The sequence below is a fragment of the Schistocerca cancellata genome, chromosome 1 (genome assembly GCF_023864275.1).
Source record: "Schistocerca cancellata isolate TAMUIC-IGC-003103 chromosome 1, iqSchCanc2.1, whole genome shotgun sequence".
NCBI classification, from domain to species: Eukaryota; Metazoa; Arthropoda; class Insecta; order Orthoptera; family Acrididae; genus Schistocerca; species Schistocerca cancellata.
In genome coordinates this window covers 1,211,138,595-1,211,715,310 of record NC_064626.1, presented here as the reverse complement: position 1 = coordinate 1,211,715,310, position 576,716 = coordinate 1,211,138,595, and the positions used below count along the sequence as shown (strand labels likewise).

The 576,716-nt window shown below is 42.8% G+C and overlaps 1 non-coding gene across 1 annotated transcript; it reads right to left on the bottom strand.

Annotated features, from left to right (window-relative positions):
- Window positions 1-556,295: 556,295 nt before the first annotated feature.
- On the bottom strand, window positions 556,296-556,370 carry Trnas-cga (transfer RNA serine (anticodon CGA)). The gene has a single exon. It is a non-coding gene; the product is annotated as a tRNA-Ser (tRNA).
- Between the last annotated feature and the right edge of the window lie 20,346 nt (window positions 556,371-576,716).

The following is a 576,716-nucleotide window of genomic DNA, read 5'->3' as shown; positions in this document are numbered from 1 at the left end:
CGAGAACGAGATTTTTCTATCTGCAGCGGAGTGTGCGCTGATATGAAACTTCCTGACACATTAAAACTGTGTGCCGGACCGAGACTCGAAATCGGGTCCTTTGCCTTTCGCGGGCAAGTGCTCGTAATTCTTACAAAATGACTTCGAAATCCTAGCAACTAAATGCTAATCTCTCATACGAAAATGTCGGCATTCTTATATGTTGCTTCGCGCCTTGTCCCTCACTATCAGGAGAGACTATGAACTCATCTAAGGAAATTGAAAGCAAAGACGTCAAGCTTTAACAGTGTAAGAGAAACAGATGTGTTAAACACAGAGAAGAGAGCAGACAGGTGGTAAGACTTCACTGACAATTTGCGGAAGGGTTGCACTTCCGTCACGTTGAACGATTCTCTTCAGTCGCCGTTAGTCCCGTTCTTGCAGGAGCTTTTTCCGACCGCAGCGATGTCGGAGATTTGATGTTTTACCGGATTTGCGGAGTAATATCAGATACAATGACTATTCTGATAAAATATAACGTAATTTGCCTACAAAGCCTCTCATTTTTCGCCTTCCTACAGTGCAAACTGGCACAATTAGTCGCAATATATACTATGCGTAAACCTACCTCATTGCTGAGTTTTCACGTGAGTTTGTCTAACTGTAATGTTACATGCTGGTACGTGAAACAACATTGAATTTCATCCATGCCCCTCCGATATATGAGAGTTTCCGTTTTGTGTGTAAGGGACAAAATAACGTAAAATTCATGACTGTTATCATTAATCCAACGTATAGTGCATAACTACTGTCATTAATCCGAACGTGGTTACCACACTTGGAATCAGTGCAATATATGCGTCACTTAATGTTGAAAGTAGTGCTTTATATTAATAAATGTAGATAATCGTAGAGAACCACATTTTGAGGGCCATCTAACCAGATGACTACTCGACTTCCTTACTACATGCAGTCTGTTTTGAACCCCACTGAAATGAATAATTTGAGATATAAAAGAAAAGATTGCAGAAGGAATAATTAAACATTTAATGGAACAATATCTAGCAAAATTTCCATTTCGTCCATTGTCAGACAAACATTTACGCGCATCTGTACAGAATGTGCTATTTCGTGGTGCAGCTCGTGTCATCCATTGTGTTGATAAGTTCATTAGAAGTCATGCTCCATGTGAAACCAGTAAATATAATTAATGTAGGGCTGTTATTGTTAATAGTATTGTAACCCCCCCACAAAAAATTAAAAATTGAAATTAAAAATAATTATTATGGATAGCGATTCTCATTTTTGTGTGACCTCAGAACAAAACTGCTTCCCATTTAATGTACCCACAAAATTCTTTTCTCACTTAATGTAAGCACGAAACAGAAAAATTCGTAAGCCTCATAATAAAAAAAATAAATTCAGTAACCTGGTAAAATTTGGACGACAGCAGTGCTGCGTCGTGGCCCTGTAAGATCATTCTGAATAAAAAGCAAAAATTCTTACCTCAACAAAAAAAAAACGGCGAATATATCTGCTCTTACTTAACATTTTTCCGGCACAGCTCCGTGCAGTGCAGGCCTATACATTTGTGATTTGTGAAAGGAAGCAACCGATTTTTTTTTAAATGAATGTTTTTTTTAAATTACTTTATATTACCAAAATTTTTATTAGGACATTTTTAAAACATTTGGATGACAGTTCAGATACATTACTAGATATGCGCGACGCTGCTTCTTTACCTTATACAATAATACTCCATCTCCAGATTCCCGACCAGAGCAGACTGCAGACAAGCGCAGACAACCTCAGACAAACGACTAGACACAACTAACTGCTACAGTTATACTGTTCGTACTGCAGTCAACACTGCTCTCTGGTCAGCGATTCCCATATCGCAGACAGCGCATACCTCTTACATAACCCTCCACTGGGGGGGGGGGGGGGGGCAAAAATTCTACAGCGATGGTGGGTCAATTGGACTTGCCATGAGCAACAAATTTTTCTTAATTAACTAAGTTTACAGTCACAGAACATATACATATATATAAGTGCAGAACATGAAATAAAATATAGTGCACATGCACTGAGTACAGAACATATCAAGCAATAACAAAATCTATACGCAATGAGTACAAAACATATTAACAAATGACATAAAGTGCACACACACTGTAGTACAGAACATATCAGGTAATGACAAAATGTATACGCAATGAGTGCAAAACATATAAACAAATGACATAAAGTGCACACTCACTGTAGTACAGAACATATCAGGAAATCACAAAATGTATACGCAATGAGTACAAATCATATTAACAAATGACATAAAGTACACACGCACTGTAGTACAGAACATATCAGGAAATCACAAAATGTATACGCAATGAGTACAAATCATATTAACAAATGACAAAAGTGCACACGCACTGTAGTACAGAACATATCAGGAAATCACAAAATGTATACGCAATGAGTACAAATCATATTAACAAATGACATAAAGTGCACACGCACTGTAGTACAGAACATATCAAGAAATCATAAAATGTATATGCAATGAGTACAAATCATATTAAGAAATGACATAAAGTGCACACGCACTGTAGTACAGAACATATCAGGAAATCACAAAATGTATACGCAATGAGTACAAATCATATTAACAAATGACATAAAGTGCACACACACTGTAGTATTTTTTTTACCATTTTACAAGAACTAGGATAGGAAAGGGAAGGATTGCATCATGGTTGTAGCACAGTAAGTTGCACGTAGCTGCACTGAAAGTCCATATCTTTCTACAGAAGCACAACACCAAGTGAGACAATCTGAAGTTCACTTCCCTGGAGAATTAATCAGTGTAGCCAAGACACTGAAATGTCGTACTAATATTCAATGTTATCATTTTGGTAGTACATTAGGTACATCGAACAGTGGGACCATAATAACATCTCCATCGCTCAAGGTGGTGGACAGCATGTCGTGTCAACACCACGTTCTTGTAAGGTACACCAACGTAGAATTAGTGCAAAAACCAAATATAGTGCTCCATGATCATGAGGATAGACAGGACAAACTGATATTGCAGTAATTCCTGATAATTAGGTCAGAAGGTGAAGGACATTAAGTCTTATGCCAGTCATCATTGAGAATTACACTAGTCTATCAACTGATTTGAGTAATTGGTGGCACTCATCGCCTAGTTACTGAACATCTCTGTACTATGTATGAAGTATTACAGAATAATGATCATAAGTCATCTGATTATAGTGAACATTGGCACTCATTGGCCAGTTGCAAACCATTTTTATGCATTATTCAAAAGTGATCATTCAACAAGAGTTAATTGATGGCATACTATTTACATAATTCAGCTAGTTATTGTAATCATTGGCACTCATTGGCCAGTTACAAAACATCAGAAGTCATCCTTCAAAACAGGAGTTAAAGAGTGTAGCGTCAAGCTACTAGTATTCATATATAATAGCATGTAGGTGACATAATACAAAATTAAGAAACAGTGGCGTTCATTGGCCAGTTACTAAACATATAGCAAGTATTGAATATTACAAAACATTTTTCATCATTCAAGTGACATACGACATGTGTAAAATAATTATTGGCACTCATTGGCCAGTTACAAATCATCAGAAGTCATCATACAAAACAGGAGTTGATAGTGTAGAGCATGTATGCATTATTACAAAATATCATTCACTATTACTCAGAACTCACCATTCAAGTAACATATGACATATTTAAAATGTAACACACTGCATCTATTACTCAACGTCTGTGATTAGAAAAACATCATTCAGTATTACTCAGAACTCTGTTAAACTGGTAGCATTATTTGGGACTGTTAATACATTTTTTTAAATACTAGCAATGCATTGCCTTGGGATCGATAATTAATTGCAGGGGCATAACAATATTTACTCTTGACGTATTGCTGCAAATGAGGATAGGTAACGTCATTCGTCATGAGTCAGCTGTAGCAAGGTTATGAAACAAATAAAGTATATGTGATCGCATTCATGAATGACACACACAAATGGGTAAAAAAATGCAAGTACTAGAACAGGTTTAATGACCAATTGCTTATAGCACATTAATTTCATGAATAGCTTCTCCTGGGAAAAAAATACAAAATGGACCATTAAGCTGAAAGAAGAAACGCATATTATGCTGAAAAGTAGTGAACTTCGAATTAACAGGTAATGAAATGTGTATTATATATATATGGTCTCTAGCTGTCCTTTCCAAAACCTTCAGTCATCAAACCATGCGACATAACACATACTGTCAAAACGAACTGCAACAAATACTTAAATAACTACATAGCATAAAGACATAAACTTCATCATTGTCCTCATCTGCAAAGAAAAACTTAAAAGCGGTGCGTTTAGTGGCCATATAAAGTTTATCACTATCAACACCTGTAAACAAAAACTTCATTATTCATATCACCATAACTCCATTATTATCATCACCTGTAAAGAAAAACTTCATTATTCATATTACTATATTCTTCATCACTATTCATCACCATTCATTATCATCTGCAAAAAAACACTTCATCATACAACTATTCATAGTATAAAGTTCCTTATTTCTAGCATATTTCATCACTAAAACTAAGATGTGCACTTCTGTCTGACAGCCTGCATCAATCGCCCTCATATTCTGAAAGAAAAAATTAGTTAAGACCGCTGTCATACGATGTGTATAGTATATTGTTGTTAATGCTTGTTAATTCTGATCCATTTACTCTTCGTGACGAGGTATTGCATCTTCTTTCGTTCATTCCGAAGGTAAAATTCCCATTTCACAGTAATCCACTGTGGTTTGTTTAATTTATTTCTTTGACATGTTATTGCTTTCTGAAAATGATGAACAATGATTAATGTCTTGCATTTAAATCATATATCCATTAAATAAAAACTGGTTTCTAGTGATATAATTGAGCATACAGCATAGCATGACAGAAAACGTAATATGTCAAAAACATAGACAGTGTGCAGGTGCAAAAAATGTACACAGAGTATCACAATGTAGCAGCAAAAAAAATGTAAAATAGTCACGATGTTGAGATATCATAAGGCAAAATGTCAAAGTCAACTGGTGTTTGTTATATCTTAAAGATTTCATAGTGCATACAAACAAAGCAGGAAAACAATCATACATACATGAAGAATGGAAAATGTGCACGGTCTGATGTGTAACGACAAGAAAAGCGACCTGCTAACCTTACCTTGCCGGGCACTTCCCAAGAAAAAATACGATAATCATCAGTAAGTAGTCACATAAATATAATTGCATCATTGGTCATATAAAAATCAGGAAATGGCATTACAGTGTGATAAATCATAAAGTATATTCATTTAATAAAGGGTTTAATATTGGAGACATGGTGATTACCTTTACTTTTTCTGGTTCTCAAAGTTTCCACGTGTACTACATTGGGGTGAGGAATGCTGCGAATTCGATATGAACCTGCGTACAGAAGCTAAAATTTACTACACCTATTCTTTCCTCTGTTGGATAAATAATGTGTGCGTACTAATATCTTCTGTCCAATGTGAAAGTCACGGCGTGTACAAACCTGTTTTTGCTGTTTTCTCCGGCGCTCTGCGGCACGTTTGATGTTTTTCAGCGCAATGTCAATTATTTCATGGTGTCGTAGTCGACGAGATGTAGGAAAGGCTACTAATTCCTTAATTTTGTTAGGTGGTTCAACATTTTTCAGTATAACAGTCAGAGATAGCATAGTAGATTCATTTGGTATGGAATTAATTACATCCTGGAATGAGAGTATGTGTGTGTACCAATCAATATGTTTTTTATGGCAGTATATTCTACACAGTTTACCAATTTCTTTCATTAATCGTTCACAAGGGTTCGAAGAAGCATGGTACCTCGGTATATAGATCGGAGAAATGTTTCTAACTCGTAACATACGTGTCCATATAGCAGATCGAAACAGTGATCCATTGTCGGAATTTACTTTCAATACATGCCCTACATGGAATAGAAAATGTTTTACAAATGCTTTCGAAACAGTTTTAGCAGTAGCTTTGCGTAACGGAGTGAAGGTAACAAATTTTGAAGGGAGTTCAACAGCGACAAAGATGTAGCAAAAACCTCTATTAGTTCTGGGAATCGGACCAAAAATATCTACAGCAGCCATGTGTCTCAATTTAACAGGTACAATGGGATGTAACGGAGGAATATGTGAAGTCGTATCTGACTTAGCTTTCTGGCAGATTTTACATGACGCTAAAACTCGTCAAATACGTTTCTCGATGTTGGTAAAATAACAGTTCTGTCTCAGTATAAGAAAACATTTTCTGGCTCCGTAATTTGCGTAACTTAAATGAGTATACCAGATTAATTTGTTAACAAGCTCGTCAGCAATACATAATAACCAATTGTTGCTGTCAGGGTGAGAGCGGCGAAACAGAATATTATTCCGTACAATGTAATGGTTTCTAATGGTAACATTATTCCTATCTTGCCAAAGGTGTTTAATTTCTTTCCATACGTTGTCTTTACTCTGCTCTTGTGCTATGTCTTGTAATGACGACGAAATGAAATTTTCAAATGCAACTTGTTGAGTGTACATGACGCTGAAATTTGCTTTGCAGAAGTTGGTTGCGATGTCTTGCTGATTGTTGCTGAGAGAACGGGATAGTGCGTCTGCTACACTATTTTGTGTGCCGGGAATGTGAACAATTGTAAAATTAAATTCCTGTAAATGAAGTTTCCATCTGCTTAATCTGTCGTGTGTAAATTTAGAGAAAAGTAAAAACTGTATAGCTCTACGATCTGTGTAAACAGTAGTGTGTCTTCCATAAAGAAAATGCCGAAATCTCGTAAATGCCCAAACAACACATAGTGTTTCAAGTTCTGTAACAGAATAATTGCGTTCAGTAGGTGACAGAATGCGACTTGCAAACGCGATGTTTTTAATTACTGTAGTGCCATCTTCTTCAATTTCCTGAAAAATGTGTACGCCTAAAGCGGTGTTAGAACTGTCGGTGGCAATGGAAAAATTTCTAGTAAGATCTGGATGTGATAAAAGTGGTGCATTCAACAATGTTTCTTTCAGGTTCATAAATTCAGAATGTGCTTGCCTATCCCAGGACCAAATAGTATTTTTACCCGTCAATTGACATAATGTAGGGCTGTCTAAAGCAGAGTAATGAATAAATTTACGAAAAAAGTTAATTAAACCCAAAAAGCTGCGTAGTTGTTTCTTCGTCGTAGGAACAGTACTGTCACGTAAAGCTTTAAGTTTTTCCGGGTGGGGCGCAATGCCTTCTGCTGAAATTACATGTCCAAGAAATTTTATAAAAGTTTTGCCAAAGTGCGATTTACTGAGATTAACTGTGAGTCCTTGTGCATGAAAAGTTCGTACCAGTTGTTCAAGAATCAGATTGTGTTCAGACCAGTTAGCTTCTGCAATAATAATGTCGTCTACGTACGTTGTGATTCTGTCTTTTAATTCTGTCGGAAGTATACTATTCAAACCGCGAATAAATGCTGCTGAAGAAATAGTTAATCCGAACGGTAATTTACAAAATTGATAACAGTCACCAAAACAGTGAAAAGCCGTGTACTTTCTGCAGTTCGGATGGAGTTGAATTTGCCAAAATCCCGATTTCAAATCTAATGTGGAATAAATAGCAGTACCATGAAATTTCTGTAGAAGGTCTTCTAATGTTTGTGGGCGATCTGTTTCATTAATAATAATGTCGTTGAAGTGACACGAATCAAGTACGAGACGAAGTGAACCATCCTTTTTCTTAACAATATGGAGTGGATTTATGTACGGACTAACTGCCGGTTCAATAATACCTTGGTCAAGCATAGCTTGCAATTCTTTCTTAACTTGTTCTCTGTGAATATACGGAATGGGATAATGTTTGGCTTTAAATGTGTCGTGCTGTTTAACCTGAAATTTATACATAAAACCGGACATAGTACCAGGAACGTTGTCAAAAACTGGAGCTAGCTATAAAAGAATTTTGCGTAGTTGCGTGCGTTCGTCGTCTGTATTTGCACTGCTCTGTTTAACTTTATCAGAAATCATTTGCATAACGTCATAGTCAGCTTTGTCTGGAGTATTATAATTGTGTACGTATGTATCTGTGAACAATGTGGAATGACAGTCTATGTCACGTGATCCGGAAATGACCTCTGTACGATTAATTGTTTGTTCTTCTGCAGATAAAGAGTGCTGAAATTCTAAAGCTAGTTGTACATTTTCATCCCTTAACATTAAATAGGAGTTTTGAAAGTCAATAATTGCGTCGTGTTGTACCAGAAAATTCGTACCTAAAATAACGTCTGTTGTCAATAAGGGAACAATCCAAAAATTTGAGTGAAATGTATGACCTGCAATACAAAATGATAAATGTGTCTGTAATTTTACATCTACTCCTTTACCAGATACTGCTCCTTTTACTTTAGTTTTGCCTAATGGTAACGTTTGATAGGTATTCTCTTTGTTACATTCGTTGAAAGTTTCCTCATTTATAACTGACATAGGTGATACAGACTCGATTACTGCTGAAAATTTGGATGATCCAATCTTTACTTCAATGACAGGGTGTGAAATGGTTTTTTGAATAACCGGTCTTTCCTTGCAAAAGGGTGTCTCGGATGTCGTCAAAAGTAATAACATTTTCGTGAACAAGATTCTGCGTGTCAAAAGCATTGCTTGCGTTACTGTAAGATGCAACCTGTACTGTACCTAGTCAAATTTTTTCTGAAGTGCTGTTATTTTCAGGATGATGCTGTGGCATTTCCACTATTTGTACTGTTCTGTTATTTCTTCCTGACGTATTACGTTCGGGATGATATCTACTGTCTGGTTCATTCATGATAATATGTTGTTGCGGATAATTTTGCTGCTGATAAGACCGACTGTTATTGAACGTACGCTGAAAATTGTGACCATTATTTTTACGTCTGTCATGATAGTCACTGCTATATGGCGCGTTGCGATAGGAATTGAAATGATGTGTTTTCTGTACGTACTGGTTTCCTTGTTGCGGTGCGTTACTACTTGTTGGAGCTGACGCTATACGTGTAGGCGGCGAAACATTAAAGCTTGGTTAATCTTGCAGACTGCATTGTTGGTTAGGTATGCTAACCGGCTGGCTTTGATGCTGTTGCGGTGAAAAGCGTCTATTGTTACCAAAATACGGTTGCTGATAATTTTGACGATTGCTGAAAATGTACGTACTGGTGATTACAATTTTATCTGTTATTAAAATTACGGCGGTAGTTGTCATTTCGGGAGTGTCTAAAGAAAACTGTCACTTTCGGTAAAATTTGTCATATCAGGTTTTCTTTACTCATTCCTAAAACTTGATAGATCGATAGTCGAAGAGCTGTTTTGATAGATATAAAGGATAGTAGAAGAGAAGGCAGCAGTGCAGAAAACTAAAGAGGAAACAGCACTACTACGGCTCGGGGCCCTGTGCACGCTACGGCACATATTCACCGAAGTGTAATGAATCCCCTGAGGTCAACTACGCGCTACAAATAAATTTCAGTTTCTGCGTTACAGGCAATGCCGGTGAAAATTCAAAAACAAATTGTCGTATCCAGTCCAATTCAAGTTTCTGCGTTACAGGGCAAGCTGATGAAAATACTAAAGCAAATTGTCGTATCCAGTCCAAAGCGTGACTTTGTGTTCTGTCATTATTAAGTACCTTAGATTTTTTTACGGATAAAAATTGCTTATAATCAACATTATCGCCTATGAATGTGTGAACAGGTTCACGATTGCATGAGAATCTGTTTGTCTGTGACTGTTCGGAGTCTAAGTCACGTACTCTCTGTAAATTACCTAAATTATACTGGCTGTGTGAGTGTGACAAATGTTCGGAATGTGCCGTATGCTGTGACGTGTTAGTGACCGAAACATTTTTCATTTCTGTCACTTTAAAACGTTCGTAAATTTGGCTGTTCTGTTGTTCACATTTCTTATCGACTTCTGTATCCAGAGTGTGTGAAAGTTCTGGTGACTTTAAATTAAACTCGTCGCCTAACTGTGTCGCATTTTCAGAACATTGTTCAGCGACTGCACTACTTTCATCTCAAAGTGATTCTGTTGTCGTTGCATCTGTATTACTTAATTCTTGCGCAAGAGATCTAATTTCTCCACTACTGTTACTAGCACAAGCCTTAATTTCCTCACGTAATTGTTCTTTAGTATCGTGACATTGCACGGCAACGGCTGTAATCTGTTCACTAAGTTGTTTGTTCTGTTCATTAAGGTTGTCGTGTTTTTCGTTCGACTGTTTGAAACTTTCATTAAATTTTTTGCACGATTCATTAAGTTGTTTATAATTATCGTCTTGTTTTTCATTAAGTTGTTTGAAATTGTTGTTTAGTTTTTCATTCCACTGTCCGAGATTTTCATTACGTTGTTTGAACGATTCATTAATTCGTTTGAGATTTTCATTAAGTTGTTTGTGCTCATTATCTAGTTTTTCATTCATTTGTCGTAATAATGCCATAATTTGATCCCAGCCAAAATTATCGGCTCTATTCTCTGTACTGTGTAATGGTGTATCTGCAATTATCACGTTCTGTGATTCTTGAAAATGTTTGCTAATCGGATGTGCACTGTTGGTCGCTACACCGGAATTAAATAAATCTGACGTATTCTGACTACACTGTTGATTTTCGTTAGAAACATTTATCTGTTCGTTACGTAAATTTTGCAAACCGGGTGCGTCAAACTGAACAGCGTTCATTGTATCGGAACGTGCCGCGTCATCAATTGTCGTTAAATTAACAGAGGACACAATTGAATTTGTTTGTTCATCATTAGGATCAAAATCAATATTAGTGATTGGTACGCACTGATTATCTGTAATTAGTGGATTATCACTATTACACTGAGCGTCGGAAGTATTATCGGTCAAATTATTCAAGTCGACTATTTCACTCATTACACATCGCGATGTACTGTTAACAGCTTTTCGCGGCATTTTTACACAAATCAAAATTAAGCACAAAATGAAACAAAGACGAAGCAAAAAAATGGAACAAACACAATTACAACAAAGAGCAATATATTGCCGATGATCTGTGAAAGCAACAGTGACAAATTAGTAAATGCGTTGCGCCAGATGCAAACTACATTTAAGTAAATAAGAGCGGATATATGACTACTTCTCAGAAATTCACAAAGAAATACGATCCTGGCCGGATGTCGCCAAGTGTAACCTCCCCACAAAAAATTAAAAATTGAAATTAAAAATAATTTTTATGGATAGCGATTCTCATTTTTGTGTGACCTCAGAACAAAACTGGTTCCCATTTAATGTACCCACAAAATTCTTTTCTCATTTAATGTAAGCACGAAACAGAAATATTCCTAAGCCTCATAATAAAAAAAATAAATTCAGTAACCTGGTAAAATTTGGACGACAGCAGTGCTGCGTCGTGGCCCAGTAAGTTCATTCTGAATAAAAAGCAAAAATTCTTACCTCAACAAAAAAAAAAAAAAACGGCGAATATATCTGCTCTTACTTAACATTTTTCCGGCACAGCTCCGTGCAATGCTGGCCTATACATGTGTGATTTGTGAAAGGAAGCAACAGATTTTTTTTTAAATGAATGTTTTTTTATATTACTTTATATTACCAAAATTATTTTTATGACATTTTTAAAACATTTGGATGACAGTTCAGATACATTACTAGATATGCGCGACGCTGCTTCTTTACCTTATACAATAATACTCCATCTCCAGATTCCCGACCAGAGCAGACTGCAGACAACCTCAGACAAGCGACTAGACACAACTAACTACTACAGTTACACAGTTCGTACTGCAGTCAACACTGCTCTCTGGTCAGCGATTCTCATATCGCAGACAGCGCATACCTCTTATACGTAGTATCTCTACACCGAGAACCCACAGCATCCAATTAGAGGTTAAGATCTGAATAGGACGTATTAGATAGCAGTTACGCGATACCGCAGATTTAATTTAATGTACCACACAAGCGGCTCGTAGTAAAATTGGGTGCTTATGGAATATCGTCTCAGTTATGTGACTGGATTTGCTATTTCCTGTCAGAGAGGTCACAGCTCGTAGTAATTGACGGAAAGTCATCGAGTAAAGCAGAAGTGATTTCAGGCGTTCCCCAAGGTAGTGTTATAGGCCCTTTACTGTTCCTTCTCTATATAAACGATTTGGGAGACAATCTGAGCAGCCGTCTTCGGTTGTTTGTAGATGACGCTGTCGTTTATCGACCAATAAAGTCATCAGAAGATCAAAACAAACTGCAAAACGATTTAGAAGAAATATCTGAATGGTGCGAAAAGTGGCAGTTGACCCTAAATAACGAAAAGTGTGAGGTCATTCACATGAGTGCTAAAAGGAACTCGTTAAACTTCGGTTACACGATAAATCAGTCCAATCTAAAAGCCGTAAATTCAACTAAATACCTAGGCATTACAATTACGAACAACTAAAATTGGCAAGAACACACAGAAAATGTTGTGGGGAAGGCTAACCAGAGAGTGCGTTTTATTGGCAGGACACTTAGAAAATGTAACAGACCTACTAAGGGGACTGCCTACACTACGCTTGTCCGTCCTCTTTTAGAATACTGCTGCGCGGTGTGGGATCCTTACCAGGTAGGACTGACGGAGTACATCGAAAAAGTTGAAAAAAAAAAGCCGCACGTTTTGTATTATCGTGAAATATGGGAGAGAGTGTCACAGAAATGATGCGGGATTGATACAAGTTGGTATTACTTCCAAACATAGGTTGGTGGCGAATTAAATAAGTTTAGTTTTCAGGAACTTGCTTTCCGCTCAGTCCATGTGTTAAAGATGCCGAAAGGATATAACGAATCTACTAACAAGGGAATCTCCCCATCGCACCCCCCTCAGATTTAGTTATAAGTTGGCACAGTGGATAGGCCTTGAAAAACTGAACACAATCGAGAAAACAGGAAGAAGTTGTGTGGAACTATGAAAAAAAATAAGCAAAATATACAAACTGAGTAGTCCATGCGCAACATATGCAACATCAAGGATAATGAGAGTTCAGGAGCGCCGTGATCCCGTGGTTAGCGTGGGCAGCTGCGGAGCGAGAGGTCCTTGATTCAAGTCTTCCCTCTAGGTGATTAGTTTAATTTTTTATTTTCATCACTTTTTTTGGAGTGGTTATCACATCCACAAGAAAATCTAAATCGGGCAAGGTAGAAGAATCCTTTTATCCATTCGCCAAATATACAAGTTAGGTGGGTCGACAACATATTCCTGTCGTGTAGAATATATCAGACGTGTTTTCCTGTGGAGGAATCGGTTGACCTATGACCTTGCGATCAAATTTTTTCGGTTCCCATTGGAGTGGCACGTCCTTTCGTCTACTAATCGCACGTTTTTGCGGTGCGGTCGCAAAACACAGACACTAAACTTATTACAGTGAATACAGACATCAATGAATGAACGGACAGATCACAACTTTGCGAAAATAGAGAAAGTAAACTTTTCACTCTAGGGAATACTTGAACCAAGGACCTCTTGTTCCGCAGCTGCTTACGCTATCCACGGGACCTCGGCGCTCCTACGCTCAGATTGTCCTTGATGTTGCCTATCTTGCGCATGGACTACTCAGTTTGTATATTTTGCTTATTTTTTTCATAGTTCCACACAACTTCTTCCTGTTTTTTCGATTGATCTTGAAACTTCCCCTTTCAACAATTACTCATGACTGTGCTTAAACTGACACACAATATTTTTTTAGCGCAACGCAATCTGACTTTCAGATATCGCTACAAAGGAATGGCCCTGACTAACATTACTCTCTACCTTTCACAAATCACTTACCTCACAAAAATCTTCGTTACTCGAACTACTGCAATACAGCGAGCGCCAATACTGCCAGCTAAATAAAAGATTCAAACTACTGAAGGCACTAACTACTGATAGGCATAGTTAGCAAATGAAAGATTTTGATAGAGAACAAACAATGTATTTACCTTAAAAGTGTTCAAAAGTCATAATATATATAGCAGTTCAAGACATCCATTCTGTACTCAAAAATCCGCCATCTCGTTTCCCACATCCACCACTGCTGGCGGCTCACCTCCAACTGCTCAACGCTACGCGCTGTTCACATCCATCTGCCCAACACTACAATGGCAGACAACAATGCAAACTAGCCACAGACTGCACACAGCACAGCCAGTGATTTTCATACAGAGCGCTACGTAATGTTGCCAATAATAAAACATAAACAGCCTACTTACAATCTGTGTTCAGTTTTTCAAGGCCTATCCACTGTGCCAACGTATAACTAAATCTGAGGGGGGTGCGTTGGGGAGGTTCCCTTGTAAGTAGTACGCAAGCAACCAACGAATGAACTAAGCAGAGCACAGCTGACCATTTTGAGTTCATATGTACAGCCCAGCCGTATTAGTCACGAGCCTCTAATGGTCCTAAGAGAAACTGAGGCTACAGAATGAAGCAAACTTCAACAGGTACTTTCGCGCTATCCTAGCAATAGTTTGGAGACTTATTGTTAGTGCAGGAGAAGATATAATCAGTGCAGAGAAACGGTTGAGCTGGCGAGGTTAACGGGCAGCCGGCAGAGGTGGGCCGCGTGCCTGTCTGAAATTCCACGCGCCCTCGTCGCAGCCACAGCCGCCACGGCGATCAATTGACAGCGCGGTACGTAACTGCGGGCTGTTACAGCCGCAGCACGACCAACCACACCCACAGCCGGCTAGCATTCTCCCCCACCGCTCTGGCCAGAAAATCATCAGCAGGTTGTCTTAAGAGTCTACTTTCTCGTGGATGATAGTTCTTATATTCTGAACACGCCTTGGGTAGCTCGGTCGAACTGGAACAGTATTGTTCTCCAGTGACAAGAAATGAGGAATAATTTTAAATATGACCACAGTGCTCTGTTCTTGAACCACTGCTTTTCTTGACGTATTGGTGACCACCAAAAATGCAACGCCTCGGAGGTGGCGTCCAACAAACATCAAATTCGTACGTGGTGTACTACATGCCAATACAGTAAAATTTGATCGAAGCGGGACATTTTTAATTTGGAAATCTGCCCAAACCGTACCAGTATTTGAGTCTAGTTGTAAGTAGGCTGTTTATATTTTCGTATTGGCAACGTTACGTAGCGCTCTCTGTATGAAAATCACTGGCTGTGCTGTGTGCAGTCTGTGGTTAGTTTGCATTGTTGTAATACTCGCCATTGTAGCGTTGGGCAGTTGCATGTTAACAGCGCGTAGCGTTGCGCAGTTGGAGGTGAGCCGCCAGCAGTGGTGGATGTGGGGAGAGAGATGGCGGAGTTTTGAAATTTGTAATACTGGATGGCATGAACTGCTATATATATTATGATTATTAAGGTAAATACATTGTTTGTTCTCTATTAAAATCTTTCATTTGCTAACTATGCCTATCAGTAGTTAGTGCCTTCTGTAGTTTGAATCTTTTATTTAGCTGGCAGTATTGGCGCTCGCTGTATTGCAGTAGCTTGAGTAACGAAGATTTTTCTGAGGTAAGTGATTTGTGAAAGGTACAGGTTAATGTTAGTCAGGGCCATTCCTTTGTAGGGATTTCTGGAAGTCAGATTGCGTTGCGCTAAAAAAATATTGTGTGTCTGTTTAAGCACAGTCATGTATAATTTTTCTAAGGGGACGTTTCATAGTGCGGTCTTTAAGCAGTGACAGTAATCCGTCGCGCTTTAGTTCGTCACGCTTCTATTTACATCTGAAAACTCAACACCACAAAGACGAAAATATTGAAACTGCACTAAAAATATACAAAGTACCGTAAGGACTTACTATGAACATTCTCGAAGAACTGGAAATATATATTCCTGTAAGGAAATATCCACACGAAATTCTAAATGAACAAACAGATTCCAAACATAAATACTATCTCGAAAACTTTATTGACATAATGGAATACGAAAAGGGATAGTCATATGATTCAAAAAAATACACAGATCATAGATGAAATATAAAGGAAAATAAGTTTAACGAAATGTAACCTCACCTGTGGTAGGCTGCATATAAATTGTAAACGTATATCATCGTAGTAAAGAAGTGTCAGAATACAAAACTGTCAAAATACCTTCCAAAAATGTATTTTTACGTTTCATAACTAAACTAAACTTCACTCCAACAGGCCATGAAGGTCCAGAGGACGCGAAATTCTGAATGAACACACAGATTCTAAACACAAATACTGTCTCGAAAACCTTATTGACATAATGGAATACGAAATGGGATATGGGTTCAAATGGCTCTGAGCACTATGGGACTTGAAAATCTGAGGTCATCAGTCCCCTAGAACTTAGAACTATTTAAACCTAACTAACCTAAAGACATCACACACATCCATGCCCGAGGCAGGATTCGAACCTGCGACTGTAGCGGTTTCGCAGTTCCAGACTGAAGCGCCTAGAACCGAAATGGGATAGTCATATGATAAAAAAAATACACAGATCATAGATGAAATATAAAGGAAAATAACTTTAACGAAATGTAACATCACCTCTGGTAGACTGCATATAAATTGTAAACGTATATCATCGTAGTAAAGAAGTGTCAGATTACAGAACTGACAAAATACCTTCCAAAACCGTATTTTTACGTTTCATAACTAAACTAAACTTCACCCCAACAGGCCACGAAGGCCCAAAGGTACTGACTGGCTGCCGTGTCATGCTCAGTTCATAGGCATCATCACTGGATGCGGATATGGAGGGGCATGTGGTCAGCACACCTCTCTCCCCGACTTATTTCAGTTTCTGTGACCGGAGCCGCGTCTTCTCTATCAAGTAACTCTTCAGTTTGCCTCACACGGGCTGAGTGCATCCTATTTGCCAACAGCGCTAAGCAGACAGGATGGTCACCCACCAAAGTGCTAGCCCAGCCTGACAGCGCTTAACTCCGGTGTTACCACTGCGGCAAGACCGTTGGCTACGTTTCATATCACAAGAAAATATACTTACCAAGATGTGGCAGAAAAAATTTACTGTAGATTCAATATGGTAATCACTTCCAACTAGACTAAGTTAAGTGCAAAAGTGAACATAAAAAAGCAGCAATTTAGGTATAGATAGTCTTATCAGTACTATTTTCACGGGTCACTTGATAATGACAATAAGCCGAAACAGGCCTGTCGTGTAAAATGTTAATAAAATACTACGTTATTGCAGTTAGTTTTGGAGCTTTCATATTCATTATGTGTTTATACTGATCCATGTTATGCTGCGGTCCAGATGGTATATAAAGAAATATTTTTGTTTTTTTTTGCGTTCTATGTTATCACTAGCTTGGAGGTATAATGTGCACAGGTCATTATATCTAGCTTTATTTGTTCTTTTGGGAAGTGTTTTTGATAGAACGGTAATGGTTTTTACCTTTAATATTACGAGCTGTGTTATGCACGGTGAGTGTCTAACTATTGACACCTAGAATAACTCCGAAAGTGTGATAGGAGCTGAAAAGTTTGTGGGACAAATGTTGCTAGGTGGGATCGCATCAGTGATATGAAGGTAAACTTCGTTTTTTTTTTTTTTTTAATGGGATGCTATAGTTTGGTACTTATTTTCTGATGGCGGCTAAGGAAACGAATCCAATGATGTGTGACAGAAACAATCTTTGGAGGACAACGAAGGTCGAGAAGATAGCACGAACGTCCATTTACAGAAGGTGTTCGAAGTCATGACCATTGGTATAAATGCAGTGCTGCAATCTTCTTATAATGGACTGAGTGATATTCTTTATCACGTCGGCACTTATCGAAGCACATGCTCTGACAATTCTCTCTGGTATATCGTGCAAATAGTAAATATTCGCCGAATACGGCGTATCCATTTGACGTGGCATTGACATGTAAACACCATTCGACTGTTTCGAAATACAACACTAATAGGAACGGTAAGACTAGTATCGTCGAATCAAGCGAATGTGAATGATGTATTCCTTCGAAGAACAAGTCGATATGATTCTCATTTACGAAGAATGCCAACGAATTTCAGCGAGGGCTAGACTTATACGCTGAAAGATGTTCTCAACGTACTCACCGTACATTTAAATACGTGCATGATAAAATGAGTACAGCTGGATCTTTAACTCATCGGAAACATATCCGGCAAAGGAAAGTTACTAACGAGGAAACGGAAATTGGTACTCTTGCCATTGTGGTTCGAGATCCTTGTGTTAGTTCGCGTCAAATGGCAGGGGAATCTGGCATGAGCCAGAGTAGTGTTTTTCGTGTTCTGCATCGCCATAAATATCATCCCTACTTTGTGAGTCTCCACCAAGAACTAACATGTACGGATTGTATGCGTCACATTGAATTCTGACGATGGGCTCAACTTCAGATTCAGAGGGATGACACATTTATTAATTTGATTTTATTTACTGACGAGGCTACATTCACGAACCATGGAAATGTTAATTTGCTTAACATGCATTATTGCGCAACTGAAAATCCATGTTGGCTGCGGCAAGTTGCACGCCAAAAATCGTGGTCAGTGAATTCTGGAGGACAGAATTATAGGCCCCTATTTCATCGAAGGAAATCTTAATGGTAGGAAGTACACCACATTCCTGCAAGAAACTTTAGGTCTGTTGTTGGTAGATATACCTTTAGGAACAAGGAACTGAATGTGGTATCAACACGATGGGTGTCCGGCACATTTTTTCGTTGATGGCTACAAATGAGTTGCAGAGACAATTTGGAAATCGTTGGACTGTAAGCGGAGGAGATGTTTCGTTGCCGGCTCATTCGCCAGACTTGACGCCTCTGGATTTTTTTCCTGTGTGGTTTCGTAAAAGACGTTGTTTGTAAAGACGTTCCAACTACACCCGAAGATATGCGAGACACAATTGTCACATCATGAGCTTCGATAAGTGCCGATGTGGTAAGCACCAAACTATAGTATCCCATTTAAAAAAGAAACGAAGTTGACCTTCATATCTCTGAAGCGACGCCATCTAGCAACACAAAACGAACGTCATATTATGGCCCCCGTTGTCCCACGCAACTTTTGTCCCACAAACTTTTCAGTTCGTGACAAACTGCCTATTGGTTTCTGTCTCGGGTTCTTCGGCCGACGTTCATCTAATGATTTTTCTGACGTTTCGCCAGCACGAGTGGCTGGCATTGTCAAAGCTTCACCCTCCATTGCCGGTGGTGAACGGAGGGTGAAGCTTTGACAATGCCAGCCACTCGTGCTGGCGAAACGTCAGAAAAATTATTAGATGAACGTCGGCCGAAGAACCCGAGACAGAAGCCATTAGGCAGTTTGTCAACAAGTGGCCACGAAAGCCTTAACAATTTTCAGTTCGTATCATACTTTCGGAGTTATTCTTGGTAGCAATAGTTAGTGAATTACTCTGTATACAGGGTGTCCCAAAAACGAAAAAAAATGAAACATTGGCAAACTGTAGAAACAGATTCGTTGCACCAAAACAAGAAAACAGTCTAGTGAACACGGACTTTGAAACGGATACCTGTGATATGATACACATCTCTTCTACTGCACGCTCTTTGTTTCCCATATTTTTGGAGGAGGTGGTATGGACTAAAACAAGAAAAAAATCCAGTAAACATGGACCTGAAAGTGCATAACTTAAGAGCTACTAGCACTTGTTCAGTAGAAGACATTTGTTTCACACTAGCTAAGGTGAACAAGTGTTCATAGTTCTTCAAGCGTGCATTTTAGGCCATGTTTTTACTTGACATTTTCCTCTTGTTTTGGTCAATACTTCCTCCTTTCATAATATGGAACTCGAAGACCTTGCCATAGAAGAAATCTGCTTCATATTATGGAAGATAAACAAACGATCTTACATCTTAAGGTGTGCATTTTAGAGCCCATGCTTATTAGACATTTTCTACTTATTTTTGTATGGGGAACCTGTCCAAAAAGTTTGTTGGTGGTATTTTTGGGACACCTTTCGTAAGTATTTGATAATGCAAAATTGTTAAGGCTTTCGTGGCCACTTGTTGACAAACTGCCTATTGGCTTCTGTCTCAGGTTCTTCGGCCGACGTTCGTCTAATGATTTTACTGACGTTTTGCCAGCACCAGTGGCTGGCATTGTCAAAGCTTCACCGTCCATTGCACCACCGGCAATGGAGGGTGAAGCTTTGACAATGCCGGTAGTGCAATGGACGGTGAAGCTTTGACAATGCCAGCCACTCGTGCTGGCGAAACGTCAGTAAAATCATCAGATGAACGTCGGCCGTAGAACCCGAGACAGAAGCCAATAGGCAGTTTATTTCATAATGCTAAAAGCATTATTATTGCCTGTTTTAATATATTCATAATGTGTAAGCTTTATCTGTTAGCGAATTTCGTAAGAGTCAATTGAAGGTGGGGGGGGGGGGGAGGGGAGAAACGAAAGGAAAGGGAAGGAAAGGGACTACTGATATCAGTAGCATCGAGACTTTATGCGGAATCATAAGCGACGAATGCAAATGTGTGCCGCACTAGTATTCGGACTCGGGATGTCCAGCTTGTTAGACATTTGCGTTAACCACCGCGCCATCCGGACACAGTGTATATCTATCGCACATGCGCGGACTACCTCGGCAAGCCTACCTATCCATAGTCCCCGCCCATGTCCTCCCTTCTCGCTACTGCTGTGAGTAGCCTGTTTATATGTTCGTATGTTGGCAGCGCTATGGAGTGTAATTAATATTGCTGACACTGCTCTGCGCCCTCGGTAGCAGTCAGTAGTTAGCGAGCGGACGGCTTGGGTATCTGTCCTTCGTGGAGACTCAGTGTTGGTAGGACATACATAGAATAGATGCAAATTCGTGTTGATCCACTCTGTCTTCCAGGTTGACGAGATCACACAGAGAGTGGCACTACAACATTCCTCAGCCCTTAAAGCTCCGATGATTGTTGCAGGGTGTTTGCTTTCAGACGTTTCAAGCCGTACACGCCCTGAAAAGGCCACTATGTGGTCGTTCAATTCTCACGCCGAGTGGCCGTGTGGCTAGAGGCGCTATATCACGGATTGCGCGGTCCCTCTCGCCTGAGGTTCGAGTCCTCCCTCGGGCATGGGTGTGTGTGTTGTTCTTAGCATGAGTTAGTTTAAGGGGCTCCGGAAAGGCTCAAAATAATGAAAAGTTCAATTTTTACTTTTTTGCGTTTTCTGAATCTGCAGACTATTACCTTTTAATAGATATATAATTTATTCAATTCCGAAGACTACAACTATTTTCAAATTTTTTTTTTGAAATGTGTTCCACATGGGCGTGACCCACTGTGGCGCTGTTAAACTGCTGTCAAATGGTGTTATTATTAACGTCCGTGTTCATCAGGTACATTTTAGTGATGTGAGATAAAGTATGTGTTGTGGCTAACCTGTGATGGTTCAATATATATCGCTGGTGTGATTGTCGATTGTTTCATGTTTATTTACTCTGTCGTTATCTCGAAAATATTCGTAATTATTTCTGTTTCTTGAGTCTCTGTTTTGTTGAAGTATAATAATGAGTAAAAGTAAAGTTGCTGTTGCGACTTTCAGTGATGGCAACATTGTAAGGTGCAAGGTATTTAGAAATATGGGAATGAAGATAGGTTCTAACATGGTACGAGCGATGCTTGCTTTAGACAAGGAATGCCTTCGGGCTGTAGACAGGGCTGTAAAGAGTCTAGAAATACAAGCAAGAGTAAACAGGAGGAAGCTGGTGTAGGAGTTTGCAGAGGATGAAGATAATCCATCCTATGGACCTGGAATGCACTAAAAAGTTAATCCAATCTTTGTCGCTCGATTCCCAAAACTTTTATTTTCTCATACTAATTAAATGTTTTCTAAGGATCTTCCAAACATATTTGTTTCAAACTTTCAGTAAATGTTACACAGTACGTTCTGCATAATTTAACCCAGCCTTTTTCCAAAAAAACTGTATATTTTTGAATATATAAATAAAAAATTGCAAAAAAATGTTGTGAATTTTCATTACAATTGAAAAAAACTCATATTTAATAACTGAACTAAAATTTTGTAAAATCTCTGTGTTAAGTTGTATCCCATATTCCAATAAATAATCTGTAAAAAGTTCAACTTCCTACCTCAAATACTTTGTGAGGAAAGATGTAATTTATAAGCGTTATTTTAACATTGCAAGTATAGGGCGTTCCGGAGCCCCTTAAATAGTGTGTAAGTCTACGGACCGATGACCTCAGCAGTTTGGTCCCTTAGGAATTCACACGCATTTGAACATTTTGTCGTTAAGCTGCGGTCTCGCGTGCAGATTCCACCCTTCGTCGCCGACGAACAGCTTTCAGCATGGGTACATGGAGCAGGCGACTTCTGGGGAGGCCCATTCGCAGCAACGTTCGCTGAATGATCATTCAGGAGACACTGTTGGTAGCCCTTTGGTTCATCTGGGAGGTCAGCTACCCAACACTTCTACGTCTATTCGCCCGTACGCATCTCCGCAGGCGTCGTTCAGCTGTGTCATGTATGCCCGAGGTATAACGCAGTTGCCTCGGCCCCGGTTTTGGATAGCGCCACTCTGCCACGCACGGTACATTTTAACCACCGTGGCGCGAGAAGAGTTTATAAACTTTTCCGTTACGGAAATGCTTCCACTCTTGTCCCGAAAGCCAGTAATCATACCCTCTTAAACGCCAGAAAAGTGGCTTAGTAGCGTTTTGTGATGTAAAAACCTGATGCAAAAATCCTTAAAATAAAGTGTGACGGAATATTAATATGACGATAAATGTAAAATACCTGCGCGAGAGATAAATGCTCTGGGATTTAAGCATCTCCGTGCGAATTCGATAACAAAGATATACAGACTCTATTAAGCTACGGCAAAGAGATAATTATTCCATGTTGGACATTGGAAGAGAGATGTTCTATGTCGGATGGAGAGGAGATTGTTGTTGGAAGCCGCCATTAAGATAGTAATCTACACTCCTGGAAATGGAAAAAAGAACACATTGACACCGGTGTGTCAGACCAACCATACTTGCTCCGGACACTGCGAGAGGGCTGTACAAGCAATGCTCACACACACGGCACAGCGGACACACCAGGAACCGCGGTGTTGGCCGTCGAATGGCGCTAGCTGCGCAGCATTTGTGCACCGCCGCCGTCAGTGTCAGCCAGTTTGCCGTGGCATACTTTGAGCGAGGGCGTATAGTGGGCATGCGGGAGGCCGGGTGGACGTACCGCCGAATTGCTCAACACGTGGGGCGTGAGGTCTCCACAGTACATCGATGTTGTCGCCAGTGGTCGGCGGAAGGTGCACGTGCCCGTCGACCTGCGACCGGACCGCAGCGACGCACGGATGCACGCCAAGACCGTAGGATCCTACGCAGTCCCGTAGGGGACCGCACCGCCACTTCCCAGCAAATTAGGGACACTGTTGCTCCTGGGGTATCGGCGAGGACCATTCGCAACCGTCTCCATGAAGCTGTGCTACGGTCCCGCACACCGTTAGGGCGTCTTCCGCTCACGCCCCAACATCGTGCAGCCCGCCTCCAGTGGTGTCGCGACAGGCGTGAATGCAGGGACGAATGGAGACGTGTCGTCTTCAGCGATGAGAGTCGCTTCTGCCTTGGTGCCAATGATGGTCGTATGCGTGTTTGGCGCCGTGCAGGTGAGCGCCACAATCAGGACTGCATACGACCGAGGCACACAGGGCCAACACCCGGCATCATGGCGTGAGGAGCGATCTCCTACACTGGCAGTACACCACTGGTGATCGTCGAGGGGACACTGAATAGTGCACGGTACATCCAAACCGTCATCGAACCCATCGTTCTACCATTCATAGACCGGCAAGGGAACTTGCTGTTCCAACAGGACAATGCACGTCCGCATGTATCCCGTGCCACCCAACGTGCTCTAGAAGGTGTAAGTCAACTACCCTGGCCAGCAAGATCTCCGGATCTGTCCCCCATTGAGCATGTTTGGGACTGGATGAAGCGTCGTCTCACGCGGTCTGCACGTCCAGCACGAACGCTGGTCCAACTGAGGCGCCAGGTGGAAATGGCATGGCAAGCCGTTCCACAGGACTACATCCAGCATCTCTACGATCGTCTCCATGGGAGAATAGCAGCCTGCATTGCTGCGAAAGGTGGATATACACTGTACTAGTGCCGACATTGTGCATGCTCTGTTGCCTGTGTCTATGTGCCTGTGGTTCTGTCAGTGTGATCATGTGATGTATCTGACCCCAGGAATGTGTCAATAAAGTTTCCCCTTCCTGGGACAATGAATTCACGGTGTTCTTATTTCAATTTCCAGGAGTGTATGTTTTATGGTATTGAAGAAAATAAATACATATAGGAGTACAAAAAGAGCATCAGGTGTGTAGAGTTCATAACCCTTAATCATTTCAAAAGTAATATTCAGTGATTATAAAGACGCAAGTCGTTCGGAAGTGTTGTGTGGTTTGATGCTGCGAACTTGCAGTTTTACACGGTTTTGGGATACGTCGAGGATATTTCTCCGAAGACCTAAATTATTTTACGAACTAAATTTGGACGCCACATTCCATACGCTTGACACAGCATAGCATTTGGCTGTACCGATCGATTTCTGTAGAGCGATAAATTATCTTTAGAGATTTCAGGTGGGGAAGTTCCAGCAAGGAGACTCAACGACATCTGCTGCTGCGAAGCTCATATGGTATTACCGTATTCTTTAACTTACGGATAACAGTAAGCAATATAGACTTCATAACCATCGCAAACATAATTAAAAGGACTCAAATAATAGCAGCAAACAGTAAAAAAAAAAATCACTAAACCAAACCATAAATAAAAATCAGTTAATAATAATACGCAACCACATTAATAGAACGCTCATTAAATAATAGAGAGAAAAAATAAGAACTTCAAAGCTCCGATTCTGGATTACGATTACGACTGTACTGCTATCCGCGTCCCACTGACATACTTTATTCACTCTCCAATGCTAGTGCTGACACCTTCTGTCTGTGGGTCGTTATTGCATGTTGACGTCGAACATAAGTGGTAGTCAAATTAAAGAGACTGTATCGCGTATTATTAATCATAGGGCTGAAACATTCGTTTGTAACAGAAAGAAAGGCACCGAAGAATTCCAAAGGAGAAAACAAAACACATCAGAAAAAATTTAGGCCTAAATTTTTCTGAAGGAAGAACACACAGACTAAGAGCAAATAAATTGAAAAGTGTACCACCATTTATTCGGATGCAAAAACATGGGCATATTTAAATTATGAAATCAACCTGGTTAACTAGAGAGGTTCTGAAATTGTGCTAAACTCACAGTAAAGTGTATGAAATGGATCAGCGCTGTTAATGAAGTACTGAAGGAAGCACCAATAACACAGCTTGGCATTCCAGACAGAATTATTGTTACTATTATTATTGTTATTATGGGCTGTTCATTTGTTATTATGGTCTGTTAATGGACTATGGACATTCTAAAGACCGTTTTATCTATTATTAATATCATGTACTGTTAGTGAACTGCTTATGTGGTAATGTTAACTTACAAAGCATGTAAGAGAGAGGCTTAAGTCTCTACTTTCTCGATATGGAATAAATGCTTCAACAAATAAAATCACGAGATTCACACTTCATGCCAAAATGCTATCCGTGTATCCTTAGCATATACGGCCTCTATGTGCTACTTTTAGAGCATTATACTTACTCTCACCCAGCATTCAGTTCCATCTAATATTAATAAATATGTAACGAGGAATAGCTTACTGGACGATTACCGAAGAAACTTCATTAGCATCTTGCGGGGCAGGTCCGGCCACCTTGGAGCAGGTCTTATTACAGTCGACGCCACATTGGGCGACCTGCGCGCCGGATGGGGATGAAATGACGATTATGAAGACAATACAACAGCCACTCTCCGAGCGGAGAAAATCCCCGACCCAGCAGGAAATGAAAGCCGGGACCTTAGGCGGCAATCCGTCACGGTGACCACCAAGCTATCGGGGCTGGCAGCTAGAAGCTAATCACTGTATTGAACGAGTTGGCGCATTGGTGAATATATTGAAACGTCCCCTTAGAACACTTATACAAGACTGTGCTTAAACTGACACACAATATTTTTAGCGCAACGCAATCTGACTATCAAAGATCCCTGCAAAAGAATGGCCCTGAGTAACATTAATCTATACCTTTCAGAAATCACTTACCTCACAAAAATCTTCGTTACTCGAACTACTGCAATACAGCGAGCGCCACTACTGCCAGCTAAATAAAAGATTCAAACTACGGAAGGCACTAACTACTGATAGGCATAGTCAGCAAATGAAAGATATTAATAGAGAACAAACAATGTATTTACCTTAATAGTCATAATATATATAGCAGTTCATGACAAATTTCAAAACTCCGCCATCTCTCTCCCCACATCCACCACTGCTGGCGGCTCACCTCCAACTGCGCAACGCTACGCGCTGTTCACATCCAGCTGCCGCTGCCCAACACTACAATGGCAGACAACAATGCAAACTAACCACAGAGTGCACGCAGCACAGCCAGTGATTTTCATACCGAGCGCTACGTAACGATGCCGATAATAAAACATAAACAGCCTACTTACATAAAGAAAACATAAACAGCCTACTAACAATATTGATAGTAACATATTTACGAGCTGTCAAGATTTTGGTGTTCTGTGGGTTCCCCAAATCACTTAAATCACAAGCTAGGATGATTCCTTTGTTCATTAAACTGCTGTTTTCTTTATTCATCCTTCCCCATCTTCTCACAACCAGCTTTGTTCCCTAGTGAAATGGTCCATGAGATCATTTTAATCTTCAACCTTCCTTCTCTTTCTTTCTAGGTATGGACGGACAAAAGACGCCTATTTCAAGAGAACTTTCAACACTGACTTTGATATTCTTCTCGCCAAACTAGCATAATTTTTTCTTCAATTGCAGTGTAATGCCATTGATCCGGAACGATATGTAGTTTCTGCAACTACAAAGTCGCAGTGAACAGAAGCGGTCTTACGCATCCCCTAGTGTTCGATACTAAGACTATGCTCTGCTCAAAGTACGTCAGAGACGTGTGAATAATTCTGTTCCTCACACCACACTTTCTCCGGCATCCATCAGCTACAGGCAAGGAGAAAGCCAGTTAACTTGAAAAACGCCACTGGGAGTCCCGAACTATGTAGGCCTACGTTGTAGCAATGGGCACAGTTAAAGCTCAGCTCATTTAAAATCGCCTTGTAGACCGGTAATTTTCATTAATATTTCTCACCTTTACTTCTAAATGGGACACTCAAAAATTTCTCTACCTCAGCAAAGAGTCTAGGAATATTTTAGATGAGAAACCTACACTGGGCATAGTTTGCAAGGCCGCATCAGAGGTTAGTAAAACAAAGGAAAATGTCCTAGACGTCAACGCCGCCAGAGGCAGTGTGGGTGCAAAGTAAGGATGGGGGACTCAAGATTCGTGATTAACGTCGCGTCGACGACAAAGTTATTGAAGGCGGAGTACGTTTCTGACTGAACGACTGTGGGGAAAGAGATCGGTAATGGTCTGTTTGAATAAACCATGGAAACATTAATTTAATCAAGTAACGAAATTTATCACTCAGAGAGAGAGAGAGAGAGGGGGGGGGGCGGGGGGGGGCAGTGGGGCAATTCCTTTTCTCTGCGTGTTTGTGACTTCCTCGACTAGTGTGAGACTGCTACGATCTCCAGTACTGTTTACTGAAGGAAGATGAGTGTGGCTAATATGATGCCTCGTCTCCAGGAGCGACTTTTTTGTTTATTGTGTTTGGCTGAGCAGGCCACTATTCCTCCTGTTTCTTTAACATTCTTTCGTACCAATCGTCCTTTATATAACAGCAATGTACTATTAAAGATACAAATTACCTGCTCCTCAACTATATGATTTTTAAATGTAAACATATACGGTAACTTTTGGCTAAAGGACATGTTATAAAAGCAAACGTACAAAACAGATAATAATTTTTTCAAAATTTCGTATTGATTATTTAATTTTCTTGAATATTTACGTTAAAGAAGGTTGCAGCAGTTGTGAAGTTTGTAGAAGATTGTAATGATGAAAGACGCAATTGTTAATTGACATGAAGGATTTCCACTAGAGGACGGATATTTATATAGCAAATAAGAAATGGACAGTGCCAATAATATTATCTTGGAAGTGCCAGTGGCGACCTGATATTAATACCATGAGAGTGGTTCACCAGGTAGGAAGGGGAAACGAAATGTATTGGAACAACCGGTTATGTAACTCATGGTAAAATTGTTAGGTAGAGATGGAAAGGACCCTAATGCGTAATGATAAGGAAGGACCTGCTGGATTCGACAGGTTTGATGGTCTGTGGAAGTACTCCGCGTTTTCTTCTATTTTTCGTCAGTTCTCTAATGCGTTTGATGTGGCACACCTCAAATTGCTCGCCTGTGCCAACTTCTTCGTCTCGAGTAGCACGCAGCGCCCTCAATTTGTTGGATATATTCTGATGTCTGTCTTCACCAGTGGTTCTTAGCATCCCTCAAGAACCGTGGACGTTATTTCCTCATACCTTAAAATATTTCCTTGAATCATATTCCTTCTTCTTGTCAGTGTTTTCCGTAAGTTTCTTTCTTCGCCGATTCTGCGAAAAACTTCCTCATCTCTTGTCAGTCCATCTAATTTTCCGTATCTTCCTGTAATTCCACATCTCAAATGCATCATTTTCTCTTGTCTTCCGATTTTCCTACAGCCCATTATTCTCTTCCGTAGTGCTTCAAAAGTATACCCTCAGATTAAGGCCGATGTTTGGTAATAGAAGATTTCTTTTGGTCTGTGCAAGTCGGCTTACTTCCTATGTCCTTCTCACTTCAAATGTTCAGATGTGTGTGAATTCCTAAGGGACCAAACTGCTGAGGTCATCGGTCCCTAGACTTACACACTCCTTAACCTAACTTAACTCTAAAGACAACACTCACACCCATGCCCGAAGGAGGACTCGAACCTCCGGCGTGAGGGGGCGCACGATTAGTGACATGGCGCCTCTAACCACATGGCCCTTCTCGCTTCATCCTTCAATGTAGGAGAATTCCTTCACTTCTTCTACTTCGTGGTTCCCAATTACCATCACATTATTGCTAATTTCGCCACGCGGGATTAGCCGAGCGGTCTAAGGCGCTGCAGTCATGGACTGTGCGGCTGGTTCCGGCGGAGGTTCGAGTCCTCCCTCGGGCATGTGGGAGTCCCATAAGATTTCACACACATTACATTATAAATTGCTAATTTCATTTTCTGCTGCTCCTTATTTTTTCGTATTTCTTGCATTTTTTTCATTCCATAGTGTACTATCGTTGGGATGTTCATTCAGCTTAGCATGTCCTTCAATTCTTGCTTTCACTGATGATATCAATGTCTTATGAATGCGTCGTTCTTGCGGACATGTCCGAAACAACAGAGAACGTGGGAAATATTATCTAAATAGAACGTGGATGGAGGCGAAAGGAAAGGAAAGGAGCTATTGATGTCAGCTGCATTGGGACTTTATGCGGAATCAGCGGCGACGAGCGAAAATGAGTCGCGGACAGGGATTCGAACCCGGGCTCTCCTACTCACTTTTATTTTTTACCTTACCTCAGCGCCATTACCTCAGTGTCACTTCTTTCTATTTCTTTATTGTTTTGAATAAATCTTACCTAAAGATTTTCAGTCTAATAGTCAGAATCAGTGGCATTAAATTAACTTGAATTAATTTGTTTAGTATCAGTTACTGTGGCACAAAATGTTTCACACCTTTTACGTTACGTGCCGTGTATGTGACTAAACTGAATCAGTCTTGGGGCTTGCCATAAAATATTCCGTGGCAGTAATTTCAGTGAGAGTGAAGTATTACAAAGTGTCTCTGAAAAAATAAAAAAGTGATCACCTTTACTTACAAGATACCTTTATCATAGGTTGTAAAGCTGATAGGAACCGCAAGCAAACGCTTCTTGTGGAATCGTTCGAAGCACCGTGATAAGCATTGTTGGATATCCGTATCACTCCAGTAGATGAAAACCGGTGCTACCCATACGATCCAGAAACCAAGCGACAGTCAGTGGCTTGGTGATCATCATCATCTCCGCCTCACTTGGGTGGAAATTCATGATGAATCAAGTTCATGCAGCCGATAAAGGCGATCAGCATCATCTTAATTTTGGGTTTTGTCAATTTATTTTACTTGGAAGGCGGGGAAGACGATGAATACCATGCAACTGACTGTCTCCTGGTCTCCACATCGTATTGGTAGCACCAGGTCTCATCTCTGGTAGAGACGCACAAGTCCCACAACGCGTGACCACAGACCTTCGAACCATTCGACAACAAGCTTTTACTGAAACTTTCCAACAACTTTATAACCCCTGTCATAAGAATGCTGTAGTTAATGGTCATTACATTAAAGGCCAATAAAGGTGTTTTGTTTGAAACTCTAGTTTTCTTTATTTTATGACACCGTTCACCGAACTTACCAGACGCGCTTTGTGTTCCATGCGTTAATCAAAAAAAGTATTTCATTGACCAGCTTAGACAGTATGAACTTGTACTGGTATGCGCTACTGCGTCACGTTTTGCATTACCGTGTATGTGTTGTCTTTGTCACAATAACTAGACTACAAAGTATAGTGCTAACTTTTTTTTTAAAAAAAATCGACAGTTAATGCAAATTTTTAAAATCACAGTTGCTAAATTTTTAACCGGATACGAAAATTTTCACCTTGCACATTTTTTTTTCCTTTATTGAATTTCGATTCCCCCGGAATGGGGCGGGCTGGCAGCAGCTTAGTACTGTAAGTAGGCTGTTTAGGTTTTTTATATTGGTAGCGCCACATAGTGCTCTGATGAAAATCACTGGCTGTGCTGTGTGCAGTCTGAGGCTGGTTGACATTGTTGTAATACTCGCCATTGTAGTGTTGGGCAGCTGGATGTCAACAGCGCGTAGCGTTGCGCAGTTGGAAGCGAGCCGCCAGCAGTGGTGGATGTGAGGAGAGAAATGGCGGAATTTTGAAATTTGTAAGACTGGATGTCATGAACTGCTATATATATTATGACTTTTGGACACTATTAAGGTAAATACATTGTTTGTTCTCTATCAAAATCTTTCATTTGCTAACTATGCCTTCAGTAGTTTGAATCTTTTATTTAGCTGGCAGTAGTGGCGCTCGCTGTATTGCAGTAGTTCGAGTAACGAAGATTTTTGGTGAGGTAAGTGATTTGCAAAAGGTGTAGGTTAATGTTAGTCAGGGCCATTCTTTTGTAGGGATTTTCGAAAGTCAGATTGCGTTGCGCTAAAAAAAATATTGTGTGTCTGTTTAAGCACAGTCATGCATAATTTTTCTAAGGGGACATTTCATATGTCGACCCCATTTTTTATTGCTAGCGCTTAATTGTAGAGAGAATTTCCTTTGTAGTTGTAGTTTTTCATTCTTGTACAGAAAAACAGTTGTGGCATGCATGTAGATTTGCACCAAGTATTTCGCAGCTGCTCTTGCAATTAACGAGATATTATTTTTATGTAAGTAGGCTGTTTAGGTTTTTTATATTGGTAACGCCACATAGCGCTCTGATGAAAATCACTGGCTGTGCTGTGTGCAGTCTGAGGCTGGTTGGCATTGTTGTAATACTCGCCATTGTAGTGTTTGGCAGCTGGATGTCAACAGCGCGTAGCGTTGCGCAGTTGGAAGCGAGCCGCCAGCAGTGGTGGATGTGAGGAGAGAAATGGCGGAGTTTTGAAATTTGTAAGACTGGATGTCATGAACTGCTATATATATTATGACTTTTGAACACTAATGGTAAATACATTGTTTGTTCTCTATCAAAATCTTTCATTTGCTAACTATGCCTGTCAGTAGTTAGTGCCTTCAGTAGTTTAAATCTTTTATTTAGCTGGCAGTAGTGGCGCTCGCTGTATTGCAGTAGCTCGAGTAACGAAGATTTTTGGTGAGGTAAGTGATTTGCGAAAGGTATAGGTTAATGTCAGTCAGGGCCATTCTTTTGTAGGGATTTTTGAAAGACAGATTGCGTTGCGCTAAAAAAATATTGTGTGTCTGTTTAAGCACAGTCATGTATAATTTTTCTAAGGGGACGTTTCAGTACGCTGCTCTGCAGCCTACAGACTTTTTAAGACGTAAGAAGTAGATAAGAAACAATAAAAGCAGGTGATAAAACGGTGACTTAAATTGTAAAACGGCGGAAAATGGTGGAAAGTTAAAACATAAAGCAAATGGTTGGCAAAGCTAATAAAATACACAGGAAGCAGACAGGTAACACAGTAGACACACAAGTTAAAAAAAAAAATGGCGACAGTCTGGTTTCTGTTCGCGAGAGATGTAACAATCACACCCAGCGATAGTATGATGTCCGTTCGCAACACTTCGGACAAGACACACAACACTGAACACTCACTGTAAACACTGCACTAAAATGTCGGCACAAAGATGATGACAGACTATAGCCAAGGGCAGATGGGGGAGGGGGGGGGGGGTCTTGCACATTCAACGCAAGTACGTAATAATAAACGCGCGAATATGTCTAAATTGTGAGAACCTCTGCTGGTATACCAGTCAATTGTGGAGCGGAATTGTCAATAGTGGACTGGCGTCCATATTACATTGTATGTTTCTCAGTTTCGGCAAATAGTGATCAGTTCTGCGTTTCAGGTTTGTATATTATGACCACCGACACACTATCGATATAAAACAGTCCAGGTTCACCTGGCGAGGAATGACTGCTGGTCAGACACATGTACACGGCGCATGAGTATTAGTGAAGGTGCTGTCCGACTGATGTATGGGAAAGGCGCGCGATCAACCTGAGTTTAGCCGAGGTCGGACTGTGGTAGCTCGGAGACTCGGCACCAGCATTTCGGAAACTGCACGACATGCCGGCTTTCGAGGAGTTCTGTGAGGAGCGAATGTTTTCAATACGTGGCGGAACAAAGGTGAAACCACGTTCAGATTTCGTGGAGTTGCCCCCCCCCCCCTCCCCGCCCCCACCTCATTACAGAAGCAGCATGTCGTAGGCTGAGCAGGCTGGTAAAAAAGAAGAGGCGGCGAACTCTGTCAGAATTAACATCAGACTTTAATGCTGAGCAAAGCAGTAGCGTGTCTGGACACACAGTCCATCGAACACTCCTGGGATCGAGGGGGTTCCACAGCCGACGACCCTTGCATGTGCCAATATTAGAACCACGGCATCGGCAACTACAACTGAAATGGGCACTTGATCGTCGGGACTGACGTCGGCACACTGACAGAATGTTGCACTGTCTCATAAATCCAGATACCTTATTCACAATGCCGATGGGCGGGCGCGAATTCGTCGCCTTCCAGGGGATCAGCTCCCTGACACCCGCACTGCGAGACGGAGACAAGCTGACGGTGGCTCCATTATGCTCCGGGGAACATTCAGCTGCGCAGCCATAGATTCAGTGGGGCTCCTCGAAGGCACCATGACGGCCAAGGAGTATTGTACAAGTGCGCCCGACGGCGTGTGTGTGTGGTTTGAGGTTTGAGGTTTTCGGGCGCTCGACATCGTGGTCATCAGCGCCCAAACGCATAGAAACAGGAACACATGCGGTGAAGGGACGAAGATGGACAGCGAACAAGGAGAACGGCTAAAAGACACAGACCTGATGCAGTTCCAAATCCTCACATACAGAGGCAAAACAAGTGGAAAAGAAACGCACTAAAAAAGGAAAGGAAACACAAGGAAAAGAGAACAGAAATCGAAGTGAAAAAAGTAGGTGATCGTGACTGGCGGACCTCTTACCTAAAACCTGGGTGAGCCAGTCACCCAGCAGCACATTAAAATCCTCTCCCTAAAATCCGAGGCAACAAATTGGACAGGACACAAAACCGTAAGACCTTAACCACAGTCGTTGCGTCCTCTTGCAAAATTGAGGGTAAATCCGGTGGCAAGGAAACCACCGCCCTCTGGTCAGAGAATAAAGGACAGTCAAGTAGAATGTGGCGGACAGTAATCTGGACGCCACAAGCACTGCAGAGTGGGGGGTCCTCCCGCCGGAGTAAAAAACCATGCGTTAAGGGACTGTGTCCGATTCGGAGGCGAGTGAGGAGAACCTCACTCGCCTGCATGACTGGTAGGACGTACGCCATGCCCGTGTGGTGGCCTTGACCAAACGCAGCTTATTTTCACCGACTGCCAGCCACTCCTCTTCCCATTGACGCATAACACGAAAACGCAAAAGGGAGGTAACAGCACGGAGGGGGACGGCACATTCAAAAACGTGAGGGAGGGAACATGCATCTTTGGCAGCCACATCCGCCAGTTCGTTTCCCCTAATACCCACGTGCCCCGGCACCCAGCAGAAAGAAACCTCCTTCCCCTGCCATTGCAGGTGGAGTAGGGCATCGTGGATGTTCTGGACGACCGTATCCGCTGGGTACAAGTGTTGCATGGTCTGAAGGGCACTCAGGGAGTCAGAACAGATGAGAAACTTAAGACTGGGAACACATCTCATCCGCTCCAACGCCCGCAAGATCGCAAACAATTCGGCATCAAAGATGGTAAACGCCGCAGGAAGCCGTAACTTGACGACTCGATCAGGGAAAACAACAGCACAACCAACAGAGTCCCCCTGTTTAGAGCCATCCGTCAGTGGCATTTTTGAAGACGATGCGCCATGTCACAAGACCAGGAGGGTGATTCGAGGAACACAGTTGCGGATTACAGCTGATGCGCTCCCCCCCCCCCCCCCCCCCAACCCACCAGATATGAACTCGATCGAACACATCTCGGATGTGACAAAACATGGCGTAGAGTTAATCGCTCCCCTCGCCGGATTTTAAGGGAATTAGGTTTCTGTGTGTGAGATGTGCCAGCTCCCTCCGGCGATCTACCAGGGCCTTATTGTTTCCATGCCAAGTCACGTCGCCGTTGTCTCGGTGCCAAAGTTGAACATACCGGCTATTAGACAGGTGGTCATAATGTTCTGGCTTACCAGTGCATAGTGATTTTCACTACATTTATCAAAATTAGCACTTATTTTTCTTACTTTGTAAGGTGGCTATAATTTCACACCTTACAGGTTCTCATCTACATACTTTGCAGTGATTTACAACCACAATTAACTATCATTTCATACGTTGTACATCGTATATACAGGGTGTTTCAAAAATGACCGGTATATTTGAAACGGCAAAAAAACTAAACGAGCAGCGATAGAAATACACCGTTTGTTGCAATATGCATGGGACAACAGTACATTTTCAGGCAGACAAACTTTCGAAATTACAGTAGTTACAATTTTCAACAACAGATGGCTCTATAGTACGATATTTTCCACATATCCACCATGCGTAGCAATAATATGGCGTAGTCTCTGAATGAAATTGACAACGTGTCTGGCGGAATGGCTTCACATGCAGATGAGATGTACTGCTTCAGCTGTTCAATTGTTTCTGGATTCTGGCGGTACACCTGGTCTTTCAAGTGTCCCCACAGAAAGAAGTCACAGGGGTTCATGTCTGGCGAATAGGGAGGCCAATCCACGCCGCCTCCTGTATGTTTCGGATAGCCCAAAGCAATCACACGATCATCGAAATATTCATTCAGGAAATTAAAGACGTCGGCCGTGCGATGTGGCCGGGCACCATCTTGCATAAACCGCGAGGTGTTCGCAGTGTCGTCTAAGGCAGTTTGTACCGCCACAAATTCACGAAGAATGTCCAGATAGCGTGATGCAGTAATCGTTTCGGATCTGAAAAATGGGCCAATGATTCCTTTGGAAGAAATGGCGGCCCAGACCAGTACTTTTTGAGGATGCAGGGACGATGGGACTGCAACATGGGGCTTTTCGGTTCCCCATATGCGCCAGTTCTGTTTATTGACGAAGCCGTCCAGGTAAAAATAAGCTTCGTCAGTAAACCAAATGCTGCCCACATGCATATCGCCGTCATCAATCCCGTGCACTATATCGTTAGCGAATGTCTCTCGTGCAGCAATGGTAGCGGCGCTGAGGGGTTGCCGCGTTTGAATTTTGTATGGATAGAGGTGTAAACTCTGGCGCATGAGTCGATACGTGGACGTTGGCGTCATTTGGACCGCAGCTGCAACACGGCGAACGGAAACCTGAGGACGCTGTTGGATCACCTGCTGCACTAGCTGCGCGTTGCCCTCTGTGGTTGCCATACGCGGTCGCCCTACCTTTCCAGTACGTTCATCCGTCACGTTCCCAGTCCGTCGAAATTTTTCAAACAGATCCTTTATTGTATCGCTTTTCGGTCCTTTGGTTACATTAAACCTCCGTTGAAAACTTCGTCTTGTTGCAACAACACTGTGTTCTAGGCGGTGGAATTCCAACACCAGAAAAATCCTCTGTTCTAAGGAATAAACCATGTTGTCCACAGCACACTTGCACGTTGTGAACAGCACACGCTTACAGCAGAAAGACGACGTACAGAATGGCGCAACCACAGACTGCATTGTCTTCTATATCTTTAACATCACTTGCAGCGCCATCTGTTGTTGAAAATTGTAACTACTGTAATTTCGAAAGTTTGTCCGCTTGAAAATGTACTGTTGTCCGAAGCATATTGCAACAAACGGTGTATTTCTATCGCTGCTCGTTTAGTTTTTATTGCCGTTTCAAATATACCGGTCATTTTTGAAACACCCTGTATGAATATTTAAAGAAGACTGACATTGTCACGTACACATTGTAAATAGCCGTTAACGCTTATTGCATGAAAGGTGACGGAGAGTCTCTATTATCAAAATGGCGTAATAATGATTGCCTATACTAGTCGAGGCTGCAACGAGAGTGGAAATGAAATTGAAGGCGTAACTCAAGCCCTGGATGGAAAAGCCCGCACAGGTGTGCTGGTCCTGCTTCACACAGGAAGTGCCAAGTCGGACGGTCTGGGCACCTGAGCGCTGAAGCACAATACAGCAGTGGCAGGCCGGTTTGTAACACGGGCCAGAAGGATAACCGTAGAATACTTGGGAAACACTGAAAGTCTTGGACGCAGCAGAGAGGAACGAGGAAGCGTTTCCTCGGAAATCACAGGCTGGGTTACTTCCGAGGATTTTTACTCTGAGAAACGTACCATTGTATGAGTATAGGTATTTCCTCGCAAACTTTCCGCGCAGGACGACAAAAGACTAAAATACGATTGATCGGCGTTCGGATGAATCTGTAGACATCATCATCATCATCATCGTCATCATCATCATCATCATCATTTAAGACTGATTATGCCTTTCAGCGTTCAGTCTGGAGCATAGCCCCCCTTATATAGTTCCTCCATGATCTCCTATTCAGGGCTAACATTGGTGCCTCTTCTGATGTTAAACATATTACTTCAAAATCACTCTTAACCGAATCCAGGTACCTTCTCCTCGGTCTGCCCCGACTCCTCCTACCCTCTACTGCTGAATCCATGAGTCTCTTGGGTAACCTTGCTTCTCCCATGCGTGTAACATGACCCCACCATCTAAGCCTGTTCGCCCTGACTGCTACATCTATAGAGTTCATTCCCAGTTTTTCTTTGATTTCCTCATTGTGGACACCCTCCTGCCATTGTTCCCATCTACTAGTACCTGCAATCATCCTAGCTACTTTCAAATCCGTAACCTCAACCTTGTTGATAAGGTAACCTGAATCCACCCAGCTTTCGCTCCCATACAACAAAGTTGGTCGAAAGATTGAACGGTGCACAGATAACTTAGTCTTGGTACTTACTTCCTTCTTGCAGAAGAGACTAGATCGTAGCTGAGCGCTCACTGCATTAGCTTTGCTACACCTCGCTTCCAGTTCTTTCACTATGTTGCCATCCTGTGAGAATATGCACGCTAATTACTTGAAACCGTCCACCTGTTCTAACTTTGTTCCTCCTATTTGGCACTCAATCCGTTTATATTTCTTTCCCACTGACATTACTTTCGTTTTGGAGATGCTAATCTTCATACCATAGTCCTTACATTTCTGATCTACTCTGAAATACACTCCTGGAAATTGAAATAAGAACACCGTGAATTAATTGTCCCAGGAAGGGGAAACTTTATTGACACATTCCTGGGGTCAGATACATCACATGATCACACTGACAGAACCACAGGCACATAGACACAGGCAACAGAGCATGCACAATGTCGGCACTAGTTCAGTGTATATCCATCTTTCGCAGCAATGCAGGCTGCTATTCTCCCATGGAGACGATCGTAGAGATGCTGGATGTAGTCCTGTGGAACGGCTTGCCATGCCATTTCCACCTGGCGCCTCAGTTGGACCAGCGTTCGTGCTGGACGTGCAGACCGCGTGAGACGACGCTTCATCCAGTCCCAAACATGCTCAATGGGGGACAGATCCGGAGATCTTGCTGGCCAGGGTAGTTGACTTACACCTTCTAGAGCACGTTGGGTGGCACGGGATACATGCGGACGTGCATTGTCCTGTTGGAACAGCAAGTTCCCTTGCCGGTCTAGGAATGGTAGAACGATGGGTTCGATGACGGTTTGGATGTACCGTGCACTATTCAGTGTCCCCTCGACGATCACCAGTGGTGTACGGCCAGTGTAGGAGATCGCTCCCCACACCATGATGCCGGGTGTTGGCCCTGTGTGCCTCGGTCGTATGCAGTCCTGATTGTGGCGCTCACCTGCACGGCGCCAAACACGCATAGGACCATCATTGGCACCAAGGCAGAAGCGACTCTCATCGCTGAAGACGACACGTCTCCATTCGTCCCTCCATTCACGCCTGTCGCGACACCACTGGAGGCGGGCTGCACGATGTTGGGGCGTGAGCGGAAGACGGCGTAACGGTGTGCGGGACCGTAGCCCAGCTTCATGGAGACGGTTGCGAATGGTCCTCGCCGATACCCCAGGAGCAACAGTGTCCCTAATTTGCTGGGAAGTGGCGGTGCGGTCCCCTACGGCACTGCGTAGGATCCTACGGTCTTGGCGTGCATCCGTGCGTCGCTGCGGTCCGGTCCCAGGTCGACGGGCACGTGCACCTTCCGCCGACCACTGGCGACAACATCGATGTACTGTGGAGACCTCACGCCCCACGTGTTGAGCAATTCGGCGGTACGTCCACCCGGCCTCCCGCATGCCCACTATACGCCCTCGCTCAAAGTCCGTCAACTGCACATACGGTTCACGTCCACGCTGTCGCGGCATGCTACCAGTGTTAAAGACTGCGATGGAGCTCCGTATGCCACGGCAAACTGGCTGACACTGACGGCGGCGGTGCACAAATGCTGCGCAGCTAGCGCCACTCGACGGCCAACACCGCGGTTCCTGGTGTGTCCGCTGTGCCGTGCGTGTGATCATTGCTTGTACAGCCCTCTCGCAGTGTCCGGAGCAAGTATGGTGGGTCTGACACACCGGTGTCAATGTGTTCTTTTTTCCATTTCCAGGAGTGTATTACTTTGCAAACTTTCAATCGAATCTGCCATGACAACTAAGTCATCCGCATATGCAAGACTGCTTATTTTGTGTTCACATATCTTAATCTCACCCCGCCAGTCTATTGTTTTCAACATATGATCCATAAATAATTTGAACAACAGTGGAGACAGGTTGCAGCCTTGTCTTACCCCTGAAACTACTCTGAACCATGAACTCAATTTACCGTCAACTCTAACTGCTGCCTGACTATCCATGTAAAGACCTTTAATTGCTTGCAAAAGTTTGCCTCCTATTCCATAACCTTGTAGAACAGACAATAACTTCCTCCTAGGAACCCGGTCATATGCCTTTTCTAGATCTATAAAGCATAGATACAATTCCCTGTTCCACTCATAACACTTCTCCATTATTTGCCGTAAGCTAAAGATCTGGTCCTGACAACCTCTAAGAGGCCTAAACCCACACTGATTTTCATCCAATTGGTCCTCAAGTAATACTCGCACTTTCCTTTCAACAATACCTGCGAAGATTTTACCCACAACGCTGATTAAAGAGATACCTCTGCAGTTGTTACAATCTTTTCTGTTTCCATGTTTAAAGATTGGTGTGATTACTGCTTTTGTCCAGTCTGATGGAACCTGTCCCGAATCCCTTGCCATTTCAATTATCCTGTGTAGCCATTTAAGACCTGACATTCCACTGTATTTGATGAGTTCCGACTTAATTTCATCCACCCCAGCCGCTTTATTGCACTGCAATCTATTGACCATTTTTTCCACTTCCTCAAATGTGATCCTATTCCCATCATCATTCCTATCCCATTCTACCTCGAAATCTGAAACATTACTGATCGCATTTTCACTTACATTGAGCAACTATTCAAAATATTCCCTCCATCTGCCCAAGGCATCCACAGGATTCACCAGCAGTTTTCCTGACCTGTCCAAAATACGTGTCATTTCCTTCTTACCTCCCTTTCGAAGACTGCTAATTACACTCCAGAATGGTTTTCCAGCAGCTTGACCCATAGTCTCCAACCTGTTTCCAAAGTCTTCCCTCTGTAGACAGGGAGAATATTTCTTGGTTTCGAGAATATGATTCGCCTTCTGAGTTACAAGGGAGGGGAGCCGAGCTTTCCTGGGAAGCCAGCGGTGGAGTGAAGAGGTCTTCCGTTTTGAGCGCCTGGGTTTGACGGTTGCTCAGTATCAGCTTGGTTGGTACAGACGGACTTGCTGTCTTTGCTGTCAGGGAATTTTATAGTTAGAATGGTTAGGCACTGTACTGTTGTGAACTTATACGATTCTGGATTTCGCCTCTGGGTTGGGAGTCGTCATTGAGTACGCAGTGTTCAGTGATTGAGAGCAATTCTCCCGCCTATACTCTTGTTGACACGTTACGTGAACTCTGTCCTTGTGGCTAGGAGTTCGCGTTTCTCGTCTGTAGAACACAGAGAGGAGAAGACAGTATTAGATTTCCCGGGTTCGATTCCCGGCGGGGTCAGGGATTTTCTCTGCCTCGTGATGACTGGGTGTTGTGTGCTGTCCTTAGGTCAGTTGGGTTTAAGTAGTTCTAAGTTCTAGGGGACTGATGACCATAGATGTTAAGTTCTCAGAGCCACAGTATTAGATTATACTAGTCACAGGACCGTCTTGTGCCGTCCTAGTGTTTGAATGAGTTTTTTTATATATATATTTTGTGGCTGGAGTTCTTCCGTCGTCGCAGACATGTACGAGATCCATCACTCCGACGCTCCGGACGCAGCACATACGGTGATATTGCTAATTGCTTCGGCTTATTAGGTGGGCTATAAAGTTAAACAGCTGTGATCACGTAAATTTTATTTCCACTGAGGTTGCACACCACTGCATATCATCTTTGAAAGTAGAGTCTTCTAGTGTTTGGTACGTAGATGATGTCAGTGGCCTCGCGTTATTTATATTAGATTGCGTAGCCGTAAAAAGGGGCAGATTTGGGCAAGGAAATTCGTTTCTATCTATTAATGTCCATTGGACAGTGATATATAAACAGTAATAATATAAAGGGGTTTTAGCCGGCCGCCGTGGACGAGCGGTTCTAGGTGCTTCAGTCCGGAACCGCGCTGCTGCTACAATCGCAGGTTCGAATCCTGCCTCGGGAATGTGTGTGATGTCCTTAGGTTAGTTAGGTTTACGTAGTTCTAAGTCTAGGGGACTGATGACCTCAGATCTTAAGTCCCATAGTGCTTAGAGCCATTTGAAAGGCGTTTTAATCTACAATAAATGTATAGGCAGAAACAACGATTATCATTTAATAGTTACTTGTTCCCTTAATCATCCATTTATGTTTATGTTGTAATTTATTAAAGAGCAAGAAGGAGGAGATATCATCATTAAGAGATCCTAAGATCTGCTTCAGGGGATAGTCAGACAGGGCAAATCTTCATTTTAGCGTTCATTATTTTCCGTTGCGCACATTCATTTTATACTCCCCTGGAGTAGCACCTTGGAACTTGAAGTAAAACAGGACGAGAGAAGGCAGTCATTTTTGTAGTAGACGTACGTTTCCCAACTCGTTTCGCATGGGTTTCGGCAGCAACAGTTTTATTACCGAAATGTTAGGCTTACGATGAAACGTTCAATGTAGTTTAACCGATCATGGTACGGGGATATTAAAGACACACGAGCCGAAACGAAGGAACAGTGTTTTTTTTTTCTTTATTGTTATTTTAAACACCTTGCACAAAGGTGGGCTGTCAGCAGCATAGTACGCTGCTCTTCAGCCGCGGGTGATACAATATAAAACATAATGGAGGTACAGATGATACAATACAAATGGCGGGTAAGAAAATGTAGACACGGAAAACAAGATAAACTAAAACCTTGAAAGGTCTCTGTTGGATTCCTTTCATGTTTAATTTCTAAAATCTGTTGCCATTTATGGAATAAATTCCTCTTCTAAATGTACTGTGGCGTTTCTGACTATCTGGGAGGAGACTGAGCAGTGGAACGAGTTACTTTTACACATAAACAAGAACGATCTGTCACACTACTACACTTTAAAGCACAGTTTATATGTAATTCTTATATGTAATTCATGTCACACAGTCTCATACGGAACCTACATCCGCTTTCTTTTATATACTGTATATGATAAGATACTGTCATCCCCCTTCCCTTTTGTGTGAGAGGATGAATGAGCATATGTATTTCTAGTTGCATGCTTGAGGGTAGCAGACAAGGCTGTCTGCTAGAGAACAGTAGGACCAACGTCGGAACAGGTAGCTACGCTTCCTAAAAGCAAAGAGGTTTCCATCCTTAGTATGGTCCTGTCCGTCCGTTGTCATGTTGGTATAGGAAGCTGCCCCTCTGGCCACTTCCGTTGGTCTTTGTGAGCCACCCTCAGGAAGCACGCTCGGCAGTAGGGCAGTTGCAGTGTGGCCGTGGCGAGCGTCTGAAGTGGTAAGATCTCCGGCTAAGCGCGTGTCTGTTAAGTCCGTAGGACAATGGATTTCTTAAGTTCAGCCTAACTGAAAATTTAATCACCTTGATTTCAGGTTTAGCTCTAAAATATCTAATGCTATCTTAAAGTGCAGCAGAGTGTAATTCTCGTGTTAAATTCAGATTATTTTGCGGTAGTTGCTTTGTTACTACTTTGTGAGTAAAGTGGAACCACGTGTTGATCAGTAACTCTAACTAAGTTCATCAATCTTAAATCCGAATGTGCGTGAGATTATAACGTCTCGTCTTGAGAATATTTTTTTTTAATATAGCAACTTTTCTTTATGCTTTTCTTTATGTTCAACCCACGTGGGGTGTACTTTGCGAGACCACTACCACGTGCTTATATAACTGTTTGACCCATCAGGTTAATAGTAAGACGTTAGTAACCAGTTCAAGGTTTTTCTTTTGTCAATTGCTTTTCGATCTAATGTATTTTAATTATCAAAATTATTGTGGAGTTGTACGCTTTGTGTAAACCAAGTTGACCACGTGAAGCATGTGGTGTAATCATCAAAGTAGCCCTCAGCTATTCTTTTTGCGAAGACTTCACAAAGAGTTAATATGAATTTAGTATACCAGTGTGTGGTAATTACATGACGGACAGGATTGTGGTATGAACGTAATTTCTTTGGGTAAAAACTGAATCTGTTGGTTGTGGTTAATTTCTTCTTGCTTATGTTTCAATGTTCTTCGTGTGTGATTTTATGAATGCAGTGTTGTATACAGTCTCCCAATCTTGGCTCCATATTTTATGTGTTCCGTAAAATTACAATCTCACATTTTTTTTTAATCGTAAATAAGGCACCAGCTCAGTTATAACTCACGTATAATACGCTGAAATTTCAATGAACAATCTTAAAATAAATTTCCAAATATAAACTGATTTCTTTCTTTTTATTTAAATTATCCTTTATATATATATATTACCGGTTTTGTATGACTATTAAAAGATTATCATTAATGTTAGTCTGGTTGGTAAACCAAGACTAAATATCTGATGAAACAGTTGCCCAGTAATCCACGGTTAACGTCCCCAGACAGATCACGGCTTTTAACCCAGCTTTTATTGTCTATTAGCACCGATCTCAGCATAACAAAATTAATGTAACAATATTACAACCTGTTGACACGGCGCACAAAACACGGACGACTGCGAAGGCACAGGTGAACGGTGGTGGCGTGACGGCGAAAGAACACTAAACACAAACACGAAGGCACACACACGATACACTGATGGCGATGATCTCCGGCGCGCGAATGTCCACTGAGTGTGTACGAGTCCGGGGGTGTTCCAAGAAAGGAGGAGGGGGGCGGGAGAAGGAGAGGGAAGAACAGAGATGCCAAGGGCTGGGGAGATAGGGGGGAAGAAGGAAGGGAGGAAGGGGGAGGGGAAGCCCGGGGGAAGAGGGGTGGAGGAAGGGGTGATGTCGGGGAAGGAGAGAGAGGGGAGGGAGGGTGCCCAAAGGAAGAAACACAGGAAATGTGAGGGGAGGATCAAAGTTGATAGGAGGGGTAGATGGAGGGGAGGAGGGCATCATCAGGGAGGGGGAGCTGGCGTAAGCCACCTTGGGAAAGGGTAAGGAGGGTAGAGAGATGGAGACCGGGCGGGACGTGGGAATACAGGTGCGGCAGCGGGCAGGGGTGGGAGAGGATGGGTGAGACAAGCAGGTGAGGGGGATCGCGTTTACGGGAGGTGTACAGGATCTGTATCCGTTCAAGGAAAAGGAGGAGGTGGGGGAACGGAATTAGGTCATACAGGATCCATGTGGAGGAGGGGAGACGGATGCAATATGTGAGGCGGAGAGCATGGCATTCAAGAATCTGAAAGGATTTATAAAAGGTAGAAGGGGCGGAGATCCAGACCGGATGGGCGTAACAGAGGAGAGGGCGGATGAGGGATTAATAGGTGTGGAGTATGGTGGAGGGGTCCAGACCCCACGTATGGCCAGAAAGGAGCTCAAGGAGACAGAGTCGGGAGCGTGCCTTGGCTTGGATTGTTCGGAAATGGGGGGTCCAGGAGAGGCGACGGTCGAGGGTGACGCCAAGGTACTTATGGGTGGTGGTGAGGGCGATAGGACGGCCATAGATGGTTAGATAGAAGTCGAGGAGGCGGAAGGAAGGGGTGGTTTGCCTACAATGACCGCCTGAGTTTCGGAGGGATTGACCTTGAGCAACAACTTGTTGCACCAAGCGGTGAACCAGTCAAGATGGGATTGGAGAAAGTGTTGGGAACGCTGCAGGGTGGGGGCAAGGGCAAGGAAGGCGGTGTCATCGGCAAACTGGAGAAGGTGGTGGGGGGGGGGGGGGGTGACGGCGGCGGCACGTCTGCCGTATACAAAAGGTACAGAAGGGGGGAGAGGACGGAGCCTTGGGGCACACCGGCAGAGGGAAAAAAGGTGTAGGAATCCGTGTTATGGATGGTGACATAGGAAGGACGGTGGGAGAGAAAGGAGCCGATCAGGCGGACGTAGTTAATGGGAAGGGCGGAAGTTTGGAGCTTGAAGAGGAGACCAGAATGCCATGCATGGTCATAGGCACTTTCGAGGTCCAGGGAGAGGAAGATTGCGGAGAGGCGGGAATTAAGCTGATCGGAAAGGAGATGAGTGAGGTGAAGGAGAATGTCATCGGAAGAGAAAGACGGCTGAAAGCCACACTGGGTAACAGGAAGGAGGCGGTGCTGGCGGAGATGCTGGTGGATGCGTCGGGTGAGGATGGATTCCAGGATCTTGCTGAAGACCGAGGTAAGGCTGATGGGACGATAGGAGGAGACGGCGGACGGCGGTTTACCAGGTTTAAGGAACATCAGGATACGGGAGGTTTTCCACAGGTCGGGGTAGTAGCCGGTGGACAGGACTACATTGTAGAGCCTGGCCAGGGTGGAGAGTAAAGAGACAGGAGCTTCACGAAGGTGACGGTAGGTGACACGATCGTGACCAGGAGTGGTGTTGCGTTTTGTGCGGAGTGTAGCAGTGAGATCCTGTGTAGTGATAGGGGCATTGAGTTCCGTGTGTGCGCCGGCCATGGTGGCCAAGCAGTTAAAGGCGCTACAGTCTGGAACCGCGCGGCCGCTACGGTCGCAGGTTCGAATCCTGCCTCGAGCATGGATGTGTGTGATGTCCTTAGGTTAGTTAGGTTTAATTAGTTCTAAGTTCTGGGGGACTGATGACCTTAGAAGTTAAGTCCCATAGTGCTCAGAGCCAGCCAGTTCCGTGTGTGCAATGTTGTCCAAGTACTGGAAACCAGGTGCGAGGGGAGGGACAGAGGTGTCTCTTCGATCGCGGACATCTGGGAAGAGGGAGTAATCGAACTGGGGATCGTCGGGGAGAAGGAACAATGCTGTGAAAGCTAGGTATATCTGCTGATTGTCTTCCGAAGCGCGCGAGTGCCCATTCATTTGCAGCTTGCACGTGCCAATGGAGGCGAATAAATTACAGCTATTTCGATTTCGCGACATAATTTATCACCGGAGTGCAGCCGTTCCGTGCGGAATTATAGCGCCGGCAGTTTAAAATGAGGCGTTATTTATCGGCTGCGGACACATCGGCGTTGTGTGCTGCCATCTGGTTGGCGGCGGCGAACGCTCCGGTCCCGTTCCGGCTATCTGGCAGAAACAAAAGAACGGCGCACTCACTAAATCTGCTCGTAATATGGCCGCGTAGCGCGCGCGCCCACACAGCCGCGGGACACGGCGGACTAATTTTGCTACAGCAGGCGAATTCGCTGCTGCATTTATTCGAAAAAAAGCGAAAGGCATATTTCCAGCGCTCCCTGCGCGTGGTCATCGCCACTTTTAACAAATGGCTCACCGTTCGGAGCCAGTCTGCGAACCGGTTCTTGTACGCTGTGTAGCAGGGGCTGGTGAATAATACGTTGTGTGTCGCCTTCAAAATAATTTGCTTCCTGTCAGTGATCATTAGCTGGTGTGTTTTAGCAGGGCTACAACTCTTAGAATCTGTTATATATAGTCTAAGCGAGGTGAAGAATAACAGCCGTTATATACTCACGCTGCGGCACACCCTACCCAGCAAATAAACAATACACCAGTACAAGCCACCCCACAAGCTCCAGACAATAATTATCTAACAGACGACACTGCTTCTTTCACCCTTACTACCGTGTTACCATCTACCGGGTGATCAAAAAGTCAGTATAAATTTTAAAACTAAATAAATCACGGAATAATGTAGATAGAGAGGTACGAATTGACCCACATGCTTGGAATGACATGGAGTTTTATTAGAACCAAAAAAATACAAAAGTTCAAAAAATGTCCGACAGATGGCGCTTCATTTGATCAGAATAGCAATAATTAGCATAACAAAGTAAGAAAAAGCAACGATGATGTTCTTTACAGTAAATGCTCAATATTTCCACCTTCATTCCTCAGAAATAGCTGTAGTCGAGGAATAATGTTGTGAACAGGACTGTAAAGCATGTCCGGAGTTGTGGTGAGGCATTGGCGTCGGATGTTGTCTTTCAGCATCCCTAGAGATGTCGCTCGACCACGATACACTTGCGACTTCAGGTAACCCCAAAGCCAATAATCGCACGGACTGAGGTCTGGGGACCTGGGAGGCTAAGCATGACGAAAGTGCCAGCTGAGCACACGATCAACACCAAACGACGCGCGCAAGAGATCATTCACGCGTCTAGCAAGACTTCGTTTTTTTTCTTTGGTTTTTTTTGTCTAATAAAACCCTATGTCATTCCAAGCATGTGTATCAATTTTTACCTCTCTATCTACGTTATTCCGTGGTTTATTAAGTTTTCAGATTTATACTGACTTTTTGATCACCCGGTATATCCTTCTTACTCCACTAACCACTAATGTACTCCAAAGTAACACTTGATCATGAATCAAAGTAGACTATCCGCTCACTTTAGCCATCCAGGAAAAAGGCTCGTACTGAAGTTATCAATCATCTTACGAGGGTGAGTCAAATGAATACCTTACATTTGTAACAACAAATCGAAATTTCGTGCCCTTATCCTGCAAGGTGGTAAGCGTGCTACAAACATCGTGTAGAATGGCATGTAGGTGGCAGCATAGTGCAGATGCACACATACCGTCGCAGTATCAGTATAAAGATGGCAGCCCCACTTGCGACTTGCACCAGGGAAGAACAGCGTTCTGTTATTCGGTTTTTGCGTAGTGAAGGTGTGAAACCTATTGAAATTCATCAACGAATGAAAGTTCAGTACGGTGATGTATGTTTGTCACAGCAGCAAGTCTACGAATAAAGTAGGAAGTTGGCAAATGGTGTGACTTCAGTGGAAGATACCCCTCGTCCAGATCAGGCACAACGAGTTGTGACTCCACAGAACATTGCAGCAGTTGAAGCCATAGTGAAGGAAAACCGCCGAGTGACACTGAATGACACTGCAGCATATTTACAGATTAGTCATGGGTCAGCACACCACATTGTGCATGATGTGCTACATTTTCACAAAGTGTCTGCAAGATGGCTGCCACGGCAGCTGACTCCTGAAATGATAGAACGACGTGTTGAGGCTTGTGAAGAACTTGAACGAGAAGGTGATGGCGTCCTTGCAAGAATCGTTACTGGGGACGAAACCTGGGTTCACTGCCACCAACCGGAAACGAAGAAGGCGAGCAAGGAATGATGCCATTCCTCATCACCAAAACCTAAGAAGTTCCGAACAGAACGATCAACAGGGAAAGTTATGCTGACTCTCTTTTGGGACGAAAAAGGCGTCATTTTGGACCATTACATTCCTAGAGGGACCACTGTCACCAGCGCATCATACACAGATCTCCTAAAAAATCATCTGCGGCCTGAAATCAAATCAATGCGACGTGGATTGCTGTCAGCAGGTGTCCTTTGCAACACGACAATGCAAGGCCCAACACTGCGAGTAAAACAGTTGAAACAACCACAGACCTGCATTTTGAGTGTCTTCCTCGTCCACCATACTCACCAGACCTTGCCCCAAGTGATTTCTATATGTTTGGGCCACTCAAAGACCCAATGGGAGGACAGAAGTTCCGTTCGGATGAAGAGGTACGCTACGCGATGCATGAGTGGTTGCGCGGAATACCAAAAGAATTTTTTTCTAGTGGAATTTATGCACTTTGTAAGCGCTGGAGGACGCATTGAGCGTGGGGGAGATTATGTTGAAAAGTGATACAGCTTTGTACCACTTCTGCACAATAAATACTGTTTAAAAAAATTTAAGGTTTTCATTTGACTCACCCTCGTACACCTACAAAATGTGTCACGAAATTCTATGCCCCCAAAATTCTTCAGATCTGAAAATTTTTTTCGACATCCTTTAAAATCGTATAAAACGTCCTCCCCTCTACTTTCCCCGTATAAGACACCTTCACGTTTTCACTATGCTGGCCGGATTAACAGGTGGAAAGAACTTCACATTCTCAGGTCGCCAGTTACTTCAAACCTCCGAGTCACTTTTTCGACATCGGTGCGGAAAGCGAACTTCTCGGGATTCGTGTAATGCGTTGATGTTCACGTAGAGCAGCAGTACTATTGCTGTTGTTTTGATGAAACAGCTCTACGAGGAAAGCTCTGCTTGCCTTTTCCCGGCCCAGTTGACTGCCTGCAATTGTAATGCACACCGATGTTTATGTTTCAACCCAAGGTTTTGTGTGTGTGTGTGTGTTGGGGTTTATGGGCGCTCAACATCGAGGTCATCAGCGCCCCCCAAGGTTTTCGTACCAGTACCAGCGCCTGGCGGCAAGTCACAACACTAACGCTATTGACAATTAACATCCTGAAACGAACAGTCTTAACATCATTCCCATGAATGTCAGTACCCAAATGGTAAATAACCTCCCGTTTACACTGGCTGCAGCAGCGGAAGTTTAATTATTACCACCCCACATGTTGTCGTTACTTTTGTGGCGTCAGTTACGTAGTGACGTTGATGTTGTATCAGCCGTTGGGTGACAGAATGCTAAAGGTAAACCAACAACGATCGAATGCGTAGAGCTTGGAAAATATTTCACGAAGGGTTAGCGGTTAATATGAAACCGCTTACCCTATCGACAATGATCGACTTCACAGCCTGGAACAGATTTTGTACAGAATTAGCAGGTAATAGGAAACCACACACCTTACACCAAACAGGCTCAATATTAACTTGATTTTAAATTACTTCTAACAGCGCTTAACATGGACAGAAGATGAACTGTAGCTTACTTATCCACTGCTGGCCTCTGAATGCGCGAATAATATTGAAATGCTCGTTAAGCTGGTAATTCAAGTGTTTTCCATACCGTGGAAGATACATATGACTGATGGGACAATGTCTGGATACATTACAAATGTCCGTTGGGCAGGAAAGTGATTTATTTCTGAAACACAGAGCGTAAATAGCTGATAAAAAATCGTGATGGGCCTTAACTACACCTTACTGTAAAAAGTCGCATTATCTACTGATATAATGAGACGAGGAATGCCAGACGTCTGCGACCATTCTTAGCTCCAGAAGGCAGTAGGATTTCGAACGTTACGAGAAAGAATCGGCAGCTAACAATGATTTTACGGCTCCCTCATCGAAAGACGTTTTGGATCTGTTTATGACTGTCTTCTTAAAAGCAAGCCTCCCACAAAATAAAGGACTCACTTGCCAATTACCTTTTTGTAGACTACTTATTCTGGAAGTTATAAAACACTTATCATTATCCATCTGCAGTAAAGCTCAGGATGTGTCGCCTAGCTTCGATATAAAAAGATACAAAGGGCAGTTTGGTCGTTTTCTGGGTACAGCAGTTTTTCCAACCTGTGGTTTGCTAGAAAATGCGATTAATATTCCACCCCACTTCATGGATTTTTCATAATACTGCCTAAAAAATTCAAACACCATACGTAAAAAAAATGAAGAAGATTATATTGTTTAAACTTTTACTGTGAACCAAAATTTTTACTCCCACGTCCTTTCTTTAAAAAGGAATTTATTTACCGCTGAATGTTTGCTAGCCGACCACTGTGGCCGAGCGTTTCTAGGCGCTTCAGTTCGGAACCGCGCTGCTGCTACGGTTGCAGATTTGAATCCTTCCTCAGGCACGCATGTGTGTGATGCCCTTAGGATAGTTAGGTTTAAGTAGTTCTAAGTCTAGGGGACTGATGAAGTCGCGCGGGATTAGCCGAGCGGTTTAAGGCGCTGCAGTCATGGACTGTGTGGCTGGTCCCGGCGGGGGTTCGAATCCTTCGTCGGGCATGGGTGTGTGTGTTTGTCCTTAGGATAATTTAGGTTAAGTAGTGCGTAAGCTTAGGGACTGATGACCTGAGCAGTTAAGTCTCATAAGATTTCACAAACATTTTTTGGAGTGGTGAAAAAATGGTTCAGATGGCTCTGAGCACTATGGGACTTAACTTCTGAGGTCGTCAGTCCCCTAGAACTTAGAACTACTTAAACCTAACTAACCTAAGGACATCACACACACCCATGCCCAAATCAGGATTCGAACCTGCGATCGTAGCGGTCTCGCGGTTCCAGGCTGAACCGCCTTGAACCGCTAGGCTACCCCGGGGACTGATGACCTCAGATGTTAAGTCCCATAGTGCTCAGAGCCATTTGAACCATTCGATTGTTGGCTCGTACGAAATCATCCCTCTTGATCACGGATATCGACTCCGTACACATATCTTTCTCGCCTGGGTGTTTAAAAAGTGTGAACTTCCTTGTACTCGTCATAATTACTAGAACAGCCGGGAAGACAACACTTTTTCATCGTTCTAAATGTTAATACTCAGCTGTGAAAGAATCAGCTTGCCTCATAGGCAACCATTATGCAAAAAAGAAAAAGAAAAACCAACGATTTGGCATACGATATAAGACGGGAAAATATTCCCTTGTTGGACCAACTTCTGTACACATGACACACCTTTCGTGTTTCTGCAGCACAAGATGTCACTCCAACTTACATGACAGCTGTATCGCTTCGTTATCCAGGTGACACTGCTTCGCCTCATCCACACACACAGAGTGAGAGAGAGCACGATGATTAATGCACAGGTATCACTTTCAGGAGCAGCATGGTTCAACCTCCCCCCCCCCTCCCCCCCAGTTCGGCTGTCCTTCTTAACGCTCAGGTACATACGAGCAGAATGCTTGCTGTTTAACCTGCTTGGAACACAGTGATGAAAGTGACCACTGGCGTCAGTGTCTGTGAAAATGTATTTTTATTTTTCTGGTAGCACTTTAGTAACCATGAAACCTGGAGGCATTTCAATGAAAACTTTTATAATAGTTAGTAGAATATAAAACATTCAGGGACGACATTGGTAGTGCCTCTGGAACTGCTGGAAAGTATTACGATATACAATTTATGTTTGAAATTTCTTTAATGTCTGTAATTTTTTTGAAACCATGGAATATCACACTTTTATGTTTCTAAGACCTTTGCTAAATTTCAATAAGAAAAGAAGATATTGTCAGAGGTAAGTGCTGTTCGTAAGTCTGCGATCTGTAATAGTGGTGCTGGCCGTATATGAGATGCATAAACAAAATTCTTTAAAGAGGTAAAACGAAAACGCTGTGTCGCTTAATGTGAATTCTAGGGTGCTTCCTTTGAAAATGATGTTAAACCCTTCATCCCCTCTTTTTCGTTCAGTAGCTTACGTATTGTGAATGTAGATGTAGATGCACTGAAATAATAATAAGCATCCAGAGCAAGTCATGACGTCCTGAACTCATAATATAATGCATAAATGTGTGTGCGCGTCATATCAGTAAATCAAATCGGCTTTATGTGTGATGCTGAATACTAGAATTCCAGATAGCTTCCATCAGAGTCCAAGTATCGCTTTCCTGAATGTGAGACGAATATTTTAATCGACATTTATTTTGAATTATCTTAGCTGTTGTATGTTTATTAACATGAAGTGGAGAACGACCAGCTGAAGGACCTTATATTATATCAGAACAAATCCTAACGATAATTTGACGTAACTGTTTCCTAATTAATGCTCACGTAGCAAATTCATGAGGTAGATTAATTACGCAATGAATCTTAAATAAGTGAATTAGCTATACCTGCACTCCGCAAGCCATTGTGCGATTTGTGGCGAAGAGTGTATTTGTACTCGTAACATTTTCACCTCTTCCCGAATGGTATGCAGGAAGAGGTGCTGTACTTAACCGTCAGTATGATCCCGAAGTCCTACAGATTTTGGCATCCTGAACATTAAGCGAGGTGTATGTTGAAGGAAGCAAGATGTTGCTTGACTCGACTGGTAATTGTGGTCTATTTTATTTCCGTGAATAAAGTTATACCAGCGATAGCCTAATTGCAAACTAGCAAGATCCAATAGTACGTGAGGAGTCTAGCAACACACTACAGTCCTATATGGGAGAACAAAAACAAGAGTAGACTACTTACAACGGCCACTCGGGCATCTAAGTACACTACTGGCCATTAAAATTGCTACACCACGAAGATGACGTGCTACAGACACGAAATTGGACCGACAGGAAGGAGATGCTGTGATATGCAAATGATTAGCTTTTCAGAGCATTCACACAAGGTTGACGCCGGTCGCGACACCTACAACGTGCTGACATGAGGAAAGTTTCCAACCGATTTCTCATACACAAACAGCAGTTGACCGGCGTTGCCTGGTGAAACGTTGTTGTGATGCCTCGTGTAAGGAGGAGAAATGCGTACCATCACGTTTCCGACTTTGATAAAGATCGGATTGTAGCCTATCGCGGCTGAGGTTTATCTTATCGCTACATTGCTGCTCGCGTTGGTCGAGATCCAATGACTGTTAGCAGAATATGGAATCGGTGGGTTCAGGAGGGTAATACGAAACGCCGTGCTCGATCCCAACGGCCTCGTATCACTAGCTGTCGAGATGACAGGCATCTTATCCGTATGGTTGTAACGGATCGTGCAGCCACGTCTCGATCCCTGAGTCAACAGATGGGGACGTTTGCAAGACAGCAACCATCTGCACGAACACTTCGACGACGTATGCAGCATCATGGACTATAAGCTCGGAGACCATGGCTGCGGTTACCCTTGACGCTGCATCACAGACAGGAGCGCCTGCGATAGTGTACTCAACGACGAACCTGGGTGCACGAATGGCAAAACGTCTTTTTTTCGGATGAATCCAGTTTCTGTTTACAGCACCATGATGGTCGCATCCGTGCTTGGCGACATCGCGGTGAACGCACATTGGAACCATGTATTCGTCATCGCCATACTGGCGTATCACCCGGCGTGATGGTATGGAGTGGCATTGGTTACACGTCTCGGTCACCTCTTGTTCGCATTGACGGAACTTTGAACAGTGGAAACTACATTTCAGATGTATTACGACCCATGGCTCTACCATTCATTCGATCTCTGCGAAACGCTACATTTCAATAGGATAATACACGGCCGCATGTTGCAGGTCCTGTACGGGCCTTTCTGGATACAGAAAATGTTCGACTGCTGCCCTGGCCAGCACATTCTCCAGATCTCTCACCAAGTGAAAACGTCTGGTCAATGGTGGCAGGGAAACTGGCTCGTCACAATACGCCAGTCACTACTCTTGATGAACTGTGGTATCGTGTTGAAGCTGCGTGGGCAGCTGTACCTGTACACGCCATACAAGCTCTGTTAGACTCAATGCCCAGGCGTATAAAGGCCGTTATTACGGCCAGGGGTGTTTGTTCTGGGTACTGATTTCTCAGGATCTATGCACCCAAATTGCGTGAAAATGTAATCACATGTCAGGTCTAGCATACTATATTGGTCCAATGAATACCCGTTTATCATCTGCATATCTTCTTGGTGTAGCAAGTTTAGTGGCCAGTAGTGTAACTGTCTATACACGAAAAGAGCTAGAAGAAACGCCAAATCCGCGGAGCATCTAAATGCCTGCTGTAAGTAATCTAATCTTGTTCCTATGAGGTGACTATGGATCTATAATGCATTCCTCCTAAGTTGCTCAATACTGGTACTAAAGGGTTTGATAAGCAGGCATTTGGAATATATGGCACAACGGGACACTGATGTGTGTAGGAGGGGGGAGGGGGAGGGGGGGAAGGTCATGGGGGTATGACTTCCTGTCTTAAAAAAATGAAATACATAAATTTACTAAAAGAGTTTGTATTGTTACATACAGTATGTTATTTCCCATATTTTTAAGATAGCTTCCGAGAAATACAGTAGTACGAAAACTTCGTGTCTCTAGAATGGCAAGAAATTCTAAAAGACGAATTGGTTTCAACACAGAATACTCTTCACACGAATGGGTTTGCAGCCTGCTCACTTGCACATCCCAGGTAAAGGCGCTCATTCACAAGCTGAACATACATGCTGACGAAGGCTGGTTCTTCCTAACGTAGGGGTCAGCAACTCAGGTAAATAGCACCCTCCTCGTTTACAAAATCTGTAACTTCCTACACTGCAGACTTTGTTTACAATAATAGCGATAGGTGTAATAGTGATATTGGCAAGAGCACAAATCGATTTTGTATCGTGTCAATTATGAAGTCAAGGTTCTGTAAGTTTGTTACTGTTACCTTTGTACATAAATTGTTCGACAACGTAGTTTTAAAAATTTTGATGAATGCTTTTAAAATGAAGTAATTCTCTGAAATTTATTTTATTGGAAGTTATATTAAAGCGGTGTAGTGAACACTTCCTTTTTTTTTTTTTTAATGGGAAGCCGCTTATGTCAATCTCTTTGTCTCAGAATAGCATTTGCCACCATCGTCCTTAATTATTCATTGGATGTACTGTATTCCAATTTGAACAAATTATTATGTTAAAAATTTTATGTGTTTTACTGTTCTCATTAAGATGAGAAGCGCTCCGATTAAAAAGAATGTAAGACAGAGATACAGCCTTTTCCCATTACCGTTCAATCTGTACATCGAAGAAGTCTTAAGAGTGGTATTAAAATTCAAGGCGACAGAATATCATTGATAAGATGAATTGGGTTGAAGTCCAGGTATATTTGAGAGCAAGAGGGGAGCAGCAGCAAAATGCAATTCCAAGAAGCGGTCCCCCGATCTGCTGCTGTGCCACATTTGGAAGTACGCTCTGCCAGCATTTCGCATTGGTCTGGATAGTTAACCCAGTCAACGAAGACCAGAAAATGTCGAGGAGGGCAAAACTTTCGTGTAGCTGCAATTTTTTCCACAATACTAGGAGGGAGAATCCTGATCAGTGGGGTGTGAGCGTGGATGTGGAGGGCATTTAAAAGTCCCTTTCTTATGATTTGCATTAATAATTCTAAAACCGCTTTAACTAGCGAAAGTATTTGCCCAGTAAAAAATTAAACTACAATTAGTTTCCTTTAATTTACGTCTATGGTCACAAACCTTTCGTTAAAAGATTACCGGTTTCAGTCTATAATGACCATCATCAGATGTGTTTTATCAAAACAGAGTCCTAATGTATTGCAGCCATAGTGGTATCGTCAAATGTTAAATGCAAAATCAGCACCAGCATCGCCATTTATATATATCTTGTCCACCCAAAAATATCTCTGGAACAATAACAGCTATTGGAAAACGACTTTCACCGGTATCAATGTAGGTCTGGGGCCCATGAATGTACATATCTGGAAACATTCTAAAACGAAAGCATATGTGTTTTTTAACACAAACTTATGTTTTTTTTTAAATGGCCCTCCTATATTTTTTCTTCAGCAATCCATAACATGACAAAGCACATACACAACGGCGTTGATTGCATCGCAATATTCCCATTACATCCCGAGATATTAAGACGAGAAGTTGACGCTTGAAACACCCGACATGCGTTGCTAGCGCACGTCCTGAGGCTCAGGCGTGAACCCCATGCTGCCGGTAATCGCGATGTGATTGACATGCGTAATCACACCTCCATCAAATCTCCGAGTTAGTAAGTCTAAAACTATGCTTCCGCCGTTTTTTCTCGGAGTTTGGGACTTTATTGTGAAAAACGTACAAATAAATTATGATTCATAGCATTGCCCATCGCTGGCCACTACATTCTCCCATCTTTTGGATAGCATACGAATCCCATGACGGAAAAACCTGGCGTCTTTTTTGGGGATCCGTGAATCGATTCAATTTTGCACTTGTTCATATGAACGGAAGTGCTGGTCAGTCAGACTGTATGGCACTGATCGGAAAGAGCAACGTATGGAAAATACGGCGGGAGGGATGGGACTTCTCATTTCAACCTTTCCATGTATATTTTGACAGGTTTTGCCACATGGGGGTAGAGCACTGACCTGGTGCAAAATGACCTTTACCTGTCTATCGCTGTATTGTGGCCGTTGTGTTTCAGTGCTAGGCACGAACGCTTTAATTGCATTCGATAATAATGTCCTGTGACTGTCTTCGTCTGTTTCAATAGCTACGAATACGTTCTGTCTTCCACCGCTATGCCGGTCTTCGACATCAAAATCATCGTTCTTAAGGCGTTGAAAACATTCTCTGCACGTTCTTCCACTAATAGTTCCCTCACCATTGGTCTTGACCAGTATTTAAGAGCCACAGCCGCAGATTTCTTCATGTTAAAGCAGAAAATTAAAATTTCACGCAAATGGCGAGAAATGAGTATGTAAGTTGACGTACTTAATAGGGAATAACTTAATGATGCAATCTTAAATCGACTAATATTTTTACGGTGGGGAGGCTTGCGTGCCTCAGCGATACAGATAGCCGTACAGTAGGTGCAGCCCACAACGGAGGGGTATCTGTTGCGAGGCCAGACAAACGTGTGGTTCCTGAAGAGGGGCAGCAGCCTTTTGAATAATTGCAGGGGCAACAGTCTGGATGATAGACTGATCTGGCATTGTAACACTAACCAAAACGGCCTTGCTGTGCTGGTACTGCGAACGGCTGAAAGCAAGGGTAAACTACAGCCATAATTTTTTCCGACGGCATGCAGCTTTAAGCAGATTCAGAAGGATGTAGGTTGCAGTAGGTACTGGGAGATGAAGAGGCTTGCACAGGATAGAGTAGCATGGAGAGCTGCATCAAATCAGTCTCAGGACTCAAGACCACAACAACAACAACAACAACAACAACAGCATGTTTACAGATGCCTAAGCTTATTGTATTACACCTATGACCAACCCCACTTGTCGCTACTGCCGTCTATTTCAAAACGGCGGAAGCAAAGTTGTAGACCTAACACTCTAGAAAAACATAAAAAAAACTGACATTTAAAAAGCCTCCCATACCGACGTTGTTAGCGTGTTTGTTCATGGCACTCCTACATGTACGAGTACATGTACATGTACATCTACATCTACATACATTCTCCACAATCTATCACACGGTGCGTGGCGGAGGGTACCTCGTACCACAACTAGCATCTTCTCTCCTTTTCCACTCCCAAACAGAACCAGGGAAAAATGATCGCCTATATGCCTCTGTACGAGCCCTAATCTCTCTTATCTTATCTTTGTGGTGTTTCCGCGGAATTTGAGTTGGCGGCAGTAAAATTGTACTGCAGTCAGCCTCAAATGCTGGTTCTCTAAATTTCCTCAGTAGCGATTCACGACAAGAACGCCTCCTTTCCTCTAGAGACTCCCACCCGAGTTCCTGAAGCAGTTCCGTAACACTCGTGTGATGGTCAAACCTACCTGTAACAAACCTAGCAGCCCGCCTCTGAACTGCTTCTGTGTCCTCCCTCAATCCGACATGATAGGGATCCCAAACGCTCGAGCAGTACTCAAGAATAGGTCGTATTGGTGTTTTATAAGCGGTCTCCTTTACAGATGAACCACATCTTGCCGAAATTCTACCAATGAACCGAAGACGACTATCCGCCTTGCCCACAACTGCCATTAGATGTTTGTCCCACTTTATATCGTTCTGCAATGTTACGCCCAAATATATAATCGACGTGGCTGTGTCAAGTGCTACACTACTAATGGAGTATTCAAACATTACAGGATTCTTTTTTCTATTAAAAAAAATGGTTCAAATGGCTCTGAGCACTATGAGACTCAACTGCTGTGGTCATAAGTCCCCTAGAACTTAGAACTACTTAAACCTAACTAACCTAAGGACAGCAGACAACACCCAGTCATCACGAGGCAGAGAAAAACCCTGACCCCGCCGGGAATCGAACCCGGGAACCCGGGCGTGGGAAGCGAGAACGCTACCGCACGACCATGAGTTGCGGGCTTTTTCTATTCATCTGCGTTAATTTACATCTATCTATATTTAGAGTTATCTGCCATTCTTTACACCAATCACAAATCCTGTCCAAGTCATCTTGTATCCTCCTACTCCCTCCCACCAATGTCCAAAAATTTGCGTCTAAACGACTTAGCTCCCCCAATTTTCCTTGCTTGACTGTGCTAAGTGCGGACGTAGATGCAGAACACTGTACCAGGCAGCTTTTGGCCGGCCCCTTAACATCAGTTCATTCCTTAGGTAAGAACTTAGAACTACTTAAACCTAACTAACCTAAGGACAGCTCACAACACCCAGCCATCACGAGGCAGAGAAAAACCCTGACCCCGCCGGGAATCGAACCCGGGAACCCGGGCGTGGGAAGCGAGAACGCTACCGCACGACCATGAGTTGCGGGCTTTTTCTATTCATCTGCGTTAATTTACATCTATCTATATTTAGAGTTATCTGCCATTCTTTACACCAATCACAAATCCTGTCCAAGTCATCTTGTATCCTCCTACTCCCTCCCACCAATGTCCAAAAATTTGCGTCTAAACGACTTAGCTCCCCCAATTTTCCTTGCTTGACTGTGCTAAGTGCGGACGTAGATGCAGAACACTGTACCAGGCAGCTTTTGGCCGGCCCATTAACATCAGTTCATTCCTTAGGTAAGAACTTAGAACTACTTAAACCTAACTAACCTAAGGACAGCTCACAACACCCAGCCATCACGAGGCAGAGAAAAACCCTGACCCCGCCGGGAATCGAACCCGGGAACCCGGGCGTGGGAAGCGAGAACGCTACCGCACGACCATGAGTTGCGGGCTTTTTCTATTCATCTGCGTTAATTTACATCTACCTATATTTAGAGTTATCTGCCATTCTTTACACCAATCACAAATCCTGTCCAAGTCATCTTGTATCCTCCTACTCCCTCCCACCAATGTCCAATAATTTGCGACTAAACGACTTAGCTCCCCCAATTTTCCTTGCTTGACTGTGCTAAGTGCGGACGTAGATGCAGAACACTGTACCAGGCAGCTTTTGGCCGGCCCATTAACATCAGTTCATTCCTTAGGTAAGAACTTAGAACTACTTAAACCTAACTAACCTAAGGACAGCTCACAACACCCAGCCATCACGAGGCAGAGAAAAACCCTGACCCCGCCGGGAATCGAACCCGGGAACCCGGGCGTGGGAAGCGAGAACGCTACCGCACGACCATGAGTTGCGGGCTTTTTCTATTCATCTGCGTTAATTTACATCTATCTATATTTAGAGTTATCTGCCATTCTTTACACCAATCACAAATCCTGTCCAAGTCATCTTGTATCCTCCTACTCCCTCCCACCAATGTCCAAAAATTTGCGTCTAAACGACTTAGCTCCCCCAATTTTCCTTGCTTGACTGTGCTAAGTGCGGACGTAGATGCAGAACACTGTACCAGGCAGCTTTTGGCCGGCCCATTAACATCAGTTCATTCCTTAGGTAAGAACTTAGAACTACTTAAACCTAACTAACCTAAGGACAGCTCACAACACCCAGCCATCACGAGGCAGAGAAAAACCCTGACCCCGCCGGGAATCGAACCCGGGAACCCGGGCGTGGGAAGCGAGAACGCTACCGCACGACCATGAGTTGCGGGCTTTTTCTATTCATCTGCGTTAATTTACATCTACCTATATTTAGAGTTATCTGCCATTCTTTACACCAATCACAAATCCTGTCCAAGTCATCTTGTATCCTCCTACTCCCTCCCACCAATGTCCAATAATTTGCGACTAAACGACTTAGCTCCCCCAATTTTCCTTGCTTGACTGTGCTAAGTGCGGACGTAGATGCAGAACACTGTACCAGGCAGCTTTTGGCCGGCCCATTAACATCAGTTCATTCCTTAGGTAAGAACTTAGAACTACTTAAACCTAACTAACCTAAGGACAGCTCACAACACCCAGCCATCACGAGGCAGAGAAAAACCCTGACCCCGCCGGGAATCGAACCCGGGAACCCGGGCGTGGGAAGCGAGAACGCTACCGCACGACCATGAGTTGCGGGCTTTTTCTATTCATCTGCGTTAATTTACATCTATCTATATTTAGAGTTATCTGCCATTCTTTACACCAATCACAAATCCTGTCCAAGTCATCTTGTATCCTCCTACTCCCTCCCACCAATGTCCAAAAATTTGCGTCTAAACGACTTAGCTCCCCCAATTTTCCTTGCTTGACTGTGCTAAGTGCGGACGTAGATGCAGAACACTGTACCAGGCAGCTTTTGGCCGGCCCATTAACATCAGTTCATTCCTTAGGTAAGAACTTAGAACTACTTAAACCTAACTAACCTAAGGACAGCTCACAACACCCAGCCATCACGAGGCAGAGAAAAACCCTGACCCCGCCGGGAATCGAACCCGGGAACCCGGGCGTGGGAAGCGAGAACGCTACCGCACGACCATGAGTTGCGGGCTTTTTCTATTCATCTGCGTTAATTTACATCTACCTATATTTAGAGTTATCTGCCATTCTTTACACCAATCACAAATCCTGTCCAAGTCATCTTGTATCCTCCTACTCCCTCCCACCAATGTCCAATAATTTGCGACTAAACGACTTAGCTCCCCCAATTTTCCTTGCTTGACTGTGCTAAGTGCGGACGTAGATGCAGAACACTGTACCAGGCAGCTTTTGGCCGGCCCATTAACATCAGTTCATTCCTTAGGTAAGAACTTAGAACTACTTAAACCTAACTAACCTAAGGACAGCTCACAACACCCAGCCATCACGAGGCAGAGAAAAACCCTGACCCCGCCGGGAATCGAACCCGGGAACCCGGGCGTGGGAAGCGAGAACGCTACCGCACGACCATGAGTTGCGGGCTTTTTCTATTCATCTGCGTTAATTTACATCTATCTATATTTAGAGTTATCTGCCATTCTTTACACCAATCACAAATCCTGTCCAAGTCATCTTGTATCCTCCTACTCCCTCCCACCAATGTCCAAAAATTTGCGTCTAAACGACTTAGCTCCCCCAATTTTCCTTGCTTGACTGTGCTAAGTGCGGACGTAGATGCAGAACACTGTACCAGGCAGCTTTTGGCCGGCCCATTAACATCAGTTCATTCCTTAGGTAAGAACTTAGAACTACTTAAACCTAACTAACCTAAGGACAGCTCACAACACCCAGCCATCACGAGGCAGAGAAAAACCCTGACCCCGCCGGGAATCGAACCCGGGAACCCGGGCGTGGGAAGCGAGAACGCTACCGCACGACCATGAGTTGCGGGCTTTTTCTATTCATCTGCGTTAATTTACATCTATCTATATTTAGAGTTATCTGCCATTCTTTACACCAATCACAAATCCTGTCCAAGTCATCTTGTATCCTCCTACTCCCTCCCACCAATGTCCAAAAATTTGCGTCTAAACGACTTAGCTCCCCCAATTTTCCTTGCTTGACTGTGCTAAGTGCGGACGTAGATGCAGAACACTGTACCAGGCAGCTTTTGGCCGGCCCATTAACATCAGTTCATTCCTTAGGTAAGAACTTAGAACTACTTAAACCTAACTAACCTAAGGACAGCTCACAACACCCAGCCATCACGAGGCAGAGAAAAACCCTGACCCCGCCGGGAATCGAACCCGGGAACCCGGGCGTGGGAAGCGAGAACGCTACCGCACGACCATGAGTTGCGGGCTTTTTCTATTCATCTGCGTTAATTTACATCTATCTATATTTAGAGTTATCTGCCATTCTTTACACCAATCACAAATCCTGTCCAAGTCATCTTGTATCCTCCTACTCCCTCCCACCAATGTCCAAAAATTTGCGTCTAAACGACTTAGCTCCCCCAATTTTCCTTGCTTGACTGTGCTAAGTGCGGACGTAGATGCAGAACACTGTACCAGGCAGCTTTTGGCCGGCCCATTAACATCAGTTCATTCCTTAGGTAAGAACTTAGAACTACTTAAACCTAACTAACCTAAGGACAGCTCACAACACCCAGCCATCACGAGGCAGAGAAAAACCCTGACCCCGCCGGGAATCGAACCCGGGAACCCGGGCGTGGGAAGCGAGAACGCTACCGCACGACCACGAGATGCGGGCTTTTTCTATTCATCTGCGTTAATTTACATCTATCTATATTTAGAGTTATCTGCCATTCTTTACACCAATCACAAATCCTGTCCGAGTCATCTTGTATCCTCCTACTCCCTCCCACCAATGTCCAAAAATCTGCGACTAAACGACTTAGCTCCCCCAATTTTCCTTGCTTGACTGTGCTAAGTGCGGACGTAGATGCAGAACACTGTACCAGGCAGCTTTTGGCCGGCCCATTAACATCAGTTCATTCCTTAGGTAAGGGCCGGCAATCATGCCGCTCGGTTGGGACGACCGCTTCTCCCATTGGGGCCGGACTACATTACACTGGCGGCTGCAAACGTGGGGGCAGCCGCTCGCCACACACACACACACAGCACGGTGGCCCCGTGGTCGCTGCGACCGCCGGTGGAGGAAGAAAAGCCGCCAGCCGAGGAAGCGGCCGACGAACGAGAGGAAAGGAAGGAGGCGGCGAGGAAGGGCGGGATGAGGGCAGAGGGCGAGGCAGGAAGCGCCGGGCTGCGGCTGTCGTGCTGTGACCGCCACCCCCACCACTCCCCCACATGAATTATCCGCGCCGCCGCCGTATTGACTGAGGCCCTCCGCCGCCCTCTGCTTCCCAGCACAGCTGCGCGCGCGCCACACACACACACACACACACACACACACACACGTGTCTTGGTTCGTGACTCGCCGACCAAACCGTCGCTTCAACAAGCGTCCTTTCCATCCGGCTTCACTCCACCCTGCCAGACGCAGAAAAGCTGCGAAAAGCCTGAGAGTTGTCACGCTCCCTTCTCGCGCAATGAAGTTGCGCTCGTCCGGAGTCCTCTGTGGCTAATCCTCTAACCGAGCGCCGTCGCTCGTTCAGACACCCCTGGCGGATTAAAATCGTGTACCAGACCGGGACTCGAACCGGAACTTCGCCTTTAGCCTGCAGTACTCTTGAGTTTTAACAGGTTCTTTTACTTTTTATTATTCTGATGATGGAAGCTTGACTTCCGAAACGCGTCACTCTTAGCGTTTTACACTATAAACAAGTGGTTGAGCCGACATATTTTTTAACATTGACCTCAGTTATCCACGACTCGTGACCCACCTTCACAAGTTCAAGACTTTCAGCCAGGGCCACGGCTAGGTGTTTTGCTGCCCTAGGCAAGAACTGCAAACTAATACCCCCTCTTTTCCTACTAACGTCTGTCTCCCCGATTCCACCCCAGCCCCCTCCTCCCTCCCAATCCTCCACCACCAACATCCACAGTACAACAATGCAAATCTCCTATTACACTTTCATTGATTAAACTAACGTGACCCTATAACGATGCAAATCTCCTGTTATACAGGGTGATCAAAAAGTTAGTATAAATTTGAAAACTGAATAAATCACGGAATAATGTAGATAGAGAGGTACAAATTGACACACATGCTTGGAATGACATGGAGTTTTATTAGAACCGAAAAAATACAAAAGTTCAAAAAATGTCCGACAGATAGCGCTTCATCTCATCAGAATAGCAATAATTAGCATAACAAAGTAAGACAAAGCAAAGATGATGTTCTTTACAGGAAATGCTCAATATGTCCACCATCATTCCTCAACAATAGCTGTAGTCGAGGAATAATGTTGTGAACAGCAGTGTAAAGCATGCCCGAAGTTATGGTGAGGCATTGGCGTCGGATGTTGTCTTTCAGGATCCATAGAGATGTCGGTCGATCACGATACACTTGCGACTTCAGGTAACCCCAAAGCCAATAATCGCACGGACTGAGGTCTGGGGACCTGGGAGGCCAAGCATGACAAAAGTAGCGGCTGAGCACACGATCATCACCAAACGTCGCGTGCAAGAGATCTTTCACGCGTGTAGCAATATGGGGTGGAGCGCCATCCTGCATAAACATCGTACATTCCGGTAGGTGTCTATCAGCCAGGCTGGGGATGATGCGATTCTGTAACATATGGGCGTACCTCTCACCTGTCACGGTCGCAGTTTTGCTGTATCATTCCAAGCATGTGTGTCAATTTTTACCTCTCTATCTACATTATTCCGTGGTTTATTAAGTTTTCAGATTTATACTGACTTTTTGATCACCCCGTACTTTTATTCATTAAACTAATGTGACCAGCCATCTTCTTTGTACGGGGACAGTCTTCAATCTTCATCTATTATCCTCGATTGCTTTTAAACTGATAGACGACAACCAATGACCTCAGTTTCTTATTTTTGTCTTCAGTTTTAGAAATGCTCCAAAATAATTGAAGTAGAAAGAATATGCTGAACATTTTACAGCAGAATTCAGCTGAATATACCAGTGCATCCAAATATGGCAACAATTACTTATTTTATTTAATTTTAAGGAAATGGACAAATATACAGATGTGGAATTATTTCCTGGTACATATGAGTTTTTCCTTAGATTTAGAAATTATGCTATACTGATGCGAGATATTGTGAAACATCAAATTAGGTAATCTGGATAATCGTGGTATTATTTCGTTTCTGTTTTAACCGAAATATTTTTAGGAGGAGGACTAATAAGTATCATCTTTTCCAGCACCCGCTTTGTAGCTATTAAATAAATAAATAATACCTTGTTTGCATGTTCTATTGAGAATTCTACTACTTTTTTTAACAGCAGTGGTCTAAGTATGAGATTTTCACTCTGCAGTGGAGTGTGCGCTGATATGAAACTCGGGACCTTTGCCTTTGGCGGGCAAGTGCTCGAGGTCCCGAGTTCGAGTCTCGATCCGGCACACAGTTTTAATCTGCCAGGAAGTTTCTATGGTCTAAGTGGTTGGTTTTTGATCATTCGTCCGAGATGAGTCCAGGTTCGCATCCCAATGAGGGATGGATTTTGTGGTTGTTTAACGGAAGGGGTTGTTTCAGTTATTTCTCCGTTTCGTACTCAACAGTGGCTGCTTTGATTCTGAGGCAAGTAGATGCAATGTGAGTACAGTCGTCAAAGTAGGTAAGACTTATGTAACTGTTCCGTACGCTTTTGAAAACAATTCGGTTTTTTCAGTTTATCTCTGTTCCATTTTTTCCACTCATTCGCCCAATTTTTTCCCTGTTTGATTGTAATCTATTGTTGTTTTTTTTCGTCCTTTGCCGCCCCTAAAATTTAGCCGCCCTAGGCGATCGCCTAATGTTGCCTAATGGTAGAAACGGCTCTACTTCCAGCACCTCCCAGCTTTCTCCTACTTCCCGAAGCTAACAGAAGGTCTGCTGCACACAATGCAGGACTAACGCTCCTGGAAGAAAGTATACTGCGGAGAAATGGAATAGCCCGTAAAAGGCAAGGTTCATCTTTCGAATCCTCATACACCAGATACTTTTAACACACCTGGAGATTTTAGAGCAGCACACACTGCACATCCTGGACACTGGACTCGCACTCCGTACGACGGCGGTTCAAAACCAGTAAACGCCGTCAAATTTAGGTTTCCTACGGGTTTCAAAAATTCTCCTGTTCAAAAATGGCTCTCAGCACTATGGCACTTAACATCTGAGGTCATGTCATCAGTCCCCTAGAACTTAGAACTACTTAAACCTAACTAACCTAAGGGCATCACACACATCCATGCCCGAGGCAGGGTTCGAACCTGCGACCGTAGTAGCAGTCGCGCGGTTCCAGACTGAAGTAGCTAGAACCGCGGGGCCACCACGGCCGGCTAACACAGCATGATTGGCAGTTATTCGCAGCGTATCAGGTGTAATCTGAATGACATCATTGTGTGCTACTCTTCAGATCAGGAACAGTATGGAGATAGAATCTTTCAGGTATCCTCACAACCAGTGTAAGTAAGTTGTTTAGGTTTTCTTATTGGTAACCCCACGTAGCGCTCTGTATGAAAAATCACTGGCTGTGCTGTGTGCAGTCTGTGGCTAGTTTGCATTGTTGTCTGCCATTGTAGTGTTGGGCAGATGGATGTGAACAGCGCGCAGCGTTGTGCAGTTGGAGGTGAGCCGCCAGCAGTCGTGGATGTGGGGAGAGAGATGGCGGAGTTTTGAAGTTTGTAATACTGGATATCATGAACGGCTATATACATTATGACTTCTGAACACTATTGAGGTAAATACATTGTTTGTTCTCTATGAAAATCTTTCATTTGCTAACTATGCCTATCAGTAGTTACTGCCTTCAGTAGTTTGAATCTTTTATTTAGCTGGCAGTAGTGGCGCTCGCTGTATTGCAGTAGTTCGAGTAACGAAGATTTTTGTGAGGTAAGTGATTCGTGAAAGGTATAGGTTAATGTTAGTCAGGGCCATTCTTTTGTAGGGATTATTGAAAGTCAGATTGCGTTGCGCTAAAAAATATTGTGTGTCAGTTTAAGGACAGTCTTGTATAATTGTTCAAAGGGGACGTTCCATATGTCGACCCTTAGCCGAGGATACCTCACTGGAATCTTCTGATTTTTTCTTGTAGTTTGTGTAATTAGTGTAGCTTTTGTTTATTGCTGGCGCGTAATTGTAGAGAGAATCTCCTTTGTAGTTGAGGTCTTTCATTGTTGTACAGTAAAACAGTTGTGGCATGCATGTAGATTTGCTCCAAGTATTTCGCAGCTGCGCTTGCAATTAAGTAGATATTATTTTCAGCGCTATGTTAATGTGTTCTCTTATTTTTGCTCTTCAAATTGTGCTTTTCTGTGTTATCGTGTGAAATATTGTGACAATAATGGCGTGTGAAAAACGTAACACTAGGCTCCATAGTAAACTGAGAAATAATAGTGACGACGAGCGTAGCTTACCAGCACCACTGTGTAATGAATTAACTAATGTTCATCATAGTAATTTGGTAATTGTGCATAGGGAAATGGAGCGGGCGGCAAATAATGGTGTAGACAGTGAAACAATTAGTGAACAGGGAAGCTTTATCGATCGATCGGTCGGCAACAGCTTGCCTCAGGAATCGGGAATGACAGGACACAATCTTGCAAATACTGCAGGTTCAGGTTTTAGGTCCTCACCGTTTTCTCAAATAAGTCAAGACACATTTTCTGCTTGTCAAAATGTGAATGTTGCCGGTGCAACTTCACTGCCGAAAAGCACTGAGGAACATGTTTCAGACACCAGTGCATTGTTGTTACAGTTAATGCAACAAATGGGACAAAGGTTACAAAAGTTAGACACAACGCTTGAACAAAATCAGTAACAAATGGGACAAAATCTTCAAAAGTTGGACACAATGGAAAAACACCAGAGACAAACACAGGAACAGTTAGACGCAATGGAACAAAAGCTTCAAAAGTTAGGCTCAGTGGGACATACACTTGAACAAACACGTGAAGATTTAACTACTAAGTTACATAAAATCGAATCGAAATATCAAAAAGTCTGTAATGACGTAAAAACACAAATTTGTGAGCATTTCCAACCTATTTTTTCGTGGCATGAAAATATATTACACAATCACGAAGCAGCCATAAAACAACTGCAAACTATTGTTCATGAAAATCATGACACCTTGCAAGCTAAGATTGACTCAGTTGCATCTACCGATTCGGTTACGCAACTTGCAAAAACTCAGGAAAACTTAAAGGACACAGTAGATACGATTTCAACACAAATGGGCATTCTGAAACTTGGTTCAGAAAAACACACTGAGGATAAAAGTACACTATCGGAGAAAGTAGCCGAACTTTCGGATCAGTTCACTAACTTATCTGCAAAGGTTGATGATGATCTGAATGACACAAGACCTGTAGCCTTCACGGACACTAAAGAGTATGAATAAATTACAAAATTCAAACAAAATCAAAATCAAATCAATACACAGTACAAAAGAGAAATCCAGGAAGTACAAGATCAGTTGGCACAAGTAATACAAGAATTACATATTTCAGAGGACACTCGCGCTCCAGTACGGGAAGAGGGACATAGAAATACGGAACAGCCACAAAATATTAACACAGGACACTTTGGAAATTATGTAAGAAATTGGCAAGGCGCATTGGATTTTGAGATGGAACCGCCGAAACGAAGTAACAATGAGCGATGTGCGACTCGCCGACACGATGATTTTGACTATAAGCTGTTCATTACTACACGTAAATTCAAAACGTTTAAGAATTCTGACAACGACATTCATCCACAAGCATGGCTTAATCAATTCTCTCATTGTTTTCCTCCCAACTGGTCATTGGACCACAGGTTAGAATTTATGTGTGGCTACTTGGAGAATGAACCAGCTGTAAGAGTGCGGTCGGTCATTCACGATTGTCACAGTGAATGAGAATTTTATCATGCCTTCCTCTCAGCGTATTGGTCTCAAGCTACACAAGACCGAGTAAAACATAGCCTCATAATGATGAAACGTTTAGAACAATCTGAATTTTCCAGTCTTATGAAATATTTTGAAGACATGTTGCACAGGAATCAGTATCTTTCAAATCCATACAGCCCCTCAGAACTCATCCGCATTTGCATAATCAAATTGCCTGAACATTTACGACAGATTATTTTAGCAGCACGTTGCAAAGACGACATTGAAGCTTTTCAGGGACTGTTACAAGAACTGGAAACTGACACTGACAATCGCGGAACGTGAAAACAGGAGCACAACTATTACAGATCACATCTGTCACAATTCCGCGATGACAGAAATAATACATGACAAGGCTATTCTTACAACGTAAATCGTGGCCAAAACAGACACCACCCATATGACAATCGTTGGCAGAGTAGTAATAATTACAGGGAAAGATCACCTCTCCGTTGTAATGAATATGACAGAGACAATCATAGAAACAGACAATATAGCAACCAGAACTATTATTATCACGGGAGACAGAATAACTTCAGACGCAATGGTCCACCCTGCAGTGATAATTCAGGGAGAAATTCTCCACCACTTAACCGACCAAGAAAGAAACTACAGAAATTACTGACATGATGACAGACGATGTAATCATAACGACAGACCTGAATTTTATCAGAACTGGCGAGATTCAAACTGGGCTGCGCCCTCTCGGCAAGGTGAATTTCTAGAAGTTAGGTCTCCTAATCCCAATAACGACGCACCCCAACAAAGAGATAGCAGACAATGACTCACACCGCAGGCAGTCATGTACGCCGGCTGGCTCAGAGAAAAATAACATAGATGCTAACCTCAAGAAAAATTTGAGCATTCTTTACCGAAATACCATATACCACATGATAATTCCGTTGAAGTTGAAACTCTGCGTACTAGGAAGAGTAAAGGTTTACACCTTTCATTTCACATGTAAAAAACCGTTCATTGAGAGATAATCTACTTTTTAACTTAGTCTTTGCCATAAAATTTTCACTTCATGCTACTAGTACAATTTGTCACACTGAGAAACTGTTAACATGCAATAATATTTTGAAGTTAACTATCCAGTCTAGAACCTAGGGAACATTTTTAAACAGAAATGACGAATGCATTGTTATAGTGAACAGACGACACAGTGTTGTTATTTGTACAGTCTTGCTTTGTTAGTTGCACAATTACGTAACGACTATAAGGCTTACATACTTAGAACATATACTGCTAATGAGATTTTAGTGCAACATTTTGGTTTACTTGAAAATACATTCTGAATTTAAAGTACTTTCTGTGAGATGCCAGATGACACAGTGGTTAGTTTATGTGACAGCTACACGATTTTATCACGATGCTACTAATGAGTGACAATTTACAATGTTGCCTTTGCGGTGTATCTGTTTTATATCTGCACAGTTTTTCTGAATTCTTCTGGAAAGTAAAACATGTTTTAGTAGTAACTTTTGTGGTATAGCTACAAGGAGGCAGCCTTTTCCGTAGCACAACAAATGGTTCAAATGGCTCTGAGCACTATGGGACTTAACATCTATGGTCATCAGTCCCCTAGAACTTAGAACTACTTAAACCTAACTAACCTAAGGACAGCACACAACACCCAGCCATCACGAGGCAGAGAAAATCCCTGACCCCACCGGGAATCGAACCCGGGAACCCGGACGTGGGAAGCGAGAACGCTACTGCATGACCACGAGATGCGGGCCGTAGCACAACAATACGTTACAGCACAATACTTTCTTCATCACGGCAATAAGCGTAATAACTAAGATATCTATACGCAAAGCATTTCACTTTTGTTTATCATGAGGTAAGTACATTGACTTCTGCAGAACTTAGCTTTCGGAGGACGATAACTACGACACTTCCACATAGATTATCTTACAACAAGACGCACAGTTTAGCGCTACAGTACACGTATTTGAGTGATTAATTTTGTACTTAAAACATTTATTTTTAAAGATATTTGAAGTACAATGATACAAAGGTTTTCCATGATACATTTCATTTCATTGCTGTAATCTGTAACACCTGAGGGTATAATTACATTAATCCTCAGGGGGGTACACGCTTACTTTGTGTACCATGTGTTTGGCAAGCACAAGCAGCCCTAGCTAATATGGTATTAGCTTATAGAACTTTACACATCAGTACCATATTTCTCTAACACATAAATTACACAGCTATCTGATCATTTAACTGGAAGAGACAAACATTTATTTTACTACATCAGTGACAGATGTTTACGTAATTACACAGTTGAATAACTTCACACTTATTAAACTGTATTTTGTCTGTACTGTGTGAACTGTTCATTTTTTTTTCGGAACCATTGCGATACTATGAGAGCTTTGAATGATGTATTTAGTATGAGATCATGATTTTTAAAGTACGTTTGAGGTAGATTACACTATTGAAATGAGCAGAGAATTTTCTTTAGGTTTGGAAATTATTGCAGAGAGCTACGACGTTTTTGAGATTTGGCTGAGTTTTTATGATGTTATTATTATGATGACAATGTGTATAATGCTGTTGAGGTATGTTTATGATCAATAAGCTGATGCTATATGAGAAATTTGATTATGCTACATATTTATAATGATGAAATATTGAAGAATTTCGACGAATATGTATATGTGTAATAAGGTAAGGAATAATGAGTAGTGGTTAGGGCTCTGACTTGTGAAAAAGGATGTTGGAAACCGAGAATCGTACTTTAAGAGTTATGAAATGTGTGTATATGTGTGAATGTATCACAATGCTGGCGAAAATTTTTTGGACACTGTTATATTTACAGGATTTTGTTTCTACACATTTGTAACGCAAATTCTCGACCTGTAAAATTTTTATATGAGACTGTCACTGTAGCGGAAACTGCTGTCGTAAATATTTCGTTAAGAAAGGTAAGTGACCTTGAGGTAATGAGTTTTGGGCGCCCAGCTGAGAGATAGTCGTCTGACAAAACAAAGCCTTTAGGTGAAAAAAAAAAAAGAGGTCATTATCCTCGCTATTGACATTTCTTTGTAGAAATTATCGCAAATACGACACGCCCAAACTTGAAAACATAATATTACGCTGTGGAGCTCTTAATTTATGACATTTACTGAAATGGCTAATGAAATGACGAGAAATATTTTATGTCTGTACACCTGATTATGACTACTCTCTTTCTAGTTGAGAGATTTTTTTTGCCTTTGGAGACGCCATTTGCCCAGTGAATGACGATTCATATGTTGCTTTATATGTATATTTGCTCATTTCGTTTAATACCTAGTTTCTAGCTGCACTGCAGCATTGGTTAAAATAAAATTTAATAGATGTACTAATATCACTATTTTCTGTCTACAGACCCAGTAAATAATACGTTTATTATGTACTTTCTTAGAAAAGAGAGCACAAATAGACATTTCCCTTCACAGGAATTGCATAAATAATTTTTTAATGACTTGGTAACTTTCTTGCAGAGTAAGTTTTTGTGATGCAACACTCTAGTGTTAAGATGTGATATAGGTATTAAAATGGCCATTTCTAGTGTAATATTTTTTCTGCTTGAGCTATGTCATGTTTAGATATAAGTTATTGCATTTGCTGCTGCTGTTTTCCAGGCATAGTGCTACTAAATTTCACTTTGTATTACTCTGTTAAGCTAGTTTTACTACTGATTTATTTTTCTTGTTTGCTTGCGCATTGCCTTATATTAAATGTATTATTGCATTTGCTTTGCTAATTTATGCTGCTTGCTTTGCCAATTTGCATTTTTTATCATTGCTGTTTGTGTTAATTGTTTTGTGCTGCTGCATTGCCTTGTCCCTCAGTTTAGCATCTGAGCTCAGTAGATTTAAGTTAGCTTAAGATGGGGTAGGCTATATAAGAGAATGAGTTGCGATGAATTGGAAGAAATGCATTGAGAAGTTATATGAAAAAAGTACAGAAAGCGGGTATAGGTAGGATTTTCTTGGAAATAAATGATGAGATAAGATACTAGAAAATAAATAATGAGGTAAGCAATATGTGAACATATAAATACAGAAAGCATGCTTGGATAGGATTATTTTTGGTGGAAACAAATGTTGAAATAAGACGAAAGATCTATGGAATGAAGTTTTGGGTTGGACTGCAGTACCAAATGTTACACTGAAAACAAACCCTGTCCTGTATTTTTGTGTTATTACACTATGTGAATTTGTGTTTTTCCTGTCTGTATGTGTTTAGCTAATAAGATTTATGTTGTAGAATTTTTCTGATAATATGTTATTTACCTTGTAAAGATGCTTAGACATTATTTATTCTGTTTTATTTTAATGCTCATGTGTGAAGTTGATGTTATTCTGATTTTTATGTATTTACTTATGTCATAATTCCTGTAACACTGATGTATATGTTTGTTCGATTCTTTTGTAAAGCCTGTATTACTACAAATGTTATCTATATTATTATGTTTTAATGATGTATTTTGTACCTTTGTTATTGTATTCTTATGTTATAAAATTGTAATTGACACCAGTTCATCAAATTAAGTTACTTGTAAGTTACATTTCACTGCACACGTTTCTGTTGGTCATAGTATATGGACAATATGTGAGAAGTAGGGACTGATAGTGTTTGGACTTGTGTTAATAATTCAGAAAGGGATTGATTAACAGCATTGCTGGTTCTAAGGACAATTCCAAAAACTTTGTGCGTGCACAAGTGGTGGTTTATGGACTTGTTATATTCTCCGCAAGAATCTTCGATGGTGATTGTGCACCTGCACAGTCGCAACAGATGGCTGCTGGCCGTCTCTACAAGGACTACAGTGGGTCAGCATCTTTGATGGCCCACCAATACCATTATTTCTACAAGGACTGCAGTAGGTCTGCTCTGTGATAACCTACCTACCAATATTCTTCAAAACTTCGACTGACTCTGCTGTGGGTTTGCTCTGTTGTGGCCCATTACCTGTCTGCATGTCAAGAGTCAGCACTGTCTTTCCGTTGGAAGGACAACACTACTTCTTCAAGACTGCATTGAAATCCACTACTTTCGTGTGCATTATTTTTTACTGCTCAGACTTTGAGAAAAACACTGCAATTTTACTGTGATGAATGATCAGGACTGTCTTTATTGACTGCGAGAAAATTTTAGCTTATGACCAACATTGTATCAATAAGTGTGTGCATTTGATGTCTTTGTTATTGTAATTATGAAATATTTTTTTCAAATCAGTATTGGCCAGTGCCCAAAACAATTTGTAAAATTTTTTGTGGGGAGCATGGAGGCTATGTAAGTAGGCTGTTTAGGTTTTCTTATTGGTAACGCCACGTAGCGCTCTGTATGAAAAATCACTGGCTGTGCTGTGGACAGTCTGTGGCTAGTTTGCATTGTTGTCTGCCATTGTAGTGTTGGGCAGATGGATGTGAACAGCGCGTAGCGTTGCGCAGTTGGAGGTGAGCCGCCAGCAGTGGTGGATGTGGGGAGAGAGATGGTGGAGTTTTGAAATTTGTAATACTGGATATCACGAACTGCTATATACATTATGACTTTTGAACACTATTGAGGTAAATACATTGTTTGTTCTCTATCAAAATCTTTCATTTGCTAACTATGCCTATCAGTAGTTAGTGCCTTCAGTAGTTTGAATCTCTTATTTAGCTGGCAGTAGTGGCGCTCGCTATATTGCAGTAGTTCGAGTAACGAAGATTTTTGTGAGGTAAGTGATTCGTGAAATGTATAGGTTAATGTTAGTCAGGGCCAATCTTTTGTAGGGATTATTGAAAGACAGATTGCGTTGCGCTAAAAAATATAGTGTGTCAGTTTAAGGACAATCATGTACAATTGTTCAAAGGGGACGTTTCACCAGAAGTCACATAAATTTACATATGCATTTGGATTGGTGCCGCCTTTAGCAAAAAACAGTTTTGGTTTTTTATCCCTGAGCCCTGGAGCCATGGAGTTGGTATACTTTTCTGTCTGACGCCACTGTATCAGGTGTAGTATCGTCTATCCCTCTAGCGGCCCCATTGGTAATATCTATGAGGAAGATTTGCTATATGTGGGTTGTGTTCTTAGACAGTCTTCGCTTACCGATGTATATACGGGGTTCGCTGGCCAGAGAGGGAGGCACGATGTTTGAGGATTGGCGGTAGCGTTGCGACAAGAGGTGGTCACGAGGTCCGAGCGGACGAAGCCACGAGTTGCGCAAGGAGGGCCTGCGCAGAGCGAAGATGCCGGAGTACTTCACCGGGATCAGTGTCGAGTAAAAGGAGAAGGCCGAGATCCCATTGGCTGGTTGGCAACATTCTTGTCGGACGACCGCTCGTGGCCTGGCTGCCCTCTTCTACCTGGCTTCCATCCGCACCATTCAGTAACCGCTGCGATGCACCGTGGGTCCATGGAACTGCTTACTGATAAAGGGGAGTAATATTCTGTAATCGATGAGGTGATTTGTTTCATTGTTTATCTGCCCTCCTTATTATTTTATGGTTTGTACCCGACCCTCAGAGTTTTACTAGGTCAGCTCTTTGGTCGTAAATATAGGCAGTAGTATTGTACTAACACACTAGCTGTCGTTTGAAACTTTGTCCCGCTATTATATTGCCTTTCCTTTCTGGTTTGTACCTGATCACTAATGTTGTAATTAATCAGCTGGAACAATTGTACTACGGCACAGTTCGCCATTAAACAAAAGAGGGACCTTGTGGTTCGATTTAGCTGTTAACCAGTTCAGTTCTTTGATTGTAATTGTATTTCTCAGGTATAATCTCAACAACCTGTTGTCCTAAGCTGTTCGTATCTGTGTTTGAAAGACCGGGTCATTATTAGTGTATTTTAGCTGAATCCTGTGATTCCTCCCAGTGAGTTCTCTCGTAATAAGTGTTAACAAGTAATGTTTTAAGACGTTCCTTCAGAGCGGTCTTAATAACTGTCAATCAGTTTAACTTTGAAAATATTAACATCCAACTGTCAGCAGGGCTTTAGTCAAAATAAAATTACCAGAAGGGGAGAGTTGTGATACATTCGCACCTTGGTTGCCGATTGAAATTAAGAGGTTGTTTGCTTTGAGGTAAGCCTTATCATTGTCGTATTGTTTGCTAACCTGTTTAACCTTTAAGCACAGGTGCGCTTCTTAATCTCGAACCTTTCGGTATACAGATTTCAAATTAAAAGTTAAGTCATCTGTTTTGAGTAATTGAATCACTCTTGTCGTCAGCGGTGCTTACATAGTTTCCATGTGCTGTAGAAGGGCATTTAATAAAACAGACTCTGTCCAGCTCGGTAGTAAACACCACTGTTTCACCCGATAAAGGGACGGCTGCAGGTCCGGCCGTCTCGTAATCCTTGTCATATGGTTTGCTGTTTTGCAATACAGCACTTCAGACTTCTTTTGCAAAGATTAAAAGCTTATACAACCTAAGTTTTAGGTCAAAAGAAGTTTGCAAATTTGTTCATTTTGTTAAAGAAAATGTTATGGCTAAAAGCTTCGATTATCTGTAAAACCACAGTTTATATATTGTTAAATAAACAGGTTGTGTGAAAAGAAAGTTATATTGGTGGATCCTCCCTTCCACGTTTTCCTTTATTCCAGTAAGTACCACGCATCAATCCCAAACATGTTTCACTGCAGTTGCAGCACCATCAGTGGAATTTTGTTTTATTGATGTTTAACATAAATGTTCTTTACTGTTTGTATACATGTAAATATTAATTTTTAAAATCGTAATTACATATTTTTGAAGAAACACATAAAATTATTCATTCATACTTTTTTTACCATATGGTGTGGTTTTCCTGATGTATTACACTTTTACAGTCGCTATATTCTTTCACAGTGTGTCATCTGCAACCATACATAACTTAAAGTAGACAAATTATTTCAGCAAAACTTACCATTTGGAAGTTGTTATGGTAATGCCTGGAATTAATTAATTCTATGTGGAAAGATGTGTGTGTGTGTGTGTGTGTTTGTGTAACGGGAGAGACAGAGGGAGAGAGAGTAAGTTTAAGGATTTTTCTTTGTTGTTATCATTACTTCTTTCTTCTTCTTTGAGGGCGGAGAACAGAGTTCCATTGCACAGAGCTGTTTATTCATTTATTAGTTGTTTTCCTTCAACTATGGCGTTTTGTATTTGATAGTTTTCTTTAATTATTAGTTTTTGTGGGGACTGCTGGTGCATTTGAGAATTTTCAAGTCAGTATTGATGTCTGTTGCGTTATGTTTCTTGTCTGTAAAGTGTTCAGCAAATGTGGAATGACAGCTGTTACGTTTTAATACTCTTCTGTGTTTCGTGTATCTGGTATTAAAGTTTCTGATTGTCTGTCCTATATAAACTGATTTGTAGTCCTGACTTGCCAGTTGGTAAATACCAGATGTATTGTGTTTGGCTGTGCTTATGTTGGTTGTCCTTACTTCTCTCTGTGTTGAGTTGTCTATCCTGTAGGCTATTTTTAGCCGTTGTTTTTTTAGTATCTTGCCTATACTGAGGGTTACTTTATTGTTGCAGGTGAGAGTGAACCACTTGTTTGTTGTTGTGGGTGTTTCTTGTTCGTGTGTGCTCATATGTGTGTTCCATGTGTTTGTAAGTTGGTGACAAGGATTTTGTTTTCGTGTCTTGGGTGTCCTTTTTAATTTTGTTTTAATTTTTTGGTTCAGTTTAGAGTGTTTGTATCGTATCTATCCTCTACAACTATTTGACTGATTCTCTGTAATTCATTGTTACGGTTTTATTTCAGTGAGTTGAGTTTTGTTTACTCTGTGTAGCATATAGTGTTAGCCGGCTAGTTTGTGCGCAATTGGATGATTAGAATATTTCTGAGTGGCTGTCCTGGTGGTGCTCACTTTCCTGAATATGGAGAACTGGTGTTGGTTGTCGTATCTGTATTTTATGAGGTCAAGGAAATTTAACAGTTTGTCATTTTCTGTTTCTATGGTGAATTTTATTTTTGGGTGGACTTTGTTTATATCACTGTAGAGTTGTCGGTTACGACTGGGTGTTTCATCTGGAAGGCATATGATGTCATCTACATGACGATGCCAATATATTATCAAATATTATCTGGTTTTTACTATTGTTTCACATATTTTATTTTCAGTGTGATTGAGGAAAATGTTGGCTATGAGTCCACTGACTGGTGATCCCATTGGAAGCATGTGGGTAGAACTGACTGTCAAATGAGAAATAGTTTTGCTCTGTGATTAGTTTTAGAATGCTTTAGCTATTTCTTTTATGTGGGGTTTGGGAATTTCTGCGTGTTCTTCGAATTGTTGTTTGATGATGTTGATGGTTTCTGTGGCAGGGATATTGGTGTACATGGATCTGATGTCAAACGAGTTGAATACGATTGTTGTGGGTATCTTGGTATCTTTAGTTTTTTGTATCAGCTCTTTGGTGATCGGTATGCTTCTGTTATTTGTATATAAGTAATGTTTCTATAAGTATATGTGCATTTCTCTGGCTAAGTGATGTATGGGTGCACTTCTGAAATTGAGAACAGGGAGCTTTAATAGGCTGTACCAGTCATTTCGCATTGTGATTTGTGAATACGTGTGAGATATTTTTTAGAAGTGTTAGTGTGTTCCTCTGGTATCTTTGTGATGGGTCGCTGGTTAGCTTTGTTATGATGTTGTTTTCTAGAAATTTTAAGGTTATAACCTTGAATAAATCCTGTTTTATTATCATCATGGTGCTGCCCTTGTCTGATCTCATAATGAGTGCCTCATTGCTTTTACGTTTATTCTTTATTTTTCTGGAGGTTTTCTCTCCTTCAGTTTTTGTTCCTGTCAATATGTTGTTTTTGTTTTCTCTTATTATGCATCTCATTTCTTCTGCAACTAATTCTCTTGTCAGACCTGTATTGAAGTCTGGGTTACTGTTTCTTTCTTGTTTTATGATGTATTCACTTTTAGTGATAAGATTCTCCACTGTCTTTTGTATATAGTGTGTTTGACATTGTACTTTAGGCCATTTTCTAGAAAATTTATTTCTTGGCGGACCCCATACAAATACATATCTATTGTTAAAATAAATCCGAAGATGATCACACTAATCTAGGTGAAGTCCTCTGGAATGCCACACATCTTGAAATTAACCAGAGATGTGCTGTGTTTGCAGAAGGTTTGTCGAAGCGAATCTTTCACCTGGCAGGCGACATGTGACGTCGCCTCATCTTGTATAAAAATAGTGATGTGGAAACGGTTAAGCTGTTACAAGGCTGGAAGCACGTTGACATGAAAGTTTTCTGGGTATGACACCGCGTCATATTGAATAAAACTGCTGCAGGAGAAAACCAACCTTTCGGCCACGGTTGCAGCGGCCTTCTTCTGGGTCTACTGGTGCGTTCTAGCTATGCAGTGTCCCTTATATTTTGTTATTACTGTTCACTGCGCATGCCTTTACGCCATATAAATAATAATATAGTTCATTTCAATGGTCACTTAAGGAAGAAGGAGAGGGAACGTTATTTTAATAGGTTACTGTGGTGGGGGTAGAGCGTAACCTCTGTTGTCTGTTGGCTCTTGTATTATGTACCATGACTGGTGGTCACCGGCGAATGAGAAGCTGGCTCCTGTTTACCAAATGCTGGACGGCGGCTGCGCGGAAGCAGTTACTCGCCGGTAGCGCTCGCGCCTCGTGTTGACATTGCGGTGTGTTAAGACTCTGATTGCTGGCAGCCAAGATGGGGCAAGCCTGAGTCCATCCTCTCTATTCGTGTTCTTAGGGTGTTTCAGTTTTTCAGTGACCCTTCGGATTTTGCGTTTCACCATAACCGGCTTAAAGGTCGACACACAACAGGCTTCGTTGAATTTTATTTCCTTTCCGCAGTCTTGCTGGTATTCTGCCACTGCGTATTTGACATGTTGCCCTAGACGAATATAGCGCTCGTATTCTCGAATGCGCGTTGCTATTGGCCTACCAGTCTCGCCCATGTATGCCTCTCCACGTCCGAATTCTACCTTGTACATGTCTGCAGTGTATAATTCATCTACCTTGTCCTTAGTGGAGCCTAGCACGTCCTGGATCCTGCGACCACTATACAAGACAGGTTGCACCCCAAGCCGGCGAAGTTGTTTGCCTATTCGGTCAGTAATGTTTCTCACATAATGTAAGCGTACTGCTGGCTGCAGCTTGTCTGTTTCCTGTTTTTGTTGCTTACTTGCATTCCTCGACAAGGCTGTGTGGATCGACTCACGGCTTTAGCCATGGATAGAAACGTTGTGCGTAGTCTTTTAAGCCCAGGTGTTACATTTTGAGCATCACTTAGGCACTGCGCACGGATTGCCAAAGAATGGATGACTGGGTTCTTATGCGCTGGGTTGTGGTAGGACTGGCCGTGCAGGTATGTGTAGGTCTGCGATATACACCACTGGCCATTAAAATTGCTTCACTAAGAAGAAATGCAGATGATAAACGGGTATTCATTGGAAAAAATATATTATATTAGAACTCACATGTGATTACATGTCAATTTGAGTGCCTAGATCCTGAGAAATCAGTACCCTGAAACCACCTCTAGCCATAATAACGGCCTTGATACGCCTCGACATTGAGTCAAACAGAGCTTGGATGGCGTGTACAGGTACAGCTGCCCATGCAGCTTCAACACGATACCACAGTTCATCAAGAGTAGTGACGGGCGTATTGTGACAAGCCAGTTGCTCGGCCACCATTGACCAGACGTTTTCAATTGGTGAGAGATCTGGAGAATGTGCTGGCCAGGGCAGCAGTCGAACATTTTCTGTATCCAGAACGGCCCGTACAGGACCTGCAACATGCGGTCGTGCATTATCCTGCTGAAATGTAGGGTTTCGCAGGGATCGAATGAAGGGCAGAGCCACGGGTCGCAACACATCTGAAATGTAACGTCCACTGTTCAAAGTTCCGTCAATGCGAACAAGAGGTGACCGAGACGTGTAACCAATGACACCCCGTACCATCACGCCGGATGATACGTCACTATGGCGATGACGAATACACGCTTCCAATGTGCGTTCACTGCGATGTCGCCAAACACGGATGCGACCATCATGATGCTGTAAACAGGACCTGGATTCATCCGAAAAAATGACGTTTTGCCATTCGTGCACCCAGGTTCGTCGTTAGGTACACCATCGCAGGCGCTCCTGTCTGTGATGCAGTGTCAAGGGTAACCGCAGCCTTGGTCTCCAAGCTGATAGTCCATGCTGCTGCAAACGTCGTCGAACTGTTCGTGCAGATGGTTGTTGTCTTGCAAACGTCCCCATATGTTGACTCAGGGATCGAGGCGTGGCTGCACGATCCGTTACAGCCATGCGGATAAGATGCCTGTCATCTCAACTGCTAGTTATACGAGGCCGTTGGGATCCAGAACGGCGTTCCGTATTACCCTCCTGAACCCACCGTGTTCTGCTAACAGTCATTGGATCTCGACCAACGCGAGCAGCAATGTCGCGATACGATAAACTGCAATAGCGATGGGCTACAATCCGACCTTTATCAAAGTCGGAAACGTGATGGTACGCATTTCTCCTCCTTACACGAGGCATCACAGCAACGTTTCACCAGGCAACGCCGGTCAACTGCTGTTTGTGTATGTGAAATCGGTTGGAAACTTTCCTGATGTCAGCACGTTGTAGGTATAGCCACCGGCGCTAACCTTGCGTGAATTCTCTGAAAAGCTAATCATTTGCATATCACAGCATCTTCTTCCTGTTGGTTAAATTTCGCGTCTGTAGCACGTCACCTTCGTGGTGTAGCAATTTTAATGGCCAGTATTGTACACTGTGCCCCTGTGTGCCTTCCGTTATCCTGTAGGCTTTGACGTCTAGAAATCGAATTGCTCCATTATTCTCTACTTCGATCGTGAACTGTGTCTTCCCGTGGATGTTGTGCAAATATTCGTGAAACTTGTGTTGCTCCGTTTCACCACGAGGCCATACAGCGAACGTGTCGTCCACGTATCTGTACCAGCAACGTGGGCGTAAAGGAGCTGAACCAAGGATCGTTGCCTCAAAGGCAGCCAGCGGAGATACGGAGACTCCCTTGCTACACCGTCTGTTTGCTCGTAGCATTTTCCTTGCCCTCTGAAGTACGTCGAAGTCAGGCACAACTCGACCAGGTCGCATGTGCCTGGCGGGACATGCTCCTGAAGGATGCGGATAGTTTCGTCTACGGGCACGTTCGTAAATATTGACTTCACGTCAAAGCAGATGATGATGACCGTAGGTAAAATTGTTTCTCCCTTTAGGCGTTGTACAAAGTGCGTCGAGATCTTCACATAAAAGTCCGTTTTCCGAAGTACACGTCTTAATTTTCAGGCTAGATACTTATGCAAATTGTAAGTAGCCGAATTGATCCCATACACTACTGGCCTCAGAGGATAATTTTCCCTATATATACCTTTGGAACACCGTGAATTCTAGGAGCGACTGGTACCCTGGGAATACGACTCTTGGCTGTGTCAGCGTCAGTACTCTAGTCCTTAATCGAGGCTTGGGTCTTTAAAATTATCTTCGCCATAGCGTCCGCCCTTAGTTCTTTGTAGATGGGATCATTTAATAATTCCTTCATCTTGTCTTCATACCGCACGGTGTATAAAATAACAGTAGCATTGCCTTTGTCTGCTGTTAATACCACAAATTCGTCCTTGTTTTGAGTTCCTTGATAGCTGCCCTTTCCTCTCGGCCAAGGTTATGTTTGGGTGACTTGGCACGTAGTAGAATTCGAACGGTTTCCTGCCTAATTTTCTCAGCTTCTATCACAGATGTGTGCCGGAGTGCTGTTTCCACGGGTTCGATGATTTCTTCCGTAGGAATCAGCTCAGGTGTGAAGGCACAGTTCAGTCCCTTAGCAAGTGCATCTGTGGCTGGGTTGCTGATGGCATGAGATGAAAGGTTCACCACTGTTCGAGATGTATCAGTCGAGGCTTAGTGTTCCGTGTCGTCTTTTCTAGCTGCTCAAATTTCTTTTTGTGGCAAATGGCGACGGTTTCACTACTTGTATACACTTGCGGGTGAGTGATTCTATTGACGTTATTCCAGTCTATAGGCGATAACGTAGATTGTATCTAAGGATGTATTTGCAGCGGATGTTTGTTGGTAAAGTCAAGTTCTCTTCGCACCTGCTGTATACGCTCCTTCAGAAGAGATTTACTGGCTCGCCTGTAAATGCTTCCAGTCCGGAACCACGGGACTGCTACGGTCGCAGGTGCGAATCCTGCCTCGGGCATGGGTGTGTGTGATGTCCTTAGGTTAGTTAGGTTTAAGTAGTTCTAAGTTCTAGGGGACTTATGACCTAAGATGTTGAGTCCCATAGTGCTCAGAGCCATTTGAACTTTTTTTTTTTTTTAATGCTTCTTGCTTTGTGAGTATCGATGTTAAATTTAAACTGAAGAAATTTACGTACAATGTCATGATTCCGATACCTCTTCAAGTAGATAAGATCGTTGGGAAGTTTCTCTTTCTTCTTCCTGATCGTTTCCAGTTTGCGGATGTTGCTGTGTGATTCCTGCCCATACAGGTTGCTAATATACACTCGTAGAAATGGAAAAAAGAACACATTGACACCGGTGTGTCAGACCCACCATACTTGCTCCGGACACTGCGAGAGGGCTGTACAAGCAATGATCACACGCACGGCACAGCGGACACACCAGGAACCGCGGTGTTGGCCGTCGAATGGCGCTAGCTGCGCAGCATTTGTGCACCGCCGCCGTCAGTGTCAGCCAGTTTGCCGTGGCATACGGAGCTCCATCGCAGTCTTCAACACTGGTAGCATGCCGCGACAGCGTGGACGTGAACACGAATGGAGACGTGTCGTCTTCAGCGATGAGAGTCGCTTCTGCCTTGGTGCCAATGATGGTCGTATGCGTGTTTGGCGCCGTGCAGGTGAGCGCCACAATCAGGACTGCATCCGACCGAGGCACACAGGGCCAACACCCGGCATCATGGTGTGGGGAGCGATCTCCTACACTGGCCGTACACCACTGGTGATCGTCGAGGGGACACTGAATAGTGCACGGTACATCCAAACCGTCATCGAACCCATCGTTCTACCATTCCTAGACCGGCAAGGGAATTTGCTGTTCCAACAGGACAATGCACGTCCGCATGTATCCCGTGCCACCCAACGTGCTCTAGAAGGTGTAAGTCAACTACCCTGGCCAGCAAGATCTCCGGTTCTGTCCCCCATTGAGCATGTTTGGGACTGGATGAAGCGTCGTCTCACGCGGTCTGCACGTCCAGCACGAACGCTGGTCCAACTGAGGCGCCAGGTGGAAATGGCATGGCAAGCCGTTCCACAGGACTACATCCAGCATCTCTACGATCGTCTCCATGGGAGAATAGCAGCCTGCATTGCTGCGAAAGGTGGATATACACTGTACTAGTGCCGACATTGTGCATGCTCTGTTGCCTGTGTCTATGTGCCTGTGGTTCTGTCAGTGTGATCATGTGATGTATCTGACCCCAGGAATGTGTCAATAAAGTTTCCCCTTCCTGGGACAATGAATTCACGGTGTTCTTATTTCAATTTCCAGGAGTGTAATTGCGTAGGCTTCCGCGGCCAGTGTTAGTCGACTGGAACAACCTGTTGCACTCGGCGGATATTATAATTTGCAGACGTCACTGTGCACCTACCTAACAGGCGCCTAGGTGTCATCTCCTCGAAGAAAAGTGGACCGAGAACGAAGGAGCTCACGAAACCACACCACACAGTCACCTGTTGTGTTCCTGCACAACATATGGTGGAGTAAAACTCACTATGCGCCAGTTCTGTGCATTCACAGTGCTGTGCAGAGTAAAATGTGGCTCGCCCTCGCAAGAAATTCGCCAGCCACTTTTAATCCATTTCCGTGCATGCCAAAAACCGAAGGGCAAATTCACCCCATTGCAGCGTACTTTGGACTGCATCTAGTGCACAGTCTGAATGTTGTAGGGATACCAGTGTAAAATATACCGCAAAATCTTTTGAACCGGGCACCACGGGAGAGACAATTCCTGCGACAGCTCGAGAACTTCAGAGAGGACAAGTTACTCACTCATCAATTTTCGCATACAGAAAATTTATTAAAGATTTCATTACAACCTGATGCACCTTGAGCGAGACTCCAGAAAGTGAACGGCCTGAGCAGACGCTGATGGAGATTGGTAGGACACTAAAAGCATGAGGTATTTTCACTATTTTTAGTGCGTAGAAGAGGCATATTGGGAGTTGAAAGCAATTGGCGGCGAGCCCATCCCTTAGTAGATCTTGCCGGACAGATCCACAGCCATACAGGGCAGCCCTTGTCGAAACAGGTCTCCAGTAGGACAATGCTGTGCTACCTGCTGCGGCACTAGCAGAAGCCTGGGCTGGGGCGACGGTCTGAAGGAATGTGTCGACACAGTGGATTCATAAATCAGACGTTGTGTGCATTCACATGTCTTCCTGTTCACTGATAGTGCAATTAGGTCAGTGAACCAGTTCTCCCAGTTGTATAAGATAGACCTGACATCTGAGAAACGTTTAGAGATAGACCTTTTTTACACCTCATAGCTAGTACTAACAAGCTCCAAGGCACAGGTGATTCAGATAAAGATCTTTGAGATTGTATCTGTTCACTTGTTGCCATGGCAAGAGACACGACTTTGGAAAAAATCATCTTCCCCTCTGCAAAAACTTAAAAAAGACAGTAATTGGCGGTTTCTTTCTTTCTTTCTTTTTTTCTTAACTCTTGCCATGGTTTGACATGAGTTTGTGCTGTCGTGTGGGAGGGGAGTTTTAGCGCCTCTAGAGCCCTGTGATTGACTCAAGATGGGGTGAAGGCGGTGTCGTTCGTGCACTTTGTGGGGAAAACGGATTTATTTATTTATTTATTTATTTTCTAGAGAGGTGCGAGGCTCTCGGGTGCGGGATTTGGGTCTGGTAAGCATTTCTGGTCGAAGCTCTGGCATGTGTGGTTGGTACTTGGGACCTGTCCTGAGACTGACTTCACTTACGAGTAGTTTAGACTGGGGAGCCAGTGGTGAACTTCTTACTGTACCTACAGTGTGATTTCAAATGTATCGTACTATTCGTTTGCTCAGGGTACACTTATTCGTTTTTGGTTTACCAGTCTTGACGTTTGGTATCCTTGGGCACTCTGCCATATAAGTGAGCCAAATTGGTCCTTGGAACGACCAGTGAATCGGTTTGTCACACACTGAAATCTACCGTGATTTCAGGGCTCTGGTAGAGAGTAAATTGCGATCCGTCTGCCTGATCGCTAGACCGCGAGATTTTTGCATTTCTTTCGTGGCCGCGATCGATTCACAGGTGCCGCCTCCACGTCTCACCTCCGCCGCACACATCTCGCCAGCTGCAAGTTACATCGCCGCACGAAGCAAACATGGTAACGTACTGCCGCTCTGGCAATGTCAAGGCGTAGAGATCTCAATAGCCACTTGCTCTCAGCTGCACCTATATTGAGAAACTTCAGTTGATTTCATCAGTCAAAGTGTGCTCAGCGTCAGATCAGTTCAGACCGCGTTATCCACATTTTAGGCCAGAGTACTTGACTCACTCCACTAGTTAAACTGTCTCTGCCGCCCAGGATCCTTGTCCAGTGTAGTCTTAAATCAACTGTTAGTTGTTTATGGTATTCAATCAATAACTTGTTTGGCATAATTTATGTCTATTTTTGGGGAAATAAATATTGTTAGTACACTAACTTTTGCCTAAATACTCTATCATTTATATGGCCCCACCAGGGTTGCCTTTCACACTGGCTACTGAATCTGAAGCATATGCTGCATGATACGCTATAGCTACAGCAACCCCATCAACAACTGTCACAGGAATGGACCGTCTCTCTCTCCCATCTGCGCCACCTAATTCATCTGTTTCTTCAAATTTCTTAATTGCGTTCTTTAGCCCATTTGTTGACATGGGGCATCTCCGCAGCTGTTTCTGTATGTGATATTCCCGAAATGCAGAGTTGCTATTGTTGCCAATCTAATATAACAACTTTACGAACAGTGCATGGTCTTCTTCTTACGGAAAACCAACCTTCTTTACACCAGCCATTATACCAGCACTCACTTTACAGAAGCAATCAACGTGTACCAAGCGCTCTACGCTCGCAGGTTCGAATCCTGCCTCGGGTATGGATGTGTGTGATGTCCTTAGGTTAGTTAGGTTAAAGTAGTTCTAAGTCTAGGGGACTGATGACCTCAGATGTTAAGTCCCATAGTGATTAGAGCCATTTGAACCATTTCTTTGTGCCAAGCGACAAAACGTCGAAACGTAAACATTTGACGTTCTCACTGCCTACAGCCATAGTTTCATCTGGTGGCAGAAGCAGAACTCTTATTTTTCTCAGAATTCTGCGCTAGTGCACCGATTTGTGAAAATACCTCCGAAGTTTGAGCGTCCCGCGATGTGTATGAAATGGTTAAAATGGCTCTGAGCACTACGGGACTTAACATCTGAGGTCATCAGTCCACTAGAGTTTAGAACTACTTAAACCTAACTAACCTAACGACATCACACACATCCATGCCCGAGACAGGATTCGAACTTGCGACCGTAGCGGTCGCGCGGTTCCAGACTGAAGCTCCTAGAACCGCTCGGCCACTCCGGCCGGCGATGTGTACGACCCACACTGTAGCATTCGGAAATTGTCGGTGTAATAATGTCCCGAAGCTACATCCTCCCACATCATCATCATCAGTGTTCAGCCAAAAGGCAGGTTTTCACATGGTAGTTCTCCAGGCTGTCCGGTCTTCTGCCATCCTCTTCAGGTCTGCATAATTTCCTCTTCCCTTTATGTTGTCTATCATCTTGTATCTCCTTCTTCCTCTCAGTCTTCTCCCACAAACCAATCCTTCCAAAGCATCTACTAGCAAGCCCTCCCTTTTCAATGAATTTCCCAACCAGTTCTTTTTCCTTTCTCTTACAACCTTCAGCAGACATCTTCTCCCACCAACCCTTTCCGATATTCTTTCATTACTCACTCTTTCCATCCAGCTTATTCTCTCCATTCTCCTCCACATCCACATCTCAAATGCTTCTAACCTTTTTTCAACCTCTCGTCTCAGCGTCCATGTTCCTGCCCCATATAGTGCCACACTCCAGACAAAGCATTTCCCACATACGTCTCATGAAATGACCATGGTGAGAAAATCTGAGAAATTAGAACTCATCTAGAAGCTTAGTGACAGTCGTTCTTCAAGCGCATTATTCATGCGGTGCAGGGAGGGGGGGGGTGGAGGGGGGGGGGTTGTGTTACAGAAGCATCCTCAATCACGCACTTTGGGGTGACATGTGGTGCATAGATGTATGTGTAGACTGTAGCTGTAGCTGTGAATAGTAATTCCAGCAGTAGATTAAATTAAAAGTAATGTATAATTGAATGCTAGTAACCCGTGCTGATTAAACCTGTGCTCATTTAATGTGATGAAGGTAAAGAAGGTGAGCTTCTTGAAGAGTACCTGTTGTTGACTTGGCCTGGCAAACATTTCGGATTCCCTCCAGCATGTCGCAACCAAACATTCCTCCGACAAGGGATGTCAAACGCGCACAAAGAACTCCGGTAACGAATTCACGGAAGTTTCGAAACAGTGACGTCAGAGACAGGGTTTGGTGGGTAGTGGTAGCAGGAGGAGGGAAAGATCAGCTTTGCCGAAGGGGCGGCCGCATATTTCAGCGGCGCCGCGTCGCGCTGTTTTTCCGGGCCGTTTCCATTCGCCGCTGGAGATAAGAAGGCAGAGAAAGAGAGGGAGAGGCAGCCGGTGAAAGAGATGGCGGAAGAGGAGGAGGGGTGCGGGAATCCGGGCAGTTCGCCCGCGGCCGTTACTCGCGACTCACTTTTCAGATTGTCGCCGGGGAATTCAAAGGGGCTGAATTACTAGGGACAGGGTGCAGATTACATGCCGCCGTTCCGCCCCTCGGCATTCACTGCCCCCTCACGTGTGTGTGTGTGTGTGTGTGTGTGTGTGTGTGTGTGTGTGAGTGACTGTGTCGTCTTCTCAATTACTCCGTATCAGTCCCATCTCGGAGAACGGGACCACCGTGACCAAATGCGAAGCGGTTGCCTCGTCCCAGCTTTAACCTGTTGATACATACGGGAGCAGAAGCGCGTGTGGTTATCCAGATCAATTCAAGACCGTTTGCTCACTTTGCATTCGCAGGGAACATCTAGATCCGTCTTTCTCGTTATTATTGTTGCTCATCTGCTGCTGTAGCTGGCACGGTCGGATTTACTACATTCCGATCTTTAGCCATAGGAAAATTCGGAATAAAGAGCTTTCGATGTAATTCCTCTTGAGAGCCACTCCTTTATCGAGGACTGTCTGTTCTAGCTACATCTAACAAGACAGCCAAATTCTATTCTCTGGACATTAACTCGTATGTAACAAGTGTTACCAACAATCTTTCTTTTCCACGAATGATTTAGGAAGGGGCAGAAAATATATCTTCCACCTCACGCCATACTGTAGCTTGCAGAATACAATGAAGAATTCATTCTCTTAATCCTTTTCTCCCTCTTTCGTATTGTCTTCCACTGTTACTTTTCCTTTTAGTTTTGTACCAATTCCTTTGCTGATAGTAGTAAGTTTGATTTTCTCTTACAGAGTTTTACAATGTACGTCATACGCTTACTGTTACATACATCAGTGATCAATGACTTTTTTTCTTTTGAGTCCTGACTGGTTTGACGCGGCCCGCCACGAATTCTTTTCCTGTGTCAACCTCCCTATCTCAGACTACCACCTGCGACCTGCGTCGTCAATTATTTGCTGGATGTATTCCAGTCTCCTCTCCCTCTACAGTTTTACCCTCTACAGCTCCCTCTAGTACCATGGAAGTCATTCCCTGATGTCTTAATAGATGTCCTACCATCCTGTCCCTTCTCCTAGCCAGTGTATTCCACATATTCCTTTCCTCTCCGATCCTGTGCAGAACCTCCTCATTCCTTACAGTCCACCTAATTTTCAGCATTCATCTGTAGCACAACCTGAAATGCTTCGAATGTCTTCTGTTCCGATTTTCCCGTAGTGCATGTTTCATTACCATAAAATGCTCTTCTCCAAACGTACAGCCGCGCAGGTTAACCGCACGGTCACAGGCGTCGCGTTACAGTTCGTGCCGATTTCCCCCCCCCCCCCCCCCCCCGGCGGAGGTTTGAGTCCTCCCTCGGCTCGGGCATGGGTGTGTGCGTTGTCCTGAGAGTAAGTTAAAGTTAGATTACGTAGTGTATCAGCTTAGGGACCGATGACCTCAGCAGTTTGGTCCCATAAGAAATTACCACAAATTTCGGAATTTTTCCAAACGTACATTGTCAGAAGTTTCTTCAAGTTAAGGCCTGTGCCCTTGTACATACTGTATATTACCCGTCTCTCCATATAGTTTACCCCTATTATCTCAGAATTTCGAACATCTTGTACCATTTTACGTTATCGAACGCTTTTTCCAGGTCGACAGATCCTGCGAACTGCCTTGATTTTTCTTTAGTCTTGCTTCCATTATCAACTGCAACGTCAGAATCACCTCTCTGGTGCCTTTACCTTTCCTAAAGCCATCAACACATCCTCAAGTTTCCTTTCCGTTCTTCTTCTCTATGCTATTCTTTTCAGCAACTTGGATGCAAGAGCCACTTGTCAGCTCTTGCACTCTTCGGAACTGTGTGGATGATATTTTTCCGAAATTCGGATGGTATGTCGCCAGATTCACATATTCTACACACCAACGTTAATAGTTGTTTCGTTGCCGCTTCCCTTACGCCTTATTTGACCTTAGGTTTACCAAAGCTCTCGTAAATTCTGATTCTAATAATGGATCCGCTATCTCTTCTAAATCGTCTCCTGTTTGTTCATCTATCACATCATCAGACATATCTTCCCCCTCAAACAGACCCTCAATGTACTGTTTCCATCCATCCGCACACTTCTCTGCATGTAGCATCGGAATTCCCGTTGCACTCTTAATGTTACCACCGTTGCTGTAAATTTCCTGTATGCCGAGTCAATCCTTCCGACAATCATTTCTTTCTCGATTTCTTCACATTCTTCATGCTGCCATTTTGTCTTTGCCTCCCTGCAGTTCCTGTTTATTCCATTCTTCAGTGACTTATTTTTCTGTATTCCTGAATTTCCCTGACCATTTTTGTACATCCTTCCCTCATCGATCAATTTAAGTATTTCTTCTGTTACCCGTGGTTTCTTCGCAGCTACCTTTTCGTACCTATATTTTTCTTTCCAACATCCGTGATTGCCCTTTTTACAGATGATCATTCCTCTTCAACTGAATTGCTAGGGAGCTATTCCTTATTGCTTTATCTATAGCCTCAGAGAACTGCAAGCGAGTTATTCCTTAGTACTTCCGTGTCTCACTTCTTTATGTATTGATTCTTTCTGTTTAATCTCTTGGAATTTACCCTACTATTCATCGCAGCCACATTGTCATCTGAGTCTATATCTGCTCCTGGGTATGCCTTACAATCCAGACTATGATTTCGGAATCTCTGTCAGACCATGATGCAATGTAACTGAAATGTTCCCGTATCACTTTGCTTTTTCCAAGTAAACCTCCTCCTCTTGTGACTCTTGAACAGAGGATTCGCTCTTATTAGCTGGAAAAAAACTCCATTGTTCTCTCTCCTCTACCATTCCTTGTCCCAAGCCCATATTCTCCCGTAATATTTTCTTCTACTCCTTCCCCCTACAACTGTTCTCCAGCTCCCCATATGTACTGTACTACCCCTCCAGTATCCTCTTATACTTCCTCTATGTCATCACCTTCAGCTTGTGACGTAGGCACGTGTATCTTTGCAGGTATTGGTTTGCTGTCGATTCTAATGAGAATAAGCCTGTCACTGAACTGTTCACAGTAAATCACTTTCTGTCGTACCTTTCTGTTCACAACGACTCCTACACCCGTTGCGTTATTTTTTGCTGCTCTTGATATTAACCGATACTCTTCTTACGACAAATCCTTGTCTTCTATCTACACTCCTGGAAATTGAAATAAGAACACCGTGAATTCATTGTCCCAGGAAGGGGAAACTTTATTGACACATTCCTGGGGTCAGATACATCACATGATCACACTGACAGAACCACAGGCACATAGACACAGGCAACAGAGCATGCACAATGTCGGCACTAGTACAGTGTATATCCACCTTTCGCAGCAATGCAGGCTGCTATTCTCCCATGGAGACGATCGTAGAGATGCTGGATGTAGTCCTGTGGAACGACTTGCCATGCCATTTCCACCTGGCGCCTCAGTTGGACCAGCGTTCGTGCTGGACGTGCAGACCGATTGAGACGACGCTTCATCCAGTCCCAAACATGCTCAATGGGGGACAGATCCGGAGATCTTGCTGGCCAGGGTAGTTGACTTACACCTTCTAGAGCACGTTGGGTGGCACGGGATACATGCGGACGTGCATTGTCCTGTTGGAACAGCAAGTTCCCTTGCCGGCTAGGAATGGTAGAACGATGGGTTCGATGACGGTTTGGATGTACCGTGCACTATTCAGTGTCCCCTCGACGATCACCAGTGGTGTACGGCCAGTGTAGGAGATCGCTCCCCACACCATGATGCCGGGTGTTGGCCCTGTGTGCCTCGGTCGTATGCAGTCCTGATTGTGGCGCTCACCTGCACGGCGCCAAACACGCATACGACCATCATAGGCACCAAGGCAGAAGTGACTCTCATCGCTGAAGACGACACGTCTCCATTCGTCCCTCCATTCACGCCTGTCGCGACACCACTGGAGGCGGGCTGCACGATGTTGGGGCGTGAGCGGAAGACGGCCTAACGGTGTGCGGGACCGTAGCCCAGCTTCATGGAGACGGTTGCGAATGGTCCTCGCCGATACCCCAGGAGCAACAGTGTCCCTAATTTGCTGGGAAGTGGCGGTACGGTCCCCTACGGCACTGCGTAGGATCCTACGGTCTTGGCGTGCATCCGTGCGTCGCTGCGGTCCGGTCCCAGGTCGACGGGCACGTGCACCTTCCGCCGACCACTGGCGACAACATCGATGTACTGTGGAGACCTCACGCCCCACGTGTTGAGCAATTCGGCGGTACGTCCACCCGGCTTCCCGCATGCCCACTACACGCCCTCGCTCAAAGTCCGTCAACTGCACATACGGTTCACGTCCACGCTGTCGCGGCATGCTACCAGTGTTAAAGACTGCGATGGAGCTCCGTATGCCACGGCAAACTGGCTGACACTGACGGCGGCGGTGCACAAATGCTGCGCAGCTAGCGCCATTCGACGGCCAACACCGCGGTTCCTGGTGTGTCCGCTGTCACGTGCGTGTGATCATTGCCTGTACAGCCCTCTCGCAGTGTCCGGAGCAAGTATGGTGGGTCTGACACACCGGTGTCAATGTGTTCTTTTTTCCATTTCCAGGAGTGTATATTCACTTCACTGATCCCTAGTATATCTAGATTGAGCCTCTGCATATCCCTTCCAGAATTTCTAGCTTCCCTACCACATTCCAGCTTCTGGCATTTCACACCCAGATTCGTAGGACATTATCCTTTCGTTGGATATTTAATCTTTTTCTCATGTCAACTGCCGCTTGTCAGTCCCCTTCCAGAGTTCCGAATGGGGGACTATTCCGGAATCTTTTGCCAATGGAGAGATTATCATGACACATTTTTCAATTACAGGACACATGTCCTGTGGATGCACGTTATGTGTCTTTGCTGTGGTGGTTTCCATTGCCTTCAGCATCCTCGTGGCTTTGGTCATTGCTAATCCTTCCGCCTTCAGGGGCAGATGACTTATGTGCAGTGGAATATATCTTCACGCTGTATTTTGACGGGATTACCGTAGCAGCCAGTCAGGTGGCGAAGGTGTTAGGATTCGAATTTCCGTGTCCACGCAGACGTGGAGGAACTCTTCCTCGTTCGCTGTTTCTTACGCTGGACATTGGTGCTTGTCCAGGCCGCTCTTCTTCGCGTGGAGGCTAGAAGTGACTGACAATAAGCTCCGTTGTGGAAAGCCCACAACGCAACTGTGTATACCTCCTTCCACCCACACAGACGTGACGAGGTTCTCCTTACTTGTCTTCGCATAGGACACAGCCCTATAATGCATGGCTTCTTGCGCCGGCCAGAGAATCTTCCAGCGTGTGGTGCATGTGGTGTACAGACCACCGTGCGCCACATTTTATTAGACAGAATTTTATTTTCAGATAAGAGGGCAGTGGCTGATTTGCCGGCAAATCTGCCCTCTGTTTTATGTAACGTTCAAACGAATGTGGTGAGGGTGTTAAGGTTTTGTAATTTATCTAAGGGGTGTTTCCTAAAATTGTACGGAGATGTTAACAGGGTGACTGGCTCACCTAGCTAGTCACATTTTCTTGTACCTTCCTTTTAGCTCCTCTAACGTTTTACTTCCGTTTCAATTCCAGATAAAGCACCTTTCATCTTTTCTCCGTTGTCTTAAGGCAGTGGTCCCCTTTTTTTAGACCATTACCTCTGAGTGCAGTCAGAAATTAACTAGCACTCCCACCCTCCCCCTGTCGTCTGTTGACGTCCCCCCTCCCCCACGTTACCAACAGGTTTAGCACTTAACTAAATTGAGAATGAGAGACTTTTCTTTTTAAAATGGTGAAAGATGAATGATATTTAGTCTGGGTGTGTGTGTGTGGGTGTGTGTGTGAGTGAGAGGGGGGGGGGGGTGTTTGAATGAATGACAAAGGAATCCGTGGTGCATCGTAAGTGCTAACGACAACTCCACCCCAGTTAAGAAAGCTAACTATTCACAGTGAAGGTAGAGACTTGTTACATACCATACTTCCCCTGCATTACTCCTCTCCATTGCTGCACTTGCTTCACCTGCACACTGCAACCCGATTTAAAATCAAACAATTTGAGATGTGTACACTACACATACTGCAATTCTTCGTGCTTTCCCGGCGATCTGTTGACATCTTGTATATTCGGGAATCCAGCCGGATGTTCGCGTCGTTCTCGCGCGATATTTCAACAGCGTGCCTCGCTGTCTTCTTCGGGTGCTACCTGAGACTGGTCCTTGGGTCGATCGAGTCCAGTATTTGTGCCTGGAAGGAGCTGGGCGTTCCCTAATCGGTCCGCGCCGCGTCGAGTGTTCCGTCTGTGGTCCGCGCCCGCCAGACTCGGCTTCAATGGACGCCTCCAGTCGCGGAAGTTCCGACTGCCGTCCGTGCCCGTTTTGGCCGTCCTCAACGGTTGTGGTCGTCATCTGAGGTGTGTCAGACCCGATCTGAGGTGTTTGGTGCTCTGTCTCATGACTTTTACTATGATTTCCACACCCAAGGATCAGTCTAAGGTAGCACCTGAAAAAGACAGCGAGGCACGCTGTTGAAATATCGTGCGAGAACGACGCGAACATCCGGCTGGATTCCCGAATATCCAAGATGACTACACATACTGCTCGTAAATCACTTCCGAACTGGCAGAAATGGGACGACTTCAGGCTACTGATGCTTTGTATCTAAGTACTCTAATAATAATAATAATAATAATAATACCAACAATATACAAAATATTAACTTCAGTCATTACACAGAAATTAATGACACATACAACACAGAACAAAATTATAAATGAAGAACAAAAAGGCTGCTGCAAAGGAGCTCGAGGATGTAAAGAGCAACTGATAGTAGATGCAGAGGTGACATATCAAGCTAAAAGTAAACAAAGGGCGCTACACTACGCATACATTGATTACCAAAAAGCTTTTGAAAGTGTACCCCACTCATGGTTACTACAAATATTGGAAATATACAAAGTAGATCCTAAATTGATACAGTTCCTAAATATAGTAATGAAAAATTGGAAAACCACACTTAATATCCAAACAAATTCAAATAATATCACATCACAGCCAATACAGATTAAGCGTGGAATATACCAAGGCGACTCATTAAGCCCTTTCTGGTTCTGCCTTGCTCTGAACCCATTACTGGAACATACCAACACAAAATCACACCTTTGCTATACATGGATGATCTAAAACTACTGGCAGCAACAAATCAATAACTCAACCAATTGCTAAAGCTAACAGAAGTATTCAGCAATGATATAAATATGGCTTTTGGAAGAGACAAATGTAAGAAAAATAGCATAATCAAGGGGAAACAAACTAAACAAGAAGATTACATATTGGATAACCACAGCGACTGCATAGAAGCGATGGAAAAAACTGATGCCTATAAATATCTAGGAAACAGACAACAAATAGGAATAGATAATACAAATATTAAAGAAAAACTAAAAGAAAAATATAGACAAAGACTAAGAAAAATACTGAAAAGATAATTGACAGCAAGAAACAAGACAAAAGCTATAAACACTTGTGCTATACCAATATTGACCTACTCATTTGGAGTAGTGAAATGGAGTAACACAGACCTAGAAGCATTCAATACACTTACACGATCACAATGCCACAAATACAGAATACATCACATACATTCAGCAACAGAAAGATTCACATTAAGCAGAAAGGAAGGAGGAAGGGGATTTACCGACATAAAAAACCTACATTATGGACAGGTAGACAATTTAAGAAAATTCTTTATAGAACGAGCAGAAACTAGCAAAATACACAAAGCAATCACTCATATAAATACATCGGCTACACCACTGCAATTTCATAACCACTTCTACAACCCTTTAGATCACATAACATCAACAGATACAAAGAAAGTAAATTGGAAAAAGAAAACACTACATGGCAAGCACCCCTACCATTTAACACAGCCACACATCGATCAAGACGCATCCAACACATGGCTAAGAAAAGGCAAGATATACAGTGAGACGGAAGGATTCATGATTGCAATACAGGATCAAACAATAAACACCATATATTACAGCAAGCATATTATTAAAGATCCCAATACCACAACAGATAAATGCAGGCTTTGCAAACAACAAATAGAAACAGTAGATCACATCACAAGCGGATGCACAATACTAGCAAATACAGAATACACCAGAAGACATGACAATGTAGCAAAAATAATACATCAAATACTTGCCATACAACATAAACTAATAAAACAACACGTTCCCACATACAAGTATGCACCACAAAATGTACTGCAGAATGATGAATACAAATTATACTGGAACAGAACCATTATAACAGATAAAACAACACCACATAACAAACCTGACATCGTACTCACCGATAAAAAGAAGAAATCAACACAACTAATCGAAATATCCATACCCAATACAACAAATATACAGAAGAAAACAGGAGGAAAAATTAAAAAATACATCCAACTGGCTGAGGAAGTCAAAGACATGTGGCATCAGGATAAAGTTGACATCATACCAATTATACTATCAACTACAGGAGTCATACCACACAATATCCACCAGTACATCAACGCAATACAGTTACATCCAAACGTATATATACAACTACAGAAATCTGTAATTATTGATACATGTTCAATTACCCGAAAGTTCCTAAATGCAATGTAACATGTACCGTACAGTTAAAAGGAACTCACGCTTGATCAAGGTCCGCGTCACTTTCCATTTTTAACCACACATAACGTCTGACACAGGAAAGAGAAATAATAATAATAATAATAATACTGTGTAAAGCTCTATAGTAGCCCTTACGTAGTTAATGCTGTGCCGTGGTGCCAATTAGTTCATTTAATTGAGGAAGAGAATAAAGAAGCAATTTTTCACTACTACAGGTACTATCCACAAATTGGAGAAGACATTTTCTTGAGATATATCTTCTTTTTTATGTATATGTTTCAGTTTCATCATGAGTGACATACGGGACAAAGAACAACATATGTGTGTAATGGGTAGACTATGATAGGAACCTGTAACCTCCATTGCGTTCAAATGGCTCTGAGCACTATGGGACTTAACTTCTGAGGTCATCAGGCCCCTAGAACTAAGAACTACTTAAACCTAACTAACCTAAGGACATCACACACATCCATGCCCGAGGCACGATTCCAACCTGCGACCGTAGCGGTCTCGCGGTTCCAGACTGTAGCGCCTAGAACCGCTCGGCCACCTCGGCCGGCCACTGTGTTAATGCTGCTAATTGAGGAAGAATAATAGTTGTTAACTTCTACAGTCAGTATCAGAGTCTTATAAAATTGTGATAATAGGAATGATCTTCTGAAAATAATTTTCTTTCGTTTAGGTTTTACCCCTGAGGGGGTAGTAACACTTAGGTAGGGAAACACTATCTTAAGGTGTGTAAGACAGAGTGATTGTGTGGGCCAACACGAGTGGGGTGGGAGTGAGTAAATCATGTCGTTTCCTCCTGACTGTTTGACAACCATTCCAGTCCACATTCCCCCTTGCCGGCCGTAGTGGCCGTGCGGTTCTAGGCGCTACCGTCTGGAGCCGAGCGACCGTTACGGTCGCAGGTTCGAATCCCGCCTCGGGCATGGATGTGTGTGATGTCCTTAGGTTAGTTAGGTTTAGTTAGTTCTAAGTTCTAGGCGACTGATGACCTCAGAAGTTAAGTCGCATAGTGCTCGGAGCCATTTTTGAAATCCACATTCGTTCCTTTTAATACGTGTAAGGGCGCTGATAACCAGGTCGTTGAGCTCCTGTACGCTCCAAACACACACACACACACACACACACACACACACACACACACGCACATACACTCCGCGTGGTCGGTGTCTGTAGGAGGTATCTTGTTTTGTGTGCTAAATTCAGACGCAGCGTCTTGTGCGGTACGGAGATGGTGTTTATAAGCCGCAGCGTTCAGAACTGTTCGTGAGAGCGGTGCGTGCCAGCATGGTACTCACATCACATAGTTTTCAGCTTTGCAGGTGGGTTTTCAATGGATGCGAGGTTAGATTTCGAGGCTCTGTCTACATTACAAACATCAATATCAGCTTTTCATTAAGTCACCTGTGGATATAGGTCGTGTTTCACCTTACTTTTCCACTCATTTAATGACATGGTAAAAGAACTAGATAAAAGGTATCTGAAGTTACAAAAAATAATGTGAAAGCGTAAAAATAATTTAGCAGGTATTACCTAATGTAAAGAGACCCAAGGTTTTAGATGATTCTGTGGTGGATGAGAGAATTTGCAGATGATTCACTATGACACCACTGCAGAGATGTCTGACGAAGGTTTGGTGGTCATACCGTAATATATTTTCGTGATTCCTAGTAGATTTCTGTACATGGGAAAGATGTGAGCTGGGGTAGGGAAATGCAGTGTTTTATGTGAAACTCTAGACAGTAAGGATGTGTGTCCGATTCCTTCTCAATTGCCTAAGGTGGATGAATAATGAAGGTGACATTGTGTGGGTGTGAAAACAAGCTTCTATAAGTATAGTAAAAGGAGATGTTCAATGTTAAACTTCTAAACTTGTGTTTATGTGTGTCAAGCTGGCATCTGATGAATGTATAAAACTTATTTTGATATCGAAACCCGTAAACCTCATGTAGGGTGAAACTTCCCCTTTGAAAAATTATATATGACTGTGCTTAAACTGACACACAATATTTTTAGCGCAACGCAATCTGACTATCAAAAATCCCTACAAAAGAATGGCCCTGACTAACATTAAACTATACCTTTCACAAATCACTTACCTCACAAAAAATCTTCGTTACTCGAACTACTGCAATACAGCGAGCGCCACTACTGCCAGCTAAATAAAAGATTCAAACTACTGAAGGCACTAACTACTAATTGCCATAGTTAGCAAATGAAAGATTTTAATAGAGAACAAACAATGTATTTACCTTAATATTCATAATTGACATCCAGTCTTACAAATTTCAAAACTCCGCCATCTCTCTCCCCACATCCACCACTGCTGGCGGCTCACCTCCTACTGCGCAACGCTACGCGCTGTTCACATCCAGCTGCCGCTGCCCAACACTACAATGGCAGACAACAATGCAAACTAGCCACAGACTGCACACAGCACAGACAGTGATTTTCATACAGAGCGCTACGTAACGTTGCCAATAAGAAAACATAAACAACCTACTTACATAGACAGCCTACTTACAAGGGCAACAGATTTACGCGAAAATTTAATTGTGATTGGAAATATGTGAAGCTCTTGCTACACGATACGAAATAGAGACTAGCCATTACATCAAACAATTCGTCTGAGTGAGAGTAATCCGTTTTCAATGTCCTTTACACAACCTATCTGCAGTGGCGGATTTAAATTTTTGCGTCCCTAGGCACACCATATTATATGCGCCCCTCCCTCCCAAAAAAAACGTGTTTCATATATTAATTATTACCCGATCACTTCACAACTGCCGTTTTGGGTCGGAGCGCTGTGAGCTGTTTCCGTACTCTGCTATTCGTTGTTTTGAAAGAGGCGTCAGCCGTCTGGTCGCGCTCAATCAAAATGCAATATGGTTCCTGAACTGAATTTGGGGTACGGCAGCAGATAAAACAAACTTAAAACTCATTGTGTTGACACATTCTTCTGTCGAAAGGCAACAGAAACGAACACAAGGAAAATAACTTTTCTTTTATGGCCTAAAAATTCAGCAGAGCGTGTAGGAGACAACGGATTTTTGTTATTCATTCACTTTTAATATATTCTTTTACACGAAACCGTTGAAAATGAAAATAAAAAAAATGTGTCATGACTAAAAACTGAAGCGCACGTGTCATACATTAGAAATTAATACCTACATTTACAGAGATACATTCAAAATTAAAAATTGAACTGTCGTTTTACGGTTTAATAACACGAATTGTAGCAGATAAAAAGCGCAAGAAATGAAAATTAAATACATATTTCGGTGCACGAACTAATAACTAAACATAAACGAACAAACACAGAACAGGATTTGCTATTACATAATTTTACAGACTAGTGTGGAAAAATCAAATTTGTTTTATAATCTGATAGTTAATGTGTAAAGCATTAAGGTCTGTGTAGCTAAATGCTGCATAATAAGTGTAAACAATATCTTCAATCCATGTAAGGGCTGAACAGTTTCGTACGGCAGCTACTGCTCTCACCACAGCTCTTTCCGGCCGGCCGAAGTGGCCGCGCGGTTCTGGCGCTGCAGTCTGGAACCGCGAGACCGCTACGGTCGCAGGTTCGAATCCTGCCTCGGGCATGGATGTGTGTGATGTCCTTAGGTTAGTTAGGTTTAACTAGTTCTAAGTTCTAGGGGACTAATGACCTCAGCAGTTGAGTCCCATAGTGCTCAGAGCCATTTGAACCATTTGAACCATTTGAACAGCTCCTTCTAACGGTATTAGCAAAGTTTTTACGTATTTATCGATAGAACTACGTTATTTATTAACACTTTTTCGTCAGAGCGCACAGTTTGGAACTGCGCGACTGCTACGGTCGCAGGTTCGAATCCTGCCTCGGGCATGGATGTGTGTGATGCCCTCAGGTTAGTTAGGTTTAAGTAGTTCTAAGTTCTAGGGGACTGATGACCACAGAAGTTAAGTCCCATAGTGCTCAGAGCCATTTGAACCAACCATCTGAGCGTACTCTCCGATAACGTATACTTCCGCGATAGCTATACATTTCGGCAGACGATAAGAATACGCATCAGTTGTAATATATTACATTATCAGTATGGCTTGACAGTACAGGGCCGAGCGGCCTAGGTCATTCGGGTATTTTTTAGTATTTTCGGGCAGTTTGGAACTGCGGGACCGCTACGGTTGCAGGTTCGAATTCTGCCTCGGGCATGGATGTGTGTGATGCCCTTAGGTTAGGTAGGTTTAAGTAGTTCTAAGTTCTAGGGAACTGATGACCAAAGAAGTTAAGTCCCATAGTGCTCAGAGCCATTTGAACCAACCATCTGGGGGTACTCTCCGATAACGTATACTTCCGCGACAGCTATACATTTCAGCAGACGACAAGAATACGCATCAGTTGTAATATACTACATTGTCAGTATGGCTTGACAGTTCTGGGCCGAGCGGCCTAGATCATTCGGGTATTTTTTAGTATTTTCGGGCGCCTTCGGTCACGTCTGCACGTAAACGACTTTTAGTTCCGCGTTCTACCATTGGCAGTTGTAAAATAAACAGGTAATACGTAGTTTGTAAATCCAGTGAATGTGCTCTAGGTTACAATAAAAATCACATTATAATCTTAAATTTTTAAAACTATATAATATGAATAAATAAACAAACTCACCAGTCAGCAAAGTTTACGTCTGGCTTTGACGGCAGAAAACTCGTTGATCATATATTCATAGATCAACGGTTATCAGTTAGGAGGTCGACTTCGATGTGAAGAATGAACAAGGCGTTCAATATCTCCTCATACAACGTAGAACGTACATACGATTTCAGTCTTTTAAGAGCCGAAAACGAGGGTTCTGCTGAACAATTTGTTAAGTGCCATACATAGAAATGTTCTAAGAGCAATGCCAACTCATTTCGACTGATATATCACTAATCACAGAAGATCTCAAAAGTTCCGCAAAATGTAAACATTCACTAGGGAAGGAAGGCTCTAAATCTGGATCACATGACGCTTGGAGTTTTGCTGCATGTTCAGCAATATCGTCAGGTGAACTGTTCTTAAGGTTATTGAAAGCTGTGAACGAGTCCAACAGAGCTCTATAGCTTTCTTGCCTCCACACCAATTCGGCGTACAAGTTGTCAAGTACTGGGAGAAATGTTTCGACTATAAATCTTTCCCTTCCAGTTAGAAAAACTTATTCAGAGTCCGCTTCTTCGTCATCATGAAGTTTGTTAAAAAAAATGGTTCAAATGGCTCTGAGCACTATGGGACTCAACATCTTAGGTCATAAGTCCCCTAGAACTTAGAACTACTTAAACCTAACTAACCTATGGACATCACACACACCCATGCCCGAGGCAGGATTCGAACCTGCGACCGTAGCAGTCCCGCGGTTCCGGACTGCAGCGCCAGAACCGCTAGACCACCGCGGCCGGCCATGAAGTTTGTGTTTTCGTGATCTTTTATAGGTGCATTCACATCCTTTATCACCACGATCTTCATAGATTTATTTTCATAACAGTCGAACATACCACGAATAGATGTAATAAATCCTACAAGTGATTCTTATAATTCAGGCACTATTTTAGCATCAATATTTACACTTTACAATTCCAGATTTACACTATTAAATCTCTGGAGTACGTCCTTCCAAACTGTCATCATGAATACTGTTTCTAGGCTGCTGAGGTGATTCGACAAAGCTGAAGCCTCATTTCGCACAAGTGGTTTTTCAGACGTATTATTGGCAATATGTTTGAGGGCACTGATAACGCCCTCCAAGTTCTCATGTAGACCTACACACGCTGATCAACGTGTTTTTGATAAAATTTTTACCGTTTTGCTTCCTGGTTTCATGAAAGAAAGGTGTAGAAGCAGAGAAAAAATTATAAAGGTTTTGCACTACACTGAAAACTGAACATGCTTCCCGACAACAGCTTGCAGCACTAGTGCCGACTAAATTCCCAGAATGTGCTGCACAAGGCACAGAATGAGCTTTCGTATTTCGTTCTTTGATGCCTGCCTGAAAACGAGTGTAAGTTCCTGACATTGCTTGTGTTGTCATGTGACTGTCCTCTACAGTCAGCAATATCAATGGAATTTGTAGACAGGACTTTTAATACGGCCTCAACTCACGATTCTCGTTCACATATCTTAATATGAAAGGTAATAGACCAATATGTGAATCTACTATTATAGTGAAATATTTGGCTGTTTTATTTCACTTACGATAATTCTTTTTATTCATTCTGAGAGAAGCTCTATTATTTGATCACAGACTGTTGGAGAAAGATAACTTGTATGTCCCTGTACTAGATTTCCATATCGTTCAATGTGCTCTGCAAGAAAAGCATCAAACTCGGCTATAAGTTCTAGAGACATCATAAATCGACCAATATGTAATGAATGGAATCTTTCAACGTGTCCACATAGGGGAAGTCCACGAGTTGTTAGCTTCTTCACTACTGCAAACACCCTTTTCAACAACACACTGCGCCAGTACATTTTTTCTGTTTCAACATATGACTCGAATTGCTTATCTATTGTTCCAAGTGACTTTTTTCCTTTTAAGAGTGATAACTCAGAATTTTTGTTTTCAAATCAATTCTCATGATGAGATAAAATATTAGAAATATTTTTCCAATCTGCAGTACCATTAATAGCAATCGCGGCCTTAGCTCCGAACAATTTACACGGAGTACAAAAAACAGCACCGGTGCTACAGGAGTATAGTAGAAAATCACGCAAAGTTGATTCACCATTTAAAAGTTTACGCTAAAATACATTTTAGTTTAAATACCTGGTTTTATCGCCTTCTGATCTTCTTGAATTAAAAATTTTGATTCATGCCACGTTGTAAGAGAATGTCATTGTTGATTCATTGACACACTATTCTGGAGGTTCATCACTAACAAGGTTATTTCTTTTGGTAATGTCTGACTCGACACTTAGTTTTTCGTGAATCTCGAAATCAGGAAAAATTTGCTTTTCTTCATTATTAACTTGTGTTTCATCTGTATTTACTTCGTTTACAACAGCTGCAGTGCCAGAAATAGCATCAGTACTGCTTGAACTTGAAGTCGAACCAGCAACATTTTTTGCGAAAAATGTACCTACTCTGTCAAGCGTTTTTAGAACACTGGCTTCTCGTTCTCGCCGTTCCTTCGATAATTTCCGAAATGCCGCCCCACTTAATTTTGCACGTTTCGTGTTTTTCAGTGGTATTAATGTTAAGGCACTTACGAAATTGTCAACCAACAGTGAAAACAAAAGAAAAAATTTGGGAAAGGAAAGAAAGAAAGACTGTATCCAGTTCCAATCGTACTACACCACACATGAGCACACAGATTTTTACTTTAAACACAGCACACGAGCACAAAAATTTTTCCTTTAAACACAGAGCGATTAACTGACCAGCTCGCATTACTTGACGTAATTGTGCTATGGAAGAACGACAATGCAGAATAGTTTAATTTCATTGTCTCCTGTTTCTCTGTTAGTGAACTGTAGAAGCACGCCCGCCGGCTGGAATTCGTCTCGTAAAGAAAACGGGATAGTCCCTTTTTTGGCTTCTGTTTCCCGCGTCGCCGGAATTTTAGCTGGAACCCAAATATGTTGTGAATATTCCTGAGACTGTCTTTCTAATTTAAAAAGCAAATAATTTTTGTAATTTCTTGCAGTGAAGTGTGCCTGATCTACTCTTATCCCACTTATTCTTCTAACATTTTAGCGGTTTCTGTGGGCAAAGAAAACAGACTACAAAGTTTAAGTAGTCTTGTGGGCAGTTGATGTGGTGTGTTGTCGTTTGTGTGAACACTGCTGTTACGTCTACACGCAAATACACCTTTTGTTCCAACATAAAACAAAAATAACCTTTCCTCGAAGGAAAAAAGCTTAGTTAAGAAGTTTAATATAACATTTGCAATGCCATGTACTACTCGATTGCACAGAGTGGGAACTCTGATATCATGCAAGCTGCAGCACAATACATGAGACGAACGAAAGTTGGGTTTTTCTTCTTATTACGTCAAAAAAAAGTAACTAAGTAAATAAATAAATAAAATTTTTTAACTGTTGTGAAGTGTATTTCACACATTATTAGATATTCTCCTTATGTTATTTTCGTATAAACAGGTGTTCAAAAATGTAAAACATTATCGGTATCAACATGTTTTGTTAAAGGGATGTCATTAAATCAATGCTCAGATATTGAAGAACACAGAACTTTCATATTAATTACAGTAATGGATGGTTGACTTGATACTTCCTCGTAATTTCTACAAGAAATTTAAATAGAGTCGGGTGTTACGGACTGGGGCCCACACATGTTACAGTATTTAAGAAACTGCTGATTAGTTTATCACAGCTTTTCAGGGGTCCCGACATATTCATGAGGAAAATACGGTAGGGTTAAGTAGAAGCCGACAACATTATCGGAATAATATCGTTTCAGACATCCTTCCTTATATATATATATATATATATATATATATATAAGTCTCGTGTGACAGTGTTAGTTACCATACTCCTCCGAAACGGTTCGATCGATTTTGATGAAATGTTACATGTATATTCGGTACGTCTGAGAATCGGTGGTAATCTATTTTTCATACCCCTAAGTGATAAAGGTGGTCCACCCCAAAAAATTTTATCTTTTTCTTTTGACAGAACTTTTTATTTTTATTTTTTTATAATGTGGCATTAAAAAATACACACAACCCTAAATTTTCACCCTTCTACCACCCTTCTTAATAGCGATTTTAGTAATTTAATAATTTTCAACCGCAGTCGATAACTGATCAATTATCACTTGATCAGTTATCCCCGCCAGGTGTCTACCAGTGACAGTTTTCCACTATTCGATTAGTAGGTAATTGAAGAAAACGTACCAAAAGCAACGACTCGAATATTCCTCTTTGAATCAACGTAGCTAAACCGAGAAATTTAACTAGGTAGCACGCGTCATTAGCCAAACCGACATTTAGGCATAGCGCACACGCATCGATTTTTATCATACGGAAATATATCGTACGATCAAATTCTTTTAGTGGAACAAAGAAGTTCCTATGCTCTCCTTTGTTCCTCTAAAAGAATTTAATCGTACAATATTTTTACGTACCATAAAAATCGATGTGTGCACTTGGCCTTATTGATAATGCTGGCGAACACGTTTCGACACGAGATTGCCGCTATGTTTGTATGCTCATGCACGGGCCGTGTACCGGCTGCAATTGTTAAATCCGCGCGATCTACCGTAGAAACGCTAAAACTAACAGTGACCGATACTGCCAGACTTCCCCCTAATTCTTTCCTCACTCCCTACACAGCTTTAGACCATTATTATTGTTTGTGTCACAAGCTCTCGCTAACAACGGCTGTTGTGTTACACGTATACATTGTGTTACATGTATACACTATTCTTATAGACTAGAGGTAATTTATATGGCAAAACAACTTTTGTCGGGTCAGCTATAAAATGCAAAGATTTTCAGAGGAGGAATGAGGTTCGCCAGATATAGCTAGTTATATTGTATAATTCTGTCATGACAACTTACTTCAAAAAATTTTGAACAATCATGAAGATGATACCGGATAGAAACCCAGTGCTGAATTTCCATTCAGTCACCAAGTAAACTATGTATGTTTCCAAGCATGTAATGTTGAATTTCGTTCTTAAGGCTTATTTATACTAGCAAGTTGTTCAACAATATTAAAAAATTTGTCGTTCGTAAGCGCAGTTATTTTAAAACGTAAAGGTTAAAATGAGTACAGAGCAAAAAATGACGCCCCCCTCCTTTAAGGTGCCTCCCCTAGGCCCGTGCCTAGTGGGCCTATATGTAAATCCGCCACTGGCTATCTGACTGCAAAACAAAAGACTTAGATTAAAATGTTGGGCTTGAATACAGCTCTTTACCTTTAGTATCGTAAACAATCATTGTAACAGTATTGTTACTGTAATAATAGAGCAAATGAACATAAAATTTCACGTACCTGACTTTCAGTACATCGCCCTTGTATAGGCCCTCTATACACAAGGGCGATGTATTTGAGGACAATATTATGGAAATGGAAGAGGATGTAGATGAAGATGAAATGGGAGATACGATACTGCGTGAAGAGTTTGGCAGAGCTCTAAAAGACCTGAGCCGAAACAAGGCCCCGGTGACAAAACTCTACCATCTGGTGAGCAAGATGTATGAGACAGGCGAAATACCCTCAGACTTTAAGAATAATATAATAATTCCAATCCCAAAGAAAGCAGGTGTTGACAGATGTGAAAATTACCGAACTATCAGTTTAATAAGTCACAGCTGCAAAATACTAACGCGAATTCTTTACAGACGAATGGAAAAACTGGTAGAAGTCGACCTCGGGGAAGATCAGTTTTGATTCCGTAGAAATGCTGGAACACGTGAGGCAATACAGACCTTACGCCTTATCTTAGAAGATAGATTTCGGAAAGGCAAACCTACGTTTCTAGCATTTGTAGTCTTAGAGAAAGCTTTTGACAGTGTTGACTGGAATACTCTCTTTCAAATCCTAAAGATGGCAGGAGTAAAATACAGCGAGCGAAAGGCTATTTACAATTTGTACAGAAACCAGATGGCAGTTATAAGAGTCGAGGGGCATGAAAGGGAAGCAGTGGTTGGGAAGGGAGTGAGACAGGGTTGTAGTCTATCCCCCATGTTATTCAATGTGTATATTGAGCAAGCAGTAAAGGAAACGAAAGAGAAGTTCGGAGTAGGTATTGAAATCCATGGAGAAGAAATAAAAACTTTGAGGTTCGCCGATGACATTGTAATTCTGTCAGAGACAGCAAAGGACTTGGAAGAGCAGTTGAACGGAATGGACAGTGTCTTGAAGGCAGGATATAAGATGAACATCTTCAAAAGCAAAACGAGGATAATGGAATGTAGTCGAATTAAGTCGGGTGAGGGTTTCAGGCTAGCTGCGCATCTTCAGATCTGTTAGGCAAAGTTAAAAATGTAATTAACAAAACAGATACCGTTACTGATAGAAATGGCTTAGTTTACAAAAGAAATTTTGGAATGTATTAAATGCCAAGATAGGATATATTGCAGTTACAGAGTAACTTGTCAGTATAGAACTATCGGTTCACAGTCATAACTAAAGTAAATTTTAATCTGTTAAAACCTTACATCGCAGTTTTGGAGAAACCTGATTGGTAACAGTAAAAAGTGCCTTCTACCTATAAGAATTGTGCATATGTTATTTTTTCACCGTACATATTAACGGTGAAAATACTTTTTAATAAAATCATTCTTAAAGTAATAACATATGAATAATCCTTTTTGAGTGGACCATGGACCGAAATAATTTATACTAATTTTAAAAAAAATTGTAAAGAAACTTAAAAATATAATTAAAATGTAGATATTCTTTCAAAAATGAGCGTTTCCTCTTCTTTATGTTGATTGGTGGTGGAGTGGATTTCCCTACGTCAGAACGTATACAACGCCACGTCGAGTCCTCTTCCGCCGCGTCCAATTCACCTCGCCGCCAGTACGCTGAGGGCCGTTCCGCTGCAGCTTGTTTCTACTGGAACGTGCTGTTGCATTCAAGAGTAGGCCTAAAACAGGTCTTTAAAAATCTGTCTGGGTTTTTTCTCTGATGAGCGTATATTTCAATCTCTTCGAGCATGTTAAGATAGAGACTTTTTTGGGCTTTATGTAGCACCTCTTTGTTCATTTACATTACTCACTTCCTGTTTACTATCTTTTACATGTGCTCCAAAAGCTGTCCGATTGCTATGACTGCAGTATTCCCTGTATCGAATTTCAAAATTCCGCTTGCCTGTCCTATATAATAACTGTCACATTCAGCACATTTGATATTGTATACTCCGGAATTGTATTTTATTTGTTTTGCTGGGTTATGTCTTAGTCTATGGACCATTTGCCCTTCATTTTGGAATGCCACAGCGATGTTTTTTGGAAAGCATTTAGCGATTCTTTCCGACACACTCCCTTTGATTGTTAGGGTGGCAAACGCGGATTTGTTTTTGATCTTCTTAAACATACGTGTAACATCTTGTGTCCTGTATCCATTAGCTGTTGTTGCTTGTTTAATAATACCTAGATCTTTCTGCAACTCGTCTTCCTTTAGTGGCAATCTCAGGGCTCTGTTGCACATTGCATGAAAATACGCTCTTTTATGCTGTGCCGGGTGGTGCGACGTCGCTTCTATTATGTTGTCGGAACAAGTGTCTTTTCTATAGACACCGAAAACGTGCCTACCCCCCTCCTTTCTGACGGTAAAATCTAAATAGTTAATCGCCCCATTGTTCTCCATTTCTAGCGTGAATTGAATTTTTGGATGCTGCTCGTTTAAAACTTTACCCATTTCCTCTACTTCCTCTTTTTTCCCTTTGAATAATAAAATAGTGTCGTCAACATACCGTCTGTAATAAATTAATTTCTCCTTAATTTCTGGAAAAGAACTGAAAACTTTGTTCTCAAAGTCATTCATAAAAATTTCAGCTAAAATGCCTGATAGACTGTTTCCAATAGCTAAACTTTCATCTTGAATAAAAACCTTTTCGTTAAAGATGAAAATATTAAAACTCAATTTGAACTCTAGCATATCCACGAGTTCGACGATTTCTCCCATGCTCATTGACCTATTTTTTATCAGGTTTTTCCTTGTAATTTGCAAAGTTCCCGCAATTGGTGTATTAGAGTAGAGGTTCACGACGTCCAATGAGGCTAGGACGGCGTCCTCTGGAATTGCAGTGTCCTTCACTTCGTTCGCGAAACACACAATTTTTTACGTTCTAAACTTGCTGGTATTTATACGCAGATTTTAACTTACGGTACAAAGCCTTATTCAAGAGCTCGTTGACGGCTTCCTTCCCATTACAGATAACACGCATTGGTTTGTTCTCCTTGTGCAACTTTATATTTTGGATGTGACTGCTAAGATCTTATGACTACTCTCCGTGTGTTTTACCTGGAAATCCCATCGATAGGAATTAATTTTTAATACATTTCAGCTCATCATTGTACATTCGAGTTGTAACCTTGTATTTTTTTATTTTAATATTGTACGACTGAAGCGCAACATTGTAGCCACTGTCAGCACACGCTCCATATGCGGGAATACAATTATCAATCAAGAGAAATAAATGCACAGTGTAAGGAATTATGTGGACGTTTGCCATCTGAGACACGAGAACAAAAAAAATAAAAAAATCGTGAGAAGCGGAGTGTGTTCTATACCATGTAACAACGTTTCTCAGGCCTCTGTCTCTAATCTACAATCTGCGCCGTTACGTCGTCATATTTCTTTCGTAACATTGTCGACTAGTAGCGGCTGTAAGTACCGTAAGAGAGACATCGGTCTGGGGCCGATGCCTGCAAACGCAGCGGACTGCCGTCGCAGATAAGTGGCGGCTTAGGCCGTAAGTCATCGCGTTTACGATTGCTAACTCGTTCTGGTCCGAGTGGCCGCCATAGATCTCCCAGGGCCTCGTTAATAACGCGGGAACGGCTTGCCAGCAGCTCCCGGCGTCGACTTCTGCTCGTATTTTCTGCCGTAATGAACTGAGCTGTTTGATAAGCGCTAATTTTAATGTGTAGTTGAGTGTTATAAATCTGACGGGAACAAATATTAGCGGACATCTGCAATTGTAATTCATTTGATGGATGGGGCCTATTTTTTTTTTTTTTAAAGTGACTGCATTTCAGCGGATGGACTGTTATTATTTTCCGCGATGGATGTGGACATTGCTACCGGGCTGTGTCTTAGGAGTTACGATGAGTGACGAAAGAGACATACTCGTAAACCAATAAATACAGGGTTATTACAAATGACTGAAGCGATTTCACAGCTCTACAATAACTTTATTATTTGAGATATTTTCAAAATGCTTTGCACACACATACAAAAACTCAAAACGTTTTTTTAGGCATTCACAAATGTTCGATATGTGCCCCTTTAGTGATTCGGCAGACATCAAGCCGATAATCAAGTTCCTCCCACACTCGGCGCAGCAAGTCCCCATCAATGAGTTCGAAAGCATCGTTGATGCGAGCTCGCACGTTTCTTGGTAGAGGAGGTTTAAACGCTGAATCTTTCACATAACCCCACAGAAAGAAATCGCATGGGGTTAAGTCGGAAGGGCGTGGAGGCCATGATATGAATTGCTGATCACGATCTCCACCACGACCGATCCATCGGTTTTCCAATCTCATGTTTAAGAAATGCCGAACATCATGATGGAAGTACGGTGGAGCACCATCCTGTTGAAAGATGAAGTCGGCGCTGTCAGTCTCCAGTTGTGGCATGAGCCAGTTTTCCGCGGGCTACGCGTGAATCTTGCCCGCACGCATTCAACCGTTTCTTCGCTCACTGCAGGCCGACCCGTTGATTTCCCCTTACAGAGGCATCCAGAAGCTTTAAACTGCGCATACCATCGCCGAATGGAGTTAGCAGTTGGTGGATCTTTGTTGAACTTCGTCTTGAAGTGTCGTTGCACTGTTATGACTGACTGATGTGAGTGCATTTCAAGAACGACACACCCTTTCTCGGCTCCTGTCGCCATTTTGTCTCACTGCGCTCTCGAGCGCTCTGACGGCAGAAACCTGAAGTGCGGCTTCAGCCGAACAAAACTTTATGAGTTTTTCTACGTATTTGTTGTGTCTCGTGACCATATGTCAATGAATGGAGCTACAGTGAATTTATGAAATCGCTTCAGTCATTTGTAATAGCCCTGTATACGTAGTGTATTCATTCACGTCATTCTGCACAAGTTTATAAAAAAAATTACATTGTTGGCTCACTTTACATTTCTTATTGTCGCAATAAAGCAGTTAACGTACTAGCAACCCCTTGAAATGTCGTTCTTAGAGATAAAAGTCTTCTAAGTTGTTAGCCTGCGTCATGTTCCTCTTCAGTTCCTTCTTACACAATCTACGTTTCAACCCCTCTGGCTGAGATCTTCTACTTCACAAGGATTTTCTGGTGTTCCCAGTTAGATGCCATTTTCCTTGACTTCCGGAAGGCGTTCGATACAGTTCCGCACTGTCGCCTAGTAAACCTGTGTGGCTGGATTGAAGAGTTTTTAGCGAACAGAACACAGCATTTTGTTCTCAATGGAGAGACGTCTACAGACATTAAAGTAACCTCTGGCGTGCCACAGTGGAGTGTTACGGGACCATTGCTTTTCACAATATGTATAAATGACTTAGTAGATAGTGTCGGAAGTTCCATGCGGCTTTTCGCGGACGATGCTGTAGTATACAGAGAAGTTGCAGCATTAGAAAATTGCAGCGAAATGCAGGAAGATCTGTAGCGGATAGGCACTTGGTGCAGCGAGTGGAAACTGACCCTTAACATACACAAATGTATTGCGAATACATAGAAAGAAGGATCCTTTATTGTATGATTACATGACAGAGGAACAAACACTGGTAGCAGTTACTTCTGTAAAATATCTGGGAGTATGCGTAAGGAACGATTTGAAGTGGAATGATCATATAAAATTAATTGTTGGTAAGGCATCCATCAACAAAGAAGGTGGCTTACAAAACACTCGTTCGACCTATACTAGAGTATTGCTCATCAGTGTGGGATCCGTACCAGGTCGGGTTGACAGAGGAGATAGAGAAGATAGAAAGAAGAGCGGCGCGTTTCGTCACAGGGTTATTTGGTAAGCGTGATAGCGTTACGGAGATGTTTAGCAAACCCAAGTGGCAGACCCTGCAAGAGAGGCGCTCTGCATCGCGGTGTAGCTTGCTCTCCAGGTTTCGAGAGGGTGCGTTTCTGGATGGGGTATCGAACATATTGCTTCCCCCTACTTATACCTCCCGAGGAGACCACGAATGTAAAATTAGAGAGATTCGAGCTCGCACGGAGGTTTCCCGGCAGTCGTTCTTCCCGCGAACCATACGCGACTGGAACAGGAAACGGAGGTAATGACAGTGGCACGTAAAGTGCCCTCCGCCACACACCGTTGGGTGGCTTGAGGAATGTAAATGTAGATGTAGATGTAAATGTAGATGAACACACTAACCTGGAACACCAAAAGATTGTGAAGACGATCCCAGCTCAGGGGTTGAAACGTGGATTGTGTAAGAAGGGACTAAAGAGTAATGTGATTCGTTATCTCATATCACACACGAGTTACTTTACATTTTCTGTTACGCCAGTAGAACAGTTAACTTACAAACGGTCCAAAGAAATCTGATTCCTGTGGCTTAATACATGTGACGTTAACCAGAATAAAACTCCAGTGAGGCTGCAGTAGAGATTAAGCGGCTTACCTTTTAAATTTTCAGAGACGCTCGACCTAAGTAGTTCAGGTGTGCTTCAGCAGAAAGAAAGATTTAGCGAGAGCAGACAATGACCCTGTCATTTTACTTGCCGCCAAGGGGAACGCTACCGTCCTTCTCTCACTAGCTGTGTATGACAGCAAGCAAGATGCTTTTCTCGACGGCCCTGCATATCGCTAAGAGTGGATCCCACTTTATTCAGAGAAAAACTCTGAAACTCCTCAACATGACTTCTTATTCTGTGAGCCTTGGTTTCCTCAGCTATTTTCCTCCATGCTTCTCGGTTTCTGCAGCTCTTTTCTATCCTCGCACTTCCATAGCTCCTCAGTTACATCACCAGTCCAGTTTATTCTATGTCGCTCTTTTCGCCTAGTAGCATGGATCACATCTGTCATCGTTTTATTTGTATTCTATTCGCCACCGTTCTCTCTACGTACCCTACCCATTGAATACATAGAGATTTGACAAATTTTATTGTATCTCTTCCCTGTATTAATGGTTGTAGCTCGGTGTTGTAGCATATTGACTAGCCTTCTTCCTCACTTATTGGGTCATGAAATTTGCGTAGTACTTAGTAATCTTCTGTCAGCTCAAATATGATTCAAATCTGATAATTGGTTTCTGGGGGGGGGGGGGTTTGAATGGATCAGGCTACAGAGGCCATCGGTCGAAATCTGATAATTGTTCGAACTGTGAATTGTATACTAGGAGTTTCGTTCTCCTCCTAACAATGCTGTATCTCCGTAGCTGTAGAGGTGCAAAATAAGCTCTGACCTCCATGTCCAATCCCCAACCTGGAGGACAAGCAGTTTTATCTGGTGTAACCTCCCCAAAGAATAACAATTAAATGAATTTTTTTAAATATTGCAACCTCTGAACAAAATTAATTTTAATGTAACCTCTGAACAAAATAGGCTCCCAGTTATAGTCAGTGTGCAGAAATGCATTCACATTTAATGTTCCCACAAAATTCTTTTCTCATTTAATGTCAAGTTCGAAACAGAAAAATTCCTAAAAACCAAAATAATAAAAAATTTAGTAACCTGATAAATTTTATAAGGACAGCAGTGCTCCCCATCGGCCCTGTATTCTGAATAAAAAAAGCCAAAATTCTTACCTCAATACAAACTGCAATTATATCTGCTCTTAAATTGGAATTTTTTCGACACAGCTTCGTGCAATGCTGGCGTATATTTTTTTTTTATTGGAAGGAATGATCATGCATTTGAAATATTCTTTAAATTGAAATGAATGCTTTTCTTTAAAAGAGTTGCTTTATATTATAAAAATTATTATTGCGGCATTTTTGGAACAAATTAAATTACAATTAACATACATTATTAAATATGCGCAACGCTGCTTCTTTACCTTCTACAACAATACTCATCCTCCAGAGTCCTGACCAGAGCCGCGAGCAGAGCACACAGCCGACACATGCCGACTCCCGCCGACTCACGCAGACTAGCACGGACTAGCGACTACTGCCGACTACTACTGTCGACTCGCGCAGACAAGCGACAAGCAACAACTAACGATAAACTACTCTCTGGTCAGAGATTCTGTCATGCCTCGCCCATCGCTGGCAATGTATACATCTTACACTGGTTTACTCTGTTAGGGAATCTGGCTTCATCACACCTCTGCAGCCCTGCGTGTCCTAATCAGATTAACGTCGTCATGATTCTCCACTAACACGTTGCAGTCCTCCCAAGATTGTGCGGTTGATTATGACTTACAAGAATTGTAAATAACGTTGGAGCGTCTACGAAAATTTTGGCTAAACGTGTTACATCACTGTCGAGATCTCTTTAATGGAGATGTGACCATCACATTCAGAATTCGAAGATTTTCATAGGGCGCCTAATGTAGCTTAAACTACAGCCGTCGCATATTTTGGTTACCTTTGATATATCATTAATTACAAAAGTGCCTCTACAGGAGGAAGACGTTGTGGCATCATTTAAATGTCCGCTTACACCAACCTATTTAAACTTTAATAGCCATTACTTTGAGCAACTGTACAGCGCAGGATCCAAATCTGCCACGGTTGCCAACTCATTTCTGGAAGACTGAGGAAAATGCAGTATGACCGATAACTATTAAACTTTCCTGCATCTTGCGCTATGTTGACGACACAATTACTCTGTGGCCCCAACCTATAAAAAGGCTCCCTACGTTTCTCCAGCATTTGAACTCGCTGCCGTCGAATTCTCAGTTTGATGGCACTGGAATACTACGTCCATCCCGATAGCAGAATGGTCAGCGTGACGGACTGCCGTCCTAAGGGGCTCGGGTTCAAAAATGGTTAAAATGGCTCTGAGCACTATGGCACTTAACATCTGAGGTCATCAGTTCCTTAGATTTAGAACTACCTAAACCTAACAAACCTAAGGACATGGCACACATCCAAGCCCGAGGCAGGATTCGAACCTGCGACCGTAGCAGCAGCGCGGTTCCGGACTGAAGCTTCTAGAACCACTCGGCCACAACAGCCAGCTGTTTTCGATTCCCGCCTCGGTCGGGGATTTTCTCCGCTCAGGGAATTCATCTTCATCCCCATCCGGCGCGCAGGTCGCCCTATGTGGCGTCGAATGGAATTAGACCTGCACCAAGGCGGCCGGACCTGCCCTGTAAGAGGCCTCCCAGCCAATGACGCCAAACGCCCATTTCCATTTCCACTGCAATGTTACGGTAGCTTACCAGCCTGGAAGTCGTGGTTAGAAGAAAAGCCGACGGAACTCTGGGACACAGTATCTACTTGTAAGTAGGCTGTTTATGTTTTCTTATTGGCAACGTTACATAGCGCTCTGTATGAAAATCACTGGCTGTGCTGTGTGCAGTCTGTAGCTAGTTTGCATTGTTGTCTGCCATTGTAGTGTTGGGCAGCGGCAGCTGGATGTGAACAGCGCGTAGCGTTGCGCAGTTGGAGGTGAGCCGCCAGCAGTGGTGGATGTGGGGAGAGAGATGGCGGAGTTTTGAAATTTGTCATGAACTGCTATATATATTATGACTATTAAGGTAAATACATTGTTTGTTCTCTATTAAAAATCTTTCATTTGCTAACTTTGCCTATGAGTAGTTAGTGCCAGTAATGAAGATTTTTGTGAGGTAAGTGATTTGTGAAAGGTATAGGTTAATGTTAGTCAGGGCCATTCTTTTGTAGGGATTTTTGAAAGTCAGATTGCGTTGCGCTAAAAATATTGTGTGTCAGTTTAAGCACAGTCTTGTACAATTTTTCAAAGGGGACGTTTCATACTGCAAACCTGCTCACACAGAACTGTACAGGGTGGTCAGAAATAGTCTGAAAAGCTTTTAAGGTGCCACCTTGTGTGGAGAAACAATTATTAAAGGAAAAATTAGATACGTTGCGCTGTTTCTGAGTTATTTAGCATTGCAGTTAGCCAATCAGGTCTTTGCACGCGCAAATTCTACCTGCCAGAGACAGTGGCGCAGAACTTTTGTTTTCCTCAAACCGAACAAGCGTAGCTTTTTCGCACCTATCTTACATTTATCACTTCCGAAAAGGCACATTTTGAACCGAAAAAGGCACATTTTGAATGGTAATGGCAGATATATTTGCATTACCGCGTTTTAGAGCGTTCAGTTGATTGAATTTGCGGGCATACGTCCGACTGGGTAACTTCAATGCTCAATAACGGGCGAACGGTGCAGCGTATCGATTTTTTCCCTGAACAATTATTTATCACCACAATATCCTCTGCAGTAACCTTAGAAACTTTTCAGTCTGTTTCTGATTACCCCGAATCTGCAGGCCAACAGCTGTCGTCACCTTGCACGAGGCGCTAGTGTCTTATGCTCCCTGGTACAAAGAGCACACGTTCAAATGGTTCAAATGGCTCTAAGCACTATGGGACTTTAACATCTGAGGTCATCAGTCCCCTAGACTTAGAACTACTTAAACCTAACTAACCTAAGGACATCACACACATCCATGCCCGAGGCAGGATTCGAACCTGCGACCGGAGCGGTCGCGCGGTTCCAGACTGTAGCGCCTAGAACCGCTCGGCCACACTGGCCGGCAAGAGCACACGTAATGGTCGTATCCGTACTTCCGGCCAGGTGACCAGCAACCACTAAAAAGCGTTACTTAAAATCCGTCTTGATTGCAAAAGATTTTTTTATTATTCATATGACCGCTTTCGGTTCATTCAGAACCATCTTCAGATCTGATATTTCAGTTACAGGAGTAACCCGTCCAAATCCAGCAACTTTCACATGCTACGTCACATAAGTTGCTGGATTTGGGCGGGTTACTCCTGTAACTGAAATATCAGATCTGAAGATGGTTCTGAATGAACCGAAACCAGTCATATGAATAATAAAAAAATCTTTTGCAATCAAGACGGATTTTAAGTAACATTATAAAATCACTTGTAACGGAACTGAAATGATGGTGGACTGACAGTAATTTGGAGCCCGCGCGTCGGAAACGGGCGCGCTTGTGTGAGACTGCCATGGAGTGCACCCTGATGCCATCTATTGGCGAAACTGGGAATTAGCGCTACCTGTCAGACAATGCACTAAGCTCTCGGAGTCAAATGTATTCTTTTTCTTGGTAATTATAAGTTATTACTGTATAATTTAATGTTGTAAAGCGCTAGTAGTAAATCATTATGACTGGTATGAACTCCAGGGTAATAAATATAAATATTCTGAAATACTAAATGATTTTGGTAAAAAGGTGGTAGGGGAACGCCCCACTCTTGGTGATACGAGTGTAGCTAGAGGTAGCTGGAGACACAGGGACTGAACAATGGAATGGCCTGGGGAGTGTTGACGTGATCGGACGTGCGTAACTGTGCTCACGCAAAAGTGATTGTGCAACAGCGATGAGGCGAATATCGTCGCCGTTTGTGGAGTAGAACGCGACGAATGGTTGTCGAAGCCGTCTCTATGCCACTGGGGCTGATTGTAAGAGTTCCTGCGCCCAGATTTTATGGCGGACATGCAGTAGCTTATACGAGTGCTACAGCTCGTAGTTCCAGCCGCCATTAAGGGCATGAGCTGTGAAGAGCTGCGTTAGCCACATGCATCTCACCACCAGCACCGACACGTCTACCCAAGGCAAGACTGCTTGCAATTGTTAAGTCGAACTTTGTATACATGTAAAAGGAGAATACCAGTTTTCTTTTATGCAAGTGCAGAGGATAGAATATAGTAATGAGTAAAATTACTACGCATGTTGTTCATTGTAAAGTGTAGTAACCTCAAACATAGTATAGTGAAATCAGACTGAGGCCACCATCGCCTCTTTCATTTACAATTCTTTTGGTTGTAGAATACTTTAGCGTATAAGAATGTTGAAAAGAGCAATGGTCACACCAGAATGAGTCGCTTATTTATAGTTACTTAAATTTTTCTGAGTAACCTTTCAAGTAAAGTCACTTAACTAATTCTATATCAATTGTCCAAAGAGTAATATCCAAAATAATTAAATAAGTTGAAGGATAGAATTTTGTTAACCCAAGTTGCATAAACTGTCTTGGTAGTAATTACCAAGCCAACTCACAGAAATTGAGAGAGTATTTGCTTTGTAGAATCATCTAGAGTGATCAGAAATAGTAATATTCAGAATTAAGTTTAAATTCAACTCAAGTCATTTCACTTTGAAACGAGCCAAAAATTGATTTATTCTTTTGCTCCTTCAGAGCTGGCGACCGTAGTTCTAAGTATTTTCAGGAGGATTCGACGGTAAGTCTGCTGCTCTCGTCGTGCTGATAGGATTATCCACTGCTGCTAGCAGTGGTGATTGAATACATAAGCTCACTACCAAGTTAAGTGGGTCAGGTAGGCAGTGTTACCGTGTGAACTGTAGGGCACTGTAGGCCGTGGATCAAACCCGTTCAATCATCACAGCTCTTAGGGAAATAGTCCGGTTAGGAGTGTACTAATCATTAGGTAAATACTGGCGAGTAACGGTCAAAAATGTATGCGCAAGTGAATTTAGCAAGGTCCACGTAGCACCTAGTTAATGTGGTGCAATGGCGAGGGTAGGAGTGGAGTAAAAGTGAGCTGAGCTTGTGGCAGCTGTGCTGTATTCAAATATTAACAACGTGAATTCACTACTGCCTCTTACCATTAGGACTGAGCTATTTACAGTTAAAAATACGTAGCAGTAAGCGCAAAGGCGTGACAGCTACAAGTCCGTATTGGTTTTATACATACGGAATTAGGAAGCGGATCATTCCGTCAGTGGAGGGGGTTAAAACAACCGAGTCAGTTGAGAACATACCCTATTTACTGATGGAAAGATTCGGCAGTTCGGTCGCACACTGATTGCTGTTATCCCATAAGACATTATGTCTGTTTTTGCAAAACTAAAAAGCGTTCCAACAGATACCTAATGCATTCCGATCGAAGTGAACCCAGCACCTTCTTGTGTGTTTGCATTTCTTCAAGAATCGAAAGGGTCCTCAAGACATACGACATTAAGTACAATTTACGTCCACAAACAAAATTGAGGAAACCATCGTTTTCGGTCAAAGACGATCTTTGTGTTAGAAAACGCAATGTTTATAAGATTCCATGTCAGTGTGGAAAGTCTTAAACTGGACAGATATTACGCTCCGTGCGAGAACGCTGGATTAAAAGCGATCGATGTACACGGCTACAGCAACCCGACAAATCATGTAGCACAGCGTTGCTGGAACCCTAAGCATTGCACGTTTTATCACGAGACTGCAACTTTATCGTCAGCATCTTAGCTCTGGGACAGTGTTATTAAGGAAGGTGAACATAGCGGTACGACAGACAGTTTTATCAATATGGATACGAGATTTCAATTAAGCGCTACATGGAGTCCAGCGCTGGGTGCCATTTAGCTGAAACGGGAAAAATAAGGACCGCAACACGGCGTATTAGAGAGTTTTAATTCAGCTTTTAGCCACAGCAAATCCCAGCAGCACAATAGCTATCTATGGTGCAAGCATGGTTCTGCTCCCCACAGATTACACGGTGAGCCCCTACTTTAGTCTAACCGTAAGCGCTCTTTCCAGGCATGATTGATTGTTGTCGTGGCCCTGATAAATCGGGACGAATTGTCAGTCGACTTTATCCTAAGTCTCTCTTTTCGTCTAGTAGCATCATTCATCATTTTCTTTTGTATTCTATTTTTCTCCAGGCTCTCTACGTGTCCTCGCCATAGCATTCTTTGTGATTTGATATATTTTATTATATCTCTTCCTTGTGTCGAGTGTCGTAGCTCGGTGCTATAGAGTATTTCCTAGTCTTTTTCCTCCCTTTTTAGGCCGTAAATTTTACGTAGTGATTTTCACTCAAAGGTTCTTAAACCTTTTTTTTTATCTTCTGTTAGCGCCCATGCCCCTGACCCAAATCTGACAACTGTTCAAACTGTGAGTTGTATATTAAGACTTTTGTTCCACTCGTAATAATGCTGTTTCTTAGTAGCTGTAGGTCTGAAAAGTAAGGCCTGTTTCCTGCTTGTAAGAGTATTCTTTCCGTTGTAGCCTTTCCAACACTGTTCGTACTTGGCATTAACGCTCCCAGGTAACTAAAAGAGGACACTCCTTTCAAATATTTCTCATTCATATTTAGATCCTTAGAGATTCTTCTGGGCTCTGGATGTGACAATTCATTCCAGTTTCGCCCCTAGCAGTGACTACTGCCAACCTCAAGGTGCTTCGATGAAATACATTTTCTGAACTTTCCTGACTTCCATACCTAATGAGAAATTGATGGTTACATATTACGAGAAGCAGACCCGCCAATATAAAACGAGGCGGAGGCGTGTTGTCAGAAAAAAAGCAATAATAGCAGAATGGGTTGGTCAGGGGTGCTCAGTGACTTCGAAGGTGGTTTAGTCACTGGGTATCATCTGACATCAGGGACCTTCCAACCCGTCTACATCTCTTCAGGTCGACTGCTCGTGAAGTGACTGTGAAGTGAAAACATGAAGGAACAGGTACAGTTGCACCAAGACCAGGTACAGCGCATGTTCTGACGGGCAGGAAGAGCACGGAAGAGTGTAGTTGTAAACAATAGCACTAAATATGCGGAAGCAATCACTTGTGAGTTCCAAACTGATAGCAGGAGCGCATCTAGCACAGCAACTGTGCGCGTGGAGTTAAAATCGATGGGGTACAACGGTCGACGAGCTCCTGATAATCCACAAATTTGTATAGTCAGTGCTAAGTGGCGCTTGAGGTGTTGTAAACAGTGACGCCACAGGGTAGTGGAAGAATCGAAACGACTGATTTGGCGTGAGGGATCACGGACAATTCGAAGAAAAGGTTTGGGTTTGGCGAATGGTTGGAGAACTTTACCTTCCATGACGTGTAGTGCCAGCAACAGAGGACGGAGGAATCTGTGTTACGGTATGAGTGTGTTTTTCGTGTTTAGGCTGTGGTCATAACAATGCGATGACGATGACGATGTTTGGTTTGTGGGGCGCTCAACAGCGTGGTCATCAGCGCCCGTACAATTACCCAATCTTTGCTCAGTCCAATTGCGCCACTTTCCTGGATGATGATGAAATGATGAGGACAACACAAACACCCAGTCATCTCGAGGCAGGTGAAAATCCCTGACCCCGCCGGGAATCGAACCCGGGACCCCGTGCTCGGGACAACAATGCGTTCAGGAAATCGCTAAATGTGTAAGGAAGGATATGAGCAGGCAAACTGCAGAAAAATGTTTCGTAGACGGTGACTGTATCGACATGACAATTTACCCCATCGTCCGCCCCATTAGCTGAATGGTCACCCCATTGGATTGGCCTGGGTTCGATTCTCGGCTGGGCAGGGAGATTTCCTCCCCTCAGGGACTGGGCGTTGTGCTGTCCTCATCATCATTTCATCCCCATTGTCGACGAGGAGGTCACCCAATGTGGCGTCGCACTCAGTAAGACCTGCACTTGGCGTCCGAACTCCCCGACTGGGAACTCCCGACCACTGACACCATACGATCATTTCCATTTCCAATGTACCCCGTCATGAAGAACCATCTGTGAAGCAGTGATCTGTGTGCAGTAACGTTCCTGAAATGGACTGGTCGGCCATTAATTCCGAACGCAACACAGAGGAACACCGTGGGAAGTGAACACCGACCTCAGCCTAGGCCCTAGCGTCTAAGATCACTATCTTATTTGGTTTCGGCTCTTGAGCAAGAATGAGATGCCATTTTTCCACAGGCATTCAGACACCTGATTGAAAGTGTGCTTCTGTCAGCTGATTTCAAACCGTCAGAAAGGCTCTGAGCACTATGGGACTTAACAGCTATGGTCATCAGTCCCCTACAACTTAGAACTACTTAAACCTAACTAACCTAAGGACATCACACAACACCCAGCCATCACGAGGAAGAGAAAATCCCTGAACCCGCCGGGAATCGAACCCGGGAAAATACCGTCAGAAAGTACAAGGGTGGACGCACCCCACATATGTCGCAATATTGCGCTTACTGGTCAGTGGCAGATAACACAAGGCTTCAAGGCTGCTTTCTTACACATTCCTGTAAGTTTTACTCAAAACAAGGTAGCGATTCTGCGCATCACTGCACATTGGATAACAAACAGGCCAGTTAGCTGCGCTACTGCACTCCTATGGCAATCACGTGCTTGCATCCAGAGACAGCGAAAACGTTAACGCGTAACTCAAGTGTCATCGAAGTTTCTGTTTTCATTCATGAGCAAGGTACACAGAGTATACACAAAATTCCGCTATCATTTCAAAAATATCATAACTTGGAAATTCTTAGAGGTGCAGACTCAGTGGCTGTGCAACGTGTAGCTGCCTTCTTTTTTTTTTTCTTGTCACTTGTCCTTTATTGCAGATTTATTCCCAGTTCCATACAGCATGACTACCTGAGAAATGCCTCATTTTCATGAGAAGCAACGTTTCACATGTTTGAACACGTGAATCGCCTCAACATCGGGATTTGGGGCTCCGGAAAGACCACACGGCACACGTGAACACATCCGTGAAAGCCCAAAGTTTAATGTTTGGTGTGACCTAATGCACTATAGGCCTATTTTTCTTCTCAGATGAAACCATACTGGCAAAAGTTTACCTGCTGGACAAGCTCTTACAGTCCCTGCTACCACCAATGTAAAAACTGCAGTCGTCAGTCGTCTTCCAGCGTGGTGGTGCACCCCAAGCTGGAGTTGGAGAGTTGTGCATGTGCTAATGATACATTTCCTGAGAGAGTGCTGGGTCGTAATTGTGCCGCTGCATGGTTCTCCACGCTTTCCCGACATCACGGCGTTAGCCTTCGATTTTGGGGGGGGGGGGGGGGGTGACGTCAAAGCACGCGTGTAAACAGCACCAATCAATTTTGAATAAAATGATTTTGAGTATTAGGCCACTTCATTATAAGACACTAAAGTAACTAAATTAATTGCTTCAGCGCTTTCTAATTGCGCGGCCTAGTATCCAAAATTGTTTTATTCGGAATGACACTCTCCGCGGAACCCTAAGAATTTACACTACTGGCCATTAAAATTGTTACACCAACATGAAATGCAGAGGATAAACGGGTATTCATTGGACAAAAATATTATACTTGAATTGACATGTGATTACATTTTCACGCAATTTGGGTGCATAGATCCTGAGAAATCAGTACCCAGAACAACCACCTCTGGCCGTAATAACGGCGTTAATACTCATGGGCATTGAGTCAAACAGAGCTTGGATGACATGTACAGGTATAGCTGCCCATGCAGTTTCAACATGATACCACAGTTCATCAAGAGTAGTGACTGTCGTATTGTGACGAGCCAGTTGCTCGGCTACCATTGACCAGACGTTTTCAGTCGGTGAGAGATCTGAAGAATGTGCTGGCCAGGGCAGCAGTCGAATAATTTCTGTATCCAGAAAGGCCCGTACAGGACCTGCAACATGCGGTCGTGCATTATCCTGCTGAAATGTAGGGTTTCGAAGGGATCGAATGAAGGGTAGAGCCACGGGTCGTAACAAATCTGAAATGTAACGTTCACTGTTCAAAGTGCCGTCAATGTGAACAAGAGGTGACCGAGACGTGTAACCAATGGCACCCCATACAATCACGCCGGGTATACACTAGTATGGCGATGACATTACACGCTTCCAATGTGCGTTCACCGCGATGTCGCCAAACATGGATGCGACCATCAAGATGCTGTAAACAGAATATGGATTCATCCGAAAAAATGACGTTTTGCCATTCGTGCACCCAAGTTCGTCGTCGAGTACACCATCGCAGGCGCTCCTGTCTGTGATGCAGCGTTCAGGGTAACCACAACCACGGTCTCCGAGCTGATAGTCCATGCTGCTGCAAATGTCGACGAACTGTTGGTGCAGATGTTTGTTGTTTTGCTAACGTTCCCGTCTGTTGACTTAGGGATCGAGAAGTGGCTGCACGATCCATTACAGCCATGCGGATAAGATGCCTGTCGATTCGACTGCTAGTGATACGAGGCCATTGGAACCCAGTTTTTTTTTTTACTTTATTGTTATTTTAATATCTGTACAAATCAGGTAGGCTGTCAGCGGCACACTATGCCGCTCTTCAGCCATAGTGTTGACAAAAGTACAAGAATGGAGAATGATAATGAATATAGTGACGGGCAAAAGATGGAGGTCACAGAGACACAAAAAACACGGAGCCATTCACACGCGACGATAACAACACTGAAAACACGTTGACACGGCGCACATAACACCGATGAATCCGACAGCACAAGTGAACGTAGTAGCGGGACAGTGGACACTAAAAACACAAAACGACGTCACACACACGAAACACAGATGGCGATGATCTCCGGCGCGCGAATGTTCACTATGCGTGTGCGAGTCCGGGGACCTGCCAAGAGAGGAGGAGGAGGAGGAAGTTGGAACCCAGCACGGCGTGCCGTATTACCCTCCTGGACCCACCGATTCCATATTCTGCTAACAGTCATTGGATCTCGATCAATGCGAGCAGCAATGTCGCGATACGATAAACCGCAATCGCGACAGGCTCCAATCCGACCTTTATTGAAGTCGGAAACGTGATGGTACACATTTCTTCTCCATACACGAGGCAACACAACAATGGTTCATCAAGCAACGCCGGTCAACTGCTGTTTGTGTATGAGAAATCGGTTGGAAACTTTCCTCATGCCAGCACGTTGTAGGTGTCGCGACCGGCGGCAACCTTGTGTGAATGCTCTGAAAAGCTAATCATTTGCATATCACAACAATTTCTTCCTGTCGGTTAAATGTCGCGTGTGTAGCACGTCATCTAAGCGGCGTAGCAATTTCAATGGCCAGTAGTGTATAACACCATAAGAAAAAAAACTCACCGCGACACATCGTGCGCTATTCAGTGCAGCAGTCAGAATTGTTGAGACAATGCTGACATTTATGTGGGTAAAACTCGAATATGAGATCCTGAAATGAAAAACAAACCGAAAAAATCGAAGATCGACTATTACTTTATTTTTCCTTTCCCTGCATCAGAAACTCGTTTTCACCAACCATAACACGGCAGCGACAACCTCTCTCGCATAATCGTGCATATGGGACGGACAGATAAAGCTGTAGGTAGGGTGGCGTGCTCAGCAGGGGGGGAATCCCCTGGGGGCCAGTGGCGCCTCTATTCCCCTGCGGCGCGTTAACTCTCCCCCTGTCCCGAGCACAGCGGTGAACCCCCCGCTCGCCCCCCCCCCCCCGCTCGCCCCCATCCGTTGCTGAGTGGGGGAGGCGGAACTGCCGCCAAACTCATCGCGTAATGGGCCTGAATTGATACGCGTGCGTGGGCAACCGTGCCGCATGTTAAGTGCTACACGCGGCCAGGAAATTACGGGAAATGTCCAATAAACATGGTAAGGGGCTTCCTAACACGCAAGGAGGAGAGAGAAAAAATAAATGAAGAAGAAACACACCGAGGAAAGAGAGAGAGGGACGGAGAACTGTCGACTGCATTCGATGGATCGATGTATTGTGGCAGCCACTGTTTTTCTTCTGAGAGAGGGTCGAGGTCTTCGGTTACCATTTAACGGAGCTCATTAATTCGTATATGATTAATGCTACACTTAAAAGAAATCGATGACATTTGCGTTAGTGAATTACGAGGATACGTTTTCTGACACTGATTTTTCTGTCATTATTGAGCTAATCTTAATAACATGGGGATAGTTTTGCAGCGTAGTTCACTAGTTTAATTAGCTGCCAATAGCACCAGGATCCACTAAAAAATTGCTGGCATCAATAATATATTATTCTTTATGGTTAAAAATGTAGCACACGGCAGATAGATAATGGAAAGAATGTTCTCGAGCACAGCAACCTCTGAGCATAAATCCATTCTGTTTACCTACATTAAGGCCAGAAGTTTCGATCTCTCTCTCTCTCTCTCTCTCTCTCTGTGTGTGTGTGTGTGTGTGTGTGTGTGTGTGTGTGCGTGTGTGCGCGCGCGTGTGTGTTGTTGTTCTTGTGTGTGTGTGTGTGTGTGTGTTTGTAAATCCAAAGCCAGACGTCTAGGATAAAATTTCTTTAATTTTGTTTGGTTAAAATTTAAAAGAACAATACGGTAATTCTCATTTGTCCAGGCGTAAATTACAAATGGAATCTAAATTACAAAGATTAGATTAGATTAGATTAGTACTTCTTCCATAGATCATGAATACGACACTTCGTAATGATGTGGAACGTGTCAAGTTAATAAAAGGTGTCTATATAAGATATTACATTACACAAAATATTACATGACACTCAATATTTTTAATTTTTTTAATTTATTTTTGGGGGAGGGTTGGGAAATTACCCACTTACTATATCCAAAAATTCATCTAATGAGTAGAAGGAGTTGCCATTAAGAAATTCTATATGACTATCTGTCAGACGTTTGATGCTATTAGGTAAGTAACCAAAGACTTTTGTGGCAGCATAATTTACCCCCTTCTGAGCTAAAGTTAGATTTAACTTTGAGTAGTGAAGATCAACCTTTCTCCTAGTGTTGTAGCCATGTACACTGCTATTACTTTTGAATTCGTTCGGATTGTTAACAACAAATTTCATAAGTGAATATATATATTGTGAGGCTACAGTGAAGATTTCTAGCTCTTTAAATAAGTGTCTGCAGGATGATCTCGGATGACCTCCAGCAACTATTCTGATTACCCACTTTTGTGCAATAAACACTCTTTTGCTCAATGATGAGTTACCCCAGAATTTGATGCCATACGAAAGCAGAGAATGAAAATAGTCATGGTAAGCTAATTTAGTCAGATGTATATCGCTAAAATTTGCAACTACCCTAATAGCCTAAGTACCTGAACTCAAACGTTTCAGCAGATTCTCAGTGTGTTTCTTCCAGTTCAACCCCTCATCAATGCATACACCTAGAAATTTTAAATATCTACCTTAGCTACCGATTTCTGATCGTAGTCTATATTTATTAATGGTGTGATTCCATTTACAAATGGAATCTAACGTGTTGATAGCAGAAAAATATGTACCACGAAATGGTACCTAAAGGAAATAATTTTAATAGGTATTTTCACAAAATAATTTTAGGTAGCGAGGTTGCGGAAATTAGAATTTTCCTGCACACGGCGTTTCTTCACGCACTCCGGATGTCTTTAAATGGGACGTCCTGAAGGATATCACTTGCAACAGTGACCAAAACATCGGTAGTTTTACATATTGACAATGCGGTCACAAATCCAGAAAAAATTTAGTAACTGTGACAATTTTTAGATTATATTAGATAAGATTAGTACTTGTTCCGTAGATCATGAATACGACACTTCATGATGATGTGGAACGTGTCAGTTTCATAAAAGGTGTCCACACATTACACATATTACATTACACAAAATATTACATGCCATTTAATATTTTTAATTTTGTGTGTGTGTGTGGGGGGGGGGGGGGGGGGGGGAATTACCCACTTACTATATCCAAAAATTCATCTAAAGAGTAGAAGGAGTTGCCATTCAGAAATTCTTTTAATTTCTCTTTAAATGCTATATGGCTATCTGTCAGACTTTTGATGCTATTAGGTAAGTGACCAAAGACTCTCGTGGCAGCATTATTTTCCCCCCTCTGAGCCAAAGTTAGATTTAACCTTCAGTAGTGAAGATCATCCTTTGGCTCTGAGCACTATGGGACTTAACTTCTGAGGTCATCAGTCCCCTGTACTTAGAACTACTTAAACCTAACTAACCTAAGGACATCACACATATCCATGCCCGAGGCAGGATTCGAACCTGCGACAGTAGCGGTCGCGCGGTTTCAGACTGTAGCGCCTAGAACCGCTCGGCCACCCTGGCCGGCGAAGATCATCCTTTCTCCAAGTGTTGTAGCCATGTACACTGCTATTACTTTTGAATTCGATCAGGTTGTTAACAACAAATTTCATAAGTGAATATATATATTGTGAGGCTACAGTGAAGATTTCTAGCTCTTTAAATAAGTGTCTGCATGATGATCTTGGAAGATCTCCAACAATTATTCTGAGTACACCCTTTTGTGCAATGGACACTCTGTTACTCAATAATGAGTTACCCCAGAATATGATGACATAAGAAAGCAGAGAATGAAAATAGGCGTGGTAAGCTTATTTACAATAGCCGCGGAAGCCTACTTTTATATCCGTTGTGGGAGTCCGGTCGTTAGGTTCGTGGTATTCAGTTTTCAACCAGCGACTCTAATATCGGTTTCCATTGCACTCCTTGATGTTCTTTCTTTATGCTTCGTGAAATATAGATTACTTCGCACATAGTCTACGCTTGGGAAATGCTGTAGAACATCCAACAGATATTGAACACTTGAAAGAATCGCCGAAGTTTTAAAAAATTTCTCAAAGGTTGCAGAATATGATTCAGGAGATTGCTTTCGATATTCCAATTTACGAGTATAAGCTGGACGTGAACACCACCGATGAAATTTCGGTGGTTGTTTAGGAAATTTTGTGAGTGTTTTGGTACTAGGGGAGCGTTTGTTCATTATAGCGCAATGATGTGAGTACGATTTATTCGGTTCGTTGCACCAGTTACGTTTGAACCTAATAAAATGCCTTGAAAAAAAATGAAAAACAATCTGTAATACGCAATCACCAAAACGTACATCCCATTATACAGAGTAATGGAACAATCCTCAGACGACGCGTAGACACCTGTATCACAGTGTGTTCTAAACTTTCTGTGACGACACAGTTCAGTCTATCGGAAAGTACGTAAGATCCAGTCACCACCTCACACGTTCACAGCGAACATGTACTGGTACAATCGACAGGCCAGTGGGTAAAGTTTTTCATCACCACACGCATGGCTATTTCTGCTGTTGAACATGCTCTCTTGTGAACATGGTCTCGTCCGTAAACAACACGCAAGAAGGAAAATGGTGGTTTTCTGCACGTTATCCTAGAAACGAACTGGCAAACTCCACTCGATACCGGATGTCCGCTGGCAGCAATAACTCTATGTTCTGTGGATGGCAGGGGTGCAGCTGCGGTTTATGCAGGATTTTTTGTTTGGCTTGCGTTCAGAGCTCGCTTAACGAATCGACTACTGGTGCCACGATTGTCAATAATCATACACTGATTTGACAGAACATTATGACCACCTACCTAATAGCCAGTATGTCCGCCTTTGGCATGGATAATAGCGGCATCGCGTCGTGGTATGGAAGCAATGAGGTCATGGTAGGACGCTGAAGCGAGTTGGCACCAGATCTGCATACACAAGTCACCTAATCCCTATAAATTGCGGGGAGGGAGGCGATGTGCTCTGACTCCATGTTCAATGACATCACAGAATGATGTGTTCTGTCGGGTACAGATCTGGCGAGCTGGGAGGGCCAACACATCAATTGGAACTCGCCACTCTGTTCCTTGAATCATTCTGCCACACTCTTGGTCTTGTGACATCGCGCATTTTCTTGTTGAAAAATGCCACTGTCGTTGGGAAATATGATCGTCATGGAGAGGTGTACGTGGACTGCAACCAGTGTAGCATACTCTTTGGTCATCATGGTGCCTTGCGTGAGCCCCTCTGGACCAATGGATGCCCCACCTTTGTGTTGCCCAGAGCATAATGGAGCCGCCGCCAAGTTGTCTCCATCCTGCAGTACAGGTGTCAGGGAGCTGTTCCCCTGGGAGATGACTGATTAGCACCCTCCCACCGGAATGGTGAAGAAGGTATCGGGTTTCATCAGACCATGCAACGCTCTGTTACTGTACCGACGTCTAGTGCCGATGGTCACATGCCCATTTCAGTCGTAGTTGCCACTATCATGGTGTTAACATGCACACGTCAGCTATGTAGGACCATTGTTAGGAGTGTAAGAGAATGAAACATCTACAGCCACCCTTATGACGTCATTTATTGTATGGCTACCAGAATCGGTACTTCCGCACCATATCTTCAGGGCTTAGCTGATGCTGAGGGGGATAACACCATGTGTATACATGATGTATCTGTGGTCACCTCTATAATTGGTTTTTGCAGACTTCCTGTAACTATGATGTTATATCTCCATCCATCAACGATCAATTCAACTTACTCGACAGTTGATGGCTCAAATGGCTCTGAGCACTATGGGACTCAACTGCTGAGGTCATCAGTCCCCTAGAACTTAGAACTAGTTAAACCTAACTAACCCAAGGACATCACAAACATCCATGCCAGAGGCAGGATTCGAACCTGCGACCATAGCGGTCTTGCGGTTCCAGACTGCAGCGCCTTTAACCACACGGCCACTTCGGCCGGCCGACAGTTGATGGCTGGTTGATAGTTGACCATTGGAGAGACAACATCGCAGTTGCAGGAAGTTTGTAAGTTTGTGAAAACCACTTATAGATGTTGTTCACTGATGAATCTTGTATACAGATGGTGTTTTCCCCTCAGCTGCACCTAAGGCCTCAAGATGGTGCGCCGAAACACCAGAACTGGTAGCCGTGCAATAAATGATGTCAGAAGGGGAGGGGAGGGCTGGGGGATTTCCCAGGAGGGAGAAAAGTGGCTCAGAACTGCACTAGGAATGGCAGACTAAAAAGTGTACCTTTTCCCAGAGTGGTAGGAGAGGAGAAGGGGAGGAGGAGGGGAGGAGGAGGAGTGGGAGGTTTCCCAGAAGGATAGATTATCCCCAAGTAGTTATAAATCAACCACAGGGTCACAAATCGATTAGTATCTGCAGTTAAAGGGGAGGGCTGGAGGGGGGGGAACCACTTAGCAGAACAATGAATAAACTGATCCCTGTGGCGAGAGGGTGTGGGGGTTACAGGAAAAGTAACTTAGCAGAACAATAGGTTAAGTGGAGGGATAGGAGGAGAATTGGTTTAGTTGATCAATTTAATTAATTAGCACATCAATTTGATATCAAAATTTCACTAGTACTCTCTCTGCCCCACTACTGCCATCCCTACAATTTCCTTTGTGCCTGTGCTAGTCTGTTTTCTATGTGCACCTTGCCTCGTCCATAATGATTAATTTTGTTTCCAAGGTAGCAAAATTCCTTAACTTCCTCCGCTTCGTGATCACCAATTTTGATGTTAAGTTTCTCGTTTTCCTCATTTATCTTTTTCCCATTTACTCTCAGTCCATTATCTGTACTCATAAGACTGTTCATTCCATCCAGTTTAACCTGTAATTCTGTTTCAGGTTCGCTGAGGACAGCAATGTCATCAGCGAATCGTATCATTGCTACCCTTTCACTCTGAATTTTAGTGCCACTCTTGGACGTTTATTTTATTTTCATCAATGCTTCTTTAATGTATAGATTGAATAGTAGGGTCGAAAGACTGCATCAGTGCCTTACATCATTTTTAATCCGATCACTTCGTTCTTTGTCTTCCAGTCTTAATGTTACCTCTGGGTTCTTTTTCAGATTGTGTATTACCCGCCTTATCCTATTGCTAACCTCCTTTTTTTTGCATTTTGCATTGTCGGACTGTTTTTCGAGGTCGGCGAATGCTAGGGAGGTGTTTCGATTTTTCCTCAACTTTGCTTCCGTTATCAAGCTCAACGTGAGAATGCCTTTACCTTTTCTAACGCGAACTTACCGTCATCTAACTGACCTCAAGGTCAGTAGATTGTTTTCCGTTCTCGTGTATAACCTTCTTGTCAGCAGTTTGGATGCATCACCTGTTAAGCTGACTGTGCGATAGTTTTCGCACGTTTCGGCTCTTGTTATCTTCGGAATTGTGTGGTTGATGATTCTACGAACGCCTGATGTTACGTCGTCCGTCTCATAATGTCCACATACGAACGTGAATAGTCTTTTTATTGGCACTTCCACAGGATCCCTTTTATCTTAAGCCGTCCAAAACTCTTTTAAATTCTAACACTGGATCCCCTACCGCGTCCTGTTGTTTTTCCTATCACGTCATCGGACATGTCCTACAGGCCTTCAGTGTACTCTTGCCACCTATACACTCTCTCCTCTGTATTTAACAGCTTAACCATTGCACTCTTACTTTTAACGCCATTCTTTTAACTTCACCAAAGGGTATTTTACTTTCTATACGCTGAATCAATCCTCGCAATCATCATGTCTGCTTCGATTTCTTCATGTCTCTCATGCAGTTAGTTCGCCTTGGCTGCCTTGCATGTTCTATTTATTTCATTCCTAAGGGATTTACACTGATATATTCCTGTGTTTCACTGACATTTTTGTACTGCCTCTTTCATCGATCAGTCGAACTTCATGTGTTCCCACGAATTCGAATGTGTCACTAAACTGTTGACAGTAGCTCGCTCTCTTCCCTACCTCTTCATAACGAAGCCTGCACCAGTTACACCATTTTCTGCAGCTGTTGACATTACCCTGTATTCGTCTGACTAGAAATCATCTTCTTTCCATTCCACGTCACTGACCCCCACCTGCTACAACCAGAACAAGCTTGTGCATTTCCCTTGTCAAATTTTCTAGCCTTCTTACTACTTTCAAACTTTTGACATTCCATGCTCCGACCCCTATATGTTACTCATCATTGATTGTTCCATCTTTCTTTCATGATTACTGCCCTATGGCAGTCCCCTCCTGGAGATCCAAATTGGGGCTAATCCGTAATATTTCGCCACAGAAAAAATCATTTCGACACGTTTCCCAATAACACGCTACATGACCTGTGCATACGCATTAAGTGCCTTTAATGTAATGGTTTCCATTGCTTTCTGCGTCCTCATGGCGTTGATGATTGCTGATTATTCCATCTTTTAGAGGGAGTTTGCCACCCCTAGGGCAAGAGAGTCCCTAAGTTTCTGAACGCTCCTGTGCCATCTTTGACGAGGCCACAGGGAGAAAAAGGGTGCTTTCTTATGCCGGAAGCATAATATATGCTAATATTAATAGACAACTCCTTGACAACCAGTCATTTTACGGGGGCCAAGTAAATCCCTGGATATTCAGTTTTAATCGTGACTGACCCACTACGTGAAGAGGTTGTTCATCAACAGAATGACGGAACTGAGTAGTGAAGCGCAACTCTGATAATCTGGTTAACTGTCTGTGCCTCTTATACCAGGCCCAATCGATTAGGGACACGTTTCGGGAACCTAAACTATTGTGACTGCGTAGGGTGAGACCGCAGGCCCAATAACCTCATCGGAAAGGAACTGACCGGAAACAACTAGGACGGACACAGGTTCAGAGCCTGGTAGGGTACAAATGTATGGAATTCGCTCGTCTTTAACAGCGCACGCCCTAAAACAACCCACTGTACAACCCTATGCCATATAGAACGTTTCCACTCTTTCTGGCCCTAGCTGTTACACCACCTGCCCGTAAGCACACAAAATGCCCAAGTTCACCACAACGAAAACAGTTCCTCTTTGCAATGGTGCAAGACTGATCCTGTTTACGACCAGAAACGTTACTCAAACTATTATCACAACGGCCTGAGTTTGTTTCTCCTCGTTTTTCGTCAGCAAGACTGACGTTTTCGGTGCCAACGAGCAATTTATTGGTTCAAATGGCTCTGAGCACTATGGGACTTAACTGCTGTGGTCATCAGTCCCCTAGAACTTAGAACTACTTAAACCTAACTAACCTAAGGACATCACACACATCCATGCCCGAGGCAGGATTCGAACCTGCGACCGTAGCAGTCGCGCGGTTCCGGACTGAGCGCCTAGAACCGCTAGACCACCGCGGCCGGCCAGGAATTTATTAACATCTGTAAAACGTACTGGCAATATGTTAGCTTGTTCATGGAGCTTGACGAATAGCCACAATAGCTGAATTGCTTGATCAGTGGCATCGACAGACAAACTCCGTAACCCCGGGTAGAACGGCAGCTAAAGGATTTGGTAACTTATAAAATGGACTACTAATTCTCTGCTCATGCCTTTCGTCATTGATATTAGTATCCCTATCTTGTTCGTCCTCGCATCAATTCAAAGATAACATGTATTGTTGCAAGGCCGAAATTCCCACCAGCAGCTTCAGACTCCCCGGTAATACTAAAAGGTCTTTATCGATAGCATGGGTATCCCAGAGTCAATTAACTAAATTGTCCAAATGGACTTGTACTCGGCAAATTTGCCGTCGGGACTGGAAAACATCTTCAAAACTAGACAAATCATCCTGGAGGTCTCACAGCAGAGCCTTACAATCAGAAGTATTTTCTCTCGTCTCTCCTACTGAATCACCTTAACTGTTTATGAGAATAGTCAAGGCAGCCTGCAGGGGCTGGAAGAGTTCCTCAACATTGCTCTCCTCGGCCTGTTTCCGTATACGGTGCTCGTATTTTAAACAAGATTTTATGAAGCTGGTTACACCCATCACATTTCTCGCTCCCATGGTTCCAGTTACTGAAACACCAGGACAAAGAAGCAGCAGCTGGTACCAGAATACGAAAAAAAAATGCTAACATTATTCTACGCTACCAGCAGTGTGTATATGCCTGATACACGACACGGGCTGCTGGAATGGAAAATCTGAGTCAAAGCAGAGGATACACCAGAAATACAATTTTTATTTTGTTAAAATTCTCGAAATAACATACACTGGTACACTGGTAGCATGCATAGGACAGCTAAGTAGCAAATGTTCAACAGAACGAGCTCAGCAATCTGAATCACTATTAGGTAACACAACCTTAGGTGTTATTGAAAGAAAAGAGAACCAGAAGAATTGCTGAGGAACATTTTAAATAAAGGCAACAGTCCACTGAACTTAAATTCAAAAACATTACTGAAAAAGAATCAGTGTAATAAAACTTCCAGGACATTAGATATTTCAAAAATATACTTGCACGAAAGTTCAGTAACTTCAATTATGGTTCTGCAAAACATGTGGTAGTGTGCGACACGTTTACAAACCAATCTTTCGCACCCGCGTGACTCAACTTGCGGTAAAACAAGCTTCAGATGTCCATAAATTGCTTCTTCAGTGATTAGAGGAAAAATATCAGTAGAATGTTAAACCTTGATGCCATCAGGCACGTGATTACGTATGGAGCTAAGTTCAGCAGTATTACAAAACAGATTAAGTTCATCTAAATACATCAAATTGAAATTAATACGTTATACTCTTCTCTCTTACAACCAGCATCCTAGTGTAAACTAAGTAATCATGACTTATGCTTAACTTTACCACAACCAATAATGAGAGCATAAAGAGACACTTTGAACCTCGACTTTGGGGAAATGTTCACAATAAAACAATTATACTGAACCACCTTCATGAGGTGAATTACAAATGGGTCAAATGGCTCTGAGCACTATGGGACTTAACATCTGAGGTCATCAGTACCCTAGAACTTAGAACTACTTAGACCTAACTAACCTAAGGACATCACACACATCCGTGCCCGAGGCAGGATTCGAACCCGCGACTGTAGCGGTCGCGCGGTTCCACACTGAAGCGCCTAGAACCGCTCGGCCACCACGGCTGGCAGGTGAATTACAACCTGTTTAAAGATCGTTTAAGTTCAGGTGTACAAGTATCTGGATTACAAACACCGGACTATCGTTTTATGAGGAAACAGTTCCGTAGAATGTGACACGCTAATGGGGACTAAGAACCTGAACACAACCAAGCGGAGCAAGAAAACTGGAGACACCAACATGATATGTAGGAATGCAGTGCATTGCAAGCGAGCAGCTTTAACGGTAACCACTAAATGTCGGAACCGAAGAACAACCTCTGAATCAGTAACTTTCAAACACAGCAGCTCACCACAAAACAATAGTAGCCAGCAGGTGGCACACCAGTCCGAAGCGAAGCAGGATGCGCAACAGACTTCTCAATAGGACTGCGCAGCACCTCACAGGGACTCAACACCGAAGGCAATTCCGTGAGATACACCTCAGATTGACACGATTAAAACCAGTTCCGCCCTGCTGCTCCTGCGTTGCACTTTGATAGCAACTCGCTGCCCTCAGTGGCAACTACAGGTCGGGCTCACTGCTTGCCCGCGACGCTCCACCAAGATCCCAACTGTTCCACATACGCGGCCATTGCTTTAGCAGCTAGCATTACACTCGGTGAACTACTTGCCAACACAGCCTGTGTACCACCACCACCGGCCAGATCCCAATGGCAGACATAAACTCGTGATGCAAAATCTCTGGTTATGTGATACGGGCACTACAAACAAGGAACGAGTGTATAACTCTTTTGGGAGGAATTGTGAAAGACTGACGCCACTCCACGTAAAACAGATGCTTTTCTCTCTCTCGCAAAGTGGAAATTACGCCCACTGGATGTTCAAAAAAATATCTGTATGAAGACGTTCGGGATGACATTTTTGGATTCACGAAAACAGCCCTTAGGCGATGTAAAAAGGTACACTCCTGGAAATTGAAATAAGAACACCGTGAATTCATTGTCCCAGGAAGGGGAAACTTTATTGACACATTCCTGGGGTCAGATACATCACATGATCACACTGACAGAACCACAGGCACATAGATACAGGCAACAGAGCATGCACAATGTCGGCACTAGTACAGTGTATATCCACCTTTCGCAGCAATGCAGGCTGCTATTCTCCCACGGAGACGATCGTAGAGATGCTGGATGTAGTCCTGTGGAACGGCTTGCCATGCCATTTCCACCTGGCGCCTCAGTTGGACCAGCGTTCGTGCTGGACGTGCAGACCGCGTGAGACGACGCTTCATCCAGTCCCAAACATGCTCAATGGGGGACAGATCCGGAGGACTTGCTGGCCAGGGTAGTTGACTTACACCTTCTAGAGCACGTTGGGTGGCACGGGATACATGCGGACGTGCATTGTCCTGTTGGAACAGCAAGTTCCCTTGCCGGTCTAGGAATGGTAGAACGATGGGTTCGATGACGGTTTGGATGTACCGTGCACTATTCAGTGTCCCCTCGACGATCACCAGTGGTGTACGGCCAGTGTAGGAGATCGCTCCCCACACCGTGATGCCGGGTGTTGGCCCTGTGTGCCTCGGTCGTATGCAGTCCTGATTGTGGCGCTCACCTGCACGGCGCCAAACACGCATACGACCATCATTGGCACCAAGGCAGAAGCGACTCTCATCGCTGAAGACGACACGTCTCCATTCGTCCCTCCATTCACGCCTGTCGCGACACCACTGGAGGCGGGGTGCACGATGTTGGGGCGTGAGCGGAAGACGGCCTAACGGTGTGCGGGGCCGTAGCCCAGCTTCATGGAGACGGTTGCGAATGGTCCTCGCCGATACCCCAGGAGCAACAGTGTCCCTAATTTGCTGGGAAGTGGCGGTGCGGTCCCCTACGGCACTGCGTAGGATCCTACGGTCTTGGCGTGCATCCGTGCGTCGCTGCGGTCCGGTCCCAGGTCGACGGGCACGTGCACCTTCCGCCGACCACTGGCGACAACATCGATGTACTGTGGAGACCTCACGCCCCACGTGTTGAGCAATTCAGCGGTACGTCCACCCGGCCTCCCGCATGCCCACTATACGCCCTCGCTCAAAGTCCGTCAACTGCACATACGGTTCACGTCCACGCTGTCGCGGCATGCTACCAGTGTTAAAGACTGCGATGGAGCTCCGTATGCCACGGCAAACTGGCTGACACTGACGGCGCCGGTGCACAAATGCTGCGCAGCTAGCGCCATTCGACGGCCAACACCGCGGTTCCTGGTGTGTCCGCTGTGCCGTGCGTGTGATCATTGCTTGTACAGCCCTCTCGCAGTGTCCGGAGCAAGTATGGTGGGTCTGACACACCGGTGTCAATGTGTTCTTTTTTCCATTTCCAGGAGTGTATATGAGAAATGGGAGCTTGGGAATTGTTTTTGTCAGAGTTATATGTACCGGAAGGCGGCCCACTGGATAAATTATAAAACATTTAACAGGTAGAGGGGGTGGGGGCTGGTTTGTCGTTTTAAAAACATCTCTGTGCCCAATGTTTAGTGGGGCTTTCAGATTGGCGGGGTATTCTCTTGTACGGGTTTTGTGTGGAGAAGTCGTGGGAGTAGACGCTTGGGGATTGGAGTTGTAGGGCAGCGGACATTCTGACTTCAGAGGCGCTGCAGTGGCCGCGCTTGTGTTTCTGAGAGTGAGCCGACCCCAGGCCAGCTGACAACTACAGCTTTCAGAAGACTCTACTGTGTGCAGCTCTTGGCGTGCCAACTCATCAGCTATGGTGAGGTTGTCTTGCATCGCAGGGCAACCAGGAAGGAAGGTAGTCAGACGTTTTCTAGTTCATAGCTTCTAAATTTGATTATGTTCTGTGACTCAACACCCGGCTAGGGATTCGAGGTTTCAGCCATGACCGAGCAGACGTTGCGATTTGCAACCCGTCTTCATACATCTTTCATATGTCTTTCTTGCATGATCGGGCTAATTCCTGGACACTCATCTGCGGGTATGTATTTTCGAGAATGATGTTTTGAGATGATAATCGCTATCATACCACTTGTCTGTTACGAACTTTGTCAAACCAGTCCACCTCTGATTTAAGTGTGATTCAATGTTCATAAGTGAGAGTTCGTCCCTCTTTGTGATTTATTGCTCACATTTGTGTGAATTTATTACTTTCTGGATTATGCATCTGCTTATAAGCAATGACTGTAATTAACTGGGGTTAAATTGGGGCAAGACATTTAGTTCTGTTGGTGTATGAAATACCTTTTTGGTTATTAAACATTAAATTGCTTTCTAAAAACCAAGTCCCTGTCTCATATTTCCAGTGAGCTATGAACATAACTTTTCATAATTATCTTACCTTTCCTTGTGGATGACTACACAGGGCATTAGACATTATCCCACGGCACACATGACATCGAATTGACCCTCCACTAAGTTCTCTTCTTAAATATATTGATTTAAGCCTCGATCTACATTTCTTCTGGTTCTGGATTATTTCCAAATGTTTGTCGGGTTTCCTCCGTTAATCGAGCCAGGTCCGTGTTCGTTTCTTAATTTTATTGTGATTGTACTGCCATATGGTAGCTGACTGGTTATGACTGAAATTGATGCAATTCTTATGGTGTTCCTTTGTGTGAGCAACCACAAGGGAGATGTATGCAGACTGCTGGTCGATCGGTTCCTTGCAGTTTATCAACACTTCCTCCAGACATTACCCTTATCCATTCGGTATAATCCATTTCTTTATAAATTCGTCAAGCTGTTGAGTCATGCAATGATCCCTTTGCATTCAATGTTCTCTTGTACCACATATGAGTGCTAGTTGCAACACTATAATGAGTGTGAAGTTTATCTTTGTAGTGCATACCTAGTTTAAGGACTGTAATCCTGTTAGCAAAATTAGCATGCATGTCTATCTCTGGAATAAGTGTGGAATCAATTTCATACCTGTTCTTTTATTAAGAAATTAGATCCAGTGTTCCCTCTCTCCTTAAATAATGTATATCTATGAATAAATTGAATTTACATAGGTGCCTGCACAACAGGGCCCATAGTTAAAATATAGTTTTCGTAAATGCATACTTTGAATGACAGGGAAGTGGACAGGTCAATGCAACTCTTGTAGGGTCATTGTTGATGTCATGTTTTGCCCCGACCCCTGTACGTAGGCCATCTTCGAGGAATGGTTCAAGGTCGAAATGTATCCAGAACCCTCATTGGCCATCTGTTATCTCTTTCTTACACAAGACATAATAGGATCTTCACTGAAACAATAACAACCATTCAAATGATATTTCTCAATGAGACACTCGGTGCATAATCTTTCCTTGTATACAGAATGTAGATGGCAGTTACTCATATCGGCTTTGTGTAGTTGTGTTCAGTTGCTAATCAAAAAAATGGCTCTGAGCACTATGGGACTTAACATCTGAGGTCATCAGTCCCATAGAACTTAGAACTACTTAAACCTAACTAACCTAAGGACATCACACACATCTATGCCCGCGGCAGGATGCGAATCTGCGATCGTAGCGGTCGCGCGGTTCCAGACTGAAGCGCACTGTACCGCTCGGCCACAGCGACTGGCTAGTTGCTAATCATTTGCTTATTTAAGCACCTGCTAGAAACCTTATCAAGAGCTCAGATGGAAAACCAGTCCTAAGCAAAGAAGGGAAAGCAGAAAGATGAAAGAATAATGTAGAGGGACTACACAAGGGCGATGTACTTGAGGACGATGTTATGGAACTGGAAGAGGATGTAGACGCAGACGAAACGAGCATTGAAAGACCTAAGTCAGAAAAAGGCTTTGGGAGAAGACAACATTCCATTAGAACTACCGATAGACTTGGGAAACCTCTATCAACTGCTGAGCAATATGTATGAGACAGGTAAAATACCCTCAGACTTCAGGAAGAATATAGTAATTTCAATCCCACAGAAAGCAAATGTCGACAGGTGTGTAAATTACTGAACTATCAGTTTTATAAGTTATGGCTGCAAAATACTAACACGAATCTCTAGAGACGAATGGATTGGTTCAAATGGTTCAAATGGCTCTGAACACTATGGGACTTAACATCGATGGTCGTCAGTCCCCTAGAACTTAGAACTACTTGAACCTAACTAACCTAAGGAAAGACGAATGGAAAAACTGGTAGAAGCCGACCTCGGGGAAGATCAGTTTGGATTCTGTAGAAATGTTGGAAACGTTTCTAGCATTTGTAGACTTAGAGAAAGCTTTTAAAAATTTTGACTGCAATACTCTCTTCCAAATTCTGAAGGTGGCAGTGGTGAAATACAGACAGCGAAAGGCTGTTTACAATTTCCACAGCAACCAGATGGAATTTATAAGAGTGTAGGGGACGAAAGGGAAGCAACATCTCCGATGTTGTTCAGTCTGTATATTGGGCAAGCAGTAAAGGAAACAAAAGAAAAATTTTGAATAGGAATTAAAATCCGTGGGGAAGAAATAAAAACTTTGAGATTTTGCTGACGACATGGTAATTCTGTTAGAGACAGCAAAGGACCTGGAAGAGCAGCTGAACGGAATTAACAGTGTCTTGAAAGGAAGGTATAACATGAACATCAACGAAATCAAAACGAAAATAAAGGAATGTAGTCGAATTAAATCTGGTGACGCTGAGGGTATTGGATTAGAAAATGAGACACTTAAAAAAGACTGGTTATGGCAAGGAAAGCGTTTTTGAAGAAGAGAAATTTGTTAATATCGAGTATAGATTTAAGTATCAGGAAGGCTTTAGTTCAGACAAGAAGAAAATTGAGGCTTTCGAAATGTGGTGCTACAGAATATTGCTGAAGATTAGATGGGTAGATCACATAACTAATGAGGAGGTACTGAATAGAATTGGGGAGAAGAGAAATTTGCGGCACAACTTGACTAGAAGAAGGGGTCGGTTGGTAGGACATATTCTCAGGCATAAAGGGATCACAAATTTAATATTGGAGGGTAAAAATTGGAGAGGGAGACCAGGAGATGAATATACAAAGCAATTTCAGAAGGATGTAGGTTGCAGTAGGTACCGGGAGATGAAGACGTAGCATGGGAGGAGTAGCATGGAGAGCTGCATCAAATCAGTCTCTGGATCGAAGACCTCAACAAAAACAACTAGTAACCTTCATACGAATTTGACGTTCATTGTAAGCTACCTCCATCGTGACGCAAGTTTAATAACTAGCATCTTAATTTGCAAAGTGAAGATGTGGAAAAAAATCTAGATATCCACGCAAAATATGTGTGTCTGGGGTATGTACGTGTGTGCGTGTTATGTGTGGGGGGGGGGGGGGGTGAGTGGCTGTGGGTGGATGGATGAGTGTTTGGATAGATCGTGATGGCAGTGACTTTATCGTTCAGTATTTGCATATGTATTTGTGCCAGATCCCATTTCATCGGGAGTCGGACAAAGAGCAAGTGGTGAGTGCTGCATTCAGCAGCCCCCCTTCCTGCTTTCTGCGGAGGTTCCAACCAGCCAGCGCTCCCTCGTTTGTGGCTCTCGTTGTCCTGGCGCACCTCTGCTTCAGTCGTTAAAACATAATGGGGGTGTGGGATGCAGGGTTCAGAGAGAACACCCAGCCGGCAGCTCGCTACGTCCTCAGATTACTTCTGCCGGCACGACGGCCGCGAACGGCGCAGACCCGACGTAAATGCCTACTTAATTTTCCACGAGAGGCGGTCGCCTTGCCACTTGATCCCCTTCGTCTGCTTCCCCTGGCTCTGTGTGTAACTGCGACCACCAGCGGTCCCTGCAACGGTCGGGAACAGGCCGTAGATTAGCCTGCTGTTCTCGGCTTTCACGACTAGAAATGAATTCGTCGACACCGGCTAGCATTTATATTGCCATCCGGAAAGAGAACACGAGCAAAAGGCTTCCGTATACAATCCCATCGCCGGCCGGTGTGGCCGAGCGGTTCTAGGCGCTTCAGTTCGGAACCGCGCGACCGCTAGGGTCGCAGGTTCCAATCCTGCCTCTGGCATGGTTGTGTGTGATGTCCTTAGGTTTAACTGGTCCTAAGTTCTAGGGGACTGATGACCTCAGATGTTAAGTCCCATAGTGCTCAGAACCATTTTGAAGAATCCCATCACCGAAAAATATGTACTATCAACTATCTCGGTAATTAATGATGTGGGGTGTAAAATAAGTTTTTATCCCACAGTTCCGATATAGTGAAAAAATAACTTTTGTCGTTGAGATAGTGACTAACTTTTTAATTCTGTACTTGATATTTCCCTCGACGTAATTGCAGGATATGTTTGATACAGTTAATCGGAATAGTCCACTATTGGCACTCATGAGCAATGGTCACCACTTAATCCTTTCTGGTTCGAGGCATGTTGCTTCGGTAAGGTAGGTCCTCAACTGTATAGTATTGAGGAAATTTGAGAATTTTTAATTTTGTCCGTATCAGTTGCAAGAATATACAGTTTTGCTGCAGTGGTTACGGGTTTCGAGCTGACACGCCCATTCTCGAACCACATGCCTAGATATTACAAAGCACATGTCGTACAACAATATTTACATGTAGTAAGCATTCCAGATTTTATATATATATCCCTTGTTATTAAAAATAACTAGTCGTAGAAATGAGACAAAATTATTAAAAAATGTCGAGTTTCTTTCAAATTTAATGCTTTGGCGGACCCCAAAAAGCATTACTTGACGACGATTTGATGTTGCTTTTAATCGTGGTTAATGGTTGCCGATACCAGTTAATTCTATAAAACATTGCCCGCACTTTCTCAAAGAAAATATTAAGTGTTCAAGCTCTTATGTAATTTATGTGTACCTTGAAGATGATTATTTCTGTTTTATTTCTGCGAGTAATGTCCGTCTATGATCATAGATTGACAGTCTTACGTACTGAATGATAACATCGTGGGGTATAATAACATTAGGTTTAGGTAGACGGGGAGATGTGGGACCTTTCAAGAGCATACTTAGGAGCGGAGCTAGACAGTACAGTAAATCATGTTGGGTCAACGGAACGGGGAGGCATGGACGAAACGAAGCATAGTTTTTAAAGAAAAAAGCTAAGAGATATTGGAAGTCAGTGTTCATCAGTTACCAAATGTGGTAATGCATATTTGTTTACTATGAGGAAGGCATCATAAAGATATATACCAATTACATGTCTAGCTCGTTTAGACAGTCTCTGGTAACGAGAAAAAGCATCGTGAGTAGAGTGTACAACGATGGGAAGGCGTTTAGAATGGAAATATATCTGATATTTTGAGCTGTAAAATGGTAAGTGGCGAAATAGTTTTGAGATTGCGTGACAAGTGCGTCGGTATCGATGACATGTTCTGGTTTCCTGCAAAGTGATACTGAATGCTAGCGCTTGAAAACACCGCTTCAGTTGTAAATTTCTTTTATCATCACGACCGGTTTCGGACTCTCATAATCCCATCCTCAGGTGTCGCAACTGTGCTGTGGCCCCTCGAGCGCCGCAGTGGACGTGGACTAGGAGCGCTGTGCCACCTATGAATAGATAGTCAAACAATGTGGCCATCAGGAGGAGGGGGGGGGGGGGGCTAGCGAGGGGGCAACGTTTAAGATCGGTTTTCGGGTATCATACTTTGAGGCTCGTGTTAAGCTAACAATGGACCTTCCATACATTTCATTCCGACATGTCCATCAAAAAGATTCTCCACGCACCTTACAGAGTATGGTGGACAGCACATCTGGTACCAAAATTATTTACTTCCATTCCCGTTCCATTTGCGAATGTGCTAAGCGATAAGAACTAGTGATAAACTTCCAAACTGGATGTAATTTTTCTGTTTGTAATTCGTGCTCATTTGATGAGATGTGTGTAAGAGAGAGTAATATGTTGTAACAAACTCATTCATATCACACGTATAGTGTATCAGGATGTTTAGCAAGTATCCTGGACAATTGTGAAGAAGTGTCCCAGCAAATGGTAATCGTGATACGGGGAGTAGATAGAAATAACCAAGGCGACATTAGGGACTGTCCGTGCCGCTTTATTTCTGCACAGATGCTACGGGAGGGCCGAGGTACGTTGGCAGGGAACGCTCCGTATCTACCGCCTGGGCCCGAGTGTTTACATTGTGAAGCCGCCGCAAATGGTTCAAATGGCTCTGAGCACTATGGGACTCAACATCTGAGGTCATCAGTCCTGTCGAACTTAGAACTACTTAAACCTAACTAACCTAAGGACATCACACACATCCATGCCCGAGGCAGGATTCGAACCTGCGACCGTAGCAGCAGCGCGGTTCCGGACTGAAGCGCCTAGAACCGCTCGCCCACAACGGCCGGCTGAAGCCGCCTCTTAAGGGGCTCCGGAACGCCATATACTTTCAATGTTAAAATAACGCTTATAAATTACATCTTTCCTCACAAAGTATTTGAGGTAGGAAGTTGAACTTTTTACAGATTATTTATTGGAATATGGGCTACAACTTAACACAGGGATTTTACAAAATTTTAGTTCAGTTATTAAAGATGATTTTTTTTCAATTGTAATGAAAATTCACAACATTTTTTTGCAATTTTTTATTTATATATTCAAGAATATACAGTTTTTTGGATAAAGGCTGTGTTAAATTATGCAGAAGGTACTGTGTAACATTTACTGAAAGTTTGAAACAAATATGTTTGGAAGATCCTTAGAAAACATGTAATTAGTATGAGAAAATAAAAGTTTTGGGAATCGAGCGACAAAGATTGGATTAACTTTTTAGTGCATTCCAGGTCCATAGGATGGATTATCTTCATCCTCTGCAAACTCCTCCTCCAGCTTCCTTTTGTTCCTCCTCCTGTTTACTCTTGCTTGTATTTCTAGACTCTTTACAGCCCTGTCTGCAGCCCGAAGGCGTTCCTTGTCTAAAGCAAGCATCGCTCGTACCATGTTAGAATGTTATTATTTACAGTAATAACACATACCTTTGGCTTTACAACATTTCTCCTTTTCTTAAAAGCCTTCAGAGGATTTCTAATAACTTTACTTTTACTCATTATTATACTTCAACAAAACAGAGACTCAAGAAACAGAATTAATTACGAATATTTTCGAGATAACGACAGAGTAAATAAACATGAAACAATCGACAATCACACCAGCGATATATATTGAACCACCACAGGTTAGCCACAACACATACCTTATCTCACATCACTAAAATGTACCTGATGAACATGGACGTTAATAATAACACCATTTGACAGCAGTTTAACAGCGCCACAGTGGGTCACGCCCATGTAGAACACATTTCAAAAAAAAAAAATTAAAAATAGTTGTAGTCTTCGGAATTGAATAAATTATATATCTATTAAAAGGTAATAGTCTGCAGATTCAGAAAACGCAAAAAAGTAAAAATTGAACTTTTCATGATTTTGAGCCTTTCCGGAGCCCTTTAAAGGTGTCATGGGCTTCCCGGAATACGCAGCCTATCGACAGTGCCAACGCCGTCATCAAGACAAATGAATTATGTTTCAATACACCATCTGACTGTCTGCACGACGTTTAAGTCAGACGCTTGTTAACGATTAACGTCTCTTATCAGTGATGTAGCCTATTGGAGCTACTATAATACTTGTTGATGGGAAGTAGTGAACTTCAGAATATAGAAGAGTTGAAATGAGAGTCCATTCCATGTGATTTATCAGGGTAGAAGTTGCGATCATTCATTTAGCATTCCGTGAAAGACAAACGTAGTCCAGAAGTCTCTAAGTCCATCTTTTCACAGATGGTTGCGGGACCTCGGTTATTCAGTACAGAATGTAGAATCAAATACCTTTCAGCCGTCTAAATTTCCAAATTTTTATTTTATTTGGTTACAAGTTTCGGCTCTATATTACATCTTCAGGCCCCCTGACCGATGTGTAGGAAGATTCCCACCTTTGGTCGAGTCAGAATAGCCCACTGTTAGACAAACATTGAAACCCCTAAATGTTGAATGTTTGTCTAACAGTCGGTAGGCGATGATCACTGTCTCCAGTAGACGTTTACGGGCACCAGTCATTTGAATGATCGCCCTTATTTTGACTGGACCAAAGGTGGGAACCTTCCTACACATAGATCAGGGGGCCAGAAGATAGCGTAATATATCGGCGAAAATGGCAGCCCATTAAAATAAAGACGTGAAAAATTTAGACTGCTGAAAGGCATTTAATTTGACATTCAGAAGTCCAGAAATGTTGCATATTCGAGGACAGCGGTGGCACGAAGGACCCGGACGACCATAACGAAGTAGCAATACAAAATTGGTCAAGAAGAGACATTTGAGGTAACAGATGTCAATCTAAAATGGTGTTCAAGGCATACTTAAGCTGTATAGAACCCACCCGCAGCGTTATGGCCGCCATTTACCAATTTTACACCACTAAAGCTGGTTCACTCTGTTCCTTTATGTTTCCGATGGTTAATATACTTTGGAATGCAACAAAAATGTTCTGTCAATGAAATAAAGTTTCCTCTGATTTACGTCTATGGTCACAAACTTTGTGTTAACAGATTACAGGTTTAGGTCTATAATGCCCATCATCAGATCTGATTAATAAAACAGATCTGATGTTGGTCATTATAGACCGAAACCGGCAATCTGTTAACAAAAAGTTTGTGGCCATAGACGTAAATCAAAGGAAACTTATTGTATATACAGGTCACAGTTTTATTCGCGACAATGTCGCAGCTAACGAAATAAAGTATTGACGAATTCAAATCCATAAATTTTGTTCTTTTCTTTTTGTAAATGTCAGGAACTCTATGGGGAGTATCCTCGTACGGAAGTGATACGTGGACGATAAACATTTCATCTACACCTACTTCAACATCTACACACTATGTGATCAAACGTATCTGGCGCCTGGCTGAAAATGACTCTCAAGTACGTGGCGCCCTCTATCGGTAATGCTGAAATCAATATGATGTTGGTCCACCCTTAGCCTTGATGACAGCTTCCACTCTCGCAGGCATACCTTCAATTTGGTGCTGGAAGGTTTCTTGGTGAATGGCAGCCCACTCTTTACGGAGTGCTGCAATGAGCAGAGGTACCGGTGAGGCCTGGCACGAAGTCGGCGTTCCAAAACATCCCAAAGGTGTTCTACAGAATTCAGGTCAGGACTCTATGCAGGCCACTCCATTACAGGGATGTTACCGTCGTTTAACCACTCCGTCACAGGCCGCGCATTATGAACAGATGGTCGATCGTGTTGAAAAATGCATTCGCCATCCCCGAATTGCTCTTCAACAGTGGGAAGCAAGAAGGTGCTTAAAACATCCGTGTAGGCCTGTGCTGTGATAGTGCCATGCAAAACAACAAGGGGTGCAAGGCCCCTCCATGAAAAACTCGACCACACCATAACACCATAGCCTCCGAATTTTACTGTTGGCACTACACGCAAGCAGGTGACGTTCACCGGGCATTTGCCATACCCACGCCCTGCATCGGATCGCCACATTGTGTACCGTGATTCGTCACTACACACAGCGTTTACCCACTGTTCAATCACCAGCCGTTGTGGCCGAGCGATTCTATTCGCTTCAGACTAGAACCGCGCGATCGCTACGGCCGCAGGTACGAATCCTGCCTCGGGCATGGCTGTGTGAGATGTCCTTAGGTTAGTTAGGTTTAAGTAGTTCTAAGTTCTAGGGGACTGATGACCTAAGATGTTCAAGTCCCGTAGTGCTCAGAGCCATTTTTTGAACTGTTCAATCGTCCAATGTTTACGCTCTTTACACCAAGCGAGGCGTCGTATTGCGTTTGCCGGCGTGATGTGTGGCTTATGAGCAGCCGCTCGACCACCTCGAAATCCAAGTTTTCTTACCTCCCGCCTGTCACAGTTCTTGCAATGGATCCTGATGCAGTTTGGAACTCACGTGTGATGGTCTGGATAGATGTCTGCCTGTTACACTTTACGAGCCTCTTTAACGGTCGGCGGTCTCTGTCAGTCAACAGACGAGGTCGGCCTGTACGCTTTTGTGCTGTACGTGTCCCTTCACATTTCCACTTCACTATCACATCGGAAACAGTGGACCTAGGGATGTTTAGGAGTGTGGAAATCTCGCGTACAGACGTATGAGACACGTTACACCCAATCACCTGGCCACGTTCGAAGTCCGTGAGTTCTGTGCAGCACCCCATTCTACTTTCTCACGATGTCTAATGACTACTGAGGTCGCTGATGTGGAGTACCTGCCAGCAAGTGGCAACACAATGCACCTAACATGAAAAACGTATGTTTTAGAGGGTGTCCGGATGCTTTTGATCACATAATGTACTACGTAGATCATCATATGATTCATGGCGGATGGTACCTTTTGAAATGTGCCCGTTCGTTTGTTCCATATTGCTTTACAAAATTTTTCACTTGGGCGTTAAGTTGGTTGCATCGTTATCGAGTTTGCCTCGCTAAATTCTTACCCTTGCAAGACTCTGCTGAAACCTCTAGCGAGAAGATGCAAGAATCGAATTGTTTTATTTCATTTATTGCTTTGGTTACTATTTTAATTTCCGTTACCCCGTTCTAGTTGACAAACCCGGCATTATCCGGGTTTCATTTTGTTTTTCAATTAGAGTAATATCGAAATAATTTCATTTCCATGTATTCGTGAAAAGACCTTCGAAATTATCAAAAAATCTTGTAAAGAAATACGAATATTGTACAAATTTATAACTAGATTTCCAGATTTCGAAAATAGTATTCCTGTACGCTGGGCACCGCTGCTTCGCGTGGGTACATCGCAGTTTTATAAACATCTCTCTGGCAACTCCTCTTCACAGCTCTATAGACGACTACCGTTTTCACCTACAGCCGTTTGCGTTTAGCAGTTGAAAGCTGTCAAAAGAGCTGCCAGGTATCACAGATTTTCTTAAGCTGATCGACTGTAGGAGTGTATTGGTAGTATAGAATAAGTGTATTGAAACTTCATGGATGAAGCGGCATTTTTTTTCACTCATCTCATTGTTTACGACCTCATATGTCCTGAACTATATGTATGGCCTGATACTGCATTTGCACCAATGTTCTAGGGATAGCGTCTTCTATTAGAAATGAAAATGTCATCGGTACCGGGTACGAAACCTGGCACAGCTTAAATTTTGGATAAAAATCATCAGCAATGGCGACCGAAGACTTCCGGCATAAGAATGAGATGATGGAGATGGAGATGGAGAGGGTTGTATGGGCACACGTCGGCAAGGTCTTCAGCGCCTGCTCAGTAACAGATTGAGACGGGTGTCAAGAAAATACTCAGAACAGTAAGATAAAACAGACCGTAAAACACAGGTAAGAAGGTTGGAAAAATATGTGCCTACCCACACCGAAACGTGGGACGAAGCATGCCGTCAGTAGTAAAACATGGATAACACAGGAAGAAAGTGGTAGCGGGAGCTGACCGCAAGGAAAAAAGGGAGGAGCCAGCCACCGGCCATTCTTCCTTCCATAACTTCATGCACTTCTTGTGCAGAAATGACACACTTCAGGGGAATAGGACACTGGACCACATCCTGCTCTCTGCAGGCCTCCTTGGCAGCCCGATCGGCCTGTTCAGTGCCCCATATTCCTGCATGACCAGGCACCCAGCAGAAGGACACCTCCTTACCCCGCCGTTGGAGCAAGTACAGTTGGTCTTATATCAGCTGGACCATCTCCTCAATTGGGTACAGAATCTGCAATGATTGTAAGGCACTCTGAGAATCGGATCAGAGGAGAAATCGATTGCCCCGAACGATTCATCTGCTCCAGCGCTTTCAGGATCGCGTGGAGCTCCGCTGCGAAAACGGTATATTCATCAGGGAGGCGATTCCGGGTAACGTGATCAGGGAAAACCACAGAACAGCCAAGCAAATTCTCTTGTTTCTAGCCATCAGTTTAAACGACGGTAAAACCGTGATGCACATCTAAAATGTTAAGAAAACAGAGATTGGAATGTAAAATCTGGTGTACTATCTTTCTTAAAATTAGTCAAATCTAAAATAAGTCTGGGTCTCCGGAGGAGCCAAGGTGGAAATCTGCTCCAACAGCGACGGAAAACATGAAGACCAGCCATATCCATCGCAGAGAGGCAATCCTGTGCGCGAATCCCCTAGGGCCACGTCGCTCGTTGCCGGTTATGAAATAGCCGTGCCAGAGTAAGCTGAGCAACGGTATGGTATGCAGGTGTGTATGATGTGGACAAAGTTTTATACGCCTGGCGCACCGTAAGTAGCCGCCGCCGCATATGAAGTGGTGTTTCACCAGCCTCTGCACAGAGGCTTGGTATGGGGCTAGTTCTGAGTGCCCCAGTGGCCAACCGAAGCCCTTCATTGTGCACAACGTTCAACATCTTGTCACCCTGATTCAACCAATGGCCTTATCAGAGAGGGAGGAGGAGCGGATATGTTTCGGGGAATTCTCTTGTCCTTGGGTGGAAAACTAACCAAAAGGAAGAATCAGCAACCATCAAAGGCATGAGGAAGCAGAAGGCAATGGGTACCACTGAACTGGAGGCACATAATGTGTATCCACAGGACATGTGGTCTGAAACTGAAAAAGTGACATGATGATCTCTCCGTTGCCAAAAGATACCGAACTAGTCGCCCATTCGGATCTCCGGGAGGGGTCTGCCGAGGAGGGAGTGACCATAAGAATAAGACTGAATAATCAACGATAGGATAACGTTCTACGGATCTGGACGTGGAATGTTAGACGTTTGAGCGTGGTAGGAAAGCTTAAAAATTTGAAGAAGGAAATGCTGATACTCAATCTAGATATAGTGGAGGCCAATGAAGTGAAATGGAAAGAAGACTACGAATTCTGGTCAGTTGAGTATAGGGTAACATCAGCAGCAGCAGAAAACAGTAAAACTGGAACGGGATTCGTTATGAATAGGAAGGTAGGGCGGAGAATGAGTTACTGTGGACTATTCAGAGATATGGCTGTTCTCTTTAGAATCGCCAGCAAACTAATTCCAACAACGAGAGTTCAGGTACACATGCCGGAGTCGCAAACCGAAGATGAAGAGATGGGCAAAGTACATGGGGATATTGGGCGGGTTATTCAGTACGTAAAGGAAGGTGCACATTTATTAGTGTTGGGGGACTGTAAAGCGGTTGTGGGGAAAACAGTAGAAGAAAAGTGTTATCGGAGAATATGGCCTTGCATGTAGGTAAGAGAGAAGTAGACGGACTACTTCAATTTTGAAACAAATTTCAGCAAGTAATAGCAAATACTCTGTTCAAGAATCACAAGAGGACGAGGTACACTTGGAAAAGGCCTGTTGATACGAGAAGATTTCAGTTAGATCACATCATGGTCAGACATAGATTTCGAAATCACATACTGGATTGTAACGCACCCAGGAGCAGATGAAGATTCAGATGACAGTTTGTTAGGGATGAGGAGTAGGCTGCAGTTTAAGACACAAGTCAGGAAGAAGCGAAGCTCACACAAGTGGCATACGGAGTCACTGAGGAACGAAGACATAAGCTAGAAGTTCTCTGAAGCTATAGATACTGCAATAAGGAATAGCTCAGTAGGCATTTCAGTTGAAGACTAACGGAAACCTCTAAAAAGAGCAATCGCTGAAGTTAGAAAGCAGAAGTTGAGCGATGACAGAAGTACAAAAATGTTCAGGGAAATTCAAGAATACAGAAATAAAAGTCACTTAGGACAAAAATAAATAGGAAATGCAGGGAAGCCATGGTGAAATGGCTGCATGAAAGGGTGAAGAAAACTAAATAGAGATGATTGTCCGAAGGACTGTCTCAGCATATAAAAAGTCAAAACAACCTTGTGTGAAATTATACGCAAGTGCGATTACAATAAGATGCAACAGGAATTATATGCAGAGGAGAGAGCGGTTAGGTGGAAAGAGTAAACCGAAGGCCTCTATGAGGGAAGGACTGACATGATGACGTGACAGAAGAACAAACGAGGGTCGATGTAGAAGAGATAAAGGATCCTGTAAAAGAGCTTTGGAAAACTTAAGATCAAATAAGGCTGAATGTATTGTTAAGATTCCATCAGAATTTCTAATTGAGGAAAGTGGCAACAAAACGACTATTCACGCTGGAGGTTAGAACGTATGAGTCTGGCGACGTACCATCTGACTTTCGGAAAAATATCATCCACACAGTTCCGAAGACTGCAAGAGCTGACTTTCGGAAAAATATCATCCACACAGTTCCGAAGACTGCAAGAGCTGACAAGTGCGAGAATTATCGCACAATCATCTTTAGAGTCATGTATCCAAATTGCTGATACGAACATTTACAGAAGAATGGAAAAGAAAATTTAGGATGTTTTAGATGACTATCAGCTTGGCATTAGGAAATGTAAAGGCACCAGAGAGGTGGTTCTGACTATGCGGTTTATAATGGAAGCAAGACTACAGAAAAATCTAGATATGTTCATAGGATTTGTCGATGAAGGAAAAGCGTTCGACACCGTAAAATGGTGTAGGGTGTTCAAAGTTGTGAGAAAAATAGCATTAAGGTATAGGGAAAGACGGGTAATATACAATATGTACAAGAGACCAGAGGGAACAATGAGAGTGGAAGACCAAGTACGAAGTGGTCCATTATGAAGTGTGTAAGACTTCTGTAAAGTCTCCACATCGATAAAGCGATGACGGAAATAAAAGAAAGGTTCAAGAGTGGAATTAAACTTCAAGGTGAAAGGATATCAATAATAAGATTCGCTGATAACATTGTTTCCTCAGTGAAAATGCAGAAGTATTAAACGATGAACAGTCTAATGAGTACAGAATAAGGACTGAGAGTAAACAAAAGAAAGACGAAAGCAGTCAGAAGTAGCAGAAATGAGAAAAGCGAGAAACTTAACATCAGGATTGGTGATTATGGTGAAGAAATTCTGTTGCCTAGGTGGCAAAATAACTCATGACGGACGAAGCAGGGAGGACATCAAAAACAGACTGGCACTTGTAAAAAGGGCTTTTCTGACCTAGAGAAGTCTACTAGTATCAAACAAGATCTTAATTTAGGAAAGAAATTTCTGGGAGCGTATGTTTTGAACACAGCATTCTGTGTGTAAAAAAGGAAACAAAAGAGAATGGAAGCATCTGAGATATGGTTCTAAAGAAGAATTTTGAAAATTGTGTGGACTAGTAACGTAAGAAATGATGAGGTATCCAGGGAATCGTCGAGGAAAGGAATTTATGGAAAGCACTGATAAGACGAAGGGACAGGATGGTACGACATCTATTAAGACATCACGGAATAATTTTTGTGGTACTAGAGGAAGCTGTAGAGGGAAAACAAATCGCGAAGACAGAGACTGAAATAGATCCAACAAATAATTGAGGATGTAGGTTGCGAGTGCTACTCTGAGGCGAAGAGGTTGGTGCATCAGATAAAAAACCAGTCATAAGATTGAAGACTCAAAAAACAAAAAAAAAGATCCCTAAGTTTTCCTATCATGTCTTCGAGATCCTTAAGCGTCAGGGGCAGAAGTGTTCTGCAGTCAGTCCTGTTCTCTAAACTTTCTCAATACTTTACTGTGAAGAAAGGGTCGTCTTCCCTCCAGGGATTTCCATATGCATTAACGGAGTATCTCTATTAACCCTTTGGGCGTCACATTTAGAAAAAAAATTGGGGAAAATTTTTTTGTGATGAATATTTACTGTACATGTTGCACATATGCCATATCCATTGCAAAAGTTCTTTTGAACCTACTGGTTAATAAATAAAATAATGATTCCAAATGGCATCATTAGAAATTACATAATAATTACTCAAACAAAATGCGTACATAACTGTATTGTAAATTTACCGTATTTCTTTCCCTTGCCCTTGAGGAACTACGTAAAGTTGTTACTGTTCACTCACAAATGCAGTAGTACAACTCACGACACTTCCCTGTTCTGCACTTCAGACAAATGGCGAGTCATGAAAGCAAACGCCACTGTGATCTATTGGCCAAACTTGGAACTACGTGAAGCAATGCCAAACGGTATCATTGAAGCATTGGGAAGCTCAAAAAAGCCAGGAATACTTAATGATGCCATTTGGAATCGCAGACGCAGAAAGAGTTAACATTCACGTGTTGATCGAAGTTACTTCTAACAAATCTAGCACCACATCTCTTAACTGCTACGATATCTTCTTTTAATCCAACATGGTGGGGTTTCCAAACACTCAAGCAACACTCATAAACTAGTCGCACAAGTATTCTGTATGTGTCATAAATGAGCTACTCTTCCCTAGAATTCTTCCATGCCACCGAAGTCGACCATTCACCTTCTCTACATTTGAGTCCTCGTTCTATTTCACATCGCTTTGCAACCTTATACCTAGCTATTTAATCGACGTTACTGCGTCAGATAACACACCACTAACACTGTATTCGATCATTACATCATTGTTTTTCCTACTACTTCCATTCGCATTACATTTTTCTACATTTAGAGAAAACTGTCATTCGTCAGACCAAAGAGAGATTCCATCCATGATATCCAAATCATATCGTATCCTTCAAGAGTCACCCATCGCAGAGACTTTCCCCTAGACTACAGCAATTAGTAGGAGATTGCTGCATAACCTTTCTGTTAGTTCAGAAAAGAAGAGAATACAAGCTTTGAAATATGATGCTACAGAAGAATAGCATTAAATGGGTGCATTGTGTAATTAATCAGGAGATACTGAACTGAATTAATTCTAGCACAAATTGACCAAAAGGAGGGATCGGTTCACAGGACACATCCCAAGGCATCAAGAAGCCTTCATTGTGATAACTGAGGGGAATGCTGGAGGTAAAATTCGTAGAGGATGGACAGCAAGCGGATTGAAATGGATGTAGGGTGCACTAGTTAGGCGGAGATTAATATTTTTCACAGAATGGCGTAGAGATCTGCTTAAAACCAGTCTTCGGATTGAACACCGTAAGAGCAAAAAATATACCCAGATCACTTACACATTTCGTACTATACTCTACATGCAATAATAATTAAAAATCAGTTTTGATCACATTTTAATTTTTATTCAATATTGTTAGACGATCGCTGCTGTTCCCAATTACGATTACAAAAGTAATTATAATAAGTAACATTCCTTCATTTGCTATCGTTTTTGGTGTTGTACTTTGTCTCCTTTTTTGGATGTTCGTGGTGCTTATTCACATAAATGACTTTTGCCTATAGTTAAGGCTTCTTTAGTTCTGCCTATTGGCTTCTGTCTCGGGTTCTTCGGCCGACGTTCATCTAATGATCTTTCTGACGTTTCGCCAGCACGAGTGGCTGGCATTGTCAAAGCTTCACCCTCCATTGCCGGTGGTGAACTGGAGGCGAGCTCGCGGCCGCAGGCTATATGTACCTGGCGCGCCAACGTCCGAGGGCTTCTCCACGGTCATTTCCGGTGCGTTTCTCCTCTTGCTACCTGCGACGGTCGTTCGCTGCAGTACGGGAAGCCAGGATCCGTTTACCTTAAGGCTTTCCTCTTTCTTGTTGAAACTGTTCGCGTGTTTTAGGATTTCTACAGCTTCTCTGAACAAACGCGTGTGATAGTGCTTCTCTACAGACAGAACTTCCGTGTCGGCGAATTTTATTACGTGGTCGGTCTCATTCAGTGCGTGCTCTGCCACGGCCGATTTCTCCACCTGCCCCAACCTGCCATGTCGCATTACACTCGAACCCATCCCCAAAGAAACAAAGTCCCATTTCCAGTCTTAATGCCAAGTAAGTAGTGTCGTCGTAACTGCCGTCTGCTTCACATCTGCTGTGCAGCGGACTACGTTAATTTAAGTATTAACTGCATTTTTCTTACTTGTCAGCTGCAGTGCCAGTAGTGCTAGCGTTTGTTTTGAATACAGACCAGAGACAGGTAGCGCTTATTTTCGTTGTTTTCAACAAGAAGTGTCTAGTAACCACAGTTTAGTCAGCTGTCAGCCGCCTTTAGTGAATTAGCAGTCTAGTTAAACGTTGATTAAATCTCTACAGTAAATTGATTTCTTAGGATGGATACGATGTGTGACTGCTATGTATGGACGCAGGAGGAGCTGGCCACTGTTCGCGAACAGCTGAACGTGTTGATGGCCGCGGTCAGTCGTCTTCAGGCTGCTGCCTCGGAGTGTAGCGGCAGTGGGGAGTCTGGTGCGTCGCATGGTACACCCCAAGTGTTACGTGCTTCACCCACGGTCCCTCCTGTCGAGACATCTTCGCGGGTACCGGGCGCGCTTGGGCCACCCTCTCCCCAAGGGGAGTGGCGGGTTCAGCGGCGTTCGCGGCGCACGAGGCGGAGAGTCAATGTGGAGGCTGGCCGTGTGGCATCGCCCGCTCTACCTGTGAGTGGATATGTGGCCGCTCCTTCAGCAAGGTTCGAGCAGGCTCACGGGGGAGGGGTTTATTAGTGATTGGGAGCTCCAACGTTAGGCGGATGATGGAGCCCCTTAGGGAGATAGGGGAAAGGTCCGGGAAGAAGGCCAGTGTTCACTCTGTCTGCTTGCAGGGGGGGTCTCATCCGAGATGTGGAGGAGGCCCTACCGGCGGCGATAGAGAGCACTGGGAGCACCCGACTGCAAATTGTTGCTCATGTCGGCACCAATGACTCCTGCCGTCTGGGTTCAGAGGTCATCCACAGTTCGTACAGGCGGTTGGCGGAGTTGGTGAAGGCGGAAAGCCTCGCTCGCGGGATGGAATCTGAGGTAACTATTTGTAGTATCGTTCCCAGAACCGATCGCGGTCCTCTGGTTTGGAGCCGAGTGGAAGGCTTAAACCAGAGTCTCAGACGATTCTGCGGAGATGTGGGGTGCAAATTTCTCGACCTCCGCTATCGGGTCGGGAAATGTAGGGTCCCCCTGAATAGGTCAGGCGTGCACCCCACGCAGGAAGCGGCTACAAGGGTAGCGAAGTATGTGTGGAGTGCACATGTGGGTTTTTTAGGTTAGAGAATTCCCTCCCTAGGCCCGACAAGACGCCTCCTGAGACGCGGCAAGGTAGGAGTAGGCACAATGCAACAGGGAATAACAATATTAATGTGCTAATAGTAAACTGCAGGAGCGTCTATACAAAGGTCTCAGAACTGCTCTCATTAATAAACGGTCACAATGTCCACATAGTACTAGGGACAGGAAGTTGGCTGAAACCAGATGTAAACAGTAATGAAATTCTAAACTCAGATTGAAATGTATACCGCAGAGACAGGCTGGACAGTGAAGGGGGAAGCGTGTTTATAGCGATAAGAAGTGCAATAGTATCGAAGGAAATTGACGGAGATCTGAAATGTGAAATAATTTGGGTGAAGGTCACGGTAAAAGCAGGCTCAGACATGGTAATTGGATGTCTCTACAGGCCCCCTGGCTCAGCAGCTGTTGTGGCTGAGCACCTGAAGGATAATTTGGAAAATATTTCGAGTAGATTTCTTCACCATGTTAGAGTTGTGGGTAGAGATTTTAATTTGCCAGCTGTAGACTGGGAGACGCAAAGAATCCAGTGAAATTTTTTAAAGCCCTTTATCTGAAAATTACCTTGAGCAGTTAAACAGAGAACCAACTCGTGGCGATAACATATTAGACCTTCTGGTGACAAACAAAATGGCTCTGAGCACTATGGGACTAAACTTCTGAGGTCATCAGTCCCCCAGAACTTAGAACTACTTAAACCTAACTAACCTAAGGACATCACACACATCCATGCCCGAGTAGGATTCGAACCTGAGACCGTAGCGGTTTCTCGGTTCCAGACGGTGACAAACAGACCCGAACTATTTGAAACAGTTAACGCAGAACAGGGAATCAGCGATCATAAAGCGGTTAGTGCAGCGATGATTTCAGCCGTAAATAGAAATATTAAAAAAGGTAGGAAGATTTTTCTATTTAGCAAAAGTGACAAAAAGCAGATTCCAGAGTATCTGACGGCTCAACACAAAAGTTTTGTCTCAAGTACAGATAGTGTTGAAGATCAGTGGACAAAGTTCAGAATCATCGTACAATATGCATTATATGAGTATGTGCCAAGCAAGATCGTAAGAGATGGAAAAGAGCCACCGTGGTACAACAACCAAGTTAGAAAACTGCTGCGGAAGCAAAGGGAACTTCACATAGCCAAAGCCTTGCAGACAAACAAAAATTACGCGAAGCGAAATGTAGTGTGAGGAGGGCTATGCGAGAGGCGTTCAATGAATTCGAAAGTAAAGTTCTATGTACTGACTTGGCAGAAAATCCTAAGAAATTTTTTTCTTATGTCAAAGCGGTAGGTGGATAAAAAAAAAATGTCCAGACACTCTGCGACCAAAACGGTACTGAAACAGAGGACGACAGACTAAAGGCCGAAATATTAAATGTCTTTTTCCAAAGCTGTTTCACAGAGGAAGACTGCACTGTAGTTCCCTCTCTAGATTGTCGCACATATGACAGAATGGTAGATATCGAAATAGATGACAGAGGGATAGAGAAACAATTAAAATCGCTCAAAAGAGGAAAGGCCGCTGGACCTGATGGGATACCAATTCGATTTTACACAGAGTACGCGAAGGAACTTGCTCCCCTTCTTGCAGCGGTGTACCGTAGGTCTCTAGAAGAGCGTAGCGTTCCAAAGTATTGGAAAAGGGCACAGGTCATCCCCGTTTTCAACTGTAGGAATCAGCATGGGTTTCGAAAAAAACGATCGATTGAAATCCAGCTCGCGCTATTCGTCCATGAGACTCAGAGGGCCATAGACACGGGTTCCCAGGTAGATGCCGTGTTTCTTCACTTCCGCAAGGCGTTCGATACAGTTCCCCACAGTCGTTTAATGAACAAGGTAAGAGCATGTGGACTATCAGACCAATTGTGTGATTGGATTGAAGAGTTCCTAGATAACAGAACGCAGCATGTCATTCTCTATGGAGAGAAGTCTTCCGAAGTAAGAGTGATTTCAGGTGTGCCGCAGGGGAGGGTCGTAGGACCGTTGCTATTCACAATATACATAAATGACCTTGTGGATAACATCGGAAGTTCACTAAGGCTTTTTGCGGATGATGCTGTGGTATGTCGAGAGGTTGTAGCAAAGGAAAATTGTATTGAAACGCAGGAGGTTCTGCAACGAATTGACGCATGGAGCAAGGAATGGCAATTGAATGTCAATGTAGACAAGTGTAATGTGCTGCGAATACATAGAAAGAAAGATCCTTTATCATTTTGCTACAATATAGCAGGTCAGCAACTGGAAGCAGTTAATTCCATAAATTATCAGGGAGTAGGCATTAGGAGGGATTTAAAATGGAATGATCATATAAACTTGATCGTCGGTAAAGCTGATGCCAGACTGAGATTCATTGGAGAATCCTAAGGAAATGCAATCCGAAAATAAAGGAAGTAGGTTACAGTACACTTGTTCGCCCACTGCTTGAATATTGCTCACCAGTGTGGGATCCGTATCAGATAGGGTTGATAGAAGAGATAGAGAAGATCCAGCGGAGAGCAACGCGCTTCGTTACAGAATCATTTAGTAATCGTGAAAGCGTTACGGAGATGTTAGATCAACTCCATTGGAAGACTTTGCAGGAGAGACGCTCAGTAGCTCGGTACGGGCTTTTGTTGAAGTTTCGAGAACATACCTTCACCGAGGAGTCAAGCAGTTTATTGCTCCCTCCTGCGTATATCTCGCGAAGAGACCATGAGGATAAAATCAGCGAGATTAGAGCCCACACAGAGGCATACCGACAATCCTTCTTTCCATGAACGATACGATACTGGAATAGAAGGGGAACTGATAGAGGTACCCATAGTACCCTCCGCCACACACCGCCAGGTGGCTTGCGGAGTATGGATGTAGATGTAGATGTAGATGTAATGACAAGAGATTTACCGCGCTTGACCGCGACGTCATAAAGGTAAGTTGTTCTCCCTGAATGCTTCTGTTTACACTTGTAATGTATTTCTTAAGTCAGTAGCATGTAGCGACCTCATAAAATAATATCTAGCAGCATGATGGAACTAGGAACCGCGTGATCAGGCAGAAATAAGACCAGAACAAGTGTAAACTGATGAGCAGCACAGTCAACTCCAAACTGATCCTACGCCACTTTATGTTCAAATGGAACTCTTCCTGCTAGCCATCTGATTGTGAGCCACAAGCCAAAGAGCCACCAGCCAACATGTGTCCTGTCAGGACAAAGATCTACGGTAGACAGTATACCATCGATACCTCTATGTCAAGGTGCGTGCCTCTTTTGATAATACAGCGTATTTGAGAAGCCAGTGGTTCTAGCTCATTGGCAAAAAAAATTTCTTTGTCTACTGGGTGAGTAAAGCCTCCAGCACCAAAATATTTGGACTTGTGATGTACCAACGCTTTACTTAGCTGCCTATTAGAGTTGATCATTTTCAGTTGCATTTAATAGCAATTCCCTCAAGACTGATAACTGCAAATAGTTAGTAGTAGTATTAGTAGCTTTAATCTTCCGTAGATCTCTTTTTACAAGGATATAGGACATGTCAAAGTATTTACAAATATAAATCGATTTAAAATAAGCTAATTCGTATACACATATATTTACAGACTTCTAGTTAGAGATAATCATTAGATTTACTCCTGGTATACAATACATTATTTAAAAATAATTTATTAAATAGTGCAATCCCACAGTGTTCAGTCACATCTCGCTATCAATTACTGCACGCACTATACACATATTGTTTCATAACTCTTCACCCACCACACACACACACACACACACACACACACACACACACTGGTGATCTCTGGGCCATTTTCTGTACCACAAATTCCCATTCCCTATCCTGAAAAAACTTGACTAGAAGAAGGGATCGGTTGGTAGGACATGTTCTGAGGTATCAAGGGATCACCAATTTAGTATTGGAGAGCATCGTGGAGGGTAAAAATCGTAGAGGGAGACCAAGAGACGAATACACTAAGCAGATTCAGAAGAATGTAGGCTGCAGTAGGTGCTGGGAGATGAAGCAGCTTGCACAGAATAGAGTAGCATGGAGAGCTGCATCAAACCAGTCTCAGGACTGAAGACCACAACAACAACAACATCCTGAAAAACTGAGTCAGTGTCCCTCCATAATGAGTGAGATGTTGTGCTCAGAAAGAGGAAGACATGTCAGTATTGTGATGCATAGCTTGGGGTAAGTATTTCTAGAAAGGAAAAAAAGAAGTAAAAAAGACATAAAGTGAAGGTATTATGTGGAATGTTGGATATTTTATAATCATTTTTATTATTATTTATTTGTATAACATTTTTCATCAAATCCCAACTCTGTTTTAGCCAAGTAGTTCTTATTGTATAAAATGCATAACAGGTACTTTTTAACTGCCTTTTTGAATAAGTGTATTTTGGCAATTTCTTTAATCTCTTTTGGTAATTTATTGTACAGTTTTATTCCTTGGTAGAAAATGCTGTTTTGAATTTTATGTTTATTTTTTCTTGGTAAATGTAAGTTGAGGCTATCTCTTGTTGCATGGTCATGGACAGAGCTGTTTGTGCAGTAATTACCAATGTTATTTTTGATGTGCACAACTGACTGGTAAATCTATTCACATGGAGCAGTTAGAAATCCCCAGTGTTCTGAACAGATCTTTACAATGAGCTCGACTAGTATTTTTGGTCATTATTCTTATGGCTCTTTTCTGGAGTTTGAAAATTGTGTTCATATTTTGTGCATTACACCAGCGTCACTATTAAATAATGAACCCAAGAGATAAGGGTATCTCACTAATTGTGACACATCTGGTGCTTCCGGCTTCTCATGAAAGGATCGGCGAATTAAAGACGGGAAAGAGTAACTATTAATAATGGCGCGTCAATATGAATTAAGGGGGGAGCTTCTTTTATAAAATTTAAATTCAAAGTTTTGTTATTAAAGTCCAGCAATTTCAGACTACGCCTTTTACTTCAATTAATTGTTAGAACTTTGGCCGGCGGGGTGACGGAGCGGTTCTAGGTGCTACAGTCTAGTACCGCGCGACGACTACGGTCGCAGGTTGGAATCCTGCCTTGGGCATGAATGTGTCAGATGTCTTTAGATTAGTTGGATTTAAGTAGTTCTAAGTTCTAGGGGACTGATGATCTCAGAAGTTAAGTCCCATAGTGCTCAGAGCCATTTGAACCAATTTGTTAGAACTTTGCTAAGTGTCAGTAACACCCTTAGTATCTGATAGAATCTTTTAGAAACCTGGCACAGTAAAAGAAAAGTACGGATCCTCCAGTCCTTTACCGAACACAGTTCCTTCCTCAAATCCGGAAATTAGCCGCACCGAGTTCCTTTCAGCACCTGCAGCTTGAGTTACACAGACGTGTCTCCACTTTGTTACACTCCAGGTAGATCTCCCAGCCTCTTCCTTCGTGCAGTTAACTCGCGGATGCGTTAATATCTCTCGTCACACTACACAATTCCACACACTGGCCTTGGGTGGCCAACACCAACTAACACCAACTGGCCCCGCTCCCTTTCAGCTCCCATACCCCTTGGCCTCTCCACTATTGTGATTGGTTCATAAACATCCATAGTCAGGTGGTCACATTGGTCAGTCAGTTCCCTTCTACCCTGCCGCCTTACTTTCTCCTCCCAGGTGAATTTCTCTGTTTAACTGTCGTCTGGAAAACCCAAGTATTACCTTGACCAGGAAAGTAACACTTCGCAACTGCCTGCCTACATTCGTTCGGAGTTGCTCGGTGTTCCCGGAGCCGCTGTGTTTCCAGGCTTTGTAACAAGCATTGTCGTGAACTGGTTAACCTTGCTCTGTTCGGCGTTCTCCGGGCCCTTGTACCTGATTGTGTAGGTAAGTTTGCCTTCCGGCTTCCCAGTGACGTGTCGCAGTATGCATCGATCGCACTCTTTAGCCGGAGACAACCATCCTGGGAGATATTCTCCTCTCGGCCATGGCAGCACGTTTCTCACACTCTTCCTTGAAACAAAGAGCTTACCGATATCTACAGATTAAAACCTCATTACATAAGTCTCGTTTAGCTCCGGCTCTCACTCTGCACCTCTCAGCTTCCGTAACCATATTCCTATATTTCCTCACTCTAAAAGATATTATTTGCATGACAAAAAATATCTGTTCATTTCCATGTGGTATTTCCACTGCAACAGATTTGGTTCACTGTATTTGTTGCACATGTGTTAAGCTAATTCCGTGCCACAACATTTGGCGATGGCTTCATATCATCATTGTCAGCCATATGATATCCACTAGCGGAGAAAGCGCTCCCGTATATCTGTCAATGTATTCTTCTACAAACGTCAATGTTGCATGTATGACGTTACACAGCATTATCGTCATATATCATGGAATACTGAAAAGAACTCACATCATCCAAATACAATCCATTCGCCAGGTATCATGTCCCTATCACCTCTATTTCATTTCCATTACAATGATAAGACCATATTTCTTTCTGCATCTGCGGTTACACGCTGCAAACCACTGTGAATCAGATGGAAGAGGTAATTCCCGTTCGATTCCCGTCGCGTGAGCGCAGGAAGAAAAACGATCTAAATGCCACTGTACGCGTAGTAACTGTATCCGTAAAAAATTCGTAGCAGGCATATGTCTTATAATTATATTGCGTGTGAATACTCGAAGAATCTCTAGCAGAGTATCAGCCGGTGCAGCCAAAAAAGCTGCAACTGTTTTTACTGCAACTATAGCTTTTCAATCGCAACCGATGTGCCAGTGAAATCACTCCAAATCTGACTACCGCATCTAAGATGGCGTTGTTATACACACGCCCGGTGTTCAGAGATATTTTGTAATATGCAGTGCTGTCGCGGTCTGTCACGTGTATAGTTCTGACTTCCTTCTGCGACACTCTGTATATATGCACCGAAAATCTTCTTTTATAATCAATACGGAAACCTAGCTAGATACCTGTATAGAATAATTTTTTATTAAAATGCCATGTAGCCTAACATTAGGGTTCTACTTACCAGAGACACTGCCCATTAGCAGTAAGTACATAGTTCTCTGTGGAGATATTTTTAATTTTCTAAATTAAAACATGGTCCCACAACTGAATGAATTTGTGATGCTGTAGTTTCGGCTGTTAGGCCATTTTCATGCATTCAATAAAAATTTTATGGGTTTGTGACCCCATTGTCAATAAATATAAAACTACCGACGTTTTGGTCCCAACTGCAAGGCTTTCTTAGACAAAAAAACACCCCGAAGAAGGTCGCTTTATTGAATGTGACAATGGCCGCGGAAGCCTACTTTTATAGTTTACATGCACTTCACCTTGTGCTGCTAATATGCAGCAGTTCTTTTCGGCTGACGTAGTAAAACAACAGCAAAGACAGTAACACGAGTTTTACTCACCATTAACTGTGTTCGATTATACTGTTTATTACAATAGACCTATTTCGGTGGGATTGCCAACTTCAGGTTACATCACGTGGACTTGATATACATATGACAAAGATGTCTCAGTTGCTGTCGCCCGCATCTCGCTTCCCACGCCCGGGTTCGATTCCCGGCGGGGTCAGGGATTTTCTCTGCCTCGTGATGGCTGGGTGTTGTGTGCTGTCCTTAGGTTAGTTAGGTTTAAGTAGTTCTAAGTTCTAGGGGACTTATGACCACAGCAGTTGAGTCCCACAGTGCTCAGAGCCATTTGAACCATTCAGTTGCTGTCACACTACCGCATTAGTTAACTCCTTTGATGCTGGTGGAGTTGTAGTAGATGATAAACTTTTCCTGGAGCAGCTATTTGTGAAGTTCTATAATTAAGAATATTTATTTCATGCTGACGTTCTACTGACCGCTGACAACTAATGTCATTATGAAATAAACTTTCGTAAGTCGACAACTGCACAAAAAAATGCTCCAGGAAAAGTTTAACACCTACTATAGCTCCACCAACATCAGAGGTGCGACGTTATACAGTAGTGTGACAGCAACTGAGACATCGACGTCATATCGATATCAAGACCACTTGAAGTAACCTGACGTTGGCGTTGGCGTTCACTCCGAAATAGGCCCCTTCGCGCCTGCTGTGTTATTGCTTGCGCCTGCTGTGTTTGAAACTGGGACAATGGCCGATTCACAAGTCACCACAATCAGGGTATCATTAGCATAGACAACTCATACACAGATTCCACCCCATCTAATTATGTCAGGTGGGAATCTACAGTTAGGTCCCAGAACATAGGTCCATGTACTAACCCCTGTGGACAGTGTGACTTTCTTGGTCACCTTAAACCGTTCAGCAAGCAATGCCACCATTATACCTCTGCAGTAGTCGCTGAATCTACCGTATAGTGACTTTGGGACCCCCAGATCTTTTGACACATATGAACGTCGCATGCCATCACAAATTATCGAAGGCACCAGCAATGTCAATCACAACTGGCGCTGCAAACCTCCGAGTTGTCTCGTCTACGGTTTCCAAGGCCCGGCTGACAGTACAGTGGAGAGAGAGCGACAGCGTGCCAGACGAGCAGAGCCACCGGCCCTGTTTAGAAGCGTCGCCTTTAATCCCCTCGGACAGATCAATAACTCTTAACCACAGGCCACACTTCAGTTTGCAATGCAACGAGCGCACCCGCTTGCCCGCAGATGCTACATCGATTATCGTTCCGGGCGCCCGCAGACGCAGAAACGCGCCTTAATAATGTAATTACTGCGGCGGAGTTGTTAAGTTTCAGCGGCCGCGGATTAAAATATAACCGGAGGGAGGGGAGCGCCAGCACGCGGCTGGCGCCGGACCACAGCGCCGGCCCGGCTTTCGGCTCGCTAATGACGTCGGCCGAGCAGCGAGGCCGCTGCGAACGTCCACACAAAGCCCCCTTACCAGCGACTCTAAGGCGGCAATTAACGTTAATACGCCGCGTCTCGTGTCCATTAAATATTGGCGTTTTGCGGGGAAAAAGAAAGGCTACTGCAAACAATGGCGCCAGAGCGTAACTTCCGGAGAGCGCTGCTGCGGTGTACACAATTAATAAGCTACGCCACGCTTTTATCACTACCTTCTTTATGTGAATAATTGCTTGAAATGCGATAAAGAAAACATATAGATCATGTGCCCTAATTATTGTTCGTCTTTCATACAGTGTGATTCTGATGATTCTTTATTTACTTGCATCGCTCTGCTAGTTTCAGATATCGCTTCTAACAATACCACCCCTTGCAAAGTAGGTTAGAAATCAGATTAATAATGTTACTCACGCAGCATATGTTCGCATTATCGGCAACTACTAAGTTATTGACTGTGGATGGTATCGTCAGAATGGAAATAATGAAGGCACTGTAAAAAAATCATTAATTTTGGCACTTATCTTGAATGGATTCCCACGTAGATTTCGTCGAAGTTGTTATGGCTCATCTTGTTGATTCTAGGGCGATTCCACTTTGACTGCTAGAAGGTCCAGATCTGTATTTTAGCAATATTTGAAGACCTGACAAATACGTTTTTCAGGAAATTCTTAATGATCGAACAATCCCAGATCAGAACAATGGTATGGTAGAAATAATTTTTGACTTGGTGTTCACGATCCATATTTTTATTTAACTCCTTGTAAATTCACATAGACTTCTTCTTAATTGTCACAACATGAAGAAAACAGTTTTGTATCAATCTTCATATATTTAATTTCCACTTTAACCAAACACAAGACTTGACTGTTCTTTTACAAAGCGAAATAACTACTTAACTTCTCCAAAGTGAAACAAAGACTGCTCTATGCGCATTCGCGCCAAAACGGTTACAAGTAAGTCAAAGATTATGACAGTCTCACAGAAATGAATACACACAAGAACCATATCACTGTAATATATCGATACATCGGAGTACCTATACATTAATAAAACCAAATGTGAATATTGTCACAAAAATATGTCTGTTACTTCGCAGAAAAGTAGTACGATATTACTGGTATCGAGAACTGGGGTTGGAGTGCCGTAATGGTCACGTAAATAAAGAACAATTGCACGCTGTACAATGAAGTGGTTTTTTTTTCCTTTCCGTTTTGACCACCTGGGAACCACATTACAATATCAATTCATCTGCTCTCTTTCTTTCGCCCAGCATTTCTTCCTCTTTCTACCGCGTCTCTTTTCCTTCTTCAGACCACTTCGCGCCTGCTGTGTTATTGCTTCTGCTTTATAATCTTCTAAACTGAATATATTTCTTCCGAAACCATCTCTTTCTGCTACTTCTTCTGCTCGTATGTTGTTGTCCTTCTACATAGTGGTCGACTAAGCGCGTCGGAGGCCTGGGGTGGCGAAACTAATTGAGACTCCAGGTCTGCTTCTAAATTGACGTATTTGCAGTGTGCATCTTGCAGAAAATGAATAATGCAGATGTAACGGCTGACAAAAGAATCGAGTATTTGTAATGTGCGCTCTAATAACTATAATATGCACATCTAAAGATGTAAGTGAGAATACAAATCAGCGTTCAGCACAGCAGACATTGTGCCAAGTGCAAAGAAATTGTAAAGAACACGATAAGAAAATTACCTTTTAATTTATATGACTGGAAACAAAGTTCGTACAATTATCATATCAGTTTGTTTCGTAACCTTAATACGGGATATCACGGTATAAGTGTATATGTGTGGGAGGGGGGGGGGGGGGGGGTGAGGGGCATTTTATCACGGGATAATAATATATTTTTATTTTTGTAATTATATTTTGTGATTTTGGTTGGGGTGGCTTTAAATATTGTGGGCTAGCATGAGACTTTTAATTAACTTATATCGCGATAACACTCGTACGGACATCGGCTGCCCCGAAGTACGTACTATATAATATTTTTTTAAACACAACGTGCGACTCACCGCCTTCTAATAAATAGTTTGTGTGAGCGCTGCTGTTTAGAAAAGAAAATATGCGTATTGTTATGCAAACTGTAATTATTGATGGGGGTCTCAGGGGCTAATGGTTATTTATGTACCAAACTACACAAAGATTAAGTGAGATATTGCGGAATGTAATGATTTTCAATATTTCTTGTTCATTATTTGCAAGGCAAAACTGGAGAGAATCTCATCTGCTGTTAGGCGGCCAAAATGAAACATACTGGACTCATTCAGTGCTGTGAATTTTGGTAATTGAAATCTATCACTAATGTCTTTAACTTTGAAATTAATGAAAGACCAAAATTGAGAAGTCTGTCGCATTTACATTTAATAACATGAATCGTCAGCGTAAGGGCCGATTAAATCCTGCTAGGGTAGATGAGCTCCCTGCACTACGAAGTTCTGTAAAGACTTTGTTAATTATAATTAATGGTTGTGATCATAAGAGGTGACAACTAAGTCAATAATACACACTTTCTAATAATAATTTCCATTATATTTTTCAAAAATACAGATAAAACTTACGTTAATTATCAGACAGCACTACAATGGCGGCCTACCGCTAGACGAAATAAAACAGGAGCGCTGATTCAATCGAAGCATTGTCTCTGATTTTCATGGCCTATGTTACACGGGAGATTATAGCAAAAAACTGTGTTTTGTTAATTACATCGATAATTGTGCTTTGATAATAATAACTTACGTTCTTTACTATTTGTTATACATCGCGCACACGTACACAGTCTTCAAATAATTTATAATTCAGACATCTCATAACAAAAACTTCCTTCCCCTTTCTCCAAATATCCATTTATGTGACGTACCGTCATAGGGATAGTGGGTAATATTGATACTATTATAGTACAGGTCTACGTGCGTTTATTGTACTGATATTCTCAATAACGTCGCTGAAAAATATTTTAACTGTAATTTACTTTCAGTCGATAAAATTGATAGATTGGCTAGTCGTTCTTGATTCATCATAGGGCGAAGATAATTTTTTATTTGTTTTTAGTTTAAACAAACTTTTTTCACACGATGCGACTGAGACACAAATGGTCAAGAAGTACAGGATTATGTAAGGGTAACGATTCACTGGAGTCCCATTTACTTATAAATTGGAAGACTTCTTGGGCTGTCCAGAGAGCAGCAATGTCTACACTCGTATCGGTTGTCCGTAAATACCTATGATACCTTCCTATTACTTGTAGCCTCTCCGCCTCATCAAACGTATCGTAAATTAGTTCCAGATTCTCCAGTTTTAAGCCAGAGCATCATCGGAAGCTTCTAGCATCAATTTTGTTCCAACAATTTGGTAAATTTTGATTATTTTTTTCATGGCCAACTACGGTGTGGTAATTCTTGTATATCACTTTGTGTGTCCAAAAATTAACCAACCATCTTCTTCTTGAATAGATAATCCACCTTCATGAACTATTTCATATGGCATTGTTTTATTTATCTTCCTTCCTCCTCTTCGGTCAATCTTTTCTGGTGCCAAAAGTAACAGCATTCTTTATAATTCGTTCCGTCACTAAAACCTCATACACAGTTTCCCATTTAGCAAGTCCTTTATCCAGAGTCATTTTTGGAGACCTTAGATATTGTTGGACTCTATTTACTTCCTCTATTATCGTGTGACAGAAGTTGATGTAGGTCAAAAAACGTACAGCTGGAAGCAACAACCTTGCTGCAAATCTAGTATGAAGACCTGCCTTGGGTGGATCTGTCGTATCCCAAAGAGCCCACAGTTATTTCAACGTTTTCTTTTATGAGTAACTGAATTGAAATGAGCACTCCGGTGGGTATCAGATAATATTTTCCAATTTTTTTCTGCAAGTAATTCAAGTCTATATGTAGAAGACGGTAAGACTAATTATAGCGTCTCTACAATTCCAGAACAGGTACTCTTGAGTGAACACACGAGAATACATGAACTCCACCAAGATTTAAGAAATGATAAGGACAGGAAATGAACAAAGCTATGGGCTTCAACTCCAAACTGCCACTTATTTACTGAAAATATTTTGGTCTTCTTTGGGATTTGATCAAAAATGGTCCGGTCCTGGGTGGCTTTCACATCTCGACGCTCCGGGATATGAGCCCTGGAATCGTCCCCCCCCCCCGCCTCTTAGTCCGACATAGCTTCTACATTATTCAGCTTCACAGATACAGAGATATTGGAATCTCGTTTGTGAATCTGATGTCATCCAACTTGTGTAAATATTCAAAGAATATCGGTCTTCATCATCTTACTGTTTCCATGTTTTAATATATTTTATCTTTGGTTCTTACTTTTCATGCTTATGTGCTTCTTTTTGGGCTTAGTTATTCATGGTTCTTCTCTCTAATATTTTATGCTTGCGTGGTTATTACTACAATACTGGAATTCACTTGTGTTTAGGAGTCATGGTTTCACAACCTTTGTTGTAACGCGTTGTTTTTGTTTTCTTGGATGGCCCAACTGATGACCAAATGGCAATTTCAGTTCTTGATTCGTTATTGTTTCCTTTTCTTCCATCTATTCACTATGTTTCTTCTTCCTGTGTTCTGACTACCTCAGGCAATTTTTTTTTCACTACCTTGTCTTGGAGTACGTCCACATTCAATACTTTTTCCTAAACACTTCTCTGTCAGTTGTTTCTTCAGCTTTTATATTATTTTTTTACAAATCCTTTTTTCATTTCGTGAATCCAACTTTTTGACTTCTTATCTCATAAATATAGGAAGATCTTTTTGGTTAACCCATCCAACAGAAATATCCAAAAACGAATTAGATGTCACATTTTCAGGAAGTCTAACGAAGTCATCTAGTAGCAGCCATAGTTTATTGCAACATTTTGTTTCTCTTTTAAACCTTACCGGTTTTTTTAATCCAAATTATAGTTGTTTTTTATAGACCAGAAAAAGAAACGGGGACAGTCTGTCACCTAGCTGTACACTCCTGTTTATTTCGAAGCGCTCAGGTATTTTTCACAGATACTGCATTTTATAAGCTGTTTCCGTGTTACACGGACTAGATTAGACTTTACACCAAATTCTCGCATTATTTTGTCTATACTCTCTCTGCCAACAGAATTAAATGACTGTTTTATATCAACGGTTATGGCGTTTAGTTTGTTGGGCGCACAACTGCGCGTTCATCAGCACCCGTACGAAGTCCCAATTTTTACACAGTCCAATTTGTTCACAATACAATCTAGCTACTGTCACGAATATATATATATATATATATATATATATATATATATATATATATATATATAAGAATATACAGCCTACAGTTGCAGGTTAACTTTATCGTTTATCTAGGTTTCATCGTTAGTAATAACGTCTTCTTCAGAACATAAAATATTATTTAAATGTTTCCCTAAAACAAGCCATGTCCTAAGTCAACTTTATAAAACTTGATGCATAACCATAAGTCACACGACGAGGCACATACAACGGGCTTAAAGTGAATTTGCTTCAGCTTGTTTAATATAAGTGACAAAAACTTATGGTTATGCATCACGTTTTATAAAGTTGACTTAGGACATGGCTTGTTTTAGGCAAACATTTAAATAATATTTTATGTTCTGAAGAAGATCTTCTCTTGTGTTTTCAAAGCAACTTACATAGTCTACATCTTCTGAGAAGCCACCGTCATTGGCAGTGTTCTTTACGAGCAGAGGATTTTGATTTCTTCTGAACATCGAAGTGTGTCCCACCTAACAATGTATCTTAGCTTCAGTTTTGTGTATGATGTCTCGCTGTGTTTGTTGGTTTCCTCAATCCTATTGCAGTCTTAGCTTTGATTTATCCAAATTTACTTCCTGAAACTGTCCTTTCAAAGATTTTTAGTTTCATCTGTTCTGATTTTGTTAATATTTCGAGTTTCACAAGTGTACATCGCAACAGGTATAAGGCATTTATGTAAGTAACATCAAATGTATTGCGATATGTATCTTTCTTTAATGATCAGTTGTACAAAATGAACCACATTTTATTTATAATTTTTTCTTCTTCTTCTTCTTCGTTTCACCCAACTTTGGGGTACGTTGAATCAATCACTTCTGTGTGTTCTGTGCCTTTCTTTTCGCCCAGTACTGTTTCATTCTTTCTGATCTTGCTTTTCTTTCCTCATCAGAGATGACAATCGTTCTTTTCTTTCTATTTTGGAGCTGGAATCCCTCTTTTCTGTCTTTGCTTATCATTTTTGCGGTCCTGTCTGTGAGCATTTTTTCTGTGATGTGTAGTTCTCTTAAGTCTTTCTCTGTTTGGATAAACCAATTTGGTTTGGATTTTTTATTCCTGAAGTAGTCAAACATTCTTTTTGTAAGTCTATTTGGGTTCATTCTGAGAATGTGCCCATAAAACTCAATTCTTCTTTTCCTCATTGTATCCGAAAGTTTTTCTGTGGTTTTGTAGAGTGTTTCATTTTTGGTATGAATTAGTTTGTCGTTATGAAATTTGGGGCCTAAAATTTTTCTCAATATTTTTCTTTCTTTGATCTCTAGCCTTTCAATTGGGCCATGGTTAGTGATAGATAATGTCTCAGCTGCATATAGTGCTTCTGGTTTAATGACAGTGTTGTAATGTTTTATTTTTGAATTCCATGAGAGGGACTTTTTATTATAAGTATTTTTAGTAAGCTGAAAGGCTAGTTCAACTTTGTTTCTTCTTAATTCTATTGCTTTTTTCTCAAGGGCGTTCCAGCTAATCCATTCACCAAGATATTTGAATTCTTTAACAATTTCGATCTTTTGGTCTCTTACTTTAAGATATTTCATTGGCTTTTTTATATTTGTGATTATTTTGGTTTTTTCAAAAGAAATTTTAAGGCCTATTTTCTCTGCTTGTTTCTGTAATTCGAGGATCTGTTCTTTGGCTTCTTCCCATGTTTCAGCTAGTAGGGCCATATCATCTGCAAATGCTAGGCAATTAACCTTGATGCCTTTGTTTTTTGTTCCTAGTCGGATTCCACTATTGATTTTCTTGTTCCATTCTCTCAATATTTTTTCTAGGGCACAGTTAAATAACAATGGAGAGAGTCCATCACCTTGTCGTACTCCAGTTTTTATCTCAAATAGGTCTGAGAGTTCTCCCATAAATTTAATTTTGGAGTATGTGTTGGTAATGGTTTCTCTAATTAGGTTTGTAGTTTTATTGTCCAGGTTCAATTCTTTTAATATGGAGATTAGAGATTCCCTGTCTATGGAGTCGTACGCCTTTTGAAAGTCAATGAATGTGATGACATACGCTTTTGCTCTCGATTTTTGGTACGCCATAAGATTTTTGAGGTTTAGAATTTGTTCTGGGCAGGATCTTCCCTTTCTGAAGCCTGCCTGGTATTCTCCAAGTTGACAGTCTAGCTGGGGTTCTGCTCTGTTCAAAAGGACTTTAGACGGTATTTTGTATGTTACGTCAAGGAGCGAAATCCCTCTGTAATTGTTGGGGTCTGTTCTGGATCCCCTCTTATGAATTGGGTGAATGAGGGCCATCTTCCATTCATCCGGAATTCTTTCTGTTTTCCATATTTCTTCAAATATGTTTTGGAGAGATTCTATGGCATTTCTATTGACATTTTTCCACAGTTCAGCTGTAATTTGGTTCTCTCCCGAAGCCTTATAGTTTTTGAGATTCAAAATGATTGATTGTAGTTCCTCGACGGTGGGTGGTTCTGAGTTAGGACTTGTTGAAGTTGAGTTGCTGAAATCCATTTTTTCAATTGGTTCTTTACAGTTGAGAAGGTTTCTGAAATATTCTCTCAAAATTTTGCAATTATCCCTGTTGTTGTGTGCAATATTACCATTTTTATCTTGTAATTGGAGTGTCGGTGGGCTGTACTTGGTTATTTTTTGTTTAAAAGTTCTGTAAAAGCTCCTAGTCTTGTTTTTGTTGAAGTCTTCGTTGATCTGCAAAAGGAGTTGATCTTCTTGTGCTTATAATTTTTTATTGTACTGTTTATTTATTATTTTATATTGTTTTCCTTGCTTAACTTTATTAGAAGATAAAAGAACAGATGAAGTTCTTCAGTTTTTCTGTACTAATAAGGCATGCAGTGCATTCGTTTGCCGTGAGATGATATAATATTTGTAATGCTGTTACAAATTATGTGTTGTTTAACACAGTGGTGAGCGAACTGTTTTATTAGTCATTTTCTCCTTAGTATATTATATCATCTGCATAAGCCAGTAAGCTAAACCAGTGCTCTTCGTTTGTTTCAAGGAGAGATCGGTATATTTTTCTCATGCTGTAACCTGTAACAAGACTGAAAAACGGCGGTGACATAGCGTCTCCTTGATTGACTCCTGAAATAAGAATGAATAATTCTAAGAAGCTGTTTTGTACGTTGTGTCTAAAATAGGAGTTTTCGTTGCACGTTTTGTACAAGTTGCTTAATTTTTCTGAGGTTCCAAATTATCTACTGTCCATAGAGAGTTAGTGTCATATGTACATCTACATTTATACTCCGCAAGCCAACCAACGGCGTGTGGCGGAGGGCACTTTACGTGCCACTCTTATTACCTCTCTTTCCTGTTCCAGTCGCGTATGCTTCGCGGGAAGAACGACTGCCGGAAAGCCTCCGTGCGCGCTCGAATCCCTCTAATTTTACATTCGTGATTTCCTCGGGAGGTGTAAGTAGGGGGAAGCAATATATTCGATACCTCATCCAGAAATGCACCCTCTCGAAACCTGGACAGCAAGCTGCACCGCGATGCAGAGCGCCTCTCTTGCAGAGTCTGCCACTTGAGTTTGCTAAACATCTCCGTAACGCTATCACGCTTACCAAATAACCCTGTGACGAAACGCGCCGCTCTTCTTTGGATCTTCTCTACCTCCTCTGTCCTCTGTCAACCCGACCTGGTACGGATCCCACACTGATGAGCAATACTCAAGTATTGGTCGAACGAGTGTTTTGTAAGCCACCTCCTTTGTTGATGGACTACATTTTCTAAGGACTCTCCCAATGAATCTCAACCTGGCACCCAACTTACCAACAATTAATTTTATATGATCATTCCACTTCAAATCGTTCCGTACGCATACTCCCAGATATTTTACAGAAGTAACTGCTACCAGTGTTTGTTCTGCTATCATATAATCATACAATAAAGAATCCTTCTTTCTATGTATTCGCAATACATTACATTTGTGTATGTTAAGGGTCAGTTGCCACTCCGTGCACCAAGTGCCTATCTACTGGTTCATTTATATACAGGGTGTTTCAAAAATGACCGGTATATTTGAAACGGCAATAAAAACTAAACGAGCAGCGATAGAAATACACCGTTTGTTGCAATATGCTTGGGACAACAGTACATTTTCAGGCGGACAAACTTTCGAAATTACAGTAGTTACAATTTTCAACAACAGATGGTGCTGCAAGTGATGTGAAAGATATAGAAGACAACGCAGACTGTGGGTGCGCCTGCTGTAAGCGTGTGCTGTTCACAACGTGCAAGTGTGCTGTAGACAACATGGTTTATTCCTTAGAACAGAGGATTTTTCTGGTGTTGGAATTCCACCGCCTAGAACACAGTGTTGTTGCAACAAGACGAAGTTTTCAACGGAGGTTTAATGTAACCAAAGGACCGAAAAGCGATACAATAAAGGATCAGTTTGAAAAATTTCAGCGGACTGGGAACGTGACGGATGAACGTGCTGGAAAGGTAGGGCGACCGCGTACGGCAACCACAGAGGGCAACGCGCAGTTAGTGCAGCAGGTGATCCAACAGCGGCCTCGGGTTTCCGTTCGCCGTGTTGCAGCTGCGGTCCAAATGACGCCAACGTCCACGTATCGTCTCATGCGCCACAGTTTACACCTCTATCCATACAAAATACAAACGCGGCAACCCCTCAGCGCCGCTACCATTGCTGCACGAGAGACATTCGCTAACGATATAGTGCACAGGACTGATGACGGCGATATGCATGTGGGCAGCATTTGGTTTACTGACGAAGCTTATTTTTACCTGGACGGCTTCGTCAATAAACAGAACTGGCGCATATGGGGAACCGAAAAGCCCCATGTTGCCGTCCCATCGTCCCTGCATCCTCAAAAAGTACTGGTCTGGGCCGCCATTTCTTCCAAAGGAATCATTGGCCCATTTTTCAGATCCGAAACGATTACTGCATCATGCTATCTGGACATTCTTCGTGAATTTGTGGCGGTACAAACTGCCTTAGACGACACTGCGAATACCTCGTGGTTTATGCAAGATGGTGCCCGGCCACATCGCACGGCCGACGTCTTTAATTTCCTGAATGAATATTTCGATGATCGTGTGATTGCTTTGGGCTATCCGAAACATACAGGAGGCGGCGTGGATTGGCCTCCCTATTCGCCAGACATGAACCCCTGTGACTTCTTTCTGTGGGGACACTTGAAAGACCAGGTGTACCGCCAGAATCCAGAAACAATTGAACAGCTGAAGCAGTACATCTCATCTGCATGTGAAGCCATTCCGCCAGACACGTTGTCAAAGGTTTCGGGTAATTTCATTCAGAGACTACGCCATATTATTGCTACGCATGGTGGATATGTGGAAAATATCGTACTATAGAGTTTCCCAGACCGCAGCGCCATCTGTTGTTGACAATTGTAACTACTGTAATTTCGAAAGTTTGTGCTTGAAAATGTACTGTTGTTCCAAGCATATTGCAACAAACGGTGTATTTCTATCGCTGCTCGTTTAGTTTTTATTGCCGTTTCAAATATACCGGTCATTTTTGAAACACCCTGTATATTGTGAAAAGCAATGGTCCCATAACACTCCCCTGTGGCACGCCAGAGGTTACTTTAACGTCTGTAGACGTCTCTCCACTGAGAACAACATGCTGCGTTCTGTTTGCTAAAAAGTCTTCAATCCAGCCGCACAGCTGGTCTGATATTCCGTAGGCTCTTACTTTGTTTATCAGGCGACAGTGCGGAACTGTATCGAACGCCTTCCGGATCTCAAGGAAAATAGCATCTACCTGGGAGCCTGTATCTAATATTTTCTGGGTCTCATGAACAAATAAAGCGAGTTGGGTCTCACACGATCGCTGTTTCCGGAATCCGTGTTGATTCCTACAGGATAGGTTCTGGGTTTCCAGAAATGACAACATACGCGAGCAAAAAACATGTTCTACAATTCTACAACAGATCGATGTCAGAGATATAGGCTTACAGTTTTGCGCATCTTCTCGACGACCCTTCTTGAAAACCATCATTACATCCTTAAAATACGTGAAATGAAATACAGTTTAAATTCCTGCGTGATAAAAGTTAAAAAGAGATGTTAATTCATGTATTACAGGGACCGAGGAGCATAGGTGTAAAATTGGAGTGCACACTGATAATGGTTACCTAGACCTCGTGTAGTGCGGCAGCGATTACACACACTGGTGAGCCAAAACATTATGACCACCAGCGTAACACCGCGTTGGTCCACTTTTGGAATGCAATGCAGCAACGATTCTGCTTAGCATGGATTCGATAAGTCTTTGACCATTTTTTTATGTACATGTTACGAGATATTTACACGCAGATCCCACAGTTCTCGTTAATTACAGACGCCGAACTGGTACTCAGCAGTGCTCCGATGAAATGTGGCAAGCCATTCTGTTCTTCTTTTTTCATGTATTTTTGAGAAATAATTGTACTGGATAGGTGCTTAGTTGGACAGACTCGGTCAGTACAAACGTTCAGATGGATTAATGAGTTTACAGTGATTGCATACCTTGGCTTCATTTCCTCTTTCTTAAGATTCTTTAATTTAACCTTTTCCTGGCTACTTTCATAGCTTTTCTGGGCGAGCTTTAGAGTTGTGGAGCACTTTAGATACACTACAGGTGATGCAAGTGGCACAGTAAAAGCCGACGCTTGTGGGCCGAGTCAACCACACCTTCACGGAACTGAGAGCAGGGGAGCGAAAGGTATAGCTGCTCTGTTGTTGTCTTCCGATAATCTCCTTGGCTAGCGGCATCCAGTTTGGATGCCTGAGTTGAAAGCGTTCATTGTGGGTGATGAAACAATACCGGCAGGAGGTAGGTCTTCAGACCACGTTAAGAAAAGTGCATTCAGCTGATAAAAATCTCCCAGATATCCAAATAACAGCTCTGAGGTACTACAGGTTCAGAAGGCACCATGGAGTTGATGGATAACCACGAGCACAGTGTTTCAGCTTTCCCCAAATCCTGTGACGGGAGGCTGGCTGCTGCATCACAGGATGCCAACTGATGAAAATGATGTGAGTCGCGAGGAAGTAACATGTAGCAGGAAAGTTTTTAGAAAAGTAGGGAGAAACTCTAGATTACTCTTTAACGATTCGCTTCATCTTGGCAGGATATTTTGTTTAGGAAACAATCCCACGCGGGCCGATAGAGCTTTAAATAGGACTGCTTGCCAAGATTGTTGGTGGAAATAAGGGTGCAGTTATTTCTTTACTGACTAGAAGGAAAAGACTGCGTCTATGGACTTGGCGATGAACACATAAGAACAGCACAGGTTGTGCACTCAATTGGAGCAGCAGACCCAACCAACGAAGTGTGTTCGTGTCCTTGACAGAGCAAATGTAATTACTTCATTACAGTCAGTCACTCTCCTGCCCATATCACACCTACAATAATGGTGATCATAATTAGCAGCTCCAGCACGTTACGACAGTCATAAATTAATTCAGATTCATGATCAGTTTTTCCTACGTTTGTCAGCGCATTCTCATTTGCATAGGTTTCTTTGAGTTTCTATGCAGACAAACTACCACAGTAACTGATATGTAGGCAGGATGACGTAAATATCACAAAATGTGTTACATGATTAACTATTCTGACGCCCGCCGAGTAACGTTGTTAACTGATAGTTCACTTTTCTGATTTTTCATAGTTAATGTTCTACATCTACATCATACTCCGCAAGCCACCTAATGGTGTTTGGCGGAGGGTACTTCCGGTACCGCTATCTGATTCCTCCAACCCTGTTCCACTCGCGAATAGTACGTGGGAAGAATTACTGTTGGTAAGCCTCTGTATTGGCTCTAACTTCTCGAATTTTCGTCTCGTGTTCAGTACACGGGTTGCGTGGTGGGGGAAGTAATATGTTGCCTGACTCCTCCGGAAAAGTGCAGAATCTCTCTCTTGTAATGAAATGATAAGTAAATCAAGACCCTAAGCTGTCGACAGGCGTTGATATGCATCAACGGTCATCAACGGTGCCAGTTGAAAATGTGTGCCCCGACCGGGACTCGAAACCGGGATCTCCTGCTTACATGGCAGACGCTCTATCCACCTGAGCGACCGACGGTAAGGAGTTATGCCTTGCACGCTCCCCGTGAGACCCACATTCCCCACTAAATGTCCACACACTACATTCGTAGCGCCCCTGCTCATTACACTCATTACTCGTGACAGACAATCTTACCGAGTCCCGTAAGAGTTCGGGCAATGCGTGTGCATCCAGCACAGAAGAAGAAGGTCAATGGCCGGTTAGCCTTAACTATATGAAGATGGTATCTGTTCTTTCGGACATGTCCGAAGATACCATCTTCGTATATACACTCCTGCAAATTGAAATAAGAACACCGTGAATTCATTGTCCCAGGAAGGGGAAACTTTATTGACACATTCCTGGGGTCAGATACATCACATGATCACACTGACAGAACCACAGGCACATAGACACAGGCAACAGAGCATGCACAATGTCGGCACTAGTACAGTGTATATCCACCTGTCGCAGCAATGCAGGCTGCTATTCTCCCATGGAGACGATCGTAGAGATGCTGGATGTAGTCCTGTGGAACGGCTTGCCATGCCATTTCCACCTGGCGCCTCAGTTGGACCAGCGTTCGTGCTGGACGTGCAGACCGCGTGAGACGACGCTTCATCCAGTCCCAAACATGCTCAATGGGGGACAGATCCGGAGATCTTGCTCGCCAGGGTAGTTGACTTACACCTTCTAGAGCACGTTGGGTGGCACGGGATACATGCGGACGTGCATTGTCCTGTTGGAACAGCAAGTTCCCTTTCCGGTCTAGGAATGGTAGAACGATGGGTTCAATGACGGTTTGGATGTACCGTGCACTATTCAGTGTCCCCTCGACGATCACCAGTGGTGTACGGCCAGTGTAGGAGATCGCTCCTCGCCGATACCCCAGGAGCAACAGTGTCCCTAATTTGCTGGGAAGTGGCGGTGCGGTCCCCTACGGCACTGCGTAGGATCCTACGGTCTTGGCGTGCATTCGTGCGTCGCTGCGGTCCGGTCCCAGGTCGACGGGCACGTGCACCTTCCGCCGACCACTGGCGACAACATCGATGTACTGTGGAGACCTCACGCCCCACGTGTTGAGCAATTCGGCGGTACGTCCACCCGGCCTCCCGCATGCCCACTATACGCCCTCGCTCAAAGTCCGTCAACTGCACATACGGTTCACGTCCACGCTGTCGCGGCATGCTACCAGTGTTAAAGACTGCGATGGAGCTCCGTATGCCACGGCAAACTGGCTGACACTGACGGCGGCGGTGCACAAATGCTGCGCAGCTAGCGCCATTCGACGGCCAACACCGCGGTTCCTGGTGTGTCCGCTGTGCCGTGCGTGTGATCATTGCTTGTACAGCCCTCTCGCAGTGTCCGGAGCAAGTATGGTGGGTTTTTGACACACCGGTGTCAATGTGTTCTTTTTTCCATTTCCAGGAGTGTATCTCTCTTGTACCGTGTGTCAGTGGAGTTTGTTTAGCATCTCCGTAACGCTCTCTTGTAAGCTAAACTGCGCAGTGGATCTGATGGGGCACAGAGCGAGCTGAGTTTTGCACGACCTCTGTCTGCGGAATCCACGTTGATTTTATAGAGGAGCTGTTCATTTTCCAAGAACGTCGTTATTCCTGTTCTAGGCTAGTAATTTTCGTGAGTTCGTAATTTATTTAGATGCTTGTTCATTCCGATGTGTTTGGTAATACAATAAAGAATTCACTTAAATCAAGTCTTTGATTTGACCAGATGTTGCCTCCCATATCACATTTGATAGTTTTCAATATTAAAATGCAAATTCTCCAGCTTAAAATTCACTGCTACGGCCGCGATCTTCCATTGTCTTAAGCAATTCGTTGTGCATATATATTCCAACATTGGGTCTGAAGGGGGTATCTATATCACGATTAGTTCTGATTCAGTTAAATTCACTCACTCACTCACCCCCCCCCTCCTCCCCCCCCCCCCCCCCTCACACAGGATTTTGGATCATTTGCGATCCATGAGGCTCGGATCAAGCGAATTTGGCGAGCAAGAAATCAATGTGAAGTTGTTTTAGTGCTCTAGAGGCTTGAGGGCCTCTAGAGCACAGTTCTGGCCTTATGATACGGACAGATATCGTAGCATGAGAGCAGTAGTGTATTTTAGTCTATAGAGATAATCAGATGCAAATAATGTTCGAATACTGTTGTGTTCTGATCTATGGAAGTTACGCAACAACTGTAACGTAACTTGAAGAACGAGCGACTAAGTATGAGTACATCTCTGATAAGATCTCATACAGTTGTAAGAGGTATGCGCTGTCTGCGATATAGAATCGCTGACCAGAGAGCAGTGTTGACTACAGTACGAAATGTGTAACTGTAGCAGTTAGTTGTTGCTAGTCGCTTGTCTGAGATGGTCTGCGCTTGTCTGCAGTCTGCTCTGGTCGGGAATCTGGAGATGGAGTATTGTTGTATAAGGTAAAGAAGCAGCGTCGCGCGTATCGAGTAATGTATTTGAACTGTCATCCAAATGTTTTAAAAAAATGTCCTAATAATAATTTTTGCAATATAAAGTAATTTTTTTAAAAGCATTCATTTCAATTTTAAAAATCAGTTGCTTCCTTTCACAAATCACAAATGTATAGGGGCCAGCATTGCGCTGAGCTGTGCCGGAAAAATGTTAAGTAAGAGCAGATATATTCGCCGTTTTTATTGAGGTAAGAATTTTTGCTTTTTATTCAGAATGATCTTACAGGGCCACGACCCAGCACTGCTATCGTACAAATTTTACTAGGTTACTGAATTTATTTTTTTTATTATGAGGCTTAGGAATTTTTCAGTTTCGTGCTTACATTAAATGAGATAAGAATTTTGTGGGTACATTAAATGGGAACCAGTTTTGTTCTGAGGTCACGCGAATTATTTATGTTCACATTTTCTGTTGAGAGGGAACCAGTTTTGTTCTGAGATCACGCGAATTATTTATGTTCACATTTTCTGTTGAGAGGTAATGGTGAATAACTTTACCTGTGGGGAGGTTACACAGTTATTAGGCCAAAGATATAAACGGCTATTTAAACCGTTGTCTTCCTTCGCACTTTTACTAGGTGGTCGTTGATTGCACCATCGGTGTAGGCAATTATGGCTAGTATTTTTTTTATTTTTCATTTCTTTTTTAAATCGAGCTCTTGAGGCGTAAAGATCCGTCTTGCCAGAAAGGAAATGTTTCACTTAGTATACAATGTATTTGCTGGCCGGTGTGGCCGTGCGGTTAAAGGCGCTTCAGTCTGGAACCGCGTGACCGCTACGGTCGCAGGTTCGAATCCTGCCTCGGGCATGGATGTGTGTGATGTCCATTTGGTTAGTTAGGTTTAAGTAGTTCTAAGTTCTAGGGGACTGATGACCTCAGAAGTTAAGTGCCATAGTGCTCAGAGCCATACAATGTACACTCCTGGAAATTGAAATAAGAACACCGTGAATTCATTGTCCCAGGAAGGGGAAACTTTATTGACACATTCCTGGGGTCAGATATATCACATGATCACACTGACAGAACCACAGGCACATAGACACAAGCAACAGATCATGCACAATGTCGGCACTAGTACAGTGTATATCCACCTTTTGCAGCAATGCAGGCTGCTATTCTCCCATGGAGACGATCGTAGAGATGCTGGATGTAGTCCTGTGGAACGACTTGCCATGCCATTTCCACCTGGCGCCTCAGTTGGACCAGCGTTCGTGCTGGACGTGCAGACCGCGTGAGACGACGCTTCATCCAGTCCCAAACATGCTCAATGGGGGACAGATCCGGAGATCTTGCTGGCCAGGGTAGTTGACTAACACCTTCTAGAGCACGTTGGGTGGCACGGGATACATGCGGACGTGCATTGTCCTGTTGGAACAGCACGTTCCCTTGCCGGTCTAGGAATGGTAGAACGATGGGTTCGATGACGGTTTGGATGTACCGTGCACTATTCAGTGTCCCCTCGACGATCACCAGTGGTGTACGGCCAGTGTAGGAGATCGCTCCCCACACCATGATGCCGGGTGTTGGCCCTGTGTGCCTCGGTCGTATGCAGTCCTGATTGTGGCGCTCACCTGCACGGCGCCAAACACGCATACGACCATCATTGGCACCAAGGCAGAAGCGACTCTCATCGCTGAAGACGACACGTCTCCATTCGTCCTTCCATTCACGCCTGTCGCGACATCACTGGAGGCGGGCTGCACGATGTTGGGGCGTGAGCAGAAGACGGCCTAACGGTGTGCGGGACCGTAGCCCAGCTTCATGGAGACGGTTGCGAATGGTCCTCGCCGATACCCCAGGAGCAACAGTGTCCCTAATTTGCTGGGAAGTGGCGGTGCGGTCGGCACTGCGTAGGATCCTACGGTCTTGGCGTGCATCCGTGCGTCGTTGCGGTCCGGTCCCAGGTCGACGGGCACGTGCACTTTCCGCCGACCACTGGCGACAACATCGATGTACTGTGGAGACCTCACGCCCCACATGTTGAGCAATTCGGCGGTACGTCCACCCGGCCTCCCGCATGCCCACTATACGCCCTCGCTCAAAGTCCGTCAACTGCACATAAGGATCACGTCCACGCTGTCGCGGCATGCTACCAGTGTTGAAGACTGCGATGGAGCTCCGTATGCCACGGCAAACTGGCTGACACTGACGGCGGCGGTGCACAAACGCTGCGCAGCTAGCGCCATTCGACGGCCAACACCGCGGTTCCTGGTGTGTCCGCTGTGCCGTGCGTGTTATCATTGCTTGTACAGCCCTCTCGCAGTGTCCGGAGCAAGTATGGTGGGTCTGACACACCGGTGTCAATGTGTTCTTTTTTCCATTTCCAGGAGTGTATTTATTACTGAGAAAATCATAATAAAGCTCTACATTGTTTCTGAAGTATGAATATCTTTGTCAGCAACTAAATTAATAAGACAAATTATAACCCCTATTAAAAATTCAGAATTTTTCTATCTGTGGTTAATTTTTCTTACGTTGCTCGATAGTTCACGACATTCTGAGTTACATACATAAGTCTTGATTCATGGAAGTAGATGAGTCAGTAGACAAGGACAATTGCAGAGCCCTGACTCTTGTCGGCGAGCAGCGCCGACAGCAAAAGTAAGTTGACATATTGACAGAGTCTCCGAGATACAGGGAGTGAACAAAAATATGGAAGCGTCGAAAATACTACACATTGATATGCCTAATACAATGTAGGAAAGAACCGTAGAACCGTTGGCATTTAAAACAGCTACCAGACGTCTCGGAATGGATAACTACCTGCATAGATGTCAGATGTGTGGTTTTCGTGGGAATCTTACACCGTTCTTCCTGTAAAATAGTGACAAGTTCAGGTAACGGAGATGGAGATAGATTGCGATCACGTACCGCTCTTTGCAAAGTAAATTACAAAGATTCAGTAATATTGAGATATGGTGACTATGGTTGGCTAGAGACATATGACAATTCCTCCTCGTGGTCACGAAACCAGTCCTGGACGATGCAAGCTGTGTGAACATGGCATCACCATTAGGGAACATATGTTGTACCATAGGACGGGAGTAATGAGCCGAAATGGTCAAATAATCCTTGACAGTAATGAGATCTTGAAGAGTAACCACGGGACCCACGCAGCACTGCGATATGGCTGACCATATCATCACGTAACCTCCCCCATGTTTCACTCTTGGCAGCAAGCAGTGTGCATAGTGAGCTTGCGACGGCGTATTCCAGATGTAAACTCGACCAGATGTTGTAAACTGTGTGAAACAAGACCACGAGTGCTACATTCAGTTCCACAACGACTTTTGCAGCCGTTGTTCTCTTCATTTTCATCACAATCCTCGTAATATTCAACATACACTTCCGTTCTCCTTGTGACTCAACGGGTGGTTTGTTTCCGCTTTCTATGTATGCCGTACAAGTCTACAACACGGTGGCTCTGGAAACGTCAAATACTTTGGCTGCAGTTATGGAAGCATCCACAATGCGAGCACCAAATACCTGCCCATCTTAGAATTCAGTTAGCTCCGACTATTACACTCACAACTAAGCAGAGCACTTTTCTGACCAATAGTGGCACATGCATCGTATTGAGGCGGTGAAATAGAGCAGCGGCAACTGCAAACTTGCCAAACATCTGCGTTTCTGTTGAACTATGCATTTCCCGGTATGTTGCTTCATACGCTGTACGTGCAATCAGAAATTAGGCTGTGAGATGATACGAAATATTTTTTCGGATACATATAACATGAAATCTTTGTGCTGGTTGCTGTGTCATTTCGTTAGTGTAACTGGAATAAACTGTCAATCGGCATTTTTGTCTCTGATCCCAGATACAGGCAGTTTTTTTGGTTTCCTTCCCAGCTCATTGTAAGCTCTTACTGAAGAACCGTAATTTATTATGCGTAAGCTCCTGGCATATTTCTGTTTAGACTGATCCCAGAATTCATTGCTAACGCTTGTCGTTCTGCCCTCTTTCTCCTATCCTTTTCGTTTTCTTTACACCTCTCGCCTTTACCAGACTACGTCAGTGAGACACAACAGTCCCGAATGCGCCCCCCCCCCCTCCCCCAGGCATGCCTTCCAAATCCTGAATCGAAAAGTGAAATCAGGCAAAGTTCTTTCAATGGACTGTGGACCACTACAAGTAAAACTTATACATACTGTTGTGAGCTGGCAGTGCACCTCCGGGATAAGACAAGCAAACGAAATCACTATCAGCAATTCAGTAAGCATTCTAGGTCAAGAAATTACTCTCCCAGTGCTTCCAGCATCGTATGTTACCTCGTTAAATATATTGCACAATTTCATATCCAAGTTGAGGGTTTAGTTTGTCAACATCTCTACTAAAAATAATGGTTCCATATCGTAACCCCCCTTCCCCCCTCCCACCACTACGCCCTTCGTCAAGTACATTGTCACAAGTGTATTACAGACTCGAACAAGGAAGCACAAATTTTTAATTTAGTTTGTACTTGATTAACTCAGTAACTGCTTTCTCTCTCTCTCTCTCTCTCTCTCTCTCTCTCTCTCTCTCTCTCTCTCTCTCCACATAATTTTACGATGCCAAAATCCACATAACATTACTCAGGCTGTAACAACAACAACGCTGTACTATTGTACAAATAAATATTATTTTTTTTCTCTTCTGAATTTTAGATAAATTAGTGTAATCGATGTTCTGATTTCATTTCCTTTTGGTTTTATGTCATTGTGTTAAGAAAACTGTAAAGAAATTTCGATGTGAATATTAATGTTTATGTCAAATTTCGAGCAATATTGTAATAGAATTGAAGTGTAACAAATGTTGAGACTGTTGTAAGATGTTAAAATTGTAATTGTGCGTCTGGTCCATACGTAGGCAATGTATTAGAATATGTAGAATGCAAAACCTCGGGTGAATACCCTGTCTGTAAGGGAGCGGTAAAAGGTGGATGGCAGGCGAGCGCGGGAAAATGCACACGGGCGCTGCACGGCATAATGGACTCAGCAGTAGTAGTCGGAGTAGGGCATTGATCTGAGCAACACGTTCTGGAGCGAGGAGGCTCTCCTGGAAGACGTAGTTTCATTGAGCCTCGGATATGCCGTTCCAACGCCTATACAGCATGGCAAAATCCCATAGGCACTAAAGGGAAAACTATTGACACGCTATGAAGAAGTAAAGTGCCGATACATCAATAGCCATTGCTGTGGTTGTATGTGTGCTCTGTGCCCGCCAACCGCCACATCGATACAAACAGGTTCAAACTTTTAGTACTGTATTCGTATGGACCAGTGTTACTTTTGTTCCATGCTGTTCAATAACAACTAAAATTTTACCAGAACTGTCCTATCATTTAATTATCCTCACAACTAACCTATACAGGGTCCTTTCCAAATGTTGTGCAATCCGAGTGTCCCGAAATGAAAAATTAAAGTTTGTGTTAATAATAATTACTTGCAGACATAGCTATGTTAGAATGATGTTTAAAGACCTGTTTTGTTAATGAACCATTAGATAGATAACGGAGGTCTGACAAAGTTGGAAGATAATTTTGATATTAATTTAGTAATGAAGTTTAATTATTTCGAGACAGATACAATGGCTTTTAAATGAGCAGGAAATAAGATGAAAAGAATAGTAACTCATATATTGAAAATCTTGAGCACATAATGATTTCAGTAATCAAATTTTTTAATACAGTGATCATAACAGTTTCAAGGTCCCCCCCCCCTTTTTTTATTCATTTGAATTCTGAAGTGTTCTAAACTAATTTGACCAGCAAAGTTAAAGTCAATATAAAAACCAAAATTTATCAGTGTTTTATCTTTATAAAAATTGACATTGTGTGTGTGTTTCGAGAGTGCTATTTCTAGGGTAACCTATGCCCGATTTTAATCAGATCAATAGACAGTACGAAGTTTTGTAGTAAACATTATAGTGTAGTGTTATGTATTTATGGTTTATCCATATCAGTACAGAAAGTGAAATTATCAGTTCAATAGATTTTCTGGTTCTAAAATTTACCATATTATGCAGTGTTACTACGTGTTGTTTTGTATGAACGTACATCAACTTGTACAGGGAAGAAACTCAGTTAATGCCTAATTAGGCTGGCGACCGTATTATTAACAAATTGGTAGCATCTTCGGTGTTGCTTTTTGTCCATCCTAACGTGTAGTTGCTTTTTAGACTTACTTGACGTATCATTGTTATTACAGAGTGGGTGTAAGTCTGATTTGCCTCCATTCAGGTACACGCGGTCAATATACATACGAAAATCCTTTCTCATAAGGTGAAACCCGTCAACTTACCATAGTACAGGCTTTAATGAGTATCGTGTGCCACGCGCGCAGCGTTACAAGGCGTTACTAATTACGAGGGTTGGAACTTAAATAGTGGCAACTATTTATTTACAGCTCTTACAAAATAGATACGTGTTTCAAAGTTTTACTGGCCTTCAAAGTAGTCACCAGCATTGTGTATAACCCATTGTCAGGAATGTGAAGTCGTAGGATACTGTTAGCAAATGCCAGATGTGTTGACAGTTCGAGCTGCGCGGTCTATTGTCCGACGAATCTGTAGCGGTTCTGAAGCGAATGCCGTGAAGTGTTACCCTCAGTTTAGAAACTGAGTTGAAGTCACGAGGGCTTAAGTCAGGGGAGTGCAGTAGGTGGTAAAGCACTTAGGAACCCCATCAGTCGAAAAAATCAGTAACAGCTCGCACTGTACGTGCTTGAGCATTGTCCTGCAAAATGATGGTCAGGTCTTGCAGAAAGTGTGATGACTTGTGTCTCTAAGCTGGTCGTAGGTTGTGTTCCAAAAATGAATAGCATAGAGACAGAAGTCATGACACATCTCTATTGAATGGTTCCACATCGTAACTCCGCCTCCCACCCTCCAAGTACGTTGCTTTGTCACAAGTGTATTACAGACTCGAACAAGGAGGCACAAATTTTTAATTTAAATTGTACTTGATCAACGAAAGTGGCAGTGGACACGTCGGATCATGAGAACAAATGACATATCTGCATAGAAGAAAATAATTACGCAACTGTTTACTCTGTAAATAAAAGGAGTGGCTGAATACAGAGAAGAAGATAGCAAAGACAGAGGAAGAGACAGAGAGAGAGGGGGGAGGGGGAGAAAGAGAAAACATTGAAATATACAGTAGCCTAATCAAAGACCAGCTAACAACGGTGGCAACAATTTCTCGCGTATATTGGTTGTCCCACTCAAGTTACCTATTCCTAAAAGCCAAACCAGCTGTCCCACTAATCTTAAGCTCGTACTGGCAGACACTGTCCTAAGACTCTTTTCTTCCAGAATGAGATTTTCACTCTGCAGCGGAGTGTGCGCTGATATGAAACTTCCTGGCAGATTAAAACTGTGTGCCCGAGCGAGACTCGAACTCGGGACCTTTGCCTTTCGCGGGCAAATGCTCTACCAACTGAGCTACCGAAGCACGACTCACGCCCGGTACTCACAGCTTTACTTCTGCCAGTATCTCGTCTCCTACCTTCCAAACTTTACAGAAGCTCTCCTGCGAACCATGCAGAACTCTTTTCTTCGTCAGTTGTTCCTTTTAACTCCTAACTTCACACCCAGTATTTTTGAGACACACAGCAGTTCCGTCCCTTTCAGCAGGTTGCACCACTTTTCTCGCCCTGTACCAGAGGGCGTTGGTATCAGAGCAATGCTCTGTCAGCGTCACACGGAAGCAAAGAGCGAAGATCTGCAGTGACTTAAGACTGTGTGATGTGGAGCAACGAAACAGCACGAACTTGGAGAGGCACTTGAGTAGCCGAGTGGTGGTCCCGGCTGACAACACGAGTCTGCAGGCTAAAGACTAGAAAAATTGGACGCTCAGTCTTGTCTTGGTATCTGTTCATTGCTATTTCCGGAAAGCGTGGACTGCGTTTTCTGTATCTTTCATATAGTACTTCATAAGAGCCAAGTCAGCCCAAAATACAGCCAACCTTGTTCTAATGGAAATGGGACAGGCACTAGCATAATATAGCTTGAATGGGCAGCACGTCAGCACAAACTTGACTATTTTCTTGCACTACCTTTAACTGGCTGTGCATGGAAGTTTGTTATGCCTCGTTGTGAATCTCTTGCGTGACTTTACTTCCTGCAGTTCTTGCAGCAGTTGAAGTGAAGCAAATTTTGTGTATGTAGTTTTTGTGATTCGTTTGCGCCTGGAAGATAAAATTACGTTGGGATAAAATAATAGTGATGGTTATCTTGTTCATTCTGATGCTCTTTTCATTGCGCTATTTTGCAGGGCTTGTGAGCATGACAAAATATTCGGTGCATTTGATCACTATGGTCTAGCATGATTAAATTTGTTGTTCTCGTACCCTGAATATTGATCTTTCGCTACAAAATTTTGTTTGTCCATTATGAACTGTAATTCCTCGGCTTGGCCTAGTATTAATAAATTCAGTTGTTTTTAGTATTATTGATAATTTTATATTGTTCTTTTAGTCCCTACAATGTGTCTTTTCATTTTCTATTTTAATTATTCAGGGACTGAATTTTTTTGAAATGGTGCTATTTGTCAACCTTGTAAGATATATGTCCCCTCAGCCACACTCTGTTACAATCTCGTATCGTAGGATAAGTGACAGGCTGAGGAGTAGAAGTGGCTAGACTTTGTTCTTACCGGAACACAAAAATGATTCACAACAGAACCACAAAAAACAGTCTGCAACAAGTGCTTCAGTCCACTATAAATGTAGAAACTTGAAAGAAACCTTAACTGACATGAATGGAAAATTCCAGGACAAATAGTCAGAAACTGTACAAAACGCATGTAAAATATTACAGAACATCAACAATTAATCCTTGAAAAATTAAAATTTAAAATGAATAAACAGTCTAGCGATAAAAGTACAATAATGGAAACACAAAAGTAACAAGCCAAAAAATTACAATTCACAGTGACTAAGTAAAGTTAACAGAGACCCACGAATAAATTTAGATGGACGATCATACATTTAATTAACGAGAAGACACTAAAATGAGTGGCAAAATTGCTGTGATTGTAGATAAACAACAGTTGAATGATCGATTGATGATGCTCAGTAAGATAAATGGCACACACATTTATGGAACAATATGACTATGGAAATTAAATATCAAAAAGTTGAGAGATGTCAAATCCCTTTGGCTTTTCCCATCTAATTTATTTTCTTTAATTGCGCTCTCTGAGGGTGCATCTAGGAAGGTGATTGGATATCAAGGGTTTTAATTACTCTTTGCTCGAATTAAATCAGGATTTGGGTTTTATTTCATTTGCTGTATTCTCCAAGATCTGTTTGTGGACATTCTGTGTAGGAGAGGTGCCTTGGACAGGGGAGTTGTGCGCCGCCAACTCCGTCGAGTTCCAGGAAGGCCGAGCCAGATGACAATGGCAGTGGTCGCGGGTGGTCTCTGTCAAAGGCAGCTGGGCGCCACCGCCTCTCTCTCAGTCAAATGAAAGACAATGAGGCTTGCACACACTGCTGAGCATGCTTCACCTTAATATGTTCACAGCTGCAGGCTGGTGCCCCGAGAGAGCATGGAATCTGCCAGCAAGACGCCATGGCGCCTGTGCTAAGGCGGTTGGGCATTGCATCGATGCTTTCTTAGAATCGTAACTCAGTGACGGATCTCTGCCACGGTGGTGCCTCAGGTAAGCACAATATTTTGCTATGTTAATTACTCTTCCCAAACTGCAGTCTTCCCGTCCGCTCGTTAGAAGAGCAAGTTGACTGGCAGACGGTCGGCGACGCTTGCTGACGTACGAGATGTGATTGTAAAGTTTTAAGAACGGGCTTGTAATTGTACAATGGTGGTATTTACATGCTACTGTGATGCTCCCTTCTGACTGAACACACCAACTCCAACGGTGTTTCCACTTTTGGAAACATGCCTGGAAATTTTTTCCTGAAGTGTGTTAAGGACGCTCTCCGTATTTGCCTGGATGTCTTCAATCGAGTCAAATCGCTTCCCACTCAGTGAAAATTTCAGTTTAGGGAACAGGCAGAAGTCGGCAGAGGCAAAATCAGGGGAATGTGGCGGTTGTGGAAGCACAGGAAGTTTGAATTTGGTCAAAAATTCAACGATGCAGAAGGCACGATGAGCCGCAGCATTGTAATGGTGTAGCACCAAACTCCTGTCTTTCCACAATGCAGGCCTTTTCTTCCACACTTTTTCGCGCAAACGCTCAAGGACATATCTGTAGTATTTCTGGTTGAGTGTCTGTCCTCCAGGGGTAAATTCATGATGCACAATATTGGTAGAATCGAAAAAGTCACCAATGTTGTCTCCACCTTCGACCGACATTGCCATGCTTTTTTCGGTCGTGTTGAACCTGGAGTATTCCACTGCGAAGACTGCACTTCGGCTGCACTTCGGTTTAAGGATCATATCCATACACCCACGATTCGTCACATGTAATTACCCTATTTAACAAATCTGGGCCATTTTTAGTCCGATTAATCAGTTCTTGATACACTTCAATTCTGTATTGTCTCTGGTCACTTGACAACACTTTTGGAATGAATTTTGCCGACACTCGACACATGTTCAGATCTTCTGTTACAATTGACTGAATTGCATAGAAACTTAAATTAAGTACATCAGACATCTCCCTAATTGTAAGTCTAGGTTCAGAGCGCACTAAGCCGTGAACTTTGACAACATTTTCATTCGTTTTTTAGTTGGAAGGACGGCCGGACCGTGGTTCATCTTCAAATGATTCGTGGCCATTTTTTAATATGTTGAACCAGACAAAACTGGCTCATACAATTATCTCCAAAAACTGTTTTTAATAGTTCATAAGTCTCAGAAGCTGATTTCCCACGTTTAAAACAAAATTTGACCGAGCGAGGTGGCGCAGTGGTTAGCACACTGGACTCGTATTCGGGAGGACGACGGTTGAGTCCCGCGTCCGGCCATCCTGAATTAGGTTTTCCGTGATTTCCCTAAATCGCTCCAGGCAAATGCCGGGATGGTTCCTTTGAAAGGGCACGGCCGAGTTCCTTCCCCATCCTTCCGTAATCCGACGAGACCGATGACTTCACTGTCTGGTCTCCTCCCCCAAAACAACCCTCCCAAAACAAAATTTCTCACAAACTCGTTGCTCCGTTTTTACGTCAATTTTCACGCACACAGAATCCGGCAACAAACCCTAACAGACCCGCACTGACACAATGAACTGAAAGCGTTCAAGGACAAGGAAATGACTCACTCCCACCCTCCATGTACCTGCCTGCTAGTCTAGTGACCAGTAGCGGATCTTAGGACTTTCCAATCACACCTCGTATGAAGGCACTATTAGGTTTTGGGCGGCAAGTCAGTTGAAGTAGGATTTTTCGCGATATTCTGGAAGGGTGGTGGTGTGGTAGGTTGTATAGCGATGATTGATTATAAGATCGTCAACTGGACATTATTGGCAGCCATGTGGCTTAATGGAGTTGACACATCTTAATTTCTCAGAGTTTGTGTAGACTACAGAATTTTTTCAGAGACTCTATTCCACACCACTGGAGAGAGATGACGTGGTGTAGAGGCTGGACCTCCAATTGAGTTTAGAGTTGTCACTGCCTCGGTAGCCCGGACAGAGTTTAGTAAGTGCTGATCCGAACCACTGGTCAGCATAATTTCGTTCTTATATTGCGACTTATAGGGACATCGTCCACGGCCATAGCTCGTCGGGTAGGTGAGTGGTCCTGATTGTAGCCTGCAGAGCAGCCCATCGCTGATAGCTGACTCCACAGGAATGGAGCACGGTGTTTGGTAAAGTGATTGGCAGCTCTGGCAATGTAGGGACTCAGTTATTTAATAATTTTTTCATAATGTGGGGCCGCAGTCATAATATATTTCTTTAAAGTCAGTACCGTCATTAGACTGTTTTTTATTTACAGGACCATGATTTCGGCTTCAAAGTGCCATTATCAAGTGTATTAAGTGTTATACAGTGCCTAAGATGGCATACTGTCGTATTTAAAATACACTATTATACACATTGTCTAAGGGTTTACCAGAAATATTGACCCTTAGACAATGTGTCTAATATTGTATTCTAAATACGACAGTATGCCATCTTAAGCACTGTATAACACTGAAAACACTTGATAATGGCACTCTGAAGCCGAAACCATGATCGTGTAAATGTAACACAGCAAATAAAAAAGTCTAATGGTGGTACTGCCTTTAAAGAAACTCAGTTAATTATTTCTGACATGACCGGCATCGCGCCTACCCATGTAACGGATCAAATTTACATGTGGGGCTCTACAGATGAGTTCTGATACTCGACCACTATTCCCCAAGTTAGCAAATTGGCAAACTGTTAACTTAATCATCCCGCTCTGAATAGAGGAAAGGGAACTATAATCATTTGATAGGCTCCCACATCAATTTTTCCATCCAGTTATTCATGGAAACTTGTTCTATTTGTGAAGTATTTGTTTAGTCATGTATTGTCACAATATTTGAAGATTGGTTTTATTTGTTCCTAAAATTAGTAAATGCCATTGCGATAGTAAATCTCATTATGATCTTAGTGACTTTAGAGCCTCATTATAATATCCTGTAATTAATTTTTTTGGGTGTAAGATTATTCAGTATATTGTAAATTACGTAAAGTGGTCAACCGATGAACTACCATTAAAAGACAGGCCCAAATATACTGTTGGTAAACAAAAATTAGTACAGCCTTTTAGAGGTTTCCAGTTCACGAAAGATTTGTTATTGCAACAGTGTATAAGGTGTACATGAAATAATTACATTTACAAATCGACGGGACAAGCGGTTCTGAGGTACGAGGTATAGACCCATGCTGAAACACTCATATTAGTATGAGGTGTAGCCTCCAGAGGAGTGGTTAGACACTGGACTCGCATTCGGAAGGACGACGGTTCAATCCCGCGTCCGGCCATCCTGATTTAGGTTTTCCGTGATTTCCCTAAATCGCTCCAGGAAAATGCCGGGATGGTTCCTTTCAAAGGGCACGGCATATATAACGTCCCCTTAGAACAATTATATAGGACTGTGCTTAAACTGACACACAATATTTTAAGTGCAACGCAATCTGACTTTCAAAATTCCCTACAAAAGAATGGCCCTGACTAACATTAATCTATACCTTTCACAAATCACTTACCTCACAAAAATCTTCATTACTCGAACTACTGCAATACAGCGAGCGCCACTACTGCCAGCTAAATAACAGATTCAAACTACGGAAGGCACTAACTACTGATAGGGATAGTTAGCAAATGAAAGATTTTAATAGAGAACAAACAATGTATTTACCTTAATATCATCAAAAGTCATAATATATGTAATTTCAAAACTCCGCCATTTCCTTCCACACGTCCACCACTGCTGGCGGCTCACCTCTAACTGCGCAATGCTACGCGCTGTTCACATCCAGCTGCCGCTGCCCAACACTACAATGGCAGATAACATTGCAAACTAGCCACAGACTGCACACAGCACAGCCAGTGATTTTCATACAGAGCGCTATGTAACGTTGCCAATAAGAAAACATAAACAGCCTACTTACAAGGTGTAGCCTCCAGAGGAGTGGTTAGACGCTGGACTCGCATTCGGAAGGACGACGGTTCAATCCCGCGTCCGGCCATCCTGATTTAGGTTTTCCGTGATTTCCCTAAATCGCTCCAGGCAAATGCCGGGATGGTTCCTTTCAAAGGGCACGGCCGACTTCCTTCCCCGTCCTTCCCTAATCCGATGAGACCGATGACCTCGCTGTCTGCCGGCCGCGGTGGTCTAGCGGTTCTGGCGCTGCAGTCCGGAACCGCGGGACTGCTACGGTCGCAGGTTCGAATCCTGCCTCGGGCATGGGTGTGTGTGATGTCCTTAGGTTAGTTAGGTTTAAGTCGTTCTACGTTCTAGGGGACTTATGACCTAAGATGTTGAGTCCCATAGTGCTTAGAGCCATTTGAACCATTTGAACCTCGCTGTCTGGTCTCCTTCCTCAAAACCAACCAACCAACCTCCAGAGGCGGCAATGCAGGCACTGACTCCTGATTCCAGCCGATCGTAGATAAGGTGAATACTGTTCTGGGATACGTTATGCCACACATGCTTCACCTGTTCACATTGTTCTGCAAGAGTTGTTGGTTGACAACTACCCCGAGCCACGTCCCGTCCCGTCGTATCCGAAATGAGCTTGGTTGGCGACATGTCCGGAGATGGAGCTGTCCAGGGAAGCTGCTGTGCGTCTTGCAGAGCACGTTGAGTTTCACAGGCAGTGTGTGGTACAACATTACCCTATTGCAATAACGCAAAAGAGGGTGCAACGGTACTTTCGCGTTCTCGTCAATACGGTACCAGAACGTTTAAGTTCTACCACTGTAGAGACGGAAGATCCGCGATTCGGAATGTCAGAACTGTGTAGTAAGCAGCGGCAGGAACACCACCACAAAATTACGCAGCACTAACACTCCAAACCATCGAGTCTCGGAGAGAGATTTTAATCGTGTTCAACATAATGGTAAAGTATCGAACTATTTTTTTCTCCGAATCATACAGTTTGTGGGAAAAGCAGTGAGAATAATTACTTTTGGAAACCTTTAGTCAGACAAAGCCTGTTATATCAATTGTTTCGCTTAATGAAACGGCCGCCAGCCCAAATCTGGCACAGTGTCTACACAAAAAGATGAAGTCAATTTTCGACACTGAATAAATAGCTACTATCACTTACTACGTAATTTAAACACAACCACTTAATTTCCATTTACTACGGTCACTTGGCATAAGTACTATTAATCCCACTTTCTGTTACTTATGGAATTTATCACTATAATTCAGTAATTATTTAAAGAAGACACACATATGTTTCAAGAAGTATAGAAAAAAATATTAAACTTATAGCTATCATTCATATGACCAAAACTATTATTTAACATGACTAAATTTCATTTCTTTGTGACTGTTATTTGTTAACGTTTTACTAACACCAATATTTGTCTGGCTTTCTTTGACATGGAGAAGCAACACAAACAATTACTGTTAAGATGGTTGCAGTTAAACAATTAAGTTACTTTACTTTCAGAAATTCTATTGAAAACTTATCCTCATGGCAACGCAAAGCCGTGGCCCTTAAACTGATACGTGCACACTTTAGTATTTAATAATGATTTTCAGAATTACTACAAAAACAATACTCTTGCCAGTAATTTACTATTATTCAAGCTTCAATAAACATCTGGATACTCGGAATAAATTCGTTTAGGTAAGGACTCTACTGAGGTAAATGAAATAGGAAAATTACGGTTAAACACAAACGTACATTTAACACTTATATTGCACTGATTGAAGATGGATGGTTCATACTGTGATACACTTATAAATAAAGTACTTCGCCTGTTACTGATGTCGAAGGTGGCGTGAGGCGGTGCTGTGTAGTTACGTTGCACAGGTACGGCTCTTGATGTACATAGCTCTGTATTCCTCTTGGTGGCGACGATAAAATTGAAAATTTCTGAGCTATTAATTTATTGCCGTACTGCGTCAATAATGTAGAACGCATACGAGGCCAAAACACAGTCTTTCAGGAAAAATTCGGGGCCTCTAGTGCTTGACCAATGTAATGCGTGTTCACCACTTGCAGGGCAGCTACCGACTGTCTGAGCCACTTGCGCGCCAATTCTCACTCGCACGCCACACCACTTTTTCCATTCCACCACAGAACGGAGTTCCGTTTTACCTATGGTCCCTACACCTTTTCAATTTACACTTCTGCTTACAAAAACCCTAAGTATGAACCATCTGCAATTACATGACAGCATATACATACAAAATTGACATAATTGATTACAGTTGTGCTTGAAACATTACATAATTATTTACAAAATATGTTTTAATACATTTATTCCACCTACGTCAAAGAGGTTATTTTAAACAGAAAAACTGCACTTAACAAAAGCTTAACCTCGTTATAGTATTTGCTTAATTTTTCAAAATTATTACGGAACAAAAAAAAATTTAAAATGTACAGATTAATGGCAGTATTATACACACCTGGAAATGGAAAAAAGAACACATTGACACCGGTGTGTCAGACCCACCATACTTGTTCCGGACACTGCGAGAGGGCTGTACAAGCAATGATCACACGCACGGCACAGCGGACACACCAGGAACCGCGGTGTTGGCCGTCGAATGGCGCTAGCTGCGCAGCATTTGTGCACCGCCGCCGTCAGTGTCAGCCAGTTTGCCGTGGCATACGGAGCTCCATCGCAGTCTTTAACACTGGTAGCATGCCGCGACAGCGTGGACGTGAACCGTATGTGCAGTTGACGGACTTTGAGCGAGGGCGTATAGTGGACATGCGGGAGGCCGGGTGGACGTACCGCCGAATTGCTCAACACGTGGGGCGTGAGGTCTCCACAGTACATCGATGTTGTCGCCAGTGGTCGGCGGAAGGTGCACGTGCCCGTCGACCTGGGACCGGACCACAGGGACGCACGGATGCACGCCAAGACCGTAGGATCCTACGCAGTGCCGTAGGGGACCGCACCGCCACTTCCCAATAAATTAGGGACACTGTTGCTCCTGGGGTATCGGCGAGGACCATTCGCAACCGTCTCCATGAAGCTGGGCTACGGTCCCGCACACCGTTAGGCCGTCTTCCGCTCACGCCCCAACATCGTTCAGCCCGCCTCCAGTGGTGTCGCGACAGGCGTGAATGGAGGGACGAATGGAGACGTGTCGTCTTCAGCGATGAGAGTCGCTTCTGCCTTGGTGCCAATGATGGTCGTATGCGTGTTTGGCGCCGTGCAGGTAAGCGCCACAATCAGGACTGCATACGACCGAGGCACACAGGGCCAACACCCGGCATCATGGTGTGGGGAGCGATCTCCTACACTGGCCGTACACCACTGGTGATCGTCGAGGGGACACTGAATAGTGCACGGTACATCCAAACCGTCATCGAACCCATCGTTCTACCATTCCTAGACCGGCAAGGGAACTTGCTGTTCCAACAGGACAATGCACGTCCGCATGTATCTCGTGCCACCCAACGTGTTCTAGAAGGTGTAAGTAAACTACCCTGGCCAGCAAGATCTCCGGATCTGTCCCCCATTGAGCATGTTTGGGACTGGATGAAGCGTCGTCTCACGCGGTCTGCACGTCCAGCACGAACGCTGGTCCAACTGAGGCGCCAGGTGGAAATGGCATGGCAAGCCGTTCCACAGGACTACATCCAGCATCTCTACGATCGTCTCCATGGGAGAATAGCAGCCTGCATTGCTACGAAAGGTGGATATACACTGTACTAGTGCCGACATTGTGCATGCTCTGTTGCCTGTGTCTATGTGCCTGTGGTTCTGTCAGTGTGATCATGTGATGTATCTGACCCCAGGAATGTGTCAATAAAGTTTCCCCTTCCTGGGACAATGAATTCACGGTGTTCTTATTTCAATTTCCAGGAGTGTATTTACAATAGCATTACAAGGGATCTAATAACTGCACCTACCGATCGTTGTTTAACGTCGCCTCCAGAAGCACCAAAGGTGGACGAGAGCTGTAGCTTATCTCACACCAGACCACATAGCCTGGTGTGGGACCAGAGTGTCTCGGACGCATGCACTCTACGACACGCCGCTCACCAGGTCTACGTCATACGCGCAAACGACCGTCACTTGTGTGCAGACAGAGCCTGCTTTCATTGCTGAAGACCACGGCGCGCCATTCCACCTTCCAAGTGGTCGTCTGACGGCACCAGTCGAGCCGTACACGTCCATTCTGTGACGTGAGTGGAAGAAGGGCTAGAGATGAGCGTGCCCGTAGTCCGACTGCTAATATCCGGTTAACGACGGTCTGTGCTGGCACGCCTGGGCTCACAAAGCCTCTTATCTGTACTGTGGTAGCTTTGCTGCTCTCATCTGTTGCTTTCCCCTCTTTGGGGAAGTGTGAGGGGGAGTCTGTAGCCTTTCGGCTTTTACTCCTCTGTGAACGTGTGTGTGTGATTTTTCTATAGTTTTTGGTGTCTGTGATTTGTGATGATTGTTGTGAGTGTGTCTGGTACTTGCCTGAGGTAGGCGAGAAGTTTTGTGTTATATGGGAAGGAACAGGATGATGGATTGGGTGTTGGGATTTTCTCTTCGTCTTAGTCGTCGAAGATCGTCATAGGGCGTTTGTGCTTATCGCGGGACATGTCATACCGACCTAGGGAGTGGATGAGTGCGTTTCCGGATCTGGAAGAACCCTCATAGAAGGCCCTTGCCAGATCCTGGAAACGCTCTTTCAGGAGTGGGATTTCGGCTGCGGCGTGCAGGTCATCTGTGGGGAATCCAAGGGGTAGACGCAGTGCCCTTCTAAGGGCGCGGTTCTGCAGCCTCTGGAGTTTGTCCAGGCGCTGCTTCGCCGCGTATCCCCAGACAGGGCACGCATACTCCATTACTGGCCGGATCAGGGCCTGGTATACATTTACTGCTACTGGGCAGGGAAGGGAGCTGGTTGTGTTCAGGATAGGGTATAGGAGGGACATTCTGGTACAGACCTTCCTGTGGACCTCGTCTATGTGGGGTTACGCCAAGGTACTTGGCGGTTCTGCGCCAGGGGAGTTGGTTTCCGTTTAGGTAAAGGTGGAGAGGGGGGGGGGGGGGCGTTGAGGAGGTTCGCGCCTTCCGAGCCTGCGGGCAATCAGCATTGCCTGCGTCTTCTCAGAGTTGATGGTGATGCGCCAGCGACGGGCCCAAGTTTCTGTGTCATCTAAAACCTTTTGTAGCCTACGGATGACCAGGTCCTTATTCGCGTTTCTCGTGTAGAAGGCTGTATCGTCAGCGTACTGTGCGGTGTGCACCAGGGGGGCCGTTGGAGTGTCCGCAGTGTACAAACTGTACAATACGGGCCCCAGGACCGATCCCTGTGGCACCCCAGCACGAATACGCCTTCTGGTGGAGGTGGCAGTTTCTACTTTGACGGAGAAAGTCCTATTCGTGAGATAGCTTGTGGTAGCTGTACAATGCTGCCCTTACTATATGACGATCTTGGCAGGCATCAGTGCTGCACGGACATCCTGGACCTCGTCTACGGGCGTGAGAATGTTCACGTGACCACTGATACCAGCATCGTTGCACAACTGACGCAACATGTCCAACTTCTGTGCCAGTCCTCCGAAAGGGCCATCTCGCCACTCGGTAGGCCACACTTGTCCCCTTTCAGACTCGTTCATTTGGCTGTAGAAAGCACGAGTGCTTCTCCGTGGCATGGTTTAATGCTTGCTTCACACGTCTGTACCACGTAGACACTTCTGGCTGTGAGCATTCCCTGTCAAAGGGTAGGCACAAATGGCGCTCCGGCAGCCGTGCCACTACACTATCTATTGCCGGACGACGCTGAAACCATCATCGTCACCTTCGTTTCCCCTCTGTCCAACATCTGGTCGGGTTAGGTATGAATGGTACTTCGTCACTTTACTCTGTCGTTCCACCATTCTGCTTCCACAATTTTGTTCTATAGCATGTTTCTCCTTCTTAAACTCCACTTTATTGCAACAGTCCATCATGTTCTTGGTCTTCCTCTTGACCTCTTGCCCTCAATCTTGAACTCCACCATTCTTCTTGGTATTCTTCCGTCTCCCATCCTCTTCACATACCCAAACCATTTTAATCCATTCTTTTCAATTTTCTCAGTCAGCTTCACCACTCCAATTTCCTTCCTAACATCTTAGTTTACTATTATCAGTAAATTTACTCTTGACATATGTCTACATCTACTGTTGGCATATGTCGTCATCAAATCGATATTGAGATCATCTTTCCAAATGTACTAATTTTTTTCCGGCAGCGTAGATTCTTTTGCATTTAGGTATCTTTGCGCGCAATGGGGCGAATGACAGTCCTTGGGGGGGGGGGGGGGTGGTATGTATTTTCACAACACTGAGATACAGGTTTTTACTCAAATCAGGGGACTGGCTTAACTTAGCCACCAGGCATCCTTTCAAACTGGAGGCGAACCAGGGAGGTTGGAACGACGGTTGACAGCAGTAGAGCGTCGAAGATTGCCTTAGTGGTGGTACAGAAATGTCGTTCGTTAGGATGTGGTCATAATTGCTAATTTCAGTCGCAGTGCAAATATGTCAATGGTAAAGACTTTAGAGCAACCAGCCAACAAAACCATTAGCTTCCCCACAATTTGTACGGACTAAGGCACTCAGATAAACCTTTGCAACATGGCGCCCCGTTTGTTGCTCCTTGTGACCTGAAAGCTAACTGTACTAACTGCTGAAGAAGCTTGTTGTCTGTAGAAGATCTCCGTCAAACTGAGAGCGATTGCTTGCATTAAGTATCTAAAACATCCCTCAAAGAAGAAAACAATCAGCTATCGACGGGGTAGGGGGCGAGGGTCTTTTTAAAGTGTACATAACTTTCATTACCATAGCTTTTGGGAAGGCTACGCAGACCCATTAAGGACGCAGATACTAACATCTTCTAACTGTTGAAGCCACGGCTATTATGTATCCATGTGAGATGAATCTCTCAAACGACATAACCCTACTTGTAATGGAAAACGCCATTTTGACTTAAGTTAAAAACTTCCCGATATATTGTACACTACTTGCCATTAAAATTGCTACACCAAGAAGAAATGCAGATAATAAACGGGTATTCGTTGGACAAATATATTGCACTAGAACTGACATGTGATTACATTCTCGCGCAATGTGGGTGAATAGCTACTGAGAAATCAGTACCCAGAACAACCACCTCTGGCCGTAATAATGGCCTTGATACGCCTGGGCATTGAGTCAAACAGAGCTTGGATGGCGTGTACAGGTACAGCTGCCCATGAAGATCCAACACGATACCACAGTTCATCAAGAGTAGTTACTGGCGTATTGTGACGAGCCAGTTGTTCGGCCGCCATTGACCAGACGTTTCCAGTTGGTGAGAGATCTGGAGAATGTGCTGGCCAGGGCAGCAGTCGAACATTTTCTGTATCAAGAAAGGCCCGTACAGGACCTGCGACATGCGGTCGTGCATTATCCTGCTCAAATGTAGGGTTTCGCAGGGATCGAATGAAGGGTAGAGCCACGGGTCGTAAGACGTCCGAAATGCAACGTCCACTGTTCAAAGTGCCGTCGATGCGAACAAGAGGTTAAAAGGTCTCTGTTGGATTCCTTTCATGTTAATTTCTTAAATATGTTGTCATTTACGGCATAAATTCCTCTTCTAATTTTACTGTGGTGTTTCTGACTATCTGGGAGGAGACTGAGCAGTGAAACGTGTTACTTTTACACATAAACAAGAACGATCTGTTCAGCCTAACTGAAAATGTAATCACCTTTATTTCAGGTTTAGCTCTAAAATATCTAATGTTATCTTAAATTGCAACGCAGTGTAATTCGCGTGTGGAATTCAGAATATCTTCCGGTAGTTGCTTTGTCACTACTTTGTGAGTAAAGTGGAACCACGTGTTGATCAGTAACTCTAACTAAGATCATCAATCTTCAATGCGAATGTGCGTGAGATTATAACGTCTCGTCTTGACAATATTTTTCAATATTATGTTCAACCCACGTGGGGTGTACTTTGTGAGACCACTACCACGTGCTTATACAGTTGTTTGACCCATCAGGTTAATAGTAAGACGATAGTAACCAGTTCGAGGTTCTTCTTTAGTAAATTGCGTTTCGATGTAATTTATTTTAATTATCAAAATTATTGTGGAGTTACACTCTTTGCGTAAACCAAATTGACCACGTGAAGCATGTGGTGTAAGCATCAAATAGCCCTCAGCTATTCTTTTCGGGAAGATTTCACAGAGAGTTAGTATGAATTTAGTATACCAGTGTGTGGTAATCTCATGACGGACAGGATTGCGCTACGAACGTAACTTCTTTGGGTGAAAATTGAATCGGTTGGTTGTGGTTAATTTCCTCTTGCATATGTTTCAACGTTCTTCGTGTGTTATTTTATGAATGCAGTGTTGTATGCAGTCTCCCATTCTTGGCTCCATATTTGATGTGTTCCGTAAGATTACAAACTCACATTTTCACAGTCCTAAATAAGGCACCAGCTTAGTTATGACTCACGTTTAATATGCTGAAATTTCAATGATCAATGTTAAAATAAATTTCCAAATATAAACTGATTTATTTCTTTTTATTTTAATTCTCTTATATATATATATATAACCGGTTGTCGTATGACTATTACAAGATTATAATTAATGTTAGTCTGGTTGGGAATTTGGTAAGCTAGACTGGATACCTGGTGAAACAGTTGCTCAGTAATGCAAGGTTAACTTCCCCAGACAGCTCACAGCTTTTAAACCGCTTTCATTCTCTATCAGCACCGCTTTCAAAGCAAATTAAAGCAACAACGTTACACGTGGCGACCCTGTTCTGTGATTCCGCTAGACCCTGGAATCTCTGAAACGTTAGATTGCGAGCGTTGTACAATCTTAATTTTTTTTTCTCTGCAGCGCTCAAACAACTTCTGCGTTATTTATGAGCAGACTTTCAAAAGATTCACGGCGTTGTTGAACGGCGTTATGTTGTTTGCCTTGTTTTGTTTTCTATATTTGTGTGTTTTATATGTATGTGTTTTTCTTCTCGCTTGTAAATTGCACTGACTTCGATCAAAGATATAAATTTGTTTTGCGTGTGAAAAAGTGCGTACTAGGTTGGGTACCTTTCGTGTGACTGTCGTAAGTTTTGGGGGATACATATATTCTGATTAGTGTGTAGCGTACCTGGTATAAATTGAACTAATGCAGACACGTAACCAATCTAAAAGTAGGCGGTCCAATAACTTAAGCATCTTGGACCAAGGGGATAATTTGATTTCGAATATTAACACGTCAGACGGTTCCGAAAATGCATTGGGGAGTACTTAAGAGGAAATGCAAAACAGGACGAACAGGCTCACACGAGAGCCAGAAATTAATTTGCCTCCAACTAACCAAATTGATTTGGCAGAACTCATGAAAGCCTTATTGCAACAAAATAAAGCAAACACAGAGAAATCTGAAAAATCGATCCGAGAGCTAGGCGATCAAATGACGCACAAATCTGAAAAATCGTTCCGAGAACAAAAAGAATCATCTGAAAAATCGATCCGTGAGCTAGGCGAACAAATGACGCAGAAATCTGAAAAATCGATCCGCGAGCTAGGCGAACAAATGACAAAGAAATCTGAAAAATCGATCCGTGAGCTAGGCGAACAAATGAGGCCAGAGATCTGAAAAATCGATCTGCGATATAGGCAACAAATAGACGAAAAACTAATCCAGCAGACAAATAAAATCGACAAGTCGATGCAGAGAGTGTCCGATGATATCTCACAAAGAATAAACAATCTGGCAAGTGAAATAAAAATTGAGATATTATGAAAGAATTAGGCCGTACATTTGAACAAATCGATGACTGTCTGCAAGCCTTAGAACAGGGCAAGCGGAGTCGCGATGCGGAATCTAAAGAGAGCGAAGAACAGCTACTTAGGAATTTCCAAGCGCTGAGAGAAGAATGCCAAAGAGAACACCAGCAGGTACTCTCGAGGGTCCAACAGGCGGAAACGCATTGTCCCACGTCCATTAGCAACACAGTAGCAGACAACAGTCAAGCGATTCACGCACTCGAACAGCAAGTAGAACAATTGAAGCAGACTGGGGCGGAGGACAACAGACAAATACATGATAAGATTGCGGCATTAGCGGACATCGTAGGCACGATGAAGGTGACGGAAAGCGAGAACAATACTACACCGGTAGCGGCTGCAGAGACCGAAGAAGTGCGTTCGCTTCTTAGATTTCAGAAGGGACAGTTCGAAGTGAACAGGCGGCACAAAGCTGTAACAGGCGAATTACAAGAACGCGTGGCGCATCTTGAAAACCGCATGGGGTGTGATTACGAACTCGCCAATAGCACTAAAAATAGCCGTACGAACAGTGCAAAGAGGGACTCCGGCCACGAGGGAGATTTTGACGACAGGGAAGAATGTATTTTGAGGGGCAGACATGAGAAAAATAGAAACATACAAGGGCCTCGCCGGGGGGAAATGTGGGGATTTGATTTCAAACATTTCCTTACGGTGAGAAAGTTTGAGATATTCCGAAATTCGCAAAAAGGAATACATCCACGAGCATGGCTCGAGCAATTTGAGTTCTGTCTTCCCCCCGACTGGGCAAGTTCACATAAGATAGAATACATGTGTGGCTATTTGGAAGGCGAACCGGCGATTCGCATGAAGTCGGCAGCGCGTCACTGTAACTCCACTCGGGAGTTTCGACAAGCCTTTCTGTCCGCCTATTGGTCGGAAGCGGCACAAGATAGGGTCAAGCATGGCGTAATTATGCTGCCAAATTTGAACCAGTCTGGTTTCGGCAGCTCAGCACGCCTATTCGACCACATGCTGCAGGCAAATCAATTTCTATATGACCCACACGAGCCTGCGGAACTAATTAGGATATGCATCACCAAATTGCCGATGCACTTGCGCCACGTCATTCTTGCGGAAAGATGCAAACAGGACATGGAAACGTTTAAGACACTTCTCCAAGAGTTGGAATATAATACAGCAGAATGCCCGCCTTATCAGGCACAAAGTTATTACGGGGCACAGCAGTGCGACCGCAGTCGTGGGCGTAGTACTAATCAACGGCGTGACTGGTCGTCGCGACGCGAACGGAACAATAATCGTGACCGGCCGTATAGAAACTGGGGTAACAGTCGCGAACGCAGGTGGAACAACGGAAATGATCGAGGACGTGGACAAGATCGTGAATGCTACAGGTACGGCAACCAGAATCGATACTACGATGAATACGGTGTGAATAGGACTGTAGGCGGAGCACCTCATGATGTTGAAATTCGGCCGGCTAACCCTAGACATAATCCAGCAAATGGAAATGAACAAAACCGGCAATGACAAACGATCAGTGCAGAAGGCGCCCAATCGGAACAAATGAGCGACATGGCAAATGAGTAGAAAGGACAGTGAGAAGTAGAGAGGACGGTGAAGAGAAACAATTGATTAGTTTACATTTGTGATAAATGCATTTTGAATAATATGTTGGTAAAAATAATGATAAAGATGATTCTATGTGATTGATTGGAGTGATGTTTTTAATATTTTTTCTTTCCTTGTGCAATTAGGATTTAGGTTGGTTCAAATGGGAAGATAAAAGGTTTCTTTGTGAACGAGTGAAATGTTGTTTATGTTTTTTTGTGTAAATTGAAAAGAGTCGCTCCTGAGAGAAGCAAGATCTGTGTTGAATTAATGCAAAACTCAGGGGAATATCCGATCTGTGGGTATTATGGGTCTGGCGAACCCAGGTCCCCAGTTGTTAGTAGCCTTGTTTCCGATTTTCTGCTTTCAGTGCTACTATCTATCTATTACTGTTCTATATCTGTCAGTATAAATGAGGATCTCTTACTTCAGTATGCGTGTTGTATGAATATTTTAAGATAGGAGAACTCTGAGAAAGGAATGAGTAAGTTTGGAATCTTGGAAACAGGATTCGATATACGATTGTTTAACCAATTGCTTCCCAATATACGCTAATATGTTAATACTGATGATATATGTCTTTTTTTGTTCTTTATAGCTGAGTACGAAAGTGCTGTCTGTGGATTTCGTAAGTAGATTGATTCCCTTCAAGGTGAAAGAAGAGTTGTGGTTTGTGTAATTTACGTGGCCTGAAATAGTATTATGGCAGTCAAATGACGAGCAGTTTTCCAGCAAATGGAGAATGGAATGGAAATATGGATCCTTTTTGTAGTCTTGATTGATGTTGAGCCAAAGCCTGAAAACTTATTCTGCGTTAATACTTGTCCTAGAAAAGCGACGTTTATGTGTTTTGCTGATGCTGTGAGCATTACAGGTTACTGTTTTCGCTAGTGTGGGATGCACTGCAGCCTATATGATTTAAACTGAGGAAATTTCCCTCATGAAGGTAGAGGAAGATTAAATAATTTTGATTATGGGACCGAAGGAAAGCTTGATTTAAGGTAATAAGGTTAAAGCAAAACATTTGTCATTTAAATGTTGTAAGTTCAATATGTTAAGATGAAACTGTTTTACAGAATAAAGGAGACCACAATTTTGCCATTCATGAGAAATGAATCCAGAATGACCACCACAGGCGAAATAACATTTGGAAGCGAAAGGTAACGTAAAGTAGGAACGAAATGGGTAGGAAAATGTAGTATAACCTGTATAATGAAAATATTTTTAACCTGCTCAGAGTCATCTATGTGATTAATTCTTGTGATAACGTAATTTTGGATGAAATTTTCTTACTGTTTTATGTGTGAATATATGAGTATGATAAATGTATAATTGCGAGACTCTTATCAGGTGTGTCAACTGGTATAAATGTTTTGGCGTGTAAATAACCATTGTTCTTTTTACTGTGTATGTTTAAGGAAAGTTCTCCATATTTATCATGTGACAAGAGATATGCGGCGAGCGTCAGGAAGAGGACGAATTAAAACAATGTTGTAGTGGTATAAATACTGTGTTGGAGTAGCTTGTTGGATTAACTAGTAGTGGATTGAAGTAGAATTTTGAGTAATGCATGTTTATGGGTAGTTATTTTGTAGAATAGACAACAGGTGTGCATGTGTGTGTGTGTGTGTGTAAATAACATATGAACCCTATGCTGCCTTGACCTATACTTGCACAAGGCATAATCCTATTCATTTTAGTGAATTAATAAGTAGCATTTGATTTATTAAAACGCAAGTGAACCACATTAGTGATGTGGATTTAGATATTATATTGTCAGTTCATTTAATTTTTATTTTTATACTGTCAAGTCATTTCACTTTTATTTTTTACATTGTCAAGTCATTTTACTTTTAATTTTATATTGTCGATTCATCTTACTTTTTTTATTTAAAAAAAATATAGTCTCACTTTTGTTGTTAAAAATTGTGAAAGACAATACTAAGTGGTATTATGTATGACATTTTGTAATCACATAACTATGATGAACAATTTCTGTAAATGCAGTTGAGAACGTGAAAGCGAACCGGCTAAACTCTTACGTGACAGCGGGAGCAGCGAGGAGGAGGGCTAGTTGTAAACTGGCGGGTTTCTCAGCAGGGCACACTGTTAACCGGGCCACTTCGGGAGTGCGGTCACAACAAAAGAAGGGTACGCGGCAAACACTTTCTCTTGCGCCTGGAGCTAATGGCCGGCCGCACCAGTGCGACCCTTCATGGAGGCGATGACCCGTGATGGCCGAGCGGTCCACCGTGCGGAACTCCATCTGCTGGCAACGCACCACATGCACACGACCGTGACGAGACAGCCGCGGTGAAACGACAGAAGACAGGGGATAAAGGGGCGTGGAGCCTTTTGACACATACTGTCCAGAGAAACTGGCAGACTTCAACGACGCCTATCAACATTTCCTGGCGGATGCCCACTGTCAAGCGACAGTAAATCATAGTTCGATGTTCGCTGGTAGCTAAGGGTGGCACAAAGAAGAGCCATGGAGTGTCATCCTTGCCCAGGAATATCAACCTGGCGAGTCAAACGAGGATACCGTACGAATTTGACAACACAAACATGGAACCAAATCGAGATGTACGTGACACGGACCACCAAGAGAAACTTCATGAGAGGGCAGATACGGCGGGATTGCACGCAACAGATGGACAAAAATCCCTACTGACAGCTGCGGCGACGAATACCCCCTCCCCTCCCCTTATATTGTGCCTCGGAACAGTGGAACTACTGAGTGTGTCAGTGAACAGTGATTATACGGTTCTTAGTTCAATGCATATACGTGTGTTTCTGTCAGAGAAACTTTGACTCGTGTGTTTTGCAGGGATTCGATTTATTGGTGTTTATTAGACTGACTCTTGTATTTTGCAGGTGTTCTATTTATTGTTTCGTTTTAGACTTTGACGTATTTTGCAGGTGTTTTATTTATTGTAATTTTTTCTTTAGACGCTGACTATTGTACTTTCAGAGCTGTTTTATTGATCAATGTTTGTTATTGTGTGATGTATTAGATTTGTGATATTTTGTTTCGTAAATTCATTCCTGTGGCATTGCTTCGTTTATCAGTCAGATAGCTATTCATTCTCATTGGACAGTGATCGATTAGCGTTTGCATGGGGCATATGTATAGTGAGGAACCCCATAAGGGTAACAATCATATAATTAATTGTAGTTTCAGTATAATGACAGTGATCATTGTTTGCTAACTAACTGAAATATAGTAGAGTCATTGAATTAGTGCCACAAACTTATTTTGATTCTACAAATTATTAGTTTTATAAGATGTAGAATTTTTTTGTGATAACCACTTTATGAAACATATTTTTTCTCTTATTATCATTTTCTTTGGCTCTTGCGGATTGTGCATTGTAATGTTCCGCTTTATAATACTGACGTTATTTTCATGTCTTTTAACTTGCTGTGGCACCTTTGCTATTTTCATAAATTTTGCTTTATAATAGTTGCATGCTTGAGGGTAGCAGAAAAGCCTGTCTGTGAGAGAACAGTAGGACCAACATCGGAACAGGTAGCTACGCTTTCTAAAAGCAGAGAGGTTTCTATTCTTAGTATGGTCCTGTCCGTCCCTTGTCATGTTGGTATAGGAAGCTGCGCCTCTGGCCACTTCCGTTTGTATTGGTGAGCCACCCTCAGGGAGGGACCAGGCAGTCTGTCCGCAGCGAGCGTCTGAAGTGTAAGATCTCCGGCTAGGGCGTGCCTGCTAAGTCCGTAGGACAATGGATTTCTTAAGTTCAGCCTAACTGAAAATTTAATCACCTTTATTTCAGGTTTAGCTCTAAAATATCTAATGTTATCTTAAATTGCAACGCAGTGTAATTCGCGTGTGGAGTTCAGAATATCTTCCGGTAGTTGCTTTGTCACTACTTTGTGAGTAAAGTGGAACCATGTGTTAATCAGTAACTCTAACTAAGATCATCAATCTTCAATGCGAATGTGCGTGAGATTATAACGTCTCGTCTTGACAACATTTTTCAATATTATGTTCAACCCACGTGGGGTGTACTTTGTGAGACCACTACCACGTGCTTATACAGTTGTTTGACCCATCAGGTTAATAGTAAGACGATAGTAACCAGTTCGAGGTTTTTCTTTAGTAAATTGCGTTTCGATGTAATTTATTTTAATTGTCAAAATTATTGTGGAGTTATACTCTTTGTGTAAACCAAGTTGACCACGTGAATCATGTGGTGTAAGCATCAAATAGCCCTCAGCTATTCTTTTCGGGAAGATTTCACAGAGAGTTAGTATGAATTTAGTATACCAGTGTGTGGTAATCTCATGACGGACAGGATTGCACTACGAACGTAACTTCTTTGGGTGAAAATTGAATCGGTTGGTTGTGGTTAATTTCCTCTTGCATATGTTTCAACGTTCTTCGTGTGTTATTTTATGAATGCAGTGTTGTATGCAGTCTCCCAATCTTGGCTCCATATTTGATGTGTTCCGTAAGATTACAAACTCACATTTTCACAGTCCTAAATAAGGCACCAGCTTAGTTATGACTCACGTTTAATATGCTGAAATTTCAATGATCAATGTTAAAATAAATTTCCAAATATAAAATGATTTATTTCTTTTTATTTAAATTCTCTTTTATATATATATATATATATATATATAACCGGTTGTCGTATGACTATTACAAGATTTTAATTAATGTTAGTCTGGTTGGGAATTTGGTAAGCTAGACTGGATACCTGGTGAAACAGTTGCTCAGTAATGCAAGGTTAACTTCCCCAGACAGCTCACAGCTTTTAAACCGCTTTTATTGTCTATCAGCACCGTTTTCAAAGCAAATTAAAGCAACAACGTTACAAGGTGACGGAGACGTGTAACCAATGGCACCCCACACCATCACGCCAGCTGATACGCCAGTATGGCAATGACGAATACACGCTTCCAATGTGCGTTCACCGCGATGCGCGAAACACGGATGTGACCATCATGATACTGTAAACAGAACCTGGATTCATCCGAAAGAATGCCGTTTTGCCACTCATGCACCCAGGTTCGTCGTTGAGTACACCATCGCAGGCGCTCCTGGCTGTGATGCAGCGTCAAGGATAACCGCAGCCATGCTCTCCGAGCTGGTAGTCCATGCTGCTGCAAACATCATCGAACTGTTCGTGCAGATGGTTGTTGTCTTGCAAACATCGCCATCTGTTGACTCAGGGATCGAGACGTGGCTGCACGATCCGTTACAGCCATGCGGATAAGATGCCTGTCATTTCGACTGCTAGTGATAGGAGGTCGTTGGGATCCAGCACGGCGTTCCGTATTACCCTCCTGAAGCCACCGATTCCATATTCTGCTAACAGTCGTTGGATCTCGACCAACGCGAGCAGCAATGTCGCGATACGATAAACCGCAGTCGCGATAGGCTACAATCCGACCTTTATCAAAGTCGGAAACGTGATGGTACGCATTTCTCCTCCTTACACGAGGCATCACAACAACGTTTCACCAGGCAACGCCGGTCAACTTCTGTTTGTGTATGAGGCTCAAATGGCTCAAGTGGCTCTGAGCACTATGGGACTGAACTTCTAAGGTCATCAGTCCCTTAGAACTTAGAACTACTTAAATCTAACTAACCTAAGGACATCACACACATCCATGCCCGAGGCAGGATTCGAACCTGCGACCGCAGCGGCCGCGCGGTTCCAGACTGTAGCGCCTTCAACCGCTTGGCCACCACGGCCGGCTGTGTGTGAGGAATCGGTTGGAAATTTTCCTCATGACAGCACATTGTAATTGTCGCCAGCGGCGCCAACCTTGTGTGAATGCTCTGAAAAGCTAATCATTTGCATATCAGAGCATCGTCTTCGTGTCGGTTAAATTTCGCGTCTGTAGCACGTCATCTTCGTGGTGTAGCAATTTTAATGACCAGAAGCGTAATAACTGAAAAATTGACCATTAGCTATTAAGTGTCTCATGGCTGCACTCGCATCACATATAACTTACAATAAAAGTTAAACATTTCTTGTAAATGTCATACCAAAATTTGTATTCCGCCTTACGGCAGATCTTGTCATGGGGGAAGCCTCTTCAGAGAGGTCCACCGCATGAGCGTCTAGGGAAGTGATTCCAGTGGTGGTTTCCCGTTGCCTTCCACTGGTGTTGATGAAATGGGAATGAGGGCAACACAACACCCAGTCCCTGAGCGGAAAAAATCTCCGACCCAGCCGGTAATCGAACCCTGGCCCCTTGGCGTGTATAAATATCATAAATGACTGTAAGAATTTTCTCATTGCATCGTGGCAGGCTGTTTAAACGAATTATTTAAAAGTGTTTCAGAACAAAAACAGTCTCCGTTGCGAAATTGTCTAACGTCAATTACGCTTTTCACCCTTTTGGGGTACCATAAGAGTGTCTACATTAAGAAGAAACCAATGAATTAGATAAAAATTGAGGACAGGGCATGGTCCTATCTTGCACAGCTACGCACACAACGTGAACTAAAAACAATAAAAACTTACGTAAAAGTAGCTGGATATATATAATGTAAAACACATTATATATAATTATATTAATTTACATATAATGTAAAATAAACATCAAGGTAACGGGGTACATAATCGATCCGTCATGAAGCATCCAAACTATGAAGCAGATGTAGTGAAAAGAGAGAAACAGCCAGGATAACACTGAGGAAGTTGAAACAGGTGGCGGAAAAACTTCCACGCTTATCCCACGTTACCTTCAGCATAAGAGGCGGCTCCGCGTGGCAGTACGAGATGGGGCCACGTTTAGAAAACCGGTGTACTAACCGCACACGGTACGATGTCTGTATTCGACCGCACACAAACTTTCCTATGACAAGTGAGGTACAGGTGCCGCGTATAGTGCGGGAAGGAAACAAAAGTGGGTAAACTAGTGATTAAAATGTATATGAGCAAATAAATGCAGACACATAAAACCCAGAATAAAATAAAAGTGCTCTCGTATAAAGAGTAGGTAAAATGATTACCTAGCCGGTTCGAATTCCGGATGTGTGTGATGTCCTTAGTTTAGTTAGGTTTAAGTAGTTCTAAGCTCTAGGGGACTGATGACCTCAGAAGTTAAATCCCATAGTGCTCAGAGCCATTTGAACTATTTTTGAACGATGACATGAAAAACAACGAATCAATATATGTCATTAAAACTCAGTCACAGGGAGTAAAATAGCTAAATTTTGGATTACATTTATAGCGAATGCCTTCCGAGTTGTTAAAACTCCAAGATACCGGGACTGGGGGCAGTCTTAAGCACCGCAAACAAGAGACAAAAATATTCTTAGTCGTTAAAAGAGAGAATCGTAAGCGATAAAATGTAAAGGGGTACAGCCATCTACGACAAAAAAAATTGTTAAAAACCCCCCTTTGAAATATGGTTACCCCAACTTACCATGCAAAAACCAACAAAACAGAGTGGTGCTGTCGACATAAAATAATCATTGCGGCAATATACGAAAATGGTTGTAGCCCAGTCATAAGCTGCATTCAGAAGTATCTTCTTTTATTTCTTGATGGTGACTAGTTTCGGACATCTGTGTCCACTTTCAAACCATCCGTACTGTAAATGTGACAAATACACGCGATAAAACTAAATTAAACTCCGCCCGGACCGAGCGAGGTGGCGCAGTGGTTCGACACTGGACTCGCATTCGGGAGGACGTCGGTTCAATCCCGCGCCCGGCCATTCTGATTTAGGTTTTCCGTGATTTCCCTAATTCGCTCCAGGCAAATGCCTGGATGGTTCCTTTCAAAGGGCACGGCCGACTTCCCTACCTGTCCTTCCCTAATCCGATGAGACCGATGACCTCGCTGTCTGGTCTTCCCCAAAACAACCAACCAACCAAACTCCGCCCGAACAGGCTACGAAGGCCCAACGGTACCGACCGGCCGCCATGTCATCGTCAGCCCACAGGCTTCACTAGACGCGAATATGGAGGGGCATGTGGTCAGCACACCGCCCTGCCGGCCGTAAGTCAGTTTACGAGACCGAGATACAGGCGAGAGCCTCTGTACAAAAAATGTCCCTGTAACGATCAAAACGATACTAGGGCCGGCGCAACAACATTAAAATACACCACATTGGACGGACATTAAGGGAAGAGTTCTCTAATATCCGTCGTATGTGATATATTTTGTCGTTGTTGCGCCAGCCGTAGTATCGTTTTGCTCTCTGCACCGGGAGTTTTTAGACATGGGCTGTCGCCTGTATTTGTCACACTTACAGTACGGATAGGGTGGGAGTGGACACAGATGTCTGAAACTAGTCGCCATCAACAAATAAAAAAAGATAATTCTCAACACAACAATGATAGAGCTACAACATTTATTACAATTACCTGACAAGGTTCGGACCTATATTCACCTGCAGCATGCTGCAAGTTCGTAACCACCTTATAAAATAAAGAATCTGTGTTATCTCTGGCAGCACAGGCTTCCCGTGGCCAAATTATAATCAATTAAATATTATTATAAAGCCGACTATCTCTTGGAGAGGGTGGCATTACAGTTTATTTTATCGCAGTCACATTGACGAAATCAAATATTCTGATGTGCCGAATTATTCGGCTTCTCGCAATTATGCATACCAAACGCTGTTACTTCCATTGCTTTAATTACGTTTTTCGTGAGTAACAGCACAGCAATGAATTAGTTTTGTGGTGAATGGGAACGTCGACGATGGGATTTCTGCGGCACGTTTGTTTCAGTTAAGGAGTAAGAAGCAAGAGCTAAAATGGTGGACCGCACTTGGTGCGGATGCTTAAAACGGAGGAACAACTTGGGCGCTGTTTATCGAAGCGAGTTTTGGGCTTACCAAAATTCTGTTACAGTTCTCAATGAAGTTTAGAAATTTGCAGCGCTACGCAACGAAACAAAACACGTGTGAATGGCGAGCGCCGTGAATAGGCGACCTGTTGCGTACGGCAACGGTTACCTTCCGCAACTGCGGCGCTGCGAATGCGCCGTGGCCAGCACATTTGTAAACAAAAAAAAAAAAAAAACAAAAAAAATGTTACGCTAGCATGTAAGGACTGTACTTCACACGAGCTGCAGACAATATGGATAATTTGCTTCCCCGAAAAAGATTTAACAGCTCCTGCAACCATAACTTCTTTGACCCCAAATAATTTACACGAAAACATACATTCCGGTTATCCAGTGTAACAGTAATGATTCTATTTTCATAATTATTATGTCCAAGAAACAATAATTAATTCAGGTTGGGTTCAATTGATCCCACTGGTACCAATTGCAAAAAAACGAAGAATAACTTTTAACGTGTTAAATATAAAACTGAAGAAACAATCGTTGGATACAACTAACTCAGAGAGAAAGAAAGTCATATATTTCGTAAAAAAAGGCTTTTAATAGGATGGAGACATAATTTTCCAATTTGTTCATGGAGACATATTGACACCAGTAATGCTACGAAGAGTACAACAGCAGCAGATGCTTGGAACCCTAACAATTGGTACAACAATAAGAGGGAAATAATATTTTCATTGTTTCAGATGTTTCGTATTACAGATAACAGCTGTTAAGATAACACTGATCATTCTGTTTTCATAAATGTTTCGTTCAGGAAACAAACAAACAATTTAAGTTGGGGTCATACTGACCCCAGTGGTACGCAGTGCAATAACCATAAGTCAATGTGTTGTAATCATAAAAATGAATGAAAGTCATTGGATACAACTGAGGCATTGAGAATCATAAGGGACCAAAGCACCGAAACAAAGTTTTGAGAAAAATAGATGTTTATGAAAACAGGATTTATAGACAAACCCTCAAACTTACAGGTCAGAATAGTTTGCAACAGAAAAAAAAAGAAAAATCAAACTTATAGACAAACCATCAGTCTCATACGTCCGAATCGTTTGTAACCAAGTCTCAACATCCCATACTTCCTACGAAAAAACTATGCATTCATTTTATGTTACGAAACACTGATTAATATTTAATATTATTATTATAAAATTTTCAAATTAATGCAGGTGACAATAATCTCTATTGACAGCACTAAAGTTTGTAACTGATATGGAACTAGAATCAGAACATAAAGAATAGATGCCACGCACACACACACACACACACACACACACACACACACACACACACACACCTGTGACCTGTACCAGCGTTTCATGGTTCTCGTTTTCATCAGTTTCATCAAGCACATTGTGTGGCTTGCGGTTCTGATAAAACTTCTGATACATCTCCGATTATGAAGTACAGTATTACTTCTACGAACACTAAATTATACCGTCATCCGTAGATAACAATGGAGCAGCGCAGAGCATCGAAATTATGCTTTATGCCTTGCGTCCATACGTAAATGAATATCCGAGAAATCGGTGTGATAGCTTTTCGCAAATGTTCATATATAGTGTAGGGCTACAATATAGATAAAGGTGGCTCACCAAAGGCTGAACAGATGCCAGGATCATGCATAGACGCTACAATCTCAAAATCGATGAAACTGTGCTTTAGGCTCTTATAGTTCTCAGATTCTCAACCAATATGGAAGTAAAAAGTCATATATTTTGAAAATAATAGTTCTGAAAACGAGACAGATAGGTAGGACTATTTCCAGTGTTCTTACTGGGTCATATTGATCCCAGTGCCACTAAGCGGGTTTAACAATAAAGGGGGTAACAGTACCTCTTCCACAACCACGGTCGTAATAGCAGCTTCACCGCGGGAAATAGCTATCAGCACATAGTAATTTTAGTTCCCACTGTCAGAGTCGTTATAAAGATAAGTTGTAGTTAAACTACCGGTTGGTCTGATTCCATAGTGTTTCACTAAGCTTAGTCCTGTTAGAGGGGTTCCTCCGACCTCCGAAGAGATTCTGCTTTTTAAAAAAATAATTCATCAGGATTGCATTAGATAAAAATTACTTCCTTTCCTCTTCATGGAAACTGATTTGACCTCGAAAGGATTGTATGGCTGTGCTAACAATAATTTTGATCATTTCTTCAACGATATCAAATGCCTGGCGGGTAGCATTTCTACCTATGAAAGTAAACAAAGGATTTCGTTCTGGGAAATTACTTCTATTCTGTATAAGAATTTTTATTTGTAACCAGGAGCTTACAAATAAAAATTCTTATACAGAATAGAAGTAATTTCCCAGAATGAAATCCTTTTTATTTGTAACCAGAAGCTTCCCCCCCCATGAACCTCAACGATACAGATGGCCGTACCGCAGGTGCAACCACAACGGAGGGGTATCTGTTGAGAGGCCAAACAAACGTGTGGTTCCTGAAGAGGGGCAGCAGCCTATTCAGTAGTTGCAGGGGCAACAGTCTAGATGATTGACTGATCTGGCCCTGTAACACTAACCAAAACAACCTTGCTGTTGTGGTACTGCGAACGGCTGAGAGCAAAGGGAAACTACAGCCGTAATTTTTCCCGAGGGCATGCAGCTTTACTGTTTGAATAAATGATGATGGCTCCAGAATGAGATTTTCACTCTGCAGCGGAGTGTGCGCTGATAAGAAACTTCCTGGCAGATTAAAACTGTGTGCCCGACCGAGACTCGAACTCGGGACCTTTGCCTTTCGCGGGCAAGTGTTCTACCATCTGAGCTACCGAAGCACGACTCAGGCCCGGTACTCACAGCTTTACTTCTGCCAGTATCTCGTCTCCTACCTTCCAACCTTCCACACACTCCGCTGCAGAGTGAAAATCTCATTCTGGAAACATCCCCCAGGCTGTGGCTTAGCCATGTTTCCGCTATATCCTTTCTTTCAGGAGTGCTAGTTCTGCAAGGTTCGCAGGAGAGCTTCTGTAAAGTTTGGAAGGTAGGAGACGAGATACTGGCAGAAGTAAAGTTGTGAGTACCGGGCGTAAGTCGTGCTTCGATAGCTCAGATGGTAGAGCACTTGCCCGCGAAAGGCAAGGTCCCGAATTCGAGTCTCGGTCGGGCACACAGTTTTAATCTGCCAGGAAGTTTCAAATGATGATGGCGTCCTCTTGGGTAAAATATACCGGAGGTAAAATAGTCCTCCATTCGGATCTCCGGGCGGGGACTACTCAGGAGGACGTCGTTATCAGGAGAAAGAAAACTGGCATTCTACGGATCGGAGCGCGGAATGTCAGATCCCTTAATCGGGCAGGTAGGTTAGAAAATTTAAAAAGGGAAATGGATAGGTTAAAGTTAGATATAGTGCCAGTTAGTGAAGTTCGGTGGCAGGAGGAACAAGACTTTTGTTCAGGTGAATACAGGGTTATAAATGCAAAATCAAATAGGGGTAATGCAGGGGTAGGTTTAATAATGAATAAAAAAATAGGAATGCGGGTAAGCTACTACAAAACAGAATAGTGAACGAAACTAGTCACCATCAAGAAATAAAAGAAGATACTTCTCAATGCAGGTTATGACTGGGCTACAACCATTTTCGTATATTGCCGCAATGATTATTTTATGTCGACAGCACCACTCTGTTTTGTTGGTTTTTGCATGGTAAGTTGGGGTAACCATATTTCAAAGGGGGGTTTTTAATGATTTTTTTTTGTCGTAGATGGCTGTACCCCTTTACATTTTATCGCTTACGATTCTCTCTTTTAACGACTAAGATTATTTTTGTCTCTTGTTTGCGGTGCTTAAGACTGCCCCCAGGCCCGGTATCTTGGAGTTTTAATGACTCGGAAGGCATTCGCTATAAATGTAATCCAAAATTTAGCTATTTTACTCCCTTTGACTGAGTTTTAATGACAGATATTGATTCGTTGTTTTTCATGTAATCGTTCAAAAATAGTTCACATGGCTCTGAGCACTATGGGATTTAACTTCTGAGGTCATCAGTCCCCTAGAACTTAGAACTACTTCAACCTAACTAACCTAAGGACATCACACACATCCGGAATTCGAACCTGCGACCGTAGCGATCTCGCGTTTCCAGACTGAAGCGCCTAGAACCGGTCGGCCACACAGACCGGCTAGGTAATCATTTTACCTACTCTTTATACGAGAGTACTTTTATTTTATTCTGGGTTTTATGTGTCTGCATTTATTTGCTCGTATACACTTTAATGACTAGTTTACCCACTTTTGTTTTCTTCCCGCACTATACGTGGCACCTGTATCTCACTTGTCATAGAAAAGTTTGTGTGCGGTCCAATACAGACATCGTACCGTGTGCGGTTAGTACCCCGGTTTTCTAAACGTGACCCCATCTCGTACTGCCACGCGGAGCCGCCTCTTATGCTGAAGGTAACATGCGATAAGCGTGGAAATTTTTCTGCCACCTGTTTCAACTTCCTCAGTGTTATCCTGGCTGTTTCTCTCCTTTCACTACGTCTACTTCACAGTTTGGATGCTTCATGACGGATCGATTATGTATCCGGTTACCTTGATGTTTATTTTACAGTATATGTGGTTTTATGACTGATGGATCACGTATTCAGTTACTCTTATTATTTTACATTATATCCAGCTACTTTTACGTAAGTTTTTATTGTTTTTAGTTCACGTTGTGTGCGTAGCTGTGCAAGATAGGACCATGCCCTGTCCTCAATTTTTATCTAATTCATTGGTTTCTTCTTAATGTAGACACGCTTATGGTACCCCAAAAGGGTGAAAAGCGTAAATGACGTTAGACAATTTCGCAACGGAGACTGTTTTTGTTCTGAAACACTTTTAAATAATTCGTTTAAACAGCCTGCCACGATGCAATGAGAAAATTCTTACAGTCATTTATGATATTTATACACGCCAAGGGGCCAGGGTTCGATTACCGGCTGGGTCGGAGATTTTTTTCCGCTCAGGGACTGGGTGTTGTGTTGTCCTCATTCCCATTTCATCATCACCAGTGGAAGGCAAAGGGAAACCACCACTGGAATCACTTCCCTAGACGCACATGCGGTGGACCTCTCTGACGAGGTTCCCCCATGACAAGACCTGCCGTAAGGCAGAACGCAAAGCCAAATATTGACACAAGGCCCACGCCTACTACAGTAGTACAAGTTTATATGACAACTAGCTCTACAGATGGTGAAGAAATTGATGAAATGTATGATGAGGTAAAAGAAATTATTCAGATAGTGAAGGGAGACGAAAATGTAATAGTCATGGGTGACTGGAATTCGACACTAGGAAAAGGAAGAGAAGGAAACGTAGTAAGTGAATATGGATTGGGGCTAAGAAATGAAAGAGGAAGCCGCCCGGTAGAATTTTGCACAGAGCATAACTTAATCATAGCTAACACTTGGTTCAAGAATCATGAAATAAGGTTGTATACATGGAAGAAACCTAGAGATACTAAAAGGTATCAGACAGATTATATACTGGTAAGACAGAGATTTAGGAACCCGGTTTTAAATTGTAAGACATTTCCAGGGGCAGATGTGGGCTCTGACCACAATCTATTGGTTATGAACTGTAGATTAAAACTGTAGAAACTGCAAAGAGGTGGGAATTTAAGGAGATGGGACCTGGATAAACTGAAACAACCAGAGGTTGTACAGAGTTTCAGGGAGAGCATAAGGGAACAATTGACAGGAATGGGGGAAGGAAATACAGTAGCAGAAGAATGGGTAGCTTTGAGGAATGAAATAGTGAAAGTAGCAGAGGATCCCGTAGGTAAAAAGATGAGGGCTAGTAGAAATCCTTGGGTAACAGCAGAAATTGATGAAAGGAGAAAATACAAAATTGCAGTAAGTGAAGCAGGGAAAAAGGAATACAAACGTCTCAAAAATGAGATCTACAAGAAGTGCAAAATGGCTAGGCAGGGATGTCTAGAGGACAAATGTAAGGATGTAGAGTCTTATCTCACGAGGGGGAAGATAGATACTGCCTACAGGAAAATTAAAGAGACCTTTTGAGAAAAGAGAACCACTTGTAAGAATATCAAGAGCTCTGATGGATACCCAGTTCTAAGCAAAGAAGGGAAAGCAGAATGGTGGAAGGAGTATATTGACGGCCTATTCAAGGGCGATGTACTTGAGGACAATATTATGGAAATGGAAGAAGATGTTGATGAAGATGAAATGGTAGATATGATACTGTGTGAAGAGTTTGAAGGAGCACTGAAAGACCTGAGTCGAAACAAGTCCCCGGGAGTAGACAACATTCCATTAGAACTACTGACAGCCTTGGGAGAGCCAGTCCTGACAAAACTCTACCATCTGGTGAGCAAGATGTATGAGACAGGCGAAATTCCCCCAGACGTCAAGAAGAATATAATAATTCCAATCCCAAAGAAAGCAGGTCTTGACAGATGTGAAAATTACCGAACTATCAGTTTAATAAGTCACAGCTGCAAAATACTAAGCTTAGTCCTGTTAGAGGGGTTCCTCCGACCTTCGAAGAGATTCTGCTTTTTAAAAAAATAATTCATCAGAATTGAGAAAAAATAGTGTCCGTAATTGCATTAGATAAAAATTACTTCCTTTCCTCTTCATGGAAACTGATTTGACCTGGAAAGGATTGTATGGCTGTGCTAACAATAATTTTGATCATTTCTTCAACGATATCAAATGCCTGACGGGTAGCAATTCTGCCTATGAAAGTAAACAAAGGATTTCGTTCTGGGAAACTACTTCTATTCTGTATAAGAATTTTTATTTGTAACCAGAAGCTAACAATTAAAAATTCTTATAAGGAATAGAAGTAATTTTCCAGAATGGAAAAACTGGTAGAAGCCGACCTCGGGGTAGATCAGTTTGGATTCCATAGAAATGTTGGAACACGTGAGGCAATACTGTCCCTACGACATATCTTAGAAGAAAGCTTAAGGAAAGCAAACCTACGTTTCTAGCATTTGTAGACTTGGAGAAAGCTTTTGACAATGTTGACTGGAATACTCTCAAATTCTGAACGTGGCAGGGGTAAAATACAGGGAGCGAAAGGCTATTTACAGTTTGTGCAGAAAGCAGATGGCAGTTATAAGAGTCGAGGAGCAAGAAAGGGAAGCAGCGGTTGGGAAGGGAGTGAGACAAGGTTGTAGCCTCTCCCCGATGCTATTAGATCTGTATATTGAGCAAGCAGTAAGGGAAACAAAAGAAAAGTTCGGAGTAGGTATTAAAATCCATGGAGAGGAAATAAAAACTTTGAGGTTCGCCGATGACATTGTAATTCTGTCAGGGACAGCAAATGACTTGGAAGAGCAACTGAACGGAATGGACAGTCTCTTGAAAGGAGGGTATACGATGAACATCAACTAAAGCAAAACGAGGATAATGGAATGTAGTCGAATTAAGTCGGGTGATGTTGAGGGAATTAGATTAGGAAATGAGACACTTAAAATAGTAAAGGAGTTTTGCTATTTGGGGAGCAAAATAAGTGGTGATCTTCGTGGTAGAGAGGATATAAAATGTAGACTGGCAATGGCAAGGAAAGCGTTTCTGAAGAAGAGAAATTTGTTAACATCGAGTTTAGATTTAAGTGGTAGGAAGTCGTTTCTGAAAGTATTTGTATGGAGTGTAGCCATGTATGGAAGTGAAACATGAACGATAAATAGTTTGGACAAGAAGAGAATAGAAGATTTCAAAATTTGGTGCTATAGAAGAATGCTGAAGATTAGATGGGTAGAATTGGGGAGAAGATGAGTTTATGGGACAACTTGACAAGAAGAAGCTACCGGTGTGTAGGACATGTACTCAGGCATCAAGGGATCACAAATTTAGCGTTGGAGGGCAGCGTGGAGGGTAAAAATCGTAGAGGGAGACCAAGAGATGAATACACTAGGCAGATTCAAAAGGATGTAGGTTGCAGTAGGTACTGGGAGATAAAGAAGCGTGCACAGGATAGAGTAGCATGGAGAGCTGCATCAAACCAATCTCAGGACTGAAGACCACAACAACAACAACCAGAAGCTTATCCGGTGTAAAATAGTTACAAACATCCACTATTTTTAAATTGAGTATTTTTATCCGTTGTCGTATGTGATGTGTTAATGGTCAGTATGCAGCCTTAGCAAATATTTATTACGTCAACAACCTGAAAACAGACTCGTTCCATACCGAGCAAGGTGGCGCAGAGATTACTACACTGTGTTCGCATCCTGGAGGACAACAGTTTAAATCTGTGTCTAGTAAAATGGAACACCTACAGCCGTCCTTTCGATGTTATTTATTCTATGGCTACCAGATTCTGTGCTTCAGTTTACCATCTGCTGGCCTTAACTGACGCTGTGGGTGTGAAACGTCCCCTTTGAAGAACTTATACAAAACTGTGCTTAACCTGACACACAATGTTTTTAGCGCAACGCAATCTGACTTTCAATAATCCCTACAAAACAATGGCCCTGACTAACTTTAACCTATACCTTTCACAAATCACTTACCTCACAAAAATCTTCGTTACTGGAACTACTGCAATACAGCGAGCGCCACTACTGCCAGCTAAATAGAAGATTCAAACTACGGAAGGCACTAACTACTGATAGAGATAGTTAGCAAATGAAAGATATTAATAGAGAACAAACAATGTATTTACCTTAATATTCATAATTGACATCCAGTCTTACAAATTATCAAAACTCCGCCATCTCTCTCCCCACATCCACCACTGCTGGCGGCTCACCTCCAACTGCGCAACGCTACGCGCTGTTCACATCCAGCTATAGCAGTTCATGACAACAATGGCAGACAACACTGCAAACTAGCCACAGGCTGCACACAGCACAGCCAGTGATTTTCATATATAGCGCTACGTGGCATTACCCATATAAAAATCTAAACAGCCTACTTACATAGCCCCCATGCTCCCCACAAAAAATTTTACAAATTTTTTTGGCCAGTGGCCAATAATGATTTGATAAAATTTTTCATAATTACAATAACAAAGAAATCAAATGCACACACTTATTTATACAATGTTGGTCAAAAGCTAAAATTTTCTCACATTCCATAAAGACAGTTCTGATCATTCATCACAGTAAAACTGCCGTTTCTTTTATCAAAGTCTGAGCAGTAAAAGACAATGCACACAGAAGTAGTGGATTTCCATGCAGTCTTGAAGAAGTAGTGTTTCCCTTGGAACGGAAAGACAGTGCTAACTCTTGAAATGCTGACAGGTAATGGGCCACAACAAAGCAAACCCACAGCAGAGTCATTCGACGTTTTGAGGAATATTGGTAGGTAGGTCATCACAGAGCAGACCCACTGTAGTCCTGGTAGAGATTGTGGTATTGGTGGGCCACCAGAGGTGCAGACCCACTGCAGTCCTTGTAGAAATAATGATATTGGTGAGTCATCACAGGTGCAGACCCACTGTAGTCCTTGTAGAGACGGCCAGCAGCCATCTGTTGTGACTGTGCAGGAGCACAATCACCATTGAAGAGTCTTGCCGATAATATAGCAAGTCCATAACCACCACTTGTGCACTCACAAACTTTTTGGAGTTGTCCTTAGAACCAGCAATGCTGTTATCCAGTCCCTTGCTGAATTATTAACACACGTGCAAACATTAACAGTCCCTACTTCTCACATATTGTCCATATACTATGACCAACAGAAATGTGTGCAGTGAAATGAATGCTTACAAGTTAATAACATGTTGAACTGGTGTCAATTACAATTATATAACATAAGAATACAATTACAAAGGTACAAAATACATCATTAAAGAACATAACAATACAGATAACGTTTGTAGTAATAGGGGCTTTACAAAAGAATTGAACTAACATATACATCAGTGTTACAGGAATTATGAGATAAGTGGATACATAAACGATCAGAATAACTTTTGAAACATCAACTTTACACATGAGCATTAAAAGAAAACAGAATAAATAATGTCTAAGCATCTTTACAAGGTAAATAACATATTATTAATGCTAATTATATTTGAGGATAACAGTATTCCTCATCATAGTTCATGTAGCGGAGTATTAGAAAAATTCTACAACATAACTCTTATCAGATAAACATATAAAGACAGGAAGAACATAATTACACACGGGTACCCAAACACATAGTGGGATAACACAAAAGGAAAGGACAGGGTTTGTTTTACTGCAGTATTTTGCATGGAGATCTCCCTTCGTTCATCATTATTCCCAAAAGTCCTATCTAAGCCTGCTTTCTGTATTCTGTTCACATCCTCTGTCAAAAATAGTTTTTCTCCACTGTACAGTATCCTTCTTTTTCGCCCAAACCATTTTCATATAGCTTCTCAATACATTTCTTCCAAGTCATCATAGTTAGTTTCTTATATAGTCTACTCCTCTTAAGCTAACTTAAATCTACTGAGCTCAGATATATATACCAAGGGACAAGGCAATGCAGCATCACATAAAGCAGTTAATATAAACAGCAATGGAACAAAACGCAGATTTGCGAAGCAAGCAGCATTAAGAAATTAGAAAAAATTAATTCTATAACATTATGCCTGGCAAACAGCAGCAACTTATACCTAAACATGACATAGCTCAAGCAGAAAAAATATTACAGTAGAAACAACAATGCAGACAAGGGAAATAACTATTCACATCTTAATGTCTATGTAATTAAAGTGGTGCACCACAACAACTGATTGTAAAAAGAAATATTACCATGTACTTGAAAAGAAAATTATGTGTTACTGTTACTAGTTCCTTCTTATTGTTCTTTCCTTTCCAAGTGCTCCTTTTTTAAAGAATGTGGATCATAAAATAATTATTTAATAGATCTGTTTACAGAAAGTGTTCACATTAGCAAATGCATTTTATTTTATCAAAGCAATGCTGCAACACAGCTGGGAACCAGATATCAAATGAAATAAGCAATTACGCAAACCAAAGCATAAAAATATCATTCAATAGTCATGTGGCATTTCGTAAGTCAGTAGCTCTCAACTCTCGCAGAAAGACACTTCTCATAGTCAGGTGTGCAGATGTACGAATATTTCCCATCAATTCATAAGCATTTCAGTAATTAGCACAAAGTGCGAGTAATCATATGTTTTCAAGTAACGAGCGTGTCGCATTAGCGATGCCCTCTACAAAGGAATGTCAACAGCGAGTTTAATGGCCTCCCTTTTTCCTTCTCTTCCACCTGTGCCTCTGGAAAGGCACACCCTAATGGCTTGTTCTCCAGGTGTCTGACACAGCTGTGTGCCGACGACGCATGTGCAGGTGGTCACTTAACTTTCTTATGGAAATATTTACGACATTTTTCCGCTACAGAGACAGTCTCATATACAAAATTTCACGGGTCGAGAATTTGCGTTGCAAATGTGTAGAAACAAAATCCTATGAATACAACAGTGTCCAAAAAAAATTTTCGCCGGCATTGTGATACATTCACGCATTTACACACACATTTCAAAACTCTTAAAGTACGATTCTCGGTTTCCAACATCCTTTTATTACAAGTCAAGAGTCATTGTCCGGAAAACTATCACCAAAGGTTGTCCCCAGGGCTCCGTGTTGGGTCCCCTTTTTTGGGACATCCACATGGAGCCTCTTCTGGAAAGCTTACAACAGAGCGAAGATGTGCTAGAGGTGATAGCTTACACCGACGACCTCCTCCTGCTGGTTGGCGGCCGAAGTCACGAAGACATAGAGCCAAAAATACAGAGAGCACAAGACATACTGCAACTATGGTGCCACAGGACCAAAATGACTATTTCACCAACTAAGTCAACTTACTTATTACTCAAAGGACAATTAATAAGAAACCCGACTGTGAGAATTGACGGTATACCTGTTCTTAGGAAACGAGAGACACGATACTTAGGAATCATCATCGATGAAAGGTGGAATTTCGCAAAGCACATAGAAACCGTGACCCAGAAAGCACTACAATCACTAAATAATCTGATTACCATAGGACACAAGAGATTTCACCTCCCGCCTCAATTAATTAAACTCTACCATAACAGTATACTGACGTCAATAGTGGGTTACGGTTCAGGAGTCTGGGCTCACAGGCTCAAATGGTGGTGCCTGCTATGATGGTGAGGAGAGTACAAAGAAATATGATATTAAGGTCCGTGGGAGCTTACAGAACATCCCCAGGAGAAGCCCTGTTAATCATAATGGGACTCTGTCCCCTAGATATAAAGATTAGGGAACAGGCGGCTTGGTACTGGGTAAAAAAGGGGGTTATCACCAAGGTAGAAGATATTATAGGAGCACCAGTCAGGGATAAAGGTGAGATTAGGGAAAGAGGGCTAAACCTATGGCAGGAAACATGGGAATCGGATGAAACTGGTAGAAGAACCTTTCAGTTCCTACCAGATGTAAGGGAAAGATTGAAAATGAAGTACCTTAAGCCAACTCGGGGACTGTTCCACTTTCTCACCGGTCATGGCCCCTATCCGACATATCTTTGTCGGTTTGGGAAAAAGGCTACACCTGCGTGTGACTGTGGCGCACTGGAGGGTACTCCTGACCATGTGGTTTATGAGTGCCCCCTTTTCGATGATGTAGCCGGGACATTGAGACAACAATTACCTAGCACAAACACCTATGACCTTTTAAGACAGGAGGAGACATTTCACACACTAAATACACTGGTAAATGAGGTATCACAGAAAGTTCTGACAACTTTTTTGAGAGACCTTCATGACTAAGTAAATAGATAACACCGAATGCGACCACCGCCCCAATCCCATACCGCCGGGTTGTGGACAGGTCGACTTTATAGTTGGAATCCGCCACGACCAGGACCAGGGGGACTGGGGCAAAGCCTGATCAAGTCAACGCACCGATAATGACATAGATTAGAAAGTAGACGTAGTTAATTAGAATAGGATAGTAAGTTAGGAACCTGCAGCGACAATTGAACCCTTGCCTGCCCTGTGCCAGGGGCTCGCTCATAGGGGTTAGCTCTATGAGCAGGGCATCAAGTAGGTTTATATCATTAACTGGCACAATTGTAACGCTGCAGGCAGTTAGTATTAACCATAGTAGTAACTAGAAATTATGCTAGCTAGTAAACTAAGAAGTAGTCTGCCTAGTTGAAATCGTAGAACTGTCTGTAGTTAAGTTAAGAAAAATGTATAGCTGCTATTGTAAATTAGGAATGTAGGACCCACTAATCATTAAGGTGGTGGGTCATTATTGTATAACTATTATGGAAAGAAATAAAGATTTAAAAAAAAAAAGAAAGTCAAGAGTCCTTAACTTCTATTCATTATTCATATACATATAAACACGTAATCACATTCCTCATATATGGTAGCATCATCTTATTGACATAAACATACCTCAACAGCATAATACACATCGTCGTCGTAAAAATAACACCATAACACCTCAGTCAAATGTCAAAAACGTCGTAGCTTCCTCCAATAATTTCAAAACCTAAAGAAAATTCTCTGCTCATTTCAGTAGTGTCATCTACCTCAAACGTACTTTAAAAATCATGATCTCATACCAAATACATCATTCAAAGCTCTCATAGTATCACAATGGTTCCGAGAAAATTAAACAGTTCACAAAGTACAGACAAAATACAATTTCATAAGTGTGAAGTTACCCAACGGTGTAATTACGTAAACATGTGTCACTGACGTAGTAAAAAAAATGTTTGTCTCTCTCAGTTAAATGATCAGATAGCTGTGTAATTTATGTGTTAGAGAAATATGGTACCGATGTGTAAAGTTGTATAAGCAAATACCACATTAGCTAGGGCTCCTTATGCTTGCCAAACACATGCTACACAAAGTAAGCGTGTACCCCCCTGAGGTTTATTGTAATTATACCCTCAGGTGTTACAGATTACAAGAATGGAATGAAATGTATTACGGAAAACCTTTGTATCATTGTATTTCAAATATCTTTGAAAATAAATGTTTTTAGTACAAAATTAATCACTCAAATACGTGTCCTGTAGCGCTAAATATGCGTCTTGCTGTAAGATAATCTCTGTGGAAGTGTCGTAGTTATCGTCCTCCAAAAGCTAAGTTCTGCAGAAGTCAATGTACTGACCTCATGATAAACAAAGTGAAATGCTTTGCGTATAGATATCATACTTATTACGCTTATTGCCGTGATGAAGAAAGTACTGTGCTGTAACGTATTGTTGTGCTACAGAAAAGGGTGTCTCCTTGTAGCTATACCACAAAAGTTACTACTAAAACATGTTTTGCATTCCAGAAGAATTCAGAAAAACCGTGCAGATATTAAACAGATACACCGCAAAAGCAACAATGTAAATTGTGTCACATATTAGTAGTGTCGTAATAAAATCGTGTAGCTGTCACATTAACTAACCACTGTGTCATCTGTTCGCAATAACAATGCATTCGTAATTTCTGTTTGAATAAGTTGTCTTGGTTCTTGACTGGATATTTAACTTTAAACATTGTTGCATGGTAACAGTTTCTCAGTATGACAAATTGTACAAGTAGCGTGAAGTGAAAATTGCAAAGACTAAGTTAAAAAGCAGATTATCTGTCAATAAATGGTTTTACATGAGAAATGTGGTGTAAACCTTTACTCTTCCTAGTACGCAGAGTTTCGACTTCAACGCAGTTATCATGTGGTATACGTCGGATTCTGTAAGGACCATTGTAAACTAGAAAGAATTTGTGACTCAAGTGTTTCTTCTTATGTGACAATGAATGAGCTTTAATGAGAACTTTCTGACCAATACATAATTTCTTTGCATTTTCTTTACCGTTTAGTTTTCTCCTTTTGTCTGCTGCAGATTTTATATTTTTAAGAGCCAAATCAGTTATATCTTTGTGTCGAAGTTTACGTGTATTCGGGAGAGGTACAAGCTCTCTGATTCTGTTCGGTGGTTCTTCATTCTTCAGTACAAGAGTAGGTGGTAATGCAGTGGAATCATGAGGCATTTCATTCAGCACATTTTGAAATAAGTGTAAATATCTGTCCCAATGCTGATGCTTTCTGTGACAATAAAGTCTGCAAAGCTTATTGATTTCTTTCATAATCCGTTCAGACGGGTTACAATGTGGTGAATACAATGAAATAAAAACAGGTTTGATTTTATGATTCCGAAGCATGCGTGACCAAACAGCAGATCTGAATTGCGGTCCATTATCTGAAATGACTTTACTAACGTGTCCAACTTCACGTAAGAAATTTTTAACAAAGGCGTTGGATACAGACCGTCCAGTGGCTTTACGTAACGGAGTGAAAGAAACAAATTTTGAAGTAAGTTCAACAGCGACTAGAACGTACGCAAATCCATTCGATGTTCTGACAAGCGGTCCCAAGAGATCAACAGCAGCAAATTCTTTTAATTTAGAAGGAATGATAGGAAACAGCGGAGCACGATGGGAGACAGTAGATGGTTTCGCCTTTTGACAAAGTTTACAAATAGACAAGACTCTTCGAATTCTCTTTTCCATATTGTTAAAATAACAAGTCGTTCGAAGAATATGATAACATTTTCGTGGGCCAAAATGTGCGTAGCTGAAATGAATGTACCAAATGAGCTTATTAACAAAATCGTCTGGAATGCAAAGTACCCATAGCTTGTCATCAACAGTGCAGCGTTTGAACAGTATGTTGTTTCTAACGAGGTAATAATGCCGAATCTGAGTGTGTGTCTTTTCATGCCATTTACTTTTGATGTCTTTCCAAATCGGATCTTTGTCTTGTTCATGAGCAATATCCTGTAAAGATGTGGTGATGAAGTTTTCAAAGGCGACTTTCTGAATGTAAAGAATACTGAAATTTTTCTCGAGGTTGCCTTCTGTGTTACTTTTCTCAAGCCCAGCCAGTCCACGTGACAGCGCGTCCGCAACAATGTTCTCCTTGCCGGGAATGTAGACTATTGTGAAGCGGAATTCTTGCAGAAACAATGCCCAACGTTTTAACCTATCATGATTTAATTTTGAAGACATAAGAAATTGTAATGCACGATGATCACTGTATACTTTTACGTGCTTACCAGAAAGAAAGAAACGGAATTTGTTAAATGCCCAAACGATAGCTAAAGCTTCTAATTCAGTAACGGAATAATTTTTTTCAGATTTTGTTAGCACTCGGCTAGCAAAAGGAATGGTTTTCTGAACAGTAGTGTCATTTTCTATGGCTTCTTGAAATAAGTGGGCACCAAGACCGACTTTAGAAGAATCCGTGCTAAGGCAGAAATCTTGTGACAGATCTGGATGAGCTAGTATTGGCGCGTGAAGTAACGCTTCTTTCAAAGAATTGAATTCCAACTGTGCTTGTTCGTCCCAGTTCCAAATAGTATTTTTTCCAGTGAGAGAACAAAGTTTTGGTGTAACTAGAATTTGCATATTCAGAAAACGACGGTAAAAATTTACGAGACCTAGAAAACTGCGGACTTGTCTTTTTGTGGATGGAACTGGAATGGCTCTGATTGCTTCTAACTTTTCAGGATCCGGCTGAATGCCTTCAGAAGAAATAATATGTCCCAAAAACTTCACCTTTGACCTACCGAATTCAGACTTTTCCAAGTTAACTGTAATTCCAGACTCTGCAAAAATACGTAACAAACTGTCGAGGATGCGGTTATGTTGTTCCCATGAAGCTTCTGCTATTAGAATATCGTCCACATATAAGGTGATGTGACGTTTTAAGAACTCAGGTAATATGGAATTTAACCCACGAATGAATGCTGCCGAAGAAATGTTCAAACCAGAAGGAAGTTTCTGAAACTGATAACAAACGCCGAAACAAAGGAAAGCTGTGTATTTTCTGCATTCTGGATGAAGTTCGATCTGATAAAAGCTGGATCTGAGATCAATGGAAGACAACACTTTTACACCATTAAAATTTTGAAGAAGTTCTTCCATCATCTGCGGCCTGTCTGTTTCAGGAATGATGATAGTATTGATTTGTCTCGAATCTAAGACAAGCCTGATCGATCTATTTTTCTTCTCAACAACATGTAACGGATTGTTGTATGAGCTTACTGCAGGCTCAATAATGCCCTCGTCAAGCATAGATTGTATTTCTGTTCTAACACGGTCCCTATAATGTGCTGGAATTACGTATGGTCTAACACAAAATTTAGTATGCTCACGAACACGAAATTGGTATTGAAATCCCTTGATTGTTCCTGTTTTGTGAGTAAAAACTGTGGAATGTGCTTGTAAAATCTCAAAAAGGTCCTGCCTATCAGTGTCATTACAATTCTCAATTGTTTGAATTTTATTCTGAATTAACTCATTAATTTCAAATATGCCGTCAATATAATTCCTGTCAGTACTTGCAGAGTGATTGTTAGTGTCTAGTTCCATAGAAAATTCCGAACTGTTGTCTAACAGAACGTACAGCCGATTAATTTCCTCATCATGATTTGAGAGCCAGTCTTCAAATTTCAAAGCTATTGACTTACCTTCTTTCTCTAAACTTATTTCAGCATCGTGAAAGCTTAAGATTGCTTTGTATTCATTCAAAAAGTCTACTCCCAGTATAATTTCCGTCGACAATAATGGAACAACAAGAAAGTTCATAGAGAAGCTGTGGCATTGACAAAAGAATTCTAAGTTGGTTTGTTGGCGTACATCTACACTTTTCCCAAAGATTGCACCTTGTAATTTAATCTTACGTAATGGAAGTGTGGGGCAATCGTTCGATTTGTTGCATTTGCTAAAAGCTGTTTCACTAATTACTGAAATGGGACTGCCAGAGTCAAGTACTGCCGTAAATTTTATGTCATTTACAGTAATATGAATCACAGGATATGCAATGTTGTTATGTTTTACGACGTGTTCCTGGAGTAAGATGTCCCTAATGTCTTCCATTTTTACGTAATTACTAGCTACGGCAGCTGCGTCGTCAGTTTCATAAGTACGTATTGTGGCTGCCAGCGGAGTGAGTCATTGCCTATTGTCTCTTTGTTGGCGCGCGTCGTTATTGGGATTTGGAGACCTAACTTCTACAAATTCATCGTGACGAGAGTGCTCTGCTCTGTTTAAATCTCGCCAGTTCTGATGCACTTCAGGTCTGTCATTACGATCATATCGTCTGTCGTCATGTTGGTAGATTCGATAGTTTCTTTCTTGTCGGTCATGTGGTGGAGAATTTCTCCCTGAATCGTAACTGCGCGCTGGACTGTTGCGTCTAAAGTTATTCTGTCTCCCTTGATAATAATTATTTTGGTTCCCATATTGTCTGTTTCTCTGATTGTCTCTGTGATAGTCATTACTGCAGAGAGGTGATCTTTCCCTGTAATTATTACTACTCTGCCAACGGTTGTCATACGGGAGGTGTCTATTTTGGTCACGATTTTTGTTGTGAGAATAGCCTTGTCGTGTCCAGTTATTATTTCTGTCGTCACGGATTTGTGACGGATGTGACCTGTAGTGATTGTTTTCCTGTTTTCGCATCCCACGACTGTCTGTGTCAATTTCTAATTCTTGTAACAGTCCCTGAAAAGCTTCAATGTCGTCTTTGCAACGTCCTGCTAAAATAATATGTCGTAAATGTTCAGGCAGTTTGATTAAGCAAATGCGGATGAGTTCTGAGGGGCTGTATGGGTTTGACAGGTATTGATTCTTGTGCAACATGTCTTCAAAATATTTCACAAGACTGGAAAATTCTGATTGTTCGAAGTGTTTCATCATTATGATGTTATGTTTTACACGGTCTTGTGTAGCTTGAGACCAATACACTGAGAGGAAGGCATGATAAAATTCTCCTTCACTGTGACAATCGTGAATGACCGATCGCATTCTTACAGCTGGTTCATTCTCCAAGTAGCCACACATAAATTCTAATCTGTGCTCCAATGACCAGTTAGGAGGAAAACAATGAGAGAATTGATGGAGCCACGCTTGTGGATGAATGTCGTTGGCAGAATTCTTAAACGTTTTGAATTTACGTGTAGTAATGAACAGCTTATAGTCAAAATCATCGTGTCGGCGAGTAGCATATCGTGTCGGCGGTTCCATCTCAAAATTCGGTGTACCTTGCCAATTTCTTTCATAATTACCGAAATGCCCTGTGTTATTATTTTGTGGCTTTTGCGTATTTCTAAATTCCTCTTCCCGTGTTGGAGCACGAGTGTCCTCTGAAATACGTAATTCTTGTATTACCTGTGTCAGCTGATCTTGTACTTCCCGGATTTCTCTTTGGTGTTGCGTATTAATTTGATTCTGATTTTGTTTGAATTTCCTAATTTGTTCGCACTCTTCTGTGTCATTAAAGACTACTGGTTTTGTGTCATTCAGATTATCATCTACCTTCGTAGATAAATTATTTAGCTGATCCGAAAGTTCAACTACTTTCTCTGATAATGAACTAATTTCCCCCATGTGTCTTTCTACTGTGTCCTTTAAGTTTTCCTGAGTTTTTGCAAGTTGCGTAACCGAATCGGTAGATGCAACTGAGTCCATTTTAGCTTGCAAGGTCTCATGATTTTCATGAACAGTAGTCTGCAGTTCTTTTATGGCTGCTTCGTGATTCTGTAACGCATTCTCATGACGCGAAAAAATAGGTTGGAAATGCTCACAAATTTGTGTTTTTACGTCATTACAGACTTTCTGACATTTCGATTCGATTTCATGTAACTCAGTAGTTAAATCTTCACGTGTTTGTTCAAGCGTATGTTCCACTGAGTCTAACTTTTGAAGCTTTTGTTCCATTGTGTCTAACTTTTGAAGCTTTTGCTGTGTTTGTCTCTGATTTTGTTCCATTGTGTCTAACTGTTTCTGTGTTTGTCTCTGATTTTGTTCCATTTGTTGCATTAGTTGTAATAACAATGCATTAGTGTCTGGAATCTGTTCCTCTACGCTTTTCGGCAGTGCGTTTTCACCGGCAACATTCACATTTTGACAAGAAGAAAATGTGTCTTGACTCATTTGAGAAACCGGTGAGGACCAAAACCTGAATCTACAGTATTTGTAAAATTGTGTCTTGTCATTTCGGATTCCTGAGGCGAGCTGTTGCCGACCGATCGATCGATAATGCTTCCCTGTTCACTACCTGTTTGACTGTCTACACCAGTGGTGCTGATAAGCTACGCTCGTCGTCACTATTATTTATCAGTTTACTTTGGAGCCTAGTGTTACGTTTTTCATACGCCATTATTGTGACAATATTTCACACGATAACACAGAAAAACACAATTTGAAGAGCAAAAATAAGAGAACACATTAATATAGCACTGAAAATAATATCTAGTTAATTGCAGCTGCGAAATACTTGGTGCAAATCTGCATGCATGCCACAACTGTTTTACAGTACAACAATGAAAGACTGCAACTACAAAGGAGATTCTCTCTACAATTACGCGCTAGCAATAAACAAAAGCTACACTAAATACACAAACTACAAGAAAAAAATCAGAAGATTCCAGTGAGGTATCCTAGGCTAAGGGTCGACATATGAAACGTCCCCTTTGAACAACTTATACAAAACTGTGCTTAACCTGACACACAATGTTTTTAGCGCAACGCAATCTGACTTTCAATAATCCCTACAAAACAATGGCCCTGACTAACTTTAACCTATACCTTTCACAAATCACTTACCTCACAAAAATCTTCGTTACTGGAACTACTGCAATACAGCGAGCGCCACTACTGCCAGCTAAATAGAAGATTCAAACTACGGAAGGCACTAACTACTGATAGAGATAGTTAGCAAATGAAAGATATTAATAGAGAACAAACAATGTATTTACCTTAATATTCATAATTGACATCCAGTCTTACAAATTATCAAAACTCCGCCATCTCTCTCCCCACATCCACCACTGCTGGCGGCTCACCTCCAACTGCGCAACGCTACGCGCTGTTCACATCCAGCTATAGCAGTTCATGACAACAATGGCAGACAACAATGCAAACTAGCCACAGGCTGCACACAGCACAGCCAGTGATTTTCATATATAGCGCTACGTGGCATTACCCATATAAAAATCTAAACAGCCTACTTACAGGTGTTAACTCCAACCGTATACCCGATTCCATGAGTGACCAACATCTATGAACTGGTATTTGCAGACTACCTGTAACAATTATTTAGTGTCTCCAGCCATCAACTCAGTTGTTACAGATGGTCTGCTGAAATCAGTTCATAGTTATTGGCCACTGATGGAATCAACGTCGGTTAAGGCTCTGGAGGTGGTGTACTAAAGCACCGAAACTGGTAACCACAAAATAAATAACATCGAAAGGGCGGCTGTAGGTGTTCCATTTTATTGCATAAGTGAACGGCGCAAGTCCCAAAAAACTCCAGTCCGAGGGATGTTCATATGAAAGTTTTAAGTTCAAAGAAGGGCATCACGTTTTGTATTATCGCGAAATATGTGAGAGAGTGTCACAGAAATGATACAGTATTTGGGCTGGACATCATTAAAAGAAAGGCATTTTTCGTTGCGACGGAATCTTCTCACGAAATTGCAATCACCAACTTGCTCCTCCGAATGCGAAAATATTTTGCTGACACCGACCTACATAGGGAGAAACGATCACCACGATAAAATAAGGGAAATCAGAGCTCGTTCGGAAAGATATAGGTGTTCGTTCTTTCCGCTCGCTATACTAGATTGGAATAATAGAGAATTGTGAAACTGGTTCGATTATCCCTCAGCCGGGCACTTACATGTGATTTACGAAGTATCCATATAGATGCAGATAAATCTGTATTCGGCCGATTTCCTGCGATTCCCCTAAACTGATTCAGGCGAATGCTGGGATGGTTCATTTGCACTGCCGATTTCGACCACCACCCTTGAAACATTTCGAGCTTGAACTCCATCTCTGTTGACATCATTGTCGTTGAATATTAATGTCGCTTTTTTTATCTCTTCCGCGTCATCTTGCAGGTGATGCATGGAACATTAACTAACTTTCTACGTGGAACTATAGGGCCTCTTCCAGTTTTGACGCTATTAGGCAGTCATCGTGAGCAAATAAATTAGTAAAAATAAGTAATAAACTTCTACACATGTTGTCCATACGTTTTATGGTAAAGATGGTACAGAATTTCGAAGTGAATGCTTTGACATAAGGGTCTAATTGTCGCAAATGAATATTAAGGTTTTCTATTACAGATGTAACCAACTTAGGGTCTCCGTTTCCCTACAGTTTTTGAACTCTAAGAGTTTTGCCCTCTATGGCTCTCTTTAGTATTAGGGAGTTATTTCCTGACGCCTTAACACATACCCTATCATCCAATCCCTTCTTCTAGTAAATGTTTCCATATACTCTAAAATATAAAACAGTCTCTGTTGCAAGTATTTTATTAATAATGACTCCTTTCGCGTGGTTAGCGATTCGTCAGATTATCTTGAGCAGCGAAGGCCGCATTAGTCATATTTAAAAGCCGTGTGACTATGCGGCTCCACCGCTCAAGATAATCAAAGATGCGCTAACCGACGAAATGCCTCATTATTAATGCAACACTTGCAACAGAGGCTGTTTTATAATTTTGGAACAAGGAACCACTGCTGCTGCATCAAACCAAAACGGAGTGGAGTGTTTCATATATTCCTTTCCTCGTGGGTTCTGCGGAGAACATCCTCATTTTTAATCTTATCAGTCCATTCCATACACAGTATCTTCTGCAATACTGCATCACGAACGCTTCGAATCTTTTTTTTTTTCACCCGGTTTCCCCAACTCCTTGATTCATTTCTATACAACGTTGATCCGAAGGCATCCATTCAAAGATCTTTATTTCTCAAATTAAAGCGGATGTTTTATACCAGCAAACCTCTAGTCTGCTTGTTACGTGCCTTGCGTTATTTTGCTTCTACTGCAGCAGAACTCTTTCACTTCACCTACTATGTGGCTCCCAATATTGATATTAAGTTTGTAACAATTTTCATTTCTAGTACTCCTTATTACTTCCACTTTTCTTTGGTTTACTCTCAGGTTCATAGCAACTCCTTGAACTAGTGATAGACGGTCTCACTGCATGAGACGAAAGTGGCAAATAGGTTTTATCACACCATCTCAACAGGCTGTTTCGCAGTTATTCTTTTGAATTAATACAGGAGGTAGAGAACACTACAACAAATATATGTAGTGTAAGTAGGCTGTTTATGTTTTCTTTATATAAGTAGGCTGTTTATGTTTTCTTATTGGCGACGTTACGTAGCGCTCTGTATGAAAATCACTGGCTGTACTGTGTGCAGTCTGTGGCTAGTTTGCATTGTTGTCTGTCATTGTAGTGTTGGGCAGCGGCAGCTGGATGTGAACAGCGCGTAGCATTGGGCAGTTAGAGGTGAGCCGCCAGCAGTGGTGGATGTGAGGAGAGAGATGGCGGAGTTTTGAAATTACATATATTATGACTTGTGATGATATTAAGGTAAATACATTGTTTGTTCTCTATTAATATCTTTCATTTGCTAACTATCCCTATCAGTAGTTAGTGCCTTCCGTAGTTTGAATCTTTTATTTAGCTGGCAGTAGTGGCGCTCGCTGTATTGCAGTAGTTCGAGTAACGAAGATTTTTGTGAGGTAAGTGATTTCTGAAAGGTATAGTTTAATGTTACTCAGGGCCATTCTTTTGCAGGGATCTTTGATAGTCAGATTGCGTTGCGCTAAAAATATTGTGTGTCCGTTTAAGCACAGTCTTGTATAAATTGTTCAAAGGGGACGTTTCAGTAGCTATGGTACATATGGTCCCTGAGCGCAGTTTCTGATGCTAGAGATGACTTACCCAAAGACAGTTTACTGTGACAATTCAAGCAGTGGTATTCACAGGAACTGCTCGAATGTGCGACCTTTGGCGTCTAAGGGTGCAGTAAATTGTCGCACCATCGGCTGCCCCGTATCTGTTCGAAGATTCGTTGCATGTCCGCAATGGCACCAACAGAGAAGATAATTCTAGCGATGAGGGGTTCTTCTGTTTCCACAACGGTTTCATTCACCAGCTGACTCATACGCCACGAGAGGAAGAAATCCAGAATCGTGACATCAGTTGACTTGGGTGGCCAGACTGCAACGCCACCTCGGCCGATCCATCGATTCCTGAAGGCGTGTTTCAGATGATTGCTCACAGCAATGATGAAATCGCTGGCGTCCCATCGCGGTGGAAGTACATCCTTTCGATAATACCGAGAGGTACTTCAAAGCAGTATTGGCAATACATTGTAACCTCCCCACAGATAAATTGAGTAACCTATCAATAATAAAATGTGACTAATCTCTCAATAAAATTGTGACTCACTTATAATCTTTCAATAATTGACTGTGAATTTAAACTGGTAAATTTTGGACGTCAGCAGTGCTGCATCATGGCCCTGAAAATTCATTCTGAATAAAGTGAAAATTCTTACCTCAGTAAAGTCGCCGGATAACGTGTATACAGGGATATTACAAATGATTGAAACGATTTCACAGCTCTACAATAACTCTATTATTTGAGATATTTTCACAATGCTTTGCACACACATACAAAAACTCAAAAAGATTTTTTAGGCATTCACAAATGTTCGATATGTGCCCCTTTAGTGATTCGGCAGACATCATGCCGATAATCAAGTTCCTCCCACACTCGGCGCAGCATGTCCCCATCAGTGAGTTCGAAAGCATCGTTGATGCGAGCTCGCAGTTCTGGCACGTTTCTTGGTACAGGAGCTTTAAACACTGAATCTTTCGCATAACCCCACAGAAAGAAATCGCATGCGGTTAAGTCGGGAGAGCGTGGAGGCCATGACATAAATTGCTGATCATAATCTCCACCACGACCGATCCATCGGTTTTCCAATCTCCTGTTTAAGAAATGCCGAACATCATGATGGAAGTGCGGTGGAGCACCATCCTGTTGAAAGATGAAGTCGGCGCTGTCGGTCTCCAGTTGTGGCATGAGCCAATTTTCCGCGGGCTACGCGTGAAACTTGCCCGCACGCGTTCAACCGTTTCTTCGCTCACTGCAGGCCGACCCGTTGATTTCCCCTTACAGAGGCATCCAGAAGCTTTAAACTGCGCATACCATCGCCGAATGGAGTTAGCAGTTGGTGGATCTTTGTTGAACTTCGTACTGAAGTGTCGTTGCACTGTTATGACTGACTGATGTGAGTGCATTTCAAGCACGACTTACGCTTTCTCGGCTCCTGTCGCTATTTTGTCTCACTGCGCTCTCGAGCGCTCTGACGGCAGAAACCTGAAGTGCAGCTTCAGCCGAGCAAAACTTTACGAGTTTTTCTACGTATCTGTATTGTGTCGTGTCCATATGTCAATGAATGGAGCTACAGTGAATTTATGAAATCGCTTCAATCATTTGTAATAGCCCTGTATATCTGCTCCTATAAGAAATTTTTGTGGCACAGCCCAGTGCAATGCTGGCCGATAGATTTGTCATGTATAAAAGGAAACAACTGATTTTTCTTTACAATAATCGGGATGGCCATGGATTGGAGAAATTAGTAAATTCTTTAAATTCAGATGAATGATTGTCAAAAGTTAATTTTTATAAGAAAGATTTTTATTAAGAGATTTTTAAAAAACATTTTCATGGGACTTGATATAACAATGGTACATATGCGCGAGGCTGCTTTTACCTTAAACTACATTGCTCAGGCACAGCCATCGCTCCCCACGACCGGCCCAGCCAACTCGATACACCAGACTGCTCGCTACTACCAACTCCTACTGACACACAGTTCCTACTGCATACAACACTGCTCTCTATTCGGAGATTCTCTTGTAGCTTACATATCGCAGGCAGCGCGTGAGCAATCCATCGAAATTACATCTGCTCGAGTGCACTAGCAGTAAATTCCTTAGTCATGGACCTCTTACAATATGTTCCATGAAGATGCGATATCTCCACCCTGTGTGGCCGAATGAAAGAGTATATGATCCAGTGAACCTACGACCGAGAATGCCAGCCCGGAGATTAATACAGGATCGCTGTTAATGAGGACGAGGTTGAGTACCCAAACGTGCGAATTCTGGATATTGAAATAGCCTCCATGAGTAAACAAAGCCTCATCGTTGTACAGGATCTGGACCGCAAATACGGGGTACATGACAGCCTGTTGTTAGGGAAAATCTTTAGCTGTTAGTGGTTCCACGTGCTGAAGATGGAAAGGATGAAGCAGCTTGTCATCTTACACATTCCACGCTAGGGTATTCTGACGCTAAGGTTGTGTCCAATATGTTGCGTGATTATAGTTGGCACTGTTCGATTTCGATCTGTATCATGCATACTTGCTCGGAAAGGGACTGTTCCTCGCAACAGGCGACGGCAAACGTCTTAATGTTTGGTACTGTGGAGCTCGTTGGTTGGGAAAGCGCTGACGACACTACGAGGTGCAATCAAGTTCTAAGGCCTCCGACTTTTTTTTCTCCGGACAGGAAAGAGATAGAAACATGCGCATTGTTTTAAAATGAGGCCGCATTCATTGTCAATACGTCCCAGAGATGGCAGCACCGTACGGCAGATGGAATTTTACCGCCAGCGGCGAGAATGAGAACTGTTTTAAATACTTAAAATGGCGACGTTTTCCTTACTTGAACAGCGTGCAATCATTCGTTTTCTGAATTTGCGTGGTGTGAAACCAATTGAAATTCATCGACAGTTGAAGGTGACATGTGGTGATGGAGTTATGGATGTGTCGAAAGTGCGTTCGTGGGTGCGACAGTTTAATGAAGGCAGAACATCGTGTGACAACAAACCGAAACAACCTCGGGCTCGCACAAGCCGGTCTGACGACATGATCGAGAAAGTGGAGAGAATTGTTTTGGGGGATCGCCGAATGACTGTTGAACAGATCGCCTCCAGAGTTGGCATTTCTGTGGGTTCTGTGCACACAATCCTGCATGACGACCTGAAAATGCGAAAAGTGTCATCCAGGTGGGTGCCACGAATGCTGACGGACGACCACACGGCTGCCCGTGTGGCATGTTGCCAAGCAATGTTGACGCGCAACGACAGCATGAATGGGACTTTCTTTTCGTCGGTTGTGACAATGGATGAGACGTGGATGCCATTTTTCAATCCAGAAACAAAGCGCCAGTCAGCTCAATGGAAGCACACAGATTCACCGCCACCAAATAAATTTCGTGTAACCGCTAGTGCTGAAAAAATGATGGTGTCCATGTTCTGGGACAGCGAGGGCGTAATCATTACCCATTGCGTTCCAAAGGGCACTACGGTAACAGGTGCAGTCTACGAAAATGTTTTGAAGAACAAATTCCTTCCTGCACTGCAACAAAAACGTCCGGGAAGGGCTGCGCGTGTGCTGTTTCATCAAGACAACGCACCCGCACATCGAGCTAACGTTACGCAGCAGTTTCTTCGTGATAACAACTTTGAAGTGATTCCTCATGCTCCCTACTCACCTGACCTGGCTCCTTGTGACTTTTGGCTTTTTCCAACAATGAAAGACACTCTCCGTGGCCGCACATTCAGCAGCCGTGCTGCTATTGCCTCAGCGATTTTCCAGTAGTCAAAAAAGACTCCTAAAGAAGCCTTCGCCGCTGCCATGGAATCATGGCATCAGCGTTGTGAAAAATGTGTTCATCTGCAGGGCGATTACGTCGAGAAGTAACGCCTGTTTCATCGATTTCGGGTGAGTAGTTAATTAGAAAAAAAATCGGAGGCCTTAGAACTTGAATGCACCTCGTATTTCACGGCAACACGTCCATTTCCGCTCAATCATCTGGGTGCCAGACGCATGTCAGCTACTTCAGCACACGTAAACTGCTCCGTGTTCACTGTTGTTGTCAAAGGGCAGTAAAGATTGGGTCTGAGTGGACGCCGTCCGCTGTGGCCGAGCTGTTCTAGGCACTTCAGTCTGGAATCGCGCTACTACTACGGTGGCAGGTTTGAATCCTGCCTCAGGCATGGGTCTGTGTGATGTCCTTAGTTTAGTTAGGTTTAAGTAGTTCTCTAAGTCTAGGAGACTGATGACCTCAGATGTTAAGTCCCATACTGCTTGGAGCCATTTGAACAATTCTGAACTGAGTCAACGTGTTTCCAACCAGACCTCAGATCCGTATACAGATTAGTTTTGAATGTCCGTACACATCCTCAGTCAGCGACACCGACACATCAGCTAATTTCAGTGCCACTAAGAAAATGTTTCCTGACTTTACAAATTGACTTCAGAGACCGTATCTACCGTAACTACTATATTTGTTCTGATGCTCTCTACTTCCTGTATTAACTTGAGCTAATAGGTTCGGAACATCTCGTGTTTCTAAGCAACTAAAATGGTCACCTCGTTACCTGTTTCCAATTGGAGGTTGTCTGTCTGGCGGTTTCCGGGGGGCAACAAAATTTCATTTCCAGCATTTCACGTAATTATTGAACACACTAAAAATTTATAAATACTCTTAAGCTCTACTGATTCAAAGATTTACTTACTTTAGAGGTTTAACACGATGAAACAAGCTTTGAAGTTATAGACTACAGCCACGTCTTGACGCAGCGTAATTCACTGCGTCCAAGTTAGCCGGACTACATTCGTTCACTATTTGAGAACGGTGGAACACCGCGACTGCCAACAAATTTTGTAGATAATTTCGAACTTTTTCGAAACGTTTTCTCGTTGACTCGACCCACAAATTAATGAAAGGAAAAAAAAGCTTGACGCTAACTTCTCATTTCCCAACCTTCTAGTCTGTGCTGTACCCGCTGTTTCTCCAATAACCAGTCTCTGAAGTCCGTCTGTTCTGCCCAGTTTACAGTTCAACGTTAAGCAGTAGCATAGGTATAAACATGATGGTTTTACCACTGTCATACTATGTTTTACTGTTTTTCTAGATATTTATCTGTCGCAGACTTTTTTTTTGTCAGACCATATGCTCTCTTTATTTTATTACCTGTTACATATATTGCAACTCCGCTCTTTAATTTCTCCAACGCATTGAGATTTTCTAACTGGCTCTATTTTACTTATTTTTGTTTCTATACGTTTTGGGTCATAATTTTTTATTTAATTGTCTTGATCGTGAGGGTTTCTGAACAGAATTTCCGGTTTCGGCTACATAATAGCTACTTTCATAATCTCTCATTCTGTAGCAGCAACAAATAATAACCACGGCATTGTTATGACTTGCTGCTATGCAGCAGAATGAGAGGTTCTGGAGATGGATGTTGTATAGCCGAAAGTGGACATTATGTTCAGAAAACATAGCGATCAAGACAATTAAATAAAAAATTTATCTACATCGTCTGATCGCTCTCCATATTGTCATCTTATGGCACATTCTATTTTGCTTTTTTTTAAAATATGTCATGAATTTCGTTTTTTTCAGCTGATATTTAAGACCAATTCTATACTTTATGTCCTACTTGTATTACATAAATTAATGGCAATACAATGTTGTTTTAATGTAATTGAGTAAAATCTGTATCTTTATGCTGTGGCTCACTCTTAATCTATTCTAAGGTAGCGCTTGAGGATGGGCCTACGACCTAGAAAATGACAGTGGGACACTAAAAATCGTAATTGTAAAATAATGGAGAAGTTAGTGAAACGTTAGTAAATGCTGCAGTTGTTTTAATTTGACAGTGGCGTGTCAACAATATCTTCAATGCAGCAGTTGGTAGAGTTATGTACATTTTGTTTATGTCGTCCGGCTATCTTTTGTTATGTTGAGGAATACTTAAATACGAGACACTTAGAAATGAAACAAATAGGAAATGCAGGAAAGCGAAGGTGATATGGCTGCATGAAAAATGTGAAAGAATCGAAAAAGAAATAATGGTTGGAAGGACTGACTCAGCACACAGACAAGTCAAAATAACCTCCTTTGAAATCAAAAATGCGAATGGCGACATTAAGTGTGCAATGAGAATTCCACCGTCATATGCAGAGGAGAGAGCGGATACGTGGAAAGAGTATACTGAAGGCCTCTACGAAGGGAAAGCCTTGTTTCATGATGTGATAGAAGAAGAAACGGGAGTCGGTACACATGAGATAGGGAGGCTGTATTAGTATCAGAATTTAAAAGAGCTTTCGAAGACGTAAGATCGAATAAGGCAGAAGGGATAGATAACATTCCATCAGAATTTCTAAAATCATCGGGGGAAGTAGCAATAAAATGACTATTCAGTTTAGTGTGTAGGATGCATGACAGGGGCGATATATCACTTCACTTTTGGAAAAACATCATTCACATAACTGCAAAGATTTCAAGAACCGACAAGTGCGAAAATTATCGCACAATCAGCTTAACTGCTCATGCATCCGAGTTGCTGACAATAAAAATATACGGAATAACGTAAAAGAAAGCAGAGGATGTATTAGATGACGATTAGTTTGGCTTTAGGAAAGGTAAAGATACCGGAGACGCAGTTTTGACTTCGCGGTTGATAATAGAAGCAAAGCTAAAGAAAAATCGACAGTTTGGAACCGCGCGACCGCTACGGTCGCAGGTTCGAATCCTGCCTCGGGAATGGATGTGTGTGATGTCCTTAGGTTAGTTAGGTTTAAGTAGTTCTAAGTTCTAGGGGACTGATGACCTCAGAAGTTAAGTCCCATAGTGCTCAGAGCCATTTGAACCATTTTTTCATCACTCCAAAAAATGTGTGTGAAATCTTATGGGACTTAACTGTTAACGTCATCAGTCCCTAAGCTTACACACTACTTAACCTAAATTATCCTAAGGACAAACACACACACCCATGCCCGAGGGAGGGCTCGAACCTCCGCCGGGATCAGCCGTACAGTCCATGACTGCAGAGCCTTAGACCGCGCGGCCATTGCTTCTTAGATGTATAGACTGAACACTAGGGGTGAAAGACTACATGCCTGCCTTATACCATTTTTAATCCGAGCACTTCGTTCTTTGTCTTCCAGTCTGATTGGCTCCATCCTGGTTCTAGTACATATTGTATACTACCCGTTTGTCCCTACTATCCTCATTCTCCTTAGAATTTCGAACATTTTGCACAATTTTACTCAGTCGAACCCTTTTTGCTGGTCGACAAATCCTGTGAAAATGTCTTCTTTAGTCTTGATTCCATCATCAGTTGCCACCTCAGAACTCCCTCACTGGTGCCTTTACCTTTTCAAAAGTCAAACTGATAGTCATCAAACAGACAGTTTTCTTTTCCATTCTTCTGCGTATTATTGTTGTCAGCATGAGCTGTGAAGCTGATTATGCGGTAATTCTCGCACTTGTCTTCTCTAGCTATCTTCGGAATTGTGACGGATGATATTTTCCTGCAAGTCTGATGGTATATCCCCAGTCTCACACATTCTACTTACCAACGAGAATAGTCGCTTTGCTGCCACTTCCCCCAATGATTTTAGAAATTACAATGGAATATTATCTATCCCTTCTCCCTATATGATCTTAAGCGTACTAAACCTCTTTTAAATTCTAAAAAATGGTTCAAATGGCTCTGAGCACTATGGGACTCAACTGCTGTGGTCATAAGTCCCCTAGAACTTAGAACTACTTAAACCTAACTAACCTAAGGACATCACACACATCCATGCCCGAGGCAGGATTCGAACCTGCGACCGTAGCGGTCGTGCGGTTCCAGACTGTAGCGCCTTTAAATTCTAATACTGGAGTCTCTACCTCTTCCCTGTCGACTCGTGTGTCGTCTTTTACTGCGTCTTAGGAACAGTCTTATCCCTAGCAGAGGCCTTCATCGTACTCTTTCGGCATATCTGCTCTCTCCTCTACATTTCATAATGGACTTCCCTTTGTACTCTTAATGCCACCGCCCTTGTTTTTCATTTCATCGAAGACTGTTTTGACTTATCTACATGCTGACCCAGTCCTTCTGACAATCATTTCTCTTTCGATTCCTTCTCATTTTTCATGTCGACGTTTTTTCTTACCTTCCTTGCGCTTCCTACTTATTTCGTTCGTACGTGACTTGTATATCTGTATATCCGAATTTCCCTGAACATTATTGTAATTCCCTGTTTCATCGACCAACTGAAGTATTTCTTCTGTTACCCGTGGTTAATTTCTTTGTACCTGCTGTTTTCTTTCCAACATCTGTCGCGCTTTTTAGAGGTATCCATTCGTCTTCAGCTGAACTGACTAACGAGATATTCATTATCGCAATATCTACAGCCTCAGAGAACTTCGAGAGTTTCTCTTCATTCATTAGTACTTCAGTACACCACTTCACACCACTTCTTTGCTTACTGATTCTTCCTGATTAGTCAATCACTCTATCTCTTCACAAAACCAAACGCGCCTTCCTACGTTACGCACACTGTGGGATACGTGCACAAGTAGCTGTGATGGATGTTGATGCATTGGACGTCATCGGCTGTTGATGATGAAAAGGAAACCTATCCTGAATTCGGTTGCTTGTCTGAAAATTCCAACTCAGATATACGGTAAGAATCGTCATGAGTCGTACACCTATCTCGGCGTGGTGGGAAGTAATGTAGGCCGGCCGCTGTGGCCGAGCAGTTCTAGGCGCTTCAGTCTGGAACCGCGCTGCTACTACGGTCGCAGGTTCGAATCCTGCCGCGGACATGGATGTGTGTGATGTCCTTCGGTTAGTTAGGTTTAAGTAGTTCTACGTTCAAGGGGACTGATGACCTCAGATATTAAGTCCCATAGTGCTCAGAGCCATTTGAATCAAAGTACTGTATATCAGTCGCGTGGCTGCACTCAGTGGTGACGAGAGATGCTGTGATATCTCTTGCGGTAGTTAACTCGCAGGCGGCGTCGGCGGGGGGCGGCGGGGGCGGCGGCGGCGGCGGCGGCGTCGTCAAGGCGGCGACTTTAATTACGGCTGGCGCCACGGCTCCACGGCTCAGCCTAATTTCACATCAGCCGCCGGCGTCTGCGGGCCGGATTAAGAAGAAGGGCGGGAGAGCGGAAAGGGCTGAGCGCGGTGTCGCAGGCTCCCCCTCAGCGCGGCTGCCAAAGGCCGCCACACCACGCTGTGGCCGCTATTTGCAACCAGAGTCTCCACGAGTCTACTTCCGGGTCTGTTTTAGCCCTAACATCGCCTTCCACATCAACCATGAACACGTGCTTTCTTACAAAAGCTTGTTTTTGAGTCATCAGTCTTCTGGCCGGTTTCTTTTAAGAAGCAATGATGGAAATAAGAGGAAGGTTCTGAGTGGGATTAAGACTCAGGGGGAAAGGATATCAGTGATAAGCTTCGCTGATGACAGTGCTGTCCTCAGTAAAGGTGAAGAAGAATTGCAGGAGCTGTAGAGGGTAAGAACTGTAGACGAAGACAGAGATTGGAGTACGGCCAGCAAATAATGGAAGACGTCGGTTGCAAGTGCTGCTCTGAGACGAAAAGATTCGCACAGGACGGGAATTCTTGGCAATCCACATCAAACCAGTCAGAAAACTGCTGCCTCAAAGAAAAAAAAAAGTGGTAGGAAAGACTGGAGAGGATGAGGTTGACTACGTTTTGTCGGGGCATCTGATTATTGCTGCTGTATAAATTTTTGCACATCACGTCTTCTGGTGAAGAGGCAGCGCGTTACGTACATACTGTACCATGCGAACATTAATCCGTAGATCAAAATGGGGCATCACTAAGTGCTAAGGATTAGAAATTAATTGCACATTGAATCAGATGGTCACAGCATGTCAGTGCAACCCTCATTGCTCAGTACATAATATCAGATCCCTTGCCAGTGCTCGTTAATCCAGAAAGTAACTGCAAGTATAAGCAACAGTAAAATGAAACCAAGACAGATGAAAAAACTAAGTAGACTGTTTATTATTACAAAAGTAATCGCTATAACTGTTAATAAACGGTCAATGCCTTAATGGAATACGTATGTTTTTGGATAGGGTTCGCCTTTAGCAAAACACAATTTTGTTTTTTAAACGAAATATGTTTCACTGCAGTTGCAGCATCCTCAGTGGGCTTTTATTTTTCATCTGTTAAAGATAAAGAGTTTTCTTTGCTGTTTGTATACATGTAGCTATTAGTTTTTAAATCGTAATTACAAATATTTGAAAAAACACATAAATTACGAATTCCTACCTTTTTACCACATGGTATGGCTTTTCTGATCTGTTGTGTCTCTACAGTGACAGTTTTGTTAAACACCACTTATACCTTAACCCACTTATAACTTAACTCACTTATACCTTAAACCACTTATACCTTAAAGTAGATAAATTGTTTCAGCCAAAATTACTATTTGAAAACTTGTTATTTCTATGCCTGATATTATTTAATTCTCTCTCTCTCTCTCTCTCTCTCTCTCTCTGTGTGTGTGTGTGTGTGTGTGTGTCTATTTACATAATGTTCCACTTACATTTTCCCTTTGATCATCCTCATCACTTTCAAACGCTATATATTGAGTTGCCTTAATGGAAATATTGGTGCAGTTGCCTGTGGAACCGTTCTTGTGCCAAGACGTACACCTTTTCGTAGGCAGGCCCACATGTTGCAAAGGTTGTGTCGTCTACACTGCAGAAGTTTCCCTGGAAGCCCTTACGCACGTATTCCGCACAGTTCCGATTTCTCCCCATGCGATTTCCACCCTGACGAAAGACCATCGTTGCCGGGAATTTGCTTCGGAAGATGAGGTGCACGCCTGGTTACAATCATGATTACGTAGTATTATGAACTCCTCTGTATTGCTTGTGGACGAATTATTATTAGTGTTCAGTTCTCAGGTGTAATGACACTGTGCTGACATATAAAGAGAGATGGAAGTCGAAATAATAGAATCTTAAGCATGGCTGCAGCACCATCTGTGCAAATATAAAAACAGCCACCAGTTGCAATAAACTAGAAGTCAAAAAGTCTTAACCATATAAATGGGCCTTGTTCAGATATCGTATTACGTTTTACTGGCTGACCATGACGAGCCGCCAATAGGCTTAGTCATAATTAAAACTGACAGTCGCAAAAACAGCCGTCTGGCTTTGTCATACATAAAATAATACACGTATGAGATGTGGCGTGTGTGACTATTAACGGATGAACATGCGAATCAATATGTGTATATGGCGGCAAACTATGGTCAGCATTGTTGTTGTGGTCTTCAGTCCTGAGACTGGTTTGATGCAGCTCTCCATGCTACTCTATCCTGTGCACGCTTCTTCATCTCCCAGTACCTACTGCAACCTACATCCTTCTGTACCTGTTTAGTGTATTCATCTCTTGGCCTCCCTCTACGATTTTTACCCTCCATGCTGCCCTCCAATACTAAATTGGTGATCCCTTGATGCCTCACAACATGCCCTACCAACCGATCCCTTCTTCTAGTCAAGTTGTGCCACAAACACCTCTTCTCCCCAATCCTATTCAATACCTCCTCATTAGTTATATGATGTACCCATCTAATCTTCAGCAATCTTCTGTAGCACCATATTTCGAAAGCTTCTATTCTCTTCTTGTCCAAGCTAGTTACCGTCCATGTTTCACTTCCATACATGGCTACACTCCATACAAATACTTTCAGAAACGACTTCCTGACTCTTAAATCTATACTCGATGTTAACAAATTTCTCTTCTTCAGAAACGCTTTCCTTGCCATTGTCAGTCTACATTTTATATCCTCTCTACGCCTACCATCATCAGTTATTTTGCTCCCCAAATAGAAAAACTCCTTTACTACTTTAAGTGTCTCATTTCCTAATCTAATTCCCTCAGCATCACCCGACTTAATTCGACTACATTCCATTATCCTCGTTTTGCTTTTGTTGATGTTCATCTTATATTCTCCTTTCAAGAGACTCTCCATTCCGTTCAGTTGCTCTTCCAAGTCCTTTGCTGTCTCTGACAGAATTACAATGTCATCGGCTAACCTCAACCTTCTTCTCCATGGATTTTAATACCTACTCCGAATTTTTCTTTTGTTTCCTTCACTGCTTGATCAATATACAGATTGAATAAGATCGGGGAGAGGCTACAACCCTGTCTCAATCCCTTCCCAACCGCTGCTTCCCTTTCTTGCTCCTCGACTCTTACAACTGCCATCTGCTTTCTGTACAAATTGTAAATATCCCTTCGCTCTCTGTATTTTACCCCTGCCACCTAAAGAATTTGAAAGAGACTATTCCAGTCAACATTGTCAAAAACTGTCTCTAAGTCTACAAATGATAGAAACGTAGGTATACCTTTCCTTAATCTAGCTTCTTAGATAAGTCGTAGGGTCAGTATTGCCTCACGTGTTCCAATATTTCTACGGAATCCAAACTGATCTTCCCCCCAGGTCGGCTTCTACCAGTTTTTCCATTCGGCTGTAAGGAATTCGCGTTAGTATTTTGCATCCGTGACTTATTAAACTGATTGTTCGGTAATTTTCACATCTGTCAGCACCTGCTTTCTTTGGGATTGGAATTATTATATTCTACTTGAAGTCTGAGGGTATTTCGCCTGTCTCGTACATGTTGCTCACCAGATAGTAGAGTTTTGTCAGGACTGGCTCTCCCAAGGCTGTCAGTAGTTGTAATGGAATGTTGTCTACTCGTGGGGCCTTGTTTCGACTCAGGTCTTTCAGTGCTCTATCAAACTCTTCACGCAGTATCGTATCTCCCATTTCATCTTTATCTACATCCTCTTCCATTTGCATAATATTGTCCTCAAGTACATCGCCTTTGTATAGACCCTCTATATACTCCTTCCACCTTTCTGCTTTCCCTTCTTTGCTTAGAACTGGGTTTCCATCTGAGCTCTTGATATTAATACAAGTGGTTCTCTTTTCTCCAAAGGCCACTTTAATTTTCCTGTAGGCAATATCTATCTTACTCCTAGTGAGGTAAGCCTCTACATCCTTACATTTGTCATCTAGCCATCCCTGCTTAGACATTTGCACTTCCTGTCAATCTCATTTTTGGGACGTTTGTATTCCATTTTGCCTGCTTCATTTACTGCATTTTTATATTTTCTCCTTTCATCAATTAAATTCAATTTTCGTCTGTTACCCAAGGATTTCTACTGCTACTGTATTTCTTTCGCCCATTCCTGTCAATTGTTCCCTTATGCTCTCCCTGAAAATCTGTATAACCTCTGGTTTAGTCAGCTTATCCAGGTCCCATCTCCTTAGATTCCCAACTTTTGCAGTTTCTTCAGTTTTAATCTACAGTTCATAACCAATAGATTGTGGTCAAGTCCACATCTGCCCCTGGAAATGTCTTACAATTTATAACCCGGTTACTAAATCTCTGTCTTACCATTATATAATCTGTCTGATACCTTCTAGTATCTCTAGGTTTCTTCTATGTATACAACCTTCTTTCATGATTCTTGAACCAAGTGTTAGCTATGATTAAGTTATGCTCTGTGCAAAATTCTACCAGGCGGCATCCTCTTCCATTTCTTACCCCCAATTCATATTCACCTACTACGTTTCCTTCTCTTCCTTTCCCTACTATCGAATTCCTGTCACCCATGACAATTAATTTTTCCTCTCCCTTCACTACCTGAATAATTTCTTTTATTTCATCATACATTTCTTCAATTTCTTCGTCATCTGTAGAGCTAGTTGGCATATAAACTTGTACTACTGTAGTAGGCGTGGGCTTCGTGTCTATCTTGGCCACAATTAGGCGTTCACTCTGCTGTTTGTAGTGGTTTACCCGCACTCCTATTTGGGTAGCAAAATAACTGATGATGGTCGAAGTAGAGACGATATAAAATGTAGACTGGCAATGGCAAGGAAAGCGTTTCAGAAGAAGAGAAATTTGTTAACATCGAGTATAGATTTAAGTGTCAGGAAGTCGTTTCTGAAAGTTCAAAAATGGTTCAAATGGCTCTGAGCACTATGGGACTTAACATCTGTGGTCATCAGTCCCCTAGAACTTAGAACTACTTAAACCTAACTAACCTAAGGACATCACACACATCCATGCCCGAGGCAGGATTCGAACCTGCGACCGTAGCGGTCACGCGATTCCAGACTGAAGCGCCTAGAGCCGCACGGCCACACCGGCCGGCTTTTCTGAAAGTATTTGTATGGAGTGTAGCCATGTATGGAAGTGAAACATGGACGATAACTAGTTTGGACAAGAAGAGAATAGAAGCTTTCGAAATATGGTGCTACGGAAGAATGCTGAAGATTAGATGGGTACATCATATAACTAATGAGAAGGTATTGAACAGGACTGGGGTGAAGAGGCGTTTGTGGCACAACTTGACTAGAAGAAGGGATCGGTTGGTAGGACATGTTGTGAGGCATCAAGGGATAACCAATTTAGTATTGGAGGGCAGCATGGAGGGTAAAAATCGTAGAGGGAGACCAAGAGATGAATATACTAAACAGATCCAGTTGGATGTAGGTTGCAGTAGGTACTGGGAGATGAAGAAGCTTGCACGGGATAGAGTAGCATGGAGAGCTGCATCAAACCAGTCTCTGGACTGACGACCAGAACAAACAACATATAATGCCCCATATGTAGCGTCGGGTTTTTAAAAGAATAAAATACCTTTTTCTGTTTTGTTGTCTTTGACGATGACTACATTCGCCGTTTATTCATCAAGATGAGCTCTTTCGAATTAATGGTTTTTAATTCATTCCAGCTTTTATATGTAGACACCAGACATTAAAGTTACAATTCTCACTGCGATGGCCTACTGTCCCTTTCAAACAATATGGTAATTATCTATTCACCACCGATACAAAAGAGTTACAGAGTTACATGTTTGCACCTGTTACTGTCCTTCAAAGTAGTCAACAGCGATGTGTAGAACCCGTTGCCAGCGATGTGAAAGGCGTAGTATACTGTTAGCAAAGCCTCTTCTGTTGATGGTGCGAATGGAGCGGTGTAAAGTTATGGTGATTCTCGTGTACGACTGTGATGGTGTTATCCTAACGCGTTACGTTCCTCCACGGCAGATCCTCAGTGCACAGTATCACTGTTCGTTTTTGGAGCATCACCTGCGACCAGCTTTGCGAAAGAAGCGGCGACACTTTCTGTGTAAACCACCCATCATCTTTCACGACAATGCGCGGACGCATATAGCGCAAGCTGTGCCTGCTTTGTTCGGTCCATGGGACTGGGAAGTACTGTACCATCCACCATACTCCCCGGACTTGCGTTCTTGTGACTTTGATATGATTCCGAAGGTGAAGGAACCGCTTCGTGCCATTCGCTTCAGAACTGTTCCGGAGATTCGACAGGCAGCAGACTGCTCCATTCGCACCATCAACAGAACAAGCTCTGCTATCGGTATACTATTCCTTCCACATCGCTGGTAACGGGTGCTACACAACGCTAGTGACTACTTTGAAGGACAGTAACAGGTGCAAACATGTAATTCTTTTGTATCAGTTGTGAGTAAATAGTTGTCACTATTTAAGTTCCAGCCCTCGTATATACACCCGCTAGGAAGACAACGTAAAACAAAAAACACAAAAAACAAAATAAAACAAAAAAACAAAATGGAAATTACATCCAAGTCTGCTAACAAAACCAGAGATACAACGTACAACCGTCTCTTTTTGGCATCGCTGCTGCCACTGGCCGCCACTGTCTTTGAGTGTCAATATTATCGTAATAGTTTTTAAATCTTTCCAGGTCAGATGTATAGTAATGAGGTACGCGTTACAGTTCAAAGCTACCCGCTTTTAGTAATGAGGTAAGCGTTACAGTTCAAAGCTAATGCGGCTACTACCCGCTTTTAATAAAAATAAGAAATGTTTCCGCCGCGTTGACACTTTCGCGCGCGCGTTGTAAGTCAGAGAATACATTATAATATCAAATTCTCTCGACGTGATAGTACGGATGTCAACCTCATCCCCCTGTTCAATCACATTGCTGTCAGTGTACAGTACAAATTACTGCCTGTCTACCTATTAATTACAATGATTCTAATTTATATATACACGACTGGCTATTAAAATTGCTACACCATGAAGAAATGCAGACGATAAACGGGTATTCATTGGACAAGTATATTATACTAGAACTGACATGTGATTACATTTTCACGCAATTTGGGTGCATAGATCATGAGAAATCAGTACCCAGAACAACTGGCCGTAATAACGGTCCTGATACGCCTGGGCATTGAGTCAAACAGAGCTTGGATGGAGTGTACATGTGCAGCTGCCCATGCAGCTTCAACACGATACCACAGTTCATTATGAATAGTGACTGGCGTATTGTAACGAGCCAGTTTCTCGGCCACCATTGCCCAGACGTTCTAAATTGGTGAGAGATCTGGTGAATGTGCTGGCCAGGGTAGCAGTCCAACATTTTCTGTATCCAGAAAGGCCCGTACAGGACCTGCAACATGCGGTCATGCATTATCCTGCTGAAATGTAGGGTTTCTCAGGGATCGAATGAAGGGAAGAGCCACGGATCGTAGCACATCTGAAATGTAACGTCCACTGTTCAAAGTGCCGTCAATGCGAACAAGAGGTGACCGAGACTGTAACCAATGACACCCCATACCATCACGCCGGGTAATACGCCAGTATGGCGATGACGAATGCACGCTTGCAATGTGCGTTCGTTGCGATGTCGCCAAACACGGATGCGACCATCGTGATGCTCTAAACAGAACCTGGATTTATCCGAAAAAATGATGTTTTGCCATTCGTGCAGCCAGGTTCGTCGTTGAGTACACGATCGTAGGCGCTCCTGTCTGTGATGCAGCGTCAAGGGTAACCGCAGCCATGGTCTCCGAGCTGATAGTCCATGCTGCTGCAAACATCGTCGAACTGTTCGTGCAGATGGTTGTTGTCTTGCAAACTCCCCCATCTGTTGACTCAGGGATCGGGACGTGGCTGCACGATCCATTACAGCCATGCGGATAAGATGCCTGTCATCTCGACTGCTAGTCATACGAGGCCGTTGGGATCCAGCAAGGCGTTCCGTATTACCCCCCTGAACCCATAGGTTCCATATTCTGCTAACAGTCATTGGGTCTCGACCAACGTGAGCAGCAATGTCGCGATACGATAAACCGAAATCGCGATAGGCTACAATCCGACCTTTATCAAATTCGGAAACGTGATGGTACGCATTTCTCCTCCTCACACGAGGCATTACAACAACGTTTCACCAGGCAACGGCGGTCAACTGCTGTTTGTGTATGAGAAATCGGATGAAAACTTTCCTCATGTCAGCACGATGTAGGTGTCGCCACCGGTGTCAACCTTGTGTGAATGCTCCGAAAAGCTAATCATTTGCATATCACTTCTTCTTGTCGGTTAAATTTCGCGACTGTAGCGCATCATCTTCGTGGTGTAACAATTTTAATGGCCAGTAGTGTAATTATACAGCTGTTTCTGTACATGTTATTTGCAAAGCAGCTTGAAGCATTGCGCCGGTGAGTTGGTGTTACATGCCTCTGCTTGAGTATGCAACAGACCGTTCCCGGAGGCCGACTGTATTATTGATGCACTAACGCCGCTCCCCCTCTCAAAACTCGGAGAAGGAAGCGCCGTCAAGGGAGAATATTGTATCTCCGAGAAGCAGTAACAGCCGAAAGGAAAATAAAGACCGGGCTCCATATTTATTTGAAAGCCCGAGTGTGTGAAATCGAGAGGGATGGGATGAAAAGCTGAGCGAGGGTGAGAATCGTAATACATAAGGGAGGCACTTGAGCCCGGGGGCGCACGGCCCCGTCTCTGGGGGGCGAGGCGGCTGCGGAGATTACGTGACGGGGGGGCAGGGGTTGCCACCCCGCGGTCTGTGGTGGCGGCGGTTGCACCAGCAGCCCCCGCATTCGTCCTGGGGCACCTGCTCTCCAGTCATTTGTTTATCACACATAACGCAGTTTATCACATCGTTTCAAACTCGCGTGCTGTAAGGTTCGATAGTGATCTTGTCGCAAATGGGTTGCTCGGACACTCGGGTTCAAAGCTGCTTACTCGCCTCCTAAACACATCATAATTACTTCTTGCTTGCTCTCACAAAACTGTTAGTACAGATTGCAGCAAGGTAAGTCAGGTCACCAGCACAGATCAGGTAGATATGTTAGTAAACCAAGCAATTGGTCGTTTTGCCGGCCGTGGTGGCCGAGCGGTTCTAGGCGCTTCAGTCTGGAACCGCGCGACCGCTACGGTCGTAGGTTCGAATCCTGCCTCGGGCATGGATGTGTGTGATGTCCTTAGGTTGGTTAGGTTTTAGCAGTTCTACGTTCAAGGGGACTGATGACTACAGCAGTTAAGTCCCATAGTGCTCAGAGCCATTTGAGCCAAGCAATTGCTCGTTTTAAATTCAAAATTACAAAAAGTAAATAAAATTTCTTCACTAACGATTTGTAAGATTCTTGCTAGGTTCGAAAACGGATTATCTATGAAAGTAAATCTAGATATGCCTTATCATGTACAATGTGTAGACCTATGAAGCCAACGACGAAGGGCGTTCAATAAGTAATGCAAGACACTTTTTTACCCACAAGGGGACGCTCCATTCTGTAAATCACGGATTTTGATGCGCTTCAAATATGTTGTAGAGGCACTTACCCTGAGAACCTGGCTATCCGGTTTTTTAGCGACGGGCCATGGTTTTTGAGAAAATCGATTTTTAAGTTCATTATGCGCTCTGTATATTCGTTACATAACAAGTAGTTCGAGCAAGTCAGCACAGCGCAGTGGTGAAAGTTCAGTGCTACTGCGCTGGAGGTGCTGTGTTCGAAACCTGTTCGTGTATTTTTCTTTTTTTTCAAAATCGACCGAATTTATTAATTTTATTTCAAAGAATATCAAGAAACAGTTAAAGTGTGCGAAATTATAAAGATGTGTTCAGTTATAAACTTTTTCAAATATTCATTCCGTTTGTGGTTCGCAGTTGGAATTCCAAATGTTCGTACAACGGTGACTTTTTGTATTCCTGAAATCGATCTCCGACCATTATCGCCCCCTCTCCCGTGAAAACCGTTAGCCGTAACGGGAACATTAGCTCCTGGGCCAATGAGGATGCCAGTTGCATTCCTTTACGTTCGCATCTAACTACAGCGTCAGTTGCTCGCAAAGCGTCTCTATTGCCGTGTGTTAGAAAATTTCTGTGAAATGGAAGAACCAAGTGTTTCTGCAGTAGTGCAGCCAGAAGAAGATCCATAAGTAGAGGAGTTGAGCGAAGAATCAAAAGGCGAAATCACAAATGCCTTAAATGCGCCGAAAATCTACTCCGCGATTTGAATCTCGTAATGAATGCGCCGCCTAGCGTGATCTCTGCCAATTCCGCTTCAATTGGGAATGAGATATGTATCGCAATACAGGATCTCTTGGTCGAAAGACAGATCATTATTGATGATGAATTTATAGAGTTCAACGAAATAGATGAATTAGGAGAATAGGCCGGCCGGAGTGGCCGAGCGGTTAAAGGCGCTGCAGTCTGGAACAGCACGACCGCTACGGTTGCAGGTACGAATCCTGCCTCGGGCGTGGCTGTGTGTGATGTCCTTAGGTTAGTTAGGTTTAAGTAGTCCTAAGTTCTAGGGGACTTATGACGACAGCAGTTGAGTCCCATAGTGCTCAGAGCCATTTGAACCAATTGGGAGAATATGATGCGAACTACAAATAGAATGAATATTTGAAAAAATTAATAACTTAATACAACTTTATAATTTCTCAAGCCTTCGAAATAAAATTAAAAAATTCGGTCGATTTAGGAAAAAAAAAGTACACGAGCAGGATTTGAACAGGGTACATCCAGCGCAGTATCTCTGAACCTTTAGCATTGCGCTACGCCGACTTGAATGAAGTGTATGTATTGCTATTAATATTAACATTGCTGCAACACGAAGATGGCGTGCTACAGACGCGAAATTTAACCGACAGGAAGAAGATGCTGTGATATGCAAATGATTAGCTTTTCAGAGCATTTACACAAGGTTGGCGCCGGTGGCGACACCTACATCGTGCTGACATGAGGAAAGTTTCCAACCGATTTCTCATACACAAACAGCAGTTGACCGGCGTTGCCTGGTGAAACGTTGTTGTGACGCCTCGAGTAAGGAGGAGAAATGTGTACCATAACGTTTCCGACTTTGATAAAGGCCGGATTGTAGCCATTCGCGATTGCGGTTTATCGTATCTCGACAATGCTGCTCGCGTTAGTCGAGATCCAATGATTGTTAGCAGAATATTGACTCGGTGGGTTCAGGGGGGTAATACGGAATGCCGTGCTGGATCCCAACGGCCTCGTATCACTAGCAGTCGAGATGACAGTCATTTTACGCGTATGGCTCTAACGGGTCGTGCAGCCACGTCTCGATGCCTGAGACAACAGATGGGAACGTTTGAAAGACAAAAACCATCTGCACGAACAGTTCGACGATGTTTGCAGCAGCATGGACAATCAGCTCGGAGACCATGGCTGCGATTACCCTTGACGCATCATGACACTCAGGAGCGCCAGCGATGGTGTACTCTACGATGAACCTGGCTGCACGAATTTTTTCGGATGAATCCGGATTCTGTTTACAGCATCATGATGGTCGCATCCGTGTTTGGCGACATCGCGGTGAACGCACATTGGAAGCGTGCATTCGTCATCGCCATACTGGCGTATCACCCCGCGTGATAGTATGGGGTGCCATTGGTTACACGTCTCGGTCACATCTTGTTCGCATTGACGGCACTTTGAACAGTGGACGTTACATTTCAGATGTGTTACGACCCGTGGCTCTACCCTTCATTCGATCCCTGTGAAAACCTACATTTCAGCAGGATAATGCACGACCGCATGTTGCAGGACCTGTACGGGCCTTTCTGGATACAGAAAATGTTCGACTGCAGCCCTGGCCAGCACATTCTCCAGATCTCTCACCAATTTAGAACGTCTGGTCAATGGTGGCCGAGCAACTGGCTCGACACAATACACCAGTCACTACTCTTGATGAACTGTGGTATCGTGCTGAAGCTGCATAGGCAGCTGTACCTGTACACCCCATCCAAGCTCTGTTTCACTCAATGCCCAGGCGTATCAAGGCCGTTATTATGGCCAGAGGTGGTTGTTCTGGGTACTGATTTCTCAGGGTCTATGCACCCAAATTGCGTGAAAATGTAATCACATGTCAGTTCTAGTATAATATATTTGTCCAATGAATACCCGTTTATCATCTGCTTTTCTTCTTGGTGTAGCAGTTTTAATGGCCAATAGTGTACAAAGCACGTAATGAACTTCAAAATCGATTTTCTCAAAAGCCAAGGCCCGTCGCTAAAAAATCCGGATAGCCAGGTTCTCAGGGTAAGTGTCTCTATAACATATTTGAAGCGCATCAAAATCCGTGATTTATAGTATGGAGGGTCCCCTTGTCAGCTAATTTCGTTTGTAAAACTTCGGAATTTGTTGTGGAACATCATTGAATATTCTCGCATCTCCCTCTGTGGTCCGAGATGTGGTGTCCTTCAAAATGGCACCTGTAACTGAAGTACGTTCCAAGCAGAGAGCAGTCATTGACTTTCTTGTGACGGAGAACCATAGCATCGCAGATATTCGTAGTCGCTTGCAGAATGTATGCGGAGACCAGGTAGTGAGAATAAAGCTCTCTGGGTCATTCGGTGAGGCGTCTGCCATCTTGGCAGCAACGTCGCGCAAACGTGTCCGATCTTCTGCGTGCCGGCTGCACGCAGGTGTGACTCCTTGCAATGTTGGAACGTGCGGGCACACCCATTCGAGGTGCTCGACGGATCACAATCGAACTACTGCACGTGTCTGTTATTAGTGCTGTTGAGGTACTCAAAGGTGTGTGCCCGATCGGTTGTTCACTAACTAACACAAATGCTGTTAAGGATGTCTTTCAAAGAATTATTAAGTGGTTCTCAGAAAATGGACTCCCCGTTAATTTTGAAAAAACTCACTATATCCAGTTATGTACACCGAATAGAGTCATTCCGACAATTGACATAGCAAGTGAACAGGGCTCAGTTAACAGGGTAGATTTCTCCAAATTTTCGGGTCTTCACATTGATGACAACTTGAACTGGAAGCAGCATATTACTGAGCTTCTCAGACAACTAAGTTCAACTTTTTTCGCTCTTCGTATAATCGCTAGTCTTGTTAATAAACAGATCAGCCTCCTAACGAACTTTGCATATTTCCAATCAATAATGCCTTATGGAATAGTTTTCTGGGGTAACTCACCACTTAAACATTAAGTATTGATTGCACAAACGACAGCAGTGAGAATAATTAGTGGTGTTCACCCAAGGACGTCATGTGGGTACCTTTTCAAGGAGTTAGGTATTTTAACTGCATCATCAGAGTGCATATATTCGCTAATGAAATTCGTTACAAATAATCCATCTCAATTCGCGAAGAACAGTGATGTTCATACGTACAACACTCGAGGGAAAAATGACCTATCCTATCCGTTATTGAAGCTGTCAGTTGCTCAAAAAGAAGTACATTATTCAGCAACGAAAATCTTTGATCATTTGCTCAACAACATAAAGTGTCTGGCACGTAGCAGATCAAGTTTTAAATCTAGCTTAAAATCATTTCTTGTGGACAACTCCTTCTACTCCTCGGACGAGTTTCTGTTACAGGATTGGTTAAAAAAGGATTGTACCTCTAAATGTAGTTGCATGTGTAGAACTAAAAATTTCAGTAATGTTAATATTAGCACTATTCATGTGTGTATATATATCTTGTAATCTGACCTGTTCCACATCATATCGATAAAATAATCGGAAAATGATCTACGGAACACGACATAACTAAAACTAAAAACTAAAAAACCATGAAAAGCTACGGACTGTCTGTGCGGAATTGCTTGCGCGTTACGAGGCTGATAGTAACAGTTTTGTCGAACATCGTCATAAGCTGTGAATCGTGGGTTCTTTACTTCCATCTGGAAACCAAACGGTAATCCATGGAGTGACACCACATCACTTCTTCTCCGATAAAGAAGTTAAGGCGACGTTCTTCTGCACCTCTGATAGGGTTATTGTGTTTGATATTCTCCTTTATGGTGCAACGATCAATTCGGAAGTGTATTGAGCTACCCCCAGGAAATTGAAGAAACGATTTCTGCTTCTTAGTGGCCACAAAAATGAAAAGGATCTTCTCCTTCTCCACGACAACGCAATGGCTCGCACAAATCTGCTCACCCAGGAGGAACTCACAAAAATTCGTTGGTTTGTTCTTCCTCACCCACATTACAGCCCGGATCTCGCACCTTCCGACTTCCATCTGTTTGGCCCAATGAAGGATGCGCTCTGCCGGAAGCATTACGTGGATGATGGGGATGTTACAGCAAGTCGTGTTGTCGGTGGGTCCGTTGACTGCTGCGCAGTGGCTACACTCCTGCCAAGTCTTCCTGCAGTATCGCAGGAGAAACATCCAGTTTCTCGTAGCCCTGTTAGACGACCCTGATCAAACTCAGTGGGGTTTTGATAATGACGTTTTTGTCAATTTAACAGTACTCTTGACTAGTCTCAGGTCACCATGTCCAGTCTCGAAGGTAACTATCGCTCACTACCGTTGCAGCGTGTATTTAAAGCAGGTCTGATTTGTATCCTCATGGTGGCTCTACTAACACAACTCTTACACGACTGTAGCGAAATTTTGTTAGACACCATCTTTCAGATGTACAACAACGCCTACCAACTTTCGTTTACAGCCCACAACTTCTTCTTGGTGATGTCATTTTTTTCCGTCAGTGTAAATCGTAATGCACGAAATGTAGTCTGTCCGAGGTAGCAGCCAGTTGAATAAATAAAACCATTGTGAGTTGTTGGGTAGGTGTGGAACATAAAAAAAATGAATTAATTAAGACAGGTCCGTAGAGCGGAAGCCATGCACGGCTCAGTAAGTGTTGGAGCTTTTATGGACAGACGAAGAAAATGCAGCAGTCTTAAGAAAGAGGCAGGAGGTCGACAGTATAGAGTGGACTGCTTAGGAATGAAATCAACTGGAATAGGAATTACATGAAATCAAAATGAATCAGAGCAACTTGTAAAGATATTAAGAAAGGTGTTACTACAGTAAAATTTAATACAGCACAGAGATTAAACATATCTTCGGGGAGGTAGTTTCTACACTACTGGCCATTAAACACATCGGGCAGACCGTTCGCCGGGTGCAAATCTTCCGACTTGCTCGTCGATGGGGATGAGATGATGATGATTAGGACAACACAACACCCAGTCCCTGAGCGGAGAAAATCTCCGACCCAGCCGGGAATCGAACCCGGGCCCTTAGGATTGACATTCTGTCGCGCTGACCCACCCCCTCATTTTTTTATTAATCTCATTTTGTTCGTTTTTGTTCGTTGTATCTGCTCGGGAAGGACGCCGCAAGACACCCGTTTCAGTTCGTCGTTGATCCATAAACACAGTTTTTTTATTACACAGGACAGCTAACCCTCTGACCGAACACGCTGAGTTACCGTGCCGGCGTACACGCTTCCAATGTGCGTTCACCGCGATGTCGCCAAACACGGATGCGACCATCATGACGCTGTAAACGGAACCTGGATTCATCCGAAAAAATGACGTTTTGCCATTCGTGCAGCGTCAAGGATAACAGCAGCCATGCTCTCCGAGCTGATAGTCCATACTGCTGCAAACGTCGTCGAACTGTTCGTGCAGGTGGTTGTTGTCTTGCAAACGTCCCCATCTGTTGACTCAGGGATTGAGACGTGGCTGCACGATCCGTTACAGCCATGCGGATAAGATGCCTGTCATCTCGACTGTTAGTGATACGAGGCCGTTGGGATCCAGCACGGCATTCCGTATTACCCTCCTGATCCCACCGATTCCACATTCTGCTAACAGTCATTGGATCTCAACCACCGCGAGCAGCAATGTCGCGATACGATAAACCGCAATCGCGATAGGCTACAATCCGACCTTTATCAAAGTCGGAAACGTGATGGTACGCACTTCTCCTCCTTACACGAGACATCACAACGACGTTTCAGCAGGCAACGCCGGTCAACTGCTGTTTGTGTTTGACAAATCGGTTGGAAACTTTGCTCATGTCGGCACACGTTGTAGGTGTCGCGACCGGCGCCAACCTTGTGGGAATGCTCTGAAAAGCTAATCATTTGCATATCACAGCATGTTCTTCCTGTCGGTTAACTGTCGCGTCTGTTTACGTCATCTTCGTGGTGTAGCAATTTTAATGGCTAGTAGTGTAACATATGAGGTGCACATCGTCTCTCATCTATGTCGTAAGAAAGAAAGATGGTTAAAAGGGGTGATGCAGAAGGAGAGAGAGAGGAGGGATGGAGGAAAAGAGAAGAGAAATGGCGAAGAATGATGAACTTTGTTTTTTGTCTAGCTTGTTCAGTGAACTGCTGCGGCTTGGAGTTCCCTCTACAGGGCGAGCTGCCCTTGTGAATCGCCAGAGTTTCCAAAGACCGCAGTAAAAGTTGGCGGAATCCCGCGGCAAGCTTACTGAGAGCAATGAGTCCGGAGACCTTCATCGGCGAGTAACGCGATATTTGGGCGACAGTAAACACGGGCCGGAGGGCATCATCGCTGTTTCATATCTCAGAGCGATGGCCGGACAAACGCGGCGTCTTTATTTCCCCCGCGTGGAGTGCCGTCTTCCCCCGTACGCCGTAATTCTAGGAGAGCCCTGCTGCCCTCCCCTCCAGCTGCGACAAAGTTTCCCTTCTGCGCCGGCTCCCCGCGGGGATAAATCATACAGATATCTGACTAAAGCTCTCCTCCGACTTCCTGTAGCGCGCCGATTTCCATACGGATGCGCCCGGACCTCTCGTTTTACAGTCTCGCGTTTCCGCAGCCGTTTCATTGTCCCCGCGTTCCACGTGATGTTATTCATGCCGGTTCTGCCCCCGCCCCCCCCCCCTCTCCCGCTCATGCATTCCGTACCTCAGAGATACAGGCGTGACGCGTCAGATATGACGTCCATGCGCTGCGTCACATATGTTTCCTACCAAAATCTCTACCGCTGAGGGAAATGTATCCGGTACACTTCATATCCACCTGTGTCCTTTCATACTGCAGGCTCAGCACCAACGTACCTCCAGTCATACACAGTTGGCTAACGAATCATTTTAAGTTTTGGGGCCACTAATGGACAGTAAATATTTTACTACGCACTTTAAACTGTAATGATGGCTTTTGATCGTTGTTATAAGTTTTGTAGCCTTCGACTAGCATTTGTAGACTTGGAGAAAGCTTTTGACAATGTTGACTGGAATACTCTCTTTCAAATTCTGAAGGTGTCAGGGGTCAAATACAGGGAGCGAAATGCTATTTACAATTTGTACAGAAACCAGAAGGCAGTTACAAGAGTCGAGGGACATGAAAGGGAAGCAGTGTTTGGGAAAGGAGTGAGACGGGTTGTATCCTCTCCCTGATGTCATTCAGTCTGCATATTGAGCAAACAGTAAAGAAAACAAAAGAAAAGTTCGGAGTAGGTATTAAACTCCATGGAGAAGAAATTAAAACTTTGAGGTTTGCCGATGACATTGTAATTCTGTCAGAGACAGCAAAGGACCTGGAAGAGCAGCTGAACGGAATGGACAGTGTCTTGAAAGGAGGATATAAGATGAACATCAACAAAAGCAAAACGAGGATAATGGAATGTAGTCGAATTTAATCGGGTGATGCTGCCGGAATTAGATTAGGAAAATGAGACGCTTAAACTAGTAAAGGAGTTTTCCTATTTGGGGAGCAAAATAACTAATTTTGGTCGAAGTAGAGAGGACATAAAATGTAGACTGGCAATGTCAAGGAAAGCGTTTCTGAAGAAGAGAAATTTGTTATCATCGAGTATAGATTTAAGTGTCAGGAAGTCTTTTCTGAAAGTATCTGTATGGAATGTAGCCATGTATGCAAGTGAAACGTGGACGATAAATAGTTTAGACAAAAAGAGAATAGAAGTTTTCGAAATGTGGTGCTACAGAAGGATGCTGAAGATTAAATGGGTAGGTCTCATACCTAATGAGGAAGTATTGAATAGAATTCTGGCACAACTTGACTAGAAGAAGGGATCGGTTGGTAGGACACATTCTGAGGCACAAAGGGATCACCAATTTAGTATGGGTGGTAGCACGGAGGGTAAAAATCGTAGAGGGACACCAAGAGATGAATACACTGAACAGATTCAGAAGGATGTAGGTTGCAGTAGGTACTGGGAGATGAAGAAGCTTGCACAGGATAGAGTAGCATGGAGAACTGCATCAAACCAGTCTCTGGACTGAAGACCACAACAACATAAGTTTTGTATAAAGATACATTGCTTCAAGATTTATTCTTCTTCATTGTAAATAGTAATATTTTAAATATTGCAACAACGGAAAAATTGAAAATGTGTGGGGCTATTTGAATTCGTAAATGAGGCTACGTGGATCACAGTAAACTGTCATACAGTGGCACACAATATGGAAGACTACATTTTTTTTATCTGCTCCGGTAGTTGTTACATGTGTCACCCATAGCGGAACTGGTTACGACCAGCAGCCTTCGTATAAATCTCGTAAGACTGAGATGAATTAGTGAAGTCAGTTGACAACCTGAGTTTTTCTCTCTCTTTGCTCTTGTGATACGGATCGTTTTCGTAGAGGCTGCCAAAACAGAAGGAAGTGAAGATGATGATAATTAAAAACCATTCAAAAGCTAAGATAGCACAAAATATTTTTTATTCCAGACAACCGGTTTCAACATTCTTCACTGTCATCTTCGCTTCTCAAACATTTTTTTTTTTTAGTTTAATATGTTCAAAAAATGTTTACGACCTGAAGATAACAGCTAAGTCTGTTGAAACTGGTTAGTCTTGAATAAAAAATATTTTGTGAGAAATTGGGTTTTGAATGGTTTTTAACAATTAGAACAGGTCGAGGAAATTCAGAGATGGTGCTGAACCATTGAGGTGGTTAAGTGGGAGATGTATCTCAGAGCTGGATGGTGACAGATGGTGACGCGAGAGTGGACGCGCACGTAGTTTATGTATCAGCCGATAGAGGACAATATTGGATAGGGGACTGATTTAGTTTCGATTGTGCCTACTGGAGTGAACTAAAGTAATAGAATGTTTTTCATAAACTGTTCTAGTACTTTCATGAAGGGTTATTATGTCTGTTTGTGTAGGTAAAATGTTATAAATGAGTTTTAGCAGTATGAATGATGCGTGAGTGTGGTTTAAGGTTAATATGAAGATAATTGTTTAACGAGTTATGTAGTGGGATTTAGAGTGGGAACATTTCGAAGAAGTATGGATGTGGACAAAGGGATTTTTGTAGAAAAGATTTGTAAAGCAAGTTTATGGTAAAGGGAAAGTTGATTCAGGTATAAATAACAATAGTAAATAACTTTCTGCATAAACAAAACTTCAGCATATTAAATAATTACGTCGGTAAAAAGTGCAGTCGTTAGGTTCACTATTTTGCGATTGGTTATTGATGAAAAGCGCGGATTGACGCGGGAGAATGTTGTTTTGCCATTGGCTGTTGAGTAAACTGACCAATGGTAAAGCAATATTCTTCGCGCGCCTTTCTCAGCTGGTAGAGAAGACTTAGAGTATTCTAGAGAAGAGTCGGAGCCTCGCCATGAAAGTAGTTCCAATGGAAATGATAAGTTGTCGGATCTAGCAGTGTTTCATACATCAAAAGTGTGGTAAAGTGGCGGCATAATTATTCCGATGGACGTGTAGAAATTTCGGAATTTTTAAGTGAATTTTGTGACGACAAAGACATATATTCCGCGTGGCGTATTGAGCAGGTCGGTGGCTAAAAACTGTGACTGCATTTGGTACCGACAGACTTAATATTTGGCGAGCATTATCAATCAAAAACAATCAGTATTTTTGCAACTATTGCGTTTTCGGGAAATGCAACACCATAAACTTGCTAACGTGAGTGAAAGGGATTGTGAGTGACTGTGTTAAGACTATGGCAGTGATACTTGTTCACCTAAGTTTCCGATTATATTGAGGACAAAATTTCCAACCTTTCATTTCGTGTGAAAACTTTCTCCCGAAACGTAGATTAGTGACTTTAATTGCAGCCTGGTTCACGTCGAAGTACAGTAGGTTTCGGTCGGCTTCCCTACTGATGATATGCTGAGACAATGTTCACAGGTAGGTGCAGGTTCGTCGTAAAGGGACGGAAGGAACCGCGCCGCCGCTCCATGACTTTTGGAATTTTTTGGAGGATCAGAAGGAGCTGCAGGGTCTGGATTTATTTCTGATTCTATGGTAAAAGAGCAGGACTCATCATTCACAAATTTGAATGAAGGGAGGAATTTGTGTGAAGGTTTTTCTGCTGCGATTGAAGAGGAAAATTTCTGTGTACTCAAATTCCTTCACATCATTTATTACATTAGCTCGAGGTCTCCAGGGGACACCGATAACTTTACCGAAAACAGTTTTTGTACTCTAGGCTGAGTGATTATTGTGTATAATTGGGCTACGTAAATACATTAATAAAGGAGGAGTAATGTATATTATACTCCGATGCAGAAAGCCCCACGAAGACTGATTCACATGGCCCCTTAGAGGTGGAGCCCCTCCACGCCCACACCGGCATGATGGCCAACACAAAAGGTCTACTGCCATCTCTGCATAAGGGTTAGTATTCACTAAAGTGGGGTGTCGCAGGATGTGGGTACTGCGATGTTTGCGTACGTCTGGTTAGGATTAACCATTAATACGCGCTCATCTGGAGATAGATTGGTCGAAATCTGACGAAGGGTAGCGGTTTGAAGGGCAGAGGAAAAAAAGTGCCAAGGCAAGAGCCAGGGGAAAAAAACCTCTGCGAAAGTTAGGTCGGGCGGCAAGAGCAGTAGCGGTTGTCTTGCTGCCTGCGATAGGTTGTGCAAGGATAGGCTTTGTTAGTAGTGGGTATCATGCATGTCGATACCTTGACGTTGTGCGTTTGTGCTGCTCGGCGGCTGGCGCTGGGTGCTGGTACAGAGTCCTCGTTCAGCGTCCTGCAACCTGCAACAGTTAGGTTTGTTATCGGTCTTGTGTCCGATAGGTCATATACCGGAGGAACAGTGTGAGGGAGTGTTGGCAGATTGTTCGTGCGTCTGTGGGCGAGCTCGTCGGTGTCCCTGCTGTGGCCTGTTGGTCGGCTCTAATAGCAGCTGGTAGTTGCCAGTCAGTGTTGCTGATATGCAGGGGCTTACCGACGTTTGTCGCTGTTTGCGTATGTTAGTTTACCACAGGTGGTTATGCCCTAGCTAGCAGTGTCTTTGACCGCTTGTGTTTCCACCTGTGGTTGTGATCGTAGTTTCCCAGAGTGAGGATGAAAGGATTGTTCGAGTGTCTCGAGTTCCTGTATAGTCGTGTGGCGTGTTTCTTGAATACTTCCTTGAGGGTATCAAGGCGGTATTCATGGTGAAGATCCACGGTGCGTGTGTAGCGTGGAGCATTGCTAATGATTCGTAGCACTTTGTTCTGTATGATCTGCAGGCGGCGCAGTCGTGTGGGAGCTGCATATCCCCAGACGGGAGCTGCGTACGTCATCAGAGGTCTAATCAGTGTCATGTATAAGGACCTCGACACCCTCCTATTCAGTGTGCTTTCCCTGTTGAGCATTGGGTAGAGCTGTTTGAGCCTCGCGTGCGCTCGGTTGGCAACGTATTCGATGTGGTCCCCCCCATGTAAGTTTCCGGTCCAGCCAGACACCAAGGTATCTGACTTTCTCTCGAAAACGTATTGGGCGTGTATGTAGTGTTATCGGTTTACAGTGTTGGTGTTTGCGCAGTAGTTTCGGTCTGCGTGTGAACAGAACTGCTTCGCACTTGTCGACGTTTACTTTAATACGCCATCGCTCCAGCCAAGGCTCAGCTGTTCTGAGTGCTGTCTGTATTCGTGAGTTGATGTTCGACGGTTTCCAGTCTTGCGCGAGGATGGCTGTGTCATCCGCGTAGACGGCTAACGTCGTGTTTCGTGTTTCGTGTCACATGGCCCCTAAAACTTGTTACTTTTTAAATATAAGCGGTTAATCAGTGTAACGGCTCCATGTGAGCCGCTACAAGGCTTGACATAACAGTTCTATACGCTAAACACACCTGAGTGTCCTTCAGACACTCAGGGAAGATCAATATAATATTTATTATTCGGAATTATGTTTAGTATAGCTAATTAATTTCTTATTATCATTCTTGGTATTGTCTGTAAGTGTGAATGCTGGTCGTCTGCTAACGTATATGTGGGCTGCCTGCTGTTGGTTCCATGAATGTGTAGAGGCAGTTCAGCCAACCATTGTGCTAAGTAGAGTGCGCCTGCACTGGGCCAGAGAGACGTAAGTTTCCCGAGTATTAGCCTGTTAGGTTGGCAAATAGGCGCTGTGCAGACACTCTGAGCCCTTCCGGCCAACGGTGTGTGGCCTCCGGACGACAAGACATGATTAAGCATTCCCTGCTTAGACACTCGTGAGCAGGGACGCTCTGCGTGATTGCTCTTATAATTAGCGAATGTTAAGGCATCCATGTTCACTTTGAACTTTCCTGCAGCTTCCCTGCTAAAAAAACTCAGTATGGTTGAAAGGGTCCTGTAGCCACCTTTCATTAGTCCGGTAACCCAATTTCACAAGTATTTCTCTTTCTTTTCCTTGTTTCTCTTTTCTCTTTACTCTCATAGTGGCGTGATTGAATGAATGTGGTTGTGTGTCACGTTGCTAGACGGTGGCGTAGTCTGCTGCAGGAAGTCTGCGATAGTCGTAGAGATTCAGCAGCACTGGTACAGAATAGCCAACTCTCGTAGTGGTCAAGTAGGCAAAGAGGTTTGCACTACTTGTGAGAAATCCACCTGCGTTAGGTTGGTGGCAGAAATGGCATCTTTGAGCTTTCCGGTCCACGCGGAGCGTGGAGGAGGCTGGAGAGGAAACAGGGAGGCAGTCTGCCGCCGGTACGGGAAGCGTCCACAGCTGAGCTCCAGTCGAAGAAGGGTGAGTTAGACTGACCGCGTGGCGCGTTGTTACTTGGCGAGGGGAGAGCTGTTAGCTTTTGGTCTCGCTTTTCAAATCTGGAAGATTGCTTTGCCTTGTCGCAGCAAGGAATGCTAAACTTTGGCAGATTTTTCTTTTAGAAAATTTCTGTAGCAGACTTGGATCCGCCGGAAGAGCGCCACACAAAGGTGTCGATAAGAAGTGAGCACTCGCTTCTGTATGAATGTCTGTTTGCCTTCAGCTGTGCCTGCATAAGCTTTCACCTTTCTAAACATTTAGAGCTTTGCCTTCTCGTAAATTTTCCTTACTTTATGTGTCTTTCGTCCGTGGGAAGCCAACCACGTGGTAGAACTTTATAGTTGTTGGGCTACCGGCATCACTAACTGTCCGATCGCATGTTTGTTTTAGGTAATGTTAACATGATTGCGTGATGTAATATTGTTGGAATTTGGCACTATACCTAGAAATTGTGTCTCCACAAACCATGTGTTATCAGGAATCGTGTACATGCCTCTCATCCTTATCTTAGGAATAAATGATTTTATCTACAATTTTCTCTTGTGTTCCGAGATTACGTTTTCGCACCTAAGCCACTCACCTCGTAGCTTTCCCGTTAGCTCATCCAATGCGTTTCCTTATGCACAGGTCCAGTGATTAGTCTCCCCTTGTATTTCATAACAAATTCTTTAGATTAAATCTTATTTTCAGGCGTGTTGCTGGGAGCTGATCTTATGCAGTGTTCATGCATTTTCTATTTTATTTTAAATGTTTGATTGTCGTGAACAGTGCATGGGCAATACTATTAATTACATCGTATCCGCTATGAGCGACCTTACCACGTGTGCATTTTTGTGAGTTTTTGGTCTGTGATCAAATTAATTTATTTTCCGACTCGTCCAAACCTTCGATTAGTTGTATGGGTAGAGTCGGTGGCGACCCTAATCTTCTCAAGTTAACTTCACAAGCAATAAGCAATTACATTCCCAATAATAACGTAATAACCCGTAGTAACCGGTTAGTTACATGGTGCTTCTTAAGTATTTTCAGTTAGGAGAGATAGGCAGGTTGCACAAAACTGATATTTTTATTTTGTACTACTGTAAGTTAGCTTGCGTGATGGTCACTATGTGTAAGTTGGAGTTATGTGTCAGTTGCGTGAAGCTCACTCTGAATAAGAAAATGCTATCTGACAGTGAAATCAACGTAAAAAAATGGCTCAAATGGCTGTGAGCACTACGGGACTCAACATCTTAGGTCATAAGTACCCTAGAACTTAGAACTACTTAAACCTAACCAACCTAAAGACATCACACACACCCATGCCCGAGGCAGGATTCGAACCTGCGACCGTAGCAGTCCCGCGGTTCCGGACTGCAGCGCCAGAACCGCTAGACCACCGCGGCCGGCAAATCAACGTAAAAGATTGGGTCGCCGCCAACTCTAGCCACACGACAAATAAAAGGCTCGGCTGAATCGGAAAATTAATTAATTTAATCATAATAAAAAACACTCATAATAGGACACTCATTGTACTATCACTCATAAAGAATGGTGGGCCAGCATTCCATGGAATCACATTATTAAGCAAAGTCAGTTATTAATCAGTGTTCTCATGTTTTATAGCAAATTAATGTTGTTGTTACATAAAATTCTTAACTTGGTTTTTCACAGCAATTAAGTTATTAGACAAACAATGCTGTTGGACGAACATTCGCAACTGAGCATTATACTATAGGTGGAAAATACTGCTTCAGTTGTAAATTTACTCCCTTTTTTTGCGCTCATAGGTTACACACCGCGCCTAATGCACATCCACCGCGGCGCTCGGGGACCACAGCACAGTTGCGACACCTGAGGATGGGCTTATGAGATCCCGAAAACGGTCGTGATAATAAAATAAATTTACAACTGAAGCGGTATTTTCAACCTTTAGTAAGTTATTACAAATTTAATCTATTATTCAGTAAAGTACTCAGGGCAATTAATTACGGTTATATGAACTACACAAGGGTGTATTTTCACTAATTATTAATTTGTAAGGTGGTATCACAGCTCAAATAAATAATTTACTCTCCTTTCAACTTAAAAAGAACCACTAAGCAGAAATTCTGTGTACTGATGTTTGCTCATGCAAACGGTCGTAGGCGTCTTTCACAGAAAACACAGGTGCCATATTCAAATTGAGGATGGCTGCCAAGACTTTGCAGAAAGCAAGTATCATGTATCAGTTTTATAACAGATGTCGCTAGTTGCTCTGTTGGCCGACCTGGTGGATGCTGTACAAATGGTGGCGGAAAGATTTAAAACTCGCGTTCATGTATTTCAATAATACACCTTACTCTAGGAAATTTGTGGTACGTTCTATGGGACCAAGCTTCTGAGGTCATCGGTCCCTATGCTGACACACTACTTAATCTAACTTAACCTAACTTACGCCAACACGCTGACACACACACACACACACACACACACACACACACACACACACACACAACGCACGCCCGAGGGAGGGCTGAATCTACGACTGGGGGAGCCGCGCGAAGCGTGGCAAGGCACCTTATTTCTCACGGCTTCTCCACGCAGCAGACCTTATTTCAAACACACTTAATATTCCATGGCGGATTGCTATAGGCCATACCGTCTTACCTTCTCTATTTCCTTCTGGCTGATTACTGACTGGATTAAATATATTTCGAAAAAACTTCTTGCCACTTGTTTACAACTTGACTAATAACCACCCCGTAACGTAATGGCGTCCGAGTTGCAAACACATGGGCTAAGCGCTGGAATATACTTTGTTTATTCTTTCCAAATAACCCCTTGATTTAAGAGTCCCATAATAGCATATACAGATGTACACTGCTGGCTATTATAATTGCTATACCGCGAAGATGACGTGCTGTGATATGCAAATCATATGCGTTTCAGAGCATTCCCACAAGGTTGGCGCCGCTGGCGACACCTACAACGTGCTGACATGAGGGAAGTTTCCAACCGATTTCTCATACACAAACAGCAGTTGGCCGGTGTTGCCTGGTGAAACGTTGTTGTGATGTCTCGTGTAAGGAGGAGAAATGCGTACCATCACGTTTCCGACTTTGATGAAGATCACATTGTAGCCTATCGCGGTTGCGGTTTATCGTATCGCGACATTGCTGCTCGCGTTAGTCGAGATCCAATGACTGTTAGCAGAATATGGAATCGGTGGGTTCAGGAGGGTAATACGCAACGCCGTGCTGGATCCCAACGGCCTCGTATCACTAGTAGTCGAGATGACAGGCATCTTATCCGCATGGCTGTAACGGATCGTGCAGCCACGTCTCAATCTCTGAGTCAACAGATGGAGACGTTTGCAAGACAACAACCATCTGCACGGACATTTCGACGACGTTTGCAGCAGCACGGACATCAGCTCGGAGACCATGACTGCGGTTACCCTTGACGCTGCATCAAAACCAGGAGCGCCTGCGATGGTGTACTCAACGACGAACCTGGATGCTCGAATGGCAAAACGTCATTTTTTTCGGATGAATCCAGGTTCTGTTTACACCATCATGATGGTCGCATCAGTGTTTGGCGACATCGTGGTGAACGCACATTGGAAGCGTGTATTCGTCATCGCCATACTGGCGTATCACCCGGTGTGATGGTATGGGGTGCCATTGGTTACACGTCTCGGTCACTTCTTGTTCACATTGACGGCACTTTGAACAGTGGACGTTACATTTCAGATGTGTTACGACCCATGGCTCTATCCTTCATTCGATCCCTGAGAAACCCTACATTTCAGCAGGATAATGCACAACCGTATGTTGTAGGTCCTGTACGGGCCTTTCTGGATACAGAAAATGTTCGACTGCTGCCCTGGCCAGCACATTCTGCAGATCTCTCACCAACTGAAAACGTCTGGTCAATGGTGGCCGAGCAACTGGCTCGTCGCAATACGCCAGTCACTACTCTTGATGAACTGTGGTATCGTGTTGAAGCTGCATGGGCAGCTGTACCTGTACACGCCATCCAAGCTCTGTTTGACTCAATGTCCGGGGGTATCAAGGCCGTTATTACGGCCAGATTGGTTCAAATGGCTCTGAGCACTATGGGACTTAACAGCTGCGGTCATCAGTCCCCTAGAACTTAGAACTACTTAAACCTAACTAACCTAAGGACATCACACACATCCATGCCCGAGGCAGGATTCGAACCTGCGACCGTAGCAGTCGCGAGGTTCCGGACTGAGCGCCTAGAACCGCGAGACCACCGCGGCCGGCTATTACGGCCAGAGGTGGTTGTTCTGGGTACTGATTTCTCAGGATCTATGCACCCAAATTGCGTGCGAATGTAATCACATGACAGTTCTAGTATAATATATTTGTCCAATGAATACCCGTTAATGACCTACATTTGTACTCTGTGTGAAGTTTTAATGGCCAATAGTGTACAAAAGAATAGAAGACTATAAACTAAATGCTGGAATTGAAAAACATGTAAGACAGGGATGTAATATTTCGTCCCTGTAAAATAAGCATACTTGCATTTGCTGATGATACATCAGTGTTATTCGAATATGAAAAAAGTCCCTCAAACGTCTTAGAAGGCATGAACAAGGTATTTTCCGAAAGAAAATAGCGGCAAGCCTACGACTGAGGAGAATCTGAAGCAACTCAGCGGGCGCTAAGCAAACAAGTAGTAAAACAACAGAGGATGGTAGATCATACCAGGACATCAGATACAGAGTTCCAGTGGCTAAAACAGCAGCTAATAACAAGAAGAAACTACTAACTTCGAAAAATATTAGCTTAAACGCCAGGAAACACTGAATAAGAAGTTTTATTTGAAATGCTGGCCTATGTGTCTCGGAGACAAAGGCATCTGGGGAGCCAGGACGGCAGAGACTACGGGCATGGATGAGTCCTAAGCATTTCGTGGACAGAGGGAATGAGCAATGAAGAAGTTTTCAACAGTGCAGAAGCGAAAAGGTCATTGTGCAGGAGTAGCAAGAAACAGAGTTACCTACCTATGGGTTGGACACCTACAGGGTGTTTCAAAAATGTGCGGTATATTTGAAACGGCAATAAAAACTAAACGAGCAGCGATAGAAATACACCGTTTGTTGCAATATGCTTGGGACAACAGTACATTTTCAGGCAGACAAACTTTCGAAATTACAGTAGTTACAATTTTCAACAACAGATGGCGCTGCGGTCTGGGAAACTCTATAGTACGATATTTTCCACATATCCACCATGCGTAGCAATAATATGGCGTAGTCTCTGAATGAAATTACCCGAAACTTTGACAACGTGTCTGGCGGAATGGCTTCACATGCAGATGAGATGTACTGCTTTAGCTGTTCAATTGTTTCTGGATTCTGGCGGTACACCTGGTCTTTCAAGTGTCCCCACAGAAAGAAGTCACAGGGGTTCATGTCTGGCGAATAGGGAGGCCAATCCACGCCGCCTCCTGTATGTTTCGGATAGCCCAAAGCAATCACACGATCATCGAAATATTCATTCAGGAAATTAAAGACGTCGGCCGTGCGATGTGGCCGGGCACCATTTTGCATAAACCACGAGGTGTTCGCAGTGTCGTCTAAAGCAGTTTGTACCGCCACAAATTCACGAAGAATGTCCAGAAAGCGTGATGCAGTAATCGTTTCGGATCTGAAAAATGGGCCAATGATTCCTTTGGAAGAAATGGCGGCCTAGACCAGTACTTTTTGAGGATGCAGGGACGATGGGACTGCAACATGGGGCTTTTCGGTTCCCCATATGCGCCAGTTCTGTTTATTGACGAAGCCGTCCAGGTAAAAATAAGCTTCGTCAGTAAACCAAATGCTGCCCACATGCATATCGCCGTCATCAATCCTGTGCACTATATCGTTAGCGAATGTCTATCGTGCAGCAATGGTAGCGGCGCTGAGGGGTTGCCGCGTTTGAATTTTGTATGGATAGAGGTGTAAACTCTGGCGCATGAGACGATACGTGGACGTTGGCGTCATTTGGACCGCAGCTGCAACACGGCGAACGGAAACCCGAGGCCGCTGTCGGATCACCTGCTGCACTAGCTGCGCGTTGCCCTCTGTGGTTGCCGTACGCGGACGCCCTACCTTTCCAGCACGTTCATCCGTCACGTTCCCAGTCCGTTGAAAGTTTTCAAACAGATCCTTTATTGTATCGCTTTTCGGTCATTTGGTTACATTAAACCTCCGTTGAAAACTTCGTCTTGTTGCAACAACACTGTATTCTAGGCGGTGGAATTCCAACACCAGAAAAATCCTCTGTTCTAAGGAATAAACCATGTTGTCTACAGCACACTTGCACGTTGTGAACAGCACACGCTTACAGCAGAAAGACGACGTACAGAATGGCGCACCCACAGACTGCGTTGTCTTCTATATCTTTCACATCACTTGCAGCGCCATCTGTTGTTGAAAATTGTAACTACTTTAATTTCGAAAGTTTGTCCGCCTGAAAATGTACTGTTGTCCCAAGCATATTGCAACAAACGGTGTATTTCTATCGCTGCTCGTTTAGTTTTTATTGCCGTTTCAAATATACCGGTCATTTTTGAAACACCCTGTATATAGAATTCTCTCTTCGTTGTGAAATTGATATAAGGAAAAGTGGCTACAAAGAATGCACGAGGAAGTCCAAGTATCAAGTACGTCACGCAGTAAAGAAGAAGCCCTTCAATAAAATAAAAAAAACATATTGTGGACTAAAGAGAGTTGTGGCAGACAGGGGAAAAGGAGAACGATACTGATCAACGGATTGAGAACAAAGAAGAAAAATGAAGTATTTAAACTACCACGCGACCCTGATCGATTGCTTTGAAGGAGGGCGTAGATAGCAAAGCAACTGAGAATGCAGCCACGTTAGTGCAGTCTGTCGCAGAAGAAATGTTCCATATTCAAAGATATGACAGGAAAGGTCATTTGAAGAAAAAAACGTCATTTGGTTACCGAGAGAGAACACATGTAATGATCATTGTTATTTTTTGTGTTACTCATTACATTACAATGAAATGAATACCCCTAGCTGCATACAGACGTTGATGTAAGTCAACGGGGACAGCTGAAAACGTGTGCCCCGACCGGAACTCGAACCCAGGATCTCCTGCTTACATGACAGACGCTCTATACATCTTAGCCACCGAGGACACAGAAGATAGCGCGACTGCAAGGACTTATCTCTGGCACGCCTCTCTTGAGGCCCACATTCGCCGCACTACATTCATGGTGTCCCTGCCCATTATACTCATTACTCGCGGCTTTACTGCCGATTCCCGTAAGTGTTCTGGCGCTGTTTGTGCATCAGCACAGAAGAAGATCGTCAAATGGACCGTGAACCTTAACTATGTATGTATGAAGATGGTATCTGTTCTTTCGGACATGTACGAAAGAAAAGATACCATCTTCACATGTATATACTCACTACATCGTCATTGCTTACAACACAGTGGTCCAGAGGAAGTCGAGACGAGCAGTTTGATATGGAACACAGTGGTCTATCAAGTCGGCAAACTATCTTAAACCACAAGAACCACGCAAGCTACAGAGCATGCTCGTCGCAAAAGATTTTCAATATTCTCTCGCTCTCTTCGCACCAACTGTTAGTTCTCGAGAAGAAATGAATGTGACCATTTTGATAGAAAATTTAATGTAGTTTCATTTTTTATTGCGACACATTTTCTTGAGAGTCTCTGGTTTTCGAGTTATTCAAGAAAAACACGTAAACGTGGCTTTAAATATGCTCTATTTCGGAGAACTTTTGGAACAGGGCAGATGTCGATATGAAATTTTATTTACTTCAAATGATGCAGCCCTGAATACTGACCATTCTTCCTGACACCCTGGTTCAAATGGCTCTGAGCATTATGGGACTCAACTGCTGAGGTCATTAGTCCCCTAGAACTTAGAACTAGTTAAACCTAACTAACCTAAGAACATCACAAACATCAATGCCCGAGGCAGGATTCGAACCTGCGACCGTAGCGGTCTTGCGGGTCCAGACTGCAGCGCCTTTAACCGCACGGCCACTTCGGCCGGCTCTGACACCCTGTATTTTTAAATATTTTACCACTTTTCATATTTTCGCGGCTACCTTTCGGAGATTAAAGTAGCATGGAAACTGATATACTCGAAAATGACGAGGAATTGCTTAAATTACAAGTCACACTTAGGGTGGGATCATTTTCAGTTGCTCGTGTGAGGACGCGCTCAGTTGGATGGTCACGTGACCTCGGCGGTAAGTTTCTTGCCAGTTAGAGGCGCACTTTCTCAGACTCACTGGGCCTGCTGTAAAGCCGTCGGCACACGGACCGTGCATCCGAACGTTCAGCGTTGAGCGTGCCGAGTTTCTGACGTCATAGCGTGGAATAGCACGATCGGGAGTCTTTCCGAACGTGCAGAGCAATATCTGGCATGTCAGATATTCTGAGCGTGCGTCTGAGCGTTGACCAATGAGATGGCACAACGCCACCTACTTCACACGCACGCCGTCTCCCTTCAGTACAGAGTTATGAGGCGCCATATTGGCATTCATTTCAAGCCTATATGTATATATGCCGTTTCTCAGAACCAGCAAATTGAGAATCACTGGGAGACCCGTTGTTAGTTGTGTCATTCGTTCCAATAAAATAATGAGAAACATCATATTCGTGGCAAAACAATTATTGTAACTTGCGTGTTATGGGAGTAGGCTATTTGAAGGCAGCGACACACTGAAGATCCACCCAAAACGCATTGTTCTTGGTACAATTTGTTATAACTAAATTTCAATTAGTGACATAATTATCTACGATTAACGTTTTTAGCAAGGGGTAACACATTATTATTTAGTAGAAAGTGATTGTTGATAGTTTAGCGTAATGTGTAGCGTCTCTGCCCAGTAATGAGTGTTTGTTGAGACGGTGGTTCGCGTCTAAACACTTCCGAATTTTTTTCCTAACATTCTCGTTTTTATTAGGTTCTGATACTTTATTATTAGTTTAATATAAGTATATGCTATAATATTTGATGTTATGTAAATATAAGTTCACCTTTCTTTGAGAGGTGACTGTTCGATTGGCTTGATCTACCGGACAGCTTGCGCTACTTGCACAAAGATGTTTGCTCCTTTTTCTTTTACGCTTCGTAATTCATACGCTGCAGAGATTCTGCTACTGGGTAGAAACAGTGATCAACTAAGACTGACCTTGGGGTTTTACTAAAATGTGGGAATGATGAGATAATGTTTATCTTATGCGGAGAAGTATTACAAACTTGTACCACACTGTTTGTAATGGAACTTTTATAAGCCTGTGTCCTTATTGATTGGACATGGTACTTTCCTTTTCATAGACGATGGAGGAAATGCGCGTTTTAATAGAGCTAAAGTGGGAATTTTGCGCGTGCCCTTTGAGTAAACAGTGTGATTTATGAACTAGAAACATCCCTCAGACTGCCGCTGGAGTGCGTTACGATCGCGTGTACCACGTTGGGGCCCACGTACCGTTTGCACAAGTCGCATCGTTCCTGAGCGTCCAGCAGCACGTTGAACTTGGCACGCTCAACGTTAACGTTCGACAGCACGGTCCGTGTGCCGACGACTTAAACAACAAATCCGATACGTGTAGTGACCGACTCCGACAGCGACGTGGTGCTGTGACAGCTATCGGAGATCGATCCCCGGCTCCAGCACTCATCGCCACTAGCCCCGCAATCTACAAGCTATCTCCGCATGTAGTGCTCTGGGTCGAAGCCAGGCCTCCAGAGATCACGTCACGTCACCCAGAACGACCTCTGAGAGGCCATAGCCGTGCCTCCGCCACCCAGAGGAGTCACTGTCAAGTGTTCTGGCTCGATGGAATGTTCTCTGTACCGGCCACTATCTCTTGATGACCTTATCTGTGAACTTGGACTTTAATAATGGCCGCCTATCTTCTGCTTGTGTGGCGTGGAACGTGTACGTTTTTGTCTAACCAGTTTGTTTCTATTGTGTCAGTGCAATGAGGCAAATAAATTGTCGTCATAACTGCAGACCTCTACAGTGTGTAGTGGGACGCGAAATTGAAGCGTCACCCATCCACCGGTGTCAGCCCAGTTTGCAGATGATTATAAGTTAATTTAGTGTTTTTTTAGGTATTTTTGTAATATTTGTAATAGTTGTGAATTGTCTAAAGTTTGTATTTAATTTTTTATGTTTCATGTACGGAGAGGGCGGCGCAACGAACGGAGACAGCATCTTCGCTGCCGGGACCAGAGAGAAAATTGCTGGCCACTATACGTCGCGGGTCGACAGCCAAAGAGCAACAGAAGATCCTGAAACCGAGTTGCTGCGTCGTGCTTCTAAAAACTGGAAAAATAAGAATTTGTAATGTTTCTACAACAATGATGTCATAGAAAGTTTAATCATGTTGTAAATGGTCAGTCCTATCTTGTCAAGGCTCAGGTTCACGTCTGTATGTAGGAAGATAATAAACTAGTGGATGCTACCAAAGTTTGAATACGTGTTCCGAGAATTTATTTATGAAGAATTATGTTAATGAATTACTAATTTGTTTGACAAGATTATTAATTCTTCATCGCGAGTTTGAATCTGGAAAGTTTATTCAATGTGGTTCTAATATTTGTTAAATCAGATAACTTGCATTAATATAATTTCTGAGAAGAAACAAAACGACTTCTAAATTGAAAAAAGTTTGCACAAACAAATTGGACTGAGTGACGTAATTCTGCGCATACGACTCAAATGATGATGTTTTACAGTTTCGTTCAAGAACCATTCAGAGACAATTTAAAAAGAATTTAAATAATTTTGAAGTGTGTTGTAACTGACGTAGGTGCCGAAGTCTGCACATGGTCATATGTCAAAAGAAAATCATTTATACAAAACTTGCGTCGTTAGCCCGCATCTCATGGTCGTGCGGTAGCGTTCTCGCTTCCTACGCCCGGGTTCCCGGGTTCGATTCCCGGCGGGGTCAGGGATTTTCTCTGCCTCGTGATGGCTGGGTGTTGTGTGATGTCCTTAGGTTAGTTAGGTTTAAGTAGTTCTAAGTTCTAGGGGACTGATGACCTAAGATGTTAAGTCCCATAGTGCTCAGAGCCATTTGAACTTGCGTCGTTACACTACAAGTGGCGACGAGTCTATTCTCAGTGCATCGCAAATTTGAACGACATGGGCGCGGAATTTATGAAGCAGTGGCTCCAGCAACAGCAGAAACACCGACTTCTTAACCGGCAGTTAATGGAGCAAGATCAGCAGCTGTTGGCCTTACTACAGCAACAAGTAACGGCGTTGCCTATCAGGAACGAGACGACTTCGGCAGTTACAGGGTCTCCTTCGTTTCTGCTCGGCGTTGATGACTGGAAACTTACGACGCCTCTACCACTACTTCACTGCCTACACGGTAACCGAGTCTTTCACGGTCTTCGCTTAGTACGTTTGATTTACTCCATAAGTAAACATCCTGGTACAGGGCGATCCATGTGAACCCCCTAGGCTCGAAATGCATCGTGCATTGAAATAAAGTCACGATTGTGACTGAAGGCGGTTGTTCTTTATGTTGCGAAAGTAATACAGTGACGAAAGGAATACTGACAGTAATAGATAAAATTAAACCTGAACTTGTTCTATAAGTCATAACTTTCCTCCGAAACCTTGAAAAAACTTGGTTGATAAAGTAAGAGATCCAGGGGGGGACGCCAAAGCTTCTACTTATGTATCTAATGTAGACTGTAATAACAAAAAAATGGGAACGAACTGTTAATCAGAACTCAGGGAGAAGTTGTGACCTAAATCACAATAGATTTATTCATTATTAACATTACAAGACAAAAAAATTACGAAAGAAACATTACACAAACATTTTTATTTAACAAACGCTTTCACAAATATGGGGGCTATGGTGTACAAAGTAATCACCTCAGTTTTGACACACGACACTAACCAGAACACTAATCACTTCATCTGACTTCATACACGTGAATCCGGGTTATGGCACATAACTACGCCACCACTATTCAAAAAATAAAAATATGGTTCGAAAGAACAGGGCGCTGAAAGACATATATTAGAGCCCTGCACCGCAGCAGCGAATACTTTACCTCACTGCTGGTCAAGCCGGCACACCATGATGCGTAGGGCGAATGAAGTCGTGGACGGCGGCAATCTATTATTAATGGCGCGTGCCCGATAAATTTAAGTACGCGGTTTCGCGTTCGGTTAATTCGGAACTCAGTCACATTGCTATGAGCCTCTGAAAGCCCGGTGGATTCCACTGTGCAGGCGGACTCGTTTGCTGGTCTGCCAAACCAATTTGACTCCGTGCCACGACTGTGCGTGACGGAATTTATCAAATGTTTAGACAGCCAACCCAAGACAAATATGTACACCCACGTGTCACTCGTTGTGAGCGTTATGATATAAGCAGTACCTCTGATGGTTCAGAAGGTGACTGGCACAGGCTGTAAGTAGCACACTAGCAAAGGACACAAGTCTCACGGTTTAGGTAGAGTTAAGGGGCTCCGGAAAGGCTCAAAATCATGAAAAGTTCAATTTTTACTTTTTTGCGTTTTCTGAATCTGCAGACTATTACCTTTTAATAGATATATAATTTATTCAATTCCGAAGACTACAACTATTTTAATTTTTTTTTTTGAAATGTGTTCTACATGGGCGTGACCCACTGTGGCGCTGTTAAACTGCTGTCAAATGGTGTTATTATTAACGTCCGTGTTCATCAGGTACATTTTAGTGATGTGAGATAAAGTATGTGTTGTGGCTAACCTGTGATGGTTCAATATATATCGCTGGTGTGGTTGTCGATTGTTTCATGTTTATTTACTCTGTCGTTATCTCGAAAATATTCGTAATTAATTCTGTTTCTTGAGTCTCTGTTTTGTTGAAGTATAATAATGAGTAAAAGTAAAGTAATTAGAAATCCTCTGAAGGCTTTTAAGAAAAGGAGAAATGTTGGAAAGCCAAAGGTATGTGTTATTACTGTAAATAATAACATTCTAACATGGTACGAGCGATGCTTGCTTTAGACAAGGAACGCCTTCGGGCTGCAGACAGGGCTGTAAAGAGTCTAGAAATACAAGCAAGAGTAAACAGGAGGAGGAACAAGAGGAAGCTGGAGGAGGAGTTTGCAGAGGATGAAGATAATCCATCCTATGGACCTGGAATGCACTAAAAAGTTAATCCAATCTTTGTCGCTCGATTCCCAAAACTTTTATTTTCTCATACTAATTACATGTCTTCTAAGGATCTTCCAAACATATTTGTTTCAAACTTTCAGTAAATGTTACACAGTACCTTCTGCGTAATTTAACACAGCCTTTTTCCAAAAAACTGTATATTTTTGAATATATAAATAAAAAATTGCAAAAAAATTTTGTGAATTTTCATTACAATTGAAAAAAATCATCTTTAATAACTGAACTAAAATTTTGTCAAATCCCTGTGTTAAGTTGTAGCCCATATTCCAATAAATAATCTGTAAAAAGTTCAACTTCCTACCTCAAATACTTTGTGAGGAAAGATGTAATTTATAAGCGTTATTTTAACATTGCAAGTATAGGGCGTTCCGGAGCCCCTTAAATGCGAGAAAAAGGAAAAAAGATTCAGCTTTTCAGCCTCTTTCCCACGCGTTTGCTGTGTCTTTTGCTAACAAAATGCTCAGGACGGAAGCACAGCCCTCCATAAACAGCTTGTTATCTCCCCTGTGGCGTCCATTTCAAAGTTTCCAAACAACGGCCATAAACTCGCTAAAAAGCCGCGTGCTTTCACCAATATGTTTTGAAACAGAGTCTGGACGTCTGGGTGGCAGTCGCCCTGTCTCGTGGAAATTCGCAGAACGTTCATAGTTCTTTTGTCGGCTTCCTCCCTAACAAGAGCCCATCCTCTGTTTTATTGCCAGTCTAGAATGCGCTAGCCAGTGCAGTGGCTACTTCTCGGCGCTAGTGTGTATACCTGGAGGCGCCTGCCTCCCATCTGAATCCAACTACTGTTGAAACGTCCCCTTAGAACAATTTCTGAATTAATGTGCTGATAAACCTCTTACATTATTTGCTTTTCAAACAGCTGAGCAAAACTGAATGTACTCAAACATTCACTAAAGTTGCTTAAAAACCGTCTTGATTGCAAAAAAATTTTTTTTTATTATTCATATGACCGGTTTCGGTTCATTCATAACCATCTTCAGATCAGTTACTGAAATATCAGATCTGAAGATGGTTCTGAATGAACCGAAACCGGTCATATGAATAATAAAAAAATTTTTGCAATCAAGACGGATTTTAAGCAACATTATAAAATCACTGATAGCTGTTATCCCATAAGACATTATGTCTGTTTTTGCAAAATTCACTAAAGTGACACACAATATTTTTGGCGCAACGCAATCTGACTTTCAAAAATCCCTACAAAAAATGGCCCTGACTAACATTAACTTATACCTTTCACAAATCACTTACCTCACAAAACTCTTCGTTACTCAAGCTACAGCAATACAGCGAGCGCCACTACTGCCAGCTAAATAAAAGATTCAAACTACGGGAGGCACTAACTACTGATAGGCATAGTTAGCAAATGAAAGATTTTAATAGAGAACAAACAATGTATTTACCTTAATAGTGTTGAAAAATTATAATATACATAGCAGTTCAAGACATCCAGTTTTACAAATTTCAAAACTCCGCCATTTCTCTCCCCACATCCACCACTGCTGGCGGCTCACCTCCAACTGCCAACGCTACGCGTTGTTCACATCCAGCTGCCGCTGCCCAACACTACAATAGTGAATATTCCAACAATGCGAACCAGCCACAGACTGCACACAGCACAGTGAGTGATTTTCATACAGAGCGCTACGTAACGTTGCCAATAAGAAAACATAAACAGCCTACTTACACTGTGAATGTATCTTCACAATGAGACAGCGGTATTCTGCCGCCAGGAAATATATCCTCACGTTCCGCAGAAAAAACGCGCTTTGCTGGGTCCACTGCAGTCGTTTAAATTGGCACCTATTCCTTTGAACGCAGGTAAAGCTTGCCGTCATTCCTTCCCTAGAGCACACAAACAAGACCATTAAATACTGCCCACCATTTCATCATAATGTATGAAGTCAAATCGTAGTAAAGATCATATTTTGTAAGAACATGAAGTAGCATAACACAGAATCAGAAGTGAGTGTGCGTTGAAATCTCTCAAGCTCATAGAAGTGGGAAAGTTATTTTAATGATGTCAGTAGCTCTGGGAGAATCAGAAGTAGCACGCGTTGTTGGCGAGTTGGTTTTTGTAATTTCTTAGACTTTCCCGGCTATTCGGTGTCATCTCGTGGAATCGCGTGCACTGCCGGTGGTCTGCGTCTTCCCAACACAATATTTCGACGTCGTCACTCGATGTCTTCATTAGGTGTTTCCTGCAAGTGAGTCACAGGGAAAACCTTATGAAGAATATTGTGCTGGGAAGACTCAGATCACCGGCAGTACATCCGATTCCACGAGATGACAAGTTGATGGTTATTTCTGCGCATGAGATCCTTTGTCCGGTACAATTTCGCTCTTCCTCCGCTAGTGTTAGTTCGTTCGTAACCTCGTCGGTCGCGATTTGTGAAGTTTCTTAGTGTGTAGTTCGAGCCCGCGTGTCAAAACGAGCAAATTACTGATTCGTTCGCACTGTTAAGCTGGCAGAAACATGCAGTACACACTTCGAGAGCGAGTTTCTATTGTGTGCGCGGTAAGGAAGCAGGAGACCACTGGTGTACTAAACAGTAACAGTGGTAAACATAGACCATCACTGAGTGCAGAGCTTATTGGTAATGTTCGAAGACGCTTGGAGAAATCTACAAGGAAATCCTCGCGTCGACTAAGCTAGGAGACAGGCATTTCATATGGCACAGGTCAGAGAGATGCGAAAAATAGGCATTGGGATCATACAGAGTTCACACGATGCTAGCATAGCAAGAAGCTGATCATGAAGAAATAATGCGCTACAATCGATGGTTTCAGGGGTTTCTGAATCAACATCCATACATTCTCTCCAGAGTTGGTTTGCAGGTGCGGCGCGGTTTCATCTGATAGGTTACATCAACACACCAACGGTCGATACTGGGCTACTGTAAGCCCCCATATCATTCACGAAACACTGACTGATGAAAAGGTTGGACTGCACCGGACGGTGTCAGCTTTCAGGACTGTTGGCCCCATTTCGTTTGATAATATCGTGGACACATTTGTGGAGCAGCTGAATGATGTCGAACTTACAGAAGGTTATTTCCAGCAAGACGGACCAACGTGTTACCTGCAACTCGCAATAAGTTTCTTTGGTGGACCCCCGATCGTCTAATATAAACCCTCCTCCCCAGGATTTTTTCTTGTGGGTGTATCTTAATTGCTAAGTGTACGAGAATAGACCACAGACAACTGCAGAACTCTGTGAGGCGATTCCATATTATATAAGCAACATTAGCGAGTATACGCTTCACAGAACATCGCGGAATATGCTGAAACGGGTACAGCTGCGTATCGATGCTGGTGGAGGGTACTTCCACCATTTGCTGAGAGGACTTCTTGTGAATGTATGTGACCTTCTGCCGGCCGGTGTGGCCGAGTGGTTCTAGGTGCTTCAGTCTGGAACCGCGCGATCGCTACGGTCGCAGGTTCGAATCCTGCCTCGGGCATGGATGTGTGTGATGCCCTTAGGTTAGTTAGGTTTAAGTATCCTAAGTTCTAGGGGACTGATGACCTCAGATGTTAAGTCCCATAGTGCTCAGAACAATTTGAATTTTTATGTGACCTTCTAGTTGTGTATTATCATCACCCAAAATTGCAAATGTGTCCCATTATTAGTTCAAATGTCATGAGCCATTACAGTAGTTCATATTTATATGGATTGTGTGGTATCACCGCCAGACACCATACTTGCTAGGTGGTAGCTTTAAATCGGCCGCGGTCCATTAGTACATGTCGGACCCGCGTGTCGCCACTGTCAGTAATTGCAGACCAAGCGCCACCACACGGCAGGTCTAGAGAGACGTACTAGCACTCGCCCCAGTTGTACGACGACTTTGCTAGCGACTACACTGACGAAGCCTTTCTCTCATTTGCCGAGAGACAGTTAGAATAGCCTTCAGCTAAGTCCACGGCTACGACCTAGCAAGGCGCCATTAACCATTTCTAGAGAGAGTCTCACTTGTATCATCAAGAATGCTGTATACAAATGATGGATTTAAGTTAAGTATTCCAGCAGCTACGTACTTTTCTTTATAGCATTCATTACGTATCCTGTTTCAGACCTAGCGCCACCTGCGTGAGTTGACGCGTGCATTTCGGCCTCCTCTTGCAACACTGTGTTGGCTCTTCTGCCAACACTACAGATTGCACTGTAGTTTGTCTTTTAATGAACTCTGCAATCTGCTGTCGGATCATTATGCGTGGCATTTGCTCGCTTGACATTTTATTGGCGTTATATCCAACCGTCCGTGAACTACAGTACGACGACTGTGTCACTAACGTTCGGGGTCTTAATCGCCATTGTGCTTTCGTGTACTCCGAAGAATCACGTCACCCACTGTATGCCGACTCCTTGATTCGGGACTTGCTACTCCGACATTCGCCCGACAAGGAAGTCTGATTACAGGATTTATGGCATGCGGATCCGTCCACTGACGAAATCCTTAAAATTTCTCAGGCTTTCGAATTCACACAGGAAACCGAAAGCCATTTACAAGCTCAGGCCGCTGTGTCCGCCTTTACCACCAGAGCGACAGTATACACTTCCCGTCGGCGCAACAGGAAATCGGGTTGCATGTGAACTGCGTATACCAGGTTCCACCCCATTACGTTGGCAAGTGATCTACTGACCGAACCGGTTTATCGTCTTAGCGACTAATTCGATAATCGCCGCTCAGCTCTCGGCGTCGAAACTTGTGAACTGTGGTCGTTGACTCATGTTCGAGAAATATGTCGTGCTCACAAACTCGGTTTTATTAACTTTTGTTTAATCACTACTCACGTAGGTGTCGCACATTCTCGCTCCATCGTGTCATGTATGTGATATCATCGTCATAGATACCGTAAAGGAGCCAATCGATTCAGCCACAAAAGTTGACAATGAAGAGTTCAACAGCGGCCGCTAGAGGAAGACACAGTTCTAGCCTGGTGGAATCGTTGGAGATGATCCCTGCACAACCTCAAGTCGTCCAAGTGGAGATGCAGAACATTCTGGCTTTAGCTGTATCATGAATGTCCGTAGGAACATTACATCGTTCTTCTTAACAAGACAGCCACTGCAATATGGTGTACGGGTTTGCCTATGCATTTTCTTTCTTATTGTATCAGTGTAATAAGCCAAGTCAGGTTTGCTCATAACTGCATACGTCTACAGTTCATAAAGCCAGTGGTAGAACAGACAAACTGTATAAAGTACCGTAAGGGAAGACAAGAAGGGTAAGGAGAAAATAACAGGAGGACAAACTGCCCAACGTAGGTGGAAACGACTAAAAGACACAACATTCCCACAATTTCATTTACTTACTCACATAGTTATAGTGTTCATGCCTGCGTTCGCAGTGTCAGTTCAAATGATTCTAACTACTATGGGACTTAATATCTGAGGTCATCAGTCCCTAGACTTAGAACTACTTAAACCGAACTAACCTAAGGACATCACACACATCCATGTCCGAGGCAGGATTCGAACCAGCGACCGTAGCAGCAGCGCAGTTCCGGACTGAAGCGCCTAGAACTGCTCGGCCACAGCGGCTGGCTGCAGTGGTAGTGATAAGTGAAACACTGTAATGGTGAGTGTACTACAAGATTTTACTTCACGTAAAATATGACAGTGTCGAAACTGTGAGAGTCTGTTACTATCAAATTATCTGCATGACATGTGTTCTTCCTGTATTTTTGGATGAATGGAATTTCTTGAGTATTTTGCTTGAGGGATGTACTTAGTTACTGACATTAAGTGGTGTCTCCTTTGGAGTGAACGAATTTTATGTAGCATATTCGCGTGAGCTACGACAATTACTTCTTATCCTCAAAGTCCTACAGTAATCTAGTTCTCTGTCAGCGAAGTATTTCTCTGAGTAGAAAGTGAAATTTATATCTTGACTGGTCGAACGCGGTTTAACAGGCTTTGTCTAGTCAAAGTGCCAATCACTTGCGGATATGTCTCATGCTATAAACGGTTTGTCTTGTGATAGTGAGATGGGCCGTTCAACCGATTACTATCTAGGATATGATAGTTTGCTGCTAGTCTGTCACAGCTGTATCGTATATACCTGGTGATCAAAAAGTCAGTATAAATTTGAAAACTTAATAAACCACGGAATAATGTAGATAGAGAGGTAAAAATTGACACACATGCTTGGAATGCCATGGGGTTTAATTAGAACAAAAAAAAAAAAAAAAAAAAGTTCACAATGTCCGACAGATGGTGCTGGACAGCAAAACGTCAGTGACTGCGCATGACAATCGTGTATAAAAGGAGCTGTACTGAGAGAGAGAATCAGATGCGGCAGCAGGTTCAGCATGTTGACGTTACCTGAAAAGGTGCTTTTAGTGAAGTTGTATTATCAGACGCGTGAAAGATCTCTTGCGCGCGTCGTTCCGTGATGATCGTGTGCTCAGCCGCCACTTTCGTCATGCTTCGCCTCCCAGGTCCCCAGATCTCAGTCCGTGCGATTATTGGCTTTGGGGTTACCTGAAGTCCCAAGTGTAACGTGATTGACCGACATCTCTAGGGATGCTGAAAGACAACATCTGACGCCAATGCCTCACCATAACTCCGGACATGCTTTACAGTGCTGTTCACAACATTATTCCTCGACTACAGCTATTGTTGAGGAATGTTGGTGGACATATTGAGCATTTCCTTTAAAGAACATCATCTCTGCTTTGTCTTACTTTGTTATGCTAATTATTGGTATTCTGATCAGATGAAGCGCCATCTGTCGGACTTTTTTGAACTTTTTCATTTTTTTGGTTCTAATAAAACCCCATGTCATTCCAAGCATGTGTCAATTTGTACCTCTCTATCTACATTACTCCGTGATTTATTTAGTTTTCAAATTTATACTGACTTTTTGATCACCGGGTATATGATTTTAAATTAGGTGCTCTTTAAGATAACGCAAGATTAGATTTTATGTTGCGATACATTTTACTGTCGTATCTGACATGGAAACCTTAGATCTTGATTCACGTTTTCCGTTGGGATTACCTTCGACATCGAATTTAATTATCTAGAGTTACTTATCTCACTGATCTTCCACGCGTAAGACAATATTTCAGAAATACTTATTTTGTAAATAAAACCGCCTTTTTCTGCTGCCACTTAATTTAAGTGGCAGTGGGAAAAGGCAGTTTTATTTACAAAACAAGTATTTCTATGCTTGCTGCGGAGGATAGCCAAGCAAAGAAACTTGTCAATATTTCAGAGTTTTAGTATTTGTCTTTCATCTCTAATATCCAGACCAGATGTAAAGCAACAAGATCTGTGTATTTATCCACGAAGCATTTTATCTTGTCTATTAATTTTAATAACTGCATTGCTTTTGGGTACAGATGGGATTTTACGAATTTATTGTCCTCCTCTCTTGCCTGTCTTTAGTAAAGGTGGGATAAAGCAGCCTGAATTAAGTAGTGCTTAGAATTAACTTATGGAAGGATTTTCAGCTAGGCAGGTAAGTCTACATCACCGTGCAACACGGAGACTTTACCGAGACGCATAAAACATGTGGAGAAGCATAACAGTTTAATTAAATTAAACTTTTGTTTCCAAACACGGAGTTGTACAGACTGAGGAATCACGAGTTCAGTGATAGTAGACAAGGGTCCAAACATCAATTAATTGAAATTAATGGGCTGATTTGTGCTGTAAAAACAAATTTTCTCGGCCAACTGAAGCCCACCGATGGCTGGCTTGAGTAGAGAAAAATAGAATGGTGGGGTGGAACAGTTTTCATGTTTAGGAGTCAATTAGTTGAGAAAATTCTCCACATGGTGAAAATCTGTAGAAGTTTGGTGCCATTACCCAAAAACTTGTTAAAATGGCTCTAAGCACTATGGGACTTGACATCTGAGGTCATCACTCCCCTAGACTTAGAACTACTTAAACCTAAGTAACCTTAGGACAGCATACACATCCATGACCGAGGCGGGATTCGAACTTGTGACCGTAGCAGCCTCGTGGTTCCAGTCTGAAGCGCCTAGAACAGCTCGGACACAGAGGCGGGCGAGCCATTACCAAAAAATTCAAGATGCAGCCACACCTGTGTCTAGGGGCGAGAGTTCCACCTGTGTTCGGACACTTGATGGTCCTACTCATTCACTAACATGAAAGCCAAGAGTTCAAGCCGCCTCACCAACTGTTCTAACCACCAGACCCCTCAAGTTGGCTACAGAAATCTTTTTCTGTCACAGAACGAACACTGCTGTGTTGGGTCCCAGTTTACAAAAGCGTTTTATTGCACTGTTGGTCGTCTTCACTTCGTTAATCGTAGTTGTGCGACAGTTGTTACCGTTTTATTGTGCATGTGCTGGCGTCCATCACTTTGGAAGCAGACATATGTAAACTCATCAGTTATACAGGGTGAAAGTTGTTTAAACCATCGAACTCTGGGAGGCTGCACAGGACACCGAAACAAATATTTTTCTCTAAAGCCATAATTAACTGTAAGCATTTTTTAACGTTATAGGAGGCGTAATCGCTCTCAGTGCTCGTGCAACTGCGCCTGATGACATGAAAATGAATCAGACGAATGGAAGAAACGTCCTTCATGATCGATTGTCACTAACAGCTTGCGCACAACCCGGTGTAGCGATACCATTTACTCACATTTCGCTATGCGACATTTAATAATTGCCTAATGTGTTGTATTGACCGGGACTTTCTGAGAGGAGAACGGGGCAGGTGCAGACGAAGTTCCGTTTACAGTAAGATTCCCCGCCGGTGGGATGTGAGGCGCATGGCCAGCCACACGCTTGAGGCTTCCTGTACTTGATAGCGGCATCTCGTGATGTTCCCACAACTTTTGGCATGGGCTGACTAAGACGCGTTGGCGGGCAGGCCCTTCTCAGGTCGGAGGTACTGCTGCATGCTGGGCTGTTCCCCGGGTGGCTCCTGATGACCTTGAGAAACACAGATGGGCGTTTCCAGGAAGCATAGAAGAGAGGAAGCTACCACCACATTTTCGCACACAGCGTGGCACACGAGCGATTTTGTTCCTGGTAAACATGCAGCCAGCGAGAAAAGGGAACACGTCCTTTTGCCAACTTCTGGTTAGCGTACGGCTATAGAACAGGCGCAGACTGTAATATTTCGGCAAGAATTCCCTGCAAAAGTGGTCTATAGAAAGAATTTCACTCCACTCACGATGACAAAACCCAGGGATTGGCTCTATCTCTGTGTGAGAGCAGAGAAAGTGAGTTCGAGACGGGGAGCAGGCAGGTCGCTGGGCAGTCCTATGTGGCACAGATTGAGAGGTGGCATGAGCCCCCTCTCACATTTCTATCTTACGATTCTCCTCTCTAATTGCATGCGGTGGAAAGTTGCTATTCCTTCACACGCGGACTTCCCACGCAGCGTCTCTCGTCACCCGGGTGGTCCAGTGACAGGCGGGCTCTGTTGACTTTGAGGGTAAGCTGACAGGTGTGAGGGAGTCGAGTGAATGCTTTCCAGACGCCGACATTGTCAAGAGGCACGCCCGCAGGGCCTGAAGTAGCGGCTGGACTAGAGGTTCCGTTACTTCGCAGAAACTTAGCGAAAACACTTTCTGGCGGGCTACCAGCGAGGCGTGGGAATGACTTGTGTACCCAGGCAGCTGTGACGGGAAAATTCCCGCGCTTTCTGCAAAATAGTAACTGTGATTGGCTTGCTCAGGGCATAGCTCCGTGACGTAGCAAGATCGGCGCAGAAATTGGCGCCAAGACTCTCCATTGGTGGAATGGTAGCGTTCCGGCAATGGAGTGGAATTTTCCGCCAGTTTTCGAGTTGCTGATTGGAACGTTTAACCACGGCCACTGTCGTGGGGGCGGGAATGTTCTGTGTTCGGTTTTGCACGGGTGCTCTTGTGGGTAGTCGGCTCTCGCCTTTCGGTCGAGGACGTCGAAGCAACCAGCCAACGGCTCCGGTACGCCAGATCGTGTCCTGGCAGTCAAGAAGACAGTTTGGTAATGTATGTCCGCAGCACCGGCAGACAGGGATTTTCCTAGGTGATAATCAGAGCTCAGCAGAGCGCGCCTGTTCGTCTTTTTTCTAACTTTGTTCTGTCTTGGGTAGCAGCAATTAATGTTGGGTTGGCTATGTGTTTTCTCTAAGATTTGAGTTGCAAGGAATTGGCTGCACATACCACTTCGTCATAATCCTCACAATCTAGTTTAGGGACAACTTCACATTCACAGCGTTTGTATGAGTATCCAATTTGAGCCAATTTGATGTATTGTTTCATGTGTTTTTGTTTATTATTTTGTGTTTAGTCTTAATAAATCATATTGTTATTTTGGACAGAACTTTCATTCTGTTAATCGGTAGAGCAACCCCATCATTCCTCACTATGTTAATGAAACCTTCGTTTATTTAACTTATTTATCAAATTAAATCATTGCAGGTGCCAAACTCTCTTCTACTCCACTGGCAGGGTTGATTAGAGTCAGTTCGCGTATTTTTTTTATCCTTGTGCAACAGCAAAAGTTGGAATTAGAATAGGGGGGGCTTAGAGCATCATGTACATATGTAGATTCTAGAAGAATTGAGTGTTAAATACACTGCTAGCCCCGGCACCTCGCAAGATTACGAGTGTTGTCCCTTCTGGTGCTTCTTGTTGCTATTACGAGTTAAGTGTCACGAACAGCGCTTGTGATACTTGTAATCTGGCAGCTGTCGACGAGCGAGTGCATCCCGCGAAGTGTACTGATGCTATTTAGTTCAGAGTTTATGTTATGAATATCGTGTTCCAAACTTCCAAACTTCGTCAGTATTGCTACATTTGTGAGTTGGTCAAGATGTTAGCAATCTTCCTACTAACTCTCAGGTACCGACCGACCGCCGTGTCATTCTCACCCACAGGCGTCACCCCACCAGCTTTCAAATATTAACTACGAAGTCAGTTTTTAATTACAGATGAAGCAGCGTTCCATTGTGATGGGGTCTTGAGCGTCTACAGTTCGCATATTTTTAGTATGGTTAATCCACGTGCCACATTTACTCACGCTCATCAACTGCTGTTCTACGTGAAGGTGGGGGCAGATATTGTTGGTGACTGTTTGACTGGGCCATATCTCCTACGTAGTCCATACATTAAATGACTGGCATTACTACAGTTTCCTCCCCAGAGAAGCAGGATGATGTGACATTCGCTTGTGGTTCCAGCATGATGGGGCGTCGGCACATTTCAGTCGTCCTCTGCGTCGATTTTTGAAACGTGTTTCCAGAAAAGTGGACTGGTAGTCGTGGTCCTGTACCAAGGCCTCCTCAATTTCCTGACATGACTCCTTTGGACATCGTTGTGTGACGAGGGATGTGCAACCTTTTGTTGCATAACATGAGGATCTGGTTGCCTATACAGGGTGGTTCATTGATCGTGATCGGGCCAAATATTTCACGAAACGAGCGTCAAACGAAAAAACTACAAAGAACGAAACTCGTCGAAATTGAAGCTGGAAACCAGATGGCGCTATGGTTGGCCCGCTAGGTGGCGCTGCCATAGGTCAAACGGATATCAACTGCGGTTTTTTAAATAGGAACCCCCATTTTTTATTACATATTCCTGTAGTACGTAAACAAATATGAATGTTTTAGTTGGACCACTTTTTTCGCTTTGTGATAGATGGCGCTGTAATAGTCACAAACGTATGGATCACAATTTTAGACGAACAGTTGGTAACAGGTAGGTTTTTTAAATTAAAATACAGAACGCAGGTACGGTTGAACATTTTATTTCGGTTGTTCCAGTGTGATACATATGCCTTTGTGAACTTATTATTTCCGAGAACGGATGCTGTTACAGCGTGAGTACCTGTAAATACCACATTAATGCAATAAATGCTGAAAATGATGTCCGTCAACCTCAATGCATTTGGCAATACGTGTAACGACATTCCTCTCAACAGCGAGTAGTTCGCCTCCGGTAATGTTCGCACATGCATTGACCTTGCGCTGACGCATGTTGTCAGGAGTTGTCGGTGGATCACGATGGCAAAGATCCTTCAACTTTCCCCACAGAAAGAAATCCGGAGACGTCAGATCCGGTGAACGTGCGGGCCATCGTATGGTGCTTCGAGGACCGATCCACCTGTCATGAAATATGCTATTCAATATCGCTTCAACAGCACCCGAGCTATGTGCCGGACATCCATCATGTTGGAAGTACATCGCCATTCTGTCATGCAGTGAAACATCTTGTAGTAACTTCGGTAGAACATTACGTAGGAAATCAGCATACATTGCACCATTTAGATTGCCATCGGTAAAATGGGGACCAATTACCTTTCCTTTCATAATGTCGCACTATACATTAACCCGCCAAGGTCACTGATGTTCCAATTGTCGCAGCCATCGTGGATTTTCCGTTGCCCACTAGTGCATATTATGCCGGTTTACGTTACCGCTGTTTGTGAATGACGCTTCGTCGCTAAACAGAACGCGTGAAAAAAATCTGTCATCGTCCCGTAATTTCTCTTGTGCCCAGTGGCAGAACTGTCCACGACGTTCAAAGTCGTCACCATACAATTCCTGGTGCATAGAAATATGGTACGGGTGCAATCGATGTTGATGTTGCATTCTGAACACCGACGTTTTTGAGATTCCCGATTCTCGCGCAATTTGTCTGCTACTGATGTGCGCATTAGCCGTGACAGCAGCTAAAACACCTGCTTGGGCATCATCATTTGTTGCAGGTCGTTCTTGACGTTTCACATGTGGGTGAACACTTCCTGTTTCCTTAAATAACGTAAGTATCCGGCAGACGGTCCAGACACTTGGATAATGTCGTCCAGGATACCGAACAGCAAACATAGCACACGTCCGTTGGGCATTTTGATCACAATAGCCATACATCAACACGATATCGACCTTTTCCGCTATTGGTAAATGGTCCATTTTAACACGGGTAATGTATCACGAAGCAAATACCGTCCACACTGGCGGAATGTTACGTGATACCGCGTCCACACGTTTGTGACTATTACAGTGCCATCTATCACAAAGCGATAAACGTGGTCCAACTAAAACATTTATATTTCTTTACGTACTACAGGAATATGTAATAAAAATGGGGGTTCCTATTTTTAAAAACGCAGTTGACATCCGTTTGACCTATGGCAGCGCCATCTAGCGGGCCAACCATAGCACCATCTGGTTTCCTCCTTCAAGCTAGACAAGTTTCGTTCTTTGTAGTTTCGTCGTTTGACGCTTATTTCGTGAGATATTTTGCCCTGGTCACGATCAATGGAGCACCCTGTATACTGGGTGAGTCAGTGGCCCCTGTCATGGATTTAATGCAACCCGCAACACCTCCAGATAATACGTGTAAAATTTTCATATTCTCTCGCTCGCTACGTGCAAAGCGGCCGTTTATTTCGAATTACCTGGAAAAACGTACGAAAGTGACCTTCGGACTCTTTCTTTTGTATTTAATAACACAGAAGCTACAGGAGGAACGTATCCCATCACAAAATGTAACTAGATTAAATTTGCTACTGAAAGGTCCCGTTCGTAGTAAGCGGGAGAATATGAAAATATCGTGTGTAGTGTTTGTACGCGTTGCGGGTTGCATAAAACTTATCGGGAGAGGCCAGCGAATTCCTCTGTGTACAACTGTGATGAAAACGTAAATAAATAACAAGTAAAACATTTTACAAATTTTACTGTTATTGATATTGAAATCGCAGACATCTGTGGCAAGTTAAAGTGTGGGTGACAGCAATTTAATAAACCCGGAACCTGCATCCGTGCCTGGGGGAATCGAACTGAATGTGTGCCGCTAGAAGGCCGGAGAATTGACCTGCTCGACTGAGGGCCGCCTCCCCCCCCCCCCCCCACCACCGTGCCAGCCACCCAGCTCCCGGTCCGTTGTTTATGGTGATTGCGCCGCTGGGTGGTCCCGCAATGGACGCGGCCGGCGCGGCTCACTGGACCGGTTGCGCCGAGCTGATGCTATCTGGGCCGTGGGCGGCGATTCTACAAATCTCCTCACAGCCGCGCGGCGCCCCTCACGTGACAATGGAGTGGCAGCGGACGTGTTGTCCGGCCGGCTGTCTTTTGTCCGGCAGTATCACTCACAGGCAGAGGGGGGAGGCACTAGGGGGCTGTCATTTCACATTAGCGGCAGCCCCCAGTTACAGGGTAGCAAATACTGCGATTTATAGCACACTGCCCAACTTGAAACATGTTCGTCAATGAAGACTTACACCAAATAAAAAGCGTAGTTTCGATTATATATTTCTGTCATTTATGAATCATAATTACGATCTCTCGTTATAGTGAGAAACGAGCCATTTTTACAAATGTAACTTTTTCTCCCAGTCAAAAATACGTGGTGATTTGTACTTAAATCCATTCCCTCTGGCGTAATAAGCTGCTGCCAGCCCGCCCCCTTCAGGGGGAAGCCCGCCCCCTTCAGGGGGAATCGAAACCCAATAAAGGAATTAAAAATTAAAAATAAAAAACCACCTGTTATTATTTTTTTATTATCTTCCTCTTTTTTAAACAATTCTGTACGCTGAAGAGCGGCGTAATAAGCTGCTGCCAGCCCGCCCCCCTTAGGGGCATCTGCATTTACATATATACTCCGCAATCCACCATACAGTGCGTGGCGGAGGGTACCTCATACCAGCCCGCCCCCCTTAGGGGGAATCGAAACCCAATAAAGGATAAAAAAACAACTGTTATTATTTTTTTATTATCTTCCTCTTTTTTAAAAAATTCTGTAGGCTGAAGAGCGGCGTAATAAGCTGCTGCCAGCCCGCCCCCCTTAGGGGCATCTGCATTTACATATATACTCCGCAATCCACCATACGGTGCGTGGCGGAGGGTACCTCATACCACAACTAGCATCTTCTCTCCCTGTTTCACTCCCAAACAGACCGAGGGAGGGGAAAATGACTGCCTGTATGCCTCTGTACTAGCCCTAATCTCTCTTATCTATGTGGTCTTTCCGTGAAATGTAAGTTGGCGGCACTAAAATTGTACTGCAGTCAGCCTCAAATGCTGGTTCTCTAAATTTCCTCAGTAGTGATTCACGAAAAGAGCGCCTCCTTTCCTCTAGAGACTCCCACCCGAGTTCCTGAAGCATTTCCGTAACACTCGCTTGATGATCAAACCTACCAGTAACAAATCTAGCAGGCCGCCTCTGAATTGCTTCTATGTCCTCCCTCAATCCGACCTGATAGGAATCCCAAACGCTCGAGCAGTACTCAAGAATAGGTCGTATTAGTGTTTTATAAGCGGTCTCATTTACAGGCGAACCACATCTTCCCAAAATTCTACCAATGAACCGAAGACGACTATCCGCTTTCCCCACAACTGCCATTACATGCTTGTCCCACTTTCCCACTGGGCATTTCGCTCTGCAATGTTACGCCCAAATATTTAATCGACGTGACTGTGTCAAGCGTTACACTACTAATGGAGTATTCAAACATTACAGGATTCTTTTTCCTGCTCATCTGCATTAATTTACATACGCATACCTTATAACTAAAAACTGGATTATATGCATCATAAAAACCTTAAAATATGCATGAAAAATGCTTAAAATGCATGAAAAGTGTCGAAATATGGAAGATCAAATAATAAAAAAACATGATAGTCACTGCGCGAATTATATCTCAAAGTCGAACCTGTGCATATCAGCTACGAGGAAGAGCGCCGGCCACGCGCAAAATTGGTACATTTCGAACGCTCGTATCGTTTTCTGAATACTGTCTGGGAATACCGATCCTACACAGGTTGGTTGCGGGCAGTTCTACACATTGCTCCACTAAGGTACTGTGTATTTATTCTTGCATCATTCGATGTGTTACGGTAGACTCGCAGTAGTGGCAATAACCGACTACGATGGATCAGTTTACATTTACGCAAACAGAGTAGCCCTGCGGAACGACTTGTAGCACTGCCAACTACCAGCGACAGTAGGGTCGACAAGCCCAACCGCTGCACATGTGGCGAAGTACGTCATCCGCTGACGTCACATGTTCAAAATTTGTCGGTCACTTTGGGTTATTTCCCGACATTCGCGACCCCATATGCCTAATATTAAACTTCTTGTCTCGGCGTCAGTTTGATTTTGATTTGGTAGAAGGAAAGTGTGGATTATAGTATTCATTCTGCAAACATTTATAAAGCATGTGTTGCCACTTCGATGTTTGTTATTAAGATCAGACACTGTTTGTGCAGGTTCAGTGGGCCGGGCTTGAAAATGAACCTGCAAGGTTCGAAAAATTGTCGCCTAATATAAATACTGCAACTCTTGACGGAATCGTTAATAAACGTTTTAAGAAGTACACTCCTGGAACTGAAATAAGAACACCGTGAATTCATTGTCCCAGGAAGGGGAAACTTTATTGACACATTCCTGGGGTCAGATACATCACATGATCACACTGACAGAACCACAGGCACATAGACACAGGCAACAGAGCATGCACAATGTCGGCACTAGTACAGTGTATATCCACCTTTCGCAGCAATGCAGACTGCTATTCTCCCATGGAGACGATCGTAGAGATGCTGGATGTAGTCCTGTGGAACGGCTTGCCATGCCATTTCCACCTGGCGCCTCAGTTGGACCAGCGTTCGTGCTGGACGTGCAGACCGCGTGAGACGACGCTTCATCCAGTCCCAAACATGCTCAATGGGGGACAGATCCGGAGATCTTGCTGGCCAGGGTAGTTGACTTACACCTTCTAGAGCACGTTGGGTGGCACGGGATACATGCGGACGTGCATTGTCCTGTTGGAACAGCAAGTTCCCTTGCCGGTCTAGGAATGGTAGAACGATGGGTTCGATGACGGTTTGGATGTACCGTGCACTATTCAGTGTCCCCTCGACGATCACCAGTGGTGTACGGCCAGTGTAGGAGATCGCTCCCCACACCATGATGCCGGGTGTTGGCCCTGTGTGCCTCGGTCGTATGCAGTCCTGATTGTGGCGCTCACCTGCACGGCGCCAAACACGCATACGACCATCATTGGCACCAAGGCAGAAGCGACTCTCATCGCTGAAGACGACACGTCTCCATTCGTCCCTCCATTCACGCCTGTCGCGACACCACTGGAGGCGGGCTGCACGATGTTGGCGGAAGACGGCCTAACGGTGTGCGGGACCGTAGCCCAGCTTCATGGAGACGGTTGCGAATGGTCCTCTCCGATACCCCAGGAGCAACAGTGTCCCTAATTTGCTGGGAAGTGGCAGTGCGGTCCCCTACGGCACTGCGTAGGATCCTACGGTCTTGGCGTGCATCCGTGCGTCGCTGCGGTCCGGTCCCAGGTCGACGGGCACGTGCACCTTCCGCCGACCACTGGCGACAACATCGATGTACTGTGGAGACCTCACGCCCCACGTGTTGAGCAATTCGGCGGTACGTCCACCCGGCCTCCCGCATGCCCACTATATGCCCTCGCTCAAAGTCCGTCAACTGCACATACGGTTCACGTCCACGCTGTCGCGGCATGCTACCAGTGTTAAAGACTGCGATGGAGCTCCGTATGCCACGGCAAACTGGCTGACACTGACGGCGGCGGTGCACAAATGCTGCGCAGCTAGCGCCATTCGACGGCCAACACCGCGGTTCCTGGTGTGTCCGCTGTGCCGTGCGTGTGATCATTGCTTGTACAGCCCTCTCGCAGTGTCCGGAGCAAGTATGGTGGGTCTGACACACCGGTGTCAATGTGTTCTTTTTTCCATTTCCAGGAGTGTATTTTGATACTTGACGACTCACTCATAAAAAACTATGAGGTACTTACCTGCGATCTGGAATCATGAAACTGGAAAGAATGAAGGTATTACAGTACAAATAAAGGAAAAAATCCACAAATCGTTCATTTGTAATTGTCTCTCACGAAAAATGATTTGTAATTTGTTATCTGACTGTTTGTCCGTCCGCCTGTTAAGACCCCCTTTTCTCAGAAACGGGTAGACGTATGAAGCTGAAATTTATGTCACATTAAGGTAAACGTTTAAACTTCTACGATAATGCAGTCAAAAGATATGGCCACTTATGGTATATATTTCCAAATCTTGCCAGCTTCGATATCGATAACAGGTAAAAAACGTTGCAATTCTCGATTCCCGAGATTCCTTAACCATCTATATATATGATTAAATTTGTACGGAACATTCGCTCATGAGTCCTACTCAAAATTACCTGGAATTTTTGCCCTTGTGTTGCCTAAATCTCATCATCTTCTTCAGGTGGTCATCACTTCTTGTTTGCGTGTAAGGTGAGGGTTTGGTTGCACTTAATTTATTACTTTACGTAAGGGGAGTAGTAGAGCCAAAGGGGGGTTTGCAAGCCTTTTACACAATTTGAGTTAACGTATTTGAAATACTGTCACACCGCACGTCTTTGAAATATTGCCAGGGACGTGAATACGTTGTCTCTGTTAATTCCAGTTGTCTGGCGGTCCCATGAACTCAGTAGACCCTGTTGTGTAAAGTTGTTGACCGTTTCCGTGTTGTTACATTCGGCATATCAATGTGAGAGTCATGGTGTTAGTCTCTATCGTCGAAAACCGGTTTTCTTTCAAACTCCATCATAATCATTTGTTTCACAGTACCTGCTTTTCATGCACCCTAGTTTTACTCGTTAGGCCTCAAAAGGAACTTCCATACAGTATTTTCGATAACAGCGTTCTCTTATAAGGTTGAATTTTAGTTATCACTATTTATTAGTCGCACAAGAAGTACCAGTGACTTTCAAGGATTTCCACCCGTCTATGGAAAACGATTGTTGGTCGATAATTACCCCCTGGTACCAGATAGCAGAACTCCACATTATGTTCCAATTTTCCAGTAGTAAAGTATCTCGTAACGCTAATCGTTTTTCACTCAAGCGACAGTAGTTGTCTTCTCTTTGTCTTAACATAGTTTTTATCCAGCGGAATGTGCGCTGATTTGAACGTTTTTGGCTGATTGAAAGTGTGTGCTTGACTGGGAATCGAACCTGGGACATTTTCCTATTGCAGTTGAGTGATCTACCGATCGAGCTACCCATGAACGACTCACGATTAGCCCTCACTGTGCAACCGTGGAAAGAAGGCTGCTGCGCAGACATCGCTTGGCCACAGCCTGCGGGATTGTTTCCATGATGAATTTTCACTCTTCATCGGAATTTGCACTGATCTGAGACTTCCTGGCTAACTGAAACCGTGTGCCGGATCGGGATTCGAACCTAGGAATTCAGTAGTGGTTTGTTACTCAGGCTTCGAGCAGAATCGTAATGAAACCGTGTGCCGGATCGGGATTCGAACCTAGGAATCCAGCAGTGGTTTGTTCCTCAGGCTTCGAGCAGAATCGTACGTTCAGTCGGTAGCATACTGAAAAACTGTTTGGGATCAGAGCTTCTCAACATCAAAAATTATGCTGGTCCTGTTGTGAAAGCTAGGAGCATTTGGGAGACAATGTGAGCAGCCGTCATACGTTGTTTGCAATGACGCTCTCATTCATCGACTAATAAATTCCTCATAAGATCAAAAAAATAGCAAAACGATTTAGAAAAGATATCTGTATGGTACGAAAATTGGCAATTGGCAATTGACCCTAAATAACGAAAAGTGTGAGTTCATCCACATGAGTGCTAAAAGAAATCCGTTAAACTTCGGTTACACGATAAATCACTCAAATACAAAGGCCGTAAAGTCAACTAAATACCTAGGAATTACAATTACGAACAACTTAAATTGGAAGGAACACACAGAAAATGTTGTGGGGAAGGCTAACCAAAGACTGTGTTTTATTGGCAGGGCACTTAGGCAATGTAACAAATCTACTAAGGACACTGCCTACACTACGATTGTCCGTCCTCTTTTAGAATACTGCTGCGCGGTATGGGATCCTTATCAGATTGAACTGACGGAGTACATGGAAAAAGTTCAAAGAACGGTAGCACGTTTTGTACTATCGAGAAATATGGGGGAGAGTGTCACTGAAATGGTACAGGATTTGGGTTGGACAACATTAAAAGAAAGGGGTTTTTCGTTGCGATGGAATCTTCTCACGGCATTCCAATCACCAACTTTCTCCTCCGATTGCGAAACTCTTTTGTTGACACCGACCTACATAGGGAGAAACGACCACCACTATAAAATAAGGCAAATCAGAGTTCGTACGGAAAGATATAGGTGTTCCTTCTTCCCGCGTGCTATACAAGATTGAATAATAGAGAACTCCGAACTCGATGAACCCTCTGCCAGGCATTTAAATGTGATTTGCAGAGTATCCACGTAAAATTAGATGTAGATTGTGTCATGTTACAATGAAAATCAACTGGTTAATTAAATCTACGAGTGTCATATTCAAGCTAAAGTACTGTGCATCACTTAGTAATTTTAATTGCAAGGGACGTTCCTGTCGTGACAAAATTACTGCGATAACCATGCTGACAACGTAAGTTGTTCCCTGTGTGAAGTTGCGAGTTGAGTGCTATATCGGATAAACTGCAGGAGTAAATCCTAACATATCTGTTGGCTCCTGACTTAGGTAGGTTGGAGATAAGCGATCTATAAACGCCAAAGTTTATAGTTTCTTATAAATAATCCCTTATTAATTAAGATTACGAAATTTATTTGAAATTATTATCATGATTGTAAATAAATTTTCCGATCTTGATTAATAAAGTTTTATTTATAAGAACCAATAACTCATAAGATATTTGCTTATCTCGCGTTTTCATTAGATATCTCGATGTCTCATTGGTAATCTTCTCCAATGGTCGGTGATTCTTAGCTGACTTTAGAGTGAAATCTAAGATGGTAATGAGAATCGCTACTTTTATCTTCAATGATGAACTTCAATGTTTCCAGAATGAGATGTTCACTCTGCAGCGGAGTGTGCGCTGATATGAAACTTCCTAGCTGATTAAAACTGTGTGCCCGACCGAGACTCGAACTCGGGACCTTTGCCTTTCGCGGGCATGTGCTCTACCATCTGAGCTACCGAAGCACGACTCACGCCCGGTACTCACAGCTTTAGTTTCAACTTCAATGTTCTTGATTTAAACAGTGTTACATCTCATTTTTATTGGTATAATGAGACAAATACTTCATACATCCACACATCATCAAGAGCCAAAAAAATCAAGAGGGCGTTGTGTCTTCTCAGTTGCGAGCACTATTTCAAATTACATTTTAATCAGAGTCTATTCTCTTTCTGTACCTTACAGTGTCACTCTAATTGATGTCCGAGTCTCTTTTAACACTATAATATAAAATGTAGCAGTCGAATTACCACCAACATACACTAACGCCTGCCGTCTGCAACTTACGGCAAACCCTAAGTCCTCCCAACCGAACGCTTTTCCTGCACAGACAGCAGTTCGTCAGCGCGCGGATATTACCGACAATCTGTCACGGTTCAAATGGCTCTGAGCACTATGCGACTTAACTTCTGAGGTCATCAGTCGCATAGAACTTACGAGAGGAACTAGTTAAACCTAACCAACCTAAGGACATCACACACATCCATGCCCGAGGCAGGATTCGAAATTGCGACCGTAGCGGTCACTCGATTCAAGACTCTAGCGCCTAGAACCGCACGGCCACTCTGGCCGGCGCTAATCTGTCATGTTGCTCTTCACTTACACTAGATACTACATGAAATGCTAGTATGACTTTAGCATCCAGCAAGGTAAGTTTACGATTTCAACGTGTTAAATATGTTGCACTACAGGTAAGGTATCTGAGGAGTGGAATCTGACTAAATTTTTCTCCGTATTCAAGAAAGGCAACAGAAGCGTACTGTTCACTTCAAAAATGAAGGTCTTACAAATGAATTACAAGTTGTTTCAATTCACAAGAAGATCGATATAAACAGAAACAGATGGTGTGAACGTGTAGACAGAATGCCTGAAAACAGACTTCAAGAACGAATTCTTGACTACAAGCCTAGAGAGACAAAACAGAGAGGATGACCACGGTAGAAATGGAACGTGTTGACCGGAACACGTGAAATCATCTAACCCACGAAGGAGGAGAATAAAAGGAAGATTATACTTCATTAAACTTGCAGCCAATTTTCACACGGGAAACTTTTTAATATGCGATTCATCACAGGGTCTGCCGGCCGGAGTGGCCGAGCGACTCTAGGCGCTACAGTCTGGAACCGCGCGACCGCTACAGTCGCAGGCGCAAATCCTGCCCCGGGCATGGATGTGTGTGATGTCCTTAGGTTAGTTAGGTTTAAGTAGTTTTAAGTTTTGGGGGACTGGTGACCTCAGATGTTAAGTCTCATAGTGCTCAGAGCCATTTAGAGCCATCACAGGGTCTCCGTCTCGACTCCACAGACTCATTCCCACGATCTTGGCTGCCATCCAAAGTCATTTTAGAGCATATTGTCTATCACTCCCAGCAAACTTTACTACGTCAATCGATGTGACCCATTCCTAAAATTAAATGACCATAGCGAAATGGCATAAACGGAACAATAGCAGCGTCTCTCTAGATTTGTAAGTAGGCTGTTTAGGTTCTTATATTGGTAACGCCGCCGCCACGTAGCGCTCTCTGTATGAAAATCACTGGCTGTGCTGTGTGCAGTCTGTGGCTAGTTTGCATTGTTGTCTGCCATTGTAGTGTTGGGCAGCGGCAGCTTGATGTGAACAGCGCGTAGCGTTGCGCAGTTGGAGGTTTGCCGCCAGCAGTGGTGGATGTGGGCAGAGAGATGGCGGAGTTTTGAAATTTGTCATGAACTGCTATATATATTATGACTCTTATGGTAAATACATTGCTTGTTCTCTATTAAAATCTTTCATTTGCTAACTATGCCTATCAGTAGTTAGTGCCTTCCGTAGTTTGAATCTTTTATTTAGCTGGCAGTAGTGGCGCTCGCTGTATTGCAGTAGTTCGAGTAATGAAGATTTTTGTGAGGTAAGTGATTTGTGAAAGGTATAGGTTAATGTTAGTCAGGGCCATTCTTCAGTAGAGATTTTTGAAAGTCAGATTGCGTTGCGCTAAAAATATTGTATGTCAGTTTAAGCACAGTCATGTATAATTGTTCTAAGAGGACGTTACAGATTGTTTACCATCTTACCTACTCGATATGGACTACAAACTTCGGAGAAATACTGCTGAAGCCGACACAATAGCCGGCCGCGGTGGTCTAGCGGTTCTGGCGCTGCAGTCCGGAACCGCGGGACAGCTACGGTCGCAGGTTCGAATCCTGCCTCGGGCATGGGTGTGTGTGATGTCCTTAGGTTAGTTAGGTTTAAGTAGTTCTAAGTTCTAGGGGACTTATGACCTAAGTCCCATAGTGCTCAGAGCCATTTGACCCACTTTTGGCCGACACAATCGAGTCCTGAATGCGATTTCTGTTACAGATCAGTTGCACTTTTTCAGAACCTTTTCTGAAAACCTTAATCTTTCATTAGTGCACCTTGCTGCTGATTTCAAGTTTTCATTCTTTGTTGTAGTGCTTCTCACGACGTTAATTTCCTCATCTTTGCCATATATGGGTAATCGGCGCTGCTGATCAGAGTCACGCTCTGCTTGTAGAGTCACTGGATGCATTATGGAGGCACATGTGGTCAACACACCAATGTTTGTTGTCTGTTTCGTGACCTTGGAGCAGCCAGTCATCGGTCGAGTAGAGGCTGATTGCACCGCGTCATGCCAGCAAAGAAAAATCCTTCACGGTACCGCGAATCGATACCGGGTCCACCGAACTGGAGCCAACCGCAGTGACCACTCAGATAAAGAGGCGGACACTGCCTCTTAAAGTGTTGCCCCTAAAACTTAAAGCGTCTACCATAAATACGGTAATGGGTTACTATCAGGTTCTTTCTCTTTATCGTGGAAACTTCCTTGCATTTATTCACGTTTAAAGAGAGCTGTCCTTCAGTAATAAATTGCAAATCATGTAGGGATATTCTGATATTACTTGCGATAGTCTATACTTCTTCAGCCATAAATTCAACAGTGCTGCTGAACCTATTTGACAAAAAAAATTACACTCGTAATCATATTACACTTTCTTGAGGAACATCCTACGCCACTTTACCTACTGTAAAAAATTCGACGAACTAAATAACTTCTTTCTCTTTTGACTGGTTTAATGCAGCTCGTTACGAGCTATTCTCCTGTTCCAACCTCTCACTGCTTCAGCTTGGAATAGTACTTAACGTTGCTGGATACTTCAAACTGTGTGTTCTGTTGTAGTTTTTGTCCGCTACGGCTCCCCATAACACCACAGAAGTCATTCCCTTATGTCTTCACACATGTGCTGTCTTCCTCTCCTTTCTTCTTGTCAGTTTTTTCCTTACGTCCGTTTCCTCATTGACACTGCAGAGAATCTGCTGAGCTGGTATCTATTCAGTGCACATTATTGTCTGAATTCTTATATTACAACAAATCTTAAATGCTTTTGTTCTGTAACTTTCAGTTTTCCTTCAGTCCACAACTCACTTCAGTACACAGCTCTTTTCCAGTTTTTCCTCCTCAGAAATTTCTTCTGCTTCTTATATCCTTCGTGTTTCGTCCTTCTTTGGTCTTCAAGGTAGAAGATTACATTCATTTCACGTACTACATGCACTGCAGTCTTCGTGTTACTTTTATTACTGATCTCATTTCTGGTACTCCTCACTGTTTTACACTTTGGTTTACTCTCAGTCCGCATTTCTTGCTCATTAGAGTCTTCATTCCATTCAGTCGGTCCTGTAATTCTGCTTTGTGTTCACAAAGAACAGCACTGTTACCAACGAACGTTTTTGTACGTATCTGTTCACTCTGAACTGTAGTGCCAACCCTAAGCCTTTATTTCCCTCGTTGCTTCTCAAAGCAGCCGTTGAACATAGGCCAAAATGTACACGTTTGAATTCCATAGCGCGAAATATAGTGAAGTTCAATAGAAGAATGCTGTGTGAAGAGGTGTGGCATTGCACTTCAGCACACTTAAGACCAAATGACATGTCTGACATTTCCTCGACATTTCCATGTCTGACATTTCCTCTTCAGAAAGATGTGCGGTACTAAATGAACATATTTCTGAAAAACCGATATCATTAAAATTTTGGCTCAAAGGGGGGGGGGGGAGGGGGGAGCGTGAAGCCACTGTCAAGTTTTTCCCCCATCGGAAATATTGTAGATTCGGAGCTGCCTGAACAATAGGGAGGGAAGACTGGCAACCATTCTTTATGTTTTACTTAATCGAAGTAGTACCTTCTTGGTTTTCAGTTTTGGTCATCCCTCTTGATTCTTGTAGATCTGTAGACCTTGTAACGAAGCAGGTTTGCCCACTGCTATTCTCTTTTGGTTTTTACACTCCTTCAGTAACATAGTTAAGCAATGAACTTTTATTTTTTTTTATTTTCACTACTCAGATTCTGACTACAGATTCTGTGACCTTCAGCCTCATAGCACAGAATTCAGAAATAGTTTAAATAAAATTCCCCTAGTAAAATCTATTATTTCAGTACATTCTAATGTCTATTCTGAAAGTAATGAGGTAATTAGTTTTATTGGAAATGCATCCTCTTAAAAGCTATGAACAACGACATATATTGTGCAATACTTATTAAGTAAAATTCGAGTGAGCTAATAGATCGAATTCAGCTGAAAGCCTAAATTTTACTGATTCCAGCATAGTGTTTAAATTAACCTAAAGTCTATTAGTTAAATAGATATTAAGACTTGAAATCTGTAGCCTGTTTGACTTTCAGTGCCAATTGTGACCAAACTACTGAATAATTCCGAGATCTGTTTTTATACATTTGCTACCTTTATTTTTCTACGTAAAATGACTCCAGTCTCAACTTTGTAAGTGCATTAATTAAGAATTAAGTAAATTTGAATAAGTGAAAATTATTGTTCAAAAGGGCTGCCATCGTTATAAGTCGGGAATCCCCACTGCGGATGCATAAGATAGTTCTGCGTATTTAAATTGATACAGCTCACTCATGTTATTTAAATAATAAAACCCTATAGTTTACTTCAAAACCAATTAGAAAGGATCATTTTAACCCTGGGAAATTATAAACTATAATATATTAACAGAAATAGTCAAATATTCAAGCACTCGCCTATATAAGGTCCGAGCTGGTGCAGTTCTCAGTAACTTCTCGGCCAGATTCTCATGCAGCGATAGTGCGGCTAATCGGTGCCGGAATGTGATACGCTAATACTTGAAACAGAAGCTTAACTTTTCCGGTCGGTACCAAAAAAGTGTAACTGAATTCGGTTTTGAACATTTAACGCGTATTGCGTATTGTGAACATTGTTGACGACTGGAAGTTTTTGACCTACCTAATGTGACGATTATTACGTGTAAGAGGCCTGGTCATATGAATATTGTGTGTGCGAATGATAACAAATAAATCGCACTGTGGTTGTCATAAGTGTTCAACAATGAATACGGTTTTGACTTTTGATTTTGGAAAACATAATCTAGGATCCTGGCTTCTTAATTGCAGTGTGATTTAGGTGAGACGGACGCAGCTACCGAGAAGACAGTATTGAATAAACAAAGCAAGGTAGGTCAGGAATACTGCGCACTATCTACTGGGTAAGGAAATGTTTCACTACATCCGGTTGTGACGTGAATTTTAAGAGGCACTAATACAAGGATACACCCTGGCACGTTACATGTGGTGTCCCTTTGGGTGACGTCATCGAACTTACTTAAGATTAAATTTGGAAGACCGACTCAGAGTGAGAGTGATATCAGTGGCAACAACGGCAGAAGTTAGAACCGCGCACACATAACTACATTCGACGCAGTTTAGAGATAGCCGTGACTGCAGCAACAGTAGCAGCCAACCAACGCGACGAGTTTGCAGCAGCGGCGGCCATGATGGAAGCAGCAGCCAATCCACGCAAGCCGGACATAGCTGACCAGGGTCAATGACAGCAGGCACCGAATACGAATGGGAGCAGCTTGGCAGATCGCGCGCTTGCAGCAACAGCAGCAGTAGCAGACCACTGACATCATAAACAAGACGCCGGCCGACGACAGACGGAGAAGACACCCGGAACTTTAAGGTATCGTACGAGCAACTTCCGCCAAAATGTAAAGTCGGGAAAACGAACTAGTGGAGACTGAGCGAGTGGAAAACATTAGTGACATTGGGAGTGGAATGAAAGGGAGTGACACTTCAAGGGGTAGAAAAGTTGAAGTATTAGAATTCACAGACGACAGTGGGTATAGGTCAGAATTAAATTCGACCATAACTGACAGTGAAGTAAGTGGTATTCGGGTCGAGGAAATTAAGACTGCGTCCACTGCGATTAGAGACAAAGTGGGAAGAGAGGGGAGTAATGTTGATGGAAAGGACTTAAGTGAAGAAAAGAACACTGGTAGTGGCGCTCAAGGGGCACAGGCTTCATCAAATGAGAATAATTTACAAGATATGCTCATGCAAATCATGGAGGCTATGAATAATATGGGTAATGCTATAAGTAGTGGTAATGCAAAACATAGTAATGAACTTAGTAAGGTGAGGAGTGATATGATTAGCATGGGTACTAAAATAAGTAATATGGATACCACAATGACCATACTAATGATATTAAAAAGGCTATTAGTCTCATTCAGGAAAAAGTGTCTGAATTAGAACAACATGTGAATGAAGTAGAAAAGAGCTGTGTTAATAATATGATAAAAGTAAGGGAAGAGACTGATAACAAACTTAAAAAAGTGAATACTAATTGTGTTGAGGGGAGAAGGAAGTTATGTTAGGACTTTTTGAATACAGTACAGGCTGTTGAGAAAAAGGGTAAGGCTGAAGTACAAGCAAATTGGAAATTTTGTGGTGGAAACAGATCTAAAATTGAAAGCAAAATTGAGGATGTAAAGAGTGAACTAAATGTTAAGCTACGAACTGTAAACACTAGTGTAGAGTCTAAATTATCTGAAATGGAAAAGAAAGTGCAAACTGTAAAGCGCAACTCTTGTAATGGTGTAAATAGTTCTTTTATTAGTTGTAAGAAATTCGATAACTTTGACCCATGTGGGGAAGTGCATCCATTAGATTTTGTTAGAGAATTCAATGACTTACCTGATACCTGGAGCGATAAAGAGAAAATGTCTTTTGCTAGAGGTTTTATGATAGGAGATGCTTATGGTTAGGCTGTACAAGCAGCTGATTCTTGTAACTCATTGAGTGACTTCAAAACTGCATTTTTGAAGGAATATTGGTCTAAGGAGAAACAGCAAAAGATCCTGAGTGAGTTTTGGGTATAGGAGAGATACGAATCTAGAAAGGGTACTGTCAAAGGCTTTTGTCAGTACTGGATTAAAAAACGGAAATATTTAGATAAGGAATTGGGTAGTGAAGTGAATATTATGGGATTGGAAACAAAGTTAGCATAAAAGGTTAGAGAATTGTTGGTACCTGCTCCAAGGAGTAGCATTAATTAATTTTTAAGTTACGTGGACAAAGTGGAGAGAGTAAAAACTATCGTTGATAACAGTAGGAGAAGTTTTGATGACAGTATTAATCAAGGGAGAGATTTCCATGTTAATAATAGGAGTGGCTCTAACTCTAGAAATTATAATAATGCCAATAGGAGTAATTGGAGGGAAAATAACTAGAATGGAGACAGAAGTGAAGAGAGAAAGTCCAGAGATAGGAACAGAGGGAGGAATCGAAATATTCAGTCAGGACATTTAAACTAAGACAGGCTCCTGTGAAGGCTCGCACTTGGGCAAGGTCCTATGTAGAGCCACAGACAAATGATTATACAGTAACTATTGAGGAGCAGAGGCACTCCACAAACGATAGAATAAGTGAAAAGTGTAATATACATAGTAGTTCAAATGGAAATCTTGCCAGCAGTACCCAGAGAGTAAGTGCTGAAATGGTTGTTGCATCAGATAATGCTGATGAATTGAGTAGAAGTACTTCTATTCAGGAAGTAGCCAGGGATAGGAGAGTGTGCCATATTGATACTAATAGTGTTCCAAGTACAAGTTATCAGAGAGAATTCAGGTGTTTAGCCTTATGGTCCTCTAAAGAGGGTAAGAAACAATAAATAGATCAATTATTGATAGAAAGTGAAAGTGTCAGTAGTTCAGAGTCTGAGAATAGCGTAAGTAGTGGTGAGAATAGTGATGATTCTAGTACTGGTGATGATGATGAAGTGTTTGAATTTGTGTTGGATAATGAGAATAATTTAATAAGTAAAAGGAATATTAAATGTAAGTCTGATCAGGTAATGAAAAAAATGGTAGTAAATGATGAAGAAATGGTAAGTGAAGAGGACTAAGCTATCTGTCACTTAGCTGTGGTTAATGAAGGTTTTGGGGAATCAGATGACCATTTTAGCAGGGAGAAAATCATTGAAGATCTTTTGTATGAGGAGAACACAGAGGCTAGAGTTAGTGAAATATGGCAACCTGTGATTACTGCTAAGATACAGGGTGTACCTGTGAAATGTTTACTGGACAGTGGTAGTGATTTAAACTGTATTTCACAAGCTTTCTTTGAATCTATAAAAGATACTGAAGGAATAGTATCTGGTGTAAAAATTATTGGTGCTACTGGTAAACTATCTAAAAGCATAAAACATGAAGTACTCTTAAATGTGGAATTGGCAGACCTACTATTAGAATGCAACTTCCTAGTGGTTCTGGGACCAAATTTTTGAGTAAGTGGCATGTAAATATAGATTTTGTAAATGATAAACTTAGTTTTAAGAGCCAAGAGAATATGTACGAAATGGTATTTTCAGAAAAGGTCAATAGTGCTAATGAAAGAGGTTTAGATTTACCTTTAAGATATATGTCTGTGGACACAAACTTTGAGTATGGTGAGGAAGAAAAGATTAAGAATGAAATAGTAAAGAAGGTAGAAGCTATTGAGGGTATCACAGTCAAACAAAAGGAGGAACTGAAGGGGATCTTCTGACAAAATAGTAAATCTTTTACTGATAAACCTGGTTTAGTAAGGAACTTTGAATGTGAACTGAGGTTAAAAGAGAAAGAACCATTCTTTAAAAAGCCATATGCTATACCATTTTCTAGAAAGGAAGCTGTAAGGAAAGAAAGGATGTTGTCCTGGAATATAATAGAAACATCAAACAGCAGGTACTCAAACCTATTAGTTGGAGTAAAAAAGAAGGATGCAGGTATTAGGCTTGTCCTTGATGCTAGGAAATTGAATGAAATAGTAATAAAAGAGAGTGACAGACCAGCTAACATTGATGAGATTTTACAGAAGTTTTATGGGTATAAATTTCTGACTTCTTTTGATATGACTTGTGGATACCGGGATATTAGTCTGGCAAGGAGATCTAGGCCACGTACATAATTTTTACATGAAGGTAAGTGCTACCAATACTGTGTGGTTCCTTTTGGTCTAAACGTATCTGTATGTGTTTATATCAGGGCTATTGATAAAATATTGGGAGATGTATTATCCAAGGAAATAACAGTGTATGTAGATGATATATTGGTTGCAAATTGCGAGTGGTTTCAGCACTGTAAGACTTTAGAAACTGTGTTGAGAGCTATATGCCAAGGAGGGATAAAACTGAAATTAAGTAAATCAGAATTTGTTAAGAAGGAACTGTCATTTTTGGGATACAGAATTAATGAACTAGGGATACTACCAGAAAAAAGTAAATTGGCTGCAATTCCTGAATTTCCGCCTCCCAGAAATAAGAAAGAATTGAAAGCTATGTTCGGTCTATTTGGATTCTAAAGAAAATAAGTGTCTGATCAAGCATTCAGTCATCCATTTCTGGGTAAATTACTGAGGAAAAATGTACCCTGGGTTTGGACAGAGGAATGCCAAGAAGCTTTTCAGAAATTAAAAACAGAATTAGTAAACAATAAGTTATTGTACCATCCGGACTTTTCACAACCTTTTTGTATGAGTACTGATGCCAGTATTTGTGGGCTGGGAGTTGAAATCTTTCAGCTGATTATGACTGAAACTGGTGTTGATCACAGAACTATAGCCTTTGCCAGCCGTACATTACATGGTCATGAGAAAAATTATTATACTTCGGAATTAGAATCCTTAGCTATCATCTTTGGGTGCCAAAAGTTTGAGTGCTATTTGTTGGGTTACAAAGTAATAGTATATACAGATCATAAAGCTTTGAGCTACCTACAAAAATGTAAACTGAAACATGGCAGGTTAACTAGGTGGGCTATGTATTTGCAGCAATTTGATTTTGAAGTGAGATATGTACCTGGAAAAAGTAATATAGTGGCTGATGCTTTATCTAGAATGCCATTGGGTGGAAATGACCAGGAAAATGAAGATGGGCAGGAAGACCATATTAGACTGTTCTATATGTAGGGGGTAAAGGATGAGAGAGCTGTCAGGAAAATTTGTAAACAAATGAAGAAAGAACAGAATGATGACCCTAATTTAAAATTGGTTATACAATGGTATAAATCCAATGATTATCCCAAGATAAAACAATATTATACTATGTACAAAGAGGTTCTATTTAGAAGAAAATCCTTAAATGACCATAACTGGAAACTGTGTTTCCCTGAACAACATGTTGACAAACTGATAGATTGTTTGCATGAAAGCAGTGGGCACTATGGGGTTAGAAAAATTGCTACTAAGATTCAAGAAACAGTAAATTTCAATAATGTATGGAGAAAGGTAAAAAAGAGATTAGAGAAGTGTGACTTGTGTCAGAGAGTAAAAACAGCTAATAATACTTCTAGGGGTTTAATGCATCCTGCCCTGCCTTGTGAACCTAAGGAACTTTTAGCAATTGACTTACTAGGACCTCTTCCTGCTTCTGCAGGAGGTTGTATATATAAATTTTTTGTTTTGGACACCATCACCAAATTCGTTAAGTTGTATCCCATTAAGAGGGCCAATACTAAAACTATAGTTGAAAAATTAGAGACTGATTATTTTCCTAATGTAGGAGTACCAAATTCTTTACTGTCTAACAGTGGGCCCCAATTTTTATCAGTAAGATTTATGCACTGCGTGGGCGTATACAAAATAAAACATATTAAGATATCAACCTACTTTCCCGAAGGAAATACAAGTGAAAGAGTAATGAAAGAAAAAAATTGACTGTGTCGAACTTACTGTAGCATAAAGCACACTGCATGGGCAAGTCATATTACATCCTTTGAAGATATCATTAATCATATGTGGAATGAATCAACAGGATTTGCTCCAGTGGAATTAATGTTTCGAGAAAGACCATCAAATATCGTAAGTGAGGAGGTAGATTTTCCAGTGATTAGTGATATAGCTCATGACGAAAAAATTAAACTTGCAAAAGAGATGATGAAAAAGAAAGCCATGGGTAGGAATAAAAGGCATGACAAGAATCTAAACCATGTTACTTTTAAAGTAAATTATTTGGTGTTAGTAAAAACCAAGGAAAAGTCAAGTAAAGTAACTGAAGAAATTAAGACATTCTTACACATTTCTATGGACCTTTTAAAATAGTAAGGATAGCACATGATAACACATATGAATTGGCTTATGTTAAATCAGGTAAAATTTATGGCCTTAAAAACATTATTGATCTAAAACCATATATTCTGCCAGTCAGACATTTAAAGATTGATCCACAGCAAGTGAAGCTGTTTAAAAAACTGGGAGAGGTACAATTTGCAAATGGATTTGAGGGCATGGTAAATAGGACATAAAAGTACACCACCTACTAAGGTAGGGGTTCTATATTTATTTTAATGGCGTTTGGTGCCTCCTCAGCTGTGTTCGCCATTCTTCTTTTCCAGGCAAGTTTTTTTCTTTTTCTGCTATCCTGTGATAAGTGTATAAGTGAAACCAATTATCTTTAACTATGGATCAATGGATCAATGTTGCTGTGGTATATGAATAATTATTATTTGAAAGTGCTGTCATAATATTTGTAATAGTGTTTGGAGAAGTAATTAGATAGAAATCTGCAGAGGAGGAAATATGATTAATGATAAACTTTTCTATTTTTCTACTTGGAAAGTGCCCATTGAGAATATCTTAGCTGGTTGGTGTTCTTATCGTATAAGTTAGGCCATGCAAATTTAATTCTCAGTTTACTATTTGTGCATGTATTAGTAATGATATTTGGTAACTTGTGAATAGAAAGCTACAAAGAGTGGAAAAGATTTGAAATAAGTTTTAAAAATATAACGTGTATTGGAGTTTGAATATAAATGCTATGGATTACTTGGACAGCAATTACGTTTATTTTGGAACCTAGGAGGTAAAAGGCAAAATGGTAAAATGTAAATTAAAGCAAAAAGACACTTGCCTGATTGTAGAGTAATACTGTTAAGCGAGGAAACAGAGTTGCCTATATGAAGTATAAATAGAATGAAGTAAACATCTTCAGGAGTGATAATAGTTTGACCCTTCAGGCATGAATAATCATTAATATGATGAGCATTAATGTATATCTAGTGTGAAATAATGAAGTTCTGTATATCAAGTAAGTCAAAGATAAGAATGAAAAACTGTGACTTTGAAGAGTTTTTCTTGTTATCAGAGGTTGAGTGAAGGCAGAACAGGGGGATTGGTTAATTAATTATTTAATAATGATAATGAGAATAATGATGAATGAGGAATATGAAGTCAATGAGTATAGTAAAATGAAGTAATGGTTAGGGAATAGTTAGGGACCCTGGGTCTGCTGTAATTAATGTTTTAGTAGGGATACACTTCACATGTTTACAGTTAAGAGAGGAAAAAAGAGAGTATGGCACAACTGAAATATAGATAAGCATTATAATGAGGAGTTAAGAATTAGAATACAAATAGGTATTATGACACCTGGGTAAAGAAAGGCAACAAATTGGTTCTCTGCCATAATCAGTATGGCACTCCTAAGAAATTAATGTTTAAAATGACACCCATTGAATGCAAGTTACAAAAATATTTAGCATTTAACAAAGTATGTGTACTGCTGGTTAGACTCCATCATATGTTACCTCCTTTGCAAAAATTAATTAGGAAATAATTAGTGGAGAACTTAGCATAGAACAGTTGCCATACAGAGAAATGCTTTGTCATATGCAATGTTTATATAATACTATAACTTTATTGAAAGCTTTGAGGAAATCCTTGTTGATTTGCAGTTCTAAATAGTGTTAAATATGTATCTGGATGTTACCTTAGATAAGACTTTATATTATAATTTTAAAATGAATGACAGAATATATATATATATATATATATATATATATATATATATATATATATATATATATGTAATCAGTAATGTGGGGTTGAAAGAAGCAACAAAGCACCCTAGTGGTGAAAGCACAAGACTTCTTGGTAATAAGTAAATAATGGAGACTATGGCAATGATCTCAGGTGAAATGAGATAGCTCAAGTGCGAGGAATGACTCACCAATAAGCTACGAATTGTTTTGTGGTCGATATAACTGACAAGCTGTCAGATAAACGTCATATGTGTGAAATAAGAATGTTTTCATGTAATGTAAATATTATTATGTAAATTTTTTGTAGATGTTTTCTTTTGTTTTCTAACTATTCTTGTATTGAGATAGGAAGATATCAATATGTCATTGAAAATTCAAATTTAAATGTGTTCATTCTTACTCTACCTTTTTGAATAATGCGTTATTTAATGGCCAGTGCCTCCAGGGTTTTCTATTCAAATGTTTCAGTGTATGAAATGCTACATGTGTGAATTTAAAGTGAAATTATGTTGGTATATATGTAACACCTGAATGTAAATTTTTTTCCATGGAATTATCCAGATTCACATTTAAAAATTTTCATCACTATAATGTAACGAAGGAGGGTTACCCACTGCTATCCAGTTTTGGTTTTACACTCCTTCAGTAACATAGTTAAGCAATTAACTTTTTTCTTTTCATTTTCACTACTCGGATTCTGACTACACATTCTGTGGCCTTCAGCCTCATAGCACAGAATTTAGAAATTGTTTAAACAAGATTCCCCTAGTAAAATATATTATTTCAGAACATTCTAATGTCTATTCTGAAAGTAATGAGCTAATTAATTTTATTGGAAATGCATCCTATTAAAAGCTATGAACAACGACATATGTTGTGCAGTACATTTAAGTAAAATTCGAGTGAGCTAATAGATCGAATTCAGCTATAAGACTGCATCCAAAAGAAAGCCTAAATTTTACTGATTCCAGCATAGTGTTTAAATTAACCTAAAGTCTATTAGTTAAATAGATATTAAGACTTGAAATCCGTAGCCTGTTTGACTTTCAGTGCCAATTGTGACCAAACTACTGAAAAATTCCGAGATCTGTTTTGATACTTTTGCTACCTTTATTTTTCTACGTAAAATGGCTCCAGTCTCAACTTTGTAAGTGCATTAATTAAGAATTAAGTGAATTTGAATAAGTGAAAATTATTGTTCAAAAGGTCTGCCATCGTTATAAGTCGGGAATTCCCACTGCGGATGCATAAGATAGTTCTGCGTATTTAAATTGATGCAGCTCACTCATGTTATTTAAATAATAAATCCCAATAGCTAACTTCAAAACCAAAAATTATAAACTATATTATACTAACAGAAATAGTCAAATATTCAAGCACTCGTCTATGTAAGGTGCGAGCTGGTGCAGTTCTCAGTAAGTTCTCGATCAGATTCTCATGGAGCGATAGTGCGGCAATTCGTGCCGGAATGTGATACGATAATATTTGAAACAGAAGCTTAGCTTTTCCGGTCGGTACCAGAAAAGTGTAACTGAATTTGGCTTTGAACATTTAACGCGCATCGCTTATTGTGAACATTGTTAAGGACTGGAAGTTTTTGACCTACCTAATGTGACGATTATTAAGTGTAAGAGGCCTGGTCACATGAATATTGTGTGTGCGAATGATAACAAATAAATCGCACTGTGGTTGTCATAAGTGTTCAACAATGAATACGGTCTTGACTTTTGATTTTGGAAAACATAATCTAGGATCCTGGCTTCTTAACTGCGTTGTGATTTAGGTGAGACGGACGCAGCTACCGAGAAGACAGTATTGAATAAACAAAGCAAGGTAGGTCAGGAATACTGCGCACTATCTACTGGGTGAGGAAATGTTTCACTACATCCGGTTGTGACGTGAACTTTAAGAGGCACTGATACAAGGTTACAGCCCGGCAAGTTAAAACTTACATTATCGTCTTTCCCTACAGTGTATACCAGTTCTTCTGAGAACTTGAAACACCTACCATTTACGTTATTGAACGCTTTTTCTGCATGGACAAATCCTGTGAAAGCTTCTCGATATTTCATAAATTTTGCCTCTATTATCAACCACAGATTCAGAACTACCATATCTGTTTCTTTTACCTTTTCAAAGGCACACTGATCGCCATCTAAACTATCATAAATTCCACTTCAATTATGCTGCATATTATTCTCGTCATGGACTTGGAGAATAAACTGTTAGCTGAGGTGTGATAATTGTCGCATTAATCTGGTATTCCTGTCTTCATGTTTGCGTGGAATATGTAATCCAGAAAGTCCGAAGATGCCTCTGTGTGTGGTGTGTTAGAGATTGTTATCGAAGCGCAGTGAAATAGATTTAATATTTCTTTGGCGGTCTGCGGTTTGATATTAGGAGTAGAAAGATGTCAGGACCATATGAGATACGTATAAGATTCTATAAAGATTATGCAAAAGAACTTGCTCCTCTTCTAGTAGTAATTTATCGTAGATCGCTTGAGCAACGATAGGTACCTAACGACTCGAAAAAAGCGCGAGTGACTCCCGGTTTTAAGAAAGGCTGTAAGACAGATCCACACAATTACATACCTATATCGTTGCGTGAATCTGTTGTAGAATTATGGAATATGTTTTATGCTAAAGAATTATGACGTTTTTGGAAAATGAACATCTTCTCTATAAAATTCAACATGGATTCCGCAAACAGAGATCCAGAGAAATTCAGCTCGCTCTGTTCCTCCATGAGACCAACAGCGTAGTGAAAAACCACGCTCAGGTTGATGACGTGTTCCTTGTTTCTGGTAAGGTATTTGACTCTTGTCCCGCATTGACGTTAAATGAAAAACCTACGAACTTACGGAATATCGGAGCAGACACGCTCTTAATAGAACAAAATCGACAGATCTAAAGGTAATATCCGGAGTACCACAGAGAAATGTGATAGGACCGTTGCTGTTTACCGTTTATATAAACGGTCCAGTAGAAAGCGTCGATTGCTCTTTAAGGCTATTCGCAGATGACGCAGTTGTCTATAGCAAAATAGCAACGCCAGAGGATAGTTAAAATTTGCAGAAGGACCTACAGAAAACTGATGAGTGGTGCAGGCTCTAGCAGTTGACCTTGAACGTAAATAAATGTAACATATGGCGCTGTGGCGGTTTTTGTGTATCATCAACATCGACAAGTGCAATGAATATGAATGATACGATACTCTATGGTATTCTGCGGTTTGAATTCACTCTGTTTTTTTTTTTTTTTTTTTTTTTTTTTTGGCAGTTGCATTGATTTGATTTTGTAAATGATACTGACAATATGTATAATGTATTATTCAAACTACAACTTCTCCCGGATAATTATTTTGTCCAAATTGCACAAGAATTCCACCTCACGTAATGTAATAATGTTGACCGTAAGCTGTGTTCATATCACTAAAATCACAGATCGTACATCAGAGCTTTCATATTTTTTTTGTCTTCGATGGATTTAATTATTCTTAGCAAATTGATCATGAAAAGGGAACCACAGAATACCACCCGCACACAACACTGACGTATGCTACCAGAAATATTTTTCTCGGTGATTCCATGTGTAGTTTAATTTTGGTCACATACATCACCAATGAAATCTTGTTCAACAATAAATACCATCAGCACTGTTCTTAGAAAATGCAGTCTGATTCGATTAATTTTTTCTTCTATAAATAGAGTTCAATACCACCGGTGCACATTTATTTCTTACACATCGGAATATTGAAAGTTTGCAGTTTCAAGTAATTTAAATTTGCCGCTGTGATAAAAGTTAAGATGGCGGCCAACAAAAGATAGAGGATTTCTTTTTCAATTAAGATTTTCCTTTTCCCAATAAATCATTTAAATTGATGCTACCAATAAAAAAATTATTAAATTGTTTTTCAAATTAGTTTAACACAAACCAATGCTATTTTCAACTAGAAGTACAGTCGAAGTTGCTATATAACCGCAACTAACAATGGCTGCACTTCTTGCAGCTATGATAAAACAATTAATACAAAATGATAATTAAAAGAGGCAGTGAATTTTCAATAATTAATCATAAATCGTTTTATCGGATTTGGCTCTGTTTGTTTTTACCACCAAATGAACATAAAAGTACAATTTTACATTAAATGTTTTTCATTTAACAGACCTCAAATCGATTCGCGTCTTGCGCCGGCGATGTACATCAGAAGAAGACGACAAAAGGGTACAAACAAAAGAAAAGAATGACATAATTAACAAAGAATGTGAGACAAATTTTACATAATTATCATCTTTTTAAGAAATAATTACATAATTGAATGAATATTATCCACACGTTCATATTCCACTCGCAATAAAAAATATATATATATCGTGGATGTTATAGATCATACATTCGAAAAGAAATCCATTACTGTACACTATTGATGACAAACAGCTGGAGACAGCGTCTGCCGCAAAATATCTAGGCGGAACTATCCAGAGTGACTTTAAGTGGAATGACCGCATAAAACAGATAGTGGGAAAAGCAGATACCAACTCAGATTCATCGGAAGAATCTTAAGGAAATGTAACTCATCCACGAAAGAAGTGGCTTATAAGACGCTTGTTCGCCCGATTCTTGAATATTGTTCATCTATCTGGAATCCCTATGAGGTGGGACTGATAGAGGACATAGAGAAGATTCAACGAAGAGATGTGCGTTTCGTCACGGGATCGTTTAGCTTTTGAGAGAGCGTTACGGAAATGCTAAACAAACTCCACTTGCAGACGTTACAAGAGAGGCGTTGTGCATCACAGAGAGCTTTACTATAGAAATTTCGGGACAGCACTTTTCAGGAGGAGTCGGACAACTTATTACTTCCCCCCACATACATCTCGCGTGTTGACCACGAGAAGAAAATTCGAGAAATTGGAGCCAATACAGAGGCTTCTTCACACGCACTATTCGCGAGTGGAACAGGGTTGGAGCGACCACATAGTGGTACCGAAAGTACCCTCCGCCGCACACCATTAGGTGGCTTGCGGAGTATGATGTAGATGAAGATGTACCTGAATTGAAACTTCACTTTATTGAATTTATTTTGAGACAAAACCACCTGAGTGAGGCGAAGATCTACACGAGGTTGTGTTTTCAAATTTTAAATTAATATTCATTAAATTCGAAACAATAAATATTTATTGCTGATGTTTTTTGGGTGGTTATAAACAACTACATTCCTCTGAGCTTGTAAAACCCCATGTATTTAAAAAGAATTATAATAAGAGTTTGCGCAACTTGTTAAATGTTCAAATGTTCAAATGTGTGTGAAATCTTATGGGACTTAACTGCTAAGCTCATCAGTCCCTAAGCTTACACACTACTTAACCTAAATTATCCTAAGGACAAACACACACACCCATACCCGAGTGAGGATTCGAACCTCCGCCGGGACCAGCTGCACAGTCCATGACTGCAACGCCTTGTACCGCTCTTTTTTTTTCTTTTATAAGTTTACAATTCGCGACGATTACTACTTTTTTTTGTAATCTCATTTTGTTCGTTTTCGTTCGTTATATCTGCTCGGGGCGGACGTCGCAAGACACACGTTTCAGTTCATCGTTGATCCATTAACTCATTTTTTTTTTTTATTACAGAGGGCAACTAACCCTCTGACCGAACACGCTGAGTTACCGTGCCGGCAACCGCTCGGCTAATCCCGCGCGGCGTTTGTTAAATAAAATTAATTGATTGTCAATGAAATTCTTCTGGGTATGTGATCACATAGTAAATGTGTAAAATTCTCCGACGTTACGACCAATGTTGGAAATTGCCTACCTCGCGATGCTTTCGACAATGCTGTCATGTACCCAGAAGAATTTTATTGATTGAGAAACTGCCGTGGATAAGTTGATGTTTTCTGAGTGGCACGTTTTCGTGGTCTGGCACCTTACCACCCAACTCCTGACCTTCCAACGACTGCACATTTCTATTCCGTCTCCTTTTCAGCACCTCTCACTCTTTTTACCACTGGAGTTAATTTTATTCGGCTTGTGGTTTTATTTTGCTCTGATTGTTGCCAGCATCATAAAGGGAGGTAAGAAGGAAATGACAAGTATTTTGGACAGGTCAGGAAAACTGCTGGTGAATCCTGTGGATGCCTTGGGCAGATGGAGGGAGTATTTTGAAGAGTTGCTCAATGTAGGTGAAAATGCGATCAGTAATGTTTCAGATTTTGAGGTAGAGTGGGATAGGAATGATGATGGAAATAGGATCACATTTGAGGAAGTGGAAAAAATGGTCAATAGATTGCAGTGCAATAAAGCGGCTGGGGTGGATGAAATTAAGTCGGAACTCATCAAATACAGTGGAATGTCAGGTCTTAAATGGCTACACAGGATAATTGAAAAGGCCTGGGAGTCGAGACAGGTTCCACCAGACTGGACAAAAGCAGTAATCACACCAATCTTTAAACATGGAAACAGAAAAGATTGTAACAACTACAGAGGTATCTCTTTAACCAGCGTTGTGGGTAAAATCTTCTCAGGTATTGTTGAAAGGAAAGTGCGAGTATTAGTTGAGGACCAATTGGATGAAAATCAGTGTGGGTTTAGGCCTCTTAGAGGTTGTCAGGACCAGATCTTTAGCTTACGGCAAATAATGGAGAAGTGTTATGAGTGGAACAGGGAATTGTATCTATGCTTTATAGATCTAGAAAAGGCATATGACCGGGTTCCTAGGAGGAAGTTATTGTCTGTTCTACAAGATTATGGAATAGGAGGCAAACTTTTGCAAGCAATTAAAGGTATTTACATGGATAGTCAGGCAGCAGTTAGAGTTGACGGTAAATTGAGTTCATGGTTCAGAGTAGCTTCAGGGGTAAGACAAGGCTGCAACCTGTCTCCACTGTTGTTCATATTATTTATGGATCATATGTTGAAAACAATAGACTGGCTGGGTGAGATTAAGATATGTGAACACAAAATAAGCAGTCTTGCATATGCGGATGACTTAGTTGTGATGGCAGATTCGATTGAAAGTTTGCAAAGTAATATCTCAGAGCTAGATCAGAAGTGTAAGGACTATGGTATGAAGATTAGCATCTCTAAAACGAAAGTAATGTCAGTGGGAAAGAAATATAAACGGATTGAGTGCCAAATAGGAGGAACAAAGTTAGAACAGGTGGACGGTTTCAAGTACTTAGGATGCATATTCTCACAAGATGGCAACATAGTGAAAGAACTGGAAGCGAGGTGTAGCAAAGCTAATGCAGTGAGCGCTCAGCTACGATATACTCTCTTCTGCAAGAAGGAAGTCAGTACCAAGACTAAGTTATCTGTGCACCGTTCAATCTTTCGACCAACTTTGTTGTATGGGAGCGAAAGCTGGGTGGATTCAGGTTACCTTTCAAAAAGGTTGAGGTTACGGATATGAAAGTAGCTAGGATGATTGCAGGTACTAGTAGATGGGAACAATGGCAGGAGGGTGTCCACAATGAGGAAATCAAAGAAAAACTGGGAATGAACTCTATAGATGTAGCAGTCAGGGCGAACAGGCTTAGATGGTGGGGTCATGTTACACGCATGGGAGAAGCAAGGTTACCCACGAGACTCATGGATTCAGCAGTAGAGGGTAGGAGGAGTCGGGGCAGACCGAGGAGAAGGTACCTGGATTCGGGTAAGAATGATTTTGAAGTAATCGGTTTAACATCAGAAGAGGCACCAATGTTAGCACTGAATAGGGGATCATGGAGGAACTGTATAAGGGGGGCTATGCTCCAGACTGAACGCTGAAAGGCATAATCAGTCTTAAATGATGATGATGATGATGATGATGATGTGGTTTTATTTATTTAGATATGATTATATATGTGTAGCAGCAAGTAAGTTGGTACATGGTAACTAGTAACTTTGCTTTATGATATTAAAGTTTGGATTTGCAATGTTCAGAGTGATATAAAACTGAAACTGAGAGCTGACGGCGGTACACAATAATGTTTGTAACACGCTGCTATGGTTTTGATTCAGCGCTATTACACTGTCTTTACTTAGTAATTCTTTCTTCATAATAGCAAGTAACTTTGAGGTAATGTTGAATAAATATTTCACTTTAGCTGTATGAGTCACACTAGCATACATATGTAAATTTCAGATATGGAGTGGAAGAGAGAATAAACACTTTTATCATAGGTGTGGCACACCGTGGATCAGATTATTGCTTTTCCACATCTGCTCTGGATAATCATGTAGGGTACATTCACTTGCTACCGTAACGTAATCAAGAAAGAAAGAAAACTGTATCTGTACTCACTACCTTGCTCGTATTCAGAAAAGTCAGTAATGAAATTCAAATGATCGTTACAGCACTGAATGTTATTTACGTTTGGCAGTGGATTTTTGAATACTGTTAATTAGAATAGGCGCGCGGCTAGCCCGCGTCCTCTTAATCTCAGGGAAAAAATGTAAAATATTGCTTTAGTTTCACAGAGCAGACCTTGCCACAAAATGTGACAATGATTAAGTCATAACAGAGTGAACTGCTACGGTCGCAGGTTCGAATCCTGCCTCTGGTACGGATGTGTGTGATGTCCTTAGGTTAGTTAGGTTTAAGTAGTTCTAAGTTAAAGGGGACTGATGACCACAGATGTTAAGTCTCATAGTGCTCAGAGCCAAGCCATAACACAGTTATTAGTTATATTTTTTGCGGCCGCATAGAACATGTCGCACAGCAGCTTCCAAATCAAACTGAGAAATGCACTGAATAATATGATATAGTCTGCCGGCACTGCTGGAAGCTGTAAGAAAATGTTAAATATTATTATGTTACCTCGCTTTACCGGCGAGGCGACTGCGATGCCTGAAATAAATATTTTTTAAATGTGCCGCGTCTGCGGCCGTTGCCCTCGCAGTTTGGTACAGCGGCTTCCGCTACATTAAGTGCTGAAAATGTCTACTTTATTTGCGGGACGAATGGCTGGCAACTTAAAAAATTATTTTAAAAACATATTTGCTCAAACTGTATATTTTCAAACAAAAATGCATTAATTTTACACACTTTTAACAACAACTCGCCTAATGGCGGATCTCAAGCTTCACGAACAAGAGACTCACGGCTAGCATATACATTTGCTTAACACGCAAGTGTTACGCGTAACGATACCCAAAGAGAACAGAGAGGTTATTACAATGCTTTTTACTATTTATACATGTACTGAATTGTCCTTTTTATCTGAGGCACAGATCATAATCACTAATTCATTTCACAATATAATAATATGGCACTGATTCAAAGTTAAAAAATGCATAAAACGTCAAATAATTACGAATGTTCTACATACACACATAATGCATTCGTGAAATGTTTTCACAGTCTTTCTTTATTGTTTCACTTGGTCATGTTTGTTCGTGTTTAAATTATTTCTGTTTCGCCATGTGCGTGGCACTATATCGATACATGTTAGCTGGTCTTACACACACGGAAAAAATTCTATCACACGCTTTTTTGACGACTGGACACGAGACGTGTAACGCCGGAAATGCATATCCTCCTATTTCCATCTATTGTACTATAATTTTTTTCCTTGTTTTGTTACCCCAAGCTATGACATTTCTGTCTCTTTATACACTCCTGGAAATTGAAATAAGAACACCGTGAATTCATTGTCCCAGGAAGGGGAAACTTTATTGACACATTCCTGGGGTCAGATACATCAGATGATCACAATGACAGAACCACAGGCACATAGACACAGGCAACAGAGCATGCACAATGTCGGCACTAGTACAGTGTATATCCACCTTTCGCAGCAATGCAGGCTGCTATTCTCCCATGGAGACGATCGTGGAGATGCTGGATGTAGTCCTGTGGAACGGCTTGCCATGCCATTTCCACCTGGCGCCTCAGTTGGACCAGCGTTCGTGCTGGACGTGCAGACCGCGTGAGACGACGCTTCATCCCGTCCCAAACATGCTCAATGGGGGACAGATCCGGAGATCTTGCTGGCCAGGGTAGTTGACTTACACCTTCTAGAGCACGTTGGGTGGCACGGGATACATGCGGACGTGCATTGTCCTGTTGGAACAGCAAGTTCCCTTGCCGGTCTAGGAATGGTAGAACGATGGGTTCGATGACGGTTTGGATGTACAGTGCACTATTCAGTGTCCCCTCGACGATCACCAGTGGTGTACGGCCAGTTTAGGAGATCGCTCCCCACACCATAATGCCGGGTGTTGGCCCTGTGTGCCTCGGTCGTATGCAGTCCTGATTGTGGCGCTCACCTGCACGGCGCCAAACACGCATACGACCATCATTGGCACCAAGGCAGAAGCAACTCTCATCCTGAAGACGACACGTCTCCATTCGTCCCTCCATTCACGCCTGTCGCGACACCACTGGAGGCGGGCTGCACGATGTTGGGGCGTGAGCGGAAGACGGCCTAACGGTGTGCGGGACCGTAGCCCAGCTTCATGGAGACGGTTGCGAGTGGTCCTCGCCGATACCCCAGGAGCAACAGTGTCCCTAATTTGCTGGGAAGTGGCGGTGCGGTCCCCTACGGCACTGCGTAGGATCCTACGGTCTTGGCGTGCATCCGTGCGTCGCTGCGGTCCGGTCCCAGGTCGACGGGCACGTGCACCTTCCGCCGACCACTGGCGACAACATCGATGTACTGTGGAGACCTCACGCCCCACGTGTTGAACAATTCGGCGGTACGTCCACCCGGCCTCCCGCATGCCCACTATACGCCCTCGCTCAAAGTCCGTCAACATCACATACGGTTCACGTCCACGCTGTCGCGGCATGCTACCAGTGTTAAAGACTGCGATGGAGCTCCGTATGCCACGGGAAACTGGCTGACACTGACGGCGGCGGTGCACAAATGCTGCGCAGCTAGCGCCATTCGACGGCCAACACCGCGGTTCCTGGTGTGTCCGCTGTGCCGTGCGTGTGATCATTGCTTGTACAGCCCTCTCGCAGTGTCCGGAGCAAGTATGGTGGGTCTGACACACCGGTGTCAATGTGTTCTTTTTTCCATTTCCAGGAGTGTATATTGTAATTATTTTACTGTTTGTATATATATATATATATATATATATATATATATATATATATATATATTTATGCATTTATGTCGATGTATAATTGGTTGTTTTGTAAATATTATTTGTATTTTTACGCTGGGTCATGCCTAGGGAAAACTATGCTATCGAACGAATACGTCGATAGGTCGTGTGGAGAACCAGAGTGTAGGATCTTTGGTAGTGTTAACACTGTCGCATGGAGCGCGGGCAGGGGGGGTCTGGCCGGAAGAGTGCAGTGGAGCAGGTGTGTTGTGTGAAGCTCCCGCGAGTTGCCGCGCTTTCAGGGTTTGGCAGCATGTAATTGCGCTCGACTTGCGATGATAGTTTCTGACATGGTGTCGCGGACCGGAAGCGTTAGAGCCCGTTTCGGCTGGAGACCGTGTCGAGAAGAAGGCGCGCCAACATCCAGCTTCTGCAACAGCGACGGCCGACAATGAGTGACTGTCACCACCTCCTCGATCGACGGCTTCAAATCTTCAATCAACCAACAAGGAAGACTGGAAGCACGTAAAGTTTTAGAACTGTATGGCAGACCTCAGTTTTTCAAGCTTTTAAAATTGTTCCATTTGCCTCTCAAAATTACAGCAACTTAGCATGAACCTTTGTTGCTCATTGTCCCTAATTGCATTACCAAGCAGGGTCCCTTCCTTTTCCGAAATGAACCCGAGTGTCGTTGAAATTCAGACGCCAGCATTAAAGTACAATAATTCGATTTCACTGCTTTAATTTCAAAGTTCAGTTAAAGTAATCATAGCTGGCAACAATATTTGGATTACACAAGCACAAATTAAGAGTGCGAGTTTTGTTAGCATATTTTAGCTTACCTGTGACTGCAGCTGAGCTTGGTACGTACTAAATTTTACTACTGTTAATTGTTCAGAATCATTTAATTCAAGTTCAAAGTTAAATCTCTTATTTCTAAATTGGTTGGATTCAAGTAGCTTTTGAAATGATTGTTGAGGTAGTCCAAGACTAACCGTATTTTACTGAATTTCGATGTGCTTCAGCAAGAAAGCTCACTATTAACTTCAGTCACTAAATTAACTTTCGATTTTCCTGTTTTATTATTTCTTTTGCTAAATTAAGTCAGAGTGTAGCGAAATTTATTACTTCTGACAAACTTTCAGTTTTCACACTGCACGTGTCAACCTTCAGTTGCCACGCTTCTAGTGCTAATTATATGTGTAATAACCTTTCTTTTTCAGTTACTATAGTAATTGTCCTTAGGACTGGCGACCATAATTTCCCCCAAATCTCAAATATCTAATTACCGCTAGTTGATTGTTAACGTAACGGCCGCACATTTAATTTCTTTATTAACTTTACCCCTTTTCAAAATTAATTTCCACCTGTTTCATTAGCATTTTTCCTTTCATTTAGATGTAACCCTTTCCTCCCTCTTTACCGACAAATTAACTTCGGTGACGATTGCTTTTCCCAAATTTCCATTAGGTACACGCGGTTTAATTTTTCGCTGTCATTAAGGTCGATAAGTGAGGGGGAGGTTACAGACGCTACAAGTCATAGATGTTCCTCGCTATTAATCACATGATTTGTGTCTTTAAAACGACGTGTGTCGAAACGTTTTGAACTTTGGCTGCACAAGAACGCGGCAGTCGGTCCCAGAAGCAGCTCTGAGAGGGTCTACGGCGGAGCGCCGTGTGTTCCCTGCAGAATGGAATCGGCGGTCCCCCCCTAGTCGCTCCCCTCGGCGTCTTCTGCTCACGGATAAATGGCCCGAGGGCGGCCGAGCCGAGGCGCCCTCCGCCGTGGGGAGAGTTTCGCCGCTGCGTCCCGGCGGGGCGTCGCCACATTACCTCAGATTAACAATCAAATATACACCACGCCCTGTACCGGCGTCGGATCGCGCACGGAAATACACACTTATCTGTTGCAGGTAACTTGAATACAAATCAAGTGGAGTTAGCAACCTGGAAAATTGAAGTGGAATGAAATGGAAACTGTGTTCCGCAATTGTTGATAGTACAGCGATGGGATGATTATACCGTGAACTGAAACTCTGTTCTACAGCAGCAAGGGTACAGGGTATCTACGAGGAGCGTTTGAAAAGTCTGTGCAAAAATAAAAACTACTTACCTGTTTGGGATAAGCCTTTTTCATTTCTCGACATAGTCTCCTTTTAGACTTATACACTTAGTCCAACGCTGTTCTAATTTGTTGATCCCTTCCGAATAATAGAAATTGTTCAAGTCTGCAAAATACACTACTGGCCATTAAAATTGATACACCATGAAGATGACGTGCTACAGACGCCAAATTTAACCGACTGGAAGAAGATGCTGTGATATGCAAATGATTAGCTTTTCAGAGCATTTACACAAGGTTGGCCCCGGTGGTGACACGTACCACGTGCTGTCATGAGGAAAATTTCCAACCGATTTCTCATACACAAAAAGCAGTTGATCGGCGTTGCCTGGTGAAACGTTGTTGTGATGCATCGTGTAAGGAGGAGATAGGCGTACCATCACGTTTCCGACTTTGATAAAGGTCGAATTGTAGCCTATCGCGATTGCGGTTTCTCTTATCTCGACAGTGCTGCTCGCGTTGGTCGGGATCCAATGACTGTTAGCAGAATACGAAATCGGTGGGTTCAGGAGGGTAATACGGAACGCCGTGCTTGATCCCAACAGCCTCGTATCACTAGCAGTCGAGATGACAGGCATCTTATCCGCATAGCTGTAACGGATCGTGCAGCCACGTCTCGATCCCTGAGTCAACAGATGGGGACGTTTGCAAGACAACAACCATCTGCGCGAACAGTTCGACGACGTTTGCAGCAGCATGGAGTACCAGCTCGGAGACCACGACTGCGGTTACCCTTGACGCTGCATCACAAACAGAAGCGCCTGCGATGGTGTACTCAACGACGAACCTGGGTGCACGAATGGCAAAAGGTCATTTTTTCGGATAAATCCAGGTTCTGTTTACAGCATCATGATGGTCGCATCCGTGTTTGGCGACATCGCGGCGAACGCACATTGGAAGCGTGTATTCGTCATCGCCATACTGGGGTATCACCCGGCGTGATGGTATGGGGTGCCATTGGTTACACCTCTCGGTCACCTCTTGTTCGCATTGACGGCACTTTGAACAATGGACGTTACATTTCAGATGTGTTACGACCCGTGGCTCTACCCTTCATTCGATCCCTGCGAAACCCTACATTTCAGCAGGATAATGTAATACCGCATGTTGCAGGTCCTGTACGGGCCTTTCTGGATACAGAAAATGTTCGACTGCTGCCCTGGCCAGCACATTCTCCAGATCTCTCACCAATTGAAAACGTCTGGTCAATGGTGGCCGAGCAACTGACTCGTCACAATACGCCAGTCACTATTCTTGATGAACTGCGATATCGTGTTGAAGCTGCATGGGGAGCTGTACCTGTACACGCCATCCAAGCTCTGTTTGACTCAATGCCTAGGCGTATCAAGACCGTTATTACGGTCAGAGGTGGTTGTTCTGGGTACTGATTTCTCAGGATCTATGCACCCAAGTTGCGTGAAAATGTAATCACGTGTCAGTTCTAGTATACTATGTTTATCCAATGAATACCTGTTTATCATCTGCATTTCTTCTTGGTGTAGCAATTTTAATGGCCAGTAGTGTACTTTCTTAGAGTATTTTTTTTAGCTCTAATTACTTACGTCTGGAGAATAGGGGGGATGTGAAACGAGTTGCAATCCTGTTTCCAATAATTTTGCGAGGCGTGTGCTGGCGTATTGTCGTGATGGAAAACGACATTTTAGCGGGCCAATCGCCGGCGATTTTCTTGCAGCTCGGTTTTCAAACGGTGAAATAACGATGAGTAATATGCACCTCTAGTCAGACTGTTCAGATAGTCGATGAGGATTATCCCTTGCGAATCCCAAAAGACAGTCGCCATAACCTTTCTAGCGGAAGGAATGGTCTTCGCCTTTTTTGGTGGAGTTTCTCTCTTGGTAACCCATTGTTTAGATTGTTGTTTGGTCTCAGGAGTATAGTAATGTATCCATGTTTCAGCCACAGTGACGAAACGACGCTTAAAGTCCTACGGATTCTTCCTGAACCGCTGCAAACCAACGATGCAGAAAAAAAAGGCTTCAAATGGCTCGGCCACCCCGGCCGGCTCTTTGCAACACGATCCCGTTTTTGGACAAGTGTGGGCAATCGCGGAACCCATCTTGCGTATAGCTTTCACATGTCCAACTGTTTATGTGCAATATTATGTACCCCTTCATTCGAGATGCCCACAGCACTAGTAATCTGACGCACCTTAACTCTTCTGTCATCCATCGCCATATCACGGATTTTATCAATGATTTCTGAAGTCGTAACCTCCACAGGGCGTCCAGAATGTTCAGCATCACTTGCCACTCCGAAAATTTTGAAACCACTTATAAACTGTTCTAATCGAATGTGCAGAGTCACCGTAATGTTTATCAAGCTTCTCTTTAGTCTCTTGGGGCTTTTTGCCTTTCATGAAGTAATGTTTAATCACCACACGAAAATCTTTTTCGTTCATTTTTTGACAATCACTCGACTTGCTTGATTCACACGAATGCAAAACACAAAGAAATAGACCAATATGGCTGAAACTTGGTGTGCGTTCTTTCCAAAGATGCTACTAACTAAACATGACCTCGATACGCGCTGGTGGTGCCATCTCTCAGACTATGTACGGTCTTTTCAAACGCCTCTCGTAAAACTTATGGAATCAGATTTACACGAGTGACAGAGGTCTCTAAATTCAGTATTTCGAAGTAAGCAGCTCTTTCTTTTCTGGTGGTTTTTCGTGATTTGATACGTTTGTTTTATTTTCACCTGGTGGCCAGGGAACTGATGTGTGCTATATATCATTGTAAACTTTGCGCTGTGTGCTACCGTATTTCACCTCTTTCCACATCATACTTTGTAAGGAAGAGATTGCGTAGTAGCCCAGCCTTTACTTAAACAAAAGTAGGAAACTAACAAAATGAACAATTAGATTGGCTTGCGTGCTAGACCAATGGTCATTAATCTGCCACACGTATTCAATCCGCGTTGCACACCTCTCACTGTCACAAGCAAGTGCGACGCGCGTTAAGCTCTCCACCAGCATGTTGCTTTAAAGTAAGGAAACAATAGTTGGAAAAGAGAATATTTTAATTGACTTAAAGAAGCCAAGATCTAAGAGAAAATAATAAGAGTGGTCGACCAAGAATGAAGTGCTCGGATTAAAAAGGCTGTTAGACAGATATTTAGTCTTTCGCCCCTACTGTTCAATCTTTGCACCGAAGAAGAAATGACGGAAATATAAGAAAGATTCAGGAGTGGAATTAAAATTCAAGGTGAAAGGGTATTAATCATACGATTGGCTGATGACATTGCTATTCTGAGTGAAAGTGCAGAAGAATTACATGGTCGGCTGAATGGAATGAATAGACTGTGAGAGTAAATCGAAGAATGACGATAGTAATGAGAAGTAGCAGAAATGTGATCAGCTAGAAACTTAACATCAGGATTGATGGTCACAAAGTAGATGAAGTTAAGGAAATCTACTACCTAGGCAGCAAAATAATCACTGCCGGACGGAGCAAGGAGGATACGAAAAGCAGACTAGTACTGGCAAAAAGGCCATTCCTGGCCAAGAGAAGTCTACTAGTATCAAACATAGGCGTTAATTTGAGGAAGAAATTTCTGAGAATGTACCTTTGGAGCTCAGCATTGTATGGCAGTGAAACATGGACTGAGGGAAAACTCGAACAGAAGACAATCGAAGGATTTGAGACGTGGTGCTGCAGACGAATGTTGAAAATTAGGTGCTCTGCTAGGGTAAGGTATGAGGAGGTTGTGCGCAGGATCGGAGAGGAAAATAACATGATGAAAACACTGACAACAAGAAGGGACAGAATGGTAGGACATCTGTTAAGACATCAGGGAATAACTTCCGTCGTATTAGAGGCAGCTGTATGGGGCAAAACTGTAAAGGAAGACAGAGGTTGCGATACATCCAGTTAATAATTGTGGACGTAGGCTGTAAATGCTACTCTGAGGTGAAGAATTTGGCGCAGGAGAGGAATTCGTGGCGGGCCGCATCAAACCAGTCAGAAGACTAATGACTCAAGATATATATATATAAATAAAATAAAATAAAAAAGCCACACCTTATGGAAATAACTTACAGCTCATGGCACCTGTTCAAAAAGTGCATGTTTTTATACACTCGGTCATGTATCCAACTGGTCCGTTGTACGATTGGAGATGCAGCGAGGCCCTACCAACCAGTTCCTCCTCAGATATTACTTTTATTGAGCTCACGTAATCCATACAATAAATTCGTATTAACTAGGATGAGGCTATCGCACTCATCATGGGACAGGAACTTCACTTGCACAGCAACGACGAGAGTATGTCTTCTAGGGTGTTCACAAAAATTAATATCGAAGTAGCATGGTGCACCGTCATATTGAAACCACTTCCTCTAGCGGACAAGAAATCCAGCTTACACCACCCAAATGATTCATATCAAAGAAGGTCTTGTTTATCGATTATATTTCAATATACACTCCTGGAAATGGAAAAAAGAACACATTGACACCGGTGTGTCAGACCCACCATACTTGCTCCGGACACTGCGAGAGGGCTGTACAGCGGACACACCAGGAACCGCGGTGTTGGCCGTCGAATGGCGCTAGCTGCGCAGCATTTGTGCACCGCCGCCGTCAGTGTCAGCCAGTTTGCCGTGGCATACGGAGCTCCATCGCAGTCTTTAACACTGGTAGCATGCCGCGACAGCGTGGACGTGAACCGTATGTGCAGTTGACGGACTTTGAGCGAGGGCGTATAGTGGGCATGCGGGAGGCCGGGTGGACGTACCGCCGAATTGCTCAACACGTGGGGCGTGAGGTCTCCACAGTACATCGATGTTGTCGCCAGTGGTCGGCGGAAGGTGCACGTGCCCGTCGACCTGAGACCGGACCGCAGCGACGCACGGATGCACGCCAAGACCGTAGGATCCTACGCAGTGCCGTAGGGGACCGCACCGCCACTTGCCAGCAAATTAGGGACACTGTTGCTCCTGGGGTATCGGCGAGGACCATTCGCAACCGTCTCCATGAAGCTGGGCTACGGTCCCGCACACCGTTAGGCCGTCTTCCGCTCACGTCCCAACATCGTGCAGCCCGCCTCCAGTGGTGTCGCGACAGGCGTGAATGGAGGGACGAATGGAGACGTGTCGTCTTCAGCGATGAGAGTCGCTTCTGCCTTGGTGCCAATGATGGTCGTATGCGTGTTTGGCGCCGTGCAGGTGAGCGCCACAATCAGGACTGCATACGACCGAGGCACACAGGGCCAACACCCGGCATCATGGTGTGGGGAGCGATCTCCTACACTGGCTCTAGAAGGTGTAAGTCTACTACCCTGGCCAGCAAGATCTCCGGATCTGTCCCCCATTGAGCATGTTTGGGACTGGATGAAGCGTCGTCTCACGCGGTCTGCACGTCCAGCACGAACGCTGGTCCAACTGAGGCGCCAGGTGGAAATGGCATGGCAAGCCGTTCCACAGGACTACATCCAGCATCTCTACGATCGTCTCCATGGGAGAATAGCAGCCTGCATTGCTGCGAAAGGTGGATATACACTGTACTAGTGCCGACATTGTGCATGCTCTGTTGCCTGTGTCTATGTGCCTGTGGTTCTGTCAGTGTGATCATGTGATGTATCTGACCCCAGGAATGTGTCAATAAAGTTTCCCCTTCCTGGGACAATGAATTCACGGTGTTCTTATTTCAATTTCCAGGAGTGTATATCCAACCGCAGAACCCTATTTCTTCACCCAATAATTCGACCGTATATCTCTCAGGTATCATCTGAGTGGGCACACAGACTGTCGGTGAAGAAGGATGGTTTCTGCAGTTGTACGTCCGAAATCTAACGGCACGTTTATCGCACAGTGAAAATATGAAACTGCACAAAGTCTTATTAACTGATCATTTTATTTCAGGCCGGTGGTTGGTAAAAAGTTGCATTGCTATTCTCAGAGCAACGAGGCAACATGAATAGGGGAAATCAATCATTATAAGCTACCACAATTGGATCACAAGCCTAAAAATAAGAGAAATATCGTATGCGGCTGGGAAGAAGAATGGAGTACAGCGTTACAATGGGCCGGGCCACGGACATTCTACACCCGAGTTTCCCACTAGTGATGTTTCCCGGCTGTGATGTTGACGTCTTCAGTCTGAAAACTTGTTTGACGCAGCTCTCCACACTTGTCTATCCTGTGAAAGCCTCTTCACACATATTAAAGTATTTCTAGCTATTATAACGTGGTCTGACGAATATATTATTAAAATCCAACCTTTCCTACCCATTTGCGGAGGACGCCTGCTAGGATAGTTGTAGCGATTTTGGAGGTCCAGTCCACATCCTGGCTCGCTACTAACTCTTCATCTTTGCTCGGCTAATGCACCCTATGTAAATTTCAACTTATGTACTTTAGTTAAGCCTCCCTCCCCCCTCCCCCCCTACTTCCCGCTAGTACCAAAATGACGGTTCAGATGCCTCCAGTTCCCTTCTTTTCCTCGGGAAGTTTGGGATAAGTTTCTTATTCACCAGTTTGATTCAGTACGTCCTCATTAGTTACTGAGCGAGCCAACTAATCTTCAGCGTTCTTCTGCAGCACTACATTTCAAAAGCTTCTATTCACTTCGGGGTTTGAACTGTTTGTGTGTTAATGTGTCACATTCTGCAGCTCAGGATGGCATTGCGTAAATAATTTTGTAACTTACTGTCTATGTTATAATAAATAAAATCAACAACACTTCCGAACGACTTGCGTCTTTATAATCACTGAATACTTCTTTCGGAATGATTAAGGACTAGAACTCTTCACACCTGATACTCCTTCTGTGCTTTTATATGGATTATTTTCTTCAATACCATAAAACAAAAATTACTGCCTTAATAGCGGCTTCCAACAATCTCCTCTCAATCCGACATAGAACATCTCTCTTCCAATGTCCAACTTGGAATAATTATCTCTTTGCCGCAGTTTAATACAGTCTGTATATCTTTGTTATCGAGTTCACACGGAGATGCTTAAATTCCACACAGTATTTATCTCTCGCGCAGGTATTTCTACATTTATCGTTGTATTAATAGTCCGTCGCAGTAACTGCCCTGAAAATCGACTCATTAGTTTATTATCAAAACACTTAAGCCAATTATAAATTAATATAACTGTACTACTGCTGAATATTACGTCTGTTGTATAAAACTTATTTTCTAGTGTTTGTAACCATTTAATTGACATTTAACCCTTGTTACACAACAGTTCTATTTTCATTACAATCTGTGTAACATTAGTACACGAATCTGCGACATATAATTTCTGTTCTTAAGCACTAAATCCCGTTGCTCTCGTGTTCAGTGTCTTGATCTGTCCTCTACACCATAGCCGATGATTTTCGTAACTTGTCAATAATTTGCTCTGTTTTAGTTAACCACATTCCGTTCTTTGCGTAGGACCATTTACATTATGAAGATAATGTAGCAAATTAATTCTGAAATACCGGAACGATACTGATATCTTCGAACGAACGGAGTTTGCATTGTACTAATCTAACTTACGAAAACCATTCAATAGTTAAGATCGCATAAAATATTTTTTATTTAAGACAACCCGTTTCGACATACTATGATGTCATCTTCAGGTCTTGAAATCTTTTTATTATAAAGCATGTTCATTTTACTCTGACGTCACACACAAGGCGTCAAACTGATCAAAAGAGCAAATTATCCACTTGACTTCTTGTCTGTGATATCAGCGTAAATTGAACATGTTTTACAACAACCTGAAGATGACAGGATAGTCTATTGAAACCGTTTGTCTTAAATAAATATATTTGTTGCGATCTTGGCTGTTGAATCGTTTTTCACAACGAAACAAATCACCCTTCAGCTCTCTCAAAATGAGAAAATTCAGTTAACTTATGAAGCAATTGCCGCCAACGCAGATAAATAACTCAAGTGTTACGAATATTTGAATGACGATTACTCATGAGCTTTGCTCAGCTTATGAGACAGAGTCAGTGCATTGCGAGTACAATATGGAACTCTCCAATTTTCAACAAGTTTTTACTGGCGCATCGACATGAGACCCTGGAATTGATAAACACTATCTTCATAAAGGTGTGAGAAATATTCATGCGAAACATTATTTCACGTTAAATCCGGTGGAACAGTCACCGCTGTGTTCACACATGTACAATATCGGACCCGGCGTGTAATATCAATCAATGTGAAAGTCCGATACGGGGCTACTGACCGTGTCCGTGACAGCTGTAAGCGACGCCCCCCACACGGCGTTATCTCGTTTGTCAGAACTCTGGAATTTCATTGGATGCGCGCAGTCGCTCGTGACATGCTAAATTAATGGCGGTGGGATGAGCACCAACATTTGCCTTCATTTGTCCGGCACACAAGACCGTTCCATTAGCAAAACTTCGACAGCTCGCGGGTATTAAACTCTTGTGATCATCCGAAATAGGCAAAAGGACGTAATGGAAACAAAATGTAAATAAAATGACGCATATTAGAAGCCTACCTAATGTACATACCATACTTGTTGAACGAATTTTCAATAAAGCTAAAACTGAAATATTATCAAATGTTGCGTTAATGAAATCAGTTCCTCTCTGATTTCTTCTGTCATGTTAATGTTTCTCCATCAAGATAACTGTTGCTTTTTGTAGGTTTCTGTTATCGTGTTAACAAAATAATTAAAAAATTTAGTGGGAAGGAACATATTTTTGCTTGCCTTTCAGTAACGTTTACTCCCATTGGTATAATTTTTCTTTTCCTTTCTCTGTTTTGACTTTCTTTTGGCACGCTATGTACTAAACAGATTCATATGTTTTCTAAATTATTACTTTTCTGAGTAGATTGTCGAACAGGGTGTTCAAAAAGTCTCTCCGCAGTGCCGTATGATTGTTTCCCTGCCTGGGTTACTGCCCTTCAAGTGGACACTCCCAACATTCCACTGTTCCGTTTATCTCAGTAAAAATGAATATTCAATAAATTAATAACTTGTATTTCACTGAGTTTCATTTCGGTATATTCACTGCGGCATACGGCACGCGCGGCTAACAATCATACGGCACTGCGGAGAGACTTCTTGAACACCCCGTATTTTACTTTTCTGTGTTGTGTATAGATTAAAAGCTAACTTCAGACGCAGTTAATGGAATTACGCAGAAAGCAGCATGCAATACTTCACGTAAAATGTCTTGTTCTTAGAAAAATGTGAAGTAGAACCTTTTTGTGCATTTAAGATTTCTGTCTACGTTCCTTATAATCATCTTGTGGTGCAGTTCTTCTTGTTGTCTCCGTGCTTGCTAAGAAAATGGGATGAGAAGTTCCGCCTTATGCAATACACCTTATTTCTTTTGTTTCACCCATACATGTTTCAGCACTTTTGTGCTATCATCAGTGGGCTCTATTTATTTTTAACTGTAAATTTGTTGTTAACATATTAATATTTTCGTCGTTTACAACATTATGTAAAAGTTGCATTTATAACTTAATTGGCGAAAAGTAACATACCTTACTATATTGTTGTCCTCTTGTTTTGGTAGCTGTTATGCTACACAATATTCAACATGTCATCTGCAAACAGCAGATACATAACAAATAGAAAATAAATTACGTTTTGCTGTTTGTAGATGACATGTTGTATATTGTGTAGCATAACAGCTACCAAAACAAGAGGACAATAATATAATGTAAGGTATGTTACTTTTCGCCAATTAAGTTATAAATGCAACTTTTACATAATGTTGTAAACGACGAATATATTAATATGTTAACAACAAATTTACAGTTAAAAATAAATAGAGCCCACTGATGATAGCACAAAAGTGCTGAAACATGTATGGGTGAAACAAAAGAAATAAGGTGTATTGCATAAGGCGGAACTTCTCATCCCATTTACGTTCCTTATGTTCAGGGTGTGTCATGTTTTTGTGATCAACTTTTTAGTTATTCAGCACGCAATACTTCACGTAAAATCTCTTGTTCTTGGGAAAATATGACGTAGAACCTTTTGTGCGTTTAAGATTTCTGTCTACGTTCCTTATGTTTACGGTGTGTCATGTTTTGGTCATCAACTGTTTAGTAATTTCTTGCAGTTCTACATTTCTGCTGTTTGCCAACTACCCAATCATTTCAGCATAAATGCTGCATCTGACATCTCGGCAGTCTGTCACTGCAATTCTTTCCTTCCACTACCCCTTCAGCTACCGTTATCAGTAACGAAAGTTATCTTTTCCTCTCATTATGTTCTTTGCTTCACACTTGGATGCTTTTTCTCATTTACTTGTTGACAGACGTCTTTATTTCTTCCTGGATTGATCCATCTTGTTTTCAACAGTTGTCTATAAAACTATAGTTTCAGTTCTGTCTTTCCGTTTGAAAAATTTTCGCTATCGTACAAAAAGTGTTTTTCATTCATCTTTTTCTGGTCTCAAGGTACATATTTACCAATATTAGCTGTTGTTGCTTTTTATTGAAGGCTCTTGTTTTGTATAATCCTTGTTGCTATGTCTTTCTTTGATCTTTATATATTAATGTATTCCAGCCAATTTGACACTTGCTATTTTTGTTTAGAGAGAGGATAAGAAGTATCAATTTTACAATCGGTTTACATCTAGGTCATCAGTGACACTTCACTGACGCAAAAGTCATTAACAGTTATACCGAATACGCCCCAGGCAAATTAAGTTTGCAACAAACTTTTTTCTCCCTCTTGTCACTGTAGCGAAACTTTCTTCTCCCTCTTGCCATTGTAGTTTTTATATCCTCTCTGCTTCGACCATTTTCAATCATTTTGTTGCTCAAATAGCAAAGCCCTCCTACTGCTTTATAGAGTCTGATTTCATAACTCCCTGAGCTCTACCGGACTGAATGGTACGTTGCGTCTCTTACGCAGTTACGTTATCGGCAAAACTCTCATTCCAAATTTCTCCTTCATTACCTGGTTGCCTTAACAGTTTGTTCAATGTACAGTCTCAGTAACATCGGAGGTAAGGTCAGTCCCCGCTCCCTTTCATGTTTTACGAGAATGGTAACTTCATTATGGTTTTCATACAAGGTGTAGTAAACGTTTCTGCCCCGTGTTTTACCCGTGTTACCTTCAAAATTTCAAAAAGTGTATTTCGCTCAACATTGTCAAAAGCTTTCTCTAAACCTACAGATGCTATAATCGTGGATTTGTTTGCCTTCAGTCTAACTTCTGAGATACGTCTTACGCTCCGAATTGCCTTGCGTGTTCCGACGTTTTACCATAAACCAAACTTTTCTTTGTGGTGCCACCGCCAGACACCACACTTGCTAGGTGGTAGCCTTTAAATCGGCCGCGGTCCGTTAGTGTACGACGGACCCGCGTGTCGCCACTGTCAGTGATTGCAGACCGAGCGCCGCCACACGGCAGGTCTAGAGGCACTTCCTAGCACTCGCCCCAGTTGTACAGCCGACTTTGCTAGAAATGGTTCACTGACAAATTACGCTCTCATTTGCCGAGACGATAGTTAGCATAGCCTTCAGCTACGTCATTTGCTACGACCTAGCAAGGCGCCATTATCATTTGCTATTTATCTTGTGATGCATGTACCGTCAGACCGATGTTCACCAATTATGGATTAAAGTTAAGTATTCCAGTAGTTACTTACGTTCTTTACTACTATAAATTCCCTTAACTGTTCCAGACCTCACGCCAGCCTGCGTGAGCTTAAACGCGTGCCTTTCGGCTTCCTGTCATAGTGGCTTGGCTGTCTTGCCAAGTCACAACATTCTTCACTGATGTTCTTGGCTACCTTGGTGTTTCCATTCCAGACTGAATTTTGACTTCGCAGTGGAATGTGCGCTGAGTAGAAAATTCTTGGCAAATTTAAGCCTATATTGCTTCTGTAATGACCGCTCTGTCGACGGGATATTAAACTTTAATCTTTCTTTCTCCTTCATTTCAACATTCGCAGAAGCTCTCCTCCACGCCTCGCTAGACTAGAAACGCAGGAAGAAAGGCTTTTGGGGAGCATTGCGTTGGGATAGGAGCATACCCCTAGCACGCACAAACCCAAAGTCTGGTGCCCCAACAGAATGAGGAACCACTCCAACTGATGCTGCGAATTACTTGAAAATAAGTATACTGTTATGCAACAGAAAAGTCTTATTTAAGTGAGTATTAATATCGTTGGCCCAATTAAGCGTGAAACAAATGGCTATCACACCACTCACATAGATTTATACACAGAAGGAGGGATCATATAGTTATGAATGGAAACAAAAGTACTCTGTAACCAATAGATTTAACTCTGAACATGAAATTCACCCTCTGACATCTTAAAAAGAACTATTATTAACCAGACAACGGAATACAACTCCAAGTATAGCCCTGGTACAGGTGGTTATCGGAATAAAACACAGTTATGTTAATAACGGATACGGCCGGTGACTGTGTGAGCTGTTAATTAGAAAATGGTTCAAATGGCTCTGAGCACTATGGGACTTAACATCTGAGGTCATCAGTCCCCTAGACTTAGAACTACTTACACCTAACTAACCTAAGCACATCACACACATCCAGGCCCGAGGCAGGATTCGAACCTGGGGCCGTAGCAGCTGCGCGGTCCTCAACTGACCGCCTAGAACCGTTCGGCCAACACGGCCGGCTGTTAATTAGAAAGCACACGGGAAGATAGGAGCAAACACCATCAGTATGCAAAAATGGGCACTGTGACCTACAAGCTGGATGCGTGACTTTAAGATCGTGTACTCGACTCCTGAAGGAAGCGTTAGATTCATTTCCAAACTTACCAATCCCACAATCTATAAATAAACAGGCAAGCTCCGGCAGCCACTGCCAGATGTAATTTCAGCCGTCCTTCTGTATTTCGTGTTTACATATGGACATTCATCCAGCGGTAGCGAGAATCATCTCATCCTTCATCTCATCTGTCCTAACCTGAAATCCTTACATTGCGAGGGTCCAAAACGAAATGTTCATTCTGCAGAAGCCTGAAAAAAAGAAAGTTCTCCAGTAGCCGTATGGAACTCGACTGTCTTGCTGCCAGAACACTAACTCGCTGTCTATGAGCGCGGAGGTTGAGAGTTCCGACGAATGAAAAATACCAACAGTGTTAAATAATTTCTTACCGTTTTCTCTCTATTTATACTTCAGCCAATCGTTCAGAGGTGGTTAGGCAGAGACAGCAGACTTCTCCTCCTCCATGACGTGATTCTGAAATTGCCGAACTTATGACTTTCAGCCGGCCGGGGTTGCAGATCGGTTTTAGGCGCTACAGTCTGGAACCGCGAAACAGCTACGGTCGCAGGTTGGAATCCTGCCTCGAGCATGGATGTGTGTGATGTCCTTAGGTTAGTTAGGTTTAAGTAGTTCTAAGTTCTAGGGGACTGATGACCTTAGAAGTTCAGTCCCATAGTGCTCAGAGCCATTTGAACCAGCCTAAAGACTTTCAAAGTAAGGCCAGAGCTCTCCCGAAAAATATTGAATGACACAATGAGAAAGCGGTATTCTGGGAGTTTTAACTTGAGGTCAATCCGAGGAATCGAAACGGACATGAGGATGATGATTGGTTCGTGAGGTGCCCATACAAATTCCCAATTGTAACACAGCCCAATTTTTGTACACAGTCCAGTCTAACCACTGTCACGAATGATGAAACGATGAGGACAAGACAAACTCCCAGTCCCGGGCAGAGAAAATTCCCAACTCAGCCGGGAATCGAATCCGCCAACCCTCCCCCTCCCGCCCCCCCCTCCCACCCCGTGATCCAGAGTCCAAAGGCAGCAACACTAGCCACTTTTTTTTAAAAATATAATTTTCTTCATTTTTGTTCGTTGCGTTTTCTCGGGGCGGACGTCCCATGACACCCGTTGATGTTCAGCATTGGTCCATTCACTCTGATTTTTTTTATTATTATTATTGCAGAGGGCGTCTAACCCTCCGACCGAAAACGCTGAGCTACCGTGCTGGCATTGTTCGTTGCATTTGCTCGGGGCGGACGTCCCATGACACCCGTTGAAGTTCAGCGTTGGTCCATTCACTCTGATATTTTTTTTATTATTATTATTGCAGAGGGCGTCTAACCCTCCGACCGAAAACGCTGAGCTACCGTGCTGGCATTGTTCGTTGCATTTGCTCGGGGCGGACGTCCCATGACACCCGTTGAAGTTCAGCGTTGGTCCATTCACTCTGATATTTTTTTTATTATTATTATTGCAGAGGGCGTCTAACCCTCCGACCGAAAACGCTGAGCTACCGTGCTGGCATTGTTCGTTGCATTTGCTCGGGGCGGACGGCGCATGACGCCCATTCAACTTCTTCGTTGATCCATTAACTCAGTTTTTTTTTTTATTACAGAGGGCAGCTAACCCTATGAATGAACACGCTGAGCCACTGTGCTGGCTACGAACTTTTCCTTATCCACAACAAAGAAAGGCCTCACACAAATCGGTGTAAACCGAGAGGAGCTCACAAAACTTCACTGGACTGAACACCCACCCAACTGCATGAATCTCGCACATTCTGACTTCATCTGTTTGGCCAAATGAAGTATGAACTCCGTGAGAAGCAGAATGTAGATGATGGGGAGGTTACTGATACAGCGGAGCGTTGGCTCAGCTGTCGACCGCTAGAGGGGTGCCCTGAGGACATCCAGGACTTCCCAGTAGCGTGGCCTCCCCAGTCAGGTCGCCCAAAGAGTGGGGTACTGGAACCCTGAATAAAAGCAACCTTCTTTCAGAAAACGGCTGTGTTGCATTACTTACTGAACACCCCTCGTACATAAGAAAATTAGAAAAACAAACAATGGAGCGAAAACAGTCTCTGGCTATGCTAATTCAGTTCTGCAATTTAGAGCAGTGTAATGATCAACTTCCTGATCAATGGAATTCGCCTATCATCCTCTGAAATGTGCTGTGGACATTTATATGGACATGCTACAGTGGGTAAGCCATACCTTGGGTAAGATTGAAAGGTTGAAATGTAAGACAAGAAGTACTTGCGAAAGTAAAGCAGCAGCGGGGGAGGGCGGGGGGCGGAAGGTGTCGTAGGTCGTGGTATAATAGCTCCGTCGCTAGATCAATTGCTCGGAAAAGGCAAAGGTCCCTGATTCGAGGTCCGACATGGCTCAGAGTTTTCATCTGATTTTCCATTCTTCTGTAAATAATTCACATTAGTATTTTTTGACTATGACTAAGCGGCGGAGCGCAGTGGTTAGCAATGAATTGTCTGACACACGCTCAAGGATACTTCAGCTCAATAAAGACAAGGCATTAATTACCAATTAGACACAAACTCTGGCTTGTAATTTCCAACAGATTTTATGCAGCAATTGCATGACGATAGCAAACTCCTGTTACCCCAGAATAATACACGTTACTGCCCTAGAATTTGAAACATTACTAAACAGACAAAATGTCTACGGGGGTCAAAGCCCACCCCAAACAATTAATAATTTTAAAAACCTCTTTACATAAATCTTAAGATCCATACAACAAGAAATGGTTTACTGAGAAAAACTCCCACAGAAGCAGGACACCTTTTAAGACATAACAGCAGAAACAACTCTCAATTTCTCTTTTGAATAAGATGTTAAAACCCCAGTAGAATGAAAGGCATCTTTCAGATAATGCCAAATTTCAGTGACAAGCAACGGAATATCAAAGACGCGCGCAAACTACAACTCAGATCGCGTCTGAATAAAAGCTGAAAGGAACGGTAAAGAAGGAAAGACGGATACCTCGGCGTCACGAGGAACAAATAATAAAATACTCAAATCCGCCGAAGAGCTGGCGTCTGTTGATAAACACAGTTGCCGCGCCATCAGTTACAATTCACTGGCTGCCGCTGAGGCGTCGTCCCCCAGTTAAACCGACCAGCTATAACGGACGACGCATACTGCACATTATACCATTGAAACAACAACATAAAACCACACAGCAACTGGGCAGTATCCAGAGCAACACAATCCTTAAGCCTGCCGCTGTGGCCGAGCGGCTCTAGGCACTTCAGTCTGGAACCGCGCGACCGCTACTGTCGCAGGTTCGAATTCTGCCTCGGGCATGGATGTGTGTGATGTCCTTAGGCTAGTTAGGTTTAAGTAGTTCTAAGTTCTAGGGGCCTGATGACCTCAGGTGTTAAGTCCCACAGTGCTAAGAGCCATTTTTTGAACAAACCTTAAAACACTAGAAAAATTTCAGAACAGGAATACAATTACTCTTTGCAGCCAAATTAAATATCTAGCAATCACTGTCTACAACAACAGTTCTCATTGCCTTTTCACAGGAACCACGATACATAAACATTCACAAGAAAACACTCCAGAATGTGTAAATACCAGAACACATACTGTGTCTTATAATCCTAAATAATAATTACATACAAGAAGAAAAACAATGTCATAAATCTCTTAATTTTACAAAGAATGCCACTATAGATGAATTACACTTAATAGCAAAAGGCAGAGAGAAGCGCCAGAAAGTCAAACCTGTGGTTGTTCCAGAGTACACAGGCCGCCACTTTGATATACACTCCCTGTCAGTATCCCAAGTGCGTCCAAAACAGGCAAACCACTCTTTATTTATTTATTTAGCATCCATGTCATCGTACAAACGATATTGGACTCGTCATACATAGAAATTAACAATATAGAATATACAAAATGAAAATGTCTACAACTGGATTTGTCATACACAGAAATTAAAATATAGAATGTACAAAATGAAATTGTCTATAATAAATGACAGCAAACTTACAGTTTCTTTCCACATAAATGGTTTACAGTGATTTGTTTCTCAGTAACAATATATAACTAGTACTATAGATGGTAAAGTATAATAAAACCTGAAACAAACGAAGATAGAAAATTTTAGAGGTTAGTTTGTAAAGTCATTTTCTTAGTCTTCAAGATATTCATTTATTAAGTAGCAACATTTATCAATTAAAAATTTTCTAAGTTCCAATTTAAAATTTGTATTTTCCTTCAAATCTTTAATGTATTGAGGCAGTGCATTATAGAGCTCAATGCCCATGTGGCTTACATGCTTCTGAGTTCATGTTCTTCTTACTTGTTCTATGTGGAGACCATTCTTATTCCTTGTGTTATAGTTCTGACAGTCTGCGTTTATGTGAAGATTGCTTAGATTAGCTTTAGTTAAGAGTACACATTTAAGTAGTAAGACTGATGGCAGAGTAAATATTCCTAACTTTTTGAAAAGAGGTCTGCAGTGAGCTTGTGTCGGACTGTGGGTAGTTATTCGAACATCCCGTTTTTGTAAAATAAAAATGTCTTTCAAATTAGATTTTGAGCTGGCCCAGAACACTATTCCAAATGAGGCAACAGAATGAAAGTATCCAAAGTATGCCATCCTGGTGCCTTCAAGAGTGCAAACATTTGCAGTAACTCCCAGTGCAAAGCAGTCTGAGTTAACTGTGTGTGTAAGAAATTTTACATGGTGTTTCCAATTCATAGCTTCATGTATATGCATTCCTAACACTTTTGCAAAATGCACTCTCTCTATTAGTCTGTTATCCAGTTCTAGATTAATGTCTTCATCCTGAACCTTTTTACCAAACTGTATGTAATTTGTTTTCTTTGCATTGAGTGTAAGTTTCTTTGCTCTGAACCAAGTCTCAATACTTTTCAGGATTTAGTCAGCAGTTGACTTAATGAGTTTTTAAAGTCGCTCACTATCAGACTGGTGTCATCTGCATATTGTACAATTTTGGCTGTATCATATTGTAACTGTAAATCATTGACATATGTGAGAGAGATTAATGGCCCTAAGATTCTGCCCTGAGGTACTCCTAAAGGAACTACTTTTGCTTCTGAAACTAACCTTATTTTTTGATTTGAATTTACAGTGGTGAGCTCTACAATCTGAGATCTGTTTTTGAGATATGACTCAAACCACATTTAAACTCTTCCTCTAATACCTACAGCGTCCAGCTTATCAAGGAGGATTTCATGGCAGACCGTATCGAAAGCTTTAGATAGATCTAAATTGATTCTTACTACACTGTTGTTTTTCTCCAAATTTTTAATTATTTCTTCGGTGTAGTCTATGACTGAAGTTTCTGTGGTTCAAATGACTCTGAGCACTATGCGACACAACATCTGAGGTCATCAGCCCCTAGAACTAAGAACTACTTAAACCTAAGTAACCTAAGGACATCACACACATGCATGCCCGAGAAAGGATTCGAACCTGCGACCGTAGCCGTCTCGCGGCTCCAAACTGAAGCGCCTAGAACCGCTCGGCCACACCGGCCGGCGACGTTTCTGTGCTTCGTTTTGCACGAAAACCATGTTGATTACTATTCGAAAGTTTATTATTGTCTAGGTAACTAGTGACTCTCAATTTCATCGGTTTCTCTAATATTTTGGAGGAAGCAGGAAGAAGTGATATGGGACGGTAGTTTCCTATTTTATGTCTGTCTCCCTTTTCAAATAGTGGCCTCACTTTTGACATCTTCAGTCGCTGAGGAAACGCACCTTCAGTAAAGGATAAATTTGCAATATGTGCTAAAGGTTTTGCAATCTGCACTGCAGTCCTTATTATGATTGAAACTGGTACGTAATCAACACCTGCTGCCATTTTTGGTTTTAAGCTTCTAATCACTCTAATTACTTCCTGTTCATTTGTTGAAGGAATATTCATGCTGCAGGCAACCCTTGGAGCATGTATAATTTTTGTTTTGTGAAGTTTAAGTTTAGTGAATGTGGTACATTTAAAAAATAGTTATTAATATAGCTTGCCACTTCCTTCTTTTCTATATTGCAATTTTCACTGCTTTTGAGTATTATTTCTTCCTCTTCTCCCAAGGTAGTAGTTTCATTCCTCACAATGTCCCATCTAGTTTGTGGTTTGTTGTCTGAGTTACTGATTAAATTGTCATTATATAGCAACTTTACCTTTGCTATTGCCTTTCGGTATATTTTTCTGTATCTTTTTACATATTCTGTTCAATATGTTGTGCACCAGTGGTCAACACGAAACAGATAACATGGGCGTCCAAACACTGGGAGAGCCATTAACTGCAAACAGCACGAAATTCAACGTACGTATATACAGCAGGACATTAAGAACCTGAATAATTCCCACCGTTTGATTCTGTAGCGTATTCAGTCGCAGGCTGAGACATTCCAAAGGCACTTTCACACGTCATATCGTTTAGCGACAGAGACGAGACCACCGCACTCTCACTAAACGCAGTACACACTCCCGACGGCACCCAAGTCTCCGTCCGCAGCCCCACTGCCCACGTGACAGAAAGAGACAGAGCATGCGCAAAGAGCAACCGACGGCAACCAAACCGCACACCGGAGCGCCAATCAACCAACCGAAGAAAACCAGCCGTCTCCCCACAGCGAAGTGCGCTTAAACAGCCGAAAAGTGACCAAAGAGGAAAACCGCGGCCAAGCGATGCAGAGTCGATCGCAGAGCTCTTATTTGAGTACAGAGAAGCGACTGGTGGGATGGCGCCACGTGTCAAGCACACTGGACTCGCATTCTGGGGGACGACGGTTCAAACACGCCATCCTGATTTAGGTTTTCCGTAATTTATCTAAATAACTTAAGGCAAATGCCGGGATGTTTCCTTCGAAACGGACGGCCGCTTTCCATCTTCATCTTTCCCTTATCCGAACTTTTCCTCCGTATACGGTGAACTCGGTGTAAAAAACTGGAAATTTGTGGTAAGTTCTATGGGACCAAATTGCTGAGGTGATCGGTCCATAAGCACTCTGCTTAATCTAACCTAAACTAATTTACGCTAAGGACAACACACACACACCCATGCCCGAGGGAGGACTCGAACCTCCGACGGGGGGAGCCGCGCGGACCATGACCTCGTTGTTGATGGGACGTTAAGCACGAATCTCTTCCTTGTTGTCTCATCATCATCATCATCATCATTTAAGACTGATTATGCCTTTCAGCGTTCAGTCTGGAGCATAGTCCCCCTTATAAAATTCCTCCATTATCCCCTATTTAGTGCTAACATTGGTGCCTCTTCTGATGTTAAGCCTATAACTTCAAAATCATACTTAACCGAATCCAGGTACCTCTCCTTGGTCTACCCCGATTCCTCCTACCCTCTACTGCTGAACCCATGAGTCTCTTGGGTAACCTTGCTTCTCCCATGAGTGTAACATGACCCCACCATCTAAGCCTGTTCGCCCTGACTGCTACATCTATAGAGTTCATTCCCAGGTTTTCTTTGATTTCCTCATTGTGGACCCTCCTGCCATTGTTCCCCTCTACTAGTACCTGCAATCATCCTAGCTACTTTCATATCCGTAACCTCAATCTTATTGATAAGGTGACCTGAATCCACCCAGCTTTCGCTCCAATACAACAAAGTTGGTCGAAAGATTGAACGGTGCACAGATAACTTAGTCTTGGTACTGACTTCCTTCTTGCAGAAGAGAGTAGATCGTAGCTGAGCGCTCACTGCATTAGCTTTGCTACACCTCGCTTCCAGTCCTTTCACTATGTTGCCATCCTGTGAGAATATGCATCCTAAGTACTTGAAACCGTCCACTTGTTCTTACTTTGTTCCTCCTATTTGGCACCCAATCCGTTTAGATCTCTTTCCCACTGGCAGTACTTTCTTTTTGGAGATGCTAATCTTCATACCATTGTCCTTACATTCCTGATCTAGCTCTGAAATATTACTTTGTAAACTTTCAATCGAATCTGCCATCACAACTAAATCATCCGCATATGCGAGACTGCTTATTTTGTGTTCACATTTCTTAATCTCACCCAGCCAGTCTATTGTTTTCAACATATGATCCATAAATAATACGAACAACTGTGGAGACAGGTTGCATCCTTGTGTTACACCTGAAACTACTCTGAACCATGAACTCAATTTACCGTCAACTCTAACTGTTGCCTGACTATCTATGTCATCATCATCAGTTATCTGCTATATTAGCATGTCCTTTGCCTCTCCATTTTCTGCGATCCATTGCTTCCTTCTTAAGTCTGCTGTATGTTGTACCGTCCATCATGTCATCCAATATCTGGAATCTCTTCCTTCCTCGCTTCCTTTTCCCTTCTACATAACCTTCTAAAACTATTTTTATCAGTCCGTCATTCTTTCTTAATATATGCCCAATCCAATTTCTTTTTCTTCTCTTTATTACATCTAGTACGTGTCTTTTCTCTCCCACTCTTCTCAGTACCTCTTCTCTTTTTACTCTGTCCCTCATTCTTTCCATCCTCCGCCATGTCCAGATGTCAAAAGCCTCCAGCCTTTCTCTGTCTTTTTCCCTCATAGCCCATGTTTCAGCGCCATATAGAAGAACACTCCATACAAGACATTTTATGAGTCTCTTTCTGAGTTCTCTGTCCAGACCGCTGCTGTCTCCTTTTCTTATAAAACGCCTCTTTTTTTGTATTGCTATCCTTGTTTTAATTTCTGTGGTGCACTTCCAGTCGGTGTCTATCTTGCTTCCAAGATACTTAAAATTTTGCACCTGTTATAGTACTTTTCCATTCGGCATAATTTTTATTTCCTTATTTCCTCCTAGTGCCAATACTTTTGTTTTATTTGTGTTAATTTTCATTTCATATTTTTTTTCGGTTAGTTGCAATGGTGTCCACCAAATCGTGTAATTCTTTTTCCCCTTTGGCTAGAAGGACCATGTCATCAGCAAACCTCAAACACCCTACTCTTCTTGCTCAAAGTTCTACTCCTTTGTCATCTAATGAGCATTGGTCAGTCATATTTTCCAAGTAAAAGTTGAAAAGCGTAGGTTAGGATCTTTAATTGCTTGCAAAAGTTTGCCTCCTGTTCCATGCGACTGAAAAACCCCACGAGTTCCTAAGTTCGTCCGGATCGCTAATTGATCTTCCCCAAGTGCGACTTCCAGCAGTCCTTTTATTCTTCTGCGAGTAACGCTTGTCAGATTAGATTAGATTAACACTTGTTCCATAGATCATGAATACGACACTTCGCAATGATGTGGAACGTGTCAGGTTAATAAAAGATGTCTGTACAAGATATTACGTTACACAAAATATTGCATGACATTAATGTTTAAGTATTTTTTTCCCTTAATTTATATCTAAAAATGAGTAGAAGGAGTTGTCATCTAGAAATTCTTTTAATTTATTTTTAAATGTTAGTTGGCTATCTGTCAGGCTTTTGATGCTGTTTGGTAGGTGACCAAAGACTTTTGTGGCAGCATAATTTACCCCTTTCTGTGCCAAAGTCAGATTTAACCCTGCATAGTGAAGATCATCCTTTCTCCTGGTGTTATAGCTATGCACACTGCTATTACTTTTGAATTGGGTTGGAATATTAACAACAAATTACATACGTGATTTTTTTTAAAAAAAAGCAAACAATTTTTTATCTTTAAATTTTTATCTTTACATTCAATCTTTTTATCTTTTTTTATTTACTTTCAATTAATGTTATTTTCAGTGAACACAAATTTTAAATAGTTTTCACTGCACTGCGCTATAATAAATATATTCAGTGTCACAACTGTTCATTCCATTTTCATATTTTAAGTACAGCACAATCACTACCATTTTCATTAATTGTGTGGCAATTTCTATGCCTTTACACTCTCTGACAAGTTTCTGATGGCTGACAACCAGAGAATTCAATCTCACTCACCAATACATAGTAAAGCCTTGATGATGATGATGAGTCCCATACTCCTTTACATAGTGTAGGGGAGCGACAACGGAGACTTGCGCCGCCTTACTAGGCATGGTTTGCCATTGCCTTCCTCCGACCGTAATGGCGATGAACGATGATGATGAAGACGACAACAACAACACCCAGTCGTCTCGAGGCAGGAAAAATTGCCTGACCCCGCCGGGAATCGAACCCGGGACCCCGTGCTCGGGAAACGAAAACGCTACCGCGAGACCAAGAGCTGCGGACAGTTAGGCCTTACAATCAATTAATGACTGACATTTCATATACCTATGAGTTTCCTGCATACGGTTAATAACTCTCTTTTCATTATATAAATACTTTTTTTTAAAAAGAACAGAAAATTTTAACGAGGCACACTCTAACATTACTCGTCTTGGATTATATCAACTCCTTGCGCCCATCTTCACTTTGTATCCATCGTCTGTCTGCATAATAGTCCGCCGGCCGGAGTGGCTGTGAGGTTCTGGGCGCTACAGTCTGGAGCCGAGCGACCGCTACGGTCGCAGGTTCGAATCCTGCCTCGGGCATGGATGTGTGTGATGTCCTTAGGTTAGTTAGGTTTAAGTAGTTCTAAGTTCTAGAAGAAGAAGAAACAGGAGTCGATTTAGAAGAGATAGGGGATCCAGTATTAGAATCGGAATTTAAAAGAGCTTTGGAGGACCTACGGTCAAATAAGGCAGAATGGGTAGATAACATTCCATCAGAATTTCTAAAATCATTAGGGGAAGTGGCAACAAAACGACTATTCACGTTGGTGTGTAGAATATATGAGTCTGGCGATATACCATCTGACTTTCGGAAAAGCATCATCCACACAATTCCGAAGACGGCAAGAGCTGACAAGTGCGAGAATTATCGCACAATCAGCTTAACAGCTCATGCATCGAAGCTGCTTACAAGAATAATATACAGAAGAATGGAAAAGAAAATTGAGAATGCGCTAGGTGACGATCAGTTTGGCTTTAAGGAAAAGTAAGGGGACGAGAGGCAATTCTGACGTTACGGCTAATAATGGAAGCAAGGCTAAAGAAAAATCAAGACACTTTCACAGGATTTGTCGACCTGGAAAAAGCGTTCGACAATATAAAATGGTGCAAGCTGTTCGAGATTCTGAAAAAAGTAGGGGTAAGCTATAGGGAGAGACGGGTCATATACAATATGTACAACAACCAAGAGGGAATAATAAGAGTGGACGATCAAGAACGAAGTGCTCGTATTAAGAAGGGTGTAAGACAAGGCCTTTCGCCCCTACTCTTCAATCTGTACATCGAGGAAGCAATGATGGAAATAAAAGAAAGGTTCGGGAGTGGAATTAAAATACAAGCTGAAAGGATACCAATGATACGATTCGCTGATGACATTGCTATCCTGAGTGAAAGTGAAGAAGAATTAAATGATCTGCTGAACGGAATGAACAGTCTAATGAGTACACAGTATGGTTTGAGAGTAAATCAGAGAAAGACGAAGGTAATGAGAAGTAATAGAAATGAGAACAGCGAGAAACTTAAAATCAGGATTGATGGTCACGAAGTCAATGAAGTTAAGGAATTCTGCTACCTAGGCAGTAAAATAACCAATGACGGACGGAGCAAGGAGGACATCAAAAGCAGACTCGCTATGGAAAATAAGGCATTTCTGGCCAAGAGAAGTCTACTAATATCAAATACCGGCCTTAATTTGAGGAAGAAATTTCTGAGGATGCACGTCTGGAGTACAGCATTGTATGGTAGTGAAACATGGACTGTGGGAAAACCGGAACAGAAGAGAATCGAAGCATTTGAGATGTGGTACTACAGACGAATGTTGAAAATTAGGTGGACTGATAAGGAAAGGAATGAGGAGGTTCTACGCAGAATCGGAGAGGAAAGGAATATGTGGAAAACACTGATAAGGAGAAGGGACAGGATGATAGGACATCTACTAAGACATGGGGGAATGACTTCCATGGTACTAGAGGGAGCTGTAGAGGTGAAAAACTGTAGAGGAAGACAGAGATTGGAATACGTCAAGCAAATAATTGAGGACGTAGGTTGCAAGTGCTACTCTAGGATGAAGAGGTTAGCACAGGAAAGGAATTTGTGGCGGGCCGCATCAAACCAGTCAGTAGACTGATGACCAAAAGAAAAAAACAGTTCAAGGCGACTGATGACCTCAGAAGTTAAGTCGCATAGTGTTCAGTGCCATTTGAACCATAGTAGTCCACGCAGCTATGAATCTCCTTATCACGGTATTCAGGCACATGGCTTGGAACAAATGGATCCAGTAACTTGCAACCTTCAATAACTTGTGACAAGTGTCTCGTTTCGTCTGTGGCTCTGCTACGAGACCTTGTCCACCTTCCGAACTGCAGCAAAGACTGAATCGGCGCCGCGGACTGGTGTGTACCAACTGGCTGCCCCTCTGTGCCGGAGTGTCACCGCGGGCCACATTATCCGGCCGGCGCCGTCCTCCTCAGGGAGCTGCCTCCACTCAGCGCCGCCCCGGGCCACGTCTAATTACGCACAATTACAGCTGCTCGTTAATCGATCCGCGCTGGGCGCCGCGCCGCACTTCTCCAGCCGTTCCAGCGCGGCTCGCTCCAGCCGCGTACCAGCGAGAGGCCGCAGTAAGGACGCGCAGTCTTGTCTCCCCCCCATTACCCATTCTCCCGCTCAGCTCCTGCATCTGCTCCTCCAATTCACTAATCTTCTTATTCAAACTGATCAGTTGGCATTGCAAGTTCTTTCCAGAGTACTCTGCTCAAATAGCTCTGTTTTAGAAATCGTATAAAATATCATCCGAAATTGTGCTAAACGCATTCTCTGAAAATTATTTCGTGCAGTTAGTTCATGAGCCTACGCAAATAGTAAACGGTTGTGAAAACACACTTGACTTCTTAGCAACAAATAATCCTGAGTTAATAACGAGCATCAAAACCGATTCAGGGATTAGTGAACACAGAGTTGTCGTAGCGAGACTGAATATTGTAATCCACATGTCCTCGAAAAATAGGCGAAAAATATACTTATTCAAAAAAAAACAGATAAAAATTCACTTGACACCTTCCATTCATTCCAAATTAATCATACAGGGTGTTACAAAAAGGTACGGCCAAACTTTCAGGAAACATTCCTCACACACAAATAAAGAAAAGATGTTACGTGGACATGAGTCCGGAAACGCTTAATTTCCATGTTAGAGCTCATTTTAGTTTCGTCAGTATGTACTGTACTTCCTAGATTCACCGCCAGTTGGCCAAATTGAAGGAAGGTAATGTTGACTTCGGTGCTTGTGTTGACATGCTACTCATTGCTCTACAGTACTAGCATCAAGCACATCAGTACGTAGCATCAACAGGTTAGTGTTCATCACGAACGTGGTTTTGCAGTCAGTGCAATGTTTACAAATGCGGAGTTGGCAGATGCCCATTTGATGTATGGATTAGCACGGGGCAATAGCCGTGGCTCGGTACGTTTGTATCGAGACAGATTTCCAGAACGAAGGTGTCCCGACAGGAAGACGTTCGAAGCAATTGATCGGCGTCTTAGGGAGCACGGAACATTCCAGCCTATGACTCGCGACTGGGGAAGACCTAGAACGACGAGGACACCTGCAATGGACGAGGCAATTCTTCGTGCAGTTGACGATAACCCTAATGTCAGCGTCAGAGAATTTGCTGCTGTACAAGGTAACGTTGACCACGTCACTGTATGGAGAGTGCTACGGGAGAACCAGTTGTTTCCGTACCATGTACAGCGTGTGTAGGCACTATCAGCAGCTGATTGGCCTCCACTGGTACACTTCTGCGAATGGTTCATCCAACAATGTGTCAATCCTCATTTAAGTGCAAATGTTCTCTTTACGGATGAGGCTTCATTCCAACGTGATCAAATTGTAAATTTTCAAAATCGACATGTGTGCGCTGACGAGAATCCGCACGCAGTTGTGCAATCACGTCATCAACACAGATTTTCTGTGAATGTTTGGGCAGGCATTGTTGGTGATGTCTTGATTGGGCCCCATGTTCTCCCACCTACGCCCAATGGAGCACGTTATCATGAATTCATACTGGATACTCTACCTGTGCTGCTCGAACATGTGCATCTACAAGTACGACACAACATGTGGTTCATGCACGATGGAGCTCCTGCACATTTCAGTCGAAATGTTCGTACGCATTTCAACAACAGATTCGGTGAACGATGGATTGGCAGAGGCGGACCAATTCCATGGCCACCACGCTCTCCTGACCTCAACCCTCTTGACTTTCATTTGCGGGGGCATTTGAAAGCTCTTGTCTACGCAACCCCGGTACCAAATGTAGAGACTCTTCGTGCTCGTATTGTGCACGGCTGTGATATAATATGCCATTCTCCAGGGCTGCATCAGCGCATCAGGGATTCCATGCGACGGAGGGTGGATGCATGTATCCTCGCTAACGGAGGACATTTTGAACATTTCCTGTAACAAAGTGAAGTCACGCTGGTACGTTCTGTTGCTGTGTGTTTCCATTCCATGATTAATGTGATTTGAAGAGAAGTAATAAAATGAGCTCTAACATGGAAAGTAAGCGTTTCCGGACACATGTCCACATAACATATTTTCTTTCTTTGTGTATGAGGAATGGTTCCTGATAGTTTGGCCGTACCTTTCTGTAACACGCTGTATAAGTGTAGACCAGATGTCGCTTAAATTCAAAGAAATAGTATCGGCAGCAATTAGAGATTTATACCAAATAAACTAACAAACGACGGAGCTGATCCTCATTGGTCCACAAAACGGGTTAGAACACTGTTGCAGAAACAACGAAACAAACATGCCAAATTTAAACAGACGCAAAATCCCCTAGATTGGCGATCGTTTACAGAAGCTCGAAATTTAGCGTGGACTTCAATGCGAGATGCCACAACGAAACTTTGTCTCGTAACCTGGCAGAAAATCCAAAGAGATCCTGGTCGTATGTGAAGTATGTTAGCGGCAAGAAACAATCAATGCCTTCTCTGCGCGATAGCACTGGAGATACTATCGAAGACAGTGCTGCCGAATGAGAGTTACTTAAACACAGCCTTCCGAAATGCCTTCAAAAAAGAAGACGAAGTAAATATTCCAGAATTCGAATCGAAAACAGCTGCCAACATGAGTAACGTAGAAGTAAATATCCTCTGAGCAGTGAAGCAACTTAAATCACTTAATAAAAGCAAGTCTTCTGGTCCAGACTGTACACCAATTAGGTTCCTTTCGGTTTATGCTGATGCTTTGGCTCCATACTTAACAATCATATACAACCGTTCGCTCTACGGAAGATCTATACCCAAAGACTGGAAAGTTGCACAGATCACACCAACATTCAAGAAAGGTAGTCGGATTAATCCACTAAATTACAGGCCCATGTCGTTTACGTCGATATGCAGCAGGATTTTAGAACATATATTGTGTTCGAAGATTATGAATTACCTCGAAGAAAACTGTCTATTGACACACAGTCAACATGGGTTTAGAACACATCGTTCCTGTGAAACACAACTAGATCTTTATTCACATGAAGTATTGAGTCCTATTGACAAGGGATTTCATATCGAGTCGGTATTTCTGGATTTCCTGTATCACACAAGCGGCTCGTAGAATTGCGTGCTTATGGAACATCGTCTCAGTTAAGTGACTGTATTTGTGATTTACTGTCAGAGAGGTCACAGTTCGTAGTAATCGACGGAAGTCATCGAGTAAAACAGAAGTGATTTCTGGCGTTTCCCAAGGTAGAGTTATAGACCCTTTGCTGAGCCTTATCTATATAAACGATTTTGGAGACAATCTGAGCAGCCATCTGTGGTTGTTTGCGGATGACGCTGTCGTTTATCGACTAATAAAGTCATCGTAAGATCAAAACGAACTGCAAAACGATTTAGAAAATATATTTGAATGGTGCGAAAAGTGGCAGTTGAACCTGAATAACGAGAAGTGTGAGGTCCTCCACATGAGTGCTAAAAGGAACTCGTTAAACTTCTGTTACACGATAAATCAGTCTAATCTAAAAGCCGTAAATTCAACTAAATACCTAGGTATTACAATTACGAACAACTTCAATTTGAAGGAACACGTAGAAAACGTTGTGGGGAAGGCTAACCAAAGACTGCGTTTTATTGGCAGGACACTTAGAAAATGTAACAGACCTACTAAGGAGACTGCCTACACTGTGCTTGTTCGTCCTCTTTTAGTATACTGCTGCGCGGTGTGGGATCCTCACCGGATAGGTCTGACGGAGTACATCGAAAAAGTTCAAAGGAAGGTAGCATGTTTTGCATTATCGCGAAATACGGGAGAGGGTTTCACAGAAATGATACAGGATTTCGGCTGGAAAATGATTAAAAGAAAGGCGTTTATCGTTGCGACGGAATCTTCTCATGAAATTCCAATCACCAACCGGCCAGAGTGGCCGAGCGGTTAAAGGCGCTACAGTCGGGAACCGCACGACCGCTACGGTCGCAGGTTCGAATCCTGCCTCGGACATGGATGTGTTTGATGTCCTTAGGTTAGTTAGGTTTAAGTAGTTCTAAGTTCTAGGGGACTTATGTCCACAGCAGTTGAGTCCCATAGTGCTCCGAGCCATTTGAGTCACCAACTTTCTCCTCCGAATGCGAAAATACTTTGTTGACACTGACCTACGTAGGGAGGAACGAGTACCACGATAAAATAAGGGAAATCATAGCTCGTACGGAAAGATATAGGTGTTCATTCTTTCCGCGCGCTATACGAGACTGGAATAATAAAGAACTGTGAAGGTGGTTCGATGAACCCTCTGCCAGGCACTTGAATGTGATTTGCAGAGTATCCATGTAGATGGACGTAGATGCAGATGTATACAGGGTGGGCACAATTAAACTGGCCTGGATAAATACCCCATGCACTTTATGATAGCCAATCCAACATACTTCTTGTGGTCCTACAGCAGATGCTGAAAGTTGTGTTGCCTATTTTAAGGTGCATGATATAAACACTTAGACAAAAAAAGATGTACCAAGAGGGAATTATCCGAATGGGTCGAAAATCGTTAGATGCGATGTGCACGTACAGACAAATAACTGATTACATCTTAACAAAGTTTTGGATGATTTATTGAAGAAAAGGAGCTTCATAAATTCAATCAATAACGAATCAGTCCACTTCTGGCCACTATGCAAGCACTTATTCGGCTTGTCACTGATCTGATAGATTTCTTGGATGTCCCCCTCAGGGATATTTTTCCAAACTCTGTCCAATTGGCCCATTAGATAGTCAAAACCCTAAGCTGGTTGCCGGCATCTGCCTGTAACGCTCCAAACGTTCTCCACTGTGACTAGATCCGATGACCTTACTGACCGAAGAATGGTCTGGCAAGCACCAAAATAAGCTGTACAACTCTCGCCTTGTGCAGGCGGGCATTATCTTGTTGAACTGTAAGCCCAGAATGAAGTGCCATGAAGGGTAGCAAAACGAGGCGTCGAATATGGTCTTCGTACCGGTGCACTCTAGGGTTGCCGCAGATAATCTAAGTGGTCCTCCTCTGAAAAGAAATGGCATCTAAGTCCGGGTTGTCTAGACGTGTAGGGGACGACAGGCAGGCTGGTAATCCGCCAAATTACAGGACGTCTCCAAACACGTCATCTACATCTACATCTAAATTCATACGCCAGCAACCGTACGGTGCGTGGCGGAGGGTACCCTATGCCAGAGCTAGTCGTTTCCTTTCCAATTACACTCGCAGATAGCTTGAGGGAAAAAACGACTATCTACTAGGGTAATCCCAAAAGTAAGGTCTCCTATTTTTTACAAGTACATAGACCTAGTTATTTCTACTATGGGTTATATCAGTTTACAGCTTGAACATTTAGCTATTTTTCGATATAATAACCATTTCTGTCAATGCATTTTTGTAGACGCCGTGGCAGTTTTTGTGTGCCCATGTCATACCAGCTCGCCGCCGTGCTGTTCAGAAAGTTATGAACCTCTTCTTTCACCTCGCCGTTGGAGCTGAATCGCTTTCCGGCCAAATGTTCTTTTAACCTAGGGAACAGGTCACTGGACGCCAAGTAAGGACTATAGGGTGGGTGGGTGATTATGTTCCAGTGAAACTGTTACAGGAGAGCAACGGTTTGCCGAGCGATGTGTGGGCGAGCGTTGTCTACGCCCTTGCTCAACATTCCTCTTCTCCGGTTCAGAACTGCCCGTTTGAATTTCTTCAGGGTCTCACACTACCTGTGAACGTTAATTGTGGTCCCAGTGGGCATAAAGTAAACCAAAAATACCCCTTTCCGATCCCAAAAATCGGTTGTCATGACTTTACTGACAGACTGTGTTCGAATTTCCGCGGCTTTGGCGAAGAAGGATGCCGCCACTGGTGTGATTGTTGCTTGGTCTCAGGTGTAAAGTGGTATGCCCAGGATTATTGAGTACAGGAAGTTGTCCTGTTCAGGTGCAAGGCGGTGAACAAATGCGCGGGAAGCATCAACTCGTTGCCGCATGTGATCCTCCGTCAGCATGCATGGCACCCATCTTGTAACCTCCTCCTCACTTATCGACCTTAATGACAGTGAAAAATTAAACCGCGTGTACCTAATGGAAATTTCGGAAAAGCAATCGTCACCGAAGTTAATCTGTCAGTAAAGAGGGAGGAAAGGGTTACATCTAAATGAAAGGAAAAATGCAAATGAAACTGGTGGAAATTAATTCTGAAAAGGGGTAAAGTTAATAAAGAAAGTAAATGTGCGGCCGTTACGTTAACAATTAACTAGAGGTAATTAGATATTTGAGATCTGGGGGAAATTACGGTCGCCAGTCCTATGGACAATTACTATAGTAGCTGAAAAAGAAAGGTTATTACACATATAATTAGCACTAGAAGCGTGGCAACTGAAGGTTGACACGTGTAGTGTGAAAACTGAACGTTTGTCAGAAGTAATAAATTTCGCTACACTCTGACTTAATTTAGCAAAAGAATTAATAAAACCGGAAAATTGAAAGTTAATTTAGTGACTGAAATTAATAGTGAGCTTTGTTTCTGAAGCACATCGAAATTCAGTAAAATACGGTTAGTCTTAGGCTACCTCAACAATCATTTCAAAAGCTACTTGAATCTACGCAATTTACAAATAAGAGATTTAACTTTGAACTTGGATTAAATGATTCTGAACAATTAACAATAGTAAAATTTAGTACGTACCAAGCTGAGCTGCAGTCACAGGTAGGCTAAAATACGGTAACAAAACTCGCACTCTTAATTTGTGCTTGTGTAATCTAAATATTGTAGCCAGCTATGAATACCTTAACTGAACTTTGAAATTAAAGCAGTGAAATCGAATGATATTACTTTAATGCTGGCGTTTGAATTTCAACGACACTCGGGTTCATTCCAGAAAACGAAGGGACCCTGCTTGGTAATGCTATTGGGACAATGAGCAACAAAGGTTCATGCTACGCTGCTGTAATTTAGTGAGAAAAATTTAACAGTTTGAAAAGCTGAGGTCTGCCATACAGTTCTAAAACTTTACGTACTACCAGTCTTCCTTGTTGGTTGATTGAAGGTTTGAAGTCGTCGATCGAGGAGGTGGCGACAGTCACTCATTGTCGGCCGTCACTGTTGCAGAAGCTGGATGTTGGCGCGCCTTCTTCTCGACACGGTCTCCAGCCGAAACGGGCTCTTGATGTGTGCCGGCTAACGCTTCCCGTCCGCGACACCGTGTCAGAAACTATCATAGCAAGTCGAGCGCAATTACATGCTGCCAAACCCCGAAAGCGCCGCAACTCGCGGGAGCGTCACACAACACACCTCCTCCACTGTTTTACTCCCGCCAGACTCTCTCCGCTCTGCCCGCGCTCCAAGCGGCAGAGTTAACACTACCAAAGATCCTAAACACTTTGGTTCTCCACACGACCTATCAATGTATTCGTTCGATAGCACAGTTTTCCCTAGGCAAGACACAGCGTAAAAATACAAATAGTATTTACAAAACAAACCAATTATACATCGACATAAATATATATATATATATATATATATATATATATATATATATATATATATATATATATATATATACACACACACACACACACACACACACACACACAAAATTATAGAACAATAGACGGAAATAGGAGGATATGCATTTCCGGCGTTACAATCTGCCGCAGACCATCCGGTATTTCAATTTTTCCGTTAAAATTCTGTGAGCGGTGCTTCGGGAAACCTCAGGAACCAACGTGCAGAGATCATCCAGGGTGATCCGCTCAATTTTCAACACTGTCTCCTCAGAAACTGACGGTCTCCCGCTCCTTCGTTCGTCGTGAATTTCGGTCCGACCAGCTGTAAACTCTAAACCACTTACGAACATTTTTGACATCCATTCACGATTCACCATACACTTCTGTCAATTGGCGATGGATTTCAATCGACGCAGCGGCCTTTGCGTTCAAAAACCAAATAACTGCCCGCAATTCGCACTTGGCGGAAACATCCAAAGGGTGCTCCATTTTCAACGGCTGCCAAGCCAAGACAGCGCCTCAGCGCGGCGTGTGCATGTTTACACTCAACGCGTGAAGCACTCTTCATAACAGTGTGACCAACTGCCACACAAACAGAGTTCTATACTTATAAAAAAATAGGAGACCTTACTTTTAGGATTACCCTCGTATACGCCACCGTATGAGCACTAATTGTATTGAACTGGGGAACTAGAAACGATGGAGAGGCTTCGTTCCCGCAGTAGCCCTCAGTGGTCCACAACCGCACAACAGGCTACAGCAGTCCCCTCACCCCTCCGCCGCCCCGCACCGAACCCAGCGTTACTGTGCGCTTCGGCATCCAGTGGAGCCCCCGGGAACGTCTCACACCAGACGAGTGTAACCCCAAGTGTTTGCTTGTTAGAGTAATTATGGTGTACCCGTACCTGGAGACAGTGTTTACCCAGACATCGCTGACATAGTGTAACTGAGGCGGAATGAGGGGAACCAGCCCGCATTCGCCGAGACAGATGGAAAACCGCCTTAAAACCATCCACAGGCTGGCCGGCACACCGGACCTCGACACTAATCCGCCGGGCGGATTCGTGCCGGGGACCCGCGGTACTTCCCGTCCGGAAATCAGTGCGTTAGACCGCCCTAATTACTCGTAACTTATTTTCGTGGTCCCTCAGCGAAATGTATAATTGCAGCAGTAGGATCGTTCTGAAGTCAGCTTGCGATGACGGTTCACTAAACTTAGTCAATAGTTGAGTTTTCTCATTTTGGGAATAGTGAAGGGCGATCTGTTACAATTGTTAAAAACCATTCAACAGCTAAGAACGGACCAAAAATTTCTTTATTTCAGACAACCAGTTTCAACAGACTTCGCTGTCATCTTCTGGCCCTAAAAATCTTTTTGTTGTAAAACAAGTTCATTTTACGCTGAACATTACACACAACATGTCATGGGGATAAAATCAGCACATTATAAAATGTTTGTCATCAATAAATTACTTAAAAACAAGTTACTTTGTGTTTTTAAATAGCCGGCCGATGTGGCCGAGCGGTTCTAGACGCTTCAGTCTGGAACCGCGCAACCGCTACGGTGGCAGGTTCGAATCCTGCCTCGGGCATGGATGTTTGTGATGTCCTTAGGTTAGTTAGGTTTAAGTAGTTCTGAGTTCTAGGGGACTGATGACCTCAGACGTTAAATACCATAGTGCTCAGAGCCATTTGAACCATTTTTTTTTATATTTAAGCGCTGATCAACCTTTTTTCTTCGTAATGAGAGTCTCCTGCCCTCCAAAGATTACCACTTGAGCTCCCGAAGCACATCCGTTACACTTGTACGCTAATCGAATCTATCGGTAACAAATCTAGCAGCCCGCCTCTGAATTGTCTCGATGTCTTCTTTCAATCCTATCTAGTGCGGATCCCAAACACTCGAGCAGTACTGAAGAAAAGGTCACATTAGCGTCCTATATGCGGCCTCTTTACATATGAACTATACTTTCCTAAAATTCTGCCAATAAACCGTAGTCGATCTCTCACCTTCCCTACCTCAATCCTCAAATGCACGTTCCATTTCATATCGCTTCGCGACGTTATTCCCAGTTATTTAAACGACGTGACTGTCTCAAGGAAGACATTACTAATGATGTGTGTATGTGAATTCCTAAGGGACCAAGCTGCTGAGGTAATCGGTCCCTAGACTTACACATTACGTAAACTAACTTAATCTGACATGGTAAGAACAACACAGACACACCCATGCCCGAGGGAGGACTCGAACCTTCGACCTGAGGGGACGTGCAATCCGTGACATGACGCCTCAAACCGCGCGGCCACTTCGCGCAGCACTACTAATCATGTATCCGAACATTAAGGGTTTGTTTCTTTCTGACTCATTCCACATTAACTTACATTATCCGAACATTAAGGGTTTGTTTCTTTCTGACTCATTCCACATTAACTTACATTTTTCTACATTAAGAGCCAGCTGCCTTTCATCAAACCAACTAGAAATTTAGTCTAGGTCATCTTGCATCACCTACAATCACTTATCTTGGACACCCTCCTCTACAGCACGGCATAATCAGTGAACAACCTGTCTATTAGATCATTTAAGTACTCTACTGGCCATCAAAATTGCTACACCAAGAAGAAATGCAGAAGATAAACGGGTATTCATTGGACAAATATATTATACTACAACAGACGTGTGATTACATTTTCACGCAATTTGGGTGCATAGATCCTGAGAAATCTGTACCCAGAACAACCACTTCTGACCGTAATAACGTCCTTGCTACGACGTGTACAGGTACAGCTGACCATGCAGCTTCAACACGATACCACAGTTCAACAAGTGTAGTGACTGGCGTATTGTGACGAGCAAGTTGCTCGGCCACCATTGACGAGACGTTTTCAGTTGGTGAGAGATCTGGAGAATGTTCTATCCAGGGCAGCAGTCGAACATTTTCTGTATCCAGAAAGGCCCGTACAGGACCTGCAACATGCGGTTGTGCATTATCCTGCTGAAATATAGGGTTTCGCAGAGATCGAAAGAAGGTTAGAGCCACGAGTCGTAAAACATCTGAAATGTAACGTCCACTGTTCAAAGTGCCGTCAATGCGAACAAGAGGTGACCGAGACGCGTAACCAATGGCACCCCGTACCATCACGACGGGTGATACGCCAGTATGGCGATGACGAATACACGCTTACAATATGCATTCACCGCGATGTCGACAAACACGGATGCGACCATCATGACGCTGTAAACAGAACCTGGATTCATCCGAAAAAATGACGTTTTGCCATTCTTGCACACAGTCGGAAACGTGATGGTACGCATTTCTCTTCCTTACACGAGGCATCACAACAACGTTTCACCAGGTAACGCCGGTCAACTGCTGTTTGTGTATGAGAATTCGGTTGGAAACTTTCCTCATGTCAGCACATTGTAGGTGTCGCCACCGGCGCCAACCTTGTCTGAATGCTCTGAATAGCTAATCATTTGCATATCACAACATCTTCTTCCTGTCGGTTAAATTTCGTGTCTGTAGCACTTCATCTTCGTGGTGTAGCAATTTTAATGGCCAGTAGTGTATATAGAAAATAGCAACGGTCATATCACACGTCGTAAGGGCACTCCAGATGTTTCCCCTGTCTCCGATGAACAGTCACCATCGAGGACAACATGCTGGGTCCTGTTACGTAAGAAGTCTTCGGCCAGTCACATATCTGGGAGCCTACTTCTTCGTTAACAGTCTGCAGTGGGGTTCCGTGTCAAATGCTTTTCGGAAATTTAGAAATATGGTATCCGGGTGTTGCCCTTCTTCCATCGCTCGCAGTATACCATATGAGAAAGAGGAAGCTGGGTTTTGCATGAGCGATTCTTTCTAAACCCGTGCTTATTCATGCATATGAGCTTTTCGGCCTCTAGGAAATTTATCATATTCGAACTCAGAATGTGCTCTAGAATAGTGCAACAAACCGATGTTAAGGATATTGGTCTATCATTTTGCGGTTCTCTTCTTTTATCCTTCTTATGCACGAGAGTCACCAGCACTTTTTTTCCAGTCGCTCAGCATTTTGTGTCGGCCGAGACATTCGCAATAAATGCAAATTAAGTAAGGTGCCAATGACGTGGAGTATTCTTTGCAAAATCGAATTTAAATTTCATGGACTATAGTAGAATTGTCTTCAGCGACGAAACCCGCTTCGAACTAAGCACCGACGACCAACGAAGACGTGTCTGGAAGCGATCAGAGAAATGGTGGGGTATCAGTCTGGCGGCCCGACAACGAGGACTGGTAGTCCGGTGTGCCATTTCTTTTCACAGCAGGACACCTTTGGTTACCATACGCAGCAGTATTACCCTCCAGTACGTCAACAATATTGGACGCCACTCTTTGTTGCCCTTCATGGCAACTCACCTTGAGCTTACATTTCAGCAAGATAAAGCCCTACCTTGGTTAGCAAGGTGGTCGGATCTTCCCCCAGTGGAGAACGTATGGAGCAATAGGGGCTGAGCCCTCTAGCCATCATGGGATATTGTCGATGTAACGTTCCATTTGGACAGAATTTGGCACGATGTCGCTGCGGAGGACATCCAATAACAACAGTCAATGCCACGCCGAATAACTAACTCGTACTTGCATAAAGGCTAGAGGTGAACCGACGCGTCTTTGATTTGTGCAGTTTGTGAAGCTATTTTTCTTGAATAAATCATCCAATTTTTTCTGAAGTTGAAACCATTTGTTTGTCCTTGTACAACAAACCTTCCGATTTCCGTCCCATTCGAATTTAACTGAAGAGGTCACTCAAGTTACAGCTATAAGCGGAAGGGTTTCTGTATATCACTTACTCAGGCGGATATTATTTGAACCTGTGCCAGGATCATCCAGCGTACTGCTTCCGCTATGTAAGGACACTATAATTAATCGTTTTCTTGAAATGATACCCGCCTCTCAAAATGAAAAGCAGCTTATGTTGTAGCTTGTTGGTGGTTTATGGTCCCTCATCATATTCTCGAAATCGAACAGCACTCAGCTCACTTAGCCACAGATGTCGTTTACTTACTTCAATCTCACGTTACAAATAACGCAATTATTTGGTCACATCAACGAATCTTCAGCATTTATATAAGACTGCGTAAGAAATTTCTTGGCCTTCTGCTGGCATTCATGTTGTACTCCGTGATTTTCTATGGTGCTCTAAATTCACGATTCTGCACATTTCACAAAACTACACTCCTGGAAATTGAAATAAGAACACCGTGAATTCATTGTCCCAGGAAGGGGAAACTTTATTGACACATTCCTGGGGTCAGATACATCACATGATCACACTGACAGAACCACAGGCACACAGACACAGGCAACAGAGCATGCACAATGTCGGCACTAGTACAGTGTATATCCACCTTTCGCAGCAATGCAGGCTGCTATTCTCCCATGGAGACGATCGTAGAGATGCTGGATGTAGTCCTGTGGAACGGCTTGCCATGCCATTTCCACCTGGCGCCTCAGTTGGACCAGCGTTCGTGCTGGACGTGCAGACCGCGTGAGACGACGCTTCATCCAGTCCCAAACATGCTCAATGGGGGACAGATCCGGAGATCTTGCTGGCCAGGGTAGTTGACTTACACCTTCTAGAGCACGTTGGGTGGCACGGGATACATGCGGACGTGCATTGTCCTGTTGGAACAGCACGTTCCCTTGCCGGTCTAGGAATGGTAGAACGATGGGTTCGATGACCGTGTGGATGTACCGTGCACTATTCAGTGTCCCCTCGACGATCACCAGTGGTGTACGGCCAGTGTAGGAGATCGCTCCCCACACCATGATGCCGGGTGTTGGCCCTGTGTGCCTCGGTCGTATGCAGTCCTGATTGTGGCGCTCACCTGCACGGCGCCAAACACGCATACGACCATCATTGGCACCAAGGCAGAAGCGACACTCATCGCTAAAGACGACACGTCTCCATTCGTCCCTCCATTCACGCCTGTCGCGACACCACTGGAGGCGGGCTGCACGATGTTGGGGCGTGAGCGGAAGACGGCCTAACGGTGTGCGGGACCGTAGCCCAGCTTCATGGGATCGGTTGCGAATGGTCCTCGCCGATACCCCAGGAGCAACAGTGTCCCTAATTTGCTGGGAAGTGGCGGTGCGGTCCCCTACGGCACTGCGTAGGATCCTACGGTCTTGGCGTGCATCCGTGTGTCGCTGCGGTCCGGTCCCAGGTCGACGGGCACGTGCACCTTCCGCCGACCACTGGCGACAACATCGATGTACTGTGGAGACCTCACGCCCCACGTGTTGAGCAATTCGGCGGTACGTCCACCCGGCCTCCCGCATGCCCACTATACGCCCTCGCTCAAAGTCCGTCAACTGCACATACGGTTCACGTCCACGCTGTCGCGGCATGCTACCAGTGTTAAAGACTGCGATGGAGCTCCGTATGCCACGGCAAACTGGCTGACACTGACGGCGGCGGTGCACAAATGCTGCGCAGCTAGCGCCATTCGACGGCCAACATCGCGGTTCCTGGTGTGTCCGCTGTGCCGTGCGTGTGATCATTGCTTGTACAGCCCTCTCGCAGTGTCCGGAGCAAGTATGGTGGGTCTGACACACCGGTGTCAATGTGTTCTTTTTTCCATTTCCAGGAATGTATTTCGTTGAATATTTAATCGCGAACACGACTCGCACTATTTATTGCGAGTGAAAGTGTCATTCGTGTCTCTGTGGCTCAAGTCAACCAACAACATCTGCCACTCTCACTATTCGAAAGCGAGTGTCGTTTCCCGGGGACTGGGATTCCCTTACTGTTCTCGTGTACCCTTACTCTTCCAGATCACCAGTGGTGTCGTAGCCACCGGAAATGAGCTAGTGATAAAGATATCTTAACAAAGGAATCGATAATGATGCCCTTGTACAATACATAAAAAGGGAAATATAAGTAATCTGATGAATTATAGAGCCGTATCATTGACACTGGTTTCTAGTAGGGTTAGGAAAATATTACGAAATAACTCGAAGAAAACCGCCTATTGACACACAACCAGCGCTGATTCAGGTAATATCGTTGTTGTGAAATAAAACTGGCTCTATATCCTCTCCGAAGGAATGGGTACTATTCACAAGAGATCTCAAATTAATTCCGTATTTCTAGAATTCCAGAAGCCTTTTTACATAAGCGGCCTCTTACAAGATTGTGTGCCCGGAAAGCATCGTTTTATCTGTCGGACGAGATCGGTGATTTCCTCTCAGACAGGTCGCAGTTCGTAGTAACTCACAGGGAGACATCTAGCGTACTCATGCTGAAGTTATATCTAGGGTTCCCCGAGGGGGCGTTAATGCTCTCCACTTTTTACTTACTTATTTACTCGTGTCCAGAACACAACATACATGTATAGCCGATAGACTGCAATTTATAAACACTATAAGTACATGATTAAATTCCGTATGTCATCCAAAATTCCGCCATTTGAACTGCTGTATCATTGGCGATAACCAGATCGTCCATCGGGCATGGGGCTGGGACGTTTCTACAGTAGAGCAGGTGTTGATGATCTTGCTGTTCCCCGCATTCGCGTAGTTCATCTCCTGGAGAGAAACCCCATTTCTTCAAATTGACCTTGCATCGGGTTACACCATTTCTCAGCCTGTTGAAGACCTTCCATGTTTTATATGGGAGGTGACGTCCTTTCTAAAGCTCCTCTTTAGGTTTGTTCCAGTACCTCTCTGATGTTGAGTTACGCCAAAGCTGTGTTCGACGATTTGCAGGTGACTTTAAAAGCGGTTCTGTCGAACGGAGGAAACTCTTTCTTGATCTTAATCTCGGATGTTGGTATTCAAATCCGAACAAGGGGTGTCTTGGATCTGTATCCTCTTTCCGCTTCTCTTTACCTGCTGCTGTTCTTCTTCTGACATATGGATGTGCTATGCCCATGAGATAATATATTTTGCCCGCAAGCAGCCAGTGACAGCGCGTCCCGTTTCATTAAGGGCAATGTCCACTTGTTTGGCATGGTTGGAGTTCTGCCACACAGGTGCTGCATATTCAGCAGTGGAGAAGCTTGCGATGTGCCGGGGCAAGCAGTGTATTTAACACTAAATTCTTCTAGAATCTCCATATGTAAATGATGCTCTAAGCCCCCCCTATTCTAACTCCGACTTTTGCTGTTGCACATGGATTAAAAAATATACGCGAACTGACTGTAATCAACCCTGCAAGTTGAGTAGAAAAGAGTTTGGCACCTGCAATAATTTAATTTGATAAATAAGTTAAATAAAGGAAGGTTTCATTAATGTAGTGAGAAATGATGGGTTGCTGTACCGATTAACAGAATGAAAGTTCTGTCCAAAATAACAATATGATTTATTAAGACTAAACACAAAATAATAAACAAAAACACACGAAACATTTATAATACATCAAATTGGCTCAAATTGGATACTCAAACAAACGCTATGAAGGTGAAGTTGTCCCTAAACTAGATTGTGAGGTTTAAGACGAAGTGGTATGTGGAGCCAATTCCTTGCCACTCAAATCTTAAGAGAGACACACAGCTAACCCAACATTAATTGCTGCTACTCAAGACAGAACAAAATTAGAAAAAGACGAACAGGCGCGCTCTGCTGAGCTCTGATTATCACCTAGGAAAATCCCTATCTGCCGGTGCTGCGGACATACATTACCAAACTGTCTTCTTAACTGCCAGAACACGATCTGGCGTACCGGAGGCGATGGCTGGTTGCTTCGACGTCCTCGACCGAAAGGCGAGAGCCGACTACCTAGAGCACCCGTACAGGCCGAACACACAACATACCGAGCGGGGTGGCGCAGTGGTTAGACACTGGACTCGCATTCGGGAGGACGACAGTTCAATCCCGCGTCCGGCTATCCTGATTTAGGTTTTCCGTGATTTCCCTAAATCACTCCAGGCAAATGCCGGGATGGTTCCTCTGAAAGGGCACGGCCGACTTCCTTCCCAATCCCTCCCTAATCCGATGAGACCGATGACCACGCAGTCTGGTCTCCTTCCCCAAACCAACCAACCAACCAACCAACACACAACATTCCCGCCCCCACGACAGTGGCCGTGGTTAAACGTTCCAATCAGCAACTCGAAAACCGGCGGAAAATACCACTCTATTGCCGGAGCACTACCATTCCACCAATGGAGATTCTTGGCGCCAATTTCTGCGCTGATTTTGCTACGTCACGGAGCTATGCCCTGAGCAAGCCAATCACAGTTACTATTTTGCAGAAAGCGCGGGAATTTTACCGCCACAACTGCCTGGGTACACAAGTCATTCCCACGCCTCGCTGGTAGCCCGCCAGAAAGTGTTTTCGCTAAGTTTCTGCGAAGTAACGGAACCTCTAGCCCAGCCGCTACTTCAGACCCCTCCGGGCGTGTCTTTTGACAATGTCGGCGTCTGCAAAGCATTCACTCGACTTCCTCACACCTGTCGGCTTAACGCTTTCCAGATCAGCAGAGCCCGCCTGTCACCGGACCACCCGGATGAGGAGAGACGCTGCGTGGGAAGTCCGCGTGTGAAGGAATAGCGACTTTTCACTTCATGCAATTAGAGAGGAAAATCGTAAGATAGAAATATGAGAGGGGGCTCATGCCACCTCTCAAGCTGACAGTGCAGATGTGCGAAGAACATCTGGCTGTGCGACCCAATTGTTACCTTTCAGTTTCCGAAAGATTTTCCTAGCAGATACTTTCATTTTTGTGTCCTTGCAGTGGACTTTCAAGGTGAGGGAACGGTCTCGCTTTACTCCCAGGTATTTTGGGGTATCAGATGTAGTGTTCTGGCGGTGGAAAGATTTGCCACTGGAATATCTTCCAATGTTGCCCAGGGTAAGCCTGATCGTTTGGTTTTTCATGACATTAACTGAACGGTCTGCGGGGAGGCTCTTTCCGTGTACCCCACGCTCTCCATTGTAGTTAATATATGTAAATAGAAGACAATCTAAGCAGCTCAGTTACATTTTTCGCAGACCCGCCCGGTTGGCCGTGCGGTCTGCGGCTTTCCTGGCGGGAAGGAGCGCCTGGTCCCCACCACGAACCCGCCCGGCGGATTTGTGTCGAGGTCCGGTGAACCGGCCCGTCTGTGGACGGTTTTTAGGCGGCTTTCCATCTGCCTCGGCGAATGCGGCCTGGTTCCCCTTATTCCGCCTCAGTTACACTATGTCGGCGATTGCTGCGCAAGTAAGTTCTCCACGTACGCGTACACCACCATTACTCTACCATACAAACATAGGGGGTTACACTCGTCTGGTGTGAGACGTTCCCTGGGGGGGGGGGGGGGTCCACTGGCGGCCGAACCGCACAATAACCCTGGGTTCGGTGTGGGCAGTGTGGGGCAGCGGAGGGGCGAAGTGGACTGCAGTAGCCGTCGTGGGGTTGTGGACCACTGCGGCTGCGGCGGGGACGGAGCCTCTCCGTCGTTTCTAGGTCCCCGTCAACATACAGTAGATACAATACCATTCATCGTTCGCAGATCATGTAGTCGTTTGCCGTCTAGTAAAGCCATCAGACGTTTAAAACGAATTACCAAGTGATTTGGACAAGGTGTCTTCATGCTGCGAAAAGTGGAACTGATGCTGAACAATTACTCAACAAGAGTACTAAAAAGTGTCCAGCAAATTTTTCGATTAATTACTTATTTTAAATGTTGTCAATTCAGCTAACTTTCTACGGTTAGCGGCAGTTACAATGGGTCGATTTTGATCTCTAGCAGTTTCTATATTTCTATATTTCTTACCACTTTTTAGCGAATGCAAGGATCTTCTTCCTGCTCATGATGTCACGAACAACAGTACATCGGTTACGTCTGGGAAGCCAGTTGATTCCGTAATACGACTCATTGGGGGACCGCATTTGAGCGCTCTAATAATATAGCCTCTTGATATCTCATGTACCTAAGGCGTTGTTCACCAAAGTTTCTTTCCTGTTGTTCATATTTTGTCGTTATATAACTGTTGGAACTCTCAATATTTCAAGATATACATTGCTGTAAGTACGAGAATTGCTACGAATTCTCGTCTATTCTTAATTCCGACCAGGAAAAAGTGGTATCCACAGTCGCAAAACCAAACAGTTCTCTCAGAAAAACACGTTGGATTTCATTTTTATTTGTATGGGGTAGGTAGACGGAAATAGCAGGACATAATGCAACGGAAACGTTTAGGCAACTTCCAGATTCTCTATTCATCTTCAGCTGCCGCTGTTTGGTATACGGTTACAATGTGAACCGACTCGTCCAGATATTTTACGTGCGCTAACTCACATTTTTGTTGCTGTCTCTTTGAAAATGTATTTTGTTTTCACTACGGGCGGAAATAACGGACCGCAGGGGTTTTTAAAGAACTTTCCAGCATTGTTTACGCGCGAACTGCGAAAATGTTTCTGCTTTAAAAACAGACACAGATGTATCAGTACTTCCGCGGTTCTGGAAATCTATGCAACACGAATGAACACGACAAAAAGTTCTAAAACACGTTTTTCTCCGAACAATAACTGTCTTTGCATACTGAATTCAGCAGGTTTAGGCGTTTGAATACAACAGCAGAACGTCCGCTTACTCTCTCACAGCTGCAGGACTCAGAGAGCTTACAAATTTTTGAAAACGTTGACACATACTACACGTTCCGTCGATAGCGACAAGTGTACACTGCATATGTCAAGTTTAGGCTTTTCTCTGTTTATACATAAATGAATTACTGTTCCTGGACTAAATTAATAACAGGTCGCATTTCCGGTTTGGCGAACTTTTTAGAATGGTTTCCCTTGGTTGTAAGGCAAACGCCGTAGCTGGAAGTCCCCTAAAAAACATTTCCAGTTGGGGATGCCTGTGCCCCACTAGCAGCAGGCGTGCACAGATCGCTCTACCTAGGGAATGAGAAGCATACTAAATTAGCTTAGTCACTAGTTCATCACAATCTACCAACGATCATCTCTATTATGCCCAAAAATTAGCACTTGTCACGATTTACAATCATACAGTCCCGTCCCCCATGCCTTGTCTGTTCTCTCTCTCTCTCTCTCTCTCTCTCTCCCTCCCTCTCTCTCTCTCACACACACACACAGACACACACAGACACACACACACACATACTTGCACGCACATGCACAGGCACTCACAAATAGAGAGGGAGAGCGAGTGAATTGGATTGAGGAAGAAAGAAACAAGCAGACTTGCGTAATCATAAGTACCAATAGTATGTAACTGAAAGCCAGATTAAGTCCTTTTAACCTTTTCAAGATATATTACGTCTACATCTACATCTACATCCATACTCCGCAAGTCACCTGACGGTGTGTGACGGAGGGTACCTTGAGTACCTCTATCGGTTCTCCCTTCTATTCCAGTCTCGTATTGTTCGTGGAAAGAAGGATTGTCGGTATGCCTCTGTGTGGGCTCTAATCTCTCTGATTTTATCCTTATGGTCTCTTCGCGAGATATATGTAGTAGGGAGCAATATACTGCTTGACTCCTCGGTGAAAGTATGTTCTCGAAACTTCAACAAAAGCCCGTACCGAGCTACTAAGCGTCTCTCCTGCAGAGTCTTCCACTGGAGTTTATCTATCATCTCCGTAACGCTTTCGCGATTACTAAATGATCCTATAAGGAAGCGCGCTGCTCTCCGTTGGATCTTCTCTATATCTTCTATCAACCCTATCTGGTACGGATCCCACACTGCTGAGCAGTATTCAAGCAGTGGGCGAACAAGCGTACTGTAACCTACTTCCTTTGTTTTCGGATTGCATTTCCTTAGGATTCTTCCAATGAATCTCAGTCTGGCATCTGCTTTACCGACGATCAACTTTATATGATAATTCCATTTTAAATCTCTCCTAATGACTAATCCCAGATAATTTATGGAATTAACTGCTTCCAGTTGCTGACCTGCTGTATTGTAGCTAAATGATATGGGATCTTTCTTTCTACGTATTCGCAGCACATTACACTTGTCTACATTGAGATTCAATTGCCATTCCCTGCACCATGCGTCAATTCGCTACAGATCCTCCTGCATTTCAGTACAATTTTCCATTGTTACAACCTCTCAATGTACCACAGCATCATCCGCAAAAAGCCTCAGTGAACTTCCGATGTCATCCACCAGGTCATTTATGTGTATTGTGAATAGCAACGGTTCTACGACACTCCCCTGCGGCACATCTGAAATCACTCTTACTTCGGAAGACTTCTCTCCATTGAGAGATGAGTCAACCCGGCATTTTCATGGAGCTATTTAGGGAAATTACAGCAGACCTAAATCTTGATAACCGGATGCGGCTTTAAACCATTGTCCTCTCGATTGCGAGTCCAGTGTGCTACATTCTTGTAAGACCAGGGGTCTCCTCGAAATTGCAGTAGAATTCTGTTCTCCGTGGAGTAACCGTATTCCTCCCTTTTCTTGAATTACACACAGATTGTATAGATCATTAACAACAGTGACTGAAGAGTATATTGGTACCAGGAATAAAGCACGTCGTTTTCGCAGGAAGTCTACACGTCCTTACTTCGCAGCGCAAATCGTAGTACAGCAAATACTCTAACAGGCGGCAGGCATTTCATGTTCTTAATGCAGAGGTGACTTGGAACGTAGAAAAGTCACGTCGAAATCGAGGTCATTAGAGACGAAGCACGTGCTCGGATTGTCTTCAAGAATGAGGAAGGAAATCGGCCCTGCCCTTTCAGAGGAGTCAGCCCGGCATTTTAATGGAGCAATTTAGGGAAAAATTACAGCAGACCTAAATCTGAATAACAAGATGCGGCTTTAAACCATTGTTCTCCCGATTGCGAGTCCAGTGTGCTAACGACTGCGATATCTTTCTCGATTTTTAACGTAGAAGTTTGTATCGGTGATTTCCAGAGGTGTTCCACACCTGCATCTACACAGGTACTCCGCAAGTCATCGTACGGTGCATGGCCGAGGGTACCTGTACAGCTGCAAGTATTTCCTTTCCTGCTGCCGGGCATGGATGTGAGTGATGTCCTTAGGTTAGTTAGGTTTAAGTAGTTCTAAGTTCTAGGGGACTGATGACCTCAGAAGTTAAGTCCCATAGTGCTCAGAGCCATTTTTCCTGCTGCGCCCGCAAATAGAGCGGGGGAAAAACGACTGTCTATACGCCTCTGTGTGAACCCTCATATCTCGTATCTTATCTTCGTGGTCCTTACTTGCAATGTATGTTGGCGGCAGTAGAGTTGTTTGGCACTCAGCTTCAGATGCCGCTTCTCTAAACTTTCTCAACAGCGTTTCTCGAAAAGAACGTAGCCTTCCCCCCAGCGATTCCCATTGTAGTTCCCGAAGCATCTCCATAACATGTACGTGTTGTTCGAAACTATCGGTAACAAATCTAGCAGCCCGCTTCTGAATTGCTTCGATGTTTTCCTGCAACACGACCTGGTACGGATTCCAAACATTGGAGCAGTACTCAAGAATAGGTCGCACCAGCGTCCTATATGCAGCATCATTTACAGGTGAAACACTCTGTTACGTCTACGCTCGGGCGTACGTTAACTCTTTAAAGCCAGTACTATGGTAAGTTGACGGGCTTCACCTTATAAGAAAGGATTTTAGTAAATATGTTGACCGCGTGTACCTGAATGGAGGCAAAATCAGACTTACTCCCACTCAGTAACAACAATGATACGTCAAGCAAGTCTAAAGTGCAACTACACGTTAGGACGGGCAAGAAACATACACAGCAGATGCTACCAATTGTTAATAATACGGTCGCCAGCCTAATTAGGCATTAAGTGAGTTTTTTCCTTGTACAAGTGGATGTACGTACAAGCATAACAACACGTAATAATACTGCATTATAAGGTAAATTTTAGAACCAGAAAAATCTACTGAACTAATATTTTCCCTTTTTGTACTAATTTGGACAAGCTATAAATACACAACATTACACTCTAATGATTACTATAAACTGCGTTTTGTCTATTGATCTGACTGAAATCGGGCATAGGTTACCCTAGAAATAGCACTTTTGAAACACACATACAATGTCAATTTTAAGAAGGGTAAAACACTGATAAATTTAGGTTTTATATTGACTTTAACTTTGCTGGTCAAATCAGTTCAGTACACTTTGTTATGATCACTGTAGTGAAAGTTTGATCATTGAGAGCCTTAAGCATTCAAGATTTCCAATATATGATTTACCACTCTTTTTGTCTTATTTCCTGCTCATTTAACTACCGTTATTTTTGTCTCAATTTAAATAAACTTCATTACTAAACCAATTTCAATATTATCTTCCAACTTGGTCAGACCTATATTATTCGTCCAGTATTTCATTAACAACAAAGTTCTTTAAACATCATCCTAACATAGATAGGCCTGCAGGTAATTATTATTAACATAAACTTTAAATCTTCATCTTGGGATACTCGGATTGCACAACATGTGGAAAGGACCCTGTCTAGGTTAGTTGTGAGTATAATTAATTGATAGGACAGTTCTGGTAAAATTTAAGTTATTATTGAACAGTATGTGGCAAAAGTGACACTGGTCCACACGAATACAGTACTGAAAGTTTCAACCTGTTCATATCGATGAGGCGGTCGGCAGGCGGCGAGATGGCGAGGCACACAGCACACGTGCAATTACAGCAATGGCTCATGAAATATCGGCACTTTACTTCTTCATGGCGTCGCAATGCTTTGCCATTTAGTGCCTATGGAATATTTCCATGCTGTATAGACGTCGGAAACAGCGCATCCGAGGCTCAACGAAACCACTTTTTCCAGGAGAGCCTCCTCGATCAAGCACGTGTTTCTCAGATCGATGCCCAACTCCGACTACTCTTCTACTGCTGAGCCCGCTGTGCCGTGCAGCGCCCGTGTGTATTTTCCCGCGCTCGCCTGCCTCCACCTTTTACCGCTCCCCTACAGACAGGGTATTCACCAAAGGTTTTACATTCCACATATTCTAATACATTGCCTACGTATGGACCAGGCGTACAAATACAACTTTCACATCTTACAATAGTTTCAACATTAGGTACACTTCCCTTCGATTACAACATTGCTTGAAATTTGACATAAATATTAAAATTTACATCGAAAATTGTTTATAGTTTCTTTAACATAATGGCATGAAACAAAAAAGAAATGAAACCAGAATATCGATTATACTAATTTATCGAAATTCAGAAGAAAAAAAAATTTATTACATATACAGTAGGATAACGTTAGTGTTGTTACAACTCTTTCCTAAAATTCTCCCAATAAATCGAAGTCGACCATTCGCCTTCCATACCACAGTTCCCACATGCTCGTTCATTTTCACATCGCTTCGCAACGTTGCGTTTAAACCGCTTGACTGTCGGTAAGTCTTCGGGATGATCATCGTCTCTAACTTTCTCGTCGTCGGCATTTCAAGAGACTTACGTAGGAGGATACTATGTGTTTCCCGACTTATTTTCATCGTATGCCCTCGAAGTGCAACGCTACTCTTCTCCGTGATACATAATCCCTCTTTTGTAGCATCTGGAGTTCATTGAGCAACTCCCTGTCGCTCTCATCCCAATTAAACAATCCCGAACGAAAAGCGCAGCACAGCTCTTCAAAATGGTTCAAATGGCTCTGAGTACCATGGGACTCAACTTCTCAGGCCATCAGTCCCCTAGAACTTAGAACTACTTAAGCCTAACTAACCCAAGGACATCACACACATCCATGCCCGAGGCAGGATTCGAACTTGCGCAACTCCTTGTCGAATTTTCTATCTCGTATGTTAATCCAACTTGGTAAGCGTCCTCGAGTGACAACCAATAATTAGTCGAACAGATCTTTCATAATCCACTTATTTCGGTCAATAATTAAGTTTAGTTAAGGTTCTTGTAATGATGCTACGCATTGCGTCAGGCTTTCCTACAGGTCTTTTTTTTTTCCTTTTTTTTTTTTTGTATGCTCACCCACCTTAGGTAGCTCCACATGATTACTCCAGAATATTTCTGATACTTACCGTCCAGTGATTTTTCGCCAAAAGTGTTATCGAACAACAGTTGATCTCTTCACCGACTTACTCGCAAGTCCTTACATACTACGAGACATTCTAGATCGTAAGAAAATATAAGTTTCAACACAAACCCACATTGTTTTTTTTTTTTAATGGACACCCGGAATTTTTTCTTACACAATCAGCAACATTAAAAATCACAAAAAATGGCGTGGTAGCATCACAATACGCCAGTTACATCCCGAGAAATAGCAAAGCGAATTTGATGGTTAAAATAATCGGCCGCTGTGACCGATCGGTTCTGGCGCTTCAATCTCGAACCGCGCTGCTGCTACGGTCGCAGGTTCGAATCCTGCCTCGGGCATTGTTGTGTGTGATGTCCTTAGGTTAGTTACGTTTATTTTAAGTCTGGGGGACTGATGACCTCAGATGTCAAGTCCCATAGTGCTTGGAGCCATATTGACCATTTTTTGTTGTTGCTTAAAATAAACGAAACGCGTCGCTATTGCACATCCCGAGATGCAAGCGCGATCCCCACATATCAGTGCTTGTGGAGTCTGATAGTTGGTCCAATGTTTCTTGTTAATGGGCTCTGAAAAGAACTGTTTCTGCTATTTGGTGTCATCCTGGACCGTACACTATGCTTCAAATAACACCTTCTTAGCTTAGAAGTTGAGGACTCGAAACAACATCCTCCATAAGCTATGCGGAACTACCTGGGGATGTTCAGCAACCACCCTGCGGTCTTCAGTTCTGGGCTTGGTGTACTCAAGTGCTGAGTATGGTGAACCTGTTTGGATGAACAGTCATCATACACGGCTTGTTCATACCCAGCTGAGTACGACGATGCGCATAATACCTAGCGCAATCAGATCTACTCCAGTTTATTGGCTTCCACTGTTAACCGGTACAATGCCTCCTGATCTGCGCAGATGTACTGCCCTTATGAAGGAATTCCACAAGATCTACAGGAATTCTACCCTACCCGTGCATAGCGACCTTCTACTTTTAAATCGTAAGAGACTGAAATCACGCTATCCAACTCCCTGCGACGCTGCGACATGGTTGCTAAGGATTTCAAACCCCTTGAAGAATGGAAAGGTCGGTGGGAAGCAGTGACAGATGAGCACCTGCATAACATCTTCTCAGGTGCTAAAGTTCCAAGTGGATTCGACCTACCACGCAAGACCTGGACTACCCTCAACAGAATCCGTACTGACCATGTTCGATGCCGGGATGCTCTCTTTAAGTGGAAGAAGCTGCCTAATCCAGCCTGTGACTTCGGGGCTCCATACCACACTGTTCACCACATTATCAGTGAATGCAGGATTCGAGCCTATCACGGTGCCGAAGAGGACTTCCTGCTAGCAATTCCAAATGCAGTGCTCTGGACTGAAGGACTGGATATTCTGTTGTAAAGCCAAACTTAAGTTTCTTGTGTGTAAATATGTACATATGTACATTCCTGGAAATTGAAATAAGAACACCGTGAATTCATTGTGCCAGGAAGGGGAAACTTTATTGACACATTCCTGGGGTCAGATACATCACATGATCACACTGACAGAACCACAGGCACATAGGCACAGGCAACAGAGCATGCACAATGTCGGCACTAGTACAGTGTATATCCACCTTTCGCAGCAATGCAGGCTGCTATTCTCCCATGGAGACGATCGTAGAGATGCTGGATGTAGTCCTGTGGAACGGCTTGCCATGCCATTTCCACCTGGCGCCTCAGTTGGACCAGAGTTCGTGCTGGACGTGCAGACCGCGTGAGACGACGCTTCATCCAGTCCCAAACATGCTCAATGGCGGACAGATCCGGAGATCTTGCTGGCCAGGGTAGTTGACTTACACCTTCTAGAGCACGTTGGGTGGCACGGGATACATGCGGACGTGCATTGTCCTGTTGGAACAGCAAGTTCCCTTGCCGGTCTAGGAATGGTAGAACGATGGGTTCGATGACGGTTTGGATGTACCGTGCACTATTCAGTGTCCCCTCGACGATCACCAGTGGTGTACGGCCAGTGTAGGAGATCGCTCCCCAACCATGATGCCGGGTGTTGGCCCTGTGTGCCTCGGTCGTATGCAGTCCTGATTGTGGCGCTCACCTGCACGGCGCCAAACACGCATACGACCATCATTGGCACCAAGGCAGAAGCGACTCTCATCGCTGAAGACGACACGTCTCCATTCGTCCCTCCATTCACGCCTGTCGCGACACCACTGGAGGCGGGCTGCACGATGTTGGGGCGTGAGCGGAAGACGGCCTAACGGTGTGCGGGACCGTAGCCCAGCTTCATGGAGACGGTTGCGAATGGTCCTCGCCGATACCCCAGGAGCAACAGTGTCCCTAATTTGCTGGGAAGTGGCGGTGCGGTCCCCTACGGCACTGCGTAGGATCCTACGGTCTTGGCGTGCATCCGTGCGTCGCTGCGGTCAGGTCCCAGGTCGACGGGCACGTGCACCTTCCGCCGACCACTGGCGACAACATCGATGTACTGTGGAGACCTCACGCCCCACGTGTTGAGCAATTCGGCGGTACGTCCACCCGGCCTCCCGCATGCCCACTATACGCCCTCGCTCAAAGTCCGTCAACTGCACATGCGGTTCACGTCCACGCTGTCGCGGCATGCTACCAGTGTTAAAGACTGCGATGGAGCTCCGTATGCCACGGCAAACTGGCTGACACTGACGGCGGCGGTGCACAAATGCTGCGCAGCTAGCGCCATTCGACGGCCAACACCGCGGTTCCTGGTGTGTCCGCTGTGCCGTGCGTGTGATCATTGCTTGTACAGCCCTCTCGCAGTGTCCGGAGCAAGTATGGTGGGTCTGACACACCGGTGTCAATGTGTTCTTTTTTCCATTTCCAGGAGTGTATATCTAATTTAATTTTATGATAGATCTGTATTAGCCATACTCTAAATAAAATAAATAAATAAAATGTTTCTGGCAGCAAACCCGTCGGCCCTTGTGACAACAGCGAAAGTCAGATTATCTACGTCAATCACATCGCATTATGAGCAACATGGGATTTAAAAAAAAATGTACTTTTGTGTTGTGATTAATATTTGCTTACTTTTTACAAAGTCTCACAGTATTTATTTTCATGTGCCCCTGCCTTACATTCATCATTCACACAACACTAAATGTTTAAATGGGCCAGTGAGTGTGTCCTTGCCGCTAACACCGGACACCCAATTCGGGCCGCTACCAGAAGCCACTCTCTATCCACTGTCCACGCGCCATCGACTAGAGACGCTACCAGCCAACACGAATGCTCATTTAGCTTGGATGAGGTTTCCATGCGGTTTCCGCATGCCACTAGGTGCCACTGGTACCCAACTCTCGCCTCAGTTATATGAACCGCAAATATCTAAATAACTGATGCTAACTTTCATATGACCAGCAATACATGTAGAGAGTTGGTGTAATCACATTCCATACCAGAGGGTGGGTCCTTTTTAGGGCTGACCGATTTACCTTCGTCAATATCAAAAGGGAAATGTTTTGATTTCCACCACTCTCAAGAGGATGCACATTGATACTGTGGTGCAAGGGTTGCTTTTGGCCCTCACACACATACTAATGAGATGGCTAACTTCTCATTAATACAACTGATAAAGAAATAACATGATAACCCCGCCAAAATAAGTGAGCTGGGAAAGGAAGTTAAATTATGATAATGATCTAAGAAGGCAATGTGGTAAGCTATAACAAACAGATTTATTTCTATAGGGACAAAATTAAAACTTGGATCTTGACACAGAATATTTGAGTGACAGATTGTTCGAAAATCATTAACGTGAGCAAGAACTACTGCTGGTTTTCTAACAATACACGGCTGTATTCTTAGTTTGACTACAGCAGATATGCTATGGGACTGTAATGTGAGTGAAGGACAGTTAATACTGAATTTTCGTAACTCTAAAGGGTGATCGACCACACATAGAAAGGACGTGGCTTTGAATGCAAACAGAGAGGCGCTGTCTGCGACAGCTGCAGGTAGCAACGAGGTAGCAAGTGGTTGTAATGCAGCTCGGAATTCCCTATCTGTCGGTGCTGGGACACTTTACCAAAAGCGCAGGCTATGACGTGAAGCCGACGTGTTTATGGTGAAGATGTCAAAGCTGTAAGAGTCGACAGCTGCCCAGCGTCCTGTCTGCCGTACTCCAGAGTGGAGCACGATTAATTCACTGCCGCGTGAAAAGTTAACTTTCGACCAGGTGTCCGGACGAGCACAACTCTGCTCTCCGTCGATACGGAAGGGATAAAACGACTTTACTCTACGACCGTCTGGAAGTGAGTGCCTTATTTTCCATCTTTCACACTACTGACACTCATTCCATTGCTCTTGAAAATTGCCAATCCTGATATAGCAACAAATCGGCACCAATAATTAACCTGAAACTGAAGCCCCCTGCTCCCTACACAATTACGGAAAAAAGCCCCGCACCAATCTCAAGGCATCTAGCCAAACAAAAAAAAATGACTCTGAACTTGGGCAGACGTCACAGAGCCCCAGCAAATCACAGGCCACACCAAGGCCCCAAGCATGCGGGACAAAAATGGTTCAAATGGCTCTGAGCACTATGGGACTTAACATCTGTGGTCATCAGTCCCCTAGAACTTAGAACTACTTAAACCTAACTAACCTAAGGATATCACACATATCAATGCCCGAGGCAGGATTCGAACCTGCGACCGTAGCAGTCGCGCGGTTCCAGACTGTAGCGCCTAGAACCGCTCGGTCACACCGGCCGGCCTTGCAGGACATCTCTAGTGTGGGGTGCAAAGACCAAACACGTAAATTTGCTAGTCTACGTTCGGTGTCTTCCCCAGCGGGTGTCCTGCAGAGCAGAGAGCAATTTCTGTGAATTTTAACACACCAGTCAGTGTGGGTACCCCAGCCCAGCACTCTGCCGAATAGCAACAAAACGGGGCTTCTAGTAACGTGGAGAGCGAGCTGTAAAGCGATTTGGCTAGTGCCGAGCCGGGCCAACGTGGCGGCATCTTTATAAAACGGACTGTGACTCTGAGCCTGTTACTCGCTTTCACGTACTGTCCTCGCTTCCTTCCGGGAAGGTCCCCGACTCGCCACATTACTGCCACCCCTGGCGACCCTGCTTCGCCTGAATGCAGCCGCCACTTACAGTAGGCGAAACATAGTGTTAAGAAAAGAAATCTATCCCCTCACCGATGGAATTACCCCTGACATGCACGAACTGTGAGCTTAATCACAGTGACTCATATCTGAGATAAAATGACAACATATAAATTATGGCCTATTTGCGTGTTGAATTACTAAAACAGAGAAAAAGGAACATGTTGTGGACTGACAAGACAGCCAGTCCACAGTGACGGGTAACCGAAAGGCACGCGTTTACACACGCCGGCTGGCGTTAGGTCTGAAACAGGATACGTAATGAATGCTGTAAAGAAAAGTACGTAGCTGCTGGAATACTTAACTTTAATCCATCATTTGTATACAGCATTCTGGATGATACAAGTGAGACTCTCTCTAGAAATGGTTAATGACGCCTTCCTAGGTCGTAGCCATGGACTTAGCTGAAGGCTATTCCAACTGTCTCTCGGCAAATGAGCGAAAGGCTTCGTCAGTGTAGTCGCTAGCAAAGTCGTCCGTACAACTGGGACGAGTGCTAGTACGTCTCTCTAGACCTGCCGTGTGGTGGCGCTCGGTCTGTAATTACTGACAGTGGCGACACGCGGGTCCGACATGTACTAATGGACCGCGGCCGATTTAAAGCTACCACCTAGCAAGTGTGGTGTCTGGCGGTGACACCACAGAACAAATGAGTGGGAAAGGATCTGATGGGCCTTCCAACAAGAGTGAAGGGACCAAACATGCCTGCCACCTTTCAGGGGCGAATGGGTGGCGACAGAAGGGCATCTGGCCACCCTTTAAATTAACCGTGCCAGAGCCATCGATAACCACGCCATACCAGTGGCGATGCTGGACAAAGGACAAGAAAAACAATCATTTTGTGATTTTCAAAGTATTTACACCTGTGGTCCACTTTTGCTTGTAAAAATAAATGTTCTGAACGATCTAATCACATTCATCCTCTCAATCCTTTCATTTATCATGCAGAGCCTGCACTCATGTGCAGAATTAAAATATGATAATTCATGAATGACAACAACAAAAAATCCAATCCTCCACGCTTTTTAAGACAGTCGGGGAGAGTGTTGTGCAAATGGTTCAAATGGCTCTGAGCACTATGGGACTTAACAGCTGAGGCCATCAGTCCCCTAGAACTTAGAATTACTTAAACCTAACTAACCTAAGGACATCACACACATCCATGCCCGAGACAGGATTCGAACCTGCGACCGTAGCATCCGCGTGGTTCCGGACTGAAGCGCCTAGAACCACTCGGCCACAGAGACTGGCAGAGTGCTGTACCTCGAGGACAGTGTACCAACAGACACGTGATGCATACTGGCCCGTGTTTAAGCCTAGTGGCTGATTTTAGAAAAACGTGAAGGAATTAGCACTAGAAATCGTTAAAAGCAGCTTCCGGCATTTTTTGTCCAGTGTTTGTATACAGGTCGTTCAGCTGCCAAACCGATGTCGTTTTATAGAGCCCGTAATGCTATACCTGGCCTTCAAAAATCACAGGCGAAATTTCATATTCCCTTGCTCGCTACGAGCAAACCGTTAGTCCTATAGGGAAAATGAACAGGACCTTGTTGTAGGAAAATTAATGTGGCTAAGTTTTGTACCGGGCTACATTTTGGATACAGGCCGTAATTTTCGGATTATTCAAGAAAAATGCACAAAAGTGGTCTTCAAATGTAGCAGCAATCACACACTCAGCCATCACCGATCAGGACGTCTTCATCGCACTCCTATCATTGTACGAAAATTTGCGACTGTACGAACTATTTTTCACATACCCTCATTTTTGGTGTTCATTGACTGTCCATGTTGCACCACCAGCTTTGTCGAGTACTTACCAATTGTACAATTGACGTGTGTGTCAGTTTTACTCAATAATTTTGTGAATTTTAAGGGCACAAAATGGAACATTACACCATTGAATTCGTCAGGCCTCTTAACTACGAAACTATTGCGCTTTTAAGGGTTAACTTTGTATCGAACGGTATACGTAATTGCTTTTAGCGCAACTTTTTCAAAAGTCGTTTTTCACTTACTATCCATACGGACATGTTAAAATTAATAATGTTAACTAACTAGCCAACTACACTGGTGGCGTGACAGCCTAATCAATAGAGAACAAAGAACTCAAATATCGGGAATAGTTCTCACAGTCAGAAATGCTTGTACAGTGCTAGGAGAGAGTACGACGAACAACATACTAGAAGTCCTGGCTAGTCAAGGATGAATGTGTGGGGGGAGATACGTTTGAATCTCTCTTTTGTACGTTTTTCTTGAATAAATAAAAGACCGTAGCCTCCAACAGAAATGTATTCCAGTACAAAGTTTAACTACATTAAATTTCACACAAAACCGTCCCGTTCGTTTTGTCTGTATGACTAATAACTATCGCATAACGAGCGAGAGAATACGGTAATTTCGCGCATCGTTTCTGAAGGCCAGATATAACACTGTGAGTTGCATAAAACGACAGCGGTAGAGGCAGCTGAATTATTCTGTATATTACGAGCACGACATATTTAAGTGCTGTATATTAGAGCTATCTGGAGGATATGGTTAATTCTCAATTCACACAGTTTTATGATGAGTGAAATTCTGTATATTTTAAAAAGAAGCTTGAAAGGTGTGGACGCTTAATCCAAATTTCGTCGTTCGTGCACCGTCGTGTACCTTGAAACGGAAGGATGTATTCTACCATTGAAACTGCGATAGTTGCAAATTAACTGAGATTCTTTAACATCATAACGGTTACCCCTGAATTGAAATTGGAAATTTGTGCTTGTTCGCAATAGATTCTGTTTCAAAATGTTTCTAACTTGTGACTGCTTTTTGGTGATCATTCTTACTCTTAACTGATAATAGTAGAATAGTAATGTAACACGTAGACTAGAGTGCAGCACTAGGTACATGAACGTGTTGTACCTTGGAATAGTGTTTGCATTTCGAAAAACCTTACTCTTCCAGAGGTCTTTTTTTTTTTTTTTTTTTTTGTAGTTCCAGAAAAAGACTGTTGCATACATAAAGTGAATGCTATCGTTTCAAAATGAAAAAAAAAGTTTTAAATTTGCTTTACAGGGCTGGCTAGAGGTGGAAGTCTGGAAACTGGTTCAAGGTACGATCATCTGCCCTACTTCATTACGGGTAACAGCACCATCTGCAAAAGATTCCTGTCAGTACTCTCTGCTAGTTCCTTAACAGTGTGAGCATTCGAGTGCGGTCCAACCGCACCATGTGGCAATGCCCGTCCTGCAGGGCACGACATGGTACTGACAAGGGAAACAAGATTTAAATTTACATTGGCCCAGTGAAATGCCCGTCAAAAATTGAACACGGATCAAGCATGGCAACAGGAAGAAAGTGTGCTGAACTGTGAAAAAAGAAGCAAAATACACTGAAGAATCAAAGAAACTGGTACACCTGCCTAATATCGTGTAGGTCCTGCGCGAGCATGCAGAAGTGCTGCAACACGACGTGGCACGTCTGATGTAGTGCTGGACGGAACTGACACCATAAGTCCTGCAGAGCTGTTCTAAGATCCGTAAGAGTACGAGGGGTTGGAGATATCTTCTGAACAACGCGTTGCAAGGCATCCCAGATCTCCTCAATAATGTTCATATCTGGGGAGTTTGATGGCCAGAGGAAGTGTTTAAACTCAATCCTGGAGCCACTGTGTAGCAATTCTGGACGTGTGGGGTGCCGCACTGTCCTGCTGGAATTGTCCAAGTCCGTCGGAATGCACAATGGACATGAATGGATGCAGGTGATTAGACAGGAGTCTTAGGTACATGTCACCTGTCAGAGTCGTATCTAGACGTATCATGGGTCCCGTATCGCTACAACTGCACACGCCCCACACCACGGCAGAGTCTTCAGCAGCTTGAAAAGTCGCCTGCTGACATGTAATGTTCATGGTCTCATGGGCTTGTCTCCATAGCCGTACACGTCCATCCACTCGATGCACTTTGAAACGAGACTCCTCCGACCAGGCAACATGTTTCCAGTCATCAACAGTCCAATGTCGGTGTTGACTGGCCCGTTCGAAGCGTAAAGCTTTGTGTCGTGCAGTCATCAAGGATACAGGAATGGACCTTTGGCTCCGAGAGCCCACATCGATAATGTTTCGTTGAATGGTTCGCACGCTTACATTTGTTCATGGCCCAGCATTGAAACCTGCAGCAATTTGCGAAACGGTTGCACTTCTGTCACTTTGAACTATTCTCTTCAGTCGTCGATGGCCTCTTTCTTGCAGGATCTTTTTCCGGCGGCAGCGATGTCGGAGATTTGATGTCTTACCGAATTTCTGATACTCACGGTACACTCGTGCAATGTCTCTACATGTCCATCGTTTTAGAGATGGTTGCGGGACTCGGCTGTTCGAAAGAGGATGTCAAATTAGATACCTTTCAGCCGTCTAGTTCCCAACCATTTTACTACGCCCTCTTCAGGCCCCTGGCTAGTGAAATGATAATACGGGAAAATCCCCATTTCGTCGCTATCTCGGAGGTGCTGTGTCCCGTCGCTCGTGCGCCGACTAAAAAACCACGTTCAAACTCACTTAAATCTCCATAATCTGCAAATGTAACAGCAGTAATCGATCTAAGAACTGCGCCAGACACTTGATGTCTTTTACGGGCGTTGCCGACCGCAGCGCCATATTCTGCCTGTTTACATAACTCTGTATTTGAATACGAACGCCTATACAATTTTCTTTAGCGCTTCAGTGAATGGTCCAAACTCAATATGTGCAACATTGAGTGCACTGGAAGAACCGGTCTTGGTTGTCTAGTCACAAATTAGGCTAATAGCGTTCGATCCCTGTTTGATATTCCCTCGTGCCTCATTTTTCTTTCCCCACAACATTATGAACTTCCGTCAGGTCATTAACGTGTGTTTTCTCCTTCTGTAGTCTTGGTAGTTGCTGTACCATACGTTGGCTGTAGAATACGAATCATGTGGTAAGAATATATTACCCTGACACGTAAATGTGAAGAATAGTCAGAGCAGATGAGATGCCACATAGACCTAACACAGAAATTAAAAGAATAGATAAACGGGTGTCAAAACTTCCAAAACGGAAGATTCATAACATGGGGCACTTGGGAGAACACACAGAAGGCACGTACGACTCGAGGTCCCTCCCTTACACCTCACTGTTGCAAACGTACATTACACCACGACACAAATGTAAATTTGAACACGAACAAACACGTCAATGACTGGATAGACAGATCATAATTTTGTGAGAGAAAGAGGGACACGAGGAAGATGGAAAACCGATCTCCTCTTTCGCATTCCAACACCTTGACCAAGTGACCAAGATGTCACGGCTCATAATTTTTGTTCGATGTTGCACATCTTAAGCATGGACCATTCACTTTTTCGATTTTGCTTTTTTTTTCACAGTCTGTAAGGTGGCGTGGTCTAGTGGCCTTCATTTCTTACATATTCCGACCTCACCATCGTATTCTGCATATCAATACGTTTCATTCGAGGCCAAATTCGATAGGGTAGAGTCAGTTTTACATATTTCCATTTAATCGATATGCAAATCTAATAAATAAATCGCAAGTGTTCACCGACATTATAAAAGTCGAGGCTGGCGTACACAAACATTCAAGACATGACGGCCACATGAGTTTTTGTTAGGCGGAAGGCAACCAGCCCACTGGAAAGTCCGTAGGGGGGTGAGTTAGCACGCAGCTATGCCAGCCGGCCAACCACCCAGGGACCAAAAGAGATTTTTGCCAGAAAAAAGGGATAATGGAATACGTGTTCACCTTAAAAGCAAAACCCGCTGTTTTGTTTGGGAGAGCCCCAGCATACACATTTTTTGACAGACCTAGTGAGCAGTTTCAGAGTTCTCACAGGTGGACACTAAACGCCTTGTGCGTGTATGCAGAGAGCGAGGAACAAAGTCTCTACTCAGTACTGCACTGAGAGAGCACCTCTGTCTCTAGAAAATTGGAGTGATACTCTATATTGAGTTGCTCGCAATTAAGCATTTGTTCACTGTGTTGGCCGCAACACTTAATGTGCGGTGTGAACACAGAGTATTAGTTACTGCCTGCAAGCGAACATTGAATGGCATCGCGGTGGACAGGTTATCTGACCAGTGTACCACGCCAATAGTTAGACTACGGGCAGATAGGAGTCCTTGACTTCATCAAGGAGTAGTGAGAGTTCGATTGACGAAGGTCAATCCAGATAGAAAGAGATAGTTTTGTTATTTTTCAGAAGCGAACGACGCAAGCAGCAGTCGTTGTAGCTCACGGTATTGTGCGCTACAGCATAGGCGACCCCCAACTTTCCTCCATTAGAAATAACTTACTTCATTCACATCATTCCATTACATTTCTAACGTGACACCTCGACCGTACTTGGAAAAATTCAATTGGATAATTATTCGAGTAGGTGCACCTCTCGACCATTCTGCCAAGTAAATAACATTCTTAAAGAAAAGGGACAAAAGAGCTTTCCCACACTTTGTACATAAATTTCATTAACAGGATTCCTATCCATAAGAGGTAACCTCCTATTCCGAAAAGAACCCGGAAATTTGTGTATCAGTTTATAAATAGAAGTTTCATTTGATTTTCTCAGATTTTGCAATAAATAATATTTTCCGTTCGTTTAATGTTTTTCTCACCCTAACTACCAATACTCCAGTACCCAAGTATCCCACTAGTTACATAAGAAAACAGAATATTTTTGTGCCTTTTCCTTACAGCGGACAACTCCAGGAGATATTTATTGCTGAAAGTTTTTTTAGGCATTTTTGGTACACTAGGAGCGTCTGTTTGACTTCTGTTGTAGTGTGGGGCGGAAATTGCTCCTTGCAGGAGCCAAAGGGTACTTGTCAGATCAATCTGTTGCGCAAGTCATCAACATAACACCCACAAACTGACAAGTCCAATACATTTTCTGTCTGTTTTCATGCTTGATCTGTGTTCAGTTACCGCCAAATCTGAGACAACAGGTCGTGGTCTAGTGGCTCGCTTTGCTGCCTTTGGATCATGGGGTCCCGAGCTCGATTCCCGGCTTGGGGATTTTCTCTGCATGGGGACTGTGTGTTTGCGTTGCCCTCATCATTTCACCATCATCATTGGTGGCAGTGGCTACACTGGGTTGAGTGAAAATTGACTTTGTACGGGTGCTGATGTCTGCGCAGTTGAGCGCCCCACAAACCAAACATCATCATCATCACTTCTAAAGCTGAGGGGGTGCGTTGTAGAGTTTTCAATGTGAGTAGTGCAGCGCCTACAGCGCTGTTTTCTTATTGTATCCCCCCAATACATTCTTATTATAAGGCTTACTCTGATTATTCCTTAGTCATGAAGTTTCTAAAACAAAATAACAATACAAAGAAGCACATTTAAGTATTTTTGTGCAAAGATATGTAATGAGAAAAGTTGCTTTTCGGCCCCTGAGATTTTGAAGGACGAGACTTGACAGAGACGGTGTCCTAAGCTTCAGACGAAGAAAGAGAAAAAATAAAAAAGGAAAAAAAAACAGGAAAATCGACACGAAGTATTCCAGAGAAATCTGGAGCCATCGGAAACCTTTCAATTGGCCCCTTAGATGCAGTTACCATTGCGAGCAAAGTGGTTATGGCCAAGTGTTTTCCTTTCAGTTCTTGCTTTAAGGAGTCTAGGCAGGCTGCTAGTTTATCAGAATATTTGATAATAAATCAATACATAAATATACAGCTCTAAAGCCGGCAGTATATTTACAATGTGCAGCCAATATTTTTATAGGCAGGTGTGTCGATATTTTCTTGACGATATATTGATATATCGATACTTCTTTAGATATGCGTCGAGAGCCTATAATAGTTTTAAAAAATCAACAGGCCTACACTGTATGCACGACGACTGTGCACGGATATATACGAGGGTATTTCGGAGAGTAAAGATACACCGTTCGCCAGAGGAACAGAAGGGTTTTGGCGAGCAAGTTTGCAACACTGGTGTTAACCTTGAACCGTTAGCTTTCTCCTCGCGGTCTTTCGGCAGTTGAACGTTGCTTCTGGCTGGAGTAGGTCGTATTTAAAATGGCTGCGCCGACTCAGAATACCGCCAAATGCGAAGTGCTTTCCGTCATACGTTTTCTGCATGCAAAAGGTCAGCGGCCAGCGGATATTCACAAAGAAATTGTTTCTGTTTATGGGAACATTATGAATCGACAAAATGTAACGAAATGGTGTCGTCATTTCTCTGAAGGTAGGACCGATGTTCATGATGAACAAAGAACGGGTCAGCCATCTGTGATATCTGATGCCCTTCTTCAGAGAACCAAGGAAGAAATTCGTGCGAATAGACGTCTCACATTGAAAGAATTGCTTCAGATCATACCGGACATGTCAATGACAACTCTTTCTGACGTTGTGACAAGTTAGGGTACAGAAAACTGTGTGCGCGCTGGGTTCCTTAAATGTTTACGGAAGAACACAGGAAGAAAAGAATGGGGTTTGCACTAGACTTCCTCACACGCTATGCTGAAGCAGGTCCTTGATCACATTGTGACAGGTGACGAGACGTGGGTACTGAATGTAACTGAATGCAAGCAACAATCAATGCAATGGCGCCTTTCGAATTCACCAAAAGCCAAGAAATACAAAACGTTGATTTCAGCGATGAAAATCTGTTTTTTGGGACAGACAAGGCATTCTTCTGTTGGAATTTATGCTTCCTGGAAGGACAATTAATGCTGCTGCATATTGCCAGACTTTGAAACGTCTTCGAAAGGCAATTCAAAACAAGTGCAGGGGAATGCTGACAAGTGGAGTCCGCTTGCTTCATGACAACGTTGGCCTCACACAGCGCTCGTAACCGAAGCACTACTCAAACAATTCAAATGGGACGTATTGGACCATCCGCCACACAGCCTGGACCTTGCGCCCATCGACTTCCATATCTTCCATTACCTGAAGTCACATCTTGGTGGAAAATCATTCCACGACGATGAAGAGATCAAAGATGAAGTTGAAATGTGGTTCCGACAACAGGCGGCAACCCTCTATGACTGTGGGTTACAAAAGCTTGTGCACCGACTTAACAAATGTTTGGATAATGGGGGTGATTATGCCGAAAAATAACAAATAATCTAGTTAATAAGATGTAACTGACGTTTTCTAAATAAATGTTCTATTTAAGGACTGCGAGCCATTACATCTTTACTTTTCGCAATGCCCTCGTACATCGCCAGCTGTTGGCGTTAACACACAATACAGAGTAACGGATAGCCTATTTGAGGACACTTTGTGGAAGTAGCATTCTCAGAGGGAGACAATGGCACAGGAGAGTAAATCGCAGCGAGTCACATTAATCCAGCCAGAAAAATGACGACTCAAAGATGAGAGAGAAAACGTGTCATGTCTTTGCTGATAGTTTTTTTCCCTTTCTGTATACTAAAGAAAAAGTACCTCGCCTGTTACAGGGCAAAGTGACGGCTAGGGGTTGCAGGCAGGCGTGTGACGACGTTCCGCATCTGCAGCTGGGCTGGGATGGAGCGCGGAGCAGGCGACAGGCGCTCTGATCCCGGACTTAAGCTGGACAATTGGCGCGACCCGGACTCAGACCCGGCCGCAGCCGAATTAGGGCGGCTTAGGGCGCGCCGCGTCCGCCAGAGGCGCTTCCGGCGGCACGTGTCGGGACTAGCAGCTCTACTGTCCGACAGGCACGCCAAGCTGCCGAGCACTCCAGTTAACAGCAGTTGTCCCACCGGCGGGAAGGGTCAGCCGTCTCTGTACTCTACTGGGTGCTCCAGGGTACCTCGTCAGCAAACTAAACTCATCTTCAGGAAAAATCTGAACACCTTTGTAAGTGGCGTGAATATAAGTAGCGTGAATAAAAGGACGCTATGTGCAAGTAGCATGAAGCGCCCTTCGAATGTATCCTGATAGCTAAAAGAGCCACGCGCACTTTTAATAAGAAAATGCTACTTGACACTGAAATCAATATAAAAGATAGGGTCGCCACCGACTCTAGCCACACGACAAGAAGAGGTAGCACTGAGTCGGAAAATTACTTAATTTATTAATAAGAAAAACTCACAAAAGAACATTCATTGTACAGTCATTGATAATGAATGGGATGTAGTTATTACGTAATATGATCCAGGCATTCTTCCCGTGAATCAAATATTGAGTAAAGTAAAGAGGTCGTGAACACCATGCGTAAGTGCAGCCTGCAGCAAGATTCGTGAAAACACGATCTATTCCAGAGCATTTGTTTCAGATAAAAAAAGGGACACTAATCACTACACCTGTGCACATGGAAACGCTATAGGTGGGCCAACAAGGAAAACTATAAGGTAAATGGCGAAGGTAACGGCGACGTAACATCGGTACACAAGATAAGATTGAAGGCAAAATTATTTATTCCTTAAAACATTGATGTAGTGCATCTATAGACTGCTGTTGCATGCTAACTATGTGTCACATGAGACAAAGAAAATTCACAAATACACAAAAATTACCAAGATCCGGAAAAGATTAGAAGCATACATACACAGATGTAGGCACATAAACATTCACACTGAACCGAGGGCACTTCAACATATGCAACTCCCTTGTGCTGCGTTCCTCTCACGGATCAAAGTCAAGACTGCATTGGGAATCAAACTGAAAGTCTACAAAAGCCTTGCATTCCCTGCTGCAACCCAGCAAGTAAATCTTTATAAGACGAAATTCGAGACCGAAAGCTAAAAGCTCCCCTCTCTATGTGAAAACGCGCCACGCGGTCAGTCCAACTCACCCTTCTTCGACTGGAGCACAGCTGTGTCCGCTTCCCGTACCGACGGCAGACTGCCTCCCGCTTCTCCAGCCTCTTCCAAGCTCCGCGTGGACCGGAAAACCCCAGGATGCCATTTCCGCCACCAACCTAACGCAGGTGGATTTCTCACAAGTAGCGGAAACCTCTTTGCCGACTTGACCACTACGAGAGTTGGCAATGAAAGGTGGCTACAGGACCCTTTCATCACCCCAAACGTCCCGGAGAAGACTGTGCCGCGAATTTTCTCGCCATGCTAGGAGATTCGCCAACAGTCTTCGAAACAAACATACCCTAACGAGTAACAATTGCAACAGTAAACAGCAGCACAAAGGAGTTGATTAATCTCTTATATCCAAGTGAGCTTTATCTGACCTTAGTCAATAATTGTGACCTCATGCGGTCCGGAAAGTAAACATAACAAATTAAATTAAGCGTGATATACTACGCTAACATCATGTCATCTGACCTACTACGACCACAACCATGAGATATTATTTTAAAATTGCTTTAACCAACTATCAAAAGTTAACATAGAGACATAGGTGAACAGGTACATAATATATATAAATATATAAACAAATACAATGATGCAAAATCATTATCACGAACCAAAGCAGTATCATCTGGTGCTGACATATATAAAAACATGCAAGTGAAAGTGCAAAATACAATATTCACAACAAATACAGTGATACAAAATCATTAATGAACCCAATGGTATGACAGCTGGTAAATAATCACCTATGGAAAATAAGACATGAGTACAAAAACACATCCAGAAATCAACTCGTTGACACGCTGTCATTTTTCAGTTTCGCCACATGGTTGTTTCACTGGGTATTCTCTTTAGGTGCTGGGGTGGGCGTCTCTTCTAAAGGCGACTTGGAGGATAAGCTACTAGGGGACCACAACACTGAACTGGGGAGTTCGCAGCGGCGTTGATTGTAACGTCCGTTGTAACCCAGGTTGTTCATCCTAGACAGCACCCCGCGACGTTGCCTCGTGTCCGTTTCCACCCTCTGCGTCCATACTGTGGGATGGTTCGGCGTTGCAGATTTGCAGGACATCGCCACTTGTGGGCCCTGCCTCATCATCGAGAAGGCGGCTTGGCGGTCGTCGTCCGTGTGTTGTGGAGGAATGTGTTTTACCGACACACGCCCCCGTCTCCTGTCGTGTCAATGGGGAGACACGCGCTCTTCTGCGTCGCATCGAGGTCGACGTAAACTCGTGCGGGTGTCGGGCTTGAGACCCGCTTATCACCTCTTTGCACCGTCTCAGCTGATGCGTCAGTGGTGGGACCCGCGTCCCTCCGGGCAGTGGGCGTTACCTCACCGCAGCAGCCGTCTGGACTAGCGGCGCTCAGGGATCGGCGGCCTCGCCTGGTGTGCATCATACTTTCCCTTTCGCTTGTCAGATGACTAGCGCATGGGGTGGAACGCCGGCCATCAGCTGGTGCTGCCGTGGTGACACGCCTGCGGACTCCGGTGTGAGCCTGCGCCTGGGGGAAGACCAGCGTCCCCTCCCCTCTGACGGGGAAACAGCTGTGACCGCTCGCCGCATCACTGCTTCGCCGTTGATACCAGGGTTCGGCAACGCCTGCCGGTGGACCAAGCCCTGTGCTTTCTGATGCGGAGGCTCCCTAGGCGGCCTTGCACCCACTTAAGAACTGCGCTCACAGGGATCGTTACAAAATATCATGTGTACAGATTACCACAAAATCTTCGGAGTTTCTCACTCCTGATCAATACATGGAATAGTGCCCAAAATTAACTTGACAAAAAGGGCCTTCTTAACATTACTAATAAAAAAAACAATGAAGAAAATTAAATAACCAATATTCACACAAACAAAAAATCCTTTTTATAAAATATAGTTCCAGCATTACATCTGCTGTCAATCATTCAGGGTAGATCTTGTACAAGGTTTGGTCAGGATTTGGATAGGATTTGGCGCCGCTGCTAGCTACAGACACAAAACTCTACCTACTCCTAACTACGCTCTCACACACAATCTACACAGCTCGTACTAGTCACCATCACCATATAGCCCGACTACAATTCCCACATATAAACAAAATATTCCTTTCAACACCAATACCCATATCGTTGTTCACTGACTGCTCCTCCAAGGTTTGCAGAACATGTTTGCTGATCTGTGAAAAATTTTCGAGACTTCTTTTCTATGGACATTGTATAATAAAAGTTATGATTAATGAGACACAGAAGGTTCATTCAAGTCACATCTGGAATGGCAAATGTTTCAACATCTATTCATCAGACTAATGCAAAAGGTCAGTGGGCATAAAAATGAAAATAAAAATCATCCTATCCTATTAGCAACACATAAACACTTCGTCCTATAAGTACATAAAAAAATACTGTCAAAAGAAATCCATTGTCCAGGGCCATGAGTACCCAACTTACTGCTGTCATAAGATACTCATAATGATTACACAATTACTCACCACATGTCCCCAGGGGTCCTCACCTACCGTCATGTTATTTTAGCTTGGAGGTAGTCGCATTGATTCTCTATTTAATATCAAGCTGCTTGAGTTTATAAGCTATTTCCATATACATCTTCTGGGGTTTCACACCCTGGTGTCCTCAACCGTACCTAGTAGTATGTGACGGCAAGTTACACTTTCCAAATATCTTATAAGATGGCAACTCTGAAAATCAAACACTATTAATCTCCCTTCATACACAAGTCCTTCACCTACAAGTCACCAAGTTGCTTCATTAACGTCGCAGTACATTTGAAAAAATCTCACTGAATCATGCTCACCTAAGGGGAATAAGAACACTACAGCTGTAATTTCTCAACAAGAATTACCTTACGACCATTGACTCGCCACGGCAACACACCCGATACCTTTTTAGTCATCAAAGAACGAAGGCCATCTTACTGTAATAGGAAACGCTTCATATGAGCCTCATAATCATTCACATGCAGATGTTTTGAAACTGCACAATACTACTCCTTTCTGCTGACAAGAAGAAATGACTACACACATATTGGGGGACCCTTTACAATACACAGAAAATATACACTTTAATTTTAAACACACCAGAGTGAATCAAAACATTGGAAAATATACACTGTAAATGTACTAAACAGACACGACTGGGTTTACCGCAGGCACACCAATACTGTGGCCCTCTCTCAACAAATCTTCCCTAATATCGTCTTCCTTTATTCAAATGCACATCAATATCATCAATAGCACCGGTCCTCATTAAGTTGACGCCAGCCGAGTCAGCCAATAGTCATTGATCCCTTTGATTAGGGTCATGTGGCGGATTGTGACGCGGGTTTGCGGGACGAATTTCAACACCCAATGGCGGACCACCCGTACTGTTTACAGCACCCCTGTTGTTGCTTGTTTGATAATTATTCTGTGGTCGGTCACGACTACCGTTCCTAGGTCCGCTATAATTACTCCAATATCTCTGCTCATTACCGTATCTTCTAAATTCCCGGGGGTGTCTTTGATTTACTCTCGGCGAATGATGACGATTGGCATCGTTCGTTCTGCCCGCGTTCCGTGAGGAATCGCGACGCTGCCAACGCTCGCGCGCCCTGTAACTCTGAGGCGACCCGTTACGTCTGGAGTGCCACCTGTCTCTACGGCTGCGGCTTCGCTCGCGCGGCCGCTGCTCGTAGGCGCTCTGACCGTAATTCTGCGTGGTGCCATTCGCATCGCACTCAAGCTCTAAAAGGAAATTGCGAAACCCCTCTACGTCATCCTTACATCGTCCTGCAAGGATAACGTGCCGCAACTGCATTGGAAACTTTCCCAGGCAAATACGAATAATTTCTGCAGGTCCATAAGGATCGTCAAGATGTTCATTCGCCTGCAGCATGTGCTCGAACATCTGCACAGGGCTGGAGAATTTTGACCTGTTTAACTCTGGTAGCATAATGAGTCCGTGTTTTACACGACTTTGCGCTGCCACTGACCAATATATCGACAGGAAGTGTTGACGAAACTCCCCAACAGTGTAGCAATTGCGTGCAATTGACCTCATCCGCGCCGCTGGCTCACCTTCGAGGTAGCCGCACATATACTCTATTTTGTGCGCACTGGGCCACGTAGGAGGGAGGGAGAACTCGAACTGCTGTAACCAGGCCCGCGGGTGAATCCCCGTAGCCGAGTTACGGAAGACTTCAAACTTCCTCACGGTCAGAAAATGTTTAAAGTCAAATTCGTGAGTTTCCCTTGGCGAACGTTCCTGAGGGGATCCGCGCCGTTCCCACCTGGTACGAGATCCGTGATCATGACGATGATCAAATTCGCCATCGTTCCCGGAATCATCGTCGGAATAATGGCCCTTTCGTTCATTTCTTTCAACTTCATGGGCCTTTAACCCTTTTAGGTGAAGTTCTAAACGGGCAATGCGCTCACATATTCCCTCAGTAACCCCTCCTTGTTGTATGTTTATTTCACACTGTCCACGCCGACATTTCTTTATCGACGGTATTTCGTCTGCATCCGCTGATGACGAGGTAATCGTTTCCCTATTATTGTCAGACTTACGCGCCACTGCGTCTGAGATCCTGGCTATTTCTTCTCGCACCTCTCGGTGGGCCGTGTCTTGTTTTGTTTGCGTAAGCCCTTGCTCTCGCTCGAGAGCTATTATCGCCTGGCTGAGGGTTTCTACCTGCGCGCTAAGGTGGACCGGCCACTTAACCGCAGTGTCCTCTATTCGGGACACAAGAGCCGCGTGGTCACTCTGGCATTGTTCTGCTAACGCGCGGAGATCCCTGGCGGAATTTCGTCCTACTCGGGACTCAAGGGCCGCTTGTTCACTCTGGCATTGTTCTGCTAGTACACGTATATTCCCAGCGAACCTTTCTTCTTGCTCCATCACCCGCTTGCTAATGACTTGGTGCCCCTCTTCTAAGGCGGAGATGCGTTGGTCAATGATCGCCAGTTTCTCCCCAACACCCTGTACTATTTCACTAGTCAATCTTTTATTCGCTTCCTCGATATGCCTCCTATTTTCTTCTGCTTGTTTTTTATTCACCTCCTCGATATGTCTCCTATTACTGTCTAGTAATTGTCGTAGCATAGCCTGTAATGAATTTGCATCTATCGAATGATTCGAAATCACTACGGCGGGCTCAGGATGGACAACACTTGTACTTGCGTTTTCCGCGTTTCGTTCCTGGTCGGACTCGACGTTTTGACCTCGTCCTTGTTCAGGGTTATTGTCTGGCAGGTTATTCCGATCGCGGCTCCCTGAACAGCTACGCGTCTCCATCATAAGGATAGTTACTCCGTGCTCCAAAATACAACAAGAATAATGCCAAAGTCTCCTAATGGACTCACAGTCCCCACAAAGCACCCAAGATTTACTATATGACACCGATACACGCCACAGGACAAGAGTCAACCCACACTTGTAACACAATTGAATACTAAATCACAATATCTATTCAGTAATACATATACAAGATAAAACATGTAAGAAAATGCACACCTATATCATAAATTCACGTAAATTCTGTATCACAGAAAGACAACATACCAATTAGCACATCCAACCGAAAATAACTAATCCTCACTACGCATCAGAAGATCTCTGGTTTACCGAAATCCGTGAGCAGGGTAAGCCATGTGTAAGTGGCGTGAATATAAGTAGCGTGAATAAAAGGACGCTATGTGCAAGTAGCATGAAGCGCCCTTCGAATGTATCCTGATAGCTAAAAGAGCCACGCGCACTTTTAATAAGAAAATGCTACTTGACACTGAAATCAATATAAAAGATAGGGTCGCCACCGACTCTAGCCACACGACAAGAAGAGGTAGCACTGAGTCGGAAAATTACTTAATTTATTAATAAGAAAAACTCACAAAAGAACATTCATTGTACAGTCATTGATAATGAATGGGATGTAGTTATTACGTAATATGATCCAGGCATTCTTCCCGTGAATCAAATATTGAGTAAAGTAAAGAGGTCGTGAACACCATGCGTAAGTGCAGCCTGCAGCAAGATTCGTGAAAACACGATCTATTCCAGAGCATTTGTTTCAGATAAAAAAAGGGACACTAATCACTACACCTGTGCACATGGAAACGCTATAGGTGGGCCAACAAGGAAAACTATAAGGTAAATGGCGAAGGTAACGGCGACGTAACATCGGTACACAAGATAAGATTGAAGGCAAAATTATTTATTCCTTAAAACATTGATGTAGTGCATCTATAGACTGCTGTTGCATGCTAACTATGTGTCACATGAGACAAAGAAAATTCACAAATACACAAAAATTACCAAGATCCGGAAAAGATTAGAAGCATACATACACAGATGTAGGCACATAAACATTCACACTGAACCGAGGGCACTTCAACATATGCAACTCCCTTGTGCTGCGTTCCTCTCACGGATCAAAGTCAAGACTGCATTGGGAATCAAACTGAAAGTCTACAAAAGCCTTGCATTCCCTGCTGCAACCCAGCAAGTAAATCTTTATAAGACGAAATTCGAGACCGAAAGCTAAAAGCTCCCCTCTCTATGTGAAAACGCGCCACGCGGTCAGTCCAACTCACCCTTCTTCGACTGGAGCACAGCTGTGTCCGCTTCCCGTACCGACGGCAGACTGCCTCCCGCTTCTCCAGCCTCTTCCACGCTCCGCGTGGACCGGAAAACCCCAGGATGCCATTTCCGCCACCAACCTAACGCAGGTAGATTTCTCACAAGTAGCGGAAACCTCTTTGCCGACTTGACCACTACGAGAGTTGGCAATGAAAGGTGGCTACAGGACCCTTTCACCTTGAACGACTAGAGACACGACGTTCATATTAGAATGTTCTGCAGAAATGATTAGCATCTGAACCACGTCGGACGGCGAATTCAGGGTCAAAATCGATACCGCAGTGCAACACTGTCTATGGGTAAAATGTGCCTGCCGCTCTCACTGTCGCCACAAACCGAAGGTAATGAACCAGTGTGGCTTGAGCAGACCTGCAGCATGTCTCGCAGTCGTTAAGTGCGAATCGTACCGCCAAATCAGTGAGTTTGAAAGCGAGCGCATTATTGGTATGAGAGAACGTCATACAGCCGCTGTGACGGAGCGGTTCTAGGCGGTTCTGGTCTAGCGGTTCTGGCGCTGCAGTCCGGAACCACGCTGCTACTACGGTCGCAGCTCCAAATCCTGTCTCGTGCATGGATGTGTGTGTTGTCCTTAGGTCAGTTAAGACTGATGACCTCGGATGTTAAGTCTCACAGTGCTTAGAGCCATTGGAACCATTTTTGAGAATGTGGCCGGCCGGAGTGGCCGTGCGGCTCTAGGCACTACAGTCTGGAACCGAGCGACCGCTACGGTCGCAGGTTCGAATCCTGCCTCGGGCATGGATGCGTGTGATGTCCTCAGGTTACTTAGGTTTAATTAGTTCTAGGAGACTTAACTTCTAAGTCGCATAGTGCTCAGAGCCATTTTTGAGAATGTGATGCATCCATCCGGGAAATTGCTACTCTCGTGAGACAATGTGTTTTGTCCCTGCAACGGGTGTGAGCCGAATGGTTCACGGAAGGCCGTAGAACACAACGGGATGGGTCAAGTCGCTCCACTCAGACCAACCTCTTGAGAAGATCGGCACCTCATCCGTATGGCATTGCAAAAATGTTCAAATGGCTCTAAGCACTATGGGACGTAACATCTAAGGCCATCAGTCCCCTAGACTTAGAACTACTTAAACCTACCTAACCTAAGGACATCACACACATCCATGCCCGAGGCAAGATTCGAACCCGCGACCGCAGCAGCAGCGCGGTTCCGAACTGAAGCACCTAGAACCGCTCGGCCACCGCGGCCGGCTAACGGCACTGCAGGACAGATCTGTGTCCTCCTCGGCTCTGGCGCAAGAGTCTAACACATCGTACACCATCAGAGGTGACAGTCTGTCGCCTTTTATTACGGGACAGCTTATGTGCGCGTCGTCCACCTCTCCGTCTACCACTGAGGAACGTGCAGAAACATGCTGCATGGAAACTGTGTGTGGAACAACGTCACAGGGGACAGGAACTGCATCAGATAGTGTTTTCAGATAGTGTTCTTTGAAAATGGTGGCCACATTTTGGTTCGCAGCAGACAGGGGGAGTGGCATTACAGTGACTACATTCGCACAAGACATATGGCGCCAACTCAAGCCTTTGTGGTGTGGGGTGCTGCAAATCACAGTTGGTTCGTGTCCAGGACACTGTGACCAGTGTGACCTATCCTGACATCCTGCGACCGCTAGTCCTGACAGCATGTGGAAAGGTAGTCGAATCGGAGGACGCGTCGATCCCTTTCGGCGCTTCATCATCAGTCAAGCACCTTGTAGTGAATGGATGATTCACTGGGACTCCATTCTTGTGTGTGGAGCTACGACATCAAAATCGGCCCTGAGCCACCGGACTGTGGCGGCGCCTCTGCCGGCGACGACCTAAACATACTTAGACTGCAACTGTCGGGGATGGACGGTCACTGACCTTTATGTTGGCCCTCGATTACCAACAACGTGGTACTGAACCTCTCTTTACGCGCTGCACATCGTACAAGATTGCAACGATCAATGCGAACCACGTCAGTAACTCCGTCTTCAGGCCACAAGTGGCCCATCGGGACCATCCGACCGCCGTGCCATCCTCAGTTGAGGATGCGGATAGGAGGGGCGTGTCGTCAGCACACCGCTCTCCCGGTCGTTATGGAGGTTTTCTTTGATCAGAGCCGCTACTATTCGGTCGAGTAGCTCCTCAATTGGCATCACAAGGCTGAGTGCACCCATCCAACTGCCGGCCCCGCCCGACAGGGCTTAACTTCGGTGATCTCACGGGAACCAGTGTATCCACCGTGGCAACGGCGTTGCCACACGTCAGTTCGCCCCCAACATTATATCTGTTACGGTATACGATTTGGGCATCTAACACTGGCATTTCACTCCCACAAGAACGACAACTGGGAAGAGAAGGTTGGCAATGTCCATGGCCCCATGTATCAAACAAACCATTCGGAAAAGTCGACTTGATTGAATTTACATCTTCCGGGAGCTAGCATCTGACGCCAAAGACGCTGAACTGTGACTGCTGGCTTTTTCAGACCACAGTGCATACATATGAACGGTTCTCCTCAAATCGCAACCAGTCTGGCATAGTCGTACGTCGTGAAAAATGAACGTCACACACCTCGAAGCCCTCCTTACAGTAAACTCTGAAGCGATACAGGAAGGATGTGGTGGAATGTCGTCGACACACTATTAACTACTATGATGCCGTCCTCCGGGACAGACACCCAAGGGCCCAACCAGACCATCCAGAGGAAGCGTCAGCAGATTAAGGCACGCTTGGTACCGACTGCCCAACGTCGACAATAGGGACTCCTCGTGAGAACGCATCTACAGGACTCACTGGGCCACGAGATACTTACCATGCATCAAATGCAACCAACGACAGACGACGACGTCGACAGCTCACAACCAAACTCTTCATGCCAACTATCTGAAATAGTCACTGCTTTCGCCGATCACATTCTAAACATCTAAGGCGCCGGGATATCTTATGCGAGAGAAAATGGTCACCGATGGGGTTAATACTTAATTAATGGTACATATTACCAGCAATGAAGTGGAGGCTGGTGGTATGGACAGGCTGCCCATTGAGCTCTATCGTGCCTTTCGCACGTTAATGGCCCGGTGTAGACGAGCATGTTTCAAGAACTTTTCATGCTGGGCCATGTTATCTCTCCCAGAATTGTCACAAGCTTAATCATTCCTACACAGAAGCCACACTATGGCAAGGTGATCATTGACTATTGTCTACTTACCCTCCTTAATGCGGACTACACATTTTCGTGGTGCGCCTTTGTCCCATTCTTCCCAGCATCCTTTCACCAGAACAGACGACCCCAGGTGGTCGGGTGAGTATGCAGACACCAACCAGCGAAAATCGCGATGTGATAGCACTAGTCGCAACGTGCCAGTTCCGGACAGCTATAGTCCCAATCGACTTCGATGGTGCATGTGACACAGTACGTCATGGTTTCCTGTTCTCCATGATGGCTCAGTGGCTTCCCACCTTCCTTCCTTAACGTCATACACAGCATTTATGAGAGCGCTAGCTGCCACATAAAAGTCTTATCGAGCCCAGTTCCTATACCGTGAGCTATCTGACTATGCTGTCCGCTTGTCCGCTATCTGCCCTGCTATATGCCTTCGCTCTGGAACCCCTCATTGAGAACCGCAAATCTGCGTTCATGAGGGTCATGCTATGACAGTGCGCTTTTCGTTATCAAGCATACGCCGACGACCAGCTTGTCTTGGTTCGCTTGGGAGTGGAAACACGAGAGACCATGGAAGCAATAATGATATATGATGTAGCTACAGTCAGCTTGATGACCGTAAATAAATCAGTAGCGCTCCGATAGGACGCTGCCCCCACCGATGCCAAACTTGCACCCTTCACAAGGATGCAGACCATCCAATATCTGGGCATTGTCTTCACCCCCAAAAAATCCTGTACGCTCGCCACTAATTTTCGGCGCTCGTTGTGGAGTGTTCGCCCCGAGACCTACAACAATCGACTCTGCCGTCTCTACCCTCTTCAGCGGACGGTCTATCTCAGCCACTATACTGCTTCGAAGCTATTACATGTTACACACATCCTACCCTTACCGCACACGAGTGGAATTCGTTGGCAAGCGGCCTACGGCTACCATCTGACGACGGGAACAATCTTTAAGGTCTGGTATGAAACGCTTGCACTTCCGCCGCAATGTGAGGGAGCGCTTGCTCTACTCAACGTACAGCAGAGGGCTGATGCTCTTTATATGTACATGATGCAGAAACAACGGACTGGACCAGGAGCGTCCTTCATATGCGGCTTAGTGGATGTCCTCATGCCAACGTCCATTCTTCCACCAGTGCCGACTGGTCACATTCATACCTCCTCGTCACGTATTATGACTTTTATTGTGGCCTATACTTAGGTTCATCGCGCACTCCTGACCATGCATCTTTCTACGGCCAAAGACATCTATCTCGAGTGTCATGCAACATTATCCTGCGGTCCGTTGGTCAAAAGTATGGTGTAACTAACCTGTTACTACGGGTTATTACGTTATTATTGGGAATGTAAATGCTTATTGCTTGTGAAGTTAACTTGAGAAGATTAGAGTCGCCACCGACTCTAACCATACAACTAATTGAAGGTTTGGTCGAGTCGGAAAATAAATTAATTTGATCACAGACCAAAAACTCACAAAAATGCATACGTTGTGAGGTCGCTCACAGCGGATACGATGTAATTAAAAGTATTGCCTGTGCACTGTTCACGACAGTCAAACATTTAAAATAAAATAGAAAATGCATGAACACTGCAACAGGTCAGCTCCCAGCAACACACCTGAAAATATGACTTAATCTAAAGCATTTGTTATAAAATACAAGAGGAGACTAATCACTGGACCTGTGCATAAGGAAACGAATTGGATGTGCTAACGGGAAAGCTACGAGGTGAGTGGCTTAGGTGCAAAAACGTAATCTCGGAACACAAGAGAAAATTGTAGATAAAATCATTTATTCCTAAGATAAGGATGTGAGGCATGTACACGATTCCTGATAACACATGGTTTGTGGAGACACAATTTCTAGGTATAGTGCCAAATTCCAACAATATCACATCACACAATCATGTTAACATTATCTAAAACAAACATGCGATCGGACAGTTAGTGATGCCGGTAGCCCAACAACTATAATGTTCTACCACGTGGTTGGCTCCCCACGGACGAAAGACACATAAAGCACGGAAAATTTACGAGAAGGCAAAGCTCTAAATATTTAGAAAGGTGAAAGCTTATGCAGGCACAGCTGAAGGCAAACAGACATTTATACAGAAGCGAGTGCTCACTTCTTATCGCCACCTTTGTGTGGCGTTCTTCCGGCGGATCCAAGTCTGCTACAGAAATTTGCTAAAAGAAAAATCTGCCAAAGTTTAGCATTCCTTGCTGCGACAAGGCAACGCAATCTTCCAGATTTGAAAAGCGAGACCAAAAGCTAACAGCTCTCCCCTCGCCAAGTAACAACGCGCCACACGGTCAGTCTAACTCACCATTCTTCGACTGGAGCACAGCTGTGGACGCTTCCCGTACCGGTGGCAGACTGCCCCCTTTTTCCTCTCCAGCCTCCTCCACGCTCCGCGTGGACCGGAAAGCCCAAAGATGCCATTTCCGCCACCAATCTAACGCAGGTGGATTTCTCACAAGTAGGGCAAACCTCTTTGCCTACTTGACCACTACGAGAGTTGGCTATTCTGTACCAGGGCTGCTGAATCTGTACGACTATTGCAGACTTTCTGCAGCAGATTACGCCACCGTCTAGCAACGTGACACACAACCACATTCATTCAATCACGCCACTATGAGAGTAAAGAGAAAAGAGAAACAAGGAAAAGAAAGAGAAATACTTGTGAAATTGGGCTACCGGACTAATGAAAGGTGGCTACAGGACCCTTTCAATGGCGCCATATCCACCAAATTTACCTCTCCACATATGTGCGAGCAACATGGTACTTGGTTACCAATGGCAATATTGCGACACAACAGAAGTTACATGCAGCTGGGCTAGCTCATACCCCTTATGTGGTGTCTGCCAACACGACGACGAGGACATCCACCACCTCACTGCCCATCAACCCTTGACATCTGCTTCCTCCGCATTCCTCCGACCTTGGCTGAACCTGAGACACACATCTCTCCTGAGGATTTATACATCCCAGCTACGAAACTCAGCGGCATATTCTAGATAAAATGTTGGACGTTCAGCTGCCTCTACGGCGACAGCGACAAATCAGGCTTCGGCTTTTGGTGCAGTTTATAGAGCGCCCATGCCAACTTCGAGCGATGACCCAGTACCAGTCCCTGTTTGTCATTTACGTGCATCGAGATGGAGCGTTATGAGCCTTATCTCCCTCCTCTCTCCTCCACGACTTCTCCTCCCACTTTTCTCGCTGCGTTTGCATATTTCGTCCCCGCCTTCTAAGGATGACACAAAGATGAGCGCAACTTACTCGCCAAACAGGGCAGCCCACAAAAGGCAGCCCTCTCTTCTCACGTCACCCGAATCTGTATTAAACAAATAAAATGAGATCTCCCCCACCCCACCCTAACTACTGCGTGCACTCACCTCCTACACATCCGACTATGGTGAGGTCCGGTGGCACTGTGGCCAGGCCTCAATTACGACCTCTGCCCTTGGGTTCCGCTGATGGAGTGATGAATAGCCCCAACTCTTTCCTCTTCCGTTCCTTCCCTTATAAGTTATATTAGGCCATAAATAGTTTTCTCTTTTGTTCGTCTTTGGTTTATGCTAATAAAATTGTATTAAAAAGTTAGTAGAGAAAGCAAAAAAACTAAAAAAAGTAGTCGGTTGAGCACGTTCCCGCTGTAGTCAAAGATCATGGGTTCGAGTCTCAGTCCGGTACACAGTTTTCATCTGCTAGGAAGTCTCAAATCAGCGACAATTTCGCTGCAGATTGAAAAATTCAAAGAGAGACTAGCATCAACGTCTCATACTCGCCAACCACCATCCTAAAGCTGATCTTCATTGTTTGCTTCATTACTATCATTTTGATGATCTTCTCGTTCTCATACCGTCTTCTTTCTAACGTTGCCGATAATTACAGCTATTCCGCGGTCTGAAGATGCCACGGGGAAAATCCTGGTCCTCCAATTTAGGCTCTCTACGAAATACTGGAACCCTCTTTGAGTAGATTTGTACTCCCCAGGTTGATAAATACAGCAATGTAAGTGGCACTCACGTGCTGCAGGAAGAGAAGCTTCTCCCGAAGAAATAATATGGCGTCAGGTAAATTTGCTCGTATGAACTGCAGCAGGTGTTGTACATGCACATTATTTTTCGAACAGTAGATCAAAGAGTGAAAGTGGATTAAGTCAACCTATATCTCCGAAATGTGTTTTATACCGTAAATAAGGTCATACAGAGTTTCTACTTCGTACTTGTTGCTGTTGTTGTTGTTGTTGTGGTCTTCAGTCCTGAGACTGGTTTGATGCAGCTCTCCATGCTACTCTATCCTGCGCAAGCCTCTTCATCTCCCAGTACCTGCTGCAGCCTACATCCTTCTGAATCTGCTTAGTGTATTCATCTCTTGGTCTCACTCTACGATTTTTACCCTCCATGCTGCCCTCCAGTACTAAATTGGAGATCCCTTGATGCCTCAGAACATGTCCTACAAACCGTCCTCCCTGAAACTCTGTACAACCTCTGGTTCTTTCAGTTGATCCAGGTCCCATCTCCTTAAATTCCCACCTTTTTGCAGTTTCTTCAGTTTTAATCTACAGTTCATAAACAATAGATTGTGGTCAGGGTCCACATCTGCCCCTGGAAATGTCTTACAATTTAAAATCTGGTTCCTAAACCTCTCTCTTACCATTATATAATCTATCTGAATCCTTTTAGTATCTCCAGGGTTCTTCCATGTACACAACCTTCTTTCATGATTCTTGAACCAAGTGTTAGCTATGATTAAGTTATGCTCTGTGCAAAATTCTACCAGGCGGCTTCCTCTTGCATTTCTTAGCCCCAATCCATATTCACCTACTACGTGTCCTCCTCTTCCTTTTTCTACTGTCGAATTCCAGTAACCCATGACTATTAAATTTTCGTCTCCCTTTACTACCTGAATAGTTTCTTTTATCTCATCATACATTTCATCAATTTCTCCATCGTCTGCAGAGCTAGTTGGCATATACACTTGTACTACTGTAGTAGGCGTGGGCTTCGTGTCTATCTTTGCCGCAATAATGCGTTCACTATGCTGTTTGTAGTAACTTCAAATGGTTCAAATGTCTCTGAGCACTATGGGACTTAAGATCTATGGTCATCAGTCCCCTAGAACTTAGAACTACTTAAACCTAACTAACCTAAGGACATCACACAACACCCAGTCATCACGAGGCAGAGAATGTAGTAGCTTACCCGCACTCCTAGTTTTTTACTCGTTATTAAAACTACTGCTGCATTACCCCTATATGATTTTTTATTTATAACTCTGTATTCACTTGACCAAAAGTTTTGTTCCTCCTGCCACCGAACTTCACTAATTCCCACTATATCTAACTTTAACCTATCCATTTCCCTATTTAAATTTTCTAATCCACCTGCCCGATTAAGGTATCTGACATTCCACGCTCCAACTCGTAGAACGCCAGTTTTCTTTCTCCTGATAACGATGTCCTCTTGAGTAGTCCCCGCCCGGAGATACGAATGGGGACTATTTTACCTCCGGAATATTTTACCCAAGAGGATGCCATCATCATTTAATCATACACTAAAGCTCACTTTAAACCGTCATAAATTCATTTTATAGTTTGTGCCAAGGTAAAAGGATCGAATATGGGCCTTCCATTTCAGTAACTTCAGGTGACCTTGTGACGGAGATTTTCGCCTCACGTAATTGTTGGGTGTTAAATCGAGAGTTCTCTCTTTCTTATTAATTATCATTGTTTCCAGTACAAATGTAAAATGTAAATCAGTGTAACAAAATGTATGAAGCTTTATTTGCCAATGAATTCTTTTTGTTGTACTTTTGTGTGAAGTTAATGTAAAGTTTAGGTGAAAGTTAATATATATGTTCTGTACTCGAGGCAGCAGAAGAAAGAAAGCTTATAATGGGGAATATGCATTGGTGGTAGGAAGAAATATTTCAAGGCACTGTTAATAATGTGACGTATCGAGAAGTGTGGGGAAGGAAATATTGCAACGGTAGGATGATGAAGTGATCCTTTTTTTGGAGGATGTGTCAGCATAACGAGGAGTGTTATCGGAGCTTGTTAAAAGGCGTCGTGGTTGAACTTATTTGTGGCCTTTTCCGTCAGAACATTATGATAGAAACTATTTAGAGACCGTGGAGGCGGATCGAGAAAAAAAGAGAGGCAGGTCGGCGGATGGGAGATGAAGCTGATTTGACTCGAAGAAGAACATTTTAAGGAAACAAGAAGAGAAAGAGAAGGAAACAGAAGTGCTCGTGGCTTCTTTAATGGCTGATGGAAAACAAGTCGAATTCCAAGAATTTTCAGAAACTGTTTGCACTTTTATTGAAGACATGTGAGAGGAGTTCCGAGCTAAAATCCCATAATGTTCGAGCTCACATGGGTTCCTCTTCGTCGAAATGTATTGGCTCAAACTTATCTAGGGGTTGAACCGCATGTGCCGCATTACACGCCCTAAATTAGACACTTGTGACCTTTCGGTTAAATTGTCTGGCTGATGACAAGTTTGCGAAATTGTATATTTAATGTAACATATAACAACAGTAATGATAATATCGGGAGCTAAATTAACGACCCATAAATGATATAGCCCACACAGTTGGATTTGGTTACAATAAGGCATAGTTAGCAAATGAAAGATTTTGATAGAGAACAAACAATGTATTTACCTCAATAGTGTCCAAAAGTCATAATGTATATAGCAGTTCATGATATCCAGTATTAAAAATTTCAAAACTCCGCCATATCTCTCCGCACATCCATCACTGCTGGCGGCTCACCTCCAACTGCCCAACGCTATGCGCTGTTCACATCCAGCTGCCCAACGCTACAATGGCGAGTATTACAACAATGCAAAGCAGCCACAGACTGCACACAGCACAGCCAGTGATTTTCATACAGAGCGCTACGTGGCGTTACCAATAAGAAAACCTAAACAGCCTACTTACAGACTTAATGAATTTCCTTGGTATATTCTGCACTTAATCTGTATTGGCTGTGATGTGATATTATTTGAATTTCTTTGGATATTAAGTGTGGTTTTCCAATTTTTCATTACTATGTTTAGGAACTGTATCAATTTAGGATCTACTTTGTATATTTCCAATATTTGTAGTAACCATGAGTGAGGTACACTATCAAAAGCTTTTTGATAATCAATGTATGCATAGTGTAGCGACCTTTGTTTAGTTTTAGCTTGATATGTCACCTCTGCATCTATTATCAGTTGCTCTTTACATCCTTGTGCTCCTTTGCAACAGCCTTTTTGTTCTTCATTTATAATTTTGTTCTATGTTGTATGTGTCATTAATTTCTGTGTGATGACTGAAGTTAATATTTTGTATATTGTTGGTAGGCATGTTATGGGGCGATATTTAGCTGGGTTTGCTGTGTCTGCTTGATCTTTAAGTTTCAGATACGTTATTCCATGTGTAAGTGTATCAGGGAAGGTGTATGGGTCTGCAATGTAACTGTTAAATAATTCAGTTAGACGTGAATGTGTTGAGGTGAACTTCTTTAGCCAGAAATTTGCTATTTTTTCTTTTCCAGGGGCTTTCCAATTGTGAGTAGAATTAATTGCTTGGGTGACTTCATGTTGGAAAATTATCACTTTAGGCATTTTTGGTATCATCTTGTATGTGTCTGTTTCTGCTTGTATCCACTGTGCATGCCTGTTATGTTGTACCGGGTTTGACCATATGTTGCTCCAGAAGTGTTTCATGTCTGTTTTGTTTGGTGGGTTGTCTATTTTAATGTGTGTGTTATCTATTGACTGGTAAAATTTCTTTTGGTTTGTGTTGAATGTTTGGTTTTGTTTCCTTCTATTTTCACTTTTTTTGTATCTTCGAAGTCGTTTGGCCAATGCTTGTAATTTCTACTTCTTTTCATCTAATTGCTCTATCGCTTCTTGTTGTGAGATTTTACCTAAGCTTTTTCGTTTTTTTTTCTGACATTTCATTTCTTATAAATTGTGTTAGCTGTCCGATGTCTTTCCTCAGTTTTTCTATTCTGATCTGTAGCCTGTGTTGCCATGCTGGTTTTGTGGGTTTCTTCTGTGTGTTGGTTGGTTCTGATCTCTGCCTAGTGTGTATATTTAGTGTAGTGAGTGCACCTATAGAACAAGTAGTTGTAACTCTTCCATAGTTCTATTTTAATTTATTTTGTTGTGTATGATTGTGTTGATAGTTGTTATTGTTGTTTCGACTTGTGGGTTATTTGGTAGTCTATGAAAGAATGGTCTAATGTCTGTATTTGTGTCTTTGTATTCTATATATGTCAGCTGAAATTCTTCTTCTATATCTAACAAGTGTGTCACTTCGAGTTCTATTTGTGCTTGTTCTGGTGGCTGTCTTAAGATTTCGTTTTCCTCTGATTGTTTAATTGATGCGTGTTGTTCTTCGTTTGTTTGCTCTGGGATGTTAGAGTCCATTACTGTATCTTCTTCTTCTTCTGATTGCACATTATTTTGTTCTAGTATTTGTTGTACTTGTTGTTTGATGTTTTCTAATTCTGACTGGGGTATCCTGTTATTTTTGATTATTACACGGATCTGATCAGCTAGTCGTTGTTCTGTGAAAAATTTTAATTCTGGGTATCTGGTAATAAATTTTCTGTATACTTGTGATCTGTATCCAGTTGTGTTGGTTCCTAAGTTTGTTGCTTGGTAATAACAGAACATGAGGTGTCGGTTAACTTCATCTGACCATCTCATCCTCTGTCTTTGTTTTCTTTCTAGAGTGGTTGGAGGAAGCATATCTTGTAAAACACCTCTATTTGGATTTAAATCATTTTCCAGTTGGCTAGCAGTGTCGTTACCATTGTGGGCGGGCATAGGGTTCAAGCGTCGTCCCCGACCATGACAGCGCTTGTCCGAGGCTTCATTAGTTCTGTCCTGAACCAACGAATCACACTAAAAGGGGGGTTAGCCCTATTAGTGGTTTGTTCTTTTCGTCGCCTTTTACGATTGGCAGAACATACCGGAGGCCTATTCGTTTCCCGGGCCTCCACGGTTTTTATTATTATTATTATTATTCTACATTAATAATTTGTTGTCTGAGTGTGCACTCTCGGTTCCAAAAAAGAAAGCGCAAGAGACGACACTCAAAAGTTAGTAGAACTTCAAGCAGAATTTCTAAAAGTTAAAAATCGATCCGTAAAGCATACGTCAGTTACCATCGTCGTACCCTAGCAAAAGACATTGCCGATAACCGGAGAAAATTCTGATCCTATATAAAATCGCAAAGGTTTCCATCCGTCGTTGACCATTCTGGTATGGTACTATCAGACAGCAAAAAGAAATCCAAAGCTTTAAATCTCGCGTTTAAGGGAATATTCACGCAGGAGGATCGAACAAACATGTCGTCATTTAGTATGAGATTTTCACTCTGCAGCGGAGTCTGCGCTGATATGAAACTTCCTGGCAGATTAAAACTGTGTGCCGGACCAAGACCCGAACTCAGAACCTCTGCCTTTCGCGAGCAAGTGCTCTACCAGCTGAGCTACCCAAGCACGACTCACAACCCGTCCTCACAGCAAAGGTCACGAGTTCTAGTCTCGGTCCGGCACACAGTTTTAATCTGCCAGGAAGTTTCATATCAGCGCACACTCCGCTGCAGAGTGGAAATCTCAATCTGGAAACAAGCCCCAGGCTGTGGCTAAGCCATGTCTCCGCAATATCCTTTCTTTCAGGAATGCTAGTTCTGCAAGGTTCGCAGGAGAGCTTCTGTGAAGTTTGGAAGGTAGAAGACTAGGGACTGGCGGAATTAAAGCTTTGAGGACAAGTCGAGAGTTGTTCTTGGGTAGCTCAGTTGGTAGAGCACTTGCCCGCAAAAGGCAGAGGTCTAGTTCGAGCCTCGGTCCGGCACACATTTTTAATCTGCCAGGAAGTTTCATACCGCCATTTGACCGTCGTACAGACTCTCGTATGGAGGAAATAGTAATAGCATCGCTGGCGCCATAACAACTGAAAGACTTAAACAAATATATCGCCAGGTCCGAATGGAATCCTAATTCGGTTTGTAGAAGGTATTGTCCGCAGCTCGTGGTCGTGCGGTAGCGTTCTCGCTTCCCACGCCCGGGTTCCCGGGTTCGATTCCCGGCGGGGTCAGGTATTTTCTCTGCCTCGTGATGACTGGGTGTTGTGTGATGTCCTTAGGTTAGTTAGGTTTAAGTAGTTCTAAGTTCTAGGGGACTGATGACCTTAGATGTTAAGTCCCACAGTGCTGAGAGCCATTTGAACCATTTTTAGAAGGTAGTCTACGTCGTTGGCCACTTACTTAGCCCAGCATTTATCGCAAATCTCTCTCCCAGATGGAAGTCGCAAGCAACTGAAAAAAGCGCAAGTGACTCCCGTGTATAAGAAAAGAAAAAGAACGGGCCGCTAAATTACAGACAAATATCCTTGACATCGTTTGCTGCGGAATTCTTGAACATATTTACATTTAGAATATAACAAGGATCAGGAGACTGAAGAGCTTCTGTCCACAACTCGGCACACATTTAGAAAGCATCGCACATGTAAAACTCAATTTGCTCTTTCCTCACATGCAATCTCGATCCATGATGAAGGGCAACAGGCAGATTCTATATCCCCATATTCTGAGAAGCGTTTCACAAGGTGCCCTACTGCTGAGTCTGAAACCGCGCGACAGCTACGGTCGCAGGTTCGAATCCTGCCTCCGGCATGAATGTGTGTGATGTTCTTAGGTTAGTTAGGTTTCAGTAGTTCTAAGTTCTAGTGGACTGATGACCTCAGATGTTAAGTCCCGCAGTGCTCAGAGCCATTTGATTTCAACCCACTGCTGATTGTTACCGAAGGTACGAGAAGAAATAGGTTCCCTCATATGTGAATGGTTCGAAGTCGTCTTAAGTACTAGAACCGAGTACGATGTTCTCGACGGCGAGTATTCATCAGAGACAACTCTATCGTCAGGAGTGCCCCGCGGAAGTGTGATAGGACTATCTCTTTCTCGATATACACTACTGGCCATTAAAATTGCTACACCAAGAAGAAATGCAGGTGATAAACGAGTATTCATTGGACAAATATATTATACTAGAACTGACATGTCATTACATTTTCATGCAGTTTGGGTGCATAGATTCTGAGTAATCAGTACCCAGAACAACCACCTCTGGCCGTAATAACGGCCATGATACGCCTGGGCATTGAGTCAAACAGAACTTGGAAGGCGTGTACAGGTACAGCTGCCGATGCAGCTTCAACACGATACCACAGTTCATCAAGAGTAGTGACTGGCGTATTGTGACGAGCCAGTTGCTCGACCACCATTCACCAGATGTTTTCAATTGGTGAGAGATCTGGAGAATGTGCTGGCCAGGGCAGCAGTCGAATATTTTCTGTATCCAGAAAGGCCCGTACAGGACCCGCAACACGCGGTCGTGCATTATCCTGCTGAAATGTAGGGTTTCGCAGCGATCGAATGAAGGGTCGTAACACAACCCGAAATGAAACGTCCACTGTTCAAAGTGCCGCCAATGCGCACAAGAGGTGACCGAGACGTGTAACCAATGGCACCCCGTACCATCACGCCGGGTGATACGACAGTATGGCGACGACGAAGACACGCTTCCAGTGTGCGTTCACCGCAATGTCGCCAAACACGGATGCGACCATCATGATGCTGTAAACAGAACCTGGATTCATACGAAAAAATTGACGTTTTGCCATTCGTGCACCCAGGTTCGTCGTCGAGTACACCATCGCAGGCGTTCCTGTCTGTGTTGCAGCGTCAAGGGTAACCGCAGCCATGGTCTCCAAGCTGATAGTCCATGCTGCTGCAAATGTCGTCGAACTGTTCGTGTAGATGGTTGTTGTCCTGCAAATGTCCACATCTGTTGAGTCAGGGATCGAGACGTGGCTGCACGATCCGTTACAGCCACGCGGATAAGATGCCTGTCATCTCGACTGCTAGTGATACGGGGCCGATGGGATCCAGCATGGTGTTCCGTATTACCCTCCTGAACCCACCGATTCCATATTCTGCTAACAGTAATTGGATCTCAACCAACGCGAGCAGTAATGTCGCGATACGATAAACCGCAATCGCGATAGGCTACAATCCGACCTTTATGAAAGTCGGAAACGTGATGGTAGGCATTTCTTCTCCTTACACGAGGCATCACAACAACGTTTCACCAGGCAACGCCGGTCAACTGCTGTTTGTGTATGAGAAATCGGTTGGAAACTTTCCTCACGTCAGCACGTTGTAGGTGTCTCCGCCGGCGACAACCTTGTGTGAATGCTCTGAAAAGCTGATCATTTGCATATCACAGCAACTTATTTCTGTCGGTTAAATTTCGCGTCTGTAGCACGTCATCTTCGTGGTATAGCAATTTTAATGGCCAGTGGTGTATTACCCGTCTCTCTCTACAGCTCACCCCTATTTTTCTCAGAATTTCGAACCTATTGCATAGTTTACATTGTCGAACGCTTTTTCTATGTCGACAAATCCTATTAACGTTTCCTGATTTTTCTTTAGTCTTGCCCAATATTAGTATTGATGTGTAAATGTAATCATTTCATGTCAGTGTTACAACAATAAATCTTGGGGGAATTGGAAACCTTTAAATGGGTGTACTACTTTTTTTCGGCAGTGTATATTTGTTAATGGATGTAGGTGAAACGGGCAACGCATAAAAGAGCTAACGACCGGTACCACTGAAAAACCCTTTGATTTCGCTACTGTTTTCCTACACTCCTGGAAATTGAAATAAGAACACCGTGAATTCATTGTCCCAGGAAGGGGAAACTTTATTGACACATTCCTGGGGTCAGATACATCACATGATCACACTGACAGAACCACAGGCACATAGACACAGGCAACAGAGCATGCACAATGTCGGCACTAGTACAGTGTATATCCACCTTTCGCAGCAATGCCGGCTGCTATTCTCCCATCGAGACGATCGTAGAGATGCTGGATGTAGTCCTGTGGAACGGCTTGCCATGCCATTTCCACCTGGCGCCTCAGTTGGACCAGCGTTCGTGCTGGACGTGCAGACCGCGTGAGACGACGCTTCATCCAGTCCCAAACATGCTCAATGGGGGACAGGTCCGGAGATCTTGCTGGCCAGGGTAGTTGACTTACACCTTCTAGAGCACCTTGGGTGGCACGGGATACATGCGGACTTGCATTGTCCTGTTGGAACAGCAAGTTCCCTTGCCGGTCTAGGAATGGTAGAACGATGGGTTCGATGACGGTTTGGATGTACCGTGCACTATTCAATGTCCCCACGACGATCACCAGTGGTGTACGGCCAGTGTAGGAGATCGCTCCCCACACGATGATGCCGGGTGTTGGCCCTGTGTGCCTCGTTCGTATGCAGTCCTGATTGTGGCGCTCACCTGCACGGCGCCAAACACGCATACGACCATCATTGGCACCAAGGCAGAAGCGACTCTCATCGCTGAAGACGACACGTCTGCATTCGTCCCTCCATTCACGCCTGTCGCGACACCACTGGAGGCGGGCTGCACGATGTTGGGGTGTGAGCGGAAGACGGCCTAACGGTGTGCGGGCCCGTAGCCCAGCTTCATGGAGACGGTTGCGAATGGTCCTCGCCGACACCCCAGGAGCAACAGTGTCCCTAATTTGCTGGGAAGTGGCGGTGCGGTCCCCTACGGCACTGCGTAGGATCCTACGGTCTTGGCGTGCATCCGCGCATCGCTGCGGTCCGGTCCCAGGTCGACGGGCACGTGCACCTTCCGCCGACCACTGGCGACAACATCGATGTACTGTGGAGACCTCACGCCCCACGTGTTGAGCAATTCGGCGGTACGTCCACCCGGCCTCCCGCATGCCCACTATACGCCCTCGCTCAAAGTCCGTCAACTGCACATACGGTTCACGTCCACGCTGTCGCGGCATGCTACCAGTGTTAAAGACTGCGATGGAGCTCCGTATGCCACGGCAAACTGGCTGACACTGACGGCGGCGGTGCACAAATGCTGCGCAGCTAGCGCCATTCGACGGCCAACACCGCGGTTCCTGGTGTGTCCGCTGTGCCGTGCGTGTGATCATTGCTTGTACAGCCCTCTCGCAGTGTCCGGAGCAAGTATGGTGGGTCTGACACACCGGTGTCAATGTGTTCTTTTTTCCATTTCCAGGAGTGTATATACCTCACATCGAGTAATGTTCACCACATCTTACGCTACGTGATGTGGTTCTTCATGAGGGGATGAGCGACACGCTTCCAGCCGTAAGCAGCGCTCACCGGGAGCTTCGCCAGCTACTCAGGCGCGCTGGTGGCGCGAGTCATAAATCCGGCAGCCGGCCTGCACGTCCCCCGGGTGGGGCGGGGGGCGCGTTAACAAATTTATGTGCCCGGGCGACAGCCGCGGCGCGGCGACAAGTGGTCGTAACAGGCCGGACCGCGCGGCCGACAGCCGTGTGTGCGTATTGATCTGCCGCCTCCGGTGGAGCAGCAACGCCACGCCGCCACCGCCGCCGCCGCCGCCGCCGCGGTCGATGACGAGATTTCGCGCGCGCGGAGGCGTCGCCGCATCGCTGCCAGCTGCGCGACCGCTCGCCCGGTGGGCCGCTGCGTCGCACCGGCAGTGTCCCACAGGGGTCGATACTGGTACCATTCTTTCAGGATGCAAATTTGGATCCGTTGGATTTACCAACAAAAAAGCCACAACTCTTCAGTTGAAACTTCCGGGCTGAGAGGCCGTGGTCGATGTATAAAATTTCCACCTGACGTTTCGTCTCCATCTGCGAGAGACATCTTCTGAGGTCGTCCGGCTACTCCTACTGAGGCTCCAGGTACTCTCGCATTTATAGAGTGCTTAGAGGGCACCACCATTCGTCATGTGATGCCGACGGTATGCCTATCTTTGCAAGGCGTCATCTCGATTAAGATTAATCGATTGTCATACTGCTCGCCTAACGTCGACATCCATATTTTGTCCAACTTTAAAACTTCCTCTTTTCTATTTAAATTGTTATGGTGTTTGTGAATTTCTATTGCTTCTCTATACATCGCGCATAATGGGATGTTCGTTCTAGAACGCATGTCTCATTAAATTTAATTTCGTGATTCCCATCTCGAAAAACGTGCTCAGCTACGGCCAATTTTTCGATGTGTCCTAAGCGACAGTTTCCTTTATGTTCGGCTAAGCATGTGTTTACACTTCTTTTTGTTGTTCCAGTATATACTTGTCCACAACTGCATGGAATTTTGTACACCCCAGGTGTTGGTAGGGGATGTCGGCCGTCTTTTGCAGTTCTTAAATATTCCTTAATCTTCTTGGTGGGTCTGAAGATTGTTTCGATCCCGTACTTGGCCAGCACTTTCCCGATACAGTCCGTGACCTTATTAATGAACGCTAGGAAAATTTTTCCAGTAGGTGACCGTCGCTATGGACTTCTGGCTTCTATTCTTCTTTGATGGAGGGCTTGATCAATTTCCTTGCTGGTATATACGTTTTTCATGAAGGCTGACCGTAGGTGATTCAGTTCATCTTGTAAGTAAGCCGGCTCGCAGATTTTGTTGGCTCTGTCCACCAAGGTTTTCATGACACCACACCAGTGATCTATTAACATTGTAACATATTTGCATAACACAATCGTGACAGCATTTGTTAATTTTTGCTTTTAGGTGACCCCCTTTGATCTTCTAAGAGGTCTTTATCAGATCTACACTCCTGGATGATAGTAGCAATGTACGTATCTGATGATGTCTCTTAGAAGAACGAAACCACACATCTAAAAATAGAAATTAAGAACTTAGATGTTTATCAAATAAGTTAATTATTATGAGACTCCACTAAGAATGTTGACCGGACCACTGCGCCAAACCAGCTGTGTTCCACTGGGATCAGTACCGATGTCATGTTTTTCAGAGTGCAGCTCTATGAACTATAAGACTGATCAATCTAAACAAAAGTAACAGATTTTTAGTATGTCCATCCTTTTGACAGGAAGTCTTTGAGACGACGGCCGTTTACTATTGTGAGAAAATGTTACACCTACAGCTGTCCTTATGATCTTATTTATGTATTTTTGTTGCACCGGTTTCGGCACTTCGATGTATCATCTTAAGGCTGCAGTTGATACGGAAGGGGTTGACACGATCCCTATTTATATATCGCATCAGACGACAGCATAACTGGCTGGCAGTTGATGGTTAGAGTGCTAATACCGAAGTTTTCTGATAAACCGCGTAACCAGTTATGCTGGCCACTGAAGCGATGTATGTAGAGACCATGTCAACCCCTCCCGAATCAGCTACAGCCTGAAGATGGAGCACTGATGAGTCGAAACTGGTTGCAACAAAATTAGTAAAATCATAAGGACGGTTGTTGGCGTTTTATTTTCTCAAAAAGTAACAAATTGTTAACGATCTCATTCTGCTGGAAAAGAAAATGAGGGACAAAATTGTTAATTAACTCAAGTTTTAGAATTTTTTATATGTGTTGAGTGCAGAATAGTTTTGATGCAGTAAAATATGAATTACTTTGAAAATTACAGTATCAGTATCCAGAGAACTTTTGCCGTTTTAGCTAGCATTAAGTAGAAACAGTTCTCCATTTTCTATTGGCAACACTGAGATTTTTGTATTGAAGTAGGTTGTTTAGATTTTTATGTTGGTAACGCCACGTAGCGCTCTGAATGAAAGTCACTGACTGTGCTGTGTGCAGTCTGTGACTGGTTGGACTCACTGTCGGAATATTTGCTTGTGTAGTGCAGGCAGTTGGATGTGAACAGCATATAGCGTTGAACAGTTGGAGGTGAGCAGCCAGCAGTGGTGGATGTGGAGAGAGAGATGACAGAGTTTTGAAAGGTTACTATAAGCCGACGATCTGGATGTGTCCGCCACAAAAAGGAAGTATATACTATATATATATGGTGACTTTTGAATATTATTAAGGTAAATACATTGTTTGTTCTCTATCAAAATCTTTCATTTGCTGACTAGGCCTATCAGTAGTTAGTGCCTTCAGTAGTTAGAATCTTTTATTTAGCTGACAGTATTGGCGCTCGCTGTATTGCAGTAGTTCGAGTAACGAAGATTTTTGTGAGGTAATTGATTCATGAAAGGTATAGGTTATTGTTAGTCAGGGCCATTCTTTTGTAGGGATTATTGAAAGTGAGATTGCGTTGCGCTAAAAATATTGTGTGTAAATTTAGTGATGATCAGAATACGTAAAGAGAAAACTGAGTACGTTGAGGTTTGCTCAGCTGTTTGAAAATTGAATAACGTAGATGTTTACCAGCATAGTCTTTCATAATTTTTCAAGGGGATGTTTCAGTACGATACTGTGACGGAGCGTCTCTTTTTTGTTCTGAGTATAAATGTCTATGTATTCAAATATTCTCCATCTACTGTCCAGCTATCAGCTATTCTGGTACACCGACACTCTGTGTCTGGTATTAGGCTGAAATTTCCTTGAATCTACAACAGCTCAGTAGTTGAACAGCCTTCTCTACGTAGACAATGAATTTTTCAAAAATCTGAAATTGCTTGCCAAATATAGTTTCTGTGCACTGTGCACATATTTAAAATATTACCATCTGTGCTTGCCCGACAGGATAAGGTACCAGCACCCAGTATGTTCCAAAAAAGCCCGCTCGAAAATGAAATTCTTCCAGCGATCATATCTCTGGTTCTACTTATCACGGAGACCACGGTCGAGTGTTTCAGACAACCCTTGGCTTACCGACAATTTTTATGCCTATCGGAAGAACGGGCATACTGTAGCTATCGTATAGCATAAGGTCAAAATTAAAACATTACCCATTACTCCTCCAGCCTAGCAAAATTGAACAAATCGATAGGTCCATTTGCATTAGGTGTGGTGTCCCGGTAGCAAAAGTGCCAATTTTGAAGACGGCCACTTCTACACTCTCTGTTCATGGCAAAGCGTTGAAATTTTTACCATATCTTCCTAAGGTGATGTTCTCGGGGAACCTTGAACCTTTCTTCGATATCATTGTCCGTTAGTGACGTCAAGAGGTTCAAAGTTACCGTACCTACGCAAGTAAAATATGCATGTACTATCTGGTCTGGGCGATAAATTTAGTTTTAACGGACGTACTGAATGTATGGCGAGGATTCTGGGGTCATCGCAAGGGTTCTAAGGTCACCAAAATACGTTTGTACTCTCCATTTTCTTCAGAAATTAAACTTTATGGCGCTCGGTCTCCATAAAGCAAACTTCACGGCTACACACGCTGTCTTAACCAGAATATTATTCGGTGGTGCCACCTGGCGATGTAAGCAGCTTGCAAAATATTATTTTATCGCTGGAAATTCTCTGCACTTGCAAATCAAACACCACATTGTTTGGTATACTGTAGGTGTGACGTCAATATGTAGTGCATTTTATGTAAAGTAACGTGAAATGAACTTGCGTTGGATGGCAGACTATTTTGTGTCAACCCAGGGCCTACTTATTTGTTATTTGTTTGTGCCGGAGTCACCAAAATACGTTTTTACTCTCCATTTTCTTCAGAAATTAAACTTTATGGCGGTCTGTCTCCATAAAGGAAACTTCACGCCTACACACGCTGTCTTAACCTGAATATTATTCGGTGGTGCCTTCCCCCGCAGGGGGCTCCCGTCTTGGGAGTATGTGAGTGGCAACCACACGGGCCCTTAGCTAAGCCTGGCATTACTTCCACTTACTTGTGTCAGGCTTCCCCTGTTTCCTTTCCTATCCGACCCCCCTCGGCCAACTCTTGGTTTCTTCGACCTCAACGGTATTAGGTTTCCGAGGCCCAAGGGTGTCTTTCACTTTCCTCTCTAGTATCTATTATCTACCCTTCGATCCAACGGCGAAGCGAGCGGAAGAAGAATCTTATATCCCATGTTCTCAACGATCGTGGAGGCGGAAGAGGTCATGCCAGACGAACTGGCTGTAAAGGCGCCGCTCAGCCATCATTGAGCTCGCGGCAGTTCGTTGCAGTTCTGGTACCAGAAGTCACATGTCACATACATATGTGCCGTGATGAATTTTTCCAGAATCATAGTGTGTGGGTCACTTCCTCGCAAGCTGTAATCCACCTTAAACAAATTCACGCAAATGGCAATTTCTCCTGTCATTTTTTCGAAAGACCAATGGCGATGGGATAAGGACGATGGTAGCAGGCTCCGAGTGAGGCTGGAAGCTACTAGTCTGGACCTGCACATTGGCGGCAGGTGTGTGATGGTCGCCTTCCTGAGGACCCGTGTGACTACTCGGGGATCCGGTCCTGCATCTGCGACTGGGCAGGCCTATTTAGGATGACCGCTGCCCACCCTGAATGGGGAAGGCCCTAGAAAATGTGGGCTAAACATCGGAAGTCACACTTGAACCGGGCTGGGAATCCGCACCCAGTGGGTCACTCCTTATACTGCGGACGTAAACAAAAGAAGATATGCTCCTACTTTAGACAGTGATGAAGACACAAAGAATCAGTTCTACCACCAACTGAACAGTACTCTCTCTAAAATACCCATTCAAGATAAATTAATTTTACTTGGTGATTTCAATGCCAGAGTGGGAAGGGACAACCGTTTTTGGAGAGACGTCATGGGTAAACAAGGGGTGGGAAACTGCAATGCAAATGGGTTGTTACTTCTTGGTCTATGTGCTGAGCACGAGCTTTTCATCTCCAATACCCAATTCCGTTTACGTAACCGCTATAAGCCCACATGGATGCACCCACGCTCCAAACATTGGCATCTTATAGACTGCGTTACTACGCGACAGCGTGACAAGGAAGACATTCTCATCACAAAAGCAGCACTAAACATCGATGAGTGCTGGACTGACCATTGACTTTTAGTCAGCCGTTTCAGAGTACCAAAGTATCGCAAGCCACGATCCCACTTCTTTAAACCCACCAAGCAGAAAATTCAACATAAGCAACCTGAACAACAAAAACGTTCGCTCACACTTCCAAGACATACTGTCTGAACAACTTAACAAAGCTCCAGCAACCACAGATGGCGTCGAACAAGAATGGACCACATTAAAGAACATCATCAAAGAAACTGCTGAGAATGTTGTTGGTTTTAGTGCACGGAAAAGAAGTGACTGGTTCGATGACAACCATGGAGAAATCAAAGCCATAATCAATGCAAAGCTGGATGCTTACCTATCCCTTGCTCAAGATCCGTCCTGCGCAGAAAAGAAAGCACACTTTCAAGAACTCAAGCAGAAATGTCAAAGTGAAATACGAGTAATCAAGAACAAATGGTGGCAAGAGAAAGCCACAGAACTCCAAAATCTTTCCGATGCAAGGAACCTGCGTGGCTTCTACGCTGGTATTAAAGAGCTGTATGGACCTATCCGCTCCTCATCAGGAACACTGAAAGCTGCTGACAACTCCACCATTCTTACTGAAAGTCAGGACATCTTAAATCGTTGGAAAGAGCAGCTCACTGTTAAACCGCCCTTCTACTGCCGCAGGAGATTTTCTCAAAAATGTCCCACAGTACCCTCCAAAACCCTGGATGGCTGATCCCCCAACTTTTCAAGAATTTTGCAAGGCACTCAAGAGTGTGAAACCTGGGAAGGCTCCTGGACCTGACAGCATCCCGATGGAGCTTATTGAGGGTGGCGGCTTGCCTCTAAAAACTAGACTCTTCCCACTCATTCTATTAATGTGGGAAACCAGCAAGGTACCAGCTGACTTGAAGAACTCCACAATTGTCACCATCTTCAAGAAGGGCGACAGAGGCGTCTGTGGTAACTACCGGGGAATATCTCTACTCTCTATCACTGGCAAAATTTTTGCAAGAATCCTTTTAAATCGCCTCCAGACACTTTCAGAGACTATACTACGTGAGTCTCAATACGGGTTTCGACCTTCAATAGGGACAATTGACATGATTTCCTGTGCACGACAACTACAGGAGAAGTGCAGAGAACAGCAAAAGCCTTTACTACTTGTTTTCTACGATCTAGAAAAGGCCTTTGATACAGTTCCCAGAGAAGCCCTGTGGATGGTCTTAAAACTCTTCGGCTGCCCTTAACATTTTGTTCACCTGATTGAAGCTCTCCACGATGATATGACTGGACAGGTCCTCTGCCAGAATGAAACGACTGGTGAATTCCCAATAACAAGTGGGCTTAAACAAGGATGCGTTCTTGCACCAACATTATTTGCATTGTATCTGGCAGCTATGCTTTACGAGACAACCGTAAACAATGCAGGAATAGAACTAAAGTACAGGTTTGATGGAGGATTATTCAACCAGTCCAGACTCCATTCAAAAAGGTTCACCAGTACCACTCGTGTGACAGAGCTGCAGTATGCTGATGACAATGCTTCTCCAGCTCATTCACCTGCAGATTTGCAGCTGTCAGTTGATTCCCTCAGCAGGGCGTACGAACGATTTGGTCTCTCCATCAATATTCCAAAGACAAAGGTGATGGCGCAACCAACTCCTGGCTCCTCCGTTCCTGACTTCAGCATATCCATTTATGATACACCCTTGGAACAAGTGGACCATTTCCTCTACCTGGGAAGCATACTGTCATCTAACTGCTCATCTGGAAAAGATGTGGAGAATAGATTACGTGCTGCCCATGTAGCATTTGGACGTCTTACAAAGCGTGTCTTCCTGAATAAAGACCTAACACTGTACACCAAACTGATGGTGTACAAAGCTGTAGTCATTTCCACCCTGCTATATGGTTGCGAAACCTGGACGTTATATCGCTGTGATCTGAAGAAACTAGAACGCTTCAACCAACAGAAGCTAAGATATACTATGAACCTGAAATGGGATGACTTCATATCCAACACGGCTGTTCTTGAGAAAGCAAAAATGTATAGCATGGAAGCTCTTATCATTGGGCATCAACTCAGATGGATCGGACATGTCCAGCGGATGAAAAATGACAGACTTCCACGCCAAATGCTGTACAGCGAAGTGAGCACAGGTAAAAGGCCACGAGGTGCCCCTCTCAAACGTTATATGGATCAGTACAAGAAAACTCTGAAAAACTTGAGCATCGATCCGAATAACTGGTCCACAATAGCAGAAGACCGAAGTTGCTGGCACTCAGTTACCTCAAATGCTCTTCAAAACTTTCAGCTGGAATGTCGAAGAATGAAGAATGACAAACGCCGGAGACGTAAACTCCTCCAGGCTCAGCCACGTCCTCCACCTTCCATCAGCTGTAATGTCTGTGGCCGCCTGTTCCACGCTAGGATTGGATTGCTAAACCATCAACGACACTTCCACGCCTGAACTGTGACAAAGGAGATCTCAGGAGAGAAATGAAAACTCAGATACGAGTATCAGCCGACGATTCGGTGGTGACACCTGGCGATGTAATCAGCTTGCAAAAAATTATTTTATCGCTGGAAATTCTCTGCACTTGCAAATCAAACACCACATTGTTTGGTATACTGTAGGTGTGACGTCAATATGTAGTGCATTTCATGTAAAGTAACGTGAAGTGAACTTGTGTTGGATGGCAGACTATTTTGTGTCAACCCAGTGCCTACTTATTTGTTATTTGTTTGTGCCGGAGTATGTATATCTGTCGAAGTATATAAATAAACTGTCAAAAATTCACTGATCTACAAATCGTTCTATATAAGCAGCACACCTTGCTGTGACAGGAAAACAAAGGAAAAATAAAAAGGCAGACATACTTCTCTTTAAAACAGTCTGACAAAAATGTGGTTAACCAGCAGAGTGAATTCTCATTCCACCTTTCTCACCAAAAACATTTGCATGGGAACATATTCGCGCTTTTTTGTGTTGAAAGAAAGTAACAGAGTAATATTAACGGTGGAAGAGAGAGAAGACAGTGCAAGTGAAAATGCAAGAGAGAGGAGACAGTGATGATGAGAGAGAGAAAGTGAAAGGGAGGTGGATGGGAGCCAACGAGAGAAGGGATGGTGATGGTCACTGAGACAGTGGTTTTAAAAGGTGTAAGTGACACAGATGGGGATAGTAAGAGTGGGAACAAAAGGAAGTGGAGTCAGTGGAAATAAAAAAGGGAAGTGAGTGGAGACCATTATAGGCTTATGGCACTCAAACACCCCCCCCCCCCCAGTCTTCCCTCCCCCTCCAGAATGGCAAAATTTAACACGAAAAATTTCCCCACTTTGCCCCATCCCCTACGCCCACGTGTTACAGTTTTCCGGTCTAAGGGTCAAAACTCCGAGAAAACCATCCACAAGGACAAGTGTGAAGAGGAGACAATGGTGGCTGAAAGGCAAACAGCAGACTGTAAGTGAGAAAGAAAGAGACAATGACAGTGGGAGAGAAAAATAATGAGGCAACGGCAGTGGGGCAGAGAGAGGCAGTGCTAAGGAAGAGCGAGAGATAGAAAGGAAGACTAATACTGGACAGACAGACAGAAAAAAGTGCCATAGGGAGAAAATTGAGACAGAGGGAGCGAGACGTATATAGAGAATCGTAGTGTGAGGTAGATGCTGAGTATGAAGGCTTCACTACAACCAGTGACTGGGTGAAAGGATTTAGAATGTTCTGTGTTAAAAGAACGAGAATATGGCACCATGGCAAAATTTTTGAGGAAGGCGGAATGAGACTGGGGCAACTAGTTCCCCCCTTCTCTGGTTTTTTTAAAGAGGAGCATATTCGCCTTATTGTACTCCAACAGGAGCATTTTTCAGCCTATGGAGAGCCTTTGTCACTTCTTGCTTGTCGTAATGAAGTTTTTCTGCATAAAAGCGACACAAGTATTGGTTGTTCCTACCGTTTGAAACCAAATTCGCAGTAAATGGTTGTCGGACTGCTTGCGGCTAGAAGTAATCGTTTGACTGCCACAGGAAACATCACTGAAAGGAAACACAGTAAATAAAATTAGTGCCTGGTGAAAATCATTTCCAAATGCTTTGTAAACACGGTAATACAGAGAAAGAGTTCATAGACAATGATACACAAGGTCAAATGTACCATCCGTGTTGAAATCTCACGTGAGCCAAGACGATAAAGTAGAAAACAATGTCCAGTTGTGAAAATATGGTGAAGTATGAAACGAAAGCCAATAGCAGATGACAATGTGTCTTTGGATAAACTCATCAACCTCTCTGGCATAATAAACACATAAAGCGCCGCCAGAGAGAAAACTAACTCTCATTTGTCAAGAAGGAAGTTGTGTAATAGCACCTCTGACCCTTACTGCTTCTAAAACGAAAACGTATGTATTCTAAATGCTTTACTTTGTGCTTAATCCCAGAATAGAGTTCAACAGTTAAAATATTAACCTACTTTGTGCCTTTCTGAAAAGCTCCTCTCCTTGAATTATTAATTAAATACGTAAGTTTTTTCTATGGGCCATAAGCCATTATAGATCATTGCTGCATTGCGCCCATACACCGCTAATACCTTTACATTTACGTAATAATTTGCGGGCTTCACCTGTCTTCTTGAGTACTATTACAGGAATAAAAATCGGTAGAATATTCAGTCTTTTGACGATACCATAAAACATGAGTGCTCATGAATACTTTTTTTTTGCTTACGTAATAAAATACTCTGACTTGACTGATTTCGCTTCATGATATCTAATAACAGTGTACGTTTTATTAAAGAATTAACTTGTAGGCAGATACTGAAAATATATCCGAAGTCGAGTGTTTTTCATTCTGGATGCTCAGATAATAAGGATTACTTCGTTACAAGAATATTTCGTTACGTGAGTGTTTGTATTGGCAATCACTTTCGACAGTGTGCAATGTATGTCGGGCAAACCTAATCAATTTCCTACTATTGACGTCATATACGCGAAGCTCTATCAGCCATATTGTTTCGCAAGATAAATTTTAACAACATTTCAAAACCTTTTGCTCATGTAATGTCAAATCATTAACAGTGAAAAACGCATGGCAATTTTCTGTGTTTTGTCGCTGTATTCATTTCATTGTTTTCACATGACGAACAGCTGCGGCGTGCGTGTGCGTAAATCATGACAGGCAATTCCGGTTGCGTAACCACCAACCAGGTACGATCAATACGATCATTCACTCTTAAACATTATATATAAAATAAATTCAAGTAAAATTATTTGCTGAGGGTTGGAGGATCACTAAACACGCCAAAAAGTAAATTCAGTGTTTGCAAAGAAAACTGATATTGCGAAAATAGCGTTGCAGGGACGTTCATTTTTCTATATAATCCGCCACGGCCTATAAAGTTTGTCTACCTCTTGACAAGCTTTCTCACTGCGTCCTGGCAAACGATTTATTTGGAGAAACATGATCGCAGTTAACCTCCGTGCAACTGGTCTCTCTCTGTCTCGACGAGCTTTCTCATTACATCCCTAAAGAAGCTTTAGTGGCATCATGTACATCACCTACGACCCTTGACATCCGACCAAAACCTGTATTCGGGCAAGTGCACCTTCAGCGGACCAAAATGGCGAAAATCAGTTGGACTGTACGCTCAGTGCTCCAGAAACTCAAAACCAAAATTTTGAAAGCATTGGGTTGTTTTCAGATCTGTATACTGAACCAACATTAGATCTCTCGAGCACTTCTCATCTTTGCTGTGATTTTGGATTCTAGATCTTGCAGTAGCTCATTGTTTGGCTTTTAAGAATGTAATGAATAAGAAATAGATATTTCGTACCCCAAAACACCCGCATCAGTATTCTTGTATAAACGTAGCTTTTTAACTTTTCTGTCTTTGGCGAAGATGGATGTTTCCATCCCATCCTCTGCCACTTACTCAGTGGTTCGTAGCGATGTACATCCGTCTCATCAAAGGTTAATAACTGACTTGGGAAGTTTTCTTCCTTTTCAAGAAGCCTTAAATCTTGATTCCGACAGTTCCAAACATTCCTATTTGTGTTTGGTGTCAGTTGACGTACTAGACAAGGAATACAATGAAACTTCCTGGCAGATTAAGACTGTGTGCCCGACCGAGACTCGAACTCGGGACCTTTGCCTTTCGCGGGCAAGTGCTCTACTGTCTGAGCTACCGAAGCACGACTCACGCCCGGTACTCACAGCTTTACTTCTGCCAGTATCTCGTCTCCTACCTTCCAAACTTTACAGAAGCTCTCCTGCGAACCAGGCTGTGGCTAAGCCATGTCTCCGCAATATCCTTTCTTTCAGGAGTGCTAGTTCTGCATGGTTCGCAGGAGAGCTTCTGTAAAGTTTGGAAGGTAGGAGACGAGATACTGGCAGAAGTAAAGCTGTGAGTACCGGGCGTGAGTCGTGCTTCGTTAGCTCAGATGGTAGAGCACTTTCCCGCGAAAGGCAAAGGTCCCGAGTTCGAGTCTCGTTCGGGCACACAATTTTAATCTGCCAGGAAGTTTCATATCAGCGCACACTCCGCTGCAGAGTGAAAATCTCATTCAAGGAATACAATGTTTACGATAGTTGAGAGATACATCGGTTACTGAAAATTCAGAACCGTTCCCACTATTCAACTTACGAGCAATAGCATCCATTCTGACACAACAATCGCCACGAATAACTAAATCAGATATGTTGATGGTGGATGGCAAATCCAAGCGCCCTTCTCTGTAACTGATACAGACCATAAGTCAGCTGCGTTCTCCGCAGCGTTAGTCCCTCCAGAGTACAGAAAAGGAATACTACACTTACTCCTTACGGCCAACGGGGCAAACGTAACCAAATGTTCTGAAGTTACTTTGAACAGAGCTTGTCACTGAACCAACAGAGTAAATTCATATGAACAATAACGAGGTTATGACATCGTAGAATCATTGCTGTTAGCCTATGGAGTACACAAAAATGTCTTTACTTTGTAACCTCCCCACACAAAATGTAAATGAAAATGTGCCAAGTGTAGCCTCGCCACAAAAAATAATAATTAAATGAATTCTTAAATTATTGTAACCTCTGAACAAAATTGGCTCTGATTTATAGTCTGTGTGCAGAAATGCATTCACATTTAATGTTCCCACAAAATTCTTTTCTGTTTAATGTCAAGTTCGAAACAGAAAAATTCCTGAACACCAAAATAATAAAAAAGTTTAGTAACCTGATAAATTTTATGAGGACAGCAGCGCTGCCCTTCGGCCCTGTATTCTGAATAAAAAAGCAAAAATTCTTACCTCAATAAAACTGCAATTATATCTGCTCTTATGTAGAACTTTTATTTTGGCACAGCTTCGTGCAATGCTGGCATATATATATATATATATATATATATATATATATATATTTTATTGTTGGAAAGAATGATCATGCAATGGAAATTTTCTTTAAATTGAAATGAATGCTTTTCTTTAAAAAAAATTACTTTATATTATAAAAATTATTATTGGGGGCATTTTTTAAAAAACAAATTGACATTTAACATACATTACTACATATGCGCAAAGCTGCTTCTTTACCTTCTACAATAATACCCATCCTCCAGAGTCCCGACCAGAGCAGACTGCCGACACGCGCAGGCACCCGCCGACTACGGCCGACTACAGCTTACTAGCACAGACTGAAGACAAACTCGGACTAGCCCGGACTGACGACTACTGCCGACTCACGCCGACTAGCGACAAGCAACAACTAACCACAAACTACTCTCTTGTCAGAGATTCTGTCATGCCTCGCCCATCGCCGGCAAAGCATACGTCTTACAACTTAATGACTTGCCATTTACACCACATGTTCATGCAGTCTCCAGATTCACTCTAACCTAAACAAGCAACCCTATGAAAAATTAAAGGCACTCAATTACACTATTGTCTCTGGATTCATACTTATGCATACGCATAAATCACAACACATCATAAAGTTAATCACTGTTTTTGAATAATTCAGTGCAAAACCGTTTACTTTCACTTTACATAAACAGCCAGTGTAATGCAGCGAACAATCCCATGTATATTATAAATGTGAAAGTTTGTTTGTATGTTTGTTACTTAATCGCAGTCAAACGGCTTAATGGATTTGGATGAAATTTGACATGGAGATAGCTTATAACCTGGTTTAACACATACGCTACTTTTAAAAGTGTGCAGTACAAGACACTGAATGATAACTGAGCTTTAAGCACTCACCAATGGAAAGCCACAACAGGAAGGCCAATCAAAAGGCACATTGTGCAAACGCTGATATCCAGATTGGAGACTGTGTTACGACAGTATTTAATTTCAAGGGAACAGAGCATTGACGATTTATCACAAACCCAACATTCTTGGTACGATTTCCTCTAATTAAATGTCAGTTCAAGCCATATTAGCGGTAACACCCTTAACAAGCTGCTAATAAATCAGATGAAATAGAAACATACGAATACTCCGAGTATCAACGCTCTAAGAAAATACCTCTTTATTTTTTATTTTTTTTTACTTTCGCGTTTGTAAAACATTCTGGGAGCTTATTATTAGAAATTTAGACAATTAAATACTGCTTTCCGCTAACGTTTGCTTTATGACAACTGAGTTCGTTTACGAGTTTGCACACGCCCTGTGATACCAACATCAGAAAGCTGACGAGTTCCTTAACTGCTGGTCATCTGTGGAATACCCTTAAAGACCCACAATGAAGGTGTTCTTTACGCGTGAACGCTGTATGACAAACATTGGATATTCTTTACGTGTAGAACGTCGTAGGATTTTAGTGAGGCTTGATTATGGTATACGGTCATATCTCCTGACAACAGGCACAGACTTGAGGAAAGATGACGTTGCTTCACATCCAAATATAATCAAATTTGCGATGCACAGAACCAGAAATTGCTTATTATCCTTCTTCAACTAATTAATATGTTTGTTTCCCATTCATGCTGAAGCTGCAGGACGGATTTAGATGAACTATGGAATGTAGATAGCCTAAACTCTGAATTAACACACAGGCTGCCTTTTATTCCGAAACAAATAACTGTTCCCATGGGACAGTCAACGTTCCTACTGTTCACATGGGATGGGTAACGTGGCAAAAACGTCATACATGTGAGCTTACTATCAATTTAAGGCATCAAGTTTAGCTAGAGACCAGTTTTTAGTTTTTTTGACAAGCGAACCACCTTCACAATTCTCTATTATTCCAATCTCGTATAGCGCGCGGAAAGAATGAACACCTATATCTTTCCCTACGAGCTCTGATTTCCCGTATTTTATCGTGGTGATCGTTCCTCCCTTTGTAGGTCGATGTCAACAAAATATTTTCGCATTCGGAGGAGAAAGTTGGTGATTGGAATTTATTGAGAAGATTCCGTAGCAACGAAAAATGCCTTTCTCTTAATGATGTCCAGCCCAAATCCTGTATCATTTCAGTGACACTCTCTCCCCTTTTCGCCGTAATGTAAAACGTGCTGCCTTTCTTTGAACTTATTCGATGTACTCCGTCAGTCCCATCTGGTAAGGATCCCATACCGTGCAAAGCATTCTAAAAGAGGACGGACAAGCGTAGTGTAGGCTGTAGGTCTGTTACATTTTCTAAGTATTCTGCCAGTAAAACGTAGTTTTTGGATAGCCTTCCTCACAACATTTTCTATGTATTTCATTCCAGTTTAAGTTGTTCGTAATTGTAATACTGAAGTATTTAGTAGAATTTACGGCTTTTAGATCGTGTAACCGAAGTTTAACAAGTTCCTTTTAGCACTCGTGAGGATGACCTCACATTTTTCGTTTTTTAGGGTCAACTGCCACTTTTCGCACCATTTAGATATCTTTTCTAAATCGTTTTGCAATTTGTTTTGACCTTCTGATGACTTTATTAGTCGATAAACGACAGCGTCATCTGCAAACAACCGAAGGCGGCTGCTCAGATTGTCTCCCAAATTGTTTATATAGATAACAAACAGCAAAGAGCCTATAACACTGCCTTGGGGTACGCCAGATATCACTTCTGTTTTACTCGATGACTTTCCGTCAGTTACTACGAACTGTGACCTCTCTGACACGAAATCACAAAAACAGTCACATAACTGAGACGATATTCCATAAGCACGCAATTTCACAACGAGTCGCTTGTGTGGTACAGTGTCAAAGGCCTTCTTGAAATCAAGAAATACGGAATCAATCCGAAATCCCATGTTAATAGCACTCAAAACTTCACATGAGTAAAAGAGCTAGTTGTGTTTCACAGGAACGGTGTTTTCTACACCCATGTTGCCAGTGTGTCAATAGACCGTTTTCTTCGAGGTAATTCATAATGTTTGAACACAATATATGTTCCAAAATGCTTCTGCATATCGACGTTAACGATATGGGCCAGTAATTTAGTGGATTACTCCAACTAACTTCCTTGAATATTGGTGTGACCTGTGCAACTTTCCAGGCTTTGGGTACGGATCTCTCGTCGAGCGAACGGTTGTATATGATTGTTAAGTATGGTGCTAATGCATCAGCATACCCCGAAAGGAACCTAACTGGTATACAGCCTGGACCAGAAGACTTGCTTTTACTAAGGGATTTAAGTTGCTTCACTACTACGAGGATATTTACTTCTATGTTACTCATGTTGGCAGCTGTTCTCGATTCGAATTCTGGAATATTTACTTCGTCTTCTTTTTTGAAGGCATTTCGGAAGGCTGTGTTTAAGTAACTCTCATTTGGCAGCACTGTCTTCGATAGTATCTCCATTGCTGTCGCGCAGAGAAGGCATTGATAGTTTCTTGCCGCTAACATACTTCACATACGACCAGGATCTCTTTGGATTTTCTACCAGGTTTCGGGACAAAGTTTCTTTATGGAAACTGTTATAAGCATCTCGCATTGAAGTCCGCGCTAAATTTCGAGCTTCTGTAAAAGAATGCCAATCTTGGGGATTTTGCGTCTCTTTACATTTGGCATATTTGTTTCGTTGTTTCTGCAACAGTGTTCTAACCCGTTTTGTGTACCAGGGAGGATCAGCTCCGTCGTTTGTCAATTTATTTGGTTTAAATCTCTCAACTGCTGCTGATACTATTTCTTTGAATTTAAGCCGAATCTGGTCTACTCTTATATTATTAATTTGGAATGGGTGAAGGTTGTCTCTCAGGAAGGCGTCAAGTGAATTTTTATCTGCTTTTTTGAACAGGTATATTTTCCGCTTTTTTTCGAGTATTTGGGGATTAAAATATCAGTCTCGCTACAACAACCTTGTGTTCACTAATCCCTCCATCGGTTTTGATGCTCATTATTGTCTCAGAATTATTTGTTGCTAAGAGGTCATGTGTGTTTTCACAACCGTTTACTATTCGCGTGGTCTCATGAACGAAATGCTCGAAATAATTTTCAGAGAATGCGGTTAGCACAATTTCGGATGATATTTTATGAGTACCTCCGGAATTGAACATGTATTTTCACCAACATATCGAGGTTAAATTAAAGTCACCCCCAACTATTATCGTATGAGTCGTGTGCGTGTTTGAAATCAAACTCAAGTATTCTTTGAACCTTTCAGCAACTGTATCATCTGAATTGGGAGGTCGGTAAAAGGATTCAATTATTATTTTATTCCGGTTGTCAAGGATGAACTCTGCCCATACTAACTCACAGGAAGTATCTACTTCTGTTTCGCGACAAGTTAAACTACTTCTGACAGCAACAAACACGCCACCGCCAACCGTGTTTAGCCTAGCCTTTTGTACACCGACAGGGTCTTCGCAAAAATTTCGGCTGAGCTTATATCCGGCTTTGGCCAGCATTCTGTGCCTATAACGATTTGAGCATCAGTGCTTTCTATTAGCGCTTGGAGCTCTGGTACTTTCCCAACGCAGCTACAACAATTTACGACTGTTTTACCAATGGTTCCTGTAGCTACGTTCTTCCTGTGTTCAGCCTATACCCTTTGTGACTGAAGCCCTTCTTGTGTTTTTCCGAGACCCTTCAACCTGAAAAGCCGCCCAGTGAACGCCACACAGCCTGTGCTACCCGTGTAACCGCCTCCTGCGTATAGTGGACACGTGACCTATTCAGCGGAACCCAACCACCCTTTGGCGCAAGTCGAGGCATTCGCAGAACCGTCTGAGCCTCTGATTCAGACCCTCCGCTTGGCTCTGTACCAGAGGTCCGCAATCGGTCCTGTCGACTATGCTGCGAATGGTCAGCTCTGCTTTCATCTTGCAAACAAGACTGGCAGCCTTTACCACTTCTGTTAGCTGCTCGAAACCAAAGAGAATCTCTTTTGATCCAAAGTGACACACATTATTGGTACTGTGGCGTTCGCTGTGTTATTCAGTGGTTTGGTATTTAACTAATTTGTAAATGGAAATGATAATCTTATTTTATTACATTGAGTAATTACTAAATGATTTTTCTCCCGGCTAAAGAATTGGTCAAGTTGCTAAAGGACTCCAAGTTAACGTCGTGTTAAAGTGTGGTCTGTAAGTTGTGTAAGTTTCACTAAATCACAGTTCATACAACAGATTCAATACAACTATTGATTAAGATGGAAGCAGTTATCTTCAGCAAAATGATCATTAAAACTACCGAATATCAGTCGCGCACAACACTGACGTATGTTACCTGAAATAATATTCTTCGCAACTCGTGCGTAATTAATTTCGGCTCCATACATCAGCTAGAAAAGTTTCTTATAAGGATCGTGCTATGAGCACTGTTTTTTAAGAACCAATCTGATTCGAATTATTTTCATTCAAATGAGTTCGGGACCATCGGTGCACATTTATTTTTACACATTTGTATTACGTTCAGCATTTATGTCTGCAGAGTTGCGTAATTTGAATTTGCCGCTGAGACAATTGTTAAGATGGCGGCAGACAATTGATAGAGACTTTCTATTGTTAGACCAAATAAGTATTTTAACTGCTTATTAAACTTTACAGACACTTTGCTTTCGTATTGTGCACTATCCAGACTTCATTTGACTTGATTTGTTTCTAAGGAAAACATAGACAAAAACGCGATACAAGTCGCTATCATCAATGGCTGCGCTCCTTGCAGCGGAAAGAAACAATTAACACAGATAATGCTTACCGAGAGATGAATTACAGTTACAAATAATTATTCACTCATGTTTATAATAATAGTGAACTCTATTTTCAAGTAATAATTAACAAATAATTACAATTTCTTAACAGACCTCAGTTTGATATGCGTCTTGCGTGCTGAACCTACAAAAGCCATCCAACAAAAGGTAAAAACAAAAAAGACAAACGCAGATCATAAAATGAATTTACAATTATCGTTGTCTTTGTATGATACACATCGATATGTCTAATTACATCATAGAATATTATATAAATAATTAATTCACTATTTTTTCATATGCCGAATAGATAATGATTATAACTGTTACAGGCATAATTTCCTCTCGTCGCACTGTAGCCAAAAATTTATCACGTGGATGTTACAGTACCTACGTGAGCAACCACCTGCAGTTGGCTGCACCCTGTGCTCTTCATGGCAATCTGGAGAAACCTTTCCACATCTGGAATGACTCCACCCGGTGTGCACACGGAGTGCACGTTGGTTTTCTGACCCTTGTTGTCAGCCGAGTCCCTAAGGGGCCTCATAAAGCGATTAACGTTGGTGCTCCCAACTACTAATAATCCCACCCTCTGTGATTGCCCGAATCTTGTAGGCTGAGTGGTTTCCTCTGAAACAGGACAGGCGAAAGCATCTGGCTCAGCGACAGTGTCAGCCACGGACAGCACGTGGACCCTGTTTGTCAGACAAACCGGGGAGGCCTTACGTGCGGCCGCCTGGGAAGTCTTTCGCCTCCTGCTTCGCCTTGGGGCGACCTCCCACTCGACCACAGGTGAGGGATCAGACTCAGTGCGAGCAATAACTGGATTGGCCACCGATGAGGACTGACTGGAGAACTCGGATGTGCTGGAAGTCCATTGGATCCCCACAGCCGGACCACAACAGTGGTGCCCATCCACTGCTGCTTCAAGCTGTGTAACCGAAGCCATCACAGCCTGAAGCTGGGAGCGAAGTGTCACCAACTCGGCTCGCATCCGCACACAACAATCGCAGTCCCTGTCCATACTAAAGACCGTGGAAAACTAAACTATGCAGATAAACGGATTATCAGCACATCCTGCGCAACTCTACTGTAGACCCTGACGAAAACGCAGGAACTGTGTCTAATAATAAGTAGATATTCAAAAACCTAGCTATCGAAGCACCTAGGTGAAACTAAATAATCCGCCCCTGATTAGGAACTTTTAATATGTCACAAACTCGGTTTACTTTCCCACGCAAACGAAAACGCGAGAACTGTGGCTATTAGATATTAAATTAAATTTACACGCAGAAACTCAAGACACTAAACTATTAAAGCACACAGATGATATAATAGAATTCGCTCCTGCTTAGGACCTCGTAAATGTCACAAAAGTGGTTACTTCCCTGTTGCTGCGTCTTTCTCGGTCGGCCACTACTGCCTGACTGGGTTGGCCACCGCTGGGGACCGATCGGAGGACTCGGACGTGCTCGACGTCCCTCGGCAATCAACGGACTCGCAATGAAAAACTAAATAGATGCGAGAAGCAGTACAATAACTATTTCAGTTTTAAATAAGATACTCCCAGAATCTTTTACAAACACGAAGTAAAAGAAATTAACTACAGTTGGATGGGGAACTATATTCACATATAATTCACCTTCGTAACGTCATGTTTCTAACCGCGTGCATATGCGGAACACACGGTAACAAAAATTACAGATATTGTAGTAGTAGTGCGCCATGGATATTACTGCTAATATGGCTTAAAATGACATTTAATTACAACAAATCGTACCGAGGATGTTGAGTTTGTGATGAATCTTCAATGATCTGTTGCCTTGTAACGGAATAGTGTCATAATGCAGTTTCAAAACTGGAAATAGCGTTTACACAGCACCCATTTTGATTTCTTTTAACAAATGAAGGAAGTACGTATATAAATTTACGAAAGCAGAAATATTGCTTTATTATAAAATCATCGCTAAAGTTCGTAACAATGTAACGTATGCTCTTGAAAATATTTCGCAGAATGTAGAGCGTGTATTCGATTGTAATATTATTGGGATTCTTAAACACTGTTTTCCCTCTGGATTACAATGAAGGGTACTGGACTGTAAGCTTCGACCATACATGGACGAAGATTGTGATGTTATTTGGGTTCTTAAACTTTGTATTCTCTTTGGGTTTCAACGATCATAATTTCTTTGGTGATATCAAATGTTTCTAGTATTCGAAGGTTTGCTTTTAGGACACTGATATGGCTTTTCTGATTAGATCTGAGTGATTTGTAATTTCTTTTGTGATTTCCATGGCTTGTGGGGTCTGGATAGTTTGCTTCCCTGTTAGGTTTAATGTTTCTTTCGTTCGTTTGCTTGGCGTTAGTATGTTCTTGACAGTTTGTTTCTCTGTTATGTTTATAATTTATTTCATTGGTTGACTTGGTATTTGTTTTGGATGACTGTATTGTTGTTTTGTAATTGGTTGTTAGGTTAGGTTGTTTATGTCGAATACCTTACAACATCGGTTCCTCAGTTAGGTGCTGCTGTTTGAATTTCTAATGCTTGGGAGATGCAAGTCGAATCTGTAACAGAACTCAAAATGAACTCAACCTAATATGATAACCAGACAGCAACAATCGTTTGCACATGCCGAAGAGTGGAGAATTGAGTAGGCGGAGCGTCAGGCAAATGCTCGAACGCACAAGCTGATGCTCGACGTCAGCGGGACGCTGAACGCATTGCATCTCAGCATGCTCCTAAGACAGCCGAAGATGCAACTTCTCGGAGTAACATCCGTGCGTGCCTCTGAAACAGTCGAAGAACAAGATGCACGCCGACACGCTGTTGCTCAGAGACAGGTTGACGTCGGCAAATACTTGCAACGAATATCTGGGGTTTTAAAATTTTAGGGAGCGTTCTGTAATTGGAGCAAAGCACATATCGGTATAAAATGAAAAAAATCAAATAAAAACAGTCTCGATCGCGTTTTCAGTTTGTCATTCGTAAATGAGCAGTAACATCCTTACTTCTACGGATTACGCTCCGTCTGCCGCCACCAGCAGCAACAATGGTGGGGAAAAGCCTGAAGATTGTCTGAGGAAAGGGTCGGAACCAGTTACTAATCAATAAAAATCTGAAAACGCAATCGAGACTGTTTTTATTTGATTTTTTCTGGAATTTTGTAAAAAAAATTGCTTTTGACTATGATTCAACTTTGGATCACAAAAACCACAGGCTCATCAAAATTTACTGTACAAACAAGGCATGTAGATTTTGTGGGGCACTAAAATGGAATGAGGAAACGACGGTAATGTGTTACTCTGGAGGCAAGGTATCCGTCCATACAGTAGAAGAGCCGGTGTACACCTTGAAGCAGGGATCCCAAAACTATTTTGGACAAGTGACCCCTTTTCCAAAATGAACTGTTACCTCAGACCCCCCTGGCCAAATTATCTACTTTTAAGATCAACCCCCTTATTCATAATGGTCCGCTAACTTAAAACAGCTGCTACAGAGTGTTATTTTTCATTCTGACTTAGGTCAATAGAAGAAGACAGAGTGAGAATTAGCAATGCTTTAAGTTAGCAGACTATTATGAATAAGGGGGCCTATCTTTAGTTTTTCCTATTGATACAAAATACCTAGGTACTAAGGTGCCAATTGGAAAACTTTGCACTTGGTTAAGTGAGTAAAGTTGACTTCATTTTCTCATCAAAATTTAACAAAATGAAGACATACAATTAAGTAAATATCAAGTTTAATTTATAATGATTATTGCAAATTAAGTACTTAAAGAATCTTAAGTAGGTACGTAATTATATTTAAAAAAGCATTAATTCGCAAAGAAAAATAAAACATTCATTGTGATGGATGAACCTGGTGACTTTCTACCAGTCTAGCTACATCTGGTTCAATATTGGTAAGCTGCAGCCTTAAATCTCCACGTTCGTTGATTTTCAAACGGTTTCTTTGTTTCGTCAAAATGTTTGTTACCACACTGAAGCTTTTTTCAACTAGGTATGATGATGGAAAAGCGATAAGGTATTTTTCAGCACTGTTTCACAATGTAGGATACTGTGTTTCAATGTTGCGTTGCAACCAGAACTTCTGATAGCCTTGGTTGAACTTCTGCTTAAGCTCTTCGTCTGTGCTGCTGGTAATCAACTCTTCTTGCATTATCACATTGCGGGGCGGCGGGTGGAATAATAGAATAAATGTTTTGTATTTATGCTGTTTGCCATTCTCAACACTGGCTCTCTAACTACAATATTGGCAACCAGAAAGTGATTAGCAAAACGTGAAGCCTGTAATTAGAATTCCTAGTGCCCACTTCATCTGAGAAATACATTTATAGCTACAGCTTATAGCTCTGAGGAAATAGGAGATTGTCTGGGATTCATAATCAAAAACCTTTCTCTCTAAAATGTTCACTATATTCTGAAAGTCACAGACCAAAAAGAATCCACACAATCCAACTACCAGAGTAGTTCAGAGTATAATGAGCTGATGCAACTATAACTGTTCAGATTAAATGTTTAAGTGAATGCTCGCCATAATTTGATGATAATGTTCATCAAACGCCACGCTAATAATGGTAGAATGTCTGTCCTGCGGCGGCACGTGAAAATACGACATACGCAAACTTTAAGATAGATCATTAACGTCATCCCAAAATTAACACTCCACTCGAAAACGATTTCATGGTTACGCGTATCCCGAGTAACTTATTACTGCATCCGAGGCTGTTTATATCAATGATACCGACGCCACGCGACTCCCGGCACAGGTGGTGCGCTAATCAGCGTCTGGAGAGAACTGGGGCCTCCTCTTCTTGCGAAGCGTTCTTACATATAAAGCCGCGGTGCGGTCGGCTAAGGGAACGCCTTATCAAATCTGCCCTCCCGACTAGCCGCTGGGCTAGTAATGCACCACTTTAAGTTATCGAATAAATCATTGCTTTCTTTGCTGATGGCCGATGAAGCTCTCAATTTAAATGTGTAATGAGCACACAGGTAAGTAATCATAATAAAAGTCTGATGTGGCTAAGTTAAATATTTTGGGCGAGATAATGAATTTAATTACACTAAACGCAGTAGACGAGCTCTGAACTTGCCCTTTGGAGATACACTATCGCTATAGTTTTATAGTTATTCAATTGAAACTTCTCACATCTTTATGATTATAGCGGATATCTCTTCTACCTAAATTGAAACATCCTAGCTTTATTTATTCGCCTACTTAATCTATCTTGCTTCCTTAATTTCTAAGCCAAAACCAGAAAATCATGAATTTCAACTAAAATTTTAATTTGTGAGATCCAGAATACTGTTTCTACTAAATTATTATGCAAAAGGAATTTTTAAGTTTCTAGCTCTTTTCTGTTGCGCCAATGATTTTTTACAAAATAAACGTCCAAATTTCGAAAATGGTTAAAGTTATTGAACTGATATTCAACACATATTGATTTAGTATTACTCCTGACATGCTAGAAACGTTTCAGGTTATTTACTTGATTTTTAAAGTATTGCGCAACATTTATGACGTCAGAGCTAGTTACAGCGGACTGGCTGGCACACAATGGAAAGACTGATGTGAATTTTATAAGGCGTGAGTATGCTGCTTCCCTACAACATTGGCTTCTTCTATAGCTGTGGTATTGTACGGATTTATTATCCATTGAGGAATTTCTAAATTTAAAAGATCCTCAAACCTCTCCGTAATCCTTGTGTAATGCGTCCAAGTGAGTGACACATAATAAAATGTCATCATCTTGAAGCAATTCTGGTAATTTTGACAAATGTGGAAACTGCGAATATTCATTTCTGCCTAAATTTTGTTTATAAAGGATTCGTTTACCCACAAAGGCCGATATTATTGATTTTGTTTTAATCAAGTTAAGGTCGTCTCCCTGCAGTTGCAAATTAACTTTGTTGAACATTCCAAAGATATCAGTCAAGTAATAAATATCTGTTTTACAATTGTTCAGATTTTCTTTCAAATTTGGATCTTTTTCTTGTAAAAACTACAACAATGATTCAAAAATGGCTGAAAATCTAAGCAAGAGCCTCTTGATAGTCAGCGATCTTCAGTGTGCAGAAGTACTCGAGTAAAGACTTCGTCGTTTTCCTTACATAGCTGAGCAAATAACCGAGAGTTCAAAGAATTGCTTCGAATCTTGTTGATAGCATTTATTACATATTGTAAAGACTTACGCAATCTAGGACTCAGCTTTTTTGCTACTAAATGCTGCCTGTGAATCACGCAATGAATGACCAGTACATCAGGCAGTTATCGCTTTAAGTGAGCTATAAAACCACAATGACGACCAACCATAGACGGTGCGCCATCAGTCGCAACAGAAACAATGTTCTTCCATGGAATAGCTTTGTTAGTAAAAAAATGTTCCACGGCCTGAAAAATCGATTCTCCTTTGGTATCAGTCTCTAAATATGTAGCAAAAATCAGTTCTTGGCACATATTTTCATCTTTGATAAATCGAACATATCCTAACAACAGAGCTTCATTGCCGGGTAATGTAGACTCGTCCAACTGGAGAGAGAATCTGTTGGTCTTGTAACGTTCCCTGGCAGCACACACACTATTAATAAACTGACATGACATTTAATTGTACTATGTACGCCGCTATGAAGCAATTCGTATGTACTGTAATTGTTTAACAAAAATATTATTTAATTTTGTATAAAGGACGTTGGTTATTATTGTAATATTTTCTGTAATAATATTCTCGATGTATTTATGATTGTAATATTTCTATACTCATAATGTAATTACGAAATATGTTAATATCTGCGATGAAAAAATGTAAAATATAGCCACAGAGGAAAATAATGTTGTAAGATTACGAAGAGATATTCATAATTAGCAATAGTATAAATAGCACTACATAATGTGCATTCTTTGTCGTCTCCCTCGAGAGCTGAGAGAGAGAGGAACCTGTGACGTAGCATTATATGAATGAGTAGACTTCTTTTGTCTGTATCTATCTTTAGTCGCCATTAGATGAGAAATTATAAAGGTGTGTAATTTTAATTATTGTTATGGTCTAAATACATTATAATTTATCAAAATTGTGTGTTACTAATGTAAATTAGCTTACCCATATCATCTATAATATTTCTTTAAAGAATTTTCAGCACTTTTAGCGATTATCGTTGGTGTTGCTGGGCTGTGCCGCGACCGAACGATTTGCAGCGGCGGCACATTTAAAAAATTGTTCCGCTATAAAATTAACCAGACCCGTAAATCGGGAGCGGGTAAAATTAGCAGTGAATTACGAAATATTTTACTTTTACAGCGATCCTGAGGCTGACTGAATTTATTAATGGTTTTACATATGTGCATTCATAGGCGGATAATTAACGTTGAAGTTGTTAATCTGTTGGTTCTTTCCATTTCTAAAGCAAGTACCTTAAACGTATAGTTAAGAGTGTTTTTTTCAATGATAATTAAACGTTCAGGTCGGCTTGGCAATATTTAACCATTTTATGCTAACAGAGACAGTCTTGTGTTCCATAGCTAACGCCGGGAAAGAATTCAGTAAATATTTAAAAACCCACTGCATCTAGAAAATATGTGCCAAGGCCGAAATATGTAAAAAATTTAATTTAAATAATTTTCAAAGTCATAAATGTTATTAATCAGTTAGTTTGAATTTATCAGCATGAGAGGGTTGCTAAAATTCACGTAATTTTAAATGTGCTTAATTCTGTCTAAATGAATTTTTATTACCACACGTAAAAAAAGGGGTTCTACAACAAAGTTCGTACTGAAAGAGTAAATAACAAAAATATTTAAAGCCATTTCTTCCCCATTTTCATCCATTCATTTTACATCATATATATATATATATATATATATATATATATATATTCATCAAAATTCATCAAACTGGCGCCCAACAACGCGGGGCCCGAATAAGCAGTGGCCACAAAATACCCATGAGATAATTAGGGAATTATTGTAGTCGAACTTTGTTGGAGAACAATTAATAACTTTTTCATGTATTGTATGTATTGCCTAACCAATATTGTGTGGTAATACCTGTATATGATTTTTTGCATGAGAACACTATATACCCAGAGGCAAGCTGAAGAAGAGAGCTCATTATATCAAAAAATTAATTACCTACCACAATACCAGGGGGCGGCTGCACCCAAGATAGGTCACCAAAAGGTAAAGCTACAGTGTAGTTGTCCTGTGATTAGTAAAGTAGCCCCAGTGCGGTGTTCTCGGATCATTAGTGGTGTGCTTGTTGTTAGTGTTTTTTTTTTAAATAACAGGACATTTGAGTAGTTAGTCATCGTAGTGTATAATAAGTGTATTTCAACAAATGACAATTTCTTGTGTGATTATGTCAGTGAAACCTGAGTGTTACGATATTTAGTTCAGATTTTGTTTCTTTTGTTGACTATGGTTAGATTGCGTAGTCAGAAAAATATAAACATGGATAATGAGCAACAGTTAGCGAGCTGTGATACCGAGTTAGAAAGTGGGGCACAAAGTGATGTTAGTGGCGTAGTTCAGGAAGTACAATGTGAGAATCTGGGGCAGAAGGGCAAGAAATGTAGCCACTGCCAGCCAGTAATTCAGTTGAAAGTAGAAATACTGTGCCACCCACAAGCACTAGACACGGACCAGAGGGTGGTGAGGTATCAGAAGTACAATCATTAAGAGTTATGTTCGAGCACATGCTCAATTTCCAAGCTACGTTTGTGAATGAACAAGCAGAGCGTGACCAGACATTGGTAGCTGAATTTGCACGTATGCAAGCAGAACGTGATAGAGAACGTGATGCTATGCATGCAGAACGAGAAACTGAACGTGATGCTAAAGAAGCAGAGCGTGATCGATGCCAGCATGAGAGAGACTTGCAGTTAATGCAATCTTTGGAAGCTATGCAAAGTGAGATTGTTAGTTTGAGACAAAACTATGAAACCATACTCAAAGCGGTGCAAGAACTGAGCGAAAGAGTAGATAATATCCAGGTGGCTAACGCCAGTATCGTAGATGGAATCAGTGTACTGGCTAACAGAATGGAAAAATTATAAATTGACACAAGTCAAGCAATAGAGCAGAAAATGTCCGAACAGGCGAACAAAATTGAAAAGGAATTTACGAACTGGTTCGAGGCAAAGGACACCGACCTTAATCAAAAAATAGACGTGAAGGTGCAAGCCGCGATTGAGGCTAATGACTTGGGCTCGAGTGCGGAAGTACAGGACCTAAGAAGGGCGGTGCACCCTGACATTCCGCTGTGGCAGCGGAATGTCAACCGTCGTCTTGCGTAACTGGAAAACCACTTGTTGTACGGCGACGCACAGGGGTGTGTGACGCCAGCCAGGTCCAACAATGATAGGCATATAAATACAGCAGTGAAAAATTGCGACTGCGAGACAGAACAGGCAACCAATGTAAGCGAAACAAACAAATGTCACTTCAAAATAGTGATTGAAGAAAGCCTGATTAAAAACCGACAGTTTCAGATCTTTACAACGGGGAAGAAATCTGTTCACCCTGTGATTTTCAATGTGCTTAATTCTGTCTAAATGAATTTTTATTACCACACGTAAAAAAGGGGTTCTATAACAAAGTTCGTACTGAAAGAGTAAATAACAAAAATATTTAAAGCCATTTCTTCCCAATTTTCATCCATTAATTTTACATTATATATATATATATATATATATATATATATATATATATATAACATCGCGTCCCATCTCGTCTATGCGTCTCTGAACGGTGTTATTGCTCAAAGGTATTCTCTTTAAAATATCATGTGCGGGTTTGTGCAATACATTGTTAAGGACCTCCGCAATGGCTGGTAAGATAAGCTGCTCTCCAATTGTGTGGGGTTTCCCCGACTTCGCTATTAGTAAAGGTATATTGTAGGACGCTCGTAAACCATCATCGTCTTTAATAGATGATGACGCAAACATCGATATTATGGATGGCCTTTTGTCTAGTTTTTCTTTAAGTGCTTGAAAAAATGACAAGGCCTTACTTTTTTTGTCAGCATGTACTCTTGATAAGTGGTCATCCATTTTTGAAGGCTTCATGGCATCGTTATTGAATACTTTTTCACATATGAGACACATTAGCAAGTGTTGATTTAATGGAGATGCAATAAATCCGAACTTCAAGTAGTCCAAAATGTATTGTCTGCATTTTTTTCGTGTCCGCCATCATAAAACTCTCAATAATCCTGCAAATAAAAAACTACCTAAATAAAAAACAATAATAAACTTAAATTTGCGCACTATCTTATTTTTATCACACCCAGGTAATGGATTCTTGTTAGGTATTCCTGACTTACTCATTGATAAACTTGGATACTTATATTAGGTAAGTAACTATAGTAGGTAATTAGGTATAGAAAATTCGTATTAGGTAAGTAGGTACCTATCAGCATAAGAACGAAAACCAGAGCAAACTGAACACTTCAAAGTTTAGGTACCTACCTACTTAACAACTTAAGTGTAAGTAATTTTTACAAATACTTTTATACCTGCCCATTTAAAATATGTTGTATGTTGTGTTTACCACTTTTTCAGTCACTTTACTTCACTTAATTTAGTTATGTAATAACTTTGTAATCTCTTGAAATAAATGAGTACTTATATGAGTTATTATCGTTCAAGCTCCAACGAATTTCAAAACGCAAATGCACTTTCAACCTAAGTGCAAGCTCGTTAAATAGTAAAATATCAGGAACATGTTTGGACTTGATCATGAATTCGTTCGTGTTAAATCGCGTAAGCGTCAAATAGAGAGCTAGTCAAAACGCGCCTGAAAGACGTAGGTTCAAACTCATTATCTTGCACAAACTTGTCCACACAGACTTGCCGAGTTTTTCATCTTGTACGAACTTGAGACTTGACATTACTACAACAATGCTATTTCCTACAAAAATATTAATTATTCTTAGTACACGTAACACAACGTAAACAATACAGTACCTACATATCTTGAAAGTTTTAAATACGAACTTGTGTTAATTTAATAGGGGTCGATTTTTAGACCTCGTCGACCCCAAAAATCAGTTTTCCTTTATGTCGACTCCTAGGAAACCAACATCGACCCCAAGGGGTCGATATCGACCACTTTGGGAATCCCTGCCTTAAAGGAAGTACAAACAATCCTGTGGGAGGAACTTCTGCAACTGAGCATTATACCTCTGGCTTAAAGGAGACAGAGCAGTTTATAAACATTATAAGAAACATATAATTCATGTTTTCACGTGACCTCTTTGGAAGAGAGAGATTTCTCGCCATGCCTGGGTTTCCACTGACCTTTACGGTGCAGGGGAAAGCGTCCATTCAGTCGGGTCCCGTTTACCTCCGTGCAATGGGGAAGCACAATTTTTGCAAGTTTGCTTTACGGGAGACGACGAGGGGGAGACTAACTGACGGTGTCAAATTATTTGGGGTATTGGACGGGCGACTGTACTGAAAATTCTGAAAGTTCTGTACGATCACAACGTATTGGTGTATGAATTTAAAACATTTCTGGAGAACGTTTCTGCCGAAAGCTGCAAGGTGGTGAGTCATGCAGATATGTGCCGAGTGGGTACCACGCGCGACGCTGCAACGCAACTGCAGTGACCGAGATCACGGCTGTGGTCGCGAGCCCCGACCCCACCACCCCGAGGGATATTGTACAGCGCGGACGCTCACCGTGCTACGGTATCCCAGTATGTCTTGGAAAGGGCAAGAAGGAATCGAATGCATAGTATTACTATTCGATTTTGGAGCATCACCTGCGACCAGCTTTGCGAAAGAAGCGGCGACACTTTCTGCGCAACCCAACCATCATTTTGCACGACAATGCGCGGGCGCATACAGCGCAAGCTGTGCCTGCTATGTTCGGTCGATGGTACTGGGAAGTACTGTACCATCCACCACACTCCCCGGACATAAATCCTTGTGACTTTGATTTGATTCCGAAGATGAAGGAACCACTTCCTGGCATTCGCTTCAGAACTGTTCCGGAGATTCGACTGGCAGTAGACCGCTCCATTCGCACCATCAACAGAACAGGCACTGCTAACGGTATACTAGGCCTTCCACATCGCTGGAAACTGGTTCTACACAACACTGGTAACTACTTTGAAGGAAAGTGAGAGGTGCAAACATGTAACTCTTTTGTATAGGTTGTGAATAAATAGTTGCCAATATTTAAGTTCCAACACTCGTGTGTATATGTAGTTCGCATGACTAAATACGACCACTGCAAAGAAAGCTATTCCAGCTGGTTGTGGTATTAGAAGAACCTTGGTAAATGTGAAGGAAGTTTTGTTCCATGAAACAGCTCTAGTTTTATCAGATACTGTTTTGGAAATGAGGAAGACCTTCGTGATTGTGTTCGTCTACAGCACAGAATGGTATAGAAAAGCAGCAGGTGCACTGGAAACCCCAGAAGAAAATACTGGAATGTGGATGTAATCGAAGACTGTTAATAATTAATCGACTATAACATATTACTAAAAAGAATATGTGAGGAATCATAATCCTTACAAGACCTTTACAAGGAAAGAGCTCAGAAGATGGATAAGTTGGCAATGCGACACGAGTTGATCGTCCCTTGCTGAAGCCTAAGCGATACATTTCTCTCCATACCTTCGTGATAGAAATAAAGTACTGGCCATTAAAATTGCTACACCACGAAGATGACGTGCTACAGACGCGAAATTTAACCGACAGGAAGAAGATGCTGTGATATGCAAATGATTAGCTTTTCAGAGCATTCACATTAAGTTGGCGCCGGTGGCGACACCTACAACTTGCTGACATGGGGAACGTTTCCAACCGATTTCTCATACACAAACAGCAGTTGACCGCCGTTGCCTGGTGTAACGTTGTTGTGATGCCTCGTGTAAGGAGGAGAAATGCGTATCATCACGTTTCTGATTTTCATAAAGGTCGGATTGTAGCCTATCACGATTCCGGTTTATCGTATCGCGACATCGCTGCTCGCGTTGGTCGAGATCCAATGACTGTTGGCAGAATATGGAATCAGTGGGTTCAGGAGGGTAATACGGAACGCCGTGCTGGATCCCAACGGCCTCGTATCACCAACAGTCGAGATGACAGACATCTTGTCCGCATGGCTGTAACGGATCGTGCAGCCACGTCTCGATCCCTGAGTCAACAGATGGGGACGTCTGCAAGACAACAACCATCTGCACGAACAGTTCGACGTCGTTTACAGCAGCATGGACTATCAGCTTGGAGACCATGGCTGCGGTTACCCTTGACGCTGCATCACAGACTCAACGACGAACCTGGATGCACGAATAGTAAAACGTCATTTTTTCGGATGAATCTAGGTTCTGTTTACAGTATCATGATGGTCGCATCCGTGTTTGGCGACATCGCGGTGAACGCGCACTGAAAGCGTGTATTCGTCATCGCCGTACTGGCGTATCACTCGGCGCCACTTGGTTACACGTCTCGGTCACCTCTAGTTCGCATTGACGGCACTTTGAACAGTGGACGTTACATTTCAGATGTGTTATGACCCGTGGTTCTACCCTTCATTCGATCCTTGCGAAACCCTACATTTCAGCAGGATAATGCACGACTGCAAGTTTAAGGCCCTGTACGGGTCTTTCTGGATACAATAAATGTTCGACTGCTACCCTGGCCAGCACATTCTACAGATCTCTCACCAATAGAAAATGTCTGGTCAATGGTGGCCGAGCAACTGGCTCGTCACAATAAGCCAGAGGTATCGTGTTGAAGCTGCATGAGCAGCTGTACTTGTACACGCCATCCATGCCCTGTTTGACTCAATGCCCAGGAGTATCATGGCCGTTATTACGGCCAGAGGTGGTTGTTCTGGGTACTGATTTCTCAGGATCTATGCACCCAAATTGCGTGAAAATGTAATGACATGTCAGTTCTAGTATAATATATGTGTCCAATGAATACCCGTTTATCATCTGCATTTCTTCTTGGTGTAGCAATTTTAATGGCCAGTAGTGTAGCTTCGCCACGCCTCGCATTCGAATCGGCGGCTACCTGAATCATGGCAGAACGTCGATTGCCCCGTACGGCTCTGTGGAGGTGACATGGCGTCCGTTCGTCAAACGGTGTGGCCAACGATAAATACAGGCCTTACAGCACCTCTGTTGACGTCAGCAGTGTAGTGTTAACTGCAGGCCGGCACAAACACATGAAGCCTGAGGCCCGTATCACACTGTACACGTTTGATTAAACTTTTGTCAAAGATTTCGTCAAACTTCTTTAACTAAACTTCTTCATTGGAGCCAATACACTCACGATAAAGTTTTCATCTTAATTGTTGGTAATGGATGCGGAACATTTAGCCGCGAGTAAAACAGCATATGTTGGTGGCGGGGACATTGTTTGAAAAGGAAGAGAAGTGGAAGCGATTGTTAGTGAATCCGTGGATAGCGAGAGGAGAAGCTCGCAGTGTTCATCAGAATTTGCTTCGTGAACTACAGTGCGAAGACATAAAGAACAACAGAAGTTATTTGAGCGTGGGCGAACAAACATTTCAGTTTGCCCTCATGAACGTGGCCCCTCATATCTGCACACACGATACTCATTTAAGAAATGCTATTTCTTAATTTCATTCACCATGACTGATGTTTACAGAAAGTATGCAAATGTGTCATTCATAATTTAAATAATTAAACACTGTACTAGTTACGTATATTTTCGTGCTTAATACGACACGTTTCGAGAATTTTTTCTCATTATCAAGAGAAAACATTCACACAGGTATTTTGTTTATATCCATTGCCCGATAGTTGTATTTTTATAGTTTGCTGCAGTCGGACAGATTTGCTTTGTCAGATTTTCCGAAACATCACAAGAAATACCTATGTAAATATTTTTACTTGTTAATGAGAACTTACGCTAGCAAATCGTCGTGAAAAAAATACGTAACTGGTGTAGTGTTTCATTATTTAAATCATGAATGCTATTTCTACCAAACATCGTCCCATGATTAGGTTAAGATATCTACCAACATGTGAAAGCTATACCACCTTGCAATACAGGATTGGAATCCTGCAGTGTACCGTTTTATGTACTATTACAGAAACATGTGAACCAATACACAAACGACTTAAGGAGGAATTTATGAAGATTAAATTAGGTTATTTAGAGTACAAACAGCCGGCCTGTGTGGCCGTGCGGTTCTAGGCGCTTCAGTCTGGAACCGCGTGACCACTACGGTCGCAGGTTCGAATCCTGCCTCGGGCATGGATGTGTGTGATGACCTTAGGTTAGCTAGGTTTAAGTAGTTCTAAGTTCTAGGGGACTGATGACCGCAGATGTTAAGTCCCATAGTGCTCAGAGCCATTTTAACCATTTTTTAGGGTACAAACAAACACATTTACTACACTCATGTACACTTTGAACACACTCCACCTTTCACATGTTCACCTCCTTCCACATGCTTTCTTTCTATATGTAAGCTTAAGATCATATACAGTGCAATCACTTTCTTTATAAGATTCCAACCACTCATTACGTTTTTTTTTTTTAATGCTTGCGTCATGAAGAATTTCGTATTCTTCATACTTCGCAATGATCGCTGTGGTCGTAACCACGCATCAAGTATACTTTATAATTTTATAGCTTAAAGAAAGCAAAGCGACATTTATAAATGGCGAACTTTGATCAAAGTTAGGTTGTCACCCCACGCACTTAAACCGCTTGGGTCTGAGACAGACACCACCATGCACATACGGGGAAGAAGTCTCTGCAGAACACATCGTCTTTTACTGCCGACGACGTACCAACGTCAGACTTACAACATACTTAAACCTCAACAATATTCAAGACACTATACACGCAATGCTCATAGACGAAAATCAGTGGACCATGTTAAACACACTCACTGATGATACATCCCAAGAGACCTATAGAGAGTATGTCCGAACCAGACAACAGCCTGTTTGCAAAGACAGGAACGAGTCCACAGTGTGGAAAACAGCACAGATTACGACACGGAATCAGGTGATGACACTGATCCCGACACGACCGTAAATGAAAATGAAGAAATGCCCTAAATAAACAACATAACAGCCTGTAAGAAATAAAAAAAATAGAGGTTAAGGATTAGTTATCAGGAAATCTAGAGTAGATGCTAGACTTATATGAAGAGCTGTGATTGGTGGTCGGTGGCTTGATGGACAATTCCAAGTCACTCACCGTCATACACACTTGATAAAGAGACATTCTTCCACTATCACATTTCCCATCTTCCATTTTTATTCTACCTAAAAATGGTTATGGTTTAAAATTCGATTTTACAGAATCTTGTTAACTTCATAAATATTTCGTATCTTTAATCTATCCATCTTAAATGCAAGAATCTTGTATATTTTAGAGAAATTTTTCCGAATTTTTAATATGTCTTAAAGTTATAATATGTCATAACCTCATTTCTTTCTTCATACATTACTATCTTCCATTCATAAATAGCCAATTTTAAGATTTTCGTTTTTTAATTAGTTTTGAGTTTATAAGTATTTAAATCTGCAATATTATTAATCCTCATTAAAAGTAAGAAATAACAATTAAGTATCACATTCTGTACATGTACAATTTCGTGTTGTAAAAGTACGACCTGCCTCAGTAACAAGGTGGCATTTCGTTTGTAAACGGTAGCAAATAAATAAATAAATATCGCTCTGACTTATATCAGAGATCTTTGATAAAAGCTTCTCTACTACACTGTCTAAGATTTTAGCAAAGGACTTTGATAATTATTTATCGTTGGCCACGACCACTTCATTGTTAACGTCACACAGCCTTGCTCTATCTTTGGCCACGGTCTAACAATAAGTTTTGGGCATCCAGTGCGTCTGTTTATCCGTGTAAAAATATTTTCTCTGCGATGCTATGGTCCATCCTAGATACTTTCACTTCGGAAACCTGAATTCTCCTGTAGTCTCCAATATGCTGTTATCCATGCGTCTTGCACAAACTCTCCTTCAAAGTCTGTTAACTCACGACGTGCTGCTATATTCACCACACATCTGGCTGTAACAGACTTCCCGGGTATTGTGCGTACACTCGCGTAGTCACAGACGCAACATTTGAGTTTCGTACGTGGTACATCTCCAAATAGGACTGCCGTTCCAGTGCCTTTTGACCTCTCAGTTTATAAGGGCAAGACAAAGACTATACAGGGTGAGGCACCTAACGTTACCGCCGGATATATTTCGTAAACCACATCAAATACTGACGAACCGATTCCACAGACCGAACGTGAGGAGAGGGGCTAGTGTAATTGTTTAATACAAACCATACAAAAATGCACGGGAGTATGTTTTTTAACACAAACCTACGTTTTTTTAAATGGAACCACGTTAGTTTTGTTAGCACATCTGAACATATAAACAAATACGTAATCAGTGCCGTTTGTTGCATTGTAAAATGTTAATTACATCCGGAGATATTGTAACCTAAAGTTGACGCTTGAAACCTCCGACGTTCAGTTGCGTGTTGTAACAAACACGGGCCACGGTCAGCGAGCAGCATCTGCAGGGACATGTTTACGATGACGACCGTGTTTACGAGTGTGGCTGTAGTGCACTGTTGTGGTTTGGTCCAGCTGTCGCAGTGTCCGCATGTGGCGCTTGCTGCTATTGTTATTCTGCATTCGTCTCCGCACGCAGACCAACTGTAGTACACCGTGTTACCAGACGTCTGTGATAGTGTAGTGTTGTCGGAACTGTGACCATGGTGTATTCGAACTCTGAAAAGGCGGAGATGATACTCATCTATGGCGAGTGTCGACGAAATGCAGCTGAAGCCTGCAGGGTGTATGCAGAACGGTACCCGGACAGAGAGCATCCAACGTCCCGCACATTGCAAAACATCTACCGCCAAATGTATGCAACAGGTATGGTCGTAGCACGCAAACGGGTCCGTAACAGGCCCATTAAAGGAGAAGCGGGTGCAGTTGGTGTGTTAGCTGCTGTTGCCATGAACCCACACATGAGTACACGGGACATTGCGAGAGCCGGTGGACTGAGTCAAAGTAGTGTCATGCGCATACTGCGTCGTCACCGCTTTCACCCGTTTCATGTGTCGCTACATCAGCAATTACATGGTGATGACTTTAATCATGGAGTGCAATTCTGTCAATGGGCATTAACAGAGAATGCGTTGCAGTTCTACCTGTTTACCGATGAAGCGGGTTTCACAAACCACGGGGCAGTGAATCTACGGAACATGCATTGCTGGTCCGTGGACAATCCTCGCTCGCTCAGACAGGTAGAGCGACAGCGACCGTGGACTGTAAATGTATGGTGCGGAATCATTGGCGACCACCTCATTGGTCCTCACTTCATTGCAGGGGCCCAAACAGTTGCAACTTACATCGCGTTTCTACAGAATGATCTGCCAACGTTGCTCGAAAATGTCCCACTTGAAACGCGTCGACGTATGTGGTATCAGCATGATGGTGCACCTGCACATTCCGCAATTAACACTAGGCTGATCCTTGACAGGATGTTCGACGGGCGTTTCATAGGAAGTGGAGGACGCATAAATTGGCCAGCCCGTCCTCCTGATCTTACATCTCTGGACTTCTTTCTGTGGGGTACGTTAAAGGAGAATGTGTACCGTGATGTGCCTACAACCCCAGAGGATATGAAACAACGTATTGTGGCAGCTTGCGGCGACATTACACCAGATGTACTGCGGCGTGTACGACATTCATTACGCCAGGGATTCAATTGTGTGCAGCAAATGATGGCCACCACATTGAACATCTATTGGCCTGACTTGTCGGGACACACTCTATTCCACTCCGTAATTGAAAACGGAAACCACCTGTGTACGTGTACCTCACCCCTCATGGTAATGTACTTGTGCGTCAGTGAAAAAGACCAATAAAAAGGTGTTAGCATGTGGACGTAATGTGCTGTTCCAGTCTCTTCTGTACCTAAGGTCCATCACCGTTCCCTTTGGATCCCTACGTAATTCGTTGCTCTCCGATACACACGATCGAACAGCGGAGTGGTACTCAAGCGTCAACTTTAGGTTACAATATCTCCGGATGTAATTAACATTTTGCAATGCAACAAACGGCACTGATTACGTATTTGTTTATATGTTCAGATGAGCTAACAAAACTAACAGCGTTCCATTTAAAAAACGTAGGTTTCTGTTAAAAACATACTTCTGTGCATTTTTGTATGGTTTGTATTAACCAATTACACTAGCCCCTCTCCTCACGTTCGGTCTGTGGAATCGATTCGTCAGTATTTGATGTGGTTTACGAAATATATCCAGCGGTAATGTTAGGTGACTCACCCTGTATTATACGAATCTGTTAAACGCAAACGTCGGTACTAGTAGAGATGAAGTGACTGGCACAAGATAAGAGAAGACAGGCGACAACATCAAGAAAGTCGAAGAGCTGAAGAAAAGAGCTAGCTAACATGTACTTTTCGTGCTATTGCGCTGTAATTAAAAATATAGAAAATAGAGTACAATGCTAATGGTTCACTTTAGCCGAGAACTTTCATTAGACTGAGCAGTTTACATTAAAAATTCTAATCGTTAGGTTATGTCTGTAGTTGCAGGCGCAAATTAAAATACATTTTTCCAGCGTGCAGCGTAGTAGCAGCAGAGGAGGTGATGGTTGCCGATGAAGATTGTCTTCGATACTCTTTTGTTAACGAAGGAAGAAAGAAGAGTGGTTAACATCTCTTCTATTGCATGGCCACTGCACACGCACCAGTTACAGCAAACTTTCCGAGGTCTTATTGAAAGAAGGGTGCTGGTAATTCCTGAGAGAGTTAGAGAAAGTACGTAACGATGTGGGACGCTTCTTAATTAAGGAAATAAATGTTGTGTATGAGCGCGAGATCATTGTGAATATTTTGTGAATGACACTGTCTAGATCATTTCATGAATTTCTTTACTCCAAACGTCGTTTCGGCTACTACCATCATCAGATCGAAATCCGACGCCCTAATTATGCATAGGTTTTGTTTACACTGGCGTTGAACATTTTCTTACAAGTTCTAAGTTTTGCTCTGACGATGGCAGTAGCCAAAACTGCGGTGTAAATAACCACATTTATTAATCATTTTATTCACAGAAGTGTAGGAGGCTTATGGGAAGTCTTAGTTCTCCAAGGCCAACGTTCTAACATTGACAACGTCTCGTTTGGTATTTTTTGAAACATGATACGGGCGCTTTACGGTGTTCCGTGTGAATATGCGACGTTACATCCAACAGCCACGGTCTGTAGGAGCAAGTCGTTACCCCAACTTGTGCCGAGGGGTAGCTCTGAAAAAGCTATAAAACTTCAGCACCCGCCAAGTTTAAACGTAGAGCTTAACGTGTCAGTAAAATGAAACAGAATGTGTGCGTGGCCTTGCAATGCTCTGCCGCCATCATACTTTGCCCAAGTCGAATAGCTAACTAACTGCTGAGTTTATGAACAGAGGTAGATTGAAGTTTAACTTCTTACTGTGACGAGTCATTTCCGTGAGAGAGAGAGAGGAAAAGTTCGCACAATGGCGCTACACTTCTTTATATCATACAGAGAGATTCCATCTATAAGGATATTTTGTGGTCTGGCTACGTTGTTCGAATGTGCAACTCGCAATATCCTTTTGGAGAGCCGTAAAGATCTTTCAAGGAACAATGAATAAGTGGTTGACTTGATACATAACTGCTAGCAAGCGAATGGTCATCTTAGACAACTCATGCACTTCTCAAAACTGATTTTCTTCTGAGTCGGAACACGTTGCTACCTGCTTTCCCCAAGGTGCAGTTGTGGGACACTCTTTTTGTTGCTGCACAGAATTGATTTTTCCGTCTTATACCTCTAACATTCTGCGTGGTGTCTGTTTGTTCTATATCGTGTCTCCCTACCACTTTCGCACAATGACGCTCGGAGCGTGTTTTTTAGGGAATTGACTAGTTTGAACCTGGAACCTGTTGCTGGTAAGAAGACGCCAGACCACACATGACATGCAGAGTTCAGGAGAGTTCAGTGAGACTAGCGATGATATAACCAAATACTTAACGATTTCAGCGTCACCCCACTGCACTACCTGTAAAAGAATCTTAATACTAACTAAATTTAGTGGAAGGGCTTTCCTATTTTTAGTTAGCTGGTAAAATAACGTCGAAAAAGCAGTTATGTTTACCATTGGAAATTATATTCTACTCACAAAACATTGTTTATAAATTGCACTATTGATAAAAGAAAACGTTTTAATACAGGATGGTGAAAACCAACTGCGTTCAACAAAAATGTGAACGAATATTCCCTGAATGGGTTTCCAAGTTCTACAATGGATCGAAGGATGACCTATGCCATATCACATCTATAATCTAGGTTTAAATTAAGTTTCACAAAAGAGAAAACATCAAAATGGTCTACAATGACCCTCAATTATCTTTAATTACTTATCTAACTTGTCGTAAATTACAGTGGCTGATGTGGCTTCTCAATAACTATATAACAGAAAAATCATCGCGTTTCAGATTTTTACTTCAAGTGGCAAATGTGAACACCATGAGCTTTAATTGACGATCGACACTAGTATTACGCAAAAAGGGGGTGTAACAGATGAGACATCTGCAGTTCTGAGTGAAGCTTTATGCGCTGTTATGTGGCATCGCGTGCGTTCATTACCTTGTCGGTGTTCGTCAGGGGGCAGCGGGCAGCACAGCTCCGCTCACCTCGCTGTCTCGGAAGCAACTCTCTCCTAACTTCTCCTTACTACAATTTAGCGAAGTTGGTTTAAAAAAACTATCTGGTTGTGTTTTCATCTGACCAATCAGGGTCTCAATGTTAACCTTAAGCTCCACCTACAAAAATTCTGTCTATCCAATGAGAAACGTTATACTTTTCGTGGTGGGGAAATGTTTTCAAAGTTTGCAACGTAACAGAGACGCGAAAAAGTCTCACGCTAAAACTTGCAGCTGGTGTGGTCCTTTTAGTGTTATCGTAAGATCAATACTGTTCTTCTGGAGAGCTCTATCTTTTAACATGGGCTGGGGGGTGGTCCTGACGTAACAGAGACGTGAAAAAGTCTCACGCTACAACTTGTGGCTGGGGTGGTCCTTTTAGTGTTATCGTAAGATCTATACCGTTCTTCTGGAGGGCTCTAGCTTTTAACATGGGCTGGGGGGTGGTCCTAGCGATTAGCTGGAAACGTGAGTGTCCGTCCCTTATGGCCTTCTAGCTTAACACGGTTCTGCTCTCGGCTTCTGTTCTAGTTTCTCCCCTCGGAACAGCGTCTGTCTCACGGTGGGAAGGTATGACATGCATTTAGGCATTCTTGTGTTAGTCTGTGATATTCCATTTGCTCACTCGTTAATCGCATTACTTTAATTAATTTAATGTCACGATTTATTCGGAGCTATGTGACATACTACTGGATTTGCTTATCATGTCAGGGTTTTCTTGGAAGGTGTTGAACACCTTACATATCACCACCCTTCTAATTTAATTTTTGTATTGAAGTTAGGCAATGATTGAATCGTTGTCTTAGCCAGTCAAAAATTATTCCATTATCTAAATTTTGTTGCCTACTGTTCAGCCACATTATTCTGTTCTATGCTAGTTTGTATTACTAATTTATATTTTTACATTCTTTCACATTATTATCAAAAATATGTTTATATTGATAAGGGAAGAATATTTTTATTCTATTATAATTATTACTTTTTAATCATTTTCTTTCTTTATTTAATTGTGTAGTTTGTTTTTTAAGAAGTTTGTTACCAAAAGTGAGGAGTCTTTCACATCGATTTTCTTAGAAATATTGTTTTTATAGAGGTAGTAATTAAGTAAAATCTAATCCTAACACATTTTCTAAATATCATGTACAAGTAAAATGTTTTTGTTTCTATAGACTCATTTCAACATTGTTACACTAGCAAATAAGAATTATTTCCAAGAATTGCTTTGACAAAGAAATATACATACACAAGTATTGAGATATTATCCTAACAAATGGTACAAATGTTTAAAAAAAGGGAAAACATCCAACAAGATAATTTTTTTATTCTTTGTTTTTATAAGGAGAAAATAAGTAAAATATAGTTATTCTTTTATGAGGTGAATATAAGTGGCATATAGTTTCAGTGTTTATTATGCCGTACTTTTGTTCTTTATATACTGTCCATTTCCGAACTAATGACTTATTTTTATCGATAGTCTATTTTTTACTTAAGTCCATAGTCAATGACTGTTATTTTGTAGTTTACTAGCTGTCTGGTGTGCTTAACTTATTTAGTTTTTCACATGTTTCTTTTGCACAATTCCTACATCACATCATTTGATTTCACACATTCACACAATCCTATGAATGATTAAGCATGAGGTTGTCAAATGTTTTTGCACGAAGGTGATGGACTTGAGCGAGATGGATGTGGACAAGTATTTGATGTACAGCTTCGTTTGTCATTCCTTGTTGACTTTGCAATTGTGTGTTCCTGTTGTGGAGGTCCCATAATGGAATGGAGCTGTGAGTGCAGAATCTCGTGGTTTACTGACTTTGTATGCTTGAAAGTCATTGTTATGTGTCACTAAAAGCGGTCGTTTTTCGTTGTAATACTTCACAGACGACTAGTTTACAATAGGATAGGGATTTGGGAAGGTATGTCGTCTATTCTTCACCCATCTTCTTTCTTTGTCTCAATCTTGCGAATCTTCAACTTCTGTTCTTCCTGCTTTTACTCTGCTTCTTACTTGCTTCTTGGTTCTTCTCTGGGCAGGATATGGAAATATTTATTGATAACTAGTCGCTTTGAAGTTCTCCTCTTAGTAACAGTTTGATAAATTGTTTGGGCATGTCATTTTTACTTTGTGGAAGTTTTCTTCAGTTTTGTGCATCAGCGTGCTGTTTAATAGCAGTAATATGACTTTCACACTATTTTTTTTTTTTTGCCAGTGGTGGCTTGCCCAAGCGGTCTTCTCGTCCAGCTGCTTTTTGCTCGCTCCACTGAGTTGGGGCGTTTGGATTCCCTTCTGGTGTTCGGTGTCCTGTCGTGTCTCTGCAGGGTTCCGCCACTGTGTGGTTCCGTGTTCTGTCCCAGCAGGGTTCTGCCATCCTATGGTTCAGCTTGGCAGCAGATTTATTTACTGCCCACTTCGGCTACAAGGGCCTTCTGTTGGTCTCGCTGTCCTTTCCCTTCTCTCGATGCTTCTGCCTTGTAGGAATCGTGTCTTGCTAATTACGTCCTTTCCTTTCTTGATTTTTCTCGCGTTGCAACTTGTGGATTGTCGCATCTCGTCCTTGCTGGAGTTTTTACAATGGTTCTTACAAAAAGTTTTACTTATAATCATCTAACATATGTCTAGTACCTACATTGTTTACGCCTTCTTAAAAGCTTTACAAATGTCGGCGCCCTTTCCATGTTACAATTCTAAGATATTTTGAGTCTTAATGTCTATAAGAATCCTCAAATTCGTTTTTTATTTTTGTGTAGTGTTCTGGTGTATAGCATTTTAGTATTTCATGCTGTTAGACTATCTATGCTTTATCTCTTCACCTTAATCTATGGTACTATTGGTGTTACTTTTGTTGTTGTTTTTATTGAAACTACTTTCTTTTTCCCGCATTCCTCTCTCTTCATTCTTCTTTCTCCTGACGATCTTACCTGCAACATAATCTTGAAATATTTTGCTGATTATTTACCAGTAATAAAATTAATCTTCAAACTTTTTGATATGCCTCACATGGTGAAGTCCTAAGGTTTTGCCTGTTTTTGGATTCATTATCTCCACAGCATTATCATGAGTAATTCGGCTAATTATGACAGGTCCTTTGTATGCAGCATAAAACTTATGTATTTTGTGTTTCTGTTTGCTGGAGAGATAGTGTGTTTTTACAAATACTTTCTGGCCTACTGAGAATGTTCTTTTAATTGCTGTTCTATCTCCTCTTTCTTTTCTTTTAATGGCTGCCTTTCTGATGTTGGAGAGTGCTGTTGCTATGACTTGTTTGTGCTGTCTACGTGGTACAATAGGAAATCTAACATTTTCTCTGGTTATGTTTGGGGGTTCAATATTTTTAAGTACAGTAACTGGAGGTAGTAGTGTAGTGCTATGTGGCATTTCATTTATTACTTCTTGAAAATCTTTAAGGTATATATCCCAAGTGTTGTGTCTTTTGCCTGCATATAATTGGCATAAAGTGCCTATGTCCTTCATAGATCGTTCTGCTGGATTTACGCTAGGTTTGTACTTAGATTTGTAGATGGGTTTTATTTTGTGTTGTTTTAATGTGTTCTGCCATTGCACTGATTTGTATTGTGGGCCATTATCCGAAATTATTCGTTCCACTCGACCTACTTGTCTGAGAAAATCTTGTCTAAATACTTTACTTATAGTAAGACCTATTGCCCGTTTTAATGGTGTCAAGGTAACATATTTAGAAGTAAGTTCCAAAACGACAAATATGAAAATATATCCATTTTTTGTGCATGGGAGGGGCCCCATCAAATCTGCTGCAGCTATTTGTTTTAATCTTTTAGGGATTATTGGAAACATAGGTGGTTTGGTTTGGAAAGTGACGTTTTTAGCCCTCATACTTTTCTTGCATTTCACTAATACTGTTCTAATTCGTCTTTCCATATTAGGAAAATGGCTTGTTTGTTTTATTTTTAAAAAGCATTTCTTTGGTCCAAAGTGGCCATTACTTAAATGTGTATACCATATGTACTTATTAATTAGTTCATCTGGGATATAAATTAACCATTCATTCGTTGGAACATTTCGTCTAAAAAATAAAACATTTTTTTTATGAGATAGTGTTGTCGAATGTCTGGAAAATCCTTACTTCTCTACTTGTGTTTCATTCCTAGTATTTCGGATCCTTGTCCTGTTCTTTGCCTATGTTTTTCAATGCTGTCGTAATGTAGTTTTAGAAAGGTACTTGTTTCATATAGTACATTGTAAACTGGTCTTCTGCTGCTTCCAAACATATGTTATTGGATGCACCCTGTGGACATCGTGATAAAGCATCTGCTAATACATTCGCTGGTCCTGGTATGTGTGTAATAGTGAAGTCAAATTCTTGTAGTATTAACATCCATCTGGCTAACCTCCCATGAGTTAGTTTGGCGGATAACAGAAATTCTAATGCTTTGTGGTCAGTGTATACTTTTGTTTTTCTTCCGAATAGGAAGTATCAAAAACGTTGGAAGCTCCTTACAATGGCCAATGCTTCCAGCTCCATGACTGAATAGTTTTTCTCGCTTTTTGTGAGTACCCGATTGGCAAATGCAATTGTTCTATATGATCTTAGCCCTGCCTGTTCGTATTCTTGGAATAAAACAACTCCTAAACCTGTTTTCGCGCTATCAGTGGCCATACAAAAATTTTGTGTTAGATCAGGATGTGGTAAAATCGACACTGTTGCTAGTGCGTTTTTCACTTTTAAAAATTCTTCATTGGCTTGTTGTTCCTACACCCATGGCGTGTTTTTTCCAGTCAATGCAGATAGGTGTGGTGTTGCGAGAGAGTCGATCCTAATAATTTTTTTTATAGAATCCGGTGAGACCTAGAAATCCTTTGAGAGTTTTCTTATTATATGGAGTACAGAATTCTTTGATTGCCGTTAGTTTTTCTGGGTCGTGCATTACCCCTTTCTCGGAAATTATGTGTCCTAGAAATTTGACCTCTCGCCTTCCAAATTTGGATTTTGTTATATTTACTGTGACCCCATGCTCTTTCATGATCTGTAAAAACTGATTTAATATGTCGTTGTGATGTTCCCAAGATGGTTCTGCTATAATCACATCATCAACATAACAAGTAACTTTTTGTAAAATTTCAGGACTGAGTATAGCATTAAATCCCCTAATAAACGCTGCTGATGATATGTTTAAACCAAATGGCAATCGTTTAAACTGGTAACATCTACCAAATACGATAAATGCTGTAAATTTTCTACATTCTGGGGCCAATTCTATTTGCCAGAACTACTCTGTAAATCAATTGATGAAAATGTCTTAGCACCGTGGAAGTTTTGTATCAATTCCTATAATTTTTCTGGGCGATCTGTCTCAGTGATTATGATTGTGTTGATCTGTCTGGAATCAAGCACTAACCTGATGCTCCCATCTCGTTTTTGTACAATATGGAGCGGGCTGTTAATGTGGAGGTAGCTGGTTCAATAATATCGTCATCTTACATTTTAGATATCTCCTGGAATACTTTATTCCTGTAGCTTAATGGGATTGTATAGGGTGGCACTCTAAATGGTTTGTGCTGTTTTACTTCAAACTTGTACTGAAAGTGTTTAATACTGCCAGTCTTAGGTAAAAATACCTCTGCTTTATCTCGTAAAATACCCTCTAATTCTCTTTTACTGTGTTCCGAAATACCTTGAACTTCTTGCAATTTTTCATCGATTTCTTTATGGACTTCTAACATGAGTTGAGGCGATTCCCCCTTTTGTGCATACCATTCTAATTATTCATACTCTTTATCTCGCGTCACTCTTAATTGTTTGTTTATAACTGGTAATTCTTCTAAATTTAGCTTTTGCTCAAAGAGAAGTGTGACATTCCCGAATGTTACGCTACCTTTCACCATATCTATTATCGCTCGTCTCTCATTTAAAAAATCTGCACCTATAATCAAATCTACAGCTAGTTTAGGTATAATCACGAAGTTGGCTTCGATCTTTTGACCTTGACACGAAAGAGTTAACCTTGTTTGTCTCGTAACTTCCGCAGCATTGTTTCTAATAGGACCTCTTACTTTAATCTTACGTGTTTTCAGAACTGGCAATTCCTCATTGGCATTACACTGCATGAATAAATTTTCTGAGATCGCAGCCAGTTCACTTCCGCTATCAATTACAATATTGACTGGGATATGCTTTACCATGGCCATCACAATTGGTTGAATTTGAAAGGGTTGGTTCTGTTCTTCTTCTTCTTGCATCAACGAATCCTCCACTGAATCATACATGAGTCTTTTTAGGAATTTCCCTTGTGAATTCGAACATTCTGTAGGATAAGCTTCGACTGCTATTTCTCTCTCTTTTATTTCCTCTTCTCTATTTCTTCCTTCATTTACGCTTTCTTCAACATCTTCTACTTTTTTCTCATCCTCGTCTATCTTCTCCTTCTTCGTTGCTACATCCACATAATCGCATCTAAATGCTCTAATTATCGCTTCATAACTTCCTTCATTATATACGTTGGGTTGTGTGCCCACTCGTAACTTATTTTCAACTTCTGTCGATTGCGCATTATCCTCATTGAATTCGCTTTCCCTGGTTTCCATCTCAAATAGCTCTGCAATACTCATTACTTCGTCCTTTCCTCCTACATTCGTTGTGCATGCCTCTGGTAATTCATCTTCCTCGTCAGTATTCTCCCAATTAATTTCGTCCCAACACGATATTGTTATTTTCTTGTCTTCGTTTTCATCTGGTCCCTGCGGATTTGTTTCTCCCTTCTTCTCTTCTCGTGATAAGATTTTTACTTCTCTGTTCAAGGTGCTGCAATTGTCCTGGGTCGGTGCGTCATTGTCTTTGGCATGGGCGCTTAGCTGTCAATTCGAACGTTTATGGGGGTTTGGTGGTCTTACCTCCACCTCTTCTATCTGCATTCTCTTTTCTTGTTCAGCTTGTTGATAGTGGTTTCTTTGTTGATAATTTGTCGGTCTATTGGTTCTCCAGTACCCGTTCCGGTTGTCGTTATTCCCTCTGTAATAGTTGTTGCCATTCCTGAGTGAATTATAGTTATTGCCATATTCTCTTCTAAATCCATAACCGGTTCTTTGTTGAAATCTATTGTCGTTTCTTGGTGCGAAGTTATCACATGGTTCGTAATTATTGTTTCTTCGTACTGTGTCTTGTGGATTCCACTGCTTTTTGCTTTCATTTTCACGTGCGCTTCGTCTTTCTCTTGCGTCATCCTCCGAAAATATGAACTCTAGTTCCCTTAGAATACCTTTAGATGCTTCGACGTCATTGCCTCCGCGACCTACTAATGATTGCTGGTATTTCAATGGTAGCTTCATCGCGCATAATTTAATCAACTCTCCGTCACTGTATGGTACATCTAAGCATTGATTTTTCTTTGCCATTAATTAGAAAAATTTCACGGGACTCTTCTCTCCTGAATTTTCAAAATATGGGTTCTGTAATAATTCGTACTTCACTCTGTTCTGTGCTTCGCTGGACCAATATCGTGAGAGAAACTTCTCTCTGAAATCTTCGTACGATCGGCATGTCGCTGCAACATTCTGCATGGTTTCTGCGACTGTTCCTGACATGTGTGCACATATAAAGTCTAATTTGTGTGCTAGCGTCCAGTGATCTGGTAATCCTACTCGGAATTGATCAATAAAAGTTCGTGGATGTAATGAGTTTCCTTCTCGAAAGGACTGTGAGGAAATGATCGTTGTCGTACTTCGTCATAGTTCCATATGAAATTCGCGATTCTTCGCCACTTTTGTTTCTTATCATTTCTCCCGTCGTTCTTTCCGGTTGTGGTAGATCCATTGGATATTGTCCACTGTAACTTTCGCCTACCCTTGCGTAGTATCGTTGGAGTGGTACGCAATAATTTTCTCCCATCGGTTGTGAACGTGTAGCTGAATGCATTGCACTGTACTCTTCGCGACCTGGCTTTCCATTGTCAGGTACTGGTTCGGTATCTTGTCTGGCTAACCTTGCTGCTTCATTGTACGATCCAAACTGTCTTCAAACATACATTTGTGGTTCCGCAAGTGTCTGTGATGACGTTTGTTCATCAAGAATTTCGAAACGTGTTTGTTGCTGTGCAGGCTGTCTGATTTCACGTATGTTACTTTCCGCCTGTGATTGGAATCGCAAATGCGTAATATCCTCGTTAATTGCTTGTTTTTCCGGTGCTGTTACAGATACCGATGTGGTTTCAGACTCTGTGCTTGTTCGATCCTGTTCACTACGCTCTTCGATGGTTTGCAACAACTCTGTTCGCAATTTCTGAAATTACCACTTCGTTTGCGCTTCTATTTTGACTATGCGGTTATCATATCTTTTCAGCGCAGATTTTGTGATACGTTTGTGTAACACACTGTTTTCAACAACTTCACGCGCTGTACCTGCTGCTTGTCTAGTAATTTCGTTTATCTGTTTCTCTAGTTTCTTGACTTCTCCCTGGGTGTTGATACGCAATATTTTGATCTCGTCCTGAATGTCATTACGCAATGTTTGTACGTCCGCTTGTACCTTGTCAATGTCTGTTCTCAATTGATTGTGACCTGTTATTAAGTTTCTTGACACTTCTCGAGATTCTTTTGCCTTGTCTTCAATATGACTTAGGTGTAACTGAATTTTTTTGTTTTCGTTCTTTAATCTCACGCATTTGTCTCGTGGTTTCTGCATTCTGAATTTGAATTTGGTTTGCTATGTCTTTTTTTTTTCCTTGTCATGGTTTCCGTAATTTGTTGTAATAATTCTGCCAGATTGGTGGGTCCTATTGCGTTTTCTTCTGACGTCCTACGCTCTGTGTTTTCGCCCAAGTGTTGGTTCGCAACCGATTGCATTGAACTGTGCTGGAACACGTTTCTGCTCGCATTCCTTGTACTCTTTGGTGAGGGAGCTCTGATTACTTGTACTATGGGTTCTACGTATTCAAGACGCAAGTTAGAATTCTCATCGACTGTCTCTCTACTTTCCTGCTCCTCTGTCGTATGCTGACTTACGTTTTCTATGCCTTGATGTACTTTATCCTCGTTATGGTGCGTTATATGTCCTATTTCTCGCGATACTTCATCGTCTGTTGTACTGTCCTCTATTCTCTGTCCATTTTCATGCTGGGTCTCTATCTCAATTCGGTAAAGGTCTCGATTTGCCATTGCTAATCTTTCCGAATCCCTTATTTTCTGTTTTAAAGCAATTCAGGCGCCCTACTTCGAGTCAACATGCGCTCAAACGATCTCACGCGTTTCATAAACTTTCTGCACACACGACTTGACAATCCATTCACTTACTTGTTGGGTCAGAACCAACTTGTCAACGATGTATCCGACACCTGTGCCCTTGCATTGGAGAGAAAACTTAATTCTAACAATGTTTAAAATTCATAACTTCATTATGCTATTGTCTCTGCTAGAATGTCTCACTATCTATCGCTGCAGCTACTGTTTTCAACTATTTATGCCTTTCAAAAAAAAAAATATTTTTATTACGAACAATTTTTAACAGGATATTTTTCTGACCTAGTTAGGCATGTGGTCGACCTTCAATCATGGTATTTTACCATCCTGGCAGTGTCGCCATTCTCTAACATTCTGCATGGTGTCTGTTTGTTCTATGTCGGGTCTCCCTACCACTTTCGCGCAACGACGCTCTGAGCGTGTTTTTTGGGGAATTGACTAGTCTGATCCTGGGACCTGTTGCTGCTGGTAAGGAGACACAAGACTACACATGATATGTAGAGTTCAGAAGAGTTCAGTCAGACTAGCGATGATATAACCAAATACTTAATTATTTCAGCGTCAGCTCCACTGCACTCCCTGTAAAAGAATCTTAATACTAACTAAATTTAGTGGAAGGTGTTCAAGGCTTTCCTATTTTTAGTTAACTGGTAAAATAACACCGAAAAATCAGTTAAGTTTACCATTGGAAATTTTATTCTACTCACAAAACATTGTTTATAAATTGCACTATTGATAAAACAAAATGTTTTAATACAGGATGGTAAAAACCAACTGCGTTCAACAAAAATGTCAACGAATATTTCCTGAATGGGTTTCCAAGTTCTACAATGGATCGAAGGATGACCTATGCCATATCACATCTATAATCTAGGTTTTAATTAAGTTTCACAAAAGAGGAAACTATCAAAATGGTCTACAGTGACCCTCAATTATCTTTAATTACTTATCTAACTTGTCGTAAATTACAGTGGCTTATGTGGCTTCTCAATAACTATATAACAGAAATATCATCGCGTTTCAGATTCTTACTTCAAGTGGAAAATGTGAACACCATGAGCTTTAATTGACGATCGACACTAGTATTACGCAAAAAGGGGGTGTAACAGATGAGACATCTGCAGTTCTGAGTGAAGCTTTATGCACTGTTATGCGGCATCGCGTGTGTCCATTACCTTGTCGGTGTTCGTCAGGGGGCGGCGGACAGCACAGCTCCACTCACCTCGCCGTCTCGGAAGCAACTCTCTCCTAACTTCTTCTTACTACAATTTACCGAAGTTGGTTTAAAAAAACTATCTGGCTGTGTTTTCATCTGACCAATCAGGGTCTCAATGTTAACCTTAAGCTCCAACTACACAAATTCTGTCTGTCCAATGAGAAACGTTATACTTTTCGTGGTGGGGCAATGTTTTCAAAGTTTGCAACGTAACATAGACGCGAAATAGTCTCACGCTAAAACTTGCAGCTGGTGTGGTCCTTTTAGTGTTATCGTTAGATCTATACTGTTCTTCTGGAGGGCTCTATCTTTTAACATGGGCTGGGGGGATGGTCCTGACGTAACAGAGACGCAAAAAAGTCTCCCGCTAAAACTTGTAAATCTTGCGGCTGGGGTGGCCCTTTTAGTGTTATCGTAAGATCTATACTGTTCTTCTGGAGGGCTCTAGCTTTTAACATGGGCTGGGGGGTGGTCCTAGCGGTTAGTTGTCGACGTGGGTGTCCGTCCCTTATCGCCTTCTAGCTTAACACGGTTCTGCTCTCGGCTTCTGTTCTCGTTTCTCCCCTCGGAACTGCGTCTGTCTCACGGTGGGAAGGTATGACGTGCATTTAGGCATTCATGTGTTAGTCTGTGGTATTCCATTTGCTCACTCGTTACTCGCATTACTTTGGTTAATTTAATGTCACGGTTTATTAGGAGCTATATGACATAATACTGGATTTGCTTATCATGTCGGGGTTTTCATGGAAGGTGTTGGATTTGCCTGACACCTTACACACCGATAAAGAGACAACAGTTTCCTTCACTGAGAGTGTAAACCAATAAATCAAATATTCAAAAGTCTGATTCAAGGGCTTTCGTTAATGGTGAATCATTTGACAGGAAAAGTGATTCGTACTTTAAGTCACTATTCCTTGCCACAACAACTGTGTTGACCTGTGTACTATCCAGATGATAGCGTTTCTATATATATATATATATATATATATATATATCTTGGGATAGCTAGGTTTTTCTCTCATATATATTTTCTTGCTTTCTGAAGACTAGTACAGAATTTATCAGTTAATGTTGTTTCGTTCCTAAGATTAAAAAAAAAATTCTTTCATTGCTCCCCTGAAACTTGCCTTACAAGTACTGCTCTCACGCAGCTTCAGCAGTAGTCGGCAAAAATTATGACTCCTCTTCTCCAAAATTTCCCATATTCATGATATACCGGCTGATAAAAAAGTCAGTATAAATTTGAAAACTGAATAAATCACGGAATAATGTAGATACAGAGGTACAAATTGACACACATGCTTGGAATGACATACGGTTTCATTAGAACCAAAAAATACAAAAGTTAAAAAAATGTCCGACAGTTGGTGCTTAATCTGATCAGAATAGCAATAATTAGCATAACAAAATAAGACAAAGGAAAGATGATGTTCTTTACAGGAAATGCTCAATATGCCCACCATCATTCCTCAACAATAGCTGTAGTCGAGGAATAATGTTGTGAACAGCACTGTAAAGCATGTCCGGAGTTATGGTGAGGCATTGGCGTCGGATGTTGTCTTTCAGCATCCCTAGAGATGTCGGTCGATCACGATTCACTTGCGACTTCAGGTAAACCCAAAGCCAATAATCGCACGGACTGAGGTCTGGGGACGTGGGAGGCCAAGCATGACGAAAGTGGCGGCTGAGAACACGATTAGCACCAAACGACGCGCGCAAGAGATCTTTCACGCGTCTAGCAATATGGGGTGGAGCGCCATCCTGCATAAACAACGTACGTTCCAGCAGGTGTTTATCAGCCAGACTGGGGATGATGCGATTCTGTAATCTATCGGCGTACCTCTGACCCGTCACGGTAGCAGTTACTGACGTTTTGCTGTCCAGCACCATCTGTCGGACTTTGTTTGTTTGTTGTTTTTTTTTTTTGTTCTAATAAAACCCCATGCCATTCCAAGCATGTTGTTGTTGTTATTGTTGTTGTTGTGGTGAGACTGGTTTGATGCAACTCTTCATGCTACCCTGTCCTGTGCAAGCATCTTCATCTCCCAGTACTTAAAAATGGTTCAAATGGCTCTAAGCACTATGCGACTTAACTTCTGAGGTCATCAGTCGCCTATAATTTAGAACTAATTAAACCTAACTAACCTAAGGACAGCACACACATCCATTCCCGAGGCAGGATTCGAACCTGCGACCGTAGCGGTCGCTCGGCTCCAGACTGTAGCGCCTAGAACCGCACGGCCATTCCGACCGGCCCCATTACTTACTGCAACCTGCATCCTTCTGAATCTGCTTAGTGTATTCATCTCTTGGTCTCCCTCTACGAATTTTACCCTCCACGCTGTTCTTCAATGCTAAATTTGGGATCCCTTGATGCCTCAGAACATGTCCTACTAACCGGTGCCTTCTTTTTGTCAAGTTGTGCCACAAACTCCTCTTCTCCCCAATTCTATTCAATACTTCGTTATTAGTTATGTGATCTACCCATCTAATCTTCGCATTCTTCTGTAGCACCACATTTCGAAAGCTTCTATTCTCTTCTTGTCCAAACTATTTATCATCCATGTTTCACTTCCATAAATGGCTATACTCCATACAAATACTTTCAAAAACGACTTCCTGACACTTAAATCTATACTCGATTCCAAGCATGTGTGTCAGTTTTTACCTCTCTATCTACATTATTCCGTGATTTATTAAGTTTTCAAATTTATACTGACTTTTTGATCACGCGGTATTTGAACCTCGAGGAAACTACAAGGTCCAGTACATTAATGTGACCACTGCCTATGTTGAAAGTCAGCTTCCAATGACCACTCAAAGACGTGAGGTGGCAGCACTAGCAGTGGAGGGTATATAAAGAGGGTCGGGCATTCGTTGTCGTAATGCGAAACGGAACGATTTACCTGACATCCAAAAGGGCGTGATCATTGGCAAGGGTGGAAGCATTTCGGAAAGGGCTTAGGTTGAAAAATGTTCGCGTGCCGCCGTGGTTCAAGTATGCCGTGCATAGTAAAATGGCGCCCAAAACCGGCGCCGAGGCAACAGTAGTGCACCGTGGGCCTTTCCGACTGCTGTTCATCACCGAGGAAGGAAGGAATTTGCAGGCCTATAGTGCGGCTGGACGTCCACTGAATGGCAAAAATGGCCTTTTCAGATGAACCACTTTTTATGCTCCATCGTCCAGATGGGTGTTGGCATGCTCGTCTGGAACACAAAAGCAACAAACACCCTAAAACAATCGTCGAAAGGGACCAGGCCACACTTACACTTTCATGCCGATGTGCTCTTTGACCATTTATTATTGTATATGTACTTGCTTTTATCTTTATGTAAATTTATATATACACGATGTATGAATTAATTTGTTTATTTTGCTGTATTATCAATTATGTATATTATGTAATATATCGCTGAGTAATCGCTGAGGGAATGTTAGGGAAACGTTAGGTTTTTGTCAACGAATAAGTATCGTTGGAGTAGCGGCGTCTCTGGACGCGGGAGGATGTTACGTCAGAGCGCGCGCTACACAGAGAGAGAACTCTGGTGTGAGACTTGGTGAAGTGCGGGCGCATGGATGGCGTGCACTGTACTGGAGGAGTGATTGTTTAGCGGCACGTGGCAAGTGATGAGCGTGGGCGGTGGAAATATTGGCTGCAGCAGCATCAAGAACCCGCCACGCCAATATCATTGCCAATAACTCCCGTGCTCGCTAATTATCATGGAAAGGAGCCAGCAGCAGTATCGTCGTCAGCAACTTCGTCACGGCGATAATGGACTGGAGTAAGATTGCTACATCACAGCTTAATGTCAACTAGTTTTGTAATGGCGTTACTCAGCTTTGTGGTGTTTTGCGAGTGAATGACTACCATAGTTTAATCAAAACTGTTTACCCGTGATTCTCCTAAAATCATTCACCAAGTAGGTTCCTGTCCTGTCCTATTGTTACAATAATCCGAGTACCGTTTATGAAAAATGAAAATTGCAGTGCCAGTTAATTTTGCTTATGAACTAAATGATTCAGTTAGATTAAAGATTTGCACTTAAAGCATTCAGTAATTTCAGTCTCCCTAACTTTAAATTTGAACTTTAATCTGAGGCGATCTAATTGTTGCAAATAGTAAATCAACTAATGAAATTATAATGATTCCTGGTACTATGAACAAAAGCACTAACTAGAATTAATGAGAGAGTGCAAATGTCAGTGATTATTGTAATTTGTTGTTAATTAAGTTCTGGTTTACATTTTGACGTGCAGTCGTGCTAAAGTATAATAATTACCTTTTCATACAGTAATTATCAATTTTTACTTCCCTGTTCAGAAGTCAATAGAGTTTCTTTTAATATTTTTTGCCATTTTCCAAAATTCATATGAAAATAGTAGACGTTATTGTGAGGTAGCGCCATTGTCACTTACAACAGTAAGTAACCATTAATCTAAGTGTTATCTTGTATGTTTTCAAAATTTCATCTCTATTAGTTAATGATATTTCGAGTGCAAACTATTTTCTTTCTCGTTTTATTACGTAAATGTTTCAATTGTTTTTGCTAACGTGCGTGCAGCCCTGTGTTGCCGCGCGTGTTCTATTAAGTCCTAACATTGACTGTTCGGCTCATTAATTCACCTACCGAACAGAAATTTTGCCCAGTTGGTCTGGCGACCGTATTTATTGTAGCTATAATTATTTTAGAAACTCTTATTATTCTGTTCCGGTCCACGTGGTACCCCTTCTCGTTGGCACGGTACGTGATTGACAGCACAAACCTTTCGAACAACCATACTAAACTTTACAGTAATTAGGTAGGCGGAATAAGTTGTCCTAGAAGGCATCTTGTTGTTAACCTCCCCCTCATTTTTCGACTTTATATTGAATCTTCGGAACGATAGCCTTTTCAAAATTTTATTCCAATTGTTTAGGTACATGCTTACACGGTCATATATTTCTAACATTGTCGATAGAAAGGAAGGGGGACGTTACAAAACGAGTGAGCGTTATAGTCTGGGAAATGTTTTCGTGGCGTTCCTTGGGTGCTCTCGTCCTGGAAGGGACAATGGATCAACACAATTATGCCTCTATCCTTGAGGATGATGTTCATCTCTACATGCAGTTTGTTTCTCTTCGGTACAGTGGCATCTACCAGCAGGACAACGCAACGTCTCACACAGCTCGCAGTGTACGAGGTGCATTCAAGTTCTAAGGACTCTGATTTTTTTTCTAATTAACTACTCACCCGAAATCGATGAAACTGGCGTTACGTACATATTTTTCACAACGCTGTCGCCATGATTCAATGGCAGCGGCGAAGGCTTCTTTAGGAGTCTGTTTTGACCACTGGAAAATCGCTGAGGCAATAGCAGCACGCCTGGTGAATGTGTGGCCATGGAGAGTGTCTTTCATTGTTGGGAAAAGCCAAAATTCACTAGGAGCCAGGTCAGGTGAGTAGGGAGCATGAGGAATCACTTCAAAGTTGTTATCACAAAGAAACTGTTGCGTAACGTTCGCTCGATGTGCGGGTGGATTGTCTTGGTGAAACAGCACACGCGCAACCCTTCTCGGACGTTTTTGTTGCAGTGCAGGAAGGAATTTGTTCTTCAAAACATTTTCGTAGGATGCACCTGTTACCGTAGTGCCCTTTGGAACGCAATGGGTAAGGATTACGCCCTCGCTGTCCCAGAACATGGACACCATCATTTTTTCAGCACTGGCGGTTACCCGAAATTTTTTTGGTGGCGGTGAATCTGTGTGCTTCCATTGAGCTGACTGGCGCTTTGTTTCTGGATTGAAAAATGGCATCCACATCTCATCCATTGTCACAACCGACGAAAAGAAAGTTCCATTCGTGCTGTCGTTGCGCGTCAACATTGCTTGGCAACATGCCACACGGGCAGCCATCTGGTCATCCATCAGCATTCGTGGCACCCACCTGGATGACACTTTTCGCATTTTCAGGTCGTCATGCAGGATTGTGTGCACAGAACCCACAGAAATGCCAACTCTGGAGGCGATCTGTTCAACAGTCATTTGGTGATCCCCCAAAACAATTCTCTCCACTTTCTCGATCATGTCGTCAGACCGGCTTGTGCGAGCCCGAGTTTGTTTCGGTTTGTTGTCACACGATGTTCTACCTTCATTAAACTGTCGTACCCACGAACGCACTTTCGACACATCCATAACTCCATCACCACATGTCTCCTTCAACTGTCGATGAATTTCAATTGGTTTCACACCACGCAAATTCAGAAAACGAATGATTGCACGCTGTTCAAGTAAGGAAAACGTCGCCATTTTAAGTATTTAAAACAGTTCTCATTCTCGCCGCTCGCGATAAAATTCCATCTGTCGTACGGTGCTGCCATCTCTGGGACGTATTGACAATGAATGCGGCCTCATTTTAAAACAATGCGCATGTTTCTATCTCTTTCCAGTCAGGAGAAAAAAAAATCGGAGGCCTTAGAACTTGAATGCACCTCGTACATGCGAAGTTCGAAGAGCGCCAGGATACCATACTCCCTTGGCCACCAATCCCTCTGGACGTAGCCCAGCCGATAATCTGTGGGATCGGTTCGATCCGGCTGTTTGCGCCGTGGATACTCAACCGAGTAGACTAGGCACTGGAATCGGCACAGAGCAGTCCGTACCTTCCAGAACCTCAGCGACTATCTCCTGCACTTCACGCTGCAAAAGGCCTGTTATTAAGGCGTTTGGCAAACAGTCACATTAATGTGATTGAACAGTGTAGAATCACAGATGAAAACATTGAGATACTGTACACGGTCAGTGGTTAACGGCACATGAAATAGTTTTATGCTGTTTGCATGTTACAAGAGTGATTCAAAACAGAATACCAGTAATTTTGCACTGTCTTAGAAAGTTCAGTCGGGTTCACCTGTTCTTTGAAAGAATTTTTATTTGACGACTTCTTTGGATGCTTCAATTTATATGGGTCAACCGAAGATTCGTTCTACTTCTATGGACAATTTGTGAATCTGTTAAGGAGAGGACCATTAGCAGCAATCAAAAGATAACAAATCTCGTAACCTTGTACTGAAATGAAGTATTAGTGAAACATCAAACTACCGCCATGTATAGCCCACCTATATAGCAGATGAATTACTGCCTTCAAACTTAGTAACCTGCGCTGGTAAGCCAAGACATTACGGGACCCGCGGCTCTCCGCTGTCACTTCATCTCGGTTCTTGACGTGTTCTGGGGCTCTGAAGTGGTTTACACCGACGGCTCGATGGCTGATGGTCATGTTGGCTTCACCTACGTCCACAGAGGCCGTATTGGACAACATTCCTGGCCCGATAGCTGCAGTGTGTTTACTGCAGAGCTGGTAGCCATTTTTTTAACGGTAGCGGCGGTTTGATGCAGTTGTTTCGCTCAAAGCGACCTTGTAACTGCCACTGTATTTCGACTGAACATTTTCTTCCAATCGACAAATATGTAATATTTTTACAGTTTAATTTTTATTCTTGTGAGAAATTCAATTTTGTAGGAGCATTTATGCTCAGATGTTATCACCTAGGGTGTGATTACATGTAAGTATACTGTTTGTACATATACTGGAAGTAATCCTATTACTGGAAGTAATCCTATTAAGTACATTGTATTTTTGAGTCATATCATTCTATTTCCTAGATAATCCTGTGTAATTTTTCTTTTGATGAAGCCCGCCTTGGAGCTGTCAAAACAATGGCTAGTTTGACAATTTTAGGCAGGCAAGATCACCTTACGTACATTCTTCCATTAGTCAATATTACCTCAGGCAAAAACACTGGCTACAAAGCCCTTAAATTTGCAGCTATAAACCACAAACTGGATACGTACAACCCAACAAAATTCATAAAGTGATCACTTACTACCGCCTGCGAGTTTATTTCTAAACAGATAAAGGCTTCCGCTATTCAAGAGAAACAATTATGTTGGTACTTGCTAGATGCAAGTCGGATATTATTTCGTTCTAATTCTGTGTCTACTTTTTTCGACGCCAAGAAGTCTCTCCTGCCTATTGACATATGAATTCGGCGGGTGATACTGCACCTTCTGCCTTCGCTGATTTTGCTAAGATGACGTGACGTTACTTTATTGAATTATAAACCTATCTTCGGACTGAAAACCACAACAAGAAAACTAAAATGATATTCGCTCGTTTCTTTCGTCAGTCGACTGGACTGAATCGAGTTATCGAGTAGTTGTGCTTACCTATGTAGCACGCGCGTCCGCGTCATCGTATTTTATACTTTTCTGTGTGGCACAGAATGTGCTTCATCGATTTAGAAAAGGCATTTGACAATGTGGTTTGGGACAAGCTGGCGACTATTACGAGGGAAAAGAGAGTGGACTGGAAAACCAGAAGACTTATAAACTCATTACACCTTAATCAAAAAGTTTCAGTTAAAGTGAGAGGAGAATGTACAAACTGGATCAGACTAGGGAAAGGAGTAAGACAAGGATGCTATTTATCACCTACTCTTTTCAACTTGTACTTGGAAAATATGATTGACCAATGCTCATTAGATGACAAAGGAGTAGAAACTGGAGGAAGAAGAGTAGGGTGCTTGAGATTTGCTGATGACATGGTCCTTCTAGCCACAGGGGAAAAAGAATTACAGGATTTGGTGGACACCATTGCAACTAACGGAAAAAAATATGGAACGAAAATTAACACAAATAAACCAAAAGTATTGGCAATAGGAGGAAATAAGGAAATAAAAATTGTGCTGAATGGAGAAACACTAGAACAGGTGCAAAATTTTAAGTAACTTGGAAGCAGGATAGACACCGACTGGAAGTGCACCACAGAAATTAAAACAAGGATAGCAATGGCAAAAGAGGCGTTTTATAAGAAAAGGAGAATCTTCTGCAGCGGTCTGGACAGAGAACTCAGAAAGAGACTCATAAAATGTCTTGTATGGAGTGTTCTTCTATATGGCGCTGAAACATGGACTATGAGGAAAAAAGACAGAGAAAGGCTGGAGGCTTTTGAGATCTGGACATGACGGAAGATGGAAAGAATAAGTTGGATGGACAGAGTAAAAAATGAAGAGGTACTGAGAAGAGTGGGAGAGAAAAGACAGTTACTAGATGTAATAAAGAGAAGAAAAAGAAATTGGATTGGGCATATATTAAGAAAGAATGACGGACTGATAAAAACAGTTTTAGAAGGTTATGTAGAAGGGAAAAGGAAGCGAGGAAGGAAGGGATTCCAGATACTGGATGACATGATGGACGGTACAACATACAGCAGCCTTAAGAAGGAAGCAATGGATCGCAGAAAATGGAGAGGCAAAGGACCTGCTAATATAGCAGATAACTGATGATGATGATGTGTGGCACATAGGGATCGACTTAATGGCTTAGCTCTGTTGAACACTCACCCTGACGTTGATTGGCCTGTTGATGATGTAACTAAGCAATTTGCCACGAAGAATAGCCGCACAGAATGTATCATTTGTAACTTTTTTATATCATAAGATGGCATTATCCTGTGTATGTGTATAACCAGTTTAAATAAAACTTTCTTAAACCTTGCACGCGACTTGATTATTTTTTCATTAAGGTAAAAGAAAAGTTAGCTCAAGATATCTTTAGCGCCCCCCTCCTTGAGGTTTTTCTGTATCCGCGCAGGGGGCAAACTGACTTCAATTCAAACAGGTTTTCACAGAAGTCTAAATACACTCCTGGAAATGGAAAAAAAAACACATTGACACCGGTGTGTCAGACCCACCATACTTGCTCCGGACACTGCGAGAGGGCTGTACAACCAATGATCACACGCACGGCACAGCGGACACACCAGGAACCGCGGTGTTGGCCGTCGAATGGCGCTAGCTGCGCAGCATTTGTGCACCGCCGCCGTCAGTGTCAGCCAGTTTGCCGTGGCATACGGAGCTCCATCGCAGTCTTTAACACTGGTAGTATGCCGCGACAGCGTGGACGTCAACCGTATGTGCAGTTGACGGACTTTGAGCGAGGGCGTATAGTGGGCATGCGGGAGGCCGGGTGGACGTACCGCCGAATTGCTCAACACGTGGGGCGTCAGGTCTCCACAGTACATCGATGTTGTCGCCAGTGGTCGGCGGAAGGTGCACGTGCCCGTCGACCTGGGACCGGACCGCAGCGACGCACGGATGCACGCCAAGACCGTAGGATCCTACGCAGTGCCGTAGGGGACTGTACCGCCACTTCCCAGCAAATTAGGGACACTGTTGCTCCTGGGGTATCGGCGAGGACCATTCGCAACCGTCTCCATGAAGCTGGGCTACGGTCCCGCACACCGTTAGGCCGTCTTCCGCTCACGCCCCAACATCGTGCAGCCCGCCTCCAGTGGTGTCGCGACAGGCGTGAATGGAGGGACGAATGGAGACGTGTCGTCTTCAGCGATGAGAGTCGCTTCTGCCTTGGTGCCAATGATGGTCGTATGCGTGTTTGGCGCCGTGCAGGTGAGCGCCACAATCAGGACTGCATACGACCGAGGCACACAGGGCCAACACCCGGCATCATGGTGTGGGGAGCGATCTCCTACACTGGCCGTACACCACTGGTGATCGTCGAGGGGACACTGAATAGTGCACGGTACATCCAAACCGTCATCGAACCCATCGTTCTACCATTCCTAGACCGGCAAGGGAACTTGCTGTTCCAACAGGACAATGCACGTCCGCATGTATCCCGTGCCACCCAACGTGCTCTAGAAGGTGTAAGTCAACTACCCTGGCCAGCAAGATCTCCGGATCTGTCCCCCATTGAGCATGTTTGGGACTGGATGAAGCGTCGTCTCACGCGGTCTGCACGTCCAGCACGAACGCTGGTGCAACTGAGGCGCCAGGTGGAAATGCCATGGCAAGCCGTTCCACAGGACTACATCCAGCATCTCTACGATCGTCTCCATGGGAGAATAGCAGCCTGCATTGCTGCGAAAGGTGGATATACACTGTACTAGTGCCGACGTTGTGCATGCTCTGTTGCCTGTGTCTATGTGCCTGTGGTTCTGTCAGTGTGATCATGTGATGTATCTGACCCCAGGAATGTGTCAATAAAGTTTCCCCTTCCTGGGACAATGAATTCACGGTGTTCTTATTTCAATTTCCAGGAGTGTATATTCATTTCAGTGTAGGAAGAAATATCCAGTTGGGGCTAATATTTTCACTTTATCCACGTTCATCACTTTTCGGTCATATCTGATCGCAACACCCGAAACATAATTGTTAGGTGCGATCCTATATTAAACAGAAGGACACATAATGGAGTCAGATGTGCTATGACTTAGTAAAATCTTTTGTTCTATCATTAACATCCCCCACGTAATTCATTAAAATGCAACATTCTTCTGTAGTTTTACCTCACATACAGCTCCTCTATGCTCACAAATCGCTTTCAGAATTTCAACAATTATAATCACTAGGAATTATGTCATTTGATCAACTTTCTTCAGTTACTGTCTGTTCTACAGTCGGTCAGGTACCTCTTTTCACCCACTGCGGTTCATAAAAACTCACTGTCCGCCCCCGGTAGCTGAGTGATCAGCGCGACAACTATCAATCCTAAGGGCCCGGGTTCGATTCCCGGCTGGGTCGGAGATTTTCTCCCCCTCATGGACTGGGTGTTGTGTTGTCTTAATCATCATCATTTCATTCCCATCGACGCGCAAGTCGCCGAAGTAGCGTCAACTCGAAAGACTTGCACCAGGCGAGCGGTCTACCCGACGGGAGGCCCTCGTCACACGCCATTATTATTATTATTTATAAAAACTCACTTTCGCTGTGATTACTTCTTCCACGTTCAACTGCCCGATCCTCTGATTTCTTCGCAGAAATTAACTGCTATGGGCGTAGTAACCCTACAACAGGACAAATGCATGTACAACTACATAGATAGAAATATACGTATTAGAAGTAAGATGGAGAGGATCAAACAGGTGTTTATGGAAGTGTAAATAAATTCGGTGCAGTATACGAAGGAATATGCAGCTGGGACTAATATTTTCAATTAACCCACAAACACAGCTTTTCAATCACATTTGCTCGCAACTCTTGATGCGTGATTGTAGAGGTGCGATCCTTTGTTGAACAGAAAGGACGCACAAAGGATCACTACCCTATGCTCATAAATCGCTTTAAGAATTCAGCAACTTTAATCACTAGGAATTACATGTTCCTTACTCCACCTTCTTCATTAATTGTTAGTCCTATAGTCATTCAGGTCCTTCTTTTCATACATCTGCTGTTCAGAAAAAACTCACGCCATTGCTTTCTCTGCTCTCACTTTCTCAGCTGTCCGTTCATCTGATTTTTATGGAGACATGAACTACTCTGTGCATAGTACCCGTACAACAGAAAATGTATGTGTACAACAGTTACAAACCTACAAATTTACAGATTGGAAGTAGTATTAATTTAAGAAAAAAATGTATGTAAATAAACATTGCAGGAGCATTACGTCACAAAACCATCACCTTAAAAACTCTGCCTCCTCGCTTCGAACTTATAAATCAACGTGATCAGCATGCAGAGTCTAACAAACAATTCTTTTAAAACGATCACTTGGAATAATTACAGGGCACGAAAAGAGGGTGATTTGGTAATTTCTTATGAAGCTCCCGTTCGCTTCCGCGCGGGGAGCCGTTTCTCATTATGCAGTCTGTTACTGAATGGCAAATGGTAGGAATAAAGAAACAGAACATAGCAGGGTTGCGACAGATTCAGTTTTAATTCTTGCATCGCTCCCACCGGCGGCAAAGGAAACGGGGCAAAATTTTGTTCCCAACGGCGCAACAAGAAACCTTACTCCGGGTGCGGATAATGCAAGATTCCTCGTCCGCCCGGTTCCGAAAAGCGCCCGTAAATTCGCTTTGGAGGACGAATTGCCTTCCGAAAGTAGCCCATTATCAGGCGCCGACTCGCCTCGCCGCATAAATATTTAACGCAAATCCTTTTGTTTGCTTTAAATTTCTTTACGCGACAGTTCTCCTCCGCCTCTTTTGTTTCCCCGTCTCTGTTCGCCTTTATCCTCTCTCTCTCTCTCTCTCTCTCTCTCTCTCTGCCTCTTGCCAGCTCTCCGCAACTCCCAGCCCTCACTTTAGCTCGTCTTTCTTTAACGAGGCGGGGCTGGAGTTACAGGTTACGCCCTATAACTTACGGGAAACTTGCTCTCTCTTCCCGGGGCGCGCGAGGTCATAAAAATATAATTTGTAAAGCGGAACGGGCAAGTTTGGCGATATTAGGCGGTCGCCGGGAACACCCGGGCTGTTTATTCCGGAGACAAGTACAGCCGACCGCTGGCGGGACCGTTCCGAGCACTATTTATGCTCGCTTGTCACGCGAACTTGGTTCCAGGCGCCCACCCACTCACCCACCCACACACGAACCCGTAAACACACACACACACACACACTCACACACACACACACCTGCCAGGACAGTCGCAGCTCGTGCCCTCCATTGCGTGGTATCGCTTTGATTTAATACGGCTAGGCACGAATTTCATTATGAGCTTTATGCATGTAACTAACGAGTTGGTTTCCACCATCCTTAACACCTTTCGTACGTCTACATCTACGTGTGCACTGCGCAAGCTAGCACGGCGTTCAGTAAGCCTTAGCAATACTGTCGCTTTCCTGTCCTGTTCCAATCGCAGAGTCATATCAGGGCAGTCCTGAAGCTCTAATTGTCTTACTTATCCAGCGGTCACCAACTCTGTAGGCTATGCATCGACGCAGTCTCCGCTGCATTCTGTTGTTGCTGTTTCTTCCCGGCAGAACTACACTCAGAGCTCTGCATCTTTCCCTAAGTGATCTTCGCATGTGTTTGTTGTTGGCCGACCTATGGTTTTCCTTTTTTTTTTGCGATTTGGGCAATGAAAACTTACCTAGGGCGTTGGGTCTCTGGCATACGGATTACGTGATTTGGCGTCGTCTGCTGTTTTGATATTGTAACTTTAGGTAGGTTGATGATCTCATAACTTTCATTATTCTTTCCTGTTCTTCCAGTATCTCCTTCTTTCACTGGGCCCCAGATTCTTCTCATCACTTTTCTTTCAAATGTCAGAAGCTTTTGCGTCTTCCTTTCAGTTACTGTCCAGCTTTTCGAGCAAGGACAATGGTAACGTATAACGGCATTTTAGATCTCCATTGTTGCAGTGTTTGATGTTGATTTTTACTTGAACGTATCTCTGAGGATATATAGACATCTGGAGACATCATAAATCCTTCCGTTAACATCGATGGGTCCAGTTCTTATGGAGAAAGGTTGCGAGTATGCTCCTGCAGTCCTTACTAACACTATCGTTTCACTCATACATACTCAAATGAACTTTGTCCACAGAGAAACGACTTCACTCACGCAATACTTCTCAAAATGCAGTTGCCAAATTCTCCCCTGTGGCTCATGCCAGCGAAGTCTCTAGGTCGGTCCCAAGAGTGAAGTGTCATTGACTGATCCATGCAGGGAAGTGCCTCTCCAAGCCATACACCCACTCCCTCCTAGACTTGTAGAGTCTATGTTTGTGTTCTGGGGATGAATTCTAGTGGCTGCTAGAAAAAAATTACCTCCCGTCACTCTATGGTGTCTGGTTTCCACGCTGTAAAAAATTTGCCAAACCCAGCAGTTGGAAGAAAGGACTTTTTCTGTTGAAGCTGACATGTTGGGGTTCAGTATACAGTGAACACGTTTTACGCGTCTATTTCTTGAGAATTTCATGGAGAAAATTTGTGATCACATTTTTTGTTCTTCAACTTTCTTTATATGTTACTCTGAAATTAATTTTAAAATTTTATTATTATGTCAGATCATCTTTTTAAATTAGCAATAAAGTTTCGGAACAATTAAAGTCACCCTAGAATCATTAACAATAACAGATAATTGGTCAAATTCACCCACGGGGGAGGGCCGGTGGGATTCTGTTGACCGACGCAGTTTTTTATTTATTTTTTTATTTTATTCCCATGCTCTGAAAGAAAAACCAGTATACTACTTTTATTGGTTTCGGAAATATTTAAGTTTAAAGTCCAAAATAAGTCAACTTTATCTCAACTAACGGTGCTCTTCTCACATTCACTCAGTGGCCTTTGCCCCTTTCCTCATATGTCTGTCGCCAGCATTTCCCGCATGACGACGATGTGATTTTCCAGATGGAACGTTTCCTGAACAATGAAAATACCTGCTTCTGCTACCAGGATGTCCAGCAATTCATGCATCGCTGGGAAGAAGTGCCGCAAAAATGATTCAAATGGCTCTGACCACTATGGGACTCAACTGCTGTGGTCATAAGTCCCATAGAACTTAGAACTACTTAAACCTAACTAACCTAAGGACATCACGCACATCCATGCCCGAGGCAGGATTCGAACCTGCGACCGTAGCGGTCGTGCGGTTCCAGACTGTAACGCCTTTAACCGCTCGGCCACTCCGGCCGGCGGAAGAAGTGCCGCATTTTGAGGTAAACATGAAAAGAAAGAATAAAACCGTAAGGGGTTTCCATGTTCGCAACTTGATTTCTTTGGAGTGATAATGAACACTTTATAAGAATCTTTCGTGTGCAATAGGAGGACAAGCTTCTTCGAATACAGGTTTTCTAAATGTACCCAATAAGGTTGCGTAGGGAACAACATTGTTTTACTTCCAGTAGTTCCCATTTAATTTCCTCGAGCATTCCTGTAATGAGTATGGATTACACTCTCCTGTCACAGTCCTAGCAACGTGCCTCTGAATTCGTTCGGTATACACACATCAAAAAAAGTTTTGCATCACCCCGGTTCCTAGAACTCCTGAAGATAGATGTTGACTGTGGGTATCGTATCACAGACACAGTCACTTTGACTGTTCAGAGATGTCACTGAACCCGCCCAAAGATGTGAACAACAATGCATGAGCAGCGCCTATTAGATGGAGTGGGTCCGAGAGCCGATCAATTCCAGTCATTCCACCAGGAAGGAGGTACACGGTTCGTGTAGTCCGTAGTTCAACCATGCCTAGACGGTCAATACCGCGGTTCGATCTCGTCCGCATTGTTACTTTGTGCCAGGACGGGCTCTCAACAAGGGAAGTGTCCAGGCGTCTCGGAGTGAACCAAAGCGATGTTGTCCGGACATGGAGGAGATACAGAGAGACAGGAACTGTCGATGACATGCCTCGCTCAGGCCGCCCAAAGACTACTACTGCAGTGGATGACCCCTACCTACGGTTTATGGCTAGGAGGGTCCGCCCCGATAGCTGAATGGTCAGCGTGACGGACTGCCGTCCTGCGGGGCCTGGGTTCGATCCCCTCAAGGACTGACTGTTGTGTTGTCTTCATCATCATTTCATCCCCATCTGGCGCACAGGTCGCCCAATCAGACAATCGACAGAGACGTGTTTGGAGACAACCCGGTCAGGCTGAACGCCTTAGACACACTGTCCAGCGAGTGCAGCAAGGTGGAGGTTCCCTGCTGTTTTGGGGTGGCATTATGTGCGGCCGACGTACGCCGCTGGTGGTCATGGAAGGCGCCGTAAAGGTTGTACGATACGTGAATGCCATCCTCCGACCGATAGTGGAATCATATCAGCAGCATATTAGCGAGGCATTCGTCTTCATAGACGACAATTCACGCCCTCGTCGTGCACATCTTGTGAATGACTTCATTCAGGATCTAACATTCTGCGTGGTGTCTGTGTGTTCCAAGTCGTGTCTCCCTACCACTTTCGCGCAACGACGCTCGGAGCGTGTTTTTTAGGGAATTAACTAGTTTGAACCTGGGACCTGTTGCTGGTAAGGAGACGCCAGACCACACATGACATGTAGAGTTCAGAAGAGTTCAGTCAGACTAGCGATGGTATAATCAAATACTTAATGATTTCAACGTCACCCCACTGCACTCCCTGTAAAAGAATCTTAATACTAACTACATTTAGTGGAAGGGGTTCAAGGCTTTCCTATTTTTAGTTAGCTGGTGAAATAACGTCGAAAGCGCAGTTAAGTTTACCATTGGAAATTTTATTCTACTCACAAAACATTGTTTATAAATTGCACTATTGATAAAAGGAAGTAATTTAATACAGGATGATAAAAACCAACTGCGTTCAACAAAGATGTGAACGAATATTCCCTGAATGGGTTTCCAAATTCTACAATGGATCGAAGGATGACCTATGCCATATCACATCTATAATCTAGGTTTAAATTAAGTTTCATAAAAGAGAAAACTATCAAAAATGGTCTACAGTGACCCTCAATTATCTTTAATTACTTATTTAACTTGTTGTAAATTACAGTGGCTGATGTGGCTTCTCAATAATTATATAACAGAAAAATCATCGCGATTCAGATTTTAACTTCTCGTAGAAAATGTGAATACCATGAGCTTTAATTGCCAATCGACACTAGTATTACGTAAAAAGGGGATGTAACAGATGAGACTTCTGCAGTTCTGAGTTAAGGCTTATGCGCTCTCATGCGGCATCGCGTGTGTTCATTAAATCTATACTCGATGTTAACAAATTCCTCTTCTTGAGAAACACTTTCCTTGCCATTGCCAGTCTACATTTTATATCCTCTCTACTTCGACCATCATCGGTTATTTTACTCCCTAAATAGCAAAACTCCTTTACTACTTTAAGTGTCTCATTTCCTAATCTAATTCCCTCAGCATCACCCGACTTAATTTGACTACATTCCATTATCCTCGTTTTGCTTTTGTTGATGTTCATCTTATATCCTCCTTTCAAGACACTGTCCATTCCGTTCAACTGCTCTTCCAAGTCCTTTGCTGTCTCTGACAGAATTACAATGTCATCGGCGAACCTCAAAGTTTTTACTTCTTCTCCATGAATTTTAATACCTACTCCGAATTTTTCTTTTGTTTCCTTTACTGCTTGCTCAATATACAGATTGAATAACATCGGGGAGAGGCTACAACCCTGTCTTAATCCTTTCCCAACCACTGCTTCCCTTTCATGCCCCTCGACTCTTATAACTGCCATCTGGTTTCTGTACAAACTGTAAATAGCCTTTCGCTCCCTGTATTTTACCCCTGCCACCTTCAGAATTTGAAAGAGAGTATTCCAGTTAACATTGTCAAAAGCTTTCTCCAAGTCTACAAATGCTAGAAACGTAGGTTTGCCTTTTCTTAATCTTTCTTCCAAGATAATTCGTAAGGTCAGTATTGCCTCACGTGTTCCAACATTTCTACGGAATCCAAACTGATCTTCCCCAAGGTCGGCTTCTACCAGTTTTTCCATTCGTCTGTAAAGAATTCGCGTTAGTATTTTGCAGCTGTGACTTATTAAACTGATAGTTCGGTAATTTTCACATCTGTCAACACCTGCTTTCTTTGGGATTGGAATAATTATATTCTTCTTGAAGTCTGAGGGTATTTCGCCTGTCTCATACATCGTGCTCACCAGATGGTAGAGTTTTGTCATGACTGACTCTCGCGAGGCCATCAGTAGTTCAAATGGAATGTTGTCTACTCCCTGGGCCTTGTTTCGACTCAGGTCTTTCAGTGCTCTGTCAAACTCTTCACGCAGTATCTTATCTCCCATTTCGTCTTCATCTACATCCTCTTCCATTTCCATAATATTGTCCTCAAGTACATCGCCCTTGTATAAACCCTCTATATACTCCTTCCACCTTTCTGCCTTCCCTTCTTTGCTTAGAACTGGGTTGCCATCTGAGCTCTTGATATTCATACAAGTGGTTCTCTTCTCTCCAAAGGTCTCTTTAATTTTCCTGTAAGCAGTATCTATCTTACCCCTAGTGAGACAAGCCTCTACATCCTTGCATTTGTCCTCTAGCCATCCCTGCTTAGCCATTTTGCACTTCCTGTCGATATCCTTTTTGCCTGCTTCATTTACTGCATTTTTGTATTTTCTCCTTTCATCAATTAAATTCAATATTTGTTCTGTTACCCAAGGATTTCTATTAGCCCTCGTCTTTTTACCTACTTGATCCTCTGCTGCCTTCACTACTTCATCTCTCAGAGCTACCCATTCTTCTTCTACTGTATTTCTTTCCCCCATTCCTGTCAATTGTTCCCTTATGCTCTCCCTGAAACTCTCTACAACTTCTGGTTCTTTCAGTTTATCCAGGTCCCATCTCCTTAAATTCCCACCTTTTTGCAGTTTCTTCAGTTTCAATCTGCAGTTCATAACCAATAGATTGTGGTCAGAGTCCACATCTGCCCCAGGAAATGTCTTACAATTTAAAACCTGGTTCCTAAATCTCTGTCTTACCATTATATAATCTATCTGATACCTACTAGTATCTCCAGGATTCTTCCACGTATACAACCTTCTTTTATGATTCTTGAACCAAGTGTTGGCTATGATTAAGTTATGCTCTGTGCAAAATTCTACAAGGCGGCTTCCTCTTTCATTCCTTCCCCCCAATCCATATTCACCTACTATGTTTCCTTCTCTCCCTTTTCCTACTGACGAATTCCAGTCACCCATGACTATTAAATTTTCGTCTCCTTTCACTACCTGAATAATTTCTTTTATCTCGTCATACATTTCATCTATTTCTTCATCATCTGCAGAGGTAGTTGGCATATAAACTTGTACTACTGTAGTAGGCATGGGCTTTGTGTCTATCTTGGCCACAATAATGCGTTCACTATGCTGTTTGTAGTAGCTAACCCGCACTCCTATTTTTTTATTCATTATTAAACCTACTCCTGCATTACCCCTATTTGATTTTGTATTTATAACCCTGTAGTCACCTGACCAAAAGTCTTGTTCCTCCTGCCACCGAACTTCACTAATTCCCACTATATCTAACTTTAACCTATCAATTTCCCTTTTTAAATTTTCTAACCTACCTGCCCGATTAAGGGATCTGACATTCCACGCTCCGATCCGTAGAACGCCAGTTTTGTTTCTCCTGATAACGACGTCCTCCTGAGTAGTCCCCGCCCGGAGATCCGAATGGGGGGCTATTTTACCTCCGGAATATTTTACCCAAGAGGACGCCATCATCATTTAATCATACATAGAGCTGCATGTCCTCGGGAAAAATTACGGCTGTAGTTTCCCCTTGCTTTCAGCCGTTCGCAGTACCAGCACAGCAAGGCCGTTTTGGTTAATGTTACAAGGCCAGATCAGTGAATCATCCAGACTGTTGCCCCTGCAACTACTGAAAAGGCTGCTGCCCCTCTTCAGGAACCACATGTTTGTCTGGCCTCTCAACAGATACCCCTCCGTTGTGGTTGCACCTACGGTACGGCCATCTGTATCGCTGAGGCACGCAAGCCTCCCCACCAGCGGCAAGGTCCATGGTTCTTGTTAGTATTATACCTTAATATTTGGATACCTGCAGGAAATGTCTCTTTATTATAGGCATATTATTATTGGCATAATCTTGTATTTACCCATATTTAGGGATAGATGCCATTCATTAACCCAAGTCAAAACTATGTGCAAGTTTTCCTACAATTCCTTCCAATGACGATGTTTTCCTGTATATAACAAAATCATCTGTAACGGATCACCCATGGAGCCCGATAAGATTTATTTTAGTTCACGAGCATGTGGCTTAGTTACGAGGATTTCCGTATAAAATTACTGCTCAGAAGTCAACAGTCTTCCGATTTGGGGATTTTATGTATGCTTATATGTATGAATGTATTGTAGAACGCTATTATTTGCTCGAGTCATGCAATGGACCATTTGTAGCATGCTCTGAAACAGCGACGCAATAATACGATACGCTGAAGAAAATGTTATATACTCAGCTTATGCTTCCATCGTATATTCAGGACCACTGCGACAGGCCAAGGTTTATACAAACATCAAAAAAGTTTTGCATCACCTGGGTTCCGAGAGTTCCGGAAACTGAACAGAAAATTGGAATAGAGATCAACATAAACATCATTTCCGCCCTTTTTATTGATCATGAAAAACATACATTGCATGTACCACCATACAGCGAGACCTTCAGAGGTGGTGGTCCAGATTTCTGTACACACCGGTATCTCTAATACCCAGTAGCACGTTCTCTTCCTTTGATGCACGCCCGTATTCGTAGTGGCATACTATCCGCAAGTTCATCAAGGCATTGTTGATCCAGATTGTCCAACTCCTCAACGGGGATTCGGCGTAGATCCCTCAGAGTGGTTGATGCGTCACGTCGTCCATAAACAGCCCTTTTCAATCTATCCCAGGCATGTTCGATAGGGTTCATGTCTGGAGTACATGCTGACCACTCTAGTCGAGCAATGTCCTTCCTGAAGGAAGTCATTCATAAGATGTGCACGATGGGTGCGCGTATTGTCGTCCATGCAGACGAATGTCTCGCCAATATGCTGCCGATATGGTTGCACTATCGGTCGGAGGATGGCTTTCACGTATCGTACAGCCGTTACGGCGCCTTTCATGACCACCAGCGTCGTACGTCGGCCCCATATAATGCCACCCCAAAACAGCAGGGAATCTCCACCTTCCTGCACTTGCTAGGCAGCGTGTCCAAGGCATCCAGCCTGATCGGGTTGCCTCCAAATACGTCTCCGACGATTGTTTGGTTGAAGGCATATGCGAGACTCATCGGTGAAGGTAACGTGATGCCAATCCTGAGCGGTCCATTCGACATGTTGTTGGGCCCACCTGTACCGCGCTGCATGGTGCCGTGGTTGCAAAAATGGATCTCGCCATGGACGTCCAGAGTGAAGTTGCCCATTATGAGGCCAATTACGCACAGTTTGAGTCGTAACACGACGTGCTGTTGCTGCACGAAAAGTATTATTCCAGACGATGGCGTTTCTGGCATATTTCCTAAGAGCCATAATCCGCAGGTAGCGGTCATCCGCTGCGATTTTAGCCCTTGGGCGGCCTGAGCGAGGCATGTCATCGACAGTTCCTCTCTCTCTGTATCTTCTCCATGTCCGAACAACATCGCTTTAGCTCACTCCGATACCCCTGGACACTTCCTTTGTTGAGAGCCCTTCCTGGCACAAAGTAAGAATAGGGACGCGATCGGACCGCGACATTGACCGTCCAGGCACGGATGAACTACGGACAATACGAGCCTTGTACCTCCTTCCTGGTGGAATGACTGGAACTGATCGGCCCTCCGTCGAATAGGCGTTGCTCATGCATGGTTGTTTACATCTTTGGACGGGGTTAGTGACATCTCTGAAATGTCAGACGAACTGTGTCTGTGATACAATAACCGCAGTCAACGTCTATCTTCAGGATTTCTGGGAACTGGGGTGGTGCAAAACATTTTTGATGTGTATATAATACTGGGGGGAAGGAATGAAAGAGGAAGCCGCCTTGTAGAATTTTGCACAGAGCATAACTTAATCATAGCCAACACTTGGTTCAAGAATCATAAAAGAAGGTTGTATACCTGGAAGAATCCTGGAGATACTAAAAGGTATCAGATAGATTATATAATGGTAAGACAGAGATTTAGTAACCAGGTTTTAAATTGTAAGACATTTCCTGGGGCAGATGTGGATTCTGACCACAATCTATTGGTTATGAAGTGCAGATTGAAACTGAAGAAACTGCAAAAAGGTGGGAATTTAAGGAGATGGGACCTGGATAAACTGAAAGAACCAGAGGTTGTAGAGAGTTTCAGGGAGAGCATAAGGGAACAATTGACCGGAATGGGGGAAACAAATACAGTAGAAGAAGAATGGGTAGCTCTGAGGGATGAAGTAGTGAAGGCAGCAGAGGATCAAGTAGGTAAAAAGACGAGGGCTAATAGAAATCCTTGGGTAACAGAAGAAATATTGAATTTAATTGATGAAAGGAGAAAATATAAAAATGCAGTAAATGAAGCAGGCAAAAAGGAATACAAACGTCTCAAAAATGATATCGGCAGGAAGTGCAGAATGGCTAAGCAGGGATGGCTAGAGGACAAATGTAAGGATGTAGAGGCTTGTCTCACTAGGGGTAAGATAGATGCTGCCTACAGGAAAATTAAAGAGACCTTTGGAGAGAAGAGAACCACTTGTATGAATATCAAGAGCTCAGATGGCAACCCAGTTCTAAGCAAAGAAGGGAAGGCAGAAAGGTGGAAGGAGTATATAGAGGGTTTATACAAGGGCGATGTACTTGAGGACAATATTATGGAAATGGAAGAGGATGTAGATGAAGACGAAATGGGAGATAAGATACTGCGTGAAGAGTTTGACAGAGCACTGAAAGACCTGAGTCGAAACAAGGCCCCGGGAGTAGACAACATTCCATTTGAACTACTGATGGCCTCCGGAGAGCCAGTCATGACAAAACTCTACCATCTGGTGAGCACGATGTATGAGACAGGCGAAATACCCTCAGACTTCAAGAAGAATATAATAATTCCAATCCCAAAGAAAGCAGGTGTTGACAGATGTGAAAATTACCGAACTATCAGTTTAATAAGTCACAGCTGCAAAATACTAACACGAATTCTTTACAGACGAATGGAAAAACTGGTAGAAGCCGACCTCGGGGAAGATCAGTTTGGATTCCGTAGAAATGTTGGAACACGTGAGGCAATACTGACCTTACGACTTATCTTAGAAGAAAGATTAAGAAAAGGCAAACCTACGTTTCTAGCATTTGTAGACTTAGAGAAAGCTTTTGACAATGTTAACTGGAATACTCTCTTTCGAATTCTGAAGGTGGCAGGGGTCAAATACAGGGCGCGAAAGGCTATTTACATTTTGTACAGAAACCAGATGGCAGTTATAAGAGTCGAGGGGCATGAAAGGGAAGCAGTGGTTGGGAAAGGAGTAAGACAGGGTTGTAGCCTCTCCCCGATGTTTTTCAATCTGTATATTGAGCAAGCAGTAAAGGAAACAAAAGAAAAATTCGGAGTAGGTATTAAAATTCATGGAGAAGAAGTAAAAACTTTGAGGTTCGCCGATGACATTGTAATTCTGTCAGAGCAGTTGAACGGAATGGACAGTGTCTTGAAAGGAATGGACAGTGTCTTGAAAGGAGGATATAAGATGAACATCAACAAAAGCAAAACGAGGATAATGGAATGTAGTCAAATTAAGTCGGGTGATGCTGAGGGAATTAGATTAGGAAATGAGACACTTAAAGTAGTAAAGGAGTTTTGCTATTTAGGGAGTAAAATAACCGATGATGGTCGAAGTAGAGAGGATATAAAATGTAGACTGGCAATGGCAAGGAAAGCGTTTCTCAAGAAGAGGAATTTGTTAACATCGAGTATAGATTTAAGTGTCAGGAAATCGTTTCTGAAAGTATTTGTATGGAGTGTAGCCATGTATGGAAGTGAAACATGGACGATAACTAGTTTGGACAAGAAGAGAATAGAAGCTTTTGAAATGTGGTGCTACAGAAGAATGCTGAAGATAAGGTGGGTAGATCACGTAACTAATGAGGAGGTATTGAATAGGATTGGGGAGAAGAGAAGTTTGTGGCACAACTTGACTAGAAGAAGGGATCGGTTGGTAGGACATGTTTTGAGGCATCAAGGGATCACAAATTTAGCATTGGAGGGCAGTGTGGAGGGTAAAAATCGTAGAGGGAGACCAAGAGATGAATACACTAAGCAGATTCAGAAGGATGTAGGTTGCAGTAGATACTGGGAGATCAAGAAGCTTGCACAGGATAGAGTAGCATGGAGAGCTGCATCAAACCAGTCTCAGGACTGAAGACCACAACAACAACAACATAATACTGACTGAGAGTGAAATTGAGTTCCAAACATTAAGTAGAGAGGGAATATCATGGCTAAGATACTATACATGTCGATTCCGAATATATGAAGGTTTTTTAGATAATTGCCTTGTTTCGACTTGCAAGAGTAATGCAACGCTTTTCTTTCTCAACCAACTTCGGTTGAAAGAATTCAGAATTTGTCGTGAGACATCGTGGAATGTTCCCGTTTCAGCCTCTATAATTTCATGAAGTTGTTATAGGTGGCGCTGTAATTAGCCTTCAAAAATGGCGTCTGTAACAGAAGTAGTTCCCAGCAAAGAGCTGTCATTGGGTTCCTTTTGACGTGACGGAAAACCAGAGCATCACAGATATTCATAGGCGCTTGCAGAATGTCTACAGAGACCTGGCAGTGATCAAAATCAAGGTGAGTCGTTGGGCGAGGCACGTCATTATCGCAACAATATTGCACCGACCTGTCTCATATCCCGTGCGCGCTGGCCGCATATAGGTGTGACTCCTGCAATGTTGGAATGTGCGGACATTTTCATTCGAGGTGAGCGATGTATCACAAGACTTCGCTGCTCTTTTGGTATTGCTAACACACTTATTCACCAATTGGGATACTCAAAGGTGTGTGCCCGTTGTGTTGCTCGCTGCCTAAAAGCAACGGAGCACCATCTGCGCAGAAATGCTCTGAGTTACAAGGCTGATAGAGACACTTTTTTGTGGAACATCGTCACAACTGGTGTACTTGGGTTCATCACTTCGAACTGGAAACATCGATGGAGTGGCGCCAATCTCCTCTCCCCTGAAGGAAAAGTTCAGAACCTCACGCTTAGCTAGCAGTCATAGCGACGTGCAGGATGGGGAAGTTATTGATGCAGCAAGACATTGGGTTCGACGTAGACCTGTAGAGTGGTATCAAGCAGGCATGTAGGCCCTCATAGTAAGGTGGCGTAAGCTCATCACACTGAACGGAGATTATGGTCAAGAATGGAGTTTTGTAGCCAAAGATTAGGTTAGATTAGAGTAGTACCTGTTCCATAGATCATGAATACGACACTTCGTAATGATGTGGAACGTGTCAGAGTGGGGAATCCTGAATGTAACCAACCTGCTTTCATGAAAAAAGTGTTGCATTTCTTATTGAACGCCCTTAGTATGTTCTAGATCACTGCTCCAGCCAGAGGCGTATGTGATAATGATCGAAACTGAAATCGGACTCAAAGCAGTAAGTAGATAAGAAATATCATAGCACAACCACTATATACACTGAAGAGCCAAAGAAACTCGTACATCCGCCTAATATCGTGTAGGGTCCCGCGAGCACGCGGAAGTGCCGCAACACGACGTGCCATGGACTCGTCTAATACTCGTCTAATGTCTGATGTAGTGCTGGAAGGAACTGACACCATGAATGCTGCAGGGCTTTCCATAAATCCGTAAGAGTTCGAGAGGCTGGAGGTCTCTTCTGAAACAGCAAGTTGCGAGGCATCCCAGATGTGCTCAATAATGTTCATGTATGGGGAGTTTGATGGCCAGCGGAAGTGTTTAAACTTAGAAGAGTGTTCCTGGAGTAACTCTGTAGCAATTCCCGACGTGTGGCGTGTCGCGTTGTCCTGCTGGAATTTTCCAAGTCCGTCGGAATGCACAATGAACAGGAATGGCTGCAGGTGATCAGACAGGATGCTTATGTACGTGCCACCTATCAGAGTTGTGCCTACACGTATCAGGGATCCCATATCACTCTAGCTGCACACGACCCAAACCATTACAGATGCTCCACCAGACTGAACAATTCCCTGCTGACATGCAGGGTCCATGGATTCATGAGGTTGTCCCCATGTCCATCCGTTATACACAATCTGAAACGAGATTCGTCCGCCGGCCTCTTTTAGGTGCTTCAGTCCGAAACTGCGCTGCTGCTGCGGTCGCAGGTTCGAATGCTGCCTCGGGCATGAATGTGTATGATATCCTTAGGTTAGTTAGGTTTAAGTAGTTCTAGGGGACTGATGACCTCTGTCCCAGAGTGTTTAGAGCCATTTGAACCATTTGTGACTCGTGCAACCAGGCAACATGTTTCCAGTCATCAACAGTCCAATTTCGGTGTTGACGGGCCCAGGCGAGGGGTAAAGCTTTGTATCGTGCAGTCATCAACGATACGCAAGAGGGGCTTTGGCTCCGAAAGCCCATATCGATGCTGTTTCGTTGAATGGTTCCCATGTTGACACTTGTTGATTGATGGCCCGGCATTGAAATCTGCAGCGATTTGCGGAAGGGTTGCGCTTCTGTCACGATGAACGATTCTCTCCAGTCGTCTTTGGTCCCGTTCTTGTAGGATCTTTTTCTGGCCACATCAGTGTCGGAGATTTGATGTTTTACCGAATTCCTGATATTCACAGTACACTCGTGAAATGGTTGTACGCGATAATCACAGCTTCATCGCTACCTCGGAGATTCTGTGCCCCATCGCTCGTGCGTCGACTGTAACACTACGTTCAAACTTACTTAAATCTTAATAACCTGCTATTATAGCAGCAGTAACTGCGCCAGATACTTGTATTATGTAGGCGTTGCCACAGCAGTGCCGTCCTCTGCCTCTTTACACATTTCTGTATTTGTATACGCATACCTACACCAATTGCTGATGCCGAACATAAGAACATTTAGGACGTAATTTCATTCTTCTAACTTACAGTTGTTGATTATTTGAAGACATGTTTCATTACGGTTTGCCCCTGTACAGTATTTTATTTGCTTGTGAGAAACATTTACGTGAAAATGACAGACTATTAATACTTTGGAAGGGATGGAGCTTCATGGGAAGTTCCTTTTTAGCAGGCGTGATCTCTCTGTTCTGCTTCCATGCACTCCGGTCCCATAACATTTCAGGGCTTATTAGCTATTGGAAATAGCGAATATCAGGTGATATAATTTATGTCCCTTCTGTGTTATACGAGGGCAGTTCAATAAGTAATGCAACACATTTTTTTTCTGAAACAGGGGTTGTTTTATTCAGCATTGAAATACACCAGGTTATTCCCCAATCTTTTAGCTACACAACAATATTTTTCAACGTAATCTCCATTCAATGCTACGGCCTTACGCCACCTTGAAATGAGGGCCTGTATGCCTGCACGGTACCATTCCACTGGTCGATGTCGGAGCCAACGTCGTACTGCATCAATAACTTCTTCATCATCCGCGTAGTGCCTCCCACGGATTGCGTCCATCATTGGGCCAAACATATGGAAATCCGACGGTGCGAGATCGGGGCTGTAGGGTGCATGAGGAAGAACAGTCCACTGAAGTTTTGTGAGCTCCTCTCGGGTGCGAAGACTTGTGTGAGGTCTTGCGTTGTCATGAAGAAGGAGAAGTTCGTTCAGATTTTTGTGCCTACGAACACGCTGAAGTCGTTTCTTCAATTTCTGAAGAGTAGCACAATACACTTCAGAGTTGATCGTTTGGCCATGGGGAAGGACATCGAACAGAATAACCCCTTCAGCGTCCCAGAAGACTGTAACCATGACTTTACCAGCTGAGGGTATGGCTTTAAACTTTTTCTTGGTAGGGGAGTGGGTGTGGCGCCACTCCATTGATTGCCGTTTTGTTTCAGGTTCGAAGTGATGAACCCATGTTTCATCGCCTGTAACAATCTTTGACAAGAAATTGTCACCCTCAGCCACATGACGAGCAAGCAATTCCGCACAGATGGTTCTCCTTTGCTCTTTATGGTGTTCGGTTAGACAACGAGGGACCCAGCGGGAACAAACCTTTGAATATCCCAACTGGTGAACAATTGTGACAGCAGTGCCAACAGAGATGTCAAGTTGAGCACTGAGTTGTTTGATGGTGATCCGTCGATCATCTCGAACAAGTGTGTTCGCACGCTCCGCCATTGCAGGACTCACAGCTGTGCACGGCCGGCCCGCACGCGGGAGATCAGACAGTCTTGCTTGACCTTGCGGCGATGATGACACACGCTTTGCCCAACGACTCACCGTGCTTTTGTCCACTGCCAGATCACCGTAGACATTCTGCAAGCGCCTATGAATATCTGAGATGCCCTGGTTTTCCGCCAAAAGAAACTCGATCACTGCCCGTTGTTTGCAACGCACATCCGTTACAGACGCCATTTTAACAGCTCCGTACAGCGCTGCCACCTGTCGGATGTCAATGAAACTATACGAGACAAAGCGGGAATGTTTGAAAATATTCCACAAGAAATTTCCGGTTTTTTCAACCAAAATTGGCCGAGAAAAAAAATGTGTTGCATTACTTATTGAACTGCCCTCGTATTTGACCTGAGTCGATGGCAAAATCAGTGTGTATCTACGTTCACGTACGCAGGTTAGTAGATTCTAGATTAATCATCAGGAATAGTAATGTAGTCCTCCCGACAGTAAATACACCTCACTTGCGACTTATTTGGTTAGTGTCTTATTGGCTATTATCCATAGAGAGAGAGATTTTGGGAAGAGATAGTTGGTCCGAAATGGCGCGGTGAATCCGATCGGCTACGGGCAGCACGGTTGGTACTGCTCCACTTACCTCAGCGTGGTGCGTAGTCCAACAAATCCCTTGTGGCGCAGTGTCCGGTGAGCCGCAGCCGGTGTGGCTTTGGTGACCTGCGCAGAGGTCAGAGGTCCAGCGGCTGCAAGCAGGCCAGTTTCAGTCAGACTGGCTGCTGCGGCTGCTGAGTGTGCTCGAGCAAATTTTCTCGCTTCCTCGTTCTCGGCGGTCCGTTCTTAAAAACTAACAGGTTTAGTTGCTAGCTAGAGTACCCGACATCTCTCACTGATGCATCAAGTCCAGCAAGCACTTAATGGCGTGGCTTGGTGTAGTATTGCACGAAATTTTATTTGGTAATAAATGAAATAATTTTCTTTCTCCCTACTTTAATCTATGAACACGCTAAGAGGAAAAAAGGAAAAAAAAAAAGAAACGACATCCCACGAGGGAATTATGGGATTGTGACGGGAGCTATTAGATGGTTAAAATGGCTCTAAACACTATGGAACTCAGAACTACTTAAACCTAACTAATCAAATTACATCACACACATCCATGCCCGAGGCAGGATTCGATCCTGCGACCGTAGCAGCAGCGCGGTTCCAGACTCTGAAGCGCCTAGAACCGCTCAGCCACAATTGAGCTGGCAACTATTAGATGTGACGTAGACGTACAGACAAATAAATGATTACAATTTGATAAAAATTGGATGATAGATTCAAGAGAAGGAGCTTCAGAAAATGTGCAAGACAATAACGCCTTTGTCTGACCCTCATGTAAGCATGGTAGGCAGAGTTGTTGGATGTCCTCATGAGGGATATTGCATCAAATTCTTTCCCACTGGCGCGTTAGATCGTCAAACTCCCGAGTTGCTTGGGAGGGGGCGCCCAAAATGCTCCGAACGTTGTCAGTTGTGGAGAGGTCCAGTGACCCTCACGACCAAAGTTGGGTTTGGCAACACGAAGGCAAGCAGGAGAAACTCCCGCTTTGTGCGGGAGGGCATTACCTTGGTGAAATGTAAGTCCAGAATGTATCGGCATGAAGGGTAAGAAAACGGCCTGTTGAATATTATCGACAAACCGCTTTGCTGTAACGGTGCCTTCGTATGACTGTCAAAGGGGTCCTGCTACGAAAGACAATAGCACGCCAGACCGTCACTTGTGATGGTCGGGGCGTGTGGCAGACTACATTCACGCTGGTATCCCACCACTGTCTGTGGCGAGAGTCTCAACTGATGTCTTCGTTGTAGCCATATCCTACTTCGTCCTGCAACGTCGCTTTATCTTTCCCTGAATGAGAACGTCTGGGGCAGGAGCTCGAGATTTTGACGATGTAACGAACCAACTGGACAGCATTTGGCATGATGAAACTTTCTGGCAGATTAAAACTGTGTGCCGGACCGAGACTCGAACTCGGGACTTTGCCTTTCGCGGGCAAGTGCTCTACCATCGTAGAAGAGCTTCTGTGAAGTTTGGAAGGTAGGAGACGAGGTACTGGCAGAATTGAAGCTGTGGGGACGGGTCGTGAGTCGTACTCGGGTAGCTCAGATGGTAGAGCACTTGCCCGCGAAAGGCAAAGTTCCGAGTTCGAGTCTCGGTTCGGCACACAGGTTTAATGTGCCAGAAAGTTTCATATCAGCGCGCACTCGGCTGTAAAGTGAAAATCGCATTCTGGAATTGGCATGTATCCCTCAGGAGGACGTCTAACTCAGTCAAACAATGTGAAGCCGAATAGGTCCTTACATAAAGGCTAGACGCGAATCCAACACGTTTTTGGCTTGTTGAGATTATGAAGCTCTTTCTCTTGAAGAAATCATCCAGTTTTTATGAAGTCTGTTTGTCTGTAGATGTACATCACATCTACCGATTTCCGTCCCTTTCGAATAATTGCTTCGCAGTGCGTCTTCTTTTTTTTTTTAGCCTGTACTTATCTACCTCAGGCAACATCGCCACATTAATTTTTTATTTGGTGTTTAATGGAGGGAGTTGAAAGAAAAGTTGGCATTTTCATAGTTGCAAAATACATGGTTATTTTTAATGATGGATCCATTTTCAAAAATTCTCATGTATTCAAATACAAATCCAAAATGAAGAACCTTATACCGACGAAAAGAGGAAGTTTAAAAGTTTTTGGCGGGCGGCTGCGAGTGTGCGGTGATAGTTTCAGGAGCGGCCGGTAGAGATCGCTCGGCAATAGGGCCGTCATTCCGTTTCACTGACAGTTACGAGTGAGATAGCGACTGTGGAGCACAAGGTTGTAACCCTCCAACAGATAAATTCCGTAACCTCCCAATAAAAAAGTGACTAACCTCCCAATAAAAATGTGACTCATGTATAACCTTTCAAAAGAAATCTCGTAAAGTAACCTTTCAATAATTAACTGACTGTGAATCTCAACTGGTGAATCTGGACATCAGTAGCGCTGCGTCATGGCCCTGAAAAATCTTTCTGAATAAACTGAAAATACTTACCGCAGTGATGTCGCCGGATAACGCGTATATATCTGCTCCTATAAGAAATGTTTCTGGCACAGCCCAGTGCAATGCTGGCCACTAGATTTTGTTATGTACGAAAAACAACTGATTTTCTTTACGATAATCGGCATGACTATGGATAGGAGAAATTGGTGAAAAATTTAAATTCAAATGAATGTCTGTCAAAAGTTATCTTTATAAGAAAGATTATTATTGGAAGATTTTTTTGAAAACATTTACTTGGGACTTTGGTATAACAATAGTACAAAATCAGTTGTAGCAATTAACAAATGTGTACGGCAATAAAGAACAACAATATTTTGCTTTTACCTTATAGTACATGGCTCAGGCACCGCCATCGTTCTCCACGAACGGCCTTGGTAATTCCATAACTCTACTGCTCTTCTCGAGCTACAAAACACCACTACTGGACTGCATTGTCCGAACTCCAGTACACAAGTGCTCTCTGTGAGCTATACAACTCGACAACTGCTCTCTGGGGGCGACCTGACCCAACCGCCCGACTGCGAGCTACTACTCCTACTTGCTGCCGACGCTGCTCTCTGGTCTGCGATTCTATTGTAACTTACATATCGCAGGCAGCACATGAGCAATCCATCGAAGTTACATCTGCTCGAGTGCGCTAGCAATAAATTCCTTAGTGATGGACCTCTTAAAGGTTTTCTGCGTTCTTGAGTTCGTGGAAAGTGAGTAGCAAATTGCAGTGCAGCGGTCATTTCATAACAAATTCGATATTCAACCAACATCTCACGAAAGAATTAGTCGTTGGTTTAAGCAATTTAAAACAGACCGGGAGTGTGTGCAAAGGAAAAACTACAGGCCGACAGCGTGTGTCAGAGGATGATGTCCGAAGGCTTCAAGAAAGTCTTAAATTGATATCAAACATTATGAAAAAAGCTTTGAAACTGCCCTGTTTCATTGGTATCAAGCTTGTTCATTTTGGATTTGTTCTTGAATAAATACCAAGTTTTAGAAATGGGTCCATCATTTAGAATAACCCTGCGTTATTAACAGCTCAGTTGCGTTTGGTCAGCTGACGTGAGCCTAAGTTGAGGTGTTAAGTAGAATCGCTGGAACAGCAACAGAATATGCTTAACGATACCTAATCTCTGACAAGAGGTGGCGCAGTATTGTTTGTTAATATACGGAGCTAGTTGATGGAGATAACAGATAGGGGTCCCATGCGGAATTGTCAGTGATCAGAAATATGACAGGAACAATAACTCGAAGCAAAAAACTGTAGTTAACATGGGCTCTAAAATGCGTGCGTCTCTTCTACTGAACAAGTGCTCATAAATTTTAAGGTATGCATTTTACAGCCCTCGTTAACTAAACATTTTTTTTCCTTCGAATGATGGTTTTCATCTTATCCTTGAGTACTGACCATTCCTCTTGGAACACCCTATATATGAGCGTTATTAGTTGTTGTGAAGCACATAATATACTTTAACTGCGACGGATATCGGTTACTACATCCCTGTTTTACCTTCTTTTTAATCCGAGTACTTCGCTCTTGTTGTTTCACTTTTGAAGCGTATAATGGAGAATTACTATAAGCCACAATCCACAGTGACTTGCACTCCGGAAAAAAAACCAGTAAAGACTATTCCGCTGTAGCTCCAGAAAACTCCCTGCAAGTCGGCTGTTGCCTGCTTGTTTGGTTGTCCAGTGCTGCAGATGTTTGTATTGACCAATATTTTCTATCTTCTGTTCATACATAATGTCTACTATCACTTCTACTAGACAAAGGATGCCGATAAATTTATTACTAGATTTACTCTTCCTCTGCAGATTATTTTATAGTGGTCTCTAAATAGTGGTTGACATTTGACTAGCAACTAAGATGTGTGTGAACAAAGACTTGCCCACATTTTTCTTCTCTCTCTTAGCAGATACATTACATCACTTCCTACTGGACTAAATTACTGACGTAAACCGAAGCAGCCGTTGTGGAACAGGACGATCGCAATGGTTATGTTATTTGGGTACATATCCTTATCTGTGACAATCATATAAAAAATATAAACCAGTTCTTAATGTTAGGCCATTTTATACCATTTCATTCCCACATGGAGAGGGCCGTTTGAGCCCGTATTAGGGTCGCCCGCTGTCCTGCTTTTTACGGTCGTTGTAACGCCGGAAATGCATATCCTCCTATTTCCATTTATTGTACTATAAATTTGTTTTCCTTATTTTTGTTACCTGAATATCTAACATTTCTGTGTCTTCGTATATTGTAATTGTTTTACTATTTGTATATATATATTTATGCATTTATGTCGATGTATAATTGGTTTGTTTCGTAAATATTATTTGTATTTTTACGCTGGGTCTTGCCTAGGGAAAACTGCTATCGAACGATTACATCGATAGGTCGTGTGAAGAATCAAAGTGTGTAGGATCTTTGGTAGTGTTAACTCTGCCGCGTGGAGCGCGGGCTGAGCAGAGAGAGAGTCTGGCTGGAGTAGCGAGGGGAGCAGGTGAGTTGTGTGACGCTCCCGCGAGTTGCCGCGCTTTCGGGGTTTGTCAGCATGTAATTGCGCTCGACTTGCGATGATAGTTTCTGACATGGTGTCGCGGACGGGAAGCATTAGCTGGCGCACATCAAGAGCCCGTTTCGCCTGGTGACCGTGTCGAGAAGAAGGCGCGCCATCATCCAGTTTCTGCAACAGCGACGGCCGACAATGAGTGACTGTCGCCACCTCCTCGACCGACGGCTTCAAACCTTCAATCAACCGACAAGGAAGACTGGACGCACGTAAAGTTTTAGAACTGTATGGCAGACCTCAGCTTTTCAAACTGTTCCATTTTCGTCACTATAATTACAGCAACTTATCATGAACGTTTGTTGCTCATTGTCCCAATTGAATTACCAAGCAGAGTCCCTTCCTTTTCCGAAATGAACCCGAGTGTCGTTGAAATTCAAACGCCAGCATTAAAGTAATATAGCTAATTCGTTTTCACTGCTTTAATTTCAAAGTTCAGTTAAGGCATTCATAGCTGGCTACAATATTTAGATTACACAAGCACGAATTAAGAATGCGAGCTTTGTTACCGTATTTTAGCTTACCTGTGACTGCAGCTCAGCTTGGTATGTACTAAATTTTACTATTGTTAATTGTTCAGAATCATTTAATTCAAGTTCAAAGTTAAATCTCTTATTTCTAAATTGCGTAGATTCAAGTAGCTTTTGAAATGATTGTTGAGGTAGTCCAAGACTAACCGTATTTTACTGAATTGCGATGTGCTTCAGAAAGAAAGCTCACTATTAACTTCAGTCTCTAAATTAACTTTCGGTTTTCCTGTTTTATTAATTCTTTTGCTAAATTAAGTCAGAGTGTAGCGAAATTCATTACTTTTGACAAACTTTCAGTTTTCACACTACACATGTCAACCTTCAGTTGCCACGCTTCTAGTGCTAATTATATGTGTAATAACCTTTCTTTTTCAGTTACTATAGTAATTGTCCTTAGGACTGGCGACCGTAATTTCCCCCAAATCTCAAATATCTAATTACCGCTAGTTAATTGTTAACGTAACGGCCGCTCATTTACTTTCTTTATCAACTTTACCCCTTTTCAAAATTAATTTCCACCTGTTTCATTAGGAATTTTCTTTTCATTTAGATGTAACCCTTTCCTCCCTCTTTACCGACAGATTAACTTCGGTGACGATTGCTTTTCCCAAATTTCCATTAGGTACACGCGGTTTAATTTTTCACTATCATTAAGGTCGATAAGTGAGGGGGAGGTTACATCGTGTACATCGAAATATATACAAATCCGCTAGTACAGCTTTCGTTAGAAACAGCACAACTAAGGCCCGTTCCAAGCTACAAACTTAAGTCTGAGGAATAAACAGTACAAGGAGGGATAAGGAAATATGCCATGAGAATATACCAACCAATACTATTCTCATTTCTCTGTCCCTTGTTTTCTTGGTAGGCCGAACGAGCCTAATACTTGTCGCAACCACATCACGCGCAGAGTGGGCGGGGCAACGTAGAATGTACCGATCAACCACATGGATGTCAGTAAGTTATTTAATCAGTAGCAAATTTCACGGAATTAGTGCGACAAAAAATCTCCATTTAAAAAGCTTCTGATACGTGAAAATTGGGAAGTCTATTTCAAATCACAATCCAATGATGAATTTTGTTCCAACTTATTGAAAGTGCCTGTATATTACTTCGCAATTCCAAGTTATAGAGACAACGTTCTAAGGGTGTTCTCTTTCATAAACGCCCACTGTATAAAGGAAAGTAGCAAATTGCAAACCGACAAAATCACAAATGTTCTTGTTCTTGTATAATTTAAAATTATCCTGTCACGACTTTTACGAAATGATTTCCCACGAAAATAACGTTCTTGAGGAACCGGGTTCCAATAAGAAACACTGATTTACAGACTGATTTTATTTCTTTACATGTCTAATTGAAATGACGGAAGTTACTGAGTATCTTTTTGTCTTCCATCCCGGAATAATAGATAATACTGTTTATTTTATTTAATAAAGAACTTTTAGTTTATTTTGACATGAGATTATCCTAGGAAGAGGACTGAGCAATGAACAGAATTTAGTTGCTATCATAACTGTCAAATTATAAATCTGTTTAGTGATCTTTTTCATAACTGAAGCACGTTTAAGGTTGACCTAGCAAAAACTGCAATTGATTGTTAATGAACGATTGAAAATACCCAACTGACTCTATTTGTATATAAAATAGGTGGTCCGGTTTTCAGGGTAAATGTAACGTTTCATAGATTTTGTAACGATATACGTATCATTAGAATATCTCTATTAACAGAATTTCAAAATTTCAGTAGTGTAAATTGTTCGTCTGTATACATCACAATACTGAATTGCAACAGCTGGGACCACTGAAATAGTTGTCCACTGGCACCGAAAGTATCAAACGCGCCTAATGTAGACACTCATGCCATCTAGAGGTTGCGATGGCGCAATCTGGTTGGTTGGTTGAGTTGGTGGAGGGGGGGGGAGGGGGAGGGGAGGAACCAAACAGAGAGATTATTGGTCCCATCGGATTAGGGAAGGAAGTCAGCCGTGCCCTTACAAAGGAACCATCCCGGTATTTCCCTGAAGCAATTTAAGGAAATCATGAAAAACCTAAATCAGAATGGCCGGAAGCGGGTGCATGGGGGCTTTATTAAATATTAATGAAAATATTTTTTTAGTAGCTGTAAGTCCGATTACGCAAGTCTCGTAAACGGCTGGCCCTGACTAGTATTATTACGCAATCTGACTGCTTAGAATGACAACAAAGAATGTAAGAAAATTTTCGTTAACACAGTTAATTAATTAAGTCCCCAGCAACTATAAAACCTACGAACCCAACAAAGCACAAGTGTAGCTGTTCTGTGTGTGGTAGTGTGACTCAACGCACATCTGGCACGGTTCTTCTTCAACAAGACAAGAAATTTTAAATACCATTTATACTGACGTGATAAAAGAAAATTAGAAATACTATAATTGTGCAAGAAACCCAGAATTACACTCTAATACAAGAACACACGCCAGATGCTTTGTTGACTGAACCTGTAATGAAGCATTATTCAGGACACACAAATAATAAGAAAATAAAGAACAGTAGGTAGTTACCTTAATTTATATTGACGAAAAGCACTCAGATCATTACAATATCTCCATTGGAACAACATCTGCTATCTCTCCCATCAAATAACTGCACAAACATGGAACAACACTCTCCACTACCGCATCTCACTCTGACTTCAGCCACAAGCAGTGTCCACCACAACTTCTCGGCAAGCACTGCTTGCCGCTACGTCTCAATAATCACTGCCAGTGGAGGCGGCGGAACAATACTCTCTGGCGCGATCTTTGGCGATGTGGCTCAGTGTAGCCACCTTTCATATGCCCCTCCTCCACGGGCTAGAATTTGATGGTATTTTTGCCAGCATTGGTGGTGAAAATACCACCAAATTCGTCAAAAAAAATACAGACAAAAATAAAAGATAATATTAATACGTAAATATCATATAACTAGATAAAATTTTGGCTTTGCACTGACCTTACAATAGCCTAATATATAAAATACAGTAAGGAATACAAATTCTTTCATACATACGACTTTACATAATAGTTTACACAAATATCATGTGGTTAAACAATTCAATCGATAGCGTCAGCAATGACGAATACGATCAGGTAAGAATCTTATAACTTTTCACAGACAGTAATACACAAAAAATCAGTTTATACAAATTTTCACAACAAGTAGTTGACAGTTCCAGCAGTAGCAGCATTGTGGAACAGGTGCAGACTCCAACAGGTGACATCATTTCAGTAGAAGCAGTCCATCAGTGGCACCCAGCAATGTTGAGTAGGTGCAGACAGCAAGAAGTAACATCATTTCAGTAGAAGCAGTTCCATTTGTGGTACCCAGCAATGTTGAAGAGGTACACACAGCAACAAGTCACATTTCTCAGTATAAGCAGTTCATCAATGGCACCCAGCATTGTTGAGTAGGTGCAGACACCGACAGATGACATCATTTCCATAGAAGTAGCTCCATCTGTGGCACCCAGCATTGTGGAGTAGGTGCAGACTCCAACAGGTGACATCATTTCAGTAGAAGCAGTCCATCAGTGGCACCCAGCAATGTTGAGTAGGTGTAGACTCCAACAGGTGATATCATTTCAGTAGAAGCAGTTCATCAGTGGCACCCAGCAATGTTGAGTAGGTGCAGACACCATCAAGTGACATTATGTCAGTAGAAGCAGTTCCATCAGTGGCACCCAGTAATGTTGAACAGGTGCAGACAGCAACAAGTGACATCATTTCAGTAGAAGCAGTCCATCAGTGGCACCCAGCAATGTTGAGCAGGTGCAGACACCAAGAAGTGACTTCATTTCAGTAGAAGCAGTCCATCAGTGGCACCCAGCAATGTTGAACAGGTGCTACAGCAACAAGTGACACCATTTCAGTAGAAGCAGTTCCATCAGTGGCACCCAGCAATGTTGAACAGGTGCAGACACCAACAAGTGACATTATTTCAATAGATGCAGTCCATCAGTGGCACCCAGTAATGTTGAACAGGTGCAGACACCAACAAGTGACATCATCTCAGTAGAAACAGTCCATCAGTGGCACCCAACAATGTTGAACAGGTGCTACAGCAACAAGTGACATTATTTCAATAGATGCAGTCATCCGTTTCACCCAGCAATGTTGAGCAGGTGCAGACATCAGTCCATAATATTCACTATCACTAATCACACTGTTGATCAGAGTTTATCAGCAGAAATGAAACATGTCCTAGTGGCACCAATCACGTAGAAAAAGTGCAAGTAACAGTCCATAATATTCACTATCACTAATTAGACAGTTCATCAGCAGTAATTAAACATTTCCAGGTGGCACCCATTATGTTGAACAAGTGCAGGTAACAGTCCATAATATTCACTATCACTAATCAGACAGTTCATCAGCAGAAATTAAACATTTCTAAGTGTCACACATCAATTTGAACAAGTGCAGGTGTGAACAACAGTTTGAATGCACACACAATTGCTTTTACAATGCTCTTACACTAAACATACAAATCATAACAAACACACAAATGATATCAGATAATTGTCATATTACTATTACAAATACACAAACATCAGTAAACCTATAATATTTATGGGTGTCAGTGCAAGCCACTACAAACAAATAAAATAATATTTAGGAGATAGGTGGGTAGGATTAGGAAAGGAAAACACACAAAACACACTCACTCATCTTTCATCCACATTAAGTACTACTGTGTAATTGAATAGTGTTAACTGTGTACATGCACTTCTGTCAAAATTTCATGTTCATCATGTGTATCAAGTAATAGTGGCAGCAATGTATAACAGTCAACAATAGTTAAGTCAACGTCATAGTCATCATGTCAAGACCAATGTTTGCCAAGCCAGATCAAAATGTACGGTTGCTGAACAACTGTCAGTGTGCCAAGATATGCAACTTCCTCTCTCCAAAAAAAAAAAAAAAAAAAAAAAAAAAAAAAAAAAAAAAAAAAAAAAAAAAGTACATACTGCTTAGTGATTTAACAAAGTGTGTGTAGACAATCTTCCTTCCATTTTAGTGTTCTAGTCTGCTATCTTCATCCTCCTTGTTCCATATAGACCAACAACAACAAAAAATATGCACCTCACTTATTTTACCTCTTATACACCATAACTCCAATCAACTTCATATAATCTCAATACCTCCATAATACCTCTTCAATACGTCGATACATATAAACCTTATTGCCAGTATCATTTCACTTCCATAACAACTCTTTCCTCTAGTCAGTCTCCTCGAATAAGTACAGATAAAATCCTAATGCAAACCTCATCATCCCATACAATCCGAAGACACACTGTCAACACACAACCTCTGTGTAATCCATCTGACCAAAATCTTCTACTCATTATGAATTATAAACAAAGAATGCATACATGACCTCTAACAGACTTAGTCCGCATAACTCTCAGTAATTAAGTACGATTACGGAGTGTGAATGATCATAATATTTCACAGTGTGTACACCACTTCAAGAATTATGGCAAACAGAAGCAAACATGTGGAGTATTTCTTGTGTCAAGTGTCACTTCCTATTTCAATTGCTCACGAAAAATGCAGTGTAATAACTGTGTTGGTATGTCATGTCGTTAGCTTCCTTCCTATTGGCATACATTTATACAGCTTTCATAAAACCTCCAGCTCATGTGACTTCTATGATGTTTCTTGTACTAAAGTCTCTCGTCGAATTACCGCAGTTCATTTTCTTATGTTAAAATATAAAGCACTGAGCGTAAGCAAAACAAGCAACAGCGAGTAAATATACCAGTAGTGAACAGAATATCAACAAGTGGATGCAGCACAATTTCTATAACGAGGCTTCGCCAAGCAAACAATCCGTAACCCATACCACATCGTAACCCACACTCCATGTCCGTACACTGTACATCAGCATTGCTATATACCAAATTAAAGTATAGTTATGACAACAAGCAGAAATGTGTAAATGTGCAATCCATACGCATAGCAGTAAACATATATCTTACGTACTAAACAGGTCATTAGCATCATATCTTAATAAGTAAACATGAAGGCGCAAGCAGATAAATCACAAAGTATAACTTACATACCTAACCACATCAGCACAATTAATCAGGTGACAATTATAATTTAAATAAATAGGCACAGCAGGCACATAATTAAAAATATGACATCAGTGAAAAAGCAGTGCAGCCAAGCGACGCATAATATACACAAGTAACAATCCAGTTAATTAATAATCATTGTCAAAATCAGTTAACGTACGCAAGCACGTCGCTTCACAAGTAATTTCATTGAACATGTAATTAGCACAAAGTATGAATCACGTAATCGCGAGCAGCAAATTACGTCTAAAGTACGTACCTAAGTGGAAATATGTTACCTGAAAAATAAACTCAGTTAATAATTACCTTTTTAGTTTATTACTTTCTTCTTCGAAATGACATTTTTCCTGAAATTTTCTCGATAGCAAGTCGTCTTAACGTCGGACACGCACAGAATTTACCTGAAGTTCTTAAATATTTTAGAGAACCGTATCCTGAAAAATACTGAATGTTAATAACAGAATTCAACAAGTCACTATAGCTTTATACTGATTTTATTCGGAGAAAGACTGTGTATTTGTTTACGGCTGTCAGTGCATTCGCACCGAGCGCTCGACCAGCTGTAGGCGCGTGACGTAGAAAGCAATTGTTTCCGGTCAACGACTGCCCTGTGCGGCACGCAGACTTGACTGTTGCTTTGAGTATATGCCGCCGCCAAAACACAGCTCGGTATCCTTGTACTCTCCGTGTGTTTACTTACAACTGTTAGTTTCTCACAAGTATGTCATTCTACAAAAATTTTTCAAAGGTATATCATTCCACAAAAATTTTAACGTTAGATATATGATGTATTCCCTTAGAGCGTCGTGATTTAAGAGTTTCTACTTCGACAGTGTTATCATGAATAATTTTGCGAATTCTATATGGACCGTTATAAAGCAGAAAAAATTTCCGACACAAGCCTTTTCCTTTGTGAGACAAACGATGAGCCTTAATTAACACTTTCTGACCAACTGACAAGATTTTTAAACGACCAGGACGCTTCGTTGATTTCTCTCTTCTAGCAGCCGCAGATGCAATATTTTGCAGAGCCAGGTTGACAACTTCAGAATGCCGCAGTTTCCGTGTAGGCGGAAAAGGAACGATTTCAGAAATGCGATTTGTCGGTGCTTTGTTTTTTAATATCAGTAAAGGCGGTAAAGAAGTTGAATCATTAGGGAGTTCATTCAGAATGTTTTGAAAAATATGAAGATACTGATCCCACGTTCTGTGATTCTGATGACAATAAAGACGACACAATTTATTGATTTCCTTCATCCATCTCTCTGAAGCGTTAGATTGAGGGTGAAAAAGTGAAATGAAAATTGGTTTAATTTTACGACGCCGTAGAGTACGAAGCCAAATTTTAGAACGAAACTGTGATCCATTATCTGATATAACCTTATCAACATGACCCACTTCTTGAAGAAAATGTTTGATGAAAGCGTTAGATACTGAACGAGCTGTTGCTTTGCGTAATGGTGTAAAACACACATATTTTGATGTCAACTCCACTGCTACAAAAATGTACGCAAAACCACTGGACCGAACAAATCGACTGCAGCCATGTCCTTTAATTTCGCTGGAATGATAGGAAAAAACGGTGCTCTGTGAGAAATAGTCGGCGGCTTAGCCTTTTGACATAATTTGCATTTGGCCAGAACAAATCGAATACGTTTTTCCATATTATTGAAGTAGCAATTTTCTCGTAATTTATGAAAGCATTTTCTGGGACCAAAGTGTGCGTAACTGAAATGCGTATACCAAATCAGCTTATTAACCCACTCATCAGGAATACAAACTAACCAAACAGAGTTGTCGACCGATTTTTGTTTGAAAAGAATGTCATTGCGAACTAAATAATGCTGTCTAATCGCTACGCTTTCCTTTCTCCTCCACTTCTCCTTAATGTCCTACCAGATTGGATCCTTATTTTGCTCCTTAGCGATGTCCTGGAGCGAAGACGAAATAAAGCTCTCAAACGCAACACCTTGATTATACATAAAACAATAATTGTTTTCCTTGCAGTCCTCTTCAGCACTTTGTTTCAAACCCATAGGTGCACGTGATAAAGCATCAGCCACAATATTTGAAGAACCCTGTATGTAAACAATACTAAAATCAAATTCCTGTAGGTACAACGCCCATCGTGACTATCTGCCATGAGTTAATTTTGTCGACATAAGAAACTCCAGAGCTCGATGATCGGTGTAAACCTTAGTATGTCTGCCCAACAAAAATGTGCGAAATTTTGTAAAAGCCCAAACAACAGCCAAAGCTTCAAGTTCCGTAATCGAATAATTCTTTTCTGATTTAGAGAGAACACGACTTCCAAATGCAATAGTCTTTTGTACTACAACGCCGTTTTCTTCTATCTCTTGAAATAAATGTGCACCTAGGCCTTTGTATGATGAGTCCGCCGCCAAACAAAAATCTTTAGATAAATCCGGGTGTGAAAGAAGTGGAGCAGCAACTAAAGCATCACGGAGTTGTTCAAATTCTGACTGAGCTTCCTCATCCCAACACCAATTAGATTTCTTTCCAGATAGTTCACATAAACGAGGTGTGGCCAAATTGTCCAATCTAACAAAGCGTCTAAGAAAATTACAGACACCAAGGAAACTACGAACATCACGTTTTGTAGTAGGAACAGCATAATTACGAATAGCGTCTAGTTTCTCTGGATCAGGAAGAATACCTTCTGTAGAAATAATGTGACCGAGAAATTTCACCTGAGAACGACCAAATTCAGATTTTTCTAAGTTCACCGTAATGCCAACTCTTGCAAAAATACGTAATAATGAATCTAAAATTTTGTTGTGCTCACTCCAAGAATGTTTAGCAATAAGAATATCGTCAACATATGAAGTAATATTGTCACGAAGATAAACAGGTAAAATTTCATTTAAGCTACGAATGAATGCTGCTGAAGATACAGTAAGTCCAAACGGTAATTTCCGAAACTGGTAACAGTTACCAAAGGCTAAAAAGGCAGTATATTTTCTACAATCAGGGTGGAGTTCTATTTGCCAAAAACTTGCGCGCATGTCAATCGTGGATAAAACTTTAATTCCATGAAAATGTTGAAGAAGTTCATCTAAATTTTGTGGACGGTCAGTTTCAGGAATGATGATATTATTTATCTGTCTGGAGTCCAGAACCAAACGAATTGACCCATCCTTTTTAAGAACAACGTGTAATGGGCTAGTATAAGGACTGACTGCAGGCTCAATAATGCCCTGATCTAACATGTACTGAAGTTCATTCTTAACCTTGTCTCTGTAAGCCAAAGGAATAGCGTACGTTTTCCCGCGAAATGGTGTGTGTTCTTTTACTTTAAATAAATATTGTAAGCCTTGTATAGTACCCGTGTGATGACTAAACACTGTAGCATGTGAAGTCAAAATTTGGTGCAGCTCTTCTCTTGCAACGTCATCTGGCACTTCAGCTTTCTTAACCTTTTCATTAATTAGTTCTTCGCTATTAATTATATCATCCATCGCGTCTCTGTATCTATTGTCATTGTCATGAATAAACACATTGTCGTCATAATGCTCAAAGAAAACATCAGAAGTAAAAAACCTTAAACATTTTGTATCTGACTCAGATCTTGTTAAACACTCGAAAAATTTCAAACATTTCGGCATTCCGGCAACAGTCAAATTCACACTTTCCTCTTTAAAGTTCAAAATTGCCTTATGTGCGTTAAGAAACTCCATACCTAATATAATTTGTGTACTGAGTAATGGAACAATAATAAAATTAGCAGAAAATTCGTATCCTTGACAATTGAAATTTAGGTTGGTCTGTTGTTTAACTTCTACACCTTTTCCAGAAATCGCTCCTCGAATTGTAGTTTTAGAAATAGGTAACACAGGACAGGCAATAGTCCTTTCACATATACGAAAAGCTGATTCACTAATGACGTTCAATGGGCTCCCAGAATCTAAAACTGCAGTGAACTTATTCTTACCCACACATACTTCAATAACAGGATGTAAAAATGCGTCTACATTATTTTCCTTTTCCTCTAACAAAATGTCTCTCATGTCTTCCAGGCGTACGTAGTGTAAAGCCGTAGTGTCATTACTTTCTGAACCGTCTATAGTGCTGCCAGAAGCCGAAGCTGCAAGTCATTGTCGATTGTTTGCGTCACGTCTTTGAGTATTCGCGTCATTTCGCGGATCCATTTCTACGATTTGCACTTGTCTCTCTGAAGTTCTGTCATGTGGAGGATGCCAATTAGGTCCCTCCTGTCTGTTAGATACAAATTCTTGGTTGTGTCTGTTATTAAAATTTCTGTTTTCCTGTCTGTCTGCATAACTACTTCTTGTGTAATTTCGACTGTCACTTCTGAAATTATTGTGGTATCTACTACCCTGATTATTTCTGTAGTAAGAATTTCTATTACTGTTTGAACAATTTCTGTCTTGATAATACCGATTACTGTTTCCGTATGATTGATCATTCCGGTACGAATTACCGTTATTATAATTGTCTGTGTAATTTCTGTTAGAACGTCTGTTATTGTCATAAGGCTGATATCTATTGTCCTGTCTGTTACCTCTGTCATTGTCAAAATTACCCATATAACGCCCGTTCCGATCACTATCCCTTTTCTCTGAAAATCTATTGTAATTACTGTTACTGAAAAAGTTACAAGAAGTCCCGTCGTCGTTGTCATACTCAAGTTCTTGCAACAAAGTCTTAAAAGTCTCGATGTCGTCTTTACATCTTCCAGCTAAAGCAATTTGTCTTATGGATTGTGGCAGCTTAGTTAAACAAATGCGAATTAATTCAGTCGGGCTATAAGGGTTGGAAAGGAACTGATTCTTTCGAATCATGTCTTCAAAATATTTCGCTGGCGTGCGGAATTCAGACTGTTTGAAATTACGCTGCATGATAAGACTGTGTTTGACTCTGTCTTGCGTGTTTTCGGACCAATATGCCGATAGAAATGCATGATAAAAATCATTCAGATTATTACAATCTCTAATGAGTGCGCGCATCCGCGTCGCCGGTTCGTTTTCTAAATATCCACACATAAATTCCAGTTTGTGACTTAGTGGCCAATTTGGTGGAAGTGCGTACATAAATTGATCTAACCATGCACATGGATGTATGTCATTCTTAGAATTGCGGAAGATCTTAAATTTCCGAACAGTCAAAAAGTGTTTATAGTCAAAGTTTTCGCCTCGTGGCGACAAAGACCTACCGCGTCTGACCCAGTCCCAATGACGATTATTGTCAAGTTCGCGCGCCTGGCGCTCTCTTGTCGCATTCCGTAAATGAAACAAATTATTTTCTTCAAACCCCTCTGCTATCTGTGATTCCAAATTTCTTTTGCTGTCTTTTCCTACAATTTCGCCTTCGATCTGTTTGACTTGCTTTTTTAAAGCCTCAAATTCCCTTTTCACGCGTTCATTAAATTTTCCCTGATTTTCAACATGTTTATTTATGTTCTGATACTCTTCGGTTTCTGCAAATGGCAATGGTGCTGTATCATCCGAATCTCTGTCCCCATGTAAACTAAGATTTGTCAGTTTACCTGAAATTTCCTCAACTCTTTCCGATAAGTCACCTAATTGTTCTTTCTGTTTATTTACGTCTTCCGTAAGTGTCGCGACTCGGGTTTCAGTATTGACACATTTGGTAGCTAGCTGTTCATATTGTTGTGTTAGGTTATTTAACCTGTCATTTGGTACGGATTCCTCGATTCTTTCAAATATTTCTTCCTTATCGTTTGCACGTTGTAAATTTAACTCTGAAAATTTCTGTACTATCACGCGATCTCTTTCTTCCTGTTCTCTATCCTGTTCCTGTTGTCTAATCTCTACTGCAATTAATCTATTATTGTGAGAATTCAAAATCGGTTGTACTTCTTCTCTAATTTCTTTCTTTAATTCATCTTTCATGTTTTTGAAACATGTCCCTATTCGTGAGTCTAGCCGTGTTTCCATTGTTCCCATATCAGTTTCTAATCGTGTTGCCAAAGTTCCCATCTCTGTTTTTAATTCAGATCCTAACTGCGATCCAAGTGAGTCTAACCGTGTTTCCATTGTTCCCATATCAGTTTTAATTGTTCCCATCTCAGTTTTAATTGTTCCTATCTCTGTTTTAAATTCAGATCGAAAATTTAATATTACACTCATCAACTGCTCCATATTAACTTGTTCAAAATTCCTTTCGCCCCTAACATTTCCCACAAAACCAGCTTCCTTCATCATAGCTGTAAAGCTATCTGTGTTCGATACTATTTCAGAATCTTCTATCGTTAATCTCGTATTCTGTGAATTTTCTGATTGAGAAAAATTTTGAAATGGTTCCGGACTATTTTCCCGACTTATTACATTGTTTTCCACTTCATTATTCATCACACTGTTTTCCTCTGTTGGCGAGTTCGCCATGTTAACAATTTCGTCATTCTCACTATTCATCATTTTTGCCTTTTTCATAGATCGCGTAATCATTTACAAAACATAAAAAATTCGTCACTGTACGAAAATTACACACAATGATTCTTTATCTCCAACAATACCATTTACATGCAATGTTTCCCTCAAACACGATTAACGAACAATTGAAATAATTGCACTAGATTGTCAAACGCGTATACAAGACAACAAAATTAAATTATGAAATACCATTAGAAGAATGACAATTGCCAAATCTACACATGCAAAATAGACTACAATTACTAAACTACAAATTACTACAACAATGCTATGGTCTACTATTTTTACAATCAGAAGATTCCAGGTTCGGATCCTGGCAGGGTCGCCACGTGCATGGGGGCTTTATTAAATATTAATGAAAATATTTTTTTAGTAGCTGTAAGTCCGATTACGCAAGTCTCGTAAACGGCTGGCCCTGACTAGTATTATTACGCAGTCTGACTGCTTAGAATGACAACAAAGAATGTAAGAAAATTTTCGTTAACACAGTTAATTAATTAAGTCCCCAGCAACTATAAAACCTACGAACCCAACAAAGCACAAGTGTAGCTGTTCTGTGTGTGGTAGTGTGACTCAACGCACATCTGGCACGGTTCTTCTTCAACAAGACAAGAAATTTTAAATACCATTTATACTGACGTGATAAAAGAAAATTAGAAATACTATAATTGTGCAAGAAACCCAGAATTACACTCTAATACAAGAACACACGCCAGATGCTTTGTTGACTGAACCTGTAATGAAGCATTATTCAGGACACACAAATAATAAGAAAATAAAGAACAGTAGGTAGTTACCTTAATTTATATTGACGAATAGCACTCAGATCATTACAATATCTCCATTGGAACAACATCTGCTATCTCTCCCATCAAATAACTGCACAAACATGGAACAACACTCTCCACTACCGCATCTCACTCTGACTTCAGCCACAAGCAGTGTCCACCACAACTTCTCGGCAAGCACTGCTTGCCGCTACGTCTCAATAATCACTGCCAGTGGAGGCGGCGGAACAATACTCTCTGGCGCGATCTTTGGCGATGTGGCTCAGTGTAGCCACCTTTCACGGGTTGGAACCGTCGTCCTCCCGAATGAGGGTCCAATGTGCTAACGACTGCGTCACCTAGCTCGGTACGCAATCTGGTTGCAAAAATGGGTGGGTTACAAATCACCACCACGTGGTGCCATCTCGTGGCGAAAATTGCAAGCACCCTAAGTTACACATTTACTAAACTATCTTTCAAATTCTCAAAATGGCAGGGGTAAAATACAGGGAGCGAAAGGCTATTTACAATTTGTACAGAAACCAGATGGCAGTTATAAGAGTCGAGGGACATGAAAGGGAAGCAGTGGTTGGGAAGGGAGTGAGACAAGGTTGTAGCCTCTCCCTGATGTTATTCAATCTGTATATTGAGCAAGCAGTAAAGGAAACAAAAGAAAAATTCGGAGTAGGTATTAAAATCCATGGAGAAGAAATAATAGCTTTGAGGTTCGTCAATGTAATTGTAATTATGCCAGAGACAGCAAAGGACTTAAGGAATTAAGTCGGGTGATGCTGAGGGAATTACATTAGGAAATGAGACGCTTAAAGTAGTAAAGGAGTTTTGCTATTTGGGGAGCAAAATAACTGATGATGGTCGAAGTAGAAAGGATATAAAATGTAGACTGGCAATGGCAAGGAAAGCGTTTCTGAAGAAGAGAAATTTGTTAACATCGAGTATAGATTTAAGTGTCAGGAAGTCGTTTCTGAAAGTATTTGTATGGAAGTGAAACATGGACGATAAATAGTTTGGACAAGAAGAGAATAAAAGCTTTCGAATAGTGGTGCTACAGAAGAATGCTGAAGATTAGATGGGTAGATCACATAACTAATTAGGAGATATGGAAAAGAATTGGGGAGTAGAGGAGTTTCATCTACATCTACATCTACATTTATACTCCGCAAGCCACCCAACGGTGTGTGGCGGAGGGCACTTTACGTGCCACTGTCATTATCTCCCTTTCCTGTTCCAGTCGCGTATGGTTCGCGGGAAGAACGACTGTCTGAAAGCCTCTGTGCGCGCTCTAATCTCTCTAATTTTACATTCGTGATCTCCTCGGGAGGTATAAGTAGGGGGAAGCAATATATTCGATACCTCATCCAGAAACGCACCCTCTCGAAACCTGGCGAGCAAGCTACACCGCGATGCAGAGCGCCTCTCTTGCAGAGTCGGCCACTTGAGTTTGTTAAACATCTCCGTAACGCTATCACGGTTACCAAATAACCCTGTGGCGAAACGCGCCGCTCTCCTTTGGATCTTCTCTATCTCCTCCGTCAACCCGATCTGGTACGGATCCCACACTGATGAGCAATACTCAAGTATAGGTCGAACGAGTGTTTTGTAAGCCACCTCCTTTGTTGATGGACTACATTTTCTAAGGACTCTCCCAATGAATCTCAACCTGGTACCCGCCTTACCAACAATTAATTTTATATGATCATTCCACTTCAAATCGTTCCGCACGCATACTCCCAGATATTTTACAGAAGTAACTGCTACCAGTGTTTGTTCCGCTATCATATAATCATACAATAAAGGATCCTTCTTTCTATGTATTCGCAATACATTACATTTGTCTATGTTAAGGGTCAGTTGCCACTCCCTGCACCAAGTGCCTATCCGCTGCAGATCTTCCTGCATTTCGCTACAATTTTCTAATGCTGCAACTTCTCTGTATACTACAGCATCATCCGCGAAAAGCCGCATGGAACTTCCGACACTATCTACTAGGTCATTTATATATATTGTGAAAAGCAATGGTCCCATAACACTCCCCTGTGGCACGCCAGAGGTTACTTTAATGTCTGTAGACGTCTCTCCGTTGATAACAACATGCTGTGTTCTGTTTGCTAAAAACTCTTCAATCCAGCCACACAGCTGGTCTGATATTCCGTAGGCTCTTACTTTGTTTATCAGGCGACAGTGCGGAACTGTATCGAACGCCTTCCGGAAGTCAAGAAAAATAGCATCTACCTGGGAGCCTGTATCTAATATTTTCTGGGTCTCATGAACAAATAAAGCGAGTTGGGTTTCACACGATCGCTGTTTCCGGAATCCATGTTGATTCCTACATAGTAGATTCTGAGTTTCCAAAAACGACATGATACTCGAGCAAAACACATGTTCTAAAATTCTACAACAGATCGACGTCAAAGATATAGGTCTATAGTTTTGCGCATCTGCTCGACGACCCTTCTTGAAGACTGGGACTACCTGTGCTCTTTTCCAATCATTTGGAACCTTCTGTTCCTCTAGAGACTTGCGGTACACGGCTGTTAGAAGGGGGGCAAGTTCTTTCGCGTACTCTGTGTAGAATCGAATTGGTATCCCGTCAGGTCCAGTGGACTTTCCTCTGTTGAGTGATTCCAGTTGCTTTTCTATTCCTTGGACACTTATTTCGATGTCAGCCATTTTTTCGTTGGTGCGAGGATTTAGAGAAGGAACTGCAGTGCGGTCTTCCTCTCTGAAACAGCTTTGGAAAAAGGTGTTTAGTATTTCAGCTTTACGCTTGTCATCCTCTTTTTCAATGCCATCATCATCCCGGAGTGTCTGGACATGATGTTTCAAGCCACTTACTGATTTAACGTAAGACCAGAACTTCCTAGGATTTTCTGTCAAGTCGGTACCTAGTATTTTACTCTCGAATTCACTGAACGCTTCACGCATAGCCCTCCTTACGCTAACTTTGACATCGTTTAGCTTCTGTTTGTCTGAGAGGTTTTGGCTGCGTTTAAACTTGGAGTGAAGCTCTCTTTGCTTTCGCAGTAGTTTCCTAACTTTGTTGTTGTACCACGGTGGGTTTTTCCCGTCCCTCACAGTTTTACTCGGCACGTACCTGTCTAAAACGCATTTTACGATTGCCTTGAACTTTTTCCATAAACACTCAACATTGTCAGTGTCGGAACAGAAATTTGTGGCACAACTTGACAAGAAGAAGGGACCGGTTGGTAGGATATGTTCTGAGGCACCAAGGAATCACCAACACCAATTTAGCATTGGAGGGCAGCGTGGAGGGAAAAAATCGTAGAGGGAGACGAAGAGATAAATACACTAAGCAGATTCAGAGGGATGTAGGTTGCAGTATGTACTGGGAGATGAAGAAGCTTGCACAGGATAGAGTAGCACGGAGAGCTGCATCAAACCAGTCTCAGGACTGAAGACCACGACAACAACAACATTACGAAATAATTGAATATATTATGTTCTGTTTATTTTGTTAAAAATCTTAGAGTGTTGAAACGACTGTGAAATTATGTACTATGTTTTATAAACAGTCATGGCTTTAGAAATAAACTATAATTGCTAAGGGAATTCTATGCGATGGCATCCCGCCCTTTTTGAGAAAGGATAGCTGTCGAACAAAGATTGCCTAAGTAGTCAGTAGCAGTGTGAGCACAGTACACGTGAGTGGTGTTTGCGTAGTGAATATCGAGCACTGTTAAAACTAGCCTTGAATGACTGCTGAATGATGGTACTGTTTTATAAAGAGTGCAGCTAAACTATGTGTATAGTGGATCATGGGGCTCTGCAAACTGCAAGATACATATTGAAGGCTATACGCACAACTGAAGATGTTTCTGTATTCAGAGCAGCAAATAGTAAGCTGTCACTCCACATTTCAGTAGCATTTGTTAAAGGGGCTTGGACGTAGCTCGTCATCATGTGACATGCAACGATCTGTGTTACAGATGTAACAGTCTTATTTTGTCTGTGCTACAACGTAAAGTGGACTTCAAGTAGGGAAGCTATATTAACAAAATGTGTAGCAGCCATGACGTAATGGGAACTGCAAGCTGAGTAATAATATACTGGTTATTTATGAAGCAAATGCTTATCTCGTGTTATACTTCTGTATTTAAAAATCAACATTCTTATAGTCTCAATGTTTTAAACCAAATATTTTTACGGTGAAAAAACCTGGTATTGATTTGAATACAAAATCGTTCTGCGACTTATACTGAGATTTCATATATAAATTATAAACCAGCCAAATTTTGTAACGGATGCTGTGTGTAGCAGTTACTGTTGAGAAGTAGATATGTAACGCCGGAATTGCATAGCCTCCTATTTCCATCTATTGTACTATTTATTTTTCCTTGCTTTGTTACCTCAAGATATGACATTTCTGTCTCTTTGTATATTGTAATTGTTTTACTGTTTGTATATATATATTTATGCATTTACGTCGATGTATAATTGGTTTGTTTCGTAAATATTATTTGTATTTTTACGCTGGGTCTTGCCTAGGGAAAACTGCTATCGAACGATTACATCGATAGGTCGTGTGAAGAATCAAAGTGTGTAGGATCTTTGGTAGTGTTAACTCTGCCGCGTGGAGCGCGGGCTGAGCAGAGGGAGTGTGGCTGGAGTAGCGAGTGGGGCAGGTGTGTTGTGTGACGCTCCCGCGAGTTGCCGCGCTTTCGGGGTTTGGCAGCATGTAATTGCGATCGACTTGCGATGATAGTTTCTGACATGGTGTCGCGGACGGGAAACATTAGCTGGCGCACATCAAGAGCCCGTTTCGCCTGGTGACCGTGTCGAGAAGAAGGCGCGCCAACATCCAGCTTCTGCAACAGCGACGGCCGACAATGAGTGACTGTCGCCACCTCCTCGATCGATGGCTTCAAACCTTCAATCAACCAACAAGGAAGACTGGAAGCAAGTAAAGTTTTAGAACTGTATGGCAGACCTCAGCTTTTCAAACTGTACCATTTTCGTAACTATAATTACAGCAACTTAGCATGAACCTTTGTTGCTCATTGTCCCAATTGCATTGCCAAGCAGGGTCCCTTCCTTTTCCGGAATGAACCCGAGTGTCGTTGAAATTCAGTTGCCAGCATTAAAGTAAGATCATTTCAATGCTTTAATTTCAAAGTTAGATTACACAAGCACAAATTAAGAGTGTGAGTTTTGTTACAGTATTTTACCTTACCTGTGATGCAGCTCAGCTTGGTACGTACTAAATTTTACTATTGTTAATTGTTCAGAATCATTTAATTCAAGTTCAAAGTTAAATCTCTTATTTCTAAATTGCGTAGATTCAAGTAGCTTTTGAAATGATTGTTGAGGTAGTCCAAGACTAACCGTATTTTACTGAATTTCGATGTGCTTCAGAGAGAAAGCTCACTATTAACTTCAGTCACTAAATTAACTTTCGATTTTCCGGTTTTATTAATTCTTTTGCTAAATTAAGTCAGGGTGTAGCGAAATTTATTACTTCTGACAAACTTTCAGTTTTCACACTACACGTGTCAACCTTCAGTTGCCACGCTTCTAGTGCTAATTATATGTGTAATAACCTTTCTTTTTCAGTTACTATAGTAATTGTCCTTAGGACTGGCGACCGTGATTTCCCCCAAATCTCAAATACCTAATTACCGCTAGTTAATTGTTAACGTAACGGCTGCACATTTACTTTCTTTATTAACTTTACCCCTTTTCAAAATTAATTTCCACCAGTTTCATTAGCACATTTCATTTCATTTAGATGTAACCCTTTCCTCCCTCTTTACCGACAGGTTAACTTCGGTGACGATTGCTTTTCCAAAACTCCCATTAGGTACACGCGGTTTCATTTTTCACTGTCATTAAGGTCGGTAAGTGAGGGGGAGGTTACACGTGGCGACCTGGTGACAGGACAATCTTCGGATTTGAGGTTGTTCTGGCCACGAATGTTGCATTGTGCAAATCTCGTAACAAAGTACTGGTTACGTACAGCCCGTTACGTCAGCGAGAATAAGTAGTGGGAGTAATCCTAATTATATTTGAGATTTGTCATTTATATTGAAAATTATTAAAATGAGTGAAGGCAACAATTACCAAAATTTGGTAGACTTGGATACGGAACAATCGGTCGAACAGTGGGAAACGCGCACGGCGGTTCCCATTGTTCAGGGGCAGGCGGCTAGCATGAAAGACGCGACCGCCGAAACGCAACAAAGAGCAGAAATGGAATTCCAAACTTTAGAAAATGTTTCGGAAACGGAAGCGAAAATCAAATCTGTACCCCTTGATGATGAATGCGGGGGAACATATATAGAGGAACCAGCTACGGAAGTAAAACCGGTAATCTCCGGGAATTTAACTGATTTATTGAATGTTTTGATTAATGAAATCAAGAGTCAATCGGCAGAAATTATAGCTCTGTCTGCCAAGCAAGAAGCTCAGTCTGCCAAGCAAGAAGCTCAGTCTGAAAAAATTGAACGAAAGCTAGACAATCAGAACAAAGCTATTAATGTTGTTAACAACAATGTTGGAGTTGTTAATACAAAAGTTGATAAAATCAAAGAAGATATTGTTGTAATTGATACCGAAATCGGTAATCTTAAACAGGAAATGATAGGCGTTCAGGCGGAAATTGCGAGCATAAATACTCGTTTTGATTCCGAAATTAGCAGAATCGAGAAAAGTGTAGGAGAAGCAGTTGCTCCGATCATCGAGAATAAGGTGACGGAACAAATTCAATTAGTGAAAAAAGAGGATCAACAGAAGGTGGAAACTTTAAAGGCTTTAGTGTCTGAAGTAGATACTAAAGTGAGGGAGCAGGCTAATACCTTCGAAGAGAAAAGGAGGGAAGTGGAAACGCTTGCGACAACCACTTGCCAAGTAATTACGAGAGTGTCGGAATTAGAAAAGAAACTTGACGAAAAACAGAGCTATGTGCCAATCTGTGCACATAGTTCGGAATTGTTGACGAAAGAGGAGCGGTTCGACCCCTTGAAAAAAGGCGGTATACACGCGACGGATTTCATTAAAAATTGTGAAAGAGTTTTACCCAGATCATGGACTAATGAGAGAAAAATTAATGCGGTTATTGATGTGCTGGCTGGTGATGCCAAGCGTTGGGGCTTAAACCTCGACATTACGAACCTGACTTTTGACGAGTTTAAAAATTTGTTTCTGGCTGAATACTGGTCAGAGCAAAAACAGCAAAGTGTCTGGCGCGAATTTGTCGTATCGAGGCCTTTCGATGCGAATTCGCGCGGTTCGATGAGGGAGTTTTGTGAAGGCTGGATCCGCAAATTGGAATATTTGCGTGATCGCCGCACGGAATCCGAAATAGTCTGGGAACTCTACAGGAAGCTTCCTGATGACACAAAACGCTACGTAGGAAGCAATCACAGGACAATCAATGATTTCCTGGAAAGAGTTGAGGACGAGGACAATTGGCGCAATAATCGCGACAGTGGTAGAGGCCGTGGTAACAACAACGGGTACCACAGCAACCACAACAACGATAACCATGGGAATAATGCATACCGCAACCATGGCAGCAATAACAATAATGGTTCGGACCGTAATAACAATCGGTACAATGCAAATAATAACAGGAATGACGGAAACCAGTATCATACTAGCGTGATACGGGCTTCGCAGAATAGTAATAACGCCAGAGAGTGTGATCAGCCGCCTCAGCAGCATCCGGGGAGCGTATCTGCTGGGACGAGACAGGGAAACCATTAGCCGCGCCGGTGAGGGGCCGAGCGGGCGTGGAGAAATGTTGGCGGCCCAATAACAGGAGAAAACCCAGGTATCGTCATTATGAAAATTCCGTGTGGAATAATCAACGGCGGAAGAGTGTGCCAGTGTTAGGAGAAAGGAGTGCGCCCACAAGTAGTAGATCAGCTGTATACACGGCAGTAGGAAGTACATTCACTGTCAGTGAGAACAATTTAAGTAGTGTTCCGGAAATCGATCATAAAGTGGCAGCTGTAAAACCCACAGCGGAACTGGAGATTGAGTTTAATAATGATTCACAAGTGTTGAGAGAAGATCAGATGTCGGATAAAACGTCCGTCATCGAGCGAGGGGATGCAGAGAGGGATGAGGTCTGGTTAAGGCAGTTCGGTCGCTTATACGACGAACTAAGAGATTATAGGGGTCTGTATGGGAGAAGTGTTTATGGGGAGCGCGTGCAGGATTTGCCACGTCTCGTCCCGCGGGAAGATAGTGTTTGTGAAGTGATAGAAAGTTCTGGCCCTAACCGGCAGACTTTACCAGAAATAGTTGATGTTAATGGGGAGCACGAGCAAGATTCGTCGTGTTTCGTCCCGCAAGGGTTGGATGTTGAAGTAGTAACGGAAAGTTCTGGCCCTAACCGGCAGACCTTACCGAAAGTTATAGTGGTAGAAGTAGCCGACCCATCCGACGCAAACCTCCAGTTTAAACATTGTGAAAGTATTAAGGAGAAAGATTACGAGAATTTTAGTGGCAGCCGGACACGGTTGGTAGAAAAGCACATAGATTACAGCGTGTATGAGGTTAGGGCTGACGTTATACGGTCGGACGATAGCAGTGGGGGTTGCGCAGATCCAGAGGAAGTAATTGCAGATACTACTGAGCACATTCCTCCAGGTAGATTGGCGGATGAGATCAATCTGGCCAAAGATGAATCAACGAAGGTGACAATTAGTAAATTGATAGCAAAGCGACACTCAATAGTTGACGAGTTACAGGAAAAGGTTTCGGTATTGGAGGCGAAGCTACAGACTAAGCCTCAGGACAAACGTGTTGAAATTAAAACTGTAAGTGAACAGAGGCTGAAAAAGCCGCCAGATAAGCCGGATTTAGGATCAAAGCCGGATGGTTTTTTTCTGGAATGACCTGGATATAGACGAGGATTTACTGTGGGAAAATAAAGAAACAGTCGAGGACAAGTGTAGACAGATAGTAGTGTCTGTTAATATGCACAACCTACAACTAAACGTGTTGATTGACACCGGTGCAGAATTGAGTGCTGTATCTGGGAAAATATTTGAGTTACTGAAAGACAGACCTGGCACCGTAGTTATGCCAGTAACAGGAGTGAAAATTATCGGTGCTACTGGGAAGGCCAGTAAACTGGTCACAAAACAGATTTTTGTCCACTTCGAGATATGTGGGGCACGATTTGAACAAGAGTTTGTCGTCGTGCCAGACTTGACTACGGAAGTAATTATCGGGTTAGATTGGCTATTAAAGTACCGTGCAGTGATTAATTGCGAAAGCAAAACTTTGACATGTACGTCACAAGATAAAACAATAGTAGTTAGTTTTAACGAGGCAGGAGACGGTGTGCCTAGGCAATACCAACCTATACACATTGTTAACTGGCCGGATGGTATTGATGTAGGTATGAATTTGAACTACTGTAATGTGAGGAATCTCGGCATTGACAATAGTGTAGAAAGTGAATTGGAAAGTATTGTAGACGGTGTGTCAAACGTAACACACGAACAAAGACGAGGCCTGTATGAAGTAATAATGAGGAATAAGAGTGTGTTTCCAGACAAAGCGAGTATTGGTGTGAAAAAAGATCGTTTGCGAGAAGTAATGAAGCTAAAAGCCGATGCTCGCATACGTCGTCATGACGCTAAAGCGCGTTTTGCTAAGTTTGCAATCGGAGACTTAGTACTTGTAAAAGCTCATGAGAAATCGAGCGAGATAGACAATGAAATCTCTAAATTTAAGTTTGTTTATAATGGACCATATAAAGTCATTGGTATACCTCACACAAATGCTTATTGCTTAGAGTATCCAAGCTCTGGAAAACGATTAGGTATACGGAATATTGTAGACTTGAAATTGTACCAACCTAGGATCGATTAGTACCACACAATGGGTAATTTGTCCAGTATGTAAATATAGAGTGTAAGATTTAAGGATGTGCCATGTTACGATGCTTTTGCCTGACCTAGAGGTCATTAAAGAAGTTGTAATTAATAAGTAATTAATTTTGACTAAATGATTTAAGAGTAACTGATTAGTAATCATCTGAAAAATCCAAGCTGCTAGTTTAAGTTTTCAGCTGAGTCACAGTAGATTAAGGAATGTAAATATGATATTGTAACTAGCTGTAAGATTTCATGAATATGTGTTTTACTAGTCATTGCCGATGTACTTAGACGCTGTTTTAAGTTTCAGGCTAGTACATGCGTGTGATGATGGACAGTGTTGAGTTATCCACTGTGATAGTATTAAGGGACTCCTTGAGATTACTCGGGAGTGAGTTTTTCCGAAAGAATTAAGTGAAACGGACGTTCTGCAAATGCCGTTACACAGGCGAGTGAGATCAAGCGTGCCGCACAGGCGGGCGCAACAATATTGGCGAGGCGGCGCAGCTGTCGGCTCTTGTGTCGCTGTCGGCTCTTGTGCCGCTGTCGGCATTCTTTGCACTCGCGAGTACGGAATGTGGAGTTGCTTTTCTTCCCGGACAGCTGATGTGAAAGAATTCTGCTGTCAATATTTATGTTTTTTTCGATCTGCTGTATATTATTTTCTTGTTTAGCGTTAATTGGACATGACGAGAAAATTAATTATGAAATGGTTACATAAAAATGTGTATTCTATGTAATTAATCATTAGTTTGCGTATTTTGATATACCTGTTTTTATGACCATATACGCTGATTAATTTTGCAAATAGTATTCCATTTCTTATAGTGTTACGAATTTTAATGATTTTGGAATAGCTAAACCATTTTCTATGTTTTTTATGAATTTTGATATGTTATCAACCTGTTTTACTTTGTGCAAGATGACAGAGTGGAATAAGATTAGGAGTATCTCCACTCAATTATTATTGTATAAAAATTGGTTTATGATTAATTAGACGAATGCCAAATTTTTTTGATGTTTTGAGCGTATGCATTTCCGCTGTTTCTTTTTTGGGACATTTTCTGAGTCTGTTTACGTTACACGAACATCCTCAGACAATGTGGGGCACGTGTAACGCCGGAAATGCATAGCCTCCTATTTCCATCTATTGTACTATTTATTTTTCCTTGCTTTGTTACCTCAAGATATGACATTTCTGTCTCTTTGTATATTGTAATTGTTTTACTGTTTGTATATATATATATTTATGCATTTATGTCGATGTATAATTGGTTTGTTTCGTAAATATTATTTGTATTTTTACGCTGGGTCTTGCCTAGGGAAAACTGCTATCGAACGATTACATCGATAGGTCGTGTGAAGAATCAAAGTGTGTAGGATCTTTGGTAGTGTTAACTCTGCCGCGTGGAGCGCGGGCTGAGCAGAGGGAGTGTGGCTGGAGTAGCGAGTGGGGCAGGTGTGTTGTGTGACGCTCCCGCGAGTTGCCGCGCTTTCGGGGTTTGGCAGCATGTAATTGCGATCGACTTGCGATGATAGTTTCTGACATGGTGTCGCGGACGGGAAACATTAGCTGGCGCACATCAAGAGCCCGTTTCGCCTGGTGACCGTGTTGAGAAGAAGGCGCGCCAACATCCAGCTTCTGCAACAGCGACGGCCGACAATGAGTGACTGTCGCCACCTCCTCGATCGATGGCTTCAAACCTTCAATCAACCAACAAGGAAGACTGGAAGCAAGTAAAGTTTTAGAACTGTATGGCAGACCTCAGCTTTTCAAACTGTACCATTTTCGTAACTATAATTACAGCAACTTAGCATGAACCTTTGTTGCTCATTGTCCCAATTGCATTGCCAAGCAGGGTCCCTTCCTTTTCCGGAATGAACCCGAGTGTCGTTGAAATTCAGACGCCAGCATTAAAGTAAGATCATTTCAATGCTTTAATTTCAAAGTTAGATTACACAAGCACAAATTAAGAGTGTGAGTTTTGTTACCGTATTTTAGCTTACCTGTGATGCAGCTCAGCTTGGTACGTACTAAATTTTACTATTGTTAATTGTTCAGAATCATTTAATTCAAGTTCAAAGTTAAATCTCTTATTTCTAAATTGCGTAGATTCAAGTAGCTTTTGAAATGATTGTTGAGGTAGTCCAAGACTAACCGTATTTTACTGAATTTCGATGTGCTTCAGAGAGAAAGCTCACTATTAACTTCAGTCACTAAATTAACATCCGATTTTCCGGTTTTATTAATTCTTTTGCTAAATTAAGTCAGGGTGTAGCGAAATTTATTACTTCTGACAAACTTTCAGTTTTCACACTACACGTGTCAACCTTCAGTTGCCACGCTTCTAGTGCTAATTATATGTGTAATAACCTTTCTTTTTCAGTTACTATAGTAATTATCCTTAGGACTGGCGACCGTGATTTCCCCCAAATCTCAAATACCTAATTACCGCTAGTTAATTGTTAACGTAACGGCTGCACATTTACTTTCTTTATTAACTTTACCCCTTTTCAAAATTAATTTACACCAGTTTCATTAGCACATTTCCTTTCATTTAGATGTAACCCTTTCCTCCCTCTTTACCGACAGGTTAACTTCGGTGACGATTGCTTTTCCAAAACTCCCATTAGGTACACGCGGTTTCATTTTTCACTGTCATTAAGGTCGGTAAGTGAGGGGGAGGTTACAGATTCCTCAAGGTAAAGTGAAACTTCTGTTTCTTCTCTCCAGAAAACTGCGGTGGTTTGTGTACTTTGCAAGTCGAAACCAGTGGCGTGTGACGAAATCTGAGTTTGTGTTAACTAAAGTCGCATATAGGTGGTAATTCAGACCCATTAGGTAATTTCTAATTACATATTGCTAAGTGACTTAAACATTCTCATACCGTGTCTGAAATATTTTTATAATATTAATGTTAAATATTGAACCAACACAGTAGATAAATAGCTTCAATGTTTATCAGGTTACTCATTAAAATTTTATTGTGTGTGTGAACGTAGGCACATTAATATTAGGCATTACTGCGAATTTAAGTGTTCCTTTTTGAACTAACATCCTCTACGATCGTCATCTCAGAGGCAGTTAATGTTAAAATTACTAGGTTGTCTCTACAATCATTTGCTCTTAACAGCTGTTTGCTATCACTTGAACTTATTCGTGTGGTAGATTATAAACTGTCACAGTTAACAGAGAGTGATTACCCATCACACAGCTAAGCATCTAGCCTACTGTACGCGACTGTCTCCCGTAATTCACGAGCACGATAGTCACTCACGATTAATAAAGCAATTATTACATCGTAATTAGAATAGAATACATTCAACCGAAATGGGACGTAACAATTGGTTTTTGAAGATGGTCCGCCTTGAACAAACCACAAGTTTTATTTTTATTTCTATTTCCCAGACATGTTTCGTTGATGTTTCAGCATCGTCAATGGCTTGTTTATTATCTTTATTTTATAGAAGAGAACTACTTGTACACAACTACTTGTACACAACAATCAGAATTTTTAAGACAGTATTTTCATATTTGAAAAAACAGACAAAATTTAGTTTATATACCTTGTTACCGCATGCTGTGGATTTCCTGGATTTTATGTTATTTAATTCAGTTGTTTTGTTTCACTGTTTGCCATCTGCAGCCATATAGATCTTAATGTAGAACAGTTACTCACTTCGAAAATTTATGGCTTGGCATGATGTTGTTATGCCCACCATTACTAATACTATGTGGAAGACTGTGTGTGTGTGTGTGTGTGTGTGTGTGTGTGTGTGTGTGTGTGTTTGCAATATGTTTCATTTACTTTTGCTGGTTTCCCCATTATCTTCACTGTGAAAGCCTGCATTAAGTGGACAGCTGAACAGTTCAGTGTTATCTGGGCGGGAATTTTGGATCTTTGTGGGATGTATCCGCGATTTTGAGTGTGTGACTGTGTGTGTGTGTGTGTGTGTGTGTGTGTGTGTGTGTGTGTGTGTGTGCGTGCGTCCGTGTGTTTAGATGAAGGATGCGAATTTTATTTATTTAATCACAACTTTTTAATTTTTATTGTTTATTTATTTTTACATTATGTGTGTGTGTGTGTGGGGGGGGGGGGTTAGTGGGTGGTTGGTTGTATGGGTGATTTCGTGTTTGGAAGGGGGTCTGGGTTGTTTATGAGTTCGTACTGTCTGATAGTTCTTTGAGGGCAGAGAACAGACTTTCAGTGCAGAGAACTGTGTATTTATTTATTACCTAGTTTCCTTCCGTTATGTCTTTTTTAACTGATAGTTTTCTAGTTTTACTAGATTTTGTCGGGGGGCTAAGGCTGAGTTTGAGAATTCTGAAGTCAATGTTGATGTTTGCTGGGCTGTGTTTCATATCAATAAGGTGTTCGGCAAATATGGAATGACAGGTGTTACTTTTTTATGCTCTCCTGTGTTCTGCATATCTGCCCTTTATAAATTGGTTTGCAGTCTTGGCATGTCAGTTAATAAATACCAGATGTGTTGTGTTTGCTCTTAGTTTTTTCTGTATCTAGTGGTCTGCCCTGTAGGCTATTTTTAATTCTTGTTTCTTGAATAAAATTGCCTACTCTATGGGCTGCTTTGTTGTTGTAAGTGACAGTGAACCGTTTACTCGTTAGTATCGGTGCTTGTGTGTCTCTTCTGTGTCTTTGTGTTATGTGTGTTTTTGTTTGTAAGTTGGTGACAGGTTGTTTGTTTTTTTGTGAGGTAGGTGTCCCCTTTATTTTCGATTTAATTTTGTGATTCAGTTTCTCTATAATGTTTGTATCATATGCCTTCTCTAAAGCTATTTGTTTGATTGTCTGTAATTCATTTTTATAAGTGTCTTCTCTGAGTGGAGTTTTGTTGATAGACAAAGCCATGACTCAATGAAAGAAGTGTTAAATGGATACACAGCTCTCTGCAATGGAAGTCTATTCTCTGTCCTCAAAGAACTATCAGATAATACCAGCCCATAAACGGCCAAACCCCCCTACCACAAGAATGCGCGCCCACACACACACACACACACACACACACACACACACACACCGTCTTCCACATACTATTAGTTAATGGTAGGCATAACGATTACATGCCCGGTCACAAATTTTTGCTGTGAGTAACTGTTCTACCTTAAGTTCTATATGGTTGCAGATGAAAAATTGTGAAACAAAACTGCATTAAATAACGTAAAATCTAGGAAACCCACAGCGTGTGGGAACAAGGTGTATATACAAATTTTGCCTGTTTTTCAAATATGTAAATACTGTCTTAAAAAGTCAAATTTATGTGTGTACAAAAGTAAAATACGTTTCATCTGTTTATAGAAGATAGTAAAAAAAAGCCACTGCTGATGCTGAAATTTCAGCAAAACATGTCTGGGGAATAAAAAGAAAATGAAAAATTGTGTTTTTCTCAAGGTGGACCCTCTTTAAAAGTAAAAAGAAAGAAAAGAAAATAAATATGTTTGTAAGCAAACACAGACAGCAGGCATCAACCTCGAGATGATTACAACGTTTTCTGTTTTTGGACTTCGCAACATTAGCCCTTGCACACTGCAGAGTCAGAATCTTTTTAGCCAATTAACAGGTGTGCTGATAGTGCATCAGAGCGTCCCAATTAGGAATATTTGGGAAAGGTTTTGTAGTTCTGGCATTTGCCTTCTAACTGAAAAAAAAATTCCTTAAACCTTGATAAGAATCAGGGAGTCTGAACTGTTTTCGTTTTGTTTCCGGGCCCAAACATAATGTCCATGTCCATAACAGCGTGTTGGCCCACCTTTGGAACGCAACCCAGCGACAGTTCTGTGTAGCATTGTTTAGACAGGTCCTTGGTAGGTTTCCGGAGTCCTCATGTCTATACACAGGTCACGAAATTGCCATAAATTACGGGCCGCTGGTTTGCGGGCGCGGAGCGGTGTGCTCCAAAACACTCATCACTGCACCAGTGTTGGAGGACCTACACTGTCATCAGATCCACCACAGATCCTACTTTACGGAGTGGGCAATCCTCCAACCTCCACATTCTGTGACACTCAGACGTCCAGCACCTTGTGACCTACCCTTAGTGTCACGTCTCAACCACTTTCTACAGGTCCTTACGACAGCAGAAAGCAAACACCTGACCAGGTTCACCATTTCCGAGGTAATCGTTCCCAGTCTATAACAATTTCTCATATGTCAAAGTCGCTCATGTCAGTGAATTACTTCATTTTGGTCTCGTATCGTCGCCGCAATTCTTTCCCACTTGTGTCTTCTCCGATTATGTACTTTTTTTACTGAGTCACGTATCCGATAGAGGTCAAAGACAGTCTCCGTTTACTCTCGTGTCCCATGACATCATCTTCGAACTCACTGTCTCCGTACGCTCGGAGACTCAGCTCACCAGTCTCCGCTGCTGCCTATTTAACGTCAGCATAGAAAGGGCAGCGAGTACTTGAGATCGCACATATAGTCGATAACTCGCGACATCGCCGCCACGTAAGCAGCCATTGAGCATGACGATTATTATGTGCCAATACAATCGCTGATCGCTTATATATATATATATATATATATATATATGACGTGCTACAGGCGCGAAATTTAACCGACAGGAAGAAGATGCTGTGATATGCAAATGATTAGCTTTTCAGAGCATTCACACAAGGTTGGCGCCGGTGGCGACACATACAACGTGCTGACATGAGGAAAGTTTCCAACCGATTTCTCATACACAAACAGCAGTTGACCGGCGTTGTCTGCTGAAACGTTGTTGTGATCCCTCGTGTAAGGAGGAAAAATGCGTTTCCGACTTTGATAAAGGTCGGATTGTAGCCTATCGCGACTGCGATTTAACGTATCCCGACATTGTTGCTCGCTTTGGTCGAGATCCAATGACTGTTAGCAGAATATGGAATCGGTGGGTTCAGGAGGGTAATACGGAACGCCCTGCTGGATCCCAACGGCCTCGTATCACTAGCAGTCGAGATGACGGGCATCTCATACGCATGGCTGTAACGGATCGTGCAGCCACGTCTCGATACCTGAGTCAACAGGTGGGGACGTTTGCAAGACAACAACCATCTGCACGAACAGTTCGACGACATTTGCAGCATCGTGGACTATCAGCTCGGAGACCACGGCTGCGGTTACCCTTGACGCTGCATCACAGACAGGAGCGCTTGCGATGGTGTACTCAACGACGAACCTGGGTGCACGAATGGCAAAACGTCATTTTTTTGGATTAATCCAGGTTCTGTTTACAGCATCATGATGGTCGCATCCGTGTTTGGTGACATCGCGGTGAACGCACATTGGAAGCGTGTGTTTGTCATCGCCATACTGGCGTATCACCCGGCGTGATGGTATGGGGTGCCATTGGTTACACGTCTCGGTCACCACTTGTTCGCATTGACGGTACTTTGAACAGTGGACGTTAAATTTTAGATGTTTACGACCCGTGGCTGTACCCTTCATTCGATCCCGGCGAAACCCTACATTTCAGCAGGATAATGCACGTCCGCATGTTGCGTGTCTTGTACGGGCCTTTCTGGATACAGAAAATGTTCGACTGCTGCCCTGACCAGCACATTCTCCACATCTCTCACCAATTGAAAATGTCTTGTCAATGGTGGCCGAGCAACTGGCTCGTCACAATACGCCAGTCACTACTCTTGATGAACTGTGGTATCGTGTTGAAGCTCAATGGGCAGCTGTACCTGTACACGCCATCCAAGCTCTATTTGACTCAATGCCCAGGCGTATCAAGGCCGTTATTGCGGCCAGAGGTGGTTGTTCTAAGTACTGATTTCTTAGGATCTATGGACCCAAATTGCGTGAAAATGTAATCACATGTCAGTTCTAGCATAATATATTTGTCTAATGAATAGCCGTTTATCATCTACATTTCTTCTTGGTGTAGCAATTTTAATGGCCTGTAGTATATATATGAGCTCGAACGACTTTGACGAATGACAGTTCGTGCATATGTGAATCCACAAGGTACTCGTTTTCCTGCGCATAATTAACACAGTTACAATGATTTTCTGCTGTTTCGATCGTATTTTTACGGCTCCCAGAGTCATCTGCGTGGTCTGTAGTCTTCGTAGATGACATCTGAGATCTCATTTGGACAGTTCATCATTTTTGAAACCTCTGTTATTGTATCTTGCTATGTAGGCATTAGTCGACGTTTGAGTTCTCTATGTTTCGTGCTTTTCGTGTGGCTTTCTGTAAATTTTGTGTTCAGAATCTGAGAAACGTTTGGAGAAAATGATTTACAAAGTCCTTGACATGTATACAGCTGATGGAAACGAAGTAATTAATGACGATTGTGATTGTACGTCATCTGAAAATTGTAGTAATTCTACATATTTTTTTGAATTGCTAAGTATGTTTATTGTATTATTTTCAGAGATTGTGTTGTAATGAAGAATTATCCTTTATGTACATCAGCAAATAATTTTGAGCATAATAGTCCAGGGAATGTTACGTTGGACTATGTGTCTCCCGATGTTTCAGTTTTGCATCACACTGTATTCCACTATGAATGCAACATTTTGGTTTGTTCTGGTGTTTTGTGTGCTTCTTTAAATGTAAATTGGCTGTAAAAGAAATATTGAATAGAAGAATTTGATGGCTTCTGTTAATTAGAAGTTTCATCTACATACTGAAGGTTTAACGTTAGCAAATAACAAACATACACATTTAAAATAGAAAGTCTAATAAACCTAAAAGGATTTGAAATTCTTACTACATATTGCTACACACAAATTATAAATATATTTTAGCCGTCCACAGGTCATGGCAGCTATCTACAAAACCAACCGTAGGTGTTAATGTGTAGACCGCTGCTCCCGATGATAGGATGATTGGACTATACATTCTACCATCCCACATGAACAGATGGAGATACTTTATCTCGTAGAACATGAGTCTGAATGTTAGACAGAGTATGTCCTTCTATCACTATCGTGCGCCAGCCCATTTCAGCTTTGTTGTGAGGAGTTATCTGCGAGCCAGGTTTTAGGTACCTACGGATCAGCCGAGATAGCCCTTTGGCCTGGCCACTCAGGTCACCTGGCCTTACGAGTCTAGATTTATTTCTCTGGAGACATATGAAGCAGCTGGCGTCTGAAATCCTTGTGGAAACAGTAGACCTCGTTGCTAAGATTTCTGTCACTGCTGGTACCTTCGCAGACAAGGCAGGAATCTCCGAACGCACATGACAGTCACTGGTCCAATGATGTACTCCATGCATATAGATTTTCGAGCAGTTCCTGTGAATAATACTGCTGTAGTTAACCTGCCGAACTACTTTCTGTGTAAATCGTCCCTAGCATCAGAAATTGCCATCAGGGAGCATATTTTACATATATAGATACATAGATATTCAGCGATCACAGGCCATGCACACCACGCTCTGCTTCCATAAACTGCCTCCATTCCGTCCTGTTTTGGGCCCGGTTCCTCCAGGTGTCTTCAATTCCCAGGGCTGCTAGGTCTTTGGTCACGTCGTCCATCCAGCGCTGCCTTGGTCGTCCAATGGGGCGTTTGTAGTTTGGTTTCCCCGCTAGTGCCATCTTCGCCTGTCTTCCATCTGGCATACGGACTACATGGCCCACCCATTGTATTCTTTTGCTCTTTGTCTTCTGTAGGATAGTTGGTTGTCGCATCAGAAGGTAGATTTCCTCGTTTTTCCACCTCCTCCATTCTCCGTTATCTAAAACTGGTCCCCATCTCTTCCTCATTACTCTTCTTTCAAATATGAATAATTTTTCCCTTTGTCGCTTAGTCATGCTGCATGTTTCTGAACCGTACATTACTGCTGGGCATATAACTGTGTTGTAGATTTTCATCTTTTCACTAAGATCGATTTAGAGCCGAGCGTCTCTCTGAGGGAATGCATGCATTTTATTCCCACTGCTATTCTTTCCTTGATGTCAATTTTTATGTTGTTGTCCGTAGTAAACCAAGATCCCAAGTATTTGAACTGGTAGTCTCTCTTGAACCTCTTGCCATCTATCTCAAGAAATTATTCCTGCTCTTGTCTTCTTCCTAATTTCATGAACTCTGTTTTGTCTCGATTCACTTTGAGCCCTACCGTGCGTGCACAATTGTCCATTTTCTGGCAAATTTCTTTCAACTCGTGCTTTGATTCACTTAGTAGTACTAAGTCATCTGCATGTTACGTAACTAAATATATTTGTTTTCCTGTTCCCTACCTCTTGTATTAATTTAAACGAACAGTTCCGGAACACCCTGCATATGTGGGTTAAAACAACACTCAACATCGCAATAATATTTTATTAATGGCTGGTTTCGACTTCATATAAACTGCTTACGATCCTGTTGCTGTGTGAGGTTCCAAGAAGTCGCTGGAAGCAGCCAGAATGCGCTCATTTTCTAAAGATGATTTCTACATGAAGTCGAAACTGATCAGTATCACTAGATCATTGGTACTCCTCTAAACCGTGTTGCCCAAATTTATGATTTCTATTGGTGACTGAGCCGGCCAGGGTGGCCGAGCGGTTCTAGGCGCTACAGTCTGGAACCGCGCGACCGCTACCGCCGCAGGTTCGAATCCTGCCTCGGGCATGGATGTGAGTGATGTCCTTAGGTTAGTTAGGTTTAAGTAGTTCTAAGTTCTAGGGGACTGATGACCTCAGAAGTTAAGTCCCATAGTGCTCAGATCCATTTGCACCATTTTTTATTGGTGACTGAGGACGCTGTATTGAACAGCGTTACATCAGCATTTATATCATTTGCAGACTCAAATTATAGTTATTAGAAGTCATATCTTGGGTAATACATCCACGTACAGGTGGCAAGAGCGTCATATAAATGTTTATTTTCCCCTGAGCAGCAGGTCAGGTGTTGAGGTTGGATACATGGACGCAAAACGGTTTCTCGGTACTGGTAGGTGTAGTCCACATTTTAGTGCAGTTACAACCGTGGAGAAAACATCAGATAGCAAATTATGTGACATGTTTGCTGGAAAACTGTTCAGTGTAGAGGAAAAATAACTAACATGCTAGTGTGGGTACATATTAAGGTACCACATACAAATATACCTTCCCTTATATCCTTTACACACTGTATGTATGTGTGTATTGTTAGGTACATAGTTATATGCATACATATATGTTTGTATATTTGTACATATACATAAATGTGAACGTGTATGTGTGCCCAAGAGAAGTCTACAAGTATCAAACATAGATCATAATTTGAGGAAAGAATTTCTAGGAATATACACCTAGAGAAAGCAATGTATGGTAGTGAAGCAAGGATTGTAGAATCCCTTACACTCTGTATTCATGTGTGTATTATTAGGCACATAGTCACTTGAATCAGCAGTTGTCTTGTGACAGCCAGAGCGAGAGCACCAGCAGCAGCGAGTACTGTTTGTATAAAGCGTTTTTGTACTTATTTGCTGCGCTTAGCTTTTAAATAGTTTTTCTGGGAAAACCTAGCGTAGTTTTCGCGTCTCGTATTTCAGTGAGTGTTTCTTGATTATCAGAGTAGCTCATCAGAAGATTATCTTGGGAATTTGTCACCGTATAGGGTAGGGTAAACATAGTCATGTGTAGGGACTGTGGTTGTTGTGAGCGGACGCAAGGAGAATTGGCCACTCTTCGGGGACAGGTGGAGGCTTTGTCTGTTAGGCTCATCGAGCTCGAGGCGCAGGCGTCGGCTCGTAGTGGCGTTGGGGCAACTGTGGTGAGACCTATGCCTACTTCGGTGGCCTTGGAATCACATGGAAACCCTGATGTCGCTGCGTCTTCCGGCAGTGAGCATCTTACCGGTCAGCCATCACTCCAGGGTGAATGGCGGACAGTGGTGGGCTCGCGCATGCCTGGCCGAAAGGCGAAGGTGGGATCTGGCCGCGTGGCAGCTGCCTTACCCCTTTCCAACAGGTACGGGGTGCTTCCTAGTGGTGATGACATCGTTTCCGAGCCACCACAGGATGCCTCGTCTGTTGGGCCAGTGGCCGATTCTCCGGCAAGGTCCCGACAGTCACAGAGGGCGGGCCTATTAGTTATAGGGAGCTCCAACGTTAGGCGGGTTATGGAGCCCCTCAGGAAAATAGCGGGTAGGTCGGGGAAGAATGCCAGTGTGCACTCGGTGTGCTTGCCGGGGGGTCTCGTCCGTAATGTGGAGGAGGCCCTTCCGGCAGCTATTGAACGCACTGGGTGTGACCGGCTGCAGATAGTAGCACATGTCGGAACGAATGACGCCTGCCGCTTGGGTTCTGAGGCCATCCTTGGTTCCTTCCGGCGGCTGGCTGATTTGGTGAAGACAACCAGCATCGCACGCGGAGTGCAAGCTGAGCTTAATATCTGCAGCATAGTGCCCAGAGTCGATCGCGGTCCTCTGGTTTGGAGCCGTGTGGAGGGTCTAAACCAGAGGCTCAGACGACTCTGCGACTATAATGGTTGCAAATTCATCGACCTCCGTTATTGGGTGGAGAACTGTAGGGCCCCCCTAGACAGGTCAGGCGTGCACTACACACCGGAAGCAGCTACTAGGGTAGCAGAGTACGTGTGGCGTGCACACGGGGGTTTTTTAGGTTAGAGGGACCCCCCCCCCTTGGGCGAAACGATAAAATATCTGACGGCTTACTAGAGAGGACATTATCATCGTTGATAAAGAACGTCCGTCCTCAGAGACCAAAAACAGGAAAAGTTAACGTAATATTGGTAAACTGCAGGAGTATCCAGGACAAGGTTCCTGAATTAGTATCTCTTATTGAAGGAAATAGTGCGCATATAGTATTAGGAACGGAAAGTTGGTTAAAACCGGAAGTGAACAGTAACGAAATCCTAGACACAGAATGGAATATATACCGCAAGGATAGGATAAACGCCAATGGTGGAGGAGTATTTATAGCAGTAAAGAATTCAATAATATCCAGTGAAGTTATTAGCGAATGCGAATGTGAAATAATCTGGGTTAAGCTAAGTATCAAAGGTGGGTCAGATATGATAGTCGGATGCTTCTATAGACCACCTGCATCAGCAACCGTAGTAGTTGAGCGCCTCAGAGAGAACCTGCAGAACGTCGTGAAGAAGTTTCGTGATCATACTATTGTAATAGGGGGAGACTTCAATCTACCAGGTGTAGAATGGGATAGTCACACAATCAGAACTGGAGCCAGGGACAGAGACTCTTGTGACATTATCCTGACTGCCTTGTCCGAGAATTACTTCGAGCAGATAGTTAGAGAACCAACTCGTGAAGCTAACGTTTTAGACCTCATAGCAACAAATAGACCGGAACTTTTCGACTCCGTGAATGTAGAAGAGGGTATCAGTGATCATAAGTCAGTGGTTGCATCAATGACTACAAGTGTAATAAGAAATGCCAAGAAAGGAAGGAAAATATATTTGCTTAACAAGAGTGATAGGACACAAATCGCAGAATATCTGAGTGACCACCATCAAACGTTCATGTCTGAGGAAGAGGATGTGGAACAAAAATGGAAAAAATTCAGAAACATCGTCCAGTACGCCTTAGATAAGTTCGTACCGACTAAGGTCCAAAGCGAGGGGAAAGATCCACCGTGGTATAACAATCATGTACGAAAGGTACTACGGAAACAAAGAAAGCTTCATCATAGTAGTCGAATCATAGCTGATAAGGAAAAGCTGAACGAAGCGAAAAAGAGCGTAAAGAGAGCAATGAGAGAAGCATTCAACGAATTCGAACATAAAACATTGGCAAACAATCTAAACAAGAACCCTAAAAAGTTTTGGTCATATGTAAAATCGGCAAGCGGATCTAAATCCCCTATTCAGTCACTCGTTGACCACGATGGCACCGAAACAGAGGACGACCGAAGAAAGGCAGAAATACTGAATTCAGTGTTCCGAAACTGTTTCACTGCGGAAAATCGTAACACGGTCCCTGACTTCAGCCGTCGCACGGACGCCAAAATGGAAAATATTGAAATAAACGATATCGGAATTGAAAAACAACTGCTATCACTTAGTAGCGGAAAAGCATCCGGACCAGACGAGATACCCTTAAGATTCTACAGTGATTATGCTAAAGAACTTGCCCCCTTTCTATCAGCAATTTATCGTAGATCGCTGGAAGAACGTAAAGTACCTAGCGACTGGAAGAAAGCGCAGGTCGTTCCCATTTTCAAGAAGGGTCATAAATCAGATGCGAATAATTATAGGCCTATTTCGCTTACGTCAATCTGTTGTAGAATAATGGAACATGTTTTGTGTTCTCGTATTATGACGTTCTTAGATAATACAAATCTCCTTCATCATAACCAACATGGATTCCGCAAACAGAGATCATGTGAAACTCAGCTCGCCCTATTTGCCCAAGAAATTCACAGTGCCGTAGACACTGGCGAGCAGATTGATGCCGTATTCCTGGACTTCAGGAAGGCATTTGATACCGTTCCGCACTTACGTTTAGTGAAAAAAATACGAGCTTACGGAATATCGGACCAGGTTTGTGATTGGATTCAGGATTTCCTAGAAGAAAGAACACAACATGTCATTCTTAACGGTTCAAAATCTGCAGATGTAGAGGTAATTTCGGGAGTACCGCAAGGAAGCGTGATAGGACCTTTATTGTTTACAATATACATAAATGACTTAGTTGACAACATCGGTAGCTCCGTGAGGCTATTTGCAGATGACACGGTTGTCTACAAGAAAGTAGCAACATCAGAAGACTCGTACGTACTCCAGGAAGACCTGCAGAGGATTAATGCATGGTGCGACAGCTGGCAGCTTTCCCTAAACGTAGATAAATGTAATATAATGCACATACATAGGGGCAGAAATCCATTCCAGTACGATTATGCCATAGGTGGTAAATCATTGGAAGCGGTAACGACCGTAAAATACTTAGGAGTTACTATCCGGAGCGATCTGAAGTGGAATGATCACATAAAACAAATAGTGGGAAAAGCAGGCGCCAGGTTGAGATTCATAGGAAGAATTCTAAGAAAATGTGACTCATCGACGAAAGAAGTAGCTTACAAAACGCTTGTTCGTCCGATTCTTGAGTATTGCTCATCAGTATGGGACCCTTACCAGGTTGGATTAATAGAAGAGATAGACATGATCCAGCGAAAAGCAGCGCGATTCGTCATGGGGACATTTAGTCAGCGCGAGAGCGTTACGGAGATGCTGAACAAGCTCCAGTGGCGGACACTTCAAGAAAGGCGTTACGCAATACGGAGAGGTTTATTATCGAAATTACGAGAGAGCACATTCCGGGAAGAGATGGGCAACATATTACTACCGCCCACATATATCTCGCGTAATGATCACAACGAAAAGATCCGAGAAATTAGAGCAAATACGGAGACTTACAAGCAGTCGTTCTTCCCACGCACAATTCGTGAATGGAACAGGGAAGGGGGGATCAGATAGTGGTACAATAAGTACCCTCCGCCACACACCGTAAGGTGGCTCGCGGAGTATAGATGTAGATGTAGATAGTTATGTGCAGACATAAATGTTTGTGTATTTGTACATATACATATATATGAACGTATACGTGTGCCCAAGAGAAGTCTACAAGTACCAAACACAATCATAATTTGAAGAAAGAATTTCTGGGAATGTACACCTAGAGAAAGCATTGTATGGTAGTGAAGCAAGGATTGTAGAAAAACCAGAACAGAAGATAATCCAAGAATTTGAGATGTAATACTGCAGAAGAATGTTGAAAATTAGTTGGACTGATAAATTAAGAAATGGGGGGTTTTTCTTCAGAATCGGCGAGGAGAGAAATATATGGAAAACACCGACAAGGCGCTACAGTCTGGAGCCGAGCGACCGCTACGGTCGCAGGTTCGAATCCTGCCTCGGGCATGGATGTGTGTGATGTCCTTAGGTTAGTTAGGTTTAATTAGTTCTAAGTTCTAGGCGACTGCTGACCTCAGAAGTTAAGTCGCATAGTGCTCAGAGCCATCTGAAGAATTTTTTTGAACACTGACAAGGAGAAGAGATAGGATGATAGTATGGGTGTTAAGAGATCAGGGATATCTACTAAGACATCAGGGAATAATTTCCATGCTACTACAGGGAGCTGTAGAGGATAAAAGATGCACAGGAAGACAGAGAGTGGAATACATTCAGAAAATAATTGAGGACGTAGTTTGCAAGTACCGATCTGAGATAAAAAGGATGTCAGAGGAGAGGAATTCAAGGCAGGCCAAATCAAACCAGTCTGAAGACTAATGGCACAAAAAAGGTATGATTGTATGTATAAGTACATGTGTATAAATATGTATAAAAATTTTCAAAGAGTGCTGTATATTTTTTTAAAATATTTAATGTATGTTGTATAAAATATCTAACAATAACATTGACATAGAAAATTTCGATACATTATTGATTACTGACGACAGTACAAGAAAATAGGGCATGAAACGTAGGTGCATTTTCTACATGGTGATTAATTATTAAAGTAAATTTACAGCACTCTTGGAAAAAGTTACAGATACGAATAATATGCTATTATTCCACAAACATTAGCTGCCATATCTGAAAGAATAACCAAATAGCACATATTTAGGTCTCAGGCACATAGAAAAGCCGTTACTCTGGGCCCCGTTTTCATTTGATGGAGTATATATTATTTTGTCGTCTTAGAGGTAGAGTAAATGAGAATACACCCTTTTCATTTGCATTAGACGAACTTTGTGTTTATTTCGTCTGTAAAATGGAGATTACATCGTCGAAATTTTTCTTGGTGTCTTTCTTCTATGGGACTTCTGTACACAATGCGCCGTTTAATTTTCATCTTAAATGCCCCACAGTATCAGAAAGCTTCGTTATGTGCCACCTGATCCTGTTAATCGATCGTTTTCGTCCTGTCAGTGGCAATGGTGCGCTCAACTTCTGTACTAATTCACGACTCATGCACGCTGTAGTAAGAGAGAACGAATCGACAAGAAGGAAGCAAACGCCGTGTAACCTTCTCAGACTTTGGTAATGAAGCGGAAGAGAAGGAAGCCAGAATGGGAGAGATAGCAACTTGATTTCTAATGTATGCAGCCCTCAGCACTAGACTCGTAGTAGCTCCGTTTCTTATTCGTATCCACAGCGTCAGCGGGAGACATTTAATCGTGGGTGACTAGTGGACAATGTTGGCTCATCCCTAGATGCCAAAGACGAGAATTTTGAGAGCTTAGCATCTGCATATGTGTAGATGCTGAAGTGTGTGCAGAGTACAGTCAGTGACTTGCTTGGCATGTACAGTGCACACATGTCACTGCTGATGATATGGTGACTGTTCTTGCCACTAGTGCAATTTTAGGGCAGCGAGAATCTCTTAACCCAGCAGTCGTGTGTGGGGGTGTGGTATACCCCCTATGACGAATGCTAGATCGCATATCATGCTACTTTTAGTTCTAGATGGGTGCTACGAGATGTCAGTAGAATAGTACAAGTGTGTTTTTGTAACTGTATTTGTGCATAGGTCTTGGTGAGGTCCTGTTGAAACAGTCTGAGCTTGCCGGGGTTTGTTACCAAACGCACCTCTCTTGTCTTTCAAGATGAAAAAGTTAAGGTAGCTATTTCACCGTTTTTTGTGAGTCTTTCGCATATGACATTTGACTGCGTAATTAAGAGGAAGTACTGTTATAGTTGGATCCTTATGGGCTAGAAGGGGCCACGTGCGAGCGCTGACTGATGATGTACTTGATAAGGGGCCAATTGATTTAATGGTGGAGATGAAGAACATATTGTAAGCGTGGGCTTCCGCGGCAGTTGTCATAGTCAATAAAATTCTTCTGGGTTTGAGGCGGGATTGTCAACTACCAAATTCCGACGTTTCGGCGACTGCTACAAGACGCCCTCCTCAGGGTGTGTTGCTAACTGCTGAAAGAGAACTAGTTTGGTTACTTGTAGACGGTGGAGGAGTGCTGTCATTGGATATGAGGGTGAGGAGGAAGGGTATTAGGAGTTCATTTTATTGGTCTTTGCATTGCGTGTTGTCACTGGCGGAAATAGGCGTTTTCAATTTGAGTTTCCGTTATTGCTTGCCATTGGTGGAAATTGGCGAATAGGAAACTGAGCGGCGACTGCAGCGCAGCGTTGTTTACTAACTGCCTAGTATTGACTAGCGCGCGTCAGCACTCTGTCTACTCTCCGCTGCTGTGGACTACCGCGCGCCTGTTGCTTTGCGAGAGCTGTCCTTGGAGAAAGCTGTCACTGCTGGTAGCCAGGACGCTGGAAGTCGCTATCCGTCTTCTCTATTCATACTGTCGGGTCGCTTGGCTATTTCTATGGCCTCTCTAATCTTCCTCCTCAAACTAAACGGCTGTTTCGCCAGTACGAGGGCCTCTCGAAATTCGATCTTCATCCTGCAGTGTTTCTGATGTTCTGCCACCGCTGATTTGTTGTATTGTGTAACCTCCCCGATGAAATTTTAAATGATAATATTTTAAATGTCAACGAGAATAGAACCTATTGTAACCTACCAGCAAATAAAATAATTTATTGACAATGACAATTAAATGAGAACTAGCGATCTGACTGATGTGTAACCTCCCACAAAAAGAAAGTCAATTCAATAAAAAGGATGAAATCTCAATGACAATGAAAACACAAATAGACCGAAATGTCGATCTTTAGGCCCTGATTAAACACAAATTCTTACCTCAATAAAACTGCATCTGCTCTTATTTTTCGCCATAGCTTGGAGGAAATGCATCGCATATATATATATATATATATATATATATATATATATATATATATATATATATTTAAGGGAAACTTTTCTTTAAGGAAATGCAAGGGAAATATTATTTCAAAAAAGGATTCTTTGTTAAAAATGGTTGCTTTAAAAACGAAATTATTATTGGGGCGATTTTTGAACAAATTACTTACAGTTAATTTACATTACATTATCAGATGTGCGCAAAGCTGCTTCATTACCTTATTTAAAAAATATACCTTGTCCTGAATCTCGACCAGAATGCCATGTCGACGCCCGCCGACTCGTCACACACAACTGCAACTCGCAACTGTACTGCATGCTCTCGCGACTCGCTACGTACCACCACTCTCTCGCAGCAGAACTGAACTCTCGCGCGCTATTACTCTCTCGCAACTCAACTGACTACATGCTCTCTGGTCAGAGATTGTCATGGCTCCCCATCGCTGCCTATGAAACGTACGCGTTTCAATTGTTTGAGGCGGATATATCTCTAGTGTTCAGTTAACCTTCTGCTTATTGGACGCCCAGTCTCATCTACATCTGCGTGATTACTCTGCTATTCACAATAAAGTGCCTGGCAGAGGATTCAGTGAACCACCATCAAGCTGTCTCTCTCCCGTTCCACTCTCGTACGGCACGCGGGAAAAACGAGCACTTACATTTTTCTGTGTGAGCCCTAATTTCTCTTATTTCATCGCGTGGATCATTTCTCCCTATGTAGGTGGGTGGCAACAGAATGTTTTCGCAAACGGAGGACAAAACTGGTGACTGAAATTTCATGAGAAGATCTTGTCGCAACGAGAAACGCCTTTGTTTTAATGATTACACTCCAATTCACGTATCATGTCTGTGACACTATCTCCCCTATATCGCGATAATACAAAACGAGCTGCCCTTCTTTGTGCTTTTTCGATGTCATCCGTCAGTCCTACCTGATGCGGATCCCACACCGCACAGCAATACTCCAGAATAGGGCCGACAAGTGTGGTGTAAGCAGTCTCTTTAGTAGACCTGTTGCACCTTCTAAGTGTTCTGCCATTTGAATCGCAGCCTTTTGTTTGCTCTACCCACAATATTATCTGTGTGATCGTTCCAATTTAGATTATTTGCAATTGTAATCCCTAACTATTCAGCTTATTTTACAGACTTCAGATTTGTGTGACTTATCGCGTAATCGAAATTTAGCTGATTTCTTGTAGTACTCATGTGAATAACTTCTCATTTTTCTTTATTCAGGGTCAATTGCCACTTTTCGCACCATACAGATATCTTATCTAAATCATTTTGCAATTCGTTTTGGTCATCTGATGACATTACAAGACGGTAAATGGCAGCATCATCTGCAAACAATCTAAGACGGCAACTCAGATTGTCTCCTATGTCGTTAATATAGATCAGGAACAATAGAGGGCCTTTAACACTTCCTTGGGGAACGCCGGATATTACTTCTGTTTTACTCGATGACTTTCCGTCCAATACTACGAACTGTGACCTTTCTGACAGGAAATCACGAATCCAGTCGCACAACTGAGGCGACACTCCGTAGGCACGCAGTTTCGTTAGAAGACGCTTGTGAGGAACGGTTTCGAAAGCCTTCTGGAAATCTAAAAATATGGAATCAATATGATTATATACACCAGTCCACATTCGCATCCAATTTCATATACTCTTGGGGCATGAAACTTGTCAGTTGTATCTTTCGTCGAGCCCAGAACGTCTTTATCAGTGATCACAACTAATCAGAGCAGGAAGCAGATGAAAATCATGAAGATGAGGTCAGTGGTAGTTATTACCTGGTTAAAGATAGAACAACTAAATCGAGAAAAGAATTATGCAGGAATGAGTAGTTAGATGATGAATTGAGAAAGCGTTTTTTGCGTAATGAGTGTGTTGTGGTACTGTCTGCATAAAACATATTATGGTGATTGTAAACTCAGTCATATTGGTACAATAACATTGGACACAAAACATTAATTTCATTATTGTAAAACTCATAAACTACATGAGGATGTAATATTTCTGGCTTATTCAGCCATCATATTAGGCTCCAGGAAGTTATTCCCAGGGCAGTGGAGATGCAAGAAGCATAGAGATGACGCAATATGGGATGAGGTACCTGTGACAGATGTTAGATTCGGTACCATTCCCGTGAGAAAGACCGCCTGCATGATGCTGCTGCTCTGTGATTGGCTGCTGCGTTCGGCGGTAGGGCGCCAAAACGTTAAACTTTAGTTGCTATTATTGATTAAACCTGTCATCCAAATTACTTCATTTTTTTAAATAAACATCTCTCAACAGTCAGATATCAATCAGTAGTTTCAAAATTATTAAAATCAAAGTATTACTAAAACAAAAGACTGACGATATTACTGCCGATGCACTTCAGTGGCGTTCGGGTCACGCCTTGGCGCGCGAAGTGTCTCTGGCAGTCCGGCTCTCCAGTTATGACCGTTCCAGTAGACAGACATGTTGTCTGTTATAGCAGTATTTGTTTCATGCAATTTTATTTACTACTGTTCCGACCGTCGCTAGGTGCAGACATGTTGTCTGTAATAGTAGTATTTGATTCATGTAATTTTATTCTCCAGTTCTGACCGTTCCAGTAGACAGACATGTTGTCTGTTATAGCAGTATTTGTTTCATGCAATTTTATTTACTACAGTTCCGACCGTCGCTAGGTACAGGCATGTTGTCTGTAATTGTAGTTTTTGATTCATGTAATTTTATTCTCCAGTTGTCTGTGGCAGGGTGTATTTCATGTTATTTTAGCCAGATATAATGACTGTGGAAAGATATGTTCAATACGTTGTGATCAAGAAAAGTTTCTCGTGTCTATATCAATAAAAACGCGAGTGGCATCCCAAATGAGTTACAGTTTATACGTAGCAGCAGTTCCTTGCGAAGTTTAATTTCAGCCTCAAGAAAAAGAATCCACGACCTGCCTGCTGTTTTCTGCGCTGGGGACATCATCATCATGAAGACAGCAGGATAGTGAAGTGTACAAAAACTCATGTATTCCACACAGGGCAGTGGAAACAACTAGGCACCTCACGTGTACTGCATGCGCAGTACAAATGTGCTCAGTGACACGTCATCTGCAGTAATGCAGAGGAGGTAAAGAAGGCTGAAAGTGTGGTGTCACCGCCAGACACCACACTTGCTAGGTGGTAGCTTTAAATCGGCCGCGGTCCATTAGTACATGTCGGACCCGCGTGTCGCCACTGTCAGTAATTGCAGACCGAGCGCCACCACACGGCAGGTCTAGAGAGACGTACTAGGACTCGCCCCAGTTGTACAGCCGACGTTGCTAGCCATGGTTCACTGAGAATTACGCTCTCATTTGCCGAGACGATAGTTAGCATAGCCTTCAGCTACAATTGCTACGACCTAGCAAGGCGCCGTATTCCATTTATATTACGAGTCTGTTATTGTATCATCAAGAGAGATGTTCTACAAATGTAGATTGAAGTTAAGTTTTCCAGAAGCTACGTACTTTTCTTTATAGGATTCATTCCGTATCCTGTTTGAGACCTCACGCCAGCCTTCTTGAGTTTAACGCGTGCATTTCGGCCTTCTCTAGCTATACAACAGAAAGTATTAACACTATCTCATAATTATTCCTTTTTCCTTTCCGTAAGATGTGGAGTACCCCACACACCACTAGCGTAAGAGTTCCAAGCCACACCTTTGTCGGCTTGATAAAGGAAAGGAAAAACAAAAAAGAAAAAAAAAGAAAACATGGATGCAGTCACTAACGCAGCCGTCTCATAGTGTACTAAGATTTGCAGTTTTCACTTCTTCGTTTTTAATGAAGCTCAGCTTCGCTTATGCACCTGGCCAGAGAATCACAAGAGAATCACAAGTGCAGTCATCGCTGTTCATCTAAGCTGTGTAGTCTCTCTGGAACTATAAATGTTTAACCAGTGAAACCGACCAGAGCGCGCTGGCGTCGGCGCTTTTGTAGCGGATTAACGAGACAACAGGCTGCACAAAGCTAAACCTGGTGCGTGCGGCTTTTACAGCCGTCGTGTCGGGGCGCGAAATGGGGTAGTGGCTGCTGGCCCACGCGCCAGTGGTGTGTGCGTGTGTGTGTGTGTGTGTGTGTGTGTGTGCGTGTTTTTGCACGGCGGCCGCAGCCGCATCCTGCCCACTAGCGGGGTAGTAATGCGCTGTGGAGGGGGACTGCTGCGGGCCGAGAGACTGGATTAGCGAACTCGGTAATTAATAAGCAGTTAGCTGCGCTCCAGCCTAATTGTGTGGCCGGCAGGGTCGCTGTAGGGGTGGCAACAGGGCGTAGAGGGGGGGGGGGAGGACCCAAAACCGTCATCCCTCACTGCAGTTCTGCACCGTTGCATTAAATTACGTAATGTACCATATACACGGTTTATGGTAGAGCGGAACGGTAGGTAATAACTGTGAATAGCCGAGAAGGCATATCACTGCATACAGTCGACAAAAAGACCATTTGGCCATGATTATCACGGCGAATGGCAAGCACATGACACAATGAACTGCGAAAGAAACTAGTACACCTGCCTAATATCGTGTAGGGGCCCCGCGACAACGCAGAAGTGCCGCAGCACAACATTCCGCGGACGGGCTAATGTCTGAAGTAGTGCCGGAGGGAGTTGACACCATGATCACTGCAGGGCTGTCAATAAATCCGTAAGACTACGAGCGGTGGATATCTCTTCTGAACAGCACACTGAAAGGCGTCCCAGATATGCTCAATAATGTTCATGTCTACATCTACATCTACATTTATACTCCGCAAGCCACCCAACGGTGTGTGGCGGAGGGCAACCCTACGTGCCACCGTCATTACCTCCCTTTCCTGTTCCAGCCGCGTATGGTTCGCGGGAAGAACGACTGCCGGAAAGCCTCCGTGCGCGCTCGAATCTCTCTAATTTTACATTCGTGATCTCCTCGGGAGGTATAAGTAGGGGGAAGCAATATATTCGATACCTCATCCAGAAACGCACCCTCTCGAAACCTGGACACCGCGATGCAGAGCGCCTTTCTTGCAGAGTCTGCCACTTGAGTTTGCTAAACATCTCCGTAACGCTAACACGCTTACCAAATAACCCTGTGACGAAACGCGTCGCTCTTCTTTGGATCTTCTCTATCTCCTCCGTCAACCCGACCTGGTACAGATACTACACTGATGAGCAATACTCAAGTATAAGTCGAACGAGTGTTTTGTAAGCCACCTCCTCTGTTGATTGACTACATTTTCTAAGGACTGTCCCAATGAATCTCAACCTGGTATCCGCCTTACCAACAATTAATTTTATATGATCATTCGACTTCAAATCGTTCCCCACGCATACTCCCAGATATTTTACAGAAGTAACTGCTACTAGTGTTTGTTCCGCTATCATATAATCATACAATAAAAGATCCTTCTTTCTATGTACTCGCAATACATTACATTTGTCTATCTTAAGGGTCAGTTGCCAATCCCTGCACCAAGTGCCTATCCGCTGCAGATCTTCCTGCATTTCGCTACAATTTTCTAATGCTGCAACTTCTCTGTATACCACAGCATCATTCGCGAAAAGCCGCATGGAACTTCCGACACTATCTACGAGGTAATTTATATATATTGTGAAAAGCAATGGTCCCATAGCGCTCCCCTGTGTCTGGGGAGTTTGGTGGCCAGCGGAAGTGTTTAAACTCAAAGAGCGTTCCTTGAGCCACCCTGTAGCAATTCTAGCCGTGTGGGGTGTCGCATTGTCCTACTGGAATTGCCGAGGTCCTTCGGAATGCACAATGAACAAGAATGGACGCAGGTGATCACACAGGATGCTTACGTAAGTGTCTCCTGTCAGAGTCGTATCAACAAGTATCAGGGGTCCCATATCACTCCAACTGCACAAGCCCCACACCATTACAGAGTCTCCACCAGTTTGAACAGTCACTGCTGACATACAGGGTTCGTGATTCATTAGGTTGTCTCCATGCCAGTACATGTCCATCCACTCGAAGCAGTTACAAACGAGACTCGCCCGACCAGGCAACACGTTTCTGATCGTCAACAGTCCAGTGTCGGTGTTGACGGTCCAGGCGAGGGGTGCAGCTTTGTGTCGAGCAGTCATCAAGGTACGAGTGAGCCTAGAAGCTACTAGAAATTAGCTACTTAGGAGAGGACACAATAAAGCATTCCTCAGCAAGTATTTACCAACAAATTACTGAAAGGCTCTCCTTATCACCCGACTAGAAATAAATATCCTCAAGAAAATTGGTCAAAAGTCTCCGAAAGCCCATATCGATGAAGTTTCGTTGAACAGAATGAGATTTTCACTCTGCAGCGGAGTGTGCGCTGATATGAAACTTCCTGGCAGATTAAAACTGTGTGCCCGACCGAGATTCGAACTCGGGACCTTTGCCTTTCGCGGGCAAGTGCTCTACCAACTGAGCTACCGAAGCACGACCCACGCCCGGTACTCACAGCTTTACTTCTGCCAGTATCTCGTCTCCTACCTTCCAAACTTTACAGAAGCTCTCTTGCGAACCTTGCAGAACTAGCACTCCTGAAAGAAAGGATATAGCGGAGACATGGCTTAGCCACAGCCTGGGGGATGTTTCCAGAATGAGATTTTCACTCTGCAGAGTGAAAATCTCGTTCTGGAAACATCCCCCAGGCTGTGGCTAAGCCATGTCTCCGCTATATCCTTTCTTTCAGGAGTGCTAGTTCTGCAAGGTTCGCAAGAGAGCTTCTGTAAAGTTTGGAAGGTAGGAGACGAGATACTGGCAGAAGTAAAGCTGTGAGTACCGGGCGTGGGTCGTGCTTCGGTAGCTCAGATGGTAGAGCACTTGCCCGCGAAAGGCAAAGGTCCCGAGTTCAAGTCTCGGTCGGGCACACAGTTTTAATCTGCCAGGAAGTTTCATTTCGTTGAACAGTTCGCACGCTGACACTTGATGGCCCAGCACTGAAATCTGCAGCAGTTTGCGGAAGGACTGCACGTTCAACGATTCTCTTGACTCGTCGTTGGTCCCGTTCATGCAGAATCTCTTTCAGGCCGCAGCGGCGTCGGAGACTTGATGTTTTAGCGGATTCCTGATATTCAAGGTACACTCGTGAAACTGTCGTACGGGAAAATCCTGATTTCATCGCTACCTCGGAAATGTTGTGTCCCGTCGCTTTTGCGCCGACTATTACACAATGTTCAAACTCACTTAAATCTTGATAACTTGCCATTGTACAAGCAGTAACCGATCTAATACGAAGCCAGACACTTGTTTTCTTATATAGGCGTTCCCGACCGCAGTGAATTGTTCTACCTGTTTACATATCTCTGTATTCGAATACGCATGCCTACACCAGTTTCGTTGGCGTTTCAGTGTACAATTCAATTGGTTTGAGAGTGTGCATCAAAGAAAAGGACATCATGAGCCAAAATTTTCGAAGTGTAGGCGGGGTATATCGGTTGGTTGTGTTGATTAAAGGCGTTTTCTCAACACATTCCCCCGATGTATTGACTGCGGAATGGGGTTGAGGAATCCCTATCTGCATCACAGAATAGTATTCCCAAAACAGACAAGCAAGATGAAAGACGCAAGAATCATGACGGGAAAGATCTGTCAAGTATTTCAGCCCTCAGATTTAAGGCCCCGATTTATATCGATCCCGAATGTAACATTTACAGATATCTCTGCATATACTACATAGAAATTAGCTACTTAGGAGGGGACACAATAATGCATTCCTCAGCAAGTATTTACCAACAAATTACTCCAGCGCTCTCCGTATCACCCGACTAGGAACAAATATCCTCAAGCAAATTGGTCAAAAGTTTGGAGAAATGTCCAAGCATAGATTTTACCCTCAAATATTAGAACCATGTGGTTACATGTTATGACCGAAACCTGTCCAACTCTTGCTAAGATGTATAAAATGAAGCTTTGTCCTTCAGTTTTATACGAGAGTATATGGCACTCATATATTCATTTACGTCCGCCTGCTTAGCTGAATGGTAACGTGCTTGTCTCCCATGCAGTGGTCCCGGGTTCGATTCCTGGCCGGGTTGGAGATTTTCTCTGCTCATGGGCTGGGTGTTCTGCTGTCCTCATCATAATTTCATTCTCACCACCGGCACTCAAGTCGCACATTCGGTATATAGGAAGGAAACACGTATGGGCCTGTATCTCAACGCTAGGAGCTGTCACCATCCAGCACAACGCAGCTCTGTACTTAACACCTTGGTACACAGGACGAGGTCCATTTGTGACAAGAAGAGCTTACCGAGTGAATTACAACATCTAAATGAAACTTTCAGAAGAAACGGCTACAGCGAGAAACTAATAGGAAGAGCTTTGAGGAACAATAAGAAGAGAGGAAGAGAGAGACCAGTATGAGGGACCACCAACGGCGGAGATCGCGAGAATCCTTAAGAAGCACAAAGTGAAGGCATCTTTCACGCAGCAGAGAAAATCAAAAATATTCTTGGATCGACCAAAGACCCACTAGGACTAATGACACCGGGTGTTTATAGAATTGGATGCCAATGTGGAATGCAATACATAGGGCTGACCAAACGTTGCATTACACAGCGCCGTGCGGAACACATAAGAAACGTCTGTCTTGGACAAGTTGACAAGTCCGCGGCGGTGGAACGCAGCATCAAAGACAAGCATACCTTCGAATTTGAAGAAACAAAGAAGTTATGCAGCGCCAGCGGATTTTGGGATTCGGTGATAAAAGAAGAGGTAGAGATTCATCTGCACGAAAATTTAATTAATCCAGACAGTGGTTACCATCTCAGTACAGCTTGTTGTTGTTGTTGTGGTCTTCAGTCTTGGGACTGGTTTGATGCAGCTCTCCATGCTACTATATCCTGTGCATGCTTTTTCATCTCCCAGTACGTACTGCAACCTACGTCCTTCTGAATCTCCTTAGTGTATTCATCTCTTGGTCTCCCTCTATGATTTTTACCCTCCACACTGCTCTCCAATGCTAAATTTGTGATCCCTTGATGCCTCAGAACATGTCCTACCAACCGGTCCCATCTTCTTGTCAAGTTGTGCCACAAACTCCTCTTCTCCCCAATTCTATTCAATACCTCCTCATTAGTTATGTGATCTACCCATCTAATCTTCAGCATTCTTCTGTAGCACATTTCGAAAGCTCCTATTCCCTTCTTGTCCAAACTATTTATCGTCCATGTTTCACTTCCATACATGGCAACACTCCATACAAATACTTTCAGAAACGACTTCCTGACACTTAAATCTATACTCGATATTAAAAAATTTCTCTTCTTCAGAAACGCTTTCCTTGCTATTGCCAGTCTACATTTTATATCCTTTCTACTTCGACCATCATCAGTTATTTTGCTCCCCAAATAGCAAAACTCCTTTACTACTTTAAGTGTCTCATTTCCTAATCTAATTCCCTCAGCATCACCCTATTTAATTTGACCACATTCCATTATCCTCGTTTTGCTTTTGTTGATGTTCATCTTATATCCTCCTTTCAAGACACTGTCCATTCCATTCAACTGCTCTTCCAAGTCCTTTGCTGGCTCTGACAGAATTACAATGTCATCGACAACCTCAAACTTTTTATTTCTTCTCCATGGATTTTAATACCTACTCCAAATTTTTCTTTTGTTTCCTTTACTGCTTGCTAAATATACAGATTGAATAACACCGGGGAGAGGCTACAACCCTGTCTCACTCCCTTCCAAACCGCTTCTTCCCTTTCACGTCCCTCGACTCTTATAACTGCCATCTGGTTTCTGTACAAATTGTAAATAGCCTTTCGCTCCCTGTATTTTACCCCTGCCACCTTTGGAATTGAAACAGAGTATTCCAGTCAACATTGTCAAAAGCTTTCTCTAAGTCTACAAATGCTAGAAACGTAGGTTTGCCTTTCCTTAATCTTTCCTCTAAGATAAGACGTAAGGTTAGTATTGCCTCACGTGGTCAACCATTTCTAAGGAATCCAAACTAATCTTCCCCAAGGTTGGCTTCTACTAGTTTTTCCATTCGTCTGTGAAGAATTCGCATTAGTATTTTGCAGCTGTGGCTTATTAACCTGATTGTTCGGTAATTTTCACATCTGTCAACACCTGCTTTCTTTGGGATTGGAATTATTATATTCCTCTTGAAGTCTGAGGGTATTTCGCCTGTCTCATACGTCTTGCTCACCAGATGGTAGAGTTTTGTCAGTAGTTCTACTGGAATGTTGTCTACTCCCATGGCCTCGTTTCGACTTAGGTCTTTTAGTGCCCTGTCAAGCACTTCACGCAGTATCATACCTCCCATTTCATCTTCATCTACCTCCTCTTCCATTTCCATAATATTGTCGTCAAGAACATGGCCCCTGTGTAGACCCTCTATATACTCCTTCCACCTTTCTGCTTTCCCTTCTTTGCTTAGAACTGGGTTTTCATCTGAACTCCTGATATTCATACAAGTGGCTCTCTTTTCTCCAAAGGTCTCTTTAATTTTCCTGTAGGCAGTATCTATGTTACCCCTAGTGAGATAAGCCTCTACATCCTTACATTTGTCCTCTAGCCATCCCTGCTTAGCCATTTTGCACTTCCTGTCGATCTCATTTTTGAGACGTTTGTATTCCTTTTTGTCTGCTTCATTTACTGCATTTTTATATTTTCTCCTTTCATCAGTTAAATTGAATATTTCTTCTGTTACCCAAGGATTTCTTCTAGCCCTCATCTTTTTACCTACTTGATCCTCTGCTGCCTTCACTACTTCATCCCTCATAGCTACCCATTCTTCTTCTACTGTATTTCTTTCCTTCATTTGTGACAATTGTTCCCTTATGCTCTCCCTGAAACTCTGTACAACCTCTGGTTTAATCAGTTTGTCGAGATCCCATCCCCTTAAATTCCCACCTTTTTGCAGTTTCTTCAGTTTTAATCTACAGCTCATAACCAATAGATTGTGGTCAGAGTCCACATCTGCCAATGGAACTGTCTTACAATTTAATATCTGGTTCCTAAATCTCTGTCTTACCATTATATAATCTATCTGATACCTTCTAGTATTTCCAGGATTCTTCCATGTGTACAGCCTTCTTTTATGATTCTTGAACCACTTGTTAGCTATGATTAGCTATGATTAAGTTATGCTCTGTGCAAAATTCTACCAGATGGCTTCCTCTTTCATTTCTTTCTCCCAATCCATATTCACCTACTATGTTTCCTTCTCTCCCTTTTCCTACTCTCGAATTCCAGTCACCCATGACTATTAAATTTTCGTCTCCCTTCACTACCTGAATAATTTCTTTTATCTCATCATACATTTCATCAATTTCTTCATCATCTGCAGAGCTAGTTGGCATATAAACTTGTACTATTGTAGTAGGTGTGGGCTTCGTGTCTATCTTGGCCACAATAATGCGTTCACTATGCTGTTTGTAGTAGCTTACCCGCACGCCTATTTTTTTAATTCATTATTAAACCTACTTCTGCATTACCCCTATTTGATTTTGTATTTATAACCCTGTATTCACCTGACCAAAAGTCTTGTACCTTCTGCCACCAAACTTCACTAATTCCCACTATATCTAACTTTAACCTATCCATTTCCCTTTTTAAGTTTTCTAACCTACCTGCCCGATTAAGGGTCTGACATTCCACGCTCCGATCCACAGAACGCCAGTTTTCTTTCTCCTGATAACGACGTCCTCTTGAGTAGTCCCCGCCCGGAGATCCGAATGGGGGACTATTTTACCTCCGGAATATTTTACCCAAGAGGACGCCATCATCATTTAACCATACAGTAAGGCTGCATACCCTCGGGAAAAATTACGGCAGTAGTTCCCCCTTGCTTTCAGCCATTCGCAGTACCATCACAACAAGTCCGTTTTGGTTAGGGTTACAAGGCAAGATCAGTCAATCATCCAAACTGTTGCCCCTGCAACTGCTGAAAAGGCTGCTGCCCCTCTTCAGGAACCACACGTTTGTCTGGACTCTGAACAGATACCCCTCCGTTGTGGTTGCACCTACGGTACAGCTTGGGATCCTGCAATTAGGAAAATTCAGCAAGAGCGCTCCGGTCCGAAGGGGACCGCGGCCGGCGCTGATATGAACAGACACCGGGAATCGACGACCGCCCGCTCGTCCCCCCCCCCCACCCCACCCCCCCCCACCTCCGGTGGCACCAAGCGCCCGGTGTGATTCCTCTGGCACGTGAATGGTCGGAGGCCGGAATCTGATAGCGCTCCAGGCGCGCGTCAGACAGCATCCTGACGGGGCCTGTTTTGTACAGTCTGTACACTGCCCCCCTGGTGCACACTGCACAGTACGCTGGCGACACAGCCTTTTACACTCGTAATGCGAATAAGGACATGGTCAGTCGTAGACTACAAAGGGTTTTAGAAAGCACAGAAACCTGGGTCGTCGCTGGCCCATCACCATGAATCCTGAAAAGACACAGGCAATGCTGATCATCCGGACACTCGGGAGACGTGAATCCCCTCAACGCCCCCTCCCCCCCCCCCTTTCACTTGCACCTACATGGATCCCGACTCCCCTGGCGCAGATCCGCCAAGTATCCCGGTGTAACCTTGGACTCAAGACTAACGTGGAAACCCCACATTGAAGAGATCCACAGGAAGGTCCGCGCCGGAATGGCCATCCTATACCCAGTCCTCAACACAACCAGCTCCCTTCCCTGCTCTGTATGACTAAATGTCTATCAGGCCCTTATACGGCCAATAATGGAGTATGCGTGCCCTTTCTCGGGACAACACCTGGACAAACTCCACAGGCTGCAGAACCGCGCCCTCGGGAGGGCCATGCACATACCCATGGGATTCCCCACCAACGATCTACACGCCGCTGCCGAACTCTCACTCCTCAAAGAAAGATTCCAAGATCTGGAAAGGGCTTTCTACGTGAGCTCTTCCAGATCTGGAAATAATCTCATCCAATCCTTAGGTCGGTATGACATGTCCCCTGATAAGCACATACGCCCCATGACGATCTTCGACGACTATGTGCCGGCCGTAGTGACCGAGCGGTTCTAGGCGCTACAGTCTGGAACCGCGCGACCGCTACGGTCGCAGGTTCGAATCCTGCCTCGGGCATGGATGTGTGTGACGTCCTTAGGTTAGCTAGGTTTGAGTATTTTTAAGTTCTAGGGGACTGATGACCTCAGAAGTTAAGTCCCATAGTGCTCAGAGCCATTTGAACCATTTGACGACTGTGTCGAAGAGGAAAATCCCAAAAATCTCCAAATCCTAATACCAATCCTTAATCCTTAAAATACCGAACATCTCGCCAACCTCAAGCAAGTACTAGACACCACCAGAACACCACCACAATACACAGACAGCCAAAACAATCAAAGATAATCACATACACTCACAACACACATTGTGGAGTAAAAGCCAACAGGCTATAAACTCCACCATACACTTCCGCAAGGAGGGGAAAGCAAAAGGTGAGAGAGAGGCATCATCCCGACACTTCGCCTGAAGATGATGGATACGCAGTCCATTGAAACGTTGCGACTAGAAGATGACGCCACTCGGCTGATAAACCGTGAAGATTTCAAAGGGGTATCCTTTAAGTAAGAGATGGAACCGTGTTCTGTTTGACATTAAGAAACAACGGTCCTTGTCTCGGTCTTCAAAAACTGTCAATACCGTTTGATATCGATTTATCGTTTCCGCTAGCTTTCACCAGCGGTGCGCTGTAGTGTCTGTCGCTAGAGGGCAGTTATGATCGCGCACGCATTGTGGACCCATGGCTGCGGCGTGTTTGATTTCTGTTCTGGCGAGATAGTGCGACGGCCTACGCACCTGAACATGGCGGCCAGGTGGACCTTCGAAATATTGTGTCCACAGGACGATATGTTCCGGCTGGAAACCCGATATGAAAACAACCAATTTATACGCCGGGAAAGTTTATCGAGCCACAACAGTCCAACGAAGTTTTGTGAGCTCCTCTCGGCTGTGCACACTTGTGTGACGCCTTGTGTTGTCGTGGAGAATCAGACCTTCGTTTGCTTTTTATTTTTTTTTAATTTTGGCAGCGAACATGTTCAAGTCGTTTCTTCAATTTCCTGAGGGTGGCATTACAGGAGACAGCTGTGTGCGGCCGGACGGTACATGGGCGACTGGACAGACATACATGACCTTATTGCTATGATGACAGATGCCTCGCCCAACGATTCATCGTACTTTAGTTCACTGCCAGGCATCCGCTGACATTCCGAAAGCTTCCATGTATATCTGCGATCCTATGGTTTTCCGCCACAAGAAATTCATTGATAGCCCTCCTCTTCGAACGCACCCCCATTACAGACGGCATTTCGAAGCGCCGCCATCTATCGGAATCTGGGTAACTACAGTGGCTAAAGCAGGAACATTCCACAACGTCTCCCAACTAATTCCACATTTTTTCAACCGAAACTGAACGAGAAAAAAACATATTGCATTCCTTTTGGAGTGCCTCTCGTACAGATAGCATTTTGCATTCTTAAATATCTTCTTTACAAAATAGTATTGTATGCTAGGGTTACAGCGAATGAGTCCATGTCGCGTTAAATAGGTTCCTCATCGACAGGATAGGGCCTCCAACCTCGATCCAGTCACCTAGATTTAGGTCTTCTGTGGTTTCCCTGAATGCAAGCGAATGCCGGGATGTATAAAGCCGTCCTTGTCAAAATAGTATTGTAAGTAAATGCCTGTATATATGCACTTTTTATGGTTCTTGAACTTTACTACCATAACATATCCAATAGCCTTGTAAAAATGATCCACAGATAAATAAGACTACTATCACTACTACTACTTTTACAAATTAAGGTTCTCTCTGTTTTCCCTAAATCGTTCAAGTCACCTGTGGCGAGATTTCGTTTCTCATCATTTTCCAACACAAACGTTTACACCGACTGTAATGAACTCGTGGAATGCTCCTTTCCTGTTTTCTTGTGCATATAACCCCAGCCTGAGTGACGAACACGGCAAAAAACATACAATCGAACAAATCTTAATAATGTGTAACTGTTTGATGGCGATTTGTTTCTACAATGCCGGCCGGTGTGGCCAAGTGGTACGAGGCGCTTCAGTCTGGAAACGCGCGACTCCTACCTTCGCAGGTTCGAATCCTGCCTCGGGCGTGGGTGTGTGTGATGTCCTTAGGTTAGTTAAGTTTAAGTAGTTCTAAGTTCTAGGCGGCTGATGACCTCAGATGTTAAGTCCCATAGTGCTCACAGCCATTTGAACCATCTTTACAATGTACACACATCAAAAAAAGTTTTGCATCACCTCGGTTCTGAGAGTGTCAAAGCCTGTACAGAACATTGGAATAGAGATCAACGTAAACATCACTTCCTCCCTGTTTATTGCTCATGAAAACCATACATTGCATGTTGTACCACCATACAGCGAGACCTTCAGAGGTGGTGGTCCAGACTGCTGTACTCACTGGTACCTCTAATGCCCAGTAGCACGTCCTCTTGCATTGATGAATGTCTGTTTTCGTTGTGGCATACTATCCACAAGTTCATCAAGGCACTGTTGGTCCAGATTGTCCCACTCCTCAACGGCGATTCGGCGTAGATCCCTCAGAGTGGTTGGTGGGTCACATCGTTCATATACAGCCCTTTTCAAACAATCCAGGCATTTTCGATAGGGTTCATGTCTGGAAAACATGCTGGCCACTCTAGTCGAGCGATGTCGTTATCCTGAAGGAAGTCATTCACAAGATGTGCACGATGGAGGGCGCGAATGCCTCGCCAATATACTGCCGATATGGTTGCACTATCGGTCGGAGGAAGGCATTAATGTATCGTACAGCCGTTACGGCGCCTTCCATGACCACTAGCGGCTTACGTCGACCCCACATAATGCTACCCCAAAACAGCAGGGAATCTTGACCTTGCTGCACCCGCTGGACAGTGTGACTAAAGCGTTCAGCCTCCAAACACGTCTCCGACGATTTTCATGTTGAAGGCATATGTGACAATCATCGGTGAAGAGAACGTGATGCAAATCCTGAGCGGTCCATTCGGCAAGTTATTGGGCCAATCTGTACCGCGCTGCATTGTGTCGTGGTTGCAAAGGTGGACGTCGCCATGAACGTCGGGAGTGAAGTTGCGCATCATGCAGGCTATTGCGCACAGTTTGAGTCGTAACACGACACCCTGTGGCTGCATGAAAAACATTATTCAACATGGTGGCGTTGCTGTTAGGCTTCCTCCAAGCCATAATCCGTAGGTAGCAGTCATCCTCTGCAGTAGTAGCCCTTGGGCGGCCTGAGCAAGGCATGTCATCGATAGTTCCTGTCTCTCTGTATCTCTTCCATGTGCTAACTACATCGCCTTTGGTTCACTCCGAGACGCCTGAACACTTCCCTTGCTGAGAGCCCTTCCTGGCACAAAATAACAATGGGGAAGCGATCGAACCGCGGTATTGAGCCTGTAGGCATGGTTGAACTACAGGCAACACGAGCCGTGTACCTCCTTCCTGGTTGAATGACTGGAAATGATCGGCTGTCGTACCCCCTCCGTCGAATAGTCGCTGCTAATGCATGGTTGTTTACATCTTTGGGCGGGTTTAGTGACATCTCTGAACAGTCAAAGGGACTGTTTCTCTGATACAATATCCACAGTCAACGTCTATCTTCAGGAGTTCTGAGAACCGGGCTGATGCAAAACTTTTTTTGATGTGTGTATATCCTCTGTGTAGAGATGTTGAGTTGATTAGTGTGACAAATTTAAGTGCAATTGAGGGGAAATTTTGTTAAGCGACAAGGCTGTAGATAAGCATTATTCTAGTGACCATTTCATTCTAGTTCCAAGTCATATGTTGTCTGCGTTGGGAGTCTCTACTAAACCACGTAGTTTCTACTCAGTTCCCTCTGGAGCTTCACAAGCCAACCACTTCACACAACCCCACGGGAAAAAGTGCACTGTGCATGTATCACATATATAGCTGTTGGACAAAAATTTGGAAAGACCAACAACAATGGCCCCATCTAAGAGGCTATAGGAAACCCCTCCGCATTAATACCGGCTTCCTGTCTTCCTGAAATGGAGACATACTGGCGCTGTAAGGTTTTCAAGGGAACCTTACATCGTTCTTCCTGCACAACAGTGTCAAGTTCGGATAATCGTGATGGACATGGATAGCAACAACGCACGCTTCTCCTCAAAGTAGACCATAAAGGCCCAATAACACTGAGATCTGGTGACTGTGTGGCAAGGGAGATGCTACAATTTACCCTCGTGCTGACAAAACCAGTCTAGCACGATGCAAGTTGTGTCAATAGTGGCCCGGTCGTCCTGGAACATAGCACTGTCATTGGGGGAACGAACGTCGTACCACAGGATCCACATGATCAGCGAAAATTGACACATAATCCCTGGCAGCAATGCGAAATTGCATAGTAACCATTAGCCCCTTGTAATACCGCGATACGGCTGCCCAAATTATTACGAAACCCTGGGCACGTTTCACTCTCGGGACGTAAACTCGGCCGGCCGAGGTGAACGAGCGGTTCTAGGCGCTACAGTCTGGAACCACGCGACCGCTACGGTCGCAGGTTCGAATCCTGCCTCGGGCATGGATGTGTGTGATGTCCTTAGGTTAGTTAGGTTTAAGTAATTCTAAGTTATAGGGGACTGATGACCTCAGATGTTAAGTCCCATAGTGCTCAGAGCCATTTAAACCAAACGTAAACTCGGCCGAAAGTTGCAGTCAGTGTGAAACAAGACTCATCCTTCCAAATTTTCTTCTTCCATTGCTCCGTTCTCCAACTACTGTGCTTTCGGCGTCATGTTTTGGTGTAACGGCCATTAGCGACCTTCATGAATGGTTTTGGAATTCCACCTCGGTCTGCAACTCCCAGCCTATAGAGGTCACTTCATGTTGTTTTGGTGTTGTTGGGGTACGCGAGTTCACGACATTCAGCGCAGTGCTTTTGCAGCTATCGTCCTCTTATTTTTCATCACTATCCTCTTCAGTCACGGTCCATCACGATTTTTTTGATAAAATAAAATATTTTAAAATTTCAAAATGATATTTTGAATAGGAACCCATGTTCAGGAACCTTCCGTTTCCGTTGCTGCCATCATTTAAAAATATGTTGGTAAGGTGATCACTTTTAAAATTATTAGGCGTGATCCAGGACAGAACTTGTTTTACAATTATACTCATTAATAACCAAAGGAACAACCCACCAGCTAATGCGCTGCTTCCTGGTAGGTGCGCCGGCCGCAGATCGAATTCACGACGAGGGCCGGTGCGACAACCAGCCTGGATGTGGTTTTTAGGCAGTTTTCCACATCCCACTAGATGAATAGCTGGCTGGTCCCCACATCCCACCTCAGTTACACGACACGCAGACATTTGAAACATGTTCGCACTATTTCATGGTTTACACTGGATGCAGACAGCTGAGGTACACCAATTCCATCCCACGGAGTACAGGGTGGCGACATGAAGGGCATCCAGCCACCCTCTGACACTAACATCGCCAACTCCCTAGTATCAAGGCCAATACCGCGTTGAAGTGGGACATAGGCCCAAAGAAAATGATGATGATGATGATGAATAACCAAAGAAACAAAACGAAAATTAATCAGTTTTCACAAGCATCACACTGTTCCAATTTAGGTGTTAGATTCGGTACCATTCCCGCGAGAAAGACCGCCTGCATAATGCCGCTGCTCTGTGATTGGCTGCTGTGTTCGGAGCAAGGGCACCAAAACGTTAAAGTGTAGTTATTATTATTAGTTAAACTACTCATTGGAATGACTTCACTTTTTAATATCAATATCTGTCAACAGCTGCCTATCAATCAGTCATTTTATAATTATTAAAAACAATTTAAATCAAAAACGAAAGACTGACGAATTTGCAGACGAATCACTTCGGAAGCGTTCGGGTCACGCCTTTTCTGGTATGTCGCGAGGTGTTTGGGACTGTTCGTCACTCTAGATTAGGGAGTCGAGAAGAACAGACATGTTGTCTGTCGTTGAGTGTGTTTCCAATTTTTATTTAAGTTCCTGTTCGTCACTCAGGATTAGGCAGTCGAGATGTACAGTCTTGTTGTCTGTGGCACGATGAGTTTGCCAGTATTCATTATCAAAAGATTCACTCCGGTAGTCATGAGGCACAGACACGTGCCAGAAATAGTGTAAAGATACATTTCGTAAACATTGTGTTTGATCATGTACTTTGCTGTATTAGAAGGTGTTGTATTAAGATCACAAAGTCTTCTCGTGTGGCTATATTAAAATACGCGAGTGGCATCCCAAAGAAGTGATACATTATTTCAGAACAGAACCTCGCTAAAAGTCAGTTTCAGCCTCAAGATACAGAACCTATGACCCGCGCGCTGTTTTCTGCGCAGGGGACATCAACTCGAAGACAGCAGGTTAGTAAACCATAACAGAACCTTCGTATTCCACACAGTGCAGTGGAAACAACCAGGCGCCTCACATGTACTGCATGCACAGAATAAATCCGCTCAGTGACACGTCATCTGCAGTAATGCAGAGGAGGTAAAGGAGGATGATAGTTATTAACACCAACAATCACTTCATTCTTCCTTTCTTGCCGTAAAATGCAGTGAGGCTCGCATCAGGTCAGAAATGAAGGATACATGTCAAATGACATCAGCTGATCCGATGTAAGCACCCTCCACAATGTCCAACCTGTTGCATACCTGCCTAGCAAACGTGTTTTCAAACGACGGAAACGGTACCTTTTCGTGCGTGAGTTCCAGTTCAAAGTATTGTTTACTCTCTCCTCTCTACAAATCCTAAAGGGTAATTGCCGAACACCTTGTATCTTCAAGGAAATAGATATAGTTACTCAGAAAAATGCTATTTCGTGAAATCTCAAAATTCTCCAAATTATCCACAGGACATTTAATATGCTCTAGCAGTCGGTTGAATAAATGTCGCTCCATGCACTGGACGGTTATAATAGGAGTAGAGTTACGTACTATTATCATAATTATCGTATGGCATCGAAACTAGGCAGATATGCTAATGAGTTAATGCGGAACGGATTTACGTTGGAAACCAAATTAGTTCCATTTGTGGCTTCCAGGTGAAAATCTGGCGCTGTACGCTGTTTGTACGACAGTATGAGTTCCACTCCGTAATTTGACAGGCTACAACGTTAGTGGACAGTATGGCTCTCAAGAAGAGAGACCGTGCGCTGTTCGTGGAGCTGTTTTATGTGAACAGAGCAGTTGCAGTGCTGCCTTGAGAGAGTATCGCTAACTGAAAGTACTGAAGATGTCACTAAACGCTTTAAAGACTATGGAAATGAACTCAGAAAACACGAGTGAGCTTCCATCTATATCTAAAAGATGAATGCATCCTATCCTGGCGGAAGTTACTGACGAGATGTTGTTCCTGTAACTCACCATGCAGCAAATGCTCCGGTTACTGCTAGCGCTCTTGCGGTGTCACGAGAATTGTCCATCGCACAATCAACAGTACCAAACGTTTTTCGACCTACGAGGTGCATTCAAGTTCTAACGCCTCCGATTTTTTTTCTCCAGACTGGAAAGAGATAGAAACATGCGCATTGTTTTAAAATGAGGCCGCCTTCATTGTCAATACGTCCCAGAGATGGCAGCAACGTACGGCAGATGGAATTTTACCGCCAGCCGCGAGAATGAGAACTGTTTTAAATACTTAAAATGGCGACGTTTTCCTTACTTGAACAGCGTGCAATCATTCGTTTTCTGAATTTGCGTGGTGTGAAACCAATTGAAATTCATCGACAGTTGAAGGAGACATGTGGTGATGGAGTTATGGATGTGTCGAAAGTGCGTTCGTGGGTGCGACAGTTTAATGAAGGCAGAACATCGTGTGACAACAAACCGAAACAACCTCGGGCTCGAACAAGCCGGTCTGACGACATGATCGAGAAAGTGGAAAGAATTGTTTTGGGGGATCGCCGAATGACTGTTGAACAGATCACTTCCAGAGTTGGCATTTCTGCGGGTTCTGTGCACACAATCCTGCATGACGACCTGAAAATGCGAAAAGTGTCATCCAGGTGGGTGCCACGAATGTTGACGGACGACCACATGGCTGCCCGTGTGGCATGTTGCCACGCAATGCTGACGCGCAACGACAGCATGAATGGGACTTTCTTTTCGTAGGTTGTGACAATGGATGAGACGTGGATGACATTTTTCAATCCAAAAACAAAGCGCCAGTCAGCTCAATGGAAGCACACAGATTCACCGCCACCAAAAAAATTTCGGGTAACCGCCAGTGCTGAAAAAATGATGGTGTCCACGTTCTGGGACAGCGAGGGCGTAATCCTTACCCATTGCGTTCCAAAGGGCACTACGGAAACAGGTGCATCCTACGAAGATGTTTTGAAGATCAAATTCCTTCCTGCACTGCAACAAAAACGTCCGGGAAGGGCTGCGCGTGTGCTGTTTCACCAAGAAAACGCACCCGCACATCGAGCTAACGTTACGCAACAGTTTCTTCGTGATAACAACTTTGAAGTGATTCCTCATGCTCCCTACTTACCTGACCTGGCTCCTAGTGACTTTTGGCTTTTTCCAACAATGAAAGACACTCTCCGTGGCCGCACATTCACCAGCCGTGCTGCTATTGCCTCAGCGATTTTCCAGTGGTCAAAACAGACTCCTAAAGAAGCCTTCGCCGCTGCCATGGAATCATGGCGTCAGCGTTGTGAAAAATGTGTACGTCTGCAGGGCGATTACGTCGAGAAGTAACGCCAGTTTCATCGATTTCTGATGAGTAGTTAATTAGAAAAAAAATCGGAGGCCTTAGAACTTGAATGCACCTCGTATTTTACACTGGTACCCGTGCAAGATTTAGACGGTGCAGCAACTGAAACCTCATGATCCGCAGCAACGTTCTGAATTTGCTCTCTGGTTTCTGACACGAATGGAAGTTGATGATCTGTGGCCGGTACATTTTACACTACAGGATGAAGTGAATACACAGAAAAACCGGATTCGGAATAATGTTAAACCGAGTGTTGAGCACAAATAACCATCGTGCTCACCGTATGTGACTGTGTGGTGTGGATTCACAAGCACCTTCATCCTCGATTCGTTCTTCTATGAAGAGAATACTCAAAGCTTCTGTGAGGCGTACCGTGACGTCAGCGCGTTATCGAGACCTCCTCGTACAACATGTGATTCCTGCTTTGGTAGAGTGCAAATGTATGGAATCCACTGCTTAAATCCAAGGTGGGGCAACACCTCGTCCAGTGAAATGTACGCTTAATGCAACCTTCCACAAAGGTTTACAGACGCATGGTCTGAAAAATCACCATGTAGCATTTGGCTTTGGCGATATCTAAAAGAATGCGTTTACCAGGAACGCGTTCGGCGTCTACCTGATCTGAAGGCCAGTATACAAGAACACAACACGTTGCTCAGTTTCCACCGGGACTGCTACGAGAACCTGCTGATCACGTCGTTTTACGGTTGCAGCGTCTTGTCGACATCTCCGGTGCTCATATTGAACCATCTGTGTAAACGGCAGTTACTAATAAAATCAGTATTGTATATTTGTCTCTTGATGATGATGATGATGATGTTTGGTTTGTGGGGCGCTCAACTGCGTGGTTATCAGCGCCCGTACAATTTCCCAATCTTTGCTCAGTCCAATTTCGCCACTTTCCTGGATGATGAGGACAACACAAACACCCAGTCATCTCGAGGCAGGTGAAAATCCCTGACCCCGCCGGGAATCGAACCCGGGACCCCGTGCTCGGGAAGCGAGAACGCTGCCGCGAGACCACGAGCGGCGGACGTATTTGTCTCTTGTTTGACATTTTCTGCCCACATTCCATTCCTAGTTCTTTAAACATGGAAACATTTCTACACATCTCTTCTGCAAATACAGAGCCAGATTTCCACCTGGTGGTCAAAATTGGAAATAATCCCCCCCCCCCCCCCCCCGTAAATACGTTCCGCATTAATACATTAGAAAGTCTACCAAGTTTGGCTGCCATACAATAACTACAGCATACACTGGACCTCTGTGAGTGTCCAACAGGTATATGTCTTCTTTCTGTACTAGAGAAAAGAGACGCTGTTTTGGATCCACATATAATTTTCATATTTTGCGGTATTTTGTGAGAGAAAAAAGTATTGGGAAAGACAAAGGACATTAACAAAATTATCTATTGCAAAACAGCCTCCAGAATACTAAGCTTCTAGATGAGAACATACTCTGATCAAGTCTCAAAGGTCTATGACGCATATTTGCAGACTGAAGCGACTAATGAAAATTTATACCAAGACCAGGATTCGAACCTGGGGCTCTCGTTCACTAGGCAGAAGCGCCACCCATTACGCTACCCCGGCGCAGTGGCTTTCCACAACTGCAACAACAACCCCAGCTCGCCTACCTCCTCAATCTAAATTGTTCTATAGCTAACAGCAGTATTGTGACATGCTTGTATAATCGGAAAATATTATGTGCTGACGTTTGACACAGAGGCATGGGGCACACATTAAAACACAATATGGCGACGACACGTCGTGCTCAGCGTGGCTATTAAGACTACTGCTTCTCACCGTTTGGTTTTGCTGCCGTCAATGCTGCCGCCTTTGCCAACCAGCGCTGCTGGTTGCTGACCACAGCAACTCGATGTGTTGATTGGAGTAAACTAATACCATATTGCATACATGCACACTGAAACGATGAATTAAGATTTGTACCGAAGCCAGGATTTGACGTTGGATCTCCTGCTCAGTAAACGGGAAGAGGGAGGCGTGCTGGGGTTGTTGCAGCGAGGGAAAGCCACTGCGCCAGGGTAGCGTAGTGGGTGGCGCGTCTGTCTAGTGAACAAGAGACCCAAGCTCTGCATGTATGCATCACAGATGTTTGAGACTTGAAAAGGTCTCTGGAAATATATAGTTTCATTTGATCAGAGTATCCTTGGCTTGGTTTCAGGAAGGATCCTACATTTCGATCGATTTTGGGACGCTATTCCTGTATACATGGAGAGCCTCTGGAATGGTGTTCGTGTTTAGGGGGAATACCAAGTGGGTTGAGGTATGAATGGGAAGTTGGACTGAAGAGAGAGGTGTGTTAGGGTAGTACGCACTGTTGTGTAAAGCTAGTGTGCTATAGCGGCGTAATGGTTAGCGCATCTGCCTAGTGAGTAGGAGATTCGGCCTAGAATCCTGACCGTGGTACAAATTTTCATTTGTTGCTTCACTCTGCATATGTACATCCTGGATGTTTGAAACTTAAAAGGTCTCTGGAACCACATAGTTTCATTTGATAATACGATATTGTTCTCTCCCTGCTTCTATGACACTGCGATGGTCAGCCATCTGGTTCGAGGTTTATGCTGACCTACCAGCCGTCCTCCAGTAGCACCGTGGCTTACAGAAACGTCATTAACACTCAAGCCATCCTGACGCCACTACAAATCAACCTGTATGAGACACGTATCTGCGAACAGTTTAAAAAAAAACGTAATATTGCTGTGTTTAGACGTCAGTATTGCTTAAAGTTAGGTTAGCACTGCCTCACTACATTTTCATAAAATTAAGCCATTTACCTATATTTTGAACTTAAATGCACATCCTTGATTAATTTCCGCGGCCCAGGGACGTCTCCTCGCCAGATTCGTGGAATGCGATTCGTACAATATATATCAATATCTCGTTTTTGCAGGAAAAATGCGAGATATGCAGTACATGAAAGAACGTCACTTCAGCAGCTTTAGGAAGTGAAGTGTTTACGAATGTCTAGGGCAATATGCTTGTAAAATATATGTGATTTTCTGACCACTATTTGAATCAGTGTAATGAAATGCATATAGTGTAGGAAAAAATATCGCAGTACTCCCTTATAAAGTAACTACGAATGAAGACGCAAACCGGTCGAGTTTTATTTCTATTAAAGCTGCTTGTTTACTTGATGTGCCAGCCGTTGAAAGACGCGGTAGATTTTACATTACACTGACGTTACTCTGCTATTTTAGTGCAGTGCGTCGCATATGTGCTGCGACGTAACTTTAAGGATGATCTTCCTTTTTTAGGCCTACCTTTAAACAGTGGTACCCTAAAAAAGGCTTTAAAGCGAAATTATGGGGCAAGGATTAAGGAAGAGGAGCACTAGCGGTATAATTCCGAGGCTAATACGCAGTAATGCATGATACAAGGTCTTTAATGTTAACTTAAGACTAAACAGCAATTCTCCATAGCTATGTGGGACACTGGTAATGGTAGCTGCTGCTCCGTGTTACATGTTTACTTACACGCCCCCTGGGAGCATTTTTTCGCTGCTTTATTTGAAGAGTAAAAAGAGAGAAGAGTTTGCCGGCTTAGTATTTCCAGGCAGGTGACGTTAATGGCCGGCATTTATGTAGTGTTTAAAGCGTTGTTATAACGGGCCGTGCCCGGGGAGAGGGGAGGAAGGTCGCAGGTGGCGCGCCAGGTGGCGAGCTGGTAAAGCAGCGTCGGCGGCTGCGACCGCAGCAGCAGGTGTATTATTACGTCAGCTACTTTGTATAATGGAGCGCGCCGGAGCACGTGCTGCGCTCTAACGGCAGCTGCGGCAGACGCTTTGCCCCTGGGTGGCAGGGGGGGGGGGGGGCATCCTTGCAGGGTGGCCCGTAAGCTGAGCGCTCAAAGCTCTGCGGGGTATGAGAGCCATTCCGTCTCGCTGCCAACCTAACCATCTCGGTTTAGTACTCTATCTCGATCTTCAGCCAGGCGCGGATCCAAAAACGAGTCGTAAAGGAGATAGAGATCCACCGAAAAAAATATCTTTTTGTGTTATTGTTGTGTTCTTCAGTCCGAAGACTGGTTTTATGCAGCCCCATGCTACTCTATCCCGCACAACCCTCTTCATCTCCGAATAACTACTGCAACCTACAATATTCTGAATCTGCTTACTGTGTTCATTTCTTGGTCTCCATCTACAGTTTTTACCCTCCCACCTTCCTTTCAGTATTAACAAGTAAGCTGGTGATTTCTTGATGACTCAGAATGTGTCCTACAAAACAATCCCTTCTTCGAGCCAGGTTGCGGCACAAATTTCGTTTCTCTCATATTGTATTCAGTACCCCCTCATTAATAAAATGATCTATCCATTTAATCTTCAGTATCCTTCTATTCCCTTCTAGTCTAAACTGTGTATCACACATGTTTCACTTCCATACATTGCTACACTCCATACAAATACCTTCGGAAAAGACTACCTAACACTTAATTCGATATTCGATGTTAAAAAATTTCTCTTCTTCAGAAGCGCTTTAGTGGTCATTGCCAGTCTACATTTTATATCCCCTCTATTAAGGCCATTATTAGTTATTTTTCTGCCCAAATAAAAAACTCAGCTGCTAAGTTTCTCATTTTCTAATCCCCTCAGCAATACCTGATTTAATTCAATTATATTCCATTATCCTTGTTCTGCTTTTTTTTTATTTTCATCTTACCTCCTTCTTTCAAGATGCTGTACATTCCGATCAACCGCTGTTCATAGTCCTTTGCCCTCTCTGACAAAATTGCCATGTCACTGGCAAGCCTCAGAGTTTTTATTTCTTCTCCCTGAACTTTAATTTCTACTCCAAATTTTTGTGTGGTGTCATGCACGCATCCCGTGGTCGTGCGGTAGCGTTCTCGCTTCCCACGCCCGGGTTCCCGGGTTCGATTCCCGGTGGGGTCAGGGATTTTCTCTGCCTCGTGATGGCTGGGTGTTGTGTGCTGTCCTTAGGTTAGTTAGGTTTAAGTAGTTCTAAGTTCTAGGGGACTGATGACCATAGATGTTAAGTCACATAGTGTTCAGAGCCATTTGAACCATTTTTGTGTGGTTT